The sequence below is a fragment of the Musa acuminata genome, chromosome BXJ1-8 (assembly GCF_036884655.1).
Source record: "Musa acuminata AAA Group cultivar baxijiao chromosome BXJ1-8, Cavendish_Baxijiao_AAA, whole genome shotgun sequence".
Classification (NCBI taxonomy): Eukaryota; Viridiplantae; Streptophyta; class Magnoliopsida; order Zingiberales; family Musaceae; genus Musa; species Musa acuminata.
This window is the reverse complement of record NC_088334.1, coordinates 48,380,922-48,928,771: the sequence shown is the minus strand read 5'-3', so window position 1 is coordinate 48,928,771 and position 547,850 is coordinate 48,380,922. Positions and strand designations below refer to the sequence as shown.

Below are 547,850 nucleotides of genomic sequence, written 5' to 3'. Positions count from 1 at the left end.
AACATGAGAAGAAGACATCATATGTCTACCTTCTTCTTGCCTAGATCCAACCTAAGAGCTACACATGGCTGCAGTGGTTGCTACATGGGCCATCCAAACTGCCCCGCCATCAACCTGTTTTGGTTGGAAAACAGAGCATTGAAGAGAGGAGACAATGATCATGCTTCATCCATACCATATGGATCTAGGCTTCAGCATCACCATGAACAGTCAATCGAACACCAAAATGGTGAATGATCGAAACCATCATTTATTTTAATTTCATCATCATCACCTCTTAGTGAATCAACAGAAGTAGTAAGAAATTAACCAAGCACTATGAAGAGAAAATTAGGGAGAAAATAAATCTTCAATATTAGAAAGAGAAAAAAGAAGAGCGAAGTCAATTATTTCAAAAACATCAATTATTTCCTCATCGCAAGACTACATCTTCAGCATCACCATGAACAACCAATCTGAGTTCGAACACCAACATGGTAAATGGTCGAAACCATCATTTATTTTAATTTCATCATCATCACCTCTTACTGAATCAATAGAAATAGTAAGAAACTAAGCAAACAATGTGAAGGGAAAATTAGGGGAAAAATAAATTTTCAATATTAGAAAGGAAAAAGAAGGATGAGAGAAGACAACCTTTTCAAAGCTGTCAATTATTTCCTCTTCGCAAGACTACATCATCTGATCCCCAAATGTCTTATGTTGTGTACTAAACTAACCAGCTAGCAAGGATGACATCACCACAATCCAAGCCAACCATTGTAATTACCTTTCCTTCCCCCATTATCAGATAGATCCCTTTGATTATTAACAAATATAATACTCCCAATAGATCCTTCTCTTTTCCATTACATTTTTAATTGTAGTAATCATATGAGTGAATAGACAAGAAAATCTTGGTTCCAACAAATTAATTCACAGAATAAAACAAAAAAACAAATTCTGCACAAGAGAACAACAAGACCAAATCGACATAATGAGCAGAAACACCACAGACTAACCAACCGAATTCCAAAAACAAAATCATGATACCACAAAAGTTTTCACTGATATCATGACATGGACTTATACCAAACTTTTGCATACGATAGCTCATGGTATAAAAAGATAATAATTTTCCCAAACAATATGACCAACTGTTGTTTCAATAAAATGCACAAATGACACACTATAAAATTTCAGGTCCTTAAGAAATACACAACACTTAATTGCACATTTACATAACAATTCACCACTACACAGATATTTAACTTAACACAACTGCAAGATCATATGACGTAATAAATTCTGAATAGTATATAAACTCCAAACAGCAATAAATCCTGTACTACTTTGCAAACAGCGTGTAGATTCACAAACACTAAAATTATGTGTCAAACCTTCACTCAAAGGGCATTATTTGTTGTCAATTCCAGACAAATTCCTAGGAGTAACATATATTATGGCCAAAACAACTACTATTTATAACTTGCATCAATATGTCTTACTCACATATCAGTGAAGATTATTAGAAAAACTACATTGTTGAGGGAGAGGCAATTGAAAGAAACAAGAAGAATAAGTAGCAAACATCCAAACTTAACACACGAATGTATTTGGACCCACCATTAATGAAGGACAATTGAATATGATCATTGGAACAGAAGATGTTCTTGGTAAATAACCATAGAAGTGCGACTACTCAATTAAAGATTTTAAACTATACAACTAAAGTGGATCAATCTTCAAAAGCAATCATCCACAATTTCTACTCAATTAAATAAGGATCCCATATAAAATTTGAACCACTAGAGAAGAATATATTGGCTGGGGCAGACAACATTGATCAGATTATATCATCCGGTCCAACCAACAAAAGAAAGAGGGCAACAATTCCAAATGACGCCGACTGAACAAACATTTATGCAAATTATAAAAATAATCATTTTACTTATGAGATGCACCATCCAAACCTTAAATAACATATAAATACCAATAGCAGCACTACAGCAAATAAGAGAACAGTTCATCTGAGAAAGAGAGAAGCAACCAACAACTACCTGCACACTTCGTTTAGATGCCTCATTGCTTCAAACAATAACGACACATCCAAACATGAAATCGCTTTGCAAGTATAGCTCCGCGAAAAAGTGATAAAAAAAAACCTCCCAATGATAGTTCATTCAAACAAGAAACCCTATTACCTCACAGCACATCACACATTCTGCATATTGAGCACCAACTAGAGAGAATAACAAGCCAGACTCAAGTCATAAGTCTCATCTTATTTACTTTCCAACCAATAACAAAGACCCAGCTTAATAACATACAGCCAGAGCAACAAACAACCAGAGTAGCAATGTATGAGACACCCAAGTTCTAACAGTGATTAAAATAGCATAATATTTCTCATAAAAAAGGTGACATGAACCTGTGTCAAACATATGCACATAGCATAACACATGGTACCATAAGATACTGATAAAGTCACACAATACGTTCAAGTGTCATTTCAAAGAAATAGCATATGCTAGGGTGCTATAACATATGTGTGCAAAGAGAACAGATTATCCGAAAAGGAGAGAAGCAACCAACAACTACATTGACACTTCCTTTAGATGCCTCATTGCTTCAAACAATAATGATGCATCCAAACATGAAATTGCTTTGCAAGTATGGTTCCACGAAAAACTGAAAAAAAAAAAATACTTCCAATGATAGTTCAAGAAACCCTATTACCTCACAGCACGTCACACATTCTGCATATTGAGTACCAACTAGAGAGAATATGAAGCCAGACTCAAGTCATAAGTCTCAACTTATTTACTTTCCTACCAAAGAACAAAGACCCAGCTTCATAACATACAGCCAAAGCAGCAAACAAGCAAAGTAGCAATGTATGAGACACCCAAGTTCTAACAGTGACATTAAAATAGCACAATATTTCTCATCAAAAAGGTGGCACGAACCTTTGTCAAACATATGCACATAGCATAACTCATGGTAGCATAAGATACTGATAATGTCACACAATACGCTCAAGCGTCATTTCAAGGAAAAAAGCATATGCTAGGGTCATATAACGTATGTGTGCAAAGAGAACAGATTATCCGAAAAAGAGAGAAGCAACCAACAACTACATGCACACTTCCTTTAGATGCCTCATTGCTTCAAACAATAATGACGCATCAAAACTTGAAATTGCTTTGCAAGTATAGCTCCATGAAAAAGTGATAAAAAAAATACCTCCCATTGATAGTTCATTCAAACAAGAAACCCTATTACCTCACAGCACGTCACACATTCGGAATATTGAGTACCAACTAGAGAGAATATGAAGCCAGACTCGAGTTATAAGACTCAACTTATTTGCTTTCCAGCAAAATAACAAAGACCAAGCTTCATAACATACAGCCAAAGCAGCAAACAACCCGAGTAGCAATGCATGAGACACCCAAGTTCTAACAGTGGCATTAAAATAGCACAATATTTCTCATCAAAAAGGTGACACGAACTTGTGTCAAACATATGCAACATAGCATAACTCATGGTAGTATAAGATACTGATAATGCCACACAATACGTTCAATCGTCATTTCAAAGAAAAAGCATATGCTAGGGTGCTATAACGTATGTGTGCAAAGAGAACAGATTATCTGGAAAAGAGAGAAGCAACCAACTACTACATGCACACTTCCTTTAGATGCCTCATTGCTTCAAACAATAATGGCGCATCGAAACATGAAATTGCTTTGCAAGTATAGCTCCATGAAAAAGTGATAAAAAAATACCTCCTAGTGATAGTTTATTCAAACAAGAAACCCAATTACCTCACAATATGTCACAGACTCTGCATATTGAGTACCAACTAGAGAGAATATGAAACAAGACTCAAGTCATAAGTCTCAACTTATTTACCTTCCAACCAAATAACAAAGACCCAGCTTCATAACATACAGCCAATGCAGCAAACAACCGGAGTAGCACATACCATTTCGCTCGACAGCAGAGACTGATTGTTTGTGTGTGTGAGACCTACTCGCACTTCTTCAATACAAGCATTGTTGGTCTTAAATATTTGATGATGTCAATACAAGCATATGCTAGGGTGCTATAACATATGTATGCAAAGAGAACATATTATCTGAAAAAGATAGAAGCAACCAACAACTACCTGCACACTTCCTTTAGATGCCTCATTGCTTCAAACAATAATGACGCATCCAAACATGAAATTGCTTTGCAAGTATAACTCCACGAAAAAGTGATAAAAATATACCTCCCAATGATAGTTCGTTCAAACAAGAAACCCTATTACCTCACAGAACATCACACATTCTGCATATTGAGTACCAACTAAAGAGAATATGAAGCCAGACTCGAGTCATAAGTCTCACTTATTTACTTTCCAACCAAATAACAAAGACCCAGCTTCATAACGGACAGCCAAAGCAGCAAACAACCAGAGTAGCAATGTATGAGACACCCAAGTTCTAACTGTGACATTAAAATAGCACAATATTTCTCATCAAAAAGGTGACACGAACCTGTGTCAAACATATGCACATAGCATAACTCGTAGTATTATAAGATACTGATAATGTCACACAATACGCTCAAGCATCATTTCAAAGAAAAAGCATATGGTAGGGTGCTATAACATATGTGTGTAAACACAATCTACAGGAATATGCAAAATTCCAAAATGAAGCTTGTCAGAAAAAATTTCCAAACTACAAGTTCTGCAGCACTCCTTTGCAAACAATATCTTTTTTAGGTAAACCATAAACGTCTCCTTAAAAGCATACAATGAACCAAATATCGGGAAAAATAATAAAATTTAAGAAAAAGATGAAATATATAAAGCACGCCAAAATTATAAACATTAAAAAATGATCCTAATATTCAAAAGTAAAAATAAACCAAGTGTTTAAGTTGACATGTAAAATTTTCTTAAAGATCCATCAGAACACAAACAGAAATAACATAACTTCAAGAAACAGAAATTATAGAAGAAAACTATCATGAAAATGTCCAAAGTAATTTGTCTTAAAAGAGAGAGCATGTCAAAAGAGGAATGATTCAAAGGGTAAATGTAATCAAAAGAACAATTAAAAAAATTAGCAAGATGTTCAGATTCATCTTTTGTTGATCACTCAAAGAAGAGACGATAATATCTACCTTCATCTTGGCCATGAACCCAACCTAAGAGGTAGACATGGCTGCAGTGGTTGCCACATGGGCCATCCAAACTGCCCTGCCATCAACCTGTTACGATTGGAGAACAAAGCATTGAAGAGAGGAGATAATGGATTCATGCTTCTGACATACTATATGGATCTAGGCTTCAGCATCACCTTGAACTACTAATCTCAGTTCAAACATCAACATGGTGAATGGTAGAAACCAATATTTATTTTAATTTCATCATCATCTCCTCTTAATGAATCAATTGGAATGGTATGAAACAAATCAAGCAATGTGAAGGGAAGATTAGGGGAAAAATAAATCTTCAATATTAGAATGGAAAGAAAAACATAAGATAAGAACCATTTCAAAATCATCAATTATTTCCTCATCACAAGACTACCTTATTTTCTCGTCACCTTGAACGACCAATCTCAATTCGAACACCAACATGGTGAATGGTTGAAACCAATATATTTTTTAATTTCATCATCATCACCTCTTATTGAATCAATAGGAATGGTATGAAACGAATCAAGCAATGTGAAGGGAAGATTAGGGGAAAAATAAATCTTCAATATTATAATGGAAAGAAAAAAAGATAAAACAACCATTTCAAAAACATCAATTATTTCCTCGTCATGACTATATCCTCTGATCCCCAAACACCTTATACTGTATACTAAACTAATCAGCTAGCAAGGGTGACATCACCTAAGTCCAAGTCAACCACTGCAATGATTTTTCCTTCCCCATTATTAGGGTTTGAGATGGAACCCTTCGATTATTGGAAAATATGAGACTCCCAATATCTCCACTTCTCTTCCAATATTTTTTTCTAATTGCGGTAATCATATGAGTGAATAGATGCAATTGAACAAGAAAATCTTAGTTCCAATAAATTAATTCACAGAATAAGCCAAAAAAATAAATTCTGCACAAGAGAACAACAAGACCAAATCAACATCCAACAAGCAGAAACACAACAGACTAACCAATCAAATTCCAAAAACAAAACTATGATACCATAAAAATTTTCGCAGATATCGTGACATGGACTTATACCCAACTTCTGTATACGAAAGCTAGTGGTATGAAAAGCTAGCCCCAATCAATATGACCAACTGCTTTGTCAACAAAATGCACAAATGATGTTGAAACACACGGGCATTTAGCTTAAAACACCTGCACGATCAATACACAATCAATACACCACACAAATGTTATTAAATTTTAGGTCTTTAAGATATACATAACACCCAATTGCACATACACACAATAATTCACCAATACATGAGCATTTAGCTTAAAACACCTGCATGATCATTATTGTGCGTGTCAAACCTTCACTCAACAAGCATTGATTATTGTCGATTCCAAACAGAGTTGGCTTTTCTATATGAATTTTGAGCTACATATATTATTGCCAAAACAGTTATTCATAACTTGCATCACTAAATATTACTCGTATACCACTTGAGATTATTTTAATAACTATACCGTTATGGGAGAGGCAAATGCACGAAAAGAAAAAATAAGCAGCAAAACATCCAAAACTCAAGCACATGAATGTATTGGGACCGACCATTAAAGTAGCACAACTGAACGTGATCATTCGAACAAAAAACATTCATTAGTAAATAGCCATAGAAATGCAACTGCTAAATTAAAGATTTTCAGCATTACAATTAACAGGATAGCAATCTTCAAATGCAATCAACCACAATTTCTACTCAATTAAATAACTCAAGAGAACCTAGTGCAGATTATTAACAGAGGCAAATGCATATAAATGAATAAGCAGCGAAATGTCCAAACTAAACACATTGAATCTGATCATTCAAACAAACAAAAAAAATCCTATAAGTAACCATGAGGTGCCAAAAATCTGCTCAGTGGCAAAAAAAACTAGAGAACAATATGTTGTCTGAAGCAGGCAACACTGATCATTTCACACCATATAGCTGAAGAATAACATAACCAGCACAATCTTATACCCCATTTAATTAATAAACACTTGTGCAAATTATGCAAAGAATCATTTAACTTATGGGCCATATCATCTGAACCTTAAATGGAGACTAAATGTAAATCACAGCATAGCAACAAACAAAAGAAACAGATTATCTAAAACAGTGAGAAGCAAACCCCAACAACTACATGCATACTCCCCGCAATGCCTGGTTGCTTCATAGGGTGATACATCGAAACACAAAAATGCTTCTCAGTATAACCTCTTCACAAACATATATCCCAACACAAATTTATTCAAACAAGAAACACTAGTAAGACCCTCATAAGAGAGTGTTGTGCTAAAACTTTTACCACGAGTTTCAACTTATCTTCCAACAAACGATTTCAGGTTTCACTTTACTAGAGGGCATATCTCATTACCACATTTTCTTCAGATGATTCTTCACAATGTAATAATAATCCTAAAAACACACTTAACGTTAGAAATAGCACGTCAACTTCATGTAGACACTAAAAAATGATAATACTACTGAAAGGTAATCGAGCTACGGTAGTGTTTAAATTGGCAGGTTTCTAAAGTTTTTTTTCCGACCAAACAATTCTCAACAGTAACAGAAACCTTAAAGTAGAAAAGAAAATGAGAAAATAGGAATCGAAATCTTTTAAATACTCTAAGGTTAGAAACAACAGAGAGATCTAGAAAAACGAGGCTCAGATTCATCTAACGTCGATCATAAGAAGAGAGGACAAAGAACAGAGGACAGAAACATCGTCTCCCTATTCCTGCCCGAATCCGTCTAGTATTGGAGAACAGAGAGGACAGAAGAGAGGAGACAACGGACTTAGGGTTAGGATCAGAAACATACGGACTCAAGGAATATGGGATTCGCCATCGCAATGGACGATCGATCCAAAAGAGCCAAAATAGCAGATGATTGAATCCATCATTGACATTCACCAATCATCATCGCCACTTAGGTCGAATGCAACATTCACCAATCATCATCGCCTCTTAGATCGAATGCAAGAAAGGGAAAGGTAAAGAGAGAAAATTAGATAAAGGGTTTGCGCCGGAAATTAAAGAGAAAGATTCATCGGCATCGGCTTGGAGAAAGAGAGGAGGGCGGGGAGAGAACAATACCGTCCTCGTCTTAATCTGTGATTCAAACTAACGAGCTGAAGAGGGCGAACCGCGTCGACGCCAGTTTATATAGTCGAGCCGCACCGACCTTGGACGAGTTGGATCGGGTAGATGATCTTGATCCGCCCCAAATTCAATTTACCCGACCCGTTAGCCTGCAAATTTCATTTTTAGTTATTTAATAATGTGGACGGCTTCGAAATTCGTCATCCTAGAGGACGTCTCACTCTACTTTTAGGTGGGTCCCACAAGTTTCATAACTCACCGCGCAGGTGCAAAACGACGGGTAGAAGAGGACGTCCTCGTCCCCGCCATGCCTCCTCCGGCCATGCATTGCCTTTAACTTCTATTTGCCTTTTACTTAACCGTCAAATACACACAGCGGTTGCCAAGCAACCCAAAGATGAATAATATGGATTCTTTATATGGAATATGACTTTTCAGTCACTGCCATTTAATGTTCTTCATCTATATGTACGAAATAGTTTATACTGCTCGTGAATGTTTATCCAACGTATATTCATCTATAAGGAGGTGAATCCATTAATTTATTTTCAGTGCTCTGTAACTTCGATCTTGATCACACCCAACCAATTAATTTGATGGTGTGTACTCGGAGGATTCGACGTAACTTCTTGTAGATGTGCATGATGCGTGTGTACGACTTCGGAGTACGAGAGTCACACGTGCTTGGGAGTGAGATAAAGACCAGTCTATTATATGACCCACGTTCTTCGTTCGATCAAAATTTGACCAAAATTGTGATAATGAGCTCAAGCGGCCGAAGTCTTAACCCAACTCAATCCGGCCACTCGGTCCGTCAGCACCGCCGTACACACCTGACCCGCTTGCAGTGCCCACGTCACATCACACACAGAAGGTCCCACATCTCACAAGGCACGTGGTCGGCGAGGACTCCACGGGCCCGAAGGACACGTATTGATCACGTGGCACCGGTTCCGTAACGCTCCCCACGCGTTCGGGTCGTGGCATCGACAACGTTTTACGTCCCAAAGTTGTCAACCCCTCGTGTCTCCGCATCCAGGTAGCACTATTAGACAGGTCTACCGATGGAACCCATCTAATGAGTTAGTATGTGGGAGTCATCTCTCGTACGCATACGTGGCATCCAACTAATTTACCACAAAACGATAAGCAAAATTACATGGCCTCTGTCATCATGTTTTAGGGCTTGTGCTGATTCTATTCTTTTTTACTTCCTTAATAACAACGTTCGTTTACTCAATTTTGTTCTTTGACTTATTAGACTCTCTTAAGTGTATATGAGTTTTGGAGTAGTCAAACTCTCCGACTGTTCTGATCGTACCTCTATATGATCAAGCCCTCCTATAAGACTCGTTGACAATTACACTTAGAATTTTTCCTCAATGGTATACAACTCACATATGCTGATGACTATAACTTTTATTCAATACACATACAAAAGACCTGCTTTTATAGTATTATGGCATTCACTCTTTAAATGCATAACCTTTCTTCTTATCATATTATTCACCGAATTGAAGCTCCTAGTAGCTCTCGATCATATCTTTGTTTTATTAAGTCTCTTATGGGGTTTCTCCCGTATGTGTCACATTGCTTCGAATTGGTCCACCATGATTTGCTGCATTTATGTCATCTCATGGTAACATCTCTATTACATTCTGATCAACTTGGATTATGATCTCTCCATGTGTTGCCTCTACTACATTACAAGGCCTTTGTCACCTCTGATTGTATTCACTCATTTGGCAATCAACCTTCGTCTACCCATTCTCTGGATTACACCCAGACGAAGCAAAGCTCTAGCTAGGACAATCCAACATTTAATAGCTCCCGAAGTCCACTAACTTTATTAAACTTTAGGAAAGTGCAAATATAAGAATAAGAAAGAAAAATAAGTTTGAGATATTTTAAGATAATATGAGTGTGAAATGGAGTGAAATAAGGGAGAGGATAGGTTTTAAAACCCGTGAGAAAGGGCTCCAACGGTCAAATTGACCATTGGAACACTTTTATAGGCAGAGGTAACAATTGATTTTGACTGTTACCGACTTATACCAATCGGTAATGGTCAAAATTTTGGTCGTTACCATCCGATACAACCCCGTATCATCTTATACGAGGCTATATCAAGCATACCGTCGGATAGCGGATGGTTCGGATACCAATCTGCTAGCGGACTAATATGTACCACCAAGTACAAGTGGAATAATTTGAAATTTAAATGCATGTATCCCACCTTGCACGGTTTTATCTTTTGTCAAGTATCTCGCTTGCCTTGAGTACCATTATGTTTGATTGTTCATGTCATGTCATAGCTCAAATTCAACTATCTCAATATTTATGCGATATATGTTCTTCTTAGCTCGCTTGTCCTCGTGATGTCTCTCGTGCGAAGGGTTGATCATTTATTTTTGAATGATAATATCATATGTCTCCTTTTAAGTATATATATGTATATACTTATACATATATATACATATATTACGACAGTTACGAGTTGGATCCGGTACCCGAAATGTAGAACATTGATTCTTATACTTGGTGAGTGTTTGCAACATCATAGAAGTTTTGAAAGTTTTCCAAGTCAATAGAAATAATTATAACCTTCATTTGTAAAGACCTAATCAACCACTATCAATGTTCAAAACCTTAAAGCGAATAATCTGACTATAATGATGGGTTCTTTGGAGCAAGAACTTGTAACTTGTACTTTTGTAAATATCTTAAGGGAACACAAAACAAGAAGAATGAGTACGTAAAATGTTCATTGATAAAAACAAATGAAAACCACATACCTTCTTAAAATCAGCCTGATCAAGTATTGCACCAACACTTTCAGACACGAAGTCCACACCAAGTACTGCAATATATTTGCATCCAGCTTCTGCCATTTTAACAGCCCTATCTGCCATTACCGAGGAATCAGATATATGGATGTGAGGCCACAACTTCTGTGCAGCAGTCAATATGCCTTGGACCTCTGGATCCATGTAAAAAGATTTTCTTTTATCGTAGGACACTCACACCAGTTCTTTAATTTTTGACTCGTCAGAAAATAAAAACATTGCCTGCAATTACACTGTAATGGGATGATGAGAACTTGTCAAAACTTCCGTTCATGCCAAACAGAAGAGTAATGCAATAAATTCTTCTTTCTGCACGACACCAACATAAGATGAAGTATACATACATCTGTTTATAACGAAATATTCATCTTCACTACTGTGGCACATCCACAATTTGTCAGCATGGTTCGGCACAAGGTATGCATATACAAACACAAAGTCCTCTGTCTGGCAGAGAGTTTGTGCACTAAACTAATATTAGGTACTACGCCTGCAATTGATGGATTGATAATTGTGGACACAGCAAATACAGTTCAAGACCACAGTAGTTCAGGCTACAGTAGAATAAAGTACACCAATAGCACTACAGGTGTCTAGAAGAGTAAAAACAGTGACAATCAAACAAAAACAATCAAAGATCAAGAACATGCAAATAATGAGAGAATAAGAACTCGTCAACGAGACGAGCGAGGCGGTGCCGGGGGAGACCGGAGGCGACGGCGGAGTAGGGGAGCGCGGGGTCGGGGGTCTGGAGGCAGCGCGAGGCGAGGGGCCGCGGCCGCCGATGAAGGCGTGCGGTGGAGGGGAGAAGCGGCTTATGGATAGGAGTAAGGTTTGATATGAGAAACCTTGTAGTTACTTTGGCTGCTTCCATTACCACCGTAGTCTCTCTCTATCTCTCTCTCCGTTTCTTGTTTCTTGATGGCTTCTTCTCCGTCTCCGCCGGTTAATGCTCTGCGATAAATAGGCGAAGGGGCCAAAGAATCGATGGGAGGCAACCGCCTCCGGAGGCAGACCGGAGAGGTCACTGAGTGGTGCGGGGGCCTGTGGGGCCACTTCATACTTGTTTGTCTTAAATGGAAAAATAAAAAAATGCATATTATATATATAGGTTTAAAATCTATAAAAGGATGAATTTATCCCAATGAATTTAGTATAGCTTATTAATCATTAGGGACTATGATTACTAAGAATTATTACGATAGTCAAATGATAGTTTGTTGATGAGGATTTAATGCGAAATTAATTTGTTTTGTGAATATATATATATATATATATTGAATATGTAATTTTAATTTTTTTTTAAAGATCATATAATTTTATTATTATCTTGGAACAGCAATATCCAAAGAATGGAAAGGTGAGGAAGATACGGTGGTTTGAGTTGAAGCATGGAAGATGACCATTTCCCTCTTATCTCGCTCTCTCCCCCTCCCCCACCATCACAGCCACGTGCCACTTTCTCTCTCCTGTGCCGTCACATTGGCTTCTCTTTTCTTTGAAGATTTATGTTGGACTCTCGGGATCAGTGCATGTCTAGAGGATTAACACAGCACTGGTGGTGAGTGTGGCTGAATAAGTGTACAAATAATATTGCAGCAATGGTGGTGAGTATGATTTTTTTGCTTTTATTAGACCTATATGTGTCAAATTTGGAGAGTTAAAAGTGATTCGGATTTGACGACTTCACGGAGGCGTGCAGGGAAGCAGCAACCGTGACACCAAAGTTCCATGAACTCTTTCGGGCACCTCATTAGTTAAGCTCACGAGTAGAGGATGAGGAGACGATCACAGGTGTTGAGGTCGACGTATGCGGCTTCTGTTGGGTTCATCGCCCGTGATAAAGATATTATTCACTTCACAGGTTTAGCGTATATATTTAACGTTTTATTATCAAATTTGATCTAATTAATATTTCCTCAGGATAACAACCATTTGCTTCGACATCCTTCACACAAACTTAAAAAGAAAAAGGGACAACAACCCTTTGCTTTGATATCCTCCGTACAAATCCAATATATCACGACGATGAACATATATTTATGATGAGGAGGCAGAGCTGCAATAATTTCATATATCCTAGAAAAATGAGATACAATCGAAATGCATATCTCCGCGAGTTTCTTGTCATCCTAGTAAAAAGCACTTCTTGAGTGATTCCGCGCCAACATAACCACAAGATTTAAACAATCAACGCAATAGAGAACAAACGCGCTACCAGAATAAATCATTAACGCATCAGAGAACAATATCATATCCGCTATACAAAACTTTACAAACGAGACCGCCCATTCATTGTAAATGCAAAAAAGTGCAGGTTAGCATAAGCCTTCTCTCAATTGGATACATGAGTTAGCGATTTCTTGTGAAGAAAGGATGCAAGAGAGCTGCGTTTGCTGCCAATCGGTCTGCAGGATCGTATCTCAGAAGCCCCTGTAAAAGATCGATGAAGTCCCCAGCTGAATGATCTGAGTGCTGCATCACCAGATTCTACAAAGAAAAGCTATCATAAGACAGCTCGAATCATCACAAAAACCGACACACTGTCCTCCCAACTCTTTTACATTAGCAAATAACGGGTAATTAAATGATAGATAAATCTGTATTAAATAAGGTAGTACCTGCAGCCGAGGAAGTTTCAACACAGCTTTCATGCTCTCTCTTGAGGTTGCACCCTCAGGCCAATTCAAATGACCCCTTCGAACATACCTCTCGGCATCTCGGCTGCAAGAAAATTATAGGGACAAACAGTCGATTACAGCTACTCGATGCAGGTTGTAGTAATTTTAAAAACTTATAAATATATCAATATATCAGGGACTTACGCTGCAAGTCGCAGCATGTTAGAAGGTAATGGTCCAAGAACCCGCTCCATCATGGCCAGGTGTTCCAAGTTCTCATGGGTCTGAAACAAAGTCTCACCCTGCACCAATGTTTCGTGGCTTTGAGTTATGCCGAAGAATGTTAACAGATTTTAAAACAAAGATGCTCCTCTCTGATAAACATACTGAGCAAAGTTCAACAAGAATACAACCGACGCTCCAAATATCACAGGGATAGCTCCATCCAAGTCCTAAACTCAATCATTAATATTATCAAACAATAAGTAAATGGATGCAAACAAAATGCTCTTTGTTCATTAAACAGAACTCACCCAAGATAACCTCAGGTGCCCGATAATGTCTCGTAGACACTACATAACTATTGTCGTGACGATCATAAGTTGTGCTTCCAAAATCAATCACCTTGATGGCACTTGATTTTGGCAATCTCTTGAAGTAGGAACCCTGTTTCGGAGATCGGGATGACACCTAAGTAAACAGTTGACTATTAGTGCTGCAATGGCATTCCAATGGTTATTTAACCACAAAGAAACGAAGGATTCAGCTAACCTATTACTAAGAGCAAATGTCAACCATAAGGTCAAAGTTATTTTCAACAAACTCTAAGCTACATCATTTAAGACAGAAATAGAATAGTACTTTGTAATCAGGTACTTTGATGTACTCCGGAGAAACAAGAAGAATATTCTCAGGCTTTAAATCAGTGTGAATGAGGCGCATGTCATGCATAACTGCAAACAAATAGATAAAAGGAAGTGACTACAGAAGATTCAGAAAAGTTAAAACCACTGGTAAGAGATCATCAAATCTCAAGTAACAGTGGCCAATAGTAAGCAACAAGATACAAGCCCCTCATGAGAGTGAAGGCATTGTTCCATTGCAAAGCTATTATTATGGCCCAAGAATTTAGGCCTTTACTACCACACTTTTTATAGGTTATATAACCATAAGGGTAAAACAAAACAAGCAGAAAAACACAGATGAAGATGAACAATAAAAAAAAAGATGTGGAAGTACTGTCTACACACATGCTACACATTCCAATAGTTGTCTGGCAAACTCGCGGACAAGATCAATTGGAAATGAGCGATAACTGTTTTTGCGTAGAAAATCGTATAAGCTTGGACCAAGCTTCTCAAATACCTGTTAAGATCATTTAAGTTGACAGATATTTTCAACTCCCAACTGTATTTGGGAAAGTAGGGAAATTATCACAACTCATATACTTACAATACAGATATGGTTACGATAGTCAAACCAGTTCCGTATTTGCACACAACTGCAAGAATGCACCATCTTATACATGTATAATCTTAATCCTACTAAAACAACTAAAAAGAGTAAATCTAAAAATTAGAGGCAACATAAGTGATGCACAAGACTTACCGACTTGCATTCTTATCATACTTCCCAAGCTGTTGCAGCATATTAATCTCTATCATAGCAGCTTCTCTGTACTTATTGATGCCCCGGACAATTTTGATGGCTACCATTTCCTCCCTTTCCCTATCCCAACATTCCAGAACCTGCCCAAAGGTACCTGAAATCACAGGACAAGAAAAAGTGATGAAATGAACTACAGGGGGGAAAGATGGGCCACTTGGAAACTGGCAGAGGACAGCATTAGCAGTAAATGAGATAAATCCCACTGAGCTTCCATGCAAGGAGAAAATGATTTATATGAAAGATTAGGAGGGATATCAACTTCCCTTCACCCATTTTGCTGTGAATCTTATCTGCCAAAAAAGAAAAAAGAAAAGAAAGTATGAAGTCAGATAAACAGTAGCAGCATCCACAGAAAGCAAAACGATGTCAATACAAGAAAATCCAACAATGTCAAAGCAAAAAAAACATATTTTAGAAACATTGTAGGTGATAACTCATAGTAGATTGAATAATTAAGGATGTTACTGTTTTCAAAACGTTAATCAATAAAGTATAAATAATAAGACAGACTTGTGATAGATGAAAAATAGATTAGATCATAGATAGTAATCAAAAACAACCATGAAGAATAGATATATTTCTTTAATCCTATGATAAAACTTGCGTATCACAATCTTATATACTTTATAAAAAATTGACTCAAAATATCACTTTGCCAAATAATCAGTCCAATTGGCTAAAGGCATTAAGAAGTTGTCAAAATGATGCAAACTCTGGCATATACTGAAGGTTTCTAGAAAGACAGACTTTTTAACCGAATAGATCACACAGCATATACAGCAAAACCAGCAGAGAGAATTGCATGATATGATCATGCGACATTCAGATCAGATCATACTCGATGGCATGATATGATCTTGTAAATATTATTGGATTCAAAGGCAGCCTTACATGGGCTTTTTGGATGATACAGATTGTAGAGTCTGAATTGCAAAGAGTCTTTCTATGATGCTAAGCTACGAATTGCATGACTCTATATATATATATATATATATATATATATATATATATATATATATATATATATATATATATATATATATATATATATATATATATATATATATATGTATATATGTATATATATATATATATGTATGTATGTATATATATATATGTATGTATATATATATGTATATATATATACATATATATACATATATACATATATATATACACACACACACACAAAAATATATATATATATATATATATATATATATATATATATATATATATATATATATATATATATATATATATATATATATATATATATATATATATATATATATATATAAGCTCGTTGGTTCTGATCTGGTTTATTCCCTCCACCGAAACTACTGTCGAGAAGGCCCAGCAACTTCCTGCAACAATTCATACTAAATTTTCATTTATTTCGATCGAGCACATCAACAAAAAAATAAAATATTTCGAGCTCACCGCACTTGCCTTGGTCTTTGATAGCAGTGACGGCACCCATCTGCCTCCAGTCGACGGTAGGAGTTACATCGGTGACGTTCTTGTATAAGAAGTACCCATTGAGGCTCGCGCTTCCTCTCAGAGTGCTGCGGCGACGAATCCTCGTCCCTGCGTACGTCCTCTTGAACTCCTCCCTCGCCATGTCGCCGAACTTGTTGAGGCTAAGCTTGTAAGGCTTGGCTTTCTTGTTGGACGCGAACACGTAGTTAGCGTTCTCCTCTGACGCTATGTCATCTCCAGTGATGGGAAAGCTCGTGCCCATTGCGAAGGCCAACGCAACGAGAACGGCAGCGAACAAGAATGCTCTTCTCATGGTGGTGAACGAGGAGAAACCAAACACAGGATGGAGGTAGGGTTAGGGATCGGAGGAGGTATCTATAGAGATGTTGGGAGTGAAGCATGACGACTGGGCGGTTAGGAGATTAGGGCATGGGCATGGGCATGGTCATGGGAGAGGCTCACTTTTACGTAACTGTTATTGGCATCTTCTTAAGCGATGCATGCATGCATGCGTACGTCGAAAAGGTGTCCTCTTCGGGTAGTTTGATGTGCATGGGAGGAGAAGGGTGAGAAGGTAGAAGAGACTGCATGCATTCTTGTGTAATGTGATAAGTGAAGCAACAGGTGAGAGGATCTCATCCGATGTAGGCTGGTGGCCAATTGTGTGTGTTTGCTTTGTGATGGGATCGACTGGTAACTGATCGAAGATGCCAATTTAGAGCATGGAAAGATGGATAGAGCAGCGAACCAAAGTGTCAACCTTGTTCGATCAACAACACTTGCTCGAAATATTTGAAGTTGGCGACATGAATCGTTTTCTATCATCCAATTTTGTACAAATAGGTGTCTTTACCAACTCAAGAATATTTAAATCTTTGTTTACATTTCTAACAAAAATCTTCTCTTTTTTTGTCTTTCTATCTCTTCTTATGCTCGTATAGTATGTATAAATCTTCTGAAATCATGTTTATATCATCTTAGGCTGGAGATGCTGCCAAATCCACAGTGCTGCTTTCTATTCACTTCAATTTTGGCTTGGGCTGGATGGAGTATGGGCATTACATGCTTTGATGCAATCTTGGACATATCTGTGCCCTCTTACTACAGAGTTGGTGAGATTGTTTCTTTGGCTATTTGGATCTGAGCTTAGAAATATGATCTGTTGACTGTTGTGTCCATCAATGGCCATCTCTTCTACACAAAAAGCCCAATCAGAAAGGCCCAATTTCATGTATAAACTTGTTCAGTTTCGAGTTTTCTTTTATCTCCTTTATTCTTATGGTGGCATTTCAATCCTATCTCCCGATGGGTCACGTGAATATTGTTATGTACTCGGGGATCAATACGATTTGATTATATACCAAGAGCACAAGATCATTCATATGGATTCTTAGGCAAGGAGGCAAGAGAAACGAGGTCGGTTGGGGGGTTGGCTCTTGAGCTTCTACCGTGTCTTTGTGATCGACTCGAGGTGAGACTTGAGTCGTCCCGCCTACATCACGTTTTTTCACGATTGGTCGATGTCGGGAGGGGAGAGATTCCCTATTCAACCCCTCCAATGTTTAAGTTAGTAAGTGATTTCTGTGTTGTAAAGGGTTCGATCCCTTTCTTTAGGCTAGAGGGTTAGCTTTTATACCTATGGAGTCGACCCGAAGATGCATGGGTCATTAATGCCAATCGTTGTCTTTATTCAGTGCAATCGCATGAGCGACCAACCCGTATGTTCCTAACGGCACGGGTTGACTTATGCAAACTTTTGTCATGCAATACTGACCTGTACGGCCCAAACGACACGGAGCCGGTTGTCCGTCATGTGCCAAGTCAACCTTTCTCTCCTTCGGCCAATAGGACAGAATACTGTTGACAGATTGGATAGAATCTGGGCTGCATGAACTTTTTAACTCTTTGCAAAATTCATACATATATATATGTTTATCAATCATATAATCTGTTTATATGAGATGGATGTTGAGTAAAGCCTAGTTGATGAATGATTGTAGCTCTTGTTTAATGAATGATATTTTTTTCTGATGATAATTTCCTATTTCTATTGTCTGGAATTACTGGAATTCTGCATGATGCTTTTTTTTTGCCGTAATTGTTCCGCGAACCAATGGTCAAGGACGTGTGGTTGGTACAGCTCGGTCCGACTAGCGACGTCCAAGACCGCATTGGAGACGAAGACCTCGTCTGACCATGTCGAGGTCGGATTTGGTGTGGACGCACTTCTTTTCGCGAACCCGTCTGCCTTTGTCACCCTTGGATTCCTGCACATAGGCCTGGGTCGAGATGGGAGGATGATCCCGACTTCGACCCCTTCAAAGCTCAAGTCAGTAGAGAGACGATGTGTTTTTTCGATGCCCCTTGTCAGATGCTGGCGAGGGATTTTTATTGTAGCCCTCGAGGGGTCGACCGTACGTGGCCCTTGCCGACGCTGACCCCTCGGGCAGTGAACATACCTTCGGACATCCGCCAACCAGGATACGTGGGATGTCATCATGCGACGCCGCCTCGGGCTTCTCGGAGCGATCCTCGTTGCGACCGAACTGGTCGGCGCAACGCCGGACGACGCGGGGAGAAGATAGCTTATATCCCAGAATTCCAACGGAGCTTCCAACGTGGCACTGTCTTCCTCCCGAGGCCCGTACTCGGGTTGATGTGGCGGGGATCGAGCCAGGACGAGGTAATCCATAATATGCCCCATCACTTCTCGCCCCCAACAAGTCGTGCCTCTGGGTCCTTGTGAGGAACCGAGGGCACAACTAGGTTGGTAAAGCGACAACCAAGTAGCGCCTGGGCGAAGCGTCATTCGTGAAACCATTGGCCGAATTGCATGACTCGGGAAAAGGCTAATCCTACTATCCACGCTAATCAACTCAAGCATTGAATGGACTGATTGGACGAGGTGTTGCTCGTGCGACTACTCACCGAGTTGGGTGACTCGAGCAAAGACTGGATGGACTGATTGGACAAGGTGTTGCTCATGCGACTACTAGCCGAGTTGCGTGACTTGGGCGAAGGTTGATTTTGATGGCCGAGCTACTCAACTCAGGCACTGGATGGACCGATTGGACGAGGCGTTGCTCGTGCGACTAATGGATGAGTTGCGTGACTCGGGCAAAGGTTGATTCTGATGGCCAAGCTACTCAACTTGGGCACTGGATGGACCAATTGGACGAGGCGTTGCTCATGCGACTACTGGCCAAGTTACGTGACTCGGGCAAAGGATGGACAGACTAATTGGAAGAGGCGTTGCTTGTGCGACTACTGGCCGAGTTGCGTAACTCGGGCAAAGGTTGATTCTGCTGGCCGAGCTACTCAACTCGGGCACTGGATGGACTGATTGGATGAGGCGTTGCTCGTGCGACTACTGGCCGAGTTGCATGACTCGGGCAAAGATTAGACGGACTGATCGGACGAGGCATTGCTCATGCGACTACTGGCCGAGTTGCATGACTCGAGCAAAGGTTGATTCTACTGGCCGAGCTACTCAACTCGGGCAGTGGATGGACCGATTGGACGAGGCGTTGCTCGTGCGACTACTAGCCAAGTTGCGTGACTCGGGCAAAGACTGAACAGATTGATTAGACGAGGCGTTGCTCGTGCGACTACTAACCGAGTTGCGTGACTCGGGCAAAGACTAGACAAACTGATTGGACCAGGCATTGCTCGTGCGGCTACTAGCCGAGTTGTGTGACTCGAGCAAATGTTGATTCTGCTGGCCGAGCTACTCAACTCTAGCATTGGATGAACTGATTGGTCGAGGCATTTCTTGTGCGACTATGGGCCGAGTTACGTGACTCGGGCAAAGGTTGATTCTGATGGCCAAGCTACTCAACTTGGGCACTGGATGGACCAATTGGACGAGGCGTTGCTCATGCAACTACTGGCCAAGTTACGTGACTCGGGCAAAGGCTGGACAGACTGATTGGAAGAGGCGTTGCTCATGCGACTACTGGCCAAGTTGCGTGACTCGAGCAAAGGTTGATTCTGCTGGCCGAGCTACTCAACTCGGGCACTGGATGGACCGATTGGACGAGGCGTTGCTCATGCGACTACTGGTCGAGTTACGTGACTTGGGCATAGATTGGACGGACTGATTGGACGAGGCATTGCTCATGCGACTATTGGCCGAGTTACATGACTGGGGCAAAGGTTGATTCTACTGGCCAAGCTACTCAACTCGGGTACTGGATGGACCGATTAGACGAGGCGTTGCTCGTGCGACTACTAGCCGAGTTGTGTGACTCGGGCAAAGGTTGATTCTGCTGGCCGAGCTACTCAACTCGAGGGTTGGATGGATCGACTGGACGAGGCATTGCTCGTGCGACTACCGACCGAGTTGCGTGACTCGAGCAAAGACTGAACAGATTGATTAGACGAGGCATTACTCGTGCAACTACTAACCGAGTTGCGTGACTCGGGCAAAGACTAGACAGACTGATTGGACTAGGCATTGCTCGTGCGACTACTAGCCGAGTTGCGTGACTCAGGCAAAGGTTGATTCTGTTGGCCGAGATACTCAACTCTGGCATTGGATGAACTGATTGATCAAGGCGTTTCTTGTGCGACCATGGGCCAAGTTGCGTGACTCGAGCAAAGGTTGATTCTGCTGGCCGAGCTACTCAACTCGAGCACCGGATGGACCAATTGGACGAGGTGTTGCTCGTGCGACTACTGGCTGAGTTGTGTGACTCGAGCAAAGAATGGACGGATTGATTGGACGAGGCTTTGCTCGTGCGACTACTGGCCGAGTTGCGTGACTCGAGCAAAGGTTGATTATGCTAGCTGAGCTACTCAACTTGGGCATTGGATGGACCGATTGGACGAGGCGTTCATGAGACTACTGACCGAGTTACGTGACTCGAGCAAAGGTTAATTGAACATAGAAAAGAGTGAAATGAAGAAAACAGGCATAGTAACCCTTGATCAGGTATGAAATGATTTTAAACATTTAAATGGTAAAAATAATCAAAAAAATAATTACAAAATAAGAAATAGGGGGCTCGGATTCATCTTTTGTCAATCACAAGAACAAACCATAGGTCTTCCCTCTTTATGCCCAAATCTCATCCTAAGAGATAGACATGGCTGCAGTGGTTGCCATGAAGGCCATTCAAACTGCCTCGCCATCATCCTATTAAGATTGGAAAACCAAGCATTGAAAGAGATCGTAAAGCATTGAAAGTACAAACAGTAGCACGACAACAAACATAAGAAACAATGTATCATTTGCACAAACTGCACAAAGAATCATTTGCTATATGGGACATAGGATTTAGGCTCTAAATAACAAACAATTACAAACAGTAGCACAACAACAAAGATAGTTTGTTGTAGCCAAACTCAAGACTCTCTTTAACCGGACCAATTATCACATCGCCATATTTTTTTACCTCAATTGATTTTTAACAGCCGGATAATAATTCTTAAAAGTAATAAAACTAACATAATGTTGAAGATAACATGTAAACTTCTCATATAAGCTTATAGTGACCCGAATCTCAGATGAAAAAAAAAACCTTGAAACAAAATTATGAAAGCCCACCGAACTTGTAAAACTTTAAAAATGTCATTTTGTTGACAAATAATTTTTTTCTATAATGTCTATATCAAAACAATTCTCAGAAAAATTAACACCACTTAAGCAAATATACTATGAGTACATTTAAAATAATTAAACCAAGAAAAAAGAGAAATGGAGAAAACATGTATAGTTTAACCCTTGATCAGGCATGAAATGATTTTAAACATTTAAATAGTAAAAATAATCAAAAGAACCATTACAAAATAAGAAATAGGAGGCTCAGATTCATCTTTTGTCAATCACAAGAATAGACCATAGGTCTTCCCTCTTCTTGCCCAAAACCCATCCTAAGAGATAGACATGGCTGCAGTGGTTGCCATGAAGGCCATCCATACTGCCTCGCTATCACCCTATTAAGATTGGAAAATCGAGCATTGAAAGAGATTACAAAGCCTTTATGCTTCATAATATGCATAAGAATCTGTGACTTGCCGACACCATGGAGAAACAATCTTGTGTTTAAAAGCCCAAATGGTGATTGATCAAATCCATCAGTGACATTTATTTATCATCATAGCCTCTTCATAATTCAAAAGCAAGATACTGAGAAGCAAAGATGAAATCAATACAGTGAAATTTACAAAAAGAAAACATAAATAATCAAAGTTATGAAAGGATAAAAAGAAAAAGGTTGGAAGAAAAAGAAGCAATCCTCTTGAATGTATTATTTCCCCACACCAAAACAAGCTCCATATCCCCAAAATACCTCAGTTAAATAAGAACCCCAAATGAGAATAAAAAACTAGAGAACTATTTGTTGTTTGACAGTGATCATTTATGATCATTTTACATCATCAAGCTTAACCAATGCAGGGGTAACAATGCCATCAACACAATCGCAATCCCTACTACCTGAACAAGCATTTGCACAAACGACACAAAAAATCATTCGCTATATGGGGCATAGGATTTAGGCTCTAAATAACAAACAAGTACAAAGAGTAGCACAACAACAAAGATAGCTTGTTGTAGCCAAACTCAAGACTCTCTTTAATTGGACCAATTATCACATCGCCATATTTTTTTACCTCAATTGATTTTTAACAACCGGATAATATTTTTAAAAGTACTAAAACTAACACAATGTTGAAGATAACATGTAAACTTCTCATATAAGCTTAAAGTGACCCGAATCTCAGAAGAAAAAAAAAAAACCTTGAAACAAAATTATGAAAGCCCACCGAGCTTGTAAAACTTTAAAAATGTCATTTTGTTGACAAATAATTTTTTCTATAATGTCTATATCAAAACAATTCTCAGAAAAATTAACACCACTTAAGCAAATATACTATGAGTACATTTAAAATAATTAAACCAAGAAAAGAGAGAAATGGAGAAAACATGTATAGTTTAGCCCTTGATCCGGCATGAAATGATTTTAAACATTTAAATAGTAAAAATAATCAAAAGAACCATTACAAAATAAGAAATACGAGGCTCAGATTCATCATTTGTCAATCACAAGAACAGACCATAGGTCTTCCCTCTTCTTGCCCAAATCCCATCCTAAGAGATAGACTTGGCTGCAGTGGGTGCCATGAAGGCCATCCATACTGCCTCGCCATCACCCTATTAAGATTGAAAAATCGAGCATTGAAAGAGATTACAAAGCCTTTATGCTTCATAATATGCATAAGAATATGTGACTTGCCAACACCATGGAGAAACAATCTTGTGTTTAAAAGCCCAAATGGTGATTGATCAAATCCATCATTGACTTTTATTTATCATCATAGCCTCTTCATAATTCAAAAGCAAGATACTGAGAAGCAAAGATGAAAACAATATAGTGAAATTTATAAAAAAAAAAGTATAAATAATCAATGTTATAAAAGGATAAAAAGAAAAAGATTGGAAGAAAAGAAGCAATCCTCTTGAATGTATTATTTCATTCCCCGCACCAAAACAAGCTCCATATCCCCTAAATACCCCATTTAAATAGGAAACTTAAATGAGAATAAAAAACTAGAGAACTATTTATTGTTTGCGGCAAATAGTGATCATTTATGACCATTTTACATCATCAAACTTAATCAATGCTTAACCAATGCAGGGGCAACAATGTCATCAATACAATCGCAATCCCTACTACCTGAACAAGCGTTTGCACAAATGGTACAAAGAATAATTTGCAATATGGGGCATACGATTTAAGCTCTGAAGAACAAACAAGTACAAACAGTAGCATGACAACAAACATAAGAAACAATGTATCTGACATGGCAAGAACATCCCCATTAACCATATGTGCTCTCCCCTATATGCTTCATTGTTTTAAACAATAATGATTTACCTGGACATGAAAGTGTTTTGCAAGCATAAATCCATGACAATGTGAGCAAAAAGGATCTGTTCATTTAAAAAAAAAAACCTTCTAAGATGCTCACTCGAAATTGTACCCATACAAAGTTCCCCCCAATGTTAGTTTGTTGTCGTCAAGCTCAAGACTTTCTTTAACTGGACCAACTATCACATTGCCATATTTTTTTTCCTCAAAACGATTTTTAACAACCTGATAATATTTCTTAAAATTACTAAAATTAACATAATGTTGAAAATAACATACAAACATCTCATACTAGCTAGAGGTGATCCAATCTCAGATGAAAAAACAAAAAAACATGAAACAAAATTATGAAAGCACACCAAACTTGTAAATTTTTAAAAATATCATTTTGGTAGACAAATAATTATTTCTATAATGTCTACATCAAAACAAATCTCAAAAAAATTAACACCACTTAAGTAAATATACCGTGAGTACATTTAAAATAATTGAACCTTGAAAAGAGAGAAATGGAGAAAACATGTATAGTAACCCTTGATCAGGCATGAAATGCTTTTAAACATTTAAATAGAAAAAATAATCGAAAGAACCATTATAAAATAAGAAATAAGAGGCTCAGATTCATCTTTTGTTATTCTTGTCCATAGGTCTTCCCTCTTCTTGCCGAAATCCCATCCTAAGAGATAGACATGACTGTAGTGGTTGCCATGAAGGCCATCCAAACTGCCTTACCATCATCCTATTAAGATTGGAAAACCGAGCATTGAAAGAGATTACAAAGCCTTTATGCTTCATAATATGCATAAGAATCTGTGACTTGCCAACACCATGGAAAAACAATCTAGTGTTTAAAAACTCAAATGATGATTGGTCAAATCCAACATTGACTTTTATTTATCATCATAACTTCTTCATAATTCAAAAGCAAGATAGTGAGAAGCAAAGATGAAAACAATATAGTGAAATTTACAAAAAAAATATATAAATCATCAAAGCTATGAAAGGATAAAAAAAAATGGTTGGAAGAAAAGAAGCAATCCTCTTGAATGTATTATTACTTTCGCCACACCAAAACAAGCTCCATATCCCCTAAATACGTCAGTTAAATAAGAACCATTAATGAGAATAAAAAACTAGAGGACTATTTGTTGCTTGTGAAACACAATGATCATTTTACATCATCTAGCTTAATCAATGCTTAACTAATGTAGGGGCAACAATGTCATCAACACAATCACAATCCTTACTACCTGAACAAGCATTTGCACAAATGATACAAAGAATCATTTGCGATATGGGGCATAGGATTTAAGCTCGGAAGATCAAACAAGTACAGACAGTAGCACGAAAACAAAGATATTTTGCTGTCGCCAAACTAAAGACTTTCTTTAACTGGATCAACTATCACATTACTAGATTTTTTTTCTCAAATGATTTTCAACGGCCAGATAATAATTCTTAAAATTACTAAAATTAACATAATGTTGAGAATAACATGTAAACTTCTAATAGAAGCTTAAGGTGATCCAAAACTAAGATGAAAAAAAAAGAAAAACACTTGAAATAAAATTATGAAATCACACCGAACTTGTAAATATTTAAAAATGTCATTTTGGTGGACAAATAATTTTGTTCTATAATGTCTATATCAAAACAATTCTCAAAAAAATTAACACCACTTAAGCAAATATACCATTAGTACATTGAAAATAATTGAACCAAGAAAAGAGAGAAATGGAGAGAACCTGTATATTAACCCTTGATCAGGCATGAAATGATTTTAAACATTTAAATAGTAAAAATAATAAAAAAACTATTACAAAATAAGAAATAGGAGGCTCAGATTCATATTTTGTCAATCACAAGAACAGACCATAGGTCTTCCCTCTTCTTGCCCAAATCTCATCCTAAGAGATAGACATGGCTGCAATGGTTGCCATGAAGGCCATCCAAACTGCTTCGCCATCATCCTATTAAGATTGGGAAAACCGAGCATTGAAAGAGACCATAAAGCATTTATGCTTCATACTTATGCATAAGAATATGTGACTTGCCAACACCATGGAGAAACAATCTTGCGTTTAAAAGCCCAAATGATGATTGGTCAAATCCATCATTGACTTTTATTAATCATCATAGCCTCTTCGTAATTCAAAAGTAAGATACCGAGAAGCAAAGATCAAAACAAAACAATAAAATTTATAAAAAATATATATATAAATCATCAAAGCTATGAAATGATAAAAAGAAAAAGGTTGGAAGAAAAGAAGCAATCCTCTTGAATGTATTATTTCTTTCCCCACACCAAAACAAGCTCCATAAACCCTAAATACCTCAGTTAAATAAGCAACCTAGTTGAGAATAAAAAACTAGAGAACTATTTGTTGTTTGCGGTAGACAACGATCATTTATGATTATTTTACATCATCTAGCTTAATTAATGCTTAACCAATGCAGGGGCAACAATGTCATCAACACAATTGCACAAATGAGCAAAAAGGATCTGTTCATTTAAAAAAGAAAACCTTCCAAGGTGCTAACCCTAAATTGTACCCATACAAAGTTCCCACCAAAGACAATTTGTTGTAGCAAAACTCAAGACTTTCTTTTGGACCAATTATCGAATTGCCATATTTTTTTCCTCAATTGATTTTTAACATCCTGATAATAATTCTTAAAAGTACTAAAATTAACATGATGTTGAAGATAACATGTAAACTTCTCATAGAAGCTTAAAGTGATCCACATCTCAAATGAACAAAAAAAAAACTTGAAACAAAATTATGAAAGCACACCAAACTTGTAAATATTTAAAAATGCCATTTTGGTTGAAAAATGATTTTTCTGTAATGTCTATATCAAAACAATTCTCAGAAAAATTAACACCACTTAAGCAAATATACCATGAGTACATTTAAAATAATTGAACCAAGAAAAGAGAACAATGTAGAAAACAAGTATAGTAAATCTTGATCATGCATGAAATGATTTTAAACATATAAATAGTAAAAATAATCAAAAGATCCTTTACAAAATAAGAAATAGGAGGCTCAGATTCATCTTTTGTCAATCACAAGAACAGACCATAGGTCTTCCCTCTTCCTGCCCAAATCCCATCCTAAGAGATAGACATGGCTGCAGTGGTTGCCATGAAGGCCATCCAAACTGCCTCACCATCATCCTATTAAGATTGGAAAACCGAGCATTGAAAGAGACCATAAAGCCTATATGCTTCATACAAATGCATAAGAATCTGTGACTTGCCAACACCATGGAGAAACAATCTTGCGTTTAAAGGCCCAAATGGTGATTAGTCAAATCCATCATTGACTTTTATTTATCATCATAGCCTCTTCGTAATTGAAAAGCAAGATACCGAGAAGCAAAGATGAAAACAATAAAGTGAAATTTACAAAAATAAATAAATAAATCATCAAATCTATGAAACGATAAAAAGAAAATGGTTGGAAGAAAAGAAGCAATCCTCTTGAATGTATTATTTCTTTCCCCACACCAAAACAAGCTCCATATCCCCTAAATACCTCGGTTAAATAAGAAACCTAATTAAGAATAAAAAACTAGAGAACTATTTGTTGTTTGTGGCAGACAATGATCATTTATGATTATTTTACATCATCTAGCTTAATCAATGCTTAACCAATGCAGGGGCAACAATGTCATCAACACAATTGCAACCTCTACTACCTGAACATGCATTTACACAAACGGTACAAAGAATCATATGCATTATGGGGCATAGGATTTAAGCCCTAAATAACAAACAAGTACAAACAATAGCACGACAACAAACATAGGAAACTATTTATCTAACATGGCATGAACAGCCCCAATAACCACATGTGCACTCCCCTAGATGCTTCATTGCTTCAAACAATAACAATTTACCTGGACATGAAAGTGTTTTGCAAGCATAAATCCATGACAATGTGAGCAAAAAGGATCTGTTCATTTAAAAAAGAAAACCTTCCAAGTTTCTAACCCCAAATTGCACCCATACAAAGTTCCCACCAAATACAGTTTGTTGTAGCAAAACTCAAAAACTTTCTTTAACTGGACCAATTATCACATTGCCATATTTTTTCCTCAATTGATTTTTAACATCCTGATAATAATTCTTAAAAGTACTAAAATTAACATAATGTACAGATAACATGCAAACTTCTCATAAAAGCTTAAAGTGATTCAAATCTCAGATGAACAAAAAATAAACTTGAAATAAAATTATGAAAGCACACAAAACTTGTAAATATTTAAAAATGTTATTATGGTTGAAAAATAATTTTTCTGTAATGTCTACATCAAAACAATTCTCAAAAAAATTAACACCACTTAAGTAAATATACTATGAGTACATTTAAAATAATTGAACCAAGAAAAAAGAAAAAAGGAGAAACATGTATAATAACCCCTGATCAGGCATGAAATGATTTTATACATTTAAATAGTAAAAATAATCAAAAGATCCTTTACAAAATAAGAAATAAGAGGCTCAGATTCATCTTTTGTCAATAACAAGAATAGACCATAGATCTTCCCTCTTCTTGCCCAAATCCCACCCTAAGAGATAGACATGGCTGTAGTGGTTGCCATGAAGGCCAAAACATTCAGATAAATTTTGGTATAAGAGCTTCAGATTCATCTTTTGTCAATCACAAGAATAGACCATAGGTCTTCCCTCTTCTTGCCCAAATCTCATCCTAAGAGATAGACATAGCTACTCACCGACCGACCTATCTCTGAATAAAGTAGAGCTGTTTGTTTGCTTTAATTAAGATCCAAAGTAGAGCTGTTCCATTGCTTTAATTCAATTCAAAATCACTTGCTGTTTTTTAACCTAGTTCACTTCATAAAACACTCTCAAATATCATATAAAATCACTTTCCATACGGAATGAAGGCAAGGCAAGAGCCTGAGTGTGTATGTTGGGTTCCAGACTTCAATCGAGGAGTGCCGGGCTAAGAGAGGGGAGTCAAAGCCTCAGAATTGGTAGTTGGTTTCCCACCAAGTAACGTATAATGTGACGCGGTAGTCCCATTTATTTAATTATTCTTAGTAATAGTGTTGGTTTCAAAGCAAGCAGTGTCAGGCTCATAAGCAAGTAAAGCAAGGCTAGAAGCAAGGTATAGCATACTTTGAGTTAGTAATCAAAGAACGAGACCAAGGAAGCAAGAAAGCAGTACAAGAGTTTTTAGATCTGGTGTGATTATCGACAATCTTTCCATTTTACGGATTAGTGTTATTTTACCTATGGAAATATTAGCCAAGAATTAAAATCAGTTTGACTGAATTTGACTGCATAAGAAAAATTTCTACAGTGACAAGTTTCTACGCAAACCGGATGACTCAGCTTTAAACAGGTTTGACTTATGAAGCAACTCCAAGATCCAAACGGGTGTGTTGTATGGTATAGAATAATTCTGATCAAGTTTCGATCTAGTTGCATTTTATTTCATGAAAGCGAGAAGCATCTGATCAAGATGATTGTGGATGATTATAACTCATAAAAGTAGTATAACTCATAACTCATCTGATCAAGATGATTGTGGATGATTATAACTCATAAATTTGGTATAAGATCACCGCTATAAATGCTCTTAAAAGAGCAGCAACTCCATGAAAACAAAACATTCAGATAAATATTCAAACAAAACAAGTTGATGCATTCATACCAATCCCTTATATATCACAATTCAATAATATCATTCATGAAAACAATCCTATTGATACCCATACATATGATTCTTATGTTTGGGGAAGGAAAGAAACATGTGAGCACCTTATTGACACATTATAAAATAAAAAATTATAATTTAAGCAGAAATTACATTTTGCATCATTTAGCTCACCATTATTAACACCACAAACCCAAACCCTAAAATTTAAACAAACATATGACACATTATAAACAAAGATGCATCTGCTCGGTATGTGGCATATCATTCAAGCAAACCATAATATTTAAACAAACATATGACACATTATACAACAAAGATGTATTTGCTGGGGCATACCATTCAAGCATTCAATAACAAACACATAAATCCCACATATGCAGCTATGTAATTACAACTCATAAATTTAGGATAAAATCACCTTCAATAACAAACACATAAATCCCACATATGCAGCCATGTGAGTTATAATGATTATAACTCGTAACTTTAGAATAAGATCGCTGCTATAGTAAATTAGTAATAATAGAATATACACAATTGCATATAAACATAACAAGTTCACCACTGTAAGTGCTCTTAAAAGAGAGAATATAGATGACCCTCATGTTTGGGCCAAATAAAAAACTCATGACCCTTAATTAAAGTAAACTAAATTCAATATGAATCTCAACTGAAAAACAAAAAATTACTGAAGAAAAGTCGTCTAGAGCAGACATTATGCTTTACATCATCAAGCTCAACAGTATCACCAACACAATCCCAAGCCCCGATAACAAAAATAACATTTGTGCAAATTATACAACGATGCATTTGATGGGCATGGAGCATACCGTTCAAGATTTCAATAACAAACACATCGTATCAAAAGCTAACAATTTAGAACTACCCAAACATTCAATCAAACACATCGACGGAGAATGTAAATTATGTAGTGTCACAAACATTGCAATGAATACGAGCATGCTAAGGTGCCAAAACATCTTCCACAATCTCAAGGTGAAAGACATTCACATAAATCCCATAGGTGATGAAAATGACCAACACTTGTTTCGACAAAATGCACAAATGAAAAAGCTACCATATTTTAGGTCCTTTAGATATACATAACACTCGATTGAACATTTACATACCAATACAAAACCACAATATCTTACTCACATATCGGTGCAGATTATTTTAACTTCAACGTTGAGGGAGGGGCAAATGGATCACAAGAAAAGAATTAAGTAGCAAGATATCCAAACTTAACACATGGATATATTTGGACCCACCATTATTGTAGGACAATTGAATGTGATCATTGGAACAAAAGAAGTTCCTAGTAAATAACCATAGATATGTAGCTACTCAATTAAAGATTTTCAATCTTACAACTAAAATGGAGCAATCTTCAAATGTAACCATCCACAATTTCTATTCATTTAAATAAGGATTCAATATAAAATTTGAAAAACTAGAGAAGAATATGTTGCCTAGAGCAGACAATATTCACCAGTTTACATCATCTAGTCCAACCAACAAAAGAAAAGAGGGGAATGATTTCATCATTTATGCAAACCATAAAATGGATCATTTACTTTATGAGGTGTACCATCCAAACCTTGAATAATAGACAAACATCAATAGCAACACAACAAACAAAATAATAGCTTATCTGAAACAGAGAGGAAGCAGCCAACAACGACACACACACTTCCTCTAGATGCCTCGCTACTTCAAACAATAATGATGCATCCAAACATAAGCTTTGCAAGTATAGATCCATGAGGAAGTGAACAGAAAAGACCTCCCAAGGAACGTTCATTCAAACAAGAAACCCTATTACCACAGAACACGTCACACATTCTGCGTATTGAGTAACAACTAGAGAGAATGTTAAGCTAGACTTGAGCCATTGGTCTCAACTTGTTTACTTTCCAACAAACTCATAACAAATAGCTAAAGCAACAGAGAACCAGAGTAGCAATGTACTGGACACCCAAGTTCGAACAGCAACAACAAAACGATGCAATATTTTTCATCAAAAAAGGTGATATAAACCTGTGTCAAACATATGTATCTAGCATAACTCATGGTAGTATAAGACACTTATAAATCACACAATATGCTCAAGTTTCATTTAAAAAAAAAAACATATTCTAGAGCATTATAACATATCTGCACAGACACAATATGCAGGCACTATGCATAATTCCAACATGAAGCTTATCAGAGAAAATATCTGAACAGCATGTTCTGCAGCACTCCTTTGCAAACAATGTCTTTTTTATATGAATCTCAAAATGACAAATACTACATCCATGGAGCAGACATTACGTTTTTCATCATCTAGCTCAACAATATTATCAGCACAATCCCAAGCCCTAATAATGTTGAAAATAACAAGTAAACTTTTTCTTAAAAGCATATAATGAACCGAATATTAGGAAAATAACAAAATTTAAGAAAAAGAAGAAATATATAAAGCACACCAAAAATATAAACAATAAAAAATAATCCTATTATTGAAAAGTAAACAAAAAACAAGTCTTTAAATTGACATGTAACCTTTTCTTAAAGGTCCATCAGAACAAACTACAAACAGGAATAACATAACTTCAAGAAGCATAAATTATAGAAGCACAACATGAAAATGTTCAAAGTAATTTATCTTAAAAGAGATAAAAGGAGAAAAGAAGGATTGATTGGGTATCAAACTCTTTTATAAATTTGAATGGTAAACATAATCGAAACAACAATTAAAAAAATTTGTAAGAGGTTCAGATTCATTTTCGTCCAACATGAGAAGAAGACATCATATGTCTACCTTCTTCTTGCCTAGATCCAACCTAAGAGGTACACATGGCTGCAGTGGTTGCTACATGGGCCATCCAAACTGCCCCGCCATCAACCTGTTTTGGTTGGAAAACAGAGCATTGAAGAGAGGAGACAATGATCATGCTTCATCCATACCATATGGATCTAGGCTTCAGCATCACCATGAACAGTCAATCAAACACCAAAATGGTGAATGATCGAAACCATCATTTATTTTAATTTCATCTTCATCACCTCTTAGTGAATCAACAGAAGTAGTAAGAAATTAACCAAGCACTATGAAGAGAAAATTAGGGAGAAAATAAATCTTCAATATTAGAAAGAGAAAAAAGAAGAGCGAAGTCAATTATTTCAAAAACATCAATTATTTCCTCATCGCAAGACTACATCTTCAGCATCACCATGAACAACCAATCTGAGTTCGAACACCAACATGGTAAATGGTCGAAACCATCATTTATTTTAATTTCATCATCATCACCTCTTACTGAATCAATAGAAATAGTAAGAAACTAAGCAAACAATGTGAAGGGAAAATTAGGGGAAAAATAAATTTTCAATATTAGAAAGGAAAAAGAAGGATGAGAGAAGACAACCTTTTCAAAGCTGTCAATTATTTCCTCTTCGCAAGACTACATCCTCTGATCCCCAAATGTCTTATGTTGTGTACTAAACTAACCAGCTAGCAAGGATGACATCACCACAATCCAAGCCAACCATTGTAATTACCTTTCCTTCCCCCATTATCAGATAGATCCCTTTGATTATTAACAAATATAATACTCCCAATAGATCCTCCTCTTTTCCATTACATTTTTAATTGTAGTAATCATATGAGTGAATAGACAAGAAAATCTTGGTTCCAACAAATTAATTCACAGAATAAAATAAAAAAACAAATTCTGCACAAGAGAACAACAAGACCAAATCGACATAATGAGCAGAAACACCACAGACTAACCAACCGAATTCCAAAAACAAAATCATGATACCACAAAAGTTTTCACTGATATCATGACATGGACTTATACCAAACTTTTGCATATGATAGCTCATGGTATAAAAAGATAATAATTTTCCCAAACAATATGACCAACTGTTGTTTCAATAAAATGCACAAATGACAGACTATAAAATTTCAGGTCCTTAAGAAATACACAACACTTAATTGCACATTTACATAACAATTCACCACTACACAGATATTTAACTTAACACAACTGCAAGATCATATGACGTAATAAATTCTGAATAGTATATAAACTCCAAACAGCAATAAATTCTGTACTACTTTGCAAACAGTGTGTAGATTCACAAACACTAAAATTATGTGTCAAACCTTCACTCAAAGGGCATTATTTGTTGTCAATTCCAGACAAATTCCTAGGAGTAACATATATTATGGCCAAAACAACTACTATTTATAACTTGCATCAATATGTCTTACTCACATATCAGTGAAGATTATTAGAAAAACTACATTGTTGAGGGAGAGGCAATTGAAAGAAACAAGAAGAATAAGTAGCAAACATCCAAACTTAACACACGAATGTATTTGGACCCACCATTAATGAAGGACAATTGAATATGATCATTGGAACAGAAGATGTTCTTGGTAAATAACCATAGAAGTGCGACTACTCAATTAAAGATTTTAAACTATACAACTAAAGTGGAGCAATCTTCAAAAGCAATCATCCACAATTTCTACTCAATTAAATAAGGATCCCATATAAAATTTGAACCACTAGAGAAGAATATATTGGCTGGGGCAGACAACATTGATCAGATTATATCATCCGGTCCAACCAACAAAAGAAAGAGGGCAACAATTTTATCAACACAATTCCAAACGACGCCGACCGAACAAACATTTATGCAAATTGTAAAAATAATCATTTTACTTATGAGATGCACCATCCAAACCTTAAATAACATATAAATACCAATAGCAGCACTACAGCAAATAAGAGAACAGTTCATCTGAGAAAGAGAGAAGCAACCAACAACTAACTGCACACTTCGTTTAGATGCCTCATTGCTTCAAACAATAACGACACATCCAAACATGAAATTGCTTTGCAAGTATAGCTCCGCGAAAAAGTGATAAAAAAAAACCTCCCAATGATAGTTCATTCAAACAAGAAACCCTATTACCTCACAGCACATCACACATTCTGCATATTGAGCACCAACTAGAGAGAATAACAAGCCAGACTCAAGTCATAAGTCTCATCTTATTTACTTTCCAACCAATAACAAAGACCCAGCTTAATAACATACAGCCAGAGCAACAAACAACCAGAGTAGCAATGTATGAGACACCCAAGTTCTAACAGTGATTAAAATAGCATAATATTTCTCATAAAAAAGGTGACATGAACCTGTGTCAAACATATGCACATAGCATAACACATGGTACCATAAGATACTGATAAAGTCACACAATACGTTCAAGCGTCATTTCAAAGAAATAGCATATGCTAGGGTGCTATAACATATGTGTGCAAAGAGAACAGATTATCCGAAAAGGAGAGAAGCAACCAACAACTACATTGACACTTCCTTTAGATGCCTCATTGCTTCAAACAATAATGATGCATCCAAACATGAAATTGCTTTGCAAGTATGGTTCCACGAAAAACTGAAAAAAAAAAAAAAATACTTCCAATGATAGTTCAAGAAACCCTATTACCTCACAGCACATCACACATTCTGCATATTGAGTACCAACTAGAGAGAATATGAAGCCAGACTCAAGTCATAAGTCTCAACTTATTTACTTTCCTACCAAAGAACAAAGACCCAGCTTCATAACATACAGCCAAAGCAGCAAACAAGCAAAGTAGCAATGTATGAGACACCCAAGTTCTAACAGTGACATTAAAATAGCACAATATTTCTCATCAAAAAGGTGGCACAAACCTTTGTCAAACATATGCACATAGCATAACTCATGGTAGCATAAGATACTGATAATGTCACACAATACGCTCAAGCGTCATTTCAAGGAAAAAAGCATATGCTAGGGTCATATAACGTATGTGTGCAAAGAGAACAGATTATCCGAAAAAGAGAGAAGCAACCAACAACTACATGCACACTTCCTTTAGATGCCTCATTGCTTCAAACAATAATGACGCATCAAAACTTGAAATTGCTTTGCAAGTATAGCTCCATGAAAAAGTGATAAAAAAAATACCTCCCATTGATAGTTCATTCAAACAAGAAACCCTATTACCTCACAGCACGTCACACATTCGGAATATTGAGTACCAACTAGAGAGAATATGAAGCCAGACTCGAGTCATAAGACTCAACTTATTTGCTTTCCAGCAAAATAACAAAGACCAAGCTTCATAACATACAGCCAAAGCAGCAAACAACCCGAGTAGCAATGCATGAGACACCCAAGTTCTAACAGTGGCATTAAAATAGCACAATATTTCTCATCAAAAAGGTGACACGAACCTGTGTCAAACATATGCAACATAGCATAACTCATGGTAGTATAAGATACTGATAATGCCACACAATACGTTCAATCATCATTTCAAAGAAAAAGCATATGCTAGGGTGCTATAACGTATGTGTGCAAAGAGAACAGATTATCTGAAAAAGAGAGAAGCAACCAACAACTACATGCACACTTCCTTTAGATGCCTCATTGCTTCAAACAATAATGGCGCATTGAAACATGAAATTGCTTTGCAAGTATAGCTCCATGAAAAAGTGATAAAAAAATACCTCCCAGTGATAGTTTATTCAAACAAGAAACCCAATTACCTCACAGTATGTCACAGACTCTGCATATTGAGTACCTACTAGAGAGAATATGAAACAAGACTCAAGTCATAAGTCTCAACTTATTTACCTTCCAACCAAATAACAAAGACCCAGCTTCATAACATACAGCCAAAGCAGCAAACAAGCAAAGTAGCAATGTATGAGACACCCAAGTTCTAACAGTGACATTAAAATAGCACAATATTTTATGATGATGTCAATACAAGCATATGCTAGGGTGCTATAACATATGTATGCAAAGAGAACATATTATCTGAAAAAGATAGAAGCAACCAACAACTACCTGCACACTTCCTTTAGATGCCTCATTGCTTCAAACAATAATGACGCATCCAAACATGAAATTGCTTTGCAAGTATAACTCCACGAAAAAGTGATAAAAATATACCTCCCAATGATAGTTCATTCAAACAAGAAACCCTATTACCTCACAGAACATCACACATTCTGCATATTGAGTACCAACTAAAGAGAATATGAAGCCAGACTCGAGTCATAAGTCTCACTTATTTACTTTCCAACCAAATAACAAAGACCCAGCTTCATAACGGACAGCCAAAGCAGCAAACAACCAGAGTAGCAATGTATGAGACACCCAAGTTCTAACAGTGACATTAAAATAGCACAATATTTCTCATCAAAAAGGTGACACGAACCTGCATAACTCGTAGTATTATAAGATACTGATAATGTCACACAATACGCTCAAGCAACATTTCAAAGAAAAAGCATATGGTAGGGTGCTATAACATATGTGTGTAAACACAATCTACAGGAATATGCAAAATTCCAAAATGAAGCTTGTCAGAAAAAATTTCCAAACTACAAGTTCTGCAGCACTCCTTTGCAAACAATATCTTTTTTAGGTAAACCATAAACGTCTCCTTAAAAGCATACAATGAACCAAATATCGGGAAAAATAATAAAATTTAAGAAAAAGATTAAATATATAAAGCACGCCAAAATTATAAACATTAAAAAATGATCCTAATATTCAAAAGTAAAAAAAAACCAAGTGTTTAAGTTGACATGTAAAATTTTCTTAAAGATCCATCAGAACACAAACAGAAATAACATAACTTCAAGAAACAGAAATTATAGAAGAAAACTATCATGAAAATGTCCAAAGTAATTTGTCTTAAAAGAGAGAGCAAGTCAAAAGAGGAATTGATTCAAAGGGTAAATGTAATCAAAAGAACAATTAAAAAAATTAGCAAGATGTTCAGATTCATCTTTTGTTGATCACTCAAAGAAGAGACGATAATATCTACCTTCATCTTGGCCATGAACCCAACCTAAGAGGTAGACATGGCTGCAGTGGTTGCCACATGGGCCATCCAAACTGCCCTGCCATCAACCTGTTACGATTGGAGAACAAAGCATTGAAGAGAGGAGATAATGGATTCATGCTTCTTACATACTATATGGATCTAGGCTTCAGCATCACCTTGAACTACTAATCGCAGTTCAAACATCAACATGGTGAATGGTAGAAACCAATATTTATTTTAATTTCATCATCATCTCCTCTTAATGAATCAATTGGAATGGTATGAAACAAATCAAGCAATGTGAAGGGAAGATTAGGGGAAAAATAAATCTTCAATATTAGAATGGAAAGAAAAATATAAGATAAGAACCATTTCAAAATCATCAATTATTTCCTCATCACAAGACTACCTTATTTCCTCATCACCTTGAACGACCAATCTCAGTTCGAACACCAACATGGTGAATGGTTGAAACCAATATTTTTTTTAATTTCATCATCATCACCTCTTATTGAATCAATAGGAATGGTATGAAACGAATCAAGCAATGTGAAGGGAAGATTAGGGGAAAAATAAATCTTCAATATTATAATGGAAAGAAAAAAAGATAAGACAACCATTTCAAAAACATCAATTATTTCCTCGTCACGACTATATCCTCTGATCCCCAAACACCTTATACTGTATACTAAACTAATCAGCTAGCAAGGGTGACATCACCTAAGTCCAAGTCAACCACTGCAATGATTTTTCCTTCCCCATTATTAGGGTTTGAGATGGAACCCTTCGATTATTGGAAAATATGAGACTCCCAATATCTCCACTTCTCTTCCAATATTTTTTTCTAATTACGGTAATCATATGAGTGAATAGATGCAATTGAACAAGAAAATCTTAGTTCCAATAAATTAATTCACAGAATAAGTCAAAAAAATAAATTCTGCACAAGAGAACAACAAGACCAAATCAACATCCAACAAGCAGAAACACAACAGACTAACCAATCAAATTCCAAAAACAAAACTATGATACCAAAAAAAATTTCGCAGATATCGTGACATGGACTTATACCCAACTTCTGTATACGAAAGCTAGTGGTATGAAAAGCTAGCCCCAATCAATATGACCAACTGCTTTGTCAACAAAATGCACAAATGATGTTGAAACACACGGGCATTTAGCTTAAAACACCTGCACGATCAATACACAATCAATACACCACACAAATGTTATTAAATTTTAGGTCTTTAAGATATACATAACACCTAATTGCACATACACACAATAATTCACCAATACATGAGCATTTAGCTTAAAACACCTGCATGATCATTATTGTGCGTGTCAAACCTTCACTCAACAAGCATTGATTATTGTCGATTCCAAACAGAGTTGGCTTTTCTATATGAATTTTGAGCTACATATATTATTGCCAAAACAGTTATTCATAACTTGCATCACTAAATATTACTCGTATACCACTTGAGATTATTTTAATAACTATACCGTTATGGGAGAGGCAAATGCACGAAAAGAAAAAATAAGCAGCAAAACATCCAAAACTCAAGCACATGAATGTATTGGGACCGACCATTAAAGTAGCACAACTGAACGTGATCATTCGAACAAAAAACATTCATTAGTAAATAGCCATAGAAATGCAACTGCTAAATTAAAGATTTTCAGCATTACAATTAACACGATAGCAATCTTCAAATGCAATCAACCACAATTTCTACTCAATTAAATAACTCAAGAGAACCTAGTGCAGATTATTAACAGAGGCAAATGCATATAAATGAATAAGCAGCGAAATGTCCAAACTAAACACATTGAATCTGATCATTCAAACAAACAAAAAAAATCCTATAAGTAACCATGAGGTGCCAAAAATCTGCTCAGTGGCAAAAAAAAATAGAGAACAATATGTTGTCTGAAGCAGGCAACACTGATCATTTCACACCATATAGCTGAAGAATAACATAACCAGCACAATCTTATACCCCATTTAATTAATAAACACTTGTGCAAATTATGCAAAGAATCATTTAACTTATGGGCCATATCATCTGAACCTTAAATGGAGACTAAATGTAAATCACAGCATAGCAACAAACAAAAGAAACAGATTATCTAAAACAGTGAGAAGCAAACCCCAACAACTACATGCATACTCCCCGCAATGCCTGGTTGCTTCATAGGGTGATACATCGAAACACAAAAATGCTTCTCAGTATAACCTCTTCACAAACATATATCCCAACACAAATTTATTCAAACAAGAAACACTAGTAAGACCCTCATAAGAGAGTGTTGTGCTAAAACTTTTACCACGAGTTTCAACTTATCTTCCAACAAACAATTTCAGGTTTCACTTTACTAGAGGGCATATCTCATTACCACATTTTCTTCAGATGATTCTTCACAATGTAATAATAATCCTAAAAACACACTTAACGTTAGAAATAGCACGTCAACTTCATGTAGACACTAAAAAATGATAATACTACTGAAAGGTAATCGAGCTACGGTAGTGTTTAAATTGGCAGGTTTCTAAAGTTTTTTTTCCGACCAAACAATTCTCAACAGTAACAGAAACCTTAAAGTAGAAAAGAAAATGAGAAAATAGGAATCGAAATCTTTTAAATACTCTAAGGTTAGAAACAACAGAGAGATCTAGAAAAACGAGGCTCAGATTCATCTAACGTCGATCATAAGAAGAGAGGACAAAGAACAGAGGACAGAAACATCGTCTCCCTATTCCTGCCCGAATCCGTCTAGTATTGGAGAACAGAGAGGACAGAAGAGAGGAGACAACGGACTTAGGGTTAGGATCAGAAACATACGGACTCAAGGAATATGGGATTCGCCATCGCAATGGACGATCGATCCAAAAGAGCCAAAATAGCAGATGATTGAATCCATCATTGACATTCACCAATCATCATCGCCACTTAGGTCGAATGCAACATTCACCAATCATCATCGCCTCTTAGATCGAATGCAAGAAAGGGAAAGGTAAAGAGAGAAAATTAGATAAAGGGTTTGCGCCGGAAATTAAAGAGAAAGATTCATCGGCATCGGCTTGGAGAAAGAGAGGAGGGCGGGGAGAGAACAATACCTTCCTCGTCTTAATCTGTGATTCAAACTAACGAGCTGAAGAGGGCGAACCGCGTCGACGCCAGTTTATATAGTCGAGCCGCACCGACCTTGGACGAGTTGGATCGGGTAGATGATCTTGATCCGCCCCAAATTCAATTTACCCGACCCGTTAGCCTGCAAATTTCATTTTTAGTTATTTAATAATGTGGACGGCTTCGAAATTCGTCATCCTAGAGGACGTCTCACTCTACTTTTAGGTGGGTCCCACAAGTTTCATAACTCACCGCGCAGGTGCAAAACGACGGGTAGAAGAGGACGTCCTCGTCCCCGCCATGCCTCCTCCGGCCATGCATTGCCTTTAACTTCTATTTGCCTTTTACTTAACCGTCAAATACACACAGCGGTTGCCAAGCAACCCAAAGATGAATAATATGGATTCTTTATATGGAATATGACTTTTCAGTCACTGCCATTTAATGTTCTTCATCTATATGTACGAAATAGTTTATACTGCTCGTGAATGTTTATCCAACGTATATTCATCTATAAGGAGGTGAATCCATTAATTTATTTTCAGTGCTCTGTAATTTATTTGCAAGTTGGACTTCAACTTCGATCTTGATCACACTCAACCAATTAATTTGATGGTGTGTACTCGGAGGATTCGACATAACTTCTTGTAGATGTGCATGATGCATTTGTACGACTTCGGAGTACGAGAGTCACACGTGCTTGGGAGTGAGATAAAGACCAGTCTATTATATGACCCACGTTCTTCGTTCGATCAAAATTTGACCAAAATTGTGATAATGAGCTTAAGCGGCCGAAGTCTTAACCCAACTCAATCCGGCCACTCGGTCCGTCAGCACCGCCGTACACACCTGACCCGCTTGCAGTGCCCACGTCACATCACACACAGAAGGTCCCACATCTCACAAGGCACGTGGTCAGCGAGGACTCCACGGGCCCGAAGGACACGTATTGATCACGTGGCACTGATTCCGTAACGCTCCCCACGCGTTCGGGTCGTGGCATCGACAACGTTTTACGTCCTAAAGTTGTCAACCCCTCGTGTCTCCGCATCCAGGTAGCACTATTAGATAGGTCTACCGATGGAACCCATCTAATGAGTTAGTATGTGGGAGTCATCTCTCGTACGCATACGTGGCATCCAACTAATTTACCACAAAACGATAAGCAAAATTACATTGCCTCTATTATCATGTTTTAGGGCTTGTGCTGATTCTATTCTTTTTTACTTCCTTAATAACAACGTTCGTTTACTCAATTTTGTTCTCTGACTTATTAGACTCTCTAAGTGTATATGAGTTTTGGAGTAGTCAAACTCTCCGACTGTTCTGATCGTACCTCTATATGATCAAGCCCTCCTATAAGACTCGTTGACAATTACACTTAGAATTTTTCCTCAATGGTATACAACTCACATATGCTGATGACTATAACTTTTATTCAATACACATACAAAAGACCTGCTTTTATAGTATTATGGCATTCACTCTTTAAATGCATAACCTTTCTTGTTATCATATTAATACTATTTGCTTGTGAAAATATGTTATTCGATTTTGATTTATGATGTTTGAACAATCTATTTGTATTATTAATATGTTTTCTATCTAATTCGTCATGTTGCTTGTTTGCAGATGAAGCGAGGTTCTTTGTGTTCAATCGATGGATCACTTTTGACAGCTTATTAGCAACAATAGTATTATTGTGGGTGATAACCTTCTATAGTTGCCAACTTAGTCATAGGCAACAACTTTGTAGGCAACGAAAGCGTTATAGATTGTGACAAACGATAGTTGCTTGTACGACTATGGCAACGATCGCTGTGTGGTGATTGCAATAGCATCATTGCATGCAGTGGTTGCAGAAATGTTGCTATGGTTGGCATCGATTGGACACCAAAATATATATATATATATACCTTGAGCTGGAACTGCAACAATGTTACAAAGCTCGCACACGGTTATCTGAACAGCTTGTAGTAGAAATTGCAGAATGCAGAGGGGGAATCAAAAGGTCTTGTTCAAGAGAAAGAAGAATCGATTAATAATTTGCAAAATGACGTCTCACTAGCAAGATTGCCTTTTGTATCACACATGTTTAACTAAGTGCTATTTGTATGAGTATTGTATGATCATATTAATTTCATAAAAAACAAATGTTTCAGGGAAAAAAACCTACAATGAAAAAGAACAAAAGCTTTGGATTTGTTAAATCGGGCCAACAGACTATCATCTTATCTGTGGATTGGCGTGCGAGAATTACGGATCTCATGTTCACAACCCACGCATACCTTTTTTATCATCAATTTTTTTAAATAATAGTCGATGAACAGATTGAATAAATTTGATTAGTTTCAAAATATTTTTTTATATATCAAGATTATTAAATTTGATATTAATTAAAAATTTTAAATTTATTAAATATTTTATATTTATCTTTCATATATTAATTAAAAATATTATTAAAAAATATTCTTCAAATCAATTCAAATCAGGAATTATTATTATTTAATTGCTCCGGACCACAAAGCCGAATCGGATCGAACCCATTCTCCGGTCCACATGGCTTGATGAACCGAACCCTCGCGTCATCGTGTGATGTGACGGTCGGAAACCCTCCGATGCGTTGCGTCACTCTTTGCTCATCTGTTGCTCGCCACCACCACTTGTTTTGGGAGGGAGGACGATAACAAGCTTATCGAGATCGATCACATACATCCGATCATCGAAGAAGAGCGGAGGAGGAGGACGAGCGACCGAGAAGAAAGATGCGGGCCGGGGTGGCGGTGGTGGCGAGCAGGGGCGCGTTCGCCACTGCGGCCATGTCTTCCTTTCGCCGGCTCAAACCCATCGTCCGATGCTCCTCCTCTTCGCCTTCCACCGCCGTCTCCACCACCATCCCTACCTCCACCTCCTTCGGTAACCGCCTCTCGTCTCTTCAATTTCCTTTGCTTTCTTGATTCCGAGCGTCGATTCCTTCGTCTTGTTAGCCAATCGAATAAGATTTTCATTTTTTATCATTTCGATTCCTTTCTTCAACATAAGTAAGTATGGGATGGAGTATTTATCTTCTTGTGGAATAGAAATAGCCATTTGCAAAGTTGTTCATCAAGCTTATTTCGATCACTTTTTACCTTCTTTAGGCACTCCTAATCGATATTGTAGCTACTTTATCTTAATTCTAGAGGTAGTAATAAAGTCGGAGTGGAATCAACGGAATACAAAGTGCTTATGAAAGATGGAGTCGATCAAATTGTGGCCTGCCTCTGTTCATAGCTTTTGACATTTTAATTGTTACATGCTTCTTGAACGACACTGCTGCATTTTTAACCTTTGATCCTGTCAAATTACTGGCTGAATTTATGTGGACGAAGTTAAGTGAAAGCCAGAGGAGATAATATGAGACTGCATATATAGGATTTGTTGGTAGACCATGTTTTCTTCGATGTCCTTATGCAACCTTAGATAGTTGAACCAATTTGTGTTACTTAGTAATACAATCTCAGTAAATGAAGTTTGTTTATCTTTGATAATTAGATGATTTGAATAGGTAGCTCCCGAAATTTCTGGAGAATGGAGATATTGAAGTTGTGAAATTAGTGGGCATTTCTTTATGCCAAAAAAGGTTATTTCTTTATGATTGCAGTTTGCATTTGACCCTGTTGCTGCCTCGTCTATGCTACAAATCACCTGTGGCTAAAACTTTAAATTTCAAGCATCAAGGAACCAGTATATTATTATTATTAAAATACCTTGGGTATTTATATATGACCCTAATATGACCCATAAAAATGAAATAAAATATAATGTTTGGCTTCTTTGACTAGTTACACTGCAATAGATGCAATTATCCCATTTTCATGGTGACTGGAGCAACCATGGTGATGGAGGGTGTTGAAGAACAACAGCTATATTAGCAGGCAGGCATCCCATTGTCATGGTGACTGGAGCAACCATGGTGATGGAGATTGTTGAAGATCAGCGGCTACATAAGCAGTTAGGTTATTATTCCTTTTGTTTAAGAGAGATCTGAAAGTCATACAACCTATCTTAAGCCAAAGCGAAGTTCGTCTTTCACAAGAATAGTATAAACTAATCAAGCCTCAAGAGATCTATATAATAAATGTCATGCTACGGGGTTCCTTTTGTTTTTATGATCCCTTTGGTGGGACAATATGTGAAGGTAACCACAAGGGTGAGGGTACTAAAGAAATAAATGCATCCCACAGGGGTTTATGCAAAAAAAAGTTATTATATTTTCATAAACTATAAAATTTAGAAAATAATTGCACGCATTTTATTACTAAAATAAACATGATAAGTGTAGGATCAAGCTTTATCTAAATAAAATTTCTTTTTGTTTAGAGACATCTTTGTAGTACTAATTGAAGCCTGTTCTTTTATGATTGTTACGGATCTTGCTGTGATGCTGAATTCTGTATGGATATGGATGTGATAAGAGTAATCAGCAATGAAGGCATAGGAAGAACGTCCAGAAGCAAGTTTCAGGCCACTTGTGAAGCCACTAGAAGGTTATGATTAGAAATTGGCATCTAAGGCTCGAATTGTGGATGAAAATAACTTTGAAGAAAATTACTGGTTTACCTAGTTACTAATTTTGTGAGCAAGACCAGGTTTCTTATGGTTTAAGATTGTTTCTTTTTTTTTCTTATCTTTTATTTGTATTTCCTGAAATTACTCTGGCACTTATACATTTAATTAATTTGTCATCTTTATGGTACTTATTAGCCTACCATTTTCGTTTCTTTGTTGTATTGGATGCTTCAATATGTTTTTATAGTGATGTGAGATTTATGTAATATTTCATGAAATTTGGTGTTGAAATTTATTTAGGTGTCAGCAATTTAATTCTTGCTTCAATTTCAATTAAGTTCTCTATGAAGTTCAGGTCTAACTGTTTGTGCCATGAAAATTAAATCATATTTCTTTCATTAAAGATGTTTTTGTTACAAGAGCTGAGCATGAGTATTATGTTTTTTCTTCTGTTGCTTTTCATTTGTGTCTGAAGTTCTTATACTGGTTTACTATCTGTTTATGAAGTTTAGTTCTCTCTGGCTTGATACACAGACCATATTTCTTTCATCAAAGATATTGCTGCAACAAGACCTCCTGAGCATCTGAATTACTTGTTGAACATGCTTCAATCACGAGGTAGACTTTTTTGTATCACCTGAACTAGATTTTCAGTTTTGTTTACGATGTATATATAATGTAGCAGTAATTTTCTAGCCGGTTCAGTCATTAGCAACAACTCTGTTAATATGAAAATACTATTTGTCTGAAGAATTTTTCTCGTTGAGATTTGCCTCATCTTATTATGCTTGACTTTGGCTTTATATATTGAAGTAGATTTTGCTCATCTCCATGAGTATATCATTCATGAAACTGGCACTCTTGATCCTTTATATCGTTGTATAAATTCGGCTTCTTGCAATACATGAACAAGTCCACATTGCTATCTTGCTCTGATCAGTGATTTAAAAAGGCGCTCGGGCGAGGCGAGGCGAGGCGAGGCCCGAGCGCCTCGCTAATCTCCCAGGCGGCGCGCTTCAAACAGGCGCCGCCTGGGCGCTCGCCCGAGCCCAGGCGCTGAGCACTTCGGGCGAGCGCCTGGGTTAACCAAGGCGACCAAACCAGGATTTTAGGTCTGGTTCGGTCCTGGTTCGGTCTATGATGGTTAGCTGGTTCGATCGAACCAACTAAAACTCATATAAGTGACAACCGAACCCCAACCCTCGCCGCTGCCGATCCCGATCCCGCTGCTTGTCGCTGTCGCTGCCGCCGCTCGCGCCGCCCGCTCCTGCTCCCGTTGCCGCTGCTCGTCGCTGTCGCTGTTCGCAAACGCTGTCGCTGTCGCCGCTCCCGCTCCTGCTCCCGCTGCCGCTGCTCGTAAACGCTGCCGCTGTCGCCGCTCGCTGCTGCCGCTGTCGCTTCCTCTTTTCTCAATCAGCAAGCTCAGCACCCCTTTACACTTCCTTTTAACAGTATACGTATACTGTATATTGTTAATATTATTAAGTTTATTTGAAATGATTAATTTTTAATATTGTTAATAGATTAATAATGTATTATTTTGATTTTAATACTATTAATTTTTATTTATTTGAAACTTTTTGTTAATGTGACATTGTGATTTTGTATCTTAGATTATCTTAATTTAATAGCATATTTTTATTTAAAATTTTAAATAATTATATTTATTAATTATATTATATATTTTTATATTTTAGCGCCTCGTTTCGCTCGGGCGAGCGCCTAGCGCCTCGGGCGTTTTTGGACCTTGGTGCCTTTTGGCGCGTAGCGCTTTTTAAATTACTGGCTCTGATAATAATTTGCCGGTATTCAGTTATATTGATTAAACAGTTTGTGTTGTTCAAGTGTAAGAATTTACTAGTAATTTGTCATGCAGTGCAGTGTATCCCACTTATGATCGTTTTCTATTATGTAACTTCAACACATTCTTTTGGTGCTTAATATGAAATATCATGGAATACTGTGAATTGCTACGTGATAATTTGACCAAAGAAAAGATATAAAAAGTGTCTGCTTAATATTGAAACATGAACTATATCTGGTTTTAATTCCAAGCTTCATGCAATTTGAGATATAAAGGATTGATTTTACCCCTCAATGAAGTTAAAATATATTGATTTATATGGACACTGCAATGTTGGTCTTAATTCTTATGTACGATATTTTTGAAGCTTACCAAATTTCTGCAGTAGATCCAATGAATATAGTCGTCCATTTCATTAATTAATACATGTTGGCATAAGTGATTTTGTTACGGTATGACTGGAATTTTTTTTTGATTTAAATCTATTATAATGTACAGGCGGAGCAGTAATATCTCCTGCAGCCAAAGAAGGACTGGTTCCTCTTGTTATTCCTTTATCAGAAAGCTCTGCAGGTTTTACACGTGGAACTGTATTTTGGCTCACGCTTCAATTGATAATGCATCTTGATCTTCTACTCATTTGTGTACTACTTTTGTGGGCTTGATATCAGGAACTTTGACATGCTTACTAAGATGGCCAACTTCTCCTCCTGGGTAATTACTTTTTTTTTTTCTTGTAATTACTCTCTTTCCAGATGTAGCAGTTTTCTGTAGTTCAGTTCTTATTGTGCTTACACTATTTCTTTCCTATAGGATGGAAATGCCAGTTGTAGAAGTTCATAAACATGGTGTTTGGCTTCTAGCAAAGAGTGTAAGAGATAGCAAGTTGAGAGATAATATTGGTCTTGCTTCATAGTTTATTAGGGTAGATTGTTTACTCATGCTTTGACTTGCTCAAATTGTTTTTAAAATTAAAGATAATGGCATATTAAATTGCTGTTGAATTTGTATTTTATATGAAGTGCACCTAGTAACAAGCAGTCTAATAAGTGCAAGTACTATGGTAGTCTATTAAAAACTCACAAATAATCACCAGATTATTTCAAAGAATGAAACAGAACAAATTGGGCTTCATTCAATTGTGAACATCGATTATGCTGTTCAGGAAGGCTTCCGCTTTTCTTTTCCAAATATTTTATACACTTGGCCTGTAGCATATCAGAGAAACTGGCAATTTTAAGCAGAACCGTTTGACCGAATTTTCTTGAAGATGCTTAAATAGTCAGATTTAAATGAAATTGGGTCTTTGTGATTGGGCTTTTGGTGTAGAAGACATGATCATTAGAAAAGTAATTTTAATAATCAACCAAAAGAACAAGGTACTTTTTTTGTTAAATATTGTAGGTTCTTTTAGTTTGTAGTTGTTTTTGAGATGAAGATGTGCTGTTCTATGTCAAACTTTGCCTTGATGTTCGAACTTTTCTATACTCTGCTGGGGATTCTGTGAACTTGCTAGTTGAGAAGTTCTACCCTTTAGTGTATTGTAAATTTCTTTTAGATAAACTGTGTCAAATTATTTCACAAGTTATTTTGATCAATTTGTACATGAAATTTGTAATATATATATATATATATATATATATATATATATATATATATATGCAATTTTCTTATCATATCTAATAATGTGAAAAGAGAAGCATCTTTTCCAACTTCCAGGTTGATCAGTACATCCATAGAATCCTCGTCGAGGAAGATGCCAAAGCTCAAGATAGTAATAAATTATGGAATGCTTCATCTGAAGCTGGAGAAAAGCTATACAAAAGGGGTGACTTTTTGGAGTCTCAAATTGCTGATCTTGATGTATATCTTTTGAAGAAGGTAAAGATATAGCAATGATGTTACAGTGCAATAACTAGACTAGTTCTTATATAGTTCTATTTCAGGTTGGATTGTTTCCAGATGTTATTGAGCGGAAGGTTTCACGCCATTTGGAGAGAGGGGACCAAGTAAGAAAATATGCTTGTGGCTTCATTTATGGAGCTTTCTGGATTACAGTTTTGCTAAACTACATTTATGATATTTGCCTTGTGATGGTGTAACAGGTTTCTGCCATGATCACGGGAGAGTTTTACACAAAGAATCATTTCCCAGGATTTGGCCGTCCTTTTGCATTCAATGCACAGCTTTTGCTAAAGTTTGTATAAGTTTAGCTAAATAAGAAACACAAAGTCTTCAATGATCACTCATGTCTATCACTGGTGTGATGCTTCGTTCTAGGGTTGGGCGTAAGCTTGAAGCCAAAGACGCAGCTCGGGGGTCTCTGAAATCACCATGGTGGACATTAGGATTTAAATACCAAGTAAGTTAGCTACAGATACACTAACTATTGCATTGTGAAGAGATTCCTTCTTTGTGCCTTCTGCTAGAAAAAAGAAGTAAACATACATGTGTTTGCTCAGGAAGTCGCTGAGATTGCAGAATGGGAGGATGAACAGATTGAGTTCATCAAGGAAAAAGTGACAGAAGAGGGTAGACAGGAGGATCTGAAGAAGGGTAAAGCACCAGAACAGGTGGGTCATCTTTGTTTCTCATGTTATCTATAAGAAATCCCACGAGACAAAAGGCATTTTTTATATGGATTTTTATCCCTTTTCCTTTCAATATGTAGGTAGCATTGGATGAAGCTGCATTTTTGTTGGATTTGGCCTCAATTGATGGGACCTGGGATGAAGTTGTAGATCGTGTTGCTGAATGTTACATGGAAGCTGGACTTTGTGATATTGCAAAGTTTATACTCTATAGGGAGTAAAACTTGATTTTTCTATCTAGGTATGATTTCTTTCTAGCTTTCTGCTTTAGTTGGAATTCAAGATGAATATTTTGTAGCCTTCTTCCTGTGGGATATGAAACCCCTCCTAAGGTGTTCTCCAATTTGACAAGAAGAATTTGCTTACCATGAATGAAAAAGAGGGAGGAAAGAATTTACAACTAGATTTTAATAAATCTAACAATGAAGTAACCAATGAAGAAAAGAAAGATCTTGCAAGACAGTAGTATGCATTACCACTGTAGAGGTACTTTGTCTAAAGTGGATTTGATCACACTGCTCAGCCAGTCAATCAGAAGAAGTATAACTTCTAAATCACACCATAGATTATCAGGGCATTTGTGCCTGTTTATGTCCATTTCATAAAGTTTATTGTAATATTTTACTTAGCTTTCTACCAATCAAAACACGAAATTAGCTTTATAACTGATTCATAACAACCATAATGCTCTTAGCCTCTTTTATAAGATGCACTAAGTTAGTACCCTAATTTTCGGTACTTGTTCTTTTTTCTTGTATGTTCCATTAAACTTATCATATAAATATGCACGGCAGGTTTTCATTCGGATAGATTCTTTTAATGTATTTGACCAAAGGTAGTCGGTAATGCTCTTCTAACATGTTTTCGTCACCACATGGCACATGGCTCACCTTACAGTAGAAGAAAGTGATGCAACATACTCTCAGAGATCTAACACATCATGGCCGGGTGGTGCATTGGAACCGCTTTTGACATCCAATATATAAACCATATCTTATGGTTTTATGGCTGCAATTAAATGATACTGATCTTGTCATCCGTCTCCCTAGTAATAAATTATTATTGTGCCTTGTACAATTTATCAGGCATGGCAACTATTCGCATTTTGTTCTAGTGGACAGAGAAATGAAGTTTGCTCAAAAAAAGGTGAAGTTGATAGAATAATTGTACTATTGTATTTCTTGTGGTATTCAGTCTAAATTGATTAATGCTTACGTGACATCAGTCTAAACCAATGTTTCAAATATCAGTCAAAAAAGGTGAAGTTGATAGAAACATCAGCAGATTGTATTTTAGCTGCAAAGCATGTTTTACATACATCGGGCAAGCAAAAAACAAATTATATTTTTATATGTTAAAGTTTTTATTTTTTCTTGTTATCATACTCATTATATTGGAGTTGATATGTTACAATGTTTAAGTTTTTTTATTATTTAAATTTGCATATACACTAATTGAAAAGGATGTATAGAATGGCCTTAAAGGTCGGGGGTGCATTGAAATGGTTTATTTTTCGGATCTGAATTAATCTCATAAATGAAGGATGATATTTTCCTGCTTTCATCACTCTGTTTTCCTTGTGTTTTTTGCCTTTCATCTGTTGGTATAACAATTGGCACATGACAACGTCTCAATGTGGTTGGGGAACAGAAACAACTGCAAAATATAAGAGTATATATATGTTCTATAAATATTTTTTTTATTTTGGAAACAAATTAAGAAAATTATTCAATGAAAAATTTTATAATTATATATTTTCTCAAAAAAATCACAATAATAAAACTTTAAGTCCTTACTATTTGGATAGGTATACATGAATCTATTATTCATAAAATTTGTAAAAAAAATTATATGTTTAATTAAATTTAAAATATTAAATTATTTATTTATAATTTTCAATAAGATGTTATATATAGTCTTTATCGTTTCTAATCATTTTATTTTTTAATTATTTTTTAAAAGTGATATAGATAAATAATCGTCGATGGCGCTCAGCACCCTCGTCGCCTTCTCCTCCTCCGACGCTTCTACTACTCACACTCTCTCTGCCCTCACAAGCCCTCATCGCTCCTCCCCTTCGTCCTTCTTTCTCCTCCTCGTCTTCCTCTTCGCTTCCATCTCCCACCTCTCAAAGCCTAATCGACTCCCCGCTGCTCCTCGTCCTCTTCCGCCTCTATTTCCTCTCCGTCGCCCATCTTTCTCGCCCATCTCCAAGTTGATAAAGAGGAGAATGAATTCGACCAGAGAGGACCAATAGCAGAAGGAGACATCGATGAAGAAGCATAGGAGGAGGACGAGGACGATGAGGCCTCCGACCCCATTCTAGAGTTCTTTAGGTTTCGCTCCTCCTCCTCGGCCGAGGACCCGAAGTAGGAGGGCCGCCTCTCCCTCCAAAGGAACCGTCGCACGTCTTAGCAAGTCGCCAATATCGACTCCGCCGACCATGACCACAACGGCCTTGAGGACGAAGAACAAGCCCTCGAGCCACCGTTGCCGTCGCAACGCCGAAGATGGAGTCGTGCCGGCGATAGTGGGTGTCGTGAGGAGCCTCACATGCACAATAAAAAATAAAATAAAATAATTAATTATCCCTGACAGAAAACATTGGATCACCGTGTGACGATAGAGAGCGTAAAACTCAAAACGATAAAATCTCATTAAGGGAGTGAGACATTCTCACCTATGGGAGATCTTATACTCCCTAAAGAACGAATCCTGGTTTGTGGGAAGAAAGAACTCTTGTAACCTCCTCTTTAGTAGTAATCCATACAGTAAATATAACGACGATGCATCTCCTTGCACAAAATGTTCTCTCCTCATGATCACACACCACCATGCATCAACAATCAAGAGAGGGGTGACTCTCTTACTGAGAGGGTCACGACTGAGAGAAAGATAGGGAAAAGGAGGAAGAAGGCCAGTGGTTATAGGGTATAGCTTATGACTTATGAAGCCCCAAACTCTATTTATAGAGAGCTCCTATCATTAACCTTAATGGACATGTCTTAATGTGTATTGGATTCTCATCCAATAACTACTAGCTTAATAGATATTGGATCTTATGCGGTAACTACTCTAAGTTCTATTAGGTCTCACCTAATAGATCCATTAAAATACGGCTTTATTGGATATCTCATATCCAATCCTCCATTCGTTGAATTATCTACCATATGTGTGTGATCCTCTAAGCCCAACATTAAGCTGGCAGTGAGTTGCACCTATCAAAACTCATTCTGACTCAAAACTCCTTCTTACTTAATGAATTATTATATGTATAATAATTCACTTAATTTATCGACTATGAGTGTACTAGTCCATTACGTCATAGTCTTCAAATGGTATAAGGAATCTAATGTATTAGACCATCTACCCTCAATTACTATGTATTTATAGTCACTTATTCATCTAATTTCCTATATGGTATTATCAAGCCCGTACGGAATCCACTTGAGTCTCACTCCTATCGAATTCTCCCGAAAAACTCATTCTCTCTCAATCTGATTGACCATAGTTAAGAATTTGCTTGAGTGAAAATATATGAAATATTCCTCTCATGATACGGAGGGTGGACGATCCTTTGTTGACATACAATTATCTTTGTAAGGTTGACCGTCGTTCTCAATGACCGTTTGTATTATATCTGAAACTTTCAAACATATAAATCTAGTATTAAAGAATTAAATATTCAAATAACATATTATTGGTGTTTAAGTCTAAGGATCGAATACATAATTGAGATTACGGAATCAGTATCTAACGATAAGATATCATTAACCATTCAGGATTATGTAAACAAATCATTCAGTAAACTCATTCTCCAATTAGCGTATTTAGTCAAATACCACACAACCTCTCGTTGCCCCAGTCAGGTTTTAGAAAGATTAATATTTTATAAATGATTATTAAGCCCCTGACATCATAGAATTGAACTGGGTCAACGAGAGGCTGTGTGGTATCCCCATGGAAGCTTCTTACCCTATTAAGCCATCTCCCAACCCGTGCAGAAGAAGCCGCATCTTCGATGAGGACTGAAAGCTATTTGATGCTGCCAAAAGAAGATTAAGTTGCAGATTTGATAATTTACCTTCGTGCAGACCTTTGGACCACTTGTCATGTTTTAGGATACCACATTACTATATGAAATAAGATAACGAATATGGAATTAATGATGATTTGAATGTTAAATACTTGCTTGAGCTTTCTGAGCAACTTCTAGCAGATTATTTTGGTCCAAGACGAACAGACACTTGTAGAGTAGATAACTGAGAGAGGCAGCTGAAATAAAAGGTGTAATCACAAGTAGAAGAATAATCGTAGAAAGAGAATCTACACTTTGAAACACTTAATGATACGAAGAAGAATAATGGTAAGACTAAGGCATTTATAGTTCCAAACACCAAACGAGATCGATCATCCATCAACACCATATACACAAATTTCCATTCTTATCAGCAGAAGCTAGTGTGTTCCCCGGTCCACCATATGCGCATGAAAGAACTGGTGAAGAATGCCCCTCCAAAATGCTCAGCATGTTATTGTTTAGTCTTGACCATATATAGATAGATCCATCAGATGATCCCGCTGTGACACACTTCTCGTCAGGACTGATACACGACCTGCTCCAGTTTGATGCAACTCTGTTGCCATTGGCTCTGAACGTCCCACAAATTTCCAGTGTTCTCAAGTCAAATAGGTTGTGTAAATTGTCCCTTCCACTTGTCAGCAACAAGTTCCCGCTTTGGGATACGTAAATCGATGTGACTGCCTGCGAATGAGCAGCTACTTCGCCCACAACTTTTCCCATCCTGCTATCCCAGATCCGAAGGTTACCATCTACATGTCCGGAGCAGAAGGTAAGTCCATCCATGGTGTAAGAAAGCGAGTTGCAGTTGCTCTGGAAGATAATGGTATTGGTGCAGTAGCCTTTCACCAGATCCCAGACCTTCATGGTATGATCGTAAGCAGCGCTCACTAAATTGCGGCTGGAAACTTTGCTTGCATCAACAGCACATACTTTGTCAGTGTGGCCAGTGAGTGTATGTCGTACCCGACCGGAGCTAGTCTCCCATACATATAGGTTGTTTGAACTGCTGGCAGCAATGATAAATCTGTTGTCATGTGTGATAGCAAGATCAAGTAATGACCCAAGGCAACCATGAAGAGTGGAGCTTAGTGTCCCAGATTTTGTATCCCAGATCTTGACGGTCCGATCCTGGCCGCCACTAATCAGCTTATCCGAGTTGTTTTGGAACAAAATGGATCCGCACCCACCTTCATGAGCATGAAGTGTGTGCTTGCAAGACGATGGAACTGTTGATTCCACATGGTCCACATATCCAGCTTCCCTTTGGCGAACGATTCCATCAACTTGTTGTCGTGCAAGTTGTTCAATGCTGGACACCTTCAACTGTTGCATCATGTCCTCATACATTGCATTAACCTGCAAACATGATAAAATGTCAGGGATGATGTGAAAGATGCTTTAGTCTATAGCTAAATAGTTTTCAAGTGTTAATGACTTTGTTCCAAGTAAAACAAACACGATATTGATGACTTGGTTTCAGGAAAAAAAGGAAGATAATGAACTAATACTGGAAAGACCAAGTGAACTTAGAACTCACAAGGGCATGTGGAAATGGTATCAAACAGATATAAAACTAGTATTGGAAAAGATCAAGCGTTTAGGCATGGATAAGGCCCAAACTGTTTTACTAAGATACAAACTGATCAATTTCCCCAAATTAATGGTCTCCCATCAGCTTCTCTTGTATGAATCTTTTAGTATATTTACAAATGATTCACAATGCTGAATAAGACAATTTATCATGTCGTTGAAGATATTTAACTTTGTAAAAACCCAGTGAACTGCACAGAGTCATTCCATCAGCCCAACATGCAACTATATGAGAATAATCGCCATTGCTTGCCTGCCACTTTAAAAAGTTATCCTCCCAAAAGAAAAGAATTCCAATGCATCAACATCAAAGATGAGAAAAAACTTTGGTATTTGATGCATTTTAGGTCCTTTAGCTTGAAGCATTGTTGAAAAATTCAGTTAAGTTGATCCATGATTCAGTCGAGTCACATGTTTCAAAACAAAGTACCAAATTCACAGATGATTTATTAATTATTAATAACATAACCATTAAAGGAAGATGGACAAATTACTCGACAATTAGCATAAGAAGATCTCAGATTTCTTTCTTGGTCTATTTTAGGCAATTGCATCTTGAGCATTTCCAAAACTACCCACAGAGGAAAGAGTCGGGTTGAGTGAAAATACCTCATTGGGAGATAGGATTGAAATGTCACCATAAGAATAAAGGACATAATGAGTTCTTTGATATGGTATAAAGAAAACTCGAAACTGAACAAGCTTATACTGATACATTACTATATATAAAAGTGACACAGATTCCAGTTCGATACTAATTTCAGTATCCTATCAGACCAGATCCAATATACTAGCCAATATACCGTCATGTACCAATATCATCAAATAAAATATTAAAATTTCAACAAGACAGTTTTGTACTATATGAGCTATGACTTTCAATATCAGCATTTAATTGGACCAAAAAATTTATCACTGTACATACAGCTCCAACAAGTATTTAAATCCTTAGATGAACACAGAACAAGATATTATACTTCATATTGGTATAAATTCAATTATACAATTTTTTGAGGCACATTTGTAAAAAGAAAAATCCTATCGATATGAAGTAGACAACCATATGGAAACATTTCATAATTCATTGATAAATTAGAAGGAAAAAGAGTCACCATAAAGCTAGAAATCACTATTATAAGAATTGAAAGTACCTCATTTAGCTTTTCTGCAGAATTCATCTTCTCAAGCATCCAACGATCAATTAAATCCTTGTTCTCAGTCTCTGTTTTTTTCAGTTTCAATCTAATCTCCTCAAGTTGTGCTTTGAGTGACTGGTTTTCACTCATTAACAAATCCAAAGCTTTTGTCTTTTCATCTAGGTCCTGCTTAATTTGTAGGTTTTCTTCCCTGAAACATTTGTTTTTGTGAAATTAATATGACCATACTCATACAAATAGCACTTAGTTAAACATGTGTGATACTGGTTGTATAAAGGCAACCTTGCTAGTGAGATGTCATTTTGCAAATTATTAATTGATTCTTCTTTCTCTTGAACAAGGGCTTTTGATTCTCTGCATTCTGCAATTTCCACCACAAGCTGTTCAGATAACCGTGTGTGAGCTTTGTAACATTGTTGCAGTTCCAGCTCAAGGTTTTCAGCTTTTTCCTTCCACTCTAAGCCCTGCTAGATTTCAATGCTTTGTAACACAACAGACCATATATATATACACATAAATTTATATACATTAATGACCTGAGTGAAGATGATTTATGTTATTTTCAGTCATTCATCACTGAATGACCACTTTAGTCTAACATAACAACAACCAGAATTTGAATTTGAATTCAATCCATTAGATATGACTTCATTAAGAATAGAATGTGTCTAAAAGCAAATCAATAATGTCTGTTATGGGTGAAATACATGTGTTATAATGACTATTGGTTAAGTCTGAGTTTATTCTAAATGTTGGTTGGCCTTTTGTATGCATAATGTATTATGCACATATATGTCCATTTTACCCCAAATTATAACCTTAACATCCTACTAGCCATCCATCACCTTTCTGCATCCTTTCACTCTCTTCATTTCTCCTCCCTTTGTCTCTCTCCTCTCCCTCATTGTCACCAAATTCCCAATTTCATGATTTTATAATTCCCTGGAGTTAATTCTCTAACTTCTATTATTTTTGAAGTATCTGGCCTTCAGCTTAGTTATTCGGTTCGAGTGCTGAGGATCCTAAGTATGTCAGACATAAAAAGCCTGATCCAAGCGAAGCAAGTTTTACCAACAGAGCAAGGGTGGGAAAGACAATTCCTACATTGTCAGAATTCGGTGCAGGGATGAGAAAGAGGATTAAATTAAAAGTTGGGGAGAATTTGTAAATGGCAAATCTCACCCTGTTCCACCCAACTGTCACTGCTATCTTTTTTATTAAAACCATCATACCAAAGACATACAAGAGAAGGACACACTTAGCCTTAACCTCCCACAATTTCTTTTGGAGAGATGAGAACTCAATTGTATCTTGATATGATAGAAGAAAATCCAATATGAGGATACAACCAATGAAAAAATTTTCATCTGAAACTCAGTTGAAATTCACCACCATCTTGTCAGAATCCGAAACATAGAAGACCCCGTCACACCTCCAATAGCACAGACACTAATTAAGGATTGGACACAGTTTAGTGGCAAACCAGTATGACATGATCCTTATATATGCTACAAAAAATAAAAATTAAATCCTTATTAAGCCGACTCATCCTTTTTAGGGCTCTACAATTCCTGGTGTCGCCTAGCGGGCATGTCTGGCTAAATGCAAATGTTATAGCTGTCATATAAGCCTAATTTTTTCATGCTTGCACATGATGGTTGAAATTTTGGATAGGTTTATATAAACTTTATTCAGAATGGTTTCTATGTAGTTTCAAAGGTATTCATGCAAGATTGTAACTTTACGAGGTAATTTATGAAATAACTTGTGGTTGGAGTGGCATGTAAAAGAATTACAGTCTCATTCTCTGGTGACTTAGATCCTTGAGCCATGTCAATCTAGATCAAACTACACAAACCATTCCAAGGATCAATGACACTGCTCATTCTCTGGTGACTTAGATCCTTGGCCACAATGGCGATTCTTTATGACAATTAATTCGGATATAATAACAAGATAAGGCCAGTCCCAGATTTTCACAACAGTTTAACTAATTGACTATGCTTTTATTTCAAAGCATACTCAAGATAAAATTTTATGGTATGTGTGCTTCGTTGACGATAATGATTTTGACTAATCAGAGTCTAGCTAGCATTGACCATCGACCATCAAAACAACTTAGGAACTAGGGTTTTGAATAAAAAGACTAAGACAAAATGTATCAAACATATGAAGTGAAAATTTAGCAATACGACAAGAATAATTAAGTCATACTCTATGGTTAATTAGGATGGATAAAAATTTTCAAAAGTATTTAAGTTTTAGGGGTGTTGAATTAAGAGCACAGGGGAGATGGATTAAGGAAGAATCAATTTCCGATATAGCCTCCAGACAGCACCAGTCATCGAAGACGAAATCAAATCGCATGTTGTGTAAATTTCATCTATTTACAGAGAGTATAATCCAATTCCTCCGTGTTAATAGGCACAAACCTAACAATGGTCGTTCTCCCGTGGTGTAGATCCTGTTCTAGGATTATCAACAAGCACCGGAAGTCCCACTATTACATCAATAGAGGGTTGCCATTGCCCCCGATTCCATGGTGCAGTCTCGACGTACCTGGGCGACGAGGGGTCTGGAGAGGGCGTTGATGGCCGGAGCGTGGGCGCCTTCCTCGAGCAAATGCCGCTTTCGGAGCGCCACGATGGCGCGCTTGATCGCCGCCGTCCCGATCTCTTCCGAGCTCCTGGAGATCCAAGAAAACACAAATCAAAATCCAGCAAGCAAACAGCTGCCCCAACACAAGGACGATTGGAGGGGGAAGTGATTGGAGCTTCCATACATGTCTCCGAATCGAGGCCTCAAGAGCAAATCAAGGGGTCTGGGGGCATCGAATCGATCGATGTTCCTCCTCTTCACCCGAATCGACAATCGATGGGGAGGAAGTGAAGGCAGAGCTGTTTCTCAGATGACTACGGGTTTTACTGGGAAGAAAGAGGAAGCCGAAAGCAACCCGAACCCGGTTTGTCGGCTGATGTTGATGCGGTCGTCTCTGGTTCGGTCCGTTGCAGAACCGATTCATCGAAGAAAAACCAAACCCGCTGGGAGCCAACATTTTTAATTTATATTCAAAATAATATGCATATTATTTATCTATTTTATCCATAAATAATGTAGATATTTTTTGTATCTAAAATAATATGTATGAATAAATATTTATATCTAAAATTTTATTTACAGGTTCAGCTAATTAATGACCTGAGGATGATGCATGAACCTGAAATGGTACATAAATATAGTCGGCAACCAACTATGATGCCATGCCATTGACAGTAGCAGGGAAGAAGGTTGACGATCAGGAAAACCAAAGTGCCAATGGTTGGCAGTGAAAAAGGAAAGAGTACCAAATCATGAGGAACCATCACATGTGGCTTGACATTAATACATTTACTTGACAATTTACAGAAAAGACAATTTAGATATAGCTAAAACAGCTAGCTGGTGTCATATCATCATCCTAAAAGAATTATACCTTCTGATTGAAATATCAGTTGCAGAAATTGATTGCAACTTAAAGGGACTAACTTCACTTCTAACACTAAGAAAAAAGGAAAACCTATACATTCTTATCATTGGTTGCCACAAAAGAAAACATCATGAGCAATTCCACTAAGAAACTGGTTAATTATCATCAGAAGGAAAAAAAATTGTCCGATCATTAACCAAGAGCTACAATCATTCATCAACTAGGATTTACTTTCAACATCCATCTAATGCATATAAACATCCACAGACAGATTATATGATTGATAAACATAAAAAAATGTACACAACCCCAATCAAAGCGCATGTATGAATTTTGCAAAGAGGTGAAAAGTTCATCCAGCCCAGATCCTATCCAATCTGTCAACACTCTTCCGTCCTCTGTCCAGTTGATCAATGTTCTTCCTAGACTTATCAAAACAATCTAAACTCCTCCTAGACTTCTCCATTTGGTCAAATGATATCTTTAATTTTTCCAAATTTTCCACATTTGTAGTCCTCTGATCTTTGCTTCTTGACTTCTCTGTACTTTGCCTAGATTTTTCTCTTCGATCAATGCTCTTCCTTGATGGTTCAAAGCAATCAGTGCTCTTCCTAGGAGGTTCAAACTGTTCTGCACTTTTTCTCCAGGTGCTCCTCTGAGAAGGTGATTTCTCAACTGTAGATATAAACTTCTTGATGTGTTTAAGGTATTCTGGAAAAAGCTCCAAGTCACAATGCTTTCCTCCTTTTAGCCAAAGAGGTTCATACTTCTCATTACACAATTCCCATAGCTTCTTACCATGAGAAAAATCCACAACTTCATCAGATGTTCCCTGCAGATAAAAAATAAATAAGAGATTCATGACTGAAATCACACTCTGAGAAAATTAAGGCAAAGATTTGGAGAAATCTGTGGTAGGATCTATCCATGGTGCAGAAAAATGCAATAGCTTGTGTAGACTCTTATAAAAGTAAATCAATAATTGCTGAGAGGAAACTATTTATGCACCTTTCTCAGAAATTTTGTATACTTCATTTTGTTGAAAATTTTGTCCTTTTGTTCTCTTACCAACAAAAAGAGACATCAAATTGTGTATTCAAGGAAGGCTAACACCTAGAGTAGACCAGAGTCTGGCACCATCAACAAATTCAAGAAAACAAATGTTTGTAGAACTATTTGTGAAGCTTCACTTTGAAACTTTAGTTGTCATAAAGAAATTTGAGAAGACAAAGAAAGCTGTCCAGTGCTGACTCATGTATTGTTTCGAGGGAGATGAATGGAAGATGCAAGTATAAGCATGTTGAAAGTTGAAACTACTGAATGTGACACGAACACACCATGTCATAAACAATTATTATACAGAGATAAAGATGTCTAATGCTGTCACATGTATGGGATTGTGGGAACATGAAAGTTTAAACATGTTAAAGCTACTTGATATGATAGATAGCATCTGCTCCATATGACATTATAAAGCAGTTGGCAGAACAATCATGTCCATATCGGGAAACTAAATGGCTTATTAATTCAAAGTGAGCCATAAGATACTGTGAATAAGCATTACATGTACATTTCATGTAAAGCAGTTGACATTATAAAGCAGTTGGCAGAACAATCATGTCCATATCGGGAAACTAAATGGCTTATTAATTCAAAGTGAGCCATAAGATACTGTGAATAAGCATTACATGTACATTTCATTAGATTTCTCCGTTCCTTTTCTGTTTCATTGGTTATTGTTAAGTCCATATGTCAGTTCTTTTCAAGTAATGTACATATTTGGATCAGATATAAAGAAATAATTGCAAGTTAATCTCAGAAAGAGACAGTACCACGTGACATTTACAAAATCAATATACAGTGTAAGGGAGTGTAAAGGCATATATACTCACATGAATTACTAGCACAGGACAATTAACCAATGATATCTTGTCAATGTTCTGGAAATAGAATGATGAGTAAGAAAAAATTAATATATGCAAAGGAACCATGAAAAGAAAGAAAAAGAAGCATTTAGATGAAAACTAACCTTGTAGATGTCAAACCAGTATGTGCGTTTTACAGGATACATCACTCTTAAACCTGATAGTATAGGACTATGCAGCATGATAGCACGAAAATGAGGTAAACGGGCAGCCAAGTCCACAGTTGGTCCACTTCCCACAGATTGGCCATAGAGGATAATTTCTTCCTCCTTAGCACCATAGTTCTCTATGAGGCACTTATAAGCGGTCTCTATATCAGCATAGGTGTTTTGCTCAGTTGGCTGCAAGAGTGAAAATTAAATTTACTTATTTTGGACCTATTATCATCCTACCAATCACAATTTGTAAAGCAAGAAAATGTCATCGAGCAGATCTAAGGAGATTAGTATCTAACCTTTCCGGATGATTGACCATAGCCAGAATAGTCATACCTGCAAGCATATGAAAGCCTCAGATGATTTTTGCATTTTTCCTGCAACTGCTTAAATTTTATCATGTGACATTAAACACATTCTGCTTATCCAACTGGAACAAGAAGGGAAGGTATATACAAACAACAGAAAACCTAATATGCTCAGCTGTGGTTCTCAAACTGAACAGTTTGAAATGAAGCAAGATCTCAATTTCTCACACTAAGATCTCAATAATTGAACTAACCGTGAAAGTATAAAGATAGTTTACATATGACCTTAAAAAGACAGGGATGACATTTTGTCTTCAAAGGAAAAAAGAAGGTTCATGCTCCGATAACTGATCTTATGGATTAACAAAGCTTTTGATGTCATCCCAACAATTGAGCTGTATCTTAAATCTTAATTACAAGATTCTAATACAAAATTGATAGCCCCATATCAGCAATCAAAGAACAAAGAAGATACAGTGCTGTGAGACATGGCTACTGTGTTACACCAGGAATTCATCAGCTTTCTGTTTTTCCAAATCTAATCCCCTTCATAGAAAGTATTATCATGATGCTTAATAAAAAATGATTCACATATGTTATTTCATCAGTTAGCATAAAGAATTAGCTATAACATACAAATAGTAATTAATCCATCCATTTCTGTATAAATAGATATATGCCAGATGTATCTGAATATCTTACAACAGTAAACCATGTTTTCATTAGTCAAGTCCCTCTTCATTGACACAAAGCTTTTCTTCTACTCTTTCATCTATATTGTCATACGATTTCAAAAGATTCTCATTATATGTCATTATAAACAGTTCAACACATCTTATTCATGTTTCTTAGCTACTTATTTAAGGCAATGTATGACCGATAAAAAGATAAACTCATTGGCAAGGATGTGATGATCTCAGTGCAAAAGGCTTCTGTGATACTGGGATTAGGTTAATTAGAGGTAATGCATGCAGTTGATAGTAACGCATCCCAATAGGGTGAGGGAAAGAATACCTTTTTGAGGCCAAGTCTGTAAATAAGCTCATCCCAACAAGATGATGCCTCATATGCTTATACGAAGATGTGCTTATTAATATGCAAGAAATGACCATCCCTTTACAAGCCATGTGAAGGATATTCATTTTGACTATCAATTTATCATCTTCAAAACCAATAATTTGGTATTGAATAACATGCTACAAAACCATATATGCAGGAGCAGAGCCATGCCATTCATGCAAAGCGGACATTCATGGAAGTATACATTTAATTGGTTACCACATGGTCCACATCTGTAATTCTTATTTTAAAAGTGTTTTCAATTAACATAAAATTATGAGCATATGTTCCTAATTATAAAAAGATAAAAAAGAACTTTGCAACAATCATGATTTCCTCATGCCCTGCAATGATTTCTTACACAGATATTTTGAACTAAAACTAATAGTCTATTCTGTTAAATCAAACATTTGTAAAGAAGCTTATGCAAGTACATGAGGTAGTTGATGCCTTCAGGTATATGGCACATACTGTGTGTACACACATGAGTAGAGAATGACACGTGAGAGAATGGCTTTGTTCTGGCATATAGTGTTATTCCAAATAAAAAAGACAAATGTAGAAATCAATAGTTGGTCTGTAAAAGAGAAAAAGAATACACACTTAGTAATTGATCATTGATTTAATCAGTAGGTGCAACTTATGCATTGTACTGATAAATATGTGCAGATATTCATCCTCACTAAATTAAAGATATAATTAACAGAATCTAACCTAGCTTTAAATGTATCCAAGAGTGCTGAGTATATCTTCAGGTCTATAATTCAGCTCTGCTGAGAAAGGAATGTTAATCAAGCCACAGGAGCATAGGAATGGGAAGAAGGGAAGGCAAGTTACCCTTCTTGCTACCATTCATCAGGTGTAATATGACAAATTCATTTGGTTAAATCAAAGTGTGAGTAGCATGGTGGCACATATCCAATTAGTAGGCTAAAACCTTTTTCTAAATAACCAAGCACTCACACAAGATGTCATTCTACTAGTCTTTTGCAATGGAACAATCTCCAGATTGCCTCATTGAATCAAGTTATCTTAATTTTAATGTACAAAGGAGAAGAGTTGAGAAAGGTATATTTGTCACAAGAGAGAGCTCAAAAAGCAACCAAGAGCAATACCGAAAAAGTAGCAGCATGCCTCAAGAGACATGCTTAAATGTGAAATCCCAAGATGATGCTAGACAAAATAGCTCTTGGCTTTCATTTCATCCTAAATTTCAAGCAACAGCAAAGTCAATACCATTGAACTACATGTAGACTAGAATAGAGCATCGTTCATGTAATAAAGAAAGTCATGGCGGCTGCCTTGGCATGTTAGAAATTTGGCAACCATTAAACTCTAGTTTACATGGCTGCTTCCTGAAGGCCCAACCAGAAGAGAATGAGAAGGGAAAAGAAATAGATGATTGCATGAACAAAAGAAAAGAAATTTACAAAAGAGATTCACTTTAGTGATTCTAGGGGTTCTGATATGTCTGTGCCCCTATTCAGGGCTGTATCATTAGGGACTATGTTATGTAGAAGTATTTGTAGATTTAGAGTTGAACTGTTTAAGTTATTTTATTATAACTATAATAAGAGCTAAGTACAACCAAATGGGTAGTAACGGACGATAATTATGGGTTGTATTCACAATCTTATTGTTTGTATTAATGGACACCTCAATAATCGGATATACAACATGACCTGCTTTCATGGTGTTCAGCATAATTTCAGCGACTTTAAATACTAATATTCACATGAAAGGCCTTCTGATCAAAATGAACTGAAATTGCCCTTCACACATTAATCTTGAAGTCCAATGACAGTCACGGAAGATGCAAATTTACCCAGAATTCAACTTACTATTCTTATTCGACCCCAAAAATCTATAATACTAGCTTAAACCACACCGCCGTCCTAGATTAGTAGCTGGTAGAAGAAAAGCATCAAAATTTTATCGCATCAAACCCATCTTAGATCTATAACACTTGCAAAAGTGTAAAATTTCCTACTCGATTAACTTAAAGATTCCTTACGAAGCCCAATAAAGAAAAGTGCCCCCGAGGATGTTCGGAATCGAAGCAAGGAACCATTTTTCGCAATCAATCAGGAACCGAGAACCTTCTCAGCCATCAAAACCCGAGCTTCTAAAGCCAAATTCAACCGGAAAGAGGAATGAGGGCGAAACAGGAAGGGACAAAAGAGAATCGCGTGGAGTACCCCAACAGGTTAACCCGGAGGTGGATGCTAAGCTCGAGGAAGAGCTCGTACATCTGGCCGAGATCGGCAGCGTTGCCGTGGGAGTAGAGGACCGTGAACGCGGCCATGGGGTTGCGGACGTAGAGGGCGACGATCTCCGTGCCCCGGCGGGTGGGGAGTCGGAGCACCTCCACGTTCTCGCGGTGGGGGTAGCGGCTGAGCCGGACCACCCCGGACTCGGGCTCCGTCACCACCTCGTAGGACGGCGGCGAAGGCGGGAAGAAGGCCAGCTTCGCCGCCACAGACGACGTCACTCCGCCCATCGCCCCCCCCCTCCAAATTCCCCTGCTATCTCTCTCTCTCTCTCTCTCTCTCTCTCTCTCTCTTCCCAGAGTGAGTGCGGTGGTGAGTGCGTCGCCGTGAAAGAGAGAGTACTTCGGAGGGGAATACCGTTTAATATTCTTGGAGGGGGTAATGTGCAAATAAGCCCTTAATCTGTCTGTATTGTGCAAAATACCCTTCTCTACTGTAATAATAATATTCATATTAGTCCATAAAGTTTCCATAAATATATCATCTACCCCCAACAATTACATAGAATATGATCATTTGTCGCCTTTGTTGCCATTATCAATTTTGTATACTTGTATGTTGTAGCATCAAAATTAAAATTATTAATAATGGTGAATACTAATAATTGATGGAATTTAATATGTGGACATCCAAACATCATGTTCCCACTAATCTATACTAATTTAGAGTACGTGACAATGTTATCGATAATATTTGACGGTTTAGTCAACTTCTTATGTTACTTATCTAACAATATCTTAGAATAATTTTCATGAATTTATTTTTTTTAACTTTGTCGATGATTATTATAACCCTCTATAAAAAAAAGAGAAGGAAGAAGAACATTATATATAGAAAAGATCACTTTTGGCAAGCATCAAAGTTGAGGGGTGTTCCTGCATTTATCCCATACGGAATGGAGGAGGATGAGCTGATGTAATGTGATGTGATGTCTCTCTCTCTTTTCTTATTCTAAAGGGGAAAGAAAGCAAAGTTTTGCTTTGAGATTTATGCCTTCTTTTTTCACTTGAGAGTGAGTGATCGAGTGCTTTTCTCTTTATCAAGAAAGAAAAAAAGAAGTGAGAGAGAGAGAGAGAGAGAGAGAGGGGGGGGGGGGGGGGGGGGAGATGATATTTCTTTTTATAGGTCTAAAGAGAGGAAATGTTAGAGTGTAAAGAGGAAGAGAGAGAACAAAAATGGTGCATATATCGCTCGCATGTGCACATCTTTATCACCTAGGAAGAGAGAGAAAAGCTTAGATTTTTTTTTTCTTTAACTAAGTGTGGATAGATTATGATTAGCCAATAGAAGTAGGGATGATAGTGGGTTCCATGTTTTTTAGGTATTTGAATAATCTCTTAAGCCAAGTTTTATTTTTTTAATTATATATGGGATGACATCCAATGTGAAAAAATAGGTATTCGAGTTAGATTTGAAAATAATTAATTGATTTCGAATTCAAATAAGATGTAATTTATAGTAACTCTATTCATTTGTCATTCTCTCTTTTTTTTTACTATGATATTTTAGCATTTACAAATAATAAAATTTGTTAATTGGAAGTCAATAAAATGGAAGAAGGGTGATGAATTAGGTCTGATCAATTAGAAATATTAGTAATAGTAAGAATAATAACAATAATAATCAGCATATATAAAAACAACCAATTCAAATCCACCTGATTCCTAAATTCTATAAACTATTAATCTGTAGCAAACATGTAAAAAAAAAAAGAAGAAGAAGAAGAGTGGCATAACACAAGTAAAATATAGTCTCCTTATCAGTAGGACATTTCATAATCAGTGTCTCAAATCAACACTGTCATGCAATCCTTTTAATGGTGAGGTTATTTAAAATTATCCATTTAATGAGTAAAAGATGTGTGAGAAGGGAAAAGAAATGGACTGTTGTTGAACAGTAGGTTGAAGTCTATTTCAAAGGAGTACAAGATGATTATGTTTTCATTACCTTTTTACTTTCTAAGAGAACTCTTCCTAAATGATCTAAAAGATATACAAATGTTTAAAAATTCTGGTATCAAGATCAACCAAAAATAAAGAAATTAAAAAGAAGAAGGTATATATATATATATATATATATATATATATTTATCATCATAAATAATAATGATATATGAACTAGCACTTTAAAAAGCAACAGATATCTTTTCAATTCAACTTCCTATGCATAGTGTATATTTGAGCAATTGGTTTAATATAATGAGTTTTTATGTATTTTGAATTATATAAAATTTATGTACCTCCTTAGATTTGTCTGATCTTTGCATGATGTGTGCAAGCATAATTGGAATGAAATTGAGAAGTAACAAAAATAGTAGTGTTTAACTCAAAACAAAATACATTGTTCATGCTCACCTCCTATCATGTGCTCATATCATGGTGGATTTGGCATGGTTTAAGCCAACCAATAAGTCCAAGCAAAAGAAGTGTCCATGAAAAGGACAATGATAGTATGCTACTTTGTTCATTCTATATAATTTGAGGAAAAGGATTTATATAATTAAAATATTGTAACTTGTTATTATCATTGTAGTGATGGATGTGACTTCCTTGTTATTTTATTCATAGTTTGTGTATATATAGACACATCAAATTTAAGTTGTGATAAGCATATCAAGATCCATGCTAGTGTCACATGAATGTCTATGGTGATTGTATCAGTACCATGGTTTATACATGCTTTTTATTTAATTTATATGTATAACCTTTTTTTTTGTTTTTTTTTTTATAATGATGATAGCAACACCAATCATTCCCTTATATCTTGCATAAATGATAAGAATCAAAGTTTAAGTGTTCAATTTTGACAGACTATTCAGCAACATCATTTGTGTTATTAAAGTAGACAATTCCTTTCTTATTGTATATGAACTCTGTCTTTTTTTAGTTAATTGATGACTTACCCAACTTTGAGAATTTCTATGTCCATGATTGGTTAACTCTTAGAATTATTATTTTATATTATGTGATAATCTCAATATTTGTTTTTTTTTTTAATTCACTTTCAATTGTCATCAGAATTAATAGTCTAGTTAAACTTCTTGTGCTGATTTTGACTTTTTATTTTGAGAGAGAACCCTTTATTGAGTTAATCAAAGAACAGGCAAAAGTATACTGAAGTCATTTTGTGAGCTATCTTAGCTAAAAGAATATAAAAATTTATCCAATCAAACTTTAGAATCCTTGATTCTTGAAAAGTACATCTTATCAATATTTTAGATTGAAAAATTCAAACTCTTAACCCCCATAACTTTAATAAGTGGATGGAACAATACATCATCCCTTAACTAATGTTGTAGGAGTATATTAATAAGATGCTATGTTGTTTATATCTCTGGGAATACAATAAATAAATAAAAAAACCATCATGTCAGACTTTGATAAAAGAAAGTTCAATGTTTCTGTGTATGATGAAATCATGATGTTCTTCCCACCACAACCATTTATCCAAAACCACATATCAGCCACAAATTTAAATGGTCATGGTTTTTGTTGCAGCAGCCAAGCTCTCAAGAACACAAATGTCCTTCTGACCTCTTAGCACTGCACATTCACACACTCTTGACATGTGAAGGGGAAAGGGGAGGAAACATTGCATGTGGGGCCTCAGTATAGCTTGTGCAACACACACTGAGGTTTCTCATTCAAGCCACACATCCAAAGCTCACCTCCCCAACAGGACCAAGTGGTGTACTGAGCTTCCTCCTCTCTACCTGAATGGATGTTCTTTTGGAGAACTTCCAGGGATCTGATGGGTGGAGGGACCTGCATGAGGAGGATGCTGGGGGAGGAATGAACAATTTGTAGAACACAGGAAGAGAAACAAGGAGAAGCAGAAAGTATGGGTTGTGCGACACAAGAAGACGAGGGAGGACCACAATGATGTGATTGAGGTTTTTGACACAGAGAGAGACAGAGACAGAGAGAGAGAGAAAGGAAGGACCACTTGCATGCATGGAATGAGAGGGAAGGGAATATAAAAAGATGAGGCATGTGGCTTATGCATGGCAACATGGCATTGAGATTTGAGCCTCACTGCCTGCCTTATAAAAGGTTAGCTTGCCCATGTTATGATAAAATAAAAAAGAAGCCAAATGATGGCTTTCATTGTGTTGATTTTGCAAATTGATAGTGCTTAATTGTGGAGTAGTGTGTGTAAAATGTGCAGAGGAATTCCCAATTTTGTTAGTTTATTTATATTAGGAAAATATTCATGAAATGAAGAGTAAAAAGAGGGACTAATAATATATTTCTAAGAATTAAAAAAAATCAACCATCTTAGTTTAATTCATAACTTAAAATATTATGAATCAGTGTCTAACGTAATATATGTTAATCACGAGTAATATGATTTAAACTCATCTAATTTAATTTGGTTAAACTACTTTTTCTAAATTGCTTGATAAATATTAAATTGTATTAGTTACCAAAGAGCATCACCACAACAACTCCTCTATGCTTTGATGGAGGCGGAGATCAATAATTAAATTGTTTCATAAATAATATTACTGTGATATTTGCCAAAGCACATTACCACAACAACTCGATACATAGATCTTTCAACTTTATCTTAAATCCAATTAAGGTCATATAAATAGCCCATAGAATGCATAAGAACTTGAGCCCCTCTATTTTCTCAAAGCTTGAGCTTATTGGAACATGATGTGTAGTTGATTACAAGGAAAACAAAAGGATCAAGGATTAATCATGAAGAGACAGACAAAGGTTTAAAATATGTAATGATCTGAAGTTTCATCATCACTGACTACAAAGAGCTTAGCATTCCAATGATCATGAAATTACATGAGAACAATAAGATCATGGAATTTCCAACAAAACTTTCTTGGTGGAGGTCCTTTATAGTTCTATCATCCAAGTTTAAAGAGAGAAATGACACAAGTTTCTTCATAATAAATCTAATTTTTAAATAATATTAATCATTCAAATTTATTTTTATCAACTAAACTAACCAACATCTTAGTTAAATTCTATAATAAGAGTTTGAGTCTTCAACATGAGAAAACTAAATCAGATGCATCATTATCATTCCAAAACACATCGAGCAAGACCACAATGATTTATTACCTTGCTCGAAACAAAAAGATCATGTAAGCCTCCATTATCATCCTAGCTACATATCGTGTGGACAATCTCATGCAAATTAATTGAGTCGAAGCACAAATTTGATTGATTCAATTGATTGAAGATGAATCACACCATACCAAATAAAAAGTTGAACAAATTAAAATAAAAAAGGTTTGATTCACAAAACCAAAAAACGAAAACAATTAAGGAGTTCAAAATATATAACCTTTACCAGTTGATCATTACATGTTCATCATCGACGTTTCATCTTTTGCACTTTATTATTATTATTCTTCTTCTTCTTCTTCTTTTTTTCTTCTTCCTCATCTGCAGCTTCTTTTGAGCCCAACATCTTGAAGAAGCCCATGGGAAAATATTCTGCAACTTTAATTAAAGCCTTCTCATATCTCTATCCACTTACTGTGTCATCCATCAGTAATAGGAAGCATATAAAGATTCCAAGTATTTAATTGTTTAATTGTTTATAATCTGTCAGATTAATTATGAGGGAAGGTTGTGGGTCAAGAATATTTTGGCATGCCAATTTTTTTGCTTCTATTTTTTTACAATTATTTAATCAAATCCAACCTAGCTTTAATTTGCTACACTAATTAACATAATGACCGCTTTGGCAGCATTAATGGGTTTAAAAGAGCTTTTTCATATTCGGTTTTTCAACGTAAAAATTTGATGTCTAGTTTATTATTTTACTGTGCTTTGGTTAATATTTATATTTTGATAATAAGTTGATATTTTGATGAGGAAGATACAGAAAGAAAAGATGGAAATAAATTATTACACTATAATAGTTTTTCCCAACATAAAAAACTTAGTTTCTCCACGTGCATAAACAGATGTAATGCTCGTTGTTACTGTCTCGATTAAGATAAACAATGAGATCATCTAAATATTAGGCATACGCATAAATATTAATGCAACTTATAGTTTCGTGGTTCTCTTTTCGATAAGTTTCATGTTGGAAATGGATAAAAAAAAAAAACTTAGATTGAGTTTTAATAACTTGATGGAAATACTATCGTGAATTTGAATCCAAGTATTTTATATCATATTTTTCTAGGTTTATCAAGTTCATATGATAATTATCACATTAGGGAAGAATATATAATATATTCATTTCTTTATATGTTATATATTAACTAATGTACAAGCATAAATGAACGAACGAAAAAGACCTATTAATTTGCTTAAGTCATGTGATTCCCATCCATAAAAGATTAGTCGAAAAGTAAACATATTCGATCCATAAATGATTTTGTGAAAAATAGAGATTAATGACTTTAAAACAAATATCGAATAATTCTTAAGGTCTAGTATAGACACAATGATTTAACAAGTTTCTATTAAGAAGCATATAGACGAGCTTTTTCAAACTTACTCTCCCGAAGAATATATATATATATATATGTGTGTGCATGTGTGTGCGTATGTGTGTATATTTTGAGGGCGGGCGTAAAATATATAAAATACATAGCAAAACTACAAATCACTTTTCAATTTTTAAAATAAAATTTCAGTAAATATGATGGAAGATAAATCAAAACAAACCCGAAAAGAATGATTACATGGAGATTATCAACACCAAGCATGTGTGGATGGCCCAATGGTTGACTTGCGCGCTCACCTCATACGGTCTTTGAGCTGAGTCCATAACACACATCCATGGCTTAATCCCACAGCCAACACTTGGGAGCTTTCACCCCACTGTTCATCGTCCTCTCCAACCCTAAACCACCGGCAATATCTTACCGCCATGTCCACCGGTCGATCGGAGTCCAACAAAACATCTCCATCATGATCACTTCATCTGATCACGGCAGCACGAGTTTTAGCGGCCGAGACATGAGCTGATGGCCTTGTCAACGTGGTAGGAAAATTGTCCCATCATAAACGTATACCAACTTTACTTTGGCCACATCCAATGCATTCTCTTCTTCTTTTGCTTTAGGAAGCACATCATGTTTTCATTATTCCCAATAATCCAAACACCTCATGGAATGCATTCTTTGACATGATACAATTACCATGTATCCATCGAAAAAATTATAGATGGGTTTTTAGGTTCCCATGGATTATTCTCATGATTTATAATGGAAATATGGGGTTGTAGATTTCATGCTAATCATTATTTTTTTTATTAGAAAATTATTTTTTCTAATTTCATGTTCGATTTTGATGTACAATATATGTATAATATTTCTTTTTTTTTCTTAATCAATCTATCAAATCATAGTCTTATAAATAGGAAAATGAGATGTTTGTCATTCAACTTTGATGACACTTTGGATCCTTCGTAATGTATTACACAGATAGTGATTGCTTGTGCCGTGAAACAAAATATGAGTTTGAATTCTTCCGCACTTCATTCTCATTATCTATACTCGAGAAATATGAGACAAACATCGAGAGATTTAGTTATGATACGATTAGATTTGATAGTTAATCAAAACTCGACATAGAACATCTCATTTAACTAAGACATGACACATGTTTACCAATTAATCATGAGGGTCCACTTAGTTAATGATGATGTGATATCATCTCAATATGATGATGTGATACAAGCCATTGTCCCACCCTCGTAGTTGGTGATTTTGATGCAACAACCCACCCTCCAACCGTCGGCGGTAGATTCTCTACCTAAAGCTCAATCGAAGAATCCACACCCCACCTTCCAAGAACTTTCTCAGTTGGGAGGGGTAACCAATGCCACGCCATAGCCTCCAATGATGGAGCGTAGCATTCCGCCAACCGACACCCAAACATTGCCAAAGTCTGAGGCCTAGTTCATCGATTCTTAGGAATACTCGATGAAGGTGTAGCTCCAAGATATGAACTGAAGGGTAGATGAGGTTCAATTAGAATTTTGGTACCCTCGTGGCGATCCTAATACATCTCACGTTTCCCCCTTTATTCAAATCATCCAAGAGGAGCCTATCCCAATCAACTTCTGCCTCCCCAGTTTAGAAAATTTTGATGGCGGCTTCGACCTCCCAGAGCATAGCATTAAGTTCCCAGCCTAGATATCTTTGTTCGGCACTTCGAACATTCTAATGTGTTAGACATTCTCGATGATGCTAAGGGAGTCAGCCGAGAAATTGTACAATCACCTTAAGCCCCTTTCAATTTTTTTCTTTTTTCATAGTTTGTCAAAGAGTTTAAGCTCCACTTCCTTTGCCATGTGACCAAAGCCTTTGGCCAAAGAGTTTAAGGTCTACTTAGTTAACGATGATGTGATATTGATAATGTGATATCATCTTAATACGGTAGAAAGTCGAGTTGAATTCCTCGTAATCTTACCAAATCGTATCATTCCTCTTTCGTCTGGAATGAAAATTTTGTGACCCATATCGTTTTTGGTGCATACATTTCCAATGATTAAATAATAAATTATTTCCTTTAGAGAAAACTTATCTGTAATTTTTTTTTATCGAGATGTTTTCGTTCTTAATGAACCGATCGAATCAGAATCTTATAAACACGAAAAGGAGATGTCGAGATGTGCAAATCCAAAAAGACTTCCGATCGATGCCATTGCGCTTCTAAGATGACATGGATGGGGTTCGTCCAAGCATTTCTCCCACATCCACACACTTCACTCTCATGATTTCTGTTGTGCGATCAATGACAGGTTTATTGTTCATAACCAATATGACTCGCAACCCATACTGCTTTGAATTGGGTGTCGGTACGAGTCACAACCCAACGAAGCAACTTCTAAGTGAATGGAGATGTGTGTGTCACAACCTACCTAATATGATCTTTGATGTGCTATTATTATTGTTCCCACCAACATCTTGGAACAAAGCAATTCCTTCTCCGCATGGAAGTCTCAGTTGATGCTTGCCATAAGAGTGCCAAACTCACTGTGGAAGTTGACATGAAGTCGGCGAGCGTAAGTAAAACAAGAAATGATATTGTTGTGACACACCACAATTTCCATGCTTAGCTTCATCATACGTAATCACAGAATATATTGAGGATAATTTTAGGTTTCCCCATGACCATGATTTGAAGGTGATGGCGATGTGGATTCTTCCGAATCTTTCACACAGTAGTAATCTTCAATCAAGCACCGAGGAAAGGATGGATATGGTGATGGAATGGTGAAAGCACTGGCATTATTTTATCTATTGATTGGTATATCTATCCGTCTGTTTGTCACAATTGGTCAAATATCATTTAAAAAATAAATAAAAATCAACACTCAAAAAAGAGAAAAACAAATGGCATAGATATGATAACAATTGTTGAATTGATATGTATGCTGCTCTACCGACATAAGAAATAAAGATAGGCATAATCTTGTCCCCATAATGGATTTTTTATTTTTTCTTTACATAAATCCGTTCTTTTCACTTGGAGTAATTTGACCAATCCTTAGAAAATGAAAATAATAAAAAAATTTCACTTTATAATCCAAAAGATAGTAGATAGTACTATGTCAAAATCCAAGAGGACCTTTCCATCTCATTGGGCAAACCTGATGAATGACAAAATAAAGTGATTTTCGTATTTAACGCATAATATTTCGATAAACACTCTCTTCCTATTTCAAATCCTGATTGTCTAGATTGTAAAGGAAGAATCTTAACTTGAGACCAAGTTTTTAAGTTCACTAACTTAATAGATAAAAATTGGTGTATTTATATATATATATATGTATATATAGTAGATTACCTATTATTGCATGTCCTTTTCTTATTGCATGAGTAGATGATGCTTCTACTCATCAATTTCTTTTGCTTCATATTATGTTGCCAACATGTATAGATTTGCTGACGAAGTTGCTTCAACAACTCATCAGCCTTGCAAAATGTCTTCTCAATCCTTATCATATCAGCATCGTAACATGCTCTTTCCAACCATAATATATCACATCCATCTTCTTTCTATTTACTCCATGCCTTCTTCTGAGTTTTCTTGGACACCATTATTGCTCCAGTGTCTTGAATGCTATGCGATGCAGCTGTGGCTCCGTAACATGTAAACTTCAGCTGTAAGTCTCTTGGCTGCATGGAAACTTGCGGCAAGCACACAGGTTTTGGTACTTTTTTCTTCATCAGCAGCTTGCGCACATGACAGAGAAGATACCAGCAATATAAACATATATATATCATGTAATTATTGGGAGGTATGGGTTGTGTGTACCGACCAGTCTATATTTTGATGGTGAGCCGAGAAGAACAGATAAAGAGATCTCAGGCAATTCACTACTGACAGAACTGCTGCGGAAGTTTGGCTTAGGAATCTGTAAAGAAGGTTGCACTGCATCATGGATCGAGGATACTGAACCACATGAAGCACAAAAAGTAACATGGAGGGTGCTTTAGATCATGAGAATCCAACACGCAATTCAATTCATCTTGCTGCTGCTGCATTAAATGGGATCTTATCTTGATGCACATGACTACAGGTTCTTCAAGCTTGATAGTGATTTCCTTCTCACATTGCAAGTACAAAGACATGCACGTCTAAAGCATTATGTCAGGTTTGACATGGAACACTGCTAGTGTGGTAGCTTTTCTCCAAAAGAGAATTCCCAACATTCCATAGAACAGTGGAAACTAAAAGACTGCCACAGTAAATGAACATATGATCTAAACTCCCATGTGCAGCTATTACTTCAGTAAAACATACTTCACTCTCTGCAGATGATTGACCACAGAGTAGCAGGCAGTTTGAGAGCCATCAATTAAATGGCACTTAATGTGGTTTTCTCTTTGATGTTATCAATCTGCCAAAATATGTCTCCCAGGAGCCATCAGAGAATCCAATAATTTTTAATGTTTATGTCCCAGTGTTGGATAAAAAAAAAAGACAAAGGTGTACCAGATCTAGAAGAAAATTCTTAGTGAATCCATGATTAATTCTGTTATTATTTCAAATCAACTACATTGCAAAGTGTACTTAAAAGGGTGAATAAATTGCTAGTCTATTCCCACAAGGAATAAACTATGTCAATTATGGCACACTTTGGCAGTGCTGCAATTGGATTCTAGTAAATAATGGAGAGCTAAAAGAACCATTAAAGTTGCCCAATAATTAACCCTGTTGTGCTAAATAATGAGAAAGCAAGTACTTTGCACCTCTACTTTGATCTCTCCATACTTTCTGCTTTCCTCCAGAAAATGACTGCAAAGTAATTGGTCTACTGGGCATAAAACAGATAGACATAATTTACACTGTTCACATCAGAATGAACCCAAATATCAAAGATATAATATCATATTATTGGATCAGTATGGTTGGAAAGCCACTTGCTAACTCTATTTTCCTGGGGACTATAAAATTATTTCTATGAGATATAATACATTTCTAACGGTATATATAATTCTCGAAAATAAAATCGTTTATGCATTATATATATATATATATATATAAAATCTCTTGAGCCATCACAATTCAGTTTATCTCATATAATCTAAAATTGCTCTGTCCTAACTAAAACTTGGCATATCTTAGTCAATTCCTCAAGAGAGAAATTCTTTAAGTAAATGAAATAGAAGGGTTGGTTGTGTACTGATACTACTAAATATAGTTTCTCATTGAGGGCTCTCCAAACCATCTGTAATGACTTAATTTGCATCACTTTTATTGCTTGGAATCCATTTACTGTTCACCATGTTGCTTTTGTCTAGTTTCCGAAACTACTACCTAAATAAAGACCAATAAGTAGAGCACTTTTGAGCTGTTCTTTTCTATGCTACATAGCCAAAGATTGGAGGACATGGTGTATCTTTTGGCTGTTCTTGTTTGTATTTTCTGTGTCTTTCTGCTTAGAGGCTTCAAACCCTAATCTCCATGCAGCAGAAAGAGTGATCAGTGTATTCAACAATGGCAGATGAGAAAGGAGTGGAATGTTATAAGACGTTGCATGGGGTCACACATCAAAGTGAACCTTATCTAACTGAAGTCACTGAGGAATGTTATGAGGTGGGTGGTCCTGCGTACCACTGGTTGCTGATCACAACCGGGACAGCAGCTTTTTGGGCATGCAGGAAGCTGTGTGTTCTAAGCAAGGATGTTGGCTTTTGATGGTGAGAACGGTCTTTGATAGGAACAAGTAGAAGTTATATTTACTGCATCAAAATGTCTGTGGCATTCACAAGGTAGCTAAAATTAGCTGATATGATGCAGGTTTTATGATAGAATCCAATACTGCAAAAAGATTACTTTCTCTTTCATCTCAGTAATGGAAGTTGACTTGACTGCATCAAAGTTTGTGGTTGTGGAACTCAGAAAGTGATTGAATAGATATGTTCTAGTTTTCTGATAGAGTTCAATGTAGCTGAAGGATATTACTTTGATGGGAATAAGGTCTTGTGGAATTCAGCAAGGTGGCTAAGTAGAGCTGATATGTTCTAGTTTTGTGGTTGAATTAAATTTTGCTGAACACAGCAGTGGATGAGTAAATGGAAGCTGGAAGTGTTACTTGAAACATATATTATGAATGCTTCAACTCTTTCTAAGTTCCATGAAAATGAAAATGATGTGTGTGTATATATATATATATATATATATATATATATATCCCAAGACTCTTCATCTTCTATTTATTGTCTCTATCATATTAGACTTGACTTGCTAACAACATGCCTAGGAAGACAAAAATTGAAACACATCATGAGTCATAAAAAAAGATTATTAATATTCTGTTCCTCATTGTAAACATGTTGGCTCTCTCTCTCTCTCTCTCTCTCTCTCTCTCTCTCTCTCTCTCTATATCATGAGTACTATTTAAGCAATGAACATGAGTGCAAAAGCGAATTGCTCTCATTTTGACAAGATATATTGCCTAGCATTAAATGTTGAGAAGACAAAAAAGAGGAGTGATTGGTCCCTCTTTCATGGGTTGATAAGATCTTAGATTCGAGTACTCATGGTGATGTGAGTAGTTGATCTAATGAGTTCTCGTTGGGGAATCACTGCCTCCTTTATTCCTAAAAAAAATTATTGTTTCTATCAAGAAAAAGGGCATAGAAAAAAAAAGATTTATTATTTATAATTTATAATTTATAATTTCACAATATTTTTGTTTTAATGGTTTTAAATATTTCATAAATATCATCTTCAATTAACTAGGAGAATGTAAAAAAATAAAAAAGAAATTATGCTAGATAATAAGATAAGAGTTAAGTTTTGCAATGCAAACAAAAATAAGACTCATCTAATATTCATGCCTATGCATACAACCCCATATTACATTGTCATGTATTCCGTTGCTGTTTGTATATATACCGTATAATTCTACGTCGCTATAAGTAGCACTTTTCTGTCCACGTCACACCCAACCCTCGCCTACTCATCACGTGTTAAGCACGTGCGAGCTGTCGATTATATACTGACGGAATTGGTCGAGATTATCACCCGAAATAGTCACCCACTTAATTTACCCGCCTCAGAGTAAGATAAATCCTCAACCTCGGACCACTTAAATCAACAGATTGGCTCCGACAAGCGCCGTGGGTTGACGGTCACTCTGCTAACTCACCCCATAAATACCTCATCGCCCCCCATGCCTCCGCTCCGCTCTCCCTCCGCCTCTCTTCTCCGATGCATCCTTGCATCCCATTCTCCTTCTGCTCCACGGCGGAGCACGACACTACGACACCGCAGCCCCGACCCCTCCGCCTCGCCGTCTCCACCGCCTCCTCCTCCTCCTCATATGACGCCCCCGCTGCCGTCGTATTTGACGATGCCGCCTCCATCGTCACCCTCCCCTCTCTCCCCTCCCTCCAATCCAGCGTCCCCATCTCCGGTTACCTCAATACGACGCCCCCTTCGGCCTTCCACTTCTGCCTCGCTTCTTTGAAGCCACTTCGCCCCACCTCCTCCGCAGCGGCGCTCGCCGTCTCGGCCGCCGCCTCCCTCCTCTACTCTGCCTCGGATTCGGAGATCACGGTCTTCGATCTGGTCACCGTCCGCCAGGTCGAGACCTTCGACGCCGTGCCGTCCGCCGGTTCTGTCAAGTCCGTCGCCTTGTCCTCGGCGGGCAAGCTCTTCACGGCCCACCAGGACGGCCGCATCCGCGTGTGGTGCCGGTCGGAACGCTCCGGAAGGCACCGCCTCAACGCCACACTACCCACCGCCGTCGACCGCCTCCTCCGCTTTCCCCTCCCGGGCAACTACGTAGCCGTCCGCCGCCACAAGAAGCTCCTGTGGATCGAGCACGCCGACGCCGTCTCCGCCGTCTCCGCCCGCGGCGACCTGCTCTACTCCGTGTCGTGGGACAAGACTCTCAAGGTCTGGCGCGCCGCAGGCGACCTACGCTGCCTGGAGTCCGTCCCGGCCCACGAGGACGCGGTGAACGCCGTGGCCGTGGCCGTGGCCGGTGACGGCACGGTGTACACGGGGTCGGCAGATGGGAAGATCCGAGTATGGGCCCGCTCCCCACCGGAGGAGGGGCGGGGCCGGAGGCGGCGGCACACCCAGCACGGACTGGTGGCGACGCTGGAGCGGCACCGGTCGGCGGTGAACGCGCTGGCTCTGAGCGGCGACGGGGCGGTCCTGTACTCGGGAGCTTGCGACCGCTCGATCCTGGTGTGGGAGCGGGAGGAGTCGGCGGACCACATGGCTGTGGCCGGGGCGCTGCGTGGGCACGGGAAGGCCATCCTGTGCCTGGCGTGCGTCGGGGACGTGCTCTTCAGCGGCAGCAGCGATCGGACGGTCAGGATCTGGCGGAAGGAAGGCGAAGGCAAGGGTTACAATTGCCTGGGCGTGATGGAGGGGCACGCGACCGGTGTGAGGTCGCTCGTCGCGGTTACGGTTCCGATGCCGGCGCCCGCCGAGCTCCATCCCGAGCCCGAGGAGGAGTATCGGGTCTGCAGTGGGAGTTTGGACGGGGAGGTGAGGGTTTGGCGGGTTCGGATTCCCATTACTCAACGATCCGATTCAAAATAAAGATTCTGTAGAACCAAAAAAACCGAAAAGAAAACAAATGGAAAGTTTGCAGTTTGCGTCCCCTCCCCCGGCTTTATTCTTTTGTTGCTGACCATGGAAGGTTCTTGATGCCAATTTTATGTACTCAGTAAGCTTGTACGCCATCATGTTTCCATGATGGCTTCAGCTGTAAAGGAAGGAACAAGACATGGTCCATAGCACTGGACCAACGATCCCTGCAACTGTGAAAGCCAGTATGCTGGACGGGAACTGGGAGTGCTGTTTGAAATCTTGGGTGACTCCAATAGTGAACAAAAAAAGTCAAACATGGAGATCATGTTCTCACCCTCTGTATCAATTTGTTCATGATGATGAACACTTAAGACTAACACTGGAGTATCTGAGTGCTTGCGGTGCAGATGGAGCATGAATCTGGTGTAACGCGACTGCATCTGATATCCAAGTGGGCTTTGGCAATTGTTGGCAGTGGCAGGTAGTCCTACTAATCCTTGAATGAAACCTTTTTGGAATGCTGTAGTTTCTTATAAATCCACCGTTTAAATGCTATCTGCCCAGCAAACTCAACTAATAAACCTGTCTTTAGTTAATTTAGATTCTTAACAGAAAGCATGTTAGCTGAAACATATATTTTGAGACAAGTTGATGGAATCCTGTTCTGGATCAGTCAATCAATCGAGTTAAAGGTCTAACTTGATTGGAATCTGAAAGAGGATTTTAAAAGCTGCTGCACTTCAATCAGGTGCAACTTTGCTGATTCATGTTATGATATGCTGAGGCAGTCTGGATCTCCTTGCACATTTTAAACAACCAGTAAAGCTGGAAGAAGACAGATCAGGAGTCAGTGTCAATTAAGTTACTGTGGTTTGACAAATCTGGAAGCCTAGTTGATTCAACTCTCGGTGCTCATTTTGAGTCTTCCAACATGTTAACATTTACAACCTGTTCCAACAGATCATAGATGCGAGATAGATGTAGGAGATGAGGAAATGTTTGGTCTTTTTGTTGTCCACTTGCCTAGTTAAATGCCCTCCCTATCGCAACACTATTATAACTCAAGTCATAAGCAAGTTGATTATGTTGAATAAAAGCATTAGAACTGAGGATTGAAGAATGCATAAAAAAACATGACAATATATACTCTAAAACGATTTACATATGTATATTTATTCATTATATGTGCAGTATATATCTGCAAACTGTTAACTGATGATAAAAAACTAGTGGTGAATATAGTCATGGAACTAATCAACTTGCTTGTACTTAAAAGGAGAGGGCAGTCTGTCAAATCTGTGTCAGGCAAACACCTTAGATATGTAGGTCATGAAACAGATTTAAATGTTTTCAGCTTTTGTTTTCTATCATGACCAGCTCTTCCACAGTTTTAGCTGAACAGATTGCTTTCATGCTACTAAAGGATATCATATGGTGCAGACTTATCTGGGAAAGGTGACTCCATATTTGTAATCTTGAAGTACTGATGCAATTATCTAAAGCTAAACTTCTCTGCTTCCTTGCTGCTTTCACTTTTATGTTCAACCCATGGAATCAAGGACAAGCTAATTTCCTACGTAGAAATTGTAGCAGAAGGATGATTATATAGCATACTTTGCGACATGGTCAACTTATGCATATTATCTTCTTGGCTGTCATCATTTGTATGAAGATGAACCGTAGTGTGGGATATGGCCTTAGCTTTTGTAAGTAGACATCTTTCTCAAACGACACATAAGAAAATAAAGGAAAAGAAGACCCAACTTATCTAAATGAGAACTTCACATATTTATGAATCTGAATCTACATTTTTAGCTGATCATGAAATCTTATGATGCGTGAGTCATAAATTTTACGCATTAGTGACAACTCTGGAGTGCGAGTTGCCCAACTTGCTCTGCAGCCATCTTTTGGGACCAATAGAAGGAAGAGCCACTGCAACTGCTTCTTCAAGATTTTGCAGTCTCATCCATAACTTGAGGTCATCACTTCTATCACCATGAGTTCATCTTTTCTGTTCTTTTGCCACCAAGGTCTTGGTTATCTTGGAAAGTTTTCTTCCAGCTAAAGCTGCAGTAAGACTTTTGGTTGCAGAGAGAAAAAGCATGGCCACTTGACCACTCTTGTCTGCACGATGACAACAATTAAAAAAGGAAGCTTGATAGACGAGTTGATGTTATATTGCTATAGAACAATTTGAATACCGTGAATGGGAATACAAGAAGTCATTGCTATGATATTGCCCGTAGATTCCCGAATTCTTCTTCTGCTTTTCTGAGATGCATCGGCATATGTATCTCTTCTATTTCCAGTAATTGCTCTTTGTTCTCTTTCAACATCAGCATTCGAGTGATTGGATCAATGGTTTCAGGAACCATAAGGTACAAGTTCTTCCACAGGCTGAATGCGCAAGTTATGTACAATGAATGATGTAGAGAACTGACCCAATTTCCTTGCAAATTGGTATGACTTCATTAAATGGAAGATTCTAATGCAGGTACGGAACATTGAGCGCATGTGCCATGAAGCTGTAACTAATGCAGACCAGGCTGGCATCAATCATTTCATGAGGCACAATGCAGACAGTATCATCAGTTCATCACAATTTGCAGAAATTGAGCTGAGGAAAGCAGTGGGCAGAGTCCCAGTTGTAGGACCTAAACAAGTCTGTAAGAGTCCAAATAAACATTTGTTTGTCTATAGTTTCTGTGAGGATTTAGAAATGTAGAAAGCCAATATGATTATGTGATTGTTGATGAAGTCTGATGAGGTACATATCAACTGATGAAACTTTAGAACATATCTTGATGATGAACTGCTGGTGATGATTGGGGGGAGAGAGAGAGAGAGAGAGAGAGAGAGAGAGAGAGAGAGCAACAAGCCTTCCGGACCTCAAGTGCCTAGAAACAAAGTCTCCTGGTATGATTCTATTGGCTTTAGAGATTAAGCAGAATTCTAATTTTTTTGCGACATGGTGATGAAGTCTGATAAGCTGCATTCCAACTACAGCTTCAGATTAATCTTTGAACTGGCTTGTTGGTGATGAAGGTGGAGAAGAGAGTTTGGAGAAATGATGAGTTTGGAGCAGCCATGATGATTGGGTGGACATGACTCAGCCATATGAAGCAGAATTTTATGTGCTATTATTGTACCAATCACATGAAGCAAATGATGACTTGTTTAGCCATCTTAACATGCAACTTGGGATAACTTAATCAAACTTCGTGAACATGGTTGGAGGATGGTACACAAATACTGTCGGTATACATTTCTCTACACGTGCGTTTACTAACAACCCTTGGAGTTGTTATCTCCCTTTGTCTCGGTGCATGTTCTTTTTTGTGATGTACACATTTCGGTATACATTTCTCTACTGTCCTTTTTTGTCTCAGTTGATACTGTCGGTATACATTTCCCTACACGTGTGTGTACACAAAGACTGTCGGTATACATTTCTCTACATGTCTCAGTGCACGTACCCATCTAACTCGGATCAGACCGGCGAATCCAACCGGAACTCGGACCCATGATTGAGTTGACTCACAAATTAGACCGATTTAATTAAACTCGATTGATGTAATCTTAATGATAACTATGATCGGATCCCATAGTGATAACTATGATTCAAAGGATTATGAAATCCTTTACTCTGCTGCTGCCGTAAATGCCAAAAAACCCAATATGCAACTTCTCTTTAAATTTCTTAGATTCGATGGGTCTTTTGGGTTGGATCAGATCGATTCGGGTCGACATCACCTTCATGTTGAGTTTTACTAAATACAACGAGTTATGGTATCAAACTCAATTATACTCGTCAAAATTTAATTTGTTTGATGAACACCACCAAATTGGTTGACCTAACGAGTCAATTTAATTGGATCATCAGATAGGTTGGGTTGGGTCATGTCAGGTTTAAGACTGTCAAAATTTGCAGGAAGAGTCTGTATAGGTGGAGATGCTGATGCGAGAAAGATACAAGGAAAAATATGCCATGCATGCAACGTAAACATATAACTATTTTAGTTATTGGTGCAAAGAAACAAACAAGCATAATTCGTTGCTGCTGTTGTTGCATTATTCGATCATATGTGTCTTGTTCTTGTTTGAATGTCAACTTTAAAAGTCAACTAACCCACTCACAATACTCTCTCTCTCTCTCTCTAAGTTGATTAGCTACATGCATGTAAATGGACAAGAGAGACATGACAGACGCAAAAAATAGGGATGGATTGGAATGCTACTGGATAAGCTAAATTAATATCTCTCACACCAACTTCATTAGCTACATTGTGAAATGGATGTAAATGGACAAGAGAACAAAGTCAAAAACCAGCTGGCTTTTCTTTTTCTACATGCACTACTGTCGAGTACGTGAAAGAAATGTCTGAATTCAATGAAGGTTTCATAACAAGTAAAATCTAAGCTCCTCATATCTCAGAAAGGGCACAGTGGTTCTGTGCAAGTTGCTCAAAGCTGAAAACTTCTTTCTTTCAACTCGGCAACTAAAACCTAAACTCCTCAAAAAGGCCAGTGGTTCTATGCAAGTTGCTAAAACCTGTAAACTTCTTCCTTTCAACTCAACAAATAAAACGTAAGCTCCTCATGCTCTCAGAAAGGCCACAGTGATTCTGTGCAAGTTGCTCAAAGCTGATTTACAGCTATCTATCTTTTGAGACATAGCAAGAAGAAGAAGTTTATTCTTCGATACACTATCCTCCAAGCATACGGTGTTTGGATTCTTGGGTTTAGTGTATATCACTGATCCTAGAACATTCCTGACTTATTGGATTTATATTTAAGAGAACAAAACAAAAACAAAAACAAAAAGGAAAAAGACAAGACATGATCAACTTTGGGCAATCCATCTACACCACAAAATCTTGTCGGATAAGGTTGGTGTGTCCTGTGATTGCTCCTGCAGTATTAAATCAAAACATTGTAATTAAATTGGAAGTTGATTTATTTTTTAAAATATGAGTCATAATCTTGATCGAAAGAAAAAAATAAACTACTATAATGCATTGAATATATTAAAAAAAAATATGAAGTACAATCAAGAGGGGTTGAAAGACCAAAAGATCTAAGGTTTCAAAAATTATAGGCTGTTATATGATTAACAAAAAATTTGTTTTGAATTGTCTCTATTCTTTTTTTCAATTATATTTGATCTATAGTTTCTCAATGTCCACTTTGCTATGATTAATGCGCATTTTGCTCTTGTTGTCCACTTATAGAATCCCTGTGCATATTTCTTATGCATGTCTGGATACATCCACAAAATGAAGGAAATCATTCTTAAAGGTTGTTCATTCATTTCTGATGCAAGAGTTATGCAACATAGGAAATTACCTTTTTATTTAGTTTATTACATTCAACAACTTGGAGCCATAAAGATGATACTGCCACACTTGTTCTATTTTTAGAGATTTGACTTTCTACATGCTATTTCTTTTTCTTTTGGCTTGCTATATGTAAATATACATTTTTTTTTCATATGTACGACATGCAATGATTTATTAGTGAATTTGTCATTATTTATCATTTCGGTCCATAAATAAATGTCTTTGATGATTCATGGTAAGCTATTTCGATGTAGTTAAGTTAGAGATGACAAAAGAAAAAGTTTTCAGGGCATGATAAAATCTTATCAAAGAAATTTGACGAGCACCATAAGAAAGATACAGTTGCTGCAGTATATGTGGTGATGTGAATTCTTTATGAATATCATTTTTTTTATAAAAGTAATTAAATTCATTAGATAAAAATTTATCATCTTTATCTATCTAAAGTGTCTTTATGTATCTACCATTTTATCTTTCTACAAATGTCTTGAATTTTCATAAATTATCAAATATTTCATATTTTAGTTTTAGAAAATATACCCAACTCATGTGACTATAATCATCAATAAACAATAGAAAATATTAACTTCTACCAAATAATTTTGTATTCATAGATCCACTTATCATGAATTAATTCAAAATAATTATATGCTCTTCATGCTTTTTCAACAGGAAATGAATTTTTACTTTGTTTGCCATAAATACATCATTAACATACATCAAGTGTATTAATTTTAGATAATCTAAAAATTATTATTTTTTATTTAATAATCTTAAACCCTTAATGTTAATGTGTCTATATCTTAAATGTCATAAATTAGACTTATTCTTTTGAGTTACGACAAGAGCATGTTTTTCAACATTTGAAATATCAAGTGGAAACATCTTGTTTTACGTCATGCAAATCCATCATCTATCGATTGGCTAACACTCAACAAGTTATATGATAAAGTAGGAACAAAAAAAATATTATTAAGGTATTTTACCTTCTCTTGATTTGTCTTCATCTCAATTGTTCCTTTCCCTTCCACTTGAATTTGCTTGTTATTTTCAAATTTAACTTTTAACTTATGAGTTTCATTAATATCTCTAAATATTAGAACATCTACTATCCAGAAACCAAATATTATTTGAGATATCATTAACTTGTGAACGAGTTATAGACAACTTACTATTTTTTTCATTTTTCTCCACTTGCTTTTCTCTTTTCTAGCAATTTGCTTTCATCTGATCAAACTTTTTACAATGGTGACATTGAATTCCACTATTGTAGTTTTTTTTATCATAATTTTTTTTTTATCATAATTTGATTGTTTTTGTTCATTATGCCTATCAAAGTGTCTTCTTCCATTTCCTCTACCCTAAAATCCTCCTCTGGCATATCCTCTTCCTGTTGATTTTTTATTTTCTTTTGAAGTAGAAGACTCCCTCTTAACTTGAAATATTTTTATCTTTAATAGTGTATAAACCATCATCAAATATAACTGAATATCCATCATCTATCGATTTGCTAACACTCAACAAGTTATGTGATAAAGTAGGAACAAAAAAAATATTATTAAGGTATTTTACCTTCCCTTAATTTGTCTTCACCTCAATTGTTCCTTTCCCTTCCACTTGAATTTGCTTGTTATCTCCAAATTTAACTTTCAACTTATTAGTTTCATTAATATCTTTAAATATTAATTTTATGCCAGACATATGATTAGAACATCTACTGTCCATAAACCAAATATTATTTAAGATATTATTAACTTGGAATGAGTTATAAACAACTTACTATTTTCTTCATTTTTTTCCACAACTTGCTTTTCTCTTTTCTAGCAATTTGCTTTCATGTCACCAAACTTTTTACAATGGTGACATTGAATTCCATTATTATAGTTTTTTTTATCATAATTTGATTGCTTTTGTTTATCATGCCCATCAAAGTGTCCTCTTCCATTTCCTCTACCCTGAAATCCTCCTCTGGCACATCCTCTTCCTGCTGATTTTTTATTTTTTTTGAAGTAGAAGACTCCTCCTTAACTTGAAATATTTTTACTTCACTTTTTTCAAATGACCTATTCATCCTTACTTCATGTGCTTACAAGGAACTCATTAGTTCGTCAAATGAAAATATTAATAAATCTTTTGACTCGTCAATTGCAGCAATAACATGATCATTCCCTTCTCGTTGCGTTAATATCCACCAGCATTCTTGTTGGGGATGGCACCTCAATTGCGACAACAATATGATCGTTCTATTTAAAAATATCAAAACAGATGCGCTTCTCGTTAATGTTGCGTGATACACTATGGTGGCTCGGCCACCTCTTGTACAAGCAGTTTAAAGATAACGATCATGTTGTTGTCGTAATTGAGGTGTCATCCCTAATAAAAGGAATGATGGTGAATATTAATTTGAGGAGTCAAATGAAGGGAATGATCTTTACTCCAATTGAGGAGTCAAAAGATTTCTCAATATTTTAATTTGATATGACATCACTGTATATATCCGTTTGAAGAACTTCAAGAGACATTCCCCGGATCCATCGTTGATTGAGATTGATCATGATAAGGTTCACAACATCGTCCTTCCTGGTGAACTGTCTGTCCATTCCAAATGTTCCTCAATCCTCCATAAAGTGTGATAAAGGAGAAAGAATTAAGTTTCAGTTCTGATGTTCTCTCCTTTCAGCAGGTATGCTCTTGTTTGTTTGTTTGTTTTCAAGTCGATGCACTTTGGTTCATTATTTTTTACCTAATTCCTGCTGTATAATGCACATTCTGTGTGTTCAAGGAGATGGTGACTGGTTAAACTGCATATTTTATGATACATTGCAGACCAAATTTAAAATCTTTGATAATATTTATCATTTTTATAGCGAGGTAAAAAGTGCATTAATTGATGTTGTAAGAAGAGTGTTTTTAAGGATTTGAAATCATGATTGATTTACTAGTGTGTGTCTGTTAGCCGATGGCAGGGAACATGTTGTCCTGTATCGATGTATTAACACATGGTATATTAGTACATATCGATGTTTCGATGAGGAAGAAAAATATATTGAAGAGAAAGGTCATCAAGAACTTTATGTACTGTGATAATTTTTTTGTTCCAATTAAATGCTGATATCGAAAGTCATAGCTCATCAAGAACAATACTGTGATTAGTGGCGGCCAGGATCGGATCGTCAAGATCTGGGATACAAAATCTGGGACTCTAAGGTCCACACTTCATGATTGCCTTGGATCCGGACATGTAGATGAAGTTGTCAGTGAAGTAGCTGCTCGTTCGCAAGCAGTCACATCGATCTACAATATCATGTGAAGAACACATTCCGGTGACTAAATCTTATGACAAATTATAAACATTTGAACCACATTTTAGCGAAATAGTCGACTCATTTGATCAGTGAAAAGGTAGTCAAAGCAATTAAAACGGGTTCTTGTTGAATGGACAATGTATGAGCTTTCGATTGGCCACTCAATATAGGCATGTACTATTTCTCTGTAGACTTGAAAGTGTATCATTGCAGATAACCTAAAGAAGACAAGATTGATATGAAGACGATAGACTTCTTCTTAGACTTGAATTATATACCTTATAAAACAAATAAACAAAATTAAGAAGTTATACTCCTTAATATTACATAAAAGGAATGCATCATAATATTTGCTCTTTATCTTTTTGTTATTATATAATTCATAGATAGGTTCTCACAACATTATATCATTGTCTTATCTTCTTTTGTTACGTATAGGGTTTAGGGTTTATTATATATATATATATATATATATATATATATATATATATATATATATATAAGATTTTTCTTTAATTTCTTCCTTCTCATGAGATATTCTCAAGCATAGAATATATTTTAAGAAAATATAAGAATTTTGTCTTAGTACTCAAATAAGAAATAATGGGGTTTAAAAATACAAAGATTTAGGAAAATAATCTGCTATTTGATATACAATTATTTTATTCTATTTTTTTATAGAAGTAAACATTCATGGAATTTCCAACAACCTTTTTTAGCTTCACATATTTATCTCATAGTGTTGGGATTCTTTAGTATCCTTCTCATTTATTTATCCTCAATTTTTTTATCCCTTTAAATTATAGTATAGATTATGTCCCTCCAAATATTAAGATCAGTCACTTACATCCTTCTCGGTATTAAACAAATCTAAAATTATCCTCTACTAATTATAGATAATTTGAAAAAAAAAATTATAAACATTATCAAAATTCAAACCATAGTCAACTAATAAAGATTAATTACAAAAGGTATACATGTATGTTTATGAGAGATTTCATGGACATATAGTTTAGTCTTTTGTCTAATTTGTTGATCACTAAATGATGCACACTTATGATATCAAACATTGGGCTATTAGACGGGCCCAAGAAACATCAATTTTGACCCAATTAGAGGACTTGCCATGCCTAATGAAAAAACATATGAAATTAATTTAGTTTTGGAATCCAATTTAATTTGGGTATTATGATTTACTTTTCCTTTAAAATAAATAATGTTAATTTTGTTCGTCCTCGTCTTTTTTTTTCTTTTCTGCATGATTTTGAAGACTTAGTAGTATGAGCTAGAAAAGTATCAATGTTTTCTCATAAATAAGCGGATAAATTTTTGGAAATTGACTATGATTTTAGAAGATTTATGATATGCCAGATCTGGATTCGAGGCGGAGTATCTCTTCGTGTAGGAACTTGATATGTTTCTTCGTTCTTATGAATAGATAGCTGAAAGAAGCAGACATGACGTCGCTTTTTCCCTTTTTCCCTTAAAATAGAGTTGAATTTGTATATCGTGCTCTTTAAAAGAAAAGAACGAATTATTTATTGAAAATCAATTCCCTTCACTTATTTGCCTTCGCTTATCACTTTTAAACAGGAAATTGTGATCGAGAGATAATTTTAATTTTCATTTAACTTATTTTTTCAGTGTTTCCATTTTTTCTTTATCATTACGTGAAGCTATTGATGTCTGTGATAGCAGCTATTATGTTGAACTTATATTCGTATTTTAAAAAAAGTCACTGATACAAGCATGCTCTCTATATGAAAGCCTCACTCCATGAGTATGAAATTTTTGAATAGATACTTATTTTATTTAAACTGAGTTTTTTAAATGTTCACATGAATATGCTCTCTATAGATGATTTAATATTTATAGGTAATAATAGCTCTATGATTAAAGATTTTAAGCACTTTATAAAAAAACAAGTTTGAGATCTCTGACTTCAGCTTAATGACTTATTTCATTGGTAGCGTGCTCGATCATCGTCTTCTCAATCTCTTTCAAGTGCTTGGAGATCCAAGAAAACATAAATAAAATACAGCAAGCAAACAATTACCTCAACACAAGGACGATTGGAGGCAAAAGTGATTAGGGATTTCATAAATATCTAAGCAAATCAAGAGGTTTGGGGGCATCATTTCTGTTCAAGTTCTTCACCTAAATCGACAATAAATAGATGGGGACAAGAGGAGAAAAATATATATATTTTTTATGACTATGGGTTGTTGTTGTATTGAAAAAATGAAAAGCGGAAAACAACCCTTTAAATTTATATTTAAAATAATATTCATAAATAAAATAAATAATATGAGGAGAATTTACCGGTTCATGTATATTATTTTTTGATATAAACTGATATGCATGAACTAGACTTATTATCCACTTTTTTCATGAATAAAGTAGATATTATCCAAAATAATATGCATGAATATTGAATAAATATGTATATCCAAAATTTATTTAAATCGATTCAGAAAATAAAATGACATGAGAATGCATGAACCTAAAATGGGTACATAAACATAGTAGACAACCAACCATACTTTTGCCATTGAAGTAGACAACCAACCAAGGTGGCAATGGGTGACAGCGGAAAGGAAGATGAGGAACTATCCAATGTAGCTCGACATGAATGGAGTTACTTGTCAATTAGATATAGCTAAAATAGCCAGCCGGTGGTGTCATGTCATCATCCTCTCCTAAAAAGCTCCTTCTCATGAAATAAATTGATTGCAATTTAGAGGGACTAACTTTCATTTCTCACAATAAGAAAAATATATATATTTTTTAATCTGTGGTTGCTACAAAAGAAAATATCATGAGCAAATTCCACTAATTTCATACTATAAAAATCGTAATTATCGTCGGAAGATCCTATCCAATCCAATCTGTCGATATTATTCCGTCCTTTTTATCTAGTTGATCGATGTCCTTCCTGTCTCAAGAGGAAGGTTGAAGCCCTTTTCTAGCACTCTCCTTGTGCCACAGAAGATGGACCCAACCAAGGAGAAAAGAAAAGAAAAGAAAAGAAATGGCCTTTCCAGCTTGGTTCCATCCATCTATGTGCTATTTCTCTCTTTGATCTTTCTTTCACCAGCTCAGTATCAATATTGATATCAGCCTCTTTGCTTGGATTGAACTTTCTGTCGAGTTAGTAAATTGTTCAATGTGATGATAGTTTTCGTCTTTTTGAACATAAATAAAATAGAAACAGCCTTGCAAGAAGGAAGCAAAAGTATGTTTCTACAAAAGAATTACAGGTACTGATGTAATGATTTCTTCTTCTTCCTTCTTGGAGTCCATCGTCAAAGCACCTCATTTATCACATTGAAACACTAACAATCTCACATCCTCTATGGACTTGCTTTTTCATCCCTAATAGTGAGAATTTATGATTAACCTGTTCCCATCATATGTTGTTGACGTCGTCGTCATCACCAACAGCCTCTCTCTCTTCTGAAAAATAACTTCCCGAAGAGACGTTACCTAAGGAAAAAATCACCGAGGATGTTGTTATCGAAACCATGACATGACTGAGACTTGTATGAGAGGTGATAGAGGAAGTGCGTCCACTTCGATGCCATGGTCCTCCTTTGTTGAAGGGAATGCTAGTAGGTATTATGTCTTTTCCTTTGTTGAGGCAAAAACGAAGGTCAAGGGAAACTCTCGAACGAATATCCTCAATGCAGATTCAATTTTTTACATCTCCTTCAGAAAGAGAATGGAGGATCAAAAATAAAAGATTCACCGCACCAATTGGGTTGTAGGAGGCTTGAGGATTCCACTTGTATGTTAGGGTTTTCTTCATCATTCCTTCCATAAAACTACTGATATGATCTCGAGAGAAGGGTCCGAGTTATTGTGACAATCCAAGCTACACCAAATTTAGATTAGATGACGAGCTAGAGTCAATATCGCCAAAGAAGCTACAAAGCCTTTTCATGTTAGTCTTTCTCTATGCCCACTGAAAAGTAGCTACAGTACATAATAATACATTTCTAACATCACATAAAATTGTATCAACAAATTTGCACTTAAGAATTCTCTCCACCCTTTCTATGCCAAGTCAGCCTAACTTTTCCCTGGAGGGACACCTTCCAAGAACATGCCAAAGGAAATATGCCATTGATAATATACTCAACCCAAGTATTTTTGTCCTTTGCTTCTACCACTACTACTATTGTCGCCACCTTTCAATAATTGATGCAATTAACATTAATCAAATCCTAATGATGATAAATTGTACGTAGACCAAAGTCAAACGTGATCACTACTAACGTTCCAACATCAACCAAATGAGATATATGTTTGTTGCATGCACCCTTTATGGTGCAATAGCTTTGCTGCTCCGTCGAGCATGCAATTTTTAACACACGGTGGGCACGATAGATTAATTATGGCACGATAGATTACTACTCCGTCAATTTATAACATAACCTTGATCGTTAGTTCATCAAATGAAAATATTGATAAATCTTTTGATTCCTTAGCAACAACATAATCATTCCCTTCTCGTTACATTAATATCCACGAACATTCCCTTCGCAGGGGATGACATCTCAATTGTGACAACAACATGATCCTTCACTTTAAAAATATCAAAGCGGATGCACTTCTCATCAACGCTGCATGACACGCCATGGTGGCTTTGCCGCCTCTTGTACAAGTTCTATAGCTTCTCCTCCGAAGTGATGTCATCCCCAACGGAGGGAATGATGGTGGATATTGACGCAACGAAAATAAAATAATCATATTATTGTCGTAATTGAGAAGTCAAAAGATTTATTAATTAAGGAATCAAATGATCATGTTCTTTACACTATTTTCTTGGGTTGGAAGTAAAGCAAAGATCAGATGGAATTTTTTATTTCATAAACAAAATATGCAATGGATCTACTAAAAAAATCTAATATAATTAATTATAAAGTTACAACAACACCCATGAATGTAAATGAGAAATTGAAACTTAAAGATAGTACATGTCTGACAAAGGTAAGATACTATAAAAGTTTGGTTGGAGATTTAATTTATCTAACTCATACTCGACCAGATATTACCTTTTCTGTTGATGTAGTATCCAGGTTTATGCATAATCTAAGCAAACATTATATCGGAGCTATTAAAAGAATTCGATGTTACATTTTTGGAACTACATATTATAATATTTGGTATTCTCATAATTTTAAATGTAAATTATTTAGTTTCAATAATATAATAGTGGTTGGATAGAAGCTTTATATAATATAAAGAGTACTATAGATAATACTTTTAGTAGCTATATCTTAGAGTTCAAAAAAAGCATGATAAATTCGGGTCAAAATTGATGTTTCTTGGCCCGTCTAATAGCCCAATGTTTGATGTGACAAAAGACTAAACTATATGTTCATGAAATCTCTCATAAACATACATGTATACCTTTTGTAATTAATCTTTATTAGTTGACTATGGTTTGAATTTTGATAATGTTTATTTTTTTTTTCAAATTATCTATAATTAGTAGAGGATAATTTTAGATTTGTTTACATTGATGATACCGAGAAGGATGTAAGTGACTGATCTTAATATTTGGAGGGACATAATCTATACTATAATTTAAAGGGATAAAAAAATTGAGGATAGACAAATGAGAAGGCTACTAAAGAATCCCAACACTATGAGATAAATATGTGAAGCTAAAAAAGGTTGTTGGAAATTCCATGAATGTGTACTTCTATAAAAAAAATAGAATAAAATAATTGTATATCAAATAGCAGATTATTTTCCTAAATCTTTGTATTTTTAAACCCCATTATTTCTTATTTGAGTGATAAGATAAAATTCTTATATTTTCTTAAAAAATATTCTATGCTTGAGAATATCTCATGGGAAGGAAGAAATTAAATAAAAATCAATCTTTTTTATGGTCCCAATGTGAAGTCACATATGAGAAGTAAATATAGAAATCAAATAATTATTGAGAAGTCACATATATATATATATTTATTTATATACATATATATATACACATATATATACATATATATATATATATATATATACATATGTATAAATATGTATACACACACACACACACACACACACACACACACACACACACACACACACACACACACACACACACATATATATATATATATATATATATATATATGTATATGTATGTATATGTATATACATATATATGTATATACATATGTATTTATATATATATATGTATGTATATATATATGTATATATATACATATATATATATGTATATATATATATGTATGTATGTATATATATACATTTATACATATATATATATATAAATATATATTTATATACATATATATACACATATATATACATATATATATTTATATACATATGTATACATATATATATATATATATATGTATATGTATATACATATGTATATTTGTATACATATATATATATATATATGTATGTATGTATATATATATGTATATACATACATACATATATATGTATATATATATGTATGTATATATGTATATATGTATATACATATGTATATATGTATATACATATATATATGTATATATGTATATACATATGTATATATGTATATATGTATATACATATGTATATATGTATATACATATACATATATATATATATATACATATATATATATATATACATATATATGTATGTATGTATGTATGTATGTATGTATGTATGTATGTATGTATGTATGTAATAAACCCTAAACCCTATACATAACAAAAGAAAATAAGACAATGATATAATCTTGTGAGAACCTATCTATGAATTATATAATAACAAAAAGATAAAGAGCAAATATTACGATGCATTCCTTTTATGTAATATTAAGGAGTATAACTTCTTAATTTTGTTTATTTGTTTTATAAGGTATATAATTCAAGTCTAAGAAGAAGTCTATCGTCTTCATATCAATCTTGTCTTCTTTAGGTTATCTGCAATGATACACTTTCAAGTCTACAGAGAAATAGTACATGCCTATATTGAGTGGCCAATCGAAAGCTCATACATTGTCCATCCAATAACAACCCGTTTTAATTGCTTTGACTACCTTTTCAATGATCAAATGGGTTGACTATTTCGCTAAAATGTGGTTCAAATGTTTATAATTTGTCATAAGATTTAGTCACCGGAATGTGTTCTTCACATGATATTGTGCAGAAAGTTGTGCGACTGTATTCTTAAAACAAGAAGACTCTCGTGCTGACTCAGTCAGATTCAACTCTTCACAGAAGTGTTTTTCTGCAAATGAGAAGTAATCCATAGTGTGCCATTGTCTTCTTAAGCTGCTCACAAGTGTTGCAGTTTAGTAGTGCTTGATCTGTGACAGCATTAATTTGACGTCCCTACTGTTCGGTCTCTCGGCGGGGTCGTCATATGTGCAGAAGTAAGCAACCTTCAACACTAGCAGCATCTGCTCCTCGAACCCTTTCCCCATCAACCTCCCGTCGATCGCCGCCGCCGGGTCGGCCGACCGCAGCACGTTCCTCAACCACCCCACGAGGCACATCTCGTCCGTCGCCTGGAAGAACTGGTCGCTGGGGAACCGGCTGGTGACGAGCACCGCCAGTATCACCCCGAAGCTGTAGATGTCGCACTTGGCGGTGCAGGTCATCGTCTGATAGTACTCCGGCGCTATGTAGCCCAGCGTGCCGGCCACGTTGTTGGAGGCCACCGGCCCGCTCATCATCTCGTGCACCACCTTCGCCAGCCCGAAGTCGCCGATCCGGGCGTTCAGGTTGCAGTCCAGCAGTATGTTCGCCGGCTTCAGGTCCCTGTGGATGACCTGTGGCCGGTGCACCATGTGGAGGTACTCGAGGCCGGCGGCGATGCCGAGCGCGATCTTGTACCGAACCGGCCACTGCAAACTCCTCCGCTTCAGGAAGTCGTGCAGAGACCCGTTAGGCATGTACTCGTACACGAGGTAGTGGCAGTCGGGCTTGGGGACGTGGGCCAGCAGAGGAAGAAGACTGGGGTGGCGCATCCGCCCCACGGTGAGTATCTCCGACCGTATCTGCCGCGTGTGGATGTTGAGGAGCTCCGACTCCTCCTGGCAGATGCTGGCGGCGCCAGTTGCGGCAAGGTGGTCGATCTTCTTGATGGCTACGGGGATCGTCCGATTCTCGACGAAGATCTCGGCTTTGTATACCTCGCCGCACCCGCCCCGGCCGATGATCTGGGCGAGGAAGGGTAGGCCTTTGTGCTGGAGATGCTGGAAGAAGGGGATGGTGTCCGGGTGGCGGAGCATCGGGCTGAAGACAGTGGCAGCGTTCCCAGGAGCTTTCTCTTCGGCCAAGATCCTGCTAAGGGTGCGTCGGTGGACGACGAACCGGGAGAGACGAACGACGGACCACCAGAGGAAGAAGAGGAGTATGCCGATGGTGAAGCCGATGAAAAAGGAGAAGGTGGCGCTCATCCAAAGAGGGTATGACAGGAAGAAGGCCGTCGAAGGAGGCGGCGGCATGTCGGGAGTCAAGCCGGTGCTGCTACTGAGAAGAGAACGTTGTAGAGTGAGGCTAGCAAAGCCATAAGTAGCGGATTGTAGCTTCGTGCTTCTTGTGCGGGTGGCACAGGGAACGAAGTAGAGGAAGAAGAGGGAGCGAGGAAAAGATGACTTTTCAAGTCAACCGAAGAACGCGTCCTATATGGTAGAATCAGATGGACGGTGAGAGGAACGACAACAAGAAACCATCACGACTCATAAAGCGTTCTACTTTCAAACGTGGACTTGCGCGTCAAAACAGTGATCACACTAATCCTTCCACAAACGCGTGGAAAACTTGGCGTTTCCTGTGGCTTCGTATCATCACTCATCAGATTAATTCGTAGTTTAGCGTCAAGAGTCATGCAATTCGTAGCTAAGCATCATAGAAAGGCTCTTTGCAATTCAGACTCTACAATCTGTATCATCCTTACTGCTCTTCAGATTTGAGCCCATGCGATCCAATAAAAAGCCCATGTAAGGCTGCCTTTGAATCCAATAATATTTACAAGATCATATCATGCGATCGAGTGTGATCTGATCTGAATGTCGCATGATCGAGTATGATTTGATCTGAACGACCTAAAAAATCAGTTAATTTATAGCTCAAATAGTTTGTGGTCTCGTGAAACGTGTTTTAAGATAAAATAAAAAAATAATATGAATTTATCTATTAATAAACTATATTTTTTATATTCATCTAATTAAATAAAAAAAATCAAAGTGTTAATTTAGTTCGAAGACGAATTTGATGGGTAGGTATTGGACTCTACCGGTTACATTAACCCAATTAAGGATTAGCTACAAACCCGAGTTGGCGAAGAATTTGACCATGGCTAGGGTTTCTCTCTTCTCTCTCTATATATATGCACGACGTGCGGTGCACAGTCGGCCACCGCATCGCCTCCTTCCGCGTCTGTTATCCTCCTCCTTTTCTAGGGTTCGGGTTAACGTTTCTTCCGTGACAAGAATCCTATTCCTCCTCATCTCCGTCTTCCGATCTCAATTACTCCCTCCTCTTTCTCTCTCGAATCGAGTCGATCATGGAGATCGAATGCTTGAAGGAGTTTCCCCACCCTCTGATGGATCGCCGGCCCCGGAAGCGCCCGAGGTTAGGGTGGGACGTTGACCCCCTTACCGCGGCCAAGGTATTGCCCCCTTGTTGTTCTCCCTTGTTTTGATTCTTCTATTTTATCATCTGATCTCGGATCGGGTAGATCAAGGGCAGTTTTTCTTTAGATCTAGCGGTAAGATGAGGTGATATCTCGGAATTTACTTTTTATTTGTTCTTTCTTTTATATTTCGTGTTTGATCTTGTAGTTTGTCTTTTCAATAATCTTTTTTGTTTCTATCTTGATGGATCTGGGTAACCGTTGTGTATCCTTCTTCGCTGGTGCTCGTCGTCGTCTTTTTTGTTCTTTTCTGCATGATTTTGAAGACTTCGTAGTATGAGCTAGAAAAGTATCAACGTTTTCCCATAAATAAGCGGATAAATTTTTGGAAATTGACTATGATTTTAGAAGATTTATGATATGCCAGATCTGGATTCGAGGCGGAGTATCTCTTCGTGTAGGAACTTGATATGTTTCTTGGTTCTTATGAATAGATAGCTGAAAGAAGCAGACATGACGCTGCTTTTTCCCTTAAAATAGAGTCGAATTTGTATATCGTGCTCTTTAAAAGAAAGGAACGAATTATTTATTGAAAATCAATTCCCTTCACTTATCATTTTTAAACAGGAAATTGTGATCGAGAGATAATTTTAACTTTCATTTAACTTCTTTTTTCAGTGTTTCCATTTTTTCTTTGTCATTACGTGAAGCTATTGATGTCTGTGATAGCTATTATGTTGAACTTATATTCGTATTCTAACAAAAGTCACTGACACAACAGGGTGAGTTTCTTGTTTATCAAATATTGCAATTGTTCTTAGGTGAGGATTAATCCACTGGCTTGTTAATGTATTATAAGGAATTTTGATCTGATAAATGCATATTCATATTAGCATGTGCTTGACCCTTGACATTCTATGAAGCTTGATATTGTTCCTTGTAGAGTGGCTTTAGGCTTTCTTGTTTGTCAACAGCAACCAGTTTTCTGAATGTCCATCACGAAAGTGAAGAAAATAAATTTATAAGGAAATAATGATTTTGTTTGTTGGATGGGAGAAAAATAAATCAATGGTTGTCTGTAGGCTCAAATAGGTATCTTATGTGGACAAGAAGTTAACTTGAAGAGCTTGGTTCCTTCGGGGGGTGCTTCAGATCACACTTGTGCATCCCAGTCTGCAAAGGATCAGGAACGAGATGCTTCCCCTCCTTGGAGAGGAGATGATAAAGATGGACATTACAAGTTTGAACTTGGAGAAAATTTAACCTCTCGCTGTAATCATACTTATCATTTTTTCCAAATTTTCTTTCTCTCTGCTGGTTTTGCTGTATATGCTGTGTGATCTATCTGTTAAAAAGTCTGTCTTTCTAGAAACCTTCGGTATATGCCAGAGTTTGCATCATTTTGACAACTTCTTAATGCCTTTAGCCAATTGGACTGATTATTTGGCTAAGTGATATTTTTTGAGTCAATTTTTTATAAAGTATATAAGATTGTGATACCCAAGTTTTATCATAGGATTAAAGAAATATATCTATTCTTCATGGTTGTTTTTTATTACTATCTATGATCTAATCTATTTTTCATCTATCACAAGTCTGTCTTATTATTTATACTTTATTGATTAATGTTTTGAAAACAGTAACATCCTTAATTATTCAATCTACTATGAGTTATCACCTACAATGTTTCTAAAATATGTTTTTTTTGCTTTGACATTGTTGGATTTTCTTGTATTGACATCGTTTTGCTTTCTGTGGATGCTGCTACTGTTTATCTGACTTCATACTTTCTTTTCTTTTTTCTTTTTTGGCAGATAAGATTCACAGCAAAATGGGTGAAGGCAAGTTGATATCCCTCCTAATCTTTCATATAAATCATTTTCTCCTTGCATGGAAGCTCAGTGGGATTTATCTCATTTACTGCTAATGCTGTCCTCTGCCAGTTTCCAAGTGGTCCATCTTTCCCCCCTGTAGTTCATTTCATCACTTTTTCTTGTCCTGTGATTTCAGGTACCTTTGGGCAGGTTCTGGAATGTTGGGATAGGGAAAGGGAGGAAATGGTAGCCATCAAAATTGTCCGGGGCATCAATAAGTACAGAGAAGCTGCTATGATAGAGATTAATATGCTGCAACAGCTTGGGAAGTATGATAAGAATGCAAGTCGGTAAGTCTTGTGCATCACTTATGTTGCCTCTAATTTTTAGATTTACTCTTTTTAGTTGTTTTAGTAGGTTTAAGATTATACATGTATAAGATGGTGCATTCTTGCAGTTGTGTGCAAATACGGAACTGGTTTGACTATCGTAACCATATCTGTATTGTAAGTATATGAGTTGTGATAATTTCCCTACTTTCCCAAATACAGTTGGGAGTTGAAAATATCTGTCAACTTAAATGATCTTAACAGGTATTTGAGAAGCTTGGTCCAAGCTTATACGATTTTCTACGCAAAAACAGTTATCGCTCATTTCCAATTGATCTTGTCCGCGAGTTTGCCAGACAACTATTGGAATGTGTAGCATGTGTGTAGACAGTACTTCCACATCTTTTTTTTTATTGTTCATCTTCATCTGTGTTTTTCTGCTTGTTTTGTTTTACCCTTATGGTTATATAACCTATAAAAAGTGTGGTAGTAAAGGCCTAAATTCTTGGGCCATAATAATAGCTTTGCAATGGAACAATGCCTTCACTCTCATGAGGGGCTTGTATCTTGTTGCTTACTATTGGCCACTGTTACTTGAGATTTGATGATCTCTTACCAGTGGTTTTAACTTTTCTGAATCTTCTGTAGTCACTTCCTTTTATCTATTTGTTTGCAGTTATGCATGACATGCGCCTCATTCACACTGATTTAAAGCCTGAGAATATTCTTCTTGTTTCTCCGGAGTACATCAAAGTACCTGATTACAAAGTACTATTCTATTTCTGTCTTAAATGATGTAGCTTAGAGTTTGTTGAAAATAACTTTGACCTTATGGTTGACATTTGCTCTTAGTAATAGGTTAGCTGAATCCTTCGTTTCTTTGTGGTTAAATAACCATTGGAATGCCATTGCAGCACTAATAGTCAACTGTTTACTTAGGTGTCATCCCGATCTCCGAAACAGGGTTCCTACTTCAAGAGATTGCCAAAATCAAGTGCCATCAAGGTGATTGATTTTGGAAGCACAACTTATGATCGTCACGACAATAGTTATGTAGTGTCTACGAGACATTATCGGGCACCTGAGGTTATCTTGGGTGAGTTCTGTTTAATGAACAAAGAGCATTTTGTTTGCATCCATTTACTTATTGTTTGATAATATTAATGATTGAGTTTAGGACTTGGATGGAGCTATCCCTGTGATATTTGGAGCGTCGGTTGTATTCTTGTTGAACTTTGCTCAGTATGTTTATCAGAGAGGAGCATCTTTGTTTTAAAATCTGTTAACATTCTTCGGCATAACTCAAAGCCACGAAACATTGGTGCAGGGTGAGACTTTGTTTCAGACCCATGAGAACTTGGAACACCTGGCCATGATGGAGCGGGTTCTTGGACCATTACCTTCTAACATGCTGCGACTTGCAGCGTAAGTCCCTGATATATTGATATATTTATAAGTTTTTAAAATTACTACAACCTGCATCGAGTAGCTGTAATCGACTGTTTGTCCCTATAATTTTCTTGCAGCCGAGATGCCGAGAGGTATGTTCGAAGGGGTCATTTGAATTGGCCTGAGGGTGCAACCTCAAGAGAGAGCATGAAAGCTGTGTTGAAACTTCCTCGGCTGCAGGTACTACCTTATTTAATACAGATTTATCTATCATTTAATTACCCGTTATTTGCTAATGTAAAAGAGTTGGGAGGACAGTGTGTCGGTTTTTGTGATGATTCGAGCTGTCTTATGATAGCTTTTCTTTGTAGAATCTGGTGATGCAGCACTCAGATCATTCAGCTGGGGACTTCATCGATCTTTTACAGGGGCTTCTGAGATACGATCCTGCAGACCGATTGGCAGCAAACGCAGCTCTCTTGCATCCTTTCTTCACAAGAAATCGCTAACTCATGTATCCAATTGAGAGAAGGCTTATGCTAACCTGCACTTTTTTGCATTTACAATGAATGGGCGGTCTCGTTTGTAAAGTTTTGTATAGCGGATATGATATTGTTCTCTGATGCGTTAATGATTTATTCTGGTAGCGCGTTTGTTCTCTATTGCGTTGATTGTTTAAATCTTGTGGTTATGTTGGCGCGGAATCACTCAAGAAGTGCTTTTTACTAGGATGACAAGAAACTCGCGGAGATATGCATTTCGATTGTATCTCATTTTTCTAGGATATATGAAATTATTGCAGCTCTGCCTCCTCATCATAAATATATGTTCATCGTCGTGATATATTGGATTTGTACGGAGGATATCAAAGCAAAGGGTTGTTGTCCCTTTTTCTTTTTAAGTTTGTTTGAAGGATGTCGAAGCAAATGGTTGTTATCCTGAGGAAATATTAATTAGATCAAATTTGATAATAAAACGTTAAATATATACGCTAAACCTGTGAAGTGAATAATATCTTTATCACGGGCGATGAACCCAACAGAAGCCGCATACGTCGACCTCAACACCTGTGATCGTCTCCTCATCCTCTACTCGTGAGCTTAACTAATGAGGTGCCCGAAAGAGTTCATGGAACTTTGGTGTCACGGTTGCTGCTTCCCTGCACGCCTCCGTGAAGTCGTCAAATCCGAATCACTTTTAACTCTCCAAATTTGACACATATAGGTCTAATAAAAGCAAAAAAATCATACTCACCACCATTGCTGCAATATTATTTGTACACTTATTCAGCCACACTCACCACCAGTGCTGTGTTAATCCTCTAGACATGCACTGATCCCGAGAGTCCAACATAAATCTTCAAAGAAAAGAGAAGCCAATGTGACGGCACAGGAGAGAGAAAGTGGCACGTGGCTGTGATGGTGGGGGAGGGGGAGAGAGCGAGATAAGAGGGAAATGGTCATCTTCCATGCATCAACTCAAACCACCGTATCTTCCTCACCTTTCCATTCTTTGGATATTGCTGTTCCAAGATAATAATAAAATTATATGATCTTTAAAAAAAAATTAAAATTACATATTCAATATATATATATATATATATATTCACAAAACAAATTAATTTCGCATTAAATCCTCATCAACAAACTATCATTTGACTATCGTAATAATTCTTAGTAATCATAGTCCCTAATGATTAATAAGCTATACTAAATTCATTGGGATAAATTCATCCTTTTATAGATTTTAAACCTATATATATAATATGCATTTTTTTATTTTTCCATTTAAGACAAACAAGTATGAAGTGGCCCCACAGGCCCCCGCACCACTCAGTGACCTCTCCGGTCTGCCTCCGGAGGCGGTTGCCTCCCATCGATTCTTTGGCCCCTTCGCCTATTTATCGCGGAGCATTAACCGGCGGAGACGGAGAAGAAGCCATCAAGAAACAAGAAACGGAGAGAGAGATAGAGAGAGACTACGGTGGTAATGGAAGCAGCCAAAGTAACTACAAGGTTTCTCATATCAAGCCCTACTCCTAACCATAAGCCGCTTCTCCCCTCCACCGCACGCCTTCGTCGGCGGCCGCTTCTCCCCTCCACCGCACGCCTTCGTCGGCGGCCGCGGCCCCTCACCTTGCGTTGCCTCCAGACCCCCGACCCCCCGCTCCCCTACTCCGCCATCGCCTCCGGTCTCCCTTCCACCGCCTCGGTCGCCTCGTGGACGGGTTCTTATTTTCTCATTATTTGTGTTAGAGCTAGCCTCAGGATATTTACCAAAGGTAATTTTGGTAACCCAGCGGAAGAAATAAAAGCGACAAGAACACCAGATTTACGTGGTTCGGTCAATTGACTTACATCCACGGACGAAAAAAAGAATAAATCACTACTATAAAAGCGACTATTATAAATGTCTTAGGAAGATGTTCCTAGGTCATAAAACACCCGAAAAAACTAAACAAAAAAAATCCAAACTATAAGCCAGACTTAAACCCAAAGTAAACACTTAGATTTTTCTTGTGGTGTCACTTGTGGTGTTTCTGACTTCAAAGCCCAGACCCTTATTTATAGGTTAAACATGAGATACCAAACTTGATTTCTCCGATGTGGGACTATGAGACTTGTCAAACTAACAAATCTCCACCTTGGTATGTCCCAACAAAACTTGCTCCACTTTCTTCATAAAAGCCTCAATGGGCAATCACCAATAATGAACACCAACCAAGTCCAAGCACTGCTTGAACTTGTAAACCGGAAGAGGCTTCGTAAGCAGATCAACTAGATTGTCTTTCGTATGAATTTTCTGAACAAGGACCTTTCTCTCAACAATGATATCTCATTTACATCCAACAATTTTCTTATCCGAAGGCGGCTTCACAAGATCCCAAGTTCTATTCTGATGGAGAGATTCAATTTCTTTATTCATCGTAATCAACCACCTAGCGGAATTATCACAAGAAACTACATCTGAGTAGGAAGTAGGCTCACCAACTTCACTTGTTTCTTCTGCAACAGACAAAGCATATGCAACCAAATTTGCATATCTTTGTGGTAGTCGAATATCTCTCCATGGTCTATTCTTGGCTATGGAATATTGCTCTTCCTCTAGATCATCTGCGTCAGTAGACTCGGGATCATCTACTGGCATTCTTTGAGTAGAAGAGTTCGACTTAAAATAATCTGAACTACCAATCTCAAGCTCCACCTGCTTCTGCGCACTATCATTTGTACAACTAGTAGAATCCTCTTTGGAAGATAACATGAACAATTCATCAAAAGTAACATCTCTATTGATTATAAATTTTGGAGATTTGGGATCAGAATACCATAATCTGTATCCTTTCACCCCAGAAGCATACCCAAGGAAAATACATTTTTTAGCTCGAGGCTTTAATTTTCCTTCATTTATATGCATGTATGCTGGACACCCAAAAATTTTTAAATCAGAATAATCAGCAGGAGTACCTGACCAAACTTCCTCCGGAGTTTTAAAGTTAAGTGCTGCAGAAGGAGCGCGGTTGACAACGTAATAGGTCATATTAATTGTCTCTGCCCAAAAGTCCTTTATTAACCCTGCATTTGAGATCATACACCTTCCTCTCTCCAAGAGTGTTCTGTTCATACGTTCAGCCACACCATTTTGTTGAGGCGTCATCCTGATAGTGCAATGCCGAACGATTCCTTCATTTTTGCAGAATTCATTAAAGTCACATTCACAAAATTCCATGCCATTATCTGTTCGAAGCCGCTTAATCTGTTTACCTGTTTGCTTCTCAATCAAAACCTTTCATTGTTTAAAGGTTAGAAAAACATCATTTTTATGCTTCAGAAAATAAACTCAAATTTTTCTGGAATAATCGTCAATGAAAGTCAACATATACCTAGCACCACCCTTAGACTGAACATGAGCTGGACCCCAAAGGTTTGAATGCATATAGTCAAAAGTACCTTTTGTTTTGTGAACTGCCGGAGAATTGAAACTGACTCTTTTCTGCTTTCCAAAAATGCAATGTTCACAAAAATCCAGTAGCCTAGTACTCTGTCCGCAAAGTAGACCCCTTTTACTCAATATGTTCAAACCTTTTTCGCTCATATAACCCAAACGCATATGCCATAATTTGGTGATGTCAGAATTAGACAATGATGATGACGAGACTGCAACCGAACCTGTGACAGTAGTTCCATGCAGAATATACAAGCTACCAGACCTACAAGCTTTCATAATAACAAGAGCACTTATAGAAACTTTCATAACTCCACCTTCAGCTGTGTATTTACACCCAAGGGCCTCTAGGATGCCTAAAGAGATGAGATTCTTTTTTAAATCAGGAACATGTCTAACATTAGTGAGCGTCCTCACAATACCATCATGCATTTTAATTCGGATTGTTCCTCTACCAACAACATCACATGCGGCATTATTGCCCATCAAAACAATTCCACAATTACAATATTCATATGTGGAAAACAAATCCCTATTGGGACACATGTGATAAGAACAACCCGAATCTAAAATCTATTCATTTTTAGACCTTGTCCTATCATCAATAGCAAAGAAAATATTTCCAACATTCTCATCAGTTGCTACACTAACTTCAGCGGATTCAATAGTTTTCTCAACAAAATTTTCCTTTTGCTTTAATTTATTTTTCAATTTAAAGCAATCAGATTTAATGTGCCCCCATTTTATGACAATATCTGCATTCCAAATTTCTATGTCTGGATTTAGATCTACTACTGTCAAATTCTCTTTTATCCATTCTACCCCTGACAACCAGACCCTCAGCCTGATTCTCTCTACTTTCCCCAGTGATATTCCTGTCTATCTGCTCCTTAGATTTCAGTGCGGATTTAATTTCTTGATACGAAACTATTTTTTTCCATAAATCAAAGTATCACGGAAATGCTTAAAAGATTGGGGAAGAGAACACAAGAGTAACAGGGCCTTATCCTCATCATCAATTTTTGCATCTATATTCTCCAAATCCATAATCAAAAAATCAAACTTATCAAGATGTGAGAGTATAGATGTACCTTCAGTCATCCGAAGCATATATAAACTCTGCTTTAAGTAGAGACGATTATCCACTGTCCTCTTCATGTACAAGGCTTTAAGCTTGTCCCACATGCTCTTAGCCGTAGTCTCCGTAGCTACCTCCCGTAAAACCTCGTCAGAGAGATTTAGAATGATGCTTGATCGGGCCTTCTTATCCATACCCGCAAGCTCTTCTTTTGACATATCATCTGGAATGCTCTAAGCTCCCTATAGTACCAAATCAACTCCGTCTTGAACTAGAATGACCTCCATCTTGAGTTGCCACAAGCCGAAGTTGACATTTCTGTCGAATTTCTCGACAACAATCTTTGTTATTGGTATCGTTGCCAAAAGATCCCGAAACCAGGCTCTGATACCAGTTTGTTAGAGCTAGCCTCAGGATATTTACCAAAGAGTAATTTTGGCAACCCAACAAAGACAATAAAGCGGAAGAAATAAAAGCGACAAGAACACCAGATTTACGTGGTTCGGTCAATTGACTTTGACCTACATCCACGGACGAAAGAGGAGCAAATCACTACTATAAAAGGGACTATTACAAATGCCTTAGGAAGATGTTCCTAGGCCATAAAACACCCGAAAATACTAAACAAGAAAAACCCAAACTATTTAACTGAGTGTGGACTTAAACCCAAAGTAAACACTTAGGTTTTTCTTGTGGTGCCACTTGTGGTGTTTCTGACTTCAAAGCCCAGACCCTTATTTATAGGTTAAACAGGAGATACCAAACTTGATTTCCCCGATGTGGGACTATGGGACTTGCCAAACTAACAAATTGCATGTTCTTGATCTTTGATTGTATTTGTTTGATTGTCACTGTTTTCACTCGTCTAGACACCTGCAGTGCTGTTGTTGTACTTTATTCTACTGTAGCCAGAACTACTGTGGTCTTGAACTCTATTTGCTATGTCCACAATTATCAATCCATCAATTGCAGACGTAGTACCTAATATTAGTTTAGTGCACAAACTCTCTGCCAGACAGAGGACTTTGTGTTTGTATATGCATACCTTGTGCCGAACCATGCTGACAAATTGTCGATGTGCCACAGTAGTGAAGATGAATATTTCGTTATAAACAGATGTATGCATACTTCATCTTATGTTGGTGTCGTGCAGAAAGAAGAATTCATTGCATTACTCTTCTGTTTGGCATGAACGGAAGTTTTGACAAGTTCTCATCATCCCATTACAGTGTAATTGCAGGCAATGTTTTTATCTTCTGATGAGTCAAAAATTAAAGAACTGGTGTGAGTGTCCTACGATAAAAGAAAATCTTTTTACATGGATCCAGAGGTCCAAGGCATATTGACTGCTGCACAGAAGTTGTGGCCTCACATCCATATATCTGATTCCTCGGTAATGGCAGATAGGGCTGTTAAAATGGCAGAAGCTGGATGCAAATATATTGCAGTACTTGGTGTGGACTTCATGTCTGAAAATGTTGGTGCAATACTTGATCAGGCTGATTTTAAGAAGGTATGTGGTTTTCATTTGTTTTTATCAATGAACATTTTACGTACTCATTCTTCTTGTTCTGTGTTCCCTTAAGATATTTACAAAAGTACAAGTTACAAGTTCATAGTTTTTCATTAACAGTATATAAACACAATCAACTGCTGGAACTAAGGTTTTGCTCCAAAGAACCCATCATTATAGTCAGATTATTTGCTTTAAGGTTTTGAACATTGATAGTGGTTGATTAGGTCTTCACAACTGAAGGTTATAATTATTTCTATTGACTTGGAAAACTTTCAAAACTTATATGATGTTGCAAACACTCACCAAGTATGAATCAAGGTTCTACATTTCGGGTACCAGATCCATACTGACTTGTAACTGGACCGGATCCATGTACTGTCACATGGTACCATAACACACTGCCGCAAGAGTACCACATGTGGACAGACTGCCCAAAATTGGACAGTTCATTTACCAGTCAATGGGTGGATTGATTTATCAATTCCTGATAAGAGAAATACAAATTTGGTTTAGAACCTAGGGTGTAATCAAACCTATAATGAACTTAGATGGTCTGTGACAAGACCTATTTGGTGTCATGCCATCTTTCCTTAGAGCCTATTACTTAATTGTTGTCAGACAACTTGGAGATTGTCTCTTCAGAGCAGTTATCTTCTTTGTTTCTTTATTGGATTGTTGTTTGGTCATGATCCAGCAGATGCGTTTGTATTTACTATTTTGCCCAAGAGTTGCCTATGGACAAGAACTTTACCAGTTCTTGCATGGATCATAACTAGCCTGTCAGTCAGATAAAAGAGTTTCTGCACACCTTTGGCACTGCAAGATACCTATAGCAGCACCCAGTCAGACAGCTACAATATGCACTTGGTAGTTTGGCATGCCTCAGTACGACAGTTCAGGATTTTATCTTGTCACTGGGATACTAAATAGTTGTTTGTTGGCAGGCTCAGATGTATGGCTTCTTGATTTTAAAAGAACTATTCTCATATGTTCTAAAGGCTCTAATGTTCTCTTTATAAAAACTATGTTTTGGTTTTATTCTAGCACAGTGGAATATATCTTCAGGTCTCTGAACTTTTCAAATTTTGTCTTGCTATGATGTTTGTCAATTATTATATACATTTAACACAATTCTTCATTTTATTTTCGCAGAGATGTCTCCATCATCATCTTATACTGCTCTGTGAATCTCCTACAACGGTGCAGTTCAGATGTTGCAACATGCATACATGTAAGTTTACATGACAATCACATATTGAGTCTCATCAGCCTCTTGTACTCTGCCTACATTCATGAAAAGGAAAATCAAATGCATTCTTTTTATAATTATTTTCATTGTGAATGTTAGACTGTTAAACTTTTTTGAGTTTAGATTTTATCCTAACTCGTTTTGAGATAATAATAATTAACAACGATCATGTTTGTTCTTTGTTTTTAGAAACAAGCATGAATGCATCTTGAAGTACATTTAACTGGTTTATCTTGCACAGTGGTATCGTTTGGAAGACTCTTAACCACAGTAGGTTTCATGCAGGTTGGTGTGTACAGAATGTCCAATGAACTAATTGGTTGCTCCTTGGTGGATGCAGCAGGGAGTTTGACATATATGCAGTTTTGGAGGCAGCTTCAAATTCACCTCCTTCATTGCATGTGATCTACATAAATACTTCCTTGGAGACTAAGGCCTATGGACATGAACTAGTGCCTACAATCACTTGTACTTCATCTAATGTTGTGCAGACAGTTTTTCAGGTTGGTAATGCTCGTAAACTCTTTGCTCCCTTTTAGATTTTGCATTTCATATCTGGTAGTTGCATATTTTAGTGAAGCACATTGCATCAATTTGGATTACTAATCTCATATATTTGTAATTTGATTTTTCTCTAATAAAATATTTGCTAGGCATTTGCTCAAGTACAGGATTTAAATGTTTGGTATGGTCCTGATTCTTACATGGGTGCAAATATTGTGGAGTTGTTTCACCAAATGGCTGACATGACAGATGAAGAAATATCAGAATACATCCAGAGCATAACAGGAACTCCATAAGATCATTACTGAAGAGGCTGCACTACTACCAGGTTTGTCGACCGTTGCACTGTTCTTCCTTTCTTTAATCAGCATTTATTACACAGAAATGCTACTTTGATTTTTGGCTGTCATTCGCAATATTATTAGTTATAAGGTTTTATACATGTTCAGTTGGTTATAGAAATTATTTTGACCAACTTCTTATTGTAGCTTAATGTAATTATGTACTACTGAACACTTCTGGTATTGCTTGGTTATATCACAGAAAGAAAGCTAATAACACAGACATGTCTGAGGTGCTTTTTGATGCATTATCCTGAAGAAATTTTTAGAAATTTTACTTGAGTGTTTCAAATTATTGATAAGACATGCTAGAATGTGCCTTAAATTGCTTATGGGAAAGGAGACATGCAGTTGTGCTACAAATGAATTCTTTTTGTCAATTTAATGCACTGTATTTCTCATGGAGTTGAAGTTGTATCCACATTAGATTCTGAGTTATTATAATGAACGTGGGTTGACATGGGGCAGGGACAATTCACAGTGTAGGGATTTTAAAAGGCTTCAAATCTAACAATATATTAGACAGACCATGGTTTATATGGAAATTGAGTAGTTCTTTAGTTATTACCGACACTCGTGTTTAAATAAAAGTTATTGCAAATGCTTTCTCTAATAAAAATTAACAATATCTGGTAATTCCAGTGTGTTTGTCTGTTGCCTTTGCTGATCATGATACTCGTACTACTTTAACATACAGGATGGTAACTGCATTGTGCATGATATGTTTGGTCATGAAGTAGTGGAGAGAATAAAAGAGCTGTACTGTGATGCATTCTTAACAGCTCATTTTGAAGTTCCTGGTGAAATGTTTTCTTTGGCAATGGAAGCAAAAAGGAGAGGAATGGGAGTTGTAGGTTCCACCCAAAACATTTTGGATTTCATTAAAAACCAGGTACAGAAAGCTTTGGACAGGGACATCGATGATCACCTACAGTTTGTGTTAGGAACCGAATCTGGAATGTTGACTTCCATAGTTGCCGCAGTTCGTGGATTACTGGGTTCAAGGGAATCAAGATGTAAAACAATCTCCAGTCTTATCGGATTCAGTATCAAGGACATCAATGAATGGGTCTCGTGGTCTAAATTCTGCTATACCAAGTGATATCAAAGAACTTGCTGTTGTTCCCGGTGTCGCAAATGGTGAAGGGTGCTCTATTCATGGAGGTTGTACTTCCTGTCCATATACGAAGGTTAGTACCTCTTTCTATGTATCTAATAATTGACGATTCTACAATAATCTTTAGACCTCGGTGTGAAATCTTAGATATGTTGTCGAAATATAAAAATGATCCGACTGAGGCATCTACTAATTGAAATCCTGCAATGTCATGAAAATGTATAGACTGCTCTGACCTGCTCTAAAATCTTCATATGTTGAGTGCAGATAAACTCACTAAAATCGTCGTTGAGAGTTTGCCAGCAACTTCCCAACAAAAACGGCACTCTTCGTGCCTATGAAGCTAACAGGTTTAATACAGTAACACTTGGTGGAAAACCGGTTGTAGATATTGGATGTGAGCCAATTCTACACGAGGCACTTTTAGATTAGTTATTGGTTATATATGTGCATCTTTTTATACTCTTATCTCATTCCAACTTTTGATTTAGAGGTTTGTCAAGAATTTGTCGATGTTACCTTGTCTTCCTAATTTGGCTTTTGCTGATGTATCATTACTCTTCAACTTGATGGTAGTCAACTGGAGATAATTTCTCTCTCTTTTTTTTTTTTTCATCCAGGCGACAAGAAGAAGGTTATGCAATCCATCATATCCTCCATAGACGAATACCAACAAGTTTTAACAAGGTTATGTAATCCATCCACAATTCACTGCTTAGTGCAGGTGCGCTCGATATGTTTGATAGTAATTATTTATATACTTGGATGATTTGTTGTTGGGTCATGATGGTGCATCTCTTTCACACTTTAGTCATTGCTTATATTGGGTATTGTTCATTCAAAAATGAAATAATGGCTTTAGTTATTCGTCAAAGCTAGAAATAAAATTTAGAATTTGAACTCCAAGATGTTTCAATACAGATTAATATTTAGTCTGATAGATTATATTTCATGTAAACCATTTTTTTTTTGTTTTCCAAATTTAGTCCATTTTTAGATGGAAGATATGACGAGGTTTATAGGACCCAAAAAAAAAAAAGAAAAAGAAAAAGAAAGAGGTTGTGGATATAATCCCGTCGTCGTCAATTGCACTTTGGGTGTAAGTTGCGCTGCTACTTCGCCCGTCTTTGTTCTCCTCATAGTTTGCCCCGACCGGCCAAAGCCACGTGGGATGAGAAAGTCTCTGGGTAAGAAAGTGGGTACTTTCGTGACTCGCTAAAAATTTATGGCAGCTTCGTGACGAGGATAAGAACGCAGAGCATCTCCAAGAAACCGTTGCCTCCTCTTCCCAACCCCCATTCTCCCACCCCCACCATCCTCTACATCGAACACCGCCGCGCAGCCGGCGATGTTGCCCTCCGCCATCGCTGCGGCGAACTCTCTCTTCTACTGCATCGATCCCCGCTTCCCTACACGTCTTCATCTCATTCATACTAATCCCGTTCTTCTGGGACTCCACAACCCCTCGCCTTTTCGGCTCAAATCGACCACAAGCCGATACCCTTCTCCGATCTTCAGAATCCACTCTTCTCTCCATCCCGTGGCCCTCACAGACTCGAACGACGCCGCGGAGTTGATCCCCTCCTCCGCCGCGGCGGTGGCCGCCGCCATCCAGCGGGCCTCGCCGTCGTCGCCGGTGGTGTTCACCCAGCGGGTGGAGAAACAGGGGAAGGAAGGGCTTGTCCTGCCGAGCCCTGACTTCCAACGCCTCTGCCTCGAGCAGCTCGATTTGTTTCGCATGGTTGTGGATCCGGACGCCGTCTTGTCGGTCAGTCTGGTTCTCTTCCGTGAATTGTCTCATGTGGTCGTGTTAAGGGATCCCAGTTTGCTTACCAACTGATGCCATCGCTTACTGTGGTCTATTCGACAAGCAGGAACATGATAATCTCTGAGTTGTTGCTGATTAGACCCGCACATAGATGAGATTTTAATAGAAGTTACATACGTTGAGTAATTGTAGTTTAGGTGTTTGCTGTAATGTTCTTGTGAGTGTCGAATATGTGGTAAAGACTCAGAGGGTGATGACATGAGAAACAAAATGGCATCAGTTGGTGTAACAACCAAATTAGTATAAGACGAAAAACTTCATGAATTTCTGAAGCACACAGGTTTCTGGAAGTATTAGTACTTAACCACATCTTTTTTTGAAACAAAGCTTAATAAGGATGAGTTTCTCCTTGAATCCTTTGATTCTTTGAGACCAGTCAAAAATATAAGCATCTTTGCCTGTAAATGAGGTTAGCAAAATATTTAAGCTTGCGAGTATTTGATGGCTTAACATACACTGAGGACTTTTTTGCTTTCTGTGGATTGGCCTTGGAACTCTTGGGTCTTCCTAATATACGAGACCCACTTATATTGATTAAGATGTACTGGTGACGGCTGTAGGTACCAGCCAATTATATCTAACTCTGCTTGTGACCATCTTGTTTGTATTAGATCCTGAGTAGAAGCAAATGATACTTAGGTCATCATAACTACATGAAAACCTAGAGTTAGAAGTCCACAGCAGAGAATCCTCAATTTTCATTCTAATTGATTCCTTCCTATTAAGCCAGTGGTTTTTTTCAAGAAGTTGTAAGTAAAATTATCTAAAATCTAATGCTTATTTTCCTTTGTCGTTGAAGATGGAGGTACTTTTCAGACATCAATATATTTCAGAAGCACGAATTATTTCTACATTCTATTTAATGAACATTCTGTTGATACTTTGCCTTAGACAATAATAGGGACTAAAAGTTTAGAAATTATAGATTTATTTGTAAAATTAGAAACATTAACTAAAGAAATATCTTTAAAGATAGCAAATTAGGTAAGAGTATAGATACGATTGTTACCCTATTAGGATGTGGAAGAGTTTAGGAGATCAAAAGGTATATTGTTGAACTAGAAGTTTAGAAATTATAGATTTATTTGTATAATTAGAAACATTAACTGAAGAAAATTTTAAGTTAGCAAATTAGGTAAGAGCATAAATATGATGATATCCCTATTAGGATGTGGAATAGTTTAGGAGATCAAAAGGTATATTGTTGACTAATTTTTTTAACAAAAAATTGAGGATAAAAAGGGTGTATAATGTATTGAGAAAGAGCTTTTTATTACTAATTTACATGAACAGGAGAGATTTTAAACTACTCTAACCATAGAGAGATCAAACTATTGTGTCATATCATGGAACTCTTAAAAAGGGTGATTCAATAAAAATAAGATGTGAAATGGCTATTTTTAGAATTAATTTGATTTTATGCCCGGAAGATCAATCTTGAATGCTATTTGTTTATTGTGACAACTAAAACTATATAGAGAGAAGAAAGATTTTTACATGGTTTTCATTGACTCAAAAACAAAGTATGATCGACTTTCTAGAGATTTGTGATGACACATTTTAGAAAAGAGAGGATTAAACAATAATTATTTTGATTTGATAAAATATATGTACGTCACTACGATTATTTATAAAGTAGATCAGTAGCAAGAAGTATTGATGAAGACATTGTTCATTGAGGAAAGGTGGGGTGATTAAAGTGGAAGAGGGACCTTGGCATTTTAGAACTATAACAAGATGGTTGAGTTCTCTTAATTTAACTAGACATATTGCATTGCTTAGAGCTCAATGACAGGAAAAGATACATTGTCCCACTCCAAGTAGTTGGAACATTGCAGCTTGTTGTTGTTGTTATATTAGAAACCCTATTTTATTCCCCAATGTAATGTCTCTTCTTTTCTATCAGAGGCCTTAAAAAATTGTTAGCTTATGCATAAAATCTCACCATGTTTATGTTTCTTTATGCCAACTGTCTAAGGTCGTGCTTACGTTCATTCCATACTCATTTCCTGCTATTGTTATTATTCTTTTAATCCATGCTACGTATAATTGTTATGAACTCACATGATAGGTCATTAGTCGTCCACCATGATGTTTTCCTCCAGGATTAGTTCCATGAGCTATGGTCCTCTTTGACAAATAGAGCCTTAGTTTTGTCTATAGTTGATTCTAGACTAAAAATTTAGGCTGTTGTGCAAGCTTCTTCATTGGATTGTCTACCTTTGACATGCTTCCGTATTGAGCAATCTATCTTGTTAGATTATCTTTTTGAAACATACTCATAATTGCTTTATGCATTATGTTCAAATAACAATATTTAAGTTGTATAAAGCCCTTTCTTTGGTTTCTATGCTCTCTTTCACTCTGCCTGCAAATTCTTGCATTCAATCTCCATGAGAAATTCTTGTTATAGTTTTTAGTTCACACTTCTTTGTCCAAAGGACACCCTGGTAACAGCTCGCTTTGTTGGTTATGTGGTCTTCATGATATTTTCCTTCATGTTAACGTGCCCTTAAATATCTGTGCAGGTGTATGTCAGGCCAGCTGGCAGTTACATAATGGACCAGTTAGAATTACGGCGAGTTGGTTTTTATCCAGAAACTGATGTTTCTGAAAGTGCAGACTGTGTGATATTAGTTGGTAATTTTTCTATACCATCAGGTTTACGTGCAGCTGAAGCTGCTCTCTCGAAACAGAAAGTATGTCACCTGATCTTATTTCTGGTATATATTATGACAATTGGTTCATTTATAATCTGCTAATAGATTCATAGTAATTGAGTTGTAGGTGGAAGTGATATCTGGGACTGGAGCTCTTGTTCTGCCAATGGTTAAGCATCCCTTTGTTGTAGGATTTCTAGTTGCAGAACTACCAAAGAAGGATTTGGATTCATGTGAGAATGTGGATAGTGGTGAACTGTGTGTGCCCTTTTGCTCACCTAAAGATGATTCTTTAGGTGGAGCACCATATTCTAGTAAGAAACCCTGGGAAATTGAGGCTTTCAGTGAAGATTTGATGAAAGCTTATGGCCAATTCACAACTGAACAAAGATCAAGAGCTATTGTGATTTCTCGATCTTTGGCCACAGCATATGTCATGGATCAGGTAGCTTCTGATCTTATGTTTTTCCTTTATGCATGGAGTTTAGGTTGACAATAACAGCATCAACCATGATTTCCGAACAATTTGGCAACCATTACATGGATCCTTTCCTGCCACCGAGTTCTATTCAGAAAATTTTACTAGGAAACTAAGAGTCACCAGCCTCTCACCTTTGGGCTTTTTTTCTCTTGAATCCAGATGAGAGACATGAGCCTCTCATTTTACAAGTGAGATATTTCAGATATTGTTGTCCTCTCTTCATTCAGTTGGATCTTATTAAGAATCCTTTGACTTGTCTCTTGCTACCTTTGTCATCCATCATTTATCACCATTCTACACCACACCTAGCTTTAGGCTTTATTCCTCACATTTCCATCTGATATTCAATTTTGTTGCTCTTTTGGCATATGGCTACACTTGAGAATTGGTAGATTTTATTCTTTTTCCTCTTTTTCTGATACCACTAAAGCTGTAGTGGAACCTTTCTATGTTTGCTTATGCTTCGGACTTTGAATCTTGAAGATGGCTGGTTTTAGTGAAATTATTTCCTTATTCTATCAGTGTATTAGACCTTTCAAATTGAGCATCATCTTCCTACATATCATAATCACTCAGTAGTAGACCAACCCTAGTGGCAAAAGCAGTTCAGCCAGAACAGCTCTTGGCAGTGTACTCATTGAGCAATAAAGTCAGTTTGTAGTAATTCAATTAATTATTTTTTTTCGTATCTTGCATATAATAAGTGAATAATGTGTTCCTTTTTTAAGAGTCTGATTCTTGCTTCATTCATTAGTCTTTCTTTATTTACTTATATATCTGTTTTTGATTCTTTTGACACCTCCAGAAAGCAATGCTTCTTCAACAGTCTTCTTGGCAAAATAGTGTCAGAATGAATCATCTGATTGAACAAGTAAGTCTTTCCAGATTGTGTAGTAGGTGCATTGCTTTGCTCCTTGTTTAATATAATTAATTGTGACAGATACGTGCACCTCTTTCTAGCATTAGAGCTCTGACAAAAATGTTATCTGTTCATGTCAAGAGAAGTGAGGTTTGTCTTTTGTACTTGAAACTGTTTACATCTGGGAAACCTTTTGCCATCTTGGAATTTGATATTTATATTCCTTGGCAGATTTCATATGATATCATCGAAGACTTACTTATGCAGGGTGAACATATGAAAGATGCCTTACAGCAGCTTCAAGATTCTGCCTATCTCACCAAGGTGTTAATTTCATTACCAAAGCCACAAAATGATTCACCTATGGTATTATATGAATAGAAATATTTAAAGTGGATAAAAAGCCCACATGTTTGTCATGACAAGTTCGTTTGAGTATAACTACATAAAAAAATTGGTGCTTTTATTCTGGAATTTCAATGGGCATAAGTTGCTGCCACAAATCCCAAGAACAATTTTTCTTTTTTTAATCTACACATTATTAACAGCTCCAATTCTTTGGTTAGGCCTGTGGACCATGGGGATTGTGTTGTCATTGTGTATGACCTGTAACCCCTGATGTCTTTTGCTTTTAGACTTGAGTTCATTTGGCAGAAAGGTCATTTAATAGCTAAGACATTCTTGCATGGCTTTGTTGTTATCAGCTTAGATTGCATATGTTGATCATTGGTTGAGAATTTGTGGTGGGCAAGTTTAAGGTACCACTTCTACACGGTAAGAAATGGTTCTAATAGCCCTTGTTTGGATTTTTCCCAGGTTAATATAGTACGATACAATGAAGAAACAATAAAGAAGATGCATGATCCTAAGTTCAGCCACCAAGAATTGTCGAGGTCACTGCCATCTGAGAATGATTCAAGCGAGAACAAAACATATAGTATGCAGAAGATGGAACCTGTGCTACCACTAAGCTCTGGAAAAAAAGACCTAGCAATGCCGATGCCACCTCTTTGGCTTGTGCCACTAAAACAAAACATTACCAGGTAATCTATTGCATTAAATTCCGAAAGAGAACTTTTCATTCTCTGACATTTTTTTGTGATCTGTAAAAACAGCCATTCCATTTGTTTAATTTAAGTGACCTGTGATAAAGAAAAAAAGTTAGCCAACCAGAGGAACACTTTAAATATGAGTTTTTCCTCACTAAAGAAATTTACATGGAATGTGTACGATTTCTGAGTTCAAGTTCTAAGTTTACCTTTGTCGATCAGGTTAGCCTTTTTGCAAAGTTAATTTACTTATCATGGCAAAGTCTCTTATTATACTTGCTAGTTGCAAAGCATTCTCCCATTATTCAAGTATTCCTCTTTGAGAAAAAATTGTCTTGTTTATATTCTGGCATATTTTAGTATCTCAAACTATTAAAAACCTTTTATCAAATAAGTTAAAGAGTAAACATCATACTGTTGGAGTTTAATGATCATGTAAAATATAGTAAGATAACATAAATTTTAATTTACAGAAAAAAAGTATCTATTAGCAGTTTCTGTAACCATTTCCCAGAAGTTCTGATAAAACAAGATTGCTTATCAGCCATTTATTGTTAACTGGTTATCAACAATGTATAGAGACAAAGCCACAGAGAGAAATGATTATACAACAATTTTGAGAACACAATTTTAGCATAGAACAGACTGGACTGATACTGATCCTTGATATTTTTGAGACATGCTGCTCCTTGAACTTGATATCATAGTTTTCACAGTAGTTTGAGGGAGCTTGAACTGGTTGCTTTTGAGATGAAAACAGCCATAGTAGTATATCTCCATCTATTATCTTTTCCAAACCTTAGAGTGACTTGGAGGGTTACTCGTTGCATTAGCTTGGCACTTCTCCGTCAAAGACACTTTTTGTTAGAAGCAAATATCGGAAAAAATTCTTCATATGCCCCAAAGGAGTTTATTGTTTGATATGATGAAAGAGGCAACACAAAGAAGTTTGGAAAGACAACAGTTTTCTTTTATCCTTCTGTATGTTTGGAGTGCTGGAAATTTGGAAGTTGTTCGTTACCAAACATGTGTTGAAAGGTTTAACAGGTGGAAGAGATGGAAAACTTTACTTTTCATTTCAGAGAAAAAAATAAAGAAAAGTCAGATCATTTTTTAAGAAACCTGTTAAATTTCCATATTTCCTCCCAGCCATAGATGATAAAGAGATTTTTCCAAAGGAACACATGACCTTTTATGTGCAAACTTGCTTATTCCTAGTAAAAACTGGAGAGCAAGATCTTGCCTTTATCTAATCACCTACGATTAGATTGTATCAACCTGTTAAATCTTAATGACTAAAATTGTCAAGAACAGATTTGTTTTGTATTTTAAGTTCATGACACTAAAATTAGTCTTGACAAAATTCTCTTACTACAGCTGAATTAAATGAACAGAAGTTATATGGCCTAATTCCTTGTGAGGAACATACTATGGTTGTGGAGCATTCAGAATCTGTGGTTTTCCTTGTATATCAGTAATGTTTCTTAAGAATCTACTGTTCATGTGGGTGTCCTGTGCATCTATAAAGGACTTTTTGAGACTTCTACTATTTTTCCTTTACAGTTAGAAGACTTATGTTTGTATTCTAAATAGAACTTGCTGGTCTATTTGATGCCATATATTGTGAAGTATGAACTTCACTAGATTGCCTGGAACTCTGGATGACATTTGTCTCTGATGTTTATGTCAGGCAGACCATGTGTTGTTTCTGATATATTGAAAGATCTGGTTGGAGCTGCTCTCCCTCTCGCCGACAATCAACAACGATCACTGGAACTTAATGAACTGTCACAGTTTCTCCAGGTTGGTGTCGAAGAATCTTCTCTGCGACAGGCACTTAGTAATCTGATAGAGGGGGCTTTGTTGCGCACATGCATAGGCGGGAAAGTTCAAATATATGCAACTGGAGCACCTGCTGGTGGTGCCCTGGTCATAATTGATGATGACGGGCCTGACATGCATTACATGGTAATTATCAACTTGCTTATTCAATTCTTCTTCCATTGGAGCACTTTGAATGGTTCCTTTTTGTGCATCAGAGGATTTCATCTACAGATAAACTGTTAGTTCATAAACCAGCAATAGATGTCTGTATGTGACTTCTATGTCTCTGACATAGCAGAGACCAAATCATATGCATTTAGGCATTGATGAATTAGTATAAAGAGTTAATATTCAGTCATGAATGGTATCATGTTGTTGTTTGATAGAATGAGTTTTATTTATTATGTGAAAATATTTTGTTTGGCTGGGTTGCCAGTCACAATACATGGCCTGTGAGATATTTGCTATTGCAATTTGGTCTTCCATAATAAATCATTTTCCAAAAAATAAATATTTTTTATTTATATCAGAGACCAAATTATGCTTTTAGGCATTGATGGATTAGTATAAAGAGTTAATATTCAGTCTTGAATGGTATCATATTTTTGTTTGATAGAATGAGTTTTATCTGTGTGAAAATATATTGTTTGGCTGCGCTGCCAATCACATTACATGGGCTGTGAGATATTTGCTATTGCAATTTGGTCTTCCACACAAATAATTTTCCAAAAACTATTTCTTGTTTATAGCATGCATTGCTTCTTACTATGCTTGTGTTCCTATCATCCAAAACTTGTGGCATGAGAAGGCTTATTCATCTGTAGAGACTATTCGTATTCATGTCTAGTTGCTATCTTATTCAATACAAATGTATGTTTACCCGTCTGATTATAATTGAGTTGATTCTGTTCGCATCTGGCACCTACATATAATCTAAAACTTGATCAGCTCATCGTATCCTCACCGCTGCATTTCTTGCAGACTCAAATGCGCTCTCTCACACCATTTGGAGTGGATCTCTTTGCAGATGGCATGGTGGAAGACAACATGACATGGAATTTTGTTGCAGGGCTGACCATTGCTCGTGAGATCCTAGAGAGCTATGGGTGTGTCATCCGTGTCATTTCGCCCCGGGCCTTGGATGCTGCCTTTGGTACCAGGGGGACGCGTATTGAACTGTGGTTCCCTGCTCTGCCGTCTGATTCATCAGATGCAGCCGGAGAGGTGTAGCAAATTCCGGTACCCCATTGTTCATGCCATCTTGGTTTTTCCAAGAGCAAGGGTCGTAGAATTGGTTTCATGAGAACACGTTGGTTAGTGTTGCTGATAACTCACTTTCTTGTATCTTGTTTTTCTACTTGCTCATCATTGATATGAGATGCACGATTACAAACGGTGAATAGACTCGACATAAAAAAAAGGACTTGTTTGAGATAGTGACTCCCCAATTCCTAAACAATGTAGGAGTAAAATTGAATCCACGACACAAGTTAGCCTGGTATTTTACACATATGAATAGGTTTTTTCTATAAAGGAAAATGGATAGGTTGTTTTGATGTCAATTAAATTTGCATATTTGAATATTTCAAGTCACGCAGTCATTGAACAATGACAACTTTGTTAGGTCCATTTGTTTAAATAGTTTGTGGAAATTCGCCGATGTTTATTATGATGTCATATTAGCTACCTATCAATCTGGGTCAACATACAAATATCCCTTCGAGGATAAAGTACATTCAAATATATTTCTCTACATCAATCTTCATGTTGGACCAATAGTTTATGTCTTAAATTCTTCATTCGACAAACATAAACTCTATTCCCTTTGAGATAGACAAATCTCTCATAGATCCAAAATCATCGTGTCGTGTCCTCTTTGATTAATTTTCTCATGGTTACTACCTGGGGATCATTGTACAATCCATCTTTGATCATTGAAAGGCAATTGGAGTGCAACTGATTTGTTGAGCCTTCGCATTTCAACTGCATGACATTGGTTAGTTCCACTTTTCGGCTCAATGTATCGATCATGACATTTGCTCTTTCGAACTTGCACCCCATTGTCATATCAAACTCAACTAGAAAGTCTTGTTAGTGTGCTTGCTTTAGAGAGAGTTTCTTTTGAATTTGGAAGTAACTCAATACAATGTTGTTTGTTCTTAGTACAAATCATGATCCGAGAAGGTAGTGCCGCCAAACTCATAAATAGTGGACCACTGCTGTCATCTCCTTCTTGTGTACCGCAGTGATTTAAAAAGACGCAAGAGCGAGGTGAGGAGAGGCCCGAGCACCTCACTTCATTTCTAAGCTGCGCACTTGAAAGAGGCCTCGCTTGGGCACTCGCCCGAGCCCAGGCATCGAGCACTTCGGGCGAGTGCCTGGGTTAAACCAGGCGACTGAACCAACGTTTGAGGTCTGGTTCGATCTTCGGTGCTTTAGTTGGTTCAATCGAACCAACTAAAGCATCGATATCAGTGTGACTTCCCCAACCCATACCCTGCTCGTCGTTCATGCTACTGCCATCATTGCTTGGTGCTACCGTTGCCGCTCCTGTTGTCGCTGTTACCGTTGCCACTGTCTCCGCTCGCCGCTTCCGCTCTCGCTCCCGCTGTTGCTGTCGTTGCTCGCTTCTACCATTACCACTATCTCCACTCGCCGCTCTCGCTCCCGCTGCTCGCTGCTGCCGGTGTCACTATCGCCGCTTGCCGCTCCCACTGTTGCTGCTGCTGCTCGCTGCTGCCACTACCACTATCGTCACTCGTAGCTGCCACTCCCGCTCTTCTCAATCAACACCCTCGGTCTTCCGACTCTTCTCTTACACTCTTCTCATCTTTCGATAATATACTGTTAACTATATACTAATAATAGTATTTATATTTATTAGATTAATTTAATAATATAATTTTATTTAAAAATTTAAATAATTATATTTATTAATTATATTATATATTTTTATATTTTAGCACCTCACTTCGCTCGGGCGAGCGCCTAGTGCCTCGGGCATTTTTGGACCGTAGCGCCTAGCGCTTTTTAAATCACTGGTGCACCGTATACCGTCGTTCGGTTTTGTTGAGCTAACAGCTCTCATAGGCAATCAATAAGTACTCCATCAATAACGGAGTCTGAAGCATCCGTAGGGACTTCGAAAGGCTTCTCATAGTTTGATAATTTGAGTATCGACTCTTCCAACACATCAACTTTTAGATCTTGGAATGCACTTTGTATTTATCTTACCATCGCCAAGGCTGCTCCTTCAGCAACTTCGTCAGTGGAGCTACATGCTTTGAATACCCAGCTATAAAATACCGATAATAGTTGACAAAATCAAGGAAGGATCTTAGCTTCGGTATCTTCTTTGGTGTTCATCACTCCACCACAACTTGTACCTTTGATTTATTTATCCGAATGGAACCTTCATAGATTCAGTACCCTAAGAACAAAATCTCTGTTTGAGCAAAGTAATATTTCTCCCTTTTATGAACAAAGTGTTCTCCCCGAGAACCTTGAAAATTTTTCGAAGGTACTCGATATGCTCCTTAAGCGTTTGATTATAAATGACAATATTGTCCGAGTAGACAACCACAAACTTATTCATATACTCCTTGAATAGTTGATTCATGATAGTGTAGAATGTGGCCAGAGTGTTAATTAAGTCGAAAGGCATCACCAAGAACTCAAACGCTCCATACCTAGTTACATAGGTAATCTTCGCTTCATTGCCTTCAGTAATGTGCACTTATCAATAGCTCGATTAAAGGTCGAGTTTAGAGAAATATTTTGCTTTGCCCAATTGGTCAAACAAGCACATGATGAGCGAGATTGAATACTTATTCTTCACCATCACCTTATTTAGGGCTTGATTGTCAATGCATAATTAGAAGCTCTCATCTTGTTTCTTTTGGAAGAGGATTGGAGCTCCAAATGATGCTTTAAAACTACAAATGAGACCATCGTTTAGTAGTTAATTTAATTGCTTCTTGAGCTTTACCAACTCTGGAGGGGCCTTACGATATGATGGTCTCACTAGAGGCTTCACTTCGGGCTCCAACTTGATGTAATGATCTATACCTCTGTGTGGCAGTAGAGTTTTCGGCAACTCGAATGGCATGACGTTTATGAATTCATTCAAAGCATTCATCGCCATAACAAGTTCAATGATGGCCTCCACGTCAAGTGGCTCCAGCTTTACGACCACAAAAGTTAATTCACCTGTCTATACCCCCTTCTTCAATTGTAATGCCGATAATTATTATGGGTCCTTAGTTTCTCCTTCATAAACTAAAACCGCGCAAGGGTTGTCACCTCTCACAAGGCATAGGGAGTTTAGGAACGACATTGGCACCAATTTCGCCATGTGCATGAACTCCATTCTGAGACTCACTTGGAAGTCATCTAATGGCACTACCATCATATTTGTGCTTCCACTCTATATCTTGATCTTGATAGATACCCCTTTTGTCAGTCCGAAAATCTGTTTAACCTTCAAGATCACAAACTTCATCCAACTCGGGCTCTTCTCTAGGTTCAGCCCAAGTTGTCTTGCTTCTCAATTGATAATGAAATTATGGGTAGCGCTCATGTCCACCATCGCACGATTATTTAGCCATTTAGCTTAATGTCTATATACATCAGCTCACTACTCTCTGCTTTTTGTGGCTTCATATTCATGTTTTCCCTCACTTGATATTGTAACGTATTCAACAAACGCATTGCTCCCATCCGAGATCCTTACAACTCCTTATTGTCGTTGCTAAATTCTAAACTACTTGAACTAAAGGCAACGATCGATCTTGGGGGGTGGATTAATACTTTCAAGGTATTAAGTGCTTACTTTTGTTGGCACTCCCTCATCATGTGCGATCCTCTGCACAAGAAGCATTCGTCAGGTTTTGGGGTTTTGTCTTTTGAGCTTAGCTCTTTGTGGAAACTCCTTTTCTTTTGTTCACCCTCGGACTCCTTCCGTCGAAAATATTTGGTGGGCGATTTCCTAAGATTGTTTCTTCTTCCCCAAATCCTCCGAGGAAACAAAGTCAGTAAGCCTTTTTGCAGCTACAATTGTCCCGATCACATTGGTAATATTTCTTCGATGCAATTTCTATTGTGCCCACGACTTCAGACCATCGAGGAAGCTGAACAGCTTGTCCTTCTAGGATATCTCTTATATATATAATATCAATGTAAAAAATTACTTCACATAGTCTCGAATTTAAGTATTTGGGCAGAGTTGTCTCAGCTTCCTTCTTACGATGAACTCTATGTTCTCGGGTAGAAACTAAGTTCTCAACTGTCACTTCAAGTCCTCCTTTATGTTCACTCGACACCAACCTTATTGAATCTCTTCCCTTTATATTTGTCACCAAAGTTTTGCATTCTCATCTAGATACATATTGCTATTAAAACTTTGACTTCTTTAGAATTAGGCCTCGTAGTTCTGAATTATTGTTCCATGTCAAACAGAAAATTCTCAAGCTCCTTCGCATCCTTGGCACCACCATAGCAACGCGACTCAAGTGCCCTTAAGTTCTATGGTAGAACAATGCGGGTGTTGCTCCCTCTCACATTAAGAGCCCTTATGAGCAATATAACCCTGGACATGAGTTCCGCCACGACTTTGTTTAGATATTATATAGATTTTTTGGTGTCTTCCATCAATCGATTAACTAGGGACTCAACCTTATCAATTATGAGATTCAACTTCTTTTTACAAGTTCTCTACCCCAAGAAGCCTTCGTTGGCTTTGATAAAGTTCCTCCAAACTTGCTTCAAAAACGTCAAGGCGGGTTTCCGTATATGTAAGCCTCTCCTTATGACTTTTTTTCTTAGTTGGTGCTCTAGATTATGCCTCCTTCGCTTGTAGAGAATAGTCGACTTCTCGCTCGTCATATTCACTGTCACGCTCCTCTTAAGCGACTCCAATAGCTTGAGAGTGAGTTTGCACCTATAGCCTATCTATAACTACTTGGGGTAATGGTTTGACTTATCCCATCTTGCTCGATTCACCACAATGCTTCACTATGACGAGATTATAAATTTTTTCATGATTTACTCTAATTACTTACTTGGTCTAATATCATAATGTCATGAATTTAACTGAAATTGCTAAAGTCCTGAGACACTCTTGTGTTAATATCACAAACTTAACTGAAATTACTTAAGTCATAAAGCACTCTTATGCCAATATCATGGACTTAGCTAGAATTACCTAAATCATGAAACACTCTTGTACCAATATGTCTAACTTAGTTAGAATTACCTAAGTCATAAAGCTCCTTACATTATTTGTTCGTAAAGAGTCAACTTAATTACAATCACGTTTAGGTCCTATAAGACATATAAAAAAGTAAATTAATTAGTTCGAAAATAAATTATGAATAAAATATCAATATCTCGTAAAAAAAAACATCTTTGCAAACAATTCAACCACTCGATGTGTAAGAGAGAAAAAAGAGAATAAATAAATAAAAATTTTAGAAGGTAAATGAATAATTATAAGTTCGAAAATGACTGTTCCCCATGTGTCGGGTGCAATAGTAAGTTTTCGTATACTTAACATGCTAACTTGTAAAATCCAATCGCTAGATATCACTCGGGAGACTTCCAAGACACTAAGATGACCAACGTTTTGTATCATAACATAACCTTCAAAAAATAAGTTTTACAAGAGTGATCGCTATGCAGCACTATAATATACATATATCCTCATTTTACTATAATATATATATCCTCATTTTACTATAGTATATATATATCCTCATTTTTATCATTTTTATACACATTAATGTTCTCTTGTCGGACATTTGACCTATTAATAAAGGGGTAATTACCTAATTCTACCTAGATCTCTATTTCTATTCTTGCTTAATTCTCGTAAATTAAAATCCAGCAAATAAATAAAATAAAAATCTCCTGACTAAAACCCTAAAACACAACCCTCACTCTCGTTCTGGCAAACACTTCGTCTTCCCAACCGATACACCACGTCGAGTGGCCGAGGCCAAACTCCAACGAACGAACACGATGCTCTGCTCTTCATTTCGCCTCCGTCTCCCCTCCCTAACCTCCTCCTGCTCCTCGCTCCTCCGCTTTAGAACCAGCCCTACCCAACCTCCGCTTCCGTCCCTTTTCTTCACCTACGCCACCACCACCGCCTCCCCTGTCTCCGACGACGACGACGTCGCCGCCGCCGCCGACCACCTCCCCTTCCCCTCCCAGGAGTCCGTCCTCTACGTCCTCAAGAAGTTCGACAAGAAGCCGCAGCAGGCCCTGTCCTTTTTCCGCCGCGTCACAGCTCGGCCCGGCTTTGCCCCCGGCCCCCCAGCCTACAACCTCATGCTCCGCATCCTCGGCCGCCCCGATCACCTCACCGACTTCTGGGCTTTCCTCAGGTCCATGCACGAAGCCGGCCACAACGTCGACCAAGGCACCTACCTCACCCTCCTCTCCGACTTCAAAAGGCACAAGCTGGCCGCCGAGTCCGCCGCGCTCGCCCAGTTCTACTCCAGGACTGCCCAGCATGCCACCTCTGCGGCGGCCGTCTCCGCCGCGGCGAGAACCATTCTCGACTCCGACGACTGGAACGAAGGCGTGGAGAAGAAATTGGAGCTCCCGTTGACGGAGGTCGCGGTGGCTGGAGTCCTCCGGGAGGTACGCGCGCGCCCGGCGCAGGCCCTGGCCTTCTTCCGGTGGGCCGGAGGGAGGCCGGGGTACGACCACGGGTCCGTCGCGTACAACGCCCTGGCCCGTGTTCTCGCCCAGGAGGACTCGATGAGGCAGTTCTGGGACTTGATTCAGGAGATGAAGGAGAAGGGTCACGAGATGGACATCGACACCTACATCAAGGTGTCGAGGCATCTCCTCAAGAGCAGAATGATGAAGGAGGCCGTGGAGCTGTACGAGCTTATGATGGACGGGCCGTACAAGCCGGCGATCCAGGACTGCGGCATGCTCCTGAGGCAGATCGCGCTGTACGACGCCCCGGATCTCGATTTGGTGTTCAGGGTCGTGAGGAAGTACGAGGCGGCCGGGTACTCCTTGTCCAAGGTGGTCTATGATGGGATCCATCGGTCCCTCACCAGCAACGGCAAGTTTGACGAGGCCGAAGAGATCCTGAAGAAGATGAGGCTCGAAGGCTATGAGCCGGATAACATCACTTACAGCCAGTTGGTGTATGGGCTCTGTAAGGCCAAGAGATTGGACGACGCCTGCAAGGTGTTCGATGAAATGGAAGCGGCTGGTTGTACCCCTGATCTCAAGACCTGGACAGTTCTGATACAAGGGCACTGCACCGCAGGGGAGGTCGATAAAGCCCTGGAGTTGTTGACGAAGATGATCGAGAAAAACTGTGAGGCAGATGGGGATGTTTTGGATGTCTTGGTGAAAGGCCTGTGCAGCAATAACAGGGTGGATGCCGGCTGTACACTGTTCCATGAGATGGTGGAGAAGGTGCATGTAAAGCCATGGCAAGCGACCTACAAGCATTTGATTCAAGAATTGCTGAAATCAGGAATGCTGGAAGAGGCATTGAAGCTTCTTAGTTCCATGAAGATCCATAAATTTCCACCTTATGCAGATCCTTTCCCTTCCTACATAGCCAAGTGTGGGACAACTGTGGATGCTGAAGAGTTCTTGAAAGCCTTGACGGTGAACAACTATCCATCGCCTGCAGCTTACTTGCATGTGTTCCAGTCCCTATTCAAAGAAGGTAGGTACTCTGAGGCTCAAGATCTACTATACAAATGCCCTCATCATATTCGCAAGAATGTGGACATCTCCAAACTCTTTGGTTCAATTAAATCTGAGAAAGCTTCTTAATTCCAGTGCTCCCAGCGCACAACATGCCCTTGTTGTGATCAATGTAGCCATTGCATTGTCTTTATCCTCTATGATCTGTGTACTTATTAGGGAGGCTTCATTCTCAAGGTCATCAAACACCTTCATGCAATGGTGTCAGTAGCTGCTTGTTGTTTTGTCTGTTTTGGTTTCTTTCTTTCCTATTTTTTCTCCAACAATTTACTTACTTCTCTGAGCTTTTCTTTCCAAGTATGATGCACTTCTTGAAGATATTTTTTATGTTGAGGGATCTGAAGTGAATTTGAGTTGATGTAAAATGTTTACTACCAGAACAAAATAATGTGTTAAAAAATTGTTCTGCTTAGGAAGTCAAGAGTCTTAAGACATACAAAGCAGTCAAGTTTCAAGTGTTGTAATAAACTTTTGATAATTTGTTAAGCAATAGATCCTCAAAATTATTAGTTTGTTTTCATAAGTAAATTTTTGCCTCAAGATAGTTTACTAGATTCATTGGGTGTTGGAAACTTGTACCTTTTTTGTTTATGATGATACCCACTCACCCAAACAATTGAAAGATAATTTAGTTGGCTGAAAGAAAAAGATACCTAAGTGCAGTTTATAATCATGCGACCAGAGATCAGTACTAAGATTCCTAGCACTTAGGTTGGTAATCTATAAGAAATAATTGTAAAAACTGTTCATCTTAATAGCAGAAATGATCTGTTGCAAGACAGAACAAAATAAAGCCTTCTAAATACTTCCTGGACAAACAAGGGCGTTGTTTATGACCAGTGTGTAGTTGAAATCATGTTACCAGAACCAAATTCAAGATATTTATGTTAGATGTCAGCTAAGAGACCAAAGGCACCCAAGGGTTCATAACAGTAAACAGAGATAAACCCAACTTTACCTAAAGACCCAACAAGTAAAGGGCAGACCAATAGTTTGAAACCTTGCTGGTACCAGATCAAGAAAAGTATTCCATACTTCAAAGTGTGATTATAAATTTGCAATTAATGTGCCTCGCTTGGCCAAACAGAAAGCCTGATCCCATAACTTTTGATTCCACTATTCCAAAATTGATCACCATATAACTCAAACTAATGAAAATAACCTAATGAAAATCTCATAGCAATATGCATGGTATTACGTAAATTGAAGTTGAGAAAAATACCTGAAGATATGTAACGATGCCAGCTTACATAAGCTCTTGTAGGCATGACCTCAATATTTCAAGTCGTACTTCGAGTGTCGGGGTTCTCACATGACCCTTGGATGTCTCCTTAGACAACAAAAGCAATATGTGCAACCTAAACAAAAGTTGAGCTTGTATATTTTGATCACAGAAGCCACCATATATTTCACATAGAACCAAAACATTGAAGAATTTAAACCATAGTGAGCACAACTTGAGCTAGCAAAAGTGAAAAATAGCAATAAGAGAAGGATGAATTATTTATCTTAGCACGAGGTAACTGATGTGACATTGTCAAGTTAGATAGTGACAAACTCTCACTACCTATCTGATCATGCAATTGATTTCTCCATTGTCAAGCATAAAACAGCAAAAGCTTTTCCCGAATAATTAACGACACATTGTCATTCATTACCTTGACGTTAAAATTAATAAGATTTTGGGTATCAGAAGTTTATACTGTGTTCCTTGATGCCCATCTTTCCTAGGTTGGGTGACAGGCTAATCATGCTGATCAAAACCGAACATAAGCCCTGATATATTGTGACAACTCCTGGGGATCCACAGGGAACTGCATCCTCAGCCTCTCGCAGTATTCACTGTCGTATCTATTGGCTTCCATAATTAATGCACGCTAGTGCGATTGTTGAATCAACACCTTCACATCCCAAACCAGGGTGGGGATACATTTAAACTGCTAGATACATGGCCACATGATTCTGAACTAGATCAGCACCATTGCAAATGATTGTGAATTATCAGGAACGACATTGCAAATGATTGCTTACCAGAATTTTTCTTTGTTCAATCCTTTCAGAATCTTTAAACAGCTAAAGTTAATTCAGGAAAATTTTACCTTCAATGATGAAGCGCAAATGAGCACAATATTCCTTGTATCAAGCATGTCTGGACAGAGTTTTCAGAACTATGTTCATATTGAATCATCCATTGATTTTATCTGTAAGCAACAAGTGACACATGTCACTCTTTTCATCTCCATCTCCAATGCATGTTTAAGCGGAATCTCAAAACGTAAAGTCTTTTGCAAAGAGTTCTAAATGCGTCTTGAAAAATAACATAAACAACAGAGACCATTAATTATCCACTCTTCCTCAAAGAGGACTTCTCTTCACTTTCTTTTTTCGGTAAATACTCTTCATATTGTTGAACTTGTTCAGCATATCTTTAACGACTCGATTCATTTAATTTATATATCATGGTCATTCATACATAGACTTGCCCTATAAAATCAAGTTTTTATGCCCTAATGGCAGTGTGCCATGTAGCACATCAGCGTATCTCAATACCAGGCAGCTAATCTCTCACTTCCCTCGTAACTCCTTGATCAGTTTGAAGGGTGTTCATGGTTATGACCCAATCTTGATAATTCGTGATCTACCATTTTGCCTCCGTCTGCATCGAGGTTCCGTATAAAACTTCTCGACGCTCGCAACTCTAATTCCCTTGCGTTCTTCCTTATCACTGTTCATCAGTGTGTCAAAGGGCAGGGGAATCCACCGGAAAAAGGTGTACACACTATACTCCTACCGTCACACATCTCAAAAGCCACAAGCATTCGCGGTCAATTGCTTTGGGATTTCGCGGGGATACAAGGGAGGTGGAGAAAGAGACGAACCTTTCAACGGCGGTGCGTATGTTCCCCGCGGCGGCAGCTGTTGCGATCGAAGGTTTAAGCAGACTCAACTACAAACACAAAGACAAATCGATCGATACAAATAGGGCGCGAGAACTAAAAAAAAAATGAGGAAGAAGAGTTGGGCCACCGGAAAAGATGACCTCATCATCTGCGGTGGAGAACGTGCGGGGTGGTCTGCGACGCCCTCAATGTGGCCGCGCAATGGCTTCCTCTCTCCTCCGTGGGAGTACTTGAGATGAAGAAGGGAGCCAGAGAGAGCGCGAGGGACGAAACGGAGAACCCCAATTCGAATGCTTTCACGAAGGAACAAACCCCCAATTTAAAGAAATCGTTTTACGCGCGCGTATTTGAGATCTGAAATCCTTCAAAAGAAACTTCTAAACAATTATTTTGATACATAAAAAGATGAACCAGTTCGTTAGACTGGAAAAATCGTAAAGCGGTTTTTGAATTGGTTCGATTCTGTTGCAATGTCAACTGTATTATAAAACCGATCTGAACTGGCAAACAAATCATTTTTTTTTTTTTTTGGGAAATCATGAATTTTTGAATTTTTGCCATTGGGATGCATAAAAAATTAAATATTTAATTAAGTTTACAATATTTAAATTTTATTTATGATTTCTATTAAGATGGAAAGAAAAAAAAGAGAAATATTTATACTTTCAGATCCCCTAGTAAAACAATGCATGAAGTTTATTCGATGAAAGACCGGATTTGCTCACTTTTATTTTTGCTAAACTAAAATATGAGGTAAAAAATTAAACTCGGTTTAAGCATCCAAATCAATCCTTAAGGTTGCCTGATTCTTCTTTTCCTACACCTCTAAAACATGATCTCAGTATTAAAGCACCAATTAATTCAGTCCAAAAAAAAATTTAATGTCTCAGTTTTTTTTTTTTTGATAGAATGATTGCTAGTTGACTTAATTCAGTCCAAAATTAATGTCTAATCACTATAGGTAGATATTCCTGTAAAATCCATCAATAATCAGAGCAAAAATTGAAAGCAAAACGAAAGATATATCCATCATATGATCTGCCCAAAAGAGTTGAATGCAGAAGCCAAAAAAGGATGATGATGCTGTAATTGACCAGTTCACTGAGGTGTTTGCTCCCCCACACCCTGTCCATGATTCAATGGGCATCATATTTGCATGAGTGATGCAGTGTCATCTTACTATAATTTTCATTTGAATAAATCATGTTAGTTTAATTTCCTAGATCGGTCGAGTAGAATAAGATGAAAACAAAATGAGAGAAAAATGAAACAAATCAAAATTTTGATTTTGATTGAAGAACAACCTGCAAGAACAGGAGGAATCTGATCAGCTAGAATATGGGGGGCCAAATAGGAACCTCTGCTGATGCTTTTCCCACTGCACATGCTGGAGATTTGACAGGCACTTGTGGTTTGCTGTCTGCTATCACAAACAATCAAGAAAGAAGTAAAGCAAGAATGGGGCATCCATGGAGCTGGTCCTGAGATTAGACCTGCTTAGACTCGGAAAAAGATCACTTTGAGTAATCTGATGAAAGTTTCATGTTTCTTTCTAGGTCAAGACATAGATCACAGAAAGTCTATCAAGAAGGAAAGCAAGTGTGGGGCATCCATAGTGCTGGTCTTGATATTAGACCTGCTTAGAGTCAACAAGAGATCACTTCACACTGTCAGTCATATTACATGAGTAATCTGATGAAAGTTTCATGTTGCTTTCTACTTCAAGACTACTGCTCACTAAAAGACTTATAATTCCTCTTGTTAGGTTCACAGAAAGTCTATCAAGAAGGAAAGCAAGTGTGGGGCATCCATAGTGCTGGTCTTGATATTAGACCTGCTTAGAGTCAACAAGAGATCACTTCACACTGTCAGTCATATTACATGAGTAATCTGATGAAAGTTTCATGTTGCTTTCTACTCCAAGACTACTGCTCACTAAAAGACTTATAATTCCTCTTGTTAGGTTCAGAATTCATAAGAAAAGGTAATATTTGTCATTTTAGTGCATTAAGCTAGTAGCTTGTTAACCAAATGCAAGCCTCATAGGAAAAGGACTACCAGGCAAGTTGCAAGACCTTATTCCATCACTTATTCTCCAAACAAACATCTATCAATATCCCAATAATTCTATAAATGTATCAAGGAAGAAGAAACTCTTGGATACAGTTCTTTTCCAGAGGAGGATAGCTCTGATGATAAACTGGTGTAGGACTTTGGGTATTATCTTATTTTGTGACAAAAACTTAATAAGGGTAAAAAGAGAAATAAAGAAGATCCAAATTATGTAACTGACATTTAATTGCATAACAAATAAAGACACTTCTGTGGTATGGAATACTTATAACAAGACTTGCTGCGGTCAGAATCCATCATTTAATTCAAGAAAACATGCTGCAAACTTGCAATGCCAGAACACTACATGGAGATCCAAAATGCAGAGAGAACCGAAAACTTGGACTTAGACTTGAAATTGCCAAACCAATATAAATGGCCAAACATACTGCAAATATGCCACATTCTATTCAGTGATTCAGCCTCTAAGAACAGAAATGGCCACCTATTCAGTGATTCAGCCTCCGAGAACAGAACTGAAAAGCTTTTATGGAGCTCTAGTAAATCACTTGCAATTTATTCAAAGACTGACAAAATCTTGTAGCCGATGTTTTTCCTACAATTCTGATCTCCAGTCCAATATGTAACACAGGTTTGCCATTTATCCAACTATTCTCCAGGATTTCAGATCATATATTTATCTAGAGTATTTTCATTTGAAAAGACCAACATGGAGGTCTGTTATAAAGTGTTGTCACTGATCTACATGTTAAAAAAATAAAAAGAAAAATTGCAACAAGTAACTAATGAAGTCAGATGAATGCCAGGAATAATGAAGTGATACAATAATTTAACAAGGTCCCATGACAAGAAAAGCTGGCTCAACCAGAAGCTTTGTTCCTTACAGCCGTAATAACAGTGTAGCCCCAAATAGTTACCACATCTTATCACACAATTCTTAGAAGCATAGCCAGGAAAGAATCTCTAACACAACATTCAAGTATCCAAACAACTCATAAGAACAGATAAATATTAAAAGATCTGCAGATTACATATATAAGTATGCTATCAAGAAATATAATATGGTTCACAAAATGCAGAAAGAAAATTAGTATATAGAGCTCTCAACTGCTTTAAAAAGGTGCTAATATTATGTCACAAGTACTTTGGCAGAAAACAGAAAAGTTCATTAGAGCTGGAGCTACCTACTGACTAGTATGAGAACTGATCTTGATTCCCTGTGTTGAAGATGAGAAGCAAATATATTTTCATCAGAAGTGGTACAAAAGTAAAGAGGAAGATGAAAAACTGAAAAAGAAAAGAAATTTGTTAAAAGCATTAGAAAAGAACAAATTGAAACATTAGATTCAGAAATATCAGGATCTAGATAGAGATGAACGGTAGAAGAAAATACAAGACCTGGACTCCAAATAATTTAGAGGGTTCTGACAATTTCTTGCATTAGAATGCTCGTGACATGTCCTCCAAAAACAGCACACAGAATAAATATTATAGGTAAAGTTTTCATGAGTTGGAATTGGTGATTTTCTCTTAAGTACCTTCATGCATCTTGTGATCTTCTAAACACTAGCAAAGTTTCAATAACTGCTACGGATAATTGCACTAATATACTTAAGGCTGGATTTATTAAGCTTCTGCTGATGCATGATTAATCTGCACAAACTGAGGAAACAATGACACCAAATGGAGAACTCAACCAAATCATATATTACAAGCACAAAATCTATAGAGCATCTAGCCCATTCCGTAGAAGAATACATGAATAAATCAGTCTCAACAGAAAATGAATCCCAGAGATAGAACAATTGGGAACCTCACCCATTTTTGAGCCTACAACAATGAGGTGTCATATCACATACCATGGAGGAAGGAACAAATGAACAATCTCCGAAGGTAGTCAAAAGTCCACTGAGCCCACTAGTAGGCCCCAGGCATGCATGTGGAAGCTATCAGCTCTTTAAAGTATCATCGCACATGAACACAAGAACTATCCATGCCTGCGCTCTTTTTCAAAGGAACCATTCACCTATTCCAGATACTCATCTCCATTATGAGACTACAGTTACCAGTTTATCATCAAGACTTTTCCTGTAACCCCCAATCAATATGAAAAGCCACTAATTTACTCAGCCACTTTCTCGCTTGCAGTTCCCTGGGAGAAGGTATCTGTACCGGTCAGCATTCTGAATTAGATAACTTGGAAGATTCACTGCAGAGTAAGAACTAGGAATTGGTCCCAACTTGGCAATGATTTTCTGGAATGTGTACTCCTCAGGAAGCATGTCAAACAGGTCTGCTCCATGGCATATGACATCTTGAATTCTGGAAGGACTCAAGTAATACGAAAATCTGATGCGATCGACATGGCTGTAAGCTTTCATTTTGAATATAAACTCGCTAATATGCCGGAAGCAGAAGCTGCAGTGCCATCCAGAATCAGCTAACAGGTCATCAGTCTGACGAAAATGGGCATATCTGGTCTTGCCATCTCGATATCGGTGAATCGAAGCTCTCCAGCTATCATCATCAACATAGAACTCAAAGGAGTAGAGGTAGTTCCGCAGCTGGAGATGAATCATTTCTGGAATATCATCACACCACCTCAGCAGGTTGATTGTATGGCCACTGGGGATCTCATCAACATCAGACATGATCAACAGGTCATCATCGCTGATGCCAGCGATCCTGATAAGCTGATCTAGTGCCACTCGTTGGTAGGACTCCTCGACAAAAGGATTCTCACCTTTCATGAATCTCCCCCCAACAGTCCCATAAGTCAACCGTGACTCCAAAAACTTGAAGCGGCTTCGGTTGCTCGCAAAGAAAAGGGGCTTCTTCAAGCCAGTGAATGTCGAATTGGACTCAAGCAGGATGAACTCAGAGACGTACGGGCTGAGCTCATTCCACCGGACTTCGAGAATGTCAAGCTCATTGCTGAACAAGACGGCATCAAAGACGCGCCTAGGAATCTCTCGAGTTCCCCATCCGTGGAGCTTGCATAGGTTCTCCATGGAGACGTTCTCGTGGTGGTAATGGGGTATGGTTCTGAAGAGTTTAGGGGGGGATTCCCACAATGGCCGGAGGAAGTAGGTGATCTTCTGGCCATGGACATGGATAACGAATATGAGGATGGGAACGCCGATCAAGAGAAGTAATAACGCCTTGAAATCGAACCACCGGAGGGCGCATCGGAGCCGCTTAGACATGCTAAGAGCTGCCCTTGAAGCCTGCAACAAGGTCCAAACACAATGTAAGACTAGATCAAAGCCAAGAAAGGCTCTAGAATCCCTAGATTTGCCAATATGGGGGCGACAAGCACGAAATCTTAGGTGTTCAGTCGAACATTGTAGGGTTCACAAGGAGAAAACGCGATCGATCGCCACAAATTGCGATCGGAAGAGATGACTACCTCACCGCAGACGTCGTCGCAGATATCATCCGTCTTCTTGGAGCGATAAGGGTACCCGCTCTCCGGCATACTGAAGAAACACCCCCAAAGAAAAAGATCGACCTTTTCCCCAACAAGAACAAATAAAAAAAAGCCGTCTTTTTCTCCCCAAAGGCAAGATTTACCCACAGCGACGCTCCCCCGGCGCGGATCGGTTCCCGCAGCCGTCCCACCCGCCCTTGATATCTCTCTCCTCTTCCCCCTTCCTCTATTATTATTCCTCCTCTGTCTGCGGCTGTTGGGTAATGTAGTAGTATTACGCTTCCCTAACACTGTACTCAAACCTCTCTAATTATAGCCGTTTGAGCGGTGGGAGTGCTGTGTTCTCTCTCCCCACTTCCAATCCTACGCCAAGGCATCGAATAGAATTAGTCGCTGAAGGTAGAAGACGGATGCAGGCTTTTTACCGTATTGTATACGGGGAACACAACGAGAGAAGAAGCAAAGACGACGACAATGAGCGTAGGTCTCGCCCAAAACAAAGCGTGTTGTTATTGTCCGGATTTGTTGGTATGGACTTCAAAGTTCAGGGTTGGCATGTTGATGTCGATGCTCACATTGACCCGTTAAGATTTGGTAGGTTTCTTCTTATCTACTGTAACCGACTCCTCTTCTGAATCATTGACTAGCACAATTATCAAAGCATATTATGTATATAGATGAAATATTGTATGACAATTAGAGTAAGTTTATCTTTCACAGACCAAATCTATAATGAATTGGCCCCAAAACCATGTGGAATTGTTCAATGTTGATGAGATCATATCACCCTAACCTTGGACTTGATGCCCAAAATTCCTCTTTCCTCACCCCTAAGAAATCAACTAAGTTGTCTTGCATTCATAAAGATACAATGAAAGTGCCCACCAAGTCCCACGTCCAACCATGAAGTCCACTATCTAAAATAATGATGCGTAGGAATATTCTTAGTCTCTGATGATAACTATGCATTGGTGTCATACTACCAATTCCAATCATAATTTCCCCATCAGTCATTTATCATGAACTTCCATGAACTTTTGCTAATCGCTAATGATGTTAATTCCATAACTTAAGTTAAAAATAAAAGCTATAAATATATTAAAAGACCATAATTTAATGACTGTTGATTTGAATTAAGCTTCAATCAACGATGAATTTATAGTTACTAACAGAGGCTAACTGCAGTAATACATATCAAATTTTAGGTTCTGAAAATGTGTAAATATGTGTGTGCAAGTTAAATTTAAATACATAGGATAAATATGAAAACCGTTAACTTTGAAGGAACATCTATGTATGCAATTGTGTCAATATTAGTTGCTTGTAGCAAGGGCTTGATTGAGTCCAACCATTAATGCTCCTAGGTGGAATTCTACTCACCAAGTCCAAATCAATGGAGTTCCTTGTTTCAGCAAGAACTTGTCAACCATCATTTGGCCTTGCAGTTTATATTTTCTTGGTAGCCGACATGAACAACAAATTTAAGAATGAGATTGGTATGTCATGCATCAAGTTGAAGCTATGCAGAGAATTCCAAATACGCAAACTGTCCACTTTACAAACATACATAGTACCCAGTAGATATACCTTTCAAGAGCAGGCAAAAAAACACTACTAAAAGACATTTAAGTTGAATGTTGACTAGAGAAGATCATATGATGTTCAGGATCCATTAATCAAAATGTAAATACCTTGGTTTTCATGACTTGACTTGACCCAGGTCTTCAGTAGGTAAGTTATCTTTGACCTCCTTTGCAAATTTAATGTGTCCATGTAGGTCTAGGATTTGAATCCTTCCAAATTCATATATATCAATGATCACTTGCACAGTAACTTCTATTCCCTCTCAATGGCTGGACTCGAAGAATTCAAAAGGTTTCAGACCATGATACCATCACCAAGTTGTAGGCCAATAATGACATTTGACATATTGCAATCACTACAGTGTCTATAAGAAAAGATTGCAAAGCCAAAACATCCTCCATGATTTATGATCCTTGATATATAGAAGTTACAATGCATCCTACTGTCTTGCAACAACAACTAAAGTTGCTTGAATTTAAACAGTGTCTTGCAACAACAACCAGCATCTGTCCTTACACTGGACCATCCTCTAGCATAGATGTTCTGCAAGCTCTTTCCATGTCCATCCTCTATGCAACTACTAATCCCAAAACCCATTTCCTGCCCATGCTTGACCTAGATTACAATGACTTTTAAGCACAGAGGTTCATGAGAACAGACATTGAGTTATCTGCGGTTTCAGCAAAAATGGTGCACCAACATAAATACAAACAGCCACAAGAAGGAATCAGAAGAAGAACGATTGTTCCTGTTTCTTCCTTGACTAGAATAATCACAATAAACATGTAAGCTTTCTAATGCCAAGATAAAACAACTGGCAAGATACTCCCAAGTCCCAATGGAATTATAGTCTAAACTATACGTGGCAGCTGCAAAGGAGTTCGGTTACCTACTAAAACCTGGTTGGCAAAAGAGGGGTCCACTGCTGCCATTGCCATCAAATGGAACATGGCTTAGTTGCCTCCACGCAATAAAGAAGCTCATTGCAAAGCTCATAGTCTTCCAAGCACCAAGGTCAAACTCTTCATCTGTTACAATCCATACCATCAATACAGCTAATCATCCAACAAGTCAAGTAACTTTGGCCTTATGCCACCTGGAGTTGGGTGTTCAGAATCAGATACCTAAAAAATTTGCAGTCAAATACTATAATGAAGTCTTTTAAGCTAGAAAGCAATGCATTGGATAACATAATTTTGTTGTTAGCTTTCTTGGTTTCCAAAGATTGTCTTATTTGATCAACTACTACATTAGAGACTAAAAGTGAATATAGATATCAAACATGCAAATCAATGTAGAGGAACACTCAATCTCAGATAAAACAATTTAAAATGAGATTGAGGGTGAATTGTTAAAATACAATAAAATCTCCAATGCAGCCATTGCGTGCATGAACTCAGGTTTATGTTACACCTTGAGTAACGATTTAACTACCCCTGTATGAGTCATATCAACAGAGTAATAAGATCAGGGGTGTCAAGTTTGATCCAACATGCCAACTTGGCATGAACACAACACAATATTAGCAGGTTTAAATTTGCCTTATAAGGAAAATTCGTACTTGAATGATACATTTGTTCTAGGTCAAAGGGATTTGCAAAATTTTTCCCCTTGAAAAATTCTTGGTGCTTTCTTTAGACATCCAAACCTCCATGGGAAGATACCAGGGACAGTTTATGGAAGATATGTTGCTAGGGGTGACTGTAAGAGCCAAAGGAGTTGAATTGTTTGGCTCTGAAAGTAGAAGTATCCTCAAATCAGAGTGTGGTGGATGTGATCTACACGTGGTGATTAGGTAAACTCTGAGTACCTATCTCATTTACAAATTACTAATAAGCATGACTTCTCAAACCATGATAGTTGCATGGCCATCTTAGTTGGATTATTTATGTATTTGTTGGTTCAATTTGTAAGAAAAATAAAGATATGGTCAATCATGAAATAACATTATTTCCTAAGTTCATATTATATCTTCAACATAAATTTGCCAAATATGATAGCTTGGTGTGTTTTTCTACTTTTTGAAATCTTCATATTTCATCAATGTTATAGTCTAATGGGATAGCTGATCTATTAATATTTTTTAGCATAAACCATTATGCATAAACTAAAGTTAATGGTAATACATCAATCAGACCCATATAAGCAAATCCAAGTCTTAGCCTACTTTTGATGTGGGACTAAATCGGGGGTGTTACAAATCAATGTCTATTCATATCTAAACTGATATACTGCAAGTATACTATTTGAAATTGAGAAACATACAGAATTTTAAAACCTTATTATCTAGGAAAAAAAAGTCAATTCTATTCTTGTTCTTCCTTACAACTAGAAAGGCAAGATATAAGTTTCTGAGAAGTTTCTTACAAGAAACCACTACCACAACAGATGTCGTCCTCAAAATAATGACTACTCGGTTCTCCATTTCAGAGATAAACTTTATTGTATTATGACAATCTCCACAAAGATGGAGATTTTTGGGTATACAAATCACAGCCCCAAGACCCATGTTGGTCAAACCAAAAGGGATAGTGAGCCTCTAACTATGATATGACAGCACAACTTCAACTTCCTTGCTCTCATCATTTACATTGTGAAGTGTGAATCTACAGAAGGAACATTAACCAATTGTTTCATCCATACACCTAGTTGGTCCAGATACAACTATATATTCTCTGATATCTAGGTTGAGAAGTATCATCCACTCCAAATGTTGTTTAACTCAATCAAGCTAATGCCCTGATCCTTGTTCACTCTTCTCCCTATCTTAGTTTCCTCGGTTTCTCTACATCAGTCCACCTTGATGCATAAAGGTCAGAGAAAAGAACATAATATCCAGCAAAGGAATGGTCCGTGTTTAAGATCCTATTTGCAATTCTTTCTCCTATATTAGATCCCCAAAGATTTGAGAGGCTCCAAGAAGAGCTCCCTAGATACTGACATTTACTCAATGAGCTCTTCAACTTCGTGTACCTTCCCTAACAGCCTGAGGATGTCTACCATGCCTGCATAGTGATTCAGCTTTGGCTCTACTCCCTACTTCCTCTTAAAATCCTGAATGGCTACAAGAAGACATGAGACTTGCAAATGTTGCAGCATTTGACATCACTGCATCGTTTACCATTATCTCAAATATAGAGATGGCATCTCTGGCAAAAGCCATGTTATCATCATACAAGCTTAAACATGTCTTTGATCGCATTCTACGAGTACCAAGTCGGCCGTAAGCAAGGAGATCATTCCACAAGGTGGCCTGGTTGGGCTCCAAAAGGAATCCAACGTCTCCGTTGTGGCCACTGTGCGCTTACCCGGAAATCATAGAAACCCAGAAACCAAATCTCTACTAGCCATTTTACCGAATACCTGCCGAGCGCCTCAGACATCGCCGCACTTGGATCACATGTCGACCAGCGCTTCACGCACGAAGAAATCGCTGGCGCATTCGAAGAAAAGGGAGTGTTCGTGGAACAGCTTCCCACGCTTCAGTTGGAGACAGCGGAGAAGAGGACACTGAACTCGTCGGGGACGAAGGCCGGAGGAGAGGAGAGCGTGACGGAGGCGGAAGGGTTATCAAGGGCTAATTACTATTAATTATTACTCCTATTTAGACCCTCGTAGCATCACAATTCTTTTACTTCAAAAATTTATACTTAAAATCCTAATAGTTATAAAAGTAAAACAATTTATCTCTTTTTTTCTAATACCATCGGCGATAATAAACCTTGGGCACTCCTTTGTCAATATCTGCCCAAACGTGCCCTATCACCTCTTCCTCCTCTCTGTGTCCATCACTCTGATGAGAGCACTGCCATAGGCATAACCATATTCTAATCCATCTTCGGAGCATCGGTGAGCGTCAACACTGCCACCCCTCTCTCCATTACACCACTCATCCTTCGAAACGAGTCGGCTTGCTCCTCCGTCGCCTCCTTTGAGAGCTCCTCATCCTCCGCCTTTGTCCCTCTACAGCTTCGACACTTTGATTTACTCTTTGGCTCTAAGATAGATGTTAACAACTCTGTAGAGATCATCAGGGTTAATCGAGTGAACTGGAAGCTGATGACTCCTTCCCGGAGTCTTGCAAAGAAGTTACCATGAAGCATAAGCTGCTAATGGAGAAGATAGTGAGATTACTCGCCACTGAAAATGGCTCTGTTACATGTAGTTTTTTGCTCAAACTTCTTAAGGCCGCCAATATACTCCACGCTTTAACATCATCAAAGATGGAATTGGCTAGGCGATTGGAGGAGGCATCTATTAATGCTCTTCGATTCCACTTGACTCAAATTCGAGCGGCATGTTGTATGACGTCGATATAGCGATGGCCACGTTAGAGGAGTTCCTGCTTCAAGGACAGAGCCCAGCAACCAGTCCACCGAAAGAGAAGCTTCGTTGTGAGAGGACGAGGTCTCGGTCTACCGAGAACATGGACTTTGAGGGATAAGAGAACAACCGTAGGTCATCCGATGCCTCCCATAGCTCTAAGCTGAGAGTGGCCAAGCTAATCGATGGTTACATCCAAGAGATTGCCAGAGTCAAGAACTTGCCTATAGAGAAGTTCATTTTTGCTCCTCAATTTCATGTCAATCTAACGATCTTAGAAAAAATAAAATGAATTATTTTATTTTTATAATTATGAAGATTGAGTACGTAATGTCACGTTTTATATCTTTGGTTAATCCAACAAATAAGATTAACAAAAATAAAATAAATTATTTCACTTTTATAATTACAAGGATTCAAATATAAATTTTTTTAAAATATAAAAATATAATGCCATAAGAGTTCTGAGATAATATATAATTAGTCCGTTTATTAATTGATTTATGAGATATTATGTTTATCCAACACGCTTAAATAACATTGGACGCATAAATTATGTTTGGGTTTGAATCCTTTTACCACTTGATGCCTAACAACATGACCCTCATCCATCATCGCTGTTTAAGATTCGTGCTAGACACGATGGGCATGGCCGATGTGGCCGTCCATCCCTATCCCAGATTTATTACTAGGCGAATTATTAGTTAGATCTTTAATCGATAATTAATTTTGCAAGCTATTTTAATTAAGTTATATGGTCAAAATTTATTCATTAGTTCTAACATATAAACTCGAATGCACAATTAATGTGCCGATTTGACACATCGGCACAATTAATGAATATATTTATATTCAAAATACATGAATAATAAGTCTTTAATTGAAGCATCAAACAACATTTAGAATGTTCATTATCACAAATAGAAATCAGGTATAATTGAAATTTGTAAGAAATTTGATGACCAATGATGTAGTTTTACACTCTGATTCCCTGCACCAAAAAGTGCGTCTTGTAACAGAAAGCAGAAAGCCACTTCCGCCGGTCTCGTTCGCCAGCGATCTCTCCATTGGCTTCCTTCCCAATTCCCTGAAGGAAACGATGGATCCAAACCCTAAGTCCTTTCCCATCCTCTCCTACGTGATGTCAAGGATCGCCTCCTTCAAGGCCCCCCAAGCCGTCGACCACCATGACGTCGAGCAGCCCCCTCCGCTCGATCGCCCCATCCGTCGCGACGACGGCGTCGGCGGTGGCGACATCGACCTGGTGGTGGAGCGGCTGCCCCGACTCCAGCACCCGGCCCTCCTCGCGTCCATGGCCTCTGCTGTCACCGAGGTCGCCCAGACACGCTCCGTCCTCCGCCTCCTCGGCGACCGCCCCGACCACGAGGCCGTCGACGCCGCCCGCGCCCGCGTCGCCGAGATCGACGCCGACCTCTCCCGGGGGCTCGAGGAGATCGTCCGGGCTCCCCGCCCCGAGGGGGTCGACCGGCTTCGGTGGCGGGCGGAGCAGGCGGAGCGGGAGAAGGGGTGCCGGGCGGAGGCGGAGCGGGAGAAGGCCGCGCTGCGGGCCGTGATTCAACTGGACGAGATGCACGAGGCGTACGAGAAGCTGCTGAGGGAAGCCGAGAACAGGCTGGTCAAGATGTATGGATCCGCCGCTGAGGGCGGCGATGTCGGCGACGGTAAGCAGGGTGCTGAGATGGGACAGGAGGAAGGGGAGGAGGTGAATGAGGAGGTGATTGACATCCTGCAAGGAGGGCCAGGGAAGTCATTGGAGAGGGTGGACCTCTCAGGCCGCCATCTACGGTATCTTCCTGAGGCGTTCGGGAAGTTGCGAGGCTTGCTGTACCTCAACTTGTCCAACAATCAATTAGAGGTCTGTCATCTCCTCCTCTCTAGGTGGTAATTCTCTTGGAAACTTCTTTCTGTGGGTGTAGAGGAGAGAGCATAACCCTGTTTCATGTCTCAATTTGTTCTATTAAACTCCAAATTTGGTGATTCGTAATTTTTTATTAGTGCATCAAGATTGAAGTTCATTATCTTTACTTACTTGCTACATTCAATTTGTAGAAACATCATTGAACCCTCGTCATTGATTCTCTTTCAGTTGCCTTCGCACACATTATTTTATAATATTAAGTTGAATTACTGGACATATTACTTCTTTAACCTTTTTATAGCCCTTTGCATCTTTTGCATAGGAACAGATTATCTATTTGTGGATAAAGTTTGTATAACTGAGAATTATCTGGTACTTGAGAACTTAATCGGAACAATGTAATTTGGAACTTAATCAGGAACGTAATTGGAACTATTTTTGTAAGCCTGAGAATAGCCATTTCAGCCTGAATTGACAAAGTTTCTATGTTTTATTTTTTCACTGCTTTTATATCTGGGTAAGTGGTCCAATTGCTTGTTAATGTGATATATTATTTTATTGCAGTTTCTATTAAAGTATTTTGTATTGCTTTGCTTATTATTTGCCCGTATGTTTCTTGGCACGATGACATTCTGAACAATACCAACACATACATATCAAAACCAATGGCCATGGGAGTGTTTTATGCAATTGCAATCCTTGGAAAGTTGTATCCTCCTCATTTAATTTTGGTTATAGGTAAAATGATTAATTATTTTCATTCCCAATAATGTCGTAGGTGATGAATGCTTTGATTGGTCATCTACTTTTCTTCTTCATGTAACTGTTTTTGGGTTTGTGGCAACAATTGTTTCCAAATAGCTGCGATCTTGAATTTTCATACTGTGGTGGTACCAAGGGGATGATGAAGCATGTAACCAGTTTGCAATAAGTATATTTGTGAGAATTATAGACAGATCGATAAAAAAAAGATGTTGGAGGCTACTCTGTGTTTGTAGGTTAGGTGAGTTGAATTATTATAATCTGATGACTTATTATGCTTGATATTAAACTTTATTTAAATATTGAAATATTAGAGAGCAATATATCAATTTTGGAGATGGTGTTGACATTGATATATGTTATTATCTGTATGAGAAATGAAAATATTGCACTTGCAAGACATGAGGGAAGCACCAAATTAAATAACAAGAGGAAAACTGCTCAAGTCGGTTAGTCAAAAACTCTGGCAATGCATTGGGAAGGTGAGATTTCAGTTAATTCAGACGAGGCGAAGGAAAATTGAAAAAGAAGTCTTGTTGGAAACTATAATAAACTAGCTTGTTATAGCACAGCAGCTAGAGCCTGCATGTAGTTTTGAGTAAAGCTGTTATATATGGATGGAAACTGACTCATCAGTTGTACTTGTGTATAATTTCTCAATGTACACTGCACTTTGTACTGATGATTTGAGTATAGAGCTTTACAGTTAGCTTTGGAATACCTAATAGGATATGGTATTCTCTTTGTGGTGGTATAAATTGTTATCATTTGCACTTCTTATAGACCATTTATCTTATGGTCTTATTCTCTTTATGGTGTTATTAGTGAAATGTTCTCTAGTTTAATCTTATTTTTCAATTTAAAACGAATGTTCTTTTAAATCATTGCCATTTGGAATCATTCATTCTTCTTTGCATCTTTTCCAACCAAAGGATATATCATTTACCACCATTTATTTTGTCTTCTCTTCCATATCCTTTCACAAATCATGGACCACATTAACATTTAATGTGATCATCAAGTTTGGTTCCTGCATTCCAAATTGGCCAATCGGTTCTGCTTCACTATCTTGGTCTGTCATGATTCACTCTACATGTAGATCTCAACATATTCGGCATGCGTAATCTGTCAGTTTCGACCTTTCTTGTTTCCGATCAATTTCATGCTGACTTATGTTTTATTAAATTTTTTTTTGTATCAATATAATGCAACTATATTGTAGCAGGTGACTCGTCTGCTTAAGTCACCTCCTACCTCTGGGTCACACTTTTTCTATTAGATTTGCCCCTGTTTGTCTCTGACATCTTGTGTAATGGATTCAAGATCACTAAGGTTACTGTATTTCTGTACTTGTTCTTTTGGTTCCAGTTTATACTTCAAAATTTACCTGAAATGCAATCCAAATATGTATTTTAGCTCCACATATTTCGAGTGCAGTTGTCGAATTCTTTTGTACAAAATGTAACCATGAATAAACTCAATAAGGCCTTTTTGCCTTTTCAAGAAATAATTAATTATGACCAGCAAGATAGGAAGAATAACATCCTGAATAACAGTATTTGTTAGTTGACTAGGTATGGATTAGAGTCTCTCTCTTCTCTCACGCGCTCACTCTCTCTCTCCCCTTCAGAACTTGTGTTCAACTTGACTTTCTTTTATAAATAGAATGTCCATTTTAATTTTGTTGAACTATAGAATGGTTTTTTAATGATTGAAATTTGCACGACCTGAGAATGACTGAATTTGAGGTTTTCTCTTGCTGAATAACATGATTTGCATAATCAGGTCATTCTTTTTATTTCTATATGTTTGGTTATTTACTGGTACTGAGCTTCCTTCATTTTACGGATATAAGATATCCGTAGGCATTTACAAGTACTTGTAGATATACTATTACTGTTAAAGAGCTGTAATACAGCAACAAAGTAAATTGTCAAACACTAGAATTTAGACGAGATATTTTACATTAATTGTGTGTTCAGCTTTTATGACTCGAGTTACCACCTTCACGATTTATTTGCTTCTAGAAACTCAATATGCTGGATCTTTTTTATTTTTCTTGCAGGCTGTTCCGGATGCCATAGCAGGGTTAGAGTATCTGGAGGAACTTCATCTTTCTTCCAGCAGTCTGGTTTCGTTGCCTGATTCAATTGGACTACTGTTGAATCTTAAGATTCTTGATGTGTCTGCTAACAAGCTCAAGTCACTGCCAGATAGTATTTCAAAATGCAGGTATTACTTGCATAAACTTTTCCACATAAAATATCCAGTTCACTGATGTTGGAGGAAATCTCATTTTAGTCCATGTTAAATTCAGGTCCCTGGTTGAGCTGAATGCAAGCTACAATGAGCTAACATATCTGCCGACTAATATCGGGCATGAGCTGCAGAGTCTGGAGAAACTTTGGATCCACCTCAATAAGTTACGTTCTCTTCCTACATCTGTTTGTGAGATGAGAGCTCTGCGCCTTTTGGATGCCCACTTCAATGAACTTCGAGGGTTGCCATATGCCATTGGTAATTTGTCAAATCTGGAGGTTCTGAATCTCAGCAGTAACTTCAGTGACCTGCAAGAGCTTCCTGCTTCATTTGGTGATTTGATCAACCTCAGGGAACTTGATCTCAGTAACAATCAGATCCATGCACTGCCTGATACGTTTGGCCGCCTAGACAAACTGACAAAGCTAAATTTGGATCAGAACCCATTGGTTGTCCCACCCCTGGAGGTCATCATGCAAGGGGTTGAAGCAGTGAAAGACTACATGGCAAAAAGACTGCTCGACATTTTATTAGAGGATGAGAAGAGTATGGCCGAAGAAATGTCACCGAGGCAAGCCGGTAATGGTTGGTTGATGCGCAGCACCTCTTGGCTTAACAGTTGGGTTTCTGGGGTTTCTGGGAGTGTTGCAGGGTATCTTGGTTCGGGACAGAAGTCTTTCAGGGATCCCTATCTTGACCAGCAGTTGTGATCATCAATCTGCTATGTCCAAGTCTTTTAATTTGTATAGATAACGAGAGAGAAAAAGTGAGCAGCAGCTACACTTTGTTTCGACATTTTCTCTTTCCCCCCAGATTAGTGTCTCCTGCTTCTTCAGTGATAAGTGGAAGCAAATGACAGTAAGAAATCCACATGATGTTTGTGTACAAATTTGGCTTTTCCTTGAAGTTTTTGATGCCCATTAGTTTGTTCCTTCTGATAAATTTGAATGATTAATGAGATTGGTCCAGTCTACTGTTCTCTTTTTTCTCCGAACTGAGAAAAAAGATATTTTTTTATTCAATTTAGGTTTAGCAAAATCAAGAACTTAGGTGTATATAATTATAAAAATATTTCATAGATATCCATTATAAATTAATAATTTTTTTGCATTTATTTTTTCTAAATTTAATTTTAGAAGAAAGAACCGACGAACAATAAAAATAATGACGAGTATTTTAAATAATTAGAAATTTTAGTATTTTTAAATTCATTAGTAATCATGGATAATAGTGGCACATATACATTATGTCAAGTATGCTATTTCCATTAGGAATTGTTGCAATAGATAGGTAAATGCGGCTAACAAATCTGGTATCAGAAGTCACATGGAAAAAGGATCTCAGAAGCCCTTGTCACGGCATCTTTCATCTCTACTGGACCTCAAACAAATCACAAACCGCCGCAATCTCCAGCCAATTATCTCCGATCCCCCACCAATTAGGAGGCTCTATAAGTAGACCAGGGTAATCGATTTAATTTGCTTCCAAGTTAGTGCAAGGATGTCGCCGTCGTCGTCGTCGTCGTCGTCGTCGTCGTCGTTGGGGTTGTTCACGTCGATCTGCCTGCTCCAATCGGTGGTGGCGGTCACGTGTGGGGCGCTGATGATGTTCTACCTGGACGAGATCGCGGCGTTCGGGCACGGATGGGAGACGGCGGGCAAGCTGCGCGGCTCGACCCCGCACGACCAGCTACTGATCCAGACGTCCGATTCCTTCGCCGGTCTTCTCCTTCTTGCCGTCGGTTTCCTTCTTTTCATGGTCGCCTTCGTCAGGGACCACGGTTTCCAGATCTTCTTCGCCAAGGGCTGCATCCTCCTCCACGCCGCCATGGCCCTGTGGCGCGTCTACTTCGAGCGCCGTCTCGAGGACCTCGCCCACGACTGGCCCCGCCAGCTCGTCGGCGACCTCGTCCTCAGCCTCTCCTGGGTCTTCTTCCTCGTCTACTCCTGGAGGGAGAAGTACGACTAATAGCAATCACGGACATCGTCAACCCGAGGTATCACTCTCTCCTTGTACCCCTCTGCCTTGTTGTAGGTTTTACTCTGTTTTCCTCTTTCCTGAGTAATACGGTCGCACTTCTTACTGATTTGCTAGTGCCTGCATAGATATATGGTGTTCTTGATTCATGTCATCTGCTACATCGTTGAATCCTTGTAAAGTTTCTCCTTTTCTTTTCTTCAAAGGACAATTAAAACTGTACTTTGTGATCTTTGAGATGTATCTGGTTCTATCATCGTCGGGCAAGTCTTAGCAGTCGCATTAAAATTCTGTCGTCGGTGACTTTTTATGTCGTAACTCAACCCATATGATAATTGCAAGATCAGTTTCATGATGATCTTGCTTTCTATATGTATGGCTTTTGGATTCTTTTAGTTATTAACTCAGTATTGCCATGCCTTAGGCTTGTCATCATTTGGTTGATGCATAATTTATTGAAGACATACTCTTAAGTCGCTTGTTTGTTGGTGGTCATGCGATTACTTTAGTTTCTCTTACCTTATTGCTTGATTTGGGAGACAGCAAGTCTGTTTGCTAGCATTTACATTAAATTTACCCTGGTTACTGATATGGTCCATATTCCATATAAATGTAGACATGTTGATCATGTCACAGATGCTCGAGCATGCATGAAGCATATGATTTAGTGTGATGAAATCTGCCAAAAGTAGCATTGACTGTGATTTAGTGTTCATGTGACATTGACATGTGAACTGGCTGATTTCTTTTGTCATAACAAGGGACTGAAGAAACTTTTTGGTACTTCAAACTCTAGTCAATTTTTTTCTTGCCTCATTTAATAGTTCCAGTCCTTTGCTATATGATTCTTGGTTACATTCCTAACATGAAATGCTCACCAAATTTCCAAATTCTATCCCTATTTGCTTTGGAAGAAGTGGCTGGGATCTTGTGGTTATCTATTTTATAATACAAAGGACCTGTAAGTTATAGTTCTCCTTTAAGCTTGTTTGCTTCTCATCTTTCCTGTGAGTCACACCAAATTGTAGTTGGAACAAGCAATCAAGACATTAATTCAAGCCTCACATGCGGCTCCAATATCATCTGCTTTCGAACATGCTCCATATGAGATGACTTGATGAATTGATTGCTTGTACTATCATTTTTTTAAGCCTTTTTGTCACAGTTGGACTGACGGGTAACCTGAGAAAGGGGAGGGTCAAGATAGTTTGACAAAATATGAAGCAATAAATTTAATTAAAATACACAAATACCAAAGAAACATAGGTAATTGTTTGCATGATTAACCCTTCATCATCTTGCAAGTATCCTGTATCATGCAATTCTCCAGGAAACTGAAGCACACTAGAAACATGATGTAGTAGTGGACTAGTCGACACCACTTTATCAGGAAATAAATTTGTGCTGTATTGACCAAACTCTGTGATTGGAAAAAGAGTTATTAACTATTGTTTATACACAATAAATGCATGCGTGGGCAGAACCTCCTATTGATATACAAGGGATTTTACTGTGTTTTGTTATGAGCAAGCTCTGAAGCTCTCATGATGCATGTATCATTTGTATTATTAGCATACTTTTGTATCACAGCTAGGCTTTCTGAATCAGGAATTTGCAAAGATCCTAATGTACATGTCAATGTTGCTCTGCAGGTCTTTGAAGGGAAGACTACAAGTAGTTAAACTGTCAAAGGAATCAGTTCATATGAGCGTCAAGAGAGAGGAATAGTCAATGGTTCAGCCTGTTCAAAAGAATGACCAAAGTACTTGTGAGTTTTGAGAACAGAAGGATACATTAAGATGCATTACACCGATGATGATCTACTAGAAGCTTTTTACTCAACTGTCTATAGGTTGATTTATGACAAATACATATTTTATATTTGTTCTAATTTTTGCAAAGGTAATTGACAAAGCTGACTTCTTTCATTTCAGTTTTATTTTAGCTTTTTTATTTCAGCTTATTGGATACTTTTTTAATGGGTGATTAAACTTCTTGTGGCTTCTTCTCTTCCTTAAAACAATTTAAACTAAATGTTGAAGTCCTCCAATTGCCAAGATCATTCTGAGGCTGCAAGAATTAGGACTGATGTTAGCTATTTCAACTTTTAAATAGCAAGCAAAGCTGTATTTTTTTTTCTTTTTCCCAACTATATTGTTTAGAAAACAACGGTTTGTGGAAATGCAATGAGATTAAACTCCAGATACGTACACCCTTGCTGCTATTTTTGGTTAGGAATGAGGAGCTCATTCCACAGTGCAGGCTTCTGATACATATTTTGATGTATAATGTTGACTTAGGTACTTTTATCATACTGAGAAAGTCATCACCATGTACTTTGTTTGGTACGATGATATATTTGAATCACAGAAAGTAATGATTATCGATTGATTAGATCATTGTCTTTATATCAGAATCTGCACATTCTTTGAAAAATCTTTTGACCAATGAGCCTCCATAAAATATATTAGAAATCCGAAAAGTATGCATTTGAGTTGCTAGATGGATCGACTATTATTAGTTTGGACTTGAATATTATGGATCAATGAATTTTAGTGAGTCAAATATTCCATCTGATTGAATCGAAACACATTTTCACATCAGATTGAGTCAAATAGTCCCCTTCTGACTCCTAAGTCCAAGTTTTTAGGCTGCCTTTAAATGAGATTTAAGAGGTGTTAAATGCTGTGTTATTAGTTTAATCTGCTGAGCAGCATTTAAATATAGTCAACTCAGCTTTCTGTTTGATTCTACAATAGAAGAAAAAGTTATATAGTTAACTCAGATAACCCAATTAACTCACATGGAAAATATTTAACCCAGAGAGCTATGTAGTATTAGCAGAGTGAGCAAGGAAACAAAAAAAATGAAGTGTCGATTAATCTTCTTGAGTAGGAATAATTTAACCCGGTTATCCTGTATCTAAATCCAACTTTAAATTTGGGTGGGTAAATTAGTCTAGTTCCAGGTCAAATTGAACCATAACCACGGCCTGTGCCAACAAAATGAAACCTTTTTTGTTATATGCAATATGAAGTACACTAAATTATCATACTGAGATTGTGAAGTGTTAATATTCATCAAAGTAAATAGATTCAATATGAATGGTCGACCTGAACTTTGAGAAAACTTACAGATCTACCATAATGCAGGCTTCTATCTATTGCTTGTCTGTGTATATTGTCTGCAACAGAAATAGATGAATAGATGAAGGGGGTTTGGTATGGAGTTTATAGGGTAGATTAAGCTTAATGCTCCACAGATGAGCATGTAAGCACTATGTAATCATTTGGTTTATTAGCAATGAACAGGTTATGTCACAACTAAACAAACTTATCTCTACTAAAAGCACATGACTGATGAACCCAGGGGAATGAATTTAGCTAGCAGCATAGCTATCATGGTGCTTGTATTATTTTTCTCTGTATTCATAACAACTCTTGTTGGTCTAAATCTGCTCAAGTTGTTTAGCAAGACGAAGCTTGCTTAAGCTGACACAGAATTAGGTCATCAAGTTTCTTTATTGCTGATCTCAAGGCATGTTCCTTTCCAGAATTAAGATCATATTGAGCTGTGTTTTATGTTTGCTGTCAGGCCTTATCCTTCTTGTCTATACCTTGAGAAACACTTGATTCTGTGGGGACCTTCTGAGTTCTGACCTCAGAAGGGTTGGTCATCTGTGTACCTAATTTGCTATCATCAATGGTGATCATAGTGATGATCATGATAATCTTCTATATTTATCATGGGTTATCTTATGTTCTTGTTTGAGCTTATTAGATTGTGACAAACCGCCTCTTGTAATTTGGAAGTTTAAAGACATTCCTGAGTCCAATCAAACTGTTTCAGAGGATCCTCAGCTTCCTCTCTGTTGGACTAGAGATTGATCAAATTCTCAAAAAGTCATGAGCAAATTCAGAAACATCTGAAAAATGAGAAATTGATGTTTGTACTCTATTTGTCACAATTTAAACTTGCTTGAGCAAGAGCACTACTGTATTTGAAGTTAGCAGAATTTATCACATAAACTTGTTCATATTTCATTTTTTGATGGATTATATTGAATTATAATGTTCATCTGTAATTACTCACTTAAAGTTCAGTTTATCAGCTTCCAATCGCATTAAATTTGGTAGATAAACACATGTTCTTTTTATATATGCCCTATAAGTTGTAGGTTAGGTATCTTCTGCCTGTAATCGGTTATCTGGTGGTGATTAGTGATCGATTTCTGCTAATCTGACAGCTTGGATTCTACTACCAGATGACAGTGATTAGTGTTTGTCATCTCCTGTTTTGATGCAATAGGTTTTGTTAGATTCTGCAAGGGAAGAAGTCTATAGATGAATGCTAGTAATTGTTGAGGAAGGCACATGATGTGCTTTAAGCAGAAATGTGGATATAAAGTACTGATGATTAGTTTATTCTGTCATCCTTTCATCTGTTTCATCGTTCTTTAGCCATGCTCTTAGTAAAAGGAAGGCAGATGCTTTCTTCTTCTTTGTGTCTTATTTTATCTTAAGGCTTCGGTGAGAAGGCATTGCTGAAACCAATCTCATTGTGGATTAACTCATGATCTCATTCATTCCTCACAGTGCCTTCATGGAAGCCTCCCTCCTATGTTTTCCTATTGGCTTTTTGAAGCTGATGAGCTAATGCTGTGTTGGAGAGATGCCTGCAAGAATACAAAGATGGAGAGAACATGGCCATATTTACATGCACCATGTGATCCATATACTCCTTATAAATAAATTTAGAAGACAACACTGGGAATCTTTTTCCAACTTATTTCAAGAGTTGTATCCACAAAAATTCTGACATTTCTTTAAGTTGAGATATGAAATATGAAGGAAAGCTTAAATTGCAAGTTTTTTACAGCCTATGCAATTTCTTCCAAAGTTTGAATCTTTATCCACCTAAAATGAGAGTGATGGCATACTTTTATATGCATCAACAGAGTCTTCTTTCTAATGGGTCAAAAAAAAAAGGGAAGGGGAAGGTTTTACTACTCATCTGAATCTGATCACAAAATGACATGCTCAAAAACAATGATTGCATTTGCTATCATCTGGAAATCTATATTAGGAGATTTCTTCATCATTAAAGGCTGTGGCAGTTATCTTGTCATTATGCTACATATTTCATATATTGAACACTGTCTTGACTAACATTGTTATATATCATGATAATGTCAAAAAATACATTAGCCACCTAATCACATGAAAAGTGAGTGTTATTAAATAGAGGAAAAAGCCAACCAGATATGTCATCAAAATTATATATGACTTCAAAGAGAAGTAATTAGCTCAGTTGAGTGATGGATGGAGGACAAGCTGAGATAAAATAACTCAACACTTTTGGAAAAGTACATGTGGAAGTCTTTAAATAACATAGTGGCCTATGATACTGAGGAGCTTGAATGCATGTCGACTGCCAACTCTCCATAGCAAAAGATGGAAGACCAGTTTCCGTTTTTGAGAGGCGGCATAGAATTCAATGGTGTGAAGGTACTGCCATCAGATCTCCAACACAGCCACAGGAGTTCGTCTTCCTCCTCTGTTCTCAGCTTCCTCAACCCAAGAACTCCACTGCCTTCATCATCCTCTGCATCTGCTGCTGCTGCTGCTGCTGCTTCAGAGTCGCCAAACATGGCCACCTTTCTCCTGCAGAAACAGAGACATCATGAATCCGGCATTGCAGGGTGCTTGCAGTGCTCGGTCTCTTGCAACATGATCGAGTTCTGCTCGACGCGGGAGCGGCGGCCGACGAAGCTGTTCCGAGGGGTGCGGCAGAGGCACTGGGGGAAGTGGGTGGCGGAGATAAGGATGCCGAGAAACCGGACGAGGGTGTGGCTGGGGACGTTCGATACCGCCGAGGACGCCGCCATGGCGTACGACATGGCCGCCTACAAGCTCAGGGGCGACTCTGCCTATCTCAACTTCCCCCACCTCAAGCACGACCTCCATGAGCTTGGCTCTCCTCATCTGCACTCTTCCGTTGCCTCCTTGTTGGAGGCAAAGCTCAATGCCCTCTGCAACTCCTCTTCTTCCTCCTCCTCCTCCGGTAGCTGTAAGCAGAAGAAAGCTGGTAAGGATGACAAGTCTGCGGTTGCTTCCATCACCAGGACTCCACGCAAGGAGGGGTTGCAGTCAGATCAGGGGAGAAGAGAGATCTCACAGCAGGAGTTGATCTCCGGAGGTGATGCGGAAGGAGTTCTACTGAGCAGGATGCCTTCTTTGGACATGGACATGATATGGGATTCCCTCCCTATGCCAGCAGCAGAAACTTGAATCATCATCATCTACTTCTTCTTCTTCATTTATACTTGCTCTGTAGATCCGAATCTCTCATGTTATTTGCTTGAGTTCCATATTTGATTCATATGGATAGAACAGAAAACATTTGTTTGGTATTCAACACTGTAATCCGCATCAGATTGTGTTCTCTGCAACTTTTCTGCATGTCAATTATCTGATTGCTGTGTTATGTTTACATGAACAAAAATCGAATGCATAAACAATACAGCTTGCAAAATGGAAGATTAGGTGTTCTCCTCTATTATTGTTGTCACGATCATGAGACACTATTACTCCCTCGAGGAAGTTTCCAAACCCTGTTCGGTTCACCACTATATATGCCTTGCATCAATTGCAATAGTTGGGTTGGAATCATTACATAAATTATTTGGTCAAAGTTTCAAACAATTGAACCATACTTAATTGGTTTTGGAACAAATATTATGATTATTGCGATTGTTTATCTAAGTAATTGAATTTTTGACTTTGATACTTCTCGTTATATCACTTCTGATTTACTGAGAACAGAATAAAGATAATATATATGAGTTATCGTCAGCTTTATAAAACACCATATCAATCAATTTTGCTTTAATTGTTATTCCTATCGATTGTAACATCGCTGCCTTAATCACCCATCATCTTCTATTCAACAATAGTTAATTTCTGGTTACTCCATTTAAACTTTTAAATCAAGTTGAATTAATGTTTGTCTTAGTAATAAAAGTCATAGATTATCTTTTAGAATATCTTCCATATCATATATCAAATCATTTAAAATCATTTATACTGATGTATGTGCCCTAACTACTTCCTTTTATAATTTTAGATTTTATATCCTTTTTTAGATTACTTCACTAACTATACATAGTTATATCTTCTCAAACATAAATATGAAGTTACTATAGTTTTTACTCATTTTAAAAAACTGATCTAGAACTTCTTAAAAAATACTATGATAGAGGAGATAAATACCAAGCTCTAATAACTTATCTCTCATCGTGTGATATACAATATCTCAATTCACTACTATACACACCTCAGTTAGTTGACTCTACAAAACAAAAATATCAGCATATATTTGATATTAGTCTCACCCTCCTATATTAAGCTTCTATGTCATTAACCTTTTCGTCAGCAGTCTTTCAAACTATAGTTTATCTTATTAACTATATGCTCACCTCAATCCTAAAACATCAATCGACATTTAAAAAATTATTTAATAAAATCCTAGACCCTCGTAAACTCAAAATATTTGATTGTTTATATTATCTCTAGCTACTCCCACATGCTTCACATAAGTTAACATAACAATTCAAGCCTTGCATATTCATTAGGTACTCCCTTAAGCATAATATTTTTTTGTGCTATGATCCTCAAACTTAAATGGTATTTGTATCATATCAAGTTATTTTTGTTGAGTCTATCTTTCCCTTCTAAGATCTTGCTCGTTTGGTAATGCAAGCAACTACAACAATCATCCATCACTTGGTTTATAAGAGTATATCGCAAACCCCTTCAAGCCTATCTCTTACCACATCAATCAATAGTTATCCTCTAAACTTATACTATTTTATTACTCCAATAGCACATCATCGCCTTTACAACTTCTTCATTTATCTCTCCACCAACGATTCTTCAATGCCCAATAAAACAAGACTCTCGACAACACATAATATCTTTGTCCTCACCTCAGCCAAGTAACATCGAAGTATATTAACTTGATTAGGTACGTATAATTAACTCTTCACCCATTCTTAAACCTTCAACACAACCAATAATAACACCGAGCTTGGATATCACATGACAATATGCTTTAAAAATGATATATTTAAATCATGTTAATTTTTTAATCTCCATGCTATCACAAGCTTTCTACCTGAATCTATTGGATCCAAAACCATCACCCAAGTTCAAAAATCTTCACACTGATATAAAGTCATATGTGAGAAATATAATATCTTTTTTTATAATGTCACATGGACCCTTATACTATCTCACCTCAAATAAAATGTCATTGGATATAAGTAGATTATTCGAATTAAGCATAACTCAAATAGATCCAGAGATAAAACATGTCTAATAGCTAAAGGGTTTTATTAATGAACAAGTGTTGATTTCAACCCTCTTATATTAGTAGATCTCTACTTTACATCTTCAAATTTTTTTTATCTTAAAAGAAGTATATTCAAGTTGTATTATTAAAGATAAATATACATAATACTAAAAGAGTTGTCACCCCACTCTCCGTAAGTCACTCAAATTTTATGATAACAGTCCTATTATAGATCTCACACAATACTAATAAGTACTTAATTCCTTATAATTTTTATCTCTCGTATATTAAGACATTTCATTTATAGTTAACAAATTATCATAATTTATGTATCGACCTTCTACTATATATTAGTTTATATCAAAATGTGTTCTGCAATATCTTAAAGAGATTTTTAATTATGGATTTCTCCTTCGTAAACACTCATTATTTCATCTTCATATCTTCATTGATGCTAATTGGGCAAGCAACATTGATGATAGAATATCTACATCAACTTACATTATCTTTCTTGAAGATTAATTGAAGCTCCAAGAAATAAAATATAATTACAGGATCCACCATTCAAGCTAAATACCAAGTCATCACTTTTAGAATTCAATTGAGTTACTAGTCTAGTATATAAATTTTGCACCATCTACCAATCTATTCCTACAAGATACTGTGATAATATTTGTGTCACATATTTATATGTCAATTTGGTATTTCATTTACACATGAAACACAGTGTTATCGAATTTCATTTTGTTAGAGATTAAATTACTAGACATCAACTATATATTTCCGTATTCGTATTTTTGATTAACTAGCAGACTATCTCATAAAACCTCTCACTTATAGGATATTTCAATTACATCAATCTAAGATTAATATTCTTGATGAAAATTTAAGCATGATAGAATATCATTATATAGATAAATATGAAATGATAATTTTGAGCACATAATTAAGAAAAATTTCCCCTCACAATATTGAAAAATCTTCAACTACGGACGCCATGCTTCGTCTTCGCGTGCTTTGATCGAGCAACATGTTCAGGACCTGGGGGGATGCGCAGCGCAGCTCGCTCCCGGTCATCGTCCAAACCGGTAATTCCGTAAGCAATTCTACCAGCTTCGATCTCGCGGATTCTGCGCTTTATCCTCTCGACATGCAGTCCAACCTTTACCGAGCTGTCGATTCAGCGAGCACGAAAGCGTACCTCTTAATGGCGCCCACAACGCCAGCGCGCCGTCGTTTCCCGTTCAGAAGCCGATAGGCGTTGATGGCGTCCTCTGCTTCCTCGGCTGCATCTCAGATCTCCTTCACCCATTGCTTCACCCGCTCGTCTCTCTTCTGTTTGGCGTCAGCTCGCGGCTGAACGACTAGACTGCTTCTTCAACACCTGGCCATGATGGAGCGAGTTCTTGGACCATTACCTTCAAACATGCTGCGACTTGCAGCGTAAGTCCCTGATATATTCATCCTAAGTGTTTAAAATTACTACAACCTGCATCGAGTAGCTGTAATCGACTGTTTGTCCCTATAATTTTCTTGCAGCCGAGATGCTGAGAGGTATGTTCGAAGGGGTCATTTGAATTGGCCCGAGGGTGCAACCTCAAGAGAGAGCATGAAAGCTGTGTTGAAACTTCCTCGGCTGCAGGTACTACCCTATTTAATACAGATTTATCTATCATTTAATTACCCGTTATTTGCTCATTCAAAAGAGTTGGGAGGACCCGTGTGTCGGTTTTTGTGCTTCATATCTCCCCTTATGGTGGTGAAGCCAAAATTTTTTGTGATGATTCGAGCTGTCTTATGATAGCTTTTGCTTTGTAGAATCTGGTGATGCAGCACACGGATCATTCAGCTGGGGACCTCATCGATCTTTTATGATTTTGTTCTCTGTTGCGTTAATGATATATTCTGGTAGCTCGCTCGCACCTGTGATCGTCCCCTCATCCTCTACTCGTGAGCTTAACTAATGAGGTCCCCAAAAGAGTTCATGAAACTTTGGTGTCACGGTTGCTGCTTCCCTGCACGTCTCCGTGAAGTCGTCAAATCCGAATCACTTAACTCTCCAAATTTGACACATATAAAGAAAGGTCTCACAAAAGCGAAAAATCACACTCACCACCATTGCTGCAATATTATTTCTACACTTCTTCAACCACACTCACCACCCGTGCTGTGTTAGCCCTCTAAACAAGCACTGATCCCCAGAGTCAAAACAGAAATCTTCGAGGAAAAGAGACGCGAAGGTGAAGGCACAGGAGAGAGAGAGAGAGAGAGACGTGGATGTGATGGTCGGGGGAGGGGGAGAGAGAAAGAAAGAGGAAATTGTCGTCTTTCTCGGGTCAAATTCGATGGCAAAGGAGCCATATCTTTGTTGACCTTTCTATGCATCAAGTCAAACCACCGTATCTTCCTTACCTTTCCATTCTTTGGATATTGCTTTTCCAAGAAAATAATAAAATTATATCATCTTTAAAAAAAATTAAAATCACATATTCAATATATATATATATATATATATATATTCACAAAACAAATTTATTTCGCATTAAATCCTCATCAACAAACTATCCTTTGTCTGTCGTAATAATTCTTAATAATTATAGTCCCTAATGATTAATAAGCTATACTAAATTCATTGGGATAAATTCATCCTTTTATAGATTTTAAACCTATATATATATATATATATATATATATATATAATACATTTTTTAAATTTTTCTATATAAGACTAAAAATATGAAGTGGCCCCCACACCACCCCGTCACCACTCCGGTCTCCTTCCCGAGGCGGTTGCGTGCCATTCATTCTTTGGCCCCTCTACCTATTTATACAAGAGCAACTAACCGGAGAAGGAGAAGAGGGAGAGAGAGAGAGAGAGATAGAATACGGTGGTAATGGATGCAGCAACAGCAACTACAAGGTTTCTCATATCAAGCCCTACTCCTAACCATAAGCCGCTTCTCCCCTCCACAGCACGCCTTCGTCGGCGGCTGCGGCCCCTCGCCGTGCGCTGCCTCCAGACCCCGGACCCCACGCTCCCCTACTCCGCCATCGCCTCCGGTCTCCCCCGCCACCGCCTCGTTCGCCTCGTGGACGAGTTCGCCTCCCTCACGGAGCCGGTCGACCGCGTCAAGCGTCTCCTCGCCTGCGCCGCTTCCCTCCCGGCCTTCCCCGAGGCCGGCCGGGTGCCGGCCAATCGCGTCATGGGCTGCACCGCTCAGGTCTGGCTCTCGGTAGCGATGGACGAACTCGGCCGCGTGCGGTTCGCGGCCGACTCCGATACGGAGATCACCAAGGGTTTCTGCGCCTGCCTTGTCTCTGTTCTCGATGGGGCGCTGCCGGAGGAGGTCTTGGAGATGACGCCGGAGGCTTTCGGCGATCTGAACGTGGTCGGGTTGCCAGTGAGGGCGCACTCGAGGGTCAACACGTGGCACAATGTGCTGATCAGCATGCAGAAGAGGACCACGGCCTTGATCGCCGAGAGAGAAGGGCGGCCGTCTGCCGATCCATTCCCGTCGTTGGTCATCGGGCCTGATGGGATTGAAGCAAAGGGAAGCTACGCAGAAGCTCAGGTGAGCTCTTTTTCACTTAAAGATTTTGAGCTTAAACTATTAGGAAAGGAAGCAAAGCCAAATTAGGATTTATACTTGAAACCAAACCCAAGTGCATGGTAAAAGCCCATAGGAGGAAATAGTCCAATCTAAGAATAAGCTGTAAACGTGAAATTGAAAACAGGTGCATTGTACAAATCCAGATGTGGAAATAGCCATATCTAGGCTTAAGCTGATACCATGAGAAAGATTTTTTTGAATTGGGTTATCACGGATTCCAAAATTTTAAGTTGTTAGGAAATGACTCGTTCTATAATAGACTCTAATATTTTCCAACAATCATATAATTGAATTTGTCGAGGAAGAATGAACATTACCATAATCACGTTCATGTACTCCATTGTTCTTGTGTCAGCATTGCACATATATGATAGCATTTATTAAGGTTTTAGTCCTTTAAAACCCCAAACGATGTATGTATCCTGCAGTTCTCATCGTGTTGTCATTTGCTGGATGGCGGCACATGATTTATGTCAGTAAATAAGACAATTCGGCGACCTTATTAAAAGAAGTGCTTGGGAATATCTGTTATAAGAGGATTTTCCTAAGGCTCTTTTTGAAATAGTATAAGGGGATTTACATTTTCTTTGGCATTTACTGACACATGCTTGGGGTTGTAGTAAGATGTTCTTATTCTCTCCTTATTTGCATGTTCTTGATCTTTGATTGTATTTGTTTGATTGTCATTGTTTTTACTCCTCTAGACACCTGTAATGCTATTGTTGTACTTTATTCTGCTATAGCCTGAACTACTGTGGTCTTGAACTCTATTTGTTCTGTCCACAATTATCAATCCATCAATTGCAGACATAGTACCTAATATTAGTTCAGTGCACAAACCCTCTGGCAGACAGAGGACTTTGTGTTTGCATATGCATACGTTGTGTCAAACCATGCCAACAAATTGTGGATGTGCCACAATAGCGAAGATGAATATTTCGTTATAAACAGATGTACGTATACTTCATCTTATGTTGGTGTCCTGCAGAAAGAAGAATTCATTGCTTTACTCTTCTGTTCGACATGAACGGATATTTTGACAAGTTCTCATCAGCCCATTATAGTTTAATTGCAGGCAATGTTTTTATCTCCTGATGAGTCAAAAATTAAAGAACTGGTGAGTGTCCTACGAAAAAAGAAAATTGGTGTCGTTGCACATTTTTACATGGATCCAGAGGTCCAAGGCATATTGACTGCTGCACAGAAGTTGTGGCCTCACATCCACATATCTGATTCCTTGGTAATGGCAGATAGGGCTGTTAAAATGGCAGAAGCTGGATGCAAATATATTACAGTACTCGGTGTGGACTTCATGTCTGAAAATGTTCGCGCAATACTTGATCAGGCTGATTTTAAGAAGGTATGTGGTTTTCATTTATTTTTATCAATGAACATTTTGCGTACTCATTCATCTTGTTCTGTGTTCCCTTAAGATATTTACAAAAGTACAAGTTACAAGTTCATAGTTTTTCATTAACACTATATATACACAATCAACTGTTGGAACTAAGGTTTTGCTCCGACGAACCCATCATTACAGTCAGATTATTCGCTTTAAGGTTTTGAACATTGATAGTGGTTGATCAAGTCTTCACAAATTAAGATTATAATTATTTCCATTGACTTGGAAAACTTTTATGGTGTTGTTAACACTCACCAAGTATAAGAATCAATATTCTACATTTCGAGTACCAGATCCATGCTGACCCATAACTGGACCGGATCCATGTACTGGCACATGGTACACTAACACACACTGCCACAAGAGTACCGCATGTGGACAGGCTGCCCAAAATTGGACAGTTCATATACCAGTCAATGGGTGGATCGATTTGTCAATTCCTGATAAGAGAAATGCAAATTTGGTTTAGAACCTAAAGTGTAATCAAACCTATAATGAACTTAGATGGGCTGTGACAAGACCTAGTTGACGTTGTTTTGCAATTGATCCATGGTGTCATGCCATCTTTCCTTGGAGCCTATTACTTAAATGGTGTCTGACAACTTGGAAATTGTCTCTTCAGAGCTGTTATCTTATATGTTCCTTTATTGGATTGTTGTTTGGTCATGATCCAGCAGATGTGTTGGTATTTACTATTTTGCCCAAGAGTTGCCTATGGACAAGAACTTTGCCAGTTCTTGCATGGATCAGTACTAGTCTGCCACTCAGATAAAAGAGTTTCTGCAAACCTTTGGCACTGCAAGATAACTATAGCAGTACCCAGTCAGACAGCTACAATATACACTTGGTAGTTTGGCATGTCCTTAGTATGACAGTTCAGGATTTTATCTTGTCGCTGAGATACTAAATAGTTGTTTGCTGGCAGACTCAGATCTATGGCTTCTTGATTTTAAAAGAAATATACTCATATATTCTAAAGGTTCTAATGTTCTCTTTATAAAATCTATGCTTTGGTTTTATTTTGGCACAGTGGAAGATATCTTCAGGTCTTTGAACTTTTCAAATTTTGTCTTGCTATGATGTTTGTTAATTATTATATACATTTAACAAAAAATTCTTCCATTTTAATTTCGCAGAGATGTCTCCATCATCATCTTATACTGCTCTGTGAATCTCCTACAACAGTGCAGTTCAGATGCTGCAATATGAATACATTTAAGTTTACATGACAATCACATATTGAATCTCAGCAACCTCTTGTACTCTGCCTACATTCTTGAAAAGGAAAATCAAATGCATTCTTTTTATAATTATTTTCATTATGGATGTTAGACTGTTAAACTTGTTTGAGTTTAGATTTTATCCTAACTCATTTTGAGATAATAATAATTAACAATGATCACGTTTGTTTTTAGAAACAAGCTTGAATGCATCTTGAAGTACATTTAACTGGTTTATCTTGCACAGTGGTATCTTTTGGAAGACTCTTAACCACAATAGGTTTCATGCAGGTTGGTGTGTACAGAATGTCCAATGAACTAATTGGTTGCTCTTTGGTGGATGCAGCAGCGAGTTCGACATATATGCAGTTTTTGGAGGCAGCTTCAAATTCACCACCTTCATTGCATGTGATCTACATAAATACTTCTTTGGAGACTAAGGCCTATGGACATGAACTAGTGCCTACAATCACTTGTACTTCATCTAATGTTGTGCAGACGATTTTTCAGGTTGGCAATGCTCGTAAACTCTTTGCTCCCTTTTAGATTTTGCATTTCATATCTGGTAGTTGCATATTTTAGTGAAGCACATTGCGTCAATTTGGATTACTAGTCTCATGTATTCATAATTTGATTTTTCTCTAATAAAATATTTGCTAGGCATTTGCTCAAGTACCGGATTTAAATGTTTGGTATGGTCCTGATTCCTACATGGGTGCAAATATTGTGGAGTTGTTTCACCAAATGACTGACATGACAGATGAAGAAATATCAGGAATACATCCAGATCATAATAGAAACTCAATAAGATCATTACTGAAGAGGCTGCACTACTACCAGGTTTGTGGACCGTTGCACTGTTCTTCCTTTCTTTAATCAGCATTTTTTACACAGAAATGCTACTTCGATTTTTGGCTGTCATTCGCAATATTTTTAGTTATAAGGTTTTATGCATGTTCAGTTGTCAAAGTTCATGCATGTTCTCTTGAGTTCCAATTCCCAAAGAAAACGGGTTAAATCAATGTGACTTCCTGCATTTAAACAAATTACTTTGACCAACTTTTTATTGTAGCTTAATGTAATTATGTACTACTGCACACTTTTGGTATTTGCTTGGTTATATCATGGAAAGAAAGCTAATAGCACAGACATGTCTGAGGTGCTTTTTGATGCATTATCCTGAAGATATTTTACTTTGAGTGCTTCAAATTATTGATAAGACATGCTAGAATGTGCCTTAAATTGCTTATTGGAAAGGAGACATCTTTTGTGCTACAAATGAATTATTTTTGTCAATTTAACGCCCTGTATTTCTCATGGAGTTGAAGTTTTATTCACATTAGATTTTGAGTTATCATAACGAACGTGGGTTGACATGGGGCAGGGACAATTCATAGTGTAGGAATTTTAAAAGGCTTCAAATCTAGCAATATATTAGACAGACCATGGTTTATATGGAAATTGTGCAGTAATTTAGTTATTACTGACACTCGTGTTTAAATAAAAATTATTGCAAATGCTTTCTCTAATAGGTAATTCCAGCATGTTCGTCTGTTGCCTTTGCTGATCATGAAACTCATACAACTTTAACATACAGGATGGTAACTGCATTGTGCACGATATGTTTGGTCATGAAGTAGTGGAGAGAATAAAAGAGCTGTACTGTGATGCATTCTTAACAGCTCATTTTGAAGTTCCGGGTGAAATGTTTTCTTTGGCAATGGAGGCAAAGAGGAGAGGAATGGGAGTTGTAGGCTCCACCCAAAACATTTTGGATTTCATTAAAAACCGGGTACAGGAAGCTTTGGACAGGGACATCGACGATCACCTACAGTTTGTGTTAGGAACCGAATCAGGAATGTTGACTTCCATAGTTGCTGCAGTTCGTAGATTACTGGGTTCAAGGGAATCAAGATGTAAAATTAAAGTTGAGATTGTATTTCCAGTCTCATCGGATTCAGTATCAAGGACATCAGTGAATGGGTCTCAGGGTCTAAATTATGCTATACCAAGTGATATCACAGAACTTGCTGTTGTTCCCGGTGTGGCAAACGGTGAAGGGTGCTCTGTTCATGGAGGTTGTGCTTCCTGTCCATATATGAAGGTTAGTGCCTCTTTCTATGTATCTAATAATTGATGATTCTACAGTAATCCTTAGACCTCGGTGTGAAATCTTAGATATGTTATCAGAACATAAAGACAATCCGATTGAGCTTCATGCAAGGAGGCATCTGCCCATCAAAATCGTGCATTGTCACGAAAATGTATAGACTGCTCCGACCTGCTCTAAAATCTTCATATGTTGAGTGCAGATGAACTCACTAAACTCGTTGTTGAGAGTATGCCAGCAACTTCCCGACAAAGACGGCACTCTTCATGCCTATGAAGCTAACAGGTTTAATGCAGTAACACCTGGTGGAAAACCGGTTGCCGATATTGGATGTGAGCCAATTCTACACATGAGGCACTTTCAGGTTAGTTATTGGCTGCATCTTTCCATACTCTATATCTCATTCTAACTTTAGTGTTAGAGGTTTGTCAAGAATTTGTCGGTATTATACCTTCTCCTCCTTTTTTTCTTTTTTTTCTTTTGCTGATGTATCATTACTCTTCAACTTGATGGTAGTCAATCGGAGATAATTTCTCTTTTTTTTTTTCATCCAGGCAACAGGAAAATTACCTGACAAGCTCATCCATCATATCCTCCATAGATGAATACCAAAGGCAAGTTTTAAGAAGGATATGTAATCCATCCACAGTTCACTGCTTAATGCAGGTGTGCTCGATATGTTTGACTCGGTTATGCCAATTTGATAGTAATTATTTATATACTTGGGTGATTTGTTGTTGGGTCATGACGGTGCATCTCCTTCTTCATAGAACTTGCTATGTATTAGTCTCTCTAAATTTAGTCATTTTGCTTATATTGGGCATTGTTCATTGAAAAATGAAATGACAGCTTAATTATTCGCCAAAGCTAGAAATAATTTTCAGAATTTGAACTCCAAGTTGTTTTAATACAGATTAATAAATAGTATGATAGATTACATTTCATGTAAATCTTTTTTCTTTTCCAAATTTAGTCCATTTTTAAATGGAAGATAATGACGAGGTTTATTTATAGGACCCCAAAAACACAAAAAAACAAAAAGAGGTTGTGGATATAAATAATCCCGTCGTCGTCAATTGCGTTTTGGATGTAAGAGGCGCTGCTACTTCGCCCGCGTTCATTCTCCTCATAGTTTGCCCTTACCGGCCAAACCCATGCTTATCTTCGTGGCGAGGATAAGAACTATTAATATGTTTAAAAAGACAATAGTGTTTTGAGAAATATTGTAGCTGAGGGCTTAGATCAATTAACCAGACTTAGTGTTTTGAAAAATATTAATACTGGGGACTTAATAATATTAATACCAAAAAGGACAAGAGTTGCTAGTAAGTGGCTTGTCAAGTATTTTAGAAATATGATAAAAAGGGCATCGATTGAAAATTTTGATGAAAAACAGAAAACCCCAAAAAGAGATAAATTTTCTTGAGAATTCGCTCATACAATTAAAAAAGAATGTCACATTGCTAAATATTAGAAGTGGTAATATGAAACATATTGGTTAAACTCTTGGATTGAATCAGTAAGAAATCTCATAATAATATCTACTCAAACCCAATCATTTGATTCAAAAACTAACTTTTATTATCGACCGACTGACGGAAAAACTAACCGGAAAAGTCATCAAGTTTTATTTGCCAAGAGAATATGTGATTTTGCTCCAAAACTTAGTAAATTATAAATGAAGGGTTATTCTTGAAAACCAATAATCTGTTTGTTAAAATGCTCAATAAAGAATTTGCACATCCATCTATAGATACAAGTAGATCCAAGTTGAAGTTTCAGCCCAGAATTTAATGGTCTAATGTCTGCTGAGATTTCCATGATTACTACACATCTCATTTGTTTTCCTTGATGTTTGCTCACAAAGTGTGACTATGAACATTGTAATGTAGAGCAGGATATCCTACATTATGAGATGCAAGAAACAAAGTCTGGTCAATCTTCTCATTTAGAATACTTGCCTGACTAACGCGCATCTCAGGCAGCTTACATTTCAAGAAAAAAGGGCAAAAAAAATTTACCAGATACCTAATCAAGAAAACTACCATGGTCGCAGGAGATGAAAGGGAAGAAAAATATCATAGACTGACTACATTTACATCACGACAAACTAACAAAGTTTTATCGATCTAGGAATATAGTTCGCAAGGAGTTGAGTGCCAATTATGTGATATCTGTTTTGAACACCTGCTTATTGCTTATCAGTTGATGACTCCGTAAATTTCCTAGATTCAGTATCCCGAGCAAAAATATAAGGATCTTGCTCGCTTTCTGATTTGGCATCGACTCTCCTTCGTAGCTCGAAATCATCTTTTTCGGTTGATGGTTCTGCCAAGCTAGTAGTCCCACAAGTGGTTGTAACACTGAATACCGGAGATGCCTCCATTTCAAAATCCTCGTCTGATACTTTTCCCTCAGAACCACTGCTCTCGGAGCTGTAATCATTCTCATCATTTATAGTTGAATCACCCCCAACAGTCTCAAATTTTGAATCGGTATCTTCCGCCATCTCTGGTTCAGCTGGACGCTGTTGGATTGGCACTGCATTACTGATAACATGACCTGCCTTTAATTTTTCCATGTAAACTGCCATTTCACTTTTATACCTCTCCTTGTCCTTCAAACCTCTATCCTGATACACCTGAAATTTTAAATTATAAAAAAAAAAATTGAACAGAAGTAAACTTGTCAGAATCTTCATTTAGCATTGGAAGAAAAAAGTTTGAGTAAATTGTTGCTGGTACTTACGGCTTTCTCAGTCTCTGTAAGTTTGTTCCACGATTCACCAATTATTTTGCTAATTTCTCTGTCTTTTCCTGGATAAAGTGGCTTAAGCCTAGCGTGCTGCTCAGCAAAGAAGAAATTATATCCGCTCCTGTTTGGTTTTGGATGACTAGGGTCTCTTTTACTGAGCTTCTTCCTACGGCGACGATGGCGAACACTTCTGAAGTTGCTATTATCAGCAAAATCACTGTACCGTGTTAATTGCTCAGAAGTCTGTTGAGGAATGTGATAGAGAACCCCTCTGAGTTTTGCTGATCCAACAGTAACAGTCACAAAATATCCATGCTCAAATTTTCCATCAATTACTCCAACAACTTGAGGATATTGGGATGAGGCCAGACCTAGAGATAGGGTAGTAACTGATTAGTAATCTTGGCGGAAGTGCTGGTATCTGTCATGGAGTTCAGACAAAACATTTATGACGACAATGACAAGAGTGACAATTAGCAAAAGATAATACTCTGTCAACACCACGTTGATACATGAGAAAAACTGTTTCACTAAATAGTAACTCATTGTGCATGTCAGCCTCAATCTTGCATTGCTTCATTAAGCACTCAACAGTCAGAATATTTCTCAAATTTGACAATAGAAATTATTTCACATCGTGGTTCAAGGCAACTGAACAACCTCATGGATATACAACAAAGATTGTTATCGAAAAAGTGTATGTGATATCACTAAATTACTATAATGCAAACTCACCATTGTTTCTCATCCGTTTTCGGGAAGAAGCCTGAGTTTCAGAAAATGGTAAGACATGCTCGACCAATCTCTCTGACGAACCCGAAGTGGCTGAGGCTATCTTTGCAGGTGCTGCAAAACAATGTAAGGAACAATAAGGCTCAGGGAAAAAGGAAGGGAGAGGGGGGGAGACTGCATGTGCAAACCAGCTGGAGTGTTCCATCCTTGAGACCGAAAGAAATATATCTGCTCATAATGACACAACAAGGACATGTAGTATTTGCGAAGCACAAATGATGCATTTGTGGCCGTAGAGGGGAAAGCAAAAGCAGCAGTCACTTCTCTCCATCTACGATCTGCAATTACCTGTCATCAAGTAAAAGATATAAATAGTTGCTGTGATTTGAGAAGGTGCTGGCTAGAAATATCTTTTGACAGAGAAAAACGGGATGACAACCTTTATGTTTGCACATGTAACAATACAAGTTACTAGATTATTACCTTATACCAAGTGGATCTCACCACCAGGTTTCAAATGCTTAAAACAAATAATCAGCGAAAGGTCATCATGTACATATAGGGAGACTCATCATGTTATGTTCCAATCTGGGACTGTTAGGGTATCAGGATTTTCTTCAATTGAATCCTTGAGGTCTTTGTCACTTGTCAGGAAATAAGCGAACATGTTAAACAAAGCTTGGTGACAAGATATGCGACTTTTACAATCTAAATACCAACTTAGACAAGTCAACCTAATCTGCTTCAGTATGATGTCGACAACTGTTTGCTCCAATAGGATTTTACTTATAGGTAGAACCAGATACCTGATGTCATAAAAACATGATTTTCTAGATATGTTAAACAAGATATAAAATGTAATCCTACACGTTAAAATTCATAACACCCTTAACTCTTTAAGAACACTGAAATGCAACTTGGTATTAGATAATTAAGTTGAATACACAAATAATAGAAATGTCCACAGCTTTATGCTAAAAGACAATGTCATGTAGTTCCTCAGCAATAATGTATATTAAATAATGAAAGCATAGATAAATATTTGACAGACATGATTGCAGTTATGATCCTTGCTATTGAAATTCTGGAACTCGTAATAAAATTCTATGCAAGGTTTAAAATTTCCATCCGATAACAGTTTGGACAGTTTGTCAAACTTCTCGGTCACCTATATACCAGGTGATACACCAAACTGTATTGCTTGGTATCACTGAAAAGTAATAAATAAAATCAACCAATACCAATTTACATGGTATAATATTGATTATACCAACTGTGACTTACTGATTTGATCAGTATTTGAAACCTTGATTTCATGAATAAAGAATGTTATGCATACCAGTAATAAAAATATATAGCAGCAAAAAATATAACTTAAAATGCCATATAAAATATCATTTTCAGTTTTGACCCATTACCTTTTCGATTCCACCTCGAGATGTCACCTCAACAAAAAGTCGGTGCAGGTCGAGATCCTTGCCTCCTATAATTGGTACCCTAGGAAGGAACACAATTCAAAAAATTAGAGAGAGAGTGATAAATATAGAATGAGAATTTATATCGCCAAAAACTGAAACTAGATTAACTTTTCTAATTATACAGTGAATAGTTTCCAAGATATTAGCACTATGGAGTCTGTAAGCTACATTTTTAAACATCTACGTGGCCTCTTCTAGCAATCCATTGTCTCTTTAGTACTCCTAACCATTTCTAAATCCCTATACCAACTATAATACCAATCTATTTGTTCAAGTTTTATCTGTATAATTCTTTGATCATTTCAATTATTTTATTATTATCATTTCACCTAAACTATGGCGTTCAGGGTAAGTTATTCAAGCATTTGAAGGGATTTCTAGATTGGGCAAATTTGGGTGAAAAACCTATCTATCTTGAGAAGATGGTTAGGAGACCAAAAAAATTATAAGACAATAAAGGATGAGCAATTCTGATAGGGTACAAGTACAATGGTATATATGTGGGGGTTTCATCTCCATTATAATCTTCACCATTCCAAAATCCAAATTTCCATGGCTAACCTAAATAGGCAGCAGTCTCATGTGCTGGTGTTCTATAATGTAGTAAATGATAAGCTAAAATTGATAAATTAGGAAATTAGTATGCAAATGGAAAAGGATTGGGACTAAAACAAAAAACATCCTTCTTTTAAAAATGCGGAAACTACAGCTATTATACGTTAGACATCTTCAGCTGCATGCAAATAATAAAAGTTCCTTTAATATAAAACCAGAGATAACCTTGCAAGGTCAGTCATAAGGAAATTTGCTTCTAACTTAAAAAGCATTGTCTATCAGATTCCATAATAGGACAAAAAGCATAAATTGAAAAGAAGTGAATCCTAAATATAATGCATTGTATCATTTCCCTCGCATTGAGAATATGATAGAACATACAATTAGAACTAAATGATTCCCTAATTTCTTTAACAATATATCTCAGATTCCTATCTCTGGTGTATACTATCTTTATTCACAATGTGATTTCTTACTTTTGTGTACTCAAGCATAAATCTTCCTTGCTTGTCAGGCATTCTGAACTGCTGCAAGTCCCAAGCAACACTAAGATATCTATAGATTTTGAAGGAATGGAATTAATGAGGACAGGACAAGTTCATATCAGGATTTGCATCACCTTCCTTGACGAAGAGCAAAATATATCAAAAAAATATGCCTTTTGAAGAAAATAAGAGAAAGGCTCAAACCTACCCATGTTAAAGATTTTAGATCTTCTCCTATTTGCACCTGTCAACTTCCATCCCAACCAACTAATAGAAGGAATTCATTTAATATAAGAAGACAGATCAACTGGAGACAACCTCAAGCATACCCAGGCAGTATCTTGCAATAAAAACATTACTTTTCGTGATGTCTAAGTGCTACCCTTTCTTTTTCAGGCATTTGATACATCACAACATATATGATACGACTTAAGCCAGGTCCATCTTTACAGATGAATGTCATGTATCTACAGGAATCTTACAGAAAGACGAGGATTGGCTCAAAGGATACATCGATGTCTAGTAGACTGAAAGAAAGGGTTGCAGAAAAACCATAAGATTGTGTCCTACCTCAAAGGCCTCTGTAAGAAACTTTTCTTTCAACCATACCATCCATATCCATCATTGAGAAATATTTAACCCTTAATCGACTGAATAAGATCGACAAAACCAGATACCTTCCTCATGAAGGAAACATGACCAGCAGAAACGTCGACATAAAAGTCTCTGATTTAAACAATAGAACCCAACCCCCCCCTCCCCCCCCACCCAACAAAAGAAAAACAATAACTTTACCTCTAACATAGATCAGATTTACACAGAAGTAGAAAAAACGGATATAGGATGAACAAGAACTATTCAATATAGAAAACGAAAACGTTCCTACAGAAGAAGAATCAGAGAGTCAAGAAACAAACTAGTTCTGGGATGAAAAAAAGTGAAAGTGGTTCTCACATGAACTTAGTCCCCATTGTGGAGTGCAACTTCTCGAGCGTTTCCCTAAACAACTTGGGATCAGCAATTACATCTTCGTAATCCGCCAGGGGCTTAGGATAGGGATGATACTCCGCAGGAGAGGTGGCGCCCTCTTCCCCGACAAGCTGAGGATGTGAATTTGTCAGCACCACATGCTTGCCCTTATCAGAACCCACTCCCTCCTCCACCCCTTTCCAACCCTTATCACTAACTTCACTCCCCTTCTCAATCATCTTCGTTCCCCCCACCACCACCGCCACCAGCTTTTATCTGCAATCAAACCGAAATAACTGCCACAACATTAAAAATACACCAATAAACAACCCTAGATCGTCGATTACTTTCATAACAATCAACTATTTTATGCCTAAAATACCATTCACATCTCCAAATTAAACAACATGAGATGTTGCACTAATGGGTTCCATAATTAATGGATGAATGAATGAAGCCAAGGAAAACTAGGGCACCAACATTTCCGTTTTATCTTCCCGACTGCAGCTGTGGTCAAGATGGTAACAAGGTACATGCATACATACCAGGAACCAAAGCAGGAGGAGAAGGAGGAGGATATGTACTACATATATATTATCTATAAATACATCTATATATATATATATGTATGTGAGGGTATATATATATATATATATATATATATATATATATATAGATATATATAGTGAAAATGAAATGATAAGAAGAACAAACCATATGGATTGTACCACCAGACCGAGGAATATTTTGCAAGGGGGAGATGGAGAGATGTGAGGGAAGATGCTGGGAATACATCAAATATTTTTGTCCTGTGTTTTTTTGTTGGTCGGTTGGTTCACAAAGAGAAAGAGAAAAAGGATGATAATGTGAGGCTGGCAGGGGATTAGGGAAGGAACTAACGTGTCACGTTTCGGCATCGGAGATAACGGCAAAACTCTCCCCTCTGTCACTACCGTTTCCCCTGCGTTCTCACCTTCCTCTCATTGGCTCAAGCGATGGACCCCCACCGGTCGGGTGGGGGCCCGCGGGGGGGGAAATATCGAAACGCTTTCTTGCGCAGAGAACGCCCGTGATTCTGATTTCTCGCGCAGAGATAAAATGCGACTTGACGGACGGGACCCACGTGCGGGGCCCGGTGCTGATCCAATAGCGAGGCGGGTGAGCCGAGATATTTACATTAGGCTTTTTTAGTCACGGGATTGGGTCGGGTTGGCGCCCGTGAGGATCCGTGAAGCAGCAGCGACGACGAACGGAACGGATCCCGTGACTTGACGGCCCCGCTACGTCGCCGTTACATGTAACGGCAGATTTGGGTGGGTGGACCGGGTCGTCGAATCAACCACCCCCACTAAAAATCTTGAGGAGGAGATGACATGACATGATGGCGCTCACCGTCGGCATGGTCGTATGACTCCCACTATGAATTCGGAGCCTCCTCGCTCCTTCCATATGTTTGAATTCGAATATGGATTTATATTTGGGTGGGTTGAATTTTACGGATATTTTATTTGTCGATGATGATAATAATAATGGATTGGATTGGATTTTTATTTTTCAGATACATATAATAACATTGGTATTCACCGAATATTCGACTACAATCCTAAATAACGGTGAATTGTTCTTCTCACAAAGGGATTGATTCATCCTCAGGATTATTTAGGAAGGCTAAGCAAGAAAAGTCGAGAAACGGAAGGCATTTTAATATCTCAACTAATATTAATATTTTCCATATATCATTTATGTTAATTTATAAAACCTACCTTAATCATATTCAGATGACTGTTTGAGTTAAAGAAGTAAATAAGAACTAAAATATCCTTAATATTTATGTCATGAGCCTCCTAAGGGTATTAATGTAAATTGGAATTTGAACTAATAGTTATTTTATTATAGACACTTAAGATTTACTATATATATATGTCCATCCAAAAGATCAGAGTTATCAGATTATGATGAGCTCAATATTCTAATCTTCAGTGTTAATCTTCATATCAATCCATCACCAGCATTTGTCATTTGTAGGAAATCGAAAATCTATTTAGCCCACAGAAATCCAAAATTAAAGGAAAAAGGAGCTCTTATAATGATGAAGTTATCCATCAAACCAACATGATAAACAAAGCTACTGCAAGCAACCATGGAAGACTCAACAAGGATGGCAGACAGACCTGAGAACCACAAACAACACACACATCCCAAATCCATGAACCTACAGATGCTAAAACACTGATATATCATAGTTCTTGCTGCTGCTGCACCATATATACTGACATCAGAAACCTAAGCCACGCATTCTTCTTCTCAGGCCGCAGGCTTCTTCTCCTCTTCTGCCTTCTCGGCCTCGACCACCTCGACGTAGGCCGGTGCATCCTCCTCCACCGCATCGGCTTCAGCCACCTGTTCACCTTCTTCAGTGGGCTTAAACGCAGTCTCTTCGGCTTCCTTCTCCTCCGGCTCTGCTGCTGCTTCAGTTGCTACTGCGGGGTCCGCCTCAGGCTCTTCTACGACCTGTTCGACGGCTGCCGCAGGTGCAGGATCAGTTTCCGCGGGGGCGTCTTTGGGTTCTTCTACAGTGGGCTTTGCGGCGGCGTCTTCGGACTCTACGACGGCCACTTCGAACGGTGGCGCAGGAACAGATGCAGCTTCGACAGGGGCAACCGGTGCATCTGTTGGAGCCTCAACCACCGGTGCTGATACGACCTGCACACAGCGCCATTGTTAGGAGACATTCAGAGATTCGTAGAGACAGACTGGGGAAGATGCGATGGGCTACGAACACATTGGTGGCTCACCTCAACGGAAGCCATGGGAAGGTGGAGAGGAAGACCTAACAAAGATGCGAATGATGTGTTGCAGTGGGATGGGAAAGCTTGTTGGGGATGTGAGGGGTACTTATAATACGAGGGACTCCATGGCAGTGAGAATCTTGGCAGACATCTGGCCGTGGCGCCATTGGCCGGAACAGTCCACCGGTTTCCTATATTGCTGCTGCGTTCATGCGTGCAGCTTTTCGTTTGTTTGTGTCTTCTTCATGCAGGGTTTGCGCTGAGGTGGATTGATATGTGTACTCCCATCTTTTTTTATATGGGATATGCTCCGTGAGGAATCTAACAAAAGATAGTATCCTGAAATGGGGTTCTGAGTGAGGAATTGGAGGGTGGTAATAACATCCGAGACGCGCAAGAGCAACGGAAGGTCGAGGGGAGTGGCAGAGGCTGCCACCCGCCAAGTGACCGTCGAAATGACCCTCACGCCTTCCATCACCGTCGCAGCGGCCACGCGGGCCCATCGGCGACGTGGCGATGACGTATACTGGAGTGAGAGACAGCTCAGACTGGGCCTTCCTTTCCTCACGTGTCCTGCGAGGCCGACGGTGGCCACGCCGGCCGTCGTCTGCTTCGACGCGCAGGGCCGCTTTGTACGCATGCAGAGAGGGAGATAGAGAGAGAGAGAGCTAAGCGAGACAGTTTCAATGGGCGAAGACGCAGAGACACCTGACGAAGATGAAGGCGAAAGCAAACGGCAGTACTGATCGATGGAAGCAACAAATTGCAGTGCAGTCAGCGTGAAAGAATCATGGCCTCGGTTTGCTGCAAACAGTTTTTTGTGCTACCTCTCATGAAGGATGCAGATTAGTCATATCCTCATTCTCATGCTCTGTTAGGTTCATTAAAAGAAAAAAAAAATAATTGAAGGCTTAATCCTAATTTTCCACATCCATGATATGATGATGCTGTTCTTCAACACCACATCATTATAATTAATTATTCAAACTGAAACCTGTAATTCAAATTCTCATCATCAACCCAACCACAATGTGGGGGTAAATTAAAAACAAAAAACTTTTAATTTTTAATTTTTCTCTTTTTTTTATCATCTCGTTTTGTTTTATTTTCATAAAATATCTATCTTTTCTAATCATAATCTTTATCGTTTTATCCATGTCTTCTTATACGTTTCAGTCATCTTTATCTCATTAAGTTGCAGATCGTTGATTGTGCCCACATCGCTCAAGCTCTTATTTCTCACGGTTATTGGCCTCGATATAGGGGAAGAATGCAACCACGGCAATACTTTCTCTCCCTCCTTCCTTGCATTATCCATCGTTCAGTTCGTCAAGTTCCTTACCCGAGTAGATAACATCATTCAATCCCTATTGAGCTTCTATCGATTGCACCCATATTACCTATCCTAAGGAGGGCGACACAATCTTAATGGTGATGACAAACAAGAGCACAAGCACAAAGTTAGAGTTGAGAGCAGGAGGCGAAAGGTAATATCATCTTCTAAAAAATATATTTTATAAAAATTAAGCCAACAAAAAAAAAGTGAATATATAGATTTTTATAGGAATTTAGTTTTTGTTTTACTGGGTTATGCCTACACAACATCATTTCATAGACACCAAAGAAGAACGCCTTCTGAGTCATTGTCTCAGTTACAGTTGAGGAAGGGAAGAATGAGTACGAGAGGACTGACGCAGCTTATGCATGGCTCACTTCAACCACACATTAAATGAATTCGACAGCCTCTGAAACACCGGATGGATGCGGAGTCAATGCTGGCAGAGTGGGTTATGCAACAAAAGGATCGATAGAGCTCTGTTGTATACAGTGCAGACCTGCACGGCCATTAATATATGCTTCAATGCACCGATACAAAGCAATATGTAAGTCTGAAGAAGAGCGATTCAATGCACCGACGTCATTGCGTGCATTAATCACGGTCGACCTCATCTGCTGCGTGACGCCGCCTGCAATCTACCATTAGATTCGGCTGTCGGTGACCGAGGATATCACAGGTAGATGGAGAGGGGAAATTGGGAGAAGAAAGCCGTTTGACGTGAAGCAACGTAACGTAATGTACGTGCATGGGGACGGGTGCTGATCCGACGGTCAGCATGTCTTTGATAGCGACGCCGGAGAGAACGGGAGATGGAGAGTAGCGAAGGAGGACATGTTCCTACCGCTGCCGCGACTCTTCTTTCTTGTGGGGTCTGTGCTTGTGGTCAAACAGCAGCTAATGCTTCGAGCACTGTGATATCATGACATCGATTTAGTTGTTGGATTCAGATTCTTTAATAAGCATGAAATTTAAAGAATGATGATGATGTTAGAGCTTAATACGAGAATGAGTAGTTTACTAATAGTAGTGATCTAATTAGGATCTTGATCTTAGCATTAGAATAGATTATGCGTTTGAATCTTGTTTGCTTTGGTATAGTGCTTAATCCAACTTGCTTATTATATAATTGGATTATTATATACTTGGAGTATGCAAGACATTTGGTTATTTGGAACAGTAAGCATTTTATATTGTACAAAAGCGAAATGAAATTTTATTGAAAATTTTCCTAATTCTAGTGGAGATATGTGAGAGTAAGATATAATTAATATACACTAAACATCTTAATCCTTTTGGGGTCTAATGATGATATAATGATGATGATGATGATGATATAATATTCATCATTGACATAAAACACATTCATAATCACAGGAGCTGCAAATACAGATCGAATAGTAAGAGAAAGGCACGCATATTGATTGCCAGTCCATCAAACCATCAAAATGTTTGGAGGAGCAATTAATGAACCTTGTGAAGTTGATTGGCCCAGTTGACAATATATGCTGTCATCATCTCCTAATCAAAGTTTATGCCACTGCCAAAACTGTCATGTCTGCACTAAACCCACTGCAACTGGAGCTACAAACGTAGTGGCTAGAAGATACTAAGGACCAATAAATGAACCTTGTGAGGTGATTGCCTCGGTGACAAGATAAGCTCCCATCATCTCCTAATCAAAGTCCTTGCAGTGCCAAGACCGTCATCGTGGAAGTAGCACCTAAGTAGATTTCAAATGCATTAAGACTACATTCTTGCAGGTGTCAGTTTCCAATGCAATCTTTACAAGAAGAAGAAGAAGAAGAAGAAGAAGTCATTCAAGGGTTTGGTCAAACAGCCTCTCTTCCCTACTCCCCAAACACAGTATGTTACAGACACAGGAGCCTGCAGATCCAAAAGTGGTGGTCAGAAGGGTCAAGTCCAAAGGCCTCTCCTCTCTTGGCCAATACGTCAAACACATCAAGGACTCTAGAACCCAAGCGTGGGGGCATTGAAGGAACCACCCAGTGTTGGCTTGGAACGGAAGCCAGAAAGCACAGCAAAGAGGCGGTACTAGGACTCGGGCAGAGGGGATGGGGTCTCCTCCACAGTCCATAGTGAAGGCAAGCCATGCCTGTCATAAAGAAACCGAGCTTAAAGTTCCCTACCCACTCTGATCGCTTGAAAAAGACCTCACCTTTCCCTACTGCTAGTCTACTGCTGCTCTCTTATTCCTTCCTCCTCTCTCTCTCTCTCTCTTTCTCACTCACTGGTTGTTCTTCTATATAAGGAACCTGGTGTTGCCTTGTGTTGTCTGGCTTAGACAGGGCTGGTGGAGGTATGTGCGATTAGCTAGCAGAAGGAAAAGAAAGGTTTCTCAGCAGCTAACCTTCAGTGCGATGGATTTGGTTGCAGGACACGATGAACAGGCCCCACATTCCAGCGTTTGGGAGCTGGGACTACTGTGATGACCTTCCCATCACGCAGTACTTCGAGTCGGCAATGCAGGCTGGTTTAGTTCGAGGCCGACCTTTCGGCGAGGATGCTGATTTCTTGAAGGTGACAGCGGACACAGTGAAACCCACTCACCACCACCACCACCACCACCACCACCAGAGAAAGGTTTTGAATCTGCTTCCTGGTACCCGAGTTCTCCGTCTCTTTGCACTGATTCTGGCTCATCAGGTGAAAAAGCCTGGAGAGAGGCAGTACCAGCAGGGGCAGCAGAGAAAGCAAGGGAAGGCGAGCGATGTGACAGCACAGGCCACGCCGAGGAGGCCCAGAGCTGCCAAGGCGGTGGATGAGGACCTGTACAAGATCCCGCCCGAGCTCCTCTACCAGAAGCCCAAGAGGGTACTCTTCTCGCGCTTCAACTCTCATGCTGAGGGGTAGCAGTGACGCAGTAGAAGATTAATCTGAATGTTTTTGTGACATCCGAGTGCAGAAGAGGCTGCTGAAGGGCTTGTGGTCAGGCTGCCTGGGACTCCACTGCACTGCGTGAGGGAGGAAGAAGAAGGTGGAGGAGCAACGAAGTGAGGTGTAGCGTTTGCGTCGTGCTTTGCCGTTGGTTTTTGGTACACTGTAGAAATCAGTGGAGGAGAAAGATAATAGTTACAAGAGCGAATTACCTACTTACTATATGAATACGGTGTTTGAGAATCGAATGGTTTCTTCTCATTAAGATCTGTTGAAGCCTGTGATGTGTTCTCGTTGCTTCTTTACTTGGATCATACAACCAACTGCTCAAAAATAGCCTCATGGGTTAAGTGTCGTCCGATGGCATCAAAGCTCTCACGAGCATTGAGTGCGGCAAGCAACAAAAAAACACAAAAGGACGAGTTGGCTGTGGGAGTCACTTCGCAGTGTCTCCCAAAGGCTATGATGTGCTATGATATGATGAGTCCTTCCTTCCCTTTTACCCACCATCCTTTTCCTTCAAGTTACATGCTCTAAATTTCTGGGCCTATCCCTCTCCATCATTATAAATGATGAACCCAGGTTTCTATCAAGTAAATCAAAATATACAGTGTGATGGAGATCTCTCCACCTCAGCTACAAGAATCCAGTCACGTCAATGACCAAGCACCACCCTTCCTATTGGAATGCCACTGTGTTGTCCCAGAACCTCTAAAGATGGTCTAAATTTTTTGAGGGATTTTTCTGGTAAGGAGTATTGATGGGGCTATGCTTGCCTTGGACAAAATGGATGCTTCTTTTTAAAGCTGGGACAAGGAATTAAAATTGTGTGTTCCAAGTATGTATACCTTGATCCAATACATATACCATTTTATTCTTATTATTTAATAATATTAGACTAAATCTGAAACAGAAGAATTCCATTCAGAATCCCATCCGACCATAAATACCTAGTGGTGAAAGTAGTTGTCAGATTGCTTTTTCTGTAGCATGGCTCAAGTTTTTCTCCATTTAGATGATGAGACCAATACCGAAATTTGAGATCTAACAATTTGGGATGTACAGCTTTAGCCACAGAGGATCAAATAGGCTGTTTCCACTAAAAGATCTGCACCAGAAAACACACAAACCACATTGAGAAGTAACCTGGTTGAAATGAAGACTGTATATATATATATATATATATATATATATATATATATTCTCTTCAGTTAGTATCATGTTCAAGTCCAATTAGAGAGTATGTTGTGAATCTGCTTCCCTCAGGATTCCACTATGTAAGATATCTACTGGTGCTCTCAAGAATCCGACAAAAGTGCTCATTACAAACAACTATAATTTTAACACCTTTGCTATCTATTTCAGTATCGAGAAAATTTAAGAAAAAAAGTAGGTATTGGATTTGAAAAGGGAAAAAGAAAACTCAAAAGCTAGCTTTTTGCCTCATCCATTTTGTGGCTGACCACTTCTCTCCCCTCAGAACGGCACATCCTCCATGAAGACTATTTGGATCTGTTTCCCCATCAAGCCCCTGAAAGGATGATAACCAGGATTTAAATAAGATTATGGTTTAGCTTGAAACAAAGCAGAAGGTCACTTTTGACGAAAACTAAATTTCCTCAAGCACATTGATAGCATTGAAAAAAGTATGAGACTGCAGACCATGCTCCAGAAAAGAACTGCATCCCCTTTATTTGGTTTCACGCAAAGCCCCTTAACCACCTTTCCGCCACAACTGCACTCACCAGATCCAGCCTGAGTAAGAAAATAATAGAAAGATTAACAGACTGAGGCATGAGAAAATTTAAACAAATAATAACTACAGACTTCCAAAATATAGATCTGAATGTATACAGTTCGTGACAGTGATGCATGGATGAACACACAAGATTTGATCGGAACATGTATCCAAATGTTGGAATTAGCAAGGAAGCAAGGAGTTATGAAGGACAAGACTAAGTTAGATTTTTTTCTTTTGAGATAATATTGCTCTCAAAAACTGAAGTTGTCATCCCCTTCCACCTCTTCCATGTCTATTTGTGCTTCTCAGTTCACTACTTGGCTTAAGCTACAATCAACAGAAAAACTTTACTTTGGCAATGACCAACTGGCCTTGTATGTTCAAGGAATTCCCCTCTCATATAAGCTTTCCTCGATTAAGAGTATGACACTATTTAACAAGGTCATTCTTGACTTATAACAGATAAAAACTTGACTTACGATAGCTATCACAAAGAATATAAGCAAATAACTTATTCTAATGCAAAGATTAATCATTCAAGAGAGATCTATATCAACTAGATACAGGTGACAATTGATTTCTTACATTATTTAGGTTTAAAAATTTAACATATACTATAACACTCCAGTTTAGCCCCACCTCTGAAGTGAGATAATACTTATATTAACTTATAAGAGGTTGATGGGCATACTATTGTTGATCTTAGTTTTGAGCTAGTGATTCATGCTCAATGAAGTAAACATGTCAATTATTCCATCAAGCCAAATCGTGACAATTGATATCAGAATTAACCTAGTACTGGGAAATGGCGAGAAGAGTAGGAAAGAATTACCCATAGATGGGGTTGGACGATGCGTCATAGTGTGGAGTTATCATTGGGTTACGTCTCACATGCACCATGCGCATCATGCTAGGGTTTAATTCTGAGCTATATTGGGTCTCGACGATGATGTCAAGCCATTAAGTATGAGAGATTATAACATCCCGATTTAGTCGCATATCGGAAGTGACCAAAAGACTAAGATTAGGTATGATGGGTGTACTACTGCTAACTTAGACTTAAGCATTTTGAACCAGTGGTTCAAGCTCAACTAAGTTACTAAGCTAGTTAACGCAATGGCCGGAGTCGTAATTATTAGTATCAAAGTCGATCTAGTATTGACGCATGGTGAGAGGCACGAGTAGCAAAAGGCTACCTCACATGCTCCATGCTAGGATTTGATTCTGGGCTATGCTAAACGATATAGAGTCACTAGGCTATACCTCACATCCACCATGTTAGGGTCTGATTAGCCTTGACAAGGATGTTAAGCCCTTAAGTGGGAAGATTGTAACAACCCAACTACGTTCAACATTGAAAGTGAGGTGAGACTAGACTGACTTATAAGAGGTTGATGAGTGTACTATTGTTTGTTAACTAGGATTCAACTATTTTAGGTTAGTGGTTCAGGATTAACAAAGTTAATAGGATCAGTTATCCTATCATGTTGGATCATAATATTCATGTTCTTAATAAATTTCTTTAAATTATTTAAGGGTGACACGCCATTTGAAGGAACAAAAAGAATTTTTAAATTTCACCTTAATGGCATCATTTCACCTAATATTATAATCAACTTTAAGAAAGAAAGAAGCTCAAAATCAAGAATTCACAAAATACACTAACCATTGGAAAGTATGTTTCACCTCCTTCAACATCATCACTTAAATACATGAGCATTGTTGCTACACGTTGGCCTCCACGCTTTAAGTTAAACTGCATTCAGCAATTGACGATGCTCCTGTGATGCTCCAACAAAGGATCAACATGTGCGTGAAAAAGAAAGAAATCTTACAGTGTCAGAAAAGTAATCATGATGAGGTCTGTAAAGCTGACTTGTTTCATACCTATAAAAAACCAAACATTTGCAATATCAGTAGGATGTTTAATACTTATATTTCTAGTCTTTGGGAAGAGTACTTTAAACTACTACCTAAGTACTTGAATGAGCTCTCCATTTTCTGCAGGAACTTGAGAGAATACAGCAATCCGCTTTTCAATGGCCTGTGTTGGTACGAAAAAGATAACACTTTAGAAGAATGAGTTTGTTGGGTTGTGGGTTGAATTCCTTGAACTGAAAGTGATAGGCAAGTGACCATCCAATGAGATTGTCAGGTTGTAGGTTGACTCAATTAAATACAACACACAAGTAACTGTCTAAACTTTTACATCTGACAAAAAATTGAACACAAGTGAAAGCATGAGAAACTATGCATGAAGTGGTTGACAGTATTTATACAGTCAAAGTTTGACATTAAACACACTTCTGCAAATCATCATCAAAGGTGTTTAGGAAATTCCAAGAACAACTCCTAGGTCCTTCCAAGAAATCTCAGAACCAGAAAATGTTTCCGGAAACTGATAAGAAAGTCTATCTTCCAAAAATTGAGGAATTCATGGGTAGAAAATGTGAGGTTCTAGTTTGATGTTGGTCTATGCCAATCTTTAGTTGACCATATCTCACATACGTCAGCAGTAACTTAAGGACTAAAGAGACAAGTTATACCGAATCAAAACAAATTCTTGAAATTATAGTAGTAAATGCCATTGTCTTTTTCTTATCTTTGCTAATTTTATTTTCGGTATGAACGAACTAATTCTTGAAGCTGAGAATGTCCACATGAAGATAAAAATGATAATGTGTTAGGCCTAGAAAACAAAATTTGCTAAAAAGCAATTTTGGGAAAACGGAGAGACTAGAGGTCAAGTGGCAGATTGAAGTGACCATTGCAATCAAATCACACAGCAGGCCGAGAATCATGATCATACAAAAAGTGGCTTTGTCAAAGCAGGTTATGGAGCCAAGTTAATGCTATGGCACTCTACAGGCACGGAATGGAGCAATATGTCAAATCGACGTGTTTCCTATTCATCTTTGGCATAGCCATGCAACTGGTGCATGACACATGCTGCCATGACATGGTACATGAGCTGCCACATGTGCTGATCAGTGCATGGAAATACCCCTTTTTAATGAAACAAATGAAACCTCACTAAATAGTCCATGATGATCAATTAGAAATGTTAATTGCATACAAAGAGTTGTAGGCTTTAACAAAGGAGACAATTATCTTAAAAACTGTTTCAAAAAGTAACACACAAATAAAATCAGAAACCAACCTCTATAATTGGATATTTCCTTTCTTCTGAACTTAGAAACATACCAGAACTGGTTCGAACATCACTTTTCATACCCTGGGGGAAATAAGAATAGATAGAAAGGTAAGTAACAACCTCAGAAAACAGATATATAGGAGAATATGCATAGTTTACAGGTTTTGGCTAACCCCGCAAGAAGCAAATATATCACCTGCTAATTTGTCAGAAAACTGTTCTATAAAATACTATTTACAAAATGTCATCTAGCAGTCCACTTCCAGGAAGTAATTGTCATTCTCAGAAATTTACTTTGTTGTCTTGAAGATAGTTTCCAGAAATACATCCAAATTGTATGTTCATTATTTGAAATTTGAAAATACTTCTGTTATAGTACATTTTTATCCAAGTCAGCAAGTTCAGTTCATTATCGAACTGAAATGCTATGAGGTAGACAATAAATGTAAATTTTCAAAGACATATCAAACTTTTAATTTTATTTTGTCGATGTGGCTTATCTGCATAGAGTAACAGGAAGCAGATGAAAGAGATATATCTACAGTTTGTCACAAAAAAGTTTCAAGTCGTCAAAGTCATCTGCAGACGAAAAAAATCAGTTTCAGGTCATCACAAGTCCTTTGCAGATGAAAAAATTAATCTTGAAGCTAAGCTTGTTCAGGTAACCAAATATGATAATTTTCAAACATTTCTATATACAAGAAGACTAATGTAAAAATCTTATGGTAGCTTACTGTTGTAAAAGATGACAAATGTTCAAAGAAAACATTTTTATTGTGTCAGCTCAAAGGAATTAACAGATATATTTCACACTCCTGGGGAATTGACATCAACAGACTAACAATTGACCCAAGTCAGAATAACTAGGACATAAACACAGAGGTCCACACAAATATTTAATTTTAAGAAATAAATTTTTTTTTTAAAAAAAACATTTCTTAGCATGCACATCTTAGTCTTGTATAGCCCAATACCTCCAACCTTTGACCAGAATATATTCTTGATAAAATCATACACAAAATTGTTTTCTTTTAACATACCATATGTGACCAACATTCATCCAAGTCAATCCAACATGTCATGCCCATCATAATTCTTTAAGCAATGTATCTTAAAGTATTAATCAGTACCATGTATGAATACTAGCACACGAAACATTTTACTGTACTATTACTCAAGGACTATTGTACCACCCAAAACGGTATAGTAGGGGTGGTACGTACTACGTACCAGTCCGGGCATTGGCCGATACATGGACCATCCCCGTTTCGAGTGGTCCATGTAAAATAATAAAAAAATCAGAAAAGTGGTAGGCCCCTATCCAACTCAGCATTAAAAAAGAAAAAACAAATTATGGCTCACGAATGTAAGCCCTCTTCTCGCGTACGCTGCAGCTGCCGCTTCCACTTCGCTGCTACTTCCTAGGTACATTGTTGCTGCTTTTCTCTTCCTCTTCTTCCTTCTTCCTTCCTCCCATTCCTCTTCACCCTCTTTTTCTTCCTCATCGAAACACCAGTACACACCTCTTCACCCTTTTTTTCTTCCTCATCGAAACACCGGTACACACCGACATACCATGTGTTGATACAGGTATTGATTAGTACCCAAAATGGCGAACCTTGCTTCTACTAGAACAAGACAACATAAACTACAAAGAAATAGACCAACAGGCTTTGTATCATACTTAATAGGATATTATGAGATTGACAACTTGCCTTCCCTGTTTTGATATCTACAACAGTAGAAGTCCGAAGGCGTGGTTTAGCAATTGCTCTAAGATAATCACATTCCTGGATCATTAATAACCACTTAATTTTTATAAAAAAAATTTCAAGGCAATTTGATAAACATAAAAACAGTCACTGGGCAACAGATAAAATAAATAAGAAAACAAGTCTTATATCATATACTAGGAACATAATTCAGTTAACCAACCACTAAGAGCCATGCATAAGAAGCTAACAGATAAAGACATGATACCCAGCAAGATATAGGTAGCATATAATTTTTAAGCAAACTGCAAAGTATCGCAAAAAATGTGTAGTCTTAAAGAGCTGAAGATAATATGAGCAGAAATATTCGGCTCCGTAAAGAAGGACAAGAAGGGAACTATGACAATTGACAACCAGGGACCAGATTATCTAACATCTCAAGAATATAACGCATAAGCAGAATTAGTGTTTTACTCTAGAAATAAGATACATCCCTAAGAAATTTTCAGTTGCGTGGAAAGCCAATGGAAAATGGTTTTCCGTTGGGGAACTACTTCATGATTGAAATTAGTAGAAAAACAACGAGAACCAGGAAAAAAGAATTCCATTTAGAAAAAACTACTAGGTCCTTTACCATATTTTTCCAGAGTGAAAAAATAAAGTTATCCGTCTCTTCATTCCTTCTAGTTCTCCAGGCTAAATTTCCTGTTACCAAAAAGAGTTGTTCAAATATATCGAGCTTTTTGGACCTACACCCTGTGCACTTGGTCACTTCTTTAAGCTTTTTTATTAATTTTTTAACTTTCCAAGTTATCTTAAATCAATAGTAATATTTCAGTATTTCACAACAATGCTATACAGATTGAAGAATGACCAATGGTCTGGAAAGGTCCATTAAATAAACAGGAATTCTTTTTCCAAAAATTTCCTTAATATGAAGTTTGATACTGATTGTGCAGCACATGCAGATTTTGATGTTATTTAGAACAAGGGAGTCATACCTAGCTCTAGCATAAAACGATAGTGCTATCAAAGTTCTGAAAATTATGGAATACCACAGAGAAGTCTCCACTTTCAGGAGTCTACCTTGACTTGAGGTAGATCTGAATATTCTTAACACAAGAATCAACTGTTCTTAGCCAATCTCCCCATGTCTCCAAAATTTGCCATGAAAAGAAACTTCAGATGGTACAAAATACAAACGACTATTATCTCTTCTAACAAAAGAGAACTAAATATTAGAGTAAAAGAAAGGAAATATCTACATCCACCAATCTTCCGGAAATTTGATGGATGGCATTTACACACTATATTAAGCTCCATAGATGAAGCTGTTGCTATGTCTTATAATGGCTTTTCAAAATACTAAAAGCCTCAGATATAGATTCACTGTCCTAAGCAGGTCCTTTTGACAAAGGAATTTAGACTATAATTTCTCTGGATATGACTGGTTATCCATGAACAGCCTACCAAACAATTCCCAGTAAATATAGTAGTTAAAAATTCCGTCATTTGAGTTGAGTTGCTAAAAAAAAGTGGACTTATAATCCTTCAAGTAGAAAATACCAAGACCTTGAATTTCTCTCTTTTTAAAGCATAATTTTGGTCATGAAACTACCATTCGATCTGCATGTTATAATGAAGCAATAATCTTGCTGTAAAAGGAAAATGAGAAACTAATAGAGCTCATTTGACAACATAGGTTGAAATAATTCTCCCCAAAAATTTGATTGATAAAGTAATTCTATGATTTTAGTGCATTTAAAAGCATTTATGGTATACTAGACTACTAAGTTACACAAAACATATAATTGCAATTTTCATCAAAATTATTAATATTATATTTGCAATTTCTTTTCTATAATAGATAAACATTGTAATTTCTACCTATACTTATATCTCATTTTAGCATAGGCGTGTGCCAAACTCAGGTATGTATCTCAATATAATCCCTTAACCAGTTACATGCAACATTGATTGTGGGTTAGCTGAAAAGAGTAGTCCCGTCAATAATCAACTGTTTAAAGGTAGTGTAAAGTTGCCTGTGAATCAGTGCTTTTGTTACAAAAAAATCCAGTTTTGCTCACATCTTGTCATCTTGCAAAATCTTGACTTAGGCCATAAGCTGTACCAAGAACTTAACAAACTGAGCATATAACCAACTTTCTCAATAAAAGAAAATTCGTTATTAATTAACTTGTCTCTTGAAAAGTTATGAATCACATAACCATGTATCAAATTATATTCTCAGAAATGTAAAAGAAGATAAATAATGAAGCCAACTGAAATTTTGGTTTGTTCTGATTAGTGGACAAAAAGAGAAGAAAATAAACTAAAATGAAATTGATGTAAAAAGATATAAGAAACTTGAAATTTTCCTCTGTCGTAGTTTAACTAAGATAATTCAAAGATAGTTGCAGCAGATGTGATTGGCAGTCAGATTATCCTCATTGGCTTCCCTCCATAACTTCTGCTGTTGTTGCTAAATAACTCTATATAACCTCACACCCAGTTTTTCTTTTCACAAGGACTCAGTAGCTTCTTATGTTCTTATTAATATCAACTTAACAAAAAAATGATTAAATTCATAAACACCCCAGTCCCTTCTACCTGAAGTCTTTAGAATAATGCAATATCACCTAGTTTCCCATTTCTAATACGCAATGACAAAACAACTCCAGTACTAAAAGAACGTAAAAAAGTAATCAAAGAACAAAAACATTTGACAGAAAATAATATTACCTCCATGCTTAAGAAATTATGAAAAAGAATTACTCGTGGTGACCAGCTGAGGATTTCGGGTTTTACCTAAACAAGTCAAAATGGAACATTAATTCAAAACAACCTGAAAGTTCAGATGATGATATGGTGATTACATTGCAAAATTAAGATTTGACTGTGCCAGTAGAAACTTTTTTTTCTTAACAAGAACAAGTTCATTTTGGTCATAAATCATTAACTAATGAGAACAAGCTAGATTCCATACCTCATAGTTAACAAATATCATATATAAGATGCTGCTGCTTCTTAGTCTAATTAAGTAGGCATACATTGGGAATACAAATTCTAAGCAACTATCTATATTTAAGGCTCCTATTTGTATGTTTCATGACCGAATAGGCAAATAGATCTTATATATTAATTAATATTTCTTATCACTGAAGATGACACTTTGCCCGAGCAAAAGTGTCCTGTAGTTTGGTGAATTTTGTGCATATTATAATTAGTTCAAGTAGAGTACAAAAATGTCATATCATGTTAACAACCTGCAAATGCTTTGAAAAGGTATGGATTTTACAATGTTAAGATATATATGTACCTTAACAGTTTCAAATTGCATGTGTTTTAATTTCTTATAAGAACATAGGCATGCTCTACCCATGTGAAAGCAATAAAAAAAGGGGGCAAACAAGAGGATATCTAGCACCCAAATCAATCCTAAAAAATCTGCATATGGTATTTAAGGGAAACAAGAACTATGCTCTATGAAATTATTTTTTTTGTTTTTCCCATAACTGTGTTACAAGAGATTATATGAATAAACCAATTTATAAACAACAATTTATGCTATTTTCCAGTTAAAAGCATCTAAAAGGCCACAAATAATATGATATCAACAAAAAAACCTTTAAATAACAAGAATAAAATCAGTAAATAACAGCAGCAAAATTATCACTATGAAAGCAAAGTTGGAACGTACAAGTCCGAGGCGAAGGAGTGAAGCCTCTTTGTCATTTTCCCAATGAGAAGTACCTAGAATCAAGAGTTAATGCAAAATATATATCTTAATGCATACCATTGGATGCTACAAACAAAAATAGCAAGGTCAAAATAATACTCCAAGCAAAAGAGTAGTTACAACAAGTTTTACCATACATATAACCATATGAAAATAGTGACTCCATACTGAGACACAGAATGCTATAACCATGAAAAGATGTTACAAACTGATCTGCAAGAGTAAGCATCAACCATGATGATGGCGATTTTAAGAGTCAAAGCAGCTTTTAACTATGGTACTACTATTACATAAGTTAAAAAAAAACCTATGGTATTACATGAAGTAACAGCATAGTGGTGGTACAACAATGGCAACAACAACAGCAACAATGATGAAGGCAACAACAAAAGTAAAGGAGCCTCATGACAAATATCCAGTATCAGACCTCATGAAAAATTTACTTTAGCCAAGCTTGCCATGTGGCCCTCTATTTTAAATTAATCCATCACTTATCAGTGTAACAGTTAATCAGGTTGGAAATATGATACGAACTTATTAACTTTCTCTCATCTTACTCGCAATTGATGCAATCTGTCTTTGATTACAATGAATAATCCCTTTCACCTTCAATTTTCTTATTGAAAAACTCATCAACCTTAATATCTGTACCTCAGCTGCACTATTTTTTTCAATATGTTGCATCCTAGAGGTAAAGTCTAGCATGTTCAACATGTCCTTCTTTGTGGTCTTATACAATTAGTAATAACCCTCATGGGTTTTAGCCTGAGGGAATCTTTTATCATTATATATCAAAGCTCTTTTCCACATGAACATCTTATTCTTTTTCCTTGAGCAGGATCTCTTCCTTTTCTCCTTATTTTAAATAATTAACATCCTTTCCTCCATCCACAAGGATTCACAACATAGAAATACAACACAAACAATGACCATAAATAACTTTCCCGACCACTTCAAGTAAAAGAAAAATAAATGAATACTGGCTCAGGAAATCTTATGCCACATTCCAGGACTCCGTCCGGTAGGCATTAAGTCATCGCCATACCTCATGGGCTATGATTTCAGAAGCAGGATTGAGGCCCAAGTTTGAGTCCATTCATCATGTGAACATAAGGTGGAAGCACAAATAGTTATGCATGTGATACACCAGAAGCAGTGTGAGTGCATACAACAACAACCATAACAAAGCTGTAATGCCCCATGTAAACAGTGTAAGTGCATAACCAATACAATTCTAAGACATACCAAGTGCAAAACCTAACAAATACTATCTACTGTAAGTAACATCATGTTGTCAGCTAGAATTCCAATTACTACAAGATATCATTGGTCGAACTTAAAGCATGCCCTAGTCAGGTCAACGGTTCACCACCCAAGCGGATGACTACAAGCCCATAGTACACAATTGTTGGTTTACAATGCCTTCCAATATGATTCAATACAGGCAGTATTTAATGGTTTGACAACCTGCCAGTATGTGAACCAGGGTAAACGTCAGGTACATGGCCTGTACCACCACCTGGTATGCCCAAGATAGGCCCTAACGACTGGTATAGGGCCTATGGGCCCTGTACAAGGAAATTTTTTTTTTTTTTATCAACCCTTTTTATGATTTTTTTTCAAGACTTGATATTTACCACGTTCCATGCTTGATATGCCGGAGCATCTCCTTGTTAGAGAAATAGTAATACATTTAGAATCAAGAGGAGCTTTGACCATAACAACAACTTTAAACGACCATGAACTAAAGAATGATTTGAGAAATTTAAATCACAACTCATTCTAATTGAAGTTATACCAGATGGCTCTTCTAATCGCCAAATAAATGCCAACTGAAACAAAGAACCTGCAAGCATCAACAACAAACAAATCATGCAGTAAGAAGTTGAAAGAAACTGTTACACAAGCCAGCATTTGAGGAATAAGACCATCTCATAAGTTCATAACCTTCTAAGACATTCCACCACTATTAAGCAAGAAAAAGACATGTTTGGTCCTCAGAGATTCCAGTATAATTTATGTATGCTGCTAGAAAATGAATCTTAAAATTCACACAACAGATGCAAGAAATGATTTGTGGTTACTTCTGTAAAGAGAAAATCATAGGAACTAAATATCAAGTTGTGCAGGCTTGTACAACAACGTTGCATCAGAGGTATGCTTTGCTAGTGCTAGTAGATGACAATGCTTAACAAGCATATAGACCATTCTTTCGGTGGCTATTTGGGATATAATGCATCCCATTAATGCCACATTGCTCCAAAGTGTGAGCTATTAGAAAATATAATTTTAAACAACTTGAAATACCTAAAGAAACATAGATGTGAATATCTTGATCGGTGTCAATGTAGAATAAATGGGATGCTTTACTAGTGTTCAACCAAAAAAGCAGTGATAACCTGAAATAATAATGCATACATAACAACCTTTTTTTTTTTTTAAGTAAACACTATAGAACATTGAGAACTAACATCTTAACATGTAAATGCTTTTTTCTACAGTTAAGACAACCTAGATGCTTGATATGTATGCCAATATGCCTTTCATAGTTTTTTCCAAAGACATTGCTTCAAAAAATAATCATGCAAACCACTGTACCCCACACCCATACTTCTGCTTTAGAACTTCAATCTTCTAACCCAAGGAGATGAACTAAATGGCAGATATCAAATCCTATTAACTGGAAACATGGCCAAGGCTTTCCAATGTCCTCCAAGTAGTGGAACTATTACCCTACTCTTTTCTGCTATCTCCTATCACGGTTTCACCGTTCTAGAAAACATGCCTCTACTTGTTATAGGGGTAGGATCAGACGCCCAAAGATAATATTTCAACCCATTGACTCAGGACAAAAGAGAGGATATCCTCAGATAGTTCTCATGAAACTACAGTCTTCGCCAATTTGACAATCCAGCCAAAGTGTGAGAATCTCAACCTCATGGCTAATTTGACTGTCACTGAAAACCTCAAGTTGATGATATGATTATCGAGATTTAACAAATACATCTGACCAGATGCTTCCCGTTTCTATCTCCACTACTCATACGGCAGTAATAGGACTTACCCTATCAGTCGTCGAGTTAAAAGATTTAGCAGCTTTCCATAACAAGATCCCTTGGTTATCATCAAGATACAGGACGTCGCCATCTGCGACACTAGTTGCACGGCTTTCCCACGAGTTTGGATTTCCCGCTCACATACGGGCGGTACAGCGTAAAGACCAATAACCAATGGTGTTTTGGCGGAACCTAATTATGGCGATGCCCTAATTTGCAGTCAAGAATATACCATCTCTCGTCTTCTGCATATTCTCACTATAACACCCTAAAGTACATAGCGAAGCTCGCAAACTATTTCACTCGGATCGCGATCCGAAGAATCAACGCCAAAGAAACCAAGATATTCAACAAGATAGCATCAAATCGAGGGCAAAAACCTAAGGCCACCGAGGAAGGGGGAAATGATACGAACCTATGATCATCCCGATGGTGATGAAGGTGAGAAGCGCAAGGATGTACTTGGATTGAGCCATCATCCCACCCAACCACCGGGAGATCACCTCCAACTCCTCGCGATGTATCCTTTCCCGTTCAATTTCCCCTTCTTTCCCCGTTTATTGCGTTCTGGAAGCGAAACCGGAAGGAAGAACGGGGAACGCACTTGAAATGGGAATTGGGTATGGAGTGGTGGGAAGGTAACGCCGAGCGGGGCGGAAGCCCTTCCGACGGATCCTTCTGCTCGTTGCATTCGGATCCGATAAAAGAAGAATAGTCCATTAAGGCGGTCAATGCGCCCGAATCCGATGTTCTTGAAACCAATCCAAATATATCTTACATTAACGAATATAGTGGGACCCATTACCAACGCTGGTAATACATTGGGTACATCTTAAAATTTATAACAAATGCGCCGGATCCGATAGGAAAGCCACTCGAATCCGAAGATTCATTCAGGTAGACTTTTCGTACCCCATTTTCAATGTACCACTTTAACCCATCCTCATTGTTACGGAATAATATAGCGGGCCCCGAGACCGGTAGACTACTGGGTATAAATAAAACTAATAACATTGCGCCGGATCCGAAATGGTAGCAACCCGAGTCCGAAGATTCCATGGAGAGACTTCTCGCTCTCGATTGGGTGATACCAATCATCTACCCGCATTGCTATTGGCCAAAAGGCCGGTAGAGTTTTGGGTATCGACGAAAATTTAAACGACACAAGGCTGATTCATATCTCGACTAACCTTAAACAGCAGTCTATTTGGTTAGCCACAATTGCTTGATTGTTTAACTTACTTAATGAAAGCCCAAATCGACATTAAGCTAATATGATAATTCCTATATAGTTTCTCAATCATAAAAAGTCATATATTGAATCACTAATTATTCCGTTTAGAAAGAGAAGAATCGGTGATATAGTTATTTATAATAATAATAATAATAGTTATAATATAAGAATCAATATTTTAATTGTAGTTCTAAATGGCCGATAAATAGGATCAATACTGATTGACGCCCATCATTTTTAATGACTTGACGTATATAATAATACAACGATGAATCAAAAGCTTTGTAGGAAAATATGGCCTTCACGATCACATCAATCTTCGTTTAGAAGAATCATGACATATATGTGTGTCATTACCAACGCGTTTTATGGTGTCGCGACCAAATTCATGAACAGCTTAGTTTAATTCATATGCATGCATGTATGACATGACCCATTATGGGTTTATTGGATCAGTGATTCTTTGCGGAAATGAATTATGGTGTGATCAAAGGAGATGAATGATACCATATACTTGTCACAATTTCATATTGACAAGGGAATATATCCAACTGACTAGGAATGATTCTATATAGTCCATTTTTTAGGTCAATCACGTACAACTTAATTATTTAGAATTATTAAACCATCATAAACTAAAATAAAAAATATTTTTTTTTAAAAAAAATTATTATTTCAGAAATAATATGTAACCTCTCGATTATTCTCACATCGAAAATAGACGAGATTAAGATTAACTTATAAAGATCTGATGAGTATATTATATTAATTTCAGCTTAAATATTTTGATCATTAATTTATATCAAATAAAATTGATAGACTAATTAGCTCATCCAATTGTGAGTATTTATGTTGAAAGATTTGTTCTTACAATATAATAAGTTTTAAGAACTAGACTATCATGGGTCAACTCGATAATATCGATCGATGACTATTATGGAAAGTAGTAAGATAAAATATCACATATTGCTCATATAATCAACTTTATTATTATTATTATAGTGCTAATCTAAGAGTATACAATTTGCATTTAACTTGCCCGATCAAATTCCTCTCTCTCTCTCTCTCTCTCACACACACAAATGTCTTGAGACTGCAGGCTGTCTCAACATTGTCTCTTTTGCCCGGGCAAACCTCCGCAACAGATCGGCACTTCACACCTGAGACACAAATTAACATATGTGGTTACATACTCTTAATTACTATATAAAATACAATAATGGTTTTATATATAGTGCTAAGAAATAAAATATTATCAGATTGGCTTCACTTCGAAAATTTTCAGACAAAAGAGTAGAATTTTGAAGGTGAATACTAAGTTCATTCCGACTCACGAAAATAACCTCTCTAATAATATAAATAATAATATATACTCCCATCTGGTGAAAGTCTATGAGATATTAATCATCCATTATTTCTTCAATGGTTTATGTGAAAATAAAGTAATATAACAAACGAATAACAAAGATGATTAGAGTCTTAAAATATAATATGTATAGGAGAGAATAATCTGAAACTAAAGAAACAACACACAACAAATCAATAGATGCATTGATGTGTCTATAATGTTGCTGATAACAGATGATGAACCTGCAACAAGTTGAAACGTACATTAACTTTGCTGGTAGAGACGAAGACAAAGGAGGGCATCTACTGAGAAGAAGAGAGGTAGAAGACGAATCAACAGTCTTTCTTTCTCCCCTCCTTTCCCTTTCTCCTCATGTTTTGAGGTGGGACGGTAGCAGCTTCGTCACCTGAGATTTCGAACTCGGTACCAGCCCTTCTTGCAGGAGGAGCCGACCACCTCCATCCCTTTCTTGAGCAGGTCCTTGAGGTGCTTCTGCAGATCCGCCATTGATGGAGCAAGAAGGAGGCCACTGCACTGGGGGCTGAGAGGAGAGGGAGGGGAGGCGGACAACGGAGGAGCTGACGGGCGCCATTAAAGCGTCGGACTCCTCGGTGGTGCCGTTGTGGACGAGCGGCTCGTGTTGAGGGCGACGGATGGGGAAACTTCCCGCGTTCATTACGCATGCAGGCCACTCGCTCTCTGTTTCTTCATGCACCTTTTTTTTCTTTTTCTTATTGTGAATATTATATATATATATATATATATATATATATATATATATATATATATATATATATATATATATATATTCTCTCTATGTAAAATTAGTGAATTTATATTTAAATCCTCTAAGTTTGAGTTTAGCACATAATATATATTAGTTATGAAAGTGAACTATTATTTAAAATTTTAATTATTTTAATGATATTTAAAAATTATGATATAAAAAATATTAGGATATTTTAAGTAATATTATATCGATAAGAAAATAATAACATGATAAATACTTCAGCATTATGTGATCGACATTTTATTATTATGTGGTCGACACATCGACACCACGTGATTGATACATTAGTGTTGAATTATTGATACCTTGTCACTGTGTAATTGACATCTCAACACCACATGGTCGATGTTTTAAAGTCGGATTGTTGATGTCTCAACGTTACGTGATCGACACCTTAATGTCATGTGATCAATCGATACCTCAAGGACGTTAGGAACCGCATCTTCTCGACATTAATGCATATTTACAAGTGTAACAATCCAAAAATAGCACTATAAAAGGCCTTCAAGTATATTCACAAGAGGTTTCTCATCTCTATGCTAAATTACATATTTTGTATTTGATACTTGATTGAATTTTTCAAACCTCTTACTAATTTAAGCATCGGAGGGGCCTTGTCGAGTATATCTCCGATGTTTTTTTTTTATTATAGAATTTCTTATTGAACCAACTCATCTCCCGGTATCAAGTTTATGATAAACTTAGACTTAAACCAAGGTTGACTCTGATAATCAAATTATGTTATAACAAAATGACACTAGAAGGAAGGTTCAATAAAAGAATGTCACAAAAGAGTTACTATTGGGGTTGATCAGCAACATGGAAGGTTGCAACAACTGAACCATTGAAGAGACGATTCCCCCAAAAAGATGACTTCTAACACAAACATGATTGAACATCTAAAGAGACAGCTCATAACACCAATATGATTGAACCTTCTTAAAAAGTATTTTACAATATCTAACATGGTAGAATCGTCCTTGAAGAGGTGGTTCTCAATATTAACATAGTTGAGCCCTCGAAGAGGTGTTCCTCGACACCAGCATGATTGAATCTTTCTAAGAAATGATTCTCCAAAGTGGTGACTTTTGATATAAATATTTAACTCTCGAATAGGTATTTCTTCACACTAACTTGGCTAAACCCTCGAAGAGGTTTTATACTTAAGATCAACATCGCTAAACCCCCAAAGTGGTGGTTATCCCTATAGAGGTGGCTTCCGACACCAATATGATCAAACCTCGAAAAATATGATTCTTGATACTAACATAGTCAAACCCCCATGAAGATATGACTCCCAACACAAATATGACTAAATCCTCGAAGATGTGATTTCTAATATCAACACGGTTGAAACCTTCAAAGAGGTGGTTCCCGATCAAACCCCTGAAAAAGTAGTTCCTAATACCAACATGAATAAACCCCTGAAGAGATGACTCTTGATAGTAATATAGTTGAACTACTTGAGGAGACAATTCCTAACACTGACGAGATTAAATTCAACTAAAAATTATCACTTAATGATGCAACCAACTTGATCCAAAAGTATCTCCTAATAGCGATGCAAACTAAATCAATCTAGAATCATCTCTCAGGATACAACTAAATTGGCATAAAAAAAATCGTCCCTATGATCAAATTGGCCTAAATCATTCATTCCAATAATAGTGTAGTCAAATCAGTTCAAAGTGCTTCTTATGATGATAGTATGATCAAATTGGCCTAAAGCACTTGTTTCGATGATAACATGACCTAATCAACCCAAATTGCTCTCTTCAATGATAGCACCACTAAAATGGTTCAAAGTGCTCCCTTTGATGATAACGTGATCAAAATGACCTAAAGTACTCCCTTCGATAATAGTTTGGTTGAAATGCCCTGAGGTGCTCCCTTCGATAATAGTGCAACTGAAAGGGTCCAAAGTGCTCTCATCGATGATAATGTAATTGAAACAACTTGAAGTGTTTCCTTCAATGATAACACGATCTTCACGGCCCCAAGCGCTCCCTTTGATAATAGCGTATCCGACATGGTCTAAAATACTCCCTTCGATGATGATGCATCCAACATGGCCCAAAGCGCTCTCTTCAATGATAATGCAATTGACACAACCTAAAGTACTCCCTTCGACAACAATTCGAAGTGCTTCATTTGACAATGACCCAAAGCACTCCTTTCGATGATAACACATTTAAAATAACCCAAAGCACTTCCTTCAATGATGGCATGGTCAACGCGATCCAAAGCACTCCTTTTTGATGATAACACAATCAAAATGACCCAAAACACTATTTACAATGGCGATGCAAAAGAAATAACCTAAAGCCCTAACTTCAATAATGGACCGACAACTACATCGTTTACATGGGAGTCAACAGTTTTATTTAGAATCACATAATGTCCCGACTCTACTACGCTCATCAAGGCATAGTGGTTTGTCTTAGCATCGATGAGCGTAGTAGAGTCGGTACATAATGTAATTCTTAATAAAACTATTATTTCCCATGTAATCGGGGTAGTTGCCTATCCATTGTCGAAGCTGGCTTTGGGTTATCTTAGCATAACCTCGATGCCACATATCTTAGCATCGAATTATCGATACCTTAATACTACATAATTAACACCTGAACAATAAATTCCACATGATTGACGCCTCAATGTAGCATGATAGACACCTACGCGTCTGATAACTGATACCTTAGGACGTTGCTAATCTCATCACATATGCTACATGTCTTGTAGATTCAGCAAGTATAATTCGGCGTGAGCTTGAAGATGCACGTAACCATCCCTAACAACAACTAATGATCCAAAAAATATATAGCGTGCTCTTAATGAGACTCTCCCAAGTATTTATTAAAAATTAAAAAAGAGAAATAAGCACGATAATACACATGCTGTAAAAAAGTGTGTCTCAGAAAAAAAAAAAGGAAATAAAACGGGGAAGCATGCGAGCCGCGTAATTGGATGAAGAAAGGGGAGAACGGAGAGAGAGAGAGAATGGGATGGAATCTAGGGTTCTATCTTCCATCCTCAACCTCGAGATCTCCTAATCCTCCTCTTTCTTCTATCCATAACGCATCTACCTCTGCTTCTTCTTCTTCCTTCTTCGAATAGAAAAAGCTTTCATGGGAATCTAGATTCCTCTGCAGTGATCTTTCATCCAAGGTGTCCTTTGTTATCATCCCTGTCCAGTAGTTATCCTTCTTTATGTATACCGTTCATTCACACATCTGTTTCGTGATTGGTTGCTCTCCCCCTGTTTGCTGATCTTGATTCCTCCAAAAAAGTGGAGCTTTTGTTCCAGGAATTCCACGGAATCTGTCCGTGCTGCAATAAGGAGCAAGAAAAGGAAGAAACTTAGAAGAGAAGAAGAGGGTTCCATCGATCGGATTAAAGGGCGTAAGAGAGAGAGAGAGAGAGGGGTGGGGTGGGTGGGGGAGCGTGTTTTGATTTGGGGTTTCGACGGATCCGCCAAGTTTAATCGTCTGGTTCAGCTGCCTGGCGGCTCTGGAGTGCATACTAGACGTGATCAGGGCCCTCCCAATGGGTTCCTGCCTGTCGCCGGAAGGACGGAACGGCGGCTCCAGCTCGTCGCCCCCCGCGTCGCCGGCGTCAGGGACCAGGCGGCGCCGGAGAAGCCTGAGGAGGCAGATGAGTGGCTTGCCGGAGGAGCAGCTCCATCGGATCCCCGGGAGGATGTTCCTCAACGGCGCCAGCAGCGCCGCCTCGCTCTTCTCCCGGCAGGGCAAGAAAGGCATCAACCAGGATGCCATGATCGTTTGGGAGGTTCGTCAGATTCTTGGTGGTGGTGGTGTTTGGTGTAATGATTCCATGCTTAGATTCGACATTTGGGCTTTCATCATCTTGTTGCCTTCCTTTTCTTTTCCAGCTAATGGTTTGCTTGATGTTTGTGATACCAGAGTAGACATTGATTTATGTGCCATGTTATGCCTTCTACTGGATCTAGTGGTAGTTCTTCTTGTCTGTGTTTACAGTTCAGTTGCATTGTAGAAATTAATCTCATGTTCCAGGAGCAGAAAATCCAGTGGCTTGTTTATTACCTGTCATTTTGCTCATTGATCTCATCATTCTTCATCTCCTGAATGTCGAATTCTCTAATTAGTAACAAAATTGGAATCATTTTACTCTTTTAAGTCTCAGGTTTTGATTCTTCCAGTTACCATGTGTCTTGAATTTTATGGAATTTCCTTTTTACTTTTGTTCTTGTTTCGGATCGATATCAATTCTGTATACAAAGTTTTGCTCTTCAAGCTATATGCTTGTTGTATTATTTAGTAGGAAACCAATGACTTCCATTTATCAGCATAGAGATTCGAATTCAAGTGCTTCTGTTTGAAATTAATCATCATCTGAATCTGTGCATTATAGCTTGTTGTTTTCTCTACTGGTACCAATTTTTGCCATACTTTATATTTAGCATATGATATGTCAATGGCATTTTTGCTTCCTGCTATTGGTTGTTTTAGAAGTTATTTCCGGTTTGAACACTGTCATTTTAATGATCATCTTATGTTATCTGGACAATTATGCAGAATTTTGGCTGTAGAAGTGACACTGTTTTTTGTGGAGTTTTTGATGGTCATGGTCCAAATGGCCACATGGTGGCGAAAAAAGTAAGAGATATCCTCCCACTAAAGCTGCGTGCCAGATGGGAAGTAAATATAGGAGATGATGAATGTAAAGAGAACAATCTCAGTAAAAGCATGGATTCAGAGGAAACATCATCTGTGTGTCTCAATGAAGAATTCAGAGCTTCCATTGGCTTCAAGGATTTGATCAAGCGTTCGGAAATCATAGCAACACTGAGAGACCCATTCCTGAAGGCTTTTAGAAAAGTGGATAAGGAACTGAGACTGCATCCAGATATTGATTGCTTCTATAGTGGGACAACAGCTGTTACTTTGGTTAAGCAGGTTGATTATGAGCCATTAGTTTCCCATCTTGGTTTTTAATGAAATGACAAAATGTTCTGTTTAATTGGTTATTTAAAAAGATATACAATTATGTATTGCTAAGTCGGGTTTTATTCATCTTAGGGTCAAGATCTTGTCATTGGAAATGTTGGAGACTCGAGAGCAGTTTTGGGGACTAGAGATCAAAATAACACCTTGGTTGCGGTGCAGTTGACCGTGGACCTTAAACCAAATCTTCCCAGTATGATTTTCCTCTTTTGTCACTTAATACTTTTTGAGTATGTAAGTTCATATTTTACATATTCGCACCGACATGTTCTTGCAGGCATGTTTTGTATACTTCAAATCATTTTTGCACAAATGTTAATGGATATGACTATTTTACCTTTTGGGTTGTTAAAATCTGCGAGAGATTTATCTCTATATACTTGTGATGGAGAATCTTCTGGTCATTTGAACTGGTTATTTCAACCATGGTAATGGTACTATAAATATCTTGTATGGTTAAATTGCTAACCTCCTTGGTACCATAAATGAAGGTAACTCAGTTGGCTCATATATGATTGATTTGCTAACTAGCGGTTTTTTTTAAGTGCTAAATTCTCGTTGATTTGAGAGACTTGGCAATTCTTTCAACATTGATTTAAGATATTTTGCTTGAGAGCAATGAGATACTAGATTGTTGTTCCTTTAATGTAGTTCTTTATAGTTATATCTGCAGCCACACAAATGGATCTGTTTCATAAGCCAACTGCTAAATATAATTGTAGAACAGATCTAGCCAATGGTCTTGCCATTTCTTTTTCTATTTAGATATTTTTCTCTCATGAAAGCAACTTGTAGGTGGGTAGGGATTCCCGAAATATTTTTATTACTACTTTGCTACTTGTCTAATTTGTTCGATTGTTTTTTTTACCATGAAAATTTCTTTTACAGGGGAAGCAGAAAGAATTAGACGTTGCAGGGGCCGTGTTTTTGCTCTTCGTGATGAACCAGAGGTGGCTCGGTTATGGCTGCCTAATGCTAACTCTCCGGGCTTGGCAATGGCACGAGCTTTTGGGGATTTTTGTTTGAAGGATTTTGGTTTGATTTCTGTGCCTGAGATTTCATACAGACGCATCACAGAGAAAGATGAGTTTATAGTCTTGGCCACCGATGGGGTGAGATGAATTATGATTTTCCATTAGTATTAGCCGACAAAATTCCCTGAACTTATTGTCAGATTTTTTTCTTTTCTTTGCAGTTTATGAAATAACATGACTTGAATGCTTATGAAGCATTATCCTTACATGTTTGGTTGACTCGTCAGGTTTGGGATGTATTATCCAACAAAGAGGTGGTAGACATTGTTGCTATGGCTTCCACAAGGTCCTCTGCAGCTCGTTATGTTGTTGAATCAGCAGGCCGAGCCTGGAGGCTTAGATATCCGACCTCGAGGGTTGATGACTGCGCTGTGGTCTGCCTATTCCTTAATATAGATTCATCTGATAGTGTCTCCACTGCCAAGGCTATCGTTGGTGGGTCACCAGATGGCATTGGGGTTCTCAGCGATGAGCAAGAACCTCCACAGCCTACGTATTAGATCCAATCGAAAGCAAAATCTGAGCTGGAACAGAGAATCGACAAGATGAGGGGCAAGGAAGCTCCAAGAACTATGTCTAGATCCCAATCATATCGACAATTCATCAATGATGATGCCACCCAAACGTAAGGTGACAATTGCTGTGCTCTAGAGGGAGTTTCAAGTAAATATCCCATGATTGCCACCGAAATTTATCGCATGTCAGAATTAAGCATCCACCACCAAGATCTCTGCAGGCTAACTGAAATGTCTGCGGTTGGTGCTCCTATTCTTGTTGAGAAGAGTAGCCCGACTATATTTGAATGTGCAGGTGTTCTCTCTCTCTCTCTCTCTCTCTCTCTCTCTCTCTGAACTCTAAATATCAGTGTGTTGGATTGCATTTTTAGTACAATTCCAACCTTGTTATTGTGATCTGTTATAATCTTCATGCCCACTACTGTGTTGTCCTTCGAGGAACATATGCATGGGACTGTCGTTGATCTGTATTCAATCTTATTATGTCCAAAGTATTATGTTTGTGTTGGTAATATATACTCCGATAGATTATGATGGATCATTCTGATAGGGAATTGAATTTTGTGAGGCCATTTGATTCAATACACAGTCTGCACTTCCTTTCCTACTCATATTGGATTGTCCAAACACCATTTTGTGAGGCCATTTGATTCAATACACAGTCTGCACTAACTTTCCTACTCATTGGATTGTCCAAACACATCGAGCTAACAAAAACGCTGTTCTTATGCGGTTGTTTGAGCCTAGTATTTAATTATTTTTCCTCCATTTCTTCCGACATTCCCATCAATTGTTATCAAGCTGAGCGGTTGTGGCGTGATAATTAACAACCATTTAATACCATATTCAAATTCGAATTTAAGGATTATAAGGCAGCTAAATGATTCTTGTGGGGTGCGTAAATGTACGCAATGCCCGAGAATTCCATCAGATTTGAACCTCATTGATCTGATGATTCATGGTGGAATATCTTTGCGATACTCGATACACTTACCCAGTCTATACTATAATATCGCAGACAAACATACACACACTTATCCAAATAGAATAACACTTCCTATAAAGTGGTATTCAAAATGCCAGGCTTAGATTTCTCTCCCCGTGAGAAATACAGCATGCATGTTCTAATCATCAGGCTTATCAATTTCATATCACAAGAAAGAATGTCATTCTTAGTTCGATGTGATAGATTGACTATAATATCCCAAAAGTTTGATCATAATTTACTATTTACTGCCAAGCAAACAAGTTACACCTAATCAAGCAATATTGCCAACAAAATTTTTTGCAACTGAAAATTCAGCACATCGATTTTTGCTAAGAACCAAATGTAAATGACATCACTAGCATTCTAAATTCTAAGCGATTGTCCTGACTCGAGAAGTGTATGTAAGCGTTTTCTGATGTATCTAATAACACAAAAAAAAATCATTATATGTCACTGAGCATCCAAACTAGAAACATGAAGCCGTAATCATATCCAGCAAATTACACAGACACTAGAAAACAAGAGAGAAAAAGATGAGATTCATTTACATAATCACACAGTATCTCACCTGATACCTATTTGCTACATGAATCATCCTATAATTACCTTGAAAAGCAACATATGGAAATCTAAAGAACAATAAACAGGCGCCAGAAAGGTAAGATGGAGAAAATATACTTTGTTGGGTATCTTTATACCGTGGCCGAGGCCGAGGAGTCAACACGGTTTGATCCAATCCCGAGTGCGCAGAGTCGCCCACGTGGATGCTCGGGCAAAGGTGGGCGACGTCAGGTTCGATCCGGGCTTCATCTCCATAATTGATCCGATGTCGAGTAAGGAGTTGCTCTTCCTCCCTCGTCGGGCTGCCGCTCTTTCCTTGCCAAGTTCATGCACACAGGCCGAAGTCATGAGGGAGATTTCTCGACTCAACCCCTCTGAAGTCTAAGCCAGTGTTGAGTGGTGTTCGAGGTAGTTTGAGTGTTCGAAGTTCTACCCCTGACGCTGGTCAGGAGGTTGACTCTTATACTTGTGAACGAAGGTCGATCGTACATGATTTGTTAATGGCTGCCAACTCCTCGGGCGGCCGGCTCGTACCTTATGTGCGGGCGCCGACCGGCCTGCACGGATCGACGCCGCACGACACCGTTCCGAGCTTTCCAGAATGGCTTTGTACATTGCGGCACTGTCTTGTATGGCCTCGGATAGCGCGAGAACAAGCGATCGTCCCATCCGAGTCCAAGGTGTCGCGTCGACACAGTGCCCCATATCATCCCTGAGACTCAGCGTTGGCACTGACGTGCCTGCTGACTGTTGCCACGGGGGTGGTACCAGAATATACCCTATCATACTTCAGTAACATACTTGACAAGCATACATATGGTCAAGACCAGCAATTATTAATTATATATTTAAGTTTTTGGTTTATAACAAAGGTCTAAGCATTGATGCCATGGTAATGCTGCTACTTGGAACTTAGACATTTGTGAACCATATTGTGCCATGTTTTGTTTATAACAAAGGTGACCGATGATTTCATTCTAAAAGCAGTAGGGTCAAGTGGAACTCCTTGAAATTTGCTAAAACTCGAAATTGCACAAACTCATGAAATGGCAGGCTTACAGTATAATGGTTCACTCCTGGCATTCCCTTACTTGCTTGGACGCTCGGCATAGCCGTGAGTAGCCTTAAAGAGTTGCTTTGCAATGCCACAAATCATCAAACTGGAAAAAAGAGGTCCCGAAAGTCTTTGTCAAACAAATTAAAGTCCTGCACGAATCAAATGCAAATGTCCAAAGAACAATGACAAACAAAAATATGTCCCCAGATGAACACAAAAGTTTCTCATTAAACTATCAACGCAAAATGACGATCATTTTATTGATCAAAGGATCTATGTTCCCCGTCCTATCAACCACATTAAGAAAACCTGTTTCACATTATTTTAGATCAGGAAAAGGAATTAAATAGTCATTATGGCAGGACTACACAAACAAGTCAAATATATAGACCTTGCTACAAAGACCATCTAAGATAGCTAACTAAGATCTTCTTAATAACAGTCAAAAGTAATGATCAAACCTCCAAAATATCATCAAAAATAAATAAAAAAAAGACACAGAATTCACAATATTTATTTTATCTTCCAAGTATGCCCGGATCCAAAGATAAAATTGCTCAAACACAACAAGAAAAAAGGTGAATATATTACAATAGCAAAAAAACCCTTCCTGTAATCGAAGGTTCATGGTTGCCATCACCAACAAGCCAAGTTCTACACTACTTGCTTTGTCAAAGTTCCTCAAATACAATGGAATGTACAGATCAAACAGTAACTTTCAACATATTATATATAAAGAGGTATCCTTTGCTGATCCATGTTTTAACAGAATCCAATCGAGTAAAGCATAGCTAAAAATAAATGGTTAATGCAACTCACAGACCATAAAAATTAATGGATTATGAGAAGCAAGCAGTCTTCTTCTAGTTATTAGAGTAAAACCTTCATGACCATTCAGTCACAGATTAAGAGACATCAAGAGACGAGAACCACTAGGAAAAGAAAGGCAAGTTACATCATGACAGTCAAATAGAGATGCCCTTTAAACTGAATAACCTGCCGGATCGAACTCCCGTTGCTACTTCTTTGCGTTGCCTTTGTTTTTCGAGTCGGTAGTGACTCCTACTGCTGCTTGCGCAGCCTTCTTAGCTGCCTTCTCTTGGAGCGCTTTCGCATCCCTGCACAGCATCAACGTAACTCGAGATCAGTTCTTTTTGCCAATTAATTACCCCATCAGCCTACGCATTTAGGATCCGTTCGACCATCAACTAATCAATCAGATCAAGGGAAGAGGGATACCTCTCGCGGCGCTGTTCAGGGGTTAGGCCGTCGTCTCGCTGCTTCACCTGAGACTTTCGAGCTTGAGCCCTCTGTCGATCGTCCTCCCTCTGGTTTCCCCGTGAATCGGAATTAAGAGAAACACATCATCAAACACAAATTCCGATCGAATTAACAACAAATAAAGAACTCAAAAACGAAAAATCGCGCTAAAATCGTCCAATTAAGATAAACAAGAGTGCAAAATCCCGAATTAAACGATCGATATGAAGAGAATAAGAAGAAGAAATCTAAGAACTGAATTGAAATCTAATGATGTCGAATAAGGATATGAGTCATCTTCTTCCCTCTTGAAGAGAGAACAGCGGAGGAAGAATCACTACGCAGAAGAAAGAGAGAGAAGATTACATGACGAGAAAAGGAGGCGGAAAAGGGGGGCTGTACAAAGGTTGGCGGGAGGAGTTTTCGTCGGCGATGGGGATCTCGAATCTTCCAATAAGAATAAAGAAAACGGAAAAGTGTAGAGATCCGATTGCAATAAAAATCCTTCTCGTACGCGTTTACCTTTACGAGCGTCTCCTTATAGAGTGGGGTCCAATGCTAATAGTGACCTTTTCCGCTCACGAGAAGAGGTAAGTTTCAGGGTAACAATCAGAAGACACGTGGTTCTCGAAGTTTCCAAAAAGAATAAAGAGAAACTGGAAACAACAGACGGGTGCGCGTTCACGAGTCTCAACTTCTGAAAGTGGGTCCCAATGCTAATGGTGACTTCTACCATTCACAAGAGAGGTAAACTTGAAGGTGAGAACAAATAGTAAAATTATCCGTCATCTACGTGGCATACTTATTCTTCGTACCTGTTTTTTCATTGGACCAGAGAAGGGTCCCAATGTTATTCTGCAGTTTGACATAATCCGTGTGGGACCATTTCTTTCCAAAGTCCTGATTGGCCAATCATGTGTATAAAAATTTCATTCATGTTTTTAATTATATATATAATTTTCCCCATAATTATTAATTTAAATTATGTATAAAATATTTTTACATGACACCTATCGATCATACAATAAATACATTAATTAATAGGATGTCTCATGTAAGCTGATAGTGTTCTATGGGCTTCTCATATTATTGGAAGATTGCACTGCCATCATAGGATGTGTGGAAACACCTACTTATAGAGGAAAAAAAAGTTATATATTATGGTGTGTTTCAACAACTTGTTTCAGAGCATTAGATTGAGGTATTTTGTTCTAGAGAACAAGGATGTCTGTGTACCAGCAAAATCCAAGGAGGAACACAAAAGCTGGCATTTCTTTTCTGAGTGGCCATTATTGAAGTCAAAGTGAAGAACTGTCATAGAACATTGCAGATGGATATCTTTATTGGCTTTGTCCCTGAAGATTTTAACTCATGTCTGTAAACAGATAAGACAATCTATATATTTCTTTCCATTATCGAAGTCGCTTCTTCTTCTATTCTTTGTTTGATCTGTAAGTAAATGGAACAAAAGGAAATCTTCTTTTCTGCTAATGTCGAAGTTCTATATTCTTTCACTTCATTGAGAACCAAGCAAAGCTCTTCCACCCTTAATTTACATTCTTTCATGTTTTTCTTTACTTCTCATGACTATTTTCTTCGACAGTCATCTGACTGACCTTGAGGTTTGATTGATCAAAGTTCACATGCAAATTGCAAGCTAGAAGATAAGGCAAAGGTAAAAAGGAGTGGATGAGAGCTTTCCACCATGTGAAAAGCATAAACATACAGAGGTGTGGACTTCATTTTTGCTTCAATCAATGCTTGAGAAGCTTTCTAAATCAAAACCCAGACACACTTGGAACCCATGCGATAAGAAGCTACTGCTACAGATTTCTCCCTCTCCCTCTCCCTCTCCTCACTCTGAGATGCTCCAATCTTGTCTTCTTCCAGGGATAATGATGGCTCTCAGTAGAAGCCTAAAGCTTTTCAGTATTTGCTGTGGCCTGCTGCACTGATTTCTTGGTCCATGTGCACCGGGCCTGCTCCTGTATGATCGTATATATAACTGAGAAAGAGGTAGAAGAAGGCCACCAACCATCCACGCAATTACTTTCAGCTTGTTTGTTTCTTGCCGTTGCCTCCCTGGCCTCACTTTGGCTGCTGCAGGCACTTAGAGCTCGGAGAAGAACAGCATCGACATGGTGAAAGACATGCCGAACGATCCCACGCCCTTGACCCAGATCTCCTTGGACGTCATGCAGTTTGCCGAGCTCGGATCGAAGCTGGCGCTTAACCAGTTCGAAGTCTCTGCTCAGGACCAGAGTTGCTTCCTCAAGTTGCATGACGACGAGTTGGTGATTTCTTCCACCGCCTCGCGTCCGTCGCTTCTTCCTCCTCCACCAGCTACGAGTAGGTTGGACGAGGTGCGACAGCTCCAGAACCGGCGGAAGAGGGCAAGAGCTTGGAAGACGAGCGAGGAGGTGGAGAGCCAAAGGATGGCGCACATCGCAGTCGAACGCAACAGGAGGAGGCAGATGAATGAGCATCTCCGGGTGCTGAGATCTCTCATGCCCGGATCTTATGTGAAAAGGGTATATGATCACAAACATATTAAGATTCGAGATTGAGCTTAAGAATCTTGCAAGGATCCACAAGAACGAAGAGCCAGGATAAGTGTTCCTGTTCCCTTGATTCATGCAGGGAGACCAGGCGTCCATAGTGGGTGGAGCCATCGAGTTGGTGAGAGAGTTAGAGCAACTCCTACAACGCCTGGAGTCCCAAAAGAGACGAAGACTCTTCGGCGGTGGCAAAGCTCCAAAATCGGTGATGGATGGCCCGCCGCTGCCTCTCCAGCAGCGCCACCAGGTTAATCTTCTTGATCTCGACCACAGCAGCCGCCTCCGGGAGGAGATTGCGGAGAACAGGTCCTACCTGGCCGACGTCGAGGTCAGGTTGCTGGGCTTCGACGCCATGATCAAGATCCTCTCTCGTCGGCGGCCGAGGCAGCTCATCAGGACCATCGCAGCCCTCGAGGACTTGCAGTTGGCGATCCTCCACACCAGCATCGCCACCATCGAGCCGACCGTTCTCTACTCCTTCAACGTCAAGGTAATCAAACAGCTCACTCTGCTCATCGATCTCACACTTCTTTCGCCTTGTTGCTACTGAGGCGCGACCCATCTCTACCTGACAGATTGCAAGCGAATCCCTATGCACTGCGGAAGACATTGCCAACTCCGTCCAACGGATCCTGTGCTTCATCGATGCAAACACATCATCACAAGCGTAAAATTAAACAGGGTGAAACCGTAGCATTTCCTGGTTTCTTCTTCTTCTTCTTCTTCTTCTTCTCTCTCTCTCTCTCTCTCTCTCTGTACGTATGTAGCCAATCTTATTGGCACTGCTCACTGTACCTGCTTACATTATGCAACAATGAAGCATGCATGTTGGGTGTGAATCGATCCTTATCCATCCAAGGGAGATAAAGACCACTCGTGGACTTTGGAGGTCAACCACGCGTGTACTTTAGCGAACGCTGCCACGGTTTGACTCGTCAGGGCCGGATAAGGTCAGAGCATGCTCAAAGACAAGCAATTTGCTGGCTGGGTTTCCCCATTGCACTGTCTTGCTTACTGCAGAAACCCTTCTCGGTCAGAGGAAACGTTGAAATGAGCTGTTACAACCGAATGTATTGCACATTTTTTAAAGCATAATATTGTTAGAATGTGTATATATAATATATATAATTGCACTTTTCTTAAAGCACAATATCGTGAGGCTGTAATTACCAATTTGCCATCGTTTGAGCCGGCCCGGCAATAGGAATTAGGCCCAAAGAAAGAACCCGAAGACCTCACTGTAGTTAGTTGTTCACTGCCCATACGTAATTGCACTTCTCTTAAAGCACGATGTCGTGAGGCTGTAATTACCAATTTGCCATATTGTGGGCCGGCCCATCAAGAGGAAGAAGGCCCAAAGAAAGAACCCCAAGACCTCACTGGAGTCGGTTGCTCAATGTTCACATGTCATTGCACTTTTTTTAAAGCACAATATCATGAGGCTGTAATTACCAATTTGCCATACTTTGAGCCGGCCCATCAAGAGGAAGATGGCCCAAATAAAGGACCGAGAACCTCGCTGTGGTCGGCTGCTTGTTATGGCGTGTCACCGCCAAAACCCCTTCCACTGCGCTTAAGAAGATAAACCATGATGTTGAGATCTGCCATCTTCTTCCTTCCATCTCCCTCCTCCTCCCCCTGCTTCCCTTCTCTCCCACCCAAGTCCCTCATCATCTCCCCTCCCGTCCTCCTCTCACTCCGATCCTTCTGCCATCAACGGAGGCGGCAGGCCCGCAAGAAACCCCCCTTCTCCCTCTGCCGCAGCACCCAAACCGATGCCGCCTTTCCCTTCCCTTCTTTCCCGCATCGGCAGCCACCGGAAGCTGAGGACGATAAGTGGGACTCCTCCAAGTACGAAGCCCTCCTCCGAGGCGGCGAGCAGGTCACCTCTGTTCTCCAGGACATGGTCAATCTGGTACCTTTCTAGCTCAATGAATGGTTTTCCCGTTTGCTTGGTTCCGCGTGAGACTATGATCCGTGCTGGTGTCGGCGCAGCTGGCTGACATGGACATGGACGAGGCTTCGGAGAGGGTGGCGGTGGAGATCGCGGCCCAGGGTGTGATCGGTAAGAGGGTCGACGAGATGGAGTCCGGCTTCATGATGGCGATCGATTACATGATCCAGATGGCGGAGAAGGATAATGATGACCAGGTTCGCTTCTTTGCTGTGTTTCCGAAGAATCTTTTCTGCAATTCCATTTGCCCCTTGATTGTGATGCAAACCTAAATGTGACCGAATGTTATGTGCTTCTCATGTCTGAGAAGTCTGTCCTATGGGAACTAATGTCCAACAGGAAAGATGTAAGCGAAAAATTACTTGGAATTTAAAATACATGGTCGATCACGGAGAAGTTTATTGGTAGCTGAACAATCGTGTTGAGACTATGTTTTTTCTGCCATCTCTGTAGAATGTATTGTGCCAATCAAGCATGCTTTTTTATTATGAAACATCTAGCTGCATCATGACCTCCATATCTGCAGTAGTATCTTTCTTCACTGTTAGCAGGTATTTACTCAACCAGATTTCATTTTATCGGTCAAATGACACTATTTTGCGACTGTTATTATGTCATCAAGATTGTTGTTGGAGTTTCTTTTTATTTTTTTGGGCGCTTTCTCAAGATATTTTCCGTTGTTCATAAGACACAGTGCTTGTTGCAATATTAGCCATCTGTTTCATTATTTCCACCAATATATTAAACACTTGTTGTGCAGAAGTAACTTGTTGTTATTGTATCCAGCGCAAGTCACTCTTAGAGGTGGTAAAGCAAACAGTGTTGGACCATCTAGCCAAGAAGTGTCCGCCACATGTGAGGCTCATTCTTTTCTATGCTGAAATTTGATGATATTTCTGTACCATTAACTGGGGTTTTGTCATAGGTGCAAGTGATTGGCCTTCTTTGCCGAACTCCAGATAAAGAGAGCAGGCATGAATTGCTACGACGGGTTGCTGCAGGTGGAGGTGTATTTAAAAGTGAGAAGGGCCTTAAAGTTCATCTCCCAGGGGCAAATCTTAATGATATTGCTAACCAGGCTGATGATCTACTAGAGGTATGAATGACACACATTCTGGCTTCTCTTGGCTCTAGCATATGCCGTACCTTGTCACTGTTCTATTATTTTATTTACTTAACCTTGGACCACAATGCCTGCCAGCTTCTACCAGGTTACATTTGATTCTGTATTACTGCATCGGTACAAACCATCATCACCTTACTTATATGTGAAAATGGAAGATAACTATGTGGAAGTAATTCTACTGATCACCACATTCTCTAATTTGTTTTGAGCATTTGGATGTTGATCAAATGCTTTGTACTCAAGGATTTAGCCAATACATGACAACACACATGTTTCTATGGAAATCACAGTATTGCTAAGGTGTTCATTACAAGCCCTTTGGTAGTGAAGATGCTTTATATGTCACTTTGTCTGCATCGTTGTTTCACTATCTCCTGGACAACATATTAATGGTGACTGAAATATTGATAACTAATTTGCATATATTTGCTCATTAAATACTTCAGATACTTTAAACCTAAGCTTTCTATGATTATATATATTATTTGTATATGTTGAAACATTCACATAGAATCAAGTCTTATCCCTTGATTGCCTTAGTTTTTTGTTTGACAGCCTCTTGTGAAATTCTAGTCCTTCTTTGCTGTATGTTGGGTATGTTTCGAGTTTGGGTGCATATAAAGTTATGAAGTGTTTGCATCTTATACTTTTTTTTTGTGCTATACTGTATCTTGTACAACCTAATTTTTAGTAATAATTTGTCATGAGCAAGGAACTTTCCCGAGTTCTTATTGCCTGTATTACTTTGTAGACAATGGAATCCAGACCTAGTATTCCTGATCGGAAGTTGCTTGTGAGGCTTGTTTTAATTAGAGAAGAAGCTCGCAATATGATGGGTGGTGGGTTATTGGATGAAAGAAATGATCGTGGTCTGAATACTCTACCCGAAGCAGAGGTCTCTTTCTCTATTTTTTTTCCTATTGAGCAATAGATTGTTCTTTTCACATGTGGAACCTTTTTTTTTTCTGTTCATTTGCTAGAATAAATATCTGAATCCTCACTTAGTCAAACTTGCATGTTTGGTCTTTAATCAAGGTTGTACCTCAGCCCTCAAGTACTTGCAAAAAGTGTACACCTCGACTGATTCATCCACTTGCATATGGCTTTATTACATTCTTCTTGAATAAGACAGTATGAAGTCTTGATTGCACCCTTTTTCTTTTGTCTATGTGGCAAAGATATTTAAGATGCTTCTTGATAGATAGCATAACAAAGATTATATATATTCCTTATTTGGCTTCTTGCAGTGAAATTGTAGCTTGATGATGTGTTCCATATAGGATCTTATAATATTTGTATAGAATTTTGTCTATTGGTATTGCATTCTTCCTTTTATTGGCCAATCTTTTCTATTGATCTTTCCTATCTATTCTCATTTCTACAACAATTTTCTTCAGTTGGATCTTCTTTTCTCTTGAATTATTTTCTTTGAAATCTTTGCAACTTGTGTTGCACAACACCACTTAATGGAAATGCAGGTGAACTTCTTGAGCAAGCTGGTTTCCTTGAGACCAGGAAGCACTGTCCAGAAAATGATAAGTGATGTGATGCATGGGAAAAATGAAGGTGCAGACAATGTAGATAGTGGGGATGAAGATCCCAACAGCGAACAGAATACTCTTGGTGGTTTTGCAGGAAGGGTTCGTTCTACTGCCTTAATTTTGTCTAGTAAAATCGTTGCAGAAAACAATACAAACTTATCCTTCCTTTTAAGTACATTTATGTTTTTCAGGGAAGTGTCACAGGTCGCAGGCCACGCCCTGTTCGCCCTGGCATGTTTCTTGAAACCGTTTCTAAGGTACCACTACATCACTGTACCATGTTCTTATTGAAATTTATGTTCATGGCCATGTTTGATTATCTGAGAGCAAATTTCCATGGCAACATGATATTCAGATGGTAACAACTTTACAATCATAATCCCAACTTGTTATGCTGCCAATCTGTTTTTGGTTTGTTAGGTCCTGGGTGGAATCTATTCAGGGAACGTATCTGGAATTACAGCTCAACATTTAGAATGGGTAACTGTTTAATCCACTTACGATCATTACAAAAGGTATGCTCTTGGGACATCGTAACTTGCATCTAAATTTTTGTTCCCTGCCTTAGGTTCACCAGAAGACTCTTCAAATTTTGCAAGAAATGGCATTCTAGTTTGCTGTGTCAGTTGAGGCCAAAGAAAAATGAAAGCAACTACAAATATCCAATTGATCAGCAACTCAAAACGACATCAATATATATATAAAACCATGTGTAAATCAGGTTCAGCATGTTGCTTATCTTCAAATGATTCGTCCGATTGTTGTCTCCAGTCTAGTAAATGTAAGAACTGATTCAGTCGGGGACTGTAGTAGACCAGCCATCTTGTGAGATTTTAGAAGAGAATCCTTGAAGCAACACTCGAATGTTTCTGAGGGGCTCTATTGATTAAGAATACTTCATGGTAACCAAGGATCTGGTTATCATCTTCAGGCGCCTCCTCAACATTCAAGCAGTATCAGTCCACATCTCCCAGGAGAGGAAGAAGCAGAACAGAGGTCAACCGGCTCGGTGGCATCCAAATGAGTTTTTCTTGGAAAGATGTGTATATTGGCAGATATGCCAGGAATTAAATTTAGTGTGATAGACATGTAGCAGTAGTGCACACTGATGTAGCTGTGATTTCATGTGATTTGTGGTATTCCACATAAATTGTGGTATTTGACAAATGAGTCCAACTATTGGTGCACACATGACCAGATTTGGTTTCCGACAAAGCCATGATTCATGCGCAGTGCAAATGTTTGATATGTCTTTACTCAAGTGTTTGATATGTCTCTACTCCCATGCTGTGAAAAATATGAAGTGCTAATTGTGTTTAGTCCTTTTTGTTGTTATATTGGTGTCTAGCTTTTTCATGATAATTGTTCTTAAAACAATAAACAATCAAGAGAAAAAGGATGAGTTTTTTTTATTAATTATTATTGGAATATTACGAAATAAGAAGAAAAAAAAAACTATCACACCCTGGCACTGGTCAATAAAATATAATTATAATGCTAAAAAGTGATTGTTCTTTCATACGATAAACAATAATGTTAGGTCTTCCTAAAGTCAACATTGCGTTGACTTCCCCCACACACACACTCTTACATATGACCATCCCAACAAGTAAATCTACGACAAATCTACTTACCAAATCTATCTGGATCAAACGTCATCATATCTACTGCCGAGTCACACCACCTGAATCGACTCCCACCTGCAAAAGAATAGACAGCCAGCTCAAACGCACATATTTACACCACCAACTGCGACCGAGAGAGAGGACGCCACCACCACCACCTCTTAAATACTCCGACGCGCGCACTCTCTCTCCGTCATCATACACAGATGCAGAAGGAAGAATATATAGAGAAGTGAAGATTCCAGAGATTGAGAGAGAGAGAGAGAGAGGATGGAGGATGCGGAGCAGTACCTGTTCAAGATCGTGATCATTGGCGACTCGGCGGTGGGGAAGTCCAATTTGCTGTCGCGCTACGCCCGCAACGAGTTCAATCTCCACTCCAAGGCCACCATCGGGGTGGAGTTCCAGACGCAGAGCATGGAGATCGACGGCAAGGAGGTGAAGTCCCAGATCTGGGACACCGCCGGCCAGGAGCGCTTCCGCGCCGTCACCTCCGCCTACTACCGCGGCGCCGTCGGCGCGCTCGTCGTCTACGACATCTCCCGCCGCACCACCTTCGACAGCGTCCCCCGCTGGCTTCAGGAGCTCAACAGTACGTAGACGCTCACAAAGATCCCACCTTTGCTCCCTCTTCTCGATCTCGACCTACTTCAGTCCCTGACCTCAATCTGCTCCTACTGTTCTCTTATCTTCACCAACGATTTGATCTTTTCCTGTGGTAGATCTGATATCTTGCTATTGATCTATTATCTTCACCTTCTTCTAACATATATGCTGGTTTTGGGTAATTCCTGTTCTTGTTGTTCTTTGTATGAAAATGAAATCACAAGATCTGATGTTTAGGGCTGCCTTATGAAATCATCTCGAATTATTACTCAGGTGGAATTAGAAATATGTGAAGCTCCATGTCATGGCTGATCTTGATAGCAATATGTTATGTTCAGCAGCTTCAACGGAGAGAAAGTTGGATTTCTGAACTCTTCCATAGAATCAATGTTGCTTCAATTGGGTTATACATAAAATGGCTAGTCTGAATAGTTCATTAATTATTAATTTAATTTCCATAAATCTTCAATTTCTACCTAAAAAAGATACTATTTACAGATAGCTTCTGTTAAGAACATCACAGACATATACAAAGATTTCCCATCATTAATGGATTATCTAGAGAACAACTGAAGCCAAGGAGTCTAAATGTTTCGAACAAAATTGAAAGGTGAGATTTCAGCCTAAACGCAATCATGTTCAGAGTTTCTGATATATTTATAAGCAAAGAGACAATTTTAAGATATCCAAGTCTATTTGGTATTGTGAAATCCCTCTTTTTTATTTATTGTTTTTTAGATGAAATTTACACTTAAATTCACAGGTATTTTATGGCTTTCTATCTCTATTTTAAGCACACAGTTACATTCAGAACTATTCTACTACTACGCACTCGAGTGCTTTGATGTGTTACCACTGTACCTCAAAGATAAGAAGGACATTGCAGATTGTTGAAGTCAGCTTTTTTCTTAATTAGTCCAAACCAGAAGTTATAATCTAGACGAGAAAGGCAAAGTGTAGAAGTGGTCTCTTTTGCTATCGGCCTTGAAGGTTGTTACTCAGGCTGCGACATGAGCAGTAGCTGAAACTATAATGGAAGTCACAGGGGTTTAGTTGAAATTTGAATGTGCAACAATCCATTAAAAACAGAGATTAAGGCGTCATACATATCCAATTGTTGAACTTTTTGTTTCTTTTCCTGTTTAGTTTGACATGTTCGGCTTGTCATCAGCTGATTCTTGTGCATTAGATGTAGTTTATAGTTTATACTTTCGAGTTTTGGCTGACTTGGTGTCGAGCTGAATGTTCTTTTGCATCTCATTTGTGATTGAAATCATAATGCAGCACATTCTGACACCGCGGTTGCGAAGATGCTGGTCGGCAACAAATGCGATCTGGAGGACATCAGAGACATATCCATCGACGAAGGAAAAAGCCTTGCGGAAGCCGAAGGGCTCTTTTTCATCGAGACCTCAGCTCTGGATTGTACAAATGTGAAGAAGGCATTTGAGATTGTCATCAGGGAGATTTACAACAACATCAGCAGGAAGGTTTTGAACTCTGATTCCTACAAAGCGGAATTGTCTCGAGACAGGGTGAGCATTACCAGCAACGGGAATGATGAGGCAAAACAAGCTTCCAGCAAACTATCCTGCTGTTGAAACCGTTGTTGTGGATCCAAAATTATAGCCATCAAACGATTTCGAGCCATGAGGATGGATTTTGTTTGTCATGTGTTTGAGATTTCTTCAAGGTTTTCAACGAGTCATCCGTAGAGCCAAAATTTAGATAACTATTGGTCAAGGATGTACATTTTTATGATTTGTTCTTTATGATTTACTACTATGAAATCATCTTCTTTTGTAATGGAGTGCTGTAAAATTCCGGTACTCAAACAATAACTTTCATATTTTGGTAAGTTTAGTGTGTTATTCTGCCTTGGAAGCCTCCATGAATGTTAAACCGTCATCACAGTATTTTCCAGAGCCTTTTTTATTTTTTCTTTACCCAGTTCACATAAACAGATTTCATATAGTGAAAATGTTATAAATTTCAGATAGTGAAGAATTTATAAAATTATTTTAATCACAACAGATTTCATATGATAAAGAATTTATTATTCTGATCACCAACAAAGGAACAACAATAGGTTAGTCTCTCACATCACCTCCACTGATTAGGCATAGCTAGGAAGGATTTCCTTTTACCAATATGTGCAAACCTAATTATGACTAAGGAGCTTATGGAGATAATGATGCTAATAGACATAATTAGCATGCAATTAATCAAATGGTCGCAACTGATACTAAAAGCAGCCTAAGTGAGGAAGACAGGTTTTGATCCCTTTGTTGGCCTGACAAAATCTTTACCAAGCAAACAACTCCAAGGAAAAAACCACACATCACAAATGAACATTATCCTTTCATTTAACAACCATCGAACAACAAAATATCGCTAGCTGATCACATGAAGTAATTTTTTCCATGCATAAATCATCAAAATACCTTCTATATACAGATTATTTGATGTGTATGAATTCTATTTTTAACTAGGTATACTAGTCTATTAATTATGTATAATATTCCAATTTATATATAAACTCCATGGAAACTAGCTGTGATTAAGAGTTAGTAAACAGGATTACTCCATTGATGAATGGCAATTATGCCACTACTTAAACCAGATTAAAGATGCATATTTTCCACATAAGGAAGAAAGTTGATTGGCTCTGTGAACACCAAAACAAGATTTCCACATGTTACAAAACCATTTACAGGTTGAAAGAAACCAAAACAAGAACACAGTCTATGTATCATTATGTTGTTCTTTGGTCATGCTCCGGGTGCGCACTCTCCTTCCTTCGGGGATCATAACCTTCCCTCTCTTGCGTGGCTTCTGCACAGGCTTTTTACATCTCACTCGAACATCATCGTTGTCGTCCGAAGGTGTCTCATCAACAGTGATGATGGTAGCTTCAAGAGAAGGCTGATTCACTTGGCAGCTGCCGTCACAACTTTCTACCTCCGTGATGTGGATTACACTGCTTTTATTATCCTGTCTTACAGCATTGGAAGTTGTTTCCCCGCAATCTTCACCATCTTCCCCTGCTTCATTGGTGTCAAGTTCACGGCCACCATCTTCCCTATCCGCTGCTCCAGTAGCACTGAGCACCTGACAATCTGTAGCATCAACCTCATTGGCATTTGTGTTAATCTCCCTACCATCCACAATCTGGCAATCTGCCTTGCTGGCACAAATTTTCTGAGAACCTTCACAAACCCTGTGCTCTGCTTTAGTTGTATCAGCTTCTTGGGAATCTTCAACAGCATCCAACTTTTCTCCATCTTCAGTGTCTTGACATATTGCACCACCCATTACTCCCATGGCTGGACTACAGTGAGCAGAAAGCAGCTCTACGTGCTGATCTCGCTCAGTGTTATCTTCAGGATGCCCTGATGTCGAAGGGCACCCAATGCTGCATGTGCTAGGGTCGATTTTCTCGGAATGGTCATTTAAAATTTCATATATCAGCTTCCGGATGACAGAACGCTTTAAAGAAGCCTCGACAGGAGGAAACCATTTAGCGCCGAGCTGTAAACATTTCACAAAGCACAAAGTAAGCTGGTCAGACATTCTATTTCAATAAATCTTGCACAACTAGCAGAAATCCAATGCCACCTCGCACTTCGGATGAAAAAGAGAATTTCAATCAGGCAGGATTATGGCATCAGGATAATAATTTAGGGAACCATGTACAACAAGAATGGAACCTACCATTCTTTTACCACAATAGAGGCACAAAAGCAAAGAAATATCAGAACTTGTTCAGTACAATGAACGCAGAAATCAAGAAACAATGGTTAAAAACTGTAAAAAGCAAAAATTCTAAGCAATCTGCTGCCATGCCTTCCAAGCAAAAGTTCTGGCATAGCCAAGGGTGCTTGCCTCCAAGGCTCATGTGGGCTACTGCAGTGTGTCGGAAGGACCTTGGTTGCCTGGACAGAACACCTTAGCAAGACGGGATCTGGATCACACGTGAACCAATTAAATGCATTTCTCAAATGTGTTTCCACGTAAAAGGCCTAGTTGGGTGAGAATTGCAAACCCCACAACTGACAATATTATCTATGAAGTCATTTATTGTCGGTCTTGTCTGTAGAACATTTAAAATATTGCTTTCCAAACAAGGAAAATGCAACATATTATGCTTTCTCAAAAAATGAGGCATGGTCCAATCAAACCATCCAACATAAATGTAACACCAAGGCCCAAGCTTCGACTTGAACCATGTTAAGAATCCGATAACACTTCAACAATCCTGAAATTTATCCACATTATATTCAATATACTGATTTATAAAGAAGCAGCCATATGATTAGGATTCTATTGGTCCCAGGTTGAGGCTTCAATGGTATAGCAGCAAATGACAAAATAAGGCTAAAGAACAATTATTTCTCAGATTGGAATTTGCAAGGATTGTCTTGGTCCCAGTTGAGGTTATAGGGGATAGGATGAACAACAAATTAAAAAAAAAGAAGGTTGTGGAACAATGGTCTCTCAGGCTGAAACTTGGGAGAAAGAAAGGGGAGAAGTTGAGGTTGGAATACCAGTCAATTAAGCACTAAAACTTATGGGATGGTTTTACTTGAATAATATTACAGAAGTGCATCTTACAAGTGAAAAAAAAATGTAGAAACTTAGAAAAATATTAAAAAGTTGACACAAGTAAACAGATATCTATAAACTTAACTTGTAATATTAAAACCATATTTAGAAAAGCTCAAAGCATAAAGTGTTTAGAGGAAGAACAAAAAGAGGAACTCACAAAGCTGGAGAACCTGGTGATCTTGAACGGGTCAAAATTAACAGGAACCTCTTTGAGAAACAACTCAACTTAACTTGTAATATTAAAACCATATTTAGAAAAGCTCAAAGCATAAAGTGTTTAGAGGAAGAACAAAAAGAGGAACTCACAAAGCTGGAGAACCTGGTGATCTTGAACGGGTCAAAATTAACAGGAACCTCTTTGAGAAACAACTCAACATAGTGAAGTAAGAAAAGGCCACAGTCAAATGAATTCTCCTGTTGTGGCGGCTACAAGCAAAAACAATATTAAAAGTGAATCATTGATCATATTGGGAAAAATTTGTAAACTAGTAAGTATAATTATCTAAGTCAAAAACTACAATTCAATGCTATTATATAGAATAAGAATGAAAGTAAGAAAGTTAAGTCAGCAAAATCAGGTTCACAATTGGCAAACAAAAGGATTTTATTGATTCATGCAAGAACTACTAATGAGATTTTCACTAGCATCAGAAAGAGAGAAACTCCAAGATCAAGAAGATCCATTTAAGTCAAATGTAATGTATTCATATATGTAGTTGTATTATCATTAAATTTATTAATGTTACATATTTATACAATATTGCATATAATATTTATTTAATGGTTGAAAACAATCAGGCATACTATTTATATTATGGTCACACATACATGGATATTACACTTGTATATGTTGTTATTTAATTATTAAAAGAAGTGAAAGATCTATAAAAGTGGAACTGAGAACTATTATGCCTCCAGATGCTTTATGGCTTAAATTCATACAGTAGTACAAGAGCCAGTAGTCATCTTCGATATAATAAACCATGTTAAGGGTAATATGAACATCAAAAGGAGAAAGATTCTTGGAGAGGAGTAATGACCATGGTATGCAATTTCGAATAGTACCGCCCGTACCGGGTGGTACGTACCGGTCCGACAGCATACCGGCACACGGTCCGCCCGCTACCGGATGGAACGTGCTACAGTGCTATACTATATCACTACTACAGTGCTACAGTAAGAGGAAGAACTATTTAAAACCACTCGGTACGCCTTGGTGTACCGAGCGGTACATGGTACCATACCGTACCGAGCCAACCTCGAAACACCGGTACGGTACGGTATTGCATACCTTGGTAATGACATAAAAAAAAGCACAGACATACAGAGAAAGTTTTAGGCAAAACAGAAAGAATATTGAACCAAATAGGCCAATCAATAATTCCAATAAATGCATTATTCCCAAGGACATTCATAAAGTTCGAGTTACGAGACTATACCTTATTAATTATGAAGTTGAATTACAAAATTCAAGTTGTTTAGCTGCCATTTTCCTTGTTAAAAATGTGGAGCTAGAGGAAGAGCTAACCTCAGGAGAGACAAATCTTAATTTTAAAAATTTCCAAGAATCATCTTCAGTTGTTTCTGGATTCCTTTCCTTCCATTCCTCCCATATGTAACTGTCATTCTCAAAAAATTTTAAAATAAGTCATAAAGAAATGATACAAATCTAAATAACCAATAAGTGCAACTAGTATATAGAACATCAATTAAACATGTATTCATAAAAACCCAAAAAATAAAAAGAATCTAACAACTTTACAAGCAAGAAATGTTGTGTAGAATTATGAAATGAAACAACAGTACAAGCAAGTGCATACACAAAAATTCTTGTATATGACTAAAAGAATATACTTTAGAGATTCTTATTACACATGAAAGACAAAATACATAGGAGAAAATCTCAATACAAAATAATTTTTTATGAATCAAATAATTAATTACAACGTTACAAGGACTACTTGAATTGGTGAGGAATGATGCCAAATATCAAGATTTGCTTTCCAGGGCATGTACACATGCTACAAGCTGGTAGACACAGGCCATGTGCATATCATCATACGAATACCAGGTCACGTGCTCATGCCCATGCTTGCAAATAGTATGTGTATAACATCGTCTTTCCCAGTTATTTCCAAAGATCAATCCTACAAGAGCTAACAAGTCTTTTCCAGCTTCATGAAGTTTGACATTTCATAATCTGAGATTCTTGCTTTGCTGACCGTTGATCGTCTCAATTTCCACCTTCTACTAAAAATATATATTCTGATATCTACCTACCACATACTGTGTACCACATACATTTTTATGTTACGGAAAACAATTTCAGAGACTACAGGACAAAACTATGTTGAGCTTTATGTACATATGAATACCTTTGGATAATGTTCTTGAGACCATTGTGACAGCCCTTGATAGAATCCATATGTAATATACAAGGCACTTTATCTGATTCAATTTCATTATCTACAGTAACAATATAAAGCATGAGTATAGTTGCATAACTCGGGATTAGAGTATGGGGCTTCAATCATAAATTCTTGCCTTCCAAATTAGCCACTTCTCCAGGATGACAAATAACAAGCAAACTCCAGTGCAGACTGTCATTCAAGTAACACTTATATTAACATGTCAACGCAAAACTTTTTATGATCACAACTTGCAAAGATTTCTTACCTGAAGTTTACTGGTATGAATATATACTCCTTGTCAAATATATTTACTTTTTGAGTCCACCTACGAACACGCAGGAAAGCTTCCCTGCCTTCCGAGACACCACCGTGGTCCTTGCCTACTAGCTTACGGTAGAAAAAGCTGTTGAAGAAGTGAAATCTATGCTTCTGATCAGGTTGAATCTTGTTCTCCAAGTATCTGAAATGCAAAAGATGCCAATTGATAAAGTTCCACAAAGTCGGTACGAGGACAATGAATGTATATACCTTGAAAAGATATATGCTGACCTAAAGATAATTCACAAAAAAAAACTAAATATTGATTTGAAAGATTCACTCTTTTCCTCCCAACATAATAGAGAATTAGAGATCCTACAGACAATATAATAGAATGACGAGTAATGCATATGAAAGAACTAGGCCATATTGTACCATCCCGATTAGTTCCACATTGGAAATGGCTTAAGATTAAGATTGACTTATAGGGGTTAGATGGATGTATTACTATTAACTTCAACTTAAGCAGTTTGACTAGTAATTTGGACTCAACGAAGTTAACAGACCAATTATCCCATTAGGCCGAGTCATGATAATTAGTATCAGAGCTAACCTAATATTGGGACATTGTGAGAGACTTGAGTAAGAAAGGACTACCCGTGGACGAGAGCCGAGACCAGAGCATGAAGACACCATTAGATTATACCTCACATGCACCATACTATGGCTTGATTCTATGCTAATATTAGACCTTGATGAGGACATCAAACTCTTAAGTGAGTGAAATTGTAACAGCCTAATTAGTCCCATATTGGAAGTAGACTAAGAATAAGATTAACTAATAAGGGTTTGATGAGTTATCATGGACTTAGCTGGAATTGCTTAAGTCATGAGATATCATTGTGGTAATGCCACGGACTTAATTAGAATTGTCTAAGTCGTGAAGTACTCTTGTGCCAAAGTCACAGACTTAACTGAAATTGCTTAAGTCATGAGGTGCTCTTGCGTTATCCGTCCACAAAAACTTAGCCTAGTTACAACCTTACTCAGGTCCCGTAAGACTTGTAAAAGAGCAAATTGATTGGTTCGAAAGCAAGCGGTGGACAAGTCCCGACGTCTCACGAAGATGACAGCTTTACAAGCAAGAACACACAAAACCAAGGCAAAACACGCTACCAAGCATCTGTAAAAGCACACAAAAGTGACGAATGGTTTGTTCATGAAGATGTTGCAGGTGCATAACGACTGTTCGTGACATTCTCCCCCACTTAAACTATCGACGCTTGCTAGTAGGCTTTGATGTTTGCTTCTTCATGTCGTAAGGCATCTTCAGGCTCTCAACTAGCTTCTTTTTGACGAAGCTTTCGCCACTTCACCAAGTACTCATGTTGCTATACTCTGTTGGGTAGTTTTGTTTTGTGATCTGCTAAAATGGTTTTAACTCACTTCTCGTAGGAGGCTCTAGTGGGAGTTGGAACACTTCGGGAAGCATCCTGCGGGTCTGAGTGGTAGGCTTTCAAGTTGCTTACGTGGAAGATATTATAAATTTTGAGCCACGCTGGCAACTGTAATTTGTAGGAGATTATCTATGCTGCTGATAATTGGAAAAGGTCCTTCGTACTTGTGCACCAATCTCTTGTGCACTTTATGCCTAAAGAACTGGAGTGATACTTGTTAGAGCTTCATCAACACCAAGTCGCCAACTTTAAACTCCCACGATCACCTTCCCAAGTCTGCTCATTTCATCTCTTTGGTTGCCTTCCCCAAGTAAGCCTGTGCAATATCGGCATTTCAATGTCATTCCTTTGCAAAGTGATATGCTAACAGACAATTCCCGATATAACAGATCGCTAAGTGTGAGGAGTCGACGATTGTTGTCCCGTAATGATCTTAAACGGGCTCTTGTTGGACGCAGAGTTTCACTGTAAGTTGTAGGAAAATTAAGCTATGTCCAACAGCTTCACCCAATCTCGTTGGTTGACACTCACGTAGTGCCGAAGATATTGCTCAATGAGCGAATTTATTCTTTCAGTTTGGCCATCCGTCTAGGGGTGGCGGCTTGTGGAGAAGCATAACTTAGACCCCAGCGATTTGAATAGCTTGGTCCAGAATCGTCCCAAGAATTGTGCGTCCCAATCACTGATGATATTGTGCGGGCCTCCCCAATACTTCACCACATTCTTCATCATCAACTTGGCTACCTCCTTTGCTGAGCAGTATAAGGGTGTAGTAATGAATGTTGCATACTTTGAAAACCGATCGACCACTATAAGTATCGATTCGTGCCCTCCTACTACCAGTAAGCTTAATATGATGTTGTTAAGGAGTTGAGTGCTTGTTTCTGTGGACACTCCCTCACCATATGCAGTCCTCCGCACAAGAAGCATCGGCCAGATTTTGGGGCCTTGCCTTTTGAGCTTGGCCCTTTGTGGGAACTCCTTTTCTTTTGCTCGCTTTCAAACTTCTTCCCTCGAGAATATTTGGGTGGGAGATTTCCCGAAGATTGTTTCTTCTTCCTCAAGTCCTCCGAGGAAACAAAGTCGGTGAGCCTTTCCACGACTGCAATTGCCCCGATCGCATTGGTGGCATTCCTTTGATGCAATTCCTATTGTGCCCACGACTTCAAGCCATCGAAGAAGCTGAACAGCTTATCCTTCTTGGACATGTCGCGTATGTTCAACATCAGTGCAGCAAATTGATTTATGTAGTCCTGAATGAAAGTTCTTTGGTGGAGTTGTCTCAGCTTCTTTCTTGCGACGAATTCCGTGTTCTTGGGTAGAAACTGAGTTCTTAACTCTCGCTTCAAGTCCTCCCACGTGTCCATTCGGCACCGACCTTGTTGGATCTCTTCCCAACGTGTTTGCCACCAAAGTTTTGTATCCCCATTCAGATATATAGTTACTATCGAAACTTTGATTTCTTCAAAATCGAGCCTTGTAGCTCGGAAGTACCGTTCCATGTCAAACAGGAAATTCTTGAGCTCCTTCGCATCTCTAGCACCCCTGTAGCAATGTGACTCCAGTGCCCTCAAGTTCTGTGATGGAGCAACGCGGGTGTTGCTCCCTCCCACATTAAGAGCCCTTGTGAGGAATGTAAACCTGGATGTAAGTACCGCCATGACTTCGTGTGGATGTTGCACGGAGTTTTTGGTGTCTTCCGTCAATCGATTGACTAGGGACTTAACATTGTGAATCTGAGATTCAGCTTCTTCTTACGAGTTTTCTACCCCAAGAAGCTTTCATTGGCCTTGGCAGAGTTCTTCTAAACTCGCTTCAAGAACGTCAAGGTGGGTTTTCGCAGCCATAAGCCTCTCCTTATGGCTTCTTTTCCTGGTTGGCGCTCCGAATTGTGCCTCCTCTGCTCGCGGAGAATAACCAACTTCTCGCTTATCTTGTTCGATATCGCGCTTCTCTTGAGCGGTTCCAACAATTTGAGAGCGAGTTTGCACTTGCAACCCACCTATAGCTATTTGGGGCAATGGTCCAGCTTGCCCCATCTTGCTCGATTCGCTACAATGCTTCGTCATAGCGAGATTGCAAGACTTCCTCGTTATTTGCTCGAATTGCTTGCCCATGATAATACCATAATGTCACGGACTTAGCTGGAATTGCCTAAGTCGTAAGGCACCCTTGCAGTAATGTCATGGACTTAACTGGAATTACCTAAGTCGTGAAGCACCCTTGCACCAAAGTAACGGACTTAGCTAGAATTGCATGTATGTATATATATATATATATATATATATATATATATATATATATATATATATATATATATATATATATATATATATATATATATATATATATATATATATATATATATATATTTATTTATTTATTTATTTATATATAAATATTTATATATATGTATTTATTTATATTTATATATAAATATTTTAGAAAAAGGCGACGTTCGACGACGTCGCCTTTTAAATAAATAAATAAATAATACATATATATATATATATAATCTTTTATATATATTAATTTATATATATATATATATAAACGAGGTGACGTCGCCCCGCCTAGGAGGAGAGAGGCGACGTCGCCGAGTTATATATATATATATATATATATATACCGAGCGGTATACCGCTCGGTATACCGTTTCGTACCGTACCGAGCAAACGTCAAAAAGCCAGTACGGTACGGTATTGCGAACCTTGTGTACAAGTATACAAAAACGATAAACAATTCATTGACGAAGATACTGCAGGTGCACAATGACTGTTCGTGATAGTGTACTTTTGTTAACTTTAACTTAAGCATTTTAATTAATAATTTAGGCTCAACGAAGTTGATATACCAATTATCCCGTCAAACCAAATCATGACAATATATGACTTTAAGCAACGATAAGCAACAACTAAGAATATATGTAAAATTTTATATAATTATCATTTAAAATATAAATATGTCTTGTCCAAATCAAAACTTTGATCGGTTGACAAAAACACAATCCTCTTTACACCAAAACTATCATGTGATGCTTGAGAAATCTCAGTGAAGGCTCAAGGTTAAAGGTTCATGAGTAAATTTGGATCATAATATTAAGACTAACACACAACCAAACTACATAATCAGCATGTGTAATTTGCATTTTTTTGTATGAAGAACCATATTTCATCCATGAATTTATAACTGCCAACAATTTTTATATGCCCACAGGTAAGGTTCGCTGTTGACTTCTATAGCTGCTACATGTAACTCAAAACAACTTTACTCTCCCAATAGAAACAGGCAATTTACTTATCTTAAAGCAAGACAAAAATGATTTACAAGTGAAGTACATTCATCACATTAACACATTTTAACTAATGGTGGCAAGAAGATAACAAATTGCAGCTAGGTAAATTTTCTTGACATTAGTCGGTAGTTTTGTTTTGTGGGATTCATTTTACATAGTTCACATGATCGATACAGGTCTTAGGATCAGCAGGGAATGATACAACTAACATAGTGAACAGTCATAAAAAAATAACTCATTTTTTTATAATTATATAAAACATAAAAATAACAAAATTAATAGGAATATTATACAACAGAATTCTACGGGAAAATGACTTTCCCAAAAAATTCTTTGATCTTCATATTTCATAAAGTATCTCATTTTTTTCAACTATATGAAATCAAAACATAAAAGATAGAATGTTAAAAAAAATAAAAATCAAGAATAATAAATCAAAAATATTTATTATGTACTTACTAAAAATGAGTATAGATGATATCATAAAATGATATTAATGTAACAAATGGCTTATATATATATATATATATATACATATATATATATATATATATGTGTGTGTGTGTGTGTGTGTGTGTGTGTGTATATATATGTATGTATATGTATATATATATATATATATATATATATATATATATATATATATATGTCATACAGAAAAGTGCAAATTTACAGCAGCTTCCAAGATTTAATAATGGAGTCATTACAGCCTGATGCTTCTTTAATTATCAAAATAAAAGGTTAGATAATGCATTAGTCATATTTCATAAATTTCATAATCTCAATTCTTTATCATGGCAAATCCATATACTTCAAAGGTTGGTGCTTCTCTTTGACCTCGCCCTTCCTCTTCTGATATTTTTCTCTCTATTTTACCAACAGTGGAAGATGAATAAGATAGTTGCATCTAATAGTAAACAAAATGGTAGGAACATCTTCTATTGAGCATCTACATCAACCAATGAGCACCAAACAAAGGCACTTGTCTGTGCAGCAGTGAGATGCTTATCTATATATAGTATTGCGAATGAATCTGTTCTTAAATCTGCAATTTGATGCACCAGAGTAATCCATTTGAATTTGATTGATCAAACCGCAACAAGTTATCTGTGAAGGACAGATATAACCCTCACAGTTGCAAGTTATATGCCAATAAAGAACATTCCTTGGTTATCACAAAGCTAATAAAGTAGAAATAAGGTTCTGTGCAGAAAGAGCAAAATGATGTACCAAATGAATAACCAAAAGTATTCAGTTGACCTTACTTGATATAAAAGTCGATAATTGTATCATTGATAAATGTTTCAGGTTGTAAGAATTCAATATCTCTTTTACTTATGGAAACAGCATCAGGATCTCCCTTAGGGTAGATAACATCTTCCAAGGATCCTGCAATTCTGAAGCAAAAGTTGAGAGGACAATCAGAGGTCTCGGAAAAAAAGAAATAAATCTGCAGTACAAAAATATAACAAATGAGATTGAGTCTTCTCCAGTTCACAAAATATTATGTAAATGTATTATGCAATTTGCTAAAGTCACTTTCCTGTTCTCCACTTTTGTGTACAACAAGGTTAAAAATACATCATGAGCATGTAGGTTGCAAGATTTCCAGGTTTAACTTTGAGTTCTATTTGTGACAAGATAACAAATATCACCCAGATCAAATAAGACAAAAAGACCAATATAGAAAATACTCACATTGCGAAGAAGTCCCTTGATGCATTAGAATCCATCAAGTCATTTTTGCACACCATATCACTAAAATAAAGAAAAATTGTTAACAACAAAACCACGAAGGAGTTTACTAAGGTGATAACATGAGTTTCCAGGCATTGGTATATTATTTAGCTCACAAAGTAGCTGGATAAAAGGGCTATCAGTGTTACTTCCTGCCCAATATCTTTTTAACATACATCAATCCAAAGAAGTATAAAAATTAAAAATTATTTTAAAACAAAATTTTCAAATGTTTTTCTTAAAAACAGACAGCAGTCTCAAAAAGTAATAAACAAGCTCTAATAGCTTGCACTAAAAGCCATGAAATGCTAGGAGTCCCCATAATGCTACCTAGTTGTAGCTGTAAAGGAAGGTCATCTCCACACAGGAATCAAGTTTAATACTATTAGAGAGCTGTTCTGAAATACAAAAACAAAACATATATAAAGTGAAAATCCATCAAAGGATGGACTCACAGGTCCACCACTGGTATATCATAGTCATCACAAGTCCTATATGGTGGTAAGGTCAGACACTTGGTAGTGCACTCCCCCATCAATGTACGGGATGGAATCTATATTCTCCTAATAGTGGATGGAAAAACTAATACCACTCCTAACTTACAGTGGATAGAGTGACACCCCTCACCTGCGAAAGTGCAAAAGTGGGGGCATATTCCTCTTAATAGCAAATGGGACAACCATCCAGCTGTCAATGATCCATTAATCACATGAGAGAATCACTCTACTAGCATGGGTTTGGTCGACCTACTCTTGGCAAGGGAAAAATTTTCATATATTATTTCATATACCATACCATTCATTTTAGTCATGTAAGTTATAAAAACTTGCAATTTATTAATTTCAGAACAAATGCATCACATAAATCCTTTAAATTCATTAAATCCAGTATCATAAGGTGTCAAGTCCACTATGGGCCTAAGTTGGCCTGAATCTATATAGTTGACTTGAACCAATCGGATTTTTAGTTAGAACCCATCTGAACTAACTTCAAATCGGTTTAAAATCAGCCTAGAACCACCCTAAACCATCTAATTGGACCTCAATTGATCCAACTAGGCTAAACCAGCTTGAACTAGTTAGAACCAGTCTAGAATCACCCTGGACCGGTCCAAACTAGAGGGCTGCAAGCTCAGGCAGCAAGGGACCACAAGCTAGGTTGCAAGGGGCCGCAAGTACTGGGCCACGAGGCTATGGGCCGGGACACAAGGGTGCAACGAGTCAGGTTGCAAGAGCTAAGCCGTGCTAGGCCGTAGGTGCTTGACCATGTTGGACCGTGTCACTCTGAATCACAAGCACTAGTTCACGTTGGGCTTGGCCGCTGGCCATGCCATGGGCTTTGGCCCACACCATGTCGCACCTTGGTCGACTGACTGGATGGCGACACTGGGTCCAACCCAACTGACCAATTTGGTCTGACTTGGGTCAAGCCTGATCAGATCAGACTTGAATCGCTTAATTCAATTTCATTCTTTTTTTAACAAGAATTTAAACTAGATAACTTCAAAAAAAAAATTTAAGGCATACATCACAAACAAAGAATATAGAGTCTAAATATATAAAATCATGTTAACAATAATTAATGACAAAATAGAAATCCTAAACCTACAATATCATAAATCTAAATTTAATGCATGAATATCATGAAATCAATTTAGAAAATCAAGTGAGAACAACATAGATCAAGTACTAAAAATTATACATGAATAACAAAATTTCTAACGCTAGGAATCACATATTGACAGCGTAGTTTTAATTCTATAAATCATGAACAAACAAAACTATAAATAAACATTTCAAAAATAACAAATAATTAACAAGGGAGAGCCAAAGAACCTATATTTCTCCGAGATGAAATCCTACTCCCCCTCGATCTGTCTCTCACAAGCTCTCTCGAGCCACCATAAATGAACAAGGAAGGGGTCCATCCGTCAATAAATAGGAAAGGAGGGATGATTCTCCCTAAGGAGAAGAATAATTTGATTTTTTGGGATTAAATAATAAATTTATTTGATTAAAGTAATAGATTTCAGTTGCTAATTAATTTTCCTCATTACCTTGCGTTTGTAAGGAAATAAATTAACCAATTAAGGAAAAATACTAATTATAGAATATTTTAAATTTTACAAAAAAGGAATAAAAAAAACCGATATTTACATTCTTCCCCTTGAGGAAATTTGGTTCCAAGTTTGATTTACCTTAAGGAAATAGATGTATGAAACGCTCTTTGACATCTCCTTCATTTTCTCAAGTGGCTTCTTGGTCTAAATACATAAAATCATGTTACCAATAACTAAAATTTTAATGATATATTTATCTAAGCACAAAATAGAAATTATAAACCTACAATATCATAAATATGAATTTTAGGCATGAATATCATAAAATCTACATAAAAACTCAAGCAAAAACAACATAGGTTCAAACCAAATATTAAGCATGAATAACAAAATTTTTAATGCCAGAAATAATGTATCAACAACATAATTTCAATTCTAGAAATTATGAACAAACAAAATTATACATTACTATTTTGAAATTAACAAATAATTAAAAAGAGAGACAGAAAATCTACCTCTCTCTCCAAGATGTACTCCTCAATGAACAAATAATTAACAAGCTCTCCAAGATCACCATTGATGAACAAGGGAGCGGTCTACCAGTTGTCAAAAGGGAGGGTTCCCTCTAAAGAAAGGAAATATTTTGATTTTTTTTAAATTAAATAAATATTTTACTTTATTTTATTCTTAACTTGCTCATACTAATCGGTAATATATTTCAACTGCTAATTATCCTTATTGGGTTATGGCGTTACACATGCAAGGAAATAAATTAACCACAAAACACTAATTCTAGAATATTTCAATTCTAGGAAAAGGGAATACAAATCCAGTAATTATAATCAGTATTCTACCGTTGAATCTACATCAGATTTCTTACAAGCACTAGAGAACATACATCTCATTCGAAAAAATAAAACCAAGTAACATGTGTCTGCACAAAAAATGGCCAAGGGCAATGTTTCGAACTGGGTGAAAAATCAAATCAACCCCGATGGCATTCTTGAAGTGCGTTCATGCAGTAACTTAATTGCATAACTGCATATGAGCTTAAGGAGCATACCCAAAGCTAGCATTCCATATATGTTCATATCTTGCTGCCAGATTCCTAATCCTTTGTTCCCTCTCCATCCAACACATGTCATTGACGGAGAACCTTACTTCCGGAAAACCTACAGGCAAATCTATAATTGAAAAATCAACTCACGTTAACCCATAAAGGGAGGAGGAGGAAAATATTAAACAAGTATAAGGAGTTGCAAGATGTGCTTCTGATCCTATCATAATATCTTATAATGACAAATTGCATAAAGTACATCAGAGATACTGTACATCAAACATACTGTACATCAGAGATGCGTAGAGTACATCAGAGATATGTACAATGAAAACTACAGACTGTATTATCTACATCAGAGATGCACACCTCCAAATTGCATAGAGTACCATGGATGTGTATGATAGAAAATAGAAGTTGTAAACTTTGAAGTAATTGCATCCATGAAAAAGAAATCTTTCCAAAAAATATGATAGATAGTCTAATTAGATTTCTGAACTAAATAAAGTACAAGGACTTAATTTGTAGCTATTGAAAAGTTCTTATGTATCCCAAGGACACTATTCTTTATTTGCACCTGGAAGACAGCTTGAATAGTTCCTTTCTTGCATGTTCTCAACTGGAACTTCCATATATGTGTCCCAATAAGCTACATTTGATGTGGCATAATACCTAGAAATAGAGGATAAAGGATCTGTCCACAGCAATCAATTTTTTTTTTCAAGCGCCCGAAATGAGTGTGACTCCATATTTTGATCATGGCAAGTTACGAAGTATTGACTGCAACTATATACAAGTTACCAGCTGGCATGAAAATGCCTTTGTGCCCCATAACAGAACAAGAACGCAGCTGGACAATTTGATCTTTAACACTCCTCACAGTGCCATGTCATGTGCTTTAAATTGGCATGCACCAGCACAACAGATTATGAAATATCCAGTCAAGTCATGACCAGATGTAATCCACTCTGTCTGTGACATTATTTCACATATATGGTACATCCCATCCAGTAAGTAGACTACGTAATTACTTCAATCCATATGCTAGCCCTACCAACGTGGGTATCACCCATCACTGAGTTGCAAGAAGTTGAATGATGAAACACCATGTTCTAATTATCGATGACTGCATTATTTTGACATCTTTTTAATCCCTTAACTAATCACAGTAGATAGGACTGTAGATAGGACTCCCAACACCTCCATGTTAAATAATCACATACCCAGGACCCAGGTTTATCAGCTCTGGAATTGAATCCCCTCTTAAATCCTTAATTCTAGCCTTCTAGGATATAAGGATTTTGGCAGAAAAAAGGATCCAAAGTCTTGAGTACTGGATTTACACAATACTGGTTAGTACACCTATAAAAAACTCTAGTTACTTCATGCTAACCAAGCATCACATCGACTAAAGCTTTCTTCTTATGTCAATATAGGACGACCCAGAAAATAAAGCCTAGCTCATTATTGGAATGCTCGCTCCATAAAACCCAGAAACCAACATGGCATATGTGAAAATAAATCACAAATACTTGCCATTTTGATAAACATATTGCACTTGAGATAAGTCATATTGATTGACTGCAACAATCCTTTCCAATATAGTTTCATGGTTGGAATAATGAAAGAAAAAGTTTAACAACTTAAGCAAAAAATACTAAGATCATTACTTGTGTATCCAGCGATCTTATCTTTTACTTAAGATGGATATCAGTAGAAAATTTTCAATCAGAAAATCCAAAACAATCCAAGAGCAAACATGGCTGACAGAGAATCTAGTGATCAGGGTATACAATACCGTACCGTACCAATGTTTCGAGGTTGGCTCGGTACGATATGGTATCGTGTACCGAGCGGTACACCAAGGCGTACCAAACGGTTTTATATATTTCTTCCTTCCTGCTATATATAGCACAGGTGTACGACTCTGGTTGCAGCATAAGAAACTTTTGCAGTTTTGCCAAAATCATAGGCCAGCATACTATGGTACTTGGCGCAGGAAAAGGTAAGTCTTTGTTTTGCATCATCATCATACTAGGCACTGTAGCACTGTAGTACTACTACAATATGTACTGTAGTACTGCTACACTGTGTACTGTAGCAATGTAGCACGTTCCGTCCGATAGCGGGCGGTCTGCATACCAGTATGCTGTCGGACCGATACGTACCGCCCGTACTAGACGGTACTATTCGAAATTGCATACCATGCTAGTAATTACCAATATAAGACAAGTTACAGAAAAAGAACGCATAAGGGGGTTGCAGGGAGTTGATGCACCATTAGTAGTTGATAACAAATAGACACATGAAGTATGTAAGAGACAAAATTGAAGTAAATTAGAACAAAAATTTGATGAGTAACACACCAGAATCATTATGATGTTTCTCATTTTTAGTCACATCATTTTCTCCAAGGCAAAGTTTAACTGATGCAGTAGTTACCTGGAATAAGGAAACATAACTATAATTGTGCATAACCATGCAATATATAACCCAAAAAAAAGGACTAAGTGACCAAAACTCACACTTCCACTCCATCGACAAACAATATGAACAATATCAGCAACTGCCCATTCAGAAGAAAACTTCTCATCACTTCCAATCGCATCAGAACACTTTATCTTAATGCAATCTGCAGAGAAGACAACCTGAGATTCTCCATATGAAATGCCCCCATGTATGACATAATCAGCGAAAATTTTAATTCCCATCTGATTGCTAAACTGCGAAGCACCAAATACAGAGAAAATCAGGAAGTGTATCCTTCATATGACCAAAAATATCACAGATTATTTTAAAAGCAAATCAGCAAGTGTTATCTTTATGGTTAAAGAGATCTCAAAACAGCCTATACAAACCCAGGCACAGACCTTTCTGAAAGCACACAGGTGCCTTGGGTTTTTATGTGGAAGCTTAGACAATCATGAAAGTTCGATCAACTTTAAAAATTTAACATTTCCTGTATTTGAATCTTACAGCAAAAACATTGACATACGAAACACATCATTAGTATGTTAAAGTACGTATAAAGCATATATTGCATGATATATTCATACATGAATATATCTATTCATGGTTAATAATATGTAAAAATTTAGAAATGCAAATATGGTAATCTAGTGTAGCTTAGGCATGCAAAACTGAATCTTCAAGCTCTGGTGATAAAGTCCAACACCAAACCCTGCTCTCGAACTTTTTCTCATGCTCGCCTCCTTCGCACCATCCATTGTTGCCAGCCCACCAAGTATTCTTCCTTTTCAACTTCTTGTCCACCTCTCCTCTTCATCTCCTCCTCTTCCTCTTCCTCTTCCTCTTCCTCTTCCTCTTCCTCTTCTTCAACTTCTCATTCTCCTTTCCTCCTCGTCTCCTCTTCACCTTCTACTACAGTACATATCCGTTGTACCATATGTTGGTATGTCGGTTCATACTTGTCCAACCAAGCATAGATATGGACCGACACTCAAGATTTTAGACCATGATCTAGCCAACTATTTACAATTGACCTCAAGCTTAATCAACAATAAATCTAGATGTTGAACCCAAATGACTCAGAACAATTTGCAACGGGAAACCAAAAAGGTTTAACAAACTCAAAAATTATTAAGAAACCACAAAAAACATATAACACAAATTAAACTTAAGGACAACTCAAATAAACTCTAGTAAGAATCAAATTGACTCCACTAAGACATAATAAACTCATGACCATTTAAGCCGGGTTAGGCATCCGAAATGTAACAAGACTCAATCGTGTCCTTGTGAGAAATTGTAATTAATGCTAGATTTTTAGTTCTTCAATATCTCATAAAGAAGTTTAACTTTCAAGCTTTATGCAAGATGATTACTCTTGAAATTCACTTCACTCCATCAACCTTGACATAGCAAGTTTGTGATCTCAAAAATGTTGAATCCTGAATTTTGATGATAAAATCAATTAATGAGTTTATGGACAAATATGTTTTTGAGATAAGTGACATAGGAAATACTTTGATCATGGATTCGAATAATCAAAGGGCAAATTATCAAAGTAAGAGAATAAAACGTTGTGTCGGGAAAAGTATCATGTCAGAAATTGGATATCGAGCTGGAGGACTGGTCGACGTGCCAAAGATTGGACTACGTACTATAAGTTCGGGCATCATAACAGAAGGATCGAGTATTGCGCCAAAAGATCGGATGCTATGGGAAAGTCCACATGTGGATCAAATTCCATAGTAACATTCAGAAGACAATGATAGAATGGATATAATAGAGCAAGGTGAAGTTTATATGCAGTGATGTTACAAGATAAGTTGATGGAACACTGAAATGGATAAAATAGAGCATCAAAAGGAAGTTCCAAGAAATCTTTGTTGACTAAGGAAGTTGGTAGAACACCAGAACTACCAACTGCCTCAGTGTCCTTTTATTGTTAGACTTACATCTTCAAATTCATCTGGATGCATCTGATCATGCTCATCATAACTCGTAGAGGAAGCCATAATTTCATCCAACTCTGCTTTCTCATTGTTCAAAGCAAGACCCTGTTCTGGTACATCCACAGCACAAGGGTCTCTGCCATTATCTCTATTGTGCATGTCTATACGTAAGCCACTGGTTATATCACCCTTAAGAGTCCAGCCTGAAGTGTCTGTGACAGAAAAGAGAACAAGCATGTCAACAGACTTGTAAAAATATGGCTAATAAGTTAAAAAGCAAACAAAGGCCACAACCTTCTCAAAAATATGGAACCAAACACATAAATTTGAAATTACAATATTTTCATGATTGTTATAAATTATTGTACAATGAGAAAAACAGTTGGCAATGCGATGATTTCATGATGGATGAAAGGTTCTTTTGATAGACTGCCACATTCAGGGGTAGATATGAAAAAATGCCCCTTTTCAAAAGAGTGGCAATACAAAACCAAACAAACCAAAGCATGTGTATAAGTGGATGATACTTCCCACATGAATATGGGTTATAATATGTAAAGTCCGCTGAACCCTGCCGATGGATTCTACTCATGTGATCTTAAAATTATATACAAAACCCAATAACTACATTACTAACTGCAACAGTAATTCCATAAGTGCAATTTTTCAAAATATCCTTGGTCAAGGTACCAGCACCATGCACCAAATAGTTCATAATGCAAATCTTGCTCTGACATTCTTGGTAATATTATGTGGTGATGAGTCAGGTATTTTGCTCAGTACATTGGTGGAAAAACCATTAGAATCAAACCATGAAGCCTGACTTTTTCATTGTGCCATACCCGTTGTGACACCTCCAGTGGAGATATTCTCAAGGAAAACCCTATAAGAACTTCTAACCTTGAGAACATGCCTAAATAATTAAATATTAAAAATAAAAGGCATAATAGTTCAGGAGCTAACCAAGACAATTCCAAAAAATATATTCAACGAAAATGAAGACCACAGACCTCAGAAATAAGATCAAAGAACTGCAAAGCATGAAAGACACAAAGACAAAAGACAAGCACATTCAGGAATCAATATAAATACCCAAAAACTTCCAAGTGTTCATCCTCAAGCTCCATGATTAAATATTACTCTTCAATAAGTATATCTTTTAGTAGACACAAAACATTGATAGTTCAAGATGCTAAGGTCCACAGTGATGAATACATGTCTACACTTCCTTGAAGTGTCTGATCTTGTAATAATTATAAAAAAAGAATGCTGTCATTACAGTGGCAGTTGATGTTTATGCAAAGTCAAAATACCTCACTATATAACATTCAAATATAAGAAATATCATCTCAGCTTCGGGAGAATAATGCAACACCCATCAAGGATATGATGTACCAACACCATGAGATACACATTTTCAAAATGAATATCATACACAAGCAGGAAAAAAAAAACATTCACATAAAAAGCATAACCACAATTTTCTTATGATGTTCATGCTTTCAAAAAGGGCATCATAACAATTGTTCTCATGCATAAAGCAATTCTAATTGAGCTACCCTTAACATTGAACCGCATCCAAGTAGTTCAGAATAAAAAATATTGCTTTATCTAGAATCAATACTAGGAAAAATCTAGGACTTCCTACCAAATACATATTCTTAACCTACAATATCCAAATTCACTGGGTAAAATAAAAAACACCCACCTGATGCAACAACAAAAATCACTACATGTATGAACCCAATGTTCTAACCATCAACTATTTCATGCCTATTTCAGATGGTAATCCTATCTCAACCAAGAAACCGGACACATTATCAGGATTTTGTGTTGTATGCACTAACACATTTAAAACCAGCCAAGAGTTAACCAAACCAGTTAACCATTTAATAGAAGTTGCATTGGCTTTTTGTGATCAACAATACCAGTTCATTTTCAAGAAAGTCTCCGTCGTTTGCATCCCATTGCCACCCAAAGATGCTGAGGAAGACTGGATGAAAGAACAGGAGATCACGGAATGTCAAAAACTACTTATCATTTAGTCATCAATCTGCTTTTCAGTTGTGGTTAATTACATTTCGAATAAGCATATCTCATTTGTCGGGCCTTCATTGTGGTTAAATCATCATACATGACAATTTCTAACATGGCAAGATCTACTGCATCAGCCGTAGTCACAGGTACACATAGTCAGCTGCTAGCCAAAAATAGGAATGTTGATCCCTGTACGAAGTCAATGGTAATTTCTAAGATAAATGATTGGTTATTAAATTTAAGAAAATTCATAGAGCTAAGACTTCCTGCTGATTAAACTATATGCAACTTCCAGTATATATAAAGACACACTCAACCTTTCAATAACTCCAATTATTGAGGCTTATATCATCATTAACAGCATCTAAATGGAGAAAAGTTTGCAAATGTGGTTGATCCAAAGAAATTACCATGAGAAATAACATAGATGGCAAATTAGATACTTCACTTGTAATAAGTTAGGCACTGCCGAAAATTCATTGTGCTTGACACAGCATACCAACAGTATGGTTCACAGATCAATATCAAATTCAGTGCTGAGGATCTAGGGCAGTGATCATTCAAAATCGCCCAAATCAGTTTTAGGATCTTGCATTATCAAATCAATCAGCAGGGATCAGCAAGATTTGCCAGAAATGGAATAGCATAGGCAATATCAGTAGAAAATTGGCCAAGAACAATCAAAGCTTAAAATTGGACCAACAATCATGGTTGGCCAAGCATCAAGATCAACAAAAGATGGACTAGAACTTCCAATAATACTGATGATTCCTCAAAAAAGTGTACGGGACTCAAGATTCAGATACAGCATGGCCAAACAAGTTCAGAATAAAAAAATCCCAAAAACCATGATCAGCATATTCTCATAGCGGTGCCATGTCATGTTGCAATGCCATGCATAGTGAGCATTGAATTCTCCCAAGTTCCAAGACAATAAATTTCAAGTTCAACCCTATCAAAATTCAAGAAAATGGTTCATATCTTGAGAACATTATGAAAATTCAAAACCACCAAGGTACAATGCACCATGAATTTAATATGTGTTGTAATTTGTGCTTGACTTTTAGTAATTTGTGACTCATTAACTAGGTGGTTGAATGATTCAATGTACAAGGGATCTATGAAAGGGGAAGGAAAGAAGATTGATGGGGGATTCTTGTCTTTGAAACTTTATATCAATTTTTTATATTTTGAACTACTAGTTCGTAGTTATCTCTTTGAAAAAAGAGAGAGTTCTTTTGTTCTCCCCTATCTTACTTCTTTTTCTCACCCTCTTCTTCTCTCTTCATCTTGTTTCACATAATGTGGACCAACGGAAAGGGTAAGAATCTATAATGGAAAATGTCCTCCAAGATATGTGTCTCATAAAAGTTACATGGTCCATTCACAGAATCATCTGACATGGTTGGCCTTTCTTGCTTCTCTAGGATGGTTTTGCTTTTAACAATCATATATTCTGTTAATATAGGCTCTTGGAGAGCAATCTAAATCCTATCCAATTTCCAAAATGTTCAATATGATAATCCGACGGATATGCTAAAGGTTACTCCAAGGTTTTCAATTTCGGGTACCAAACCGTGTCAATCCATGTGTTGGTCCATGACTGGACAGGTATGGGTCAAGTCCATTCTGGCAATACCGACACACAATTTACTATTGTACCATTTTGTTGGAGGGATGGAGAAGAAGGAAGAAATGAGGAAGGAATGAGAAGGAAATATACCATGGATGAGACTGATGACAGGGCAGTGGGTGCACAAGTGGGTTGCGAGCAACAGGTGCGCATGCAGGCAGCAAGCAGCGGAAGATGATGGCAACAGGCAGGTGACAGACAAAGGAGAGGAACACTAGCAATTCATGAGCCCTAGGCAATGGGGCACCTAAAAGAACAAAACAAAAAAGACAAAACAATTGTTCTAATTAAAAAGACCGGACCTGATCGCATCACCCAAAATAGGACAGTCCACAACCCTATAAACTGTGACTAGCACATATCGGTCCAAATGAAACGAAAATCTATGGGTTAATCCATGCCATTTGAGTACACTTTAGAGCTTCACTCCGAGATTCGATTCATTTGGAGTGATCCTTTAACAAATCATTTGCATAATAAACACCATTAGATGAAATCAAAGTGGTGGGTATACTCTAGAAATACTTAAGGTACCATATGTATCATCTAATCAAGTCGAGACAAAAAAAAAACTATGAAGAATGGATATCAGTATCAGACACCAACACAACATGATACTAATACATAATAAGCTACATCTTGGGGAAAAGAATAGGACAATGTTCATCACAGATACAGCAATATACAATGTAATCATATTATCTAGGGCAAGCGTCATGCAGTAAGCCCACTAGATTAACCATAGTATTTGTCTTATTTAGATTAATTCAGACATATTAAAATCCAAAAAATGACTTCGTAAGCTTTGAACAATGGCACAACGAAGGGTCCAAGGTAGTCCACTGTATCCAAAAGTCCCCACAAACAAATGCCCATATGACACAGCTGCAATTCGATTTTAGTCCATTGTACTTACCAGAGATTGCCCTGGTGGACTGCAATTTGTTACAACTATCACCATCTTGAATGTCCCATTATGTCCACTAAAGGGTCATCGCGAACCCAAAAATCTCAAAAGAAAAAGGGATTGGTCAAGGAAGAACTTACAGGACTCGAGCAAGTGGTACTTGTAGACCGCGTCGTCCATCTTAGGTCTTAATCTCGACTGAAACTTCGCCGTGAACATCCCGGCCGCCGCCTCCACGGCTGCCTCCTCCTCGCTGAAATCAAAGACGGCGAGATCCTTTTGCGAAGAACCCCTCATCGCAGCGCAGGGCCAGGATGTACGCCGAGAGATCGCCCGATCCAAGTCCGGAAACACCAGAGTTCGGTATCGCATGTCGATCTCGGGGATCAACCTGCAGAGATAACGTCGTCCCGGAACGAATTGCTCGGGAGGCCGATCAGACAATGGGCCGTTTCTGTTAAGAAAGCCCCAATTTAAAAGACGAGAGAGCCCAAAACAAATAACAGAGCCCGTTTAACGCCCCTTTGTAACAATAGAACTTTTTTGTATCGCTTATGCTGTTGTTCCAAATCGACTACGATATATCATGCAACGTCCGATATGACTTATAGAAAGGTTCCTTTATATTATATTATATTATATATATATATATATATGTATATATACATATATACACACAAATATATATATATATACACGTTTAATCTATTTTAATTAAACCGGAGGTTATTTTAGTATAATCTAAACATTGTCCTCCTCCAATTAAGACTAAATAGGGTGCTAATCTGAAAAAAAAATTATAGATTTATTCGTGTTAATCCTGTGTAAGTGTTTGATTATTTGTTAAATAATTTAATTTAATTATTGGGTTAGCATTGTGAAGCAAATATTTTATAAGTGCTATTCTTGTTGTTGTTTAATTGTTGTTTTATGATATTATTAATGTGTATTAAAAAAATCATTATTGTTATAATGATTGCGTAATTATTTCTTCATTTATTTAGCTGTAAAAATTGATAACTTGAGCTATACCTTCCATTTGTAATTTTGGATTTATATTAAAGAGAAAATAATTTTAATAGTATTCCTTTATTCTGTACACTTCAATTTTATTTATTAAAAAATATAATTCATTAAATCGCATTTATTAATTATGATATAATTATATTTATACTTATATTATTACCAAAATTATTTGTGAAATCTATGTGTCCTAACATCATAACAAATATTTTAAAGGGCGAAATAAAAAAAATCTACTTAACTTACTTTTCTGTTCCATTAAATCATGATTTACAACCATAAAAACTTTTGAATTTTATTTTACAGATATTATGCATTTGTTTTATTCTCTTAAGCTTAATTCTAAATCTTGTAAGCCTTAGATAATTTCAAGTCCCTTAAGGCTAAAAATTTAATAGGAATGGGTTTGCTATGTGGCTTGAATGATTAGAAGCATTTGATAACTTGAGGTCTGATTTTTATTGTAGAAAAATTAATACATAACCCACCAAGATATATTATATACTATGTGTGAGTCAATTAAAGTCTGGATCAAAGGAACATAGTTCAAGATCTGATCAAAGGAACATAATATTTATTTTTTTTATTATTTTTAATTTATTTAAATATTTATTTTAGTTGTTTATTTATTTGAAGAGAATTTAAGTTTTTTTTTGGGATTTTTGAAACCTAAAGGGAAAAAAATATTATTTTTTTCTTACTATTCAAGGACTTTAATTCCACATCGATAGCAGCTGAAGGACTTCTCTCTCAACTTTTTTACTCTACCCTCAAAAGTTATATTAAAAACATTAATAAATCAAATTGGTTTAAATTTATTTATATATTTTTGTGTTTGATGAGTCGAATTTAGGCATATATTTGGGAATGACACATGTTTATTTAGGCATAAATTTATTGATATACACATGTTTGATTTATTTTATAACATGTTGGATAATTATAGAATTACTCATTTACCTCAGCTACATTAATTGCTAAGGAACCACTCATGCATCGCGCGGTTGTGCGTCACGCGAGAGCGTGCCATTAGGGTGCTGGCTGTTGCGTTTGCATAGTGCCACATGGCACTTGCTTATTGGTTGGGATTGGTAATAAATAAGTCACTTCTCACCGAACATTGTAGGAAAAAATGCAGCAAAATTCTGCCAAAAATATGAGAAAAATATAGAAAGAGAAAAAGAGATAAGTTTTCTCATTTTCACTCATTTTCTTTGATTACTTTTGTTTTTATTTTATTGCTATTACGAAACATCTTTAAGTATTCATAATCATGCTCGTAAAAGAATTATCTTAGTTGTATCTTGAGCGACTCCTAAATGATGTTTATACGGAGAAATACAATTAGGATATTACTTGCACGCCTTTGGATTTCTTTTCTAAACTTTCTACTTCAATTTTTACACATTTAATTTATTTTTATTTAATCAAATATTATTTTAGTATTACTGCTCCAATTGATGGAACACTCATTCATGACCTTCGCTTACTTGACACTTTCATCACCGTTGAGATGACAATCATTGCGTGTTGTGTTATCATATCCCACCTAAGAAAGAAAATTATTGTGTTTCATACCTCATGCTTATCCTTGCCATAAAGGACTTTACGTCATCTTCTTCCCCTCTCTTTACCGTATGAGCAATCGACGATCGATAGTGACGAATGAAGGACCAAGGATATTTTCATTGTGTTGGCAAAAAAGAAATGCTCTAGATAAAAGACGCGAGTTGATAAAAACCTATTATTAAAATTTGTTAGGGATATATATACTATTAAAAAAATAAAATCTTCATCAATTGATTATTAATACAATAATCTTGAAAATCGACGATCGATAATGGCGGATGAAGGACAAGGATATTTTCATTGAGTTGGCAGAAAAGAGATGCTCCAAATAAAAGACGTGATTTGATAAAAGCCTAATATTAAAATTTTTTAGGGATATATACATATATATATATATATTATTTTAAAAATAAATCTTCATCAATTGATTATTAGTACAATAACCTTAACACTCTAAATAACGTCAAGACCTTTCAAAAATATCTCATATATTTTCTACCAATAATTTTTATTTAATTCTTTAAATCAAAGTGATCTTACAAAAAAAATTAAAGGCTATTTTTAAGTAATAAAAAATTGATATGTTTTTAATTCATAATTAATGATGATTGATTTGGGTTTATCGGACAGATGCAAAGGGAAGTGACAGACATATGGGCAGTATATAAATATTTGAAGTCAATTTTTGGGGGACAAAGAGGGCATTTCAAAATTGTATAAGGATAAGTATGTAAAAGCTCGTTGCTCTTTTATCGGCTAAAATAATGTAATTCGATTTTGAATGGTAATGATATGAGTAGGATGAAAGGTTTATACCGGTACGATATATTGATTGATTCGGATCGTAACACATCGGAAGGTATCCGTGCGACGAATCCTTTATATTTTCACATCCAAATTTATTCGTAAAATTGCTCATTTTATTTTTATTATTCAAAATGTTACTTTAATTAGATATATAATTTGCTTTATGTAATAAAACCGGCCGTCCGAAGAATAGGAGTCCGCTCGAGCCCGCCCGCGTTGACGACTCCGCGACTTCGCTCGCTCTCCCTGCGCACCCAATCGGCGATCCGCAAAAGCACCGGAATACCCTAGAAGAGAGATGGACGGCGGCGTCCCCGTGGGAGGTAACGGAGGCGGTGGCGGTCCGGCGCCTTTCCTGCTGAAGACGTACGAGATGGTGGACGACGCCTCCACCGATGCCATCGTGTCTTGGAGCTCCACTGGTGCGAGCTTTGTGGTCTGGAACCCTATCGACTTCGTCACCAGCCTGCTTCCGATGTACTTCAAGCACAACAACTTCTCCAGCTTCGTCCGCCAGCTCAACACATATGTAAGGAAACCAAACTTCAGCCCTTCTTCTCGCTTTGTTTTGGGAATCCGGTTCTTGGGTGTGATGTTTTAGGTCCGATGTCAAGATCGAATCTTGGGTTATTGTTCTTCGAGTTGATATACTTTGTCGTCGATTATCCTCGGAGAAAATGATCATGATTTGGAGTCAAAATTGAATCTTGATGTGTAGGGATTCAAGAAGATCGATCCGGAGCGGTGGGAGTTCGCGAACGACGACTTTGTCAAGGGTCAAAATCACTTGCTCAAGAAAATTCACCGCCGCAAGCCCACCCACAGCCACAGCCATCCGCCGGGAGGTGGGCTTGCTGACGCCGAGAGGGTTGCGCTAGAGGGCACGATCGAGCGCCTCAACCAGGAGAAAGCTGGCCTCGAGGATATTATCCAGAAGTTCATGCAACAGAAGTCGGGAACCGAGATCCAGATTGACGATCTCGAGCGGAGGTTGGCTGATATGGAGCAGCGGCATCTCAGAATTCTTGCTTTCGTCCAGCGAGCACTGCAGAAACCTGAGCTTATGGCAAATCTCATGAAGATGGCGGTAACCTCGTCGATGGACATCTCGGTCATCCATAAGAAGAGGAGATTACCACCAGATTTGGATTACAGCAATCAGGCTTCGGTGAACAACTTGCGTGCTGATCGTAATACCTCTACCAATCCCGAGAAGGGGTACATACTCGATCAGGACTTCTGTGAGAAGCTAAAATTAGAGTTGAGCTCAGGTATTCCAGATGATAATCTGATAACTGTGGTCACTCACAGCTCCAATGAAGATAATGACTGTGGTCAGGAGCTGGAGTGCCTCCCTTCCACACCTGAGACATTGCAGCTCTGTGGAACAGGGGCACCCCTTTGTTCAATAAGGAATGCTGTCTTTGTTAGGGAAATTGATGAAGATGATGGGCTCTTTCCTTGTCATTTAGGTCTAACACTTGCATCATCTGCAATGGAAATAGATGGTGGTAAATTTTCAAGTAGAACTCCAGATTTGGTGGATGAAGGGGCAGCTCATGCCACTGATCTCAAAACATCCAATACAGCAAGAGAAAATGATCTTACTATACCAGTCGTGACTATTCAAAGTATGGTGGCCCAGTCTACTGATGCCAAAGTCGTTTCCTCACAAGAGGTTCCACCTAGTAATGAAGCATCTGCAGTTCATATACCAGCGAATGATGTGTTCTGGCAGCAGTTTCTGACTGAAAGGCCAGGTTGATCTGATGCAGAAGATGCAAGTGCCCGTCTGAGGCAAAATCTTTATGATGAGCAAAACGAGGAAAGCATGCAAGGAAATGACAATATGTGTGCAGTGTGGAGCAATTAGGACTTCTCTTTGCCCTTATGGTGGCAACTTACAAGCTTCCTGAACCAGCTTCTCTTGTACCATGTCTTTGTAATATAAGTGCTTCATTCACTGCAGATTGACATGAACTAATGGTGTGCTTCAATGCAAGGATAGTGGTGGTTACTCTAAACCTATGATGACAATGCTCATGTTGAAGATGCGATTATTCATCTTTATATATCTTGTCTTTGTATATAATGGGAGAAATATATGAAACACACTGTGAATAGTCATTCTTATTTAATTTTTTGTTTAATCAGCAAAATTGATGATTGTTTCTGGCTACAAAGGGGCAAAGTTGTAATGTGAACATGAGTTGGTGCAGATCCAAATAGCTCCATGTTCCTCAGATCCATCAACTTGAACATGAGCTATACTATATTTGTGCCTCAGTTCCATCAACTAATTATTCATTATGATCATTTTCATATACATATATAATCATAGTTATAATAAATATATTTTTTTTTTTTATCATATTACTGAAACATCGGTGAAAAATGTCGATAAATGGATGACAGATTTGGAGATGGTCACTAATCACCCTTTCAAGCTTTCCCTGTGTTGTAAGAAATCACACAGCTAGAGTGACATCAAAATCATGAACTAACTCTTTCACAACCACAAAACAGTGACAATACATGAGTTAGAAACACCAATGTAGATTTACTCATGGTGGCACGGTATATGTAAATACCTGATTTGTGTGCACAGGATGTCTTACCAACTCTTCTTTTGGACAATCAAAGAAACAATTGAACTATATTACATAGTTATAGTCAAACCTTTTTATGCACATTTCAAAAGGGAATGAAAAAAAGTTATGGATATGGAATTGCTATCCATGATGAAGATTCTATTCCTCTAATGCATTTGCCCACCACCATGACACATTCCCCTCACCCTCCCACTACAACAGTGTGAAGTGAAGAAATTGGTTGCTGGCTCTTTATTCACTGGCCACAAAGCCAAAGCAGGTGGAACAGCTGACATCTCATTAAAGCCTTCCACTCACAGAAAGAGAGAGAACACAGAACACAACTCTGAGATCTCACAACCAGGAAGAAGAGATGGCAAAGCTCAGCTCAGGTTTCACTGTGGAGAAGAAGAGCCTGATCCTCTGGCCATTGCTTCTTCTTCTCCTCCTCCTCCTCCCAGAGCAAGCCACTGCAAGTGGGATGATGGTGAAGCTGCCCTGCAGTGGAAGAAGAAGAGGTCAGGGGTGCCTGCTGGAGCATGGGGTGGAGATGGAGATGAGCTCGGAGGAAAGCAGGAGGCTGTTGTGGGCTGTCACTGAAAAGAAGTACATCAGCTATGAGGCTCTCAAGGGGGATGTGGTGCCTTGCAACAAGCCTGGTGTCCCTTACTACAACTGCCATGTCTTCCCAAAGGCCAATCCCTACAACAGGGGCTGTCAAATCATCAGTGGCTGCAGGGGTGACAGCCCATAGAAGGGAGGCCAGACCTGCTGCAATTCAAGGTGTGAAGCTAAGCCTTTAATCTCACCTTTTTGCTTGGATTGTAATAGCTTCCTCATTGTAGTATAAGCATGAAGTGCTTAGATTGTTATGTCATGTCTCCAAGGAATATAATTGTTTGTTGGATATTACTGCAAATTTAATCCAACTACTAATATCACCTGACATGTTCTTGAAGTAAAGCTGCCTGTTTGTACAATGAACCAAAATTTCTTCTTCAGAAGAACAATCAGAAAGAACCTTAGGAGACATACATAGATACAAAAGCAAAGTGGAGAATGCACAGATTTAGGGTCAGATTCTGCAAATCCCATTGTAGTTCATCCTGTGTGTGTTTTGAAGGATTCTAAAGGTATTAATCACATGATTCAAGTTATGCATATCAAATTCTCTCTCAAAACTCAAAAGCAGGAATTTATTCTGAGTATTTAACCTCCAATAGTGGCATTTCTGGAACTATCAAATAAGCTACTAGTAATTTGAAAACTACCAAAATATCTTGAATTGATTAAAGGTACCCTGTTTCATATTGATCGTGCATGAAATTGGTTTCGATAGAAGACTTCCAGATTTGATCCAATTGATATCCTGCACCAAGGGGAAAGTAGAACACACATCACACAGTGTCAAGCATTTCCAACAAAAGTAATATTCTTAGATAAGCTGTTAATTCTTGAAAAATCAATTCAACATAAGTTAACCAGCAAATCAGATGACTTGGTCTGTGAGAAGTCACATAGATGGAGAGGAAATGGAATTTACATTGGATTATATTTGTTGTCAGCATTATATTACATCACTCATTCCTGTACATTCTTTGGATGAGCAGATATGGTTTCTTTATTTTCATCAACTCAACTTTCCTCCCTCTTCACCAACACTGTATCAACTATACCAGAATGATGTCAGGATTGATATTAGATTGGTTATACCGTGGATAAGATTAGCCTTGCCAATTAAGTCAGACCGTAGAACGAGTTGATATGTAAGACGATATCTGCAACTGCAATTACATGGTCCCCATTCAGCTTATGATTCAGCCCTTTGTCTCCGCGCTCGAGCCCCCCAAGATAGGTTGCCTCCTGAATCCTTATTCACGCTCCTCCTTTTCAACTCAGCAAGCTGATCTTGCTGATGGATTTTCCAACCAGGTCTCTCCTCCAGTGCCTGATAGAAAATGACTATGATTTAACATATAGCACACACATGACAAAATCCCTCAAAGGACTAATTGAAGAGCAGTAAGGATTAGAAACAAGGATTACTAGTTGTAAAATTTAAGAAAATCAATTACATGAAGTGACAAAATGAACTGTACCTGTCAGGTTTAGCATCACAGGAAATGAAAACAAGGAGGTTACATGTGTATTTTGAAGGGCCTTGTTGCAAACAGGTTTTTCCAAAGTGAAGAAAAACAAATACAATAAGCATAAGAGAACGCTGTTCTCTCAAAAAGAAAAAAAAAGTTTCAGATATAGTTGTGAAAGCAAAATCTTTGAACAATGAAAGCATGAAAAACTTGAAAGAGAAAATGAAAAGTCATCCAATAAATAGGCGGGTTACATGTTCGGAATGGGATTGACAATGTAACTTTGATCATCTAATTTTCCATATTCAGCATAGTGGAAACCAGAAACCACATAGCTACCTTATCACCAGTTAACCAGCGACATAGTGATGTTTGTATCTCTATTACTGGATAAACAAAATTTCTTTGAAAAATAGTGCTTTGACCATTAGGTCGAAACACGATTCTTTAATCATTAACCGGAAAGATCTTGCAAGGAAAAGAACAACCATCTTATGAGTATCATGTTGGATTATACTCCCACTATCCACACTTGCAATTTTAATGTGAAGAATTAAGAACCATTAGGATGAACATAGAAAAAACAAAACTCAAAATACAAAATAAATAAATAAAACACTATAAGAAGACATGGAAATCCTGATAAAAACCAAGTTAAGAAAAGTCATCTGGCAAAGTAACAACAAAGAGGGATTTTGGAGACAAGGCTCAAGATGCTTAACTATGTCATGGTATTCACCTAAAGAGTACAAAAGGAAATATTGTGAAACCTATTCTGGGCTCTCATGACAAACTTTCCACCAAACAGCATAACACTAAGATAGTCGAAATAAACAATAAGCCAAAGAAAAGAAACATAATATTGTAGCAATTTCACTACCTTTACATAATATCAATCTAGGCAAAAAGAAGACAAATTTAGAATTTAAATCCTAAAGAAACTAATAGAGAATCAATCAACTAGATAATACGACATGCTTAGAATAACTTAGCACAAACATTTCAATCTTGCTATCAAGTAAGATCTAACTTTGAAGAGATTTCACACCACAACTCACTCAATTCTCAGTAAACACTTAAGTGTCTGGAAGACCACAATCCTCGAGTTCAACAATAAACGGTATCTAAGAAGAGTAAAAAGTCAAAAAAAAGTTAGCAACTTGAACAAACTACACATACATCGGAATCGAATTTAAGCGATTGAATCCGACAGGGAACCCAAAACCTATCTCGAGATTACCGACCTCATCAACCCGCCGCCCGGTGGAGAAAGCGAGACGCAACCCCTGCGGGGGTCCGAAAGTGTCTCATAGGCCTCCTGCACCTCGATGAACCGCCGGGTGTACTCCGCACAATCAGGCGGCGACACGTCGCGATGGTACTTGCGGACCATCTGCTTGCACGCCTTCTTCACGCCGTCGAAGCTGCTCCGGGCCTTGGCCTCCTCCCCGACAGCCGCGCGGGTGCGGAAGGCGGACGAGGACAGCCGATGCCACCCGCCGCCCCCCGGACACTGGGGCAACCGGAAGGTCCCACTGCCACCGCCGAGAGGGGGCGGTGGTTGACCGGAGCGCGGTGTTGCCGTGCCCGGGGACTCTCCTTGCGCTCGTCTCCTCTGATTGGTTCCCTTGCCCTGTTTTGTGTCGGGTATTTATGTTGCCTTGAGGGCTCTAATTTGCAAATTTATTCCTTCATACTATTAATATACGTATAAGTCCTTCAAACCTTATTTATTTATCCATTAAATATAATAGAAATGATGAAAATTGAATTATTGAGGACTCTAATTTGCTAATCGATTCCTTCAATTTATTTATTTTACATATAAGCTCTTCAAAACTTATGGAATTATGGATAAAACTGTGATGATTTTCATCTTTTTATAGAGATATAAATGTGTTCTTGGAATATTTTTTCGTGTTATATTAAAATTTCTATTAAGGAAATGAGGAACGAATCGAAGAAAGTGATAAGGGGCATTTTAAGTATTTAAATATTTAAATATTATTTCAATTTTTTAGTGATTAATCTGATTTTATTAAAATTATATATATATATATATATATATATATATATATATATACATGCTATTATTATTATTATTATTAATTTTAAAGGGGTAAATATGCTATTTTTTAATGTTAAAAGGATAGATACTTAAAATAAAGATACATATACATATATACATACTATATTAGATTTTAATATAATAAATATGATATTTTCAGATATTAGAAGTATAGAATATTATGCAATTTAATGGATTTTTCTAAAAGCTACCCTTGAATTTTTAGGTTTTTCGCTTGAAATATCATTTTTTCCTTCAATACCCTAAGTATTCTTTCTCATCATCCTGTCATCTATGTTTTGTCATGCGGTCTATCATCTTTACGTGGTTGAACATGAAAAAAAAGGAAAAAAAAATCAAGAAGAATAGAAAGTAAGACGAAGGCGAAGACGAAGACGAAGTGGACCAAAGACATTTAGAATATTAGAGACATAAAAATATCAAATACCAAATAAGAAAATTAATAATTAAGAATATATACCGAAAAAAAACTTAAAATGAGAGGCTAAACTTGTCATAAAGTTTAAAGGAGTAAATATGTTATTTTTATTTATTATAAGGACAAATATGCAAGGTAAGATCATTAAGTTGTAAATATGTTATTTTTAATTATTAGAAGGACAAATATGCAAGGTAAGATCACAATGATCTATTTAGTTATCGAAGACGAGAGAGAGAGCGAGAGAGTGAGGTTACGGCCCGCGGCGCTCGGAGCGTCCATCCGCCTCTTAAATCTTGGAGGGGAGTCATTTCGTTGGTACATAGTGTGGGCTCCGGACCTTCGAAGGGGGCTATCAACAATCCAAATCCCAAGCATTCGAATCCGTCGCGCCGTCCTGATCCGTTTGATGTGCGCTCGAGGCGTCTCCGATCCCAAAGTTTGGATCTTGTCATGTGGTTCCTTGCCCAGAAAATGAGCTCCAAATCGCCCTTTTCCCCTGCTTTCGGCTCTTCTGGATCGCGACATTGTGTTTCCGGGTTTTGGTGGAGGCAAGCATGAACGTTCGTATCCTTGGCACCGTTCCGGATCAGCTTGTTAGGCGTTTGAGCCGTTCCTGAACCGGAGCGCTATATGGTTCCGATCTTTGTTATCTTGTTGCGGAGAGAAGATGGGAGGGATCGTTTCTGGTGCATCCCAATGTTCGTGATCTTCTATCGCTTGAAGAACATAGAGCCCATTTCATACACGGGCGTTTGATGCGATTTTGTCGTTCGAAGGTAAATTAAGCTTCGACCCTTTTCCGTTTTCTTAGTGAAGGAAATCAGATAAGGACGGTTCTTTTTTGTGGAACCCGACATATGTTCTCTGTTCCAAGGACCTTGTGTTTTACGTGGAGACACTCGGCAACATTTTGGTTCTTTTGTTCGTGCTGTTTGGTGCGTTGGAATTCAGGCTTCTGCAATGGCCATGTCTGCTGATAACATTCGGGGCTTTGCGCTGGCACTCTCCTCGAGCGTTTTCATCGGGTCAAGCTTTATAGTGAAGAAAATAGGTTTGAAGAAGGCGGGGATGTACGGTGTCAGAGCAGGTTGTGCTCTTTTACTAAATCTCCTTTTGGTTCTGCTACCTTGCATCATGATTTTTGGTCTTCAAATTTCTTCTTTTGTATAAATAATGGATTTGCGTAGCTAAAAATATGCTTTGGGGTTAAGAAAACCTAATCTTTTGGATACAGATAGCACAGGAGTTGACAGTTCGAGATAACAAAAGTGCATTATTAGTTTCAATGAGCTTGAACATGTAATTCAGTTGTTTTTGTTCTTTAAGGATCTGGAGGGTTCTCCTACTTATATGAGCCTTTTTGGTGGCTTGGGATGATCACCAGTAAGTTCCATTATGAGTATTTCATTTCATTTACTCTTCTCATTTTCTTCGTTCCTGGTTATTTAATTCTGCACCTCTCTTTTGTTCCATACTATTAGTACTTGTGATAGTATTGGTTCTTTTCACAAGTAATAAACATTTCTGATAAAGGTATTGCCATCATTTTAGTTGTTGAAGTGTTAGTAGAAATTTACAAGCTGATTTGTTTTGGTGCAAATTTTAGGTCCCGATAGAAACATGGATAGAGCAAAGAGCCATTAGTGCACTATCAGTGCATTAAACTTTCAGGAGGATGCAGTCCATATCTATGGGCTGCTCCTTTTGTTGTAAAGTTTATTTTATCAGTATGTTTATATTAAAACAATATCATCAATATGGTTGTATTTGTGTTTGCATGTATATCGACAAAAAGAGACGCATAGATAGATAGTAGGGAAAGAGAAAGAAGAGGGAATGGGATGAATTCTAGCAATGTAAGAAGAAATGAAGATAAATGTGAAGACTACAGACACCACTAACAGGGGGAAGGTGAGGACTTCTTAAAGAGAACAGGATAAGGTGAGGACAAAGAAAGAATGGTATGAGATGAGTTAATACCGTGGAACCTGAAAAAGGAGCTTTTTTTTCTTTTGTCTGTTTTAGATTAGTTTGAAGTTTTCTGACAATTTTCAGTACTTCTTATCAAGTTTTTTTTGTTCTTGATTGGATAATACCCTTCGACTTTGACATTATACTTATAAAAGGTCATACCCAATACAAAACCTAAAAGGTTTTGTTGAAGCTTAGGCCAATTCTGAACACCAATAATAAAATTTTAATATTTTCAATTTTTATTTTCTTAATATTATTTAGTGTTTTCTCATCAATTAGATCATTAATTTTAGCTTGTTTGTCATGTTTTATTTAGCAATTAGCATCTCTGCAGCAATACTGTGATAAATGATAATTGAAGTAAGATTATTCAATGCCTTGCCGATGTTATTTGTTTCTGTAGACATAATAGCTTGTTTAAAGAAAAGACTATTAGTATTTGTTGCATCAACTTATTCAGTATAAACAAAGTTTAAGCAGGTTGTCTCAAACTTAAATGGGCTGCACATGTTTTCCTTTTTCCATGGCCAGTGTAGCTTAATCGCAACTACTGCAACCTGAAATCAAATAGAATCAAATTATCCTAATAACCAGTTTACTGCCCAATTTATGCATTAGCATTGATTGTCTAGAGACCAAATCTCATCTGCAGTAGTAGATATTTATATTTAGTAGGTTCTAGCAATATATTACCTATCTTTTAATAATACGTTTCTGATGTAATTGGGTAGATAGAAGTAAAAACATCTCAGGAATATTTTCTTGTCCTTTGAGTTCTATCCTGACAGGGTCATTGCTAACTGGAGGATATCTTTTGTTTATCCTGTCTATAACAATTATAACCATATGAGGGATTGTAAATACAGTGTACCATAATATTTTCGTAATAGTTGATATAACTCTTGTCAAATCATCTTTTGCCATAGAGATGTTCAATACTGATGAACAGCACTTATAGCTTTAAACTGATAATTGCCACCTTTTATTAAAAGTTTCTGTCTTTTATGCCATGTCCTGGGATAAATTTGTAACGCTGTTCTTACTCAGTCAAAATTAGTTCTTCTTGAGCTCTTTTATCTCTCATTTCTTGCTCAATTTGATGTGTTACTTTGCTTCTTTTTCTTTCAGTGATTGTTGGTGAGATAGCTAATTTTGCTGCTTACGCATTTGCTCCAGCAATACTTGTTACTCCTTTGGGAGCTTTGAGTATTATAGTCAGGTACCACACGTACTACTCTGTTAGATACGTCCATGCTCAATAATTGCTTGATCCCTCTTTCTCCTTAAATCTATTCTCATGCAGTGCAGTACTAGCACATTTTGTTTTGGATGAAAAGCTGCACGTATTTGGTGTCCTTGGTTGCATTCTTTGTGTTGTGGGATCTACAAGCATAGTTCTACATGCACCAAAGGAGATAAACATCGAGTCAGTGAAGCAAGTTTGGAACCTAGCTACAGAACCAGGTACCAAAAGTAATAGTTGCCACTAGGAATAACTACATCAACTTTTTATCTTCTACAGTGATATGTCCAGTGCAGACTTGAACTATAGCAGTGCGAACATAATCGTAACTGACACTGATGTATAATTTGTCCACATGTTTCCATCATGCCATGTAATTTCTTATCACTTCTGTAACATTCTGACCAATGAATTTTGTTTTTACAGGGTTCATTGTTTATTCATGTGTAGTTGTCATTGTGGTACTTGTCCTAATTATCCGATTCGCTCCACGTTATGGTCAAACGCATATGGTTGTATATGTTGGGATTTGTTCAATGATGGGCTCTCTGACGGTATGTTCAACTACCTTCGCAGCAAGATTCAATCTTAATAAAAGAAAAATCATTTTTTATTGTTTGTTTGTTTACACAGGTTATGAGTGTCAAAGCATTGGGCATTGCCTTGAAGCTCACATTTTCTGGAATGAACCAATTTGTATTTGTTCAGACTTGGTTCTTTACAGTTGTTGTGGTAATTTGTTGTCTCCTGCAGTTGAACTACCTGAACAAGGTAACTTGTCTGTATTCATGCTAGTCAATTCATTATGTACATTTAGAATTTCTGATGATTAGGAAAAAAAAGGATATTGTTCTCATCTTTTCGATGTGTTTATATATACATGCGGGCTTCAACACGATCTCCATTTGTATTAACAGACTTGGATCTACAAGAGACTAAAGAGGTCTTAATGAAATTTCTTTTTGTTGTTTGATTAATAGGAATAAATCTCTGAGGATCAAGAACTATGGGTTGGAAGAGTGTGGGAGTTCATGTAATTTTTCACATTGTGGAAAGCTTTCCAATTGATATTTGCTAAACCCGGTTACTTTTTATGAAATTGTCAGAACTTGATTAAAGCTGTTCTATTGAAATCACAAAACTGTTTCTAAGAAACCATCTGAAAGTGAGCTTCAGCCATGACTTGGTCCTGGACCTGACTGAAATTGAACTGAAATGAATAAGATTTTATCTGTTTCAACTGAAACAACTACCAGAATGCAAATTTTATAATAGAAAAAAATCCAGGTTGTACTTGGACATTTGTGGATGATGACAAACCAGACCATTTTGCCACTAGAAAGCCCAATTATAGTTTTGTCTGATAAAAAAAATAGTGTACTTTTGTAAAAGGATTTCTCATTTTCAGTTGGAATCTCAATTTATCTAAGGCATGCTTGAATACGTATGCTTATATTTATTTTTGTTTATGAGTTTGTACTTGAGTGACAAGGATCTTATTTAACTTTTGACATCCATGCGTGCATAGTTAATGATAGGATTAGAAAACTATGCAGTCATTTGTATGTTTTTAATCTCTCTAAGTGCTTTGAAGTTCTAGGATATGCTGATATGCCTATGATTTGCAGGCTTTGGACACTTTCAACACTGCGGTGATTTCTCCTGTCTACTATGTGATGTTCACGACTCTCACTATCTTTGCTAGCATGATCATGTTTAAGGTAAAAATCTACTAGACAAACTTATTTAAACCTTGTTTCAATGTCCCTATATTTGATGCTAATGGCTTTTACATATCAAGATACCTGAGTTTTATGAATGACATGTTAACAATGGAGTTAAAATCATCTACTTCTTATATCTGTTATTATGTTCTTATTTCTTGATATGACTTATACTGCAAATTCTTTTTCTAGAGACATCTACTTTATACTGACTTTTAGGGAAAAACTGATGTCAGTATTTGAGACGAAACTCATATATAGGGCTGCCATAATAGCTCCATGTCTGTGAACAGCTCAAACTCAGTTTTGTTTGAAATTCTCTCTTGTTTAAGAACAAAGGTGGACACCTTTAAATAAATCTCTTCATCTTTTAGCTAACCCTTTTGCTAATTATATTCTGACGAAGTGCTTTTTCTAGACATTTAAATATAGTAATCACTTCACAGAGTTCAGACTTCAGACATTAACAAATGGCTGCCTTGGGCACAGATTAGCCAGGCTTTACCTAATTTCTGTTGTTTCCAGGACTGGGCTTCACAGAATGCATCGCAGATTGTTACGGAGCTTTGTGGGTTTGTTACAATTCTTTCAGGAACTTTTCTTCTTCATAAGACAAAGGACATGGGAAATTCTATGAACAAAGAACCAATTATATTTTCTGAGACAGAACTCTCACACCACTAACTGCATTCAATCATACTTGAGTCTCAGCTTCGTTTCAGACACATGTTCGGATTCCAAGCCTTGTGCCTCCGCACATGACTTATTGGTGAAGTTAATCCAGCAAAATGTAACAGAAAGCACACTTCCAAGAACTCAGATCATGATATCTGGAAGTGAGTTTCAAAGTTTCCCAGATAAATTGTGCAGAAAAGGAAGTCCGAGGATAATCCTTCTGAGAATTATTTATCAGGCTACAGGAATCTTGAAGAGAAGAATTACTAATACTAATTTTGCGGTAATTAGGTAATTTTATGTTTTTGTACATGTGAAGCACATCTTGCAACTGATTATATAGAGCAAAATGAAGTAAATGATTTGCCAGCCTTTATTTTACAATCTTTAGTTTGAGGTCAATCCATTTTGGACTTCATCTTTTATGATGTTTAACTTATGGAACTATCATGAACATAGTTGATCTTCTTTTTCTCTGTGGTATGAAATACTATTAAATGATAACAATAATAGAGATTAGTAATGTGTTAAATCCTGCACTGTCATTTATTTATATTGTAATCGGGTTACTCAAATAGATTGGAAAGTGGTGATTTATCAGAAAAAAGATCCTTATCTTAAGTATGATGTAATGGTTGGCTAGTCTGTATAGTCAACGGTGAACCTCATTGGATCTTCTGTAAAAGCATTAAATCTGCTCCTACTGTGGAGACACAATGAAGCAAGGATTGATGGCAATGGCTGTCAATTGATGATGCTGCTGCTGCAGTTCATGTCCTTACCAAGGTGTATTCTGTGTATCCCATCTTCAACAGTGGAAATTAGTAATAGGTAATCATCCTCATGATCAAACAATAGAGCAGGGGGAAGACATTGATAGCCATTAGACACCAACTGTCCTGCTCCAACATTGAGGTTGTTTGGTTAGTAGTAAAGCTGTTCCCATAATGCTTCTATAAGTAGGACTGCAGCTTTAGTTTTCATGAGGAAATGTCCAAAGGGGATGAAGTCAAACTGAGGGCTAAGTCACCCATTTAGCTAGTACTGAAAAAAGTTGTGGTTTGCTGATTAAGAGATCAGGGACCAAGAGAAATGAAGCAGGGCAATGATGGTGGAAAGTGCTGGACCTTGGACTGTCTTTTATCCCTCCCTAGACATAGAGAGAGAGAGGTGAAAAGGTGACCTATTCTGGTAGCTAGTCACTTTGATGTCCTATAATCACGTAGTTAAAGCTGGTATCTGATGCTTCCTAAGAGACAATGCATGATGGCTGGAGATAGATAGGTTATATATATGTACACACACAGAGAGAGAGAGAGAGAGAGAGAGAGAGAGAGAGAGTACTCATGTGGGTGGTTGGTGGTGCCATGGGCATCAATCATTTCTGGACAAGGTTGTCCTTGATCAGAAATTTTTTGGGCAACTGTGTCAATTGTTACTATCGATGAGGTATGCAATCTTGTTGTATTGTGATTAAGAATCAAGAATACATAAGCTAAAGAACATCAACTGGTACTCTCTTAATGTTCACAAGCCATTTGACAATAGAAGAGGGAGATGATTTTGATGACTTCTCAATTCATGGTTAACAGTTATTAGTCTCATTCACACATAGATTTACCAAAAAAACTCATCCAGAAAGAGATCTTTTCTCCAATTTTTTTTTTTACTTTGGTCACCTGTTCTTGAGATTCCTGTCTCCTTATTCACCTGTTTACGGAATTCTAATATCCGATAAGAGTAGTTTTATTTGCGAATCTTTCTATCGACAGTCAAAATCTTTACCTGTTATTTTTCGTTTGATGTCTCAGGAAATTTTAAGATGTTATTCCATACTGCATTACATCTAAAAAAGTACAAAAAAAAAAGTTGGCAATGACAATATCTCATGAAAGAGAGCATTTCTGGAACACAGATGAATTGCATAAGGAAACATCAGCAACAGACTTAGGTACCATTTCTAAGAGCAACCAAAATCTTGTGTAGAGAGAAATGGCATTCTATGACTATACTTCCTTTTTACAAACTCCACAGCACCTTCAAGTGAGGATCACTAGAACACAGATGAATTGCAGGCAAGAACCATCAGTAGCAGACTGTGGATGCTGCTTCAAAGTGCAATCAGATCTTTTTTAGAGAGAGAGAGAGAGAGTGAGAGTGAGAGTGAGATTCTCATAACTGTGCCTCCTTTTTACAGTCTTCACAAATTATTTCTTCTGAGCTAGATTTTATGCTTTGGTGCTCTTTCTACTACCCACATGGAACATCCTCATTCCTTTCAGAACTTTAGATATCTTCATCAGATTTCGTTTCCCCATTCCCAGATTCATCTTTCCAGCTGATAGCTTCAATGCTTGAAGGCAGCACAATTGCCCAGTTGTTGCTTCCTCTTCCTCGTCCTCTTCCTCTTCCTCTTCCTCTTCTTCAAGCTCCACTCTCCTTGCTTTCTTCTCCTTCTTCTTGGTATCAGTCTCACTAGCATTGGCCTCGTAAGCCTCCCAGAGTAGATCCATCTCTTCGCCACCTTCCGCCACCTTTCGTTCCTTGCACAGCTTGTACGTCATTCGTTCCTCGTACAGCTTGCAAGCCAGCGTCCTCTTCCACTCTTTTTCCTTCCTTATCGATCCATAACTCTGAAGCCTCTCGATGGTCATAGATTCTGTTAGATGCTCTGCTCTGTCTTCGTCCCGCTTGGGCTCTGCGAACTCCCGATGTGAGCCAAGGACCTCTCGAGCATTCGGCATTCCTTTTGCTTGTGCTTCAGTTGCCCTGCATTGGATTCCGGTCCCAGAATTGGCTACCTGGTGCTCACCATCTGTGGCGGAAATGCCCAAAGCGACATCAGTAGGAGTCTCCTCCAAACTGCTTCCTCCGCCCCCAACAGCAGAAGCCAAACACTTCTCCTCTGGTTCTGGATCTGAACAAGCATCCTCAAAGAACTCGCCGAACAGTGCTTGCGCGGCACTCTCCTGCGAGCTTGGACTGGCATCATCGATCGATGAGAGAATTATCGACGCAAATTGGTCTAACAGGTCGATCCTCCCATTGCCATGGAGGTTGTCCTTTAGAATGCTGAGGACAATGCAGCAAGTTTTACCGACGAACTCGGGTGGCGCCGCAGGGGGCGCCTCATCGAGGTAGGGGGAGATGGTAAGGAGAACCAAGAGGAGGACTACAGTGGAGAGGAGGAGAGGAGAGAGGAATGAGAGTAATTGGGCAAGGTAAGGAAAGAAGAAGAGCAGGTAGGCCAAATGCAATGGATGAGAGGTCAAGAAGGTGCAGAAGGAGAGGAAGTCATCCAAGAGGATGGCCAGAAGGAGACCGGCATTGCAAGAAGTCCATAACTTGGACATGCCTTCTTCTTCTTCTTCTTCTTCTTCTTCTTCTTTCTCTTACCTTTGTTTTGGAGTTTGGTGGGGAAGAAAGCAGAAATGGAGGCGAGAAGAAGAAGAAGAAGAAGAAGAATAGAGAGATCAAAAGATAATTGCTGGTGTTTCCTTGTATTCCTTGTGGGGTGTAGTTTTGGTGTGACAGGAAAAAGCTACCAAAGATCAATCCTCCACAGGGATAGTGATGTGAACATGGCCACAGTTTCTTTTTCTGCCTCCTCAGATTTGGCCATTGCAGGAATCACAGTGATTGCTAAAGATAATAAGGGTGGAATTAGGAAAGAAGATCATAACATTTTTGAGACTCATCTATCTAAATGCCTGGCTTAGTGGCTGCTAAACAAGAGGATGGAGTAGAGAGAAGATGAGAGATCAGAGTGTATGTGCGTGTGTGTAAAAGTGCTTGTTGGAAGCACATGCACATGACCATCATTGAGGTTGGCTCACTGTAGTGGCTTTGTCCTTGAGCTCATGCATATACTTTCTGTGGGGAGTCCTTTGCTCTTCCTTTAGGACTCACATGTGACCCTACATGTCCTCCACTTTTTGTGGGATTAGATGCTTGAGATCATTCCTCCATTACTGCAACCACCTTCTCCTTAACCTCCCTCCCTCTCTGGGTTCCCAATAATGCTTGCTTATTGATGCATCCTCTGTATCAGTTCTCAGTGTCAGCATGCTGCATTACTGACTTTACAATCTTCTTTAGCACTTTAATGAATGATCAGATTGATTGTTAGATTTCACTTGCACATCTTTTGAAGATGATTGTTACATGCAACACTCACTAAGAAAGCAATTCACTGCCAAAGGAATTCAATCTATTATATGCAAGAAGATACTTTGTAGGATTAAAAAATTATGTATGGAATTGCTAAATAAACAGTCTAAAAGAGGATTCAATGTACTTACACAAAAGCTTTCACCATCAATCTTCCTTTTCCTCTCCCTCTCCTTTCTCTCTCTCCCTTTTGTTTTCTTGCTGCAGAAGGGATCACTGTCACATATTGTGTTTCATGAAACAAGGTATCCAATCTCAAAGATGACATACTTTTTCTACCAACCTAAAGCAGCAAGATATCCATTTGCTTATCATGTTTGAAGAAAATTCATGTCCTAGATAAAATATAAAGGTAGGTAAAGAAAAATTAGCTCTACTGATATTGATTCATATGTCCCTAATTCAGTCTCATAATTAAACTTTATTGCTTCAACATATCATAATTAAGTGACAAAGTACATTTTTATTTTTATTTTTTTGGAAAAGAATAGTAGTATAACTACTAAGATTATAAAGAAACCTAGTCAAATCCATTAGGTTGTCACAATTATATGAGATCATTAACATATGTTATATTATGATTTATGTTCTAATTCCATTAAGATTAAATCTCCCCATCTACATTCCTTGTGTTAACAAACATATAAAGAGAAAATTGAGGTTAATTACTTTTAATTGTAATTAATATTAGTAGTTTGAGCTATATATATATATATTAAAAATAGTCTTAATGTTTTTATTATTATAATAAATTGAATTACTGAGATTAAGTACAAATATATGTAAAAGTAAAACTGAGTCATTTCGCCTTCAATAAATCAACCATATATAATTCAGTGATACATTCGGATTTTGTGATTCCCGTCCTTTATGAATTTGGGACCCATTAGTAACTCAACCATCTAACGGGTCGAGTTCTAAGGATCCAAAAGCGGGTAAATAATTAGGCCATTTAGCGGATTGAGGATTCCGATCCATATTATCGGGTCGGATTTGTGTCATGGAAATGGGTTATTAGGCCTAATAAACCCTTTATAACAATAGCCATTATTTTTCCCTTCTCACCGTCGACGGCCTCTCCGCTTTCTCCTCTCGCTCGCCCTTCTGCAACCCTAGAATCGCCACCTGCGCCACCACCGAAATCCCATCTTTCTGATCCTTCCGCCACTGTTCTTTCCTCCGATCTCGATCCCTTTGCGTGTCGCGAAGGGGAGGTTCCATGAACTGCGAAACCTGCCAACTCAAGGAACTGGTGAGACCCTATTTTCCGAAATCCTTTTGGCCCTTGTTCGTTTCATTCCTAACCTCATTCTCGAGTAGCTTCGAGTAGGTTCGCATATACCGATCCTCGTTTCTTTCCTCTTCTTCGTGTAATTTCAGGGGTGCTTAGTAGCTATCGCTTTAATTTCTTGTTGACTATTCTTCGATCATTAATACCAGGTGGTGGTGCCGACAGAGATACAAGATGTGCTGCGTTGTAAGTTCAATTATTGCTTATGTTAAACAGTGGAATTTGCATGACTATGATTAGGATGTGTAGCATTTGTCTTTTACGATTGTTAGTCTTGTACAATCAGCTGATTACCATGTAGTGGCTTTCTCACCGTAGCTGTTTTTTTTGCTGATGCATCGTAGATGCCCCTGTATGTAGATGTCATGCTGCACAACACGTGCTACAAATGCCAACAACTTATGCAATGCTGACTTATAGTTCATGTGCGCACCTCGATACGAATGATAAGTTGGTCTGACTTTGCCAGATTCCTAGTTTCGTGAGAGAAAAAGGGTAAAATGTAAATTGTTATAGCTTAGGAAGGTCTAGCACTTGCATATACGTGCAATTAAAGGAAAATTCGGTGTCATTTCAATGATTTAGGTAAGAATTCTTTTGTATTTGAGAATATCAAAGTTACTTTCTAGATTTCTTGGGAAACTAAAGATTTTAAAGTGAGCGAAAAAACAATGCAATGGTAAAAAAATGGTTAATAGCAAAGATATGAAAGTGCTCGACCCGTACGCTATATGAAAATTTACGTTTTTTATCCATGAGATTTTCAATTTGACATGGTCACACGAATTTATCATTCATATAGAAGTTTATGTGGTGCCATGTCATAAATATACAATTTAGTTTTCCGATTTTGCAAGGAAAATATAAGGCTAAATTCTTCAGTCCATGGTTTCGCTGTTTTTAAGCTCACTTTTCCAAAATTAACACAACTTTAGATTTTCCTGCACTCCAAATATAAAAAAAGGAAAATTGTAAACATACTATTTTTTGTTTATTTATTTTTACTTGAAGCATTTCATCATGGAATAAACTTTCTACAAATTTTCTTTGAATCAAAGTGGCGTAAACTATTTTTAATCTCTAGTTTTGCTTATGCCTTCTTTATCATGTATATTTTTTTCTGAACTTCTGAAACAAATGCTGGAACTGCTTTAGCATTCCAGACCATGTGGTTATAGTGCGTATACTGCCTGTGACCTTTGATCTTCAGCAGTTGTCTTTATCTGTTGCTGATTGTTGGACACCTCTGCATATATTTATCAGTTCCTTTTTTGCAGGCATATTGCATACAATTATCTTCCATAGAGCATTAGGACTTGTTCGGCCCAATGATGTTGAGTGTGAACACTTCGAGCTCACCTATGTAAGTTGTTTGCCTTATAACAGAAGCTACTTAAGCTGTTGAGTTGTAACCATATCTGGCATATGTTGTTGCATACAGTGTCCCATTTGGATTTATTTCTTTATGTTTGCTTTCTTTCAATTTTTGTTGTGTATGGTGTCATAATGGGGCATCATCATTGGACACCCTTTCTTAACTAGGTAGCATATATCCAATTATCCATAGTTTATCAGTCCAAGTTGTCATGACCTTCTCTTTATGCACATGACCCGATTCTGTAGCTAACAGTCAATCCACAAGTTTTGGCATGCATTATTATTGACTTGACAACCAAGAAAATTGGGCATGCCTTGGTGCTGTTTGGTGTGTTGCTTCTTTATAAAGTGTGCTGTTAGTTTATGGTTTGCGTTTGACCTGTAAAAGACTGCCAGTCTGTTGCTTAATTGTGATTTGCATTGCTTTTGTCTCCGTTGAAGTTCTTTGTTTTGCGTTTATGTTTCTGTTATAGCCATCTTATCCTGAAGCTTTCTTGCAGGTTCGTTGTGGAGATCATGAGATTGAAAAGAAGATAGATGAAAAGATTGACCAGTTCATTGGTTGGGTAGAGAAACATCCAAACAGAAAAGGCCAGGTTTATGCTTTTATATTATCAGATACCTATCGGTACTTACGGTTCACAGATGATGCTAGGACTCTATTTTCATTTTTTTTAGGCTGATACGTTCATGAAATTTTTGCTGGTGCAGGTATGCTTATCTTTTTACGAGGTCAAAAACAAGCATGCAACATGGTTTGGGAACAAAATTGAGCACCTTTATTGGGAGCAGTGGTACATCAATTTACATGTGTTAAACCCTAAATCTCATGGTAAATCTCATTATACCAAAGCACCCGTAAGCACTGGAGGTAGTAAGGCTCTTTCTCTGAATTTGCCAATTTTATCATTATTTTATTATTTGATAATCTAACCTTCTATATATCTTATTATCTTAGAAAATGCATCTGAAGAGAGCAGTTCGAGACATGCTGCCTTAGAGTCATCATTATGTGAAGTCTTGTTTCAAATTATAAGATTTGCTGATGAGAAAAAAGACCACATTCCAACTGTACAAAACTCTGAGATTATATCATTTCCATTTGAGATCTCAACTCCAAGGTTGCTTTGTCCGGACACCATTCTCTATGTCCTAGTAGCCACAATGCTTGATTTAGTGCATTAAGTGAATTAGATTCTACACAACTCGATCTCCAGGTAACACCTTTTCTCAACATGTTCCACAGTTCATCAGACTCCTCTTTTGGTTGGCATGCTGATGTGCTTAAGAGGATGCTGCAGACTGGACATCCTTCCATGCTCAGTTGACTTTAAAATTATGCAGGCGTAAGTTGCATACAGTCATCCTTTCATTTCTAAAAATGTTTATTCATGTTACAGAAACCATTGCTGCTTAAAATGTCATGGTAAATTAATATCAACTACTTCTCTGAACCAGGTTTATACTCAGGTGGTGAATGAAGCTGAAGAGAAGGGGCATTTTGTCCATTGATCTTGTACATAACCCTTGGACAGGCCTATTAAATCCTCATCATTTGTTGCAGTTTCCTGAACTACATCTAAGGCATCATGGCAGACTACAATTGCTCCTGCACTTCAGTGTGAGTATCAATGCCAACTTAAAATGTGGCTAACAAGTTATATCATGATATGCGCTACATACTTTTGCTCAAATGTTCATTCTTCTGTCTCGGTTGCTCGCTGTGTTTCATATTGCTCTTAACTTGTTTCTTCTGCAAGTTTAAGTATGACTTTTCGTGCACCAAATAGGGTTCTTTAACTGGCCATGTTATGTGCTTCTATTCTCTCACTGAACTTGCATCAGGTCTGCAACCTGTAATTTTCATATTCTACAATTGAGTATTGGCTAGTGATCAACACTCCTGCAGTGGTAGATGACAGTAATCTACAATAAACATAGCTCATTCTTGGCATGTACGAATTTGAATATTTTATTGGATCTAGTAAAAATCATCTCAGTGGAGATATATACAAGATAGTTGTTGCTGTTCGCTTGGTTGGGCAGTTAAAGGCATCCTAGGTGCATCCCTTGGGTCCCTCCGCCATGTGGGATCTGCTGCACTATCTAAAACTAATGCATGTTACTTTAAAATGTACTATTTATCCCTATTGAAGTGAAACAAAAGAGAGCGAGTAATTTGTCACTTAGATGTATCCATATGTAACGAATGAAAACATTTGTTCTAATGTCCATCGGATGAATCTTCTTCTAGTTTAGTGATTGCATTAGAATGTTTTGCATTACCCCAAAACTTGGTCACGGGTACTGCCAATACTTTCTGGTTCGATTAGTGCAATCCTTTCTCTTGCATCTTCATCATCAAAGAAGGGAAAAGAATACCCAAGATGCCATTGAATGACATGACTGGATTCAGTTCCCCCATTCATGCTAAATGGGATATGACTCTCTGGAGTTCAACTTGTCTCCCATCAAAGATAGAATCTTCTTCTCTTTGCTTTATCTTTCTCCCCAGTATCCCTGTCAAGTTTGACCAGTCCCAGAATAGAGAAGGCCAAACACAAACACACAGAGAACATATCCCTCCTTCTCTGCCATGACCTCCAGTATGTGTTCCCTTCACCGCAAGCCACACGGATCAACTGTGAGCAATGTGCCTGAGCTATAGCATCTACACCTTTTGTAACATGAACTATTTCTTCAACAATTTTCCTGTCTCAATAGTCATTCCAAAAAGGGAAGAACGTGCAATGGTCCACCATCATGGGGAGCAAACTAGTCAGCAGAGGTGGTATTTAACATGTGCCCTAAAATGGAAGCCATCACCTCCCAGCTCACTCCTTGTTTGTGAAGATAAGATCAGAACATATTCTGCAGGCAGGATGGGGCCGAGAACACAAGCATTTAGCTTGAACAGTGTGCCAGCTCTGATACAAGAGTTGGAGATATCAGGTTGTCCACTTCCAACCCATTTCCTGTGCCTGGATACCCTACACGGTTGTGATAGATAAATAGTCATGTATAGCACAAATCGTATGATCCCCATCTTTGCAAGTTATTGAAATCCTCTATCTTGGTACTGATATATGATGAATAATAAAAGAAATAGAAGGAGCCGCATCAAACACACTTACAACTCAAAAGGACCACAGACATCCCAATTCCATTGAAATCGAAGTATGCCATTTAGCTGACGCAAGCGAGTGGGGATGCATGCTTTTGATGTTGACTTTAAGAAATATCAATCCTGTGTGTGCATCGCGCCGGTAGCAGTGGTCTTCATCTTCAATGTCTTATTTACTTCAGACCTGTCATTGCTTTTGGCACTGTTGAGTTAGTGGTTGAAGGCTTCGTAGCTGACTTGCCTGACACCAAATTGGCAAGGAGTCTAATACATCAGATAAAACACTTGGTGTGCAAATAATTCCATGCCTGATAGATATACATTTGTCTCCTCATGGAGTATCATTCTTAGCATTAATATATTGGACCTCATGGAGTATCATTCTTAGCATTAATATATTGGAATAGAGTAAATTAAACGCTCACAAACTGCAACTGGAATTGATCATCGTTACTCCTAATCAACAACACCTAATGTTGATTTGCTTACTCCACATGTCTATCCATATCAATATCACCGAGCTTATTCAGGCGTCCTTCCCACGGAATCAGACAGCGGGGTGTCGGATAAAGTGTCAGCGGTTCAGCAGTCTCCGTCCTTGTCTCCACAACAATGGCCTGTGCACGAAAAAAGCATGCCACAAAAACATAAAAAGACCTTCTGGTGATTTTGAGCTCCTCGAGCTCGGGATGATGATGAAAAATATCAAGTTGCTCATTTCAGTGTTATCCAAGTGTAATCTCTCTATTATAACTATATGGTTTCTGGTTGGCCTTTTGACAGAATGAGCGATGATAGGCCCATTGAGAGGTTAAATCTGTTTGCGGTGAGGCGGCGTTTGGGATAAATCGTGTAAAATGGTCTTTGGATTGGATTCGGGAAATATATATATATATATATATATATATATATATATATATATATATATATATATATATATATATATGTATATATTCTTGAGAAATTATTGACACGGGGATTATCCCAATTATTTCCTGCTGTCTACCACCATTTGTAGGCCACCAGCCATGTGCGCGGTGAGCATCGGGACCAACGTTGGCTTCTGTCGCTCACCCTCCACCCTCCTCAGCGCGAACTCTCGGAGCACAGCCGCCGCAATGTACTTCATCTTGAGAAAGGCCATCTCCTTCCCCAGACAGATCCTTGGCCCGGCTTGGAAGACTGGGAACTTGAACGGCGACTCTCGCACCACCTCCCCGCTCTCCGACAACCACCTCCTGTGATCGAAATCCAGGCAGTTCTCCCCCCAGAGCCTCTCCATCCTCCCCATGCCGTAGGGGAAGTACGTCACCCGATCGCCTCCCCTGATCCGCGTCCCGTCGGGCAGCACGTCGTCGCTTACCGCGTGCTTAGAGTCCCACACCACCGGCGGGTACAGCCTCATGCTCTCGCAGAGGCAGGCTTCCAACGTTTTCATGTCTTTGAGCGCATGTAAGTCCGATCGTCCCTTGGCTCGTTTCGCTTCTTTGACCAGCTCTGCTTCGACCTCGGGGTGGCTTGACACGAGCCAGAAGAACCATGTCAGAGCCGCCGACGTCGTGTCCCTCCCCGCCATCACGAAGCTGATGACCATGTCGCGGATCACCTCTTCCTCGTGGCCTCCGGTGATGAGCCTCGACAGGAGGTCTTTGTGCTGTGTGCCATTCTCCAGCGTCGCCTTCCTCCTCCGAATTACCTCCATGATGGATGCATGGATCAGTTTCACCGCGGCTCGGAGCTGACGCTCGGAGCCGACGCCGAGCGCGCGCTTCGCCTTCCAGACCACGAAGACCGGCGCAGCCCCTCGCTTTGCGCTGATCGCCGAGGCCACCTCGAAGGCACCGGCGAGGGCCGACTCGGGCAGCGAGGGGTCGAGGAGGCCGGGGTCTGTGCCGAACGAGATCTTGCACACGGTGTCGAAGGCGAAGCGGCGGAGCAAGTCCTGCATGTCGACCACCCGCCGGTCGGCGCACGCGGACGACAGGATGGGTAGCAGTCTCTCGCCGACCTCGCGCTCCAGAACATTAACGACGAATTCACGCAGGGATCGGGCGCTGAACTCGTGGCTCGCGAGCTTGCGCTGCATGTGCCAGAGGTCACCGTCGGCGCTCAAGATGCCGCGCCCGAGGAAGTCGCCGAGGATGTCGGTGAAGGGCTTGCCCTTGGGATAGTTAGGGAAGTTGGTCTTGAGCATGTGCTCCAGATTCTCGGGGTTGGCAGTGACGACGATCCGACGAGCACCGAGGCGCCACATGACGAAGGTCAGGTTCGGCGATGCCTTGAGCATCTCCGTGTACCAATCCAATAGCCTGTGCCTGTTCTTATAGAACGGAAGCAACGATCCAATGACGGGGTGCACTTTGGGACCGTGGCACGAAGGAACGGTGCCAGCGGCCGACAGTCTCAGGACCAATCGGTGCAATATCAGGAAGAAGACAAAGAAGAAACAAAAGAGCAGTAGCGGAAGGGGTGGCATCGGAGGAGATGGCAAATGATTGCAGAAGCTGAACAATAACAGATAAGGGTTTTCACTGGGGAGAGAAACAGAGATAGACATAAGAGAGAGAGCGAGAGAGAGAGAGAGAGAGAGGGGTCGGAAGCAAGTAGGGACTGTTGGAATTTATATGGGGGAAAGGGAAAGGTGTGGTGTGCAATTGAGCACGTGCCGAAAAATGTAGCAACAATGCATATCCGTTATCAAGTAGTAGGCAAATAATACTAATATTGCCATGATAAAATGGCTTGGGTTAATCTTAATTAGGATTGAAGTAGAAAATGTATGGGACCAAAGAGTTTAAGATTAATCCGTGAAATCTATCCATCTTTTCTTTATCTTATCCCCTCGACGTTAAACCTGAATTGATCTAATTATCACTATTATTGTTTCTTTCGCTCCTATTCAAACACTCGGTCAAAAATTATTTCTGAAACTCAAAACTCTAATCTTTAGAATCAGTAGAGTTACTGTCAGATTCACTGTCTAAAAAGCAATCAATCCTTTCTTTTCTTCCTCTTTATCATATCTTTTTTCTCTGCTCTCGATCAAAAGCTCAATTGGATACACCTAATCTAGCCAAGATTCCCAATGACTTCTACTAATCTTCGATGTTCGATGAAGTCGCATTTGATTATATTAGCTGTCTCTTATTTCAATTTGGGTATATATAATATGTATATATATGACTTATAATTTAATTTTATTCTTTACAGAGGTTTATTTTATACCGAAGAAATAAAGTAAAATAAAATAAAAACATCGCATATTTGGATCAACAATCACCACAGTATGTATGCTGGATAGAACTCTGGATTTCTGGTGGCCATCCCTCAAATCCGAGTCCACAAATATCAAGTTGTGGTGTGGTTGAGAGCGAAAGCTATCAAGTCGATGATGGACCATTAGAAGCCAATTCTTTTCGATGAAGCTATAGAAAATATGCCCACTCAAAAAGAAATTAAAAAGAAGCCCCAAAAAAAAACAAAAAGAAAGAATTCAGGTACAATAATGATGATATCATAAAATATATTTTTATTTTTCATCGTTTCACACGACTAATGAATGATATGTCAAAAAGGAAAATTTTTTTTTCAAAACTAAAAGAAAATAATTATAGATCAATAATTAATAACATACTAGAAAGTCAATATAAGATTAATGTGATTCAACAAATCTCACCTACTTTCATAGAAAATTAGATTTTTTATTATGTAAAGTCAATTATATGATCCTTGAATTATCCCTATTTAAACATAAATCTATATTTTTTCTCTCTCATGTTCTTTAGAAATCTTAGAGGATAACCCTCTCTAGATGACTTAAAATATAACCTTATTTAAATATAACCTTATTTAAATATCAAGGTTTATCATATTTTATATTTCCTTGCTAAAGATAATGAAATATTTATAGAAAAATCAAATTTTAATCTTTAAGATTTTCTTACTTGCATCATTGATGACTCTCGTCTTAGAATTTCTAGTCCTTCGGACATATAGACTTTAGAAATCTAAAAATATTTGTTAATCATATGTGAAAACGACAACCAACACCTATAACAAAAATTCAGAATTATAAATAATAATAATAAATAATAAAGAGGATGATAATTAGTGGCCATGCTTCCTGTGTTCACCCACAATATGAGGACAGCGAGAAACAACAATAAAGGAGAACGAAATCATTTTTCATGTGGAAAAAACAAAATTAAGACCTTGAAATTTAAATTAAAAGATTTTTATTTATTGTTATTATTATTATTATTATTATTATTATTATTATTATTATTATTATAAAAGGGATACTTGACCGTAATTCTTGATGGAAACATTTGCTTTGTTGCCACACTTGCACTAGTGTTGGTAGTCCGCCCACAGCTTGTACTTACGCTCCATCCCTTGCTGGATGCGAGATGTATTGTGTTTCTTGTACCAAAGTAGTGGAATCATTCATGCGTCGAAGAGACCTATCGATGCAATAACTTGAGAAACCTTGAGATCGGACGGTAAGCATAGCCATTTTATTAGAGTGATTTTTCTAGAAAAGACTTTTATGTTGAGTTTTTCATTTTTTGTTTTCGTTTTTTTTCAAAATAGTATCTTATAATTTAAAAAACATTCAAATTATTTTTGTCACCTTTGCCTATACCATCTCGTCCATCATTTGTCATCTTTGCAAAGCCTTGTCTCTCTAGTGGAGAGACAACGGAGAGAGAGAAAAGGAAAACGAAAACGATGGATGAGTAAGGTGACAATGACCGATAAAAAATACAGTTTAATTACTATTGAAATTAAAATATACTATTTGAAATTAAATTAAATTTCAAATTAACACTACCGTTCTACCAAAATGTCAGCTTCAAATCGTATAATCATAATATAATTACACTGTTTTTAAAATTATTATGTGCAAATATAATTATATAAGAGTAGAGGTTCTGCCTATATTTACAATAATCTAAATATATTGGCCACAACACTTCTTCATACATAACTCAATATTATCTTAACGAAAGAAACCCTACACACTCCTCTTTCCATCTCCATTTGTACCTGTGGAGACAATTTTCTCCTTTTTTTTCTTTCTTTGCTTCTTTTTATTCTTATTATTTTCACTTTTTCGACATTAATGATGTCCTTATCGTGGCGTCACGTCGTAGTCGCAAGACAATGACATCCCGATTATATTATGCTACAGTATTTTTGAGCAAATAAGATCGAAAATACATCTGAGGACACGATTCGTGCCTTGACACATCTTCTAATCTATTTTATTTTTCTTTATTCCAATAAAGAAAGGAAGAAAAAGACATGTCCGGCAATCAACACATGCAAAAGATGCTTTAAATCATGCCATCCGAAACACCAGTCGGATACGGCAGAAGCTGTCATTACCTGATTTTGACTAAATGAGGTAAAAACAAGAAGAAGCGGCAGACAAACGGACGGCTCAGAAAGGCCTATTTGTTGACATTTAAAGCATGCACGTTGAGAACGTTTATTTAATGGACGGGAGAGAGCACCCAATTTTTCCCTCCTATTATTGAACACGTCGTACGGTCTCGTGACAAACGACGACGACACCGTAAGGAACTGTTATTTCCTTACGTATCCAATCCCTAAGTTTGTGAACGTAAATGCTACGCGTGTCGATTTTTTCGGCTCATAACTCATCCTTTATCTTTGTTTACTTCAAAAAAAAATTATATTTCATCAATCTCTAAGATTTTTCGTGCATCTCAAAAGAGGCAAAAGTAATTCTAACTCTTTAGAAACTTTCTCGATTGATAAACACATTTATTCGTGTCAACATCTAACAAGTGCAAAAGTCTATCTCTATCTCTAAATTTGTCTTCCATCTAAAAGAAGTTTGAATAAGATCCACAATCCCTTTTTTTTCTTTCTATTATTATTATTATTTATAATTAAATTTTACAATGATAATCTAATCAGACCGACGTGATTGATGACCTAATCAATTGTTGAGCATAGATATCAATCCAATATAATTTTTTAAAAAAATTATATTCTTTATCCCATAGAATATATTAAATCGATTATAAAAGTCCATCGAGTCAAATCAATTACTACATTACTCAAAAAAATTTTATTTATTTTGTAACTAACCTAAGCATAAAAACTTCATTCGATCTCGATTTTTTGTGTAGAACAATATTCGATAGAACATTTATATTCTTCTCTACTCAAATCAAGTTAGGTTGAATTAAATATCACCGACTATATTCTTCTCTACTCAAATCAAGTTAGGTTGAATTATATTCTTCTCTACTCAAATCAAGTTAGGTTGAATATAAAATAATCTATTGGCTCAAATCAATTACTATCTTACTAGAAATTTTTACTTTCCGTTTTGTAGCTGGCGTAAGCATCAAGAACTTCGTCCGATCTTGATATTTATGTCGATCAATACTTGATCGAACACTCATAATCTTATCTATTCAAAGCAAGTTAAGCTGATTCAACATCACTGGCATCTTCCATTTTAAATATTAAAGAACTCATTGGGTCAAATCAATTATTACTTTACTTGAAATTTTTTACTTTTTATTTTATATATGAACTAAGCATCAAGAATTTCATATGATCTCGATCTTTGTATAGATTAATATTTGATCAAACGTATATGATGTTCTCTCGTAAAATTAGATTGATTCAAACATTATCCATATCTTTCATATTAAAAAAAAAAGCCCATCGGACCAAACCAATTACTACTTTACTCAAAATTTTTATTTTTCATTTTATAGATCAACATCCGTGGATCTTTCTCTACGCGAACCAAGTTAGAATGAATCAAATATCACCGACATCTTTCATGTTGAATAAAATAAAGCCCATAGGGTCAAATCAATTACTACATTACTCAAAAATTTTATTTTTCATTTTGTAGCTGATATAAGCATAAGGAACTCTATTTTGATCTTTGTGTAGATCAACATTCTGAGTAAACATCTATGATTTTCTCTACTCAAATCAAATTAGGATGATTCAAACATCATCGACATCTTTCACGTTGAATGATTAAATCAATTACCATTTTACTCAAAATTTTTTACTTTTCATTTTTCTGTATATCGATATTCGATCAAACATACGTGATATTCTCTACTCGAACCAAGTTAGATTGATTCAAATATCACCGACATCTTTAATATTAAATGAAAAAAAAAGCTCATCGGGTCAAATTAATTACTTCTTTACTCGAAATTTTTTATTTTTTATTTTATAGTTGACCTAATCATTAAGAACTTTATTTAATCTCAATATTTGTATAGAATAATATTCAATCGAATGTTCGTGATATCCTCTACTCGAATCAAGTTAGTTAGGTTGATTCAAACATCACCGACATTTTCCACGTTGAATGAAAAAATGTGATTGTATTTACACCAAGAAATCTACTTGACAAGCAATCTCCCATTCAAACAAAAAAATGAACGCTTTATACGAATTTTATATTCAAATGTTCATGAGTATTCATCATACGTACTCAAATGTCTGATGCTTAATTGGTTTATACTAAATACATCATCGTTGGATTCTGAAATTTCGGACCCAAATCGGATCAGATTCGGGTCGGGTCGGGTCGGGTCGGGTAATAAGGCCTACCCACGAAGGTCTCGGGCTGGGCCCTGGTTTAACTATAAATCACCGACGGTGACGTTACCACTCCCGACCGGCCGCTCTCTATTTCTCGTGATCGGGAAGCTGGTTTGGGGATTATTAGGATTAGGGTTTTGGCTGAGCGACCGATCGATCTATTTCTTCCCATCTCATCAGGTTCTTGATTTGTCCAGCGTTTTTTCTCCGCGCTAATATCTTAAATCCAGCGTTTTGTTTGCAGGTTCGATCGTTTCTGGCATTTTTCCTCACTCACAGATCTCTTGAAACGGAAAAGTTTTGGATCTTTGTGTTCTTTCTTGCTTGTTGCAACTTCTTCCCCTTGGTCTGATCGCACGGGGCGCGTTTTCTTATCGTTATCAGATGGACTGGCAAGGGCAGAAGCGCGCGGAGATTCTGATGCAGATCATGCTCGTCGTGTCGGCGGTCGCTGCTTTCGGCGTCGGATACACCATCGGCTCCTTTCGGACGATGATGCTTGCATACGCCGGTGGAGTCGTGCTTACTACGCTGATCACTGTGCCCAACTGGCCCTTCTTCAATCGCCACCCCTTGAAGTGGTTGGATCCGAGCGAAGCGGAGCGTCATCCGAAGCCACAGGTGAACTCTGCTGCCGCTTCTTCCAAGAAGAAAGCAGCAAAGCACAAGTAGGAGTCAGTATTCTGGCACCGATGAGCATGTCATTGGGGCTTATGCTGTTCGAATTCTATTTGCGGAGTCATGTTGTGGCAGTGCCTTATGCTTTCCGTGATGTTGTCTCAAAGCAACTTTAGCATCACATATCCATTGAGCTAATGGTTAACTCATACTTCAAACTTCTAAGTATTTTAGCTAAGCCTTATGTTGTCTTTCTTTTCCTTATACCGTTTGTTTGTTACTCCAAATGCCATGCTATTAGTTCCTTTATTATATGTTTCTTTTTTCTTGTGTGAGCATATGTGCAGGCAAAGCATATATCACCTTGTTAACTAGTAATGGAAATCTGTGTTCTCCTTACAAAATCAGTGAAATAGCTCTTATGCACTGGATGGAAATGGTTGATGACTTGATCATGTCTTCAAAATTTTAGTGTGATATTCGGTTCTAATTTTGCATTGCTGTTGCCTTTGAACCTCGAAGTGGTCTAGGTTTGACAATCATGTTTTATATATTTGGACTCTTTCCTCTTAATTTCAACAAATGATGATGACCAAGATGCATTTTGTGGAACAAAACTCTTTCTCTCTCAGTTATTATCAGAAGTGGGATCGAATTCTCTTTGGTGGTCTATAATGAAATATCATGTCAAGAAAACCACTGTTCATGATTAGGAAGCAAGAAGCATATCCAATTCTAAGATCCGAAAAGGTTTTCTAAAGTTATTCTAAGATCCAAAAGCATATCCAAAGGATTTATCTGAAAACAATTGCTTGAAAAAATGGATAAAAGAGTAGAGATTTTCGTATTATTGACTTAATAGTAGCTTATGATGGAATTCTTAGAGATAAATGCTGTTGATTTTTGTAAAAGGAGTTCGAATGGATTCAATGATGTGATCAAAGAGATAATTTTGGTTACTAGTGTTAGGTAATCTAAGACACAAGATTAAATGGTTTCCTTTGTTGTAGGCTAGTACGAAGGAACAATATTAGGTTATTATCAAGTTATACTTAAATGGATAAATTTGCCACTGATTTATTTGGTAAAATTTTCAGTTTGCATGTATGTGTGTTTCTTCCCTTTTCTGTCTGGGTTTTATAGGATATAGATTAATAGGCTGTAATCTACACCACTATGATCTTGCAGAATTACCTGTAAGATATTTCTATGTATTAGAAGCTAAGTACCCAGTTACTATGTAATCAAATTTTCCCATATTTTAATAGTTAGTGTTGTGTTCATTCTGAAAACATGATATATAATATGTTATCTAGGATTTAGATTACAATCTTCATAAATATAACCTTACAAAATAATACCCAAGTATTCTCATCTTTAGGAACTAAGGTGCTAGGTACCATGTTTATAAGATTTCCTGCCTCCTAATAGTTAGTGGTGTCTTCACTTATTGAGTTGTTTCATTAAAAAATTAGTATGTTTTTTTCTTAAATGTCAGATTTGGTAATGCCTTCTATAATTTGAGCGCATGGTTTATGTTATCTTTTACATGGCAAGCATGGTCGTAGTGTCTCTGGTGTTCTGGTCGATGTGCGTGTTATCTTATTTTTCTTGTTCTTTTTTCCTGAATGGTTAAAGTTATCTTTTACATGGCAACCATTGTTGTAGGGTCTGTGGTGTTCTGGTCAATGTGCGTGTTATGTTATTTTTCTTGTTCTTTTTTCCTGAATGGTTTATGTTATCTTTTACATGGCAAGCGTGGTTATAGGGTCTGTGGTGTTCTGGTCGATGTGCATGTTATCTTATTTTTCTTGTTCTTTTTTACTGAATGGTTTATGTTATCTTTTTTACATGGCAAGCCTGGTTGTAGGGTCTGTGGTGTTCTGGTCGATGTGCATTTTATCTTATTTTTCTTGTTCTTTTTCCTGAATTATTGATGTTAATTACAGCATACACTGGTTTCTACTTGATTGTGAATTGTGCAATTATGTCAACTTTACATCAATTTTGGTTCTTCTTACACGGTATGTTTACTGGAGTTCATAGCCAAATTGGATTCTGGAGTTTGATCATATGATGCAGCAGCTCGGTTGCTGATGAAACTTTCTGTTCATTGCTTTTTCTCAATCAACATTTATTGTGTCTGATCCAATTCATTGATTTAGCATGAGTTTTTCACTATACTTTGGAAATACTGATGCAATGGTACTATTTTCTTGATGGGGAAAATGTTTTGTGATATGTAATCGTTATGAAACTTGATGATCAAATAGTTGTGTTGCAACAAATCACAATGCAGATGGTCTAAATTTAGTGTAGCTTCATGGTTTTCTGACATGGATTCTTCATTTTGTACTCAGTTTGGGTGTTCCTACAGTTGTAAAGATATGGAAGCTCCTTGTTCTAAGGATGGTAGTCTTTTGGACTCTATCCTAAGCATGTTGACATGGAGCAATGTAGAAGTGCCTTAGCCAAGTATATACTTGTCCTTCAGTTTATTGTCATAATCCATCTTAATAAACTAGACATATGGTGGTTGCCTAAGGTTATACACCACATTTATTTATGTAGAAAGTAATTGCTGCAACTTGTTTATCTGGCTTACCCAGAGAAGAGTGTTTCTCATTTTAAGCTGTTGTTTTTGTTAATTCTTTTCATTATTTGAGACCCTTAGACTGTGTTCATCTATTTTGAATAAAAAAATAAAGAAATGCAAAGCATTATCAACTATATATATTTTGTTTTATACTTCTCTAAAGATATGTCTGCATTTTTCTGAAAGCCTTTTCCATCACTTTGGAAATATTTTATTGTTGTTGAAAGCATTTTTTTTTCTTCTCTTATTGTTGTTATTGTTATTATTATCGTCGTTGTTTATCGGTTAGTCTGATTATTAAAGACCCTCAAATGAAAAAAATTTATGGGCTTGCATAGCTTGATATTGACCATGATATTAATTTATTTTTTCTAGTGAAAGCATGTAATTTTATGGTAAAAATTTGGTACACCAAAATCTATAGCTCCAAGTGATGTCTCTCTCATGCCAACCCTCCTCCCTTGCCTTGACTTGGTGGTAGGTGTAGTACCCACCAAACAACAAGCAAAATTGCAAATTGATGATGATGACATTATTGATGAAAATGAATGGTGATTATGATGCATCTCTCTCTGTGCTCCTTCCACTCAATGTCCTTGAAATTGCAAAATAAGTGCATAAGAATAGACAGCCAAGGTTTGACACATTCTATGAAGTACAAGTGGAAGTGTTCTTTGTCAGGGAAAAGAAAAGGTTCATAATTCAGTAAATAATAATAATAATAATAATAATGATGATGATGATATAATTTTAAAATAATATATTTATTATAAGTGGAAGTTCTTTGCCATGAAAAATACCCAAAAATTCAATAAAAATAAAAATAATAAGGAAATAAATATACTTTTTTTCATGATTTTTGTTGTAATAATTAAATTCCATTGTAAAAAATGATTTAGCCATGCAAAGTGAAAACTCTGTTATATATATATATATATATATCCTAAACCCATTAGACATAAAAAAAAGAACTTGTATATTTTCATAGAGTAAAATTGTTGGCCTTCAAGCAAGGCAAGTTTGCATACACTAATTTATAACTTCAATCTCTCTCTCTCTCTTTGAAGGCAAGTTTGCATACACTAATTTATAACTTCAATCTCTCTCTCTCTCTCTCTCTCTCTCTTCATTTTCTACCGCCACTTTCCCTTTCATTCTTATCCTCTTTTCTACTCATTTGTTCCTGTTAGTTTCAACTTTCTCGGCTGCCCCTCTCATCCTCCTCCTTTAAGATTTGTACACCAATTAAATGTCTAAAAATTACTAAAAGGAAATATTTTATTATAAAAGTTTTCATGCATTGCAGGGGTTATTAAGGCCAATGTGTTGTCGAGTCAGCTATCTCAGTGATCCTTATCCCACCCCATCCATGCCAAAATTCTCCTCTCTCCCTCCCTCTCTCTCTCTCTCTCTCTCTCTCTCTCTCTCTCTTAGGTCAGCTTCCACGGTGATCCTTATCCTACCCCATCCAGTCTCAATTCTCTCTCTCTGTCTGTCTGTCTAATTGTGTGTGTTAGATTGTTGGCTGAATAAATAAATATCTCAAATTCCAAGAACCTGAAATCAACATCTTCATTTTGAGCGATGTGCTACCCTACCAACCATACATATCTTATTTCTTACTATATAAGAGAGGGAGAGGAACACTCCTTCATCTTCTTGCCACTATAGTAAGAGTTTACTTCTCATCTCAACCTTGTCCCCTTCCTATTATTAGGCATAAGAAGTATGCTTATCTCCTTCATTTACATATCACAAGTTTCAAATGGTGATCACATCATGCCTAATCATTTAGCTTTTTATTGAGGGGGTTTACATTTTTATTCTAAAAATCTTTTAGTATATATCAGCCAACTTAGTTGATAAAAATCTTATCCAATCTCATATTCACCCCCCTTACCTTTCCTAATTGTCATAGTCCCTCAGTTCACATGATCCATGAGCTCTTACAATAAGAAGAAAAATTTATATTTCTTTGTTTTGGCCAATAGACATGTCCAGACAAGAAGACAAAGTTAAGATTGACTGGGTCTGTGAGAGATAGTGAAATCTTCTCTCCTGCCACACTAGGAAGCTTCATCCTCACATGTTATACAGTAGTATGTTGCATGACATGCGAATCATACCCATGTAAAAAACATTCCATATGTTACACATCATCAGATTGATAGCATTCGGATAATTACTTGGATTGTCGCAAATGTTCATCACACAACCAAATCCAATCAGGCCATCCTATCGTTGAATCTGTCACAAACAAAAAAAAAATCTAAATCTCGCATGCGATTTGGTCGTGACCAGAGTCTCGTCACACAACTTTCCCATCACTTTCGAACCAATAATATTTTGATTGGATATTGAATCTTCAATTTCTTTTATTTATTAGTAGATCAATATATTTATTTATTTTCTTTTTACCATCAAATAAGAATGGAAAGTTTTTCGTCTTCTAAATAAATTAAAAAGAAAAACTAGATCATAAAAAAAAAAAAAGAGTGTTGAGATTGAAAAGGTAGACAATGTTGACTCTTAGCATAATTTTAATCGATTACAATGCCATATGATCACAATTGACCTTAACAACTAACGAGTATTTTATTGATTGTATTTTCCACGACTTTATGGCGATCACTTTCGATCACAATGACTCCGAGAGAACATGGAAACTTCACACATCCCTCAGTTTCTTCTTCTTCTTCCTTATTTTTTTAGAGTAAAAGGGATGTCAATAAGTTTCATAGTATTTAATTGGATTTGTTTCATATCCATTATTATTATTATTATTATTATTATTGGCTATCCAAATCTATCTATGTTGGAAATCTTTAATTGGATTGCGAATGAGTTCGAATTAAAACTAGAAATCCAAATTGGATTCATCATTATTGATTTTTTATTAACATAAAATAAACTTAAATCATTTTATTATTATTTTTAAATATATAAATGACAAAGATGAGATTTAGGATTTTATCTTAAATCATCAAAGTTTGTTATCGTCTAAGCAAATCTAATTAATACATTCAAATATATCGGATGAGGATTTGAACATTCACCGACTAGTATATCATCAATAGATCAATATTTTAGATATACTATATGACATTCTCGTAGTATTAATATGTCCTTATGACCTCATAAGATCCCTTAGAGATATATTTAAGTCAATTAGGTTTTGAGTTCATATAGTTACTTATTAGGAGGTTGACATCCATAATCTTATCAAACTAAAATCTTAGTGCTGGTGAAACTTTAATTAATATAATAATAATCATTACAATGCATTAAAACAGATCAAGTATTGTCATAACAGGCTTTGTATAATAATAAATAATCACACTCTTTTTTGAAAAAAAATATGAAAAATATCAAAAAAAAATAAGAGTAAATTTTCAGAAAAAACTTGTACTTCCAGAGGTGCCCCATATTTCAAAAATTCCCAAATAATACCCCCTTTTTTTTTCTAGTACTTGAAATACCTCTCTGCAATAAGTCCAATTATAATTTTTTCATTAATATAAAAAATTATAATATAGTACAAAAATATTTATATTTTTAAAAATATTATATATATATTTTTAAAAAAAATTTGTATAACAATATTAAATTATGGTATTTTTGGGTATTATTGAACAATAAAACATAATTTTAAAAAATATTACAACTAGATCGAGTGGATCTATACATAACAAAAAAAAGTTAAATATTATATAAAAATAAGATATTATTTGAAAATTTTAGAAACGAGGGGTATTTTTCGAAAAAAATATCTCCTAAGAGGGATTTTTTTAAGACTTCAAAGATGATAATAATAATAATAATAATAGCAATAAATAAATATTTATTTATTTATTTTTGGGTTCACTTATCCTGTCTTCACAATTCCCCTTCTCCTTCTCCCTTTAAATACTCACGTCTCTCCCCCTCTCTTTCCTCCTCTCTGTCTCCTCAGCTTCCTCCAACCATCTCGCTCTTTCTGCGTTCTCTGCCCATAATATAAGCGGGTTAAAATCCAGATTTGGGTATAATTTATCGCCCTCCCTCCCTTTTTCTTTGGTTTGCATCACTCTGTCACAGATCGGAGATGTCAAATTTTGTTTGTTTATTTGAATTCGTAAATTTTCTCCAAAAGTCTTCGCTTTTTCATGTTTCCTTTACTTTTTTCCCCCTTTTCTTGGCCATCTTTTCTTGTTTCTTCATCTTGCTATTCGGAAATTTGTCAAGCAGGTTTGGTTTTCTAGGGTTCTCACCAAGAAAGATTTTCTTTTTTTCTCCGTGATCTCCCCCCTCCGTTCCGTGTGCCTTTTATTTTGTTTTATTCGATTGCAAATCTGTTTTGCTGAGTGAATATTTCGGATCTTTGAAGCTGTGTTCATATTCTTCCATCTTTTTCCCCAGTTGTTATAGATTTGGATGCATGTGTTGTTGATTATTTTGGTTTTGTCATATTCTTTTAGATTTGGTTTATTTTGGTTCATTTGCATCAAAGAATTGTGACATGGACGAGGAGGAGTAGCTGTCTAATTGTGAGGTGTTGAGCGTATGATAGGAAGTAGGTTTTGGTTAAAAACTTTTTCCGGTAACTGCTGCTGCAGAAAGTCTTTTAAGTTTCTACATGAAGCTTATTACTTGACTTTTTTTTTCCATAAACCAAAAACTTGCGCCTTCAGGTTCTTAAGTTTTATGTAGTACAGAATAATGTACCCTTAAGCTTCTCAGGCTAATGGTGTAGGCATTACCGGTACATGCTTCTGGAAACTATTATGAAAATTTGGGTACTTTGTTCTATTTCATCGTTTAAAATTGATATGTTTCTCATAGAATAATGGATGGGTTACAATGTACTCAAGAATTCTTTTTTTTCTTGTGTGAATATAAACACGATGTTTGAGTCATAAATTATTGTTTCTTCTGATGAGTCTTGTTCTTAGAAGCAGCTAGGATTTCCTTGCAGAAGTAAATCAACTGATATATCGTTCTACGGCATTCATTTTCTCACTTAAACTGACCGCTCATAATATTAATTAGGAATTGGACAAAGGATCAGTAATTTGCTTATGTATTCTTATGGAATTTAGTGTGTACGGTCAACCCTAAAAGGGGCTTAGTTGTGTACCTTATCGTTGATTGTGATGCAGTAATCATATAAACTCTCAAAAGTGGGTTATTTATCTAGATACTGTCTTGTGGATCCACATGTTTCATATGCCTAAGTAGCTAGATATTGATGAGTTGTCTCAGTTCATTCATTTCTCGATAACTTCTCTTCCAAAGTTTTGCTGCCATATTGAAGTTATACATAATGATGATATGCTCTTATAGGTGTCACAGTTTGAAAACAGGGCTTTAATTTTGATATTTACAAATTGTTAGGACTGTTTGATAAGTCCCTGCTTCATCATATACATGTCTCTCCTAACTGAACTTATAGGATAATGGTTATCCTTGACATCAATCGTTATCATACAACTTTCTGTTTGTAGCATCAGTATGCTGACTGTGAACTATTAAACAAATTAAGTGATCAGAATTTGAAGACTGGTTCATTATTATTATTTTTTTCTTTCTTGTGTTTCGGGTGAGAAGAAATTTTAGTTTCTTTTCATGGTACATTGGGGTAATGACATGCTAAAAAGGTTATAATATCTGATCTTCTGGACCTGTTGAAGAACCTTTGGTACATAATTTCTGTTAGCATACAGTCATGATTTATGGCTTGCCAGCATTTCTTGTATGTGATCCATCCACTCGTAGTTGTCGTTCACATTTTGCAAGTAGTTTCTGTGAAATATGTTTTGGAAAAGTTGGAAGGTTAAAGAAAAAAAATTGACAATTATTCTCTTCCATGTGTGGCTTCAGTTGACTCTAAATGGATTCAACTGCTGGTTAACTGCCGTTCAAGTTTTATGGCCTTGGGTAATTGTTCCTACTCTCTCTTCATATCCCTGTATATATATATATATATCTTGTGTGTCTGTGTGTAACATCTTTACACTTTTCAATCAATTTCATAGTTTTCGGGGCGATGTTTGGGGGAGAGAACAAGAAATATGCCATCAAATTCGAGCAGAGTGCCTGCACGTTGATTCGAAAGAACTATCCAAAGAACAGCAACTGTGGAATGGCATTCAGAACAACATCAGTAAAACAGAAAACATCCTCGGGATCTGCACCTGTGTTGTTTGGATCATTGCCATCATTCGTTCCTTTGTCTCTTAAGATCCCTATAGATGATGGATACCACGAATCTTTCTCTCTAGATTGCTGTTTCTTATAACGATATTGATTATTGTTCAAGTTGCTCAAGGATTTGATTGGGCCAGCAAGGAAGTTCAGAAATCTAAGTCATTTTCAAAATGCCCAGTTTAGCAATGCCTGGTCTTGTTGGTGCCAGGAAAAGGTTTGTTGATTCGGAAGTGCATCGGAATGTTCCAGTTCAAACTAACCTGGCAACTCAGAAAGTTTCAGCTGGGTTCACCCTGCAACCACCCCAGTATTTATGCCACCCTGTTATTCCTGGTTTACCTGATGATGTGGCTAAGTTCTGTCTTGTCCTTGTGCCTCGGAGTTACCTCCCTGTTATGGGTGCTGTTTGCAAGAGATGGAGGTCATTCATTAAAAGTAAGGAGTTCCTGGGTATAAGAAAGGAGGCTGGAAAGCTTGAGGAGTGGGTGTATATCTTAACTGGTGATGCCCAAGGAAGGGAGAACCATTGGGAAGTCTTAGTTGGCCCAGGGGATAAAAGCATGGTGCTTCCTCCAATGCCTGGTCCTGTTAAAGCTGGGTTTGGAGTTGTTGTTATTGATGCCAACCTTTTTATCATTGCTGGCTACTCGGTTGACATCGGAAAAGAGTGTGTTTCAGATGATGCTTATCAGTATGATTCTCGGGTTAATAGGTATGTGATATGATTCTTAAACATATTATGTGCATGTTTTTCTTATTCTTGCATAGTGACGTTATTGAACAAAGTTTCTGAATAAACAGTGACTTTTTAAAATCATTTTTCCTATCTTTGGTCTAGGTTATTAATCCAACCAAGCTACAGATCTAGTAGTTTGTAAAAATCAGCTTTAGGCCACTAGGTGGACTGACTAATGAGATGTAGCCGTGTATCTTTCCCCAGTATTATGATTGTTCGGATCAGCACAAATAAATAGTAATTGTAAGCTTCGTAGATCATCGTATCAATATTTTTGTTTTCCTTGGACTTGCAAAAGTAGCCAATGATTGTTGTAACTATAATTGGTTTATCTTTTCTATGACGAATTTGTTTGCAAATTTCCAGTTTACAGTAATAAGGGTTAAGTCTTTTATTACAGATGGAGCACATTAGCCAAGATGAACGTTGCTCGCCGTGACTTTGCCTGTTCTGAGCTTGATGGTGTTGTATACGCTGTGGGGGGGTTTGATTCTAATGGTGACAGCTTATCGAGTGTTGAAGTTTATGACCCAGACAGAAACAAGTGGACCTTAATCGAAAGCCTTCGCTGCCCAAGGTGGGGTTGCTTTGCTTGCGGCTTTGAAGGTAAGCTCTATGTCATGGGTGGGCGTTCTAGCTTCACAATTGGCAATTCCAGGTTTGTGGATGTGTACAATACGGAGCACCACTCATGGTGCGAAATGAAAAATGGCTGTGTTATGGTCACTGCACATGCTATGCTGAACAAAAAGCTTTTCTGTATCGAGTGGAAGAATCAGCGGAAGTTGGCAATATTTAATCCAGCTGACAACTCATGGCAAAAGGTCCCTGTGCCTGTTACGGGGAGCTCGACCATAGCATTCCGCTTGGGAATATTTGAAGGCAAGCTGTTGCTTTTCTCACTCAAGGAGGTGCCTGGGTACCGGACACTGCTGTATGATCCTGATGCTCCGGTAGGATCTGAATGGAAAACAACTTCGCTTAAGCCTTCTGGGTTGTGTTTGTGCAGCGTGACGATCAAAACATGAAGGGTCACATTATCGGGCATGTTGCTGCTGCTTGGGGTTTTGTGAATGATTGTTACTGTTTGTATGCGACGTGGAATTGCATTCAAGACTTGAATTCTCCTGTGTCCCAGCCATTATGAACTCTGGAATGCATGACTTGTTAAACCTTGGTAACATTTGCTTCTTCTTTCTTACCAATATTTGTTTATGCTTCTATTTTGTATTATTAAGTGACCGCAGAACACCGATTTGATTTAGAATCTGTTTGCAGCTCGAGTTTCTTTTGCTTTATGGGTCCTAATTGTCCTCCAGAACTGTAATTTACCATTCAGTGTTAGCCATAATGATCAAGTCCATGGCAATACGGTATCAACTGATTGGCAGAGCAGCATAAGAAGTGGTAGGGTGCCCGGCAGAGCCAATTTTACTTGAAACCTTTGTTTCGAGAATGTCTGGTGTGATTCGTGCACTGGCGCTGTTTGATTTTGTTTACTACAAACCAGATTAACGTTAGAAGAGTCTGTATCTATTGTGTTTTGCTGGAAAGTTTCAACTTGAATCAGGTCCACCGGTTGCAGAAATGCAACTTTTTCTTCCACTTACTAATTCTGGCAGCTCTTTAGAACACAATATGTGAATATGGTTTGTATGTTCTCCAAATATATATATATATATTTATACACCATATTCACATAATATGTGATTCTTCCACTCCATACAGAAAAGCTTCTTGTTCAGCACAGCTTGTGCAGTGACCATAACACAGCCATTTTTCGTTTCGCACCATGAGATGTGCTCCGTATTGTACACATCAAGAAACCTGGAACTGCCTGCCAATTGTGAAGTTAGAACTCCCGCCGGCCCATGACATAGAGCTTACCTTCAAAGTCGCAAGCAAAGCAACCTCACCTTGGGCAGCGAAGGCTTTCGATTAAGGTCCACTTGTTTCTGTCTATGTCTTCGCTTTCGATTAAGGTCCACTTGTTTCTGTCTATGTCATAAACTTCGACACTCGATAAGCTGGAGAAATGTAAACAGAAGACTTCACTCTTATCACTGTAAACTGGAGAAATGTAAACAAATTTCTCGTTGACTACTTTTGCATGTCCAAGAAAAATAAAAAAAATTGAGACAATGGTTTATGAAGTTTTTTTTTGATAAATCAATATGTATGCGGTTCATCGTTGGTGCGATCCGTAGACTTGTGAAGAATTATATATTTTAGGTGATGGGTGTATCTGTACGATTTTATCCTTTCGAAACTCAAGAGCTTCAAAACAACATCTCTAAAGTTAAGAACGATCTGATGAACTTATGAGCTCTTGATTCCTGATTAAGATTAAATATATTTATCACTCTCAATTATTATTTACTTGTGCTGATATCAACAACAATCATAATACACGGAGGAAAGATAAATGAATTCAGTTAAAAAACAGTCACTGTTTATTTAGAATAAGAAAAACATGCACATAATAAGTTTAAGAATCATATCACATACCTATTAACCCGAGAATCATACTGATAAACATCATCTGAAACACACTCCTTTCCGATGACAACTGAGTATCCAGCAATGATGAAAAAAGGTTGGCATCAATAACAACAACTCCAAACCCAGCTTTTAACAGGAGCATACTTTTATCCCCTGGGCCAACTAATACTTCCCAATGGTTCTCCCTTCTTCCATCGGCGTCACCAGTTGAGGTATACACCCCACTTCTTATATTTATAAATATGTGATATCAACATGTACATTAATTCAAGATTTGTAAATATTTTTTTTAGAAGTTCAATAATTTTTTTTTCATCTTAGTTTTCTTTTCTACTATTTGATTTTAGACTAATAATACCTTATTACTATTATTCAAGAAAGAATTATACTTATAATTCTTTCTTTGTTGTACATTTATTTAGAGTCAACAGAGAGAAGCCACACATGGAAAAGAATCCGACTATGAGTGGATGGATCACATAACAGAAATGCTGACAAGACATAAATCATTTACCAAAGGTTCAATAAAGAATGAACCAGTCTTCAAATTCTGATCACTTAATTTGTTGAATAGTTCAGAGTCAGCATACTGATGCTACAAACAGAAAATTGTATGATGATGATTGATGTAAAGGATAACCATTATCCTACAAGTTCAGTTAGGAGAGACATGGATATGATGAAGCAGGGACTTATCAAACAGTCCTAACAATTTGTAAATATCAAAATTAAAGCCCTGTTTTGAACATGTGACATCTATAAGAGCATATCATCATTATGAATATAACTTCAATATGGCAGCAAAACAAACAGAGGTTATCAAGAAATGAATGAACTGAGACTGCTCATCAATATCTAGCTACTTAAGCATACCAAACATGTGGATCCACGAGGCAGTATCCAGATAAATAATCCACTTTTGAGAGTTTATATGATTGCTGAATCACAATGATAAGGTAGACAACTAAGCCCCTTTTAGGGCTTAGTTACTGATCCTTTGTTCAATTCCTAATTAATATTATGAATTAGGAACCGTGTTATTTTGAATCTTGATATCAACTACAAATAATCTTGACCACTTGATTATTTCACTCGGGGATGTAGCTCAGATGGTAGAGCGCTCGCTTAGCATGCGAGAGGTACGGGGATCGATACCCCGCATCTCCATCTGTGTTCTTTCATGTATTTTTCTTAAAATTATTATTTATTCAAATAATAAGAATCCAAGTGGAGACTATATCTTTCAATCGGGGATGTAGCTCAGATGGTAGAGCGCTCGCTTAGCATGCGAGAGGTACGGGGATCGATACCCCGCATCTCCATATGTTTTTTTTCATGTATTTTTTTAAAAATTATTATTTATTCAAATAATAAGAATTCGATAGGAGACGTTACCTCTCAATCGGGGATGTAACTCAGATGGTAGAGCGCTCGCTTAGCATGCGAGAGGTACGGGGATCGATACCCCGCATCTCCATCTGTTTTTTTTCATGTATTTTTTTTAAATTATTATTTATTCAAATAATAAGAATTCAATAGGAGATTAACTCTCTATCGGGGATGTAGCTCAGATGGTAGAGTGCTCGCTTAGCATGCGAGAGGTACGGGGATCGATACCTCGCATCTCCATCTGTTTTTTTTCATGTATTTTTCTTAAAATTATTATTTATTCAAATAATAAGAATCCAATTGGAGACTATATCTATCAATCGGGGATGTAGCTCAGATGGTAGAGCGCTCGATCGATAACCCGCATCTCCATCTGTTTCTTTTCATGTAATTTTTTTTATATTATTATTTATTAAATAATAATAATTCAATAGGAGACTAACTCTCTATCGGGATTGTAGCTCAGATGGTAGAGCGCTCGCTTAGCATGAAAGAGGTACGGGGATCGATACCCCGCATCTCCATCTGTTTTTTTCCATGTATTTTTTAAAAAATTATTATTTATTCAAATAATAAGAATTCGATAGGAGACTTTACCTCTCAATCGGGGATGTAGCTCAGATGGTAGAGCGCTCGCTTAGCATGCGAGAGGTACGGGGATCGATACCCCGCATCTCCATCTGTTTTTTTTCATGTATTTTTCTTAAAATTATTATTTATTCAAATAATAAGAATCCAATTGGAGACTATATCTATCAATCGGGGATGTAGCTCAGATGGTAGAGCGCTCGCTTAGCATGCGAGAGGTACGGGGATCGATACCCCGCATCTCCATCTGTTTTTTTTCATGTATTTTTCTTAAAATTATTATTTATTCAAATAATAAGAATCCAATTGGAGACTTTATCTCTCAATCGGGGATGTAGCTCAGATGGTAGAGCGCTAGATCGATAACCCGCATCTCCATCTGTTTCTTTTCATGTAATTTTTTTTATATTATTATTTATTAAAATAATAATAATTCAATAGGAGACTAACTCTCTATCGGGATTGTAGCTCAGATGGTAGAGCGCTCGCTTAGCATGCAAGAGGTACGGGGATCGATACCCCGCATCTCCATCTGTTTATTTCCATGTATTTTTTAAAAAATTATTATTTATTCAAATAATAAGAATTCGATAGGAGACTTTACCTCTCAATCGGGGATGTAGCTCAGATGGTAGAGCGCTCGCTTAGCATGCGAGAGGTACGGGGATCGATACCCCGCATCTCCATCTGTTTTTTTTCATGTATTTTTCTTAAAATTATTATTTATTCAAATAATAAGAATCCAATTGGAGACTATATCTATCAATCGGGGATGTAGCTCAGATGGTAGAGCGCTCGATCGATAACCCGCATCTCCATCTGTTTCTTTTCATGTAATTTTTTTTATATTATTATTTATTAAAATAATAATAATTCAATAGGAGACTAACTCTCTATCGGGATTGTAGCTCAGATGGTAGAGCGCTCGCTTAGCATGCAAGAGGTACGGGGATCGATACCCCGCATCTCCATCTGTTTTTTTCCATGTATTTTTTAAAAAATTATTATTTATTCAAATAATAAGAATTCGATAGGAGACTTTACCTCTCAATCGGGGATGTAGCTCAGATGGTAGAGCGCTCGCTTAGCATGCGAGAGGTACGGGGATCGATACCCCGCATCTCCATCTGTTTTTTTTCATGTATTTTTCTTAAAATTATTATTTATTCAAATAATAAGAATCCAATTGGAGACTATATCTATCAATCGGGGATGTAGCTCAGATGGTAGAGCGCTCGCTTAGCATGCGAGAGGTACGGGGATCGATACCCCGCATCTCCATCTGTTTTTTTTCATGTATTTTTCTTAAAATTATTATTTATTCAAATAATAAGAATCCAATTGGAGACTTTATCTCTCAATCGGGGATGTAGCTCAGATGGTAGAGCGCTAGATCGATAACCCGCATCTCCATCTGTTTCTTTTCATGTAATTTTTTTTATATTATTATTTATTAAAATAATAATAATTCAATAGGAGACTAACTCTCTATCGGGATTGTAGCTCAGATGGTAGAGCGCTCGCTTAGCATGCAAGAGGTACGGGGATCGATACCCCGCATCTCCATCTGTTTATTTCCATGTATTTTTTAAAAAATTATTATTTATTCAAATAATAAGAATTCGATAGGAGACTTTACCTCTCAATCGGGGATGTAGCTCAGATGGTAGAGCGCTCGCTTAGCATGCGAGAGGTACGGGGATCGATACCCCGCATCTCCATCTGTTTTTTTTCATGTATTTTTCTTAAAATTATTATTTATTCAAATAATAAGAATCCAATTGGAGACTATATCTATCAATCGGGGATGTAGCTCAGATGGTAGAGCGCTCGATCGATAACCCGCATCTCCATCTGTTTCTTTTCATGTAATTTTTTTTATATTATTATTTATTAAAATAATAATAATTCAATAGGAGACTAACTCTCTATCGGGATTGTAGCTCAGATGGTAGAGCGCTCGCTTAGCATGCAAGAGGTACGGGGATCGATACCCCGCATCTCCATCTGTTTTTTTCCATGTATTTTTTAAAAAATTATTATTTATTCAAATAATAAGAATTCGATAGGAGACTTTACCTCTCAATCGGGGATGTAGCTCAGATGGTAGAGCGCTCGCTTAGCATGCGAGAGGTACGGGGATCGATACCCCGCATCTCCATCTGTTTTTTTTCATGTATTTTTCTTAAAATTATTATTTATTCAAATAATAAGAATCCAATTGGAGACTATATCTATCAATCGGGGATGTAGCTCAGATGGTAGAGCGCTCGCTTAGCATGCGAGAGGTACGGGGATCGATACCCCGCATCTCCATCTGTTTTTTTTCATGTATTTTTCTTAAAATTATTATTTATTCAAATAATAAGAATCCAATTGGAGACTTTATCTCTCAATCGGGGATGTAGCTCAGATGGTAGAGCGCTAGATCGATAACCCGCATCTCCATCTGTTTCTTTTCATGTAATTTTTTTTATATTATTATTTATTAAAATAATAATAATTCAATAGGAGACTAACTCTCTATCGGGATTGTAGCTCAGATGGTAGAGCGCTCGCTTAGCATGCAAGAGGTACGGGGATCGATACCCCGCATCTCCATCTGTTTATTTCCATGTATTTTTTAAAAAATTATTATTTATTCAAATAATAAGAATTCGATAGGAGACTTTACCTCTCAATCGGGGATGTAGCTCAGATGGTAGAGCGCTCGCTTAGCATGCGAGAGGTACGGGGATCGATACCCCGCATCTCCATCTGTTTTTTTTCATGTATTTTTCTTAAAATTATTATTTATTCAAATAATAAGAATCCAATTGGAGACTATATCTATCAATCGGGGATGTAGCTCAGATGGTAGAGCGCTCGATCGATAACCCGCATCTCCATCTGTTTCTTTTCATGTAATTTTTTTTATATTATTATTTATTAAAATAATAATAATTCAATAGGAAACTAACTCTCTATCGGGATTGTAGCTCAGATGGTAGAGCGCTCGCTTAGCATGCAAGAGGTACGGGGATCGATACCCCGCATCTCCATCTGTTTTTTTCCATGTATTTTTTAAAAAATTATTATTTATTCAAATAATAAGAATTCGATAGGAGACTTTACCTCTCAATCGGGGATGTAGCTCAGATGGTAGAGCGCTCGCTTAGCATGCGAGAGGTACGGGGATCGATACCCCGCATCTCCATCTGTTTTTTTTCATGTATTTTTCTTAAAATTATTATTTATTCAAATAATAAGAATCCAATTGGAGACTATATTTTTCAATCGGGGATGTAGCTCAGATGGTAGAGCGCTCGCTTAGCATGCGAGAGGTACGGGGATCGATACCCCGCATCTCCATCTGTTTTTTTTCATGTATTTTTCTTAAAATTATTATTTATTCAAATAATAAGAATCCAATTGGAGACTATATCTATCAATCGGGGATGTAGCTCAGATGGTAGAGCGCTCGATCGATAACCCGCATCTCCATCTGTTTCTTTTCATGTAATTTTTTTTATATTATTATTTATTAAAATAATAATAATTCAATAGGAGACTAACTCCCTATCGGGATTGTAGCTCAGATGGTAGAGCGCTCGCTTAACATGCAAGAGGTACGGGGATCGATACCCCGCATCTCCATCTGTTTTTTTCCATGTATTTTTTGAAAAATTATTATTTATTCAAATAATAAGAATTCGATAGGAGACTTTACCTCTCAATCGGGGATGTAGCTCAGATGGTAGAGCGCTCGCTTAGCATGCGACAGGTACGGGGATCGATACCCCGCATCTCCATCTGTTTTTTTTCATGTATTTTTCTTAAAATTATTATTTATTCAAATAATAAGAATCCAATTGGAGACCATATTTTTCAATCGGGGATGTAGCTCAGATGGTAGAGCGCTCGCTTAGCATGCGAGAGGTACGGGATCGATACCCCGCATCTCCATCAATTTAGATAATTAAAACATCTTTTTAGTCATTTATCACCTTTTTAAAGAATAGTTATTTTTCATACAAGTAATTTTCGCCCTTCGGTGGAGGCGTTGAGACTTCAGTCTCAATCTCGTCAAGCTTCCGTTCTGCTCCATTGTACTCCCTCCCTCCCTCTCTGAACCCCGAAACCTTCAGCTTCGCCTCCAGATCTGAGCGACCTCCGGAGCCTTCCAGATTACCGACCCTCGTCATCCGAATCCTTCCAATAATCGATTCGTGATTCACATGAGGAAGTTCGAACGTCGCCCCTTCCCTAATTTCTTTCTTTCAATCTCCTTGGGTTTAATTCTTGCTTTTGATCCAGAGGAGGCGGTGTATGGAGCCGGAGAAATGGCGGACCAAGGCAACTGAAGCAAGGGCTGAAGGGGATGCCTCGGAGGCTATCGATCTCCATCGCCGTGATCGTGCTCATCATCTGCTTTCTATCCCTATTGTCTATCCGCTTCACACGCCCTTCGAGTAGCGTGCAGGTTAAAATGTCTTGATCGTGATCTGGTTGCGTTCTTCTTGGCAGTTTTACTTCTCGAACTTGGAAGTGGCAACATTACATGGTTTCTCTTGAAGTGTAATGCTTTCCATCCGAGTTTGTGATGAGAGAGTAGTGTTTAGTCTGAGTGTGAAGTAGCCGTAGTATTAAGTAGTAGTAGACATGGTTAGATGTGCATTCATTCTGGTGTAATGTCCATAAGGGAAGCAAGAAAAACCTCTTGAGTAGTAAACTTCTTTTACCAGATTTAATATTTATCCTCTTCAGTTAGGATGTTTGTCTTAGAAAGAAAGATCTAAACCTTTTTGGAAGTCCAAGGCCTTTTCAACAATCTCCAAAGATCTCTTCAGTTGGACCAATTCTCTGACTATATTAGAACTCCTGGAACAGACACTACTGACCAGACAAATTGGATCACACGCTTTTAGTATGGTTACTTAGCACTTGAGTTTAACTCAAATTTGTTAAACACAATTCAGGAACCATGTTAATTCAGATACTGTAGCATTACAATGACGAGAACGGTGGAAGCCAACTGTTTTATAAGATGGCTCATTTAATTTGGTTAGAAACTGACTCCATATGAATTTCAATACAGTTTTACAACAAAATTGAATGACTCGAGTATACTAGATCAATGACAAATCCACTTTTAGATCCAAAACTTGACCCTAAGATGAATTGTTCTCTTATCAGGTCCTGTAATTCTGCGAGGCACAGAATTTCATTCCCATAAATTGTTGAGTTAAATTTCATCTTACTACAGTGCTCTATTGAGCTTTTTCTATAGTTCCATACTGAGGTTTTGCTTATGAATAATGAGCATCAACATAATTCATATGAATTAACCTGGAGTCCCAGTAATGTCTATGGACTTGTTGATTTTCTTGAAGTTTCCGTTCCTGTCATTTTCTTTTCTAAACTTCTGGTTCATGTTGTTGCAGAATTATGATACAAACAAGCTCTGGAAACCTGCTGATTCTGATGGCTGGAGATCATCATCTGCTCCAAGATCATACTGGCCTCGTATGTAATCCTTATGCTCTTCCTCAAATTCTTTTTTAGCATAATTTTGTTTGTACTCAAGTTCACACTGAATTACTTGGGAACTAGTATGATGAATCTAATGCCTTGATTACAATAATTCATGGTTATAGCTCCCCCAAATGAGAGTAATGGCTATTTACGAGTTCGTTGCAATGGTGGTTTGAATCAGCAACGAAGTGCGGTAAGAAAACTTTTCTGTTTGACATATGATGTACATACATCTCTTATTGCTGAAATAAGAGGTTACAATGAAAAATTGTTGAAATAAGCCTACATTTCATTCTATTCCTTCTAAATTGAATTCATTGTAGTTTTCTAACTTCTGTTATTGATGAAAAGCACTTTTGGCTACATCATTCTATCTTGGAAATTGGTGCGGTGTTGCATTCAAATTCATTGCTTTTCTGCATTTGTAACTTTTTGATAAGGCTCTGAGAGAAATTTATTATGATTGACTATTGTTACACTTCCAAAGGCTTGCAGTTGATATGTTTTTTGTTAATTAAAGAAAATATAATTCAAAAATAAATAAATAAATAGGATTGCTCTATTCCCATTCATTTCAAACTGTGTAACAAAATGCCCTACTTGCTATACAGTCAGGTAGCATCAACATCAAACAAGTGCAATAAATAGTTTTCATGAGTAGTAACTAATTGTTTGCTTGTAAGATGTTAAACTATGCCTCTAACAAATCAAGGTAGAAGTCTTGCTCCCTACAGAACTATCAACTAAGATTACTGCTATTGATCTACTTTGAGTGTAAAAAGAGAGAAAGCAGTAAGTCCCAACATGACCTTTGTGGTTCACCATGTCTTATGTTTATAATATTTTACAACTTTAATTAATTCATGAAAACATTATCTGTTAGTGAAATATATGCTGAATATGCTTTTAAAAAATTCTACTAAATCTGACTACTGACTAGATAGCAGCTATTTCTAATCCCTGCATTTTTGAGACTGGCGAAACTCATTGGATCCCAAACAGGGTTCAATACGGCTCCTGGGGGCTAGCCAACTCTTCTTTCAGGAATAAAGCGACTTAGCCTCTTTTTTTTACTCACAACAGCTTTAGGTGCCCAACAGAACCGGCCAATCCCTGTCCAGATTAGGATGGGTATCTTACCCGCACTGCAGTACTGCACCTTTTTCTTCTTCCACCTTTTGGCATTGATTAAGCTTCTATGTCACCAACATATGGTGGAAATATTAACTCGAAAAAATTATTCCATCATAGTGCAAACAGCAAGTAACTTCAATATATGTGGCACTTCAGTTATCTAAACACTTGATTTGGAAAACTTTTGGGTGAACCCAGTGCTGAATCAGGAACTTCTGTCTTCTTATTTCATGAATCACCATCAAAGTTCATTTTCTTGTAACTGTGTTATTACAATCAGGGTCTGCCATACCGAACCGTACCGCCCGGTATGGGCGGTACGTACCGGTCCGACAGGTTGTCGGTATGCAGACTGTCTGTTACCGGTCCGAGTGCACTGTAGCACTATAGCAGTGTACTGTAGCACTATAACAATACTACAGTACTCGGCACACCTGGTTGTACCGCTTGGTATACCGTACCGTATCGGTACCGAGCCCAGGTCGAAATATCGGTACGGTACGATATTGCAAACCTTGATTACAATAGTACTTCATACTTTTTCTGATATGAAAATTTATTATTTATTTACCTGGTTGTTTCAGATATGTAATGCTGTTGTTGCTGCAAGGATTATGAATGCTACCCTCGTGTTGCCTGAGTTGGATACAAATTCTTTTTGGCATGATGAGAGGTATATACGTATCTTCAGACTTTACTAAAATATGTTAATTTTTATGTACTTGCTTTTGGTGTTCATCTTTAACTACTATATTAAAAAATATATAAAAGTACTAATGTTGTTTCAAATTTGTTTAAGAGTACTCCAGTTAGAATTGTAAAAAATGCTGAAGGTCTATCCGGACAGTGCTTCAAATTAGTTCAAAGTAAGCATATATTAATTCTAGCAAATGGTCAATGTATGCGTCATTCTGGACATTACATAGCATTGAAAATTACTTCATATATTAATCTATTCAACACTGTCAATATGTAATCAACAGTCTATATGAAGCAAAAATTCCATATATGGTTAGTCATCTCTTTGACCATTATTTTATGTTGGTTAACTTGATATGAGTCTGGACCCTGTTAGAACAAAGTAAAACTAGATTCTTCTTGCAACCCAAGTTCATAAACTAGAAATTTAATTAATTTACTTTCCAAATTAAAGAACAATGGTGAAAAGATCATATATAAGTGGAAGCAGAGGCGGTCACAATATCCTGATACAGTTATTTCCATATTCCATTATCCTGCAGCTGCAAGTGGTTTGATATCATTGATATCAAGAGATGGAAAAGTTCTCAATTTATTAATATAATTTGCTTTTCTATGTTAGGAACTAAATTGAACTGACTTCTGAACTGGTTAGTGTACAAAGATTAAGGTTAATACTTAATACTTTAATGAATGATGAAGTATAGTGGATAGTACTCTGGTACATATGTGATTCACATCCATGATCCATATTAGTGATTACTCTGGAATCGAACTAACTTTAATACTGGAATTGCTGTTACATATGTTTATATACTAGTTTTCAGAACTAACACTAAATCCTAAATATTTTTGGATGCTAGCAACTTTGTATCATCCTCTGTCTTCTCTAACTGGATGATTCTTTTGTTTTCAGAATTAATACTTTCTAGATTTCTAACCTTTAACTGGATGATTCTTTTGTTACCCTTTCTCAGACATCTCAGTACAGTAGTTTCCAGTCTACAATTTTTTTTTGTTTGACTATTGACCTGTATTATTGCTCTAGCTTAACTACATGTACATTTCTGAATTAGTGATTTCTTGCTCAAACATTCAGATTTGTTGTTTTAGATCAATATCTAGATCAGCAGAACATTGGTCAGATGCTGCACAGAGCTCGGATGGGCATGTGCTGAATAACTCTGCCTTGATTGCTTGACAATTAAAGGTGCTTGGAATTCCTTGTCCAATAGTTTAGTTCCTTATTGGTAGGAATCTTTCCTAAACCTATTGGATAAACTGGATCTAACCTATTTATGATAACCTTTTGAATTCATGTGTCAGGTCTGTGTCAAAAGATCTTGACCCATCAATGGGTTGGGTGGTATTGGATCAATCATATATTTCCTTAATACTAAGGTTCAATGGCCAACCTAGAGAATTTCCTAAAACATGAACAAAAACTTAATTAGACCCATCAACATGTCCTAACCCATAATGCATGATCTTCTCTCGACCCACTAGGTAATATGGGTCAGGTCTAGGTAAACATTCTTGACCCAACGACAAAACGGGTGGGTTTATAGTAGAGTTTGCTCCATATGATAGTACTGTTCCATTTCAAACTTGATCCGACCAGAACTTCTTCCCATGATAGGCAACCTCTTTACCTTGCATTTTATTATATTGTAGTTATTGCTCTCATATTTATAAGATTATTCATTCCCTCAAGCGATACTAATTTGGAGGCTTATTTTCTAATCCAGTGGTTTTGCAGGTATCTACGATGCTGAGCATTTCATTGGATCATTAAGGTATGACATTCATATTGTGCAAAGCCTTCCTGTTATCTCTGTGAATGGGAAAAGGAAGAAGATAAGGTCTTTTCAGGTTAATTTCTGATTCTTATTACAAAATTAAAATGCTATAAAATTTAATTTCATATTCATGTCAATGGTGTTCAGGACATTAGGTTGATGAACTCGACTTATACCTTGTTTTACTTTCAGATTCACCCTCCAAGAGATGCTCCTCTGAGCTGGTATACAACAACTGCTTTGAAAAAGATGAGGGAACATGGTTCTGTTTACCTCACTCCATTCTCACATCGTTTAGCAGAGGAGATTGATGATCCTGAGCTCCAGCGGTTAAAATGCCGAGTAAATTATCATGCACTTCGATTCAAGCCACACATCATGAAAATAAGCAGCGAGATAGTCAATAGGCTGCGTTCGGAGGGCCATTTCATGTCTATACACCTTCGATTTGAGATGGATATGCTTGCATTTGCTGGGTATGAGACCTAATATCAGGCAGTTTTAATCCTATGTATGCATGTGAATGGGCATCATAATTTACTCTACTTGCCTGCCTTCTTGTTCATGCATATCTTCAAGATAGAACATCAGTTTTGAATTCTATGAAGGAGAATTAGACTATATGCCCAGACTTTAAAGTATTTAATCTGATCTTTATTATTTTCTTCTAGTCCATATCTCTTTATTCTTGAATGTTCATCAAGAAATTCTTGTGATTGCAAAATTTTATTCTAGAACCTTTGTGACTGCAAAATTAGGTGGAAGTTTAGGTACCACGAGTGTTAAGCTTAGGCTCATCTCCTCAGTGTCATCTTTTGTCCGGTGCTAGCTGGTGTCGCATAATAATGTACCATGTCATAAAGAGAGGGATACTTTCCCATGCCATGAATGGCAATGGTTGCCCACAATGTCACTAGGCTAGTAATCATTTCTTTTGATAAGTTATTCTAATTCTATTGCATCGCCAATGTTCTATGATACTATCAATACAAGGCTCCTCGTCCTACCGATATGTGTTCCACTATAACTCTATCATGGTAGAAAGCCTGTGCTATAGGTCCTAGTAAGGCATACCATTATAAAGCATTCAAGTTCATGCCCTGGAAACTTAATTCTACATTACACCTAATTCATAGGAGTCTTGGTGCCTCAGTGTGAAACAAATGCCATTTGCAATCACCTAGAGATCGTCAACATCGACCTTCAAAGTTCTAACTGCTATTAGAATTTTACAGTATTATATTGTCATTGCTAAAGTGATCGTAGATGCTGATTTTGCTAGCATATGGGCAATATGAACTGTGTTTCATATTTAATGTTCGCAAGTGTTTAAATTTCATTGACGTGTCCCCGTGATGATATGTTAACTACTTAAAAATTTGAAAGCATCCTTTCCCATGATTTTCTAGCAAAGTTCTTATTGTGATTGTGTTGACTTGTAGAAAATTTCATACATCACTGAATATCATGACTTTTCAGGTGTCTTGATATATTTACTCCCGAAGAACAGAAAATCTTAATCAAATACCGGAAAAAAAATTTTGCAGAGAAGGAACTTGTATATAGAGAGAGGAGGCTAATTGGGAAATGTCCTTTAACTCCAGAAGAAGTAAACTCTCTCTCTCTCTCTCTCTCTCTCTCTCTCTCTCTCTGTGTGCATGATATAAGGTACCATCTGCAGATTGTGGTCAATTTTTGAATAACAAATTCAGCATAATCTCTCACATCATGTTGCATCATTACATGATCCTTCTTTTACTATTACTATGCTGTTATCCTTCTGATCATCTGCACTCATAGTAGTTTTCGTTTCTGTGTCGATTGTAGTTAGGTTGTATACTGTAGATTGGTGAGCGATTTATCTTTAACTAGTCAGATTCTTAGCTGTCTATGATTTCCATATTCATTTCTCTAGTTAGATTTTTTATTGCCATTCTAACTTATTATTTCTTTGTCAGCTATGAAAGTGTTGAGTTTCCATAATCGTATACCCCATTCCCTGATGTTATATTCCAATATGCCATACTTAAAGTGGCAAGTTCCTTTGCTCCAATCCTTTTATCCATTGCATATGTTCATTATTTGTTTGATGCAGTTCACATCCAATATTCCATGCTTGATGTTCATGGTGATAAGAGTCTTAGTTACTAAAGATAAAATTAAGTGAAACTTGAATGCATAAGCAAAGTGGTTTTCTATGCTTTCTAAATCCTTGATGTTTTCTTGGGGTGTATAATTGAAATGAAATTGATTAAAAATACGTATACTGTTGCTCCCTTAAGCACGCTGCTCTTTAGCTGTGACATATCATGTATCCGAAGTTCTTGCTTGCAGGTAGGCCTTGTCTTACAAGCTATGGGTTTCAACAACTCTGCTCGGATCTACTTGGCTGCTGGTGAGCTGTTCGGTGGTGAACGTTTCATTAAACCATTCAGGGCGATGTTTCCTCACCTTGAGAACCATAGCACGGTAGGACCATCTGAAAAATTCGAAGGAAATGCCCGAGGGCTGGTTGGTTCTGCTGTGGATTACATGGTAAGCCTACTATCAGATATTTTTATACCAACATATGATGGACCTAGCAATTTTGCAAATAATCTTATGGGGCACCGGCTATATTATGGCTTCCGAACAACAATCCAACCCAATCGAAAAGCTCTAGCTCCCATATTTATGGATAGAGAGAAAGGCCATGCAGATGGCTTCGAGGAGCGCATCAGGCAGGTCATGTTCAACTCTAAATTTGGCAGGCCACACAAGCGTGTGCATCCAGAATCTTTCTATACGAACTCATGGCCTGAGTGCTTCTGCCTGATGGCCCCTGCAAACCCTGCTGATAAATGCCCTCCTAATAACATCTTGGAAATTCTGCATGGTCAGCTGCAAAGCCAACGAGGCAATGATTCAGAACCTGCCATGATGTCCTACAGAATAGACAGTTCAGCCTCGCAAGAGGAGGTTCAATATGGATCGTAGCTTGTTCATTTCCTCTATACGGCACCCTCTTTTGTCAAAGCCCTGAGTTATCTGACAATGAATTGCAGCAGATTTATCTAATTGATGAAACCTCAAAGCTCAAACCTGAGCTCAAAGGATGTCGAAGAATTGTTTCCCGAATCATTACATAGATGGACTTTATGAAATTTTCTGTGTGCTTTCTGTTGATGCTGATGAAGTGGTGCCACTTTAGATCAGGACATCAGGGAGCATACTATTGGATATGCCTCCCTCATTAATCGGCCTTTGCGGCTACTGTAAGAGAAAATTTTTCCCCTGTTCCTAAAATTATCTTTGTAGATTAAGTGTGCTCTCTTCATGGAAACATGTAAGGGAGCCGGATGCTATTACATGTCATAGTAATGTATATTTTCAAATGCAGATATTTGATGTTGGTTTCGATGGAAAATTTATGTTGCAGCTTATATTGCAGTCCTTTCATTTCCTACTTCCATAATTCAAAATCTTACTAACCTATACTGTCTTGTTGGGACTCGTAGCATAATCGATTCACCTAAATCATTGAACCAATATATTTTAGGAACAACACAGTCGCAAGTATCTTAGATTTAAGACCTGTCAATATGCTCCATGCTGAGGTTAAACTGATTAAGGTCTACATGTAGCTATCATAGAGTTGAATCAGGCTGCAATCTGGTTGCGGAGTTACAGAAGGTTCATCAACTAATGATGCTAGAACTCGCTGTGAAGGCAAAGTGAGAAGAACATTTAACATCTTGTTCTACTATATCATCAGATTTATAGGCTGCTAACTGATATCATGGTCTCATGCCAGTCATCTTCCCAATATGGAACACACCACAAGAAGCAAACAGTCTACTTGATGTAGTAAGGGAGGTCAAGGACATAGAGGAGGAAGTACGCCCAGATGACGCCGGAGACGCCCCCGAAGAAGAATCCTCCGGTGAACTGCGCCCATCCCTCCGCCGTCTGCAGCTTGTCCGCCTCCTTCTTCCTGCCGGTCAGCGTCAACGTGGGCGCGGTCGACGGCTCGCCCTCCTTGAACGACGCGACGCCATACATGGTGAGGCAGACGCTCAGAATCACGACGAGGCCGGCGGCGGCGAGCGAACCCGCCGCGCCGGCGTACTCCGTGTTGCGCAGGGGTCCGGCCTTGACGAACGGGCCGACGAGCAGGTAGCCGTGCGCCAGGCCGACCTCGACGCCCCGCAGCAGCGGACTCACGGCGGTGCGGTAGGCCGGCAGGTTGGAGAGGTACCACGCCACCAGCGGACTGGAGGTCACCGGCGTCTCCAGGCTCCCTATGAATGGGTCACCATTGATGGGCTGAATCACTTGGTACGTTGGCTGCCATGAACTCGGAAGCAACACGAAGACATGAATCATCTGCTGTTGCATGCAAATCACTGACCAAATCTACAGATCACGTTCCTCACCTTCTCTGCCTGGATGGCTCTAACTGTGAGGGAAGGCTTCCTTCTGGATTGCAAATCTCTCAATGGTGTTCGTGAGATGCCTTTGGGGATCAACAGACACCTGCTACTGGAAGAGAGCAGGGAGCTCTTCAACTGGCTGGCCATGGGAGAGATGGAGGCTGTGGCCATCCTGCACCAGCTCTTCTTCTACCACAGGAACAGAGATGGAAATGGAGAATACCTTAATGGTTTCTGGAAGGCGATCACTTAGCTCTGAGGTGTCGAAATTTGTGTTCCTCGTTCCATGGACGGAGTCCCAATCCTATCCTTATCTCAGATCCAGATTGCGGTGGACAGTAAGACATAAGCGTTTAAGGAGGAAACCAAAGGGAAATCATACCACGTCCTTAAATACTTTTATCTATGTCGTGGGCCAAGTTGTGTTTGTATCCAACTGCCAACTCACGGATCTATATGTCTCTAGCTGACAACCACGAATTATGTCGCGATCGAGTACGAAATAACGCTGCACACAAGTGCGAAACGGCGCCCAAATATCGCTATTGTCCGAAAACCTATTGGAGCCCACAGGGAGCGACCATGTTTAGCCTCCACGTCTTCGCCCAAACGACACCTCCAGCACATCGTACCACGGGCCCCGTTACCATGGAACGCAGAAGTAGAATTCCTTTCGAGAGTTTCGAAGATTCGATCACGACCGCCTCGCAATGGGTGTCGAGAAAGATGGGAAGGAGGGGAGATCGCTTCGATCGATGGTAATACTGTGATCTTTCGATAGCACGGAAAGGGAGGAGATGGAGGATAGAGAGGCGGAGGTTCCACCTCTCAAGTTTGGCATGGTGGCGGAGGAAATCTACCGCTCGGGATTCCCCACAGCCACCGATTTCGGCTCCTTGGAAGAACTGATTATCCGAACCAGGTGTTTTTACTGTCCCTTTTATTTCTTTCCTTTGTTTTGGACCGACGGCGACGTGGTTGATGCTATTGAAATGGGGGATTTGGCTGCAGGTTCTTGTGCCTGGAGCCTCACCCGGAGAATATAATTCGCTTCCCTGGATTCGTCTGTTCCTGTTCGGAATCGAAGGTAGCAATGTAAGCATTTTCTTTGTGCTTCTAATGTAATTATGTCTAGAAATCGTTCCCTTGTCAATTTGATCTGGAAATTCTTTTGAATGTTTGTGGTTGATGCACCTTTTTCACTTTCTTTCTTAAATTTCTGGATTTTTATATAAACGCATATCAATTTTCAATCTTGTCATCATTAGTAGAATTTGTGTCAATATTTTAAGCCTTTGTGCAATTATAAGGTTGGGTAAGGTTAAACTCTGTAATGAGGAGCCAGTACATCGCAAGCCTTTTCTTCAATATATTGAGGAATTCTTCTGAGAAATAAATTTTTGGATAATGTGGGTGTTCTTTACATATTCTAGTTTTGTAATGTAATGCTGAAAAACTCTCTTGATACAGAAAGTTTTGGATAATTTGATTGTTCTTTTATTAATCCTACATTTGTAGGAATGGGGAAAACCAATGACTAGCAAGTTAATAGAGTAGTCAGTTAATTTGTTCTTTTTAGTTGTTGGTAAATAAAGTCAGAAAATTATAGCACTTGAGTTTTATTTTTGAAGGTGATAAAACTATAGAAACGAATGATAATTATTTCTTTTAGTTGTTGGCAAATAAAGTCACAGAAGCTTATAGCACATGAGTTTTATTTTTAAAGGTAGATAAATCTATAGAATATAATGGTAATTAGTTCTTTTAGTTGTTGGTAAATAAAGTCATAGGAACTTATAGCAGATGACTTTTTGCTTTTAAAGTTAGATATAACCTATGGAAATTAGTTGTTGGTAAATAAAGTCATAGGAACTTATAGCAGATGACTTTTTGTTTTTGAAGTTAGATATAACCTATGGAATCCAATGATAATTAGTTCTTTTAGTTGTTGGTAAAGGAAGTCATAGAACCTTATAGCACTTGTGTTGTTTCTAAAGGTAGATAAACCTATCGATCTAATGATAATTAATTCTTTTTAGTTGTTGGTAAGTAAAGTCATAGAAACTTATAGCACATGAGTTTTGTCTTTAAAGGTAGATAAACCTGTAGAATCTAATCTTCTTTTAGTTGCTGGTGAATAAACTAATAGAAACTTATAGCACATGAGTTTTGCTCTCAAAGGAAGATAAACCTGTAGAATCTAATCTTCTTTTAGTTGCTGGTGAATAAACTAATAGAAACTTATAGCACATGAGTTTTGCTCTCAAAGAAAGATAAACCTATGGAATCTAATGATAATTAGTTCTTTTTGTTGTTGGTAAATAAACTAATAGAAACTTATAGCACATGAGTTTTGTTTTTAATATATAAACCTATAGAATCTAATGATAATTAGTTCCTTTTAGTTGTTGGTAAATGAAGTAGAAACTTATAGCACGAGTTTCGGTTTTAAAGGTAGATAAACCTATAGAATCTAACGAATGATAATTAGTTCTTTTCAGTTGTTGGTAAGTGAAGTCATAGAAACTTATAGCACTGGAGTTTTGTTTTTAAAGGTAGACAAACCTATAGAATCTAATGAATGATCATTAGTTTGTTTCAGTAGTTTGGTAAATAAATCATAGAAATTTATAGCACCTGTGTTTTGTTTTTAAAGGTAGATAAACCTATAGAATCTAATGACAATTAGTTTGTTTTAGATGTTGGTAAATGAAGTCATAGAATCTTATAGCGCATGAGTTTTGTTTTCAAAGGTAGATAAAACTTTTAGTTGTTGGTAAATAAAGTCATAGAACCTTATAGCACATAAGTTTTGTTTTAAAAGGTATATAAACCTGTAGAATCTATTGATTTCCAGGCCATTCATGATTGAAGTTATCTTCTTGTTTGCGACTCGGTTATATGGGAAAGTTCAATATCTTAAGACTCCTAAGTAGGACATGCGTCTCAAAATTTTATCAAATTGGATCTGTTTGGGCTAGTAGATCTCTCTTTCTCTCTCTATCTATCTATCTCTAAGGCCACTTTTTTTTATGTGCGAGAAGAATTAGGATTTCTGATTCTAGGTGAGTTGGAATCTTGAAGACCAGATTGGATACCTCTTATGACATCAGTTCTTGTTTCCAGTATTTAGCCATCTGGTAAGGCAGAACCTGTATTAGCCACGGTTTACTGTCGATGCTACTGCACATACTTTGTCCTTTATATGCTTAACTCTACCGCATTTTAGGAAACCGTGTTTGAGCATACTGGCAATACTCGTTTTATGTTTGATGTAGTGCAAAATAAAATAGAAAACAACCCTCTTTTTAGATGAATCTCCTTTATAATGATCATAATTCTCCATAATATGATATATGATAATATCTCATATTTCTTGATACACGGTACCAATATTCTGCATCTGCAGGAACCGGAAATTGACAAGGGGTTGGGTTTGACACGTAGATAATCCGACGTCCCGTCCCGTCCATCACTGATTTGATGACTCGAGTCTAACTAGGCAGCTAACCTCTGGTGAAGCGTGCTTTATAAACACGTCCCTTCGGTTCGCCGAGAAGCCATCCCACCTCTCGTAGAGTAAGTCATGTCTTAAAAGTGCGTTACGAATCTCCTCCGTTGGCGACCGCACCGAGGGGCAAAAGGCCTCGTCGTCTCCCAGTCCGGGGGCAGTCTCGTCAATTCGTAATAACAGTCACCGACGCGTTTCGGCACTTCATTGGCCAAGTCTATCAGGGACGGTCCTCGGTACCGGACACGTGATCACCTCCGGGTTTGAGCAGGACTCCCGATTGCGTTATCCACGTTGACCCACTTCTCTCGCCTAATTGTAGGTTCCGGGGCCCATCAGAATCATCGAGTAAATCGCACCAGCCCGTGTGAGTTAAGTACATGGCTGATTAGATGATTGACCAATGTACTTAGCTGTTTTGGGTAGTAGAGAAGAACATGAGTGAGAGACACGTACGGTAATCACCCATAGAATGTGTTTTATCCTTCTTTAATTAATCCCTTAAAAAGAGAACACTTACCCACAAATGTCGTCATTTATTACCAATTGCTTTCTGTTATAAATATAATACGTTTATTTAAGGTGGACCCACGTTAGAGGCGTCGTCCCACAGCTTTGTCCAATAACAAGGCAGCAGGCGTTAGGATAAGTCCTTGTACGGTTTTAAATAAAGAATAAAAAAAAAAGAAAAGAAATGGAGGGGTTTGTTCTTACCGTCGCCGCTTCTTTGGTCGAACGGGTGGTGACGAGCAGAGTGGGACGCATACGGAGTTAGCCACATTCCTCTCCCGCTTTTGAGCTGTTGGTGTTCGTCGCCTCCAGAAGCTTCTCGGCACTCTCGATCGTTCCGACCCACTTGTTTATCCTTCGTCTTCCTCACTCCCGATCGTTAGGCTCCGTTCATGCTTCCTTCGTCGTCTCCATCGATCTTGATCCAGATGGTTTCTTCCGTTCCTTCTCTCTCTCTCTCTCTCTCTCTCTCTCTCTCTCTCTCTCTCTCGTCTTTGGATTTCGTTCGCCTCGTTCCGATCGGGGAAGATTGCTCATGCTAAAGAAGAGAAAGAGATCAAACTGTTTCGTTCTTGATTCTTGTTAGTGTTTTCTTGATCTCCTTTTCTTGGGCATGTGTGGATTTTGGGTTGCGAGCTCGAGTCTTCTCCTGATATGCATCTTGTTGTGTCTCGTTGATAGTGGATTCCCTGATTCTTTTTGTTTTCTGTTCCCTTTCCGATTCTTAGTTCCTCGTTTTTGTTGTTGCGTTCTTGATCTGTCGACAATTCTTCTTCCTGATACCTCTCCTTTTTCTTCCTTATTTCGAATCCTATCGCTGCCACGAACCCAAAAAAAATCGTGCTGTCATTGTTTCTTGCTTCTATTGTTCTTGGGATTTTGTGGATTTTGGGTTGCTCGATAGAGTCTTCCTTGTGTTGATGATTCGTTTGGGTCTTGTTTTCGCTGGTGATGATCTATCTCTGATCCTTTTTCTCTTTTTCTTATTTCGAATTTCTATGCTTTGTTGTTTTTGGTTCTCGAAGAAGCGTGATGTTTGGTTGTACGAGGGTTTGCAAGATTCGAACTATTTGAAGCGGATGGATCTTTGTCGAGGTGGGGTGGTTTGCGACTTCTCTTTCTTTCTTCTTCCTTGTGTTATGATTTATGATCATCAGACCAATCAAATGTAAGGTACATATTTGTGGATTTGTCTGGTGATCGTAATGTTGATATGGGCTTGGCAGATAATGGGGTCGGTTTGTTTGCATGAGCGTGGTTTGGTTGACAATGAGAGAGAGCACGCGGGTCCATGACCCTTGCCAGCTTCCATGGTTGTGTACTAGCGTGCTCCTTCTGGTTGTCAACCCAAGATCACCATTCTAAGTTTCTCCTCCTCCTTGCCCGTGGAGTTCTTGACCCGATACGTATATATATTTATGGTTGCTTCATCCTTTACATATTCTTAAATCGATTCTCTGCTCTTTCTTTTGGTCTATTTAGTTGTGTTTAATCACTTAATCATACTGTGTTGAGCTAAGGAATTTTAAGTTGGGGTAAACATTGAAATCTATTCGACGACCTATTTCATTGTTGATGCATGATGAGTCTTGAGTTACTTTGTAAGGATTGATTGGAACAACAGGGATCATTTTGGCCACAATATATTTACATGCTAGTAATTTTGTATTTGTATGTCTTCCACTTTCAGGCATAATCTCATCAACGATGGTATGCTGCTTATTAATGTGTTCTTCCTTTCTTCTTGTTGGTTTATTATTTCTATCATGGGTACTCAAACGACTCAGAAATTACATACTCTATTGATTGGAACAACAGAGATCATTTTGGCCACAATGACATGCTAGTAATTTTGTATTTGTATTTGTCTTCCACTATCAGGCATGGTATGCTACTTATTGATGTGTTCTTCCCTTCTTCTTGTTGGTTTATTATTTCTATCATGGGTATTGAAACAACTGAGAAATTACATACTCTATTGATCGGAACAACAGGGACTATTTTGGCCACAGGATATATATTGCTTTACATACTAGCAATTTTGTACTTGTATTTGTCTTCCACTTTCAGGTTTAATCTAAACAATGATGGTATGCTATGTATTCTTCGTTTCTACCTGTTGATTTATTAATTCTTTCATTTGTCATGGGTGCTCAAAGAATCGAGAATGATATCCTCTACTGTCTCATAAAAAATGCCTAGCTTCGGTTGAGGATTATTTGTCATTTTGGCTCGATGCGTTTTTGCTGTATATTAATTAGATAAGATCTAGATATAGCCCATTCTTCCTCTAGAATAGATGCCTTAGGCAGTTGGAGTGTAGTGGCCAAACAAACACTCCATCTCATAATACCATTAAGATGATTTATTTTAAATGATTCAAGACCAGCAATGGAAAAGCAAAAGAAGTTGATACTTTTTCTATCTGTATTATTAAACAGTTGTCTTGTATGAGCATATAAAAGAAAAAGATGAATGACAAGGAAAGCAAGATAATGCCCTTGTAGAGGAAGTAAGGCTAACAAGGCAACATTGTTGCTGAGCTTGGGTATCCATGCTCGATATTACAGCCAGTGTTGTCCCGCAGATGCTATACCTAATGTTGAAGTAATATGAATTTGGTATTTGATTTCTGTACATCCTTTCTAGGTCTTGTCGGTTATAAAATTGAGAACATGAATAGTGAAGATACGGCTGATGTTTTATCTCTTCTTTCAAGTATTCAAATGAAGATACTTATTCTGTACTTTTACATGTTGCTGTAGGTTTGCTTTCTCAGAGTTACTATTCAAATAACCCATATGCTGATCATACAACAAACTGTTAGTTCTACATAAACTGGGGGGTAATAGCTTTGTTTGGCATTTAGACAGCTAACTGTTGGCATCAAGAACTTTGGTGGGCATACACATTAAATTTTTGAACGGGAAATCTGAGGTTGATTAGAGTCAGTTGAGTGAAGTCAGCAACTGCAATTTTAAGACTTTCGAGGAGTCACTATGAGTATATAACGGGATATATGGCATTTGATGTTAAAACATAAAAAAGAAGCCCATGACTCATGCTGGTCATTGAAGTTATGTGTCGATGCTTTTCTGTATGTGCATTAAACTTGGTGACTAGATATGTTGTTTTGGAAAATATATGTTGTTTTCTTGGGAGGAACTTGCAGGATGATCATTGATAGATAGGGCCTGCACCAGAAATTTTGTGTTTCGGAGAGATGAATGATAATTTATATCTTTAAGGTAAAGTTCAAATCAAGTCCTATCGACTGCCCTTGGTCATTGATACTTACGAAGTTTTTATTTCAACATGAACGGGTTTGGTCATTTCTCCATTTGACAGACAAGGATTTGATCGTTTGTTACAACAACCTTTGATTTATAAGGAAGGTGCAGAAGGCAGAGTTGGAATTCTGCTTTACTGTTCATGTAAGGTTACTAATGTTACAACATTAGGAACTCCAGTTCTGTGGCACAGGAAGGTGAGTTCGATGGATGATTCATTCATTTAGCAAACTGCTCGTTGATTCCATGGCGTTTGTTGAGATCAGGAATTAGTTGCTTTGGCAACCTTTGTTTGAGAGACTGCTTTGGCAACAGTCTGATTTCTCCCAAGTTTTGGATATATTAAGAGATATACGCTACATTATTGCAAGTTTTCTTTATATTTGTGATATGATTTCACTTGTATATGAGAGTGATCACCGTTCGCATTTCACTTGTGATGTATCTTTTTTATATTTGCGTATCGTGTTCTATAGATTTGTTCTCTTTGGCGCATGACGGGGAAGCTGGGTGACTGTTTCCAAAACTCTAGTGCTTTGGGGAACACGAAGCCTTTGGATGTCGGAGCCATATCTTTTGTTCTAAATCACGTAGTGCACTCACTGAATTATGAGTTACAACATTAGTTAAAAGAATTGACCAGAGTTACAGCAAGCACCTAGCCACGAACAAGACCACCCCCAACTTCTCAATCATAACATGGAAGGAAATGGAAAAAAATGAATAATGATAAATGAGAATAAACATTATGGAAAGTTAGACAGGGATGAAGAATGAATTGGAAAACATAAAACTAGTGTAACAAAATTCATTTACTACAAGAAAAATCAAACGCAGTAAATGTCACTGGATTGGATGAACAAAGTAAAACTAAATGTTCAAATCTCCAGCTGCATTTCAGAAAAAATAAAACCAGGCTTCCTTCCATGAGAAACAATAATAAGTTAGGCCTGAACAAGCTATGATTTAAAGTTATCAAGTGCTATAAGAAAACATTAAAAATACTTCCCCGATCTTTTGGAACTTGTCTGACGAACCCTGCCAAATAGTAAAATTTTGCACGTTTGAACTTCCACCATAGCTTACATATATATAGGTAGTGACATCCTGGCCTTTGGTTAAGAATTAAATGATTCCTTTGTCCTTTCATTATTTGAAGCTCCAGATGTCCTGCAATACCTAGATTCAAGTATTTGGATGGAGGTCTAGCAGCATCATTCCCAGACATTAAAGCAATGCACTTCAATATAAATCATAAATCATCACATTTTGAAATTCTAACTGCCAAAAAAAACTCTTAAATTCACAACCTAAAATGGAACCAAGGTATTTGAGGATGATTATTGGTCAAAAAGGCTATGCTATAATTCTAACTCGATACTAACAATATATTATGCCTTTTGGTCAATAACAAACCCTACAAACCCTACTCTATTGCCCCTTTTGGTCAATAACTAAAGTGAGAAATAATATATTTTCAAGCATCAAGGCCATCTTTCAAACTTCCATTTAAAATTTTTTCCCTTTTTTTACGGTTTTCATTCCAATCATCTAAATTCTAAAACCAGTTCGTGTTCCCTACTTTCTCCTGACTTTGTAAATATTCAGGTTTTTCCAGGAATCAAAAAGAATATTACAATCCGAATCCTATACATGATCCAACTAGACCTACTCCATTAATAGTCTATGGCGATCTTAATCTTCTCAATTATCAGCAATGATACCTCTACCTCAAAATTCAACAACGTGCACTTATTATAGCAAGAAGTGAACTTCACAGATAATCTGTAACATAAACTCCACGTTTGTATAACCTATAAAATAAAATACACATTTGCACCTACACATAATGGCCTTACTTGTTTCATGTTGAACAACAAAATTAAGCCTTCGTTTGCAACTACTATATGGATCTCCTTTCACATCACTGTGCAAGTAAAGATCAAAGGATTGGGTCAAAGTTAGGTCTAGCTGAATCCAGGATAAGCCACGAGTCTGAATCTAAACCTCTTTTAATCTTCTGTTTTTGAAGCATTTTTTAGGGGGACTCTTTTGTTATTCTTTACACAATGTATTTACACAATGCGGATACATCGAATCAGCCATTCTTCAAGTTTAGGAAGGAATCTTAACACGACTTCAACAATCTGGATTGAAAAAAAAAAGGTATTGTTAAGTCTTTTGTATTCAACTTTTAAAATGAACTATGTGATCACTGAGTTTGTTTAGGACATTTGGCCTAGATAACTCATTGCCTACCTATGCATTTATTTCATCATCATGCCTTTAATAAAGATGATTAAAACTAAGATTCATATGCCTAAGATCAATATTAGCAGCTGTTATGGCAGTGGAAAACACTAGATTGGTATAACAGGATTACCAAAATTTGCAATATAGTTGAAATAAAAAAATTAAGTCAAAATTATAAAACGCACGATACCTAGCTTTTGCAAATCTTTTACGCAGACAATTTTGTCCGCAAAAGCAAAATCAGTGACAGTAATGTTATGGACTTAGCTGGTTTTGTCTAAGTCGTGCGGCTCCCTTACGTGTCCGTCCACAAAGGTCAGCCTCCCCGAAGTCTCTCATGGTCCCTTAGGACATACAAAAGAGAAAACGGGTTAGAAAAAACACCTCACTAAGGATCCACAAGCAAACATTTCCGAAAATACTTCATAGACAATGCAAATTACGAACAGACTTTACAAGCTCTGAACAATTACACAACAAAGGATTAAAATGATCCACTATAGACGAAAAATCTCTCACCAGTGTCCACATGACACAACATTTATTTATAAGCCTAAAGTGGCCACTAAACCCCACTAAAATGAGACTATAAAGCTTTCGACCGTCCCTCTACATGTTGTGTAAAGCATGAACATACCAAAAGACACGGACATACATAAGCATTACATCAAACATCCTATTTAGAAATTTGTCTATGATAGTAAGGAGATAAATGTGAGCCAGCACACAAGGAATCAGTCCTAGACTGACAATTCTTATGAATAAAAGCTCAATCAGACATATACATAAAGGTCATGAACTGAACCTAGGTGACCTAGTCTAGTGTTCTAGCTCGTTCTCAATTATATCGTCATCAACAATGACCATCACATGCACACAATGTGCATTATGGCAGAGGCAGGTCAACTTCTAACCACAGCAACAATATTAGCAAGGTCGCATCCCTGCTCCAAATGATGCATCATAGACCTTTCCCTTCTCACCAACCATTATTTGGGATGTAGTGACAACAGTGACCATTTCACCAACATGTTAAGTTCCATGTTAATAGCTTCTTAGCCGCCTCATCACCCTTGAACTCATCTTATCTCAGAGTTTCAATCTCACATCAAAGAATATCATTATCTCCAAGGACAGTTGGCAGCCTTGCCATTTGATAACTCAGTTTAAGATGTTATTCAACTATTGGAGATGTAAAAACCCGCAAAAGTTATTTGTTTCATAAAAGGTGGGGAAAACCTACAATGCACTATTAGATTAGTTATTAGACAATAATGTCTACGTTGAACAGTTAGATAATTCCTATGATCCAAAATTTCTTTTCTATGACAATAATGTCTACGCTGAACAGTTGGGTTTTTGGCTTTTGGTACTGTAATCTAAAGTTACTATCTAAGATATCCAAATAAGCAAGATCCAAGGTCAAAGCACACATAGGTAAATACATCAAAGAAGAAACAACACAATCAAAATGGTTATGCATTTGAAAAACATGTACTTGCACATTAATCCTCGAGACTTGTAATGTTATATAATCTGTAAACAATCCATTTGTTCGGCATTGCCTGTATTTGTTTGTCATGTGTGTATTTTGCAAATTGAACAAAGCTAATTATTTAATTACAATTGTCAAATTCAATGAAAAGGTTATGAAAGTAAAAAATAGATTAGTAAGACTATAACAATAAACAAAATCCTTGACTTCAGGAATGGTTAAGTCAAAACTTGTAGCAAGGATGATAATATGAACAAAGCCAACGTTCAAAGCTGCTAAAATATATATCTGCGCCAGGTAGACCTGATTGGGATGATTGGGTTTGAAACTTCTTGTGTTGAAGTTCAACAAAATATGTCTTGCCGCTCTCTTAGTCCTTCCTTCCTTCCATCGAAATGTCCATACAAAAGTATGCATAATCTCTTTATATAGACAAACAAAAAAAATAGATGGATCTGGGTTTTCCTCACTCAATATAAGCATCACTGTTGGTGCTTTCTGCAAATGGACTTGAATCTTTTTAATTTTATGATAATGTAGTTTGATAACATGACTAAGACAATAACCACCATCTAACCTGGTAGAAAACAGCATCCCAGTATTCCCGAGGTAGCATAAACATATCAATTGTGGCTCTCCAATTTATAACCAAAGGCAGAAATTCATAATAGACAACCTTAAACCTTTGCCAGCTTTCTTTCTTCAAAATATCTTACACTGTGAATAAGAATATTCATAACTAGTAATACAATATATCAGTTCTTGGTTCTATCTATCACAATCGAAGAACAAATGCATCATTAAGGAAACCATACCGTCACCAACAAGACTAAGCTCAGAGGACTAATACCAGAATGTAAATATCTGTAATAAAACAAATCTTTTTTGTTCCATACTTACCACCGAATCTTCTAAAGTTACATGTCATTCATGAAATATCAACTAGATATGATGACAATAATTTGCACTGTTTACCTAACTCAGACATTCCTTAGCCTAAGACACCACAATACAAACTCAACGGAAGAACAATACGTGTTAGAGCGAACGAGGAAACTATCACTAACAAGACTGATCTCCAGGAGATAAAACCAGCACGTAAGATGGACCTATTCTTTGTCGTTCTTTTGATGAGTTTTCCTAATTCTTAACACAAACATAACTGAAGAAAACGAACAACAACATGAATAAGAGGGAGCTAAAGAATTAAGCGTGAATCGATCAAAACGTACCAAGGAAGAAAAAGAGGGCGAGCAGGAGAAGCTGCCTTGTGAGGCGACCGCGTGTGACAACGAGAAGGAGCACGCTAGTGCACAACCATGACCGCCGCCATAGCTTGCGAACCGGCGTGCTCTCTCTCGTTGTCAACCAACGACGCCCACGCAAGAACGCTGGAACCCACAAATCTCATCATCTGCCAAGTCGATCCCAAACCAACATCCATCAGAAAAATCCACATACATACAGCTTCCATATTCTTGACCCTATGACGATCGTCATAGGAGAAGATGAAGAAGAAAAGAAAACTTACAATCCACAGCCTTAACGCATGCGATCTGTAAACTTGGAGTTCCATCGACCCAAGATTCTTTGGAAACCCTCAAACCACCAAAAAAGATTCCTCATGAAATGGAATCCGGAAAAGGAAGATAAAGAAACAAGAATCCGAGACCCAAAATTAACAAAGAGACAAGAGAGAGCGTTCGATCAAATTCCAAAGATCAACAACCCGTACACCCTAAGATCAAGCAAACCGGTTCAAGAACGAAAACCCTTACGGGATCCAACCGAACACGCAGAACTTCCAGATCTCAACCACCCAATCCCAAAAAGAAGACGACAAAGATGAGAAATCACCGATCGAAACCAAGAGAGAAGCCGAAGAAAGATGGAGCGGAGAGATCGAGAGAGAGGAGAAGCTTTCGGAAACCAAGAAAGCAACAGAGCTGTTGACGAGATCTCTCGGTTTGCTTCCGCTCGCTCATCTCCGCCTTCCTTTAAAAGAAGGGTTCGGAGAATAAACAAAATTTGTCGCCAATAATATATATATAACAGTAAATGAAAGGACAACAAAACGGCGTGCAAACCGTTTTATCGCCGATTGCTTGTACGCCCGTTTGAATCATCTCCTGCACCGTTTTCCAGTCCCTGAAGGGCCACTCACGCACACACCCCTGCGTTCTCGAATGGGCCCCGAAGCTGCAAATGTGGGGTACGCCAGGGGGCGGCTCGGATCGCGTGAAAACATTTGGCTTTAAAGGCGCTGTCCGGATGCCGAACGTGGTTCCCATCTTACAGTCCAATCGAATGACGAAACGTGTACCGGGAAGTGGGGGTGGCCATTGTACGGAGATGCCCCCCTGACGTCATGAAATTACGAGATTACCACTCGTTCCCGTCGACGCCCTCTGGCGAGGGGAAGAGATCGCATTCATCGGTCTTATTTTTCCTCGGTGAAAGAAGGACGAGAGTACGTCTCTTTTGCTTGGGGAAGACGCGACGTTTGTCCTCTTGGGTCATATCGGAGATCATGATCAAACGGTGAGTAAAACTTGAATGGCACGGTCACAAGAGCTGCTGCCGTCCGACTCGGCTCGCGACTTCGGATACGGAGGGCGATGGCGGCAACGGAAGGGCACCAACAGACACTGGTCGTGACCGAAGTTGGGGCACGCACCCCGACCTGACCAACGTGTGGCGACCGGAAGGGAATCGACGCCTATCGTGTGGTAGGGCGTAGTGTGGGGTTCGCGATGGGACAGGGTAGGACGAGTCGAGGGACTGGGGGTCGGGATCAAGTATACATCGGGACCGTACAAAATTGAGGGACGAGTGAGATGGACCGTTTGATTCAAAACGGATTCCGTTTTAGTTCTTGGGACGATGTTATACCCCTGCACACGAATTCTGGGACACGTCCGCCTTCACTATACGACCAACCTGCGATCGCCGCGAAGTTAGGGATTGAGACCACTGCCAAGCCAGGTCAGCTTGGGTATAAATAATTCGATTTTTTATTTTAAAGAACTGAAACAGAATCGACCTTAGACAATTCGATTCCGATTCCTAAGGTTAAAAAATGGATAACCATCGAAACTAATGATTCAAGAACTGAAACTACTAATCATTGTGATATTTGAAATCCAAGAATATCTTTCTTAGCATTAGGCCATGAGTAGCATGGGAGGGAACTGGTGAATGGCTTAAGTAAATAAATCTCTGATGTTTACCTATATATCTTCTCAGTGGTTGAAATACAATTGTGATTCAGAGCTTTTGTTAGGCTTTTGAGTGATTTGCTGGTACATCAGTAGACAAATGTGGGGGGCATCAACTTGAGAAACTTTGTTACGTACCTGATTTATTGACTATATATATGAAGGCTGGTATGTATCGTATCATTGCCCCCAAAACAAACAGATAAAAAGATGAGAAATTATGTAACCAGGTGCCATAGAATTTATAACAAGTAGGGGAGAGGGCAACTATTCATGTTGAGGAATCAGCTCACAATGTATTATATTTTACAGTTACGATCACAAAATCCCCCCAAATGAAAAAGGGTTTGAGCAGACGTGACAAGAGCTTCATAAATTAACACTGCAACCAAATTGCTGAGAAGAGCCTTCTTCAACGTGCAAATGTATCACTCATCTGGAGTTTCTATTTGGCTACTCTGGCTTCCTTTAAAGTAAGCCTAATGCTGAATCTTCAGAACAGGAAATGCTATAACATCCCGTATACTGGCAGAGTTTGTTAGAAGCATCACTAGCCTATCAATTCCGAGACCCTGAAATGACAGCAAATCATGATAAATCTCATCCGGATCAATTTGTATCAAGCATTGAGATGTAATCTACCTAGAATAAGTTCTGGAGAAACCTGTCAAACACTCTTTGAACAACAGTCTTCGAATCATTAAAAACTTAATTTTGTTCATTATTTTTAACTGAATGATTCTTTGAACAATTCTCTCAAATTCATTAAATCCAGAATTAATGTAGTAATTGTTCAACTATTCATGAATTTAGAAACATATTTCCCAGTAATTCAAGAACCACTACCAATTACAAGATAGTGATGCTATCATGGCTAATTTAGGAACCCAAAGAAAAGTTCTATTTTTCATCTTACATTGATTATTCAATATTTGGCAAGACAATCCATAGCTTTGACAAATGTTGAAGCCCAAGATTGCAAAAGAACTAGGCGGACCTACTTTGGCTTCATTTTGACTATTAAAAAGAAAGGATTACACATACCTTTTTCTCAACCAAAAAGTACACTAAACAATATAAAGGGGAGTTCAGAATCAGCAGACATACAAGAAAATTCAGTTCAACTGTTTAAAAGGTTACTTCTTTTTTCAACAAAATAGTAATAGAAAAAGAAGTTCAGAAAGCAACAATTCACTGGCAGAATCAGTTCAAATATTTCTAAATTTTCTAACAAATATATTCTGCCCAATTGCAGGAGGATATTTTCGTAAACATATTATAACATAAGCAAAACAGGAATAAATACTTAACAAAATCAGGAAACTTGTCCCATAAATGGCTATGCATTGACATCACAAGCTCCATGTCATTTAGATTTTAGTTATATTATATAGATGTGTAATGCTCTGCAAATTGAACTAGATTGACAAACATTTGAATGTCTTATGCTGGACATGATGGAAAAAAAAACTCAAAAACTTAGAAAATGACCAGAAGATAAAGGGAATATGCCTAGGAAGAAAAATAATCATACCATTCCTGAAGCTGGGGGCATGCCATATTCTAAAGAAGTTAAAAAGTCTTCATCAAGTGAAACTTCATAAGAGTAATCATCAAACTCTTTTTCCCCTTCAACATATTTTGAGTTTGAAACTAGTGTTGCTCGCTTGTCATTGTGCTGCTTTATTTGCTCTTCAAAGCGAGATCTCTGTCCCATTTGCAAAAAAGAATTCAACAAAGACTTTTAGCAGGGACAATGTTACACTATTCTAACTATTTTGAGTTTTTAAGCAAGCCCAGGTCACCGAAATACATGACACAGTTTAAAATGATGCATGACGTGACCCATGATATCATATTTATGTGAAATAAATTCACTGCATTTAGGCAAGTAGATGACAAATTTGTTCATATTTGATCTTTCAATTGTAAGTGTCGAGACAAGTTGATAAGCAACATCTTCATCCATACTCAAATTAAAGGCTAAAAGATAGCATGACATGAAAATGAACATGAGATTTGGATCTTGATGTGAAGATAGTCACGATGACATGTAAAAAAAAACTAGTTTTCAAGGGTGAAATTACCATTAGTACACTCTAGAGAAAGACCTCATTTTTCATGACATTCTACCATGCTGGTACTGTTTAGACATGTCATGCTTCTGTTTTGTGCCAATCAGCATTTTCTATGCTGGTTGGCACAGACTAAAAATTGGCATAGCCATGTCGGTACCTCCCGCACAAGTTGACATGACACATGATGATACTTCAAAAGAATAGTACGATCAGCATAACAATCACTTGCACTTGATGATGTGCTTTTAGATGTGCTAAACCAGCTTAAAAAATCTTGTAAATGGTATCAATCAATCTAAAATCATTCTTAGATAAACAGTTTCTTCTTTGTCCCGTTGCCTCTTCTATAACATGCTTATTAACTTGATGATGCATTTTCACACTAGTCAAACCAGCTTAAAAAATCTTTTTTCTTTTGATGATGACTAATGTAATATATACCAAGTCCAAACATTTCCTTCTCCATGTTTCTCTCAGTAACAATCATCCATCTCATATCCTCATCTATTAGTACATTAATTACCAACAGCTAAACACTATGATCCATCAAATATTGTTTTAATATATATCTTAGCACATGTACCCTTAATAAGAAAAGGGTCATTGTGGTGGACATGATAACCCTAGTCTGTTGGCTTAAAATTTAAAATGGCATGGTGCAGGCTAGGGTTGATTTTTGCCAACCCCATACTTGCCACACTGCCATACTCGCCCGCTCCATACCCATCTGATGCACGAGGGAGAAAATTTACCTGGTCCCCATACTTGGTGTTTTCAATAAAGACTTCCTAGGCCATTGAGTTTACTCCCATATCCTAGTCACCATACACTTCTTGCCCTGGACAAGCAACCACTTGAGTTCCCAAAATAGGCTAACCGTTGAGGCCCCTAAGGCTTACTTTTTTCTCGTGAGTGACCACTTAAATGTTAATCATTTTTGTAAAATAACTAAATTAGGCCAAAAATGAAAGAGATGACAATACTCATCGTCTTGAGGAATGCAGCATATAAATGTATATTTAAAAAAAAAAAAGGTGACAAGAAAAGAAAATTATTTTGGGTACTTGATCAATGAATGATAATAATTATGAATTTGCCAGTTTGACAAGCTGCTTTTCAGTATCCATGTTCTTAGTCATGATGTATGACATGTTCTATGCTTTATTTTTGCTCAATTTGTTATTTATATTTGCATCTTAAGAAGTGTCTTCCAAAAATACCTGTAAAAGGAAATCAGAATATAATTTACCAAGCCTGGGATTATTGTTGAAATGGTTAATATAAAACAATGGACATCAGAAACTTTCATATATTATCTACATACAAAAGTTATGCAAAAGACTAGATTGATTTATCATTTATGACAATTTATAAATTGCTAAAAATGTTTGCACTTAATTTTTCATGTACATACCCTAAAAATTTGAAAAAATAATTACCTGATCCACTGGATCTGTAAGTTCTGAGAACGCATTAGCAATTTCACGACCACAAATATAAAGTTCAAACCGCTCAGTCAATCCTTTTTGCCTATACAATGGAGATAAAGCTTAGCAACACAAATATAAAGTTCAAACCACTCAATCAATCCTTTTTGCCTATACAATGGAGACAAACATTAGCACCACAAATTTAGAGCAAACTAAATAGATCGTACAGAAATTGCTATTATGTGATGTAGTAGTATTATGTACTCACATATTCAAAATTGTATGGTATATTTTATCATCTCCATAATCTAGAAATAAACTGCTGAATTTGTAACCTAAGGTGATGAAGAGAATAGCGTGCACGTGAGACCCTCACCAATACAGTATCTGGGGAAGGATCAATGCGTGTAGCTTTGACGCATACAAGAAGTTGTCTATATGAACAAAACACAAGTCAATCAAGTCACACAAAAAATCAAAAATCATACTGTGGTGCCAAAGCTCGTCTTTTGACCTAGTATACCTTTTTTTTTGTTTGGTCTTGACCTAGTATACTTAAAGAGAGTAATTTTACACTATTTTTATAGATTCATTGAACTTCGATAATGAACCTTTATAAGCTAATTTAATGCTTGATGGGCCTTAACAACAGGCAAGATCAAACCATTGGCCAAATAAGACTTTGGATTTGTGAGTGTGTGGGTGTGTGTAGTTGCAAGTCGAGAGTAGGGGAATCTGGATAGGCCCCTTAGTGGGAGAAGTTTGCATACCTACTCATTTTCCTTTTCCTTTTGTCCTCTAGCCAATTAGAAATGACAAGTATTCATCTTTTCTCTTTATGTTTATGTGTTAAAGGCAAGGTTCACCGAACCGTACCGTACCGACGTTTCGACGCTGGCTCGGTATGGTACGGTACGGCGTACCGAGCGGTATACCGAGGTGTACCGCTCGGTACACCTGATTTCACCGATTTATCCCTCCGAAAATACCTGAAAATTAAAAAAAAAGTTAGGATAGAGTTTTCAAGTTACAAATAAATATAGTAATAGTATAAGTTTAGCAAAATCAATGTAAATTTGGTAAAAATAGCATCACATATCTTTTTCGGGCTTTGAGGTAGTCTTGTTCGAGGTTCGTATTTCAGCTCGTTATAGATTGAAATATCTATAGAAAAATCAGTTGAATTGTTAGACTATTTTGTTACAATATAAACTCTAAAATTCAAATGAATTAAATAATCATATATCTAGATATACCTGATTGTTAATTCTACCACCAAAACGAACGACGGGCCTCCACGGGTGGTGGATCGGGGTCCTCGATCCGATATATATCAATATGATACGTTTGTTGGTCCCAATCATGAAATTGATCCCATGACATAGTGTATTAATACACCGTATGCCATTGATGCATCAATGTGGTACTGATCGTAGATTGATCGTCATAAATCATATTTGTCCGAGGCAGCTCTTGAGGCATATATTGGTGTTGTTCTGTATCATGCTGTTGCTTAGAGAAGGATGACCAACTATCACCATACTGTTGTTGCCCATATGATTCTTCATAATACGATGGCTGTGAATACGATGAGTCTCTTTCTGTGTCTATATCATGTATGCTCTGTCGCATTTGTTCATATTCATCCACTGCCTTCCCCTTCCCCTTCTCCTTTCCCTTCCGCGCATAAACTTAACCAATACCTTGTCGAGTTCCATGATCTGAATCTTGAGTGGCATGTGTAAAATATTGCTCCTCAGTCCATTCACCACCCTCAAGTTGTGCAGACGAGACCAACGACTGCCCGGTATCACCGCCATCATCTGTTGAGGCACTGCTGTCCGTGTTGCTGTCATGTCTCTGGACCGAACGAGAAAGAGAATGTGATTGTGAAGGTGTCTCGTCGCCCGACTCGATTCTTTCCAACGATGCAACTGATGCTATTGCCTTCCCCTTTGCCTTTGCACGTTGAGCGGACGAGTGTGACCGTTGGGTATCGGTAGTTCCTCGAGCAGTTTGACTCATACCTCTTGATTAGAAAGTTCTTCCTCTTAATCTTCCCAAATTTACCTCGATTGAATTCACAAATCGTTGTTTTATAGAGTTTATGAGAGAAAAGAAATGTTTGAGAGAGAGTTTAAGAGTGTATAATGAAATAGGGGAGAGAAGATTAGTTTAAATAGGAGGAGAAATGGCTACAACGGTCAATTTGACCGTTGGAGCACTGTAGCACTGCTACAGTGTGGTAACGGTCGATTTCGACCGTTACCGAGTGATACAGGCTTTTTTTGGTGTACCGCCCGGTAGAGAGCGGTCCACATACCGGTTGCCTCTCGGACCGGTACGTACCGCCCGTACCGGGCGGTACACATCGGTATGGCGAACCTTGGTTAAAGGATTGAATTTATGAAGTCCCACTTAACAATTATTATCTGAGTATGTTATCAGATTTGTTTCTTTAAATGATTTTCGTTGACTAATCCAATCACATCTCAGATTACTTCCGTTGAAAATGACAATTGGTATGGTTTGTCTAATAAAAAAGACAAATAATCAACTCTTTGCAGAGAGAGTCAAATATTTATAAGATGCATTCCACAATTTGTAGGCTTAAGCTGAAGCAACATGATAGTTAATGATCTACCCTTGCTTTGCCTTAAGTCAGAACAGAAGAACCTTCTTGGTAACAATTGATCCATTTACACATTCAACTTTCAAAACAGTAATGTTGCATCAACACTTAAAGCACGGCAACTGTCATTTATGCTACTATTAAAAACAATAGTAGCATGTAAAAGATTCAAAATTAAACAACAAAGCATCATGCTTCATTCTTTACAGGAAAAAAGAAAAAAAAATCATATCCTTGTTTTAAATTAATTCCCTAAAGAAAAATGTCACAATAAAGCATATCACAGTCCAAGATACTTCTAAAATCTACTTACCTTCGGTGGGGTTTAGCCAATGGTGATATCTCAATCGGATAGTCAAGTACAAATGTTGGTTGTACAAGAGTCGGCTCAACAATGGTCTCAAAAATCTGAATCAATATGAAAGTTGTTAAATGCAGAATCCTTCTCAAGACGAACTTTTATGGTTAAAAAACAAATTGAAAGAAAAATCTAGTGCCTATCAAATATTGCATCCATATTCTAGTGTTAGTCATTTCTGAATCACAAAAAATTTAGAACAACTTGTACACAAAAGTCAGAAACAATCATTTGACATTGGGTGCAGATCTTTTCCCACCATTTAGCTTTGTGGCATACAACAGGCAAGTTTTCATTTTCAATGATGACCAAGTAATGGTAATCATCTGCCATCCATAAAACCTCTAACTGAACTCATATTGGCTTACAAGCACTCTTAAGTCCTCCCGTAACCTCAATTTTATTCTTGTTTGGGACTAGTCCTAACACCACCAATGTCATTCTCAAGCTTAGATGAAAAAGTTGGAGGGTTGCATTAGGTCACTGACAACCAACGTAAAACTATGTCAGATCTCATGAACATGGATCTTAACCAATTTTATTATAGAGCTAGGTCGTCACCCGGAAACGACGTAAGGCACTTTCACCACCTAGGTGTCCCGAATTGCAAGTGGTGGGCTGGGAGGTCGCTTGGAAGCAGCCCATCACAGCGACACTTGGATATAGTGCCAAGTAGGTAAAGGTTTTCTCATTGTTTTGGACCATTGAGAGTAAATAAGTTAGTTCAAGAACAAAGAATTAGGTTAATAACTTGGAATTTCAGAACATTTTCAGGAAATGGATTAGAATTGATACACACTATGATTAAAAGAATAATAAATATTATTTGCTTACAAGAGACTAAGTGGGCAAGGAAAAAATCTAAAGAGATTAATATTGGATTTAAAATTTGGTAATAGTAGGAAAGTTAAACACAGAAATGGTTTAGGAATTGTTGTTGATAAGTATCTTAAGAATAATGTCGTAGATGTAAAAAGATTTGGAGATAGAATTATAGTTTCAAAATTTATGAAAGGACAAGATGTTTTGAATGTTATTAGTGCTTATACCCCTCAAGTTGGATTAGATGATCAAACCAAAAAAAGAATTTTGGAAAAGCTTAGATGGTGTAATTCAAGGAATATCTATAACTGAAAAACTTATAATTGGAGGGGACTTGAATAACCATGTAGGGAAAATATATGATGAATATAAAAAGGTGCATGGGGGCTTTGGTTATGTTAGAAAAATGAAAATGATGATACGATTTTGAATTTTGTAACTTTGTATGATCTTATAATTGTAAATACTCACTTTAAAAAAAGAGATAAACATTTGGTTATTTATAAGAGCAATCACAATTATAGTCAAATAGACTTTTTTATCACTACAAGAATAGATAAGGTTATTTGTAAGCAATGTAAAGTTATACCTGGCGAAAGTTTGACGAATCAACATATGTTGATGGTGTTAGATATTTACTATAGAAAATAAAAAAAGAAAAAGATAATTAAAATTTTACTAAGACTAAATGGTGGAATTTTAAAGATTATAATGTAAAGATTTTTAAGAATAGAATGGAAAGGGAGACGACTTAGAACTTAGATTAGGATAATATTAATAGTATTTGAACTACGATGGTTAATAAGATTAGGAGCTTAACAAAGGAGATTCTCGGTGAAACTAGAGGTAAAGGTATAATCTTAAGAGAGAGTTGATGGTGGTGCGAGGTAATTCAAAAAGCAATTTTTACTAAAAAATTATGTTTTAAAGATTGGCAAAATTGTAAAAATAAGGAGAAATTTAAAAGATATAAAAAATTAAAAAAAAGCTAAAAAAGCAATTAGTATGATAAGATATAAAGCTTATGATAATTTCCATGATAAATTAGATACATTAAAACCAAAGATCAAAGAATACTTTTTAATGATAATGAGATTAAGAAAAGATGAAAATTTTATTTTTATAAATTATTTAATGAATATTCCATATAGGACTTAAATTTAACGATAAATAATAGTGATAGATTTAATAATCATATATTTGTTTGCAAAATTAGAGTTAGTAATTGAAGAATATAAAAATAGCTAAGAGTGTGAGACCTGATGGTATCCCTATTGAGGTCTAAAAAAGTTTAGGAGTTAAGGGAATAGGTTGGTTGACTAGCTTATTTAATAAAATCATGGGATTCAGAAAGATGTCCGATAAATGAAGAAAGAGTTTTCTAATGCCAATTACAAGAATAAGGGTGACATACAAATTTGTACAAATTATAGAGGAATTAAAATCATGAGCCATATTATGAAATTTTAGGAAAGAGTTGTCAAAAGTAAGATAAGACTTGAAAAAAATATCTTTAAAAATCAATTTCGTTTTATGCTTGGAAGATCAACCATAGAAACTATTATTTATTAAGACAATTAATGAAAAAGTATAGGGAGAAAAAAAGATTTGCATATTATTTTTATTGACTTAGAGAAAGCCTATGATGGGGTTCCTAAAGATTTATTATGGTGGGTTTTAGAAAAGAAAGATATATCCACTAATTATATTAATATTATTAAAGATGTATGTAATAATGTAGCTATTAGTATTAGAACTATAGGGAGTGTGTCTAATGAGTTTCTTATTAGCAAATATCAGCATTAAGCCTCTAACTTTTCACATTGATAATGGATGAACTTACTAATCATTTACATAATAAACCTCTTCGGTATATGTTACTTGCTAATTTATTATCTTAGTTAATGAAAGTCCAAGTGAAATTAATTATAAACTTGAGCTAAGGAGGCAATCTTTAAAAACTAAATATTTTAGATTACATAGGACTAAAACTGAATATATAATATGTAATTTTAGTAATTCTAGGAATAGACGAGAGAATATAATTAAGTTGGATGGACAAGAAGTTCGTTTAAGTAAAAAATTTTGATATTTTGGATCAATTATTCATCAGGATGGAAAAATTGATGAAAAATTATTCATAGAGTAAAAATAAGATGATTAAAATGATAAGGGACGTTAAGAGTCTTATGTGATCATCAGATACTTTGAGATTAAAAGAAAAAATTTATAAGACAATTGCAAGACCAACAATACTTTATGGATCTCGATGTTAGAGAGTTAAGAAACAACATATACAAAAGGTTTGTGTTACCAAAATGAGAATATTGAGATAGATGTGTATAGTTACCAGGAAAGATAGAAAAAGAAATACTTCTATTCATAAATAACGAGGTATTGCTCCGACAAAGGATAAGATGAGAAAAAATCATTTAAAATGGTATGGACATGTGCTTATAAGACCCATGGATGCGATAATCATAAGAAGTGAAATGATTAATATTTGTGACACGCGGAGAGGTAAAGAAAGACCAAAAAGACTTTAATAGAAATTATAAATAAAAGTCTAAGTCCTTTAAACTTAACTAAGCATATGATTTTTTTTATATATCTCAATGATGACAAAAAATCTATGTAGTCGACCCTAAGTAGTTGAAACTTATGACTTTGTTGTTGTTGCTGTTGTTCGGAACTAGTCCTAACTTAGCACAAGTATAAACAATTTATCTTGTTTTGGCTTTAGTTGTGGTATTCACTGTCAATCTCAACATCCTTCTCTCTAGCATATGACTTTTGGATATGTTTGTTTTTAGTTGCCCACATTTTCATCCATAAAGCATACATAATATAATAGTCATTTAATTCTTTTCCCAATTGAAATGGGCATAGAACAATTGCATAACATTCGATTTTTATATAAGCAATAATTTATTCAATCTCTATTTCTAGCTGAGAGATAAATTTAAGGTATCTAAGGGCTTTTGTTGTCCCTTTTCTTTTTTTGGTATTTCCAAACCATTAGTCAATATTATATCTGAATTTTTTGGTCTAACATTGGTATGCTACATTGCACATTTTTATTTGGTTCATCTCAAAATAACTCTGACCTCAAACAAACTAAACTTCCAAACTAAATTTAAGTTTTTCTTTCTAAACTGAGTTGTTTTGAGGAGACCCTCACACATGCATACTATACGCTTGATGTGAAATATTTGTCGTCAGGGGAGTATGATATATTATTGATGTATGTGCTACCATGTTAATTATTTTGAGAATTTGTCATTTTTTTTGTTTAAACAAGTTATACTGTATGGAATGATAGAAGATTGTTGTTCTATCTTGTTTCATTTTGGCAACGACACATCTAGAAGGTATGTTATGCCCCAAGAACAAATTATATCCTGGTCTGATTTACCTCATTAAGAACATGTCCCACGGATGGACAAGTTTCAACCAAATGGCTATCATTATTTTCTGATCCGCTTCCTAGTATCCCCCTTGCAACCCTTTTAGCAGCTTCAAGATTGTTCTTGAATTCATCAAAGTCAATGCCAGTGGCTTCTTTAACAAGATTATGCATAGTTTCCCTTCTCCACGGTCGCTGTAGTGATATTTGAACTCCCTACAAAAAACTAAAAAAAGTTGGTGACTTGGTGCTACAAACAGCAAGCTAGCTTTAAACCAGGAAGTATAAAGAGATTAGAAAGAAAAAGCATGCTTGAGTATGTTTACAGTTTACACATCTAGACATTTAAATATATCCTATAAAATTAGAACCTAGTCAAACTAACAGCCACCAGATTCCAACTTCCATGAAATCAGAACTACTTGTTACTCAAAAACACTGGAAGGAGTATTTTCATATGCATCACATGCTATACAACTTATAGATCAAGTTTTGGAGTAATTCATGATGCACTTCAGGTTGATTTCTAACTCTAGTGCACATTTAAATGTGGGCTTCTCTTCATGACATCAACTATAACCTTCTTGAAACAGCACTATTGAAAGTTGAAACTCTACACAACTTGAATCAAAGTCATCTTCATTATAACCATAAGAGACTTTGCAAGCTTGTCACTGCTACAGAGTTGTTAATGCTATGACTAGCCAAAAGAAGTGCCAAATAACATGCTGAGGCCTCATAGTTGGCCACTTTTCAGGCATGTCAATATGTACCAAGTGATGCCATGAAGCATTGAAAACCAGCATCCATCAGCATAAACTGGCACATAATAATATACATATATGAATGATACAAACCTCAATACCATCTCAGAATTTTGCTGTCACAGTATAAAAAAATTCACATGATAGTATGCCACATGCAAGCATGGAGGCATAATACAAATCTTGATGGCCTGAACCAAGTACTTCACAATCGCATGACCTGTACATCAGTCCCTGTTCTAGCCAATATAACTTTCATGAGTAGTCTAAGCTAAGTTATTAGTACAAATATATTTTGCCTAGTGGGTATTTAGAATCCATGCATTCTATCAATGAAATATGTGTTATTATATGAAGTTATGAACTAATGACCAATTAACAAGAAGTTACCCGCCAACAAGGTTTTCAATCAGGCAAAATTTACCTGATAATCAATGTCAAGCTTCCCATGAACCACAAGAGCACATTGAGTAACAATTTCCTCAGCCATGTTCATCATGCTTTGGTAGTCAGAATATGCTTCATACATCTACAGGCAAAGCTAGTGACAGAAAAATCAGTATAGCAAACCAAAAAAAGGCAAGCTTAATAGTAACAGCGTCTTCATTTAAATGTTTATTTCAATGCAAAATATGCTTGAAAATAGCAGCAGTAGCAGTCACATAAAAACTAAAAAAGAATATTAGTACGACCTCAATAGTGGTGAACTCAGGATTATGACGGGTTGAGATGCCTTCATTTCTGAATATTCTCCCTATTTCAAATACCTTCTCAAGGCCCCCTACCTGTAATTATCATGCATGATTAGGAAAGATATTTGGCTGAAGCACGAAAAGAACACTTCAATACTAGAACAACAATAAATGCTAGAATTTACACTTTTAGGCAAATGAAGAAATTTGCTCAACAAGCCACTTACAAGACTTGATGGACTTTTGGTACAATGTTGAAAATATGCTAGAATTTACACTTTTAAGCAAATGAAGAAATTTGCTCAACAAGCCACTTAAAAGACTTGATGGACTTTTGCTACAATGTTGAAAATATCACCAGCTTCTTCAGCTGTATTTTTGAGAGACCAATTATTGATGTAATTGGTAAATGAACGTGTCTTTCTAATTTCTCCCAGTACCATGAGGCAGCACCACTCCCGAAAGATTCATTTGGTCAAAGAACTACAAATATGTCATGTCTCACCCAGCGAGTTAAACATGATTAGTACCATCTCTTCATTATTATAAATTGTGATGCCAAAAGCTTTGTGCAGTGAGAACCTATAAGTTGTCAGATTAAGCATCATCAACATGTTCCTATAAAGTGAAAAAAATTATGTAGATTAAAGTAACAAGTTTTTGTTGATGAAATATGTGACTATAAAGAAGACACTATTAGCCCATATTTGAGCAGTCCACACATACAGTATGGTGAAACTTCTAACCCAATTGCTTAACAGCATGGTGTCTTTTACAAATTCTTCTCAGGATCTAAAACTTAGTAATATTATCAGATGCTTATCCAATGACAATATAGTTCAATTTGTGCAAATCAAAACTTGGATACTTCAGAGTTCAGAAAATGTACTATAGGCCTATGGGGATTTTCAAACTATCAATGTGAGTTAAAAGTTAAAACATCGATGTTTTGATCTTTGCCTCAAATAAAAAGTAATATTTATGCTTTGTCATTTATATTTCTGCCATGGGGAATTACATGACTATCAACCAAAGAATATGGTTCTGGTATTAGTTCATTCATATGAACCTTCATATGAATACACAGGATAATGTAGAAAAAATAATCCATTAAATCAAACTATTCAAATGCATAACTGAGCTAATGCTAATAGTCGTTCTAGATAGCTTTAGAACTTAAATGGCTTATTATAAGGGATTACTCATCCCCATCGAACTAAGATCTCGCAATTTGATTAGTCTCGAATACATGACCAAGAAGATGAACTAAGATGCTCCACTTGAAGAGTATTATTAATAGCTGACAATTAAAATGCCAATTAAACTCACCAGCATTCTCTTCAAGTGAAGCTCTGTTGCAATTCTTAAATAAAGATTCCTTCCAAGTGAATTATGATAAGTAACAAAAGGCCTAGCTTCTGCACCCCCAGCTGCTCCCTGATATACCAATAAAGCCATATAAATAAGTAACCATCGGCTCATTAAAAATACAAAGTAAAAAAGAGAAAGAATTTAAATCATTAACAGCAGACAACCAAATACCACTTCAACGGAAAAAATAAATAGCGAACATATATTGAGCCCAGTAGGTTCATCATATGTTGGTTCAAAGGCATCAGAAGACTAAGAAATAAAGGCAAACATTATCCAGATATCAAGCTTGATTAAAAAAGTTCAGTTTACAATTTAAGCTTGCACATAGGCAAATAAGTTAATAGGTACTGACTATCTCTGTCTTGAAAGAGAGCACATAGGCATGAAGAATGCAGATTGAGATTAAAACTTAAAAAGAATTAAAAGTTGCAAACTACTGCCCGGTGCACATTCTGATGGAAGAGAAATGATAATGACCATGATCAATCTTGCCTAAGACAAATTAACCAACTGCGAATTTGCATGCAGAGTAAAATAACTTAACATTATTTTACAACATCCTTTCTGGATGTTATTCATAGAGCTAGCGAAAGCTTAAGCTTTATTTGATTCTTTTTGTATGTGCTCTTAAATTTATCTCCCTCCTTGCCTTCTTCCCTAATAAAAGAGCCTAAGCATTCAAGTCCAATCCTTGTGTCCACATCCATAAAAGATAGCCTTTTTGATGCTTAAGTGGTTGGAATTTTTGCGGTACTCTCTGTTTGTTAAAATCTATTACACAAAACAGAAAAGTTCTAAATCTATTTATACAAAATATTTGATTGGCGGCCAATTCTAAATCTATTTATACAAAGTTGTGACAGACTTCAAAGGCCTTTATGTTAGTTTGGCAACATGTGGGTGGCACGCTTTCTTCAATTTCACATGTATGAGCTGAACCAGATAGAATCTCAAACAGATTTTGCTCAAGACCCCACATCACTAGCTACAGAGGATAATAGAAGGTTTTGGTGAATAAAGTTAGGATAAAAAAAACAACACGAGGAAAAGAAGGAGGGTTTTGTTAGAATTGAACATTGAACAGTAAGAAACAGTAGCCAAAGACAGATTTGAGTCAGCATATCATTGTTAAATTTAAGAAGTGCATCTTTACCAGCATGTCATCATCTGCCACCAGCTAAATGTTAAGGTATATCAATGAGGCAACATTTCAATTACCTAGACGTCTCATGCCTAAACTTCCAGCTCACAGCAGAAAAGCATGAAAGCATGTTACACAATGGTCAGTCCGACAACCCCTATCATGTACCATCAATGCTCCAAAGAAGTTTAGAAACATCATGATAGTCATCATGGATGACCAAAATTAAACATGTAAATTAGTGAAAATCCATATAGAAAGGCCAAGTTCAAACACCTGAACCTACCTACTGGTTTAGAGTAATGAAACAGATGATTAGCATGGATAACAATTAGTAGGTTTTGGCTATTGCTCCCACTAAAACCCATCTATTGAAGGCTCAAATGTCTCCTTAATCTGTTTTATACATTCTCTCTATTAGATGGTCTGCTAGCAATTGGCAATAACATACCTGGCCCTCTATGGTCAGGTGAGATCTTGAAGCATGATGAGTGGTGTACATCATCCAGAAAACAACATACTTGTCGCGCTCAAATTTAAAGAAAAACAAGATTATTAATCTTCTTGTTGATGATTTGAATTGAAAAGGTCCACAACAAATAGAAAGCAAAATTTCTTAGTTGACAAAGCACATACTTTCAGGGGCTGTATTAGCTTTCTCAACTGAGAGAAACCATCATAGTAGCAAGGTCTCTTATATCCAAAACTAGTCTGATGGTCAATGATAATAGGACTGATATTCATGCAGAAAACAAAAAGATGAACTGAAATCATCTACAGCTATCTCACTATGTACATATTAATCGAAAACCCTAATTGGACAAACTTCTATCTACACTCAACATTTGAGCCGAAGGCCACAACCAACTCCACTCCTTCCTACTACTTTGACATAGTTTTTGCTTTTCTTTAAATTTCTCCATCATTCTATTGGTTGCACATATTCTCCAAGCATTTTTGTGTCATAAACAGAAACAATTCATGATCCGATCAATATTATATAACTAACAGCAGTGAGCAAGATGATCTTTTAACATCAAACAAGTTCAAAGAATTGATAAAGGAGTTGTTATTACAATTTTTGACAAGTGATATCTGTGAGACTGTAAAATGTCAGGAACAAAAGATTTTGAACCATGCAGAATGATTCTAATAGGCAATACCTGTAAGACTGGAGTCTCAACTTCAATAAAACCTAAAGATTCCATTGTCTTGCGAATCTCAGAAACAATCTGAATTTGTCGTACATAGTCAATGTATACACAGAAACAAGAATATGTTAGTTTTAGGGTGCCACATTCTAGAAGCATGTACCAAAGAGTAAGCATTAAAAATTGGCTAAGCAAAAAGTAGTAATAATGCAACTGACATAGCATGGAAAGAAAGAAAGGAAACTATAGTGTTGAAGTTACAAACAGGGTTTAGACTTTAGAATACTAATCTGATACTAATTCTGGAAAGTCAACAAAGTAATACATACTGATCGGGATGGTACAGGTCAGTACACACCAAAGTATAAAGAAATATTCAACATTGGTATTTGATACAACAGTACAACTTACCTGCACCAGATCAGACAGGTTTATACCGAGCAGCACAGTCACCATACCACATAATTTCAAGTCACCCAAGACATGCATATAAATACTGCATAATTAAGAGTACTAAATTATATTGTAATATACCAATCCTTGGACGAATTGGTAAATACCAGGCGATACATACTGATCCAACCAGTATTTAATTCCTTGTGAAGACATTAGAGCATGGCAGTAGAAAAAAGAATTTGGCTATTAGATGTAACATAAAACCATCAAGAGTTTCATAGTTCATTTAACAAATTCCTGCAAGGTACAGGTATGTAGAGGTGATAAGTAACAAATATATGTCACCACATTACAAGAACAACTAACAAAAAAGTAAAGGAAATATTCAATAGGATAAAAAAACAAAGCCAAAAATCCATTCAAACAAATTCTCCATTAGAAGAAAACATATCCTTTACCACCTTAGCTCTTATCCTAAAGACATCAGCAACCTCATGATTGGCAATCATGTCCACATACCTGATCACAAAAATAAAAACTGAAATTAAGATCATTTTGCAAGAATTAAATGTGTGATTAGATATTATTAAAGTATGGGATTTTGCCATCCAAAAAAAATGATGTAAATTTTAGCAATATAAAATCAAACTAATAGCCAAAACTAAAATCAAGCACAACAAAATAATATCAAACTAATAGATGGACAGTTTCTATGAATTGCTGTGCTAGGAGGATGAAGGATGATAATTACATTTGTTCTCTTCTGAGCAAAATTTGGTTATAAAATCCTAACTCAAACTCTTTACAAATTCTTCAAACTGAATTCCAATTATTCATTGTGAAGCCACTTCAAGTCCAAATTATTTTTTTGCTTATTATTGTCTACCATGGCCACAAAAAAAATCTAAATGAGTTAGTCTTCGGCTTGAGTATATCAGTAAAGTTGTTTCTGTCTCTTGGGCAGTACCAGATTCCAATTGAATAAGAGAAGAATGGAAGGAAGCTCCTATAGCATATTTTGATGAATTGAAATGCTGATTTCAAGCTTCTGGATTCATGGCCCTTAAATATAAATTATCTACTCATCAAGACTCAATAAGCAAATTGGTGATGCCATGAAAAGTAGGAAATAAGACAGAGTTCTCAAGTTCCTTAAGTTCTCTGAATTTAGAAGCTGATTTCCTTATGCCTGGAGTCTCAGACCTCTCTCCAGCAGTTCTTTCCATCTATGAAAAGTCAGCAAACAGGAAAGTACCTTTTAATGTTTACTACTTCTGGATTGATGACAGTTCTTGTTGTCAGGATTTCAAGCAAACAAATATGAGGTACTAGCGATTTCAAATTGCACCAGATCTTAAGCTTCTATTTGAATTTGAAGTGTTTTAACAAGTCTGGATATTGACAAGGTCTTGTCTAAAAGAACAAACAAAGATAACAAGTCTAGATATTGATAAGGTATTCATAGCAATTTAATAGCTGATATTTTCTTCAAAACAAGCTCAAGGTTGAATGCATCAGATAAATTAGATCTCGACAACAAAAACATACATGAGAGGTTCATCAAAGAAACATACGAATATGACAAAAAAAATTCTGCAACTGACTGACAAAAAAACAGAAATATAATTACAACAAATTTAATACAAAATACTAGCTTCAGCTCCTGTACAAGTATATCTATTCAGTCTCAAAAAGGAGGCAGCCTAGCGCAAAGGTTCCCAAAAATTAAAAGCCTCTCAGTTTCCTGTGAATTAAACTCTTGACACTCAAATTACAAGGAAGCATTTTATCGTGGTTTTAAAGCACTCACTTTCTGAAGGAAAATAAAAGTTATTTGTCAAAAACCCTTTTAAACACAAAAATGCATAGATACTTCTTATAGGAAACCAGACAACAATCATGTCTTGATTTAGAACAAAGAAGCTCACCGTTGGCGATATCGCTTATCCACATCAGTTAGACCATGATATTTATCTGGTAAAGGGAGTAAAGATTTTGTAAGGATTTCAAAATTCTTCACACAAACAGACAACTCCCCTGCACAAAGGAAAGAAAAATCAAATCAATATATTTAAAAAAAAAAGAAAAGACAAAACAGGCCAATCTTAATTAATAAGAACTCTTTTGAGATCCATTCTAAGATTCAATTATATGAAAACAACAAAAAGATTGTCACCCAGTATCTAATACTTAGCTTTTTCTGATATAAAGCTCATAATCATCAATGTAATTGTCTAGCATAGAACATACATCATCACGTTCTCTAGCAAAATCCAACACATAATTCAAGGAATGTAGAGCAAGTTGCTGGTCTAACCTTTTTCTGTCTTCTTTATGGATCCGTTCGCGCCGACAATATCACCAATATCAACAAATGTCTTCAGCTGCTCAAACTGATCCTCTAGGATTTCCTTCTCACAATAAAGCTATACCAAGCACAAGAAATTAATGAGAAACCACATGTAATGTTTAACATTCTCAGGTAAAATGATAACATTTAAAATTTTAGAAGTGTGAAATTATTATTCAGTAGTAGAGTTGGCAACAGGCCATATTAGGTTGGGTTCTGGTCTGATTGAGACTGGATAGTAAGGTATCCGGTCAACTTAAACCCAGCTCGATCATCCAATAGATAAAGATAATGGTCAACTAGTTTGAGCCTATTCAAATGGATCAACTCGGTTGACAAATCAAAATGGCTCATGGCTGTGCCATACAATTTTTTGGAGGAAAAAGCTAGGTTGGCTCAGATCAAATTGAGCCCCGTAGATGGTAAAACAATGCTTATCCCATACCTGACCACCTGTCAATTGGCTTATTTCCAACCCATTAAACCATTTCCATAGGTTTGGAGAAGGCCAAGTCAAAGCATAGTTTGCCTGGAAAATGTGACGTGCTGAGTTGAGATACTGCTAAAAATAGGGGGGATGCCACTTAGCTTCATTCGCTGTGCTTGGAAAGAAGGATTATTTAGTTTGTTATTTTAGGCCATGGTAAGAATTTAATCACTAATTTAGATCACAAACAGTATTAGGTAAAATTTTATTGTATCGGTATAACGGTATTAGCTATGTATCTAATTGGGTCAAAAATATGGTAAAATGCTTAAGGCTCTTAACTTGTTGATCTTCTTTATTGTTTAGTAACAATTAAAAGACTAGATCTACCTTGGCATAATTGCAATTCCTAACCTAAACCGTATTACAACTTGGGCTGTGTCTTTAGACATTATGGTCTATAGATACTCAATGAGTTGCCCAATTACACACCATGATCAGTTTATACACTGTATCGAGGTCGTCCAAATTGCATCTTGTTGTCTACAACATGCTGGTAAAACTAGTGTCACATGGCTTCCTACTACACAACCATAATTATAGAAGATGTCAAATGGCACAACCCTGTCCCCAAAAAATATAGATCTTTCTATTTCAATACGATGTGCCAGCTTATATGGGTAAGAATTAAAGCTACACAACCATGTAAGTTAAGGACTAAAGCCAATCATAAATTATTGTGCCAGCTAGTACATGGCATATCAACATGATGGCAACACAAATAACTGCATATGGAGTTTTATATGTTGGTACGGTCCTTTGATAGGGGTTTTCTTTTCGGTAGGTGGAAGAATATAATTCTAGTTTGATAGAAGATTCGAATGAATGGCTTGATCTTGCAACTAGGTTATTTCGATTTTAGTTTCTTTGCTTCTTTATCTTTTTCCTCCTTTTTTCTCTTAGTGTTGCCAATAAGGGTGCCGGTGACATAGAACAAATGCATGGAAGGATTTCAAATTACATTAAAGCACTATCCATTTAGTAACCAAGAACGAGGTTGCAAAATCTTTTAACAAAAAATTGTATATTCATATAAATGTAGAATTTAACTGGGACCCTAGGATTCACACCTAAGACAATGTGGTAATCTAGAGACAAAGAAAAGAAAGTGAATTTATACCACATTCATTTTGATGCCAGCAATCACTCATACAAATCCATCAGGGAAGTAGAAATTAATTTAAACTTTACTGTATACAGGAAGGAAAAAACTAAGAGTCTCAGGCATCTGATGAGATAATTCAAGGACACAAGACCACTGGTATCAGGCTTTGGGTTTGAGATACTTGGGGTACCTAGGTCTCTATGAGAAGAAATGATAAGTTTGATCAAATTCCTAGAGTTGCACAAGAAGAACTAAAAGACTTCCTTTAGTAAATGCTGTTAAATACAAGGTAACTCCTAGATATACCAAAAAGAACTGTTCATAAGAACACATGGATCTGTATTTTATAAAGGATCTATAGTGACTACAATTTGGCATAATTTTAGCTCAACACTTGATTTAAAGCTTCCTGTGTGTCACTTCAAATACATTACATCCATCCTCCCCTTTTCTGCTAATTCCCTCAAAATCTATTTGTGAACTCAATTTACTTCTTGTTCAAATATCATGTTCATTATATTCATAAATTCCAGAAATCTTGAGCAATTCTTCTGCAAAAAAACTAAGCCTACTTATAGGATCATATCACTATCCAACAAATGTTATTTGGCAAAACCTTTAGTTTGACTTAAAATTTTTAGTACCAAAATATGGTTGTCAACTGTCAAACCCTTTTTACAAAAATCCCAATCTTAGTTGTGGAGGTATTTTTTGGGAGTACATGAGAATTTGACCCTCTTTTATGGTCTCTATTCTATATAAATCCTAAACCCAAGTCTCTTATTTACAATATCGATCTGTCCTATCAGATATTTTACATGATAAAGGCCCCCTGTTCACGTATATAACTAGGTACCAAAAGAAAAGCAATCTTTGGCTTATAAAACCAACATAATTACCTCTGACAATTATACAATTCAACAAACACAGGTGGGTATAAAATTCAACAAATGGTAACTATAAAATTAATTGCCAAAAAATAAATCAAAATTTCATAAAAAGCAAAGGAGGAAAGAACTAAAAGCAAATTTTATGAAAATAAGTTCAGCACATAGCCTATGGCATGCACACCTTCAAGATCTGAAAGTTGCCTATTATGCAATTGAAGTGGCACTTGATTTGACCAAAAAAAAAATTCAAACTTGGAGGATACCACAAAGGAGATCATGACAATAGCAAACATTTTCAAATACTTTTAAATATCATCGTCAAGAGAATAGTATAAGACGAGCGGAAATAAGGATTCGCTCTGAGTCTGAACAATCACACACTGCAGAAATTCTCTGAGGGTCATATGTAAGCCATCCTCACAAAGTTTAGGACTTCCTGCTGAACAAGCACACAGTGCAGAAATAGAGATAGAAACCCATATATGTGACTCAAGATGTTTAAAACTTTGAAAAGAAGATAAAGAAGATAGGTGAAAAACAACCGGACACACCTGAATTGTCCCAGAATCATCTCTTAGAGTCAAGAAAGCCAGTTTACCAAATGCTCTGCGAGCAATAATTCTTCCAGCAATTGACACTAAATCTTCCTCGCATTCTTCACCATTTGCCAATTGGCTATAAATATCTTGGAGTTGACATGCTGTGTGGCTCCTGGTCCACTTATATGCATATGGTTCATGACCCTTGCTTCTTAGTTCTTCAACCTGACCAACCAACTTGGTTCAGTGACATGTACCTTTAAAAATTCAGTATTCTTGTTACATTGAAATATTTTTAAATTTTTCATGCCAGGAAGCAGCTTAATTGATATGAAACGTACTACAATAAAACGTGTTAATATCTCTGTCTCTCTAGTCATATAGATTGAATAAAATAGTGAAACAGTAAAATAGACTATATATATACACGGACACACACATTAGTTAGGGATGCATGTCAACTGCGCATAACTATCTACAGCAACTAAAAGAAAAGCTTTAAGTTCCCAGGAGTCTAGTTTCTCTGTGGTCAGATAGATCTACTTGAGTATGGCTCCAGTTTCTTGACCATACAAAACAACACGGAAGGAAATCCAGCATCTGATTCCAAGAAATTTCTGAGGCCCGTCGTATAAATTACAGCTCTACTCAACCATCCTGTAATAAACTCTTACAAAGAAAAGGAGTGACAGGAAGGCAATTTGGCGGGGATATCCAGAAGATCCAATAACCAGTTCATCGTCAATTTCTAAGGGCAGCAAACTTTCCTCACAAGAGAAGAAAGAGGAGTTCTGAGAAGGGAAAGAATTTGCCTTTTTAAGACGGATGGCACGAATGGATTCCCGGTCGGAGGTGGAAGACGAATTCCGGCCTCGACGGCCGGGATTAGCCGGGGCAACTGTGGTAGACAGCAATTCTGCTGCCGCAGCGGCGGAGGCAGCGGAGGAGGAGGAGCAGCACCGGATTCGAACACTAACGTTTGCCCTAGAGGTCGCGGCGGCGCAGGCCGCCCTAGAAGCAAAGCCGATGAAATGCGAGGAAGCTCTCCACACCCTCAAGGCGTCCATCAATGGCCCCTCGAGCTTCCCGGCTAGAAGAAGGATATGGTGGAGAGGGCGTGGCTCTCGAAAAGGGAAACAACAGGATACGCTTCTTGAAAAGAAGATAGAACGCGCTCCCGTGGTCTGTAGCAAGTGCACGAATCTAAATGCGACGTTCCCCTGATCTCCGAATCTGTTTTCAGCGATAATAATGCATAATCGATCAAAATATAAGAAACATTTTAGGTACTTAAAATTTCATTACTTGCACATAATAATAATTAACTTGAGTCGAAATATTTGAACAAATATACTACATGAAAATTTATTTATTTATTAAATAAATACTTTATATTTCAATTAATCGTCAGATTTAATGTGGCTATCATCCCACTGTCCAAATGTAATTCTTGAATGATATCGATAAAATCAACATCTGGATGACCAACAATGATGAACAAGGCCAACGTGCCTGAGGTCAAATTGTATTCCATGGATTGTTCGACCTGAATGCAGATTCAGAGTTAATCGATGTTTATTTTATATTTGTCACAAGTCGATCTTGGGCAATGTAACACTTTGTTTGACCACAAAATGTTGAACCCATCTCACAGTGAGGAGGTCGAACTCTATAAAATTATGTCATGGGTTTCTAATAAATATACCTATGGATTCAACATTAGAAAAAATGTTTAGTAAGATACATGAAAAGTACTTTTATCATGTGCTTGTTACTCTATTGATATATTGATACTGAGGTAACAGCCACGTGACACTAATACACTGATAGTGGCATCGATATACTAGTATGTGATGGTGAACAAATACATCGTGGCTGATGAGTCAGCACGGCTTGGTCCACGGGTTGATGTCGGGAGTTGACGAGGTGACCGTGCCCTCGGGAAGGGTGCTTATCGACGTTTGTCAGTCTCTGGGTTGATTGGCAACTCATCCTTGCACGCTAGATGGCGACCCTTGGGTTGAGACGCTCGCGACTCGCAAGTGGTCGTTCATCTACAAAAATAGCCCTCGTCGGGTGATCCTCGACTTTGACCCCTCCGACAAGCAAGTCAGTAGTGGGTTGAATTACTTTTTTTTTTCTTCCCCCAGGCTGGATGCCGGTCAAAGGCTTTTATACTAGGGTCGATTACACGCGAGTTCGGCGTGACCGCTAATCTTCAAGGGATGGGGGCAGCACTTCTGACTGGCCGCTGTCTCGGGACGTGTGGAGCGATGACAGACGGCATCGTCTCGAGCTCTCGAGACGGGACATGTTGAATAGTGTCTCGATACGGATTCTGACTTCGCATGTGGCATCGACTGTGACGTATCTTGGGCCCAAAATATGCCTTATTTTTTAGTATTCACATCGACGTACCGCTGAACTCGCTGTAGCACGAATATCGCAGATGTGGTTTTTGGTATAGTTTGATCACACCGAGCTGCATCTCGTCGAGGCACGGTGTGCTATTGTAAGATTACATGGAGCTGCTTGGCGATGCTAAGATGTCTATCCCTTTCGCCGCGACTGGATCATGCCAAGCTGCCATTGCTCCTTGCCGGATTCGTCAGTCTGGTGGAGGCATCGGGTGCTACAAATGCGATAGTGTCTTGTTGCTTGGGCACTACGACGTTGCTTCACATCGCCCAAGGGGAGGGAACTGCAGAGCTCTCTCGGTCGTTGCTCCGCCAAGCCGAACTACTGCTACACCTTGCTGAAGCAGCAGTTGAGTTTGTGTGGTTTGTTCATGTGGAACTGCGTCTTGCCGAGGCGTGGCACGCTACGAATGCAAGCTTGTGGAGTGCTGCTTGGCCACCCTTCGCCTCACCGATGGCCAACAACTAGGTCATTTTGACACGGCTCGATGCAGTGTTGCCGAACCCAAATGAAGTGCACCACTGCAGCAGCCAAGCATTCGGCGTGCCAAGCTTGCAGGATACTGCCTAGCCGTGCCTTCACCGCCGGAAAGGCATTTGTCCGAGCGTGAGCTGTTGCCAGCACCTCGAAAGCATCATCACAACCTTTAGGTGATGCACGAACAGCTTTCTCAGCATGGGACATGAGCTCACTAGCATGTTCTCCGGATGCCTAACTTGGCCCATCCGCCGATGCCATCTGCTACACCGACGGCTTGCTCATGCTCCCACACGCAGTGAGCGTCATCTCCTATCAATTTTTCTTGTCTTTATCTTCGGTGGCCTCCTCTCGCCAACTGCACCGTGACTTGTGCACCTCTGTTCTTTGTGTTTCGGTGGGCAACTTTGGATCTTGAGCAGTGGAAGATGACGATGATGATGCAAGCTCACAGTTACTGCGTTCCGGGTTGTAGTCCTTCATGTCGGAGGATGGGGTCCACGATGAAGCCTTGTCTTCCTCAATGTCTGCCGTGTGGCCGAATAATGTCAGTGTCTTCACGAGATTCCGATTCCGATGCCTGATATTTCTCAAAGCTTCACGTTCGGCTTTGGAACTTCTGGAAGCCCCGTCTTGCTGGGGTGCCGATCAGATTAGCAGGCGAAGAGCCTATCTGTTGCTCCGAGCAGTTGGGCGGAGGAGAACTTTCCGACGTTGCTCGTTAATCGTTTAATTCCGATCTGGTTTGGAACCAATGAATCTATCATATCGATTTGGTTCCAATTCCAACTTGATTTCGTTTCAATTCAAACCAAACTGTCGATAGGACTAGCTATAAGAACAAAAAAGAAAATGTTACACGCTTCAGCGAAAAGCCAAAACTAGCGAACTTTTACGACAATTAGCCCTTCAATTTTTTAAATCAAAATTAGATGAAAACTGAATTATTTAGGAACGCATGAATATTTTTCTTACCAATAGGCTCCTATACTTTTTGTAATTTCATACACGCCCAGAGTATTAAATCTAAATATTATTAGGAGGAACAAATCATGATGAATAATATGTTTCTGGAGCTTGCAATTAGTTGTAGTTTCCACATTAATGGACTAACGCAGCTTGGGCGTTATAGATTATAATATGTGCTTAAAGTTTGGGCCGAGAAGATTCGGCCCATTAGATATATTTGCATTATTCACTATTGATATTCGGATCCATACCCAAACCCGAGATGGTGTTAAGGGGTCTCTTGGGAGTTCTCAACGGTGCGTGCCTTCTCGCGCCTTTCGGGCGATGCGAGAGGGGAGTGCTTTCGTGTGCCTTTGGCTCCGATGGCGACCGGAATTTTCTCCTTTCTCGTCTCCCTCGCCCTATAAATTTGCCTTTCCTCTCCCGCTTCCCCTTCGTCTTGCTCTACGCATCTTGTGGTCGGGACCGTTAAGAGTTGGGGGGCGGTCGGCGGCGATGGGAAGGCGGAGGGTGGAACTCCGGCGGATCGAGGACAACACCAGCCGCCAGGTGTGCTTCTCCAAGCGCCGGAACGGCATACTCAAGAAGGCCAAGGAGCTCGCCGTCCTCAGCGACGTCGAGGTTGCCCTTATCCTTTTCTCCGCCAAGGGCAAGCTCTACCACTTCGCCAGCCCCTACAGGTCCCGTCTTTCTTCATCCTCCTCCTTCGAGAGAACCGTATGATTCTCTTGTGACACTGCAATTGTTCTCCATTTCTTGATTTTTTTTTTTTTTTTGGGTGTCTGCAAGCTTAATTTGCCCGCGCATACGCTATATTAGAGACTGAAAACGTGGAACGAGCGAAAGTTTGTCTTTTGAGCACTCTCCGGTCGTTCCATGCATAAGAACACCTACGTTGCAGAATGGAAATGCTCACATGCCTCGTAAAGATCGATTCTTGGTTGTGGAAGATCCTGCTAGAATGATTGACCTGTGATACAATTAAAACTAGGAGTCCTAATCATTGATTAGTTCATCCTTCAAAGGAATTCTTTTCCACAGATCCCGGTGATGGATGAATTACATCTCTTTGATTTTTCAGATTTTGATAACATGGTCCAATTTGTTGTAGTAGGACATATGTGGTTAAGCATTCACAGAATTCACTATATCGTTTAAAATTTAGAATCTATTCCTTTCTTGCTTAAGTTTGTTTTCCAAGTAGCCAGACTCAAGTGTTAGATAAGATCAAGTCCGATCAAAAGTCGATGGAGCTAACTGAATTACAAAGCTGTTGCACTTAAAAATGTTAGATCAGAACAGAAGAACAGGCTGAAATCAGGTTAGTGTTGTACCTTTTTGTGTATAATCTGCATAGAAGAATACCTTCTATAAGTTTGATAATCATTTTTCCACATTTCATCATAGATTAGATTCACAAGAAGTGGAATTATATGTAAATCTTAAATAAGTGGTACTTTGGTTATCATAAATGACTTTTAATTAGCTTTATTCAATAATCTTGAACTCCTTATAAAAGCATAGCTGAACTGTGATGGAAATCTTACGACAAGAAGCCATATTCCCAACCATTTGGGGTTGGCTTCATGGGGATTTCTTTTCCTGCCATTACATTCTACTGAGGGTGGTGTATCAGTAATCAAACTCTATCCTACTGAAATATTATCTTCCTAAAATTATCAGAAGTTGCGAAAGGCTTTTATATCCAGCATGCACAAATTTCCTATTAATAGGCCAAAATCAGAAATCTGATGAGATGTTAGTATCGTTATTTAACTGCATGCAGCTTATGAAGGTAATGTGGTAGGTAGCTGACATTTAATGTTCAAATTGAATCCCTCTTTGTACTTTTACAGGGTCAATCATAACTTTTATCTTTAATTTTTTGTTGCCTTACTTAAGATGAATTCCAATTATGGTCCTTTAATATTAGTTGGGTATTTAATTCAGATTGCAGATCTAACTATTTACTCAATCTTACAGCATAGATAAAATAATTGGGCATTATCGTCATTTTGTAGATTCAGAAAGAGAGGTTAATGAACACCATTCTGCACAGGTGAATGAATCTCTCTTTTGCTAAAAAACTGGATACAATATTTCTTTATCACTTTTCAAAGTCAATGCTCTTTTTAAGTTATTTGTAAATTTATATTTTTTTCCTGATAGAAAATTATAATGCTTCCCATAATTGTGGCAATTGTGCTTTAATCTGTGCACAACAATCATGGATGAAGATAAAGCTGTGACTAACAATGTCCATCTTATGATGGCTTTGATATCATTTCTATAGAAGCTAATGTCAAATTTGTTTATTCAAATAAAATAAAGGGACTGAACAAAACTGTCATTAGGAATCTATGGCATTTATGCTAGATATGAATTTTAAATAAAATTCATACGACCAAAGAATGCTAATAAACACTCCCCTCCTCTGGCCTAATTATAAGATCATTCTTGGTTTTGTATGATTAGTATTAAACTGTGTATGTTGTCATTCTGATAGACGGTGCACTTTATTAAGACAAAAAGCATATTAAGGTAAAAAAAAATTGCAACTGTTATTGCCTCAGATACTATGCTATTTTCTTTTCTTCCAGTTATAGCCAAAATGGACTCAAGAGTTATGCCAAAAGTGGCATTTGTTATTCAGCTAATCACTAATTAATTTTTTTACTCAAAATAAAAAGGGGGAAATGCAACAGTAGCATCTATTGAGAGTGCAAAAACAGTCATACAGTGAAAACTTACATCAGTTGATGATTTGTTTAATTCTAATACTGTAAGTTTCATTTGATGACTTCTAAAATTTACGGACCACAAAATTTTGCGTTAGATTTATGAATTGATAAACTAATTTGTATAAATAGCAGAATGCAACCGGTCTGCAGTTATCTGAGTGACAATAGAACATCAATCATTCATCAATGATCAATGCAAAGAGAACTTGATAGCTTAATTGGACCTTTCTCGATTAAGAAAGAAACTGATATGCTTAACTTATTCTCATTTTTATATGTAACTCTGACTTGAGACATTGAAAAAGTTCTTTACATTGGTTCTTATTTTTCATTTGTTAACAGGGTCGTCTTAAAGACTTTAGTTATCCAAGGGTAGACTGTCAGATTCTGGAGATTGTTCAGTGGTATACCATCTGCACCATGTGTGTCTGTGTGTTAAATTTCATCACATTTTAGTTGATACAGAAAAGATATGCTCCAGGTGCCTTGATGAAACCAACATTTCCAAATTTCATCTCAGCCAACTTGAGAGCGTACTAGAAGGTACACTTGCACAGACAACGTCAAGAAAGGCAAGTGTAGCTCATATTTAATTCATGAATTAATCATATTATCATGGGTTTTGCTAAACTGCTAATCAGTTGAAGGGAATTTTTGTATGGGAAAATTAATGTCATCAAATCTGGCTAGAAAACTAATCTCAAATAAAAGCAAGACTAACATTTATTTGATTCATGTGCTAATTATGCAAGGATTCAAGCAAATGCTGATCCTTTAAAAGAGAACACTTTTGTGAATCAACTTTAATAAAGTATAGCTTGATTAATAAATTCAAAATAACTGAATCCGAACCTTGTTACCACTAGTTTTGTGCTTGCACTCAAAAGAAATTGTAATCTTTTCTGACAGTTTCAATCACTGTTTTCTTGTATCTGCTTCTGTCTCTACTCAGAAGCCCAAGCTTATCGTTGTTTCATTAAGAAAAAATGACTACTAATTATGCTTTTATTATATCGCCTGTGCCAAATTTCTTCTTCCTACCAGTGCATGTTGTGTACAAAATCAAAGCTTGAATGTAATCAGATGAGGGTCAGCAAATATTATCAGCAATTGAAATTTTTTTATCAATTTATATATATAATCAAAATCTTATGTATGATGACATTAGTTTCTTGCCAATTTTTAATCGTATTTCTCGTCGCTATATCATTTAGTAGCCGTACTAATTATAACAACCAAGTTCTTGGTTGAACTCCTGATGTAGACACATCTGATGCTCGAGATAATTAGTAAGCTTCGTGAGAAGGTATGATCTATAGTAGTTTCATTGGCAAAACACTTTTTTGTAATTTTAGAAAGTTGTGTGCCAAGTATTTCATGAGTCTCAGAATTAGGTGTCGGATCTTTTTGAAGATTAAAATTTTAATTAACACAAGCATTGTTCCCAAATATTGGTGATCTGGTTGGCCACATCAACTCTTCCCTTCATTTTGCTCTTTTAAGGGCATTGCTGTTGACAATCCAACTTTTTGTTGTTATAAAGTCCTTTTTCATGAGTCCCATTTTTCATCATATACGCTGCAAATCAGAATGGAGTTTGGATTGCAGTAGATAAAGGATTATTAGCACTTGACAAAAGCATCAGCAATCCAGCCATCAGGAATTGTACAAGTACCTGAAGGTGCATAAATTTTAGCTTGACACAAATTTACTTCTGATGATCTAAAGCTTGGAGCATAACTTTGGAAACAACTTCCTTAAGCTTTGCCTTCCAAACTACTATTGGAAGTTGGAACTTACATGAGCTTCATCTGTTTGCTTACACATATCTTACCTGGTTTTTGTCAATCTATCGTTCAGGAGATGGCATTGCTGGAAGAGAGAAGATTTTTCAATCTGGTATGTTATGCAACTACATAATTGTGAGAAATAAATGGATTCTTGTTCATTGGGATTCTTTCTCGTCCCTTATGCTTCTACCATTGGAATGATAGGGTGCTGAGTTTGGAGATGAACGAAACAGTAGGGAAGGGTGACTGCAGGAATACCGACACCTACAGCCACCGTCTTAGGATGTTGATGCTGCTGAAACTTCTCAGCACATTTCCTTCTTTCATTCAGAATATTACTAGCAGTATAAAAATGAAAGCACCTGCCCAAAGAATGTTGTATATGTATCGACAGCTTATGTATGTATATGTTTAAATAAAACTGCTGCAAGCTCATGTGTTCTAATGTAATAAATTTTGGGTAGAACTAACCAAAACCAATGCTGTATTATCAGATTCAGATGGGTGCATCTTTCTGATGCTTCTCTTTTAAGCATTATACTTATTATATTTCACATGACATTAACCTCTTGCCTTCAAAAGAAATGCTATTTTCTGAATTCTTGTATGTGGTGACTTCTTCCTTTGGCACGTACTTGATGGCTCATGCCACATTGTAGGCCATCATCCATGTGAGACTAATTAGGGTGTCATCCCATGTTAGTGTAGTTGAGGGTCAGGATCTATTCTAAGACACAGTTCAATAATATCGATAACCATATCTCCCAAAGGCTTGGTTCGGTTCTATATAACTCAGTTTTATTGTTTTTGTGGTTGGAGAATCTTACATAGTTCTTCATCATTGTTAGCCATGATAAGATCCTGCAACTTAAATGATATTTTTTCTAATGAACATCGTTAGCCATGATAAGATCATACAACTTCAAAGGTAAATTTTAGATAATTTTTCTAATCGAGTTAATTTTGCTACTTAGAATCATAAAAAATGATACAAATGTGTTCGAAAATCGAAGGGTTGCCTAAGAAGAGTTTACTAAAAAATTTAAATAATAAATTGAACTATATTTATTTAATTAAATAACAACAATAAAGTTGTAAATCCTAATTAAATGAATTTTTTTATCATCATTGAGATTCATAAAAATTATATATTTAATTAAACTTAAAATATTTAAATATTTATTTATAATTTTATTAATATTTTTTTATCTCTACTCATTGTACTATTAACATTAATTATTTCATGAAAAATAATCTATATAATTAATCTTAAATAATTAAGATATTGCGGCATGTTATTATTGTTGAGTGAAAGAAAATTTTTCGATTCATTTCCATGATAACTAAAGAAATTGAAGTTTATCGTTCGAGTAACCCACAATTAGGCAGCTTATAAAAATCCAACCTATATTATGCACATTTTGGAGTGGTAGAGTGAGGTGTTCGACAACCTCCAAAAGCTTGGAGTAGGAGAGATCTCTCGCAAGGCCAAAAAGACAAGGATGCGTCACCAACCCCAAAAGACGAATGCTCCAATGAGTTCGCACGCGACAATTCCTTGCCTCGCAAGCATGGCCTTCTGGTTTGGTCTTCCGCACGTTGTCTCGTTCGACGGCCGAGTCGCCCCCCTGTCGTCTTACTACGCACGAATCTCAACGAAGCTCCATCCCAAGAAATTAAATAAGAAAAGATTTGTGCTTGAAATAATAATAATAATAATAATAATTATTATTATTATTATTCATGATTTCTGTTCATGAATCACTAAATTAAAAAACAATTATAAAATAATAGTATAATAGTAACAATAATATTAGTAATAATAGTAGAGGACTTTTCGTTTTGGGGCATTCTGGATATAACGTGTCTGTTTTCTCCGCCCACCGCCTCTGATCTGTTCCTTTCTTCTTCGTCCTCCTCCTGCGCCCCCTCCTCCACCCCCCTCCCCCTTCACTCAGCGTTGGGATTAGGATCAGGATCAGGGCTTCGAAGAGGGAGATGACGAGAGGCGAGGAGGACCAGACGTCGAGGTTCCTCAACGAGCTCTGCTCCATCCTTTTCGCCGTCCTCCGTTCCCCACAACTCGCCATCCGCTCCTTCTCGGCCCCCTCCCCCGGCGTTGGGAGGATCGGAACGGACGAGATGTCTTATCGTTCTCCTCTACCGACTCCACGGCGGCGGAGGCTGCCGCAGGCGTCGCCGGCGGCCGTGGCGTCCTTGATGCTAGGGGTCTCGATAGCGCTCATGCTCGGTGGGTCCGTCACGTTCGTGCTTGGGTTCATGTTGATGCCATGGGTGATAGGGATGCTGACCATGTTGTACTTGGCCGGGATCGTCATGACCGTGTCGGAATTGGGACGGGCCATCCTGTTTCCCTCCACCACCAAGGAGGTCAAAGGTGAGATGTTTAATAAGCTTCTTGGTTGGATTGTGATTTAAACTTTTGTGATTGTAGCTTCTGTTTCTGGAAATTAGGAACTTTTGCACTCTCGACGGAATCAACTCTTCCTCGTGGTGCGAACTTACATTATTTACATTGCCCTCTCTAGATATCATTTTATTTCATCAATCATAGCTTTTCTTTTCATCAGTCATGAGAGAGTAGATCGCTTTGTCTGTAAAATTTATGTTTTTGGGTCTCCCTGTGTTCTTCTGAACATCAATATTTGCGGGTAAAACGTTGTGCATACTTGCTGGAGTTCTTGATGAGAGTCTCCTCTTGCTTCTAGTAAGATCACTTTTAATTGGGTCTTTCTCTAAGGTTGTTGAAGGACCACAATCAATTGGCTAAGATGTCTCTGACTTCATCAATTTATTTACGAGGAATTCTTTCAAATGCACCAAAGTTACTTTTCTTTTTTTTGTAATCTTTTGAGCTAGGATCCACCAATTATCTTCTCATCATTTTCTGTTTTCATTCATTTATGTGGACCCAATTATAGTGGTGGTTCTCAGTACTAGTGGAGGACTGACAAAGTAATTGGACAATAACAATGGAAGGCATGACTGAACATGATCTGCATCTTTTTCTTCTTGTGTGTTTTGCATTTTTATTTCGAATTCAAAGAATAATTTCTTTATGCTGCCTGTTCTGTCTTAACTATGCTGTTCAGTTCATCTCTTGATGCTGGAGTTGTCCAATCTCACAAGATAACTATTTCTAATTGTCCAGATGGGATTATTTTGGAGAGGCTTGGCTGGTTGTCAGTCACATCACAATTTCCTAGATGCCCCTAGAATGGTTATTTGCCTTCTTTAAGTCACTCCCATCTATGACTGTCAATCTGAAACTAATGCTTTTTTAATTGTTGCTGGTTTCTTTCCTAATATTATAGTGCCTATTAGATGACATTCTTTTCATTATCTTCACCCTCTTGGTCACATGGCCCATACTTGTCTATTATTTACATTTGAGCCTGTAGTATTCAGTGATGCATGAGTTAGATTCAGTTGCTTATCTGGTTTCTCAGTGTGGTGGGCAGATGAGATATAAATGAAGTCTCATGGTAGGGGGAAAGAAATATATATTTTAGAATTTATAATTGATATTTATTTTTAATTTTATAAAAATGTGAACTGAAGGAGGTCTATAAAATTTCTCTCCCTTGGTATTCATAATTGATGATAAAAAATGCTCATCCTCTGTGATATATCTAAAGCATGGATAAGTGTCTGGCATGGCTAGCAGTCAACAAAATACTAATATATTTGTTTAGCATAATCACAAAATATATGGATGTGTGGATCAAGCAGTGCCACAATTTTGTTCTTTCAAAACTTGACAGATTTAAGCAGCACTGCTCACGGTGAATGATTTGCAAAGTAATAGATTCTTTCAACTTTTCATGGTGATTGATTGATTATCTGAAGGGACATTAGAGAAGATTCCACATGGATTTGAGTGGTTACATGTTATACATAATTATTGCATCTTAGTTGGTTGGAAAATGACACATTATCAAGATGGTCGCCCGGAAACTCGAAAGTGATTGGCTTTCTGACAAATGGCCAACCATATTTCATGAAGATAAGAGTTGCTGATTGATTGAAAGTTGCTGTTCCATTTAGTATGAAAACTATTTAACACAATCACAAAATTATGATAGTACCTAGACTGTTTATTCTCCCATTCTAAAACATTCAATATCTGGTAGGTGCAAATAATGGTAAATTCGCAGAATTTTTGTGTGCAAATTCTGGATTCAGTCATGTATTTCTCTTTGAAGCTAGCTGTAGTCTGACTTGGTCATGTCAAGTTACAGGGCCACTAAAGATTTTTCAAGTTCTGCCCAGAAGATAATTGGACCGCCATACAGCTGAAAGAAAATTTGAATATCATTCTGATTGAATTCCATGATAATGAAATGGCCGGTGGTAGCTTGCTCTAAACAGTTTTATTTCATGATTGAATTTCCAGTCACACATGATCTGGAAAATGGTCTAAAGAGTGATATAATGAACACGAGCATATTGGATTCGTGATTTACTTGTATTTAGGTGGGAGTTCTGGTGATGATAAATGCAGAAGTAATCTCATGATATCTTTGGTAGCTTACGCCTCTATTACATCTGATTGGTGGCAGATGATATTTAAGGCTCATGACATTTTGCTTGGATGAATCATCATATGTATTTTGCAAATCATTTTACTTTCATAAATCCGTCACATATGTTAATCAATTACACCATGTTGGCAACTGTAGCACATCTCAAATACATTATGTTATTGCTTGGCATTGCAGGCAAACTCCCGTCTAAACTTCCAGCAGATTAAGAGTACTTTCGACAAGAAAAAATGGCAACTCTCCTGTTAGAGTTGGTACCGACATGAATGTTGGATGGCTGCTATATTAACCGTGAGCAGTGCTGCTTAAAATGAGGTTTCGACCTCTTAATGTTTTACATTTGGTTTGTAAAGTTGATATATTTTTTTACTTTTGGGTTGTAACAAATATAAGATATATCACACAAATTCTATGCATCCAACTGCATTGTCATGTTTATATACCATCCTTGGACTGTTGATTGTTGCCTGTTGAACACCAGTGACTAACAGATGTTTTGCAGATTGAATGAGTTTTCCTATATTATTCTAAGCTTTAAAATTTTTCTTTCCTTCAGATTCCTCCACCTTCAATCCTTCCCAGGAGAATGATTTTAATAATATTTTAGTCGAATTATTATTTATCTCAAAAGCATAAGCTGCTAAAAAAAATTTCATCCCTCCTTAAAACTCAACATATATTAAGTAATCAAAGAATTATCGTCGCATTGAATTCTCACTCTACGAAATTTATTTTAAATCAAATGTTTGAGTTCTCATCCTACAAACTAAAATTATAAAAAATCTTGATTTTTTTTTTCCCACACGTTTATGTCGATCATTTCAGTACGAGAGAGGAAAAAGCGTGGAGACTATTGATGAGAAGCTGTCAGTCACGTTAGGTGGGAGATTGACCAGATTGTGACATCTGAATATTCTCTTTAGGATTTATTTTGTGGGTGTGATTTATTTTCCCCCGACTATCTCAGTCCCTTTGTAATCTTCTCTCTCCAAACGAATTGAAGATCCAATCATTCTAAGTGCAGCTGAGGAGGAGGACCGCTCAACCTGTAGCTGGACAAAGCAACTATTGATGCTTCTGGGTGATGTCACCTGTGGACCCTCACAAATTATATAATTATATATATAACTAAAAATTATCATATTTAAATATTATTATATTAAAATATAAATCGATAAGATACTCATCGACCCGAAATACTTAAACTACTATGATTGTTCTCTCGCATAAAATGATCTTCGGATGTTAGGGTTCTTTCGGTTTGTTCTATCTTTTCGGATCTCACACTTTATCGGAATGCTTAGTGGACTTATTTGTGAGAAAACAGGCCACAATTGGGCTAAGAAAATGATTGATTTAGCCTCAGCTCACATCGACTCAGATTTCTTTACTCAACATTCAAGTTTGGCCTGGTGAATATGGATGAGAAAAATTATCATTTTGAGTTCAGATTTGCTTAGCTGGTGGATTTTAATCCATCCAACCATATGAAGTTTCAGTGCTTCTTTGGTGGACTTGTGGTTTGTAGAATCCACACTCTATTTCAGTCACCTTTCTATTCACTCCTGTTGAATCAAAACTATATCTTAAGCTTTTATTTTATTGTAACTTCATTATATATATATAAAATAATTATTTTGGCCATTTGATTGATTCTGGTTCTTCACAAGCTGTCTTGAGTGGTAGTTTTCATTTGCATTTTCCTATTACAAGAAAAATTATAGTGAACCATTCAACTATGATACACACATGAAGTGGACCATCCTATGCAAGTTCCAGATATGACATAACAAAACACAAAATCTTAGAACTTAAATAAGTTATTTCTAGTAACTATATGATATGTTCTTGTGATGCAAGACAAATTTAAAGGTTTCTTTACATAATCAACAGTCTCTATCTATATATACAGAATTCCAAACTTTACAGGTTATGTAGTGTTATTAAATGAAATGGTTCAAAGTGGAAGCCAGGACAGATTTAGCTTTGTTTTCTCCTACCCAATCCCAACTTATCATGGCCCTGATTGATTAATTGTAAGTTCCTAAATAAGCCTAGTTATTAACTACAAGCATAATCATTAATATGGCCATTGGAAAAAGCCCAACTTGAGATAGTTTTTCTGCTATAGGCCAATTCATCCCTTCATAAAATGATGAGCAAGTCTTAGGCTGTCCATTTCTCAAATTTGTTGATTCCAACAAAAGGAGATCTACAATCATGAGCAGCAAATTACAAATGGGAACCTCAAGATTCTTGGTCACAACTTCTGCTTACAGGTCCAAAGATTTAATGCACATTAATGATAGGAAATATGAGGTGACCATAGTGTTCAGTAAATTACCAACTTCTGGGTGTAATCAAATCATCTACATGCTGCTATTCTCTAATTAGAGACACACACTACCAATTTCTTGCTACATCTCACAGGGGAAGCTGAAACATGACCTCTCTTTGCATCAAGAAGACCTCTGATAAGAAAGCCCAAGAAGAGTTGCTGGGATGAGCATATGGCATTCCACAGACATGCCATTCACTTTCCCATCTCCTGCATGCCACAAACTTTATGGCCTTATCAGAGCCTTGGTCAAACCACACCTGTGATCTGGGCATGTCAACTTTTGATGGTGACTTCAGTCAACTTAGTTCCCTGCAGAGCTTTGTGAGAATTCTGTGGGAGGAGAACAAAAAGGAAAAGATACATGTGAGAAGTGCACGGCCGGACATGGCCCAATCGGGATTAGTTTATCCAAGTTGCCAAGGTGTAGTTTTCTATTACTGAAAAGGGCAAAAGAGAGGTCAGTGTCCAGTATTCTTGGAGTGTACTCTCTTACTCATTCCACTCCACAGGCACAAACTCTGATCTTTCTCTGTCAACCCTCAGCTCATCATCTCATTGGCATGTGACTCATAGTCCATGGTGTCCCCTTTTCCAACAAAATAGGAGCCAATAGGGTCAGTGGTATCTCTCTTGAGCTCCATAGTACACACGAGGATAAAGACAAGGAGGATCTTTGTGTGGACTGCCATCAGGGCCATATCATTCCAATTGCTGTACACCTCTTTTTAAGGTAATCCAAGAACTCTCCAATGAGGGGATGTGATGGGAAAAGAGCCATGCAGGGACTCTGATGTGATGGAATAAATGCATGCATTGGTTGCAGAATCCTTTGGCCAGCTATCTGGTGACAGCTTTGAGGCAGTACTACCACCTTCAACTTGGGATTTGGACATGGCCATGCGATTGAGGCTTGTCTTCTTATGCCTTCCTCAACAGAAGCAGCTTTAGAAGCTTGGCAGGTTTCATCAAGTACATGCCAAGCTTGGCAGCCATGGAACTTTAAGAGGCCAAGCAACATGAAAATTAGAGCTGGCAACATCCCAAACTTGCTTCTGAAGCTCTCCAATCAACGAGAAAAAAGAAAATTTATTTGAATTAGTAAACAAGTGTTTTCAGACATGCAACTTGTTTTTGAATAAAGCTTCAAAATGCATGACCATGATGATGCAAGAAAAAAAGGTCAATTCAGCAAAATCTTGCATGAAGAATCAAACTCAATATCTTCCATAGAAAATGTTGTGACATGATTGATAGAAAGGAAAACAGGGGGATGGAGTTCTTTCTTGCTCATGTTATATATCTATAGCAAAATGCTCTGTGCCTAAATGTTTTGGCTCAATGCATGTTTTTTAAAGAGCTAAGGAATGTAATCCTTGAAGAGAAAGACGTTTAATATTGAAAATAAAAATAAAAGTATGCCATTTTTACAAGCATAAAATGCCACACTAAAATGCAGGCACATGTAAAGTTTGTGATGGAAATCATCTGCCAGTTAGCAATCTGTTGAAGCTCATCTGTCATTACCAATCAACCTGTGGACAATATACATGTAATTAGGGTAGTTATCTTCATCTATTATTTTGATGTTGGTTGTTCTTGGTGGTCTTTTCCAATTTTTAGCTCCTAAAATTTTGGATTTTTTTTTTGTTTTCGTTTATCTTAATTTACCATTTTTTCTTAAGAATAATAAATTTGGCTACTCTGATCATTCATCGGTTAATGTATATTTTTCTTAAGAAAATTAATTTAGTTGTTTTGATCATTCATCAACCTGACGTATGAAATTAACCACAATTCAAATAAGATGAGCTTATATTTAAAAATCCGATCAAATTCAAATCAAATACCGAATCATAAATTCACAATCATAGTATTCAATAAACCTATTAAATTTAGGTCTGAAACGAGTTTTCTTAGTTATTAGTTGTCACAATCTATTTTTGTCGATGGATCGATGATGATGAAAAAGTACAAAATGAAGTTTTGATTTTTCTTCTATCATGGAGGTGAATTTGATCGTTCAAATGCATGGTAGGAAATCCTCCAATTTTTTTTCTCTAATTTTTTAAACCAAAAAATGGATTCTCTCACCTGATTCATATCACTAATGTTCTAATGAGCTCATATCACTACATTAAGTGATAGATAATACCTAATGTCTAATGAGCTATTTATATGAAAGAATAATCAAACTCTACTCTTCAAAGTTTGTCTTATTCACAAATTAGTCTTTCTATAGATGGATTATTATCATTTAAGTACAATGACAGTAAAAATTCAAAAATACTTGTCAATGCCAACAAACTCTTTCTTAGTGGGTATTTTTTTTGCTTTATATATCATGTCAAAATCACACTTTACCTCAATCTCCTTTTTACTTTTGTAATTTAATTTATCAAGTTAAATACATGTTTTTTCAGGCCTTATCGAGCATGTTTTTGTAAAACCATCATCGAATCTCTAATCATCTTTAAATATTTTGAACTCATATGAATTTAGTGAGAGAGAAGTCTTCCGTAGGAGGAGAAAAAAATCAAAATAATCAATAATGAGACAGATATAAAAAGTTACAATATTTATATAGTTCGAGACTCCTTTATCTATGCCCATAAAAAAAATCAAATCAAATTATAAATACCATTGTATTAATCATAATATCAATCATCCTTTCTAGATTTACTAAAAAGAAACCATGGAGCACTAAAATATTTACTAGTATTATCTCCTTCCAAACTTAAGGATACAAGAGTATTTTTAGAACATCTATATATATATATATATATATATTATCTATATACTAGTATTATATATATATATATATATATATATATATATATATATATATAAAGAGAGAGAAACGACTGGCTCCGGCTCGCAAACGGGACCAAGTGGGCTGTGAACCGAACCGGTCTCTTCGTGTCCGAGCCGGCCGGTTCTTCTCCGCGTCTCGCCCTTGAAATAATCGCGAGCAAACATATCTCCCCTTTTATCTTTTCTCACAAATAAGCAAAAATAGAAACCCTTTCTCGCGCAGAGGGGGAGATGGCGAGCTCCAATAGGGTGATCGCGCCCCCAGCCCTCGTGGAACCCTAACCCTAAGCCCCGATTACGAGCGCGGAGGAACTCTGATCTCAGCTCCGGGACGATCGATCCCGTCGCCATTTGCGCCTCCCTCCTTCCCTCCCTCCCTGAAGAGATCCCCAATTTTCCTGCCGGCTGATCGGGCTCCTCGCTCCTTGCGGATCGATCCATCGATCTGCTGCTTTGCAGCGGCCGTAGGTGCTGGATTATTCCCCTTCTGGGTTTGTTTGTGTTGATTCGTTTTGGATTTGCCTGTCGAGGTGGGGAATTAGTTGCGCTTGTCCCCGATTTGTGGAGGGATGTGACGGGGAGCTGTGCGGTTTGGTTGGATTTAGTTGATGGTGAGAACCGGGCGTTGGTCATGGGGTGCGGGGAGCTGGGTAGATGTAGGGTTGCAAAGTTTTTGGAGTAATTGGTTGGCTTCTCATTGAGGTCTTTGGTCTTCGTTCCTAGGATTCTGGGCTTAGTGTTATTTAGGGTTTGGTTCTCTTTTCTGTTGTTTTGGGCGGTTTTGCACGAGAACTGAAAGTTTAGAACATGTAGACGCTCTTCTGAGCTCAAACCTGAGGCTAAATTATGAACTGGATTCTTAAAATTGCACGCTTTACTTGTCATATCTTGTTTTTCTTAATCTTCAGCTAGCTGATATATTTTTTAGCACCACTTGTAAGAGGGTGAATGATCGGTAAAGCGTTCATCTTCTTGGATTAGCTGACTGTGGAAGTTTACGAAAGAATGTAGCTTTTTTGAACCACAAACATAATAAAACGTCTTTCCTAATAGGGGTAGATAGCTGTTGAAGGTGTCATCCTTTTGGTTTAGTGGGTGCAAGAATGCATATACTATGGAATTTTTATGGATAAATGAAACTTTTTGAACCAGAAACATCTTAGTTCAGATAATTGGTTGCTGTTTTTTAATTTTTCTTCAAAATTTATTGTTATGGACATATTAACTCTTGAACTCTTCTTCTGCTTTTTTGCTACCATTCCTCTCCCTTTACCTTTTCTTAATTCCATTGTTTAAAGCATGCTTTAGTAATACTCAATTTAACTTAGTGATTTCTGTATTTTGTTGTCCATGGATATAACTAACAACACATCACTTTTCAGTACTGGGAATAAGTGGAGGCCTCAGAACTTTATTGCTTGGTTCACGAGCTTGTAGCACTTTATTCTGAAAAACAGTTTGTCTTCCAGAGGAAGTATTATGGTCCCTTGATTTTTATTTTGACTGCTGTGAATAATTCAATATGAAGGCTCCATCACCAACCAACCCCAGCTTCCCTTCACCCACCTTGCCTGTTTAAAATGATTATGAGTATATTGATTTTTTGATCTGCTTTCCATATTTTGTGGCTTTCTTTTTGAAACCTCTGTCTATGGTGTGGCATCTAATTGCTTAATTTTGTTTCCTTCTAGACTTCTTGTAGTCTTTGTGTGTATTGTGCATGTAGGGAAGGATATTTTCTGCGGGTCTTCAATGGCCTGTGGCCTTTAAGGTGCAATATGATGTGGAATGACTGTTCTACTTGTTTGATATATCTTGATGTCTCTCCTTGTTTATGCCTGCTTGATGTGTATGATGAAAAATTATTATTCCTACTTACCAACTTTCCATTCTTATAATGTAACTTCTAATATAGGTAGGAAGAAACTCTCACTACGAATTACAAGGCAAAGTATTTCTAAGTAGTGCATCGTCTTTTTCTAAAGAGCCTTTCTTGTTCTCATGTGCTATGCTACAACAACAGTTGAATCTTATCGATGCAAATTTTTAATCACCTTTGTTGTTTTCTTTGCTAGTTTTATTGGAGTTGTTGTTTTCCAAAGTCTGATTTAATAATATATAAATTTTCGTCAGTGTGGTTCTAGGTCAGTGCCAATGAAATTCAATTAAAAAAATTATGGCTTATTTACAGTAAGGTGGGTTAGCTTTGGTAGTACAATAATGCTGTTTCATGAATTTCATATTATCAGGTGTTTCATGAACTTAGTTCACCCATTTTGGAATGTGATTCCACCTTTATTAGAATTTACGATGGGAACATGGGGTGAAGAACAAATGCAATTAATCTACATATTCCAACCATGAGTGATGTTTAAATTAACATTCTCATCTTAGAAATGACTGCCATCTGTAGCCAACCATTTCCCTAGTTTCTGTGTTATCAGGAAGCAGCAACAAGAAAAATAAAGATCTCGAAAGGAGTAAACTTTTCTGGTCAGAAGGGTGAAGGAAGAAGTTTTAGCTAATCCATGTAGAAGCTCTATGCTTTCCTTTCCCACTCTAGTCCTTCTTGGCCTTGGATAAAATAAAATACGTGTTTGATGATTGTTATTCATTAATTATAATAGGTACAAAGTCCATGAATTTTTGTTCTTATTGTATTCTTCACTCGCTTAAGTGTAAAATTTAGCTATAGATATGAGAGTGGCATGTATTGTGATTTACCAAGTAGCTTTGTTTGGTTGCTTATTTCTTAAATTAAAATTTTTTAGTTCATTTCTATAATCATTGTATTTGATTTGTTTCACAGATTGGATTGCTTTTTAAGGGTTGTTATTGTTTAAGTAAATCATCATACTGTCAAGAATTTGCTTCCATTTACCAAAGGGATAAGTTTACAGAATATCAGGAAATTAAGTTATAACTTCTGGTCAGTGCAGGCTGGATTTTGTGCCATTTTGAGGAGGTTCAGATTCTCTTTGAGAAGAGTAATCACTTTGTAGTCATTGAACCATCACGAAGTTGGAATTTGGCTGATTATGTAGAATATGTCATGGATAGTTCAATTTCAATGCAACACTGTGAAATCTGAATCGAAAAGACCCCATTCTCGTTTATCAGGTATATTTTGGTTAATTTTTCTCTTGAATTTTCCTCCCAGAGGAAACCTTCTGAAAGCTTATTAGAAGAGCACCCACAGTGTGGAAGATTGAGCAAATTATTTCTAAATTTATAAATACTGCTATCAATTTAAGCTAACAATTATTTCATATATTTTTGTATTCCAGGAAGGTATGAAAATCAATGGAAGAGGAAGCTAATATGGTGCCTTATCGCAACATACAGTTGTTCTTCACGAAGTTTGATTCTCTTGCTTAATATGGATTGTTTCTAAGATTCTTCTTGTGGAGATTAGAAAAAGGAAAAAAAAAGATTTTTACCCTCAAAGTTATAATCAGACACTAATCATTTTCAAAGCTTAGCTTTTAAGCCAACATATTTTTTTTCATTTTTTGATGGCTATTAAAGGATCCAAGGAAAGCTGCTCTGTTCCTAATGGATATATAGAAGCAAGAGGCTAATGAGCTTCACTGCTAGTAAGGATTACCTCTTTTGAGCTTCAATTCCTTGTCCAAGTTTCTCATCCAACATGCAAATGTGGCAACAACAGTTGATGTACAAGCAGCTCCAAGAGGTTCGGAGACAGCAGCAACTACAGCAGCTAGATCAGGGATCGAGGCAACTGAGTCCCCTTAGCCAGTTTTCTGCTGTAGCAAAACCTGCAACAGAAATTCAGTTACCTTCAACATTAAATGAAAGAAATCAGTTACCTGCAACTTTAAATGAAATGCCCATCAATGATCCATATAATTATATGTGGCTTAATAATTATGTTGGAGGCTCATCCAACTTATCTGGTAATTCTCAGATGTTTACTGCTGGAAACATGAACCATGTACAGCCAAGTTGCTCTGTTGCCATGCAGAACCTTACAAATGGTGTTATTGTATCAAATGATCAAAGTCAAGTGATGCAATTTATTGGATCTATGCCACCACAAATTAATCAGTCTTTTAGTGGCATATCCGTTTCAGGCACTTGCTCTGGAGACCAATATTCTCACCTATTAGGAATATCAAGTTCTAATCATGATTCAATGACCAAGGCTGCTGAAACAAATGCAGAAAAGACATCATACTCATCTAGCATTTTCCAAACTGATCATCAAATAGACTCACAAGGTTCCTTACAGGAGAAGGCTTGGGCCACTGCACGGAATTTTCCAGGGAAACATGTCGTTGACAATTCTTCAACACAGACATCAGAAAAGTTTCAACAATTGAACAATCTGCAACACAGCATTCGGTTTCAGGAATTTCATGGTAGACAAGTACAGGATGATGCATTGGGTAATTTAGTGGAGAAACAAGAATCACAAGTAGGAACTTCTACTGGTGTGGCCAGTCTGGATCCTATAGAACATAAGCTCTTGTTCGGCACCGATGAGGATGACAACTGGGGATTTTCATTTGGAGGGAGCCTTACCTCTGGCATGGATGCAGATGCACATGGACATTCTTCAGAGAATGATTATTTTGGTTCATTTCCTTCTGTCCATAGTGGGAGCTGGAGTGCTCTTATGCAAGAGGCTGTACAAGCTTCCACTAGTGACAAGGGGGTCCAGGAAGAATGGAGTGGCCTGAGCTACCAAAAAACAGAGCAACAGATGCTAAAGCCTCTGATTACAACAACTGACAATGGGAAACAGTCAGCTATTTGGGATGATAGCAACTTGAAGGGTGCAAGTTCAACTTCTAGGCCGTTTCCTTTGTTTAATGATGCTAATACAACGCCAACTTCCACTGGCCCTATTAATCAGCATTCTTTTGACTCCACTTATGAAGAAAGCAGTAGGGTTCTGACCGAGGCTCCCCGTGTCTCATCCTTCCGAGGATCCAGTAACAAAGAATTCCATCAGAATCAAAAAATTGTGGAAGGTAGTCTTCAAGCTCAAATGCCTTCAACTAGTCGTGCGTGGGCTGGGCTGACCATCAAGCAGCATGAGAACAGTTCTGAGGAGATTCAATATAAGTCACAGGACACAGAGGATGGTTGGAGTAACCAGAAAAACATGCCATCATCCAATGTTTCTGTTTTTCCTGTTAATAAGCTAAATAGCTTGAAGGCAAGTTTTCCAATGGCATCTGGAGGTGACAAATCAAATCATCATGAAAGTGATGGCCATTTGTGGGAGATTGGTGAAAATCATGTTAATATGAATTCTGGCTTGCAACGAGTCAAATCTGATATTGGCAGTCTCAACATACAAGCTGAAGAATCCTTAGCAGGTAAATTTGTTTCTGTCAATAAACCGAACACCTTAAAGTTGAGTCAGGACATGCATCATCAGGTTACTAATGTGCAGCAAACTGTTTTTGGGGGACATTTTGCCCTTAATTCATGTGTGCATTCTGAAGATGACAAAGATATTGAAGAAAACCAGAACCAGCCAAGCAGGAAGCCACAAACTTGGGAGATGTCTGTAAGTACTGCTGCAGAAAGATTGGGTAAAAGCTATGAGAAGAAAAAAGAACATGAAAGAGTGGTTTTAGGTGACAGTTATGCCGGAATTGCAGCAAAAGAGAAGTATCTGTTGACTGTGAATGACCAATATCCTTCCGTAAGTGGAGGCCAGAAGTCCTCAATTCTGTCAAGTCATCCTACTGTGGGGTCAAAAATGTTGCAGAATTCACTGGGAAGTTTGAGGAAGCCTGTAGAATCTTCTTTCCTGCCCAATCAACTATTACGGTTGCAGGGCTTGTCCAACTCTGTTTTTCATGGATCAAACAATGAAGGGCAATCATCTGTTGGGAAATCACAGTTTTCTGGTCATATTGTACCCAACAATCCTATGGATGTGTCCGAGGTAAATGAGTTCTTGTAACCATTGTGATTTTGTATTTTTCTTTACATTCTTTTTAACTTATCGTTAAAATTTAATGTTTAATTCTTGTTCATGTGGATACTTTCTAATTTACAGAGGATTGCAGTGGGAGCAGAGGGACTGCAGTCTCGAGGTACCATACCTGTGTGCCCCTCTAGGAGTTCTTTTGATGGCTCAACTGCTCAACATTCCCAGAATGAAGTGGTTGCTCAAGCAAGGTACAATTTACTTAGACTGAGCATCAATTTAGCTCCCTCATGGTCCTCCTTGCTATGGTGCAGTATACTGATACCTGCATGGTGCATACCACCATCAGACAGCCAGGGTATGTTATCAGGGTCTAATTTTCTCCCATGCCTAGTGCTGGGATGGCTGACATGGGTAGTCTATTCTTTCTTCAATAATTTAATGTTGAACAATCCTGAAAGAACACACTTATGTTTCATCTATTACTTTTCGGTGGACCAATCATTGCAAAACACCTAGTGTTGGATCTCAACTTTGGATTTCTACAACCTTCTCTGCAGGCCAATGTACCCAGCTTGTCTACATTTTGTTCCTATATGCCATTACATGGTTTAAATACAAATTCTATTAAAATAATTGTATTGCTGTTCCAGTGCTTGATGGTGAAAGAGATTTCTGGTTTTGGCATATGTATGCATTTGGATCTTTCTAATGCTTGATTTTTTGTAATTTATCACAGTTATAATATGCTCGAGCTTCTCCACAAGGTTGACCAATCAAAGAACGTTGTTTCTACAAATGCATCTGATGTTCCTGCACAAGCTGCTGCTGATGTTTCTATCACGCATCCTCACTTTGATCAGTCTTCTAATTTGCGTGGTTTTGGGTTGCGTTTGGCCCCGCCATCTCAGGGGCAACCACTACCAAACTATACACCAATCTCTCACAAGTCCTTGAATGATATTAACAGTGGGCAATCAGACCATGAAGCAGAATATCAGGGTCAGACGTGGCTTAGTCCTACATCCTCGATTCGACCTGTTCTTCCATTTGATGAAGCATCTAAAAGAGAAAATTGGGATAAGATAGCCAGCCTACCTGGACAGAAAAAAACTGAATATTCAGAAGCAAATAATCATTTTAAATCATCAGCCACTGTTTCTGATTCTTCTTCAGTGAGAGATCAGCTGCAGGAGCAACAGCAGCTTAGACAGCAACACATTTCTAGTGCAAAAGATCACCTGGAGAATCAACAACAGCAATGGCAACAACATACTTCTAATGCAACAACTACTCATGGACTTTTGGACCATTCTGTCAATTTTTCCTTTAGTAACCAAACTAATACAAATATGCTTGTTAGAAATGCTTCTCTCGTTAGGCAGCCACTTGACTGTCAAAGTGGATCTTTAGGTGGCCAATCTGTTCAAACATCATTGCCTCCTCTGGCTGGTAGGTTTCCAGCTTCAGATGTTGCTTCCCATGCTGAATCTCGTGTACCTGTTGGTTCACAATTTTCCTCAGAAGGGACAGAACATACAAGAGGAACAATTGCAGGATTTTCTCAAATTATAAGTTCGGGCCAACAGTTACCTGCTGTAGAGACAAAGTCAAGTTCACAACCTTCTCTGTCAGGCACGTCTCAGCAAGCCAGCTTCTCAAAGATGTTGCATAATGTGTGGACAAATATTTCAGCTCAACAACGTCAAGCTGGTATTGATCCTTTTCTGACTCCAAATGTACTTCAGTCTATAATAAATCATGGTAGAGACACAAGTTCATGGGGCCTCCCAAAGCCAGGTGATCAAGTAAATAAGGAAGATAGTGCTCCTCCTGAGCATATGGATGTTTCTCATGAGTCAAGCAATACATCCCAGGGGAAAGAGGCTGTGCTAAAGCCACAGCAGGATGTTAACAAAACAAGAAATGGACAGGATCAAGCTCTTAGTTCTTGTGTATTGCGTGCTCCTCTAACGAATAATGTCTCTACCAGCAGTGGTATTCTTGCAGGGCGCATGTCAAAGCCTTCAGATGTTCAACAGCAAAACTATTCACTGTTTCATCAAGTACAGTCCATGAAGGCTTCTGAATCTGATGTAAACAAGACAGGAAACCTACCAAAAGGAGCTGCTTTTAGTTCCGATAGTTCACAGATGAATTTCAATGTAGATCAGGGAATTGTTCATGGCCAGAATACAATTCCCAGAATCCCTGCAGATGGTAAAGTTGGAGCAGCTTCTCATATTTCATTCACGTCAGATGCCAAAATGCTGAGCTTTACTTCAAGTGACAGTGAAGAACAGAATCCCAACACATCCAGTGCAGGACATCATATCCAAAGTCACATGGAACCACTTAGTACAAGTTCCACAGCAAATGTATTGGGAGATGGTGAGCCCACCCAGATTAGTCCTCAGATGGCTCCTTCCTGGTTTGACAGTTATGGAACCTACCAAAATGGCAGGATGGTTGCTATGTTTGACGCCCATAGGAGTAGAAAAGCTTCCGTTCAGCAGTACTTTCTCCAAAATGCTCCTGCAAAGATGGATAATAGTAATGTCGTCGAGCAAAGACTTGATAGCAGCCAGGTTGGTAGCTATAGGCAAGATGCATTGGCCTTCAAGATAGCACCCAGTGATACAACTTCTTCTTTGCTGCCCCCGGATGTGACGGTCCATGGTAGAATTATAAGGTCAAAGAAGCGCAAAATTGCAAATAGAGATCTTCTGCCATGGCATAAGATGGTCATGGGATGTCCACAAAGTTTGCAGAGCATCAGGTGGTATTCTTGATGGTAAAACTTTTGTTTAATCAATAAAAAAACTATCTGTACATGGTTTTTCAGAGAAATATATCTTAATTTGGATTAGTCTTAAAATATGAATCTTTTTGCAGTATGCCAGAGTTGGATTGGGCTCAAGCTGCCAATAGATTGATAGAGAAGGTTTGTTTATCTTACCAATTTGGCCAGTGTAATCAATTTTATGTACTATTTATCCAGAGCTTTTACAGTGGATGTTGTGGACCTTGGTTTCTAAATATAGGTGGATGATGAAGCTGAAACTATGGATGATGGCCTGTTTATGCCTCAGTCACGAAGAAGGATAATCCTGACAACACAACTGATGCAACAACTTATTCCAGCTGTACCAGCTGTGATGTTCAAAGGAGAGGCAACTTCAGGTTATCAAAGTGTGACTTTTTCTATTGCTAAAACAGCACTTGCAGATGCATGCAGCCTGGTTTCTTCCTCAGAAAGTGATTCCCATTTGCTGTTGGGAAATGAAAATACGTAAGCGTCGCCTTTGAAATTCATCGAGAACATTATAGTATGACCTCAAGCTATCAGATCGTTATACTCATCTTTGATTTAGGAGATCCTACTCTTCCCACCCAGTTTGATGGATATGATCTGTCATATTGGTGTATATTGTTTCATGCAATATATATACTATTACTTGCTAATCAGTTATCTTTTTCCACCCTTTAACTCTAGGATAAATATTGGAGAGGTTAAGACTTCCAAGAAGGTGGAAGAAGATACATTCTTAAAGCTTATGGAAGATTTCATTGGTAGATCCAAGAAACTTTCAACTGATTTCTCAAGGTAAGAGCAATATCAATTATTTTTCATGAAATATTTTTCTTTTCCTTATTCCCGTGTGCTTAGGAGATGGATGTATCAAGTTACTAAGAAAGATGAGAAAAGAAATACTTCAATTCGTGAACAACTAGGCATCACTTCAATAAAAGATTAATGACTAGCACATTAGCGGTGCCATTGCATTCTTGTCTAATGTATTTGATGTTTGCTATACCCTTTAGATCTTTGTAGCTGTTTTGAATTTTGATGTTCTTAATGCTGCTAATGATGTTACTGGACAAGTGCCAGGCAATATGTAATGTGGTAGTACACTATATCACTAGTTGAGATCACTATATATTAAATTTGGAAGACATCTAATTAAGATTAGTGGTGTGAGGAAAGATGGAAGAAGATCTAAAAAATTTTACTAGGTACAATAGAAAGATATTTGAATGATCTTTATTTGACTTGTCAAGGTTGCTTACTTGTTACTTTATGATGAGTCTCCTTGCTTATAATAAATAAGCTTGGATACGTCAGACTTACCCGCACCCCACATTGGTGGGAGCTTCGTACATTAGGGCAAATTTGAAGTTGTAATTTTTCTCAAGGGATTTGGTTGTACAGGTCTGTCATTACAATCTGAATGGATCAGTAATGTTCCATAAGGTCACCCACAGAGAGAAAATAGCCCGTCACTTTGTGTCTTACGTCCATTGTTTTCTTATTATAGATGTTCTTTTCGAAGCTTGTAAAGTGAATAAATGGTTAAACAAATCTGATGATTGTCTTAAGTTGTCATAGACAGGTTATCTAGGTGAATAAATTGTCACACTTTCATTAGCAGCTAAATGTGATAAAGATTTCTTTTGGATTTGCATGCCTTAATGTCTTGAATCTAGTCGTGTTAGTGCTGAGAAACTGAATTGGTATGGTTCTGTTTTGAATTTAATGACCTTGCAAGTCTTTCCTTACGGTCGAAGTCTCCCTGGTGTAATTTTGCATGTGTGGTGTATTTAATCATTTCATTTGATTAATATATTTCAGATTGGAGAGGAAGACATCGATGTTGGATGTCCGACTGGAGTGCCAAGAGTTAGAGAGGTTTTCCATTGTGAACCGATTAGGCAAGTTTCATGGTCGGACTCATGCTGATGGGGTCGATGTATCTTCCACTCCTGGAAATGCCTATCGCAGGATCTTTCCGCAGAGATATATCACCGCCGTTCCAGTGCCTGGAAATCTACCCGAGGGGGTTTGCTGTCTCTCACTCTAAGATCATTTAGCAATTGATTTTGTTTCTCTTGTCAAATGGCTGTGGTCGCCATCGCTATTCCTCGATGCTTTTCAGTCACACCTCCATCGGAAAAAGAGAGAGAAAGAGAGAAAGAGAGAGAGAGAGAGAGTTCATAAGCATTAATGTGAGAGGGGGCAGGCAGTTCTTTTGTCCTAGTATTGAAGACGAGGACCGCTCAGGGGTTTGGCCTTTGAAATCTTTCCCGATGGTTGTTCACCCTGATATGCGAGGTATAGGTCTTTGTACATCAATGGAGGTACAGAAAATTAGGTTGTGGCATCTCATTTTTATATGAGAGGAGAGTTTCAGCATTATTACATAATTTTTATTCAAATAAACTTGAAAATTAAAACAAAAAATCTTTAGCTCCTCGGAAGAGTAAAATGCCTGTCTGTTGATCTGTGATTGCTTTTTAAGTCCTTTTTTGATGAAACTTATTCAGTTGATATATCTTGCTCATCACGTCTGGATAACATTTCTATATGAGCTCACAAGTGCTGACCATCAAGTTGTGAGGTACATGCAGGTAGTTGTGATACTTTAACCAATTCTCAGAAACCTGCGCAAAATAAATGTATAGGAATTGAAGATTGAGATATTAAGGCTGATTTAAATAACATCGTTGTGCGTTCCAGACAGCTTTATGATGCCCGAGAGACTGCATTCACGTCCCTTCACTATCAAGGCTGGTTCTCTAAAAATACGAGTCTTTACAAAGTGACGCAAGACTCTTGTTCTTACGGTCGTCGTCCATAATTCATGTTAGGACGTAATGATTCTCCATCAGATCCTAACGTAGATATGACTCCTCAGTTTGGAGATGCATTTGGTAGCTCAAAATTAAGCTTTACAACCATAAACAAATTATGAATTGCCAGGGGACTTACCCTTTGGACCATTTTAGTACTCATCAAGGGAGGACAAACCCTTCAAAATCTTACACACCATCACCAAGAACAGAGGCTTCATCCCGAGATCTACTTTAATCATAGAGATAAGAGTCACCATTTCTCGCTGGGATGCTTTACCGACTAGTGGTGAAACCCATATTATGTGTATATATAACTCACTTTCTTCACGCCAAGTAGCCCATGGTGAGGAAGGATATTTAGCTGATGGAGTATTCCTGCTCAAATCCAAGATAACAATCTGATACTAAAAACAGCTTTGTATCCTGAAAATGATATCGCATAAGAGTAATGTTTAGTATCAACAACATGGATAGCCATTTTATTATATATATGCAACAGCAGAGAGGAAAGAAAATTAGGTTTGAACTAAGGGATCTGTTGTAGTTAAGAGCCATGCAAGTGGTCCAAGGATATGCCAGTGGAGCAAGGCAGTTTACATGTACTGAGGACATGTAAATAAAAAGACTAACGATAAACCTCCTTTTTGAGGACATGGCATTTAATGTGGATAGAAAGAATTCATGAAGAAGAATCAGATCTTGACTAGGGAGAATCAAGAAGGAACAGCAGCTATCAAGTTGCGTAAACCGAGTCGAGCAAAATGAAAGTATAGCATTTTCCAATTAGCTTTATGTAGAAAAGGGCGAGTAAAGAATAGTTTAACACAAACTATATTTCAGGCTAGCAAGCATATTCTCACCTGAAGATTGGTCACCGTTGGTGGTAACGCCATACGAGTGACCATCTGATCTGAGAAACTAATTCTTTTCAGAGCATATAATTCTGACGTAGTGGCATTACCAAGAACTAACCACCATGCTTCATCTTTGACCTGGGAATCAAATTGATGTTATGAATAAGCTAAAACAGCATGCTAAATTAAACTTCCAAATACAGACAATCCTGGAGCTGTGTAAAGGTGTAACCGATCTCGGACTTTGTAATGTAACCTCATCCACAAAATGTGGTGAAGGAATGTTCATATTACTTTCCAGCTCTTAATCCAAAACTTTGAAGTACTTAAATAATTTAACCAGCAACCAACTACCTAGACACAAGACTGAATATGATAAGAACTAAATATCACATATTTTCCAATTTTACCAGTTTTATAGTCCCATTTCGAACATCTTTTATAGGTTCAGTTCCAATTTCATCCTGACAAATTACCCTAGCACCTCGCGTGTGCAAGAGAAAAAGAAAAAACTTTTCAATCACTCAATTAAACAAATAAAGGTGGCTTAATTACATAAAGCTCAAAAAAGGACCTAAACATGAGTTGTCCAAGAAGTCAAATGAAGATTCACCTTCGGGTATCGAGGGACAAAAGCTCTCACTGTAGAATGCTTAGAATTTGCCTTTTCAAGTCTGATGTTAAGAACCGCAGACTTTGATGCATTATCATCTCCAGTGTGAAGCTTCAATTTCACTCTGACACGTGGAAAATACTGCATATCCTGCAAACATAAAACAAAAGGCAAAAGGCAAAATAATAGTTTGAGGCACCATGTCAGAGTAACTTCAAATAGAACCACCTCAGAGTAGAAAAGTGAATTAACAACATTGGTGGATTAACACCTACATGAATAATTTTGCTTAAATACCAAACTAATGTTCATTATTTTTTTTAATTTATGCATAGTTAATTGTCATATATTAATTAATCTAACATATCATTCATCAGAAACTGAGGAAAAGGATTCCTGTTGTTTCACCAAATGGAAGAAAAGGAATGTTCCCAAGAAGATGATATAAACAATTACTGTATAAGCTATATGGCATAGAAGCAAGATACAAATGATGTCTTGGAATCCCTCAAAGCAGAAAGGTCTATTCATTTATACGTATGGAAACCTGAAGAAAAAGGCAATACTCAACAGCTGCAGAAAAAGAGTACCAACTTAAGGATCCATTCATCAAAAACAGAAATGAAGTAGGAACATAGATATGAACAAGAGCTAACTAACAAGTCAGAATGACCATAGATGAAGAAATCAAGCTGATTAACCTTTGCTATGCTTAGTGATTGGCAAGCCCACATATATGAAAGTCATGTACCAACCAAGGTTCACAATTTCGTACCGTACTGGAGTTTCGACGTTAGCTCGGTACGGTACAATACTGTACACCGAGTGGTATACCGAACTGTCACGACCTTAGCTGGAATTGCCTAAGGCGTGCGGCACCCTTGCGGCCAAAGACGCGAACTTAGCTTGCGTTGCCTAAGTCGCGAGTCACTCTTGCGGCAAAGACGCGAACTTAGCTTGCGTTGCCTAAGTCGCGCTTCGCCCTTGCGATCTTGCTCCGCAAGGATCAGCCCACTTTGTAACCTCTCGCAGGTCCCGAAGGACCTGTAAAAGAGAAAGAGAGTTAGATCGAAAGAACGAGCAATGGACAAGTCCCGAAATCTCGCGAAAAGGAAAGCTTTACAAGCAATTCGTCGAACACCTTGTGTGCACAAGAGAAAAGAGGGAGAGGGAGAAAAACAAGGCTTTCAAGGATGAACGAACAGCTGCAAGCCCACAAACAGCCGCTCACCTGGTCCCGGGCGCAAAACCAAGTTCCCGTAAAGGTCACGTGCGAACTTGCGAAAGAGTGTTCAACGCCCGGTATATAACCGAAGCCCCATCCAGCCATGTGCCACCCGGGGGGTTCCTGGGGTCTGAGCTGGCTGACATTTTGGTGAGCGGAGGCAGCACTCCGCTCACCTCCCACGGCCCGCGAAAACGGAGCTGTTTTGGGCTGTTTTGGGGCTGTTTTGCTCGGTTCGGTGAACGGTCGCTTTGCAACGCTGCAGCTTGTTCGAACTTACATATTTACAAGCAAAATGACCCAAAACCATAAGAAAACATGCTGTCAAGCAGCTGTACATGCAGGTGTGAGCGACGAACGGTTCGTTGAACGGAGTTGTTGCGGGTGCGCGACGACCGTTCGTGACATTCTCCCCCACTTAAACTGTCGACGCTTGCTGGTAGTTGTTGATGACTTCTTCTTCATGTCGCAGGGCGTCTTCAGGCTCCCAACTGGCTTCAGTTCGGGGAAGCTTTCGCCACTTCACCAAGTACTCTGTCTGCTCCGCTCCGTTGGGTAGCTTTATCTTGCGATCCGCCAGAATGGTTTCCACTCGCTTCTCGTAGGAGGCTGTGATGGGAGGTAGCCGAGTTGGAATACTTCGAGAAGCATCTTGCGGATCCGAATGGTAGGCCTTTAGGTTGCTGGCGTGAAGAACGTTGTGAATTTTGAACCACGCCGGCAGCTGCAACTTGTAAGAAACATTGCCTACTCTGCTGATAATTGGGAAGGGCCCTTCATACTTACGCACCAATCCTTTGTGGACTCTTTTCCTGAAGAATTGGAGTGATGCTGGTTGGAGCTTTACCAACACCAAATCGCCAACTTTGAACTCTTGTGGTCGCCTTCCCAAGTCTGCCCACTTCTTCATCCGTTTTGCCGCCTTCTCCAAGTAAGCCCGCGCAATATCGGCATTTCGATGCCACTCCTTTGCGAAATGGTAGGCTGATGGACTACTCCCAGTATAACCAATTGCCATAGTGTGCGGAGTCGACGGTTGTTGTCCTGTGATAATTTCGAAAGGGCTCTTGTTGGATGCAGAGCTCCGCTGCAAGTTGTAGGAGAATTAGGCGATGTCCAACAGCTTCACCCAATCTCGTTGATTGGCACTCACGTAGTGCCGGAGATACTGCTCTAAGAGCGAATTTATTCTTTCAGTCTGACCATCCGTCTAGGGGTGGAGGCTTGTAGAGAAGTATAACTTTGACCCTAACAATTTGAATAGCTCGGTCCAGAATCGTCCCAGGAACCGAGCGTCTCGATCACTAACGATATTGTGTGGGACTCCCCAATACTTCACTACACCCTTCATCATCAGTCTGGCTGCCTCTTCAGCTGAACAGTGTAGGGGAGCAGCAATGAAAGTTGCATACTTTGAAAATCGATCGACCACCACAAGTATCGATCCAAGTCCCCCTACAGGCGGCAAGCTTGATATGAAGTCTAAGGAAATGCTCTCCCATGGCCTTTCTGGTACAGGCAACGGCTCCAAAAGTCCCACTGGCTTCCGCTGCTCTACCTTGTCTTGTTGGCAAGTAAGGCATGTTCGAACATACTCCTCCACATCAATCCCCATCTTTGGCCAGTAGAAGGCCCTCTCCACGAGAGCCAACGTTCTGTGAATGCCGGGATGTCCAGCCCAAAGGGAATCGTGACACTCTTTTAAGAGTTCACGCCTTAAATTGTCCACTCGGGGAACATAAACCCTATTCCCTTTTGTGTAAACAAGTCCCTCCTGGACCCAAAATCGTCGTGCCTTGCCCTCTTTGATGAGCTGCATCAGGATAACTGCCTGGGGATCACTATACAGTCCATCTCTGATTCGGGAAAGGAAGTTGGAGTGTAACTGACTTGCTTGGCCCCTGCCCTCCAGTTGTGCAGCATTCACGCATTCCACTTTCCGACTCAGCGCATCGGCCACGACATTCGCCTTCCCGGGCTTGTATTCCATTGCCATATCAAATTCAGCCAGGAAGTCCTGCCACCGTGCCTGCTTTGGGGAGAGCTTCTTCTGAGTTTGGAAATAGCTCAGGGCGATGTTGTCTGTCCTCAGCACAAATCGCGACCCGAGGAGGTAGTGTCGCCAAACTCGTAGGCAATGGATCACCGCTGTCATCTCCTTCTCATGCACTGGATACCGCCTCTCGGTCTCGTTGAGTTTGCGGCTCTCGTAGGCCACCGGATGACCTTCTTGCATGAGTACTCCACCAATAGCAAAGTCCGAAGCATCTGTATGGACTTCAAAGGGCTCTCCATAGTTTGGCAATTTGAGCACTGGTTCTTCCAGAACAGCAGCCTTCAGATCTTGGAATGCTATCTCACATTTGTCAGACCACTTCCAAGGCTGCTCCTTCTTCAGCAACTCCGTCAGTGGGGTTGCCCGCTTCGAATATCCCGCAATGAAGCGTCGATAGTAGTTGACGAAACCAAGGAAGGATCTCAACTCAGGCACCTTCTTTGGAGTTCGCCATTCCGCAACTGCTTGCACCTTCGACTTGTCCATCCGAATGGAGCCATCACCGATTCGATGCCCCAAGAATAGGATCTCAGTTTGAGCAAAGTAGCATTTCTCCCTTTTTACGAACAAAGTGTTCTCCCTGAGAACCTTGAAAATCGTCCGAAGGTGCTTGACGTGCTCCTCGAGCGTTTGGCTGTAGACGACGATATCGTCCAAGTAGACGACCACGGACTTATCCAAATACTCCTTGAATAGCTGGTTCATGAGAGTACAGAATGTGGCCGGAGCGTTGGTTAAGCCGAAAGGCATCACCAAGAACTCAAACGCTCCATACCTGGTCACACAGGTAGTCTTCGCTTCGTCGCCTTCAGCAATGCGCACCTGCCAATACCCCGACCGAAGGTCGAGTTTTGAGAAATACTTGGCCTTGCCCAGTTGGTCGAACAAGTCCGCGATGAGCGGGATGGGATACTTGTTCTTCACCGTTACTTTGTTGAGGGCTCGATAGTCGACGCATAATCGGAGGCTCCCATCTTGTTTCTTCTGGAAGAGAACTGGAGCTCCGAAAGGTGCTTTTGAGCTGCGGATGAGACCACCGCTTAGCAGTTCACCTAACTGCTTTCTGAGTTCGGCCAACTCTGGCGGGGGCATGCGATAGGGTGGTCTCGCTGGAGGCTTCACTCCTGGCTCCAGCTCGATACTGTGATCCACGCCTCTGCGTGGTGGAAGAGTCTTCGGCAACTCGGGTGGCATAACGTCTTTGAACTCCTTCAGGACGTTCGCCACCACCGCAGGTTCTTGAATGGCCTCTTCGTTGAGTGGCTCTAGCTTCATAGCAGCCACGAATGTCAGTTCGCCTTTTCGCACCCCTTTCTTCAATTGTAATGCCGAAATATGTTGGGGCTCCTTGGTTCCTCTCCGAGAGACGGGAACCACGCAGGGGTCATCGCCTCCCATCATACATAGGGAGTTCAAGAACGGCATCGGCACCAACTTCGCCGCGTGCATAAACTCCATTCCAAGAATCACTTGGAAGTCGTCCAGTGGCACGGCCATCATGTTGGTGTTTCCGCTCCAAGTCCCGATTTTGATAGGAACACCCTTCGCCAACCCGGAGATTCGCCTGGCCTCCGAGTTCACCGCTTTCATTCGGCTCGGGCTCTTCTCCAAGGTCAACCCAAGTCGCTGTGCTTCGCGATCGGCTATGAAGTTGTGGGTAGCGCCCGTATCCACCATTGCACGGGTCGTTTGGCCATTTAGCTTAATGTCCACATACATCAGCTCGCTAATTCCTGCTTTTTGTGCCTTTGTCTTCATGTTCTCCCCCACTTGACCCCGCATAGCGTTCAGCAAACGCATTGCTCCCATTTGGGGTCCTTGCGACTCCTCATCGTCGCTGCTGGATTCAGAACTGCTTGAGCTAAGGGCGACAGCTTTGCCCTTGTCCGATCGGGGAGGGTGGATGGAAGCCGTCAATGCATTGAGTGCCTGTTTTTGCGGGCACTCCCTTACCATGTGCGGTCCTCCGCACAAGAAGCATCCTCCCGGTTTTGAAGCCTTGCCTTTCGGGTTCGGCCCTTTGTGGGAGCTCTTCTTCTTCTGTTCGCCCCCGAGCTCCTTCCCTCGAGAATGTTTTGGAGGGTGATTGCTTGAAGATTGTTTCCTTCTCGCTGGGTCTTCAGAGGAAACGAAGTCGGTGAGCCTTTCTGCAGCTGCAATTGCCCCGACCACGTCGGTAACATTCCTTCGATTCAGCTCCTGTTGAGCCCATGGTTTCAAACCATCAAGGAAGCTGAACAACTTGTCCTTCTCGGACATGTCCTGTATGTCCAGCATTAGTGCAGAAAATTGCTTCACGTAGTCTCGGATGGTGGTACTTTGGCGGAGTTGTCTCAACTTCCTTCTTGCGACGAACTCTGTGTTCTCCGGTAGGAACTGAGTTCTCAACTCCCGCTTCAAGTCTTCCCATGTGTCGACTCGACACCGACCTTGCTGGATCTCCTCCCAACGAGTTCGCCACCAAAGTTTCGCATCTCCGTTCAGATACATTGTTGCTATAGAAACTTTGGTATCTTCAGAATCGGGCCTCGTAGCTCGGAAGTATTGCTCCATGTCGAACAGAAAGTTCTCGAGCTCCTTGGCATCTCTAGCCCCTCCGTATCCATGGGGCTCAGGTGCCCTCAAGTTTTGTGGCGGTGCAACGCGGGTGTTGCCTCCTCCCGCATTTAGCGTTCTTGTGAGCATAACCACCTTTGCCAGTTCCGCCACAACATCCTGTAAGTGCTGCACGGAGTCCTTGGTGTCATCAGACAGTCGGTCGACTAGGGCCTCGACCTTGTCGATCCTGGACTCCGCTTCCTCTTGCGAGCTCTCTACCCGAACAAGTCTTTGTTGGCCATGGTAGAGTTCCTCCATGCTCGCTTCCAGAACATCCAAGCGGGTTTCCGCCGTCGTGAGTCTCTCCTTATGACTCTTTTTCCCAGTTAGCGCACCAGATTGCGCTTCCTCCGCTCGTGGAGAGTTGACAACTTCTCGCTCATCCTGTTCGCTGCCGCGATCCTCATGAGCGGCTCCAACAGCATGAGAGCGAGTGTGCACATGCAGCCCACCTGCGGCTGCTTGGGGCAAGGTTCCGGCTTGCCCCGTCTTGCTTGATTCGCCACGATGCTTTGCCATAACGAAGTTGCGAAGTTCGTTCGCTGTTCGATCGAAGAGCTTGTCCGCTCTGATACCACAATGTCACGACCTTAGCCGGAATTGCCTAAGGCGTGCGGCACCCTTGCGGCCAAAGACGCGAACTTAGCTTGCGTTGCCTAAGTCGCGAGTCACTCTTGCGGCAAAGACGCGAACTTAGCTTGCGTTGCCTAAGTCGCGCTTCGCCCTTGCGATCTTGCTCCGCAAGGATCAGCCCACTTTGTAACCTCTCGCAGGTCCCGAAGGACCTGTAAAAGAGAAAGAGAGTTAGATCGAAAGAACGAGCAACGGACAAGTCCCGAAGTCTCGCGAAAAGGAAAGCTTTACAAGCAATTCGTCAAACACCTTGTGTGCACAAGAGAAAAGAGGGAGAGGGTGAAAAACAAGGCTTTCAAGGATGAACGAACAGCTGCAAGCCCACAAACAGCCGCTCACCTGGTCCCGGGCGCAAAACCAAGTTCCCGTAAAGGTCACGTGCGAACTTGCGAAAGAGTGTTCAACGCCCGGTATATAACCGAAGCCCCATCCAGCCATGTGCCACCCGGGGGGTTCCTGGGGTCTGAGCTGGCTGACATTTTGGTGAGCGGAGGCAGCACTCCGCTCACCTCCCGCGGCCCGCGAAAACGGAGCTGTTTTGGGCTGTTTTGGGGCTGTTTTGTTCGGTTCGGTGAACGGTCGCTTTGCAACGCTGCAGCTTGTTCGAACTTACATATTTACAAGCAAAATGACCCAAAACCATAAGAAAACATGCTGTCAAGCAGCTGTACATGCGGGTGTGAGCGACGAACGGTTCGTTGAACGGAGTTGTTGCGGGTGCGCGACGACCGTTCGTGACAGAACGGTATATATATATATATTCGGCGACGTCGCCTCTCTCTTCTCCCAAGCCGAGTGACGTCATCTCGTTTATATATATATATATATATATATATATATATATATATAAAAGCCGATGTCACCTTTTCCTTCTCCCACGCGGGGTGACGTCGTCGAGGTGACGCGAAGTCACCTCGTTTATATATATATATATATATATATATATATATATATATATATATATATATATATATATATATATATATATATATATATATATATATATATATATATATATATATATATATATATATATATATATCGTTCCGTCCAGCAACGGGCGGTCCGTGTACCGGTCAGCTGACGGACCGGTACATACCGCTCATACCGGGCGATATTATTCGAAATTGCATACCTTGGTACCAACAACACTAAAGTAGTTCTATTCAGATTATCCTCTAATTAAGAAAGAGAGATTGTTTTCTAAATATTGCATGAATATTGTGGGCTAACATTTGTTCTCCACAAAAGAAGAAACTCATTAAGGAATCACATCAACAGTAATTCCTCGCACTAGGAGGGAAGGTGGGACCCTGACGTGTCACTGCAGTCCCAAAACTTTGATCGGTTCCATGTTAAAAAATTTCACAAAATTCCTAACTAACAATCTAGTATATGATGCAATTATTTGTGTGCTAAGGAGTGTAATGGATGCCTCCTAAAACTGGACTGCAGAAAAGATCATTGACAAGATACATTGGGACTTCATCCGTGACACTTTAGAACAATAAGGGATTCAGGATGAAAGTTTACCTCCAAGTTTTCCAAGTCAGCTGTCTCAACCAATGGTGCACCCAATGCACCAGACTCAGACAAACGAGATCATATTTCCTTCCTCTGTTTTGTTCTTGCTGCAGATCCTCAATATTATCTCTTGCTAAAGATGTTGGCATCATTAGATACCCAGTATCTATAGATTATATTATCTCACACCAAATTGCCGATAACTTATCACAAAATCTATTTAAGATTGACATATTGCTGGCCCAAAATTAGTCATGTTCTATCTTGAATCTAAAATGGGTTTATGTATTAATCTCAAGCAAAGCAATCCACAGTAACTTGGATGGTTGTTCTAGGTTCAGATGTTTACTTGATTGCATTATATCCAATTTTCCATTGCATATCGGTTTTGACCAGACAAACAAAACAGATCAGATTAAAAGATGAGTAAACTCCTTTCCTTTGCAGATAAAGCTTGTACAAGTCAATTCTGTCATGGTAACCAGTAACCAACATATTCAAACCTCTAGGCATTTCCTTCCTCTCCTAGTTGATCAATGAAACTGGCTTAAACCGTATTGTGGAAAGGCTAAAATGTCATTAAAGACTATTTTGCTTAGTTAATCGGTCAATTATTTATTAAAAGAAAAGGTAGACAGTCATAAGGAATTATTTGCCCTCAAAAGGTTGCTGTCCCTTCCAAAGATCTTGTGTTCTGCAAATACCTCCAAAGAAGAGATACTACAGGACTTCTCTTCTACAGTCAGATTATTCCCCATATTAAATGGGGCATTGCCTCTCCAAACAGGTTTTCAAAGTGCCTTCCATGTTCATTTTAAAATCTGGGCACAGGCACCATATCAGATTTTGGAAGTATAATCTGCTTGGACGAACACCCTCATTCAACAGATTCGTCCCAGTCTCAGTAGCATCATTTAGAATTCATCAATTTCTGTAGCTTCATCTTCCATAGAAATACTTCAAGTCTAAGCAGTTACTCTGGCTTCTTATTTAGCAGATGGCATAACTTCCAACTCCACTAGCTTCCCCCAATGAGAAGGCACAATTTTTCTCCCTCTCTAGATTTCAGAATTATTTTGAGACATTGACCACCTAAAACCTTAGTAGTTGCTTCTTTCTTTAGGTTTCTCAAAGTCACGGGATTCTCATGGAAGTTCTTCTATATTCCCAAGGCCAAATGTTATATATGGCTCGTTGCTAGTCAAACTATTGATCAGACTCTTTTTAACTGCACCTTTTGCAGCTCAAGTACAAAAGCCTCCAAGTAGAGCTTCTACTCTCAAATGTTTTTCGATTTCAATCTCACAAATTTGGGATTTCTAACACAAGAAAACATCTCCCATATACAGAAGTTTTGGAGATGGCTGCATCCACCATGCTGGTGAATTTGAAAAGAAAAGAAAACAATCCAGTTCACTTTTTTATTTCTCTTTATTTTTTTTCTATCATTAGCTCTTTTCTCTCTTTTTCCATACCTGTACTTAGTTTATACACCAAACATGATAATCCTGCAATCTTGTTGCTTTGCCAGAAAAAAAGATCATATTCTACTTGATTACAGACAATAGTGTCTTACAGACTTACATGGATCTGGCTAATAAAAATATTGTATAAAGAGATTACCAATATCTCTAAAATTGGAGTCCTCAAACCAGTTTTAAGTTTTAAATAATCTGGAAGCAATATAATCAATCACAGGAAGGCACCATATTATTTGATTGATGAGTGGCAAGGAAACAGAGAGAACATATAATGAGCAAAAGCACACACTTTGTGGAAAAAAGTTTAGCCAAGAAGAGAACTGTCTGTAATAGATGCGATTATAAGATAAAATTCATTATCTTAGCAGGACATAATTATGCTAGGCATTCCATTTTTCACATTCTGCAAAAGGTTAATCGATTGAATCACAAGCAATCCCATATGTCTCAGGCACTAGCAAGATAAAAACTGAGGTTCAGAAGCTGTTCAACAGTTAGCAATTTGTAGAGAAATTTAAACAGAGATCTGTAAATGATTAAGAATCCATGTCTACCATGATGATATATCACATTAACCACAGGAAAGTTCACCTGATACAACTCTGAGGCAGGATATCTTTGGAGCATTTGCTGGAACTTTGCTTTAGGAAGTTCCAATAGGTCTTGCAATGACAAGATGCCTATGTTGTTCAGATGGTTCAGAATATCCTCATTCATGCATGGTAACATCCACAACGATGAATCTTTTCCAAACCATAAACCCTGAGTTAAACGGACATATGATTAGGAAAAAAAAGAACATACTCTCTTTTGGCTAACAATCAATATATCCTAGTAGATAGATAACCAAGCTTTGCCTTTCTAGAAGCAGAATAAAGGGTTAAAAATTTAAAAAATATTAGAGAATTTCTTATTAGTTAAATTTGTCTCAGGAAATCTTCTGTATTATTTATATAATATGTGAGGGAAAAACTCCTTAGTTCCTAACCACATATTTGTACCATGAACTGATGAAGAGAGGCAATGCACTGTGTCTCTCCCCCTTCGTGGTTACCCTTGCATTTCGTACTTCAACGTGTTCTTTTTTCCTTTTGATCCAGTTTATGGTCCATATATTTTTGGTGCGCCAATATTGCCAATCCAACAAAGGATCATTATGGGTTTAGGTAACAAAATTAAAATTCTTGGTTCAGTGAAAGGTAAGAAAAGTGCTGAAAGTTGAAGACAAGAAAATTACATATTGGATAAAGCACAAATATTCAACAATTTAATCAGCTGATATGTTGTCAGAGTACATCTTCCAACAGGAGAACCCACACCTCCGAAAAGTGGTACATTAATCATGCCATAATAATTCTTCTTTTGCATCCTTTTGTACCGTGTGTGGTTGCATGGGAAATCTTATTGACAACTGTTTTCAAATCCTTGATAAGTAAAGAAAAAAAGCGAAAAAGTTTTCCCAATTTTCAGGAGAACTTTTCATTGTCATGTTCCTTTGAAAGTGACTTTCACAAAGAAAGCAATTTTAGTTTTAGCTGCATTTGAACATAAGAAAAAAGGAACTTCTTTCCACTACCCAAGTAACTTCCCGGAAAACCTTTTCAGCCTTTTCCTAGTATTCATAGTTATACACAAAATGAGACAGCATGAAAGCTCCCAGACATGCCACAAATGGTTCTTCTATCATGCTCTTTTTTTCAAGTGTTTCAAATTTATTTGGATAAGTATGCAATCCATCTAGTTAATGATCCCGAGCAGATTACTGTCCTTGGGCTTAATTACCATAAAGAATGTCAATAAGAAACCATCCTGAATCTAGTTTGATGTGTGTGCTGGAACTGAGTATTAAGCAAGCATTGTCATCCAGTGATGGCACTATATGTGGTTCCACTTTAATGATTGCATATTCTTGATAGTATCCAAATTCTAGAATATAAAGTTAAAGGTTTACTTTCAGCTTCTCGATGGTTTAGTGGTGTGGGTGCTCATCATCTATTTTTGGTTAAGGAAATCCATGCATCTTCTCAAGTTATCACTAGACATATCTCAACTTAGTTAATGAAGTCAGCATGTCCTCTGGAAACCTCCTAAATTTTTAGGGCTAGTTCTTCACTCATATTGTTTGTCATGACTCCTCAATGCATAAATATATCCACCAAAACAAAAGAAAAATTACATATTTCACGCTGTTTCCCTAACAAATAATTGCATAACTTCTATGACTCTGACACCAAATTCATACCTAGTTTCCTACTTCCTGGATGTGCATGTGTTTTAAGTCTTCATACCTGATCTTGCTTACATGTTCCATGCATCTGGTCAACGAGAAAACTCCATGTCATTTAATGAGATACTTTCTGCATTGACCTCTAAAAACCATGAACTAAATGCAACAATTTATAGAGCATAACCCACCAATAATAACTATGATTCAGTCCTCAGATTCCTTGTCCATCAGTTTGGAATGAAAAGAGGTGCCTTGCATTCTGTTGTCAATTGACTAGTCTGACTTGACAGCCACTGCATGGTTCTCATTGCTCCCTAGATTATCTATCTGACTCTATTTTTGATATGCCAAGTACCACTATGTGATAAATTACAAGTATTATTTAATTATGTGTCACTAAATATGCCAAGGCCTTTGATCTTATTGTAATATATTATATGGCCACTTATACAAATTCACAAATAAGACAATTTAATGAAAATGACAAACTATACATGTTTATAAGCATGTATCATATGCGCATTAGTTTAAAACTGAGATAGTGACTATTTAATGGAAAATTATCTCCTAGTAATTGACATATGGAAAAAGAAACAGAAAATAAAAATGCCACCTGCATGACCATCTGCAAAAGATGCATACAAGTCATTGTGCTTGAGAGCCATCCACTGTTGGCACATATATCTATCATTGCTTGTATGATGCGTATACTTTGATCAAGAACAGATTTTAAGTCTGTGACATAGTCAGTGACTGGCAATTCTATTCGAGAGAAATGTGCCTGCAAGAAGGAAACTCAGGATAAGCAAACTAGAAAGAGCACTGCAAGGTGGTGATAAAACTCAGAAGCGATATCTATACAGAAAAAAAACTACTTCATCATGAAATGTTAAAAATGCCACCAACCTGAAAGAGTAAATTTGCTTTCACATGTGGATCATCAAGGTGGTGTTCATCCACCATGTGTGGCACCTTTTCAGCTAGTGTTTTATTGATATTTTCCTAACAAAATGAAAGAGAGATCAGAAATTCTTCAGAGATCGAAGAACAACTTTAGATTCTTAAAAGACAAAGAATGAATGATCTGTTGGTTTCTGCATCAACATGAACAGAGCAAATTAAGCCCGCAAAAATGCATGAGAAGCAGAAATAATCTGAGCCCCTGTCCAGCAGCGAAGGAGATTAATGAATCCTTGATCATGCAAAAGCTAACAATGCCGTACAGACAGAAAGAATAATCTTATAAACTAAGACTCTCTCTCTCTCGGCAGTGGTTATGGTGGGGAGGTTGGTTAGAAATATGTGATTCTTCTTCAGATCCTCTGGTACTCCTTATTCTCCTCTTGTTTAGAAAGCTTCATAACAAATTGTCAAATTTTGCTGCAGAGAAGTCCGCACACATATATTGGAAAGTTGGAAACAAATATTAGTAATTTCCTATTACGAACAAGCCATAGAAGCATCTTTTGCAGCCACAATATACTGGACATTATTACCAATAACAAAACCTATCTGAGCATATTATTTCTATGCTGTCAAAATCAATGATCCAATTTCCAATGGTACAGAGTTGGCTACAGGAATGGAATGTTCAGTAAGAAGGGATAAGAAAAATACCAAATACAGAGAATCTGCTGACATGACAAAGTAGTAAACGATATCAGAGTTAGGCTTTTTGGACCAATAGTTCAGATTTAATAAATTAATATGTCAAAAGATGGATCATGACAAATGATATCAGAGTCAACCTAACATTAGGCATGATGAGAGAATCAAATAGGAAAAAGCTATTGTGTACAGGATTAGAAACATGTCATGGCGTGAAAACACCACTGTGTTGTGCCTCATGTGCACCATACTAAAGTTTCAGTCTGGGTTATGTTTGGACCATGACGAGAATGTCCAACCCCAAATAGGAAAGATTATAACTTTAGTCCAACATAAGAGGTTGATAAAGATTTGGCTTATGAGTGTTTGGTGATGAGTGTACTAGGGTTAAGAGTGACATAGGCTCAACAAATTGATGTGTTAGTTATTCTATTGGGCCAAGATGTGATAATTTTGATGCTATATATGTAAATACTAGTTATGAAAAATGTGACAGAGTTTACCTTTTTAAACATGATCTATCATGTTAATAAATTAATAATCACAATACATCAACTTCATCCATTTTACTTGAAAGATTAAGATCCTTGAATCAATTGCACAAACTAGATAAGACTTATTGGATGTTTCAAATTTAAAAAATACTAATGCTCCATAAGAGATTAATTTGGAGAAGGAAAGATGATACAAACTTCTGTCCTAGAGAAAATAGGTTAAGGATCATGCAAAACATACCTCGTTATGTCGTACAGGAAGCTCATCAAATTCAGAAGCAGCAGAAAGAATATGCAAAAACACCTAAAAATATTTTTTAATCAGAAGTTAAATTAATATAAATCATTTTTCACTGATGACAGAAGACACACACAAAGGCCAAACATGTATTAATTTTCTTACTTCAAGTGAAGTACTGGGACCTATGTTTGACCCAAACATTGACACTGTCATATAGCTCAGGTAATATTGAGATGCTATGGAGCCCAACATCAAAGGCTCCACAGAATTTTCATTCATCTTAATGCACCCACTATCCTCAAGGTCCTCAAATGTATCTTGCATTAACCTGTTCAAGAGAATTGACAAACAAGTTCAACAAACTAATAAAATAACCTTCACAAAGTGTAGCCTGGTTATCTCATGTTTTGTTTTTTAATACCTTGAGAGATAAGAATTCAAAGTACTGGCTTCAGTATCTTCTAGTCCATAATAAGATGGATTCCTAACCTGTCATGGGTATTGATGCAAGTATCATCTTTCATGAGTTCAAAAACTAAAACAGCCATACCTGATAATATGCAGCATGTTATTAAAACAAACAGGCTATCCAAACAGCCTATTGTCTTACAGTTTGACTTGTAAATGGAACAAACAACAAGGATAGACTGATAAAATCAAATTTTAAATTACTTTCATAGCTTCAAACTAATAGATTGAGAAAGTCTTACCAGTCGACGAAATAGGTAAGTCCAAGTTAGATAATGTACTGCATCCTCCTTATGACTGATTGTGCCCGAAACAACCTCAGCGTTAATATGGTTGTGCAAATGTTCCCTCAGATTACTTTCAACAGGGAATGGTTCATAAAGAAACTGCCAGTAAATCATGCACAAATGTCATTTCTAATTTCTTATAGCCATTCCCCATGTCAGATAACAGGAAGTTCCTTAATTTAACCTTCTTATAGAAGCTCTTTTTTGGTTCATGAACCAGAATTACAGCCTTTCCATGCTGATCATATTGTGGACGACCGGCACGGCCCATCATTTGCAAAATATCAGTAATAGGGAAATCAACATATCTCTTTGCTTTTCCATCATAGTATTCAGTACCCTGCAGTGAAGATATACAGTAAGCGATGTTTGAAAAAACACCATTACCAAGTCAGAAAACCAAAGCATATTTGAACCTTAATGATGACCAGATGGGCAGGAAGATTCACACCCCATGCTAATGTGCTTGTACATACAAGTATCTGCATGCATGAACAGAAGTTCTCAGAACTTCACTAAACAAAAGTGGTGAACATGTCAAGCCAAAAAGATATGCAAGAAACATGGGATTGGGGGGGGGGAGGGGGGGGGGGGAGAGAGAGAGAGAGAGAGAGAGAGAGAGAGAGAGAGAGAGAAGCATAAATCTAATGAACTATGGCATAGAGTGGCTAGTTAATGAAGAAAAAGATACCTGAATCTTGTTATTAGAAAAAAGTTCTTCAACCAATGATCGGTCTCGGTCATTGAGTCCTGCATGGTGCAGTCCAATTCCAAACCGTAGTGTATGTCTTAAGTTGTTGTCAGTGATTTGTGAAAGAACCATTTCAAGGGATGCTTCTGGAATATTAAGAAATTGCCTTGGACTTTCATCTGATGCTGCAAGCTGTTGTTGAAATTATCAAACTAAATTACTCATAAAAGGAATCAATAATTTATCTGCAACTAAATGTGTGCCCCACCTGGATGAGATCAAGTGCAGTAAGTCTTGTCTGACGGCGTGAGGAGACAAAAATAAGAACAGGTTTTGCAGGTGAATGGGTACATATGGCAGCATAGGCAGGTTTGTTCATGCTATTCATCCTCGGACAGTAAAACTTGCCAGGATAACCCTGTTTGTGGAAACATATTTAAATAATCATTTAAGCAACCAAGTAAAACACTATAAAGATCCAAATTTCCAAAGCCAATCCACGTTGGAAATTAGAATTAGCTAAAATTTTAAGGGACAAAAACTTTGCAGCTGAACAACAACCTGGACATCTGTATAATAATGCACATATATAATTTGGCATCATGAGTGCCAAACATGCACATTACATGAAATTAGTGATCATAAACAATAGAGAGAGAGTTAAGAAATGAAGCAATCCAGCAGAGTTGTGTGAAATGAAATTATCTGATGTGCAGTTCTTTCTTATTAATGCTAAAGCCCATTAAAAGGAGCAATCAGGAGAGAGCCTTGCCTGAATGTGAACTTCAAGAGGTACAGGCCGGACACTAGGTTTGAAATTGAATAGACCATTCTCTCCAATACCCAACCAGTCAGCCAAATCACTGAAAACTCAAAATACAGAACCATCTAATAAGATTTCGCAGGAAAAGAAATTGTCGCTAGGAAGAAACTATATCATTCACCAGGCTGGCATATTATGCACTAACATTATTAAGCTTAATAAATCAACTAATGAAACTAAGTATTAGCCCGTGAGCAAGTTTTACTCTTCATGAGGTCCTGGGTTTGGAACCTTCCTTTATAAATCATGAAACAGATATTTCATCACAATGAAGCTGCAAAGGATGATCATTTTAATGATAAAATTTTGCAATTATTAAACTATATAAGCAAAAACAATCCACCGGGCATTTGCTAATGCTGTTGACCGACCTACAAAGCATTTAATTAATGATAGAATTATGCAATTATAAAACTAACTAGGCAATCATTACCCACCGAGCATTTGCTAATGCTGTTGACAGACCAACAAAGCGTACTGAGCGCTCTGTTTGTGAGGAAATGTATCGCATCCTAGAAACAATGACCTGAAAAGTAATTGTTAGAATACTTGATCAAACTGACCATTTACAATTAATTTTGATTGCAAAACACAAAAAGGGTTTGTGAACAAATGGAAACATAGAGCTCAGACAAAGAATAGGAAATTTGAAGTTTCATCTCGAGCACTTGCAGCAGAAATAGGGCAACCTGTTCTTTAAAGAATGGATGTTACTCTATCAGTCTATTGTGATGAACTTATCTCTCATTTAAAAAGTTGAACATAGCAACAAAGCACTATCAGTGTATGCTTTAAAGCGTCTTAAATATTGAAATAACAGCAAATCCCCACGATAATAAATTCAAGAACAGCTAGATTATAATGAACCAGACATCTCTAGGACACACATTTCACATATTGATGAAAATGAAAACAAGCATTCGCTCATATGACACCAAAAGAATGTCAAACAACATTCATAGCCCCAACGAGCTCTTATAAGTGACATGAATCCCATAATAGTATGTGAATTGCCACTTTATAAGTAAAACAGTCCAGTTAGTTAACAAGCAATTATTAAGAAGATAGAAATTTGACAAACTAAGACATTTAATAACAACAAAAACAATAAATTTGATTGTTCCTAGAATATTACTCCAATATAATTTTTATCATTCTGTCAAGATGTGTTCATTTTCAGGAAAAAATATCCAACAGTAGGATAACAAGAGAGAGATGCTCTGGAAACTACACAGAAAGTCTAGACTGGAGATCGGGTCTTCCAGGAAGGATGGCAACACTCTCTCAATATGAGTGGTTCACTAGCCTGGTGATAAGAGGTAATCTCTTGGAGCAAGAGGTCAGCATTCAATGTAACAAGTCATTTAAACAATAAACATCAATAAGCACCCATATTCTGAAGTAGTACAGCTGAATGGGAAACTTATCCATGCAGCCACCCAGATATTAGTCTCTAGATGCTTCTCATGATGTACATTTTAAATGCCATTAATTTGAATGAACTTTTGCTTAAAGAACAAATCTGACTTGTTAACATGTTTCTCTTTCATCTCCTATGTTACAGCAGAAACGTAACCACAAATGAGCTCCTAAAGTGTGCAACTAAATAATGGATGTAAAAAAGGAATATTGTTAAAGCCATTAGTAAAATAGCAAATTTCTGTGCACCCTTAACAGTGAAAGAGTATAATTAAGTACCTCAAGAATAGGTCCTCGATCAGCTCCCAATAAATGTATTTCATCCAATATCATTAGCCCGACCTGCCAGTAGGCTAGAAATATAAGTATCCAGTAAAGACAAAAAAAGGTCAAAACAGAGCTTTTACCTTCATTACATAACTGCGACTTTGCCAGCTGCGACTAATCCCATCCCATTTTTCAGGAGTAGAAATAATAATATCAGCCGACAATAGTGCCATAAGATCTGGAGTGAAGTCGCCAGTCATCTCAACCTAAAAAAGGATTATTCTAGAACACCATGGAAGCATCTTAATGTAATGCAATTAACCATACACATTGCCACATACCATTTTCTTCCCAAGCTGGGAGACAAGACGTTTCTTCCAGTCATTCATTCTTTCTCGAACAATTGCCTTGAGAGGAGCTATGTAGACCACCTGAGAGTAATAATAGTACTCAAAAACTTTACTGACAAAGACATGCACCTAAGTCTCCGGTATTTATCAACATAAGCACATAAAATCTAGGGAAATTGCCCAAGATAAGCATCAAAATTTTGAAATACCAAATTACCAATTTTTTATGTTTACAACAAAAGGACTTTTTCTTATTCAAAAAATATACCATTTTTGTCCCTATGTAATATAAAGGCTATTACCTAGCATAAAATTTATGGAAACAAGGTGTCACATGATATAAACATGGTAATATGGTATCAAGCTTAAATACTTCCAATACACTATCCGATCATATGTTCTGTAATAACTATGGAATCAAAAACTGATCGAACCAATATGAACCTATCTGATCCACTATTGGGATCTAACAAAGCAATTCGCCCCGGTTTGTTCAGAACTCAAATTATCAGGAGGTAACATTTGTTAACTGAAATTGCCGCTCAATTTTAGACCACTGATGCCACTCAATCCAAAAAAGGTAAATCTGAAGGTTATCCTTCAATTCAATCATTTTCTAGTTTGTTGCAAGAAGTTTAGGGTTAGATTTCTAATCTAGTAAGATAGTTTTTAGATGAATCTATAGTTAGGTTGTAGGTGTTTTTCTTAACAGATTTGGGGCTAGACCCAAGAGGACCAAGCCTTCATCCATGCAGGTCCAGCCTAGAACTACAAGGATAAATGTGATACTAATGAATTTAGACTAAATCCACAATGATCAGCATTAATATGCATGGATCTAGTCTAAATCCGCGAGAATCTAGAGGATTAAAACTTGATCCAACATCCATCTCATTTCATTTATAAGACAATTAAGAGGAATAACAAGTGTCACAAGCAGTTGACTGAAGTGAGAAATTGTCATGCCCATTGTTCAGAATGGTTGGGCTTGAAGCAAGCAGTCCATATAGACCACAAAACAGTGTAGCCCAGTTCAACTGTCGCAATAGCAAAAAACATCGAGCTTCATAGTTGAAAGCAATCGATGAACAAAAATGTTAGCCAATTGATAGTACACCTTAGGTTCGCCATACCGTGACATGCCGCCCGATATGGGCGATATGTACTAGTCCAATAGGGGACTGGTATAGACAATACATACTAGTCTGTTGGTACATCCCACCGTACCATATGTCAGTACGTTGGTATGTACCGTGCCTACAATCAATCGGTCCACCAATACCGACTAGTAAGGCGAACCATATAGCTTAAATACCATACTTTCTAAGGTCCAAAGAGATGAGAACAACATGGCCAAGCCTAACGGTCTCATATTCCTGCTACAAAGTAGAGCATGAACCGAGGAATGATATCTCCAGTCATACCACCCAAGTTGAGTATCATGGCACGCATGGATCCATACGATTTGTCTATGATCACAAGGAGAAAGGAAAGACAAAGGTAATCGATGACTACTAAGTGATGTGATAAAGTTTATATAATGTCGAATCCAATGGGTTCCTCGAAGTCATGGTCTTCCATCCAACATGGATCTCATGGCCAATAGTTTCATTCATGGTGATAGTTATTATTTTTCAAGAGTCGAATGCCCTATATGGCTCTTAGCATAAATAAAGTCATGACTCATGACAACCATAACTTTATCACACTACATCTTGCAAATCTGTACTTGCCACGATCATTCATCTTAAATGTCTTCTACCATATCGGTTGTCTATGATGATGAGGTCACCACAACTAACATATTACTGCATCAATGGCAAACTATTTACCAGTATCAAATGTCATAGAGGTAGTTTCATGCACTGGTCCTTCAAAATTACAAACTTTATTTTATTATTTACAACGGAATCACATTGAGGCCTTCAAACCACATTTTAAGGACTCAAGATGAGCATTTTGGTGGCAGGAGGCATAATTTAATCCATGATATTAATGCTTTTAAATTTTAATTAGGATTCTTCTATGCATGATTTCTATATATACTATTTATAATCCATATCCTAAATATATTTGAATTCATTATTCAATGTTTTATAATTAAAATTCACCTATAGTTGTTGAATATTGACTCTAATTAGGTAGAATTTGTTGAAAACCCCCAAGTCATGTTTTTTTTCAGCTGACTTAGATTGATCAAAGTCTTGCAAACTGGTACACTTGCATACTATCTATCAATGTACTGGTATATGAACTGGGATTGTACCTAGCCTGACCAAAGACCGATATAGTAACCAAGGAATGCATTTTCGAATGTTTTGGTATGGTTCGACTTTGACCTTTATTGACTGGTCCAACTCACATGTGGGCTAGCCCAACTTCGAACAGTTCATACATAATACAGGACTTACCAAGCAGTAAGCACAGTCAACTGGGCCGTAAAGCTTGTGAACTGGGCTAATCTCCCTGAGCCCAGTTCAGGCCTGATATTGGGCTTCGAACTAGCAGTAAGCCCAACCCTTTTTTTTGTTTTAAAAATAAAAAATTAAAACCCTAAATTATCTAGTGCATTCTCCCATGCTCACGTCCACGCCCTGCATCCTTCACCACTCACTAGTTGTTGTTGGCCTCTCGCCTCGGGCCACTGCCTCCTCATCTCCCCCACCACCTTCTTCTTCTCTTCTTCCTTCTTACTCCCCTTGTCTCCCTCCTCCAATGGTTTGCAGTCTGTTTCAGCATACCGACACATGGTATGCCGGAATGGACCAAAGGAAGGACACAAGATTCGGCTATGGACGGTCACAGGTCCGATAAACGAATCTGCAAACCTTGATAGTGACCATACGAAACTTGAAACTTGGATCATAAGTATCATATAATACATGGACAAATTTTATCTTTTGATCTGCAAAGAGAAAAAACAAGTAAAAATTGAATAAAATAATCTATGGTTATTAAGTAAATCTAAAAACTTGCAGACTTTTTGGACCAATTGCCCTGCATCAAACCTTCATATCTGGTTGAGTGTTGAATAAATGCAGCATCGCAAGCTCAGCTGATATGGTCTTTCCACTACCAGTTGGAGCTCCCAAGAGAACATTGTCATCCAAGTGGTATAGGACATGGAAAGACTGCAACATTAATTAGGAAGCAAGTTCTTGTAAAATGACTATCTAAAGCAAGAACCAGAAATACAAGAATAAAAAGCATGAGAACAGTACCTGAGTTTGGATTGGATTGAAGTGTGAAAAATTGTACAGGTTTTCATAAGCTTCGTTTCCAAGAGAACTTACAGGAAGAGGTTTCAGATCTAGAAGTTCTGTGTGTGATACTTGTGTCTAAAAATAACAGCCTTCAGAATATGACAGTAGTAGCATCATCAAAGAAAAAACTGACAGATACTGACCTCTGGCAGTGTAAGATTATGGAAGGATACAGTATAAAGTGACTCAGCATACAACCAAGAATCAGACACAGCACGAATGTAGTACTGTGGTGGATGTGGTTCAAATATTGGAATAGTAAATGAAATCTTCTGTGGTTCAGCCCTTGCCATTTTCTTAGTCAATATAAAGAGTTCTGAATGGTAAATGTGGTCATTCTCTGAATCCTGATAAGGAAGTAAATTGGCAATATAAGGACATGCGGTGCCTAGACATGAATGCTTTCACTAGAACAGTTTAAGATGTAGGTACAATATTTTACCAACAAGAAAATGGCATTTGGCCTATTACAAGATATGGATTGCATTACTGCAACAGAAAATTTTGTCATATTATCAGGAAATTAGCATCCACACATCCTAAAATGTGATTACAACTGGTTACTCAAACAATTCTAGCAAAATCTAGATCCTAAGAGTTCCATCTCTACCTGCCGTGTCATGTTTTTTTTTTTTCCCTCTTTTTGACAAAAGATAAGTGATGAAGTTCGGATTTGATCTCAAAACCTTGTTATCAATAGTCAAGGTCTTTACCAACTAAGTTTTCTTATGTCTTCCGAGATTTGTTGGATAAGGTTGAACCCTCATCCTTTGGTAAGTGGGTCCTACTTTATCATTGCTGATGCAGCCTCGTTAAGTTGCTATTGTGTCAATTGTCACGACATGATTAACCACATAGTCCAGAAATGCTTAATTACAAATCTATAGTAGTAAGTCTATCAGGTTTTTAACGCAACCAATCATGAACATCAAATAGGACTATTGGACACCATAGTTAAACATTTTTTTCTAACATTGCAATTTCCTTTCTTAGTAACAGGGCAGCAAATAAAAAAGAAAAAAATAATTTTAATAAGTACACAATTCTGAAAATTAGAAACCCTTTGTTCCAAAGGGACAAGGGATTTAGACTATGTCCTATTCCAACCTATTCCACCCACTTCTTTAAATAATATTAACCATTATTTACCAGAAAAACAGGCTATTTGCTTACTGTCATGTTCTTGCAATATGAAAGTCAAAATATGTCTAAAAATAATTCTGAATCCCTTGTGCAAAACCTACTGAGAAATCCTACCTCACACTGAAATTATCTTAACCGACCTACAATATTGTGTCATCATAAGCTGACCATGTTCATGCTACTTATTGTTTCAAAATGTCTGAAAACACTAGAAGATGTTCGGTTATGAAAATGTTAAGAACAAGTTCATTAATTCATGCAAAGCAGACAATAACTAAGGATTTTAATGATGACAAACACAAAACACATTTTATGTACCTCAACAAGGATCCACCAGCGCTCAGCAGTACCATGAAACCGGTCCTTCCAAACAAAGTCTGGAGTTATAAGCAGATCTACCTAGAGAAATGACATGATATCAAGCTAAAAAATATCACTCCTGGGTGATGACAAGGATTTCAAGCAGGTTAGCTGTAATGCACTATACCTTTAAAACTGTTCTGGTAATTGGGCTAACAGTAGCAGATAAACTGATGCTCGGAAAGTAACCCAGGAATTGCTTGACCAACTACCACAACAAAATAAAGCCAAAATGTGTTTGATATTAAACTAAGAGCAGCTTATTATCATATTTCAATAGTAACACACCTTTCCACCAGGAGCATAACGAATTAAAGCGCCAATATCTTTCTCTTCCATCTCATATAGACGGTCCAAGTCTGTGCCTCTTTCTTCAAGTTTTCTCAATACCTGAAAATGTATAACTCAGAATACTTTGTAGTCATGAGTTCAAAATAGTGAGACAGTAAAACACTGTGTCAACAAACTTCTGCTGAAAGCTCTCGGTCAAACTGTCTAAGTGGATGTTGATAAGGCCAAATTTGTCGATCAACAGCCTTGCAATATTGCAACATGAAAGATGACATTTCGCACCATCCCCTCCGCAAACAAATCTCAAATAGAGCACGCATAATGCGACCCAGGCTTGCACTAATATATGCAGCATCTGAGATTAGAGAGAAGCTCTCAATTGAACCATGTGAAATGTACACCTAGAGAAATTCCATCAGAATGATTTCAGAAATTGGACTTCAAGTCACATACAAAAGGAATAAATATTAGATTCACATATGTAGGTACACACCTGAATAAGGATTGAAATTTTTCCATGCTTGTCAGTTGTTCCACCTTTTATTTCCAATGGGCATGACATTTTGGATAGATTTTCCAGTTCGTCCTGTTCCTCCTCTCTAACAACAATGTTCTCAAATTCAGAAGAATGGGCTACCATATTAATAACCTGCAGTGTAGAATATTGGTGAAAACAATTTAAGCAATATATATATATATATATATATATATATATATATATATATATATATATATATATATATATATATATATATATATATATATATATCTCACTAGACAGAATCAAAATCTGGAAATAGTCGTACTTCACTGTCGCTCATGTGGCGCCTAAGCATCTCATTGTAAGTCTCAACACTGGAATACTGAAGGTAAAAGTGGCTGGCTATGCGGCCAAGCTCTGTGCAGTAGAAATTGCCACTTTTCTCATCAAAGCGCATCATTTTTGCTTTGTCAAGAGCACGTGCAGCGTCAATTATAAGAGACCTTTGCTTGGAGGCTAAAGAAGGATCACCAATGACCTAAAAACAAAGAAGAAAGCAAAATGTTAGCCTAAAGAAAACTTTCCCAACCAACCATCATTCAAGGAAATATTGATTAGGACTTAAATTTTACAATGGTTACAATTAGGGTTTTTAATTTCGAATGATACCGCCCGTACCAGGCGGTATGTACCGGTATGTTGTACAATGGTTATAATCAGGGTTTTTAATTTCGAATGATATCGCCCGGTACTATTGTACAATGGTTACAATCAGGGTTTTTAATTTTGAATAATACTGCCCGTACCGGGCAGTACGTACCGGTCCGCCAGCAGATCGGTATGCGGACCGCCCACTATCGGGCAGTATCGTCGATTGGGCCTATTTTTGCCCCGTTATCACCCGAAACCAGTCGGTGACGGTCGATTTTGACCGTCGTCGCCCGCTACTAGGCGGTATTAGCCGAGGGAGAAGGAAGAAAAGGGAGAACATGGAGATCCGGTGCCGCTCTCCCTCGACGATCCTGATCCGTCGCCGCCCTCTATCACCGGACGCTGTAGATGAGATGTCGCCTCCTCCTCGTCTGAGGTGACGAGGCCTCGGCGTCGCCAGCGACTTCTCCTAATCCGCGTGGGGAGAAGAAGCCTCAGCGTGGGGAGAAGAAACCTTGGCGACGTCGTCGAGGCTTCACGAGGAGAAGAAACTTCCTGCGAAGAAACCTTGGCGACATCGTCGAGGCTTCGAGGTTTTCTTCTCCCTATGCGAAGAGAAGAAATGACGCGACGTCGCCCTTTTTTATTTTTTTCTTTTATTTATTTATTTATTTATTATTATTATATATATATCAAGCAGTATGCCAAAGCATACCGCACGGTATACTCATACCGTACTGTACTGAGCTAAACTCAATACTCCGGTACGATACGAAATTACGAACCTTGGTTACAATTAATCGATACAAATTACTTGGTTGGCCCATACAACTTACATTGACTAACAACAGTGCTTGATGAAAATTCAGTTCAAAATTACATGCAAACCGGTATTTTTATGAGGTAGTCTAAGAGACATAACTACAATATTCCTATTTCTTGGTGGGGTACTGGGAGACAGATGATCATAGCGAGGTAACCACAGAGACTTTGTTCAGTAGAAAAACCTAAACTAGGTTTGATTTTAGTAAAATAAAATAGAAAGTTTACATCAAACTCATGCTGCAACATCACAAACTTTTATCTCCAGCCAAGATTTTTCTTGTTACCTAAATTACAAATTTACAACATCAAAAATAATTATGGTTTAGGGCTTGAGGCATTCCTTAACTTTCATAGCTTTCAGCTTCGGCAGCACAGTGAAGGAAACAGAATGAAAACAGCAAGTATTAATAAAACTATTGAATATAAAAATTACACTTGAAAAAGTAGAACATTCAGATGATGAAGGTTGGGATTAATATTTTCAAAGTGATATATAGACAATGTACATAGTCAACTATTTAGACATGGTTTATGCTCATGCCAGGTTCATATGGAAGAATAAAAAAAGAATACCAAGAGTAAGAAGAAAAAACCACTAGGGCAATTCCTGTTGTTCTAACATTTGCAATGTCGAACATGAATCCCATCTTGACAGGCACACTAGCCTTGTTAAGTAGAAAACCAGGACGAGAAGTAAAAAAGAAGCAACAGCAATGTCAATCAGAATTCAAGATGAATTTTATAATTTAGAGCATAAGAGTCCATAAGAGAATTTGGGATCTTATTGAAGAACTATAAGAGACAATAATTCAACCACCATGCTTGACTACTAGGAATATCTAGCAAACAACAATCTAGTGGCAAGAATTAACAAGAAGCTGACAGAAATCTTTAAATGCATTAGAATGATAAAATCCAGTATGATGTGGACCTCATCCCATGATATTCCATACACCAGAGGATTCGTCTTCATCCGTATAAATAAATACGTATAACCAAGCCAAGCACAAGCTTCTTTGACATTTGTTACGGTTCCTAATGCTACCTCAGCATTCAAGTTATCCTTCATTGAGCTAATAAACTGCAAAAAAGAAAACAATAAGCCATGCTAAGAATAAAAGACTTCATAAAAGAATAATAGCTAAAACCAAAAAATATCATTTCAGAGTTAATTATTAACCAAAAACAGCAATATATTCAGTGGCACAGCTAAACAGAATTTTATGTTAGCACCAGTCCAGCAAAAATGAGAAGGAATTTGAAAAGACAGTATTAAAAATTATCGTGTCTCACAACAATGACGCATAAAGCAGGAGACAAGCACAATCCACATTTAATTTGAAATAGGGCCAGAAAACAAGAATATCTGCATTTAATCAAGTCAAACCTTGATGCCAAGAATTATTTAATTGTAAAGACAACATTATAATAGCAAACTGAGCCTGAGATTTTCAAAGCTGACAAGTAGTACATCACAGAAAAAAATAACAAAGTGAAGTAAAAAATAAGGCATTAATAACTACATATTCAGATATTCTTCAAAGTTCAAACAAAATGATAAAAACATATAACAAAAAACTAAAAACAGAGAAAAACCAAATTATAAAATGAGCAGGAAGCATCATACATTTACTCATCAGATTGTATAGTTGATAACAGAAGTTCCTATAATGTTTACAGATACGGTTATCCCAAATTCCAAATTGACAATACAGAAACTATCAATATGTCAGCAACGATTCCAGGGAAAAAAGCACCATGGGAAGCAAGAGAGCTTAATTGCTTTCTATAATAGATTTGATAAAGAGGAGTCAACCTGACTTTCTATTGGGAGTTGGCTTGTCAACAATCTCAAATAATAAGCCAGTTTGTCATGAGTTGTAAGTATGATGCCTTCACCACTCTTGTCAAACTGTGGTCTCCCAGCACGACCAAAGATCTAGCATAGTCATCCACAAAACAGTTTAGATGATTCTCGTTCACAAGACAATGACTCAAACAATTATCCAATTTGTGACAGCAGTACATGAATATTACCTGCATAACATCAAGCATACCCAAGTCCCGCCATCCACCAGCCTTAGGATCATACAGTTGTGTGCCCTGAAGTGGTTGCACAAACAAAAGACATCATGCATGCTATGAATCTTTAAACATATGTGTGTTTATGTCTGTATCTACACATATGAAAACATTGTAAGTGTATATAACATAATATAATTATAACCCAACCAGTGATACACGATGTGTTCCATTCAGGATTTTACAATAAGCTGCAATAGGCATGGTATGAACACCTGCTTGATAGGAACAAGTTTCTTTTAGAAGTTGGTTTAAAGAAAGACGAAAATGATGGAGTTATTGACAACCAGCACAAACCTAAGACATGCATCCTCTTAGATTTTCTAGAAAGAGAAAAAAATGAAAAAGGAAAGCAAGCTATAGAGTTTGATCTCCATAATCAATTGAAGTCTGTTAGACAGAAGTCACTTCTACATAGATAATTTTCCAATTATCTTTTCCGGCAGGCTCAATTCAATATGATTTGTTTATAACTCATGGTTTTCTGAAGACATCTTAAAGCGAAATGACTGATGATCTTAAAGATGTCTAATAAGTCTTATCAATTGGGGTCCATGTATCTTCTGAGAAGCTTGTGTAGGTCCATGATTTCACGTCACATTTCTTATGATACACGTCTTTTCGTATGCAAATATCACTTGCAATGAACTAATGGTTCCAGACAATTTGCAGATCATATTTCAACCTTGTCCATAATTTGGTAGGCAAGTATAGCAATTCAAAAGAAAAACGATCCGGATCACGTTTTTGACACCCTATAACAAAGAGTGTTACACCCTGATCAAAAGTACATAATTTTCTAGGGCACCCACAATTCTGAAGCACATACACTGAAGGACACATCAGCTCAGAAAAATGAGAAAATAGACAATATGGAAGCATGGAGTGACAAATATCAACTTCAGAGCTTCCTTAGCAAAGAAGGTGTCACCAAACAATCATCTTTCACTAGGCAAATTAATAAACCAATTAGTTGCTAATATGTTTGGTTAAGAACTTAAGATAGAATGAACACAAAGGTCTCCTGCTCCAACTTACCTTGATAATTACTGTATGAGCTGGCAAATTTACTCCCCACGCCAAAGTTGCAGTACATACAAGAACCTGAAGCAGAAAGTTTAGAGCATTTTTTCCACTGTCGTGACCAAGAACTGTCCACTGACAACCTAATTGTGCTTACTTTAAGTAGACCATCAGAGAAAAGACGCTCAGTCAGGGCTCTATCCGAACGAAGCATACCAGCATGATGAATACCAAAGCCAGATTCAAATAACTCAACAAGTTCTCGATTTCTGGATTTAGTAACTTCTTTCTGAAATGCGTAAAACAATCAGTCATCTAAAATTGGACATAAGTTGCCACCTGCAAGTACCACTGGCAGTTTACCTTGACCAAAGGAAATTGAGGATGTTTATCATTCATAAATAACTCCAAGTCACCAGCCTTTAATGCTAACTCAATCTGCATCACATGACACAGAGAAGTATTAGAACAAACAAAGGGGAAAATTGTCAAAATGTAGTTGCAGGTCAAACAATACACCATGCGTCAACAGGTGATCAAGAAGAGAAAAAACATTCATGTCTATGCACAATTGTATGCACCAAACAAGATAGGTTCATAAAGCTGCAGTGAAGACAATTAAGATTTTCCTATTTGCAAAAAAACCCAAAAAAGAACACTAGAGTCTTCATTTTTGTATGCTTGAGATAACCTGCTTGTTTAACTAGCACATTAGATCAAGAATATCCTCTGAGAAGACAATTTTTTTCAATATTTCCATTTCCCAATAAGAAATGTATCATGAAATAACTCCTATCAACAAATTTTCTCCCACCTGGAAGGGAAGTTTCGTTTGAGAAGCAGGTGTCAAAGATACTACAGGTAGTAACTCGAAGGTACAACCTCTTGTGAACAGGCTTTAATTGCCAGATCTGAATGGCTTCAGAAATAACAAACCACCACCAAGGTACTGGAAGGACATTGGCTTGACCCATCCCCTTAGGAAGTCACTTATCCTTAGTTATAATCAAGCACCTGGAGTCCACAAGCTTCTGCAGCTGAAGTTTCACATAGTACCCGAAATCACTCATCAGTGGTTAAACTGGCCTCTGGGTGGTGTAATAGAATTCAAGCCTTGTCTCTTTGTGTTGCCGATTGCAATACATAGGAGATTGATAGCTTCAGAGGCCTTACATATTTCCTCTTTATACAAATTTCTGTTTTGGGAAAATGATGAGTGAATTAACTAATCTAATTTGGAAGTACCACCACATTCTCAGCAGATGGTTGTTTGTGGCTAATCCTTAGAAGCAAGGTCATGAAAAAGGTTGGACTATTGATGCTTCCTGCAGCATCTGTAGGCTTGTAGCTATAGGCCTACAGCACTAAATTCATTGGCTATATTTTTTCAACAATGTTACTTAGCCAGATTTTAAATGCAAGCCATCGGACACCACATTGTGCATATGCAGTGTGAAGGTGCATATCCACTTTCTTTCTGAAATACATAAAAAATAGTTTAAAATTAGAAAAGCATAATCATATCTTAGTGTCATCTGCATCAATTCAAAAGCCCCTATAAATTCCTAAAAAATGATACTCATATCATGTCAATCTAACATAATCATGATATCAAATAAACGCATGTCACCACAATACAGAAAATTAATAATCAAGGACCTTCAGTACCAAATCAAGCTACTCAAAAAGGTGAACCATTGAGGAAGAGAAGCTAAAGTTTGCAAATAAATTATATCATATATGTTTCTAAAAAAATACAAAAAAAACTTTCCATAGCTTCACAACACTGTGAGCTAATTTATCTTGCTATAAAATTGATTACCAAAGTTCTTGCAGTTTTCCCAGTGTCCTTGCGTGAATGAACAAAAACCATTGCTTGATGTCCTTGCTTTATCGAGTCCAAGACCTGGTATAAATGGCTCATGATAAGTATCAAATGTCATCTCTATTTATAACCTATGAATCATAACATAAGTCAAGACCTTGTCATAGCATATCGAATTGAATAGAAGATTCTTTTTAGAATAATCTTTCTCACTGATCCCAATATACTGTTGAGATAGGGGAACTGGACGATAGCTTGAATCAAAAAAGAACAGTCCACTTTCTGGATTTACATGTAAAAACTGTGCAACCTGGTCATTTTTACAAAGATGTCACAAGTGAAGAAATAGATCAGAGCTAGAAGCCAGACTTTATGCATTGGTTGTTTATTGTAAAATGTACCTCTAAATAATTCGGTAAGGTGGCAGATAAACCCACAATACGTATCATTGATTGTGTTGACTCAACCTGTAAAGTGACAAGTGATCAATTGAACAAATAGCAAAAACTAAGGAAATTCAACAAAAGATGTAACATAACTATGATAAGAAGCATCAGAACAGTACACATTGCTTGATGTAACATATGCATCAAGCAATATGTTAGTTTAGTTTAACAATCCATAGATTAGTTTACACCAGGTACTTGAGCCAGCAAAAATTTCATGGAAAAGAAGATCTATCAAACTAATGAATTTGTGAAACATTGATTTAGAAGGTCAGGACCTTTAAATGAGCTCTCCTCTGCAAAATACTGTACTATGTGAAGGAAAAACAAACAATAAGTAGAGAAAGTCGACTTAATCAGACATTATAATATACATTTTATGATGTCTCCAGAGTCCTTAGTCAAAACAAAGAAATTCAACATATCATTATCAGCAAGTTTAAGACATAATTATGTACATCAGACGTGTCCTGGGTATAAAATGACAACCAGCAACAATATGCAAAGCTCATTGACTGCAAGTGTAGAAGCCTCCTACAAGTCAGTTCTCTTTCACTCCCTCTGCATCTACATAAACTAACGGACCAATCTATTCAGCTGCCTCTCACAGATGTAACGTGTGGAGTCATACGTGGGTCCCACCACATAAAGGTAATCACATTTTCCTACTTTACATGTAATTGTATTAATTCTTCAACAAATCAGAATACAAACACAGTAGAATGAATAGCTCAAAAGAGGAATATTCAACCTAAAAACTCATCTAGCAAGATGTCTGAGTTGGTCCCTTGTACAGGCCATTAGTTGCAGGAAAAGAAAGGTTTACATGAGCGAAAGTTGGCTTTTCCCCTAAGAAAAAAATCCTGGCGAGATCACATATGTTCATACAAGAACACTCAACATGCTCAGGGGTCACTATCTTTCACATGCAAAAGCTTCTTCGTTACCAAAGAATTTAGCTCATTAAGGGAACTGCCATTAACATATATATAGACTGAAAACCACATGTAAAAGACCTGATACCAAAGACAGTACACTTTTACTAAATCCTACAGTAACACAAAATATATCTATGAAACATGCCAAACAGTAAAAAGATCCCAGCAACACTGAGATGAGTCTCATAAATACAACATTAAGCATGGCATGATTAAGTGCTCTTCAAAGCCAAACTGCAGCTTTATAGCCAGCTAATTGCTCTGGACAAATTGCTGCTGACTCCTAGTACCCCAGCTAAAAAAAAGGGCAGTTCACTGCATAAGGTTCCCGTCAATATAGAATCTGGAGAAGATCAATCAGTATACTATAACATTGTAATGTTCAAGTTCATTTCCAAATAGCAATCTACAAAACCTATCAAAAATGGGCTCTAAATTTCTGTTCAAGATTTAGAAATTATAGGACAATGAAATCTTGAATGAAAATTGAGATTTAACAAACTTCTTTTTTGAAGAAGACGAAATTGACAGTCTCCCAAAGGCCTTATCCTCAAGAAGTCTGTCTGCTCTCATCGAGCAATAGCCATGACAAAGAAACGGATACACACGGGAAATCAATGACAAGTGAATTCCTCTTGTCCACCTCTAATTTTCTCCTCTTCTCCGCCACTTCCTTTCCTTATCTTCCTATGTCGATGATCAATGAATCGACCAAAATTGGATGGTGGCTACTGGCTACATTTTCAACCTGTTGAGGTAGCAGGACTTGTGATTCAAATAAGAATCAACCAGAACCATGATTTAAGCCATGAGCACTACAAATATCCAATGATTTCCTAAGAGCCAGATCATCCGATCTTTTACGCCATGGACAGTATAACAAAACCAATGTGTTCTCTAGAGGTTGTGGCAGATACGTTAAGAAGAATGATCTTGCAAAAGGCCATTGTCAAAGTAAGTAGTTACAATGTTATATCTGTTTTAGCTAAATCATATAGGAAATGACAAGGACTACATCTAAACAATAAACAATAAGATATAGAAGAAATTTACTTTGCTACGTCAAACATGTAGAGATGCATAAAATGTTAACCCAAAAGCAGTTTTGCACAACTCCAGAAACTTACTTGTCGGAGGGTTCGAGCAACAAGAGCTTCTATTACTGAGCCTCTGTCATCATTCAGCAGATGTACTTCATCAATAATTAAGAGCTTAACCAGCATTGACAATGACATATCACTGCTTTTGCGAGTAATAACATCCCATTTCTCAGGCGTCGTCACTATCATCTGAGTTCATAAAGTTAGATAGTTTTACACAGATGATTCTCATAGATGAACAGATTCGACATCAAGAGATAACCTGAGTCTCTTCTAGCTCATTCTTTGACAATTGCATGTCTCCAGTAAGTTCTTTTACAACCAGGTTTAGGGGAGATAACCGGTGACTGAATGTGGCAGTCACCTCTGCTGCCAAAGCCTATGCCAGAACACATCCGTAAAAATGAGCTGAGCTCGCCGATAAATCAAGATCACATGAAGAGGGGGAATACCTTCATTGGAGCCACATATACTATTTTGAATTCATCTTTGTGCAAAAATCCATCCTTGAAGTTTTGTTTGATCTACAACAGAAGATCTAAATTAATAACTAAAGAAATGGCTGTTGGAAAGATAAGAAGAAATAAATAGGTGATCTATAAAGGTTATTAAAAAATAGCAAGGATTATGAATAAAATTGCCCTTGAAAACATATGGTCATTCAGCTTTGTAGAAAACCACCTCATGGAGAATAGCTATCATAGCAATGTTCGTCTTTCCAGCACCTGTTGGTGCACAAACCTGCAAGATCATTAGATTTTAATATGGGAGAAAACCAAGTGCCATATTTGAATTCATTTACACTTCAAAACGAGATCATAAAGAACTGAAAGCAGTGTAGTTGTGTAAATGAAGAGGATGAAGCCTGGTTACAAGAATGTTTTCATTTGTATGATATGTTGTTTGGTATATACGACTCTGGATGCGGTTCAAGGATTTGTATCCACGGAAAGCAGCTTGAGCAAAATCATCCAGTTCTTTAATTTCAATCTGGTACAGAGAGAGGCCAAAAAATTGTAGTTAGAAAATAAGGAACATGTACTAGAAAATTTAAATCTGTTTTTCTTGTTGCATTGGGCAATAATTCAAGTTAAATGTTAGAAAAGCTTTAAAATAATAAGCTTCATTACCATATGGCAAACCAACACCTAAATAAGTCCTAACACCCTTGATATCTGGATTTACCACCAATCTTTAATTGACTAGGCAATAAAACTATTGGCTACAAAGATTTCATGAATAATCATCAAGTCTGAAGAAAAAGTAACTCTAGTGCTCGCCAAACCTCAGATAAACATAGGCCAGATATGAAGCATTAAAAAAGATGAAATCATGGTAAGATCCCACAAAATCTCAACACTATTGTTGTAGTCAAGACTTAAGAGATCTAAGAATATGAGTATTACCAACAAAAATGTAAGGGCAAGAAAATTTTAGTTACTGAACCACAATCGGTAGCTTATAGCTTCTAGTTCTATCATCTTTGGGTCCTAGAAAGCAGGTGCAACCAATTTATATGTCAATCAAACATATGTTATTTGTTCATACAGAGGGTAATGTTTCCAAAAAGAAAAGAATTGTTAATTGATTCCAGGTGCAACTGGGATAAAGATGATATTCAGCTGCTATATGAACAATTGTAATCTAGTCTGGGATGAGTTAGAGATGAGCATTGAAAGAATCGAAGACAGGTGGATTGATTTGCTATAAGATCAGAGAAGAAACAGTTTAGTGGACTCTAAGATTGATGGGGACATGAAAAGAAAAAAGAGAGGAGAAACCAAGAGGCTGCTTTCTTTGGCTCATTAGCCATCCAATTCCAACCATGAAGGAACTGTCATTCAAATATATGACACACACACACACACACAAAAGTTTCTAAGAGACCAAACAGCCTTTCACATGTTCAATTAACCCCTATACACAAGTCAACTGTACTAATAAGTCTGATCTGAGTTCAACCTGGACTAACTCATTGTGGCCCAAATATAAATTAGCATGCTAAATGACCTCTTATAAATGTCAACTGATCTAGCAATCATATGATTCCAAGTTCAACTTATGCAGTTCTTCCTATAGTCTGTTGCAGGCAATTTTTCCTAAGCAATGGCAACAAAACACCTGTCTCATCATTGTGAGAAATGGTCTATTAATAACTACAGGTATAATCTGAGAGATATCCTAGAAGACCACGTGCAGACTTCATGGACTGGCCAGTTATTGCTAATTTTAGGTTGCATCAGCCAGGGTCTGCCGTACCGAGCCATACCGCCCGGTACGGGCGGTACATACCAGTCCGACAGATTTTCGGTACGCGGACCGACTGTTACCGATCCGAGGTACTGTAGCACTATAGCAGTGCTACAGTACTCGGTACACTTGGGTGTATCGCTCGGTATACCGTACCGTACCGGTACCGAGCCCAGGTCGAAATACCGGTACGGTACGGTATTGTGAACCTTGGCATCAGCTGACTTAGACTAAAATTTACCCTTGATTCATCACATGAATGCAGACTGACGTTGTAAAACTCAAATCTTCACTCAAGACTTAGGTGCCCATCCCAGCGAAACGAGATGCTCCTGAATATATAATCACACACACACACAGTTATATTCTAAGCAGTGTTTTCAAAAGAAGTGAAATTTAAGGTGGGTTAGTGGGCACTAACTGCTAAAGCAGTTTTTTTTAACAGTTGTTATATTCTAAGCAAGGTATGCAGTTTCGAATAATACCGTCCGTACCGGACGGTACATACCGGTCCGTCAGCTGACCGGTACACGGACCGCCCATTACCGGAAGATATATATTTATTTATTTATTTTTTATTATTTTTTTTTTAAGCGACGTCGCGTCACCTCGATGACATCGCCAGGAGAAGGATATATATATATATATATATATATATATATATATATATTAAAGGCGACGCGACATCGCCTTTTACAAAAATATTTTATATAAAAAAAAAATCTTTTATATATAAAAATGAGGCGACGTCGCCGAGGGGAGAAGATGACGTCGCCCCGCCTGGGGAGAAGAGGAAGGCGACGTCGCTGAATTTTATATATATATATATATATATACACCGCTCGGTATACTATATCGTACCGTACCGACATTTCGACATTCGCTCGGTACGGTACGATATTTCAAACCTTGATTCTAAGCAAGTGTTCTAAGTGGTGTTTTCATATCAATGTCATGTTCCTGCCTAGGTGAACTTAGAACTTCTAAGTTCTAACTCCTAACAGTGCACCACCTCAAGCTGCAGAAAGTTAGTCAATGAAAGACTATTACCTATAAAATGAGAAAGAGAGGACCGAGGAGATGGAGAAGTAACCAGCGAAAGGCTGTGGAGGAAGGTGAAAACCAACGGCAAACAAAACCAGAGATGGCGGTGAAGTGCCAACTGGCAGCAGACAAAGTTGCAGATGGTGGCGGACGAAATGGACGAAGCTGCAGCAGCGGAGAAAGCAGACGAAGGCGGTGATCAGAGCAGGAGCTGCAACAACGAATGAAGGCGACGGATGAGGAGTAGGGTCTCACTTCGCTTGTTTCTTTCACTGGGTGACTCGAGTCTCGCCTCACCTCACTCAAGTGCTTTAGAAACACTGGTATTGCCTTGTGATGCACGACCTCTGTCGAACATCCATGGCCTTCCAAGAAGAATGTGCAAAGCAATTCTCATCTACTGATTCTCAACAATGTAGTCCAATCTAACAATCCATGCAGTGCTGACTGTCAGACGTTTTAAGAAATAGTCCAACACTGATTTTGATAACCTATCAAACTTGTATGGTACCAAGATACCGAGCTCTACTGCAACCTATATTTCTCGGTATTACTGAAGAATACACTTTAAAATCTGCTGTGTAGTGCGTACCAAACGATAGCAAGTTATATGCTCCATTAACAGTACTTGGTCGGACCAATATATACAGATCAGATTTGAACTATGCAATCACCTTCTTTGTACAAACAGAACCAAGAAAGTGGTAAGGTTGCTCTGTAGGCTTCACTTCTATTTTAGTCCATCCATAAACATAGCACAAAAGCAAGTGGTAAGGTTGCGCTTGAGGCTTCACTTCAATTTTAGTCCATCCATAAACATAGCACAAAGGAATTATCTGTGCTTCACTATCAATAAGAATTCCACGTATTTTCACTCAGACAGTGCACTACTCTTAAGGATGGACTTCCTTGTCCATGCAGTGGACTTGGATCTAAATTTTAGGCAGAAGGGGTGTCACACCTTATGCGTGACTTGTTTAGTCTCATAAGCTAATACGAGCATAGACTAAAAATTTTGTTAAGATAATTCAAATGACAGTCAGTAAGCAACAAAAAAGACTTCTTTGCAAGTAAACATTCTAAGTCATAGCTTAAAACAAAAGTCAGACAACTACATACCGACACATATCTATCAGTTCGACCAAGTACTAAACTACTAATAATAAATGATCATTTGGTACCAGAAATTTTTGTTTTTTTATTTTTTTATTTAGTGACACCAAGCAGTTCTACCACTCAGTGTCATGGTACCATGTCGATCCAATAGGATACTGAAACCAATGCTGGAACAATATTTAATATCTTTCTCTATGGATTTGGGCGAAAAAAGCAGCTGGTTAACCACCAATGCCCCTTTTTTAAAAAATTATCTATCAAATATTTGTGAGTTCCTGGATGATAAGCTTTTGCATGGTTTATATATATCATTTACCTAGATCATTGATTCTCCATTTCAAACTATATGTGGAAAGATAGTACTATTGATTTTGACAATCATGTTTCATAATAACCAAACATCTAAGAAACACAAAACACCACCATTAAGGGGAAGAGAAATACCAGCTTCTCATCAGGTCTCATAGCAGCAGTTGGAGTGGGTGGAATTCTAACTTCTTCATAGCCACTACGATGTGATCTTGTAGTTCCTTGAGGAAGAGCACTGACCAAAATAGAATTGATCCCTTGACCAGCTCCAATTAAGTCATCAAAAGGTTGTTTCTTCTCACTTGCCAAAAGAAGAGAAGAAAAGCTTTCAACAGGAAAATCAAGTGTCCCTCCATATTCTCCCACCCGTTTATTACGTTTCTCCTCCTTGCGACGAAGTTTATCAATTTGCCTTTCAGATTCAGTTTTTATAGTAACCTATCACAGCTCCATAAAATTATCAATCAAGTATTAAATAGATGAGATTACATTGTTGCATAACTTAGCATACCTGGGTGCCATAACTAGGCATCTTAGGTTGACTGTTTGAAGACATTTTCTCAGACTTCAACATAAGTAATCCATGCTGAATGGCTTCAACAAGTTCTTTGCGATGCTACATAAAAAGAGGGTGAATCAGAATCATAATCACATTAGTACATAGCAACCACATTATAGATGGAGCAATTAAAAAGGAGTAAAAGCTGTGGAACAAAAAGGAAAGCTCAATAACCAACTCAGCTAGTTCTGATAGTGTTGAGTTTCGACTCTCTTAACAGCTAGTTCAGATATGCCAAGTGTGGACTCTCAAATGAAGACTTCAGAGACATGGCGAAAACAGAAGTTCAAGCTATGTCCAAAGATCTAATAAAGACTTCAGAGACATGGTGAAAACAAATGTTCAAGCTATGTCCAAAGATCTAGATTCAGATGGGGATTACCTAAGCTTGCATGAATAGAACAACTAAAACGAGATGTTTGGAAAAACAAACAGCAGCAGAACCCGTTAAGTATCGACGAAGTATTACAAAGCCACCAGTGATAGTTGGGAAAGTTCTTGATGTTGTGGATTTGCATGTCATACTTAATCCTGAATTCCTGATAGCATAAGATATAAATTAAAACAGCAAGTAACCAGTAAAATGAGACTGTTTTCTTTATTAAACCATAATAGCTTCAAGATTATCCAAATGCTGATAATATAATTATAATACTACAGCTACCATTATGCAGACTACTCTAAGGATCACAACATATCATGAATAGCCAAATTCAAATTGAAATGAAACAACTAGGAGTAATTGATGAAAGAAGGAGAATGCGCTACTCTTGAACTTTCAATAAACCAATCTTCCAAACTGTCTCATTCATGGAATAACTACTTACCCTACGTAGATGATGAAAACATTATTAGAGCAAGATCAGATCACATTTGCATACCGACAATAGATCTTGTACTGTTTCAAAGGCACCATCGCCGACAAGGTCCAGAAGATCACCAGCTATCTTAAACCAAGAAACTCCCCACATTGTTAGAATTCAATAATTTTGACAGAGCAAAAAATTTGTTAACTCAAATGAGAACAAATTAAGTTAAATGACTTATGTAGTATGGACAACCAAATACCTCATCACCAGCTTTATCAGATAGAAGCACCCGGCATAAGGCCATAGCAAGTTCGTCTCCAGATAGCTGTGATGCACCATTCTTTACAATGAGATCACATGCATCCTTCAGCCATCTTAAATTGATAGTTTTTAGGTCAGCAGTTAAATTATGATCAATATACGCCATGTGACCATTACGATTGGCATCAAATGAAGCAGTCTTAAATTGAAAATCACTTGTCAAGGATGCACCATTTTCCAATGGCACATCGACAATAAAGCGAGATGGAGCATGGAAACTAAGGTTTGAGCCAAACTCGCCACGATTGTCTCCATGTTCATCTGCCCCTAAATCCTGGCCAATTACAGCTTCACTGGAAGTATTCTGAAGAGCATAAATCCTCTGAGCTAGAGAAGCCACTTTCAGTAGGACTGTATCTTGAATATTATAACCAACAAGTTGTTGCAACTCGATTCTGAAGAGCAAGTAGTTTCAGATATTATTTGATAGTTATCATAGAGAAATACAAAACTCATAACTTTCTTTTGAGATCTATTATGAATTTACAGAAGTCCTCGACTAACGAATCTGGGTATAGACATTAAATGTATTAAGAGCAATGTATGTTGCATTTTTCTATTTCTTCTAATTTGACTGCCACATAAGCCAAAAGTAATATCAGATTGCAGCATTTAAACACTTTTTCTCTTGCCTTGTTAAGACCAAAGACCAGTTCTAATTATCACCCTTTTCATCCCTTTTATTCATCTTAATTTTGGTTTCTGTTCATGTTTTAAAGTTTCTTATTTGACAGGTTTCCTTATTCCTTGTGTAGAATAAAATATCAAAATAGAATCAAAAGAAGAATCAACAAGACAAGAGATAATTATAAGATAAAAGCCTCTCTGAAGTCTCAACGTCACCTACAGACCATCCCTCCAATGCATCAAATCTTAACTCCACAAATGTCACATAAGGATCAAGGATATAAAATTTCAGTAACATCAGCCATGTGTCTCCTCCTCCCTGTCTCATGCAAGGAGATCGATGACCAGTGTATGTGCACAAGAGGGCCCCACTTCACCACAGCAATAACTCCCCTCTCCCGCAGCAGAACCTCCCTCTCTCTTATCTGCCTCCCCCTTGCCTTCTCTCTCCGACAGTGCAACTCCCCCTCTCTTCTCTCTCTCTCAAAGCGATGCAGCACCCCTCTCTCTTCTCTCTCTCCATGTGGTGCAGCACTCCCCCCTCTCTCTCATGACAGTGCAATCGTCAGCCTCTATTCCTCCTCATACTCTTGTCAATAGTAATGTAAATTCTTGTTAATAGCAGTTTATCAAATTGTGTTATTGTTAATTTTTTGTTCTTAATCTTTTCTATAAATTTATATTGGCAAGCGCATAGCGCCTCCTGCATTTTGAAACCTTGGCACCTTTTAGCTCCTAGCATTTTGATATCCAAATTGGATGGTATTTGCCAATCTAACAGTCTGGTCTAGTTGAGCCGTTATTCTTTTTTATTTAAGGTCAAACTCTCTCTCTCTCTCTCTCTCTCTCTCTCTCTCTCTCTCTCTCTCTGTGTGCCCACCAGCCAGTACCGGCCCGAGTACCTTTCATCCTCCACCCGTTCAAGGAACTGAATACCCAGCATACTATGTGTCAGTCTGCCGATATGCAAGATTATAAACCATGGTCCAAATCCCTTTAAAACAAACATATTACAAGCATAATAGAAAGAATGAAACAAGCACTAAAACTAATTAGAACTAGTTGGTGGTTACTTTTTCTCTTGGATGATCTTAGTGATACTACTATCGATGTCAGGGCGACCAAAAAGATCATAAGCAGATTTTGCCACTTCCCGAAATTCCTCTGAGGTCACCTCACCATTTATCAACTCAATAACAGAACCAACATATTGTCTGTATGTTTGGCGCAATGCATCTGAAGCTGCACACAGAAAGAAAAGACGTTTGATAGAAGAAGAAAAAAAAGAAAAAGTGTCGATAATTCAATTCACAAGCAAGACAAATATATAACTAAAATCATCTAAGACATCCACTCAACTAGATCATCAAAATTTCACTGTTTCATCTTTATACATTTTCTGAACGTAAAAATGACACTGACCCAAGATCTTATGAATCATAAATCAGAGTTTATTGAAACTAAAATACTGTTTCCTTGTTGACTGGAACAGAATGAAATGAATAGCCATTTTGAATTATCTTTCATGCCAAATGTTGCAGAAGGAAAGTTAAAGCAATAGGAAAATGCCATCACAATAATCATGCAAGTTGTCTTGTAAAAGAAACAAAATGGCTAAGAGCATGGTAGAAATTCCTAAATAGACAAAAACCTGCATATGAACACAGTACATGTCAACTGATTGACTTCCTTTCTCCATTTTTCTTTTGCCCAAACAAAGGCCTAGATATTATGTTTTTTAAAAGTAGATTAACTGTCGTCATTATTTACTTCTTTAAAATACAAAAGAACTATTTTGTAATTCAGTTCACAATAATGTATGAAACTATCACTAGAAGTTCTAAAATACATGAATTTCCAATTCAGCTGCCCTTTAAAAAATAATCAAGGATAACTCAAAAAAGGATAAGTATATAAATCAAGATTGCAGTAACAGCAGTAAAAAGTTAGAAAAAATTTTGTGTACTACATATTGCTCTGCAATGTAAGCTAAACAATCTAAGCTGAATTAACACTTAAATGCAAGTCATGGTATCAGAATGTTAGATTAGATGTTCTATCTATTAAGCTATTAGACATGGAAGACCACAAAAAGAGAAGAGATACCTTATTAGAATGTTCTCACGGCTAACTTCTACTGTGTCTGATATTCTCTCGACTGGGGTTTAGACATTTTATTTGGGAGTTAATCACGTAACTCCCAAATATAAGAAACCAACTAAGTGGCTGACTCCTACAAAATAACCATGAACCACTTTGGTCAGTGTTAGAACCATATCTGGATTCAATGTTGACTCCGTTTTCAAATTCTAACATGTTGCACGACATTCTAGTTCCTTACATCTTATTAATGCACATTCATTCTACGAAAATCACTTCCAACATGTTTTATCTTTTTTTCTTGTTAATCCTTACACAACAGGGGGAAGTTCTGTTGTCATCCTAAAACAAAATAGTAAAAAGAAGTAAAAGAGCGTAACACCAAAATAATAATTTTTCCCCCTAGACTTTGGCATATCTTAGTAAATCTGGAACTGAGGGTGAGCTTTTGGGATTAGCTCACCCTGCAAGGTCTCAACCCTCTGGCCCAGTCATTGTAGCATATGTGCCATCCAATGTATACTGGGCAAATATAGCTTAACATGATCCTGAAACTCCTTCATCTTATCACCAACAATGTGTTCAGGGTTCAAAACTCAAGAAAGAAAGTAAACAGAAGAGTTCACTCAATGCAGGTCTTTGACACCTTATGGCATGAACACAGCCATGCACCACCTATGTCCAGGTTTCCAAAGCTAGCCTTCTCTTCCGTCAAGATTCATGGCATGTCAATCACTAATGAGGTGCTTCACTATGTATCAAATTAAAACACACGCTCCACTGCTTGTGTGAGCCACCATCATTTCCTTTAGGCATCACTCTTGAAGAAAATACTCATTAATTGTCCCTACCACCTTAAAAGAACCAAGATTCCTGCAAGTTCCTTCTAAAGTACTCCAACGATCCCACAAAATATTTATTTCTAAATAAGTCAACTGTGATACCTGTTTTAGTTAGTCAATACGAACGGAGAATTAAAGTGGTTTATATGGCTAGATAGGTCTACTGCCATTAACTTGGACTAAAACATTTAGGATCAGTAGTTCAAGCATTAAGTTAGTATCCATCAGACCGGTTCATGACAAGTGGTATCAAAGTGAACCTAATACTGGAACATGGAGGGGCCATATCTATGAATGGGGCAAGAGCCAAACCACCGCATGGAGTCACCACTAAGTTGAGCCTCATATGTGTCATCATAGGGTTTGAACAAGGGTTGTGTTTGGGCCTTGACAAGGACATCAAACTTTATTGCACCCTGATTATCCTATATCAAATGTGGGAGGACAATTTGGTGAGAAAGCCATTACACACTCTACAAACTTGTACTCGAGACCATAATTTTAGCAAGCCTGATTCGTATTTACCTACTCCTGCTTAGAAATTCTCATATCATCTACGTTGAGAGTTAACATTTGGAACCAATTCACCTTAGAAGATAGCTTTTATCAGGTAGGGCGATTGACGAAAACAACAATCAACTGCTGAATGATAACATTCTTTTACCTTCATCCCAGCGAGGAATCAGCTTTCTTGCAAGTTCCGGCTCATCGTTAGTCCTAACAAAAATTGAAAAAAGAAAATGCACATGACTCAGCGTCAGAACCAACCCCAATTCAAACCAATCAGATACGGACACTAAGGAACTCAGCATTAAAAGAGTTTGGAAGAAGGCGAGAGATAATTTTAATCCACCTTCTCGATTTTAGGCTTTCTAGGATCCTCTTACGGCGGAGGTACGCCTCGTCGACGTCGTAGGGGCCTCTGAAAGAGCTCGTCAACCGCGGCAAGGGGATCAGCATCGCTTATACTCACTTCTTCTAACCTATGTCGATTGCCCCTCGAATCGAAACTTTCGGTTCTCTTCTTCGATGGGAATAGAAACCCTACGATTACTGGAAGCGAGACGAGAGATGGGTTTTAAGGAAGCGTAGAGTTCGCCAGAGAGACGGGAGCTCTTTGGGAGGAACGGTTGGGCCGACGAAGTGCGAAACAAAATCAACGGATGGTACCAGGTGAGAGAGGCGATTAATAAACAGCTCCCGAAGCGGACCTGAAACGTCGAAACCCGAGCCTAATGGAAACGGGTCGATACTTGCAGACCAAGGATCCAAATTCAACGTTATCGGCGTCGTGGGGCGGATCGAAACGGGTGGGTCGGTTTCTCGTTTTTGTTCCTCCAATTGGACTCTGTCAAATTGGACTTGATCTGACCCGACATAACCAAACGCCTGTTCGAATCGATTTGTTATTCATGTTCCATGTGTCATCATTTTTTTTATTTTTTTACAAAAAATAAAAAATCAAAGTAGAAATTTGATTATGGAAACTTATATGTGTCTTTATTCTACGGCAAGGCAAACTTATATGTGTAAATGGAAATTTATTGATGGATAAATGGCCTCGGTAAAAATAATAATAATAAAATACATTAATAATCAAAATGAGAACGTGGCGTAATGTAGTTAAACTGGAGTTTCTTTGTGTATTTATTGATTTTATTGTCAACATCAAATTAAAAATAGGTGACAATGAAATGTAAAATAACAAAATATATTTTATATGTAGTATTAATTATGTATAAATAGATCAAGTATATCATCAATAAATCGAGTGTTTAAGGTATAAATTATAATTGGATGATGTTTTGAATCTACATATGTACTATCAGTTTTGACTAAAAAAATATTTTTATTTATTAAGTAAGGTCATGATTAATTTTAATTAAAAAATATTTTTGGTGATCGTGTCCGAAATTCGTTACAACCCATTTAAATTTTAAGTTTATGCCCATGTAATTTTTTATTATTCCAATTAAAGCATATTTCCATTTCATGTGAATTTTAAAAGTATTGGCTAAGGACCATATTTCTTATGTAATTTATTTCTTATGCTGATAAAGAATTAAACATTTTTCCAAATAAATATGTATATCTATAAATAATGAATAGTCATAAATAAATAATAATAATTTATTAAAATTAGATAGAAAAATAATTACACCAAGAATTACAACAAGAGCATTAACCAAAATATTAACTATAAAATGATTAAGAATATCATTCATTATCTAATGACGTGACGTGTATAAATATTTTTCAAAGTCATAATTTTAGTGATATATTTTGAATTAAAATAATCATAACTTTAGATTACGGGAGCATAATTTCCCATAAACTAAAATTTGATAATTAATATACGTTCATCAGTGCAAAACAATTAGATGACTTATGTCTAGTTGGCATCACATCAGATAATCTCTTATTCAACCATTTATAATTTTGGACATTAGGCGGTGAAGATGTCTTACTTTATTTTCTGATAATGATATAATTTCTTCATGAAATCTAATATAGTTTTTGATTGGTTCCTTTTATGTCGTGGCAGAGGGTGTCAGCACATGGTTCGGTCTTGAGTGTGCAAGATCGTCAATGTCGATGCTCGGGCTACGGAGATCGTCATCTGGTTCGGTCGGGATCGGTCACTAGCTTCGAAGGCCGGGAACTCCCTTCGGTTGATTGCCTACTTCTTCAGCATCGGTCCCTGCACACAGATCAAGGTCGGGAAGGGGGCTTCCGACTTCGACCCTTTCGAAGATCAAGTTAGGACTGAGTCGAAAAGTCAATCTCCCTTCTTTGCGACCCTACAACAGGCTTTTATTCTCTTGCAGGGGGGGTCAGTTGTACGTGTTGTGATAGCTGGGCAATGGTGTTATATGTGGTGACGCCCCAACTTTTACGGGCCCGCATCGTTCTCGGTCGGTGTCGTCCCGACTTTTACGGGATGGCACTATACTTGAGTGGCGTTGCCCGGATGGCGGGGTATTTGGTCGGCACCATCTCGACTTCCGCGAGATGGCATTGTACTTGGGTAGCGTCTTCCCGCGAAGTTGGGCGGCGCGGTACTTGGTCAATGACGTTCCTGACTTTCGCGGGATGACGCTGCACTTGCGTAGCGTTGTCATGCAAAGTCGGGCAACATAGTACTTGGTCGACGTCGTCCCGACTCCCATGAGATGGGATCGTACTTGGGTAGCGGAGTTCGTTATGTTGACCTTGATGTTGTTGTGGCAGTGCATAGTGGTTCGAGGGTAAGCTGTCAAAATATGCGCTATCAGTTTTATATTAATTAATAATATATATATATATATATATATATATATATTATTAAAATGTTTGCCATTATGGAATAGCACACTACATCAAAGTTCTCTTTGCTGTGGTAGTCTTAAAGGTATTTTTAAGAGAACAATACAAGAAGTCTGATAACTTTTGTGGAGGATCACAGAATTGACCAAGCCACAAGGCGGAATGGGGTCCAATTCGTGCAACTCTGTTCGTAGCACTAAGACTTGGCTGCCACTGCTGTCATTCCCAGTCGTGGGCCCTACTTGTCTTCTCCGATAGGACAGTAGTGATGGCGATTTTTTCTTGTAGAAATGTGCCACGTTTCTTTCCAGTACTCACCAAAATCCTGCCATTTCATGTACTGCGAGATTCTTTGGGCAAGACCGTCTACCTTCTTTGGTGAAAGCAACTCTTCTTCTTCGAGCGTAGTCCGGGATAATGATACTTAAACAAATAATAATATCATTGATCGGGTGATTCTGAAGGAGGAAAATTCTTAAATGATAATTTATTTGAGTTAAAAAGCAGTATATAAGAAAATACAAAATATAATATGATATTAGATCAGACTTGTTTATCCCATCCACACCTCCACGAGCATCGAAGTGTTTCATTAAAACAGAATGTCCTCTTCCACGGTGGAAGAATTAATATCGAGAGACAAAAATAAAAGCGATTTTCTATTTAAGGTATTAAAGATATAGAGACAACAAATGAAGAAAAAATAAAAAACTTGGCAACCTTCTTGAAAAAAATTTAAAAATATATTTTTTTTAAAAAAATCCAAAATATATAATAAAAATTTTCATCAAAACGTTCATTTTATAACATTGAGATCCTAATTAGTTTCATCATGTGTTATCTTTTCATTAGATAATTTTTCGCATGTATACTCTAAAATATTTCTAATATTTTTTAATTTTGTTGTGCAACTTAACGTCATGGTCGAGGAGTCAGCACGACTTAGTTCGATTCCAAAGATGCAGGGTCATCCACACGAGAGTCTTAGAGGGTGGCGGAGGAACTATTTCGGATCCAAAGAGCGCCTCATAGCCGGACCTAAGGAGGGACTCTAACCCTCGCTTTCGTCGCTTCATGTGAAAAAAGAGTCAACATCAATAAAGGGATTCTCGACTCAATCCCTTCGAAACTTAAGTCAACTGAAAGTAATTTATAAGTATTTTTAGTATGCTCTCGCCTACCCTTGTCAATGGGCAGGAAATTGATTTTTATATTTATTTATCGATAAATTGACTGTACGAGATTTGTTAATAACCGTAGACACTCCGAGAAGTCGGCCTATGCTCTCCACACCATGCAGACCGACCTGTATGGTTTCGCATCAAGCAACGCTGCCTAATTCAATTTGAGCGCAAGTAGGACTCCCGCTACTTTCAATCCTGAGGTGCTTTGTCAACATGTGTACGTCCTGTCGACCATAAGGTGGCGGTCGATCGTTGCTACGTGAGTTTTACAAAAAAAAAATATGTCGTATCAAACTTCAGGATTGAAGTAATAGAAGTAATAAGCAAAATTCTCCCAATAAAAAAAAAAATGCGGAATCTACTGAGTCGAAAGCATATAAGCATCACCCAAATAATTGCACGACGTAAAAAAGAGAAAGCTCATCATTCACATTTGGACCAGCACCAAATTCCAAATGTCGATGCCCGACCCGTACCACCAAGCTTTTTGTGGCAACACGTCATTGGAGTAAAGGACATTGCCCGTGGGCACCATGCCACATGGTTTGCAGAAGATCCAGTTCACCTTCCCCACCGAACAAAGCATGAGCGAGCGCATCATAGGATCGTATGAGGAAAGAATCTCGAGTTCGGATCCTGTCCAAGCGTACCGTTACGCCCGAATACCGCGGTCGCAGCATCTAGGCCGTTCGTTGATACGCCGTGGGATCCGACGGTCTGTGATCCGTACAACAATAATGGGGAGGATCGCATAGCCCAAGAAATAAACGCAGCGGGAAAAGACACCGGCTGTCTCGCCTTCCTGACACGCACATTGGAGCTCCATCACTCTGTACCTTCGTAGTACCTTCTTTTTTATTGGTAACGAATATGCCCCAAAACGAGGGACCCGTAGTGATTCTTTGTGACTCTTCGGCTGCCACCTCGTCACGTAAGATATGCTCGTAAGTTTTATTCGTGGAAATAGTACCTCCGCTGCAAAATAATTGCCCTGAGAAGTCTCTCTCTCTCTCTAACGCTTCTTCTGCTCATTGCTTCTCCTCCCACCCCAGTCTACAAACAAGTCTCCATACATGGCTGTTTCCATATTCCTGCTGTTAATTCTGGCCATGTCTGGTGTTTCAGGTAAGCTCCATGCCAGCTTCTTCTTCCTTCCTTTACATGATTTATGAGAAGTACAAGGTAAGAGTTTGCATCTCCAATGGCCATGACTTGCTGCTGGTTCTCCTAACTCGTTGCTTTGGTTCACATCTGTACTACATGCGCACCTTCTATTTTTCTGATATCTTAGATTTCATTATATTGACGTTTGAATGCAAAGAGACTGATGTTTTGCTAATGACCGAAAACTACAGAGAATGAACGCTTGGTTTTCTTCTGTTTGCTGTGTTAATGTTTTAAATCTTTTCTGCTCATTATACCATCCAAAAGTGTAGAAGAATGATCTGATGTTTTCTTTTCTTCTCTTTTCGTTTCCTGGTCCATCTTTTTGTCGGAAGATGCCGCTTGGTGTGTCTGTAGATCTGATATGAGCACCACAGCTCTGCAAAAGACACTGGACTACGCGTGTGGAGCTGGGGCTGACTGCACTCCGATTCTACAAAATGGGGCGTGCTACAACCCCAACACAGTGCTTGCCCATTGTTCCTATGCTGCCAATAGCTACTACCAGGGGAAGGGGCAGACACAAGACGCCTGTAACTTTGCTGGCACTGCGATGCTCACCTCAACTGACCCAGGTAATCACTCCTCTCCAAATGCTTCTTATGTTCTGGGTCATGGACAGGTCAGTAGGAGAATCAGCTGATGTTTTCTTTGGTCTTTTACAGGAGGAAATGGTTGCACCTATCCTGCAAGTACCAGGTAACATTTTGTTTATGTTATGATACTACATTCTGGGATCAAGAATAAAAAACTGTATATACTTTGAAAAAGGCATGGCCTTGGATGATCCATCTTTTCTTGTGATATCTTGAGCAAGCCAGAGTAGTTCAACTTTTATTTTCTTTTGAGTATAAGAAGGCCTCGACTTTTAAAGTAAGGTTTATTTACTTCATGGCCTAAAAGTGAGAGAGCAGTGCTTTATGTTCTGTGGCCTCTTTGATTCCAAACAAGGTATATTTACTTCATTCATCCAAATGTTGACAGGACAACTTTGTTACCTTTTCTATATTACTCTTCTCACCTTGATCTGCCAAGTGGCCTTGTCTTCCATCTTCTTGGGTTTATTCATTCTGCAGAACTACATGGCATTTCACTTTCTTTTTCCTGGAATTTTTTACTGTTATGAGGATTATGATGCGCTTGTAAAAGTGCATGGATATGTAAGACTGTTGATTTTGCATCTAAAGCCTGATCTTTATCACTGTGTCTCTGCACCAGTGCTGCAGCGTCTTCAACAAGCACAAGCACCACTCCAAGCTCGACCACCACCACTGGAACCACAGGGACTGGAGGAGTCCTGGGAGGACTAGGCCCCACAGGAACAAATAGCTTTGATGGCAGTGATGGGTGCTTGATTCCAATCCAAGGGATTGCAGCTCTCTTCCTCACTATTCTCCTCTTCTCCTTGGTGTTGTTGAAGATTTGACTTGAAGTATTTGCTACTGGGAATCAGTGCTTTTTACTGTGGTGAGTGTTCTGATGAGTGGATGAGAGACTGCAAGCAGCATGTGACTTGGTGGTGTATTCATGCAGAGAGGCATTACCCCACTAGAGACTGTTTGTCTAATGGCAACATAGGAAGTCTTTGGTTCCTTTTGGGTAGTAGGTTTAATGATGCCTTCTTCTTCATGAACCATTGCTTTCTTTCTTCTACTTGTTAGATTTAGGGAGGCAGTGCTTTATTGATTGAAAGAGGCTATGAGTGATCTCCCCTGTTAGTTTAGTGTGCTGTTAGTGTTGATGTTAATGGACATGTTTAGCTGCCATTCCTTTCCTGTGTTGATATATATCGTCAAGATTGACTCATATTAACATTGTAATAGAGGGACTCATCCAGTAAGAGAAGAGTAATGCAACAAAGAGGATGAAACAAAGTGATACTTATGAACAATCTTTACCACCATCTGATTGATACACCCGACGTTATAGAACATTTGGATATTTTGTCACAGAGACAACTTTGGAGACAACTTTGAAGAGTAATATTATAGGAAGATGTCATTGACATTTGATTCAGCTTGATATAATTTAGACCCGTGTGCATAGTTTTGTCTAAGATATCTTCGAGGTGAAAATGATAAGCTTCCGATGAGATCATTTGAGGTGCCACTTGTATGAAGATCAAGGTTGGGAGAAATTTCTCGAGCTAGTCTCTTGATGTCCAAATTAGTAACTCGAGATACATGAGTTCAGTCACCGATGGTCAAAAAGTCATCTATTGATTAAGTTACAAGTGAGCTTTTATATTTGATCGTGAAAGAACGATATAGTTTGTGGAATATTTTTGGAGAGATCATTTTTTAATTATCTTTAATAATCGTCTCTTTCTAGTCTGAATGTCATATAGAGGACATATATTTGATGGTAAGTCAATAATATTTTTCCTATCACTTAACCCCCCCCCTCGCCCCAAAGGTGTGCTTTAGGGGCTCTTTGGCGAGGGTCTTAAAGCATGACATGTGACATATCTGACATGTTAGTCTTATACTCTTTTAACCACTTCATTAAGAGGGAGCAAAAGTTTCCCACTAATGTATCTTAGGCACACTAAAAAATAAATTGGGAACTCGTCCTCCTTGCCTTGAGTAGTGAGACAATTGACACTTGACCCACCTACCTAGGGTGGAATGGGGGTCGATACCTAACCCCTCTACCTTGATTGACAAATGAGGTTGGTGCCTAAGTCACCTATTTCGAGCATAAAGGGGGATTAGCATCTTACCTCTTTACTATGGTCAGTACCGACCTCTCAGCCTAGAGTAAGAGGGGAGGTCAATGCTTGACCTACCCACCTTGAGTGGAGAGACAATTGATCCTTAGACCCCTCTACTGTGGTCGGCACTAACCTCTCAGCCTTAAGCAAAGGGGGAGGTCGATGCTCGACCTATCCACCTTAGGTGAAGAGGGGGTTGCACCCGACCCACTTATCTTGGTTGGCAGACAAGGTCATCGCCTAAGCTACCCACCTTGGGTAGAAAGGGGATTCGATGCTTAACTACTCTACTGTGATTAGTGTCGACCTCTCAGCCTTTAGCAAAGGGGAAGGTCGATGCCTGACCTACCTGCCTCGGGCAAAGAGGGGGTCAATGCCTGATCCCTCCACCATGGTTAGTGTCAACCTCTCAATCTTGAGCAAAGGGGAAGGTTAGTGCTTGACCAACATGCCTTGAGCGTTGAGGGGGTCGGCGATTTACCCACCCATTTCAGTTGGCAGAGGAGGTGGACACTTGACCCACCTACCTCGAGCGACAAGGGAGGGGTCGATGAAGGAGGTCAGCGCTTGACCACTCCATTATGCTGACCATAGAGGAGGGGTCGAGCGCCGACCCCCCTTTCCACCCAAGGTGGGTGGGTCAAACACTGACCTCTCAACCTCAGGCAAAGGGGAAGGTCAACTTTCGACTTATATACCTCAAGCAAAGAGGGGGGCAACACCTAACCCCTCCACCGTGGTCAGTGTCAACCTCTTAACTTTGAGTAAAGGGGGAAGTCGATACTCGACCTACTCACCTTAGGGAAAGAGAGGGTCAGTACCCAACCCACTCATCTAAGTTGGTAGAGAGGTCAATGCATGACCCACCCACCTTAGGTGGAAAGGGGGGTTGGCATCCGATCGCTTTTCTATAGTCGACACCTCACCACTCCACCATGGTCGGTGTCGATGTCTTAGCCTTGAGTAAAGTAGAAGGTCAATACCTAGCCTACCCACCTCATGCAAAAAGGGGGTTAACATCGACCTCTCAACTATGAGCATAGGGGGAGATCGACAGTTGACCACCCATCTTAGTAAGCTGAGGAGGTTGGTGTCAGACCCACCCGCCTCGTGTGCCCGACCCCTCTACTTCGGGCTAGCATTAAGGGAGTTTAGTTTTTCCAACCTCCATGTCTTGGGCAAGCCTCACTTTAGGAGGGTTGGGTTTTCCCGACTTGGTTTGACCTTTGCCTTTAAGGGCTTTTTTCAGGTGGGATGGATTTTTTCAATTCATGCGTCTCGAGCATGTTTTGTCTTATGCCTTCTATTATGATAGGTTTTCTTATACGTACGTTGGGTTTTGCTAATTTATAAGTCTCAAGCATATTTTGCCTTATACCTCTCACCATGATGAATTTTTTCTTATATGGTTCGAGTTTTATTATCACGCGTCTTTGGTACATTTTGTTTTGTATCTCTTATCATAATGGGTTTCTTCTTATGCAAGTTAGATTTTCCTGACTCATACGTCTCGAACATATTTTACATTATGCCTTCTATCATAGTAAGCTTCTTCTTGTGCGGGTCAGACTTTTTTGACTCGAGACATTTAGTCTTGTACCTTCGTCATGATGAGTTTTTTCTAATGCAGGTTCTGTTTTACCAATTCATATATCTCTAACATATTTTACCTTGTATCATCCTATGTGATAAGTTTTTTCTTAAGTGAGTTAGGTTTTATCAACTCATATATCTTTGATATATTTTATCTCGTACCTTGCATCGTGACGAGTTTCTACCTGGAAGGTCCAAAAAATTATGATTTTTGTTTACTCATATCTATTTTGTGTCAGTTTAATGTTTCTGAAAGTCTCGATATTTTCTCTCCTCCACTAAAGCATTCTGCATAAAATTATAATTATAAAGTGCATTTAGTAATTTAGAAAGTTTCATATTGTGAACCACCAAACAATGAGAACTAACACAAATAACGACATTAGCAACACAACATTATGGAAGAAAGCCATCATTTAGAAAGTGTTTGGATAATCTAACACCGCCTCATGTCCTATCAAATATCTAATCGATCAGATACATTGATCAAATGATGTATCGATAGTAGCATTGACTTGATCCCGCCTTCGTTATCCACCCATCCCAATATGTCACTTCACTGACACAAAGGATACATGTGGTGATAGTGACATTTAATAATTCATTAAATTCTTCAACTATCAAATAATTTGATTAACTCCCCATTTAACACAAATTATCATTCAAACTCACTATAAAAAATAACAAGTGCATTTATATGTAACAAGGACTTCAATCCACTATTGGATTCGAGTTATTATTGGATTTGGGCTATTACTCTGCCATAACAAGGAGTATTATATATAAAAATACCTTTTTTATAAAATAGATAAAAACAATATTCATTAGGAGGAGCTTCATAGAAATCCATATAAAGATTTATAAAACACTATATATATATATATATAATTATGAATCTGTTCCTAATAATATTATAAATAAAAAATATTTATTTGAATCACTTGTATAAAAATAAGCAAGATGTTTTCTTCCAAATATGATTATAATGAAAAAAAATAATTGCAGAAAGTTTTTTGAACCAAAAGTGGAATCTGTAAAGCTAAAGTTTTATTTTGTTTTAAATACACTTCAAAATAGAAACCTAAAAAAATAATAGTCATAAAGTTTTAGGCTCAAAATATACAATAAAAATTATGTTTTCTTCCAAATATCATTATAAAGAAACAAAATAATTGCAGAAAGTTTTTTGAACCAAAAGTGGAATCTGTAAAGCTAAAGTTTTCTTTTGTTGTAAATACACTTCAAAAAAGAAACCCAAAAAATAATAGTCATAAAGTTTTAGGCTTAAAATATACAATAAAAATTAAATTTAATATATTAATGAAATATAAAGTTATTAAATTAAGTATGTTAATAAATATAAAATCATTAAATAAAATATAAAAAAAATAATATTTCGCTAGAAGGAGGGCTTGATAAAGTTTTAGGCTTAAAATATACAATAAAAATTAAATTTAATATATTAATGAAATATAAAGTTATTAAATTAAGTATGTTAATAAATATAAAATCATTAAATAAAATATAAAAAAAATAATATTTCGCTAGAAGGAGGGCTTGAACCTCCGACCTTGTGGTTAACAGCCACACGCTCTAGCCAACTGAGCTATTCCAGCTTAGTTGATATGGATTGTATTTTAACTATATTTAAATAATTCTAATTGTCGAACGTTCACTCCCCCTGTACATAAAAGGCTCACTTTTGAGGAGGCTTCGTTCGCGCACCTAGAAATCGATAGATCTCAGCGGATCGAAGAAAAGATGCCATCGAGTAGGTGAAATTTTTGGTGGTGATGTGACCTTGCCCATCCATTTATTTTCATGGCATTTTTGTTCTGTTTATATCGTTGGTGCATGCGTTGATTTCTAGATCTTCTCTTGTGCCCGAAAAGTGTTTGATCCAAAGATCCTATTGATCTGGTTGGGTTATCCCGTAATCCTTCTTCATTCCTCAGCATCTTGATGAACTTTCGCCGAGAACTCTGATTGTTTGTTGTCCACAGGTAATTCGATGGCTGGGTTGGTCAGCGCGCGTGCCAATCCGATTTACTCATCCCACAATCTCCGCCGGTCTCGTCTTCCCCGACCTATGGCTTCGCGAGCGCTAGAAATGCCCTATAAGCATCCTGCAATTGCTTTGAGACCTTCAAAATCTCTTTCCCTTGTGGCCGCCTCGTTGCAGCCTGCGAAGACCATTTCTGCTGGCCAATTTAGTAACACAGTACCTACTGAAGGTCGTACTTACTACTGAGAACCTTTTAGATGTTTGGGGATGTGCCAGTTTTTGCAATGCTCTTTTACCTGACAACCATTTTTTCAAACACCTTTCAGAGGTGCTGAATATTTGGCGCAGTGCTGGTGCTGTGTGTTTTGATGTGGATAGCACCGTTTGTCTGGATGAGGGTATCGATGAGCTTGCCGATTTTTGCGGTGCTGGCAAAGCTGTTGCGGAATGGACAACAAAGTAATTTCCTAGTGTGTTCTTCTCTTCTTTCTCTATTTGTATCTATGATGTGTTCAAGTGCACCAGGATGGAAGTTGCTTTATTTCCCCCGTACTCCTGATACTTCAGGGCAATGAGTGGATCAATACCTTTTGAGGAAGCTCTAGCTGCTAGACTTTCTCTGTTTAACCCTTCGCTCTCACAAGTCCAAGATTTTCTGGATAAGAGGCCTCCTAGGTAATGCTGCTTCTTTCCTTTTCCATTTTGTTTTTTGTTTTCCTTTTGGTGTCACTGATGTTCAACGAAAATTGTCAATGGAGAGCAACATCAAGCTAATAGACCTGTTGTTCTATCTTTATATGGTTTCTGTTTGTAGCCTTTTTATTTGCACAAAGTTTAGTTGATGGATAAATTATACGTGCTCATTTGTGTAGTCATCACATTCTCAGATTATTCTTTAGGCTTTCAGATTCTTGGATACTTGTGTAAGAGAATGTACAAGCTTATGCCATTTTCACGGGCCCATGGTATAAGCATTTCATTTCTAGAATTGTCCATCATATAGAGTAAGGAATGCCATATGGTGGCACAAGAAATGCCTCACGTTCTTTTTTACTTTTGGTGAACACAATTTTGTGCCATGCCAGATAACAATGATTCTAGGTTGTGCAAACTGAGTAGAGTTTGTTGTCATGCATGCGTTGGTTCTTTTCTTTAACTTGGCAGAAGCTAAGTTTTCTTTTGCATAAGCTTGCTCCATTCCAACATCAAATTGATTTTTTAGAGCATTTTATATGCATTTTCATCTTGTGCTTCTTTAACTGTTGTTTTGATTGCATCCTGCTCTGTTGCTTGGAAATGATGGAAATCAACAACAAGAAGCTGTAGTGTCCCAAGTACTTGGAGTTGGCTACATGTATCTTTTCTGCTACTGGAAGTTACAACATGCAAAAGTCACATTATGTTGATGGGTCTGCTTTATCTAAGTCAACACACGTTTCATGTCACCTGCATTTATTAGCATTATTAGAAATAGTTTCCTAATCTTTTTCCAGTCATGTCACCGAATGTGTAGGATTTCTCCTGGCATTGCTGGGCTGATCAAGAAGCTGATGGCTAAAAACATTGATGTGTACCTTATATCTGGAGGCTTCCGTCAAATGATAAATGTAAGCTACTCAACTGTTTATCCATACAAGGGTTGTTCTGTGACAGTATGACTAATTTTGTCAGTTACTGTCACCACATTTTGGGAATAGTTACATATGGAGATACACTTCAGTCAGGCGAGCAAGACGTTGGGTTAAATCTGATCCAAATTGATTATATGCCAGGTTTTGGACTGAAGGCACCAGTTTATCGGTTCTATATTGGAGCATTTTTGTTTGCTATGTGAAAGGGTTGGATGTTGTCATTGAATGTCGATTTAGCTTTGTTTTCCTAACCTGGTCCAGAGTCAACTATAACCAAGTCTCTGACTCATCGTGGAATTTGACTGATGAGCTTCCACACCTTTGCCTTGCACTAATTGAAATCTTTTAGCACAACTCTCATCTCTCTAAATGCAGACTTATTGATCACAGCATTCTTTTTTGAAGTTCAGCACTAAGTGCACATTTTAATTTATAATCAGTACTCCTTGTTTTCTGCAAGTTTATTCATGGTCTCTTATATCTGTTGGCATACTTTTGCTATTTCTTGTAGTCCCTTATGATCTTGGTTTTACAGCCTCAGAATATGATGATGTAGTTGTGGGTCTTACTAGAAAATTAATACTTTAAAAATGCTTCTTGAGAGTGAAGACTGGCTGATATGCTGAAGTTATAGTTGAACCACTTGGGAGTATGACAGCATGTGTTATTTCAATTTTCCAGAGTCTCCCTTAGAAAAGAAGATAAATTATGTGTACAGTGATGATTTATTTTGCATATTGTTTGAATGCTTGATGATGTATAAATTAAATTGTGAAATTCAGAGTTTCCTTTATTTGTAAGGGCATATTACTGAATACTGCAACCACTTTTTGTGAAGCCTGTAGCATTGCAGCTTGGTATCCCTCTTGAAAACATCTTTGCAAATCAGTTACTTTTTGGGAGTTCCGGTGAGTTCATTGGGTTTGATGCCAAAGAGCCTACTTCTAGAAGTGGTGGAAAAGCAACAGCTGTACAACAGATAAGAAAGGTCCAGCAGTTATTTTTTAGCATGATATAACTTTATGTCAAATGTTGCTGAATCTGAGAAATTCTTTCTTGTATTGCATTTGCAGGTCCATAATTACAAGGCACTGGTTATGATTGGAGATGGTGCAACAGATCTTGAGGTAGCAGAGTCCCACATATTTACCCAAATATTTGGTCCTTAATAGTTTTCTATGCAGTGCCGATGTTTTTCAAAGTATAACTTGCTTTCCCAGATCTCAGCATTCATGAGTATATGACATTAAGACCTTGGAGCTAAGCAAACATTTTTAAAATGACATTGGTGCTGTCGAATTGAAGACACCAACAATGATGCCATACAAAGATTCAAGTCCCATCAATTAACTTGAGATCATGATAGTTTAAATATTTGAATTTTGAACCACATGCAGAAATAAGACATGCTGAAACTAAACTATGAAAGCATGATTTAGGTGAAATGGGGGATGGTTTTGAGAGTTTGGTTGCTCAGCAGGAAAAGATGATTTCAGTGGACATCCTTACCCCAAGCGAATCAGTAATCTGGAAACTGGCATTGTGATTCTTTGATAATAATTTGTTATGCTTGCCAGTAAATTCAAATTGTTTCTGGGTCTTGCTAGGATTAAGAAGAATACATCTGCAAGACACTTAAATATAAAATGACACAAATATGATCTTGAGTATATGATTGTTTCAAGGTTAGAACTACATTTACTATGTGGAAGGCACTTAACCTCAAAGAACGAAATTAAGTTGATGGGTTATGAACTCAGTTATCTATATCCTATCTTTAGATTTTTGCTTTTTTTGTGATCAAACATGTATATATGAACAGTTTTGCTGTATGATGTGCGGAAGAGATCCACTATATTGTTTTTCTTCTATAGCAGTGATCTATAACATCCCTGTTTTCGTAATATGTTTTAGATGAACATGGTACTGGACTTTGTGTTTTCCCAGTTTATGCACTTGCCTTATGTTTAATATGATTATATATGTTAAAAAGATGGCAAAATGTTCGGCATACAAATATGATAATGATATTTTGATGAATTAAAGAAAGATCAGCATCATCAAGAACGTGTGATTATCTTTTTTACGGACTAAAAGTAGACAGGTCTGTAAGATGTGAAGAGTTTGCATGTCAATAAGACTACAAGCGTACTCTATCTACATAAGTAGAATGATTGCATCTTGATATGGAAAAAAAATTATTTAGAGGGTTTGGAAAGGTCTGAAATTGTTATAGTCATTGTTTTCTCCATTTATATCTCAAACCAAATGTTTGATGCCCCTAAAAATTATTTTTCCCCTCGTATCGTGTCGATTCTGCAGGCTCGGAAACCAGGTGGTGCAGACTTATTTATATGCTACGCCGGGGCTCAGTTGAGAGAAGCAGTTGCAGTAAAAGCTGACTGGCTTATCTTTGATTTTGAAGAACTGATAACCTCCTTGTAGTATATGCTTTGCTGTGTCTCCACCACCTCATATTTTGAAGAACAATTTGTCTTTGAATTGCAAATAAACCTCTACTTTCCATGTTAACCAGTAATAGCTGATTTTTAGTATATGCTACTGTAGTATATGACTAGGAGGACCCTTTTGGAGGATAGCATTTGGTGGAAGTAGAGATGTCTTGTTTGGAACACAGGTTGTGAAAATGAATATAAAGTATATTTACTAAAAGTTGTGATTTTAATCAATTTATCGAAATTGATTAAACTTTGTTAAACACATGTGAATACAAATCGGCATTAAGTTCATATACAACGATAATAACAACAAATTGTCCATTGCTGAGCTTTGTTCACGATAATATTTGAAAATTATATTTTATATTTACAAATAATGTATAATATAAGCTGATACTAATAATGTTTTTGATTTAATCCGTTTAAAGTATGGAATTAATATCATATTATTAGACTAAGAATAACTTGGGTAAATATACTTGATACATGAATTTGATATTTAACCTTACAAATCATATATTATATATTCCGAATCAAGTTTGACATATGTAATTAATAAAAGCTCTCATCACAAAAATCCGACCGCACTTGTGCATGAAAGATATAGTGACCGCATAAGATTTGAGTGGAACCAATAAGACTTCAATATCTTGCTATCATTGTTGTTTTCCACAGAAATACAAATCTTCATCCAATGAGCTTTGATTGAAGCTCACTCATCACAAAAATACAAATATGCTGCACGAATTGATATATTATATCTTCTAGCAGTATCTCATGAAACTATATTTTATACCTGAATACAGATGGTTTCTGAATATTTTCCACTGAACAGTGAAGAAAAGCTTATTTCGGATCTACTGAGACAACATGCTGTGTAGTTGAGTCAGATACTGCACTAGCTTGCATCTCCAGCAAATGCTGCTGCTCCTCATCTCTGCTTTGAGCCTTGGTTTCAGTTTCTGCTTTCTTGGGCTTGGTAGTAGACTGCTGGTACATGACACCTCCAAACATGCATATTAGCAGACCTATCGTACCAATCAAGGTAGAATGCTTATCCCATACGACCAAATTAATCACAACAGTTAGGAGCTTGTTCACGATGCCAAGCACAGTGAAACCTGTCGCAGAGATCGCCCTTCTGCAAGAAAAGCCAAAGAAGGAGATTGCCAAGCCAAACAAGCATGACAGAGCCACAGGCAAAACCACACTGAAAGAGTACCAGTTGGATTCGTCAGATATATCGTGCTTCATCTTCTTCAGTTCTCCCATTATCAGTAGCTCCAAGGGAAACAGCATCAATGCCTCCAAATTGTTGTATAGCACCAGGCCCCATGTGTTGAGCCCTATGGTCATGACGACATGCTTGATGTACACAAAGTCGATGGACATGCTCACAAGATAAGCCACAGCCCAAGCGTAGGCAGTAACTGTGAACTGGTAGTCTGTGAGAACATAGAGAACACTGCCTCCGAAGATAGTTGCTAGAGAAATCCATGTCTTTGGGGAAGGCCATGGCTGGTTAAGGAACACAGTCTCTCCAACAGCTACAAAAATGGGGACAGCAGAACGGAACACGATAAAAGTGTCCACATTGGCATGTAGGAGGAGCTCGCTATTTGTAAAAAGGGACAGGTAAAAGATGATTGCAGCTGGCAAGAACCTCCACATGGTAACGAGTTCCAGACGGTCATGATCCACAAGTTTTAACCACCCACAAAGAAGAACACCGAATGCACTAGTAAAGTATTGTAGTGCTGTTAATGCACCAGGGTATGGAAACTTCATGACTGCCCACTTGTTGATTATGGACAGTAGTGATGCAGATATGCAATAACCAGCAGCTACACCATATACTGATGCTTGCTGCCGGAGGCTTATTAGAGTGTCCTTCCAGGTCAAACCATTTGCAGTTGTTGCAGACAGATCATTCCCGCTGCTAGGAGAATCGTCTTTTGTAGTCCCAGTACCATCAGACATCTGAAGTGAGGGAATCCAATATTCATGTGAGAAGAAAAATAATGTCAAATTAAACTGTTATAATTAAAATTACAGTAAAATGGCAAAAATATAAAAGCAAATGAAAGTTATATCAAATAAAGTTAAAGCTGTGCATCTAAGAAAGGTTTGGCAGTCAACCTGAACAAGTAAAGACTATTCCTATAATATCATTAGGCATGTATAGTAATTTATATATTTCAAGTTTAAACAGCCTTTCCTCTACCTTTTGGTCAGTGTGATCAAAGGGATTAAAAATGTCAGGCAGAGACGAACAGATATAGCTGAAACACATCCAAGTAATAGAAACCTAATTTAAAACACTAGTAGCTAAAAGAAAATCACATCCGAGCAGATGGTTGCTGATGGCAGTGCATTAGTTAATTAGATACTTTATTTCCAAGCATCACCTGAACCAATTTTGGCTTGTTTTAAGAGTCTCTTTCTTTTTTGTATTTACGTAGATATGGGCCAGCATGGGCCACCAATATAGAATAAGACACTTACCATGAGAAGAAAAGTCAAACCTCTCTCTCTCTGAATCACAATGAGTATATGGGAATAAGCTTAACTGTGATCCCTCATGATACTCACAAAACCACTGAAAAAGAAAATATCAGATGCTTCATAATATCAATTAAGAAAGCAGGTTATCAGTTGCGTAAAATTTTGCAGCTTTTATAACTGATAACAACATGCAACAATAATAAAAAAATCATAAGTCTCAACTATTTGGGGACGGCTACATGGATTTTTTATCACCATTGATATATGTAAAAAGTCATATATTTAGTTAAATTCAGAGTACTTAAATCTTTATTTATAGTTTTTATTAAAGTCTTTTTAGGTCTTACTTTACCTCTTCTCGTACCACTGACTATTGCATCTGGAGGTCTCTTAAGCATATGCTCATACCATCTTAAACAATCTTCTCTTATCTTATCTTCTATCAAAACGATACCTAGTTCTTCACGAACTGATAATAATATAATCAATCATAATTGATTCATCTCATTTGACTGATGAATCTATAGTAATCATGCATGTCCATCACTACTATATACATGACACCTGAATTATTGGGCATGATAACAATAGTTGCAGTAATGTTGACGAAAGGAAAGGAGGAAGCTTCATATGCAAATATGTTGCAGCAATCTGTATATGCAAAGGCACATTCCAATTTGGTCGAAGTTGGCTATTTCACTGCAAACTTTACATAACACTTAAATAATAGACGATGAGACTGCACAGTTTTATGTGAGACAACCATGACACCATTTATGCAGCTGTTTTTCTTCTCGTTAGAAAAATGAGTAGATACAAGTGTTGAGGCATAGATCCTTTATGTAGACCTTGACATAGTAATTTCAACATCTCAAATCATACCTTCAAAAGACTTTTCCTTCTCTCTCCTAAGGCCTAGTTCCAAAGCAGTCAACCAACGTGAAGATGATACAACTGCCAACAACAACAAAAAAACAGTAGTTATTTCTTACCAATGTACAACACCGTGGATTAGACCTGAGACTGTCATTGTCACTATCAGCTAACCAGGATGAAAGAATTTGATTGTGAAGTAGAAAGGAAGAAGCCTTAAAACTGCAAAAGAAATTCTGAGATCAAATGTAAAGTTGCATCACGGTCCTCTTACTACACTCCCCTTTTTACACGCAAATTGCAAACACTCCAACCAAAATCTTTCAGAAATTCAAATTTGCATGACCATTAAAACATACTTCAAAGTACAAGTTTTGTTGTTCCACAAAATAGCTTTAAAATTGTAAACTAAACTTACAGCATCCCAAGATTTTCAAACAGCAAAACGATTCTAGAAGTCCTACAGATTAGTTGGAAAGTTATCGTCAACGTACAAACCTCATTGTCAATGTACAAACCTTTTACTAAGAAAAGCAGAAAGCAAAATAAGAACAACATTTTGGAAAGTTATCTGATGTTATTAGTTTAGAAGGGCATTATTAGCTGCATGCCTAGAAGATGTGTGAACCACATCACAACAGCCTCGGACATAGTAACTATCATCAAAACAAGAGATTGTTGATGAGCAACATGTAACTTTTGATTTTTCTTTTCTGATGCCTGAGAACTCTTGTGACCATTTCCTGTTTCATTTCACATTGATTGTATATTAACGTTGCATAGACAATCATGAAAGAATAAAAGTATAAATTTCTTGCATAATTGACAAAAGAACTTTAAAGTAAGATGCCATCAGCCGCATAAGTCATAACTACTACAGCATATCTGCTAACAGAGGAAACTTTCACCACCCAAATCACCATCGAAAAACAAGAACAGGACGAACACAAAAAATCAAAGTAAAGAGGGGTTTGTCGGTAGAATAACTAGCATTTCGGAGATTTCCCCAAAGTGTGTCCTACCAACCGTCCTAGTGACATGGATCCAAATCCTGCAATCAAAGCGATCGATAAACCGATGAAAAGGCAAATTCAACGACAAAATTCCAAGAAATTGGCATCTGTAAAGCACAAGATTTTTCGCATCCGATCGGAGGAAACATTCGTCCCCCAAGGAGAAAGCAATCAATTGAATGGGCCCAAGAGCATTCCTAGAAAATTTACCACCTCAAACAAACCCACCAACGAAAATCTGTCAAGAACTTGTACCAGGTTAACGAGAATCACAAGAAATCCGTATTTCCCGATAACTCCGAGAAGAGAATGCACGAGATCAGTAAGCGCATGAGCAGCCGGCGGAGAAAACCACAACGAGACAAATCGAAAAGACACGGTCACGAGACGCGTAGAGACAAAGAGAGTGGGATGACAGCCGATACCTCGTCGGAGCTCTCCGGCTCCGGAGCCGGCGGCGGGGGCCCGTAGTGTGCTCGTCGAAGGCCTCCTCTCCTCCCTCTTCACTCACTCATCCTAGCTCGAGGACGGAAGAGGAGAGAGGGACGGGGATCTTTTCCTCCTCGTCTCTGGAGTCGGGAACCGAAGCCGAGCGATCCCTTCCGATCGCACGTTGGATCTGGAATCTTCAAATTTCCCCATCACGACCGTCGACCGCCGCGGGCCCCACTTCACTCCCCGAATCAGCATCTTAGTACACCGAGAATTTTGACTGACTTGAACTTAGCTTTTAATCATTGGCTGATATGATGGCTCCATATGTGGAGCCCACAAGGGTAGAATGGGTCGAAGTATTCGTGCGAGAAAGAAAAGAGAGGGTTAGGTCGATCTCCTCCAATTATAATATTGAATCCTTTGTCCGATTGCGATCAGACTTTCCACATGCCAAACGGGTAGTTGAACATGGAATCAGATCCGAGAAACGACGCGTCAGCGGGTATCTGTTGAGTTCGGATCCGCTCCGATTCCGGAGGATCCGGTTCTCCCGTCCCTCACATCTCAGCCGCTTGTCGATGTCACCCGGCCGCATCCATCGTTCATTCTTCTGTCATCACAAAGCACGGACGGTCGAGATCGAGACACGGAAGTCACGAAGCGAGAAACGGATCCGCAGATCCGACATGGCTCGCCAATGATTAGTAATGCCGAAGTGGGTCGCCAGCTGGTGCTGCAGTGAAGTGTAGTGCTGTGTCTGTTTATAGTTTTTTTTATTAGTAATTTGGGACCGTGGAGCGCACTCTTGTGATCCCGTATGGTTGACCCCTTCATCGATGAGATAGATGCATTATTAGAATTTATAATTTTTTTTTATCATCATAAAATTTTGAATTAGATTATTAACAATTTAAAAAACTGAAGGTGTTATAAAAATATTTAATTTATATTTGTTAATATAATTTTTTTTATCATATCATGTGAATGTCAACATGATTTCGTTGCAGGTCGATTCTAGGTTAACGAGTATATGTAACTGGTGATCTAGTTTCGTAGGATCATCAATTAAAGTATCAGATTTATTTTAGTATGAGTTTTCTTTGGATATATTTTGGATGTATTTGGTCTTACGGATCTGTTGTAGCAGATTTACTTTGGTGTAAGTCAGGTGTTCCTTACGCATCTTACGTGCATTTAGCCTTGTGTCTTCACTGTGGTGAATTCATCTTGGAGGTGGGTTAGGTTTTCTTGACTCACGTTTTGGGCATATATGATCTTGCGTCTCCATCATTGTGGATTTTATCTTGATGTGAGTCAGGTTTTTTCAACTTACACTCTTAGTCACATTTAATCTTGCGTCTTCACCATATGAATTTATCTTGGTGTAAGATAGGTTTTCTTGACATGCATTTCAGATATATTTAGCCTTGTGTCTCTGTCATAGCAGATTTATTTTGGTGCAAATCAGGTTTGTATGACATATGTTTAGAGAACCAATGAAAAGGCATACATAGTGCATGAGTCTCTCATTGATGTGCGATCTAAGCAGTATTGATTTACATAGTTGGATCACTTAAGAGGATAATATTACTATTATTCAATATTTGTCTCCTTGTAGAAAAATTATTAGCCTCATCATATACAATGTATAAAGAAAAAGTCCCGAAAGATTTGAAGCATAAAAATGATCGAAGAAAAGTGAATTGAGCACCTCAACATGCCCAAAATTCAATTTTTGAGATGAAATAAAAAGGGAAAGCTGGGGAAAAAATTGTGTAATACAAGGTAGTAAGCTCTGTCTATAGGATTGCATGTACCATAGACTAGTTGAGATTGAAATAAAATCTAAATTAAAAATTAGAATTAGTATACTTCAAATTGAACTGAATCGATTGTTTAAATAAATTAAATTACTGAATCAATGATATCAATAACTCAGCGCAAATTGCAATCCGATCCGATCCTGGTAATTCATATTAATTTCTTAGACTCTGTTCTCAAACTGATGATTCTTATTGGTGAACATATGTGTTGTGAGTCAGCATGGCCTGGTCCACAGGTCGATGTTGGGAGTCTTCTGTCGGTTGAGCTGGATGCCGAGGTCGATCAGACCCTCGCGATGGGGTCTTGATGATCGTCTCTCGATCCGAGTGCCGATTGATGGCTCGTCGTGAGGACTTTGGTCAGCGACTTCCAAGGTTGGGATGCTCGCGGGTCGTGGGTAACCGCTTTCCTACAAAAATGATCTTCGTTGGGTGATTCCTGACTTTGACCCCTCCGACGAGCAAGTCAGTTGTGGGTTAAAATTGTTTATGCCTCCTTTGGGCTGGATGCCGGTCATAGGTCGTACACGGGTTGGCATGGTGGATGTGAGGAACAGTGCCTTGGTACGAATTCTGACTTGACGTTTCTTGGGAGCGACGCCGTCCCGGGATTCCCGGGATGAGACGTGCCGAGCAACGTCTTGGTACAGATTCTAACTCAACATGTGACATCGACTATGACATGTTTTGGGTCTAAAATATGTCTTATCAATTCTAATTCCCAACTTTTGGTAATTGGAATCAAACCGCACAAGGCTAGTTTTGGATTTGGTTCTGATTTTTTTACTTTTAATTTTTAGTTAAAAATAATTTAAAATAAAAAACATATATTTATTTTTAAGTTTTGATGATACTGCAGAGAATGTATTTCAATATATGTAATTTGTCTAATGAAATAAAAAAATAATACAGAATTAATAAAATTATAAAATTATAAAATTATCATCCACTATAAATGTTAGAATGTCTCGATTGTTCTATATCGAACGAGTATTCATTATCTTTGTAGAAAATCTTTTGTTTTCATTTTAATATCTTGATCTAATTATCAATAAATAAAAGAATATCTTGATCTAATAAGAATATTAGAGATATTTTAGATAAGTAAATAAAAGTAATTATTGGCATAGTTTAAAGGTGAGGGAGAGCGGAGACGACGAGGAAAGATGTGATCTTTGAACGTGGTGAGCGGGTCTTCCTTGACGTCGACGCCGACGCCGAGCACTCCCCTGCTCAAGGACGAGCTCGACATCGTGATGCCGACGATCCGCAGCATGGACTTCCTGGAGTTGCGACGCCCCTTCTTCCAGCCCTACCACCTCATCGTCGTCCAGGACGGCGACCCCAGCAAGACGATCGGGGTCCCCGACGGCTTCGACTACGAGCTCTACAACCGCACCATCGGCCCCAAGGCCGCCTGCATCTCCTTCAACGACGACGACTACTTGGTGAGCGTCTTCCCTTTCTTCCATTCTCAGTATTCGTCTGTTGGTTTCTCGGGGAGAGTGATGGCTCTTCTGGACTCGATTTTTACTCGTATTTTGATGTGATGCTGTTGACTCACTGTTCCTTTTCATGGATCTGCTTCATTTCTGTTCTTCTTTTTCAAAATTCGTGCTTTTATTTAGAAAACTATTTTCCTATCTGCTTAACAAAGTGATTGATATGAGATAGCTTAAAATTATCTGCAGCTTGTTGTTCTGGCAGAATCTCAAACCTCCTAAGCAAATCTTAGTCATGCATGCTACTTTACGCAATTTCTCTTCTGTATTTCCTGATCTGCCTCATTCATTTCCTCTGGTAGATTTCAACATTCTTTTCCTTTCTATTTTCTGATCAATGTTCTTTCCCTCAACCATAATTTTCTTTTCTGCTATCAACAAAGCATGAAGCCACCATTTTAGTAACATATTTTTAAGAAAGTCTGATGTCCTCCTTGCACTAACATTCCGGTGTCCCTTCCTCGAAGCGCTCATTTCTGCAGTGCGGCACGTCGACCCTTTTCCACACATGCATGCATGGTTTGGGAAGTCGACAGTAACTCTTACGAAAAAGTGAGCCAGTCCGACGCCCATGCTGTGATCTCCTTCATATGGTTAATTAAGATGGATAAAAATTGAGAGCACAGGGAAATAGATTAAGCAAGAATCAATTTCCGATATAGCCTCCAGACTGCACCAGCCGTTGAAGACGACATCCAATGGCATGTTGTGTAAAGAGCATAATCCAATTCCTCCGTGTTCATAGTTGTAAACCTAACAATGGTGTCGTTCACTCGTGATGTATGTTCCCTTTTAGAATTCATGGTGCAACGTCGAGTACCACGGCGATGAAGGGTTTGGAGAGGGCGGCTAGAGCGTGGGTGCCTTCCTCGAGCAAATGCTGCTTTCGGAGTGCCGTGATGGCTCACTTGATCCCTTTCAAGCTCCCAGAGATCCAAGTAAACACGAATCAAAATTCAGCAAGCAAACAACTTCCACACATGTCTCCAAATCGAAGTCTCAAGAGCAAATCAAGGGGGGTTTGGAGGCATCGAATCGATCAATCTCTTCTTTTTTGAGTTCTTCGCCTTAATCGGCGATAAATGCGGAAGAGGAAGAGGAAAAATGTCATTTTTGATGACTATAGATTTTTAACCGAAAAAAAAGGGGAAAGTCGAAAGCAACGATTTATCGGCTGATGTCGGTGCGGTCGTGTTAGATCGAACTGACTCACCGAACAAAAACCAAACCCGTCGTGAGTCGAAAATTTTAATTTATATTTAAAATAATATTTATGAATAAAAGAAAATAATATAAGGGAGTATTTATCGGTCCATGCATATTATTTATCTGACACGTTATCTACTTTATTCCAAAATAATATTATGCATTTATATCCAAAATTAATTTACCGGGTCAGTAAATGAATGACATGTAACATGATACCACATCATCATCATGGTCGAATACAGTCATCCATATTGGTTATAACTCAGAGGAGAAGAATTCATTGGTCAACTGTAACTTTGACTTTGAGGGGGAGGGGGGATCATGGACGGAAGACCAACTCGAACTTGCTGTAACATCATACCTGCGTCGCTTAGTACTCCATTGCCACAAGTTCAAGATGACGAAAACTAGTTTGCTGTAAATAAATAGTTGGACTTCTTCCGATTTCTCATAGAACATATCATTGCGAAGAAAATATTACGAGGGGAGAAAGTAAAAGTTGATAGAAACTTGTGAGTAATTGGGTTCGCTGGAGTGGAGATAAGTAGTTTGGGCTCGGTTAGAGCCATTATGCAACCCATTTCACCGGAGGAATTATGAGAGGTCAACGAGTCGAAGCGATGGGTCGGGTCCCCGGCCAACCGCTGCTACTGTTGGTGTTCGCTGGTGGTGGCATCCCTGTGCCTGTTCACGGACTCGAGGTAGCATGGCACAAGAAATAAAATGTCCACAATGGGGTGCAATTCTAGTACAGCCTGGTGTCCCTTCCTCAGAGAGCATGGAATCTAAACTTCCACTTGCTCTCATCTCTTCTTCCTCTGCTAATATTACAATGCTAGTAAATAGAGGAGGAGGAAGAAGAAGAAGAAGAAGAAGAGGCAGTAGACATTGGCCGACTGTCATTTTTATTTCGATTTATCGATAGGTTGATGATTATGTGGTGCAATCGTTTTTGCCCTTCTCCTTTATCCTCTGTGATGCTGCAGAAAGTAAATGCAAAGGGCATGAGGCCACATGGTTCAGATGTAGCTTTAGTGGAACAAACAACAACCAGTGCGTGCCCCTCCCTCGCATCAATCAATCAAACGAGGGGGACCAGTCGGGAGCTCGATCGAGCTATGTACATCGTGAAATAGGACGAACCCAGTGGACGAGGCTGACCGAGCACCACACCGGACCCGCCGCCTTTTATCAGGCAGCAGGCGGGGACCGGTGGGGTGGACATCGCCCACACGCGCACTGCAGGGGAGTGGGCCCGGCCTGTTCAGGCTCGGACGGCCCAGCCCATGTGCTTTACTGTCTCCCTGCCCTACCCCTGTTCCCGAACCACACCCGCATAAAGATCCTAACCACCCTCTCTTGGCATACCAACCCAACTACGTATAATCGAAGCAGCTCATACCATGCATTTATTATGCTGTCATGATTCCACAACGGGGAGAGAGAGAGTGAGAGAGGAGGGGATAAACTTGATGTCCTTGATTGGCTTGCTCGCTGTCAGTTGGTACCCCCAGTGTACTTGGTGTCAGCGAGAAGAGGAATTGAAAGTGATCGCAACTTTTTCGACATGTCTTCGTCCCATCACGAGCGAGGAAGGACAAGGACCTGACGCTGCTTGCAACGGGAAAGCCATCCACGGGTGCTGCCGCAGCGCATCTCTCCCCGTCCTCCATGAACACCGAGAAGCGAAGCACGCAGGTATGGATATTCTCTTCACGTGTACCCGTATCTGTACATGCCCTCCCTCGCCGGGTCTCTTGTGGTCTGAGACATCAGCTTTCTCTTGTGTGTTTGACCAGCTATCGCACCCATCATGTCGGTGTGGCGCCCATGGCCACTGAGGGGTCACTGTGCGTGTTCTATTTGCCGCTCACGTTTCACCTCCATATTGGTCGACGGGGCGGGGTTAGTATGGCCATGATTGGTGGGTCGGAGCATTGCCGCTGCTTGCCGGACGCATGCAGGCGGTGCGGCGCCGGTGACAATGGCCGCTGTCGCATGCGGCTTGGGCTTTGGGTTATCCGAGTGAGGAAGACTCGTATGGAACCAATCAGGCTCACCTTGATCTCGTATGTAAACAAATGAGCATGCAAAGAAATCATGCAGATTAAAGAATGCGTGAGGAGTTCTTGCTGTTCTAGCATTAGCCAACAGGACTGTTCGATCCTGCTGTGCCTCCACCTTGTATGTGGTCCTATACATCAAAAAGCACATATATTTTAGCTTTTTCTCTTGTGCCTCCGATGAGACATTCCGATAGAGTATAGTGTAATAAAAAGGACACGAGATCAAACTCCTCAAGGATGATGAAAGATGAGTGAACTTTAAACGTGAATCTTTGTGTGATCTCCCGCAGTAAATTTTGGAAGGAAATATTTCCGTAAATTCTTGCTTAATGTGTTGGCTCTCTTTCCTACATTTCACCGATCTGCTGCTTAAGAGTTACTAAATGTGGTGTTACTTGGGCGGATCAGATGGCATTGACAGGCATGCGTACGTTTTTTTGGGGTCACACAGCTGCTTTCTCCTTTGCTCCAATGGAGTGGATACCATGTGCCACCTCACCTTTGATGCCCAACACGCCCATCTCAATGCCCACCAAAAGCGTCCTCCTTTACCATCTGTCATCCGGTGCTTTTCACTTAAACATATGGACGATGCATGTAAAGATACACTGTAGGAGGCGCTAAAAGCTTCACTGTTGAGTGCTAATCACCTTCGGGATTCACGATTCACTCCCTCCTCTTCCCCCCACCCCCACCCACCCACAAATGGTATCCGCCTCCTCACAGGTGCTGGTGCTATATATATGCACGTGCATCCGAGGCCGGGGAGGAACGCCATTGCGTTTCTGCGACTCCCGAGGCGACGGTGAAATGGTGGTGGGCGTCGGAGCTGTTCTGGGGATCCTCCTCGGCCTCGTGTTTGTTTGCGGTGGCTTACTGAGGTGGAATGAGCTGCGGTACAGGAAGAAGGGGCTGCCTCCGGGGACGATGGGGTGGCCGGTCATCGGCGAGACCTCTGAGTTCCTCAAACAAGGCCCGACCTTCTTGAAGAACCAGAGAGCCCGGTGAGTTAATCTTGGTCATCTCCGTTGGATCTTCTCGGTGATTTCCTCATGCATTAGTTTCCTGATTGAGCCATTCTATGAAGTTTTTGAATCATTGATGCATGCGGTAGGAGGAACAAACACTTGGACTTGTTCGGTAGCAGAATCTCCTGATAATAATTGTGCTGCCGTCAATATGCTTATCTGCTGCTGAACGATTTGCTCTTCGTGGTACATAAACTGTGTTGTTCTGAAAGACTTCACCTCTGACATCATCTCCATCTTCAAGGCTGCAATGGTGTCCCTACAACTTCTCTCCCTAGCCTATAGCAGTTGCCTTAGGCCTTAAATCTCTTCTCCTGTTGTGGGAAAACTGAGGTTGTTGTCAAGCCCTCTGTTTTTGCTCATTTTGTCTGTTGGCCATCGCAGGTTTGGGAATCTGTTCAGGACACACATACTGGGGTGCCCTACAGTGATATGCATGGATGCAGAGGTGAATAGGTACATCATCGTGAATGAGGGGAAGGGCCTTGTTCCTGGTTATCCTCAGTCAATGGTGGATATGATGGGGAAATGGAATATTGCTGCGGTACATGGTCCCCAACACAAGGCCATGAGAAGTGCTATGCTTGGTCTTATTAGTCCCACTGCCATCCGGGACCAACTCCTCCCCAAGATTGATGAGTTCATGAGATCCTTCATCCGCAGCTGGAGTGACCAAGTCATAGACATCCAAGAGGAATCCAAGGAGGTTGGTAGATTCATAAACTCCATACTCTCGATAACGTTAATGCTCATTATAATGGAATAGTTCGCTTGTCGCATGCGACTCCTGCAATCCGTATGCTTTAATGCTTGATAGAGAGTCTTTGAGTGGTGAGATCGCCATCACATCTCACCTCTGAACTTGTTCTTGGATCATCCAGCTGTGGCTGCACTCGGCCTTGAAGCTGATTGCCAGCGTCGAAACCGGTCCGCTGGCCAGGGATCTCAAGTCGGAGATCAACAAACTTGTTCTGGGAACACTTGCCTTGCCTTTGAACTTTCCTGGCACGAATTATCGCCGTGGGATGCAGGTGAGGCTTGGTTTTTGTCTGCTTCCGCGTGTTCTTTCATTCGTTCTTGACGAATGGTTTCTACAGGCAAGGAGAAGCGTCGTGAGCATGCTGGAAAAACTCATGGAGGAGAGACGAGCCACTCCAAGCTCCCAACTTGACATGCTTGATTCCCTGCTGCGACCTGACGATCCCGCGAAACCGAAGCTGAGTGATGAGCAGATCATTGATCTGATCCTCACCCTCATCTACTCCGGGTTCGAAACTGTCTCCACCACCACGATGATGAGCGTCAAGTATCTCCATGATAACCCAAAAGTTCTCGAGGAATTGAGGGTAACATGATCAGAGCTGGTTCAAGCGTCGTAACTCTTCCTTTGATCGTCTCTTCTCACATATTTCCTTGGCTTGTAGAATGAACATTTTGCAATCAGTAAAAAGAAGTCCGCAAATGATCCACTGGACTGGAATGACTACAAATCCATGACTTTGACTCGCGCGGTACCCCATTCGATCGTCCCTTAGTTTCCATCTAATCAGCAAGCAAGCAAAACCAGCCTCACATGTGCGCTTGTTGTCGATGCTGCAGGTCATCTTTGAGACTCTGAGGCTGTCCACGGTTGTCAATGGGGTGCTGAGGAAGACAACCCAAGACATGGAAATAGGAGGTCTGCTTGCCGATCTCTTCCGTTAGTTACTGCTGCAAAGCTATAACATTTCTTCTTCCTTCGTCAGGATTTGTTGTTCCAAAGGGGTGGAGAATCTATGTCTACGTCAGAGAGCACAACTACGATCCCTTCCTTTATCCAGAACCATTCAAATTCAACCCTTGGAGATGGATGGTAAGAAAGCATGATGAGGTTCTTTCTGTGTCCATTCATCGAGAGATCATCTCATCAACCGTGCCATTCCTTCACCTAAACACAGGATCAAAGCTTGGAGTCGAACCAGTGCTTCATGCAGTTTGGAGGAGGTGGCAGGCTATGCCCAGGCAAAGAATTAGGAATAGTAGAGATAGCAATATTTCTCCACCACTTCGTCACCAAGTACAGGTATTGCCCGCATCGTCTTCGTCTTCGTCTTCAAGCTTCTCCATGAATGCATGCGCATCTTGGAAGGAAGCATTACAAAACATATCATGCAGTCACTCCCAACATGATTCAGCCTCATGCAAGGTTTTCAGAAACAGATCAACATCATTGTGTGTGGTTTTCCTGATGCAGATGGGAAGAAGTTGGAAGGCAGAAGCTATTGAAGTTTCCGAGAGTTGAAGCACCCAATGGGCTTCACATACGCGTATCCAATCTGCTGAATTGACATCATGTGCAGAAGTACAATAGGCTCACTAATAAATGCAACATCATAACCTCTTATCTTCTGCTGCAGATGATGAATGGGAATAAAACTATGAATTCGAAAAAGGACCGACTCTTTTCTCTTCATCAAGTAGAATATCAAGAAATAACAGCAGCTAAACACATCTGATCTTTTGAGAGAGTTCAAGAGAGATTGTGCAGAATCCCTTTTGGGTAAATCTTTCAGCACCAACTCTATTCTCACATGAAAAATGTGAGATAATGTGCTTTTTACAGCATCAAGTGAAACTTCACCAAAATGCACTGAATGCTGTGGGAATTTAACATCAGAATAATGATGAGGGTAAAAAAACATATCTTCAAAGTATCAAAATGCTCAACAAAATGGATTTGTGTTACACAAAAGGCTGTTTTGTTGCTTTGATGTTCTTATTGAAACCAAAGATAAAGGTGTGCAGTGGTGGATGATTCTCTCGTTAATGTGAGGTCCAAAGAGGGTTAATTTACAAGCCTCATCAAATACAATCGATAAAGAAAAGTCCGGAATGATTTGAAGAATAAAAATGATTGAAGAAAAGTGAATCGAACACCTGCCCAAAATTCAACTTTTAAGATGAAATAAAAAGGGAAAGTTGGGGAAAAAAATGTGTTTATAGGATTGCATGTGCCATAGACTAGTTGAGATTGAAATAAAATCCAAATTAAAAATTAGAATTAGTATACTTAAATTGAACCAAATCGATCGTTTAAATAAATTAAATTAATGAATCGATGATATGATATGAAGAACTCAGCCCAAATTGTAATCCGACCCCATCCAAGTAATTCATATTAATTCCTGATTTGGTATGGTCGGATGAACTCCGTTCTCGAACCGATGATTCTAGTTTCTAATTTTGGAGATTGGAATCAAACCGCACAAGGCTAGTTTTAGTTCTAGTTCTGATTTCTATTATGGTTCAAAGAGGTGGTTCTTATTTTTTTTTTACTTCTAATTTTCAGTTAAAAATAATTTAAAATAACAAAAAATCATATTTTTATTTTTAAGTTTGGATGATAATGCCATTTTGAAAAGAAGATGTATTTCAATATATGCAATTTGTCTAACGAAATAAAAAATAATATAAAATTATTGTCCATATAAGTATGGAATGTCTCTGATTGTTTCCTTAGTAGATATATCAAATACGTATTCATTACGAAGATATCTTATTTTTGTTTCATTATCTTGATCTAATTATCATTACATTCTGAAATTTTAATAGATTCGGAGTAGGAATATAGCCACCCCGTTGATTTTTTTTCAAAATCTAATACTATCCATTCGAACCAAAATCGAAACCAAATCTAAGGGTCTGATTAGTTCGATTTCAATTTTGACTCAATTCGATTATTGTATGATTTTGATTTTAATCGAACTGAGTTAGATCTATAATTCAATTTGCTTTATTTCTATATTATTTGATCCCAACTCGTTAAGGCATGTGTATATGAATTGGAAGGTAGGAGCTGACTAAGTTTGCCACAAGATCGAGACTGCTGCTCCAATTGGTCTTGGTGGCAGCGCCCAAGCAATGAAGAAGTTGACTTGACACCCGATCTAGTGGTGGTGGCTTTGGGTCAACGCATCCAAAATGTAGACTTGCTGAACTCTCTTTTTCGTTTTGGTGGATCGCAACCGCACGCCGTGACTCGGTGTTCTTCTTCCGTTGACTTATTTTAGATCACGAAGTAGTCAAAGAATCAGACATTTTTTATTATAAAAGAATCATGTCGATCGCTTCAGACATTTTTTATTATAAAAGAATCATTAACGTTTTTCCTTAAGTGAAAACATTAAGCTCACTATGTATTAACTATACGAAGAAGATTGAGGTATCGATAGATTTTTCGACGTAATCCCTTTCACTCCCAAATTAATAATATAAGATAAATACGTGTGGATACGAGTGGTAAAAAATGATCCTTTATGTTTATATTAAAAATAAAATTTATATTTTATCGTCTTGCCTTCGATGATTTTGGATAATAAGAGATGAGACAATCTCCAATTATCTACTCATTTATTCATATATCTACTCATTTATTCATATGGACAGATCGTTAGGAGGTAACTTTTATCATTTTCTTTTAATATGAACATCTTATGAAGATCATGTATTAGGTTATGATTGATCGTAAGTGGTTTTTCACATATATTCCTATCAAATCAAGTTATATTAACATAGAAACATTCACCTTTACTAATGAGAGGTAAGATAATCTCACAATAAACATCAAAATATTCTGCTCATACATGGAAAATAATAAGATAGAGAGAACATTCCACTCATATTCTCCTATGTTAACTCAGCTATAAAAAAATATTAATCTTATTATTGACTAAAATTACTTCTCGATTATTGACTTATGTATGAGAGACAAAGGTATGTCGACAACTTCACATTGTTAAACCTTCGTTAATTACATCGAATATGATCGAATTGAGTTGGATTGATCTCGAAATCACCGATTCATTACTATTTGTTGATTATTAAAATAGAGACTTTGTGATTACGATGATAAGAATATTAGAGATATTTTAGATAAATAATAAAATAATTATTGGCATACTTCAAAGGTGAGGGAGAGCGGAGACGGCGAGGCCGCAACTCTCTTCTTCTCCTCCTCCGCCTCCTCTCTCTCTCTCTCTCTCTCCCCGACCAAAGGAAAGATCTGATCTTCGAACATGGTGAGCGGGTCTTCCTTGACGTCGACGTCGACGCCGAGCATTTCCCTGCTCAAGGACGAGCTCGACATCGTGATCCCGACGATCCGCAACCTGGACTTCCTGGAGATGTGGCGCCCCTTCTTCCAGCCATACCACCTCATCATCGTCCAGGACGGCGAGCCCAGCAAGACGATCAGGGTCCCCGACGGCTTCGACTATAAGCTCTACAACCGCAACGACATCAACCGCATCCTCGGCCCCAAGGCCGCCTGCATCTCCTTCAAGGACTCCGCCTGCCGCTGCTTCGGTTACTTGATCTCCAAAAAGAAGTACATCTTCACCATCGACGACGACTGCTTCGTTAGTGTCTTCCCTTTCTCCCATTTTCATTATTTGTCTGTTCTTTTCATGCGGAGAGAGAGTCATGGCTCCTCTGGGAAATTGGGACAAGACTCGATTTTTCACTTGTATTTTGTTGTGATGCCGTTGACTTATTGGTCTGTTTCGTGGATCTGTTTCATTTCTGTTCTTCTTTTTCAAAATTCGTGCTTTTATCTGCAATTTGTTGTGTTGGCAGAATCTCCAAACTCCTAAGCAAATCTTAGTAATGTAGGGCACTCATTTTTTAAGCATTAATGTTGTCCATGAGTAACTTTACGCAATTTTTCTGCTGTATTTCCTGATCAGTCCAGTAGTTTAACTTCTATCAACTTTCTTGTTGGATCTGCCACATTCATTTGCTCTGGTAGATTTCAACCTTTTTTTCTTTCTATTTTCTGATCAATGTTCTTTCCTTCAATTAATTTTCCTATCAACAAAGCATTAAGCCACCATTTTTGTAATATATTTTTAAGCAAGTCTGTTGTCCTTACACTAACATTCAAGAGTTTCAATGGGAACTACTGTATGCTGGGTCTAGCAATTGCTGTGTGGTTCAGATGCAAATGCGGTGAATTAGTAGAAGTCACTGTTGGATTGTTCTCATGCTGATTTCTTGTAGTCATTGGTTTTCTCTTCTCTTACAATTAACATCTTGATGCAGTCTTGTAGTTCTTTTTTGTGTTCAATAAATTAACTAGAATGTCAATGCATAAAAGTGCAAAAATTAACTGTAATACCCTTGACCTTTATATCTTGATTGACGATTGTTCTATGAGGCATTTCCATCAAACAAAATTGACATTATTTGTCTCTATTACCAGTCAACGTTGTGCACTTCCATCTTTCCCTATGATTCTTATTGTCTTTACTACTACACCATTCAATTATTTACTAGTAAAGATTATTATCATCTGTTAAGTTTCTTTCTTAGTTATTCCTCTTGTTTATGTTATTACATCATTTAATTATTTGTTAGAAGAGTTTTTTTAATTATTTATTAGTTAAAAGAGCTGAAATAATTAATGTTAGCAGTAGGAGGAGAGTTAGAGGAAAACATATAAAGAATTCAATAGAAACTATAAATATAGACCCAAGTACTCAAACTTAACTAAGGATATGACTTTTTACCAATCTCAATGGTGGCAAAAGATCCATGTAGCCGATCCTAAATAGTTGGGACTTATAATTTTGTTGTTGTTGTAGAGATTTTACATTTAAACTGACTTTTGTGGCACCTCCTATATTCTGAAATAGGTTGCGAAAGATCCATCCGGCAAGGAGATTAATGCACTTGAGCAACACATAAAGAATCTCCTTTCCCCATCAACCCCATTCTTCTTTAATACTCTATATGACCCTTACCGTGAAGGTGCAGATTTTGTTCGCGGCTATCCTTTCAGCCTTCGTGAAGGAGTACAAACTGCTGTTTCTCATGGTCTCTGGCTTAACATTCCTGACTATGATGCCCCGACACAACTTGTTAAACCTCTTGAGAGAAATAAAAGGTGATAAATATAATGATAGACGTTCAAGTTTCTGTTGCTGGTTATTTGTACATTTAATAACATCTGTGTATCAGGTACGTTGATGCGGTTCTCACGGTGCCAATGGGAACATTATTTCCCATGTGCGGGATGAATCTAGCATTCAATCGTGAGCTTATTGGCCCTGCAATGTATTTTGGACTCATGGGTGATGGTCAGCCTATTGGACGTTATGATGATATGTGGGCAGGATGGTGTATGAAGGTTGGCTGATTTGCCTTTTACTGTTGTGTTCTCAGTTCTAAATATCTTTCTATTTTATGATAACGTTGTTTCACTGTCTTGTTCAATTTGATTAAAACTTTGTGGGAACTTGTATTTGATCTGTTCTTGGTATTCCTTCAGTATTGCCATCTAAGTTTGGTGTTTTTCAGGTGATCTGCGACCACCTAGGCTTGGGCGTGAAGACAGGCTTGCCCTACATTTGGCACAGCAAGGCGAGCAATCCTTTTGTGAACCTTAAAAAGGAATACAAGGGGATCTACTGGCAAGAAGAGCTGATCCCCTTCTTCCAAACTGCTGTCCTTCCCAAGGAGTGCACCACAGTACAGACGTGTTATCTTGAGCTCTCTAAGCTGGTCAAGGCAAAGCTTGGAAAGGTGGATGACTACTTCAATAAGCTCGCCGATGCCATGGTCACATGGATTGAGGCTTGGGATGAGCTCAACCCATCTGAGAATCCTGGCAGTACAGCCGCTGTTAAACCCAATGGCGCTGCTAAGGGTAAATAGAATAGATTGCGTCCAAAGTTTATCACCTAATCCACCACAATTCTTCAGTTAGGATCATTGGACTTCAGCATATCCATACGCAATTATTTTCATTTTCATTCTCTTTTTAACTCTTCTCAAGTACCCTTTATGGTGGCTTGGTATTTTGCCCCTCCCATTTAGTGAACTCAGTGTTTTCTTATACTTGGACTACAATATGACAATAAAGCACTTTATCCCCCAGTTGCTGGTTATAGGTTGGCATGATGGTGATGCTCAATGATTCCATGTGGTGGAGTTGGATGGTTTCTTTCCTTAGAAATATATCATATTGTGACTCAAATCAAGACTTTGGAGTCCTCCTTATAAGCTCTTTTGTGCTGTCAAGCAGCTGACTTACCTGTCTTTTTGGCTTCAGTGGATCTCTTCTATAATTGTAATCTGAACTTTGAGACTGTTTGTTTGCAGCCATTACTTCTTAGTAGGCATTCCTGCTGTTTCACTCTGTTACAAGCTTAGAAGAGATGTGTTCATGTTGAAGCTCTGAGAAGAGGAAACAATTTGATATCCATCTTATTCACATGTCACATCAAAATATTCTTAATTTTTAATTAAGTTTGTTAATGGCAATCTCTTTACTATGGGAAATCTTTTTAAAAATAATAAAATATAATTTGATATTAAAGGATATTTAAATCATTTTATGAGGACGAAAGAAAATAAAATTTTGTTTATAATTCTTTCATCCATCTCTACATGGAAAGTTTCATCACTTGCAAATTTCTTCCAAGCCGCATCAGATTACAGCTACGCCTTCAGTTCAAGAAGAAAGATGATCTAAAACGAGATCCAAACACCAAAAAAGCTGAGACCTTTTCTAGGGTTTCGGAACCGAGAGGAACATTTCGGTCAAATGCCGAGATCGATTCGTTGAATCGAGCAACCCGCAAAGTGTTCCAACACGAGATCGTCGCCGAAACCGGAAGGCAGAAACCAGAAACCCTAAGCCGGTCACGGCCGGGTACACGCGCTGGAGGTGGCGGATCCTCTCCAATTCCAGTATTAAATAGAAACCATGTTCTCATATCGGAACCGTAAGCCGGGTGGAACCCACGCGCCATTTAAAAATAGGAAACGTCCGATTACCAAGCGCAGCAATTGTAGGGGATCCCCACGCCTTGTCCACAAGCTTATATAACCTTATCCACCTCCCTCTGATGAAGCCCGCCTCTGTTGCTGCTCTTCTACCGAGCAGCTTCATCACCCTTCGCTGCTACCATCAATCTTGAGTATGGAGAATCTCACAGCGAGCGAGATTGCAGGATTCGGGGTGGGGGCGCTTCTGTTGTGCGCCACCATAGCTGCCCCAAGAGTTGATGCCTTCATCTCAGCCTCTCAGAGGAGGTCAGTCCCCATATCTTCAGGCAAACATACTTCCTACCCTTCCTTGAAAAGTCCCCTTGAACAGGTCAAATTAGATTCACAAGTAATCTTTCTCTTAGCAATGTTTCAGTAGATATAATGGTTGCTGCACTGACAGCTAATCGTAAGGCCGCAATGCTTAGCAATTTAGCTGTTCATAGCTTTTTTGTTTGTTATTTAGCGTTATTAGCTTGACGATCGTTGACAATTGGTGCTATTATTTTGATTGTTTATCGTGTTAGACAAGGGAAGAGAGAAGACTCATTAGTTTGCGTGACTAATATCCAGTCCTTTACATGTTTAAAGCACTTATAGCAGCAATGACTTAAGATTGATAATAAATGAGAAACATAATAAAAGTGACGATAATACTACAAATGATTATGGCTGTCATTATAGTAGGAGTTATTTGTCTTCTGATGATTGAAGTCATTTGAATTTATCGGTATTGCTACTTATACATAGTCGAGCTTGAATAAGATCTGTGACATGGAGAAGAAAATTGACATGTATATTTCATGTGAAATTTGATGTTTAATTGTTTCACGATGTCTTTAGAGGATACACAACCTTTGGAAATTGATGGTCTAGATTGTTGTTTTTAAGTTCGCACAATTGGAATGTTTGGGTTGAACGAGCGGTTCCGTGCTTTGCCTTGCAAGAGTAACCAAAATGAGGAAATTGTTTTGCTCTGCTCTCCTCTGAAAATGAAAGAAAAGAACACAAATTTTATCGCAAGTGGAAAGCTAGAATGATTGCAATCACATAGAAATTTTGGTTTCCAAAACTGTAATTAAGAAAAAAAAAACTATGATTTAAAGAAAATACAAAGGATCCTACTTCCTGACATCCAACTTTTTCCGTTTCTTGATGGAACTCATATAGAACCTACAAGAGTTGTACAAGTTCTTTGTTGGTAAACTTTCCATTCTTTCTTTTAGAGGACTGGCTTCAGTGAGAAAGTACAAGCTCTGAAGCAGATTAATTCATACCTTTTTCAGTTCCTATTCATTATTTGGAAGGAATTTATGCTAAAATTCAGTCGTAATTAATTGTGCTCATGATGTAAGTAGAAGCACTATTATGTCATACTGCTACAATCATGTGAGATATTTTACCCAATGCAAATTGGTTTCTGTTTGAAACCTCTGCTGTGTCTAACATGTAAGGAAAAACTTCGCTTAGTCCTTACATGAGTTGGATATAGATTCTTGAAGCTAATATAGATGTCCATGATGGAAAAAAATTGTCGAGTTATAAAATTTTGTTTTTCTTTTTATTTGCAATCATTCCATTCAGTTATTACAGGTCTTTGGATATGTGTAAGAGATGTGGCAATCTAAGGATGATAGCATGCTCGCAGTGCAAAGGAATAGGCTCAGTTAAGAAAGGAGGAGCTTTTGGCTTCAGAGTTCTGGAAGCGATTTACGAATCTCTGGAAGACAGAAATACACCAAAACAATTGGTACCATGCATCAACTGTCAATCTAAGGGGCGCTTGCCATGTCCTAACTGTTCCAAGCTTCCGTGAGTTTTGGCACTATAAGTTGAACACTGATATTGTATTCATCTTTTTGTTCCTTTCAACTTATGCTCTCCCATGTGCTTTTAAATAATTGGTTTAATCATTTTCCGGAGCTGCTTATCATGTATAATATTTTCTTGTCATTGACGCGATATTTTTGAAGTCTATCCTGAAAAAAGGGGAAAAAACGCAATCTACTTGGTTAAACAACAATAATTGTTTTAGCCTTTCATTTCGAACTATACTCATGTTGTGATGCACATATGCTGATGTAGTTATCTTGTTCAAAGGGGTGCTAGCATGTCATGCTAACTTTTATAGACACTTACACGTATGCTTCCTATCTTTTACATGCTTTTGTGCTTTTCAGATAAATGTGCTTGCTTATTGGCCTACGAGGAATATGTTCCTCTCTCTCCGAGATAGCTCTGATTTTGTGCGAATTATGCTTGTTCGTCGCATCAATGAAACCAACAATTGGGTTGGCATAGCGGTCATATCCTGGTCTGGCGGTGCATCTACGTGGTACTTCCACAACAAAGATGCACTCTTCAGAATATGGCTATCGTATCCGAAGAATATTAGTAACTTATTTTGCTCAACTCCAGGCCTTTTCAGAGTAGTTCCAATTCACTTGGTTCACTTTAATACTTTTAAGGTTTTGTCCACTCATGTCCTTGTATATGTGATGGTACTAAAATTTTCATGTGACAGATCATAAAACTCATGAGGTAGCTTCTACTCCACGTGATTTTTTTTCCTTTCTCATTTGCAACTGTATCAGAACTATTGGTACATATGTTGAATACATATGCAAAATTTATTCAGTTGATTTCTTTTATCGCTTATCTCTCATCAGCTAATAAGAATTGACTTCCTTTGAAACTTATCGTTGTTGACTCAGAGTCTGAATTATAGCTCGAACATCCAGAAAATTTTGTCATATCCCTATGTCTCCCAGATTTAAGCCTTTCAGGTAGGTATCTTCTGTGAAGAACGTCTCCTTGTATGCAAATCCCATAATGCTCAAGCATAGAAATTTTCGGTTGATTAGAAACTGATTTGAATATAATGCTGTTATCAATAACTGTACATTACAGGTCGTTTTGAGGCTGTATGTAACTATGGATTATATCTGATATTTCCAGAGTTAAGCAATTCACGAAGCTTCACAATATCCTCACCGTGTGAGTGCACACACCCTAATGCTCAGAAATCGCCGGATTTGGTAATGTTGATGTCGCAATTTATATATTCGACAATGTCGATGTCTCAATTTATCGAAGAAAATAAATACTAGTTGTGATGATTTGATGATCTCTTCCTGTGCCAGCCAGTGTCAGATCTTCAGTGCTTTGCGCAATGTTTACTGCCTAGGATGTGGAATTGTTAGGCAGCATCCACAATGTGAATTGATGGTTTAACTTGCATACTGAAGCAGTAGCTGACATGAGACTGTCTTAGGATTTCGTGGCTGGTATTTAGTTTTACTTACTTGCAAATCATGTGCTATAAACTTCAGAGGATTTATTACAGTTGGTCTCTAAACCAAGAAATTGAGGGATATGGTGTTCACTCACAATCCTGCATGCTATTGAAGTCATTTTATTTTGCAGAAACATGCATTTGTTCAGCTGTCTCTCTGCAACTTAATGGCTTGTAGATGATAAAAAGTGTTTGTACATGGTCCATCTGATTGCACAAAAGAAGACATGAGTCCCAGTCCCAAGTCTTTATTCCCTAGAAAAGTATTAGTGGTCTTTCACTGATGTCTCATCCCAAGCTTTTTTATATCATGTTTGCTGGTCAGTGAAATTTGTACGTTATTATCATGTACGAGTATTAATCACCCAATCAGGACTTGACGCATCATGAATTACGATAGATCGGGCTCACGTTAACTCGATGAGAATATACCTTTGCGCTCGGCACCCGGTGAACAGTTGTTTATGGACTTGTAATTATTTATTTTACCTTATAAAGTCATTATTTTTCTTATTCTTCTCTTTTCTCTTATGCACGTAAGGTGTTCGCTGAATTGCTTGTAAAGCTTCCCTTTCCGTAAGACGTCGGGATTTCTCCGTCGTTCGTTTTCGAACTAATCGACTTTCTCTTTTACAGATCCTTCGAGTCCTAAGTGAGATTACAAATTGATCGATCCTTTCCGGACGCATATCGCAAAGGCGCGTCACGACTTAGGCAATCTTAGTTAAGTCCGAGTAGTTTGCGCGACGGTGCTTCGTGACTTAGGCAACTCAACCTAAGTTCGCATCTTTGCCGCAAAAGTGCCTTACGGTTTAGGCAATTCCAACTAAGTCCGTGACAATAAAGAATATTCACCTAAATCAACATGGATTCGTATATGAGATTCTCTCTCTTCTCCTTATTATACGTTTCCACCTCGAGGTTTCGGCCCACACTCGAAGGGAACGAACTCACTCAAAAAGCTCGCGACGTCAATCTTTTCTTCTTGACTCTCAACGATATTCAAATTTCTGCAAAGTGTTTGGACCATACACAACTTGGATTGACAATGAGACTAAAAAGTGTTTCAGTGTGCTCAACAAAGTTGGAGAGGAGCCACAGTTTGAACTGGCATTTGGTACCTCATCTCACTTGCCCTGCCATCATTTTGCTGCACCCGATGCAGGCTGACAGCCCGAGGAGGAGCATCGAGTTACTTTCGCCACACTTGGATGCCACAGGAAAGCCACCACAACAGTCCTGATGCGGGAGCAAGCGAGTACAGAGCTCAGTGGTGGAGAACATGAGCATGATGGGTCAAAAGATAGGGAACAACTCGAAAAGATGAACTCGGAAGTGATGTGGAGTGACCAAATCTGCCGATCTAATCCAAGTATGATCATGTTGCTATGAATTGATATAGGAATTCCTTTGTTTATTTATTTGTCAAAGTAATTTTCATTTATTAAACCAACCATATGGTGTCAATTAATGACTAAAGAATTGAGTTGTGTGAGCAATTATAAGTTCCAAAGACATTTTTTGTAGTTCAAACTAATCACATATTAAAAATCCTAAAACTATTATATATTTTTTCGCTCAAATTCAAAAAAAATTTCCTGCTCAAAATGTACAGTGTTTTTTTAATAAAAAAATATATTATACAGTATTTTTAATTTAAAACATATTTTTAAAAAATACTACATAATATTTTTACGAATAAAAATTAACTCATAAAACACTGTAAAGAGTTGGCAAAATTATATAGTATTTTGAGAATTAAAAAAAAGAAATATTGAGGGTGAAAATGAAAGGAAAGAAATATATAAGCAGAAGAGAGTGATGGCGGATGTGACATCCGTGTCAGCAACTCATAATTCCACGTCTACTGTACAATTATGAGGCGTGACTGCTCGAGGTGACAACAACAATGTCAGGTGCGACCACTCCGGCCACGACTTTAGTCACCCCTTTTCTCCCGACCTTGGGAACGACGACTGAGAAAGAATACCGATATGATCAATCTTGACCGATCTAACGTGATTCAAATTGATCTCTTTTTTGTTTTGTTTTTAGTATTGTTATATCTGAAATAATACAAGTTCTCGATGTTTAGAGAAACTTTCCTTTATTCAATTGCTTTGACGATGGAATATTCTTGCATATTCAATTGGCGCATTGTCATAGAGATGATTAATAATAATAATAATTATATATATATATATATATATAGTTTTACTGAAAAAAGAAAAGCACAGGCATGTTCGGGCAGCTACTTATGTCGCGACTCGTGGTACCGCTCGAAGCCAGGAATACTGACACGGGCTAAAGCGTCTCATGGGGTGTGACTTGAGTCGTGGGTGAAGTCGGAAAAGAGCAGTACCCGAAGCGTCGGCCTCAGCCCGCAGGGGGGGGGGGACAGCCAACACGCGCAAGGACGAGTTGAACAGCGACTCTGGTGACGGGATCGGTCGAAGGCGTCGCATACGGCAACGGGACGACTGTAGACCACGGAACAGTGATGGAGGCCCGCCTCGAGCCCTTCTCCCTTTGGTCCGTGCACGGCGGGTCCCGCCCCCGTCCTCCCCACCTTTGGCCTTCCCTAACGTGCTCCTGCCTCCCATCTCCCGCTCTCTTCCTCTTCTTCCTCGGAACAACCAAAACGATGGGAAAACAGAGACTCTAAGAGAGAGAGAGAGAGTACTGACGACGACGACACAAGCATGTGTGCATGGATGAACTCGATATACTTATAAGCGGACCTAATTACTGCCAAGGCATTCACATCGGCTTCATGTCAAGAGTAAAAACAAAGAGAAAAAAGAGATGCTGTTTTTTCTTGAGAAGTTAATTTGCTTCAGGAAAAGAATTAATCTTATAATTAATGAAATAAAAAATGTCATGTAGTCGATGGGATTTTGGTGTCAATCGATAAGGGTAAACGCTTTTTAGAGTGACAAACAAGTATTATTACCCAATGGATTTGAAGTAACGTTGATGAAAGAATATATCTGAATTCCATGACTTGTTAGCTTAGGAACATATGCCCATCAAGTGTCCTATCATCAAGTCATTTCCATGAGGACTACTACTACACGTCTCCTTTTCATGGACAAATGGTGAGGTACTCCGGGAGAGTTTGGTCATGACAACAATGTCCAACTTCTTTGCATGATAATTAGCCTTTTTCTCCTTAAAAGGATCACTTTAGAATGACTCAAATATTAAATGAGAGTTGTAATAGTTTCTTAAAACACAAAGAAGATTGTGATGAGACAAGTTTAAGGTTGGATTACGATCTAATTAACTTGCAAAGGTTCTTTCAGGTTTATCAAACTTAGAACACACAACTTTAGTCTCCAACGTAAATTGCTAGCTAAAAGTGAAACATGCAGTATCATCTAAAGAACGGTATCATATTCTTTTTAGGCTGTACGATTACATGACTCATCAAGTCTCACATCACATAAACTCAGAATCAAGTAGTCTTATCTGTCCAAAGGAAAACATATATTCTTTCATCCAATCATTCTTTTTCTACGAAATTTGTCTCCTTTTATCCTAATCGCACCATTGATATGGTCGATTTTGATCGTTAATTCGACGTGATTCATAAAGAGAGAAAGAAGTTCTATTGAATGGAGGAGAATATATTTCACATAAACACGAAGAACATGGATTTCTCGTACCTTTGCATCAGTTTCCAGATAGAAATTAATCCAAACCTCTCTTTTGATGCTCTGAGTCGTATCATGTCGATCTCAAAAGCATTTGCCGAAAGATAAGACAGCACATCTCATACTACGAAGTCTTCTCACAGCCACATTCCTTCCGCTGCGTGTCTCCATCCCAAAAACCCTAACCATCAACTGTAATAATCGGCAGCACGTAATCGCCCTCCAAACCCAGTGGCAATCTCATCCATGCATCGAGACCTCGTTCGCTCGACACGTGTTCGTCAAGAGGATCACCAGATGACGTTCTCTTGTCATGGTACGATACAAGAATTGCCGTCGGTTGAGTGATGGATCATTCCTCATCCAAAGCCAACGAAGGATGCCAAAGTGAGATTTCTTCTCCTTATCCCGTGATTGCAAGCATGCATTAGCATCATCTTGTCAACTGCCTGTTAGAGAGAGAGAGAGAGAGAGAGAGAGAGTTGGAAGAGGAGACCGGTGTACGTCGTCATGGGGAGAGGGAGGGTGGAGCTGAAGAGGATAGAGAACAAGATCAACAGGCAGGTGACGTTCGCGAAGCGGCGGAATGGCCTGCTGAAGAAGGCCTACGAGCTGTCAATCCTGTGCGACGCCGAGGTGGGGGTCATCATCTTCTCCAGCCGCGGCAGGCTCTTCGAGTTCTGCAGCAGCTCCAGGTACGTAAGTGGACGGCAACTCCACTGACTAGAAGACTCACGACAAGAGGACAGCTCGCCTTCTCTTACTTCTCTCCTTTTCCTGACCTCCTCTTCCTCGATCTCTCTCCCTCTTCTTTTCCTAGTTCTTGATGACAGCTCCCGAAGATTCATGTCCCAAGGGTTGGATCTTTCGCTTACCCTCGTTCTTGGTTCAAGAACAAGCCGTCCTGGCTTAGAAGAGGCACATGTTTCTTGAGATTTGGTGGTCAAGAAATGGAGATTTGGGTGGGAAATGAGTAGGGTTTCTTCCATGGTGCTTCGATCTTAGGTCTTACTGTTCCATTTGAGATTCCTATGTTGTTCTTGGTCCTCCGGGGAAGATTAGAGACTTGTGCTTCGGTCAAGAGATCTTTGCGTCAAAGAAACATGTCCTTTAAAGGTGGATCTGATGGGAGCTCCTCTCATTTCTTTCATCCAGATCTACTGCGCTTATCTCATGTTATCCCTTGTTCTTGGTCTTTACCCTTCTGTAGCTACATGTTCATCCCTGTTCTTTGCCTTCTTGATGGCTTTTTGCCTACATCCCCAAGATTCCTCACGACGCATTTCATGACCGCCGCAGATTTCGTTCTTCGTACACCTCTACCACGTTTTTCTTCCTCGCTTGTGCCAGGACTCACCGATGGTTGGCATTCCTATCCTTTTTGTTGGGAAAGAAGGATGGATGACTCCGTCTGATTCTGTTTATGAGCAAGATTAAGCTTCCTACATCACCAGATTAAAAGCGTCTCACTTCAAAGCAAAACTGTTACATCAAAGAAAAAGAGAAAACCATCCCAACAAAGCTGGCAGTGTTGGAAACCTGTCAAAGCGGTAGAAATGGATGCACCGTAAATTGGTTTGAAGGTTTAATTTGAGGCCGTGGTTTGATGTTGTTTGGTTCTTTTATTGCTCCTTTTTCCTTTCTGGTCAGACGAGAGTCAGGGTTTTTAATCATAGCTCGATCGATATAGTAGATCTTCTTCCCTGCGATCCCAACAAGCTCAGTTTGGGAGTCCGTCAGTCCTGATGTTGATGGCCGACAAGGTTTGGATTCTCCTTCTTCCCTGCTGTTTGAGTTAGATAGACCGACATCTAATTAGAACAACAGAATCGAATGAAGACATGTTTTTACATGGTTTGATGAGATTGTCTGAGTCCATGAGATCAGTCTCTATTCCATTATCCATTGTATATGTTAGCAAGAAAAGGATTGCAAGTACAGGGAACTGTGGACGGCAAAAAAGAAGAGGAAAATATATCAAAACAGAAGCCTGTGCAAGTACAGAGAGCTCAGTGGCAAACCAGAAGGCTGTACTCCCTGGAAAATAACTCTTCTCCAACAGCTCAATGCCCTCACAATCTCTTTCTTTTCAACCTCTCACCTCATTTGGTGATCAATATGTTGACATTTTATGTAGAACTCATATCTGTAAGTTTTGCTCCGGATATGACTTCTGTTCTACTTCATGCAGCTTGCTCAAAACAATTGAAAGGTACCATAGGTGCAGCTACAATGCATCAGAAGCTATGGTTTCATCAAATGAGACACAGGTAGATGACTCTCACAATCACAGTAGCTCCATGACACAGATTTTTCTTCATGTTATCATGCCTTGCTGTGTCAGTTCTTGGCATGGCATTTGATGAATCTGTATGCATTCCTCTGGAAAGTAGATACAGCTTCATGTGGATGTTCTTGGGATGTGGTGAATTCTGTCCTCATTAACAATGACCGATTTCGGTGTTCTTTGAACTCTTTGCGTTGCTTAGAATGGCTTCTTTTGATACATATACGAGAAATGAGTCAGAAGCTTCTGTTCTCTCTTTAGATCACCAAGAACAAATTGTTGAATATGAGTGCTGATTTTGTTTCTGGAGGTATACAAAACATATATAATTATAGCTTCAATATGCAAAACTGGAACGCTGCCATAGAAGCCTTGGCACAGTTAACTGAATCATTTGACACAAGAACAACAACCCAATTAAACATGATTTGCGTGAGTTCAAGTTCGTCGCATGCCGAAACTTGCTCTGGCAAAGATCTGATATACCTGTGGAGTTCTTCTTTTCTCGATGCTGGATCGACCATGAGTTGTCACTTACCGGCTTCCCATAAACGTTTTGGGTAATGTCTTGGATCATCAAATTTAGCAGATCTTCATCTCAATCTAGAGTGGCTACTCCTTGTTTTGTTCTCATTTGTTTGTTGATAATGAAGATGAAGATGCTCTTTCTTGAGGTTGTAGATAGGTCATCAACATGTAATAATATCAAAGCTCCTCCGACCGTAGCTTAGGGATCGTATGCGTGAGCGATGCCCAACTATCCTTGAGTTGAGGATAAATGCGCTTGTGTTTGTTGTCATGCAACATTTCATTGCTTATGCTGCTTTGCACACTAGTTTCTGTTATGAAGGTGGTCTAGAAGCCAAGAAATCTTTGATTTAGTGGTGAGTTTTTTGTTTGAGATCGTCACTATAACTTCTTGTTGTTGCTGAGTTTGAAGTGAAAAGTTTTATCTTTTCGGAGTCGATTGTTTGATTAGCTATAGCTTCTTCTTGTTGTTGTTGCTGAGTTTGAAGTGAAAAGTATTATCTTTTCGGAGTCTATTGTTTGATTAGCAATGTTGCACTAATTGACATCGATGACTATTAACTGTTTTTTTTGGCTTAAGTTGAAACAAGATCTTAAATTTATCGGTAAAAGAACTAATGCCGACAGATGAAACCATTCTCTTGAACAGCATTATGCACATTTTGAACTCTACTTGTCAACTTGATTCTGCTTTACATTGCTTTAACCAAAATATTCATTCAAATGGCTGCATTTATGTTTAACCACCTGACAATGTTTAGCTTTTGTGGCCTCAAGCAGAATACTTATCAGGACTACTTGAAGCTGAAAGCTCGAGTCGAGTATCTACAACATTCTCAGAAGTAGTACTTGGAACTCTGTTCTTTGATGAAGATTCTGTGTTGTTTACTGGAATACAAGTTCATATTTTTGTCTACTTTTTTTGTGTCGGAGCAAGTGTTTGTTTGGTAATGAAATGCTATCTATGTCATTGTAGAAACCTGCTTGGTGAAGATTTAGATGACCTAAATACTAAAGAGCTTGATCAACTTGAGGAACAGATAGAGATGTCTCTAAGGCACATCAGATCAACAAAGGTACTCAGCAACAGATGTTAAGCACTCACAATCCATGATTAATGCTTCTGACATTAGGCTATGCCTTCAAATATTCCTCAAAGATATACAATAATGCTTCTCGAGAATGACTGATTATTAATGCTTCCTCCTATGCTTGCAGACCCAAGTAATTATCGATCAGCTAACGGATCTCAAGCGTAAGGTAATTTACTTCAATTCTGATAATGCCTGGATTGAGTTTGATTTTGCATGATCAATTATGTATTAAGTTTGATTTAACCAAGTTATCTCTGTGCAGGAACACATGTTGCTGGAATCCAACAAAACATTAAGAAGAAAGGTACAAGAGGTTCTTCCCTCAAAGTCAGCTTTTGAATCTATATTTTAGATTCATGTTTGTAGCCAATGTTTAAGATTTAAATGTTGATGCAAAAAGATAACTATATGTTGCCCATTGGCTTGATCTTTTCAGGTCCTGTTCTTTTGGGCAATAAATGCATTCCTTTTTGAAGTCTTTCATCTTATAAGATTGTACAAGTTTTACATTATTCTCTCTTGGCTTGCACATGGATCTCACTCTTGCAAGCTTCAAGAACATTTCCTTCAGATTATTTTCTTTGTTTCTTGTGAGATGCCACTTAGTGGCATTATTCTTCTCGTCGACAAAATATTCTGCACATAGATCTGAGGCTTTTTTCTGCTATTTCTCCGATATCCTAATCAGAGGAGCCCTCTCTTTCTTTTGATACCAAGATGTAAACAAAATTCTTTTATCAGAAATGATGACAAAAGTTCACTATTTTTTTTCTTTTGGTTTCTTAACATAGTTACAAGAAGTTAGTTCCGAGAATTTGCTGCAACTGTCGTCGCACATCGGTGCCAGCAACACTGTCAATGTGCCTCCTCGACCCGAACAGTTCTTTCAGCCTCTGGCATGTGATCCTTCACTGCAAATCAGGTAATGCTCAAACTCCTGAAACAACTTGGTGAATCCACACAATTAGTACAACATTGTGGTGGCTAAGTTTCCTGTTCTGATCCGGACTTGCAGATTCAATCCAGCCTCTGCAGATCCATCGCACAGTCAAGCCATGGCACAGAATGTCAATGGATTCATCACAGGATGGATATGAAAAATCCATGATTCCAGTGCTACTTCTATATATCTATATATTCATTGTCTTTGCCTATCCCCCTCCAGACCATCTTCTCCAATCATCTGGTCTGATCTCAAAGAATAAAGAGGACAACAAAGATAAGGTCTTTATGTGTGTTGTATGATTAGCTTGTTGACAAAGCCATGTAAATTTTATATGTGGGATGTAATCAAATAATTGTTGCATGCAGACTAATAAGTTTCTATACACTTTTCTGAAACTCTATATTCTCAGCTGAAGAAGAAACAAGATGTTGTGATTCAACATTGTGACCATATTACCATGCTGTTAGTATGTTTTCTTTATAGCATTCTGTTTTCTATGAAGACTCTTATTTCCAAAGATTCCCTTGATGCAACTTGGATCAAGTTAAGTAGATTAGAGAAGCTATATCTGGTTGCCATATTATTTCCTAATCATTGCCAAGTTTGATGCTTTCCATATCATCATCGACAGATCATTATGCTGATATATGCACCTTCCACTACAGATTGAGAAGATTGTTATAATATCAAGTAAATCAAACTATTAATCAAAGTACCAAAACAAAATTCTGTAGAAATAGTGTTATCTATCATCGACAGACTAATTGAATAAGGACTCACCAACTAGTTTCTGCTTGGCTGTATCTCATTGTTCATCATTTGCATTAGTTCATAAAAATCAAGGTGAGATTACATACTTAATGCTACTCAATAAAACAGCATAGAGCAGAGCCACCTGAAAAAAATATGCAGACACTTGTAGAACATCATAATTATGAGGCTTGAATGCTTGCATCTTTTAGATGTGTGAAAGATTGAAATGAGCTAGATTATTCATGTAGGGTACTGCACTGAGGTTTCTTCATCTCCAATTAAATCTGTGGGTTCCAGTTTAAAGGACAGGGACCTGTGCTGAATTAATCACCTTTCCACATAATGTCTTACAAGTTTTGGAGATCATTAATACCACTCTATATCAGTAAATGAGTGACAACTCATGTAACATAATCTCAACAGGACAACTTGTTAGAAGATAAGCATGAATTCAATAGATCTGATCAGAAAAACTGATAAGAATTTAAATAAAAATAAAGAACTTGGGTCAAGATTATCCCTCTTGAGCATGTAAGTGAAGAGATTTGATGAACTCTTTTAGCTTCCTGTAGTAAAATCATAATAATGTGAGGCCGAATGTAACTCGAAACCGGTAAAAAGAATATTTTTTATTTCATCTTATATCGAAGCTACACCCGAATGTTTATGAACGAAGATATTTAATTTCATATTTTTTTTCTGGTGATTTCTCACACATACATCTCAACATTTTGTCATAGTAAATTTTTTTTATTGAAACAAAGGAAAAGCCCTTTGATGCTTTTTAATATTTTAGACATGTCTTTTGAAACTTAAAGATCATATAAGCTTAGTAACTCTAAACTATTACATGAAGAGGAATCTTCATGACAAACTGGTGACCTAATACCTCGGCAGATGCTATGTCCTCTCCTGACTAAAACTAAACTATAGAAAGGAGAATCCTACAATGTTGACCTTCGAGCACCACAGCTGGCTCCGTTTTTAGCTTCGCTCTTTTCTACAGAGAAAGGATCAGATCATGAAGCTGACAATTCGAATAATCAATGAACAAACTGACACTAATAATACTGCGGCCATAGTTCTGCCAGTGATCTCATAATTCCACCAAACCAAAGTATCATAAGCATCACTGTAAGAAGATAGAGAGAGCAGCTTCTTCCTTGTCCTCGACATCTGTTAAATCTACCTTCCATGCCCACAGCAGGTAGAAAGTATCATGTAATGTTTATTGTCTCTTTGAACTCAACAGATCTGATATATTCTGACTTGCATGTCGAGCTCTCAGTGAATGAAAAGAAGGTTTGTTCTTGTAAAACCATTCCACAATGTTCTGAGTCTTCTTCCCAAATTACATTCATGTTTAGGCTCAAAATATATTGAAGTGTTTTCCTATATTTATTGTATGCCATTTGGATTGTGCCAAGGAAAAGGAATCTCTTCTTCCCGTGTGACAGGATCTTGTTGTCACAAAGTATAAGTCCTGACTCAAAATGATCCCCTTTCCTGGTTGCCACCATCACTATCTGAGGATCATGATATGGAAGAAAAGGTTTTAGAGTGGTTGCAGGTCAATGTCAATGGTGAAGTGATGGTGAATCTGCCAATGACAGAGCTGAAGATGGCCAATTTACAGCTGTGGAATATAAAAAGAAGTGGGAGCAGAGTGTGATGTGATATGGAAGGAAAGAAGAACATGGTGAGGTGGGATCAAAGGAGGAGTTTGGTGAAGGTTGGTGGTGGTAGGGAAAGTGATGAGAGATGCAGAGAATATATTGGATTGAAAGGAGTCATTTTGATGAGCATATATTTAGTTTCATATTGATGAAAAATAAAATAAAAAAATATCATAAAAATGGATTATTTATATGGATAAGAATAAATGATGAATCATAACATACTATGTGGTTAGATCTTAAATCTTATTATTTTCATCTAATAAATTGATTGGTGCAGTGAGGAACAAACACCATTAAATGAAATCTAAAACTAAAGCATGGAATTTATATCTCTAAGAATTTAATCAAAGAAAATGCTTTTTGCCCATTGATAATCAAATAGATCATGCAGAATTTAATGTACTTACTGTAAAGACTAATATACTAATTAATGTGCTCCATGCAAAAAAAGAAGATGGATTGATGTAATGGTAAGGTCAGCATGATTTCATCCATAAGCTTCCAATTACAATTAGGAGCAAACAAAAAAAATAAAGTCAACATCATAAGAAATTGGAAACAGATTAGATTGGGTTTAAGCTCATATAATATTAATTGAAATTTGTTATGACCAATGCAATATCTCTCATCTATAGCCCAAACTATAATAATATTTGAATACTAAAGATAAGAAGAAAAAAAGAAAACCTTGCAAATTGTCTAATCTTAAATCATTCAATCAATCTTTGGTGATTAGTGACTACAAGAAGTAGCACATTTTCCATCATACTCTTCTTCTCCTCTTTCTCCTCTCCTTAGGTGGCACAAAGTCATCATCAATGAGTGCCTCCAAAGAACATTGATTGAGAGTGTTACCACATCCCAACATTTCTTGTCAACATTGTCCTTTTCTTTGGCTTCTAACTTCCCCTTAACCTCCCTCAATCGACTCATGTAAAATGGCTTACTCTTCTCACATTGTACGTCTCTTGTAAGCAATGCCATATATATATATATATATATATCCGCTCACTTCCTCTCCGCTGCTCTCACCAAAAGAACCTCCACGTTCCGATCTTTGAGTCCGTCTTTCTCCATCGATTCCAAGTGTTTGGATCTTCGTATCGTGGTTGGAGGTTTTGAGTCTGCCGCCCAATCCAGTTCCAATCGGTGCTCCGTTGAGGCTCAATCCGAGGGACGAATTTTGGTCGGCGAAAAGGAGCCGGTTTTATTGTTGTTCTTGTTGTTTGATCGCGTACGCATGCGGCGGAGGGCGCCCGAGTTCCGGCGCCCGGGCCCGAGGCGGCTCTCGTACTGGATCTGCTCGCTTCTTGGGATCTCGATTGCCGCTGGGTTCGTTCTCTTCTTCTTTCAGCACCATCATCAGGACCGATTCAGGCCGCCGGTAAGGGTACGTTACCACGGTTTTCTTCTTGATGTTTCTAGTGCCGAATCCGTTAAAATGGTTCGATTATGTGATCTGGTAATGTTAGTCACAAGATTGAGGGGGGAAAAGGTCATAAATTGGTTTCTTGGGGATCTTTATTTCTTTCTTGTGGCATTCCGGGAAGGGTTTTTAACTCATGAATCAAACGGAGAATCTAGCATCTGAAAGAATTAAGCAATCAAGTTCGGTAATATATGATACAGATCATGTTCGACCCACCTGATAGCCAATTTGGAGCCCCCCTCTTTATTTGATTGTGACTCCGTAGGATTTTATGGTCAATTCTCCTACGGCATAGTAGCTCAACTAATCATTGTGGAGTATGGTTTGTAGTTAGTTCCTGCAAGTTACTTCATTGGACCAGTCTTGATGGAAGCTTATCACCTCCTGTCATGTACTAGGATGTAACACCAATTATTTTTACATGTTACTTCATGACGTGAAAGCACCACTGGGTTAAGCCTCATATGCACCACACTGCTGGGGTTTGATTCTGGGTTATGTTGAATCTCGAAGACAATGCCAAACTCTTAAATGGAAACATTATCACCCTGATTTAGTCCACATCAGAAATGGACTAAAATTTAGATTGACTTTTAAGAGGTTGATGAGTGTGCATGGGCAAACATTTAGATTGATTTGGTTGATGAGTGTATTACGAGTAACCTGCACTTAAGCATTTTAGGATGATGACCGTGACATTCACAACTTAATTAATTATGGCCTATGTAATGAATAAATTAGAGTAATAGAAACCATTTATGGGAATGTTTTTTCTTAAAATGTGTATAGGGTTTTACGATTGGAAGGCTTAGTTTTTGTATCGATATCCAAGATTTTGGTATCTATTTTCTTCTTATAGAAATTTCTGTTTTGTAGATTAGTTCAGCTTAATTTTCTTTCGGAAAAAAAAAGGGAAGTCAATTGAACAAGGTTCTGCTAATGTAAGGTCTTCAACATACACAAACTTCACCCCTACAAACAAAGAGGTTGTTTTTGTAACTTGAACCTTGGTCACCTAGGTCGCAAAGAAGCAACCATAAATTGCCCGAGTTTGATTTTCTGGACTCTTTTCTAGAATGCAACATCTAAAATGATGTTTTACTAAACATCCTGCTTGCTCTGCAACTCAGAATTTGAATGCAACTGTTCTTAATGGTGTGAAAAATATATTTGATATCTTCATTTTACATGTGCAATGATTTTGTATTATACACAAGTTTGTTGAAATTTTTTATCTTTTTCAGTATGCACCTTCTATATGCTTATGGTTCCCTTGTTTTTTTCATTCCCAGAAAAAGATTCCAACTGATGGGAATAACTCTCATGGAACAATATATCTCATGCAAGAACTGTTAAACAGTTCTTCATTTTCCAGGCAACTTGCAGATCAGCTGACACTAGCCAAGGCTTATATAATCATAGCCAAGGAGCATAACAACCTTCAGCTTGCTTGGGAGCTTAGATCACAGATACGTAATGGTCAAAGATTGCTCTCTCAGGCAGCTGTGAGGGGAAAACCAATCACCCTAGAAGAAGCACATCATATAGTCAGTGAACTAGCACAGCTCATATACAAGGCCCAAGATTTCCATTATGACATTGCTACTACAATAGCAAAACTAAAGAGCCACACCCTTGCCCTTGAAGAGCATGCAAATGCAGCAACTGTGCGGAGTGCAAAATTTGGTGAACTGGCTGCAAAAGCCATGCCCAAAAATCTCCACTGTTTTAACATAAAGCTCACAGAGGAGTGGTATAAAAATCCATCTCTAAGAAAACTGTCAGAAGAGGGCAGGAACTCACCTCGACTTGTTGACAACAGCCTATATCATTTATATATATTCTCTGATAATGTGCTGGCAACATCTGTTGTTGTGAATTCCACGGCCTCTAATGCTGATCATCCTCAGCAGCTTGTGTTTCATGTGGTCACAGACAAGGTCAATTACTGGGCTATGACTACTTGGTTTCTTAGGAACGATTTTAGAGGATGCACAGTCAAAGTTCTGAGCATAGAAGAGTTATCTTGGTTGAATGCCTCATCCTCTCCATTGATCAAACGGCTAGTGCATTCCGAAACATGGGCTTATAACAATGCTGGTAGTTCAAAAGATCAGAGTTGGGAAACAAAGTTGAAGGACCCTAATTTTGCTTCCTTGCTGAATCACTTACGCTTCTACATCCCACAGATACAGCCCCAATTGGAAAAGGTAGTGTTCCTTGATGATGATGTTGTGGTACAGAAGGATCTAACCCCTTTGTTCTCAGTGGAATTGCACGGGAATGTTATTGGAGCTGTGGAGACCTGTCTAGAAGCATTCCATAGGTTCTACAAGTATCTCAACTTCTCTAATCCAGTCATTAGCTCAAGATTTGATCCACAAGCATGTGGATGGGCTTTTGGGATGAACATTTTTGATCTAGTAGCATGGAAGAAGGAAAATATTACTGACAAATATCACTACTGGCAGGAACAAAATGCTGATCAGATGCTCTGGAAGACAGGCACTCTTGCTCCTGGCCTTCTGGCGTTTTATGGGGTGATGGAACCCCTTGATCGGAGATGGCATGTACTTGGATTGGGTTATGATTCTGATATTGATGATAGGTTAATTAAGAGTGCTGCTGTTGTGCACTTTAATGGGAAGATGAAGCCATGGCTTAAACTAGCTATAAGCAGGTACAGACATCTATGGGAACGATACATCAATTTCTCAGATCCATTTGTTAAAGATTGTTGGATGCACTAAGATGTTGAAGATTACATGTTATCTTTTCATGTTCTCTCGTAATAGTTTGATGCACAATTTCCAATTCCTACCTTCTGAGGACAAATGCCCGACTGGGTAGGGAGCACAACAGCATCGGATATTGGGAATTTAACAAATCATTTTAGAAGGTGTAATGATTCCATGTTAGATGTTACATTTTGTTAGACTTGGACCTCATATTTTTGGAATAGCACCAGATGAACAAAACAGAGACTGTAAAACAGAGAAAATAAGAATCAATTTCTTTCATTAGCTCCAGGAGATGCCAGTGTCCTGAAAGCTTGAGATGGAGTTTTGATCGCACAACTGTTTACATAGAACTGCAAAATGGCAGCATATCATGCCAAATTTAAGACCAAGATCTTGTCTGAGGTTATAAATCAGTTGTTGACATTGTGGTAAATTTTTTGGAGATAATTCGTTTAGACAAAGTTTTAATTTTACTAATGACTTGGTTCATTTTCCATATTTGGGAATTTGTAAAATGATGGAGGTGATTCTCCTTTTAGCGCTTTATATAATAGGCTTGTAAATAATATAAATGATCATTTTTATATTTATCGTTAGATTGAAAATAGATCTGATTCATAGAATTTTAGGATGCTTATTATATGAATGTCCAAGCATGGGAAAATATGCATATATATAAGACCACCCAAACATGTATCGAAGAATTGGTATCAGTTTTTAGAGGTTGCACTTGCTGGAAAGTGGGAGTATAGCTCCAATGTAATTTTTGATATCTCAGTTTCTGCTTGACGATTTAGAATGGCTCTACAGGTCAACTCCAGAATTATTTTTGGTACATTGTTTTAGCTAAAAAGTTTATGTAACCTACTTAATCATATTCTGCTGTAATCTCTTCAGAGCATTCATGTCAACTGTTCTACTGCTTGACATGATTCGAGCAATTTTTGTTTAAGGCTTTGTTCCTACAGAATAAGATCTGCAAATGCTGCTCCAAACATTTTCGTATCGCCACAATTATCCATGAGAAAGGGTCAGTATTTAAATTGAGATAATTTGGTTCTATTGCTAGAAAAGTTATGGCATGTGGAAGTGCTTATGACATTACTTATCCAGCTTTTACCTCCTGCTGGTCTTTATTTTGCATGTATCTATTAAAAGGGTCAAACATCCAAACTTCACCTAGAATCTTGTTTTCAGGTGATGTTGTGCTAATAGGACTCGGTGAGAATGGTTGGTTGCCAGTACCTGCACCTCATGAAGGGTTTATCTAATCACTTTTCCTGTGCCAATTCATTGCCTGATGAAGCTTTCTATGTTATGGACATCAGTCGAAATAGCTACTGGTCAAATGAAAGGGACAAATAATGATGTTCATGCAACCAGTTGATTATGAAGCAGCAGTTACTGCAAGATAAACCCCCTCATGAGTACTCACATCACCTGAATCATGATGTGTTTCTGCTTGATGTGCTGCATTTGATTCAAATGTTTAGGTTGTTGTCACAAAAGATAAATGGATTGTGTCACTATCAAATTCCTCCGGAAGATCTATGACAGAAATACTGTGTTGAATCCAAATACTAAATTTGCTTTTTTTGGATGTTTGTGATCCTTGGCAGGCTCAATGTTTATGCCAAAGCACCTCAGTTCAATTCGATCAATGCAATGCCCCCATTTTGCCTTGAAGCATGCAGTGTCAGCATCCATGTGATCTCTATCCTGTAGCCAATCTGCCTGCGGTCGTGTTTCAAGCCCTCAACAGGCAGCAACCAACAGTCACCCAACCCAATTATGGCGGTACATAAGCTTCACACCTTCCCCGGCTTGGCAGAGGAAAAAGAAGAAAGGTACCTTCATCCTTCCCTTATCCCTTGCCGCTGCTCACCTTTTCTGGTTCGTCTAATCAAAAGGCAGTCATCTCTTCATCTTTGTTAGTTCGCAAGCAGTTGCATTTGTTTTCCTGTGATCGACATTATTGTGCTTCAAAGGTTCATAAGCTGATCAGCAAAAGGCGAGCCCATCGAGTCCCATCGTATTCTTCTCATTCCATTATATATAATGCTGCGGACCCTATGTTGGATCCAAATCGAGGGGACTACGCTTTCTACAGGCCATGGATTGCGAAGCTCACTGCTCACTTGTACTCTCACTGTTCTTCATCTTCCTTTGCTCCTCTGCTGCTCGTGATGCGAGGGATCAGTCCCCGTCTGCAGTGGTGGTCGGAACTGTTTACTGTGATACATGCTTTCACCAGGAATTCTCCAAGTTCAGCCACCTGATCTCCGGTCAGCTCTCTCGCCTCTCTCTCAACAAGGCTTAGATATCATTGTTGGTGCTACTTTTGCTTGTCGTCAGGTGCTTCGGTGGCAGTCGAGTGCGGAGATGCGGCGAGCGGGCGCGGCTACCGGAAGGTGGTGACGACGAACCGGCGCGGGGTGTTTGGGGTCCGCCTGCCGCCGAGGATAAGCAAGCACGTCCATCTCATCGAGGCCTGCTCGGTGAAGCTGCTCGAGAGCAACGAGCCATTCTGCGCGGTGGCGTCCACCGCGACGGCCGCCGGGCTGCGACTCAAGTCGAGGCGGCGTGGCGTCCATGTCTACTCCGTCGGGTTCTTCAGCTTCAAGCCGCTGAACGAGCCGGAGCTGTGCTATCAGAAGCCAGTGCTCGAAGCTGAGAAGCAGGAGCAGTTCGCGTTCTTCCTCCCCCTGCCGACAATTACCTTCCAGTCGTCGCCGCCGCAAGGCGCCGGTGGATTCCCACTGTTTCGGCCGCCAACCGTGCTGCCTCCAAATCCGTTCCAGCCACCTGCGTCGGTCCTGCCGCCTTCGCCGTCGTTTAACCTTCCTACAATTCCTTCGTCCACACCACCGCCGGCCTGGCCGTTCCCTCGGTTCCCTGGCGTCCCATCAGCCTTCCCTTCGAAGACGACGTCGCCATGAACGAGCTGCTCCGCCCAAACTACGAGCCACAGCTCTATCAAGTAAATTACGTTTCGTTAATGTATTTGTAGTAATAATAAAATAATAATATATAACTTGTTGTCTACTTGTCGAAAGATATTATTTTACAGATATGAATTTACTAAAGATATATAAAGAAATAAAAGAATTAGAGCGATTTGCTTAGAATTTTTTTTTGAGGTTTTCCTAAATCCCGCTTTTTATTTTCTAATTTGGTATCCTCCTTTTTCATCGATACCCTAAATGCTTTTCGTTGACGCCACCTCCCCCTTTGACGGTATGTAGGTTGCCTTAGAGCTGTCCCACTTATATGATGTTCCATTGCTTCCATTTCATCGAGGTCGTTTTCTTCCTTTTCGTTTTCATTTCATCACCTCTATTTCACTATTTTGATCATGTTGCCTCCTTACCCTCTACGAGGTCTTGTCACTTTCGCCCTATCGCTATGGCCCCTCTATTTTAACCCCATCATCTCTTTCCCCTTCACATGATCTTGTCGCGTTTGTTTTACCATTTCGATTATTTTGTTGTTGCTTCCATTAAGCCATTGTTACAATGAAGAGAGAGAAAGACATCAACAATGATGTGAGTCATTTAATGTATTAAAAAAATATACCAAATAGAAAAACTAAAAATTAAGTGCACCTTTACGAAAAAAAAATCTAGAAAAAGTATATTTTTAAGGAAAATCATCCAAAAATTATATAGATATGATTTTACTAAAAATTATAGATAAAAAATTTAAATATTTGAATTTTCATAAAGATATTATTCTACACATAACTTAAAATATGTATATATTCGATCTCAAATTTTTATTACAATATTATATTTTATAGTCCATAATGATAAAATGGTTCCTTCTTTATGATTTAGAAAATTAGTCATCAAAATATATTTAGAAGTAACAACATGGGAAATAGAGGGTTAAAGATGTGTTCAATGTCCTATTGTGCTAAACCTCATGCATGCAAATACGTACAACACTCTTTTCTACAGTATTAGCCTCAAAAGAATCATCTAAAACCACACGAATGCTATGGAGATACATTTGAGATTAAGTAGCTCGATTTTAGACAGCATTCCAACGCTGAAAATTCTGAAACGGCAGCAAAAAGGATGACATGAAATCACCACGAAGCATGCTTTTCTCATGTAATATTCATTCATGCATGCGAGGAGGCTGCTTTTTTCTCAACAAATAAAGAAATAAATGCCATGTCGTCTCCCACTGTTGGGTAAAACAAAATTGATAAGGTAACCAAAGAGAGAACACGAAATTTTGTTGTTCATTCTTCACACAAAAAATATTTATATGATGAGATTTTGAAGTGTTTCGTTGTCATATAGGAATGATAATAGTTATAGGTTTTCTGATGTCTGCCTCTAATTCTTGTTTGATGGAAAACTCCACTACATTTGTGGGTATATTATACGAAACCTATTTATCATACTAATTACGTCAGAAGAGCATATGATTTATGATTTCATCATAATTAAGTATTCTCTTCTTTTGTCTCAATCCATCACATGAAATTGATGGAAAATTACGGATCACATATACCAAAGATTAGGAGAAAATTGAGGGCAACATTGCACCAATTCCTTCCATGAAATGAAACCATATGAATAGTTGATGGCTTTCGTTTTCACAGACCACATGTTATCAAGATCGGAATAAAAATAGAAATAGATGGCCACTGAGATCATTCCATAGTGGCCTTCCTTCAATAATGTTGTGGGTGTAGAATACCAAGCGAACACACCAATCCTTCGCATGAAATTAAATGATATGAAGAGTCATATATGAAAATATTCTGAGTTTGAGATTGGAATGGAACTAAGCCCAAATCTTTCATATATATATATATATATATATATATATATATTAGTTAGATCTAATGGTCTCAAGAGATTTCTTTCTGTTGTTTGTCTTGTCAACGTCAGCAGTAAAGACTCGAGCTCTATATGCATCCGCAACCTCGCGCTTCTTCCGCGGCATCAGCATCCAATGGAGCCACCCACCGCCGCCGTCTTCGTCCTCCTCCTTCCTCTCTTGCTCGGCTCATCAACCACCGCCTGCTACTCCACCATCTTCAGCTTCGGCGACTCCCTCGCCGACACCGGCAACCTGATCCGAGTCCCCGGCCAAGCCGACTGCCAGGCCGGCTGGCCGCCATACGGGATGACGTACTTCCACAGCCCCACCGGGCGCTTCTCCGATGGCCGACTCATCGTGGACTTCATCGGTACGAATGCCTTCTTTCTCCGTCCGTCCTCCCTTTGTCCGCCACCGGCTGGGTGCATGTAGAGACTTCATGTGGTTGCAGCGGAGGCGATGGGGCTGCCGCTTCTGCCGCCGTACCTCGAGGCGTGGAGGGGCGGAAGGTTGAGGAAGGGGGTGAACTTCGCGGTGGCGGGGGCGACGGCCATGGACAACGAGTTCTTCCAGGAGAAGGGCATCACGACGGGCTCCACCAACAGCTCGCTGCGATTTCAGATCCGGTGGTTCCAGCAATTGCTGCCCTCCCTCTGCGCCTCTCCCACAGGTCTACCGTTCCATTCGCTGCTCCCCCATCGTACCCCCATCTCACATGGGTGGCCCCCACCTCGCCACTGCTCATTTTATCTACTATCTGATATATTATAAAAATTTATTGTGTAAGAATTAAAACTCTCAAATTTAAGAATCACATAATTTTATTTTTTACCAAAAAAATAATTTTATATTTTAGATGTATAGTAAAATCTCTCTCTCTCATATATATATATATATATATATATATACACACTTTATTTTATTGTTGCTTATACTTATAGTCTATCCCCAATATTTGGAACGTTGACGCGTAATTATCCTACAACGAAAGCTTATTGCATTAAGGTTGATAGCTACTGTAACATTTGATCTGTTATCCTCGATAGATTGCGAGGATATGCTCCAAAACACTCTCTTCTTGATGGGCGAGATCGGGGGGAACGACTACAACTTCCCATTGTCTCAGGGAAGAAGCTTGCAGGAGACAGAGTCCTTCGTTCCTCTAGTCGTCGACACCATCAGCTCGGGAATCAATGTAGAACTCCAACTCTATGCATCTTAATTGTCGTTCCATCTGAATCGCTGTTGCCTTTTGTCGGCCAGAAACTGATCGAGTTGGGAGCGCGAGCGCTGCTGGTTCCGGGAATCACTCCTCTCGGATGCAACACGGTCTACCTCACCATCTACCGAAGCGATCGAGCTGAAGATTATGACGCCATTGGGTGCATCAGGTGGTTGAATGAGTTCTCTCAGTACCACAACGGCCACCTGCACGACGAGGTCCGGCGGCTGCAGGCGCTGCACCCTGAGGCCGTCATAATCTATGCCGACTATTACGGTGCCATGATGAACATCTTCAGCTATCCAGAGCGATTTGGTACCAGAATTTTTCCGTGAATCTTGTCGTACTAAAATATGAATCTGATTGAGCTTTTACAAGTCATTTGTGAGGAGATCGACGAGGAGTTTGTGGTGGTTTCAGGAATCGAGGAGCGGTTCTTAGCGTGCTGTGGAGGTGGCGGCCCGTATAACTACAACTCTTCACGGCCGTGTGGGAGCGAAGGGCAAACGGTGTGCGACGATACTTCGACATACCTTCATTGGGATGGCTTGCATATGACCGAAGCCACCTACAGGATCGTCTCCGTCGGTCTGTTGCAAGGACCATTCGCCGTCCCTGCCATCGCCACCACATGCCCAGCCACTCGATTCAGCTTCACCCACCCGTCCTCCTCTACTCTGAGTTCTGCCTCCTGATGATTTGTGTTAGGGATGTTTCCTTGCAGTTATTGACGACGTGTTCTCGTTGGAAAAGATATGGTTTGATATTGCTAGTCGAGCATTGGAATAAAAACATATGTTTTGATATTGCTAGAGTGTTATTTGTATGTATTAGTTATGATTTAATTCAATGATAAGATTTAAATCCTTGATTAATTCAATGATATGGCCAATATTTTCCACCCAACCAAACATCAACACGTGGAATACAGTTTACCAAAGTTGGACGAGATAGTATGAAAACAACAAAGATATTAATTCAATACTATGCACCAAATTTTTTACACTTGCAATGTAGCTGGTCAAGTGAACTGAAAGCTTCCCTGAATTAAAAGAAGAGAAATCTAGTATTGATTACTGCACCAAATCCAAGCAACATAGCTCCTTAAATTTGACATGATACAGAATGAAGCATGTAAAACATTGCAACAGTGATTCCTTAACCAAATTTCACAAGCTATATAAGTCTGTTTTCACAACAGTCAAGACAAATTTCTTAGCAAAGGCCAAAGTTGAGCTGAGATCAGTGATGGGTCCAAGTCCAAGACATGCATGGGCTGGAACAATTTTTCTGGGTGCTGGTCATTTGGAAGGCCAGGCAATATACAACATGAAGAAATAACAACAGATATGTCTGCAGCAGCAAGAACTCATAGGCTATCGTTCTGATTGAAGCACATAGTACGCACTCCTAGGAACAACCCTTCGAGTCCACGACAACCGATCCTACATGCCATTGAACTGCAAGAAAAGAGATACATAAAGATTGTCACCTTATTTACCTCTAATTATATTAATATAGTTACACAAACAAACATGAGGCAGCATCTTACAATATTAATTTACGGATATCCTCTTATACACTCATAACATGTATATAATTTGTTTAAGAAGAAACATCATGTGTCCACATGAATGAAAATATCAAATTTACTCCTTAAAAATGTGAAATATATTGCCTGCTCCTTGAGAATTCAAGAATTATCAAGAATGCCATTCTTCATTGGTAGAGGTAAAAAATCTAAGATAGAAAAATCGTGTATACCCCTGGTTACAGAAAGATACTACCAAATATTTCAACATTTCAAAGAGTAAATCCATGATTACTCACTTTTCCACGAATGTGCGAAAATTTTCCTTCATTCAAATAACAATGGATCAGCAGGTCAGGTCTGGGATCGATCCCAAGATCCCCAAAAGCCAGGAAATTAACTGGACCCAGTCACAGCAAGTTTAGATCACTTTAACAGCAGATTTTTTTGCCTGTTTGGACTGATTTCCACCAACTCAAGATGACCCCATTTTGATTTCAAGAAATATACTCTGAAAATCTGATCCGACTGCTGACGATTTCAAATGCTAAAACTGATCCGACTGCTGATGATTTCAAATGCTAAAACTGATCCTAGACCAACTAGCAAACCATGCATATAACTCCATGCATGGTTCACTCCCATGAAATGAGATATAAGATGTCAGAAGATGGAAATTGTCAATCTCGACACTTTAAAGATTGTATACAAATCTAGATGGAGGTTAGCCCTCAAATCATAACTATTAAGCCAAACCATGAATATAAACAAGAACATCAAGCCATAAAGTCCCAATTGTTTGGGTTCACTACATCTTTTCTGGTTCTTGAGCCAGATACAAGATAATATTTCTAGTTAAATCAAAAGCATCCAAGATATTCTTTTTATTTCCACAAAAGTCTTCTTTAAGTCTCCAACCACCTCTCCTCACACCACTGCTACTAATCAACTCGTCTCGTCCAACCACAATATCTACAAGACTCCTTTAAACATGCACAATTGTTTACATGTGAACATTTCTTCTCTACCATTCCAAATAATTCCACATATCCATCTTAGCATTTTTATCTCAATTACACATACTATCTACACGTTATTTTTTTAGTAGTCCAACCAACGGTATCAAACTCATTTTCCTATCTAAGATTATAAGAGGATACATAAATTTGGATCATGAGATTGAATGATAGAATCATTAACTCCTACGACATATTCAAAATTAATTTTAAGACTCACATGTATAAATATACTTTTGGTTAGCATTTAGTAATTTTGATATATATTGAGCCAATAGTTGTGCTATTAATCAAGTGACTACATAATCAAAGAAAAGTAATTTTTTTTAGATGAATAAGATAGTACATAATGCATAATTGAAGTACAAATTTGAAGTTGCGAATGTTTTTTACTTGTGAACGACAACAGGTGCATGTTTTCTTCAACAACAAATATCAACCAACATATATATCACTAACATCACAAAATAATATATTTTTGTCACCATATATAAGCTCAAAATATATGAGACATAATAAAAATGCTAATAAATATGTCCAAACCATCATAATTCTCATAATAAGTTCATATTATCAAATAGAGGTTACATGGATCTCCTCATTGAATATTAAGTTCAAATGAAAAACAAATAAGCTCAAAACAAATTTTCTAAATTTTGAACTTCACATCCCCATCCTCACTGTCCTCTTGGACATCATCCTCTAGTATATCATTGTTTAACTTAAATCTTTTGAAATCTCTGATAGCTCAATTACTTCCACATCGTCTACTACCTCGAGATCTTGTCCACTGTCAATTGCTTCTTGATCTATATCTTTTCTATTTTGTTGTCTTCATAAGTTGGTTCAACATCAAGAATGTCAAGTCAATCCTTATTTGTCAATAAGCATCTTCCCACAGAAAGTTCATAAAAAACAATCTCCCCAAATAGCAACTACTTGTATAAGGTTGACAATCAATTGAATGTTGTATGATAAACATCACTCGAGGAAATCTAAAGAAGAACTAATGGAAAGTAATAGTTGCCACAACTGGAAAAAGTGGTTTGGGTTCAATTTCTGTAAAACACTCCCATGTTTGTGATATTTGATTCATCTAACTTTGATCTTTGTCCATTTATGTAATAGTCTGACAACGACATGTACATTGCAGCTTGTTGGCGATCTACAGGATTTATGGATTTAGTTATCCTGGGACAAAGCAACAGAATTATAACAAAAACTATTCTGAAATTTAAATAAAAATGCAACTAGCAGAAAGGTTATTGTCTTCCGCATGACAAGAATCATATACAAATATCTGGAATTTTACAAGGTAGATTTTGCAGCAAGAAGAGAAGCAGGAGGAGATGAAAGCTAAAGGACATAGAGGAGCAAAAGCAGGAGATGAAGGAGAAGAAGAGAGAAGAGAAGAGAGGGGAGAGTGGTAATCAAAGAGCGAGGAGAGGAGAGAAGCACCCATGAGATGAGGACAACTGATTTAGAGATATCACACATGATAGCAAAACAAAACAGCAGCGTGAAGCTTTAGGTCTAGGGTTTGGAAAACAAAGACATCATCTGTTTTGGAAAGGTGCATTCTGGACAGGGACAACCCGCTTGAAAGATATGGCTGGCAACAACAGAAGTGGCAACAGGAAGCTTTACAGCAGCTAGATGAATCGATTGAGTTTATCAAGTTGACTTGCAAGATGACCTAATCTGCAATTTGGTTCAATAATCAAGCCGACTTACTGGATTTGATATTGGTTGTGCCTAATCTGTAAATCTGGTGCACTAACTAGGCCTACTCGCTGCATTTGATCTCAGTTATCATGTGATCTTGCGGTGCAAGTCACTATTTCAACAACACTGCATCCATGATTCAGATCCATAAAGCATGGCTGACCTAGCAAGCACCTTCACAAAAATATTTCTTTCAATAAACAGCCATCTCAACATCCTCATCTCTACTACTTGTGTATGTTATCATATATTTTTGCCGAACATTATGAATCATAAAGAACAAACAATCATATAACTTCCTCATAGTGCTATCCACTTGTAACATCTCAGACAACTTTTCATAAGCATATACTATTTGAAAACCCACTTTAACCATATAAGTATTTTAACCCTCTCCTTACCATGCAGTAGCAAGAGTCTATGCACGAGGCAACCCATTTTTTAACAATCACTTTTTGGAGTTTCCACTTCTCTATTGAATGAAAGAATTGAATAATACCAAAGAATGTTACACTTAAAATTTTTTGATGACACTTTCACTTGTTTTTCCATTTTATGCCAGAGACCTTTTCATTGATCTAGAACAGATACTAAGTGGTACCTTCTGAAGATTTTTTGTCAAGAACTCTATTTTAGAGTCTATAACAGCAAACATAAAGATTTCATCTAGAAATGTCTAGCAAGTCAATCCACCACATCTAAATAAATAATCAAACTCTTGGTGCAATTTACAATGACAGAAACTTCATCTCACATTCTAGCGTACTTATGGTGTCACCCACCATTCCATCAAACATATCTTTGATCACTTTAATGTTGATCATATCAATGTCAACAAAATAAACTTTCCCTTTCTAGTATCAAATCATCGAGTCATAACAAAACGTGTAGATCTTTTCTTGTTTCTTCACATTTTTGTTATTCAACTTACGAATAAATGTCTTCTAAAATATATCTTTGACACTTCAAGAAGACATAATTAGCTTGATGATATGGATTAAGAGTAACAGTAGGCATCTTGTACCTTTACACTCCTCTTTGCAGGGTATAATTAAGTCGAGAGGTACAAAAGATGCTGTAAATAAACTCATAAACGAATAAGATATCCTGATTAAGAAAAGCATCTAAAGTGGTCAAGGAAGGCAATCAATGACCTACCGAAGCACCTGGGTCCCCATTAATTGCCCCGTCTATCTTTCCTGATTGCTCTGCGGGACGTGAACCCTTGCCGTTGCCCTTCAAGATTTCACCAGACGGGAAAGGAAAATTTAGTGCGGTATCCATATGAATCAAAATTTCGGAAAAAAAGATAATTCGCTGAAAAAAAAAAAAGAAACACAAGAAAAATACCTCGACCTAGGGCACCATCACGTTCGATTTCGCAGCAATAGTCGCAGAAACAAAGAAGCAATTCCTCCAATTAATACAGCACGACAAAAAGGGGTTCCTGTGTTAAAGTACGGAAGAGAAGGTAGGAGGTTCACCTCCCTGTAGAGCTGCAAGTAGAGCTTAAGGGGCTCGACGTACTCTTCGAAGCCGAGCGTCCCCATCGCCCACAGAAGATCGTCGCCGTTGATGGTCTTCCTCTTCTCCCGCTGGCACTTGTCGCTCGCTCTGCACCGAAACCCCCCACGAATAAGCGAAAGGGAGAAAGAAAGGAAGCGAGAAGGGGGGTTTCGGCAGGGCTAACTCGCTGGTGATGAAGCTGATGAACTCAGAGACACACTCCTGCACGGACTCCTTGGCGTCCTTAGCGATCTTGCCGTTTTCCGGGATGGCCTTGCGCATGATCCGCCCGATGTTGGCGATGGGTAGGAACCGATCCTGCTCCCTGGCGTTCGCTCCTCCTCCGCCACCGCCGCCGTGGTCGCCGGAGTGACCGCTCTCCGGCGAGCCGGGGACCCCGGATTCCGCCATCGTTGCCGAGGACCAAAACCCTAGCCCTAATCCCCATCGTCAAACAAGAGGAGAGAAGAAAGAATGGTTCCAGAGAAATAGAGCGAACAGCGTAAAGGAGAGTGGGAGGGGGGAGAGAGAGGGGTTGTAAACTTACCGGGTTAGTAATGGAGGGGGTCAGCGGAGAAAGCGACGGAGCCGAGAGGGCGGAAGGGGGAAAGCAACGGATGGATGGCGACGGAGGCGGAGAAGAATAGAGAGAAGAGAGGAGAGTTGGGATCGAGTCGATTCGGTCCCCTCTCTCTCTCTCTCTGTATTTGAATAAGAAATTAGACTTGGAGGGAGTGCACATTACAATTGTAGTGTGGCTGAATTGAGTACCCACCGTAGTGGTTCATAGCATGGTCGTCATAGAATCAAATAATATCAAATTATAATTAATTAATTTTTTTTAATAAAATATAAATATTAAGTACGATATTCGAATATTACGATATAACAGAAAGTCGATGCAAAATTAACATTGTTCGTATACTCGAATCTATACAGAAAATTAAAATTCTTCATCATGTGAAATTAATTATAAATATTTTTAAGTTAATCCTAATTTAATTCTTTATCGATGCAATAGAGAATGTCATAATCTTTATCAATATTTTTTTCTCTCACAAAAATCATGAGATACATGATGTACTTATAAAAATAAATTCAAAGTAGTATGAATTATCCAAGTGGACATAAACAAAAAGAAGATTATGTTGCTCACATGATTGATTGCCTTTGGTTGAGGACGGTAATATTAATACTACTATTTCATTTTGATTTCTCTCTTTTGTTGTTAATCTAGTAGATCAAATTGCAAGTGACGGATTGAGGGATTAATTTAGCTTATCTTCTCAGGTGAGATACACTAATCAAAGCTATCCAAGCTAAGCTTATTTGTTCCAATTATTTTAATCCGTCCATTGTTGATGGCATAGCCTCACATGCTTAACGTTTTTCCACCAAGGCTCGTAAGATGTCACCGTTAAAAACACAGGTGTTTTCGTGACTCGATAAATCCATCTCGGTATTAACAAAGCTATTGATTATTATGTTAATGTATGACATTAATTCTTTCATGATTATGTTTATGTATAATATTTTGATTAAATTTGCTGATATTTAAATAAGTCATGTGCATTAATCTTATCACATCATCGTCAGTAGCATTTATGATCATCGATATCCTAGTCAATCAAGCATTATTGGAGCTCACAAAAATATTCGTTGTGATTATAAGATGATTATTGAGTAACTTTGAGGTTGGGGTCGAATTTTTAAAGTATCGCTTACACTAAAATTAATGTCGGGAGATGTTTTCTGATCTCGTTTTCTTGCCGTTAAAACTAGTTTGAGATCCTTTTGGGGTATCTATTTTTTTTCGAAAAAGAAAACCTTCCACATTGCTCAAAGAGTTGATTTTTATGTTCCATAGGGATATACAGATGAAAGGTAATAAGAGCTCTTTCCTTATTTTTATGTGATGATAGATGTCAAATGGTGATTGGCCGTTACCATGTTTCCTATCACCTAACACCTAACGGTGGAAATTAGATGTAGATGAGACTGCGAAATTGACGGAAAAAAAAATTTGTTGATTTGATTCGAGAGGTTTTGCGGGAGCCACTCTTGATTTGATTGGAGAGGTTTTGCGGGAGCCACCCTGTCGCGTCGCTCAAGCAGGGTAGATATTTGAGGCTACAATTTTGGGTTCGGAGAAATCCAGCTCGTCCGCGTCCGCCCGGTCGACACACGGCAAAGCGATCGCGCGTGGGACCCGCCAGCCTCGCGGGAGCAGGAAAGTGGTGTTCCCTGGCTTGGATGTTACGGGGGAAATATCAGCTTCGCCGGAACCGCCGGGAGTCGACCGACGACCGCTGCGAAGGCTCAGGTGTTCTTCCCGGCAGCAGCCACTCACACCCCATCCTCCACCGTGTCCGTTGGCTTCTCTTAAGGAGGATACCCAACTGATCTCGCTCTGATATATCACGCTCTCTTCCTGCTCTTCGCTGCATGCACGCACGATGCATGGTCATCTTCTTGGTCGTCGGATGAACTCCAAACCATACACAAGCCGAAGAATATACTTGCCACACGGTCGTGGACGAGAAAACGAGTTGCAGACCTCATCACTTTCTCTTCATCATCATCCTCCTCCTCCTTACCCTTCTACTGCCACAGTCCTTATTCATGGTGACTTGCAGGGTAGCCACGCAGCTCACGAACAAACACACCTACATGTACTTCACTGTTTATGACATGTTCTTCTCCTCTCCTTCTCCTCCTACCTGTCGTGGAGATGGTGTGGTTCCTTTTCGAGAGTGAATAATGGGTTCAAGTTCTTTTGCACACGATCGCCATTAGTGGGCTGCAGATTCTGCGACAAGTTTAACCCATGAACTACATAAATTCTCACATGAGAATAACAGTTTCTTGCAGTGAATCAGATCCATTATCGTTAACTTTGGATTGTTGTTCTGAGATGACATCCTACATCACTGGAAGACCAGCCTGTTGCCAAGCTCCACTTGCCGCCTCCTCCTAGTCTTCCTGCTATTGCTCATCCTCCTCCAGTTCATGACCAAACTCTAGCAGCAGCAGCAAAAGCCATTTTGCTCGGAGCCAAAAAGCTTGCAGAAAAGAATGAGAGTCGAGTCTCCACAAGCTACAATCATGGAGCTCATGACCTTGAACAGCTCAATCTCCCAAGTAAGCAACCTGGTAATTCTCCACGCATGATCTCCATCGAGGAGGAGGCTGTTCCGGAACGAGGCTTCGCTGTTTGGGATCGAGAAGGCTAGGTTAATTCAACAAACACCTGGTGTTCTCCTCGATCATCACCGGACTTCACCTTCGGGCGGTGGCCGGTGGATGCACCCAAGCTCACACAGTCCGGTTCATGGCGAAGTCTCGTAACCAACTGTTGGGTTGGACTCATCGAGAGAATCTATTCACCATGATTACTTCCTCCTCCTCCTCCTCATCCTCCATCATCATCTATTACAGTGTCCCTGCACCCAAACAAGAGATCGTAATAGCTGCAATGGGAAAGATGAAGCACATAGAATACAAGAAAAGACAGCATAAAAATCTGCTACTGCCTCTCTTGCCTGTTTCAAAGCAACAGGAAGACGACTACAAGGAGGATTGAAGCCATCTCTTCCCAAATATACCTGAAGATAAACTTCAAGAGAAGAGAAAGGAAAAAGAAGAAAAATTGTAATTTTCCATGATCATGACCGAGATCTTTTCAGACTCTCTTCCTCGATCCACCATGACCACACATCGACACAAATCCCTCTCAAGGAAGCCATCGAAATTATGGTTTCCATCCTCTTCTCCATCTTCATCGTCACCATCACAAACAACATCGAAATTGGACCGTGCACGAATTGAAGCCATCAACCCACGAATTCCATCTCGCTTTGCACCAACCATACCAAAATCGTAAAATTAACACCAAGAAGAGGGGAAATTAAAAACGAATAAAATTGAAAGTAATAGGGTAAAAAATGGGTGATATGTTTGAGATCTGTCGATCCGTTCCGTAGTGTTTGGAGTCTACTCCAAGTAACGAAGGGTGGCGTTCGTGTCCGCCCTCGTGATCTCTCGTGGTCGCCCCCGACGCGTTCCTTCGAACCCTGGCCGCAATTACCGCGGATCCCGTGGGGAATTTAGGGATCGGAGGGCGATTTGGTGGGTTCTTGGATCGGTGGCGCGGAATTCTGGCTTCGGTGGGATTAGGGTTTCCCGTCGCGGCGACGGGATGATCATAAAGAGGAGCCAGAGGGTGGTAATGCCGACCCTGAAGCGGTGCAATGCCGAGTTCACCGTCGGTGACGGCGAGGGCGACGGCGGCGGGAAACGCCGGAAGAGGCGGAGGGAGGGGGAGTCATTCCCTCTCGAGGTGCTGGGGGACGTCGCCGCCGCCGGAGGGTTCCCGTACGTCGCCCTCGGGTTCGGGCGGTGTCTGGGTGGAGAGGACGCCGGCGCCGGCGCCGCCGATGCAGTGGCTGCTTCTTGGTGCAGCGAGGTCTCCTGCTGCTCCGGTGAGATGGACTCCGTGTCGCGGAACCGGCGGATAAGGGAGAGGGAACGAACCCGTGAGGCGGCGCCGCCGGAAGTGCGGCCGCCGGTGGTTCGGACCTCGAGAGGCCGCGCGCAGACGCTCCCCTCCAGGTTTAACGATTCCGTACTCATCGACCCTTGGAAGAAGGAGAAGCCCAAGACAAAAGCTCCGGACACGGACTCGGAAATCAAGGCTGAGCCAATGGAACCTCGAAAAGAGAACCGTAGCTATAAGAGTTCCAGCCATAGTTCCATCTTCCCTGTTTCAGTTGCATTGTTTGATGAAGAAGAAAGATACCGCGCATGCAGAAATATCAGCATGGAGAAGCACTCGTTGTCACAGAGTACTTCGACATCTCTTTGTGAGGGTCTTGAGACAAGGGAGGAGAGACGGCCAAATCCGCGTTTCCGTTATCCGGCAAAGAAAGAAAAGCTGCAGAAGAAAACGTTAGAACAAGGGAAGGATTACCATCGACTGGAGGAGTTTGCTTGTGGCGATATTGTTTGGGCGAGGCCGGGGAAGAATTGTCCAGCTTGGCCTGCAATGGTAATCGATACAATGCAGCAAGCTGTGCGACAAATTACAGACGCCTACATCCCTGGTGCCATCTGTGTGATGTTCTTTGGATACTCTGGAAGTGGAAACGAGAGGGTAGATTATTCTACTTGTATCTTTTTCTTATTTGATTTTATTCTGTCTGATTACCCGTGTCACTGGATTTTAGCAGGAGTACGCATGGGTGAAGCAGGGAAGGGTTTTTCCCTTTATTGACTATGTAGACAGGTCAGTATTCCGATTCGGGATATGAGAGGATAATTTGATGTATTCTTTATAAAATTTTGATCTCCATTGCAGATTTCAGGGGCAGACAGGGTTGCATGGCTGCAAGCCAAACAATCTGAGAATAGCCATAGAGGAGGCCTTCTTAGCTGAACATGGTTTCACAGGGGTGCAGGTTGATGGGATGAGTACAAGTGGGGAACCTGCTTATGTTTCTGGGATCAAGGAGGCAACTGGTTCAAACCATGATGAGGAGTGCCAATCAGAGAACAAGGCAAGTAAAGGCCCTACAATAATTGTCCTTTTCATTATGTTGTGGATGCCCCAGATGATTTTGTCAAGGAGGATAGAGAAGAAAAAACAGTAGCTAAAACTGGTTTCTGGTTACTTTTTCTTTGCGGTAAATTAATCTTCCTCACATTATTGTATGATGCTGTCAGCAAATGAGAAACCGAGAATTACATTACAGGATCTGTAGCAGGATTTTTTGCTTTAAATAAAACATCATTAATCTTAAGATGTACAGAAACAGCTAGCAGCACTCTTCTTGCTGCTGTTACAAACAAGACATCATTCACCAATTAAAATACCTCTCTGGAAGTCTATTGACATTATTAGCATGTATCTGATTCAGACTACATAGGTACACAACTTAGTACTGCTTGGTCTATTTACGGGAAAAATGAACATCTTTAGATGCTGAAGTGTTTGTGGAGTGTGGACATATTTAAACTGTTAAACTGATAAAATCATTTTTCTTGGATATCATGCTATGGGAATTATTCATATGAACCTAAATTGTGAAAAAGAGCTTATTATACAGATAGATGGACAACGATGACAAAGATTCTCTACTAGAATCCTTCTTATTTGAATATACCCCAAAGAAGACTAGCCGCTACCCTTATAATTAAGTTTAGAATGTCAACATCTGGAATTTTAAAGGCTTTTATCAGGTCTCGTGGAATGGGTTTAGGGCACTCACCTAGAAGTGCTACTAGTAGAAAATGGAGGGTGAGGATGAGCTTGGAAGTTGGTAGTGGAAAGCAGAACCTAGAACAAAAAGAAGCTGGAAAAGAAAAATTATGATTAGTGGAGAGGGGAATTTTTTTATTTGCACCATTGACAAAAACCACTCAGGTTTGGAATCAGAGTTGCACCCCATAATTTTCCAATTATTTGGGTTCAGCTATACAGATTTTTTCCTGCCATTGATTAATGTAATCTTGAATTCAGGGTGACTAAAATCTTGAATTTTAAGGTACAACACCAGATGTTCTTATATTGGGGTAAAATATGGAATTCTACTATATAATGCTGATTTCCAAGCATGGATGCAAAGAATATATAAAGAAGGAAGTGATTTAGAATTTAAGAAGCAATTCTTCATATCTGTATTAACCTTGTTTAGCATAGAAGAGAGCAAGAGAGAGACGAGATAGAAAATTGGAAAAGAGGGTGCTAGATTTCTATTAATTACTAAAAGACATCCCTTTAATTTCTTTCTTCACTTTCATTTGATATTTTTGCTCCCTAATCCTGATCTTCTCTCTCTCCTCTTGTCCATTACTCTGTTAACTATGTCCAAGCTCATGCTAGCTATGCCTTTCCTGCTGTGTGATGAATGTTCTTTCCTTTACATCAAGAACCTTGGAAATGTCCAACATGGATTTAAATAGCAATTGATTAGTTATGTTCTTTGATGCATGATATGTGGGCCTTGCATTATATAGGTTGGATCATAGAGAGCATGAATATGTTGTTTATTAACTGTTATACTAAAGGCATTAAATATTAAGGAAAAAAAGATCTTCATAGCAAAAAAATTAGAGACTTGTAAAAATATATCCAGTACATCTATGTTTTTTTTTTTTTTTTGTGGCATACACTGGTCTCCTTTTGTTCAAAATATAAATGTCATGCTTTCTGAATTTCATTGGTGGTATCTAGGAACACATTGAATAATTATTTACTATTCAAATTCAATTACCTGAATGCAAAATTGGATGTTCTAAGCCATCTGACTACCAAGTTGTCTTACTACTATGTAAGGGGTATTGTACATATAATTATACATCACACCTGTTGCGACCAAGCAAAAGAAGGTGAGGGAGGAGGCAGAGGGTTGCAATGGTGAAATCAACAGATTTTTTTTGCTATATATTGACAACCAATGGTTGTTTTCAGTTGTCTAGATAAAAAAAATTAAAACAGCAAAAAAAGTTCTGTTTCAACCGGACTGGGTAAAATTGCAGGGTCCTTGTGTCAGGACCAGGTCAGGCTGATAAATAATTTTGTCTAACAAATAATGTTGTCCGATCTGTGTGCCAAAACCAGGTCAGTCCAGTAAATACTTGTTGGCACATGCCGGTGTGACCGGTTTTTCTAACCCTGATTTCTGGCTACTTAATCATGATGTTTTCGATTAGACCAACCAATCCTTCTTATTTATCCTTCTGTAACCCTTTTAATGATCCTGTTGATGCACATTTTTTGTTACAGCCTTTTAAATCAAAACAATATCGTGGAATATGCATGAAGAGTAGTCATCATAAAGATGACAAGAAATGGGTAAGAGGTTATTTGACATGAATGAAAACACTTCACAATTTAATGCTTCCAACAGAGCCTAGTTTTGATGATTCTGAATGTTATGATTAATATCATCAGGTTCGTTGTTATGCATGTCGATATTGGGTCCATGCAGGATGTGACAAAACCTATAAGAAACTTCAGGTTTGCCCTCAATTATTGTTTGCATTACAAATTCATGATTTGCTACTATTTGTCAAATTCATGTGAAAATGATGTTCCACTGACAGATATTAAATTGTCTAACAATCAGCAGAGCATTGATTATTTTTGTTCAGAGTGCAAGTCGAAGTTTAATTTTGAGTCATCAGATACAGAGAAGAATCACTCACAAATTAGGTATATGTTGTTTCTTTAGTGCCTGCCTATACCTGACAAATGCATGTGTGATTTTCTCATGTTTAGTTCGGAGGCTAACACAGTTTAAGCTTAAACAGATATGTCCCTGATTGTGGGCGAGATACCAAACTGGCGTTTGATAAGGTTGCAGTTTGGTGTTTTGGCATGGAGGGAATATACTTGCCGGAGCAACATGTGTAAGGATATGCCTCTGAGTTTGGTTAATACAAAACCTGATATATTCAAACAAATTTTTTATTCAAATAATAATTTTACTTGATATATTCTGAATGATAATTGTGGTGCCTGTTGAAAATCTGCATGTTGCATTGAGTAAGATGAACTGTAAAAGCAATTATTCATTTATGTAAATATGTATATAGTATGCCGTGTTCTTCTTTTTTTTTTCGTTGTGGTGGTGGGACTGGTTAAATCAAACTGTGTCAGCGAAGACAGCAGAACAATGCGTTATCACAATTGAGTTTGCTGATAAACAGAGTAGGGTAATGCCCATTTATGGCCAGATTTTTGCAAGTGATCTTGAACTTTGTATATGATACTGAGTTAGTGACCATGGGCTTTTGCTGAGAAATTCTGATCCACTTAGCCTGCAATTATTTTATGAGGTGCAAATTTTGCTTATCAGTTCTTCAAATTTTTTTATCATAAAGAACCATTCTTAACTAAAAAGGGACCTCCTCTTTGCAGGGTAAGATGAATTTCTTCTCTAGAAATTGATTTTTTGTTCCTAACTTAATTCGTTAAGACCCCTGTTGTTTTTACTTAGCAAGAACCATCTTTTGTTCCTAACTTAATTCATTAAGATCCCTGTTGTTTTTGCTTGGCAATAACCATCTTGCAGAGAGTAGCAAATGGGATAGTAATTTGTGATTATTGAAAAAGAAGTTAAAGTTTTATATCACTGAATGACAGCTACCTTTACTCTTTTAGAACGGGCAGTATTGAATTTTGCCATGTTGAATGTAAAATAATTAGTAGTTATCTCTTTATAAAAGTTGTAGCTAGTTCATGCAGTCATGTGATGTGGTGAAGTATCAACATGGGCGTAATTTGATATTTTGGTATTTGAAAATCTCTACAAAATTGAAGGCCCAATATATGGGTTCAATTCATGAGGTTCTTGCTGATACAGTATTTGAGAAAGTCAATGTGTGCAAGTTTATACCTCACAAGTAAAGAGATGGTTTCCATTGACGTGAATCCTGGCTACCCACATCAAAATGGTGTGACAAGGCTTGCCTTATCATGATTACAAAGAGAACTTGAAAATGTCAACATATTCTGAAGTGCCTCAATGTTGTGCTAACAAGAATAGAGTTGCCACCCAGTTTTGACTGTATAACAAAGTATCTAATCATGCTGTCATAAAAGGTGTTTGCAAAACATGCAGATAAAGAAAGAAAGAAGACTCATCGATGAAAAATGACCATGAAACTTTGAATTACTTACCTCATATACAGCCTTCTTTTAAGCATCCCCCTCCTTTTCTGTGCCCCCTCATATTTTGTATTATCCAACACCCAGTGTGAGGCAACCAAGGTGACCAGGACGCAACTAAGATGGAAAAGCCTAAAATCGGAATATAATATATCTTTGACAAAATACTTGATATTTAGGATAAAGAAAACTGGGGCCAAGTAGAACCTGTCTAGATTAAAAGTTCACTGGCAGGCTAATAAACTGATCAGCTATCTTATAGGTAAGACCTGCTGTTTATGATATGGCACCACATCTGCTGGATAATTATATCTGGATACTAGTATAGAAAATAAAACTTGACTCCATGGTGCCAAATCATAGTGATTCAGAATATCTATGTCTGGAAAAAAAAACACATAATAACTTAAAGCAAAAAAGTACTTTCAGACTTTTTATCCCTTTGTCTGAAAAGGAAACGAAAAGTGTCTTCAATTCAGAAAAGGGATGAAGCATATGAAGAGAGTTGGATGGTTCTGTGTAAAGGGCATTAGAAGACCTATGGTACAGAATTCAACCTTCGTGAAAAAAGGTTAAGCAGATGCAGGATGCCAGGAACTATTGATGTTTACATGTGGGTTCATCTACATGTATGCATGGTCATATAAGAACCTAATAGCTTGAGTTTTTGTGTTCCACTAATGTCCACTATGTGTGTATTAGGCTCCTGTATAGTATTCCTGAAGTTCTTGATCTCCCTGGCAGTGGCATCAAAGCAATGGGTCTTTTTGGGCAACAAGTGATAAATTTTTACAATCAGTTCTTAGAATCCAGTAACTTGAGGTTGTGGTTTCTAGAGGTCTCCCAAATGAGTTTATTGCCCTTGTGTTTCTTACTCTGGAAGACTCTTTTATCCTGCAAACAAGATCAATGGATAATTCTCTATCTACAAAGTTATGTTTGCCTCCCTCATGTTATCCCCTCATAATATATGTGGGAATATATTCTTTGGTGGGTCCTTGATGTTTTCTTGACCAGCAGTGGCTTTTCAAACATAGGACAGGCAGAACCTATATGACTCCATTTGTTATGATTCTTGACCATCACAATCACCTACCATGTTTATTATCTCAGTTTTCAGACTGAGGCGAATACAATATTAAACTTGTTCAACTTATTCTCTTTGTTTGATACTACATTGAGGCACTATACAATCATAACCTCTCCATTATTTTAGGATTATTTTAAGGTTCTTTTTGCTCTTATTTTTATCATTCTTCTGAAGTATATTGATTTAGATTTTTTTCTTTTGCATCTTTGGATAGAATTTCTTGTCATTGTACATCATGCAAGGAGAAGAAGTTTATGCTTACTGAATGGGAGCGACATACTGGATCAAAAACGAAAAACTGGAGGTCAAGCATTAAAGTCAGAAGTACAAATATGGCACTGGGAAAATGGGTCTGTACTTAAAAAAGCTTTTTCAGTTTTAATGTGATAGTGTAAAATTGTTTTATAGAGCATTTCAGCTTCTTGTTTAACATTTCTTTACTTAATTTTACAAGTTTTATCATTAACTATAGACTAATGACTGTAGTGGTATCAGATGATATTTTTTTAAGCTTTAAAAATGTCCTATTTTTGTTTTGTTATATTGTGTATCTCTAGTGGATTTGGTTTCATTTTTGGATCAGCCAAGTCCTTTAAGCCCTTTTCTTGTTGGTTTGGTACTAGTAGGAGCAGAATGAGTTTTCTGTATCAAACAATGTGGGAAACTGTGTTTAGTAAAACATATTTGTTTGTTAACTTGCAGTTAGAGCGTTATCATTCTAGTATGGTTTCCACAAACCACACTAAACGGCCGTCTGCAAAATTAAGGAAACAAAAGCTACTTGCTTTCCTGCAAGGTGCATCCTTTTTCTTTGTATCATTTACTTCTTTAATATGCTACCTTGCATTGGTTTTGTAGCTAACATGCCTCTGCATTTCAACTAAGTCCACTATACATTGAGTTCTGGTTTCATTTTCATAGAAGCATATGACCCGGTGTATGTTAAGTGGACAACCGAACGGTGTGCAATCTGCAGATGGGTTGAAGATTGGGATTATAACAAAATCATTATCTGTAACAGGTATATTTCAGTGACTTTGACTTCTTTGAAATACTCTTTTGGAATGCAGGGAAAGGTTCACATGTTGGTTGGCTATTATGAATTACTAAATAAATAACATACTGCAAATATTAGATGCCAAATAGCAGTCCACCAGGAATGCTATGGAATGAGAGGAAAACAAGATTTCACCTCCTGGATCTGCCGAGCATGTGAAACACCTCAACAAAAGCAAGAGTGCTGCCTCTGTCCTGTAAAAGGTATTTGGAATACTAAACTGTTTGATAGTTTATCATATTACATATGTACTGTATCCATAATGTCTTTTGATGCTAAGAAAATGACCTCATAAGATTCTTTTTTCCAAATAAGAAATACTATATAAACATTTTAAAAGGATTGCTTTACTGCACGAGGCTTATTCTCATATCTCCTTCAAGTAATTATTATTTTTAGGAAACATAGAATTGCAACTTGGATAATTATTTTTGGATTTTACTTTTCTACCATATTTTGATGGTTCTTTAAGATTTAAAATCTTGGTATGATACTGGCTTTGATACTTTGTCGGGCCAATATGGCATCGATGCATCAGATGGTAAAACGAGTATTAATTGTGACTAAGGTATAATGGTCCAATATCAATCCTGATCAGACCAATAGTTACCAGTCGATACATATCAATCTAAGGGGTATTTGAAACCTTGTACTCTCACATTCCTTACATATGAACAGTTTGGTTTTCATGTATCACTTTTTTTCCCTTAGGGGGTGCTCTCAAGCCAACTGATGATGAGATGCTATGGGTCCATGTTACTTGTGCCTGGTTTCAGCCTCAAGTCTCTTTTGCAAGCCATGAAACAATGGAGCCTGCTGTTGGCATATTGGACATACCATCAGAGTCTTTTGTGAAGGTTAAGATATAATTCCATTATAATAGTGAGAAAAATATTTATTCATATTACATTTATGTGCAAACATTCCTTTATTTTCTTCACATTCTACTTTATGCATGAAATATTGACTCGACCGCTAACTTCTTTATGTGTGCACCTCTAGGTTTGTGCTATATGCCGTCAAATGCATGGTTCTTGCACGCAATGCTACAAGTGTTCTACCTATTACCATGCTATGTGTGCATCAAGAGCAGGATATCGCATGGAGGTAGGTTACCGAAAATGATGATATTTCATATTTGGCAAATTGATGAATTGATTAATAGGTCCGGTCATATAGTTGGAACACTTACATTGATAAAATCTAAATTTTTATAAGACCACTTAATATCAGTTCTACTTTTTAATTTTGAAAATTACAATTTAATTCTATCCCTCTTTATGAAGATGGTGAATGCACTAGAATCCTGGTGCTTAGCCTCATCTGCTAGGTGAAGCTGTTGGAATATAAAACATATATTTATTTTTTGTGCAACAACTCATGAATATATTCATGCATGTGTGTGTCAAGAGATTCGTCATACCCATCATAAAAATTTGTTAAATTCATTGTGTTCAAGAAATTCTTATTGCCAATTTTTTGCTACACTTCTATAGACCTTGGTTTTTAACTTAATTCAACACTTATTGGACCTTTTAGCTGAATACTTTTATTATTTTCAGCTACAAATTTCAACTAGGAAATTATTTTCTTTGAGCATGTTTGTCTTTTTTTCAGAAACATTGTTATATTAGTATAAATGAGATGATAAATACCAGTGACTCCAAAGGCCCTTTCACTCTTCCATCATCCAGTAGTTTTGTTTTTAATATATTTTTTATCATGAATTAATGTCATGTGTTTAAGTTTGTGCATAAACAATTATTTAATTTTAATAATTCCATCGATGAGTTGCAGTTACGCTGTCTGGAAAAAAATGGGAAGCAGATAACAAAGAAGGTATCATACTGTGCTCATCACTGGTAAGATTTTGCCAATGCCTTCCTGCCATGTTAACTATTTCAAGCGGTGTTATAAAGCATTACTTACAGTGCTTAAAGGTTATTTATGTATGTATACCTTAATGCACTCCACCACTTTATGTTAATAATAGGGCAATCATTTCTTTATATCTCATAGTTCACTACATTTATCTTGACTTTATCTTAGCTACAGCAGTATAATTCTTAATTATCAAAATACACTGCCTTTATTCTACTGTGTGGTGTGCTTTTACAGGGCTCCAAATCCAGATACTGTCTTAATTATACATACTCCTCAAGGAGTATTTTCTTCCAAAAAGATGATTCAGAATAACAAAAAACAGACCGGTACAAGACTAATTAGGAAAGGCATTCTCCATGGCTCAGACATCCTTGTTCAGAATTCTGAAACTCCATCTGCTGCAAGGTGTCTAATGTATAGAAATATAGAAATTAAGGTATGTTCAAAATTTCATGTGTAGCTCTAGATTTATTTATTTAATGCTTGACATACTATATAGCAACTCATCCTGCATAACAAAAGCTACATCTATGGGAATTTAGCTGTTTTGCCTGCTTCAATCTTGAATGATTATATTATTTGTCATCACAAGAAACTAATGTGCACCCACCGAAGGGATAGCACTTATGTAAAGTTCATGCAGGACATTTTGTGTACTATGTTTACTGCTATCTGCATTAATATTTTGCTTCGTGACAAATCTGATTGTTCTTGATGATAAAGATGATGAAATAGAAAATCTAGAAGGTATTAACAATCACAGATAAAATTAAGGGAAAAATCATTGAACATGGTTTGACTATGTTCAAGTAGAATTGAAATCATGCTAATCATATGTTCATTGGCTGATATGAAATTTTGGCTATTGTAATTTCATATTTTCTGTTTGCTGTTGCACTCGTTCTTGGGGAAGAACCATCATTATCGTGTTCTTTACCCTTCAGGTATCTCCTCTTAATTTAGTAATTAATATTATCTCCACCTTGCTACCAATTATATTTTTAAAATTGATCAACACCCAAGTTGCATGTAGGTATATTTATCAATTTGTAATTATATTTTCTGCTATTTAGACGAAAGACGAAGAGGCCATAGCGCACCGAGTTATGGGCCCTTCTCATCATTCTCTGGATGTGGTTCAATGTTTAAATGCACCTAAGGTAATTCACTTGTTCTTATGCTGTACATCTTTATTTCCATCCTGGACTACAGTTACATTCTAAAGATCAAATGGAAATTCACAATTAGTCATCATGTTTGCCCTACACAGGAAGAGAAAGATCTGGAGCTGTTCTCTACATTCAGGGAGCGGCTTTACCACTTGCAGGTATTTGTGATACCACCCGCTGCCTTTGTACATTCGTTCCTGTCATGACACACTCATTAATTCTCTGTATGCTTGTGTTTTCAGTCAACAGAAAAAAATAGAGTTTGTTTTGGTAGATCTGGAATACATGGATGGGGTCTCTTTGCTCGTAGGAACATTCAAGAAGGAGAAATGGTAAGCTGACATACTCTACCATACTATTCCTGAAGAATTTGATCTTTCTGTAAGAAGTAGAAGCTTATTCATCTTTTTTTCTTTTAATTGTGTATGCCTAATGTTAATTTGCATGGCTGGTTAGTTAGATTAATTATGCAACTACTTCATGGTATTTTGGCCTCTCATATCTCAAAGTGCAATGGACATAATTGTTTACATCAAATGCTAATCATGGATTGAAAGAAACCAGTGTCTCTTTGTTTAAGATGTGTGATATATTTGTTGCCTGGGAGCTGCATTTCTAGAACATTCAGCTGTTCTGTATTATGCACTTATTAGGATGTAGAATGATGAGAAATTTGACGTCAGTTTAAAAGATGACCGGTCCAAGAGCAGATTAGTGTATCATGTTGAAGATTAGAAGTTGAACTATGCCTTGCAATTCTTGATCCATGCTCATAGAGACGTTTAATGTTAGTGTTTGCATACTCTCATGATATACAAGTACAGACATGTACCGTATGATTGCTGAATACATACCTTATCATTTTAAGCCAGCATGGTACTAGTACATCACATGTGCTGGCACATACTGTGCCTGCCCATATTTAAGAGTCAAGAATGGAAGCCCATGAATGCTAATGTTCTCCAACATGGGCACAATAAATGGCAATGCAATCCTTTTTTTGTTAGTGCTTCCCTTGGTTTGAGCATATGAATACATGCACAATACACATTCAGGCATTGCACGGATGCATATATGCACATGTAGAATTTGCATGTGCCTTGTATTATGTTTTGTTGGCAACTGCAAGTTGGTGAAGCTATTTGGTTACTTGAGCAATGAGACTTGAATGAGTTATATAGAGCATAAGACCAAAGGATGATTTGATGATGAATCTAACAGTTATTAACCTATTGTCAGGTTATTGAGTACCGTGGTGAGCAGGTCAGACGTAGTGTTGCAGACCTAAGGGAAGCACGCTATCGATTGGAAGGGAAGGGTTGCTATGTGAGTCATCTTCATGTACCTTTTGTTTTATTCTCTACACATGATTGCCCTTGGCTGATGCTAGAAATTGAAGCCTCAGACAAGAAATATATTTTTTACTTATTTTCTCAATTGATTTTAAATAAATTGAAAAAGTAGTCGAGTCTAGTAGTTTATAGTACTAATAAGGGTGCCTTGGACTTTATAGTTTGGGGGCTACTGCATTACATATAAAAAAAAGGCGTACACGTCAGTACTAGATTCAAAAAGTCATTTTATCTGGCATTTGATCCTTAACATGATTATTCATCTAGCATATGGCACCGATGTTCAACCATTTGTTGTGATGATAGCTTTTTGTTTATGTATGATTGATATACAAATCAATTCACTTATACTGTTAAGCAACTTTATATATTTTTCTGCATGGATTGTGCTCATTTTCTTATCATTTTTTTAATTGGTCAAAAGGTTCCACTTTGATAAGTAGATAAGTCATTTACTATTCTTATATTGTTTTACCCCCCTCCAGTAGTTTTTCACTTTAATCCAATAAAAGATGGAAATTATCCTTAATTTTTCTAATATAAACTTTGACTTTTACATATAAACCCCATATTCATAATTGAGTTCATGTGTCATTGTTTTGTTGATTTCCCATTTCGGTTAACAGAAACCTATCAGATCAGAATCTGGAATTGGGTCCTCCATAGAGATATTCATTTGGATTTTTCTTTGAAACAGGCCTATAACAAATAACCGAAGATGTGGAGTCTTTAATCATTTATACCTGATAATCATGAAGGAATTTGCATACATAATGTGGAAATTCTTTTTGTGAAAATTTGTCAACTTTCAATAATAATGTTTACACGAATAAAAGATCCTATTATTTGTTCTCTTTGTTGGTTATCTTTCAATGACCTCCAGTCTTATTTGGGCAGATCCTTTTAGGATAGTTAAGAAATGAGCCAACAATCCTTCATAATGGGGGCCAAAAGTGTTGGGCACCTTTACCAGATGGGTAGCATTGGGAGTGGGCTTACTTGTCAAATTACATTGACATTATGATTATTATATTGCTCCAATATTATAGTTTAATTCACTGCCTGTAATGTTCTTGTCTTGCAGCTTTTTAAGATCAGCGAAGAAGTAGTGGTCGATGCTACTGATAAAGGAAACATAGCACGTTTGATAAACCATTCAGTGAGTCATTACGTTTAATAGAACTTTGGCTTCTGAAATTTAGCAGAGCTGTTTGCTGTAATACTCCAAAAATAATTATCATTATTTTATGCAGTGCATGCCCAATTGCTATGCTAGGATCATGAGTGTTGGTGATGATGAGAGCCGGATTGTTTTGATAGCTAAGACAAATGTCTCTGCTGGTGAAGAACTAACGTAAATTCCTTTACCTATCTGCAAAAGTTTTCATATCAGTTTGCTGAATTTTGTTTCTCTTGCCAATTTCTCGCTCCATCTATGATCTTGGCAAAGCATTTATGTTGCTCAAGTACTTAATTACCACCCAAGCGGAACATGTAGACGTGTATATGGAGCTAATGGAAAATTTTAGGAATGGATATGTCTTATCTCTTACATAGAAACATATGACGTAATGGTCATTGCCTTCCAAGTACCAACTTTGAGAACCTAAATAGGGGACTAGTTGTAGTGGAAAACAATTGATGCTTTATAATTTACATATTTTTTACTTAAATGATTTCTAAAACCCTCCCTCTTGAATTATGGTCAGAGTTGTATCCGAAGAAAATATTTGATTTCTCAAGCAGTGAACCCTGTAAAAGGGAGCTATATGTATATACATGTATGTACATGTATGTACATACATGTATATACATATATATACATACATGTATATACATATATATACATATACATATATATACATATATATACATATACATATACATATATATACATATATATATATACATACATATATATATATATACATACATATATATATATATATTCTATTCATCTTTTTGGAGAGAAACTGGAAATGCAAAGCTTCCCGGGTATATGTTCTTGATGATGTAGCATCAAGCTTTCAATTTCTTAGCATGTTTTCTTGCTCTTACACGCAAGCTGTTCCATGGATAGTAAATCGTTTTCTAGCATTTGATTCCTTTTGAACTAAATTTGATGTTGTCGATGATAAAATTCAAGTCGGCACTCTTGCTGTGCATAGGGTGCATCACTCTGTCTTTACATCAATATTTCTGAGAATATTGTCATTTAAAATTCTTGTTCAAGACCAAAGGACTACTTGAATATGTTGCTTAGTGGCTTGTGCTTGTGTGGTCGTGCTGGCAAGTTTCCTATTCGATTAATTATGCTGCTTATATGTATCCCCTCTGTCGTCTGTTGGCTTGCAGATATGACTATTTATTTGACCCTGACGAAAGTGACGAATGCAAAGTCCCTTGTCTCTGCGAAGCTCCAAACTGCCGAAAGTTCATGAACTAGGTATGGAATTTTTATACCCATTTTTTTGGAAGAATAGTGTCTCTTTCTTCCTCCCATCAGAGTCAAATCTTTTAGCTTGTATTCAATTCGCCCCCCACTTCCCCCTTTTTTTTTCCCCTAATAAGTTTGATGTTAAAGGTGAATTCGAATAACAGGCCTTACATTCTTTGTAAATCAACTTAGTGCATGCAGTAAGTAGCAGCCACGGTTTCATTCAAGTAATGCAGCATTTCTTTTCGAAAAATGTTGTTCGTGATTAGTCTGTTTGCTTTGCTCCTTGTCCGATGGCTGATGTTTAGGGCAAACAACCAACATTCATTGTGGCGATACTAGCAACATTCGGTGCTCCTTGCATTGCATTACCCAGAGTTGTAATGGGTGGTGTGATGGTTTTGAGTAGCTACAGAAGTTAAACCGGTGACAACTCGTGGGTTTTCTTTCCCTTTTGTTCTTTCAACTACGACTGCAATACAATTCAATGTTAGCCGATTCGATTCGTTGACAAGCAATGTATGATTGTATTCGACTCCACATTCGAACCCATGTTAATGCTTAGTTAGACCACAAATGAAGTATTTGGACTCTATGATACAATCGAATTAGACCACAAATGTTACAAATTCATGATGCAGCCAGCCATGAAGTGTTCGATTTTTTTGTGACATGGATAAATGCAGTAAAAAAGTATCAATTTCATGATCTAGTTAGTTAACTTCGATATCACAGGATGCCCACTCTACATCATTAAATCGTATCATTAATATCCTATATGTATCGAAATGCAACGGAGGGTGAATAATATAGAGAAAATGACATGTGGACATTCAAACATCACATTAATATCATCAACCCAACTCTCCGAGTGAAGACTTTTAAAGTGTGGGCGTATTGTCAACATATGACGTTGGCTATGACATTTGACGGTTTGAATGACTTTTCACGTATTGTCCAGATAATACCTCCACTAGAAAATAACTACAAATTTTCTATCAACTATGAAAGAATGGTCTATTATTATCTAGTATTTCGATAAAATTATCTCCTATAAAAGGGCCGCTCGTTTGAACCCCCTACCATATAACACTCAATACATACTTATATACTCCTCCGACACCGAGTTGGACGTCCGATCAACCCTGTTTATCGAACACTAAGCGGGGAACATCGTTAATGCACGATGCCAACTGTAAGGTTTGATAAGAGTTTGGACGATGTTTCATGTTGGGAAATCATCCGATGTTTTGATGAAACTATCCGCTACGAAATAACTAGCCCCACTAAATGTCCCTCGCTACACGCAGACGCAGGGATTATATATGCTAGTTGAACTTAACATGCAGATGACCTTTTGACAAGAAAATATTTTCTTAAAAATCTCAAGTCTCAGCATCTACCATTTTCTTAAAAATAATATAAGAATAAAAAGACTACCTTGAGATCTGTGCAGCTAGAATCATATTCCATAGCCCCGCAACCTATCAATTTATTTTGCAGACTGCAACACCTCATGTATTTGCCACCTTTTGAATTCTTCTAATTTAAAAAAGGAAAGAGATGTAGCAGAAGTTACCAATTGCTGCCGTCAAAGGTTAATGAATGGATGCTTTCATTAACAACGAATCCACCCGACCTCGAGTGATCTGCAATATTAGAACCCAAGTGTGGAGTAATAAGAAAAAGGATAACAGATTGGTCAATATGATTAAATTTGAAAGCTCACAAAGATTAAATGTATACATACCATTTCTTTGCCAAAGATAATGTGCATATGCCCTGCAAAGACATCCTCCGGACTCCCGTCCCTAATCCATGGTGAATGAATCAAATAAGAAGCTTAAAGAGCATGATATGTTTCCGACAGACAAAGACTGTTGGTCATCAGACGAGTTGCCAAGATGGAAGTACCTGATACTGCTTCAGCTTGCATACGTTTTGGCTAAGTCAATCCAAAACATACAAGGAAAAGAAGATAGAAGCATATATAAAACCCAGTTTTTGGTTGTGGACTCTCATCTCTATAGAACTACAAATGGAACATAACAGGTGCATATATGGCAAGCAACCGATCAAATAAACATGAACTTGAAAATGGCATTAGCAAAGAGATAAAATATCGTTCAGTGTGTATTTTCAGGAACATTATGTATCCGACTTACATTCATCCTGCACTCTTCTGATATAACCTCACAACCTTGAGTACTATTACCATGAACAGTAGGACCACAAGGGAAATCAGATTTTTGATCCTTGGCATCGCCAGGACAATCAGAGTCCTGTACGTCAGTGATGTCTCCTGCATTGATGTGATCAGTGGAGTCAGCATCAGTTTTCTCCAAGGAAGCACAGTTAGCACCACCCAGTACTTTCCGGTTAGCAGAAGCTTGTGGAGACTCCTTTTCTTCAGAATATACAGGTGCCGGTACATGATGTTTCCTGTATGCCTTTCCATTTTGCTGCTGATACAAGAACATAGCCCTCTGTAACCACGAGAACAATAGAACTGATCAATTTTCAGCCACAACAATTTCCATCAGAGTTAATTAATAATCTGGGTCACGCTGACTCTTGTATAGCCTAAAGTACAAGTATTTGGAAAGAACTAAATTCTTATAGGGCTTAAAATGGGTCGAATACAGCCATGGCTATGTGCTGAAACGAAGCCCAAATGTTCAAATATGGTACATGAACACAGGACAATATTATTAACTTCTGACTTGATATTAATACTCTTTTTAGTTATTTCATATGGGATATGTTAATAAAATAAGGATATTAGAAAATTCCTAAATATGTAAGCAAATCTGTTAAACGCAGATACCAAGAGTCTCGTACAAACTGGATGTACCATAGATACAGTTTTGGATTGGACTTAAGGTGGACAAGGATGCCAAGTTTGCATGAATTGGACATGATGCAACTTAACCAAGTCACAGTATTACATATCAATCATATTTGTTGGATAAAGAAAACTTGTAGAAAAGATAAAAAAGAACATGAAAGGACAGGTGCATCACTTATGTATAGAGAATAATCAATCAGGCAACACCTATCATTGAATAAATAGACCTACCAAACAGATGTTGTACCGTGTATATGGTCCTGGATGGGACTTAAGCTGGAGGATGAAAAGTTAACATGAAATGGATATGATGCACCAAAACTTAGTCAAGTCAAAATATTAGAGATCAATCATATTTCCTGGATAAAAAAATTATTTATATATAGAGAAGAAAAGGAAGAGTAGGAAAAGGCTAACATATCTTTTATACATAGAACAATCAATCAGGCAACATCTTTCCTCATATAAATATAGCTAAGTGTAAGACTTGGATATATACTTGAATACTTAGATATCTCAATACTGACAGATTTGAGACTCTGAATTTAAATTTGGAATCCTGGATAGCAAACTTTGGGTATTAGTACGAATATATAATCTCATAACCAGCACCATACACATACACAATGTGCACCCAAGCCAAAGTTGGTACTTAAGAAAAGAGAACAAAAATTCAAGGAGTATCTCTTCTCAAAAGAAGCTAGTGGAGAAGATAATCTTAAGCATTATTTATTTTGTCCATAGCTATCCATACATATCTTCGAATAAATAAAGCAGGAAATTTCATTAAAGCAGCTATACCTTGAAGACAATATCTTTTGCAGATGGAAAGAAAGAGTTCAAGATAGAACTTGCGCTCTTCATTTTCACTATGCTGCCTTCTTTGTTAGTCTGAAACAGAATGCAGATCAACAGTAATAAGCTAATAAAAAAAACCAAATAATCAATTTTATTTTCCTTTTTCTTAGTATGTAGATATTCAATACCTGGATGCTTCTGTAAGTAGTCCAATTGCATGCATCATTAACATGTAACGTTCTCAATTGGGATTTGCACCTTTTGTACAATTCTGAACCTGCAAGAGCTGGCGAGATATCTATTCTTGAAAAGTAATTGACGAAACAGTTGGATATTTTATCTCCTGGCACATTTGAGGGCTCACGTGTCTTCTCAATTACATCCTTTTGGGGAGACTGAACAGCACTCTTGACAGGCAGTGTATCACTTGATTGTTTTGCTCCAGTGCTTCCAGTAGGCAAACATTTTGATTGGGCTAGTTCATCAGTAAGAGAATGTCTCAACAATTCCCTTTCTTTGTTCCACCTATCAGAACCCATTTCCCAACCTCTACTGCTCTTTAGCTGACTATTTTCATCCCATTCTGGCCTCCCATAGGTCTGGGATTCATCCTTAAACATGTCGCTGCTTCCATCCCACATTTGCATGTGAGGATGGGATAATTGATCGACTGGATTGTGCCAACCAAATGGCTGGCAATGACCAGAATACCTCACAGCCTCATCATGCATGTGATAAGAAACCCCACCATGGGTCAAATCAATAGGTGGTCGAACACCAAATAAAGGTGGAGCTGGGAACGGAGACATGGCTGGATGAAATACAGGAGGTGGACCATGTTGTAATGGAACAAAACCATTTGTAACTGGAAAGGGCCAAGTTGGGGCACCCTTCCATGCGTTTCCATGCCCTCTTATGAATCCAAGATCATCCATCCTTTTATAACGATTAGAAGATTTGCGGTCGGTACTCCGAGCTCTCTCATCATCTTGATATGGGTCCAAGACTGCTGGATAGTCAACCCCAGACCTCACAGGCAATGGAGAGGGAAGGTGGTTAAATGAACAGTCAGAAACATAATCACTTCGATTAATAGATGATGAACCAAGGGTTGACTCCCTAACACAGACATCAGCAGGAGATATGTCATTTATGATTGGCTTTTCCAAAGCCGACTCTCCTCTGTCTCCATCTTTGGAGCTACTACTCCTCTGCCCAATTTCAATATCAACGCATTGCCTGGCAAATCTCTCATACTTCAAAGGAGATCTTTCTGAAAACCGACGATTAATAATAGCTGAAGAAGATCTTCCCTTCAACTGATTTGGTGACGTATGGACATCTGATCTCGGAGTCCTATTGCACTTTGAAGAAGCAGCAGCTTCTGCAAAAAGTTCACCAGAATGGATGTCATCCTTTAGGGTTTGCTTCCCTGATCTAGTAGCAGAAATTTTGTCACGAAGTCCAGAAGAAATGGAAGTATCTCCTTTAGAAGCTGCATTAGGGTAAAGTCTATCTTCAAGAGCTGACTCACTATGTGCAGATTCTGCAATCTTTGAGATATTCCTGAAAACAAAGCCAGATCATTAACACAGGATACTAGAGATTTTCATGGAAATCTAAAGGAGAACACACCAGGCTAGTCTGGCTTTATTGCCCTCATATGCCCTTAAGCCCAAAAGGCCCAAGTAGGATAAGCCCAAGTCCTGCCAGGAACTGAGCCTTATTTTCTATGGTAAATCATGCAGAGGCTGCTCTTGAACTAACGTTTCATGCTTGGTTCAGGTTGGAAAAGGTGTAGGCCAAGGTCTGACTCAGCAGGTACAGGCACATTAACTATTAATCATTAACTACCAGGAAACTCGTAATCAGGATAGCAACCACCAGATTACCATATATCACCTGATCATAGCTATTATAAGGAGCAGATAAACATCAAGAATACGCTGTAATGTCCGAACTATTAGATGTCAACTACATGTATCTATTCCCAAATAGAAAAGATAAAATGCAAGAAAAAACATTATAGAAAAGATATATGCTTGACTATTACAATATGGTAGCTGCATGTATCTCCAGAGGTATTAGCTTGTCTAGACAAGTTCGAAATAAGATTAACTGTGAGATAGTACCATGAAGTTGATCTCTTTTTTTTTTTTTTAACGAAACAAGAACTTGCAAAACAAAACATCTCGCTGATAGTACCTACAACTTAGACAAGTACAGCTCAAACATATTGACAATCTTTAATTTCAAATGCATAACTCCAAATCCCTCGTGTGCTACATAGTTACAAATGACTTTGCATGACAAATTCTAAAGGTTAAAATTTTATGATATGTTATACTGACTATTTTTGTTAGTTTCACCAATTATTATTTAAATAAACTATCCAGAAAAGGTTGTGCAATGACAGAGCCAATTGTCCATGATTACTATGTTTCAAAAGAATAACTGAAGTGGCAATGTAGAGATCAGGAAACAAAAAGCACCTGTTAAGATCTTTAGCAGCACATGTGCTTGAGCTAATGGAGCTTTTCAGTCGGTGATTTCTTGGACTTGAATTAGTCTTCTCTGGTTGCTGAATCTCTGACCTAGGTTTATCAGAATGTGAACCAGTTTGACTGGTAATCGATGCATTTTTCTGAAAAACTTCACGTTGTTCCTTTGCACCTCTGGGTTCTAGGTCACTGTGATCCTTTTCATCAGAATATCTATTTCTTCCCCTGTTATCTTTGAGCTTGGTTTCATGGCCATCAACATAGGAAGTCGCATCATGATCAGTATCCTGAAGTTTAATTCTTTTATGATGACTCTCCAGAGGTTTGTTTTCATCTCTAAGGTTCCATTTGTCAGATCTATTGCTGGTGTGGTCTTTATCTGGACACTCATCATGGTACTTGTCATCACGATGCTTCTGATCCCTGTCATCATCATCCCTGTATTTGCCTCTGTACTTAGCATCTTCATGCCTTTCATCTTTATAGCTTCTATTTTTACTACGATCATCCATAGAATACAATCTCCTATCATCCGCATGTCCACTATCATCCAACCATTTCTCTCTGTCTTCAAAGTCATCTCTTCTCCCTAGGTGTTTCTCAGGCTCCTCTGTCTCAGCACTGCGAAAGATATATTGTTCTTGCCTTTCTGTCACCATATGGGTAAAAGATTAAAAATAAACAAATTAATGAATTCAGCAAAGCATAGTAGAAACCACCAGTAAAGCAAGCATACGATACACAAATAGTATAACAAACAAATGGTACATATGATAAGATAGTAAAAATATGACACATGATAAACAAAATCAGAATGTCCAGAATGTATTCTAAAAAGTTATAAAGATTTAGATGAACTAAGATTTGGAACTTTAAATGAACGAAAACCTGAAAACTGTATGGATTTGCATGACTATCCAATAAGTAAATGATTAAACTTCAACTTTAGTCTACTTGATGACATGATTCAAACTTTACGAAAAATACAGCCTTTCAACCTCCATATGATCAAAGAGAGCAACCAATCTAAAAGTAGTTGTCTTTAAATCTCTTAAAAGGATTGGACGTATCATCCACCAGCATTACAGGCCACAAACCAAAGTATTATAAACGGTAGTACCAAAGCCTATTTGGTTGACAATTAACCACTTGCACTTCCCCCGTCTTCCCGGCCTACATACAGGTGCTAAAGTGGTACCTTTCAGGAAGGGGTTTTGGCTAGTTCTACAGAATTATCCTGAACATCACTAGAATGAGATAAATAATCATCTATGTACTTATAAGAGTCTAAATGAGATGGCATAACTTGCAACAAAAAGTACAAATATATAAGAACTTCACTATTCACTGTATACTCCGGAATGTTGTCCATTGCAACTACATAACACATCTCATGACCAACTTCACTATGCAATCATGCAAATCATTTCAATTCCATGTGACACACCGCCAAGAAAATTTTCTATCTAGCCAACAGTGATGAAATAGAAGTCTGAAACTAGTCAGCAATGTGAAACCATGAAGATTAAGCTTTGTTTAAAACCATCCAACAGACCTCAAACACTTGTACGCCTTCCCCATGCCGATAAGCCAATCCAAAAATCTTCAAAGATGAAATACCTTATTTTGTTACATATTGCATATCGAGCAAGTAGTGGAAGAATAAAGACAACCAAAATGTGGTAGTTCATAAACGAAATACTAAGTTCCAAACTAGTTCATTAATGTTGGAAAAGCATTGTAGGATTACAATGTTGAAACACCACTAATCGAGGTAGTTTTCCCTAGAATTTGTCCTTCCCAATAAAATAAACTAATATACTTTGTTTACATATTAGCTCCAATGCATAGTCTTAAATAAGCTCATTAATGTGATTCTCAAGGCTTTTGTACCAGTATAAAGTGCAAAAATGCCACAATGTACACAACAGTTTATCATTAAAACTTCTTGAAAACAAAAAACCTACCAATCAAGATAATAGATAATGCATCTCACCATTCAAACCAAAACATTTCAACTCCAAACTCGTAATATTACAAACTCCACATTGTCCTCCCAACCCATTTTGGAATCAATTCCTGATGTTTACAGATTATGTGAATTGTCTCTCTGTCCAAAACCGAAAGTCAGGCCAAGATAATTTCCAAACCAGAAGTAAAGAACTTCCACCAACCTAATACTTGACATCCACCCACCTAAATCTTAGGAAACTACTTTTTCTGTATTCTAAGATACTTTTCTAGAATCAAAGTTTCATATTCTTATGATAGACAACCAATTATTTTCCCATGGCCAATTCGACTCTAGACTGTACAGGCTCTAATTTTTAACATATTATCATATTATTATGATAGACCACAAATTGTTTTCATATTTTTATGACACTTCCTCCTCCAGTTCGCCTATAATGTGGAACAAATCAAAAACCCTAAAAATAGACCATTCAGATGACTCAAATCTAAACAAGAAACCCATCCACAAAATCAAAGATACCCCTTCTTACCAGTCATATAAAATCTCCCAAGAATATGATCATATCATGACATGTGATATTTGCCTTTCCGTCTTTCTTCTTCTGTATCCTCCACTATAACCTGGATGTACCCCTAGTAAACTCTATCATTCCAACAAGTTCTTATTGGGATCCTCATTTTGCTCTGGTCAAATTTCTTCTGTCCTCTTATAGTAGAAGTTGTCATAGAAACATTTGAAATTTTCTTCAGAAATTACCACAAACAAGCTTTTATGGTAAAAAGCCATAAATGCTCTTATCGTAGAAAGCATTTATGGTTGCAGAAGCTCAAGAAACATGATCTATTGCAGTAACCATTTTTTCTCATCCATCAATGACCCAAGCTACTCAGACCACAGTCATGTTGCCAAGCAAGAATTGATGCATAAAACTTTTCTACTTGCTCAACCATTTTATGCAGAACTAAGCTTGACACAGTTTAAACAATACCATCTTTTGGTCGCAGCTGTGAAACAACATGTTTTTAATGGATAAGCCAATTTCATTGATGCCATAAGGAATAGCCTAATAAGAAAGCTCAAGTACTAACATGTTATGGTTACCTTACCATTATTTGTTGTATACTTCTTTGAAGTGAGTTCTTCTGTGCTGCCACCAGACTTAGGACCATTTTTTCTACTATGATTATCATCATACTTGTCATGCCTGGAATCTTGGACCTCCCTGTCCTTGATGGTGTTCTTCTCTATCCTGTTCCTGGCCCTTCCATCCTTATACTGACTACTGCTCTCCCTCCGATCTGCACCTCTTTCAGACTTGTGCTTGGCCGAATCATTCTTCCCACCAGAATTCTCATCTCTTTCATTTAAACCATCATGCCTTCTGCTAGACCTGACCTTGGAATCAGCAGTCAAAAACTTAGACCTTGAACTCTTATCCAACTCCACGGGCCCAAATTCCTCACACTTCGACCTCTTGTGGTCACACTCCTCACCGCCATTCCATCGATCAGCAACTGCCACCTCCTCTGCCTTTTCTTTCCGCTTCTTCCCATGCTCCCCAGAGGCATCCCCATTGCTAGTGACCACCAGCTCTTTCCCGGCATGTTCGTGCGAGGATTTCCGCTTCTCCGGCTCCGGATCTCTGGAAACCCTAGCACCAGAGCTCGCTGTCGGTTCCTCCTCCCTGATCCTCCTCTCCCGCGGACTCCCGTCCTCCTCGGAATCGGACAGATCTCTCGAGTGCTTGTGCAACCGGTGAGATCTATGCCGTGAGCTCCGCGGCATCTTCCCCGTCGAAACCCTAATTCCAATTATTTTCCGCTCAAGCGATCGGAACCCGCCGACGAGCAAACAAACTCCTTCAAAAAAAGCGCATTCCGCTAGATCACTCCGAGGACCGATCAGTCTCCGAGGAATCCCAAGTCTGGCGGGGCTACGGATCGAATGTCTCGGCAAGATCGAATAAGAAGAAATCGCCAATCCGCTCCAAGGAAGGGGAGTGTATCAATGAGGGAAATAAGAAGGAGAAGACAAGGAAGAGAAGGAGGAGGAGGGGGAGGAGAAGGAGGAGGCGGCCGTGGAGCGAGGAGCGACCGGGGAAGTCGAAGGCAGGAGGCTGGCAACAGGACTCTCACGGATAACTTGAGTTAAATGGACAAAACTGCCCTCTGCGCTCGTGCGGCCTTCGAGTCGCTTCCGGGTGGTAACAACAACGAATTAGGGGTGAAGTGGGGATTTCGGACATTTAAGAGGACTCTCCAGTAGGTCGAAAGAGACCCTTTTCCACTCGAGGTAAACAACCGTCACAGGATAATTAACTAACACCATGTTTTAAAACCCGCAGTGCTACCTGTAAAGTGATTGGAGAAACATAACGGGTCCCGCGAACACCTGCCTGTGAACTTACCGTGCCCTTCGGAGTAGGTGAGTACAGTAAGAATCTTAGGATTTCAAAGCGGAGGGAGAAGAGAGACCGAGTGTACGTGCACTAATCTTGACGACACGATGCGATAATTTTATTCCTTTGTAGCTGGACCGAGGTTAATAAATATATTCAAAATAAATTAGTATTTTTATATCATATTAAAATATAAAGAATATTGGACGCTTTATTTGAAAAAAAATCTTTTTTAAAATTTTTCCGAAAGGTATCATAGTTTTTAATTTTCCCATTTAGTATTTTTTTCTTTAATATCTTAAATTCCTAATCGTTGTCACATTTTCTTTCGGACTTGTACCGTGAATTGTCATGGTAGTTTTCATCCTACGAAGTCTTGTCATGTCATCCTCCTTCCGCTCTTCACTTTATCATCTATTTTTTCTTATTTCTTCTCCAATATCTTTCCTTCATCCTCACAATAGCATTCTCTTCTTTGATCTTACCTTCTCTATCGTTTTTCTCCACCTCCACTCTCAACGACATGCTTTGGAAGGAAGATATCGATGAAAAAAATTTTCTATGGAATATGACAAGTCAAGTGATATGAACACGGAAAAGAGAACGAAAGTAAGTGAGTCTAGTTAGGTGATGAGAGCATACAGAGCAACATGAAGACGAAAAGGGTTGAGGGTGGAGGCACAGAAAAGTATGAGGTGGAAATATGAAGGGGCAATGGGCTAGAAGTAATGATCGACAATGCTGACCTGAAAAAGGAGATGACGATGACAAGGGGCATTTAGGATATTTGATTAAAAAAATCAAATGAGAAAAATTAAAAAATAAGGCTTTTTTAAGAAAAAAATCCAAAAATATTATAAAAATAATTTGTATAATATAGTGAAAGAAAGTGATGAGAGAGTAACAAATATGATGAATTTTTTTTTATCTTTATAATAAAAAAAAATATTAGTGACAATCCAGTAGTTACCGATGTAAAAGGTACAAATGTATCAAATATGAAAGGTATTTTTTGGTGTCAAAGAGGTTTAATGGTGTCATAATCGAGTAATGAATTAATATAACTTTTCATATCTATAATAAAAAAAAAATCTTAATAGATCTTAAATTTGCGGTTCTATGTACTAATCAAATAGCTAATACAAGATAGCTCTTAAATATCATGAAGTGAGCATGATGGCAATTTCTTGAGTGACTCAACATTTGCCATCTGATTCTATCAAATTTCTAAGAGACCGATGGATTTAATTTTGCCATAGAAGAATTATCATCATAAATCATAATCTACCATTGGCTTTCCAAAGTAAGTGCAGACAAAAAAAAAAATGAATGTTTTCTTTCATGATCAGATCAAACAAAATAATCTTTTTCCTATTAGATTGTTTTTCTTTCATGATTCAATGATTCAATCAATAAAATAATCCTTTCTTGTCACATATTACCTGGTGAGATGTGCTCAACTTTGCTGGTTATGGAGGTGTCAGAACAAATATTCTTGAATTCTCACTGAAAAAGAAATTTATAGCAATCATGGAAAGTGTAGTAAGCTAGCTGAAATCTTATGCATGAGAGTATCACAACAAAATAAAGGCACAAAAGAACAATCTTGATCATGAAGATGAAGCAGCAAAGACTAGTGCACATAGAATTCTCCATTTACTCTGTTACAGATACAAGGTTCAGCAACCTATGAACCCTCACCATCTTCCTGCAGTAGCTAATGGAGCTTGTTCCAGGTTAACCAGCCCAACCCACAGGTAGTTCTTCTAGGTTTCAGCCTGTATAAGAGCAGCTGCATTGATACTCTTTGTATTGATGCAGACAAGAACACTTGTGTCAGATCTCTTCCCAATTTGTTGCTTCCAGTGCACTTTATGCAATGATCAGTGCATTAAATATCTTTCCCTTCATTTCTTTTATTTTGGATGGATTCTTGGGGTTCTCAACTAGCCAACAAAAACAATGAGGATGAAAGAGAGATGGGAGAGAGAGAGAGAGAGGGCCATTTGTTTATAGCATCACAAGGCAAAAGGAATGACCATTTGAGAAGGGAAGGAGTTGATGGGCTCTCCAATCACCTCAATGACCACTTGGGTATGCTATCTTAAATCGAACCTTTATGTAGTTCTACACCAAAGTCAACTCATCATCCATGAGATTTTGATTGGGTTCCAGAGCTAGAAAAGGAGATGACTTTTAGTAAACTGTGATTCTGTAGTGAAAATGTTTATTTTCTGATGATGATGAGCACATCTTTAGAAACATTCATTGGTGTTCTCACAGATGAGAAGCAATTCTGAATTCTTAGGACCTGCGCACAGATTACTACCATGCAGCTATAATAAAGATATGCTGCTGCATCTTGCATTGTGGTAGTTCTTCTCCTAAGCTGAGAGAGTGCTCTAATTGAAGTTGTGGAGACGATGAATAGATGCAGCTGCAACTATATCTCCTGAGATCTAAAGCTTTGGGTTAAACAAAGCCTAATAACTCTAGAAGAAGCCCAAGAACTAATTAGCTTTAGACTAAAAAGAAATATCCTTACCTGAGAATGCACTTCTTTTTGAAGGTATGCCAAAAGATATAGACCTCTACGCCATCAATTGAAATCATATATTTGAAGCTTGATATAGATATCGAAAGAGACTCACCGATATAACTCATAGGAAGAATTTGTTACCCAAAGGAACTCAAATTTGCTTCGACTGTCAAAATATGATACATTTTGTAGCAGTTGCAATGGATCCTTGTGTGGATTTCCAAACCCATATTTAAGCACAAAGATGGTCAAACTGATGCAAAAATCATCTAAATAAGTCTGTTTTCTGTCAATTTTACATTTTTTATAAGAGATTGAGCTCATCTCTCCAATTCTGCTTGGCACATCTGATGGCTGAGGCAGAACAACACAATCTGGATTCATAAAGTATGAATGTTTCGGCAGAATCATATTGAAGTCTCCACCCTCTTAAAGATTGATGCAGGTTGACTAAAGGCCAATTGCAGCTAATTAATCCTTAACTGAGATCCCAAGACATTCCCTCAGATTAAATATTGCATGCCTCCTCGATGAGGCTAATCGACAGCGTGATGAGACATAAAAGAAGGCTTTATGTTTGTTAGCTTTGAATTGTCTTCCATTTTTTTTCTGTTGGCATTGGTCTCAGCACTAGATATCATTGTAGAAAGATAAGTTCTAGACACTTATATTAGATTCATGTTTGTTGTTTTGTCATGAATCTGAGGCTTGACTTTGGAGTTTTCCGAGGCAAGAGAATGGTGGTTTGTGTTCGGCTCAGGAATAAGAGGAGCATGGGAAGATGGCAATTACCTCACGCATTTCATGTTATTCAAAGATCATGGATGTCATGTTGGTTGAGGAAAGACTTGGATCTTACAATCCACAACTTCACAAAGATGAAAGATTCCATGTCTATCTACATTTGTTTGCATTATGTGTTGCCAAATTGTGTTTGAAAAGTTCAACTGTATGTGCCAAGTCAAAACAATTTGATCATAACAAAGTAAGAATATCCATCTACATTCAGAATGTAGAATCCATCTCAGGTATATATTATTGTTATATTAGAAAAATGCATGGTGGATGAAAGCAACATTTGCTTTCATGAATCTTCAGAGTTGCAAGTGGATCTCTATTAAAGAGGTACTTCTTATGGTTCATATAGATCATGGAATAAAGTCTAGCAGGAAATAGGAAATGAAATGTGGCTTGAACAAATATCTTCAAGGGCAATCATGTAACCAAAAAGATAATTACTTATAAGGAGTTTTATTTCCTATGGACTAAACCTCAAGCTATTTTCCATGGCTTCTTGTAGGAATGGCTGAGCTGATGCTAGTGTTATAACAAAGAGAGAAGATCAATAGTTCTTGATCACTGGATTGGTCTCTTACAATTATTGCATGATTTATTTTTCCAGATGAAACAGAGTGGAGAATCATCATCAATTTTGGTACAAGAGAATGAATCTGCAAATCTTCTATGCAACTACTTATATCAAAGAATCCCACCCAATAGCCTCTCTCCTAAAGTTGATCACTGGAAGCTTGTTAATTTCCTGTCAGAAAAGAAGAGATAAACTCATTGATTCTGCTGCTATACTGAAACAAGATAGGGGAATGTGTGGCTGTCAGGCTGACTGATATTTGTCTTGGAAAGTAGCATGTAAGATATTAGCTCTTTATTTGTCTATGCCCATACCTTGTATTATCTATTCCAAGAAATGGATCATTCATGCCTTTATTTAAGGGAAGTCAAACTCCTCCATGCTTCTCAGATAAGTTTCATGTCCACTGACCACCCATATGAAGCTGTAGCTTGCTTGCTAGACTTGGCTACAAATCAGTTTTGCATATGCTTTCATTATCCAGTGCAAATGTCCTCCTCTTTTCTCACTAGCAAGTTCATGCTGCCATAGGTAAGAACAGCCATCACATTAATGCATTTAAGACCTGAATTGACTTCCTATACATTAAAAGCAAAGCATCAAAAGTGTTGATTAGTTGTATTAGATTATACCCTGCATTTTACACCGGACATTATATTTATATATCTTGCTTGAAATCTACATTTAGTGGGAGGCTGTAAGTTTGTAGATAACAGAGAGCATTAAGGAGCTTTCATTCTTGCAAGCTTTTCGTGCACAGTTTTACCTGAACATGCTTCACAGTGGGGAATTCCTTCAGGTGAAGAGTACTCTTTGAACTAAATTATATTCATCTACTGGTGTTTACATGTATGGTATGATCTAAACAACTCTTTCAGCTGATATGTATTGATTGCTGCTTTCTTGAAAGCAGTGAAACCTGATTTAGCAGGTGTTGTTGCTGGTTAGATATATGCATGCTTCAAACAGCAAGTTGTGTCCATTAAATAAGAAGATAGTCTTACAACAATGCAAGTTGTGTCCATTAAATAAGAAGATAGTCTTACAACAATGGTTTCTGCTACTAAAAAGGGAGTCAAAATGTGTTACGCAATGCACAGGAATTGCATAGGAAGTTTCCAGCACACAGAAATTGGAACCTTGAGTTTGATATGCCAACCTGATGATCTGAGTCTTGGTAGAAAAGAAAGGATTCTCTCTCTCACACACACACAAGTGAGAGAGATCATGTCAGAAATTGATTTTCCTTCCCCATGTGACAATCAATGCAGGATGATTTCTGTGATATTATTCTTCTCCAGATATGTGTGATAAAATGGGCAGTTTTTGTGTAACTTTTTCAAAGTGCAAAGTTTCATGCTCTGTCAGAAAGTGCAAATACTGTAATACTTCTGAACATGGCTGCATCCAAAGAATTTAGAAGGAATCCATTCAAAATGAAAGGAAAAGAAAAAAAATATGATTTTTAAGGGGATAAAGAGAACCGTATCAACCAATTACTTTTAACTTTTTACAGGAATCCAAACAGAAAACTTTTTCCATGATGATGAAGACTAACCACTTAGAATCTGATTGATGAATTATAAGAAATGTTACCTGGAGAAGTAAATGATTGAGAACAATTTGTGTTTGTTAGGAACATAAAGATATGGAATTTTCATGGCACCCTATGAGTTGATATTTAGATGTTTGGGAGCTGCTGCAGAAGCAAAAGGGTGGCCATGGAAAACCTAATACAGCTATGAAATCCCACAACTTTCTAGAGATGGTATTTAGAGATCATTTTACAGTAGACATTTAGAGGTTTAGAAGCTCATGCAGAAGTAGAAGTCTGATCATGGAAAAGCTCATACAAATATGAACTTGTATTGATAGTTAGAGTTTAGAAGCTCTTGCAGAAGTAAAAGAGTGGCTATTGGAAACCTCATATAAATATGAATTGTGCAGAAGCTGTTGCAGGAAGGAAAGACTGTCATCTGCATTGAGATCAGACAAGAGCTAAAGAATTCAGATACAGCAATAGGAAGGTGTGCAAGGAACTCCTACCTATGTCAACACCATCTAACAAAGCCTGTTGGTGTTGTGTCCAAAGATGGTTTTCAGCAAGGTTTGATGGAATCAGCTGGGATGTCCCCATCTCAAGCATCCTGAGGTCAAAAGCTACAAGCTCATAAAGGATCTGTACTCTTGAACACTGAATCTTGTTTTCCTTCTCACTTTATGGATTTGCTAGATCCAATGGTGCAAAGGTACCCTAAAAAAACCATTCTTTATAAGGAGATAAAACAATGCATGCAACTCAATTCCTAGCATTATTAAAGTACATAGGGATCTCATGCTTTATTGACTTGGTGAATTTTTTTAAGAGAAATGGATTTGATGAAAAATAACTTGAAAAAAAACAATAAAGATTAAGTGGTGTTATTATCTTAATACCATTGACCGTTGATCGGCATGACTTGGTTCTAGCCCGAAAGTGCAAGCTCGTCCTGATAACTCACGTGACGACTATGTGAGATCGTTGGAGTCAAAAAGGATTCGACCAAAACAATCCTGAGGTGACGATTGAGTATCCCAGATTGCTCTCGAATTGGTCCAAGGTGAGTCATAGTCTTTTCGAAGTCTTAGAGATGAGTTGAGGTATGCTTTGGTTTCTTTAGAAACCCTACACAAGCAGTTATCTATCTGTGTTGGAAGGATTTCTCGACCTAATCTCTCTGATGGCAAATTAAGTCTCACGGGAGTGTGAACAATAGAAATCTTTTAGTCCGATGCAACCCACATTGATTGAGTAGGCTCTTAACATCGTAGGCTTACAAATGAATAATAGCCTAGTGACCCCATAGGCTAAGTGAATGATAAAAGATAAGATTTATATATAATTTAATATTATTAATTCCACTGATATGAAATAGATAGGAATTAACATAATGAAAATGTCAAGTGACTAATCTATCCTCAGTTGTCATCATTGAAATTTCTCAATCACTATCTTAAATTTTTTTTAATTTAATAATTATTTGGATGATAGTAACTTGGATACCATCTCCACAAGATTTTTTTTAAATATAATATATCTTCGACTCGTAAAGAACAATAATACTTGGGCACTCCAATCTTTTACGAAACTAAAGGAGTAATGATGATTAAATATTAAATTTTAATAAGAAAGGTAAGTTAAAAATTACAAATTAAATGATTATGCTATCTATCATGAGCTGAAATCATATCAAAAACAAAAAGTCAAATGTATAGCAAACCAAGGCTTATTTGTATGACATTATACGGAGATATGGACTAGGATACTCATACTTCTTTTTGGTATGCTCGATACAAGGTCTATTTTGACAAGATTTATCGGATAATTATTTATTAATTTTTAGATTTTTAAGTTTCTTTTGTCTTGATACATATAGACGTATCAACACACTATGTTATATCGATCTATAAGGACATGTAGTACGTCTTATCAATCAACTCAAGTATTTAGACATAATGACAATGATTGTTATCTTTTAAAAAATAGTATTAAGAGTACTAACAGTATCTATAACTTTCAAATGGTAACAAAGAAATTATTATTTTTATATCTTGTGTTAAGTGGATTTATAATTTTCACAAACACTGGTTAAGGTTAAAAATCTGATTTGATGTATTTTTATGATTCTCTTATCAAAAATTTGAGAGTTCAAAATCTTATCCGATATATTTTTTTTTTTATCTTTTAAAAAATATTTTTATATCTTAAAAAAATTACTGTTGGCCATCCAAAGCTATTGGCTTTAGAAAACATATGTGGCCTCCCACAATAATAATAATAATAAAATTAATAATAACAACAACAATAACAATAATAATAATAATAAAATTAATTTTAAAATTATATCATTTTAAAGTTTCGAAAGGGCATATTTGCTCATCCAAACTTTAATCTTCATATATATCCCTCAGAATATTTAAATCCTTCATATATACTATTGGTTAAAGTCCATTAGATAAATTCAAGTTAAATACTATTAATCATAATTATTACTAAGTTTGAAGGTATTAATATTTTAATTTAAGGTTCTATATGCTAAATTTGAATACAAGAGGCATAAATTACAAAAATCACTAACTTTGAAGTGATATAATTATGATTTCATCTTATAAATAATAATAATAATAATAATAATTACCAAAGAATCATAACCAAAACGTCACGAACATACTAATCAGCATATTTAGTGGTTGATCATCCACCATCAATATTGATAATTGACTCTATTTGCCTCACTTTGTGCAATATGTCCTCATTGTTGCTAGGAATAGAAAAGTCAACCTCGATAACAACATCAAAGATATCAATATACGAAAGTCAACGTGTCATGATGGAACAAGACATTACTCTTATTCTTTCTTCTATCTCGATTCGTCTCCCCGCACCAAGATTTATAGAAAGAAGGTGGATTGGAAGACGAAGGTAGGGAGTAATTCTTGATCAAATATAATTAAAATGTAAAAAGGAGTACTAATATTAAATTAAGGAGGATGTTATTGTCTTCGATGGTAGCAATGGTCAACCCACAAGAAGCAAATCGGGGATTTTCCTCATAAGTTTAATTAGGAGGACAAAGAGGATTCAATAGCTTTATTTAATTTCATGATATTTTTATTCATTCTAAAACCACAAACGAGAGAGAGAGAGAGAGAGAGAGAGATTAATTGGATAGGCATCTTTGTGATTCTTATAGCCGTACTCATATCATCACTTCGGTTGATGATTCGATGGATTTGGGGTTTAATTATCATAATTATGTGGATAAACCACATAATCCCAGAGGTAATATTTAACAATATGTTTTTTCGGCACCGTAAAAGATACCGGCCAAGATACCCAAACGATCCTGACCGTCGATGTCAGGCCATGTCATCCATGATAGCCGCTTCCGTTTGGTGGGTGTCTCAGGAGAGCGTGGCGGATCACGGAGATTAATTATTTGGGATTTTGGTTCTTGGTACGGCCGCCCGCGGAGACTCGGAGGCGAACCGTTTCGCGTCCGAAGTCGTAAATCACGTCGTGGATAACGACGTGGTGGCGTTAGAATCGTCCACGCCACCACGTTCCCCCTCGCGCGTGCCCCACCCGCTCTCGCCGAGTCTTATCCAACGGCGGGCGAACTGCGGCGGGCACATAGGGATCATGGATTGTACGGATTCAGATAAAAGCATGGCTGGAGCGGATCCCAAAGCTTCGAAAATTAAAGGGCAGAGGGAGAGGGAGTATGGCCGGCCCCGCAGCCAACTCCTCTATAAATCCGTCTCTCTATCGGCGGAGGGAAGCACGAAACAATAGCGATAGGAGAGAGAAACAGCGAGAGAAGCGGCGGAGTGCGGCGTTTTTCTCTGGGTGGAGGATCTTTTGGAATCTCTAGCTTGCGTTTGGCAGTTGCCGGGAATCGAAGATCTTTTGCTTCTTCCTAGCTTTTATCGATATAGAGGTAAAAAGCAGGGGAAAAATCTTGTTTTTGATATGGGTAAGAAGAGATCGGCGGGTTTAGATTGTTAGAATAGTTACTGATGTTGTTATTTATCCATTAGAAACCGCCAGTGTCTCTGTTTCAATCTCAGGTGCTCGTTCTGCACGATACTTTTGCTTGCCACTTTTGACATGCATCATCTTGTGGATGCTCACGGTCTCGGTTTTTTCCTGTTCTACACAGCGAACCCGTCCCACGAAGAACGCGTCGTCCTGAACGGCTCTTTGATCGACTCTTTCTCCGGAGTTTCTTTGTTCGATACTTCATAAATCTACTTCCTTTTACCTGAAACCTGGTTGAGAGTTTCAGCAAGCTCGTAAAGATCTAAACTTTGTTCCAAAACCTCAAAGAATGAGTGGTCTTTCGCCTATGGCCTCCGCTGACCCGTGCTCGGCTTTAAAGCTTGGCGCAGGGACGTTGGCGCCTTCTTGCGTTGCGCACTACAAGAGGAACGACCGCCGTGGAAGCAGGGCCGTGTGGTTCTCTGCCTTGCGACGATCTCATACTGTCCCCTCGGAGAGCCGTTTTCTTGGTATACAAAGAAACCATCCACGGCGCACCGACGACCTCACACGTTGTTTGATGCCGAAGCGGAACGTCGTTGCCACCTCTCGATCTCCGTCAACGTCCATGTCAGAGTTGCCAGAGAAGCCCATGGGTCTTTATGATCCCTCCTTCGAGAAAGACTCTTGTGGTGTCGGATTTATTGCTGAGCTATCCGGCGAATATAGCCATAAAACAGTAAGCTTTTGTTTCCCCTGATCAAGAGTAATCAAGAGTATGTTCTTGACCTTGAAATCGTTGCATTCCAAGAGCATTGCTGAACATATGGAGAATTTGCAGGTTGACAATGCACTGCAGATGCTGGAGAGGATGGCGCACCGTGGTGCTTGTGGCTGTGAGGCTAACACTGGCGATGGGGCTGGCATCCTTGTAGCTCTTCCGCACGAGTTCCTCAACGAGGCATGTGTATTATTTGTTTTCAATGAGGCACGCATTTTGAATTTTTAAGGGGCCTTTGTTCTTGTAAGAAATATTTTTCCCCTGTTCTAAGCGTTTGTCATATCTTTTATTGGCGTGTTCATTTGTGGTGTTGTCAATTGGTGATTGTTCTTCTTAGGGCATTATTAACTATGAATTTTTGGTATTTTCTACATATTTTTTTTTCTCTTTCAGGTAACCAAAGATTTGGGGTTTGAACTGCCACCACCCAGTAAGTATGCTGTTGGCATGTTCTTCATGCCAACTGATGATAGCCGCAGGGAGAAAAGCAAAGCTGCATTCGTGGAGGTAATTTTCCATTATGAATAATTACACTTGAGATCTACCAGGATCTGTAGCTAAACTTCTGGAGATTTTATATTTCTCTTTTAAAAGGAACTGCAGATTCTCTTTGTTCATTGTTCAGTGTATACAGGCGTGTCTGTTGAGTAAGTTGATAGTTGTGTTTTACATTTATTGTCTATAAAAAATATTATCTTGGATGTGTTGTATAATTTATTTTTGCAACTTTCAAAGAACAATTTGCATGTTTTTAACATTATGCATTTTTTAAAAGAATATGATAAGATATTTACATCTTGTGCTACAATGTTTGTTTGAAATTAGGGTCCTGCTACATGTGCTGAAAGACATGATTAAATTTGAGGAAGTCTAGCTTCTGTTTCTTACACTAAATTTCCTTTTAACAAAGTGAATGTTTCTTTTTTGAAAGGTATTTTTTTTTATCCTTTTTGAAGTGATCAGGTCTGATCTCAACCAAGAAATTCATTTGTAATCTCTTTTGTCTAGATAATCTCAAACTTTTGTTATGATGCTGTTCTTGATGAGCTATTTTCACTTATGCTATAGTATACCTTTCTATTTTTTTTTCTTTTAAAAAATTTCTGCCATATTTGGGAGTTTTTCTTTTCTTGTGATTCTTAATACATCCTAGAGCAATTCAGAGTACTATGAAGAACTGTCTGGTACTTTATGCTACTTTAGGTTGCAGAATCCTTGGGGCATGTTATTCTTGGCTGGCGTCCGGTACCAACAAATAATACGGAGCTTGGTGAGTCTGCTCGACGGACAGAGCCAATCATTGAGCAAGTTTTTCTTACTCCAAGTGCACAATCCAATGCTGATTTTGAGCAACAGGTCCTTCGTTGATTTTTTTTTTTCTTGAACACAGAGAAACTCATTAAAACTTGATAGAAACTTCTAACTTCTAAAGGTTCTGTTTGATTTTTATCTTGGGTATATGCAGATGTATATATTAAGGAGATTCTCAATGGTTGCTGTTCGAGCTGCTTTGAATCTGAAGCGTGGTGCAGCGAAGGAATTCTATATATGCTCATTGTCTTCGAGGTGATATTTTAACCCCCTTTTGCCCTTGCATAAAGAAGAGGAAATTTTTGTTGTTTTGAGTTAGAAGATATGATTAGGGAAGAATGGGTTATTAAGTAGCTTGTTTCTGTGTAGATGTGATGGCAGTTTTGTTTCCTTTACTAATGGATAGAAGTCCTGGATCTTCTAAAAGTGTTGTGTTTTGTCTGATTTTGGCAGGACTATTGTTTACAAAGGTCAGCTAAAGCCTGTTCAGCTGAAAAACTACTATTATGCAGATCTTGGTGACAAAAAGTTTACGAGTTACATGGCCCTGGTAAATATATATACTTTTGCAAAAACTCTTGACCACAACAGTTTACTATATGAAATATGTAGTCGATGCTTTGGGTGGTATGGTGAAATCTTTGTAGTTGATAACCTAGGAAACCTTGTTGCAGAACTCTGATGCATTAAATCCTACAATCTATTGTATGAGATCCTATTTTGAAGTGGAAAAGAAATGATTACAGGTGAAGATTGCTTAGGCTTTCTGTGTAATTTTTCATTGGGACTGTACTTAGACTGATCCTATTGGCTATTCTGGTGCCCCTTTATTTCACACTGAACTATTAAACCTCAGAATGCAAGTCTAAAAATTGCAATTTTAGGATCAAATAACAATGTTCATGTGCAGGTGCATTCTCGATTCTCCACAAACACATTTCCCAGCTGGGACCGTGCACAACCAATGCGTGTAGTGGGTCACAATGGAGAAATCAACACTTTACGAGGAAACATAAACTGGTATGATAAGAAGATGGTGGATTTTTTCTTTGTTATAAGCTAATTATATATGCTAGTCACCGTTTGGTTTGGTTGACATCTTTCTTTTCTTCTTTCCTAACAGGATGAGGGCACGGGAGGGTCTCTTAAAGTGCAAGGAATTAGCCTTATCGGAAGATGGAATGAAGCAACTTTTACCAATTGTTGATGCTAGCTCATCCGATTCAGGTAGATATTTCTCACTTGATATCTTGCTTTAATCTAATCATTTGACATACAGGTCATGCGTGTAACATACGGGTACATGAATGTGCATTTTTCTGTATGCATTTATGAGTGCTTGACGTTGAAATATTTATGTAAATTGTAGGGGCATTTGATGGTGTTCTTGAGCTGTTGGTTCGTTCTGGTAGGAGCATGCCAGAAGCTGTCATGATGATGATACCTGAGGCATGGCAGAATGATAAAAACATGGATTCTGAAAGGAAGGCTTTGTATGAATATTTCTCAGCTCTCATGGAGCCCTGGGATGGACCTGCTCTCATTTCATGTGAGAACCCATACTATTCTTGGTGCAAAACTCCAGGTGACATGGTGATTTAAACTAATATGTTTTTTTTTTTTAAATTCAAGTGCAGTTACTGATGGTCGCTATCTTGGAGCAACACTTGATCGCAATGGGTTGAGACCTGGTCGGTTTTATATTACACATAGTGGCCTTGTTATTATGGCCAGTGAAGTAGGCGTTGTAGATATCCCTCCGGACGAAGTGGCCAGGAAAGGAAGGCTAAACCCAGGAATGATGCTGCTGGTGGATTTTGAACATGGCATTGTTGTTGATGATAAGGCACTGAAGAGACAGTACTCACAAGCTAGACCATATGGAAAGTGGCTTAAGAGACAGAAGATTTGTCTTGAAGACATTGTCAATTCTGTTTCCAAAAGTGACATGGTTCCTCCATACATTTTCGGAGCAGTTCTGGTACGTTTGATACTGCTTGTTTTGTTTCACTGAGTAAATAGACCTTGGTTGAATTTCTGATATATTTAGTTCCAGGGTGATGAGAAAATTGAGAACACAGGAATTAGTGGTCTTTTGGCACCACTTAAGGCCTTTGGGTTAGTTACAACTTAACTCTCCCATGTTATTGTTACAATGTACATGAACAAAAGTAGTCATTTTGAAATTTGTGCCTGCAGTTACACAGTAGAAACTTTGGAGATGCTGATGCTGCCTATGGCAAAAGATGCCAGTGAAGCTCTTGGCTCAATGGGAAATGATACTCCCTTGGCTGTGATGTCAGGTAGAGAGAAACTGACATTTGAGTACTTTAAGCAGATGTTTGCGCAAGTCACAAACCCTCCAATTGATCCAATAAGGGAGCAAATTGTAACTTCTATGGAATGTATGATCGGTCCAGAAGGTGACCTCACGGAAACCACAGAAAAACAGTGCAATCGCCTTTCTTTGAAGGGGCCTCTTCTTTCCATAGAAGAAATGGAAGCTATAAAAAAAATGGACTATAGAGGTTGGCGCAGCAAAGTTCTTGACATCACATATCCAAAAAAGCATGGCCGAAAAGGTCTAGAGCAGACTTTGGATAGGATTTGTTCTGAAGTTCGCGAGGCTATTGGTGATGGTTATACAACAATTGTCTTGTCTGACAGAGGTGAGAACTGATTGATGTTTCTGAAGTCATAACTTTTCCTTCCAAGATAGTTTATTGATTAAAATTGTGTTAGAATTAGTTCTCTTGGTTTTTCTTCTCTTATGATCCTTAGCTCTTATTTCTCAGTATCATGCTTGTTTCTAAGAATGCTTTGTTGATACTTACATGCTTTATCATTCAGAAAACTATTTTATTTCTATTTCTTTGCTTTTGTAGTATCTAGTCTTCAACTCACATGATATTTGTTGGTTTTCTTATGCTGACATGCATTCTGTTGATGCTAACCAGTCAATCTTTCTTCTTAAATTTTTATTAGGTTTTTCATCAGAGCATGTTGCTGTTAGTTCTCTGTTAGCAGTTGGTGCTGTTCATCAACATCTAGTCTCGACACTAGAGAGGACACACATTGGATTGATTGTGGAATCTGCAGAGCCTCGTGAAGTGCATCACTTTTGTACCCTAGTTGGATTTGGTGCAGATGCCATATGCCCATATTTGGCTATAGAAGCAATTTGGCGACTGCAAATTGATGGAAAGATCCCTCCAAAAGAAGATGGTGAGTTTCACTCCAGAGAGGATCTTGTCAACAAGTATTTTAAAGCAAGCAATTATGGAATGATGAAAGTCATAGCCAAAATGGGGATATCCACTCTTGCATCATACAAAGGTGCACAAATTTTTGAAGCTGTAGGTATTTCATCTGAGGTGATCGAGAAGTGCTTCAAACGAACACCAAGCAGAGTTGAGGGTGCAACATTTGAAAGTCTTGCTGGAGATGCTCTTTGCCTTCATGAATTAGCATTTCCAATGAGAGCTTTACCTCCAGGTAGTGCAGAAGCAGTAGCACTTCCTAATCCTGGGGATTACCACTGGAGGAAAGGGGGTGAATTGCACCTTAATGATCCCTTTGCAATTGCAAAGTTGCAAGAGGCAGCCCGATCTAACAGTGTGGCTGCATACAAAGAATATTCTAAACTGATACAGCAGCTGAATAAGGGCTGCAACTTGCGTGGTATGCTGAAGTTTAAAGATGTCACTGGAAAAATTTCCTTGGATGAAGTGGAACCTGCTAGGGAAATTGTGAAGCGTTTCTGTACTGGTGCAATGAGTTATGGTTCAATATCTTTAGAAGCACATACAACTCTAGCTATTGCAATGAACAAACTTGGAGGCAAATCTAACACTGGTATGAGCTTACTTTACAACTCCAGAATCTTCTTTCAGCTTCTAATGTCCTTTTTTATTTTAAATATCTTAGTCATAAGCAAACTTTATGGGTAGGTTGCATGTAACATTGGTCTAGAATAATTTTATATATGATTAGGAGCCTTTCCATCCTTATCTGTTTTGCCAGTCCATGATTCACTCGATGAATCAAGTAACCATTTTTTTCTGCGTGCTTGATGCTACCTTGATTGATAACTAGCATCGACGTAGAGAATAGATAATGATTTAGTGTCAAATTTAAAGTTTAAGGGTAACCAATCTTCCTGTCATAGTAGCTCATTAAGTTCTACCCTTTGACGTTCAAGTCTTGTGACCTTTCTGTTTTTTTTTTCTTTTGAAAAAATCATGTTGTTGCAATATTTTAATCTTGGAATCATCAATTGACTTAATTTTCTGTGTATTATATCTATATATAATCAATATTTTACCAATATGTATGTAATTGTCATGTGCCAGATAGTGGTTTACATGATGATTTTTTGTATATTCATATTGCAATTGTGTTTTCTTGACTTGACCTGATCTTGAGTGAACTTGGTTTGTCCGCTTCATCTTCCTAGATTATACGTGGTTAATCTTTGAGTGACAATGATTTTAGTATTAGAGTAGTGTTAATTTTATTCTTATTTTGTGTGTAACTTTCATGAAGGTGAGGGAGGTGAACAACCTTCACGTATGGAGCCTCTTTCAGATGGTTCAATGAATCCAAAGAGGAGTGCAATTAAGCAAGTGGCAAGTGGAAGATTTGGTGTGTCAATATACTATCTTACCAATGCTGATGAGCTTCAGATAAAGATGGCACAGGTAATTGCTACAAATTTGTTGTGCTTATAACTTTTCCTTTAATTTGAACTCCTTAATAAACACATCTGCCACCTTAGTGGTCCTCTCTTCCTAATAGAAAAATAGTTTCTCCTTTTCACAAATCAATAACCATGACAGAGTACCTAATTGTGTTTGTATCTATAAATGATGCATACCTTTCACATTAAGTGTGATTTATGTTGCTATAACTTAACCTGTTGCTATATACCTCTTTTGATTTTCTTTGGTTTGCTTCTGTTGCAAGGGTGCTAAACCAGGAGAAGGAGGTGAACTTCCTGGACATAAGGTCATTGGTGATATTGCAGTAACAAGAAATTCTACAGCTGGTGTAGGGCTTATTAGTCCTCCACCCCACCATGATATATACTCAATTGAGGACCTTGCCCAATTAATTTTTGATCTTAAGGTAATTAAGTGAATCATTTGGTATGTCTTTGTCACTGATTAATGGAAGTTACTGTGCCATAAAAAATTGTCAGAGGTACCCCTCCCTTTTCTTCGTTTTAGCGTGGTCCCATTTCTCTGTTATTCATATCATTTAAGGAGCCATCACAAGCATGATAACAGAATTATGGTATTTGCTTTATGTCTGTACTTTTACATCTTGATAGAAAGTCTCTCTTCTCTCACGCAGAATTCGAATCCAGGAGCTCGAATTAGCGTTAAGCTAGTTTCTGAGGCTGGCGTTGGGGTAATTGCTAGTGGGGTTGTAAAAGGGCACGCAGACCATGTATTGATATCTGGCCATGATGGTGGTACTGGAGCTTCTCGTTGGACTGGCATTAAAAATGCAGGGCTTCCTTGGGAGCTTGGGTTGGCTGAGACACATCAAACTCTTGTTGCAAATGACCTTCGTGGGCGAGCAGTCTTGCAAACTGATGGTCAGCTTAAGACTGGACGGGATGTTGCCATAGCTGCTCTACTTGGTGCAGAAGAGTTTGGTTTCAGTACCGCACCTCTTATAACACTTGGCTGCATTATGATGCGGAAGTGCCATAAGAACACTTGCCCCGTTGGCATAGCCACTCAAGATCCTGTTCTTCGTCAAAAATTCGCAGGGCAACCTGAGCATGTTATAAATTTTTTCTTCATGTTGGCAGAAGAAGTCCGTGAGATCATGGCCCAGCTGGGCTTTCAAACCGTTAATGAGATGATTGGCCGTGTGGACATGTTAGAGGTTGATAAAGAAGTCATTTTGAGCAATGAAAAATTGAAAAATATCAATCTCTCATTACTGCTTAAACCGGCAGCTGAAATTAGGCCAGGTGCTTCTCAGTATTGCATTCAGAAACAGGATCATGGTCTGGACTTGGTATTAGATCAAAAACTGATTACTCTATCAAAAGCTGCTCTGGACAAAGGTTTGCCTGTATTTATTGAGACCCCAATTTATAATGTAAATCGTACTGCTGGCACCATGCTTAGCCATGAAGTCACTAAACTCTACCATATGAAAGGATTACCTCCTGATACAATCCACATTAGGCTAAATGGAAGTGCTGGTCAGAGTCTTGGGGCATTTCTTTGCCCTGGTATCACACTTGAGCTTGAAGGAGACAGCAATGACTATGTTGGGAAAGGGTTATCTGGTGGCAAGATTGTAGTTTATCCTCCAAGAGAAAGTAAGTTTGATCCGAAGGAAAACATAGTTATTGGTAATGTTGCTTTGTATGGAGCTATAAAAGGGGAGGCATATTTTAATGGAATGGCAGCGGAGAGGTTCTGCGTACGTAACTCGGGTGCTACAGCAGTTGTAGAAGGTGTTGGTGATCATGGATGCGAGTATATGACTGGTGGTATTGTTGTTATACTTGGGAAAACTGGGAGGAACTTTGCAGCTGGAATGAGTGGTGGAATTGCTTATGTCCTTGATGTGGATGGGAAGTTTGAAGCTCGATGCAACCTTGAGCTAGTTGATCTTGAAAATGTTGAGGATGAAGAGGACATTACAACACTAAGAATGATGATACAGCAACATCAGCGCCATACAAAAAGTCAGTTAGCGAAGGAAATCCTGTCCAATTTTAACAATCTACTGTGCAAGTTTGTAAAGGTATTTCCTCGAGATTATAAGGGGGTACTTCAGAATTTAAAGGCAGAGCAAGCTTCTAAAGAAGCCAAGAAAAAAGACAAAAAAGAGCTGATGAAGGATGTTTCTGCAGTATCTAAGTTGGCAACTGAACGTTCTGATAAGAAGGTAAACCTTATTTGAATGATTTATTAAGATTAATTTGAGTTCATCCTTTTTCCCATGATGTAGGATAATTAATCTTCTCTCTTATATCAGAATTAAAAAACTGTCCCTTCTATTTGGCAAAATTGTCTGATATTGCAGTTTCCTATATGTAGCTGATTAATACTAGTTTTATCTGAGAGCTGTAGTGTTTGTAAGGTTCCTTTTGTCACTGAATAAGTTGTTAAACTGATTTTTGGATGGACATAACGTTGGTCAGGAGACAACGAATAGGCCAACACAGGTTGATAATGCTATTAAGCATCGTGGTTTTCTTGCATATGAGCGTCAAGGCATATCTTATAGAGATCCAAATAATCGAATTAAAGATTGGAAGGAAGTTGCTGTGGAGTTGAAGCCTGGGCCACTTACAAAAACCCAATCTGCCCGTTGCATGGATTGTGGAACCCCTTTCTGTCATCAGGTATCTTAAATCATGTTTTGTTATATCAAATGGCACTTGACAAAGTTTATTTTAGGATATATGTTAACAGTCCTGGGCTCTCTTTTTATCTTCTTTTGTTTGCACTTTTTACAATGGAATCATGGTCACTTTTCAAAACTAATCACATGAATATAATATAATCTTTGGTTCAATTTATGGTAGTCATACTTCCAGCTGTTAAATTTTCAATATAATTCATGTCTGGCATCACTACAACCTTATATACAAAAGTTTATTTTCTAGAAATACTTGAGGTTTTCTTTAGATATGATAGGGATCTCTAAACTTAATGCTTTACGAAAAATTTATTCACTTCGAGCATCATTATTTAAGTTGTCCTTCTAAATTTTCTCCCAACCTGCAGGATCAATCTGGGTGCCCTCTTGGAAATAAGATACCTGAATTCAATGAACTTGTCCACCAAAATAGGTGGCGTGAAGCTTTAGATCGACTCCTAGAAACAAACAACTTCCCAGAATTTACTGGTCGAGTTTGCCCTGCTCCATGTGAAGGATCTTGTGTTCTGGGTATCATTGAGAACCCTGTGTCTATTAAGAGTATAGAATGTGCCATCATTGACAAAGGTTTTGAGGAAGGATGGGTGAAACCTCGACCTCCACAACGGAGAACTGGGTAATGATTCTTTTCTTGTGCTATCCAATTCTCATAAGATCACTTTACATCCTGTCATGTTTTCTGTAGCATTTAGGTTGTTAGCCATTTAATCCCATTCTTTTCTTCAACTTCTTTTGGTAAGCTCTACTTCTAAATAAAGTCACAGAATGCTACTACACTTGTCTCATGGTTTGATTTGTGTTCCATTTGGAGGAAAAAACATTTTCTTTTGACTAATAAATTATGATTTAATCAAGCCATTTCTCACACATCAGTTATCAGTTTTTCTGTCTTTTCAATTCTCTGATGTTTTTGTCTTTATGCTTTGTGTTTCCTTTCCTTAGAGAGGGGGGATTCAAATGGTTGCATTTGTGTGCTTAGTTCATACTTAGGAGGCATAATATTCTCAGAATAATTATGTGGAGAATGATTTTTTTTTTCCAATGGAGAATGAATTTTAAAGTCCTCTTTTCTTCAACGGACAATTTAGCAGACTACTTAATGTTGTATGCACTATGCAGTAACCAAAATAATCAAATTGCCTTTTCCCAATATCATTAATAAGATTCTTTCGAAAATTTTAATTTAGAAATTTATGGTTTTAGCATCATGATATCAGGATACTCCATGATTTATGATAACAGGTCCTAACCATAAATGGAATATTCCAGAAGAGTTTCTTAATGTATGAAAAAAATATATACATCTTCTGTTACTCCTGTGTGAAACTAAAAAAATTATCGGATGTGAAACTCAGTAGAAATACCAGCAGCTTCTGCACCAGTGCCATTTAGCCATCTAGTTTCTTCATAGTAAGCATGAACCGTGCTCTCACTGCAAACTGCCTGTAGTTTGCAAAGGTAACTAGTTTCCATCCATGGGTTTATTTGTTTACCCATGCTTGTCGCCAAATTCTCTTTGTAAATTTTATGGCTAGTCATTTTAGAGGTGAGGTAAACTACTCAATCATTTATTTTGTACTGTCCCAACTGGTTTAAACTTGTATTGGCTTTTCTAACTAGAAAAAAATTCAACTGTGCTACCAAATCATTTTACGCTTATAATATCATGGATCTTCAATTAAAGTGTAGAATTATCGTGGATATAATGTGATTTTAATTATCAATTAATGATTTTTTGTTTCATGATGAAATGTAAGAAAATGTGAATGCTTGTCACTGATACAGGAAGAAGGTCGCCATAGTTGGTAGTGGCCCAGCTGGTCTAGCCGCAGCCGATCAGCTAAATAAAATGGGTCACCTGGTAACTGTTTATGAGCGTGCTGACCGTATGGGGGGATTAATGATGTATGGAGTTCCCAACATGAAGGCAGACAAGTTTTACATTGTTCAACGTCGTGTAAACCTAATGAAAGAGGAAGGTGTTAAGTTTGTGGTCAATGCCAATGTTGGAGTAGATCCATTGTACTCCCTCGACCATCTTCGTGCCGAAAACGATGCAATAGTTTTGGCTTGTGGAGCTACAAAACCTAGGTAACTGATTGATGTTGTTTAAGAATTTTACATTTTTATGAATTTTACATTTTTGCTTTGTGGAAACTTTGTGGAATATTTCTACAAATGAACATGCAAATGGACTTCAGAATATGTTAATGTGACAAGCAACCTCCTTATACGAGTGAAAATTGCCCTGCTATATTTCAGATTCTCCACATAGGAACCAGAAAGTTCCAATTTTGTTCATTTACCAGGAATTCTTTCAGACGTGTATTATGTGTTCATGTTGATTATCCATCGGGCCAGAGTCAGAATGACCTCGTTGACGTCAGCTTGAGTGCTGTATATGACTTGCTATATTTTATACATACAATGTTCTATTTTTCTTATAATATTTCCTGTCTGTAGCTTTTTAATCCTGAATAATAAATTCTATTCAAAATTAGTTAGCATTGGAATTTCTGCTGTAAAAAGCATTTGATTATAAAGGCCATAACGAGAGTATGACATCTGCAAAGGAATGTTGATGCACTGAGAATACTTTTTGTGCAGGGATCTGACAGTTCCTGGAAGGGAGCTCTCTGGTATTCATTTTGCCATGGAATTTCTTCATGCAAACACCAAAAGCTTGCTTGATAGCAATCTTGATGATGGTAAATACATATCTGCCAAGGATAAGAAAGTGGTTGTGGTAGGCGGAGGAGATACAGGAACAGATTGTATTGGGACCTCCATCCGACATGGTTGTACCAATATTGTAAACTTGGAACTCCTTCCTATACCTCCCCGAAAAAGAGCACCTGGCAACCCATGGCCCCAGGTTAAATAAATTTTTTTTAATAATATAGATGTATATTTTTCTTTATGGGATCATAGTAATTGTTCTATCCCTCTTGTATTTGACTAGAAGTGACATTTATTCTGAATTAGCTTTTGTCTTTTGCAGTGGCCTAGGATCTTCCGAGTAGATTATGGTCACCAAGAAGCAACCGCCAAGTTTGGAAAAGACCCGAGATCATATCAGGTTTTGACAAAGAGATTTGTGGGAGATGAAAATGGAGTTGTGAAAGGCCTTGAGGTGGTACAAGTATGTTGGGAAAAAGATAGTGGAGGAAGATTACAGTTCAAGGAAGTCGAAGGTTCTGAAAAGATATTTGAGGCTGATCTAGTCCTATTGGCTATGGGTTTCCTTGGCCCAGAATCGGTAGGTTCTCTAATGTTATCTGTCACTTAATTCAGTATTCCGTGTGGCATCACATTGGATAATTTAGATTATGAAGATAATATTGGTAACTTTTAGAAGAAATACTAGATGAGAGTTCACTTAAAGAGGAATGAAAGGAACAGACATAGGAAAAAGAAAAACTACAGAAAACTGGTTCTGTTTGTGTAGTTGAAGAAAAGAGTACTAAAAACTTTAATTAATTGCTCTCTTTTTGGTTTGTTCTCATCCTCCCCGAAGATCTAATTAGCTGTTAAGCATTAGACATGTCGAGTTGACAGTTCCAAGGGTTTTTTGAAACAAGACCATTAATGTTTTCTAAAGCTACAATATAAAGATGAATGATCCCTGTCCTCCAGATCACATTCACATTCTCCATCAATGGCCAAGCCTTCTTGATCATGGTGGCCCTAGTGTTCAGCTAATCTGTGAGGCTCAACAAGCAAAAAATTTCATGTTCATTGGCACCATTAGGTGTCCAAAGAGACCTGTTCTTTGTTAGTTGAGATGTAATAGGATATTTCCAACCAATGGAGTGCTGATCTGATGGAGCAACCAAGTTTTAGCTAGATAGTTCGTATGACATACTAGATGGATTCAAGTAACATTTGTGTTTATATTCTACACAGTTTTCATAAGATCTGGTTCTTGTGCCTGTAATTTTGACATGCTGTTTTAATGTTGATGATCTGGATTTATTTAGGTGGCCTTTTATTTGTAGTAAGCCTCATTGTTTATGTAATGTTCGACAACATCAGAATACAACCAGCTGAATGTTGTTTCACTTTTTCCTACATACCAAATTTGTCAGATATAATCTTGTAGTTATAATCAGTCAGATTAAGACTTAACTATGCTTGCAGACAATCGCTGATCAACTGGGTGTGGAAAGAGACAACCGTTCAAACTTCAAAGCAGATTTCGGATGCTTCTCAACCAATGTGGAAGGAGTATTTGCCGCTGGCGATTGTAGGCGCGGCCAGTCACTGGTCGTTTGGGCCATCAGCGAGGGCAGACAAGCAGCCTCTCATGTCGACAAGTACCTAATGAGAGATGAAACTAATGCCACGAAGAAGAACGGTGTTGCAGTTGCATAGATACGCTTCACTCCAGGATGTAACAGGACAGTTCTAAAACCAACTAGTTAAGTATCCAGCTAGTGAGTCCGGCCGACTGTATCTTCTGGTTGAATCCAAGTTTGAGATATTGTTGTGCAGTAAAGTAAGTAGTGTTAATTATCTAGCTGAACGACGTCGTATTTATGCGTTTTGGAGTTGTATTTGTTTCTGTTCTTGTCTTTCACAAGCTGTATTGTGGCTTAGAAACAGTGTTAAGTTCTCTCCATTGTTCAAATAAAAGATGCAAAATTGATCTCTGAAAGTATCAGAACAGCTTGGATCTGTTGACCATGGCTTACAGCATAACAGCAGCCTAATGGCTGTCTCATACTTGTATGGCCTTGAAAATTTCATCTTTGTTTTCGATATGGCAGAATTCCTCCAGCCGATGTGTCAGCCTTGTCCGGCCGACGTATTAGGGAGACGTGACTGACCAGCTGGCCATAACGGTCGGTGCAAAGGACATTAATTCTGTATGGCTGGCGAGCCAGTAGCCTGCTGCCACTTGGACCCAAAACGATCGAATTTGTCCATTCCATGAGTACCACGTGGAGACAATTACCCAATCCCAAGTTCCGCACTGGGTGGTGATGGTTTCAGCTAAATTTCACACCCTCTATTATTACCAATAAATCAGTGTAACAGTTCCAAGTTAACCACTATAAAAAAGAGCCTATAGGTATGATGTAGGGATATTGACTTTTCAATTTAACTTGTCATTGACATTTATTAGGAGTCTCTCTTGACTTGGTTGTGTAGGATTCAACGCTCATCTGACATGAACATTACCGGCTCCCTATGAACATTAAGTGTGTCATCACATTTGAAGACGACAAGAAAAGTGGGGAAGGTGAAGGTTCTACTAACGTGTAATTGGTGCTGGCACGTGCTTGGAATGTTTGCCATAGAGAATACGTGGTGAGCTGAATCACCCCTGATAATTGTCAGGGTCCATATGTGGGACAGGTCCAGATCCCACATCACCCAGGAAGTTTCAACGGGTGATTCAACGATTCGTTCGAGGCCAAACAGGGGTACGCGATCTGAACCGTCCGCGATTCAATCACGCGATCTAGACCGTCCAATCCGTAGCTATGAATACTGACCGCGCTTGTTCAGAAACGACGCCGACTAGGGTTTCTCCGTCTCCTCTGCGAAAATGGTGAAGGGCCGACAAGGCCAGCGCGTCAGGTGCGAATCAAACATCTTCCTCTTCATTTTCTTCTTCTTCTTCTTCTTCTTCTTCTTCTTCTACTTCAAGTACTTATTCTGTTCCTGTCATCCTTGATCTCGATCGCAGGTTGTATGTCCGCGGCACGATACTCGGATACAAGAGGCAAGTCGAGTTCCGATTCGTCATCTGCACCTTCGTATTTAACGTTCTGTTCTAATCGGATTTCGATGTGATGAATTAGGTCGAAGTCGAACCAGTACGAGAACACCTCGCTGGTCCAGATCGAGGGGGTGAACACGAAGGAGGAGGTCGCGTGGTACTGTGGCAAGAGAATGGCGTACATCTACAAGGCCAAGACGAAGAACAAGGGGACCCAGTACCGGTGCATCTGGGGTAAGGTTGCTCGCCCTCACGGCAACAGCGGCGTCGTCCGCGCGAAGTTCAAGTCCAATCTCCCGCCAAAATCCATGGTGAGATTCACATCGATGCTTTGGTTTTTTGCCTCTATTAGGTCTAACCCTTGCTAAAGGTTGTGTTTACCTTGACTTCGTTCTGATTTCGGATTGCAGGGTGGACGGGTCAGGGTTTTCATGTATCCGAGCAACATATGAGGTGGATTACCATTTGGGAATACACTTCATGGCATTTTGGTTTTTTGTTGGGTTTGATCTTTCCTCTTTTTTCATTTTCAGTGTCATCCTTTAGCTTCACTTATGATACTACTGGTGATCATTTTTGTGAAATTTTTTGTTGTCTGTTTCTTCCGTTTGCTTTGTGCTTGCATAATAATTTTCTTCAAGCTTATAATTTCTTCTGTTAAGAAGTAAAAGAAAATGGATGAAAGCTTCAATACTGTTCTATATACCAAAAATATGTTTTTGAATGTCTGATTTTATAGGAAATGTGACATCATATATCTTCTGTTCATTCATTTAGGTTCATTTTCAGTAGAAGCATGTTGCCTATTGACGGTTAAATTTTTACAGAGCATTTGAAGATTGTTATGTTTAGATTTTCAGTCATTATCATGGATCTTCCCATTAACCTAATATAGAGAATGAGTATCATTTAGAGGATTCGAAGAGGGAGTGTTCTCTGCCTCTTGGCAGGGTAATTGAAGTGTATAATCATTTACATTAGTTAAGAGTGTTAGAGAAAGTTTAGCAGATCATAGAAATAAAAGGTGTCTGGATCTTGTTGAATCGACAATAATTCTTTTGTGATTGGCTGGAAGAGGTAATTTATGTGTTTGAATTTATGTGAGAACTTTACAATATTTGCCAAAGTTCACTTGAGTTGGCAGATTTTCCAAACACCACGGCTCTTTCGGCCTCTCACTTCTCCGTGAGTATTATAGCATGTATTGTAATGGGAGTCGAAATGGAGCTTGACGCAAATACTCTGGGAGATGATGAGAGAATCATGAATCTGGCACACTAGGACAGCCTAAATGCAATTACGAACCAGAAGGAGAAAGGCAGGTGGGAATGTCTTCAAAAGTGAGAAGCTGTTATGGGTTTGTGTATATTTCATTGTTAACAATAAATAAGCTGAAGAAAGTTTTGTTGGTTTTGAATTTATCAAGATAATGTTTTTGATGAGATAGATGCTTGTATTGACCAATATCACGTATATTTCATTGTAGTGATTTCTTCCTAACATTCCTTTCATAAACTGTGCATCATCTGAAGTTTACTATTAATATAATGAGGTAACATGAAGCATCATCTTTAGTGGCATCAAATCCCTGATGCTGCTGGAGGCATCAGTGGTGATGTTTTAAATATGTGTCTACTCCGGAAAATAGCTTTCAGGTAACATGAAGCATATGTGTAATAGTACCAAATCATCCATGCTGCTGTAGGCATTAGAATTAAAGCTTTCCATGTGAGTTTTACTCTGGAAATTAGTCTCTCTCAAGTTTCCGATATTGAGTTGCTTAATTTCTTCGCAATTCTGCCTGTGGCTATGCGCCTCGTGTTCTGCCACTTTCTCTGTCAAGAGGTAAAATCTATTGTCTTCCCAATATAAATAGACATCAGTGAGACTGGAGATGATGCTTTCCCCTTGTGTTAAGTGGTCATTTCTTCTTGCTTTTATGTTTATGATTTGCATTTTTCGCTAATACTTAATTCTGTCTCTATTCAAGTCTTTCCACCATCCATTTACTGTTAGTCATTTCTTCTGTTGTACAGTTCTAGCAGATGTTCTTTGTAAGCTTGTGGGGGAGGGCTGCTAGCTTAATGACATCCATTAAATTCCTACATGAATTAATTACATAAGCATAACCAATTACAGAAGATATACAGATTTGGAATAAATTGTAATACTCTTTATAAATATTTATAAAAATGTTTTTATTTTTAGTATGTCTATTCTAGTTTCAATTAGTTGATATTAATCATAGTTAATATTTGTTGATTTGAAAATTTTAAATTACGTTATCTTCTTTCTCTTTCGTTAAAAAAAAAATCGCTTTTTTTAAGAGAAATAAAAATAAAGAAAATAACAAGATGACCCGGATCAAAAGGACAGCAAATTACCCACCGCACCTTTCCGTCCATCGTTCGCGTCTCATCTCACATGCCTTAATGAGTTGGTCGGGTGCAGTGAGGGCGCTGGATTGGGCCCCCCCCCTCCGGTGGGGCCGCCTCCGTCTCTTATCAACGGGAAGGCGTCTAAAACGGGTAGACCCCCAAAACGGGTGGGAAAAGGAAACGCTCAACCTGAACCCCCTTATTCCTCCGAAGGGGCTCCCTGCGTCCTCACCCCACCGCCCCGCTCTCCCAAATCTTCTCCATATCCATACGACCCTAATCTTGTTTGCATCGACGACGATCCGATCGAGGTTGGTTTCCTCATTCATCGCTCTTAATCTACGGTTTCGCTGATATTTTTTCTACATCAAGTTGTTAATCTTATGATCAACGATGGATGTGGATGTATGATTCTTGTGGAATTTTTGTTTGTTTGCGGAAAAGGTGGATCTTTCTTTCCCATTTCCGGTAGAATGGTCTCCGGATTTCGTCATTTCTTCTGTTTCTTTATGCCGAATGGAGTATTTCGGTGTTGCAGGCGATCATCGGCCCGATTGGATGGTATGCTGCTGGCATGAGGGAAATCGCGCAGAGAATTCGGTGCATTCCACTTCCGATGGAGAGGGGCAGGTCAAAAGCTTGAAGCGCGGCAAGGATAACAAACTCGGGGTGAAGTGTCCTTCGAAGCACCGGAGAGTCGAGGCGGTGGCAGGTATGATGGTTGATTCAGGTCGTGCCGTCAATCCCCGAGCTGCTTCTCATCTGTTGCCCGAGAAGGACGAGGTGGGCGATGGGGGTTATGCCACTGGAGCATGGAGAAGGTAAATTCCTGGAATTATTGCTAAAATATACTCACGATCTAGTTCGATGATCGTCAATGTCCTAGGCGATTTAGTTTTTACTTTAGCATTTGGACGACGTTCCACTATCTGTGGAGGAATTCATCGACATTTAATGCTGTACAGGACCAGTTTGGCTTTGTGTGGATGGTCCAATCATTTGGGAAGAGTTGACACACTGAATGGACTGTAGCGTTGGACAAAATGCACACTTCACACACGATAGAGACTGAACCCAAGACCTCTCATGTTTTATCATCTGAGATAAGGAAAGGTGGCATGCAGGATCGATCTAGGTTGGTGTTGCTCAGGTGGAAGAAAATTAGCCACAGGATTATCATGAAGTGTTTGTAATGCCAGTATATTTATGCTAGTAAGTGGATGATGTTGTTACCATTTAAAAATTTTCAGGAGACCTACTGAAAACTAAAAATATCTTTCTAAAATTAACAAGTGATTCTATGTTTAGCCAGTTATTAGTTCAGCAAGTGAAAGTGGCAGCATCTTAGTCAGGTTGTTTCAGTGATGGAGATGTGTTTAAGTTATTCCTTAATTGTCAGACATTCTGTACCGGGTGCCATATCAGAATTGCCATTTACATAAAAACCAATGCAACAAAGTGACTGCCTCAAATTTTTTATAGGACTTCAGCCTACTGCTTTCGGCAGCTATTTGTTTTATAATGTGAGGGGCTTTAATCAATTTGATATTGACCTAAGATGTCCATTGCATAAAATTAGATTTCTTTTGAAAAATAATGGATACATAGTTCTAAACATAAAATCTTTATTGGTTAAGAACAACATATGTTTATGTTAGACTTCTAGCAAATATCAGATGTGTTAAGGCACCATATCTGGATCATTGATGAAATGTGCTTAGCCTTGAATTTTTTCTCTTAATTAGACATGGCTTGAGTACAAATATTAGCTATTAAGGATCAGGTATTCTTTATATGCAATGCCCATGGATTATATGTTCAGGTAGTGTTGCATGTTGCTATGACCATGTAATATATATCATCAAAAGAAATACTAGATTTTGTGTTTCCTAGTTTTAAAAACGAGATATTTGATTCTGTCCTATATGTAGATTGTAGAACCGATATGACCATGTTCAAATACAAACTATTGCAATACATAAATACCATAGCCAGACCCCACTATACATGTTCATGTTCTTGTATCATTTTTTAATGGGTTGTTTGGATAGTTGCATTAATCCTTTTGCATTATTGCTTTTAGGAGATCTTTTTTGCCTACATATTCATTTTCTTTTCTCTTCTTTTTTTCAGCATGCCTTGTTGAAAAACATGGCTTAAGCCAACTGTGCTATACCTGATGGCTTAAGCTAACATTACCGTGGCATATCACTCTGTACGGGTGGTATATACTGGTCTGATAGGGAACTAATGCGAAGGTATATTAGTATGCTCCCATGTTTCGTATGTCGGTAAGCTTGGTATGGTTCGGTATGTACCGTACCGACAACTGGTTAGTACATCGGTATGGATTAGCAACGCGAATCATGATGTATACCATTGAAAGCTGTGTTTGGAGAAGACAAGCCTAGTGAAATCTTTTCTAACTAATCTCCTTAAATGATCAAGTTTGAAAGAGAGAAAGATTTTAGTAGTCTGTGTTTCCATCTGTCATGATGGCTTTCACCCCACTGCATTGGTAATTTGATAAGTGATGTTTTAAAATATAAGCGAAGAAGCATTTGATATTTTTGTATAAAGATGTCATGACTTAACTATTTTAAAAAGGCATGCCTCATTGTAGGTTGTCATGGTTACCTATAAATAATCATTTTGTATTCAAGGACATAACTTACATTATGTAGCTTTGCCATATTTTACTGTTATAGTCATCGTTTTGCAGAAACTTCTGTAGGAAAATACTTTTGCAGTTTTGCAAAGGTTATAAATTTCATAATGTTCTGCGAGGTTTCTTTGTATATAATTGTGCTGCTCTGTGGCTATCAAAATATCAGCATAAAAGTTTGTGTATATTTAAATAAGTTTCTGATTTTAGTTCTTTGAAAAATTGGTTTGATTGATCATTTGGCTTATTTGCAGTGATGATGGGAAATTAAATTGTGGATATTCAAGCTTCAGGGGAAAGAGAGTAAACATGGAGGATTTCTTTGATGTAAAATCAGCTAAAATTGATGGCCAAACAATTTATTTCTTTGGAATATTTGATGGTCTGCTAGATTTCTTACTTTTGTACTTTTGCTTGTCCTTAATATGAAATATTTGAATTTTTATACATAACTTGGTATTGCAGGTCATGGAGGCTCACGTGCTGCTGAATATCTGAAGGAGCACTTATTTGACAACCTTATGAAGCATCCAAAGTTCTTGACAGACATAAAACTTGCAATAAGTATTGTCAAGCTTTTGAATTTACTTTATCATATGTTTAATGCATTGCATAGAGTTGTTAAATGATTGTCATTTTTTTGGAAAATGACAAACTGCAGATGAATCATATCAGAGAACTGATTCAGATTTCTTAGATGCTGAAAACAATACTTCCAGAGATGATGGTTCTACAGCTTCGACAGCAATCTTGGTTGGCAAACACTTGTATGTAGCAAATGTTGGAGATTCACGTGCTGTTATATCGAAAGCAGGAAAAGGTTCTTTCCACTGATATCTAAAATCTTCTACATGTTTCTTTTTATAAAACATATTCTTGGGGGGTCATTTATGAACAATAAAGGTAGTTATGATTTGGTTAGCAGTTCTTTGTCATTGTATTGTGCCAAATTTTCTTGTGTGTTGGACAGGAACTTCATGCAAATTTAAAGGATTCACATGACTGCATTTGCAAGGTTTAAAAATGTCTGATCTTTTCTGTGAGAAATTACAAATATTTTATCTTACAACAATAAAGCAAAACAGCTCCAGATAACAACCGGCCTTTCTTTTCTTCCTATAACATAAACAAGGTAATACTTTCATGGAGAGGCACAGAGAAGGCCCATAATTGGCTTACTCCAATTAGAATGAGACCATTGTTGGTGTTCCAGGGCATTCTAGTCAGTAGCACTTGTGAAATTGAGGCATTTTCAAAAGGTAGGTTGACAAGTGCTTCTATTGTCATATCAGCATTTGGCCAAAACACATAATTTACGGCTTGTGGAACACCAAATATGGAACTTCTATGTATCTTGACACTGTAGAAATGGTTGATTAACTACCATTTTTTTTTAACAGTATGAGAACAATTTAAGAAAGCATGACATTTATGGAGTTCTTATTATTCTTCATTTTTTTGTCAATGGTAGTTATTTAACAACGATGAAAGATGTAAAAAATTTGGGGAGGCGATATGTAATCATTAATTTTCCAAGGACTGCTGAGCGGCTTAATCAGTTATAGCCATCTTGGCATATATTCTTGCAATATAGCATGCCGGACCATGTCAGGACATGTTGGCCTCGGTGTGTGCGAAGCACCCACAGGCACCTACATTAGTAAACTGATGGTGTCTTACCAAAATTATACATGCCAGGCATCCATAGGTGTCTTACCAAAAATATACCACAACTTTATTTTAGAGCTTGCAGCTGATGTGTGCCAGGCATTCATAGGCACACTTGCGACATGATGTAGTGTTACCAAATTGTACATGCCAGTGTGCATCATTCATCACAACTTTATTTTATATTTTGCAGCACACCATAATTTTATGTTTTAGAATGAATTTGTGCTGTTATTTTTTTCTGATATAATGTGTTTTATTTATTGTTGTTTCCTTTCAGTATATGAACCTGATTCTTGAACTCATGTTCATTTCATACATTTTAAGATTAACTGAATTTGGTTCGTATTTGTAGCAATTCCGCTTTCTGATGACCACAAACCAAATCGAATTGATGAGAGAAAAAGAATTGAGAATGCTGGAGGATTTGTCATGTGGACTGGTAAGTCTTCTACTCTGTCCGTTGCTGCGTGTTCAAGACATTTCTACTGGTTTTGTCTTGCTTAATTCTAACATGTCATTCTTTAAAATGCATACATGAAGTTTCATTGCTCAATTCACAGTCTAGATATTAGAATAGAATGTGCCACTTTGTACCCTTTATTTCTTATAGAACTTATCGTTTATGCTTTGGTGTTTATATTACATGATGATGGATTAAAAATTGCTCCTTGTTTGAAGATGATAGGGGTGATCAGTAGAAAAAATCCCTGGAATTTTGAGGTAGAGTAGAATACTAATTATTGTATTCAGATGAACTATTAGCCTTTATCTTAATGGACATTTGATTTGATTATAAGTAGCATTGATCCATTTAGTATCTCTTTTTAAGCTAATTACATATTGTTATTGGAAAGGAATCCTCAGACTTTGGATGGAAAAATACAACTCTGAATTGCTTATGGGAATCCTGGTCCTGCAAGTTGCTTCTTTCTGATCTAGGTGACTAGGGTTTGAATCATAAAAAAAGTCTCTCTGCTTGCAGGATCCTTCCTAGATCCTGTATTGGTAGGAGCCTCGTGCATTGGGATATCATTTGTTATTGCTTATGGGAATCCTGGTCCTGCAGGTACTTGGAGGGTGGGTGGTGTATTGGCAATGTCACGAGCATTTGGTAATCGCCTTCTCAAGCGATTTGTTGTGGCAGAGCCCGACATTCAGGTATTCTGCAGATAGTTTAAAGTGGGATCGTTTTGTTTTTAATTATCCTCATGACACATGCAATGTTCTACATTTTCTAGTATTTTTTTGTTGCTTTCTAAAACACACTTTATGTTGTCATATCTGTCTTCACATGTGTATATTGGTCACATGAATATTCTAATTGAACCAGACGTGCAGTCGCTCATGCTGCTTCATTCTGCCTATGGACTATGTGAGAGCTTGTCCACCTGCATACTGCAGCTGTTTTTATAAACATTATTTGCATGGGGCAGATTATACCTCTGGCAATAATTTATTTTGATTTCAGTGTAATGAGATGTCTAGAAAATAATTTTTAATGATTTCTTTGTTTTATCATGACAAACTGCAGTAGAATACTTAATCATAAATTCATTTTCCACAGGAACGAGTGGTTGATCACGAATTGGAGTTCCTGATTTTGGCAAGTGATGGGTTATGGGATGTTGTTAAGAATGAGGTGAGCGTCTCTTTTACATCAAGCATATGCTGTTACGTATGATACTGCTTTATTAGACAACTTAGTAGAGCTGATCTTCTATTATTAAGGTTGCTGAAATTTGCATACTCATTGAAGTCTACTTTGTATGATCCTTCTCTCAAGATATTCTCCACGGCACTTAAACCTCTTTCACCAGTATCTTCTTTCAGTTAAACCTGTGAACTCTAATGCTGTGTGTTTGTGGTCATTTCAACGATCTGTTCACTGCCTCTAGGTTTTGTGAGGATGCTTCATGATTAAAATTCTGATATTTTTCCATTGCTATTCACATCCATCAGGATGCCGTTTCACTCGTGAGATTGGAAGAGGATCCCAAGGCCGCAGCGAGGAAGTTGACAGAGGTTGCATTCTCTCGTGGAAGTGCAGACAATATAACGTGCATAGTAGTGAGATTCCTCAACAACAAAGAAGGTGTAGACCCTCCTCCAGCCTGTGTTTATGATTGATTGATCATATTGCCATAAGAATGCTCGCTCGGGACTCAAAGTCAGAAGAATGCAATTATTAGCATGCCAGTTTTTTCCATGCTTATCTGTTGTTGCCTTTCTTAGAACACTTTCTTCTCTTTTTGGCTTCCTCTTTCCTTCCTTTTCTTTTGTTACATATTGAGTATAAGGCTTTGTATTGCTTTTTAGTTGCTTGCCAAACGTCTTCTGTGCAAGTGTGAGCATGTTCTGTCAAACCTCCTTTGGATTGAGTTTCAATCGATTTGTTTTGGGCTTTTTGCCTATCTATTCTTTCAAAGTTTAGGAAATGTGTTTATGTATATATATTTTCCTTTATATATATATATATATATATATATATATATATATATATATATATATATATTCTCAATTTGATCACGTGATAATTTCTTATCGGTTCATAAATTAAAATGAAGGCTTCATTTGATCCCAAAATCTTATGAATAAATTATTTGTAAAATTGTACTTTTATGGTCACCCTGATTTGGTCCGATTAACTCGTATTAGCTTTGATAATCTGTCCAGAAAATGGGGATATACTTATCGTTGATCATCTTTCAAGGGAAAAAAAAGAATGGTAAAAAAAGATTAAAAAAAGGCCATTTATCCGATAAAGTTTTTAGTTTTTTCTTTAACACTTTAGATATTCTGTTTTCATTTTGTTGCGGCCTTAGCATTGTCACTGTGAAGCTTTTATTCTCGATGTTGACTACTCTCATCGTCGTCACTCTCGTCATCATTTATCCGATCGTGACTCAACTTCTCGATGTCATTGCCCTTGTGAAGCTTTTATTCTCGATGTTGACTACTCCCCTCGTCGTCACTCTCGTCACCACTTATCTGATCGTGACTCTCATCTTCTCGATATTATCCGTAATGCTCATAGCCTATCCCCTCTTCCAACCCCCCTTTGGAGATCATTGCATTGTTTTCATCTTCGTGAAGCCTTCGTCCTTATGCCGACTACTCCCACCACCATCACTCTCGTCACCCCTCATTCGATCATGACTCTTCTCTT

General features: G+C 37.9%; 54 protein-coding genes, 6 long non-coding RNA genes, 14 other non-coding genes and 1 pseudogene across 118 annotated transcripts; 53 read left to right on the top strand and 22 right to left on the bottom strand.

Annotated features, from left to right (window-relative positions):
* Positions 1-13,332: 13,332 nt before the first annotated feature.
* LOC103996013 (serine/threonine-protein kinase AFC1) lies at positions 13,333-15,555 on the bottom strand. The gene is made up of 9 exons (XM_065080608.1): positions 15,363-15,555; positions 15,207-15,255; positions 15,005-15,119; positions 14,616-14,707; positions 14,288-14,444; positions 14,142-14,206; positions 13,959-14,056; positions 13,755-13,857; positions 13,333-13,623 (listed from the first exon to the last, which is right to left on the bottom strand). Exons 1-9 carry the CDS (start codon positions 15,467-15,469, stop codon positions 13,486-13,488), a joined length of 924 nt encoding a protein of 307 aa, XP_064936680.1. The 5' UTR covers positions 15,470-15,555; the 3' UTR covers positions 13,333-13,485.
* A 28,604-nt stretch (positions 15,556-44,159) lies between these two features.
* LOC135588467 (protein IN CHLOROPLAST ATPASE BIOGENESIS, chloroplastic-like) lies at positions 44,160-51,668 on the top strand. 3 transcript variants are annotated; one of them, XM_065080603.1, is made up of 12 exons: positions 44,160-44,419; positions 46,589-46,672; positions 48,357-48,431; positions 48,530-48,572; positions 48,672-48,729; positions 49,578-49,739; positions 49,805-49,867; positions 49,964-50,055; positions 50,139-50,220; positions 50,321-50,431; positions 50,530-50,690; positions 51,347-51,668. In XM_065080603.1, the coding sequence occupies exons 1-11, from the start codon at positions 44,269-44,271 to the stop codon at positions 50,668-50,670; spliced, it is 1,062 nt and encodes a 353-aa protein (XP_064936675.1). In that variant the 5' UTR covers positions 44,160-44,268; the 3' UTR covers positions 50,671-50,690; positions 51,347-51,668. The 3 variants fall into 3 exon arrangements, with proteins under 3 accessions (XP_064936675.1, XP_064936677.1, XP_064936676.1); XM_065080605.1 differs by having other exon boundaries at positions 44,280-44,419; positions 46,567-46,672; XM_065080604.1 differs by having other exon boundaries at positions 44,280-44,419; positions 46,562-46,672.
* Positions 51,669-54,725: 3,057 nt separating this feature from the next.
* Positions 54,726-60,218, bottom strand: LOC103996008 (autophagy-related protein 16-like). Its single transcript, XM_065080602.1, has 5 exons — positions 60,063-60,218; positions 59,840-59,966; positions 57,563-57,744; positions 57,275-57,470; positions 54,726-55,889 (listed from the first exon to the last, which is right to left on the bottom strand). Coding segments are annotated over exons 1-5 (1,530 nt in total). The 5' UTR covers positions 60,065-60,218; the 3' UTR covers positions 54,726-54,866.
* A 659-nt stretch (positions 60,219-60,877) lies between these two features.
* Positions 60,878-66,785, bottom strand: LOC135588465 (uncharacterized). 3 transcript variants are annotated; one of them, XM_065080599.1, is made up of 5 exons: positions 66,392-66,785; positions 63,126-63,162; positions 62,776-63,012; positions 62,639-62,686; positions 60,878-61,578 (listed from the first exon to the last, which is right to left on the bottom strand). In XM_065080599.1, the coding sequence occupies exons 1-5, from the start codon at positions 66,691-66,693 to the stop codon at positions 61,099-61,101; spliced, it is 1,104 nt and encodes a 367-aa protein (XP_064936671.1). In that variant the 5' UTR covers positions 66,694-66,785; the 3' UTR covers positions 60,878-61,098. The 3 variants fall into 3 exon arrangements, with proteins under 3 accessions (XP_064936671.1, XP_064936673.1, XP_064936672.1); XM_065080601.1 differs by having other exon boundaries at positions 66,443-66,778; XM_065080600.1 differs by lacking the exon at positions 62,639-62,686 and having other exon boundaries at positions 66,392-66,777.
* Positions 66,786-80,013: 13,228 nt separating this feature from the next.
* LOC103996010 (protein JINGUBANG-like) lies at positions 80,014-81,792 on the top strand. The gene has a single exon (XM_009416804.3). The coding sequence runs from the start codon at positions 80,122-80,124 to the stop codon at positions 81,466-81,468; it is 1,347 nt and encodes a 448-aa protein (XP_009415079.2). The 5' UTR covers positions 80,014-80,121; the 3' UTR covers positions 81,469-81,792.
* A 15,442-nt stretch (positions 81,793-97,234) lies between these two features.
* On the bottom strand, positions 97,235-98,721 carry LOC103996472 (leucine-rich repeat receptor-like serine/threonine/tyrosine-protein kinase SOBIR1). The gene has a single exon (XM_009417396.3). It carries the CDS (start codon positions 98,598-98,600, stop codon positions 97,443-97,445), a length of 1,158 nt encoding a protein of 385 aa, XP_009415671.2. The 5' UTR covers positions 98,601-98,721; the 3' UTR covers positions 97,235-97,442.
* A 779-nt stretch (positions 98,722-99,500) lies between these two features.
* On the top strand, positions 99,501-103,924 carry LOC135588469 (serine/threonine-protein kinase AFC2-like). Of its 2 annotated transcripts, none has more exons than XM_065080607.1 (12): positions 99,501-99,766; positions 100,813-101,002; positions 101,545-101,571; positions 101,741-101,894; positions 102,002-102,050; positions 102,138-102,252; positions 102,550-102,641; positions 102,813-102,969; positions 103,051-103,115; positions 103,201-103,298; positions 103,400-103,502; positions 103,634-103,924. In XM_065080607.1, exons 1-12 carry the CDS (start codon positions 99,662-99,664, stop codon positions 103,769-103,771), a joined length of 1,293 nt encoding a protein of 430 aa, XP_064936679.1. In that variant the 5' UTR covers positions 99,501-99,661; the 3' UTR covers positions 103,772-103,924. The 2 variants fall into 2 exon arrangements, with proteins under 2 accessions (XP_064936679.1, XP_064936678.1); XM_065080606.1 differs by having other exon boundaries at positions 103,621-103,924.
* A 1,327-nt stretch (positions 103,925-105,251) lies between these two features.
* Positions 105,252-113,447, top strand: LOC135680427 (quinolinate synthase, chloroplastic-like; annotated as a pseudogene).
* A 152-nt stretch (positions 113,448-113,599) lies between these two features.
* Positions 113,600-123,142, top strand: LOC135588464 (chloroplast sensor kinase, chloroplastic-like). 3 transcript variants are annotated; one of them, XM_065080597.1, is made up of 9 exons: positions 113,600-113,733; positions 117,366-117,536; positions 117,625-117,942; positions 118,784-118,849; positions 118,919-118,987; positions 119,069-119,161; positions 119,654-119,880; positions 121,581-121,854; positions 122,692-123,142. In XM_065080597.1, the coding sequence occupies exons 1-9, from the start codon at positions 113,647-113,649 to the stop codon at positions 122,938-122,940; spliced, it is 1,554 nt and encodes a 517-aa protein (XP_064936669.1). In that variant the 5' UTR covers positions 113,600-113,646; the 3' UTR covers positions 122,941-123,142. The 3 variants fall into 3 exon arrangements, with proteins under 3 accessions (XP_064936669.1, XP_064936668.1, XP_064936670.1); XM_065080596.1 differs by lacking the exon at positions 113,600-113,733 and adding an exon at positions 114,290-114,777; XM_065080598.1 differs by lacking the exons at positions 113,600-113,733; positions 122,692-123,142 and adding an exon at positions 114,290-114,777 and having other exon boundaries at positions 121,577-121,744.
* Positions 123,143-128,636: 5,494 nt separating this feature from the next.
* On the top strand, positions 128,637-130,735 carry LOC103996016 (pentatricopeptide repeat-containing protein At3g48250, chloroplastic). The gene has a single exon (XM_009416810.3). The coding sequence runs from the start codon at positions 128,728-128,730 to the stop codon at positions 130,519-130,521; it is 1,794 nt and encodes a 597-aa protein (XP_009415085.2). The 5' UTR covers positions 128,637-128,727; the 3' UTR covers positions 130,522-130,735.
* Positions 130,736-137,111: 6,376 nt separating this feature from the next.
* LOC135588462 (uncharacterized) lies at positions 137,112-139,039 on the bottom strand. 2 transcript variants are annotated; one of them, XM_065080594.1, is made up of 2 exons: positions 138,835-139,039; positions 137,112-138,652 (listed from the first exon to the last, which is right to left on the bottom strand). In XM_065080594.1, exons 1-2 carry the CDS (start codon positions 138,901-138,903, stop codon positions 137,552-137,554), a joined length of 1,170 nt encoding a protein of 389 aa, XP_064936666.1. In that variant the 5' UTR covers positions 138,904-139,039; the 3' UTR covers positions 137,112-137,551. The 2 variants fall into 2 exon arrangements, with proteins under 2 accessions (XP_064936666.1, XP_064936667.1); XM_065080595.1 differs by having other exon boundaries at positions 138,840-139,010.
* A 2,049-nt stretch (positions 139,040-141,088) lies between these two features.
* LOC135588461 (uncharacterized) lies at positions 141,089-144,465 on the bottom strand. Its single transcript, XR_010476281.1, has 2 exons — positions 143,803-144,465; positions 141,089-141,563 (listed from the first exon to the last, which is right to left on the bottom strand). It is a non-coding gene; the product is annotated as an uncharacterized LOC135588461 (long non-coding RNA).
* Positions 144,466-145,756: 1,291 nt separating this feature from the next.
* Positions 145,757-150,568, top strand: LOC135588460 (plant intracellular Ras-group-related LRR protein 3-like). The gene is made up of 3 exons (XM_065080593.1): positions 145,757-146,638; positions 149,469-149,635; positions 149,721-150,568. Exons 1-3 carry the CDS (start codon positions 145,862-145,864, stop codon positions 150,370-150,372), a joined length of 1,596 nt encoding a protein of 531 aa, XP_064936665.1. The 5' UTR covers positions 145,757-145,861; the 3' UTR covers positions 150,373-150,568.
* A 399-nt stretch (positions 150,569-150,967) lies between these two features.
* On the top strand, positions 150,968-153,572 carry LOC135588459 (uncharacterized). Its single transcript, XM_065080592.1, has 2 exons — positions 150,968-151,658; positions 153,292-153,572. The coding sequence occupies exon 1, from the start codon at positions 151,163-151,165 to the stop codon at positions 151,628-151,630; it is 468 nt and encodes a 155-aa protein (XP_064936664.1). The 5' UTR covers positions 150,968-151,162; the 3' UTR covers positions 151,631-151,658; positions 153,292-153,572.
* A 3,520-nt stretch (positions 153,573-157,092) lies between these two features.
* On the top strand, positions 157,093-157,929 carry LOC135680426 (ethylene-responsive transcription factor ERF062-like). Its single transcript, XM_065194306.1, has one exon. It carries the CDS (start codon positions 157,093-157,095, stop codon positions 157,927-157,929), a length of 837 nt encoding a protein of 278 aa, XP_065050378.1.
* Positions 157,930-161,365: 3,436 nt separating this feature from the next.
* LOC135589207 (uncharacterized) lies at positions 161,366-161,863 on the top strand. The gene is made up of 3 exons (XR_010476647.1): positions 161,366-161,434; positions 161,531-161,633; positions 161,810-161,863. It is a non-coding gene; the product is annotated as an uncharacterized LOC135589207 (long non-coding RNA).
* A 967-nt stretch (positions 161,864-162,830) lies between these two features.
* Positions 162,831-169,148, top strand: LOC103996021 (quinolinate synthase, chloroplastic). Its single transcript, XM_009416817.3, has 7 exons — positions 162,831-163,563; positions 164,678-164,962; positions 166,516-166,734; positions 166,885-167,064; positions 167,822-168,328; positions 168,537-168,698; positions 168,889-169,148. The coding sequence occupies exons 1-7, from the start codon at positions 162,886-162,888 to the stop codon at positions 168,937-168,939; spliced, it is 2,082 nt and encodes a 693-aa protein (XP_009415092.3). The 5' UTR covers positions 162,831-162,885; the 3' UTR covers positions 168,940-169,148.
* Positions 169,149-170,250: 1,102 nt separating this feature from the next.
* On the bottom strand, positions 170,251-176,157 carry LOC135581083 (high mobility group B protein 15-like). Its single transcript, XM_065080591.1, has 7 exons — positions 176,022-176,157; positions 175,293-175,583; positions 173,239-173,317; positions 172,009-172,168; positions 171,824-171,934; positions 171,083-171,459; positions 170,251-170,975 (listed from the first exon to the last, which is right to left on the bottom strand). The coding sequence occupies exons 2-7, from the start codon at positions 175,544-175,546 to the stop codon at positions 170,526-170,528; spliced, it is 1,431 nt and encodes a 476-aa protein (XP_064936663.1). The 5' UTR covers positions 175,547-175,583; positions 176,022-176,157; the 3' UTR covers positions 170,251-170,525.
* A 1,212-nt stretch (positions 176,158-177,369) lies between these two features.
* On the bottom strand, positions 177,370-178,306 carry LOC103996024 (uncharacterized). Its single transcript, XM_009416821.3, has 2 exons — positions 178,103-178,306; positions 177,370-178,010 (listed from the first exon to the last, which is right to left on the bottom strand). Exons 1-2 carry the CDS (start codon positions 178,115-178,117, stop codon positions 177,612-177,614), a joined length of 414 nt encoding a protein of 137 aa, XP_009415096.2. The 5' UTR covers positions 178,118-178,306; the 3' UTR covers positions 177,370-177,611.
* Positions 178,307-181,821: 3,515 nt separating this feature from the next.
* Positions 181,822-182,595, top strand: LOC135589205 (uncharacterized). Its single transcript, XM_065081490.1, has 3 exons — positions 181,822-182,036; positions 182,100-182,267; positions 182,359-182,595. The coding sequence occupies exons 1-3, from the start codon at positions 181,836-181,838 to the stop codon at positions 182,413-182,415; spliced, it is 426 nt and encodes a 141-aa protein (XP_064937562.1). The 5' UTR covers positions 181,822-181,835; the 3' UTR covers positions 182,416-182,595.
* A 980-nt stretch (positions 182,596-183,575) lies between these two features.
* Positions 183,576-196,368, bottom strand: LOC103996026 (prolyl 4-hydroxylase 1). Of its 2 annotated transcripts, XM_009416825.3 has the most exons (11): positions 196,148-196,367; positions 194,475-194,522; positions 192,638-192,690; positions 191,680-191,745; positions 188,941-189,015; positions 187,232-187,306; positions 186,045-186,115; positions 185,907-185,958; positions 185,738-185,827; positions 183,993-184,085; positions 183,576-183,861 (listed from the first exon to the last, which is right to left on the bottom strand). In XM_009416825.3, the coding sequence occupies exons 1-11, from the start codon at positions 196,209-196,211 to the stop codon at positions 183,754-183,756; spliced, it is 795 nt and encodes a 264-aa protein (XP_009415100.2). In that variant the 5' UTR covers positions 196,212-196,367; the 3' UTR covers positions 183,576-183,753. The 2 variants fall into 2 exon arrangements, with proteins under 2 accessions (XP_009415100.2, XP_064936662.1); XM_065080590.1 differs by lacking the exon at positions 188,941-189,015 and having other exon boundaries at positions 196,148-196,368.
* A 5,674-nt stretch (positions 196,369-202,042) lies between these two features.
* On the top strand, positions 202,043-206,152 carry LOC135588456 (probable protein phosphatase 2C 33). 2 transcript variants are annotated; one of them, XM_065080589.1, is made up of 6 exons: positions 202,043-202,272; positions 202,395-202,893; positions 203,661-204,041; positions 204,165-204,282; positions 204,978-205,201; positions 205,351-206,152. In XM_065080589.1, exons 2-6 carry the CDS (start codon positions 202,651-202,653, stop codon positions 205,621-205,623), a joined length of 1,239 nt encoding a protein of 412 aa, XP_064936661.1. In that variant the 5' UTR covers positions 202,043-202,272; positions 202,395-202,650; the 3' UTR covers positions 205,624-206,152. The 2 variants fall into 2 exon arrangements, with proteins under 2 accessions (XP_064936661.1, XP_064936660.1); XM_065080588.1 differs by having other exon boundaries at positions 202,043-202,893.
* A 3,161-nt stretch (positions 206,153-209,313) lies between these two features.
* LOC135588457 (uncharacterized) lies at positions 209,314-210,005 on the bottom strand. Its single transcript, XR_010476279.1, has 3 exons — positions 209,871-210,005; positions 209,484-209,572; positions 209,314-209,362 (listed from the first exon to the last, which is right to left on the bottom strand). It is a non-coding gene; the product is annotated as an uncharacterized LOC135588457 (long non-coding RNA).
* Positions 210,006-211,255: 1,250 nt separating this feature from the next.
* On the top strand, positions 211,256-212,901 carry LOC103996030 (transcription factor FAMA-like). The gene is made up of 4 exons (XM_018830718.2): positions 211,256-211,520; positions 211,611-212,035; positions 212,145-212,552; positions 212,638-212,901. The coding sequence occupies exons 2-4, from the start codon at positions 211,643-211,645 to the stop codon at positions 212,731-212,733; spliced, it is 897 nt and encodes a 298-aa protein (XP_018686263.2). The 5' UTR covers positions 211,256-211,520; positions 211,611-211,642; the 3' UTR covers positions 212,734-212,901.
* Positions 212,902-213,599: 698 nt separating this feature from the next.
* Positions 213,600-217,944, top strand: LOC135588455 (protein PEP-RELATED DEVELOPMENT ARRESTED 1 homolog, chloroplastic-like). 2 transcript variants are annotated; one of them, XM_065080586.1, is made up of 9 exons: positions 213,602-213,977; positions 214,058-214,213; positions 214,803-214,871; positions 214,942-215,112; positions 215,894-216,037; positions 216,621-216,782; positions 216,875-216,940; positions 217,104-217,163; positions 217,252-217,944. In XM_065080586.1, the coding sequence occupies exons 1-9, from the start codon at positions 213,651-213,653 to the stop codon at positions 217,294-217,296; spliced, it is 1,200 nt and encodes a 399-aa protein (XP_064936658.1). In that variant the 5' UTR covers positions 213,602-213,650; the 3' UTR covers positions 217,297-217,944. The 2 variants fall into 2 exon arrangements, with proteins under 2 accessions (XP_064936659.1, XP_064936658.1); XM_065080587.1 differs by lacking the exon at positions 215,894-216,037 and having other exon boundaries at positions 213,600-213,977.
* Positions 217,945-218,424: 480 nt separating this feature from the next.
* Positions 218,425-220,830, top strand: LOC135588454 (ras-related protein RABA5e-like). The gene is made up of 2 exons (XM_065080585.1): positions 218,425-218,900; positions 220,199-220,830. The coding sequence occupies exons 1-2, from the start codon at positions 218,579-218,581 to the stop codon at positions 220,513-220,515; spliced, it is 639 nt and encodes a 212-aa protein (XP_064936657.1). The 5' UTR covers positions 218,425-218,578; the 3' UTR covers positions 220,516-220,830.
* A 672-nt stretch (positions 220,831-221,502) lies between these two features.
* LOC103996033 (probable ubiquitin-like-specific protease 2B) lies at positions 221,503-245,233 on the bottom strand. 3 transcript variants are annotated; one of them, XM_009416831.3, is made up of 13 exons: positions 244,932-245,232; positions 240,218-240,426; positions 238,322-238,519; positions 238,163-238,238; positions 235,803-235,923; positions 232,642-232,701; positions 232,209-232,340; positions 226,199-226,393; positions 226,067-226,122; positions 225,898-225,988; positions 225,051-225,141; positions 223,829-223,948; positions 221,503-222,445 (listed from the first exon to the last, which is right to left on the bottom strand). In XM_009416831.3, exons 1-13 carry the CDS (start codon positions 245,161-245,163, stop codon positions 221,660-221,662), a joined length of 2,367 nt encoding a protein of 788 aa, XP_009415106.2. In that variant the 5' UTR covers positions 245,164-245,232; the 3' UTR covers positions 221,503-221,659. The 3 variants fall into 3 exon arrangements, with proteins under 3 accessions (XP_009415106.2, XP_009415107.2, XP_064936656.1); XM_009416832.3 differs by having other exon boundaries at positions 235,803-235,911; XM_065080584.1 differs by lacking the exons at positions 225,898-225,988; positions 226,067-226,122 and having other exon boundaries at positions 244,932-245,233.
* Positions 245,234-248,379: 3,146 nt separating this feature from the next.
* On the top strand, positions 248,380-250,264 carry LOC103996035 (heat stress transcription factor A-5). Its single transcript, XM_018829724.2, has 2 exons — positions 248,380-248,719; positions 248,909-250,264. The coding sequence occupies exons 1-2, from the start codon at positions 248,489-248,491 to the stop codon at positions 249,953-249,955; spliced, it is 1,278 nt and encodes a 425-aa protein (XP_018685269.2). The 5' UTR covers positions 248,380-248,488; the 3' UTR covers positions 249,956-250,264.
* Positions 250,265-250,804: 540 nt separating this feature from the next.
* On the bottom strand, positions 250,805-254,554 carry LOC103996474 (uncharacterized). 8 transcript variants are annotated; one of them, XR_010476270.1, is made up of 5 exons: positions 254,116-254,554; positions 253,930-253,995; positions 252,325-252,729; positions 252,081-252,150; positions 250,805-251,749 (listed from the first exon to the last, which is right to left on the bottom strand). XR_010476270.1 is itself a non-coding variant. In XM_018830037.2 (3 exons), exons 1-3 carry the CDS (start codon positions 254,262-254,264, stop codon positions 252,672-252,674), a joined length of 273 nt encoding a protein of 90 aa, XP_018685582.2. In that variant the 5' UTR covers positions 254,265-254,554; the 3' UTR covers positions 252,304-252,671. The 8 variants fall into 8 exon arrangements, 1 of the variants encoding a protein (XP_018685582.2); XR_010476271.1 differs by having other exon boundaries at positions 250,805-251,279; XR_010476272.1 differs by having other exon boundaries at positions 250,805-251,279; positions 252,495-252,729.
* A 1,071-nt stretch (positions 254,555-255,625) lies between these two features.
* On the top strand, positions 255,626-261,420 carry LOC103996037 (probable magnesium transporter NIPA2). The gene is made up of 9 exons (XM_009416835.3): positions 255,626-256,157; positions 256,256-256,468; positions 256,708-256,764; positions 258,484-258,574; positions 258,659-258,819; positions 259,025-259,152; positions 259,232-259,369; positions 260,227-260,319; positions 260,848-261,420. Exons 2-9 carry the CDS (start codon positions 256,342-256,344, stop codon positions 261,004-261,006), a joined length of 954 nt encoding a protein of 317 aa, XP_009415110.2. The 5' UTR covers positions 255,626-256,157; positions 256,256-256,341; the 3' UTR covers positions 261,007-261,420.
* A 1,442-nt stretch (positions 261,421-262,862) lies between these two features.
* On the bottom strand, positions 262,863-264,831 carry LOC135588450 (uncharacterized). Its single transcript, XM_065080582.1, has one exon. It carries the CDS (start codon positions 264,348-264,350, stop codon positions 263,226-263,228), a length of 1,125 nt encoding a protein of 374 aa, XP_064936654.1. The 5' UTR covers positions 264,351-264,831; the 3' UTR covers positions 262,863-263,225.
* Positions 264,832-266,213: 1,382 nt separating this feature from the next.
* On the top strand, positions 266,214-269,564 carry LOC135588452 (autophagy-related protein 101-like). Its single transcript, XM_065080583.1, has 8 exons — positions 266,214-266,419; positions 266,608-266,644; positions 267,736-267,821; positions 268,336-268,431; positions 268,547-268,706; positions 268,794-268,956; positions 269,082-269,181; positions 269,294-269,564. Exons 1-7 carry the CDS (start codon positions 266,387-266,389, stop codon positions 269,161-269,163), a joined length of 657 nt encoding a protein of 218 aa, XP_064936655.1. The 5' UTR covers positions 266,214-266,386; the 3' UTR covers positions 269,164-269,181; positions 269,294-269,564.
* A 2,246-nt stretch (positions 269,565-271,810) lies between these two features.
* LOC135588449 (cytochrome P450 94B3-like) lies at positions 271,811-273,523 on the bottom strand. The gene has a single exon (XM_065080581.1). The coding sequence runs from the start codon at positions 273,514-273,516 to the stop codon at positions 271,948-271,950; it is 1,569 nt and encodes a 522-aa protein (XP_064936653.1). The 5' UTR covers positions 273,517-273,523; the 3' UTR covers positions 271,811-271,947.
* Positions 273,524-278,621: 5,098 nt separating this feature from the next.
* LOC135589204 (signal peptidase complex subunit 1-like) lies at positions 278,622-279,458 on the top strand. Of its 2 annotated transcripts, none has more exons than XM_065081488.1 (2): positions 278,622-278,756; positions 278,961-279,458. In XM_065081488.1, exon 2 carries the CDS (start codon positions 278,961-278,963, stop codon positions 279,246-279,248), a length of 288 nt encoding a protein of 95 aa, XP_064937560.1. In that variant the 5' UTR covers positions 278,622-278,756; the 3' UTR covers positions 279,249-279,458. The 2 variants fall into 2 exon arrangements, with proteins under 2 accessions (XP_064937560.1, XP_064937561.1); XM_065081489.1 differs by having other exon boundaries at positions 278,664-278,820.
* A 6,252-nt stretch (positions 279,459-285,710) lies between these two features.
* LOC103996042 (F-box/kelch-repeat protein At1g67480) lies at positions 285,711-289,995 on the top strand. Of its 2 annotated transcripts, XM_009416840.3 has the most exons (4): positions 285,711-285,812; positions 287,650-287,706; positions 287,805-288,688; positions 289,113-289,995. In XM_009416840.3, exons 3-4 carry the CDS (start codon positions 288,147-288,149, stop codon positions 289,738-289,740), a joined length of 1,170 nt encoding a protein of 389 aa, XP_009415115.2. In that variant the 5' UTR covers positions 285,711-285,812; positions 287,650-287,706; positions 287,805-288,146; the 3' UTR covers positions 289,741-289,995. The 2 variants fall into 2 exon arrangements, with proteins under 2 accessions (XP_009415115.2, XP_064936652.1); XM_065080580.1 differs by having other exon boundaries at positions 285,716-287,706.
* A 2,313-nt stretch (positions 289,996-292,308) lies between these two features.
* On the top strand, positions 292,309-292,381 carry TRNAA-AGC (transfer RNA alanine (anticodon AGC)). The gene has a single exon. It is a non-coding gene; the product is annotated as a tRNA-Ala (tRNA).
* Positions 292,382-292,463: 82 nt separating this feature from the next.
* On the top strand, positions 292,464-292,536 carry TRNAA-AGC (transfer RNA alanine (anticodon AGC)). Its single transcript has one exon. It is a non-coding gene; the product is annotated as a tRNA-Ala (tRNA).
* A 673-nt stretch (positions 292,537-293,209) lies between these two features.
* Positions 293,210-293,282, top strand: TRNAA-AGC (transfer RNA alanine (anticodon AGC)). Its single transcript has one exon. It is a non-coding gene; the product is annotated as a tRNA-Ala (tRNA).
* An 82-nt stretch (positions 293,283-293,364) lies between these two features.
* TRNAA-AGC (transfer RNA alanine (anticodon AGC)) lies at positions 293,365-293,437 on the top strand. The gene has a single exon. It is a non-coding gene; the product is annotated as a tRNA-Ala (tRNA).
* Positions 293,438-293,804: 367 nt separating this feature from the next.
* On the top strand, positions 293,805-293,877 carry TRNAA-AGC (transfer RNA alanine (anticodon AGC)). Its single transcript has one exon. It is a non-coding gene; the product is annotated as a tRNA-Ala (tRNA).
* Positions 293,878-294,244: 367 nt separating this feature from the next.
* On the top strand, positions 294,245-294,317 carry TRNAA-AGC (transfer RNA alanine (anticodon AGC)). The gene has a single exon. It is a non-coding gene; the product is annotated as a tRNA-Ala (tRNA).
* Positions 294,318-294,399: 82 nt separating this feature from the next.
* On the top strand, positions 294,400-294,472 carry TRNAA-AGC (transfer RNA alanine (anticodon AGC)). The gene has a single exon. It is a non-coding gene; the product is annotated as a tRNA-Ala (tRNA).
* A 367-nt stretch (positions 294,473-294,839) lies between these two features.
* Positions 294,840-294,912, top strand: TRNAA-AGC (transfer RNA alanine (anticodon AGC)). The gene has a single exon. It is a non-coding gene; the product is annotated as a tRNA-Ala (tRNA).
* Positions 294,913-295,279: 367 nt separating this feature from the next.
* TRNAA-AGC (transfer RNA alanine (anticodon AGC)) lies at positions 295,280-295,352 on the top strand. The gene has a single exon. It is a non-coding gene; the product is annotated as a tRNA-Ala (tRNA).
* An 82-nt stretch (positions 295,353-295,434) lies between these two features.
* On the top strand, positions 295,435-295,507 carry TRNAA-AGC (transfer RNA alanine (anticodon AGC)). Its single transcript has one exon. It is a non-coding gene; the product is annotated as a tRNA-Ala (tRNA).
* Positions 295,508-295,874: 367 nt separating this feature from the next.
* Positions 295,875-295,947, top strand: TRNAA-AGC (transfer RNA alanine (anticodon AGC)). The gene has a single exon. It is a non-coding gene; the product is annotated as a tRNA-Ala (tRNA).
* Positions 295,948-296,314: 367 nt separating this feature from the next.
* On the top strand, positions 296,315-296,387 carry TRNAA-AGC (transfer RNA alanine (anticodon AGC)). The gene has a single exon. It is a non-coding gene; the product is annotated as a tRNA-Ala (tRNA).
* An 82-nt stretch (positions 296,388-296,469) lies between these two features.
* Positions 296,470-296,542, top strand: TRNAA-AGC (transfer RNA alanine (anticodon AGC)). Its single transcript has one exon. It is a non-coding gene; the product is annotated as a tRNA-Ala (tRNA).
* A 662-nt stretch (positions 296,543-297,204) lies between these two features.
* LOC135588444 (O-fucosyltransferase 1-like) lies at positions 297,205-305,759 on the top strand. The gene is made up of 9 exons (XM_065080578.1): positions 297,205-297,416; positions 297,488-297,653; positions 298,615-298,696; positions 298,828-298,898; positions 300,424-300,512; positions 302,287-302,410; positions 302,530-302,813; positions 303,817-303,946; positions 304,672-305,759. Exons 1-9 carry the CDS (start codon positions 297,409-297,411, stop codon positions 305,311-305,313), a joined length of 1,596 nt encoding a protein of 531 aa, XP_064936650.1. The 5' UTR covers positions 297,205-297,408; the 3' UTR covers positions 305,314-305,759.
* A 292-nt stretch (positions 305,760-306,051) lies between these two features.
* Positions 306,052-307,068, bottom strand: LOC135588445 (photosystem I reaction center subunit XI, chloroplastic-like). The gene is made up of 2 exons (XM_065080579.1): positions 306,753-307,068; positions 306,052-306,663 (listed from the first exon to the last, which is right to left on the bottom strand). The coding sequence occupies exons 1-2, from the start codon at positions 306,918-306,920 to the stop codon at positions 306,172-306,174; spliced, it is 660 nt and encodes a 219-aa protein (XP_064936651.1). The 5' UTR covers positions 306,921-307,068; the 3' UTR covers positions 306,052-306,171.
* Positions 307,069-307,232: 164 nt separating this feature from the next.
* LOC135588447 (uncharacterized) lies at positions 307,233-308,002 on the top strand. The gene is made up of 2 exons (XR_010476267.1): positions 307,233-307,671; positions 307,761-308,002. It is a non-coding gene; the product is annotated as an uncharacterized LOC135588447 (long non-coding RNA).
* A 628-nt stretch (positions 308,003-308,630) lies between these two features.
* On the top strand, positions 308,631-314,493 carry LOC135588448 (uncharacterized). Its single transcript, XR_010476268.1, has 2 exons — positions 308,631-314,018; positions 314,119-314,493. It is a non-coding gene; the product is annotated as an uncharacterized LOC135588448 (long non-coding RNA).
* Positions 314,494-314,770: 277 nt separating this feature from the next.
* Positions 314,771-319,810, bottom strand: LOC108953515 (uncharacterized). Of its 2 annotated transcripts, none has more exons than XR_010476265.1 (3): positions 319,340-319,810; positions 319,041-319,222; positions 314,771-316,657 (listed from the first exon to the last, which is right to left on the bottom strand). It is a non-coding gene; the product is annotated as an uncharacterized LOC108953515 (long non-coding RNA). The 2 variants fall into 2 exon arrangements; XR_010476266.1 differs by lacking the exon at positions 314,771-316,657 and adding an exon at positions 316,664-318,525.
* A 1,434-nt stretch (positions 319,811-321,244) lies between these two features.
* LOC135588443 (lysine--tRNA ligase, chloroplastic/mitochondrial-like) lies at positions 321,245-343,796 on the bottom strand. Its single transcript, XM_065080577.1, has 14 exons — positions 343,454-343,796; positions 342,654-342,866; positions 339,588-339,696; positions 339,199-339,307; positions 337,732-337,789; positions 336,887-336,955; positions 334,538-334,645; positions 333,209-333,301; positions 332,941-333,045; positions 331,762-331,968; positions 327,480-327,574; positions 324,544-324,634; positions 322,561-322,734; positions 321,245-321,598 (listed from the first exon to the last, which is right to left on the bottom strand). The coding sequence occupies exons 1-14, from the start codon at positions 343,706-343,708 to the stop codon at positions 321,506-321,508; spliced, it is 1,779 nt and encodes a 592-aa protein (XP_064936649.1). The 5' UTR covers positions 343,709-343,796; the 3' UTR covers positions 321,245-321,505.
* Positions 343,797-346,790: 2,994 nt separating this feature from the next.
* LOC103996047 (MADS-box transcription factor 51) lies at positions 346,791-351,595 on the top strand. The gene is made up of 6 exons (XM_009416844.3): positions 346,791-347,185; positions 348,489-348,564; positions 349,589-349,650; positions 349,728-349,818; positions 351,107-351,145; positions 351,241-351,595. Exons 1-6 carry the CDS (start codon positions 346,830-346,832, stop codon positions 351,280-351,282), a joined length of 666 nt encoding a protein of 221 aa, XP_009415119.2. The 5' UTR covers positions 346,791-346,829; the 3' UTR covers positions 351,283-351,595.
* Positions 351,596-352,881: 1,286 nt separating this feature from the next.
* Positions 352,882-356,046, top strand: LOC135581037 (uncharacterized). 3 transcript variants are annotated; one of them, XM_065080575.1, is made up of 2 exons: positions 352,882-353,434; positions 355,299-355,748. In XM_065080575.1, exons 1-2 carry the CDS (start codon positions 353,035-353,037, stop codon positions 355,334-355,336), a joined length of 438 nt encoding a protein of 145 aa, XP_064936647.1. In that variant the 5' UTR covers positions 352,882-353,034; the 3' UTR covers positions 355,337-355,748. The 3 variants fall into 3 exon arrangements, with proteins under 3 accessions (XP_064936647.1, XP_064936646.1, XP_064936648.1); XM_065080574.1 differs by lacking the exon at positions 355,299-355,748 and adding an exon at positions 354,209-354,493; XM_065080576.1 differs by lacking the exon at positions 355,299-355,748 and adding an exon at positions 355,779-356,046 and having other exon boundaries at positions 352,888-353,434.
* An 8,217-nt stretch (positions 356,047-364,263) lies between these two features.
* Positions 364,264-371,676, top strand: LOC135588441 (uncharacterized). 2 transcript variants are annotated; one of them, XM_065080573.1, is made up of 8 exons: positions 364,264-366,101; positions 366,231-366,679; positions 366,794-366,915; positions 367,404-369,443; positions 369,560-369,608; positions 369,709-369,956; positions 370,161-370,271; positions 371,298-371,676. In XM_065080573.1, exons 1-8 carry the CDS (start codon positions 364,403-364,405, stop codon positions 371,524-371,526), a joined length of 4,947 nt encoding a protein of 1,648 aa, XP_064936645.1. In that variant the 5' UTR covers positions 364,264-364,402; the 3' UTR covers positions 371,527-371,676. The 2 variants fall into 2 exon arrangements, with proteins under 2 accessions (XP_064936645.1, XP_064936644.1); XM_065080572.1 differs by having other exon boundaries at positions 364,264-366,679.
* Positions 371,677-372,120: 444 nt separating this feature from the next.
* Positions 372,121-417,720, bottom strand: LOC103996050 (DExH-box ATP-dependent RNA helicase DExH14). The gene is made up of 49 exons (XM_009416850.2): positions 417,416-417,720; positions 417,227-417,279; positions 414,694-414,862; positions 412,932-413,388; positions 412,745-412,810; positions 411,816-411,920; positions 411,440-411,742; positions 407,459-407,575; positions 407,267-407,326; positions 407,038-407,109; positions 406,848-406,964; positions 406,613-406,774; positions 404,503-404,568; positions 404,259-404,411; positions 404,099-404,182; positions 402,640-402,714; positions 402,434-402,565; positions 402,292-402,357; positions 401,209-401,274; positions 400,988-401,110; positions 400,103-400,252; positions 398,021-398,233; positions 397,708-397,863; positions 397,391-397,615; positions 397,212-397,313; positions 397,051-397,131; positions 396,882-396,962; positions 395,564-395,767; positions 395,379-395,495; positions 395,166-395,288; positions 392,149-392,238; positions 391,948-392,073; positions 391,820-391,882; positions 390,559-390,647; positions 390,071-390,161; positions 389,567-389,716; positions 389,299-389,490; positions 389,024-389,089; positions 388,792-388,947; positions 388,563-388,706; positions 388,274-388,341; positions 388,015-388,180; positions 387,853-387,915; positions 386,416-386,511; positions 386,123-386,290; positions 383,874-384,044; positions 373,766-373,915; positions 373,159-373,290; positions 372,121-372,721 (listed from the first exon to the last, which is right to left on the bottom strand). Exons 1-49 carry the CDS (start codon positions 417,520-417,522, stop codon positions 372,656-372,658), a joined length of 6,252 nt encoding a protein of 2,083 aa, XP_009415125.2. The 5' UTR covers positions 417,523-417,720; the 3' UTR covers positions 372,121-372,655.
* A 4,325-nt stretch (positions 417,721-422,045) lies between these two features.
* LOC135589203 (PLASMODESMATA CALLOSE-BINDING PROTEIN 3-like) lies at positions 422,046-423,982 on the top strand. Its single transcript, XM_065081487.1, has 4 exons — positions 422,046-422,177; positions 422,552-422,791; positions 422,882-422,915; positions 423,435-423,982. Exons 1-4 carry the CDS (start codon positions 422,126-422,128, stop codon positions 423,640-423,642), a joined length of 534 nt encoding a protein of 177 aa, XP_064937559.1. The 5' UTR covers positions 422,046-422,125; the 3' UTR covers positions 423,643-423,982.
* A 4,082-nt stretch (positions 423,983-428,064) lies between these two features.
* Positions 428,065-428,138, bottom strand: TRNAN-GUU (transfer RNA asparagine (anticodon GUU)). The gene has a single exon. It is a non-coding gene; the product is annotated as a tRNA-Asn (tRNA).
* Positions 428,139-428,228: 90 nt separating this feature from the next.
* Positions 428,229-432,713, top strand: LOC103996052 (phosphoserine phosphatase, chloroplastic). 4 transcript variants are annotated; one of them, XM_009416852.3, is made up of 8 exons: positions 428,229-428,293; positions 428,526-428,756; positions 428,854-428,986; positions 429,095-429,202; positions 430,041-430,134; positions 430,997-431,146; positions 431,232-431,285; positions 432,481-432,713. In XM_009416852.3, exons 1-8 carry the CDS (start codon positions 428,284-428,286, stop codon positions 432,601-432,603), a joined length of 903 nt encoding a protein of 300 aa, XP_009415127.2. In that variant the 5' UTR covers positions 428,229-428,283; the 3' UTR covers positions 432,604-432,713. The 4 variants fall into 4 exon arrangements, with proteins under 4 accessions (XP_009415127.2, XP_009415129.2, XP_009415128.2 ...); XM_009416854.3 differs by having other exon boundaries at positions 428,232-428,297; XM_009416853.3 differs by having other exon boundaries at positions 428,232-428,312.
* Positions 432,714-433,237: 524 nt separating this feature from the next.
* On the bottom strand, positions 433,238-437,610 carry LOC103996054 (GDP-mannose transporter GONST3). 3 transcript variants are annotated; one of them, XM_009416857.3, is made up of 4 exons: positions 437,434-437,610; positions 436,983-437,046; positions 436,005-436,076; positions 433,238-434,597 (listed from the first exon to the last, which is right to left on the bottom strand). In XM_009416857.3, the coding sequence occupies exon 4, from the start codon at positions 434,595-434,597 to the stop codon at positions 433,464-433,466; it is 1,134 nt and encodes a 377-aa protein (XP_009415132.2). In that variant the 5' UTR covers positions 436,005-436,076; positions 436,983-437,046; positions 437,434-437,610; the 3' UTR covers positions 433,238-433,463. The 3 variants fall into 3 exon arrangements, with proteins under 3 accessions (XP_009415132.2, XP_064936643.1, XP_009415131.2); XM_065080571.1 differs by lacking the exon at positions 436,983-437,046 and adding an exon at positions 436,170-436,217; XM_009416856.3 differs by lacking the exon at positions 436,983-437,046 and having other exon boundaries at positions 437,434-437,609.
* Positions 437,611-444,834: 7,224 nt separating this feature from the next.
* Positions 444,835-447,702, top strand: LOC103996475 (cytochrome P450 85A-like). Its single transcript, XM_009417398.3, has 9 exons — positions 444,835-445,047; positions 445,456-445,777; positions 445,953-446,102; positions 446,169-446,417; positions 446,496-446,582; positions 446,671-446,749; positions 446,817-446,923; positions 447,009-447,133; positions 447,305-447,702. Exons 1-9 carry the CDS (start codon positions 444,854-444,856, stop codon positions 447,396-447,398), a joined length of 1,407 nt encoding a protein of 468 aa, XP_009415673.2. The 5' UTR covers positions 444,835-444,853; the 3' UTR covers positions 447,399-447,702.
* Positions 447,703-450,020: 2,318 nt separating this feature from the next.
* Positions 450,021-452,996, top strand: LOC103996055 (UDP-arabinopyranose mutase 1). The gene is made up of 4 exons (XM_009416860.3): positions 450,021-450,467; positions 451,743-451,993; positions 452,068-452,236; positions 452,407-452,996. Exons 1-4 carry the CDS (start codon positions 450,126-450,128, stop codon positions 452,761-452,763), a joined length of 1,119 nt encoding a protein of 372 aa, XP_009415135.2. The 5' UTR covers positions 450,021-450,125; the 3' UTR covers positions 452,764-452,996.
* Positions 452,997-453,960: 964 nt separating this feature from the next.
* On the top strand, positions 453,961-457,411 carry LOC103996056 (uncharacterized). 4 transcript variants are annotated; one of them, XM_065080570.1, is made up of 4 exons: positions 453,961-454,146; positions 455,473-455,691; positions 456,838-456,917; positions 457,027-457,411. In XM_065080570.1, the coding sequence occupies exons 1-3, from the start codon at positions 454,034-454,036 to the stop codon at positions 456,878-456,880; spliced, it is 375 nt and encodes a 124-aa protein (XP_064936642.1). In that variant the 5' UTR covers positions 453,961-454,033; the 3' UTR covers positions 456,881-456,917; positions 457,027-457,411. The 4 variants fall into 4 exon arrangements, with proteins under 4 accessions (XP_064936642.1, XP_018685437.2, XP_018685436.2 ...); XM_018829892.2 differs by having other exon boundaries at positions 457,023-457,411; XM_018829891.2 differs by having other exon boundaries at positions 456,838-457,411.
* A 3,782-nt stretch (positions 457,412-461,193) lies between these two features.
* Positions 461,194-466,124, top strand: LOC103996476 (agamous-like MADS-box protein MADS2). Its single transcript, XM_009417399.3, has 8 exons — positions 461,194-461,525; positions 463,022-463,100; positions 464,426-464,487; positions 464,622-464,721; positions 464,864-464,905; positions 465,002-465,043; positions 465,531-465,661; positions 465,755-466,124. Exons 1-8 carry the CDS (start codon positions 461,341-461,343, stop codon positions 465,834-465,836), a joined length of 723 nt encoding a protein of 240 aa, XP_009415674.3. The 5' UTR covers positions 461,194-461,340; the 3' UTR covers positions 465,837-466,124.
* Positions 466,125-469,098: 2,974 nt separating this feature from the next.
* On the top strand, positions 469,099-474,410 carry LOC135581019 (hexosyltransferase GAUT11-like). 4 transcript variants are annotated; one of them, XM_065080566.1, is made up of 6 exons: positions 469,099-469,507; positions 470,839-472,226; positions 473,241-473,317; positions 473,485-473,780; positions 473,907-474,134; positions 474,276-474,410. In XM_065080566.1, the coding sequence occupies exons 1-4, from the start codon at positions 469,358-469,360 to the stop codon at positions 473,556-473,558; spliced, it is 1,689 nt and encodes a 562-aa protein (XP_064936638.1). In that variant the 5' UTR covers positions 469,099-469,357; the 3' UTR covers positions 473,559-473,780; positions 473,907-474,134; positions 474,276-474,410. The 4 variants fall into 4 exon arrangements, with proteins under 4 accessions (XP_064936638.1, XP_064936637.1, XP_064936640.1 ...); XM_065080565.1 differs by having other exon boundaries at positions 473,485-474,134; XM_065080568.1 differs by lacking the exon at positions 473,241-473,317 and having other exon boundaries at positions 469,100-469,507; positions 473,485-474,134.
* LOC135588438 (uncharacterized) lies at positions 474,190-475,280 on the top strand. Its single transcript, XM_065080569.1, has 2 exons — positions 474,190-474,572; positions 474,643-475,280. The coding sequence occupies exons 1-2, from the start codon at positions 474,401-474,403 to the stop codon at positions 475,224-475,226; spliced, it is 756 nt and encodes a 251-aa protein (XP_064936641.1). The 5' UTR covers positions 474,190-474,400; the 3' UTR covers positions 475,227-475,280.
* Positions 475,281-477,166: 1,886 nt separating this feature from the next.
* LOC103996059 (GDSL esterase/lipase At1g28590-like) lies at positions 477,167-479,154 on the top strand. Its single transcript, XM_009416868.3, has 5 exons — positions 477,167-477,496; positions 477,578-477,796; positions 478,173-478,321; positions 478,390-478,663; positions 478,769-479,154. Exons 1-5 carry the CDS (start codon positions 477,259-477,261, stop codon positions 479,041-479,043), a joined length of 1,155 nt encoding a protein of 384 aa, XP_009415143.2. The 5' UTR covers positions 477,167-477,258; the 3' UTR covers positions 479,044-479,154.
* A 329-nt stretch (positions 479,155-479,483) lies between these two features.
* Positions 479,484-484,870, bottom strand: LOC135588437 (nuclear transcription factor Y subunit B-4-like). 2 transcript variants are annotated; one of them, XM_065080564.1, is made up of 5 exons: positions 484,674-484,870; positions 484,311-484,557; positions 483,971-484,234; positions 483,779-483,856; positions 479,484-479,808 (listed from the first exon to the last, which is right to left on the bottom strand). In XM_065080564.1, exons 2-3 carry the CDS (start codon positions 484,535-484,537, stop codon positions 483,988-483,990), a joined length of 474 nt encoding a protein of 157 aa, XP_064936636.1. In that variant the 5' UTR covers positions 484,538-484,557; positions 484,674-484,870; the 3' UTR covers positions 479,484-479,808; positions 483,779-483,856; positions 483,971-483,987. The 2 variants fall into 2 exon arrangements, with proteins under 2 accessions (XP_064936636.1, XP_064936635.1); XM_065080563.1 differs by having other exon boundaries at positions 484,311-484,563; positions 484,674-484,869.
* A 3,205-nt stretch (positions 484,871-488,075) lies between these two features.
* LOC103996062 (histone-lysine N-methyltransferase ATX4) lies at positions 488,076-503,388 on the top strand. 3 transcript variants are annotated; one of them, XM_018829741.2, is made up of 23 exons: positions 488,076-489,278; positions 489,352-489,410; positions 489,483-489,681; positions 491,910-491,978; positions 492,078-492,143; positions 492,253-492,338; positions 492,437-492,535; positions 495,101-495,236; positions 495,589-495,682; positions 495,808-495,907; positions 496,022-496,146; positions 496,655-496,800; positions 496,946-497,050; positions 497,741-497,805; positions 498,062-498,263; positions 498,901-498,987; positions 499,098-499,154; positions 499,239-499,328; positions 500,236-500,322; positions 501,433-501,507; positions 501,602-501,702; positions 502,704-502,794; positions 503,094-503,388. In XM_018829741.2, the coding sequence occupies exons 1-22, from the start codon at positions 488,325-488,327 to the stop codon at positions 502,792-502,794; spliced, it is 3,093 nt and encodes a 1,030-aa protein (XP_018685286.2). In that variant the 5' UTR covers positions 488,076-488,324; the 3' UTR covers positions 503,094-503,388. The 3 variants fall into 3 exon arrangements, with proteins under 3 accessions (XP_018685286.2, XP_018685287.2, XP_009415146.2); XM_018829742.2 differs by lacking the exon at positions 503,094-503,388 and having other exon boundaries at positions 492,256-492,338; positions 502,704-503,038; XM_009416871.3 differs by lacking the exon at positions 503,094-503,388 and having other exon boundaries at positions 488,079-489,278; positions 489,355-489,410; positions 502,704-503,038.
* Positions 503,389-504,865: 1,477 nt separating this feature from the next.
* LOC135588435 (uncharacterized) lies at positions 504,866-513,029 on the bottom strand. Its single transcript, XM_065080562.1, has 5 exons — positions 512,014-513,029; positions 508,924-509,581; positions 506,620-507,997; positions 506,435-506,524; positions 504,866-505,271 (listed from the first exon to the last, which is right to left on the bottom strand). Exons 1-5 carry the CDS (start codon positions 512,690-512,692, stop codon positions 504,912-504,914), a joined length of 3,165 nt encoding a protein of 1,054 aa, XP_064936634.1. The 5' UTR covers positions 512,693-513,029; the 3' UTR covers positions 504,866-504,911.
* Positions 513,030-523,140: 10,111 nt separating this feature from the next.
* Positions 523,141-536,888, top strand: LOC135588434 (glutamate synthase 1 [NADH], chloroplastic-like). Of its 2 annotated transcripts, none has more exons than XM_065080561.1 (22): positions 523,141-523,473; positions 523,576-523,695; positions 523,909-524,022; positions 524,719-524,871; positions 524,981-525,081; positions 525,280-525,376; positions 525,737-525,846; positions 525,950-526,053; positions 526,196-526,375; positions 526,464-526,807; positions 526,883-526,944; positions 527,026-527,495; positions 527,812-528,681; positions 529,372-529,526; positions 529,792-529,953; positions 530,182-531,744; positions 532,001-532,204; positions 532,590-532,858; positions 534,028-534,333; positions 534,850-535,117; positions 535,244-535,501; positions 536,383-536,888. In XM_065080561.1, the coding sequence occupies exons 1-22, from the start codon at positions 523,315-523,317 to the stop codon at positions 536,614-536,616; spliced, it is 6,303 nt and encodes a 2,100-aa protein (XP_064936633.1). In that variant the 5' UTR covers positions 523,141-523,314; the 3' UTR covers positions 536,617-536,888. The 2 variants fall into 2 exon arrangements, with proteins under 2 accessions (XP_064936633.1, XP_064936632.1); XM_065080560.1 differs by having other exon boundaries at positions 526,877-526,944.
* Positions 536,889-537,758: 870 nt separating this feature from the next.
* On the top strand, positions 537,759-538,575 carry LOC103996065 (large ribosomal subunit protein eL33w). The gene is made up of 4 exons (XM_009416876.3): positions 537,759-537,828; positions 537,938-537,973; positions 538,053-538,281; positions 538,381-538,575. The coding sequence occupies exons 1-4, from the start codon at positions 537,797-537,799 to the stop codon at positions 538,420-538,422; spliced, it is 339 nt and encodes a 112-aa protein (XP_009415151.2). The 5' UTR covers positions 537,759-537,796; the 3' UTR covers positions 538,423-538,575.
* A 1,602-nt stretch (positions 538,576-540,177) lies between these two features.
* LOC135588432 (probable protein phosphatase 2C 52) lies at positions 540,178-547,093 on the top strand. 4 transcript variants are annotated; one of them, XM_065080556.1, is made up of 10 exons: positions 540,178-540,659; positions 540,887-541,169; positions 543,268-543,395; positions 543,479-543,577; positions 543,675-543,833; positions 545,037-545,123; positions 545,549-545,623; positions 545,751-545,842; positions 546,249-546,323; positions 546,644-547,093. In XM_065080556.1, exons 2-10 carry the CDS (start codon positions 540,907-540,909, stop codon positions 546,809-546,811), a joined length of 1,146 nt encoding a protein of 381 aa, XP_064936628.1. In that variant the 5' UTR covers positions 540,178-540,659; positions 540,887-540,906; the 3' UTR covers positions 546,812-547,093. The 4 variants fall into 4 exon arrangements, with proteins under 4 accessions (XP_064936628.1, XP_064936629.1, XP_064936630.1 ...); XM_065080558.1 differs by lacking the exon at positions 540,178-540,659 and adding an exon at positions 541,314-541,483 and having other exon boundaries at positions 541,031-541,169; XM_065080557.1 differs by lacking the exon at positions 545,549-545,623 and having other exon boundaries at positions 540,207-540,659.
* The last annotated feature ends 757 nt before the right edge of the window (positions 547,094-547,850 follow it).

What these genes read in the sequence shown, in the direction of transcription:
- LOC103996013 (XM_065080608.1), bottom strand. Translation starts at nt 15,469, where the DNA reads ATGGTAGCCATCAAAATTGTCCGGGGCATCAATAAGTACAGAGAAGCT. An exon ending in ATCGTAACCATATCTGTATT is followed by an intron (nt 15,120 to 15,206) that starts GTAAGTATATGA and finishes TGATCTTAACAG; the next exon opens with GTATTTGAGAAGCTTGGTCC. An exon ending in TGAAACTTCCTCGGCTGCAG is followed by an intron (nt 13,624 to 13,754) that starts GTACTACCTTAT and finishes TTTTCTTTGTAG; the next exon opens with AATCTGGTGATGCAGCACTC.
- LOC135588467 (XM_065080603.1), top strand. Translation starts at nt 44,269, where the DNA reads ATGCGGGCCGGGGTGGCGGTGGTGGCGAGCAGGGGCGCGTTCGCCACT. An exon ending in TTTGGCTTCTAGCAAAGAGT is followed by an intron (nt 48,730 to 49,577) that starts GTAAGAGATAGC and finishes TCCAACTTCCAG; the next exon opens with GTTGATCAGTACATCCATAG. An exon ending in AGGGTAAAGCACCAGAACAG is followed by an intron (nt 50,432 to 50,529) that starts GTGGGTCATCTT and finishes TTCAATATGTAG; the next exon opens with GTAGCATTGGATGAAGCTGC.
- LOC103996008 (XM_065080602.1), bottom strand. An exon ending in AATGACATCTCACTAGCAAG is followed by an intron (nt 57,471 to 57,562) that starts GTTGCCTTTATA and finishes CAAATGTTTCAG; the next exon opens with GGAAGAAAACCTACAAATTA. An exon ending in CTGCAGAAAAGCTAAATGAG is followed by an intron (nt 55,890 to 57,274) that starts GTACTTTCAATT and finishes TCATGTTTGCAG; the next exon opens with GTTAATGCAATGTATGAGGA.
- LOC135588465 (XM_065080599.1), bottom strand. Translation starts at nt 66,693, where the DNA reads ATGGGCGGAGTGACGTCGTCTGTGGCGGCGAAGCTGGCCTTCTTCCCG. An exon ending in CTCCGGGTTAACCTGTTGGG is followed by an intron (nt 63,163 to 66,391) that starts GTACTCCACGCG and finishes ATATGCTTGCAG; the next exon opens with GTATGACTATTCTGGCTATG. An exon ending in ATGGTCAATCATCCGGAAAG is followed by an intron (nt 63,013 to 63,125) that starts GTTAGATACTAA and finishes TCACTCTTGCAG; the next exon opens with CCAACTGAGCAAAACACCTA.
- LOC103996010 (XM_009416804.3), top strand. Translation starts at nt 80,122, where the DNA reads ATGCATCCTTGCATCCCATTCTCCTTCTGCTCCACGGCGGAGCACGAC.
- LOC103996472 (XM_009417396.3), bottom strand. Translation starts at nt 98,600, where the DNA reads ATGCCGCCGCCTCCTTCGACGGCCTTCTTCCTGTCATACCCTCTTTGG.
- LOC135588469 (XM_065080606.1), top strand. Translation starts at nt 99,662, where the DNA reads ATGGAGATCGAATGCTTGAAGGAGTTTCCCCACCCTCTGATGGATCGC. An exon ending in TCAAAGTACCTGATTACAAA is followed by an intron (nt 102,642 to 102,812) that starts GTACTATTCTAT and finishes CTGTTTACTTAG; the next exon opens with GTGTCATCCCGATCTCCGAA. An exon ending in GGCACCTGAGGTTATCTTGG is followed by an intron (nt 102,970 to 103,050) that starts GTGAGTTCTGTT and finishes GATTGAGTTTAG; the next exon opens with GACTTGGATGGAGCTATCCC.
- LOC135588464 (XM_065080596.1), top strand. Translation starts at nt 114,358, where the DNA reads ATGTTGCCCTCCGCCATCGCTGCGGCGAACTCTCTCTTCTACTGCATC. An exon ending in CAGCATATGTCATGGATCAG is followed by an intron (nt 117,943 to 118,783) that starts GTAGCTTCTGAT and finishes TGACACCTCCAG; the next exon opens with AAAGCAATGCTTCTTCAACA. An exon ending in CTAAAACAAAACATTACCAG is followed by an intron (nt 119,881 to 121,580) that starts GTAATCTATTGC and finishes TATGTCAGGCAG; the next exon opens with ACCATGTGTTGTTTCTGATA.
- LOC103996016 (XM_009416810.3), top strand. Translation starts at nt 128,728, where the DNA reads ATGCTCTGCTCTTCATTTCGCCTCCGTCTCCCCTCCCTAACCTCCTCC.
- LOC135588462 (XM_065080594.1), bottom strand. Translation starts at nt 138,903, where the DNA reads ATGCCGGAGAGCGGGTACCCTTATCGCTCCAAGAAGACGGATGATATC. An exon ending in GCGACGACGTCTGCGGTGAG is followed by an intron (nt 138,653 to 138,834) that starts GTAGTCATCTCT and finishes ACCTTGTTGCAG; the next exon opens with GCTTCAAGGGCAGCTCTTAG.
- LOC135588460 (XM_065080593.1), top strand. Translation starts at nt 145,862, where the DNA reads ATGGATCCAAACCCTAAGTCCTTTCCCATCCTCTCCTACGTGATGTCA. An exon ending in TGTCCAACAATCAATTAGAG is followed by an intron (nt 146,639 to 149,468) that starts GTCTGTCATCTC and finishes TTTTTCTTGCAG; the next exon opens with GCTGTTCCGGATGCCATAGC. An exon ending in GATAGTATTTCAAAATGCAG is followed by an intron (nt 149,636 to 149,720) that starts GTATTACTTGCA and finishes TGTTAAATTCAG; the next exon opens with GTCCCTGGTTGAGCTGAATG.
- LOC135588459 (XM_065080592.1), top strand. Translation starts at nt 151,163, where the DNA reads ATGTCGCCGTCGTCGTCGTCGTCGTCGTCGTCGTCGTCGTTGGGGTTG.
- LOC135680426 (XM_065194306.1), top strand. Translation starts at nt 157,093, where the DNA reads ATGGAAGACCAGTTTCCGTTTTTGAGAGGCGGCATAGAATTCAATGGT.
- LOC103996021 (XM_009416817.3), top strand. Translation starts at nt 162,886, where the DNA reads ATGGATGCAGCAACAGCAACTACAAGGTTTCTCATATCAAGCCCTACT. An exon ending in GAAGCTACGCAGAAGCTCAG is followed by an intron (nt 163,564 to 164,677) that starts GTGAGCTCTTTT and finishes GTTTAATTGCAG; the next exon opens with GCAATGTTTTTATCTCCTGA. An exon ending in AGAGGCTGCACTACTACCAG is followed by an intron (nt 167,065 to 167,821) that starts GTTTGTGGACCG and finishes TTTAACATACAG; the next exon opens with GATGGTAACTGCATTGTGCA.
- LOC135581083 (XM_065080591.1), bottom strand. Translation starts at nt 175,546, where the DNA reads ATGATTGAGAAGGGGAGTGAAGTTAGTGATAAGGGTTGGAAAGGGGTG. An exon ending in ACAATGGGGACTAAGTTCAT is followed by an intron (nt 173,318 to 175,292) that starts GTGAGAACCACT and finishes GTTCCTTCCTAG; the next exon opens with GGTACCAATTATAGGAGGCA. An exon ending in TTACAGAGACTGAGAAAGCC is followed by an intron (nt 170,976 to 171,082) that starts GTAAGTACCAGC and finishes TTAAAATTTCAG; the next exon opens with GTGTATCAGGATAGAGGTTT.
- LOC135589205 (XM_065081490.1), top strand. Translation starts at nt 181,836, where the DNA reads ATGAACAGGCCCCACATTCCAGCGTTTGGGAGCTGGGACTACTGTGAT. An exon ending in ACCACCACCACCAGAGAAAG is followed by an intron (nt 182,037 to 182,099) that starts GTTTTGAATCTG and finishes CTGGCTCATCAG; the next exon opens with GTGAAAAAGCCTGGAGAGAG. An exon ending in TCTACCAGAAGCCCAAGAGG is followed by an intron (nt 182,268 to 182,358) that starts GTACTCTTCTCG and finishes ATCCGAGTGCAG; the next exon opens with AAGAGGCTGCTGAAGGGCTT.
- LOC103996026 (XM_009416825.3), bottom strand. Translation starts at nt 196,211, where the DNA reads ATGATGGCTCAATCCAAGTACATCCTTGCGCTTCTCACCTTCATCACC. An exon ending in CACTCCTTCGCCTCGGACTT is followed by an intron (nt 191,746 to 192,637) that starts GTACGTTCCAAC and finishes TGACTTGTTTAG; the next exon opens with GTAAAACCCGAAATCCTCAG. An exon ending in TAGATATCAAAACAGGGAAG is followed by an intron (nt 187,307 to 188,940) that starts GCAAGTTGTCAA and finishes TATTTCCCCCAG; the next exon opens with GGTATGAAAAGTGATGTTCG.
- LOC135588456 (XM_065080589.1), top strand. Translation starts at nt 202,651, where the DNA reads ATGGGTTCCTGCCTGTCGCCGGAAGGACGGAACGGCGGCTCCAGCTCG. An exon ending in ATGCCATGATCGTTTGGGAG is followed by an intron (nt 202,894 to 203,660) that starts GTTCGTCAGATT and finishes ACAATTATGCAG; the next exon opens with AATTTTGGCTGTAGAAGTGA. An exon ending in CTGTTACTTTGGTTAAGCAG is followed by an intron (nt 204,042 to 204,164) that starts GTTGATTATGAG and finishes TATTCATCTTAG; the next exon opens with GGTCAAGATCTTGTCATTGG.
- LOC103996030 (XM_018830718.2), top strand. Translation starts at nt 211,643, where the DNA reads ATGGTGAAAGACATGCCGAACGATCCCACGCCCTTGACCCAGATCTCC. An exon ending in CCGGATCTTATGTGAAAAGG is followed by an intron (nt 212,036 to 212,144) that starts GTATATGATCAC and finishes TGATTCATGCAG; the next exon opens with GGAGACCAGGCGTCCATAGT. An exon ending in TCTACTCCTTCAACGTCAAG is followed by an intron (nt 212,553 to 212,637) that starts GTAATCAAACAG and finishes TCTACCTGACAG; the next exon opens with ATTGCAAGCGAATCCCTATG.
- LOC135588455 (XM_065080586.1), top strand. Translation starts at nt 213,651, where the DNA reads ATGATGTTGAGATCTGCCATCTTCTTCCTTCCATCTCCCTCCTCCTCC. An exon ending in ATACTCTACCCGAAGCAGAG is followed by an intron (nt 216,038 to 216,620) that starts GTCTCTTTCTCT and finishes ATGGAAATGCAG; the next exon opens with GTGAACTTCTTGAGCAAGCT. An exon ending in TTCTTGAAACCGTTTCTAAG is followed by an intron (nt 216,941 to 217,103) that starts GTACCACTACAT and finishes TTGGTTTGTTAG; the next exon opens with GTCCTGGGTGGAATCTATTC.
- LOC135588454 (XM_065080585.1), top strand. Translation starts at nt 218,579, where the DNA reads ATGGAGGATGCGGAGCAGTACCTGTTCAAGATCGTGATCATTGGCGAC. An exon ending in CTGGCTTCAGGAGCTCAACA is followed by an intron (nt 218,901 to 220,198) that starts GTACGTAGACGC and finishes ATCATAATGCAG; the next exon opens with CACATTCTGACACCGCGGTT.
- LOC103996033 (XM_009416831.3), bottom strand. Translation starts at nt 245,163, where the DNA reads ATGCGATACCGAACTCTGGTGTTTCCGGACTTGGATCGGGCGATCTCT. An exon ending in GTACCACTTGCTCGAGTCCT is followed by an intron (nt 240,427 to 244,931) that starts GTAAGTTCTTCC and finishes TTTCTGTCACAG; the next exon opens with ACACTTCAGGCTGGACTCTT. An exon ending in TTCATACCAGTAAACTTCAG is followed by an intron (nt 226,123 to 226,198) that starts GTAAGAAATCTT and finishes CTTGAATGACAG; the next exon opens with TCTGCACTGGAGTTTGCTTG.
- LOC103996035 (XM_018829724.2), top strand. Translation starts at nt 248,489, where the DNA reads ATGGACGGCGGCGTCCCCGTGGGAGGTAACGGAGGCGGTGGCGGTCCG. An exon ending in TCCGCCAGCTCAACACATAT is followed by an intron (nt 248,720 to 248,908) that starts GTAAGGAAACCA and finishes CTTGATGTGTAG; the next exon opens with GGATTCAAGAAGATCGATCC.
- LOC103996474 (XM_018830037.2), bottom strand. Translation starts at nt 254,264, where the DNA reads ATGGTCCGCAAGTACCATCGCGACGTGTCGCCGCCTGATTGTGCGGAG. An exon ending in CCGGGCGGCGGGTTGATGAG is followed by an intron (nt 253,996 to 254,115) that starts GTCGGTAATCTC and finishes TACTCTTCTTAG; the next exon opens with ATACCGTTTATTGTTGAACT. An exon ending in AAGTGTTTACTGAGAATTGA is followed by an intron (nt 252,730 to 253,929) that starts GTGAGTTGTGGT and finishes ATTTTCTATCAG; the next exon opens with GCACTGGAGGAGAGACCTGG.
- LOC103996037 (XM_009416835.3), top strand. Translation starts at nt 256,342, where the DNA reads ATGGCCATGTCTGCTGATAACATTCGGGGCTTTGCGCTGGCACTCTCC. An exon ending in GAACCTAGCTACAGAACCAG is followed by an intron (nt 258,820 to 259,024) that starts GTACCAAAAGTA and finishes TTGTTTTTACAG; the next exon opens with GGTTCATTGTTTATTCATGT. An exon ending in AGTTGAACTACCTGAACAAG is followed by an intron (nt 259,370 to 260,226) that starts GTAACTTGTCTG and finishes TATGATTTGCAG; the next exon opens with GCTTTGGACACTTTCAACAC.
- LOC135588450 (XM_065080582.1), bottom strand. Translation starts at nt 264,350, where the DNA reads ATGTCCAAGTTATGGACTTCTTGCAATGCCGGTCTCCTTCTGGCCATC.
- LOC135588452 (XM_065080583.1), top strand. Translation starts at nt 266,387, where the DNA reads ATGAACTGCGAAACCTGCCAACTCAAGGAACTG. An exon ending in GATACAAGATGTGCTGCGTT is followed by an intron (nt 266,645 to 267,735) that starts GTAAGTTCAATT and finishes CCTTTTTTGCAG; the next exon opens with GCATATTGCATACAATTATC. An exon ending in TTTGAGATCTCAACTCCAAG is followed by an intron (nt 268,957 to 269,081) that starts GTTGCTTTGTCC and finishes CATGTTCCACAG; the next exon opens with TTCATCAGACTCCTCTTTTG.
- LOC135588449 (XM_065080581.1), bottom strand. Translation starts at nt 273,516, where the DNA reads ATGTCTATCTCTGTTTCTCTCCCCAGTGAAAACCCTTATCTGTTATTG.
- LOC135589204 (XM_065081488.1), top strand. Translation starts at nt 278,961, where the DNA reads ATGGACTGGCAAGGGCAGAAGCGCGCGGAGATTCTGATGCAGATCATG.
- LOC103996042 (XM_009416840.3), top strand. Translation starts at nt 288,147, where the DNA reads ATGCCCAGTTTAGCAATGCCTGGTCTTGTTGGTGCCAGGAAAAGGTTT. An exon ending in TATGATTCTCGGGTTAATAG is followed by an intron (nt 288,689 to 289,112) that starts GTATGTGATATG and finishes CTTTTATTACAG; the next exon opens with ATGGAGCACATTAGCCAAGA.
- LOC135588444 (XM_065080578.1), top strand. An exon ending in AGAAGATAAGGTCTTTTCAG is followed by an intron (nt 302,411 to 302,529) that starts GTTAATTTCTGA and finishes TTTTACTTTCAG; the next exon opens with ATTCACCCTCCAAGAGATGC. An exon ending in GTCCTTTAACTCCAGAAGAA is followed by an intron (nt 303,947 to 304,671) that starts GTAAACTCTCTC and finishes TCTTGCTTGCAG; the next exon opens with GTAGGCCTTGTCTTACAAGC.
- LOC135588445 (XM_065080579.1), bottom strand. Translation starts at nt 306,920, where the DNA reads ATGGCCACAGCCTCCATCTCTCCCATGGCCAGCCAGTTGAAGAGCTCC. An exon ending in GAGCCATCCAGGCAGAGAAG is followed by an intron (nt 306,664 to 306,752) that starts GTGAGGAACGTG and finishes AGTTCATGGCAG; the next exon opens with CCAACGTACCAAGTGATTCA.
- LOC135588443 (XM_065080577.1), bottom strand. Translation starts at nt 343,708, where the DNA reads ATGGACGCCTTGAGGGTGTGGAGAGCTTCCTCGCATTTCATCGGCTTT. An exon ending in TTCACTTGAAGAGAATGCTG is followed by an intron (nt 333,302 to 334,537) that starts GTGAGTTTAATT and finishes TGATAATTACAG; the next exon opens with GTAGGGGGCCTTGAGAAGGT. An exon ending in TGGGACATGTTCTTAATGAG is followed by an intron (nt 327,575 to 331,761) that starts GTAAATCAGACC and finishes ATATTGATTCAG; the next exon opens with ATTTTTGAGACCATTGTTGA.
- LOC103996047 (XM_009416844.3), top strand. Translation starts at nt 346,830, where the DNA reads ATGCGAGAGGGGAGTGCTTTCGTGTGCCTTTGGCTCCGATGGCGACCG. An exon ending in ATTCTGGAGATTGTTCAGTG is followed by an intron (nt 349,651 to 349,727) that starts GTATACCATCTG and finishes GATATGCTCCAG; the next exon opens with GTGCCTTGATGAAACCAACA. An exon ending in AGAGAAGATTTTTCAATCTG is followed by an intron (nt 351,146 to 351,240) that starts GTATGTTATGCA and finishes TTGGAATGATAG; the next exon opens with GGTGCTGAGTTTGGAGATGA.
- LOC135581037 (XM_065080574.1), top strand. Translation starts at nt 353,035, where the DNA reads ATGACGAGAGGCGAGGAGGACCAGACGTCGAGGTTCCTCAACGAGCTC. An exon ending in CACCACCAAGGAGGTCAAAG is followed by an intron (nt 353,435 to 354,208) that starts GTGAGATGTTTA and finishes CTAATTGTCCAG; the next exon opens with ATGGGATTATTTTGGAGAGG.
- LOC135588441 (XM_065080572.1), top strand. Translation starts at nt 364,403, where the DNA reads ATGCAAATGTGGCAACAACAGTTGATGTACAAGCAGCTCCAAGAGGTT. An exon ending in GAAGTGGTTGCTCAAGCAAG is followed by an intron (nt 366,916 to 367,403) that starts GTACAATTTACT and finishes AATTTATCACAG; the next exon opens with TTATAATATGCTCGAGCTTC. An exon ending in CTTTCAACTGATTTCTCAAG is followed by an intron (nt 370,272 to 371,297) that starts GTAAGAGCAATA and finishes AATATATTTCAG; the next exon opens with ATTGGAGAGGAAGACATCGA.
- LOC103996050 (XM_009416850.2), bottom strand. Translation starts at nt 417,522, where the DNA reads ATGCTGATCCCCTTGCCGCGGTTGACGAGCTCTTTCAGAGGCCCCTAC. An exon ending in GATTCCTCGCTGGGATGAAG is followed by an intron (nt 414,863 to 417,226) that starts GTAAAAGAATGT and finishes TTCTGTGTGCAG; the next exon opens with CTTCAGATGCATTGCGCCAA. An exon ending in ACAGCATTAGCAAATGCTCG is followed by an intron (nt 390,162 to 390,558) that starts GTGGGTAATGAT and finishes TTGAGTTTTCAG; the next exon opens with TGATTTGGCTGACTGGTTGG.
- LOC135589203 (XM_065081487.1), top strand. Translation starts at nt 422,126, where the DNA reads ATGGCTGTTTCCATATTCCTGCTGTTAATTCTGGCCATGTCTGGTGTT. An exon ending in GCTCACCTCAACTGACCCAG is followed by an intron (nt 422,792 to 422,881) that starts GTAATCACTCCT and finishes GGTCTTTTACAG; the next exon opens with GAGGAAATGGTTGCACCTAT. An exon ending in ACCTATCCTGCAAGTACCAG is followed by an intron (nt 422,916 to 423,434) that starts GTAACATTTTGT and finishes TCTCTGCACCAG; the next exon opens with TGCTGCAGCGTCTTCAACAA.
- LOC103996052 (XM_009416852.3), top strand. An exon ending in TAACACAGTACCTACTGAAG is followed by an intron (nt 428,757 to 428,853) that starts GTCGTACTTACT and finishes AACACCTTTCAG; the next exon opens with AGGTGCTGAATATTTGGCGC. An exon ending in ATGGTGCAACAGATCTTGAG is followed by an intron (nt 431,286 to 432,480) that starts GTAGCAGAGTCC and finishes TCGATTCTGCAG; the next exon opens with GCTCGGAAACCAGGTGGTGC.
- LOC103996054 (XM_009416857.3), bottom strand. Translation starts at nt 434,597, where the DNA reads ATGTCTGATGGTACTGGGACTACAAAAGACGATTCTCCTAGCAGCGGG.
- LOC103996475 (XM_009417398.3), top strand. Translation starts at nt 444,854, where the DNA reads ATGGTGGTGGGCGTCGGAGCTGTTCTGGGGATCCTCCTCGGCCTCGTG. An exon ending in TTGAAGAACCAGAGAGCCCG is followed by an intron (nt 445,048 to 445,455) that starts GTGAGTTAATCT and finishes TGGCCATCGCAG; the next exon opens with GTTTGGGAATCTGTTCAGGA. An exon ending in CCAAGACATGGAAATAGGAG is followed by an intron (nt 446,750 to 446,816) that starts GTCTGCTTGCCG and finishes TTCCTTCGTCAG; the next exon opens with GATTTGTTGTTCCAAAGGGG.
- LOC103996055 (XM_009416860.3), top strand. Translation starts at nt 450,126, where the DNA reads ATGGTGAGCGGGTCTTCCTTGACGTCGACGTCGACGCCGAGCATTTCC. An exon ending in CCATCGACGACGACTGCTTC is followed by an intron (nt 450,468 to 451,742) that starts GTTAGTGTCTTC and finishes ATTCTGAAATAG; the next exon opens with GTTGCGAAAGATCCATCCGG. An exon ending in CCTCTTGAGAGAAATAAAAG is followed by an intron (nt 451,994 to 452,067) that starts GTGATAAATATA and finishes TCTGTGTATCAG; the next exon opens with GTACGTTGATGCGGTTCTCA.
- LOC103996056 (XM_065080570.1), top strand. Translation starts at nt 454,034, where the DNA reads ATGGAGAATCTCACAGCGAGCGAGATTGCAGGATTCGGGGTGGGGGCG. An exon ending in ATCTCAGCCTCTCAGAGGAG is followed by an intron (nt 454,147 to 455,472) that starts GTCAGTCCCCAT and finishes CAGTTATTACAG; the next exon opens with GTCTTTGGATATGTGTAAGA. An exon ending in CCTAACTGTTCCAAGCTTCC is followed by an intron (nt 455,692 to 456,837) that starts GTGAGTTTTGGC and finishes TGATATTTCCAG; the next exon opens with AGTTAAGCAATTCACGAAGC.
- LOC103996476 (XM_009417399.3), top strand. Translation starts at nt 461,341, where the DNA reads ATGGGGAGAGGGAGGGTGGAGCTGAAGAGGATAGAGAACAAGATCAAC. An exon ending in TTTCATCAAATGAGACACAG is followed by an intron (nt 463,101 to 464,425) that starts GTAGATGACTCT and finishes GGCCTCAAGCAG; the next exon opens with AATACTTATCAGGACTACTT. An exon ending in GGCACATCAGATCAACAAAG is followed by an intron (nt 464,722 to 464,863) that starts GTACTCAGCAAC and finishes CTATGCTTGCAG; the next exon opens with ACCCAAGTAATTATCGATCA.
- LOC135581019 (XM_065080566.1), top strand. Translation starts at nt 469,358, where the DNA reads ATGCGGCGGAGGGCGCCCGAGTTCCGGCGCCCGGGCCCGAGGCGGCTC. An exon ending in CTTAAACTAGCTATAAGCAG is followed by an intron (nt 472,227 to 473,240) that starts GTACAGACATCT and finishes TTTTTGTTTAAG; the next exon opens with GCTTTGTTCCTACAGAATAA. An exon ending in ACAATTATCCATGAGAAAGG is followed by an intron (nt 473,318 to 473,484) that starts GTCAGTATTTAA and finishes TCTTGTTTTCAG; the next exon opens with GTGATGTTGTGCTAATAGGA.
- LOC135588438 (XM_065080569.1), top strand. Translation starts at nt 474,401, where the DNA reads ATGGATTGCGAAGCTCACTGCTCACTTGTACTCTCACTGTTCTTCATC. An exon ending in GTTCAGCCACCTGATCTCCG is followed by an intron (nt 474,573 to 474,642) that starts GTCAGCTCTCTC and finishes GCTTGTCGTCAG; the next exon opens with GTGCTTCGGTGGCAGTCGAG.
- LOC103996059 (XM_009416868.3), top strand. Translation starts at nt 477,259, where the DNA reads ATGGAGCCACCCACCGCCGCCGTCTTCGTCCTCCTCCTTCCTCTCTTG. An exon ending in ACTCATCGTGGACTTCATCG is followed by an intron (nt 477,497 to 477,577) that starts GTACGAATGCCT and finishes ATGTGGTTGCAG; the next exon opens with CGGAGGCGATGGGGCTGCCG. An exon ending in CCTCTGCGCCTCTCCCACAG is followed by an intron (nt 477,797 to 478,172) that starts GTCTACCGTTCC and finishes TATCCTCGATAG; the next exon opens with ATTGCGAGGATATGCTCCAA.
- LOC135588437 (XM_065080564.1), bottom strand. Translation starts at nt 484,537, where the DNA reads ATGGCGGAATCCGGGGTCCCCGGCTCGCCGGAGAGCGGTCACTCCGGC. An exon ending in ATCAGCTTCATCACCAGCGA is followed by an intron (nt 484,235 to 484,310) that starts GTTAGCCCTGCC and finishes GTTTCGGTGCAG; the next exon opens with AGCGAGCGACAAGTGCCAGC.
- LOC103996062 (XM_018829741.2), top strand. Translation starts at nt 488,325, where the DNA reads ATGATCATAAAGAGGAGCCAGAGGGTGGTAATGCCGACCCTGAAGCGG. An exon ending in AGCGGCTTTACCACTTGCAG is followed by an intron (nt 499,155 to 499,238) that starts GTATTTGTGATA and finishes TTGTGTTTTCAG; the next exon opens with TCAACAGAAAAAAATAGAGT. An exon ending in ACATTCAAGAAGGAGAAATG is followed by an intron (nt 499,329 to 500,235) that starts GTAAGCTGACAT and finishes ACCTATTGTCAG; the next exon opens with GTTATTGAGTACCGTGGTGA.
- LOC135588435 (XM_065080562.1), bottom strand. Translation starts at nt 512,692, where the DNA reads ATGCCGCGGAGCTCACGGCATAGATCTCACCGGTTGCACAAGCACTCG. An exon ending in GCTGCTAAAGATCTTAACAG is followed by an intron (nt 507,998 to 508,923) that starts GTGCTTTTTGTT and finishes CTTTGTTTTCAG; the next exon opens with GAATATCTCAAAGATTGCAG. An exon ending in CTACTTACAGAAGCATCCAG is followed by an intron (nt 506,525 to 506,619) that starts GTATTGAATATC and finishes ATTCTGTTTCAG; the next exon opens with ACTAACAAAGAAGGCAGCAT.
- LOC135588434 (XM_065080560.1), top strand. Translation starts at nt 523,315, where the DNA reads ATGCCGAAGCGGAACGTCGTTGCCACCTCTCGATCTCCGTCAACGTCC. An exon ending in GCAAAGCTGCATTCGTGGAG is followed by an intron (nt 524,023 to 524,718) that starts GTAATTTTCCAT and finishes ATGCTACTTTAG; the next exon opens with GTTGCAGAATCCTTGGGGCA. An exon ending in TTCAGATAAAGATGGCACAG is followed by an intron (nt 529,527 to 529,791) that starts GTAATTGCTACA and finishes TTCTGTTGCAAG; the next exon opens with GGTGCTAAACCAGGAGAAGG.
- LOC103996065 (XM_009416876.3), top strand. Translation starts at nt 537,797, where the DNA reads ATGGTGAAGGGCCGACAAGGCCAGCGCGTCAG. An exon ending in CGACAAGGCCAGCGCGTCAG is followed by an intron (nt 537,829 to 537,937) that starts GTGCGAATCAAA and finishes TCTCGATCGCAG; the next exon opens with GTTGTATGTCCGCGGCACGA. An exon ending in ATCTCCCGCCAAAATCCATG is followed by an intron (nt 538,282 to 538,380) that starts GTGAGATTCACA and finishes TTCGGATTGCAG; the next exon opens with GGTGGACGGGTCAGGGTTTT.
- LOC135588432 (XM_065080556.1), top strand. Translation starts at nt 540,907, where the DNA reads ATGGTATGCTGCTGGCATGAGGGAAATCGCGCAGAGAATTCGGTGCAT. An exon ending in TATATCGAAAGCAGGAAAAG is followed by an intron (nt 543,834 to 545,036) that starts GTTCTTTCCACT and finishes TCGTATTTGTAG; the next exon opens with CAATTCCGCTTTCTGATGAC. An exon ending in GTTGCTTCTTTCTGATCTAG is followed by an intron (nt 545,624 to 545,750) that starts GTGACTAGGGTT and finishes CTGGTCCTGCAG; the next exon opens with GTACTTGGAGGGTGGGTGGT.